At 32.3% G+C, this 495,980-nt stretch overlaps 9 protein-coding genes, 3 long non-coding RNA genes and 1 pseudogene across 18 annotated transcripts; 10 read left to right on the top strand and 3 right to left on the bottom strand.

Annotated features, from left to right (window-relative positions):
• The first annotated feature begins 3,259 nt into the window (after nucleotides 1–3,259).
• LOC127714207 (nocturnin-like) lies at nucleotides 3,260–10,193 on the top strand. Its single transcript, XM_052220234.1, has 2 exons — nucleotides 3,260–3,717; nucleotides 4,877–10,193. Exons 1-2 carry the CDS (start codon nucleotides 3,564–3,566, stop codon nucleotides 5,704–5,706), a joined length of 984 nt encoding a protein of 327 aa, XP_052076194.1. The 5' UTR covers nucleotides 3,260–3,563; the 3' UTR covers nucleotides 5,707–10,193.
• Nucleotides 10,194–15,997: 5,804 nt separating this feature from the next.
• On the top strand, nucleotides 15,998–46,319 carry LOC127714200 (protocadherin-7-like). 2 transcript variants are annotated; one of them, XM_052220223.1, is made up of 4 exons: nucleotides 15,998–16,098; nucleotides 37,594–40,270; nucleotides 43,731–43,860; nucleotides 44,516–46,319. In XM_052220223.1, the coding sequence occupies exons 2-4, from the start codon at nucleotides 37,622–37,624 to the stop codon at nucleotides 45,268–45,270; spliced, it is 3,534 nt and encodes a 1,177-aa protein (XP_052076183.1). In that variant the 5' UTR covers nucleotides 15,998–16,098; nucleotides 37,594–37,621; the 3' UTR covers nucleotides 45,271–46,319. The 2 variants fall into 2 exon arrangements, with proteins under 2 accessions (XP_052076183.1, XP_052076184.1); XM_052220224.1 differs by lacking the exon at nucleotides 15,998–16,098 and adding an exon at nucleotides 24,679–24,791.
• Nucleotides 46,320–67,479: 21,160 nt separating this feature from the next.
• LOC127714199 (ATP-dependent (S)-NAD(P)H-hydrate dehydratase-like) lies at nucleotides 67,480–191,171 on the bottom strand. 3 transcript variants are annotated; one of them, XM_052220222.1, is made up of 11 exons: nucleotides 191,042–191,171; nucleotides 185,832–185,979; nucleotides 185,004–185,049; nucleotides 180,486–180,574; nucleotides 178,165–178,276; nucleotides 176,935–176,985; nucleotides 176,194–176,298; nucleotides 168,117–168,237; nucleotides 157,450–157,570; nucleotides 101,840–102,001; nucleotides 79,543–79,947 (listed from the first exon to the last, which is right to left on the bottom strand). In XM_052220222.1, coding segments are annotated over exons 1-11 (1,017 nt in total). In that variant the 5' UTR covers nucleotides 191,103–191,171; the 3' UTR covers nucleotides 79,543–79,946. The 3 variants fall into 3 exon arrangements, with proteins under 3 accessions (XP_052076180.1, XP_052076181.1, XP_052076182.1); XM_052220221.1 differs by lacking the exons at nucleotides 101,840–102,001; nucleotides 157,450–157,570; nucleotides 168,117–168,237; ... (5 more) ...; nucleotides 185,832–185,979; nucleotides 191,042–191,171 and adding exons at nucleotides 69,665–69,796; nucleotides 71,490–71,518; nucleotides 72,507–72,648; nucleotides 74,095–74,259; nucleotides 92,845–92,981 and having other exon boundaries at nucleotides 77,058–79,947; XM_052220220.1 differs by lacking the exons at nucleotides 101,840–102,001; nucleotides 157,450–157,570; nucleotides 168,117–168,237; ... (5 more) ...; nucleotides 185,832–185,979; nucleotides 191,042–191,171 and adding exons at nucleotides 67,480–69,796; nucleotides 72,507–72,648; nucleotides 74,095–74,259; nucleotides 92,845–92,977 and having other exon boundaries at nucleotides 77,058–79,947.
• A 13-nt stretch (nucleotides 191,172–191,184) lies between these two features.
• Nucleotides 191,185–239,984, top strand: LOC127714204 (coiled-coil domain-containing protein 138-like). Of its 2 annotated transcripts, none has more exons than XM_052220228.1 (14): nucleotides 191,185–191,259; nucleotides 192,424–192,488; nucleotides 196,641–196,808; nucleotides 202,470–202,546; nucleotides 204,367–204,498; nucleotides 227,607–227,726; nucleotides 230,361–230,438; nucleotides 231,264–231,389; nucleotides 232,622–232,771; nucleotides 233,163–233,285; nucleotides 234,739–234,949; nucleotides 236,623–236,747; nucleotides 238,664–238,854; nucleotides 239,254–239,984. In XM_052220228.1, the coding sequence occupies exons 1-14, from the start codon at nucleotides 191,255–191,257 to the stop codon at nucleotides 239,399–239,401; spliced, it is 1,719 nt and encodes a 572-aa protein (XP_052076188.1). In that variant the 5' UTR covers nucleotides 191,185–191,254; the 3' UTR covers nucleotides 239,402–239,984. The 2 variants fall into 2 exon arrangements, with proteins under 2 accessions (XP_052076188.1, XP_052076189.1); XM_052220229.1 differs by having other exon boundaries at nucleotides 191,211–191,279.
• A 13,798-nt stretch (nucleotides 239,985–253,782) lies between these two features.
• LOC127714205 (uncharacterized) lies at nucleotides 253,783–256,771 on the top strand. Its single transcript, XM_052220230.1, has 2 exons — nucleotides 253,783–254,000; nucleotides 255,115–256,771. The coding sequence occupies exon 2, from the start codon at nucleotides 255,130–255,132 to the stop codon at nucleotides 256,714–256,716; it is 1,587 nt and encodes a 528-aa protein (XP_052076190.1). The 5' UTR covers nucleotides 253,783–254,000; nucleotides 255,115–255,129; the 3' UTR covers nucleotides 256,717–256,771.
• Nucleotides 256,772–279,484: 22,713 nt separating this feature from the next.
• On the top strand, nucleotides 279,485–283,791 carry LOC127714214 (uncharacterized). Its single transcript, XR_007987623.1, has 3 exons — nucleotides 279,485–279,654; nucleotides 280,654–280,712; nucleotides 282,479–283,791. It is a non-coding gene; the product is annotated as an uncharacterized LOC127714214 (long non-coding RNA).
• A 6,963-nt stretch (nucleotides 283,792–290,754) lies between these two features.
• LOC127713995 (coiled-coil domain-containing protein 138-like) lies at nucleotides 290,755–330,295 on the top strand (annotated as a pseudogene).
• Nucleotides 302,895–304,797, bottom strand: LOC127714203 (tripartite motif-containing protein 75-like). Its single transcript, XM_052220227.1, has one exon. It carries the CDS (start codon nucleotides 304,682–304,684, stop codon nucleotides 302,963–302,965), a length of 1,722 nt encoding a protein of 573 aa, XP_052076187.1. The 5' UTR covers nucleotides 304,685–304,797; the 3' UTR covers nucleotides 302,895–302,962.
• Nucleotides 330,296–396,232: 65,937 nt separating the features above from the next.
• Nucleotides 396,233–399,031, top strand: LOC127713993 (uncharacterized). Its single transcript, XM_052219943.1, has 3 exons — nucleotides 396,233–396,400; nucleotides 396,612–397,407; nucleotides 398,997–399,031. Exons 1-3 carry the CDS (start codon nucleotides 396,233–396,235, stop codon nucleotides 399,029–399,031), a joined length of 999 nt encoding a protein of 332 aa, XP_052075903.1.
• A 5,541-nt stretch (nucleotides 399,032–404,572) lies between these two features.
• On the bottom strand, nucleotides 404,573–406,331 carry LOC127714210 (uncharacterized). The gene has a single exon (XM_052220237.1). The coding sequence runs from the start codon at nucleotides 405,923–405,925 to the stop codon at nucleotides 405,020–405,022; it is 906 nt and encodes a 301-aa protein (XP_052076197.1). The 5' UTR covers nucleotides 405,926–406,331; the 3' UTR covers nucleotides 404,573–405,019.
• Nucleotides 406,332–427,499: 21,168 nt separating this feature from the next.
• Nucleotides 427,500–434,736, top strand: LOC127714201 (uncharacterized). Of its 2 annotated transcripts, none has more exons than XM_052220226.1 (2): nucleotides 427,500–427,579; nucleotides 432,769–434,736. In XM_052220226.1, the coding sequence occupies exon 2, from the start codon at nucleotides 432,784–432,786 to the stop codon at nucleotides 434,734–434,736; it is 1,953 nt and encodes a 650-aa protein (XP_052076186.1). In that variant the 5' UTR covers nucleotides 427,500–427,579; nucleotides 432,769–432,783. The 2 variants fall into 2 exon arrangements, with proteins under 2 accessions (XP_052076186.1, XP_052076185.1); XM_052220225.1 differs by lacking the exon at nucleotides 427,500–427,579 and adding an exon at nucleotides 428,406–428,634.
• Nucleotides 434,737–436,553: 1,817 nt separating this feature from the next.
• On the top strand, nucleotides 436,554–438,648 carry LOC127714216 (uncharacterized). Of its 2 annotated transcripts, XR_007987625.1 has the most exons (3): nucleotides 436,554–436,826; nucleotides 437,672–437,840; nucleotides 438,283–438,648. It is a non-coding gene; the product is annotated as an uncharacterized LOC127714216 (long non-coding RNA). The 2 variants fall into 2 exon arrangements; XR_007987624.1 differs by lacking the exon at nucleotides 436,554–436,826 and having other exon boundaries at nucleotides 437,550–437,840.
• A 1,240-nt stretch (nucleotides 438,649–439,888) lies between these two features.
• LOC127714213 (uncharacterized) lies at nucleotides 439,889–440,944 on the top strand. The gene is made up of 2 exons (XR_007987622.1): nucleotides 439,889–440,082; nucleotides 440,803–440,944. It is a non-coding gene; the product is annotated as an uncharacterized LOC127714213 (long non-coding RNA).
• Nucleotides 440,945–495,980: the final 55,036 nt, after the last annotated feature.

Genomic DNA, 495,980 nt, shown 5'->3' with positions numbered 1-495,980 from the left:
CAAACGAAGGTTGGGATTGATTTTGGGGGTTATGGTCCTAGCAGTTTAGGAATTAGGGGCCAAAATGGGGCCCATATAAGCATATTTCTAATTTTCCAGACAATAACTTGTGAAATGGTGTATGGATCTCTCTGAAATTATACCACAAGTTACCATATCACAAAGGGATGGTAAGAATTTGCTTTGGGGGGGGGGGGGGGGGGGGGGGTTATGGCTCAAACTGTTTAGGAATTTAGGGGCAAAAAGTGGGGAAAAACACGGGTTTCCAGATGAATGGACATTTACATAAGTACAAAAGATAATTTTAAAGCAGTGTAAGGGAGGTAATTCAAACAAATATTGTCAAATTACCTACCTTACACTGCTTGTAAATTATGTATAAAGAAATGTATTATATTTAGGTGATTAGCTGTCAATTTATTTTTAGAAGTTACTATTTTAAAAATGTTTAATAAAGGTAATTAAATTATAGCCATAATGATGTATGTGAAGGAATTTTATTTTTAGGTATTACTATTTTATGTTGCAGATGGAGGCTTTTTAATTTTAGGCATGATTATGGTGTCATTTTCTATTTTAAAAATTATTTAATTTTAGCAATGATTATGTATGTGAAGGAATTTTATTTTTAGATACATGTATTACTATGTGATGTTGCTGATGAAAGCGTTTTAATTTAGGCATAATTATGATGTCATTTTCTATTTTAATACTTTTATGGTGTATTTAAATGGGTTTTTATGGTTGCAAAGTCCTAGCTGTCAATTTATTTTTAGAAGTTACTTACTTTAAATGCTGATGAAGGAATTTTATTTTTAGATATTACTATTAAAAGTTGCTGATGAAGGTTTTTTAATTTTAGCCATGACTATGATGTCATTTTCTATTTTAATACTTTTATGATGTATTTAAATGGGCTTTTATGGTTAAAAAAAGCATTTTTTCTAGTTTCCAGACAGTAACTTGTGATTAAGTGTATGGATCTCTCTAAAATTGTACTAAAAGGTTCCATACTACAAAGGAAAGACTGCAATTGAGTTTGATGGTTAATGCTAAAAGGGGGATTCAAAAAGTTTGGGGAGAAGGGGGGGTTCCAATTTTTTTTAAAAGGGTTCATATTTTGTTTTCAAAATTTTCAAAATTTCAAATTTTTGAAAAGTTTCAAGAAGAAATCTTCAATTGCACAGTATTGCGCATTAGATTTGTAAGATCTTTGACCACATTTATTTTGTGTCAGAAACCTATATTATGTCAAAAATTTGATCACAATCCAAATTCAGATAGTATCAAGCTTGAATATTGTGTCCAAATTTGCCCTAACTGTTCAGGGTTTGACCACAGGTCGTATCAGGCTGCGCTCAGCAAAGCATTTTATTTAAAAAAATAAGGAGATATTGTACGATTGCCAAATAGATTTATACAATGTATCCACCAGAGTTCAGATGAAGAAATAATATAACGATAAGAATATGTGGTATGATTGCCATTGAGACAACTCTCCACCAGAGATCGAATGACCTTAAACAAGAAGTAAACAACTAAAGGTCACCACACAGCTTTCAACAATGAGTAACACATACCATATACATGAGATATATATATAGTAAGCTATAAAAGGCCATGAAAGACAATTTTAAATAATTCAAATGAGAAAATCAACGGCCTGATTTATGTACAAAACAATTAATGAAAAACAAAATTATATAATGTATACAGAAACCACTGATTTACAAGCTCCTGACTTGGGACAGGCATATACAGAATGTGACATGTAAAGGGTTAAACAAGTTTGCCAAACCCTCCCTCTAACCTGGGACAGTAGTGTAACAGTACAACATAAGAACAAACAATAAAAAATCAACATCCAATGGATTTAGTGTAAAGACGTCGCTAGCATTCAGAGAAAACATAACCTTATGCAATGCCAAAATAAACATGTATAGTTGAAATGTGTGTACTCACGGTCTTACAATATGTCCCGATACTTGTAAGTATCGCGATAATTGTAAGACCGTGAATACACGTATGTTTAATATTTTTATATAAATGGTATTCAGTTTGGCTTTAATTTACTGATAACAAAATCAATATTTATACCAAGAAAAGCAGTATTCAAAGATATAATTACAGTGAAGAATTGGTAACCTTTTAGATTAGGTTTAGTTAAAGGATCAAAAAGTTTACCTGAATCATATCTAAATATATGGACTTGATAAACAACATCACCGTAAAAATTAAAATGTGATATAAGCATCTTTTGGCCACCGTGCGGTCTTAAATAATAAGAAAAACCCATATAGTATATATTATGTAGTCGTCTGTACAAGGCCCCGACATGAAAAATGTGAAGCAATTCAACAGAGAATACTTATGGTCTAGTTTATAATAAAACAATTTACAAAAAACAAATATGACAGACAAGAACTAACAATAACTACTGAACAACAGGCTCTTGACTTATGACAGGCACTGCTGCACATAAAGAATGTGTGTGTGTGTGGGGAGGGGGGGTTAAACTTGCTTGTTTTGTATAACATATATAATTCTTGAATTTCACTAGGACTTTTTCTTGATAAATATCATCTGCTTTTCTCTATATTTTAAAACTGGTTTATTAACTCAATCACTTTATGAAAAGTAAAGGTAATACTTTTTTCTGTGAGATATATCATTTTGTGATACATTTGATTTTATTTAAGTGTAATTACATTAACAGTAGAAATTTTACTGCACCAGATGCACATTTCGATAATAATTGTCTTTTCAGTGATGCTCAAGACCAAAATATTTAAATGTTCATACCTAATATAAACATCAAAGATTAAAGAGTTAATAATAAGAAGAAACAAGGTGTTTAAGGTGGTACCCAACACCTTGACTAATATTAATTTGGCTCGTTTAATTTTCATAAAAATTTGACAAAATGTTTACTTTGACCCTTTGACAAAAATATAAAAATTTCAAAAAATTTGAACCAACCACTTTATCAGAAAAATTTCATTGGTTATATAGCAGTTTGACAAACACTAATTTTGATCATTGAGAAGCTTAATATTTCCTTAACAATACAACGTAATTAAAACGTTTAGCTGATTTTTACAGAGTTATCTCCCTGTAGTGTTAGGTACCACCTTAAAGGTTAAAAATTACTGTTGTAGGCAAATTCATAGTGAATTCTGCTGATTTCAGGTAATTCACCCAGATAACATTGTACATGTATGTATCTCTTTGCATATTTGATACTTTATGACTATCTGATCATGAGAAGGTCATAAAACAAGGTCTAGGGTAGCACCAATCACCTGGCAACCACCCTGATTCACAGTGAATTACTCAATACAACAGAGTGTGTATTTTTAACTGAATTACATGTACATGGTGTGTAAGAATTCTGTATCTACCATTTATTAGCGGCTACCAAATGAATTATTTTAAACCATGTCCAATGAGGTGAATTACATAAAAATATTACAATTTGATGTGAAAATTGGCATCAAGAAATGTTATTAACTATACACCAACGCTTAATTTTCGTCCCTTTTTCCTTTCTTTTTTGTTAGAAAATGGCAGCCAGCAAGTTGTTCCTAGATACAATTTCACAAATAGAGAAGAAAAATCTACCTCCAAGACTGAAGAGGGAATTCCATGTATGTGATGATAATGATAAGAATGTTGGGCCTGTGATCAGAGTTATGCAGTGGAACATCTTAGCCCAAGGTTTGTGATTATAAAGGGAAAGAGGCTAAACTTGAAATAAGTTACGAGTAAAAAGAGGCATCTCAATAATGAAGATCTGGAAATACAGGTTTACGATATTTTTTCAATTCGTCTGTTGCATTAGACTAAGAGATAATGTTTATTACAATCGAACCCCGTTGTGTCAAAAACTTGGATAGGTTGACGTATTTTGTCAGTTCCGGCAGGATTCTTGTTTGTTCAAAGCATTTCTAACTACATGTATTTGCTAGAGTTGTCATTATTTCAACATGACCAATGTTAATTTTATTTAAATGCTTTAAAACTTTGTGAGCTTATGCCATCACTAGGTTGCAGTTGTCTTAATCTGTCATAATCTTCTCACCTGAAACCACAAAGTGGAATGTTAAAAAACTTGTCAGTGTTGATGTTTGGTATGTCCTCTTCAAACAATCCTCAATTTCTTCTTATCCAATGAAAATCATGCACGTCACAGGTAAAAATAGAACAAAGGGGTAAACTGGATTTTTTCCCCCTTTTCCAACACTGTGCAGAGGACTTAGAAATACTTTCTGTATCTGTCTGTTCTACCAGTCCTGTCAGCTTTATCATGCGTACAGCTGTTGCCAGATATTTAGGACATTTACGTAAAGCATTTGTATCAGCAATGACTTGAACTAGTTGAAAACTACAATTGATAAAGAAACCTGAAAAAAATTGTTTCAACAAATAAGACGTGTGACCGTTGTACCGATGTGTATCATATGTTCATTTATATATATAAACTACACATTTAAAATTGCAACCCATTGGTAGCCGAGAGGTTACATCGATGTGTTGATGTCAATCACACATATCAGATTTCAAGAAGGGTTCGATTCCCAGTGAAGGCATATAAAAATTACAAAATTTAAAGGTAAGTTTTTAAATTAATTCCATTAGTGAACAGAAATCAGTAAATTGACCAATTCAAATTTAATGAAATTAGGCACACAAAGAAAACAATTGAATATAATTTGGTGAGTCCATTTCAGCAACAGATTTAGAAACAGAATCCACAGTAAATGAATAGGCTGACATCACGACAATGGTTCAATTGCCTATTATTCTCTATTCTGTAAACCCCATCCAGACCCTCATTCCTTACTCTGATTACAAAGTTGTTTGTTTTTCTTTTCAGCTCTGTGTCATGGAAGTGATAATTTTGTTCTGTGTCCTAAAGAAGCATTACACTGGGAAAACAGAAATTTACGAGTTATTGAAGAACTTTTACAATACAGTCCACAAATACTCTGTCTACAGGAAGTTGATAAATTTGAATTTGTCAAAGAAAATCTTGGCAAAGTAGGTTACGAGGGTATTTTCTTTCCCAAACCCGATTCACCATGTTTAGACTTTGAACATCACACTGGACCTGATGGATGCGCTATTTTTTATGCCACTGATAAGATTAAACTGATCTCACAAAAATGCATCGTGTTGGAAGACAATGGTTATGAAACAAATCAAGTCTGTGTTATTTGTACATTTGGTATCATTGGAAATGATCATGCTCCAAATTTCACAGTAGCAGTCACTCATCTTAAGGCGAAGACAGGGTTTGAAGAGCTACGTTTTAGTCAGGGATCTTATTTACTTCATTACTTGGAAAAAAAGGTTGAAAGTGGTCCAGTTATCGTGTGTGGCGATTTCAATGCAGATCCAAAGGAGAAAGTTTATGCAGCTTTCAAAGCTTCCGTGTTAGGTCTACAAAGTTCATATACATATCTTTCCAAAACAAAATCAGAGCCAGATTACACCACATGGAAATTTCGCGGATCTAGGAGAAGTCCAAACGGACGAGAAGAATCATGCAAGACAATTGACTATATTTGGCACTCCAAACATTTCCGTCCAAAAGCTATACTGGAAATTCCGACAGGAGAAGATCTAGGGGAGAATAAACTTCCATCAATGGTGTTTCCGTCTGATCATTTGTCTCTTGTCTGTGATCTACAACTTACCAGTTGATGTTGTTGAAATTATAGGTTCTTTGGAACAAAGTAGATGTGATCCAAATTAAATGTACCATAAAGTCCCTCCTTGTTACCTTTAGCTTATTCTATCTTTATACTAGTGTGTAGTTGATCACAAGAGTTATTTAAATTATTTACAGATGGACAGACGGATGGACGGATAATAGTATACCATAATACATCCCGTAAAGGGGCGTATAAAAACTGTAAAAAAATTTTAAAAGATAGGTGAACATACCGGTAGCCGAAAATTGTCCATCAACTCCTTATAGAAGTTATTTCCCTTAAACATGTTAATGATGATTTTAATCCATTTGCCTGGGGGAAACATTTATTTTCAAAAATACAGTTAAAAGATTGTTACATTATTATCCCTGCACATGTACAAACATTTTTTACTCTTAAGTTTTTAGTATTGAAACAAGTATGAGAAGTGTAGCTTGAAGAAAAGCAGCATTATTTAATGTGTACTATTGTATTTTAAAATTGTAATTATGTCACATTTACTGCCTGTTTGATGTCAAAATCCATGTATTCAGAATAAAAGGGTATAATTTGAAATTTCCTTTCAAGTCCAGTATTGTAGGACTTCTTGTCCTAATATAAAACTATTGAAGTATGTCGAGTACACAGGATGTGACTGTGTTATAAATCACTCGCTCTGGTATTGAGTGAATCACTATCAAACAGGGTGATTGCTGGTGGATTAGAGTGACAACACACTGATTTATGAATAAGCAGAGAGAAATTTAAAATGAACCACTATAAAAGTAAATTTTAACACATTCACCTTGTTTTTACTGTAACATATATTTGTAAGACAGAAAACTGATCTGACAGTGGAACTGGAAAGAAACTTAGCGTGATTATATGCTATAGTGCAATAGTTTACTTACTGATATTATAAAATTCCACAGACACACAGAGAAATACTATTATTTGTGTTTGTGTGACACTTATTAATGCCTAAATGATATTTTCTATTTTTAAATAGAGGAAAAAGATCTGTTTGTACCATTTTTATGTTAATGAAAACTTTTTTTCATATTGACAATAAAATATCGGCAGTTTGGGTACCAATTACTTTTTTTATAGATATTTGTATTTGTTATGTTCATGTATAACAAAAGTAATTTGTGATATATGACAGCAAGTTAGTATTATAAGTTTTTTCTTTAAAAAAAGGAAATAAAGGAGTACCTAGATATGCCACCAAATTGTAAATATTATGAAAAAGTTGTTGACTTTTCCAGAAAATGATGTTAAAGGGGAAGGGGTTGTGTTGGTTTTTTTTTAAACCCCTTTGCATCCTTTTATCAATCATCCTTTCATTTTTCCCATTTCTCTTCAGACATTTCAAATATACACTTCAATTTCTTGTCACTAATTATTTCATTAAATTTTTCGTAGTTTAACAATCAGCGCATATGAAAATCCTGAGATTTTCTTTTTTCGCACAAGAATATTCCAGTTTTTCATATACCTTTACATTTTTACCTTTAAAAAAAACAAAACACACAGACTTATATTTGTTTTTCTGTAATTTTACTCATAATAATTTGAATGTATTCTACATTCTCTATTGAAATAGATTTCAGCATTAAAACATAGAAATTCTTGGGTTGACTATGAAAGCTAGAGTGCACATAAGGTATACTTACACTAATACTGGGTGAACGTACAGGTCAAGAGGGGGGAGGGGATGCCCAATTTCTGAATAAAATCTCATGGCCAGTAATTGTGAAAAATATTTCATCCAATTCCTTGTACAGAATTAACTAGGATTTATTGTTCTTCAATTTGTTATTACTAAGACAGACATATAGTTGAGGCCTTTTATTGCTTTTTTCATCAAATTATTTAGTAACCAATGAAATGTAGCATGAATAACTGTATACTTGATAAAGTTTTGGATATTATGACAAGGTACCCCATTTAGGAACCTCATTTTACTTGCATCACTGTCAGCGTTATTGTTTTTATACGACCGCAAAAAAATTTTTGTGGTCGTATATTGGTATGACGTTGGCGTCGTCGGCTTCGTCGTCGTCCGGCGTCGTCCGGCGTCGTCCGAAGACACATTGGTTTTCGCACTCTAACTTTAGTTTAAGTGAATGGATCTTTATGAAATTTTACCACAAGGTTCAATACCACAAAAGGAAGGTTGGGATTGATTTTGGGGGTTATGGTAATAACAGTAAAGGAATTAGGGGCCAAAAAGGGGCCAAAAATAAGCATTTTTGTTACTTCCAGACATAACTTGTGTGTTAGTGTATGGATCTCTCTGACATTGTACCACAAGGTTCCATATCACTAAAGGAATGCTGGGATTGATTTTGGGGGTAATTGCCTCCAAATTTTAGGAATTAGGGGCCAAAAAAGGGGCAAAAAACAAGCATTTTTCTAGTTTCATGACAATAACTTGTGTGTAAGTGTATGGATCTTTCTGAAATTGTACTACAAGGTTCCATATCACAAAGGGAAAGCTGGGTTTGAGTTTGGGGGTAATTGCCCTAAACGTTTAGGAATTTGGGGCCAAAAAGGGGCCAAAAAACACATTTTTTTCTAGTTTCCAGACAATAACTTGTGTTCAAGTGTATGGATCTCTCTGAAATTGTACTGCAAGGTACCATACCACAAAGGGAAGGCTGGGGTTGAGTTTGGGGGTGATGAATCATAATGGGGGTTCAAAAAATTTTGGGGGGGATTTATTTTTTTTTCCTTTTTTTTCTTTTTTTCCTTTTTTGTTCCTTTTAAAATTTTCCATTTTAAGTTGGTTATTTCTGATTTATATTTAAAATCAAATAATAATGATATGGTAGGAGATACACACCAAACAGGATGTGTAAATTATTATATAATAAGTATTGTGCAATAGCAAGAAATTTTCAATTGCACAGTATTGCACAATAGCAAGAAATCTTCAATTGCACAGTATTGCGCAATAGCAAGAAATCTTCAATTGCACAGTATTGCGCAATAGCAAGAAATATCCAATAGCACAATATTGCGCAATAGCAAGAAATTGTCAATTGTACAGTATTGCGCAATAGCAAGAAATATTTAATAGCACAGGATTGTGCAAAAGAAGATACTTCCTATAAATTGCTTATTTCTTGACCAATTTCAATGGGGTTTTATTCTTGATTTCATGGGGTTCTTTAATATGCTGAATCTAACCGTGTATTTAGTTTTTGGATTTTGGGCCCCGTTTTTAAATTGGTCCACATTGAGGTCCAAAGGGTCCAAAATTAAACTTTGTTTGATTTCATCAAAAATTGAATTATTGGGGTTCTTTGATATGCCGAATCTAACTGTGTATTTAGATTCTTAAATTTTGGTTCCGTTTTCAAATTGGTCTACATTAAGGTCCAAAGGGTCCAAAATTAAACTTAGTTTGATTTTTACAAAAATTGAATCCTAGGGTTCTTTGATATGCTGAATCTAAACATGTATTTAGATTTTTGATTATGGGCCCAGTTTTCAAGTTGGTCCAAATCGGGGTCCAGAATTAAACTTTGTTTGATTTCAACAAAAATTGAATATATGGGGTTCTTTGATATGCTGAATCTAACCATGTATTTAGATTTTTGATTTTTGGGCCCCGTTATCAACTTTGTCCACATTGAGGTCAAAAGGGTCCAAAATTAAACTTTGTTTGATTTCATCAAAAATTGAATTATTGGGGTTCTTTGATATGCCGAATCTAACCGTGTATTTAGATTCTTAATTTTTGGTTCCGTTTTCAAATTGGTCTACATTAAGGTCCAAAGGGTCCAAAATTAAACTTAGTTTGATTTTAACAAAAATTGAATTCTTAGGGTTCTTTGATATGCTGAATCTAAACATGTATTTAGATTTTTGATTATGGGCCCAGTTTTCAAGTTGGTCCAAATCGGGGTCCAAAATTAAACTTTGTTTGATTTCAACAAAAATTGAATATATGGGGTTCTTTGATATGCTGAATCTAACCATGTATTTAGATTTTTGATTTTTGGGCCCCGTTATCAACTTTGTCCACATTGAGGTCAAAAGGGTCCAAAATTAAACTTTGTTTGATTTCATCAAAAATTGAATTCTTGGGGTTCTTTGATATGCTGAATCTAACCATGTATTTAGATTTTGGATATTGGACCATAAAAGGTGAATGTCCAATTTAAAATTTTTAAGTTCTTAGACCACATTCAATCTGTGTTAGAAACCTATGCTGTGTCAAATATTTAATCACAATCCAAATCCAAAGCTGTATCAAGCTTGAATGTTGTGTCCATACTTCCCCCAACTGTTCAGGGTTCGACCTCTGCGGTCGTATCAAGCTGCGCCCTGCGGAGCATTTTATTATTTATGTAAAATAGTTGTTGACTTTGTTGTTTATTGTTTTTGTATAGAAGTTTTTTTTTAATTATCCTGTAAATGATTTAAATGCTGTATCTATCCATTTTATATACTATTGAATAAAAATGAACACAGTTTTCAACAAAATATTGAGTTTGAGTTATTCCCCTTTGTATGCTTACAGTCAAACAATAATCAACAATAACAAACATGCACCATTTAACGAACATATAATTTGAGGTTTAAATAATACAATATTTCTTTTTTCTTCGTTTAATATGACCAACAGTAAGGCACAAATGTCAGAAAGTAATAGGTCTAGATTGTATATCAATTTCCTCTTTTGCCTTTTGGGAGGACTGGGAAATGTTTAGTTTACCTTGCAAATTGTTGAAAATAAAGTTTTACATATAAAAAAAAAAAAAAATGGAAAAGATTTCAGGAGAGAAAGTAATATATTCTGACCTTATTTCAGTAAACATGATACATTAATTATTCCCATTAGGAGAGGGGTATACTTGTTTACGTGTATCTGTCTCTGTTTGTCATTCTGTCAGTCTGTTACAAAAACAACTTCCTGTTAACCAAATACTGAAAGCAGGGGTACCATCTGTGAGCAAACGCAAAATGAGTTTTCATGCTACCATGACCAAATCTAAAATAGATATTCATAATTGAGGATAAGTACAATAAGTTCAATAAAACAAAATTGCATTTAAAAAGGCGAAGAAGGGTAGCAATTAAAAACTATATATTAAAAAAAGAATGACAACTCTATGGTAAAAAAGAAAATGAGATGACATCATCTGTCTACTAAAAAGTAAAATCACAAAAATACTGATATAGCTTGCTCTTCGGTGTGAGCCAAGGCTCTGTGTTGAAGACCATACTTTGACCTATAATGGTTTACATTTATAAATTTTGACTTGGATGGAGAGTTGTCTCATTGGCACTCATACCACATCTTCTTATATCTATGAACTCCAAGGAAAATTCAAAACAAAAAGTCCTATATCAAATAGCAAAATCAAAAGCTCAAACACATCTAACGAATGGAAAACAACTCATATTCCTGATTTGGTACAGGCATTTTCTTATGTAGAAAATGATGGATTAAACCTAGTTTTATAGCTAGCTAAACCTCTCACTTGTATTACAGTTGCATAGAATTCCATTATATTGACAACAATGTGTGAACAAAACAAACAGACATAAAAGTTTAAAATGTCAAAAAATTAGGGTACAGCAGTAAACATTGGGTTATAATCTTGATCACTATAATCATGATAATCTACTAAAACAGAGTTTAAGATTGAGCAATACAAAACCCTAAAATCCAAGGGGTGAAATCAGGTGCTCAAGAAGACCTTGTTCACTAGTGAGTCATATCATGCTGCTTATATTAAAACCCATTAAAGTATATTTTTGAAAATAATCTGCATCATATGTAATAAGATCCTACTCAAAATAGCATTACAAAGAATTCTTCCAAACATTGTTGTTTTTGACACATAAACCCTAGGACTTTTACATCTGTATAGCCAAAAAAATGAAAATAACACTAACTGGTATGTAAATTTTATGCATTCACAGCGCTGTTCTAGATTTACACTCAAAGCCAAATATTTGAAAGCCAAGGATGTATTAGTACCGAAACTAGTAAAGAGCTGCATGACAAAAAAATTGATGATTTATGCCACTTTTCTTCATATAAAGTCCATTATCTTCTTTGAGCCTTGGTGAAATTGGTAATTTTGAGCAATTAATCATCAGTGATCACTAGTCAACACTGAGGTTGTGAGCTGGAACCCAGCTTTAGCAAGGTGCTACCAACTCCTATCTTAATTGACTGGGATTGCACGTCAACATGTTGAAGGATGATGGTTCTCTCTGTGTATTATGGCTTCCTCTGCCAATAAAAACTGACCCCCATGATATGACCTTTGTGCCGAAAGTGGAGTTAAACACCAACAATCGATCACTTATCTTCTTCCATATTTGACTATTATACAATGACATATTTCTTGCAAACTTCCATTTTCAAAACTTGGTTAGATTAAAAACTTTCGATCTTAATGTCAATGTAAGAATTAAAGATTCTCCAAAAGATTCATTGAAATTTGTACACTCTTTAGACAAATTCCAGATACGTGAGGAGAATGACATGTCTTATTCCAGTTTCCTTAATAAAATCACATTTCTAATCATGTTTCATTTACTGATGGGTTGCTGTTCTACAAAGAAGCTTATAATGAATTAATGGTTAAGTCTGGTACAATTAACGTAATCACTTTATTCCATTGGTTTTGTCAGTGCATGAAGAGATTTTGTGACATTCATAAAACCACTATATCCCTTCTATTCCGTTAGAAAAACACATTACAGAGCCATCATGATTTGGGTTCTGTCAATTCAAGGAACGTCTGTGATAAGCCTCAAATAAATTGGTCCTAGAATTCCGTTTATGACAGACACATTCCCATACATGTTTGGTATTTTAGACATCCGGTATGTTAGATATTGTTTTTTTTCTTTTAATGAGTTCTTAAAGAGAAATCTTTGATCATCACAAGTAGTCTTCATTTACTTTAAAGCTGAATGTTGGGGGGACATATTGTTTTACCCTGTCCGTCCGTCCGTCCGTCCAATTATGGGTATATAGTTATTCCAGATAACTCCTACAGTTTGAATGCTAGGAAGTTTTCACTTTGCTGGCTGTTTGTATATATATTGAAGGTGTGCATGTGGTCAGGGTTTTGATTTTTATTAATATTTGCTCTTTTGGAAGATAGTTAAACTTTGTCATTTTTTGGAGTATTTATTTGCATAAGAGGTGCATAGCGTTTCCAGATAGCTCCTATAGTTTGAATGCTAGGAAGTTTTCACTTTGCTGGCTGTTTGTACATATATTGAAGGTGTGCATGTGGTCAGTGTTTTGATTTTTATTGATATTTGCTCTTTTCGGAGATAGTTGAACTTTGTCAGTATATACTTGCATAAGAGTTGCATAGCATTTCCTGATAACTCCTACTACCGTGAACCATAGACCTATGTGCTCCCATGCTCAACTTTGTGTATTTTAAAATAACACTTTGCGGGGGCTTATTTTGGGTCTCCCAGATACAATAAGGGAGCTACCATTTGATTTTTATGGGGGGTGGGGGGCTAGGATGAAATTTGAAAAAATGGCAGGACAGGAGTTTTGATTAAAAAAAAGGGCAGGATGAGCAGCTTGGCAAAAAAAAAGGCAGGATGACAATTTATGTAAAAAAAGTCAGGATAAACTAATAAAAAAGGCAGGACCGAATAGATTGAAAAATAAAAAGGCAGGACAGAGATTACAACTAAAACAAAATGCAGGGCAAAATTTTTCATTCAACCCCCCCCCCCCCCCCCCCGCCCTTCCTAAAAATCAAATGGTAGCTCCCTTATATCTAAAAGAAAGTCCTACATTGACTAACTTTATTATAATACAGTTACTTCAGAGAGGACTGCGGGGCATCACTTTGTCTAGTTTGGAATAAATAATAGAATTTATGAAAGTGCTAAACAGTTGAATTTTAAATGATAACTTAATCTTTGCCAGACTAAGGCAAGAAATGTTCAATCCCGATGAGAAAAGAGCTAGAGCATGCTAAATAAGGATAATTTTTACTTGCAACATGCCATCTATGGTCCCATCAACAATTGATGTTGCAGTTGTTATTTATATTACACAGAGAGCGTGGCACTCTCGTAACAGGCTGAGAACATAAAATATTTAGTGGTAGCTGAAGTTTAAAAAAATGATATGATGGGTGTCACTATAGTAGAGCAGGATCTGCTAACCCTTCCGAGCATATGAGTTCACCCACGGTTTTTGGCGGGGCTCGTGTTGGTCGGTTCTCGGTTTTGTCAATATGTTTGTCTGATTTTGACCGACATATTTTTTTTATTTTCTCATTCGTATGGTCTCTCTTTTTTCTTCTCGTTCGGTTTGTATGATCTCTTGCCTAAATTCCGCCTCATGTTGGGAAAAAGAGCAATCTAATTAAAATTAGATTGTAAAAGGACGAAGAAGGGCTCGGTATGCTCCTATTTTTAAAAAGGTCGACTGTTGAAAAACACTTCCATCAAACATAACAAATATACACACAAATAGAAGGATCTGGATGGGGGTTATAGAATAAAGAATAATGGGCAAAAAATAAAGAATAGAGAACAATCGACAAAAAAATAAAGAAAACAGGAAAATGGCCTACAGATTAAGGAATACAGATATGATCAGATATGAAGACTTCCATTCAGACCCTCATATAGAAATTAAGAATATATACTTACAAATCTTAATTACAGATCAGTGGCGGATCCAGGGGGGGTTGGGGGGGGGGGGGTTGGAACCCCCTTTTTGACGATCAACAATGCTTCTAAATGGGTACATATTGTTGGAACCCCCCCCCCCCCCTTTTATCCTGGGTTGGAACCCCCGTCTTAAAAATGGCAGGATCCGTCCCTGCAGACGATGGGGCAAACATTGGTTAAAACAAAATAAGAGATTCACATGTTTAACGAATAACATACTGTATTGAAGAGTTAACAACGTCAAGTGGGTATTAAAAAACAATCAGAATGAGTCAAAAACCACAATTAAACTTCCAAACTAGGAACGGTATATTATGACGTGTAGATGTCTGTGTCTGTGGGTTTTTTTTTTGCAAACCATATTAAAATTATGTTTTGGAGGTGTTTGATTTTTTTCGGGTGGGGTCCTATTGTTTTGTTTTATCCCATTCATGTATGCTCATTAAGAATATACGTACATTAATGTGTCCGCCGATCGGAAAAAAATCTTCATCTTCCCAAATGTAAATGCATTATTTTTTGGATATGCCATCCATAAAAACAATAAGGAATCTGTTTTGTATCTATTTTTAAATAAATTTGACTGTTGGGTATTTTTGCTTTAAATGATGAAGATTGAATAAAATCAAAATATTCTCATATTTTCATCAAATAATGAATTAATAATTTTTGTTATCTTAAATGAAAAAAAAAAACAACGAAAAGTTACCGTGCCAATGAATTATAAATAAATTTATATACATTATATTTGTTCATTTATCAAATACATAATTTAAAATTACATTCAGTAAAGGTTCGACAAGACAGAATTACTAAAAATTACACAAAAATATAACACTGAATATACAACAACAAAAAAAAAGTAAAAAAAAAAGCACATATGGTAAAATATAACTACTCAGAACTCATTACAAATATTCCATCTAATTTTCCACTAATTACGGAGAATTTCTTTTGTGGGAGATGGCCGTGCCATATGTCCCACGTCGTTAACGCCCCAAAAGTGTTAATGATTTAACAGACTTTCATATTTGTATTTTGTTACGCAAGAATTAAAATGTCTAAAAGCTTTTGGTAATAAACATATTACAGCTAAACGATGGTTCAATTTTAAAATCGTAAATAAAAAGTTGAGATTTAAAATTTTGATATTCAGCTCGTGTTTAAAATTAGTGTGTAAAACCTTAAGACGAAATGTCTGGAGGCATATCCAGATCTTTACATTAAACAAATACCAGTATTTACTGATTTTTAAGATTTTTGTTTTCATTTAAACAATTTGAAATCATTTAAATTTAAATGGATCAATTATTGACAAATTTTAAGTGAATTTGTGATACTTAATATTTGTTTTCGCAGCATGTACAAGGGTTTTCATAGTATACTATAAAAATCCTCGACACGAACTTTAAAATCTGGAAGGTTTTTAATTTTTTTAAACAGTAACAAATTCAAAATTTCGAATAGCATGCAAATATATATTTATTAACAATGAATTTTGCTTGCTTTCTAAATTATCTTTAATTATCAAGTCCAATAGGCGGCGAATGAGATAGAGAGAAAAAAATATCTTTAAATCACGTGATCATCTCACATCTGTCAATCATCTTAATCAGAAAGGTAGAAATCAACAACACAGGTGAAAAAGCAACGTGAACACAAGGATAAAAAATATACGAATCTAAAGATACAGAGAAAAAACTAAGATAAGGTAGGTATATCTTAGTGATAATATCTATAGCTTATAAGATATATATATTTTGTAATCAAATTTTGTAGTTAATACACAAACGGTCTGTTTCGCAAGAGACATACATTCGATCTGCACATTTGTTCCATTCTAGTTTTTTGTCTGGAACGAAATGCATCCACCCGATTTTGAGAGAGAACAAATTGGAAAGCCATGTTTTTTTTAAGCTTTAATGATAAAAAGAGTTAGTTTTTATTTGAAATATTATCTCATCAATATTGAAAGAATAATAGTTATTTCCATGATATTATCAAATATAATAGAACTGATCGGTGTGCTTTAAAATATATTTTTTGTTCTCATAAGGGGTGTCATTAAAAAAAATCAGTATAATTTGGGTAAATTTGTAATAGTGCAATTTACATCATTTCAATATTTCATGTGTATCAACGTTTGTATTGTCAGTGCGTGAAAGTTTGGGTTGTTAAGTTTGAATTACATTAAAACATTCTTGGTTTCAAAATTATATAACTTCAAAATTTCCTTATTTATAAAGTTAATCGTTTCCTGTATTTAACAAGATTTTGTAAATTTTGTATTAACACTTGTTTTCTCCAAAAACCAACAGGACACTTTAGAAAGAACAACCTTTAAAGGACTTTAAATACACTAATTTAGGTACTTTTTCATTCGTTTTTGTCCCGAGTCTGACAGATCATTAAACTTGTATTGATGGTAACCCGATGTGAAATGCCCCAAAACATATAATTTTCTTAAATAAACACCTACTACCGCCTTTTAAACCCCTTAAGATATAGTGGCGACTCTCTTACAGAAACTGACGATGCTAATTATAAAATGAGGCACCCCATCTATAATCATTAAAACGGCAAATTTAGTACGAGTTTTATTGGATTCAGAAGTTAAAAATGAAACCCAACACTAGCAGATTAATGGGATTTAGATCACAAAACATACAAACACAACATGACAAAGAATTTTTAAATTACAATTTATACCATTTTGATTGGTTGTAATCGCTTCTAATTTTCAAAACGTGCACAGAAAAAGAGCATTTTTAGAGAACTTGATACCCCTTATCAAACAACTTCTGTACGAAACTGATGATTAGACCTTAATATGTGTCTGTTTTCTGAATGTATAGTATTAATTCTTAGTGCTCATTTTTCGTACAAAAAAAGTAATAGAAAGTGAGGTAGAAAACATGCAAGCAACAAAACAATAATTGTCTCGCCTGCTCGTCAGTAGCATTAATTTTAGTAGCTTGATAGTTGATATGTTACGCCACGACATCATGAAAACTTATATCTAGGCAATAAACAAGAACTTAACAATGGACGACCATGCATTTGATTTTCTCGGGGGGGGGGGGGGGGGGGGGTTAGGATTTGAACTTAGAATATCATGGCCTTGTAAAAACTTAATTAATAGCCAATGACTGTGGATGGAATTGAATAGTCTAGTAGTAGTAGAAATGCAATATGGGTAAAAGTGTACAGTATATATATCAGTAGTGATAGGAGAGTTGTATTTTTTAACCAATTTGACAAACTTCATTTATAAATCTCCTTTGAAATAAAATATACGAACCCACTACCTCACCTCCCAAAAAATTATGTATTACGAAACGTTGATAGCAATCGTGTAAGAAATTGAAACCCCTTCCCTTGCAGAAACCTTGGATGAGGCCAAATTTGTTTTTTTGTTTATTTTGCAATCGACATCTGTTAAGTTATTGTTTTTATGGTCTGAGATCAAATTGATCTTCATGTAAACATTGGTATCCACCCGGAAATTGCATGTTTAGTTACTGGGTGTTTTATTTGTATATGTGTGTGTGGTTTGTTTGCTGATTTTTTTTGTCCAACTACTCGTTAGACTTCGAATATTTGACTTAATTCGATGCAAAACAAGTAAAAAATATAACATGACTATATACCCATCATCTAGAACTTTGATCACTGAACATTTCTAGTGTAAAAAATTATTGATTTAGGAAATGAGCACCTGCTCGTTTGACAAAAAGGTCATTTCTCACTTTGACACGAGTAAGGGTAAACCATAAGGTTCGGAGAGTTCCGACATGTTCCGATCTCAGCAGGTTTGCTATGCGTTCGTTAAATCACCCTCGTTATCCTTCATGTCTGACCCGGCTTGTAAAAATCATATATCATTAGAACCAAATCAATCAGAAATTGGATACGAGATCAGGCAGAAATTACATCGTGTTAAAATACCTTTTGACAACCGTGATTAATGTACGTATGGATTTTCCAAAAGATGATTCTCCGTTGGAACACCGATTATTTTGTTTGTAAAGATCACAAAGGGAAACAATATTTCTCCCATTATTGGTTTACGTATTACATTGGCTAAACTTGTGTATACATTAAGATAAAGGGATATTTTCAGCTAGACCACAGGGGCGAGTCATCGTTTCGGATTTATTGTTTTAAAATGCCCCCATAACGCGATATGATCCTTTATCCTTAACTTATATCTTGTTTTCCGCTTATTTGGATCAAAAAGTGACAAGTGTGTATTTACAATAAAAGATCTGAATGTTTTGGTATCTTAACAATAATGATATTTTAAACATTTATTTTTGAATGAACGTTGTGTCACAAAAACGTTAATTTATTCAAATATAACCACAATCGTATTGAGAGGGGAAAAGGCGCATTTAATTCTATCCGACTGACAGCAACTCCCTGCATAGTTATAACTCGAATTTATCTGTTAGCTATTAAAATAAAATAAATTTCGTAAAAGGACAACAAATAGTTGACTGATGTCTCCAGAGTTGCAGTTTTCACTGGAACCAGATTTACAAAGTGCTCGACAAAGTGGTTGAGTGGTGTATGCCTAAAAAGTATAGATTTGTACTTTAGAACCATACTACTAGAGTGCTGATCGAAAAACCGGTTGAAAAGTGTAAACTGCATTTAGCCCTCGTATTAGACAGTTAAAAAAGAGCAACACCAATGAACCGTGTTTTCTTGTTTAGTGCTCTCAAAATCAGAGACTTATGATACAATTGCATTATATGTCTTTGTCAAAACAAACCGTTTTCTCTGGTGGTGCTTTCAGTGTAGTGTCAACGTATAGCGCCAAATTGAATTTAGTCGATGAAACTTAAAAAACAAAATGTGCAACTAAAACCATAAAAATATAAATACAATCTAAAACAATAGTCTGCTTGCATGTTATCATTGCCACTCGATTGTACGTTGTCTATATGCATTTAATCTGTTGCACTGTCGAACACGACTGCAAATTATAAAAAAATACTAAAACGAACCAATTTTTTCCAAAAGTTATATATGAAAATATAGACTTAGTATAACAAATGTACTTTGTATGAGATCACACTACATGTTAATTCCGGAGCTCATATATCCGTAGCTAAGCTCACTGCCATGTCATCTGACCGGAATAAAAATATTTCTTATACATTAAGACAACATTTGGCATTTTCAAAAAGGTCATAGCGGCCATTTTGAATGTCTTAAATTTGTCATTTTACAGTGTGATTATTGTGTTTTACATCATATGATTATAGGTAGTGCAATAAAACTTTCTTTGTAAGTCTCGTTAAAAAACTTTTTATTGCAAAATGTTTGCGATGGATTAACTTTGCACAGGTGCATTTCAATCGTTTGTTGACTTTTAGTTTGTTTGTAAACAATTCAAGGCTTTTTCGGAGGCTCCATTAATGGATGTTTAAACTTTATCAGTCAAAATGCAATATTTACAAGGGTTTCTATGATTGTGCGTCACAGTATTGAAAAGAAAAATCCGGTAAACAGTTGGTTCCATCGTACATGTGCTGTGCAAGGAAAATTACGACCGACAAATAATTGTTTCGTATTTGTCATTTTTAATCATATTTCTTACGAAAGTTTTCTTCGTCAGAGATCATAATTATACCATGTGGTGTGCTTATGAATTTTTAATGTTGCTTCTATTTCTCCCACAAATCTTACAATGACAAACTGTAGGATCAAGGGCTTACATATTTTTCATTTGTCTTCCAGTATATGTGTATGTTAAAGATTGTTCGAAAGAAGAACATGATTTTTGGCTGTTCTCTACCGGAATGTGCCTGAAATAGATTTATATGTTAATAATTGAAGAGGGCTATTCTTCAGACATACCAAAGCGAGAACAAGTTAAATCATAAATTAAGAGCATGTTCTAAAATTTTTGCATATAAATGGACAAATCTAATACCCTCAAAGGAATCTCATATTATTGAGATGGTTTGGATTTTGGAAATTTGCTTCCGGCAGGTTATATCCAGACCTCTATATAATATAACTCCCGAATCAAAAAAATGAACTTTAAATTGCATTTTTAAACGCGGACTATAGCTGTTTCTTGAATTTAGCTTTTAGCGTTTGTTCTCTCGTTGTTAATATTTTCCACATTTAAGATAAATTATTCATGTCTATAGACTAACAGATGACACTTTGTGACTTGCTCTGTAGACTTGCGTGGTGTTAAGTTTTCACCCTGATCAGAAATTCAAGAAATTTGAAGCCCGCCATTCACACCAATACGACTACTATTAATCTTGTACATTGATTATATATTCTTTTTGTCATGTAAGATTATTTAGTAACCAATCGTTTTATATATTAATCCGCTTTAAAATTTATACAAGTTACAAAACATGGACTGTTACTATGGTAACACAAAGTCTTTTACATACGAGTATTTTGGTCTGTAATATACGTGCACGTGGACGCACGAAAGATTTGAAGTGTTATTTTCATAACAAAACAAACAGTTCTACACTTAACCATGCAGCTACCGTTAGCATTGAGTCATTGTACCTTTTTTTATCTTCAAAGGTTCTGTTCGTTTAATCTCGTTAGACAGACATGGTTAACCTAATACGGGTTAATACTACACTAAATTAAGGGTGCTGATGGGAGGTTGTTTCACGTTTGCTAGCAACATTTTATCTTTTTATTTGCTTGCTCTCTATTAGTTTGAGGATATGAATTTGCACTTTAAACAAAGATTAGTTATTTTCAATTTCCAACTGCTAGTATTTCTTGGCAGGGGAGATAATAAAATTTGCACCGTTTGATCACTGAAAACTTTTTTGTAAGGCTTATTTTTAATGTACACATCAGTTTTTTAATTTTAAGTATTTAAATTAATTGATGAAATTTCGTTTTCATATCGTTTGATGAATGTTATATACAAAGTAATAAAGACATAACGTTTTACGAATTATTGATTTTTTATTCAATTTTTATGATAAATTAATTGTAAAGCTACAAATTTAATCTTTCATTTTTGCTCTTTTAACAATATTTAAAACCTATTTTCGGAAGTAAATACTGGTATTTTTTTCTAAGCTGCTACATAGAAAAGTCAATAATGTCAAGAATGACATATTTACATTAATATTTTGCTATTAAAATACAAATTATATGCTGTTATACTCAACCCTAACAATTAACAGGTGGGTTTTTTTCAATCATTCATGGGAACAGTTGAGTTTTAATTGGTTTATAATAATTTTTTCAAGTGTTTGTAAAATGCCTACACAAAATGACAAATATATTATTTTGACCAATATAGTGAGCATTTAGAAGAATTAACAACCTGCTCACCATTATCTTAAAAATCTAATAAATTAAAATGGGATTGTGAAAGTCGGAAGTATTTATTCTAATATTGAATATTCATATATGCTAAAACTTGTGGGGAAACAGAGATCAATGTATGCTATGTTAGGCCTGAAACGCATTTTTTTTTTAAACTGGCCTTATCATGTTGAATAAAATAGTACAAATGATAATTTGAACTTAGATTGCTCTGACGTTTAACGAAATTTTTAGAACTTTATAGGGCCATGTGATCCACCTATATAAAAACAAGAAGATGTGTTATGATTGCCAATGAGACAACTCTCAAGAAGAGACCAAATGACACAGAAATTAACAACTATATGGGTCACCGTACGTACTTCAACAATGGGTTAAACCCTTATAGTCAGCTATAAAAGGCCCCGATATGACAAATGTAAAAACAATTCAAACGAGAAAACGAACGGCCTGATTTATGTACAAAATGATCAACGAAAAACAAATATGATATATATAGCAACAAACGACAACCACTGAATTTCAGGCCCTAAGGACAATCAGAGGTCAGAGCAATCTCTGACTAATTGCATCCAGCTCTTCGCTTTCAAATTATTGGGAATCCTGGTGACAAAAAAGTATCTCCCTTTCAAATTAAACTCTTTCATGATGGCTACAATGATATATCGATGCTGCTGATAAAACAAAGAAAAAGAGAAACCGAACTGGTAAAAACAATAGTTACCAGATCGGTTTCTATTGTTTGTTTAATTGATAAAATAATTATATAAAAATATAAATATGACTTATCCTATGATACAATTATGCCCTCGAAAGTTTAGTTGTATAAAAATAAGTAGACTCTCAGGACTCGACACTTTGAAAATGGATGTTTCATAGAGATATTAAAATTCTTTGTTAATAATTTTGAATTTTTTAAATCCAAATAAAAAGGCAACATAACAAGCCTGTTTAAACGTTTAAACCCGCTGCATTTTTATGCACCTTTCCTAAGTCAGGAGCCTGTTGTTCATTGGTTGTCGTTTGTTGGTGTGGTTCATAAGTGTTTCTCTTATCTTGTTTTTTATATAGATTAGACCGTTGGTTTACCTGTTTGAATTGTTTTACACTAGTCATTTTGGGCCCTTTATAGCTTGCTGTTCGATGTGAGCCAAGGCTCCGTGTTGAAGTTTGTACTTTGACCTATAATTGTTAACTATATTTATACATTGTGACTTGGATGGAGAGTTGTCTCATTGGCATTCATACCACATATTAAGTTCTTATTTATTTTTAATGGATTTCTCTCGTTTAATGTGGAAAGTAACATCATATTCCATTGCAATGTATATTTCAGATGAAACCTTTTTATAGATAATTAAAAAAAACAGGACAATGCTTGTTAATAAGGACTTGTATTAAGTGTAGCTTCCAAAGTAAACAGTTTCTGGCGCTGCCATCTATCCACATCGCAAAATTTTGACTTTGATTTTAATCATATAAAGAGGTATACGTTTCTGCTGTTCTCCACTCAGCGGATTCATGGGGAGGGTGTACGCCCCCCTCTGCGTCCCCAATGGAATGGAAAATATATCATTTTAAAGCATAAAGTCGTCGATAAAAACTTTTCGAAAATCAAAAAATTCAATTAAATCTGGATGCGCCATTGGGATATCTCACTCAAATAAATCATAACGGCTTGAATAATACAATTTTCCTTAATATTTACCGTATGACGAAGATGGAAGAAAAGAAATAAAAAGAAAAAAAAACCCCACAATTTACATAGATCACAAAAGTTGACAGGTATTTATTTAGCGAAGTATAAGAATTGCATATTACTTTGCAGTGAATTTATTTAATATGCAGTAAGAAATGCTTTCTTTGAAAAGATTTTAAACGATACTTTCTATTTCTATCATGTGAAATTGAACGTGAAGAGATTCTCAGCAGATTTAAATAAATAAAGACGAGCTTGCAAAAGTAAATATTCTATCAATATTTGTCACAAAAACCACATAGATCCATTTGAGAACGTTTTATCATTTGATTTTTCCTTTTTATCAATAATAAGGATACTTATATATCTGCTGAGTCACTTGAAGTAACTGTTGACTTAATGTTTAATGACAAGATTACACAGAATCATAGTCCAATTAGACGTATTTATGAATATTAAAAGGATATAAAAAGTTTTCTTATTAAATGGATACATTTTAGATAAAATAAGTTATCTAATTTAATATTTAAAACGCTCCCGGTGTTCGCCCGTTTTCATTTTGAGTTTGCAAACAGTACAAAACGCTACATAATTAAAGATGAAACATTTAAAACACATTCATTTCAATACAAGAATCGTATGATTTTTTTTAAACAAGTAGTAATGCAAGTTATTGCTCATTAAATATACTCCTATGCTCTTCATATGTATCAAGAAGTTATACGGCTTGCAGTCGCTGTAAAATGGGACGAAATTTTAAAAATGTGCATGCCACATCTTTCTTATTTATATGACATTTTAAAAAATTAAAGTTGCACGTCTTTGTTGCATTCTAAATCAAAAACTTTTTTCCTTTACAATTAGCGTTATAAATTGTACATTCTCCTCATTGGTATATACAGGTAGTCTTTTGTTGTAATATAAGGCTTTTGTGGTTGTTATGATTTATTCACAAATCTGCTTTGTCATACTTTTTTGTTACTATCCCCCACCCCTTCTCTCTCTCTCTCTCTCAAACTCTCAAACTCAAACTCGAATATACGACTAAACGACGTAACAACTTGACAGGTAATATTTGTTAATAGTCTATCTTCATGAGTTGTAAAAAGCCATTATCCTGATGCTATCGGTAAGATCTCATTGATGCACATCTCTGATCACAATAATTGGACAATATTTTACTTTTTACTATACAATTACCTTCCCTTTAACAAAGTGTGTTACAAATTGGACAATATTTTTGAATTGACAAACAACAGTTATTTGTGTGATCGATGTGTATCTTGGGTTTTTTGTTAGATTTAGAATTCATTTCGCTTTTAACTTTCACGACGAGAAGATTGAAAGACTATAGTTATTTTTTGGTGCAGGTAAGCTGTAGTAAAGTTTTATCAATATATTTCTTATTTTATCTACCAAAAAATCGATCTGAACATCAGGGTCATTAATGGATTCACAGCATCACTAATTGAAGTGTCAGGGAAATCGTGTAGGTTGCTTTGCATGCAGATTTGCATAACTTTAATCTTGATATAATAGAAAGACAAAAAGAGCAGAAATGTATACAGGAAATCTATATTTCATTCTAGACATTTAGAAAATAAATGCGTTCTCGTTGCACGAAACATAATGATACACATGTCGAGTTATTTTCTGCATGTTTTCTTAGATATGGAGATTTTCACCTTAAATGAGTACTGTTTTACTTGAACCGAATGTAATGAGTTGACCTATATGTGCATAAAAAATCGAATTTTGAATCTTGTGATACACCTGTCTAGTAATTTGCTGTTTTCTTTAATATGTAAATTTTCATCTTGAATAATTACAGTATATATTACTATAGAAACCGAATCTAATTTGCTGCACTTTATGTCTTGTGAAAACAGACTGTCGAAATCCGAATGAATCTTACACAGCTACACGCACTTTTGCACCTCTGCTTTTTTTATTTTTATTTTAACGTTTTTAAAATGTCCCTGAAAGGGCAAGTTATGTTTCAGTACTTTGCAATAGCTGTACTGAGTTTAATTGTACTACAACTTGCAATTACCAGCTTTATATGTTTAATGAATAGTACCATTTTTTTGTAGTACTATACAATAATAGCAAGCAGGTACTTCAAATCTGTATAACTAATCCTGTAAATGTAATGGTACTACCATCGTACAATTTTTTGAAAGTACTACATCAGGTGCATTTTCATTGATTTAAATACTAAACACTAAACACTAAAATACTAAAAGTAACTGTGTACGTCGATGAGCAATCTTAAGAAAAAACAAGAATAGGACACAAAAAAAAATAAAGATAACAACTGGCACGTTTGCATTATGGTACTATTATCTTAAAGAAATCAACATTTTTACCTTAAAGGATTCATCAGTGTAAAACTATTATCATACAAAAAATGTTTACTTCTATTTTTTCAGTCGAAATGCACATTTGTGCATTAATGAGGTGAAGATATATTGTAACTAAATTTAAAAAAAAGTAAAATGAAATAAATGACAAAAATTATTATAAATATTTGGTTCTTTAAAATTTTAGAATACTAAAGAATTCGGGGTTGCTTGCAGGAGTTTTCATTAAATCCCATAAATGTTTGTTTCCTTGAATGAAATGGGTTTATATATAAATAAATTGTTAAATTAATTTCTTGAAAAAAATAAATTGTCTCCCTTGGCAGGAAATTTCTATTGAAATGTAGTTTTAGAATAAAAATTATTAACAACTTTTTTGTTCTTGTTCCTGTATGTCATTGAAAAATAGTTTTTTTTTATTATTAAGTTGAAAAATGACTTGAGATTTCACCCCACCATTTTCCCCCCAGTAACCCACCCACAAAAACGCTGAATTGTTTCGTTGCCTTAATTACTTGATTCAAGGAATTGTATTCAGACGAAAACACAAAACTTCAAACAAACAAACAACAAAATAAAAAAAAAAAGATATTCGCTTGCATCTGAATAGAACGTATTCAAATGCACTATATTTTAGGTTAATGTTGGGGGGGGGGGGGGGATCTCAAGTCAATATATTACAAAATATTAAGATAATGTTTAACAGTTTATTTTAAATAATAGTTTTTTTAATCATTTCTTTGTTGATATAAAAATAAGAAGATGTGCTATGGTTGCCAATGGGACAACTCTCCGACGTAGGAGTTCACAACTAGAGGTAACCGCACGGTATTTAGCTATAAGCAAAACCCATACCACATAGAAAGCTATAAAATGCCCCGAATTGACAAATGCATGTACACATTTTAATCAGGAAAAAAACGTCAGTTAAAAGATCTGAAGAACTTTACCGTCGTATGATAATGTCAATAGATAACTAAATGTTACAGTTTCTTGGGAAAATCTTACGATTTTATAAATTTAATGCGCCATAAACTTTATCAATATTAATATAGTTTTATACCTAATTATCATGAAAGTAAATGTACAGAAGTTATGTACCATTCAGAGAGGGCGAACCGTTGCATTTATGATTTATTCAAAAATTTGCTTCATCATACTTAACATTTCTCTCTCTCTCTCTCTCTCTCTCTCTCTCTCTCTCTCTCTCTCTCTCTCTCTCTCTCTCTCTCTCTCTCTGTACCATGCATTCAGAGAGGGCGAACCGTTGCATTTATGATTTATTCAAAAATTTGCTTCATCATACTTAACATTTCTCTCTCTCTCTCTCACAAGTGAAGGTGGATCTTTTATTAAAAGTGGGAATTATCTTTCTTGTAAGATTAAAATATTCCAGCAAAGGGCTATAACTTTTTTTTAGGCAAACCGTGATTCTACGAATTGGTTTCGGTAAAGGGCATAGAATAGCATTGACCAATTAAAGATCATCATCTTGTATGCATGGTTGAACTTTTGGAAAATCTCGTTACCATGGTAATATTGGACGATATTTTGTTATCAGCAGTTAAGTGACAGGTGTTTTATTGTGCTCAGTTTCATAAAATGTATGTCAATCGTTTGAATCAGACATTAATAACTAGTTCAATCTTTTTCATGGGAACAAGTTACCAAGATTACAGTCTAGATTGTCCGTCTTTAATGAGACTTTCTACGATATTTTTAAACGTAGTGTTACTGTATGCAATGTTTGTTGTCATAACTAAATGTTTTTAGTTTGATAATTTTGAAAATTTTGTGTTGATGGCAGATCTTTATAGTTTCTATTTGATTTCTTTACAGATTCAGATTCAATAGTTTATTAAAGTCTCACCACATACATACAAGTATAAACACATTATAATATCAAGTACACAATATAAAAATTTAGAATGCATGTGCCATTCTTAAAAGAACTATGAGAGACTGTTATATACAATTATAAAACAACAGAATTAAAACATGATTTTGTTATTTACACAAAACATAAAAGTGCAATATCACCATGCACATTCGAGGATAAAACCTGTTACATGTACATAAAAAATAACAATGATTTTTTAACAGTATAAGATACTATTTCGTCGCACAACTATTATAATCTAATGACAATTAAGGTGGTAAATAACATTACAGGGAGATAACTCTGTAAAAATCAGCTGAACGTTTTAATCACGTTCTATTGTTAAGGAAATATTAAGCTTCCCAATGATCAAAATTAGTGTTTGTCAAAGTGCTATATATCCAATGAAATTTTTCCGATTAAGTGTGTGGTTCAAGTTTTTATGAAATTTTTATATTTTTGTCAAAGGGTCAAAGTAAATATTTTGTCAAAATTTTATGAAAATTAAACGAGCCAAATTAATTTTAGTCAAGGTGTTTGGTACCACCTTAACAGCGTGACATATATTGTATGGACACTTTTCCATCAAGAACACTACAATTTGCTGCTCCCTGGTGTCTCTTTGGTTATTTTTTTTGTAGCACGATTGTTTTCTCATTCAGGATGTATACCTCACGCCTCCGTTTCTATATATATCTGACTGGTCCTTATATTGTTAGTTTTATTTTTGCAAAAATGATCAGGTGTAGCAGAAAACAAAAATCGCATGTATGTATATTATAAACAAAATGAAATAGACATGCATTTTAAAGAAAAGAAAATCTGTCTTTCTTTAATTCAAATGAGAATTAAAATAATATCGGTATTACAAGTATATAAACATTATTGTCACATTCCATGCAGTTGAAGGCTACTTGCAACATGTTTTTGTAAATAATTATCAAGTGCAAATTCTGCAGAAATTTAAACTGAATTTAAAATTGTTGAATTGGCTTTGCATGAGATTCTTTTGATTAATACAATAATTTAAATTTCTTTAACAAAAAGTGTAAAAAAAAAAAACACTGCTAAAAAGAATTTATATAAGTCAGTTGAATATTGGGTCGAATACATTTTGAAATATGACAAAGCTTGTTCTTTTAATGTTTGGTATAATTATTTATGTTTTGTTATTTTTGACAAACTGAGCAACAGGTAATTACAAAGTCTTGTTGGGAAAATTAAAATTTGAAAAAGAAGATATATAATTATACTCGCTACCATATCATATTGTGTTCATCCTTCGTTCAGCTTTTGTCATAAATAATTACTTTCAAAAACTTGCACTTAGAATAGTGAGATTGACAATGGTTCTGATCGAAATAAACAATCGTTAAATGAAATTGACAGTATTTAAGAGAAAGTTACACATAATTTCATTTCAAAATTACACTATAATTAGAGAAAGAATAGAAAAGACTCCCCAAAAGTATTCAGTGGTTTTGTTCTAAAATAAGATAACCCTAAACTTCGAAACTGAACTTAAATAAGTTTTTTTTTGTAAAATCCTGAATCTAATTATGTTTTGGTTTTTAAACAATACGTTTGAAGTGACTCAACAGATGTCAGTTTCATTGTCAATTCAGCACTTTAAAAGTTTACGATTGTTAAATATCTGATGCATTTTACAAAAATTTAAATTTTCTATTCGGTATACAAAATAGCGATAGGTGCTAAATAAATCATTTACCTTGACTGTTTTAGCAAAATGTTAAAATTGAGGATATGAGTAATCTCTTAAACCCTGTCGGTACACGCACCACAATTCTTATCATTTCATTTTGTCAAAAAACGTGAAAAGTATTTATATGCTGATTTTCGAAATATTTCCAAGGATAGAACAATTTTAATATCAAAATTCTTACTTGACATGACATCTTTTGTATACGAATAAAAAGAATATATGAAATATATACATCGAGACAGCAAACCAACATCGGAAAAAAACCAAGACAGAAATATTTAGGTGCCTTTCTTACTTTCCACTCGGTAAAACCAAAATTTCAGTTACAAGAGGCGCAGTCTTGATATATGTTGCAGGGCGTAGCGCGATAAAAAAAAATGCTTTTTTGTCATTTTTACATCCTTCGTTTAGAAGAAATATGTTTTAAACATCTTTATCAACCTCCATGGGAACTCATGATTAAACTATGATGGGGCCACGAATATATGCAGGCTCCGGAGACGGCAGATTACTAACTTTAAGAATAACGAGATTGCTCTCTTAAAGAATTGATTGCCAATGGAAAAAAATTAACCATTGTTGAAAACGCAAGCACAAGCATTCATATTTGTTTTCTGCAATATTTAGGTTATGTGGAATAAGGTAGTCGTTATGCTCAAATCATCACCAAACAGTCACTCCATATCATCCCTACCGGAAACAAGAAAAATCTCAAGCCAAATGAATTTTCCCGCGTTCAACTAGAAGCTTTCTTCTCGATTAAAAATTAAATGGATATTAAACAACACATCAAAGACAGGACATTTAAAGTAATCTCAAGGAAAAGTAAGAAAAAAAATCTGTGCGGGTTGTTTTCATTATTTGATAGTAAAAATCTAACCAAAGACTTTTTTCGCCGATTAAATAGAATTATTATTATATACATGTTAAGTTATTACATCTCAGTTTCCTTAATTGTCATGCACAAGCACAGAATTATAACTTTCAATTAACGAAAATTTATTGGAGCCAATACGAACATAAATTTATAACAATTTATTACTGCAATCCCTTTGAAGATTATGGCTTTTCATTACGGTAGCTGCCATTTATGATCGATTAATTTCATTTTTGATGTGTTCATACCTTCTGACTGAAGAGTGTTTGAGGGTTAGGAAGGATGTCAAAGCTGTTGCTTCGCCGGGGTCTGCAGATTACAAGTAACAAAAAGAGCATCCGTTTGGTTTGAGGGCATATATGTACTGATGTCAAAAAGTGCAAATTGATTTTAAAAAATCTTCATCTGGTTAGGTATGAGTGACGTTCTGAGATACTATTTTCATATTGGCGACTTTTACTATACGGAATATATAATTTTTCGACAGTTTATATACTCTGATGAAAGACATTCTGGTACTCGGTCAAGTAAGAGCAACTAAAAAAAGTTAATTTTGGTCATAGCATTACATAAAATTAAATACAAACAGTTTAATGGAAATTAAAAGATGTTCATCAACAGTATAAGCAATGCAATAAACAAGAGAAATCATGTCATATTTCAATAGCAATTTAAGCCTTGATCCTCTTTCCGAAGTCTTATTGTGTTGATTATAGATCTTAAATATTTTATGTTAAACACATTCACGACTTTTTCATGCTCGGGGCGATAGAATACCGATAGTATAGATAAGTTTTTTAGTTTTAGACTCTTATTCTTTTGTTGAAGACCATGTATTGACCTCTTTTTTTTTTTTGGGGGGGGGGGGGGGGGGGGTCGATGTGTTGCTGTCTCATTGACCCTATATTTCGTTTTATTCCTATTCCTATTTGGTTTTTCAAGATTTTTCTAGTATTGCAAATTAACTGCATCAACATTTCTTCGTTATTCCTTTAAACAAAAACAAGAAAGTTTCAAGTCAAAACAGGGACCATTTGCAAATGGAAATGAATCATATGTATGCAAATTAGGCTGACGTCACAACAATTTCTGATCCGACAGGTGGTTGTTGTAACTTAAACCATAGATGTATAAACCCCATAGTTCTTTAACCCAAGGTGTTAATGCTAGTTTAATCTTACAGAATTAACTAATTCAAGAAAATAAAAACAGCAATTAAAGCCCATTTTCTGACGGACGACCTCAACTTAAACTCGTGGCGGCAAAAGTCATGAGGGACGAAAATGCTCAATGAAATGTAACAACTTCATAAATGAAAAATGAAATAAAATTTCGCATCAATTCCCTTTAAAATTTAAGGCCCATTGTGCGTTTCAACCGAGATAACCTTGTATTGTATATCGAGAGAGTGATGTCTGATCTGAGAGTATAAGTACACGCGGTAAAGCGGCAGGGGTTTCTTCTCAAAGGTTTCCGCGTCTGTTTTGTAGCGAATTTAAAATGTTAACGAAAGTTTTATGCATCATTAAATATTTTGATTGGAATGAATTTATATAAAAATGATTTAGAAGGCAATTGAAGAAATTTGATAATAGACAATTTAATGCTAATGGTGACCATTGGTCTAGAATAAATTGTGAAAAAACTTTTCACGGTCAAGTGAGGATTTTTTTAACTTTCATACTATGTGAAACCACAGAAGTATCAAATACTCTTTAAATGATTTATCATTTGATCAAATTGAGATTTTGTTGTCAGTTTTCATATTTTACCCTGAAATTACTTAACATGAGACGGGGGATCTTCCAGTTACTCTTTGTCCCTTTTGTAGGTTGTACTTTTTCTTTTGCTCTTTTATCTTCATTTTTTTTTACATTGGACAAACATGCACGCTAGTCTTTCATTTGAATTTGATTATAAGAAAAGGAAAATTATATCGTGAGCATTTTACAATTGTGAATATTCTCATTTAACCTGGGTAGTTTCTCTTGCTCTATTTTTTTTTTTGTTGGGGAGGGGGGGTACCAGAATCGATATATGGAAACTGGGACAATTACACTAACAATAATATATCATATACAAATATTATAGCATATCATATAATGGTCCTAGATGAAAACTACGGGAATCAAATTCAAGAACTTATTTTTTTTCAGATATTAGTTTTCCAAGCATAAATTTGCTGATTTTTACCCGATTTTTACCAAATTATCTGAAGAAAAGGAGTTCTATATACATTGAAACTTTAACTTCAGAATCCCCCACTGTCACGTACACACGACTGTTGTGTAAACAGTGTATGTTTTAACTTGTTATAATCTTAATTGGAGTTTAATTAGGGATAAGTCAATAATTGCTGTTTATTTACAGATATGACAGCTGGCATGTCAGTTAACTGCTAGTAGTCTGTTGTTATTTATGTATTATTGTCATTTTGTTTATTTTCTTTGGTTACATCTTCTGACATCAGACTCGGACTTCTCTTGAACTGAATTTTAATGTGCGTATTGTTATGCGTTTACTTTTCTACATTGGCTAGAGGTATAGGGGGAGGGTTGAGATCTCATAAACATGTTTAACCCCGCCGCATTTTTGCGCCTGTCCCAAGTCAGGAGCCTCTAGCCTTTGTTAGTCTTGTATTATTTTTAATTTTAGTTTCTTGTATACAATTTGGAGTTTAGTATGGCGTTCATTATCACTGAACTAGTATATATATTTGTTTAGGGGCCAGCTGAAGGACGCCTCCGGGTGCGGGAATTTCTCGCTGCATTGAAGACCTGTTGGTGACCTTCTGCTGTTGTCTGTTCTATGGTCGGGTTGTTGTCTCTTTGACACATTCCCCATTTCCATTCTCAATTTTATGTAACAACTCTTTTTCTTGTGTAATGTTTATTTTTCACCTTTTTCATACTTATCTCTTTCTTATCCAATTTTAAATAAGCAAACAGCGGGATAATCCGTGGTGTTTAGAGTGGAGTAATAAAGGGGGTATAATAATAAGTCCCCATGACAGTTGAGTGTTATTTTTATGTTATAAGGTTAACAAGATTTTAGTCAATAGTAAATAAAAGGATTACTTAAAAGGTTGTAACGGTTTATCTAAATATACAGTTAGATAGATAATGGAGTAATGGTAACGGTATTTATTTATTATGTTAAATTACGGTACTATAGATGTCCCTAATTTTTTCAATGGTTTTTTGTATTTCTGGAAGTGAAAAATCTATTGGCATAGAGTATAAATATAAAACTTTCATCAAATAACATTTTTTTAATCCTTATCCGAATAAAATGGAGATATTTTATACATTTCTGGCTATCAATCTAGTTTCGAAATTACTGGTTGTATACACACACATCTTAGGCCATTCTCTCAGATAATTTACAATCGTAATTAAAAAATTATTAAGGATAGAATTTGGGATTATTTTTCATAAATACAATTTCATGAATTTTCTGAGAAACTAACGAGAAAGCAAAACTGTCGAAAAAAAGTTACAGTTAGAAATTTTAAGAATTAAAAGTTTTAATTTTAGAAAAATATATATTTTATAAACTATGACTTCTTAACCGAATGTATATTACTTTCTATAGTCACTTCTGTAATTTTTATTATGATGATCTGGGTATTTCGGAAGAACTGAAGCCACAAAGTCTCTTCTGCCTATTTCGCCATTTGGCAACATCCGGTAAGCTATTTGATAATTCATATATGTCCACAAACCACTAAGGTACCGACAGCAAACGCGAACAACTACTGTCTGTTTGCATTGGACCACATTTTGTATACTTAAAGATATCGTTGTAGATACGGTGATAAAATTAAGACAGTTTATATATAAAGGACAAATTGAAAAGATTCGTGTGACAGATATTACTTGTTATAGGATAAATGTTGTTGACTCTTTGATAAGTTGAATAAAGTTTAGATAGTGAAAGGGAAGATATTATGCATATTAAGAGAGACATAAGAACTTGGGGGTATGTTTTGATACAGGTTTTGTTTACATACGAGCTTCGGGTAGAAGAGGATGGGGTTATTGGCTCCAGTAGTAAGAATTCTTTTGTGTAGTTAATGGGATATTACTTGCTTCTTTTTGGATATTTTCTTCTTTATTTTTTTAGGTAAGTTTCCTAGGCGATAAATTGTTGATATATAAAACTGTACACATAAAGTTTTATAAAGTAATAACCTGTGTGATAAAAATAGTAAATAAATTGTACACAATGACTTTCATACAGAAATTATCATAGAAAATTTGAGGTTTACAGTTTCATAAAGCAATGATGTGAAAGAAAATGACCGTCCAGTAATTGTTCAATTAGAATCACTTTGCACCAACCCATTCAAATGTCAATAACAGTCCTCGTGTTTATATTTTTCATTACAGTAGTGTAGAATTTTCAGCAAATGAATTTGAATTTGAACTATCTGCGTTCTAGTTCTATCGAGTGTGCAGGTCTACGTTTGAAATACTGTTCAATAGTCTTAGTATCTCAATCCTTTACAGCCTATTTAATTATAGCATGTATCTCTGCTATTAAAATCTCGACTGTATTAAACTTGATTTATGGATATTCGACTTTTCATTTTTATTTTACGAACATGCTAAAAGATTTTTCGGCATAGAAAGAAGTTTATTGATAAACATATCTACTAATTTACCAAGATTAACTTGTTCACATCTTAATTAATTTCTAAATATCACTTTTTTGCTTACATGAGAACAAGGTGAACGCTTGATTACAAATGACAGCGTATGCCACTTACGACTTACTGGCAAATACAAAACGGCATTGGTTATCGGGTGCTATAATCATTAATAATAAACGAAGAAGAAATATTTGTTTAGAAAACGAAGTATGAAACAAGATCGAATATAGATCGAAAACCGTAGATAAAATTAATATCCTTTAAAGATCAGGTCGAACCAGGGGGAGGTAACTATAATTTCCCGAAATGTTTGTTGTTTTAACAAATGGACTTATGAAATCTGTCGACTGCCTTTCAATAAACGTACAAAAGAGTGTGACAGAGAACTCCGGTGAAGATAATCCGGAACATAAATAAAGTCAGTTTGTTTTGGTCTTGTTAGTACCCCTGCAACATATCCCGAGGGAAAACAGTGTTTTTATCTTGACATTAGAGTTTTGAGTGTTAGGATTAGAAGTAGTTTTTTCTACAATTAACATGTTTTTCTTGGGGTTCGGAGAGGAAGAAATACAAATCTAAAGTAAGTTTTGAAGACATTTGCTATTCTTAATTTGGAAAAAAATAATACTTAATTATATAAAATCTGCTTTTTATTTTGTTATGAATTAAAAACTGTCAACAGATTGAGTAAACCTTTTTTCTTTCAATATTTGTACTGTATTTATTTGACTGATTCGTTTAAACTTTTGATTTGAGCTTGAAATGAGCAAGTGCATTAAATTTCGCGTATAAAAGTGCTTACAATTTATTTTTTCTCTCAATTTCTTATTAATACCTAATAACAAAAATTCAGTATTTTATGTATGTAACGCAACTTCAAGTTATTTTAAAACTGAATCTCAAGGGTAATATTTTTTCCTCATCAAATGGTATTCAAATATCAAGCCAGTTACCCCTTCCCCAAGGACAGCCGCTGAGGTTTACTTCTAGTCATATAATAAATTACGATTTTCATCAGTATGATAATTCCATAATTTAGCACCCCCATATCACCATAGAAATGATCATTTTTCATAATTACAATGAAACTGACAGGTTCCGTTTCGACCCCTATCAAACATTTCTTTGATCCTTAGATTCAATATCAATCGCATGCATTATATATAAGCCAGTGACTGCAACAGTGTGAAGTATTGTCTGACCATCCCTGTGACCAATGTCCACTTTAACACGTTATCAGACAGAATAATTGACCGAGTGAAAGCTTTAATTATTTTTCCCCAGTTCCTTCGCCGTTGTTGATTATTACATCGATATGTTATCATACCTTCATTTAATGCTCATTAAATCAAGAGTTTTTATAAAGCATCCGTGTACTTATGAATCGCCGTGACGGCATGTGGATGTATATTTATAGCTTGAATCTGGATTTTTTTAAATTTTAGGCCTGTTAAGGTAAGGAAATGTATACTTATTTACGCATCAAATCACGTTTAATATATTTTCAATCACTTTGATTAATTTTTTATTGAAAACAGAGATAAATTGAAATCTCTTGTAGGGTAAATTTTGATTTTCGATTTAAAACTCAAAATTACTGCAACAGAAAAAGCAACTGCTTTTATTAACAAGAAATATCATTTCGAAACTTTTAGTACAAAAATTTCTAACAACGAGAGTTGTTATTGTCCACTCCAATCTAAAGATTCGAGTATTGTCATAGCGCTCGTGGAATTTCCATGTTTAAATTAAATTTTCTGAGTTTGAGTTTCACGACTTATTATAGTGATATTTCTTGTATCACAATTTCTCCGTTTTTTGTAAGAGTTTTTTGTTGTTTTTTTTTAAAGGAAAAGAACTGGATGATTTTCATGATGTGTAAATTGAGATGTTTTCGAGAAAAAAAGATATTTTATTAGTTTTCCTCATATTCATACAACGATATCATTTATGCAGGGAAACTGCGAGATTGTGATATCCGGTATCGATTTCCAATCGAATCGTTAGGAATCGGGAGACAGAAATCATATCCGACAAAAAAACGATCTTAAAAGCAAAGTTTGAAAATAGCAACAACAACTTCCTGGTAGAGAAGAGTGTACATATATATAGTGGGATATTTCATTTCGATTCCTTTTCTTCATTTCTTAGACATGGCTCATAAACGATTCTGTTTTTTTTAACTACTTGTTTTTTATTTACAACTTTTAAGACCTTGCAAACATTTAAGGCACTGAGATTAAATATTCATAACAAATATAGAAAAGTGAAATTTTCGAACTAGTTTGTGGATTTTTACATTTTACTATGAATCCTGAAATTATAAATAACAACACGTCATAAAAATATAGTGCATTAAGTGATCATCGAACTTTCATTTTTTTTGTCCTTTTAAGTCGCTGCTAAATCTTTCTATGTGTGTATGTTTCATACGCCTGAGTTGTGAGAAATACATAAATAAGTAAATACATCAATTTAAGTAAGTAAAAAAGGTTCTTAATTTTGGCTCAGCTGTTTCGTACTAAAATGATTAAACTTCAAAATCCATCTGATCCTAATATAATCTTAAATAAAGGCACGAAATAAAAGCAAGTAAGTGAGAAAATAAATAATAATAGTTGTCTCGTTGGCAATCATACCACATCTCCTATTTTTTACTTTTTCATGTTGTTTCAGGGATCAATAATGCTGGCGGACAATTAAAATGAATCCCGGTATTTGTTGTATCCTGCTCTTCTGTATGTATGGCCTGGCTTCAGCAACAGACATTGTGTACCACTTGCTTGAAGAGCAACCGCCACGGACATTTGTTGGAAACGTTGCAGACGACACAAATTTAAGATCAACATTAAATGAAAGTGATTTTAACAGACTTCAATTCGAAATATTAAAAGAGGGAAGCAAATACGCTGACTGGTTCACAATCGACATTAAAAGGGGCCAGTTGGAGACTAGTGAAGTAATAGATCGCGAGAATGTATGCACTTCCCCTCAGTCTTGCATTCTAGGATTAGATATTGCAATTTACCAAGAAGATAAAGTTAATTCACTCATTTTAGATTTATACCAAGCCTTTCGTTTACAAATTATTTTAGACGATTTGAATGATAATGATCCATCGTTTCCGAAGTCCGAACTTAGTTTGACTGTTCCGGAATCTTCCGAGATTGGGTATGTTCTGTTCATAAGCTCAGCGGACGATCCAGACAGTGGTGAAAATAATGGTGTTTCTACTTATGAACTCATAGCAGACGACGATACTTTTACTCTGCAGACACCAGGAGTCGATGGCGGGAATCTTGGCATTGTTGTTAATAAAAACATTGATCGAGAAACGCAAAAGTTTTACCGTTTTCGAGTGGTTGCTAAGGACGGTGGAATCCCAATCCGAAGCGGTAGTGTAATGATAAATGTTACTGTGCTGGATACAAACGATAATTCTCCGATCTTTGAACGTCTAGAATACGCCGTGTCTTTCCCCGAAAATACCCCCGTTGGAACGACTGTACTGAAAGTAACGGCAGATGACGATGATATTGGGGAAAATGGCGAAGTCTTGTATAGATTTAGCGCAAGGGCTTCAGATAAGGTAAAAAACATTTTCGACGTTAATGATATATCGGGTGAAATAAAATTGAAAAAAGACATTGATTATGAAAAAGACAAGTCTTTTCAGTTCACCGTTGAGGCATATGATAAAGGAGCATCTTCCAATAAAGCCCAGTCAATTGTTACAGTTACTATTACTGATGAAAACGACAATTCACCGGAAATACATATCAATATACCACCAAGTGGCTCTGAAATTCCTGAACCAGCTGAAGTTGGTCGATACATCGCTTACGTCGAAGCACAAGATCCCGATAGCGGCGAAAACGGCACTGTGACGTGTACTATTAACAGCGATTATTTCAGACTAGAATCTATTAATACTGGGATGTATAAAGTCAAGCTGAACCGTTTGCTTGACAGGGAAACAGTTCCAGTTCATAACATAAACATTATATGCTCTGATAATGGGAAACCAAAGCGATCTAACACCACCATGCTATCAATTCGTGTATTAGATATCAATGATAAGTTTCCGGTGTTCAATCAATCACATTACGATATAAATGTCCATGAAAACAATAAAATTGGCGATGTTATTGGCATGGTAACTGCGACTGATGAAGATATCGGTGAGCATGCGCGTCTCGCATACCATATAGAACACGATTTTGATGAAGAGTATTTTAAAATCGATCAAAATACGGGTCTTCTCAGTGTAAATAGTGTTTTTGACAGAGAGGAACGATCCTTTTACGAGTTCAAAGTTATAGCAAAAGATTCCGGACAGATTATTCATAGCTCTTCCGCAACTGTTCGCGTTCGAATTGTCGACAAAAATGATGGCACGCCGACGTTTACGGAAGATCGTTATATTTTCTACGTTGAAGAAGGAACGCAGTTTGGAACGGAAGTTGGTAATGTTACCGTGGTAGATCACGATACTGGAGCTAACGGCGAAGTTTCTTTCTTGCAGGATTTTCCATACTCTAATGTTTTTGTAATTGATTCAGCAACTGGGAAAATAACAACAAAAAATATCATTGACCGCGAGACTAATGCAAGTTATATTTTCGACCTGACCGCACAAGACAAAGGAAACCCTGCACTACAAAGTACGACAAGAATAGAAATCTATGTCAAAGATGTCAACGATAATTTCCCGTTAACAAGTTTCCCTACAAATCTAAATAACACTGTATCTGTACCGCAGACAACCACAATTGGAACCATCATCGCAAGAATCAGCGCAACGGACTTAGACGAAGGCGTAAACGCTCAGCTGACGTATCATATTATGCAGGGTGACCAACGTGGAATATTTAGAATAAACAATCTGACAGGTGCGATGATAGTCAATAAACATATCGATGAAAGCGACGCTGGAACATATAAATTGCTGATTGCAGTACAGGATAATGGCATACCACAACGTACCACTAGGACATACCTCGTTCTGATTATTCAGGATGACAATGGCCGACAGAACATGATCATTGCCATTGCCGTGGCAACCGTTACTTTTGCTTTATCAGTGGCGATGATTTTGACTATTTTTGTTATCCGACGACGAGATGTAATGAGAAAGAAACAGAAGGAACTTGAAGTCAAATCTGACAAACAGAACGTCGTTGTCGGATGGTTGAAATGTCTGTCAACATCGCCAAAAGATATTCCGAAAATGAGCATGGGTGAAAAGGTCAAGGACACAAATAAACAGATGGACTATAAGACTGGTACTGATATGCAGCTAATGGTTCCAGACACCGGAAGTACGTCTTCAGAAGACAGCAAATCAATCGGGGTAAGTAATGTATACTAGTTTCTTATTTATTGTTAAAATGGTAACCATGGTAAGCTAAAGTCTTAGAAAGATGCGTTTGTGGACTTTTTTGTTGTCGTTTTCATCTTTTAAAATATTTGTTAGAGGTTTTTTATTTGTGTCAAAGATTGCCGTTATCGTAGATTTCGATTGATTGACTTAGCCACTTGTCGTAACCACAATCCCATCCTCTTTCCTCGATTGTTGAATTACCGAAAGCAACTTATCACTGGATTTTTATTAGCTTGTGCAACGCGACGGCTGCCACATGTGGTGCTGGAACTGCTAACCTTTCCGGAGCACATCAGTTAATCCCTGGTTTTTGTAGAGGTTCTGAAAGGTTTATATAACAAAAAGAACTGGAGCTTGTTCTGTTTCACATTTTTATTGTTACTTTAGCCCATTGAAAGATAAGTTTGACAGATATGTTATTTCAACAATGGTAATTTTATTAAGTATTACAAATCAAAGTAACATTTGACTTTTTATTAACTTTTATTTTTTATAACAAAATACAGTCATCAAATTTAACAACAAAATCAAAGAACTTTGATGTCAATAAATTTTTATATGAAAAAGTTCAAATACTTTATCAAAGAACTTGCGAAGTTCATTTCGACATGAAACTATACATTAATTGTTTTAAATATACTTTCTTTTAAATTTAATGACGAATTTATTCAATTTAAAAATGTGTAACAATTTATTTTCCATATACAAAATACTTGATATACTAAACCATTGTGCCTTGATTACATTTTTGATGACTATTACAAAACCATCATCGATTTGAAAACTTGATTTAAAATAGGTTTTAGTAGAAAAAAAATTTAGATGGATTTTAAAACCGTAAAAATCGGGTTGGGGGGTATTTTAGGGTAAATATGTGCTTGATGCACTATTCGTACACGTGTGCCGAAGTCCGCCTCAGTACAAGTTTAAGGGGATACAGGTCCTCAAAATTATCTTAATATCTTTCGCATGAATTAATTTTGAATTTTCAAACTTTGATCACAAACTTGAAATTTAACAAGTAGCAATTTGATAAACGTTTTGAACTTTCAAATTTCTATTTGAAAAATTTACCTTTAGGGCAGAAAAAATGTGATAAACAAATTGGCTCATTAATTCGACTTTATGATTCTCATTTTTGATGTATCAATTATTTAGAAAAGTGCTAAAACGTCTTAAATTAAACCGATATCATCGTTCTATTCGCATTTAAAAAGCGAATTACTATACAGACGTAGTCAACCGGCAGAACGAGCGCTTACCGAACCATTGATAGCTCTTAACGACGACAAAGGGAAAATATCTAATTATGAGGGAAGCTAAAAGCAGATTCGAAATATGTCTTATTCTGATTATCAAAACCTAATAACTTTACAACACTTTTAAAATATATAGATTTGAAGATCTAATACATAAGCCGTCATAAATCCCAAACCCATATGAGCAAAAATCATTTAAATTCTGAGAGTTTTGATATCTTTGTCGATCAACAACAAAAAGAAATAGAAAGGATTGTGTTCTTTTCAAACCGTCGTTATTGTCTCTAGGATATAGTTTTTGTGATTTATGTTTTTTTGTTTGTTTTTATTGTAAATATTTTGATTCGGAATGCACATATATTTGATGTTGTGAAGATAGAAAGACTTTATACAAATGGCTTTGGTGTGAAAAAATTTAATGAAAACTTATCCCACCTCTTTTCTCCCTTAAACGGGGATAGTTAGCACGTGCATTCGCAAGACTTTCAACCAATATTTTGAAAACTTTATTCAGACTGTGACGATAACAATGTATTCTATACATTTAGTCATTGTAGGTCCATACATAGTAATTAGAAAATAACCATTTATAGTTAGTTACATGTATGCTTTTTAGTAAATAGGTACAGTCAATAATTGACTAATCTTGATCTTTATATTTTCTTTATTTTTACAAAGGAAAACCTTTCTGAGATTTGTTTATCCGGATATGTTTTGTATACAAATTTGCTTAGTTAAGGGAAATGTGTACTCCAACTTGACCTTAATCAGGTTATCCAATTTGATTTCTGTCAAAATTTAAATCTCATACAAAAATATGATGAATCACATCGATTTTAAATCGATCCAAAACGTCAACAAGTCGCTAAATCCAGCTAGAGCCTAAGTGCTGAAACATACGAGGGCTTTTAGTAAATGTTAACATCATGTTTATATGTATGGGGTTAAGAAAACTATTAAATTAGGCATATAAGGTCAGGCTTTAAACCATTTAAATAGATGCACAAATATTGGGATTTGTGATTTTTTGCTTCTACTAATTCAATATACACAAGTGTCCTCGAGGTGATACGAGTGCGGGTTATGTCAACGAAGTAAAGTCGAAAATCAAACCCAAAATGCACATAAACTAAAAGTTAAAGGACAATTGTGCATTTCTATAAAACATATTTTAATATTTTATTTGAATACTATATTGTGATAAATAAAAACGTTCTTTTAGCATCACACTTAAAGTGAAGTGCACCTGTTTAAATACCTTATTTAACCAAGGATTTTAACATTAACTATATGTTCTTTTTATTTTTTATTTTACTATAAAAAAAATTATATTGACTACAATAACTTATATTGACAACAAAATCTTATATTGACAAAAACCCAATAGACAAAACAATGATATTGTTACTCGGCAAAAAACCCAACAACGAAACATTACAAAAGGACAAAAAAAAACTTTTCCTTTCTGTCAGATGTTGCTCCTACCATAATTCTTTGACAAATGATAATTTTGAACAACATTGATTTCATAATAACTTTAAAGGGGTATATGAAGGTGTGGATGGGGGTTTACATAACAGAGAATAATGGGTACAAAATATAAAGAATAGAGAAAAATGGACCAAAAAATAAAGAATAGAGAAAAACATATTAAAAGAATAGAGAATAATTGGCAAAAGTATAAAGAATAGAGAAAAATGGCCTTAAAAATTAAAAATACAGAAATGAAGGACTCCCACAATCCAGACCCTCGTATATTATATGTACACATTAAATGGTGGGAAACGATAACTTAAGTCACATGCACCGTTTCTATTTTTTTTTTTTTTCTTATGTCATCACTTTTTTTATAAGACGATTTACCGGGTTTGTACTAACATGAGCAACACGACAGGTGCCACATGGGGAACAGGATCTGTTTACCCTTCCGGGGTTCTTGTTGCCCTGTCTTTGTTTTTCTATGTTGTGTATTGTGTTTTTTGTACTGTTGTTTGTCTGGTTTTTTTTAGCCATGACGTTGTCGACTTATGAGTTAGAGTGTCCCTTTGGTGTCATTCACCTCTCTTTTACAATTACATTATTTTGTCTATTGGTATTCATAAAACAGATTTAAATATTATAGATACACATAAAGAGGTGACCTATTCCCTAATATTATCTATTTTTTCCAGCCTGGGTCCAATCAAAATTTAACAAAGATTGACAACAACCTGAACGAAAAGAAGGAAGAAATGTCACCCAGAGAGCAGGACAGTGGGTTTGGTGAGAGCCTGGAAAGACGGGGATTGCAAGAAATGAAAGGTGAGCATTTGAGGTTTAGTTGAGACGGGTATTGTTTTTTTAAGATATAGAAAGGATGATTAGACAGAAACTCTTAAATCCGTACAAACATACAAAAAACGTTTTGTTGATAAACAAGTGGAATTATTGTATTCAATAAAAAGAAAGTACTTTTGTCCAGGTTACCCCAGTACATATTGAAGTTTATTTTTTAGACATAAACGTGAAAGTTTCATATTAAAACCTTGGCATTAAGTGGTTAAAAATTATATATTAAAATGACCGGTGGGCAAAAGGTCTATGACAGAACAACCCAACAACCCAAACCAAGTAAACATATAAATGCAGTGCTTATAAAAAGAGGTGTGAGGTGAAACTGAATGAGACAAAAACTTAACTTCACAATAAAATACAAAAGACATTTAGTATTCAACATGTATATACCATATACGGTCACCAATAATAGACCATGCCTATTTAGAAACGAGTATACTGTGTTTTATCTTTGCAATTGTAAGGGTGGTTGAGTTGTTTCAAACAAAGCCAACATTGAATTGAATGTAAGATGCACAGAAACATTATAGAAAAAAAATATGTTATATTAATGATGAATTTCCAGATTACATTTTACAGTTGAATTTGATAAAAAAATACTAAAATATATATCTTTTTGTAGGAGGATTTCATGATGAAACACAGCGGTCGAAAACATCATATTTAGACAGCAGAGGCGTACGGATTCCCTCCCCTTACTTAGATACCTCACTTCCGAACCGATGTTGGAAGAAAAACGACAGGCAGACATATAATCGAACCATAAGTTTCGATGAAGAAGTTTTACGCGAGAGAGAACGAGATAAATCAAATTTGCCTTCTTTTTCAAGTTTTAATTGTCGGTCTATATCCGATTCAGGACAAAATTCAAACTTGTTCACTATATCAGAACAAAAACAACCTTATGGATACCACAGCTTACAAAGGAATCCACCAAACAGTAATAAATCATTGAATTCAAAGTACTCTTTCAGAAATCCACCGCGGAGGGATTTGCCACCGATAAGTGCAACACCTGAACCGGAAGTTATAGAAACTTGTGACTTTGAGCCATATTCATATGGCAACAAACCATACTCGTTAGACAGACATTCTTTTTCAGATAATCATATAAACATTCATTCTGATATTTATTCTCAAAGTCCACGATCAGAAATATATACTCAGAGTCCAAGACCTTATAGTCCGAGGTCAGACATCTATGTGCAAAGTTCAAGATCAGACACATATGTGCCGCTTTCAGGATTAGATACATATGTAGAAAGTCCTAGGTCTGACACATATGCTAATAATTCGAGACTTAATACTCATGCAAACTCCCATGCCAGAGATGGAATCATTTTGGGCAAAATTGACAATAATGATATCGTTGTATAGTTACTATAACAATGAAATTTCAACACAACGAAAATTGTTGAAGAAAAAAAGTGCTACATAAATGTGATATTTTCAAAGCGATGACTGATCTCAGTGACTTTAATGTAATGATACATTTAGTTTAAAAATACCATTGGCAGATCATTTTCTGCGTACATATGTGTTCGTGTGGTTTAGCTTTTTGTTGCTCATTGTTCAGGGAATTTTAACATCTCCTCATTCTTTTTAGAGATTATATTTTCAAAACTAGAAAAAAAATCGATAACAATTTGGATTGATCCCCTTTAAAAATTTCAAAACCCGGCAACAAAGTTAAGTAAATTTCCAGTTTTATATTTATTGACATATTCAATCTTGCCCGATTGACAATACTTGATAGATCTGCTGTCAATCAATCTCAATCAACATAATCTTATACGAGGGGGATACAAGCTATTGTAATGTGGGATATATGGTAAAAAAAAGTATATATGTAGGATAAAGGGGCAAGAAAATTGTGTAATCTGGAAAAAAGAATGAAAAAAAAATAGGAAGTTGGAAAAAAAAAATACAAAAAAGCGGGATTTAGGAAATGAGCACCTCCGTATCACCCCCTCTCATATACTAACATTCTCTTGAGAATTATGAATTGTCAATGGTATTCTTGGACGTAATATTTAGTTTTGTGTGCCAAAGGTTTTATTTGTACTTGAAATTTAGATTTTACTTGTTTTTGTCTTTGTATAGTTTTTGATGGCTGGAAGAATATATGTGTATATTTATATAATACGGTTGCATGGATGAGTGCATGGTTAAACAGAATAAATTCGGGAGTAAATGTGTTTTATGCGTGCGCATGATTTTTAGTTAGGTGATGGGAGAATATTTCTAGCTCATTTTTTAAAGGTACAAATGAAATTAGAAGAAAGATAAAAATGCAGTGCAACTATATTTATATGTGTCGTTTATGGCAGATCTGTAACCTATGCGTCGTATCTCTAATACGGGTAGTTATGAAAAAATCATATTTGGTGGTGTCATGACGCAAGCTAATTTCGCTGCCTTTCATACTCCAGAAATACATTTGACTCTTGTATTTATCAAATAATTCAATGTTTATGTCCTAATGTTTTTTCTTCTTGTTTAATCGTAAGACATAAAAAGGTTTTGTTTTTTTACATGAGTAACAAAAGATTGTTGTGTATGCTTGTTATAGATATTTTTTATAAATTGTTTAATAAATTAAATATTTAAAACTTTTTATGTGTTATTGATCTTTATCTCGATAGACCAGAGGCTACCTCAGAAAGCTTGTGTTCCAGGTAAGCAGTTTTCTGGTAACACACCAAACAACATAACAGCGGGAAAATATACAAATGATATCATTATAAGTATAATAGCAACGAACTAAATTCAGGAAACACACATGTAAATCATTATCGGAGTCATATATACGGTCTTCAAAAATTTTAAAAAGGGGGATTGGTCAATGGCCGAGTGGTCCAAGAAAAAAAAGGAGTTCATGTACATGCACAGCAAAAAACACAAAATGCAAAGGAACAGCGCTTTTATTGCTGTTCTTCATCTCAAAGTCACAGTGAGCCTTCAACACGGAGCAGAAACTTCCACCTCACTGCAATTTTAAGACGTTGTTTCTTTTGCCGGTAAAATTGGTTACTTATGGGAGTTTTTTAGTTGATATTATTTTGAGTGTCTTAATTTGTCTTGGGATTGTCTTGTATTTTGTTGTTTTGTTTTGTGTTTTGTGTTGTTTGATTTTAAAAGAAAAACAAATGATATAGGGTATCTATCCATGACACAATATCAGTTCATGTACAGCAAAAAAAAAAACAAATAATGGAACAGCGATTTTATTGCTGTTCTTCATCTCAAAGTCAAAGTCAGGCCTTCAACACGGAGCAAAAAAAAAAATCTCACCTCACTGCATTTTCGAGTCGGCCCCTAACACCGGTTTGAGCCAAGCTTTCAAATTTCAAGGGAATAAGATATACACCAGTATTAGATCAAGAATTTTCCGGGCCCACATATGAGGGTCTGCATAGGTTTATAGAATAGGGAATAATGTACCAAATCTACAGAAAAATGGACCCTAGAAAATAATGGGGTGCTTGAATTTAAAATTAGAGAATCATGGGTAAAATATAAAGAAGAGCGAAAAAATAACATAAACAAAACACCGAAATGAAGCACCCCATCCAGACCCTAACATTTAAATATATTCCCGAAAAAGAACCCAACGATTTAATGATCGTAAATGGCGCCAACAAATCAATTCCAACAAATTTACAGGACAGGAACTTCAACAAATCTAGAAATTTACAATGAAGTCAGAAGATTCGGAGTAAAAATTATTCTTCTATTCCTAATTTAAAGATTCCGTTCTTTTACATTGTACATTTAAACATGAAAGAAAAACACAGAAAACACAATGTCACTTGTCAGCGGAGTTTGTTTTCTTGTCACTAGGGCGCTCTCTATCACGTCCGCGTCTTTGAAATAAAACGTAGCAACGGTCGCTTGTGACAGTCATTCCCGCCATCGACTGCCTTGGGACATGACGTTGCACGTGGTTCAAAGCATAGTACCTAACCAATTCTGCCATCGGACACGTTGCAAGTCATTGAAAGTATAGTACCTAACCAACTGACCAGTCATAAATTGTGATGTGCATTAGTTGCTTACAGTAGAAATACGACGACTAACAAGTTTCACTGTGTAAACGTGTGGCACTGAGTGCATGCACAGTTTATTCAGCTGAAATATGACAAACGGACGAAAATTTTAGACTGTAAATTACAGCTGCTATTGAGTTAAAGTTTTTTACAAGAGAAATTCGACAAGATTTTATTGTAAACTTATTCTCGATCGCCTGTGTGTATCCTTAGTTACGGACGGTTGCTTACGTACGGTAGATTTTTTGCCATGCCTAGCTTTCATTGTCAACTTGTTAGAGATCGCCTGTGTGCATCTTAAGTTACAATTGAAACACGACAATCTGCCAATACCACAGTCCAACAACAGAAGGAATGATTACCAGTCAAGACAAAGACAATCGGACGCTGCCGACAAAGACGTCTTTTTCAAATAAAGCTTTTGATGTGCACTGTTGTCTTATCTTTTTATCTTTTCAAAGAAAATTTGACCCCCCCCCCAACTCTTCTAACCCCAAAAATAGTTAAAAAAAAAAAACAAAACAAAACAAATAACAAAACAATAAACACTAATCAAATATTAAAACCAAAATAACAAAACAATAAATAAAAATAACAAAAACAATAAAAACAAAATTAAAACACTTAAAAAACAATAAACAAAAAATTAAACAATAAACTGAGAAACAAAAAAAAAAATTATAAAAATAAAAAAAAAAACACAAAACAAACAATGAAACAAAAAAACAAAACAATAAACAAAACAAACACAAACAAAAATATCAAAACACAAATGAACAACTAATAAACAAATTAAGGTTCACACAAAACAAAATAACAAAACAATAAATAAAACAAAACAAAAACAAAACAATAAACAAAACAAAAAACACAAACAAAAACCACAAAAATAATAAATAACAAAATAATAAACAATAAAAACAAAACACAAAACACAAAACAAGCAATGAACCAAAATAGCAAAACAACAAACAAAACACAATTAAAAATAAAATTACAAGAAACAAAACACTAGAAAAAATAACATAATAATTAAAAAATAACAAAACAAAAACCAAATAACAAAACAATAAACCAAACACAATCAAAAATAACAAAACAATGAACCGAACAAAAAATAAAAAAACAATGAAAAAAACATTGCTCAAATAACACAAGTATTAACACAACACAAATGAACAACTAATAAACAAAAAAAATTCACACAAAACAAAAAACAAAACAATCAACACAAAACAACACACAACATAATAAAATAACCCCTCCCCCTAAAAACATACAAATAAATACAAAAACCACCAGCAAAGCGACAATAAGCCGCAATATAATCTATCGGAGCACAAAAAGAAAACAAAAACAAAACAAAAGAACAAATAGAAACAACAACAAAACAATATGAAACAAATAAAATAAATAAAAACAAAAACAAACACCAATTTTAAATCAAAAACCAATATGAATCAAGACAACAAAACCACAGAAAATAGAAGAAAAAACCAAAAGCGATAAAAAAGGATAAAAGCTGTCATGTCCTCCTCCCCAAAACAACACCAATCAAGATAAGATAAAATAAAAGAAGGAAAAGATAACATAACAAAATTACCCCTTCCCCTAAAATACAAACAAAACAAACAAATAGAAAAATAGGAAGAAAAAAAAACAACGTCAAAGCAACAATAAGCCGCAACATAATCTTACGGAACTTTTATTTTTCTCATAAGCTTTCAAATTTCAAGGGAATATGATAAACACCAGTATTAGATAAAGAATTTTCCGAGCCCACATATGAGGGTTTGCATAGATTTACAGAAAAGGGAATAATGGACCAAATCAACAGAAAAATGGACCCTTAAAACATAAGAATAGAGATTAATTGGGTGCTTAAATATTACGAAAAGAGAATAATGGCTGAAATATAAAGAAGAGAGAAAAAAAACATAAACAAAATTAAAGAATACAGAAATGAAGCACCCCAATCCAGACCCTAACATTTAAATATATTCCCGAAAAAGAACCCAACGATTTAATGGTCGTAAATGGCGCCAACAAATCAATTCCAACAAATTTACAGGACAAGAACTTCAACAAATCTAGAAACTTACAATGAAGTCAGAAGATTCGGACTAAAAGTTATTCTTCTATTCCTAGTTTAAAGATTACGTTCTTTTACATTGTACATTAAAAAACACGAAAGAAAAACACAGAAAACACAATGTCACTTGTCAGCGGAGTTTGTTTTCTTGTCACTAGGGCGCTCTCTATCACGTCCGCGTCTTTGAAATAAAACGTAGCAACGGTCGCTTGTGACAGTCATTCCCGCCATCGACTGCCTTGGGACAAGACGTTGCACGTGGTTCAAAGCATAGTACCTAACCAATTCTGCCATCGGACACGTTGCACGTCATTGAAAGTATAGTACCTAACCAACTGACCAGTCATAAATTGTGATGTGCATTAGTTGCTTACAGTAGAAATACGACGACTAACAAGTTTCACTGTGTAAACGTGTGGCACTGAGTGCATGCACAGTTTATTCAGCTGAAATACGACAAACGGACGAGAATTTTAGACTGTAAATTACAGCTGCTATTGAGCAAAAGTTTTTAACAAGAGAAATTTGACAAGATTTTATTGTAAACTTATTCGCGATCGCCTGTGTGCATCCTTAGTTACGGACGGTTGCTTACGTACGGTAGATTTTTTGCCATGCCTAGCTTTCATTGTGAACTTGTTAGAGATCGCCTGTATGCATCTTAAGTTACAATTGAAACACGACAATCTGCTAATGCCACAGTCCAACAACGGAAGGAATGATTACAAGTCAAGACAGAGACAATCGGACGCTGCCGACAAAGACGTCTTTTTCAAATAAAGCTTTGTTGTGCACTGTTGTCTTATCTTTTCAAAAAAAATTTGACCCCCTCCCCCCAAAAGAAAATAAAACAAAAATAACAAATAACAAAACAATAAACAGTAATCTAATATTAAAACAAAAATTACAAAACAAAATAACAAAACAATAAATAAATAAAAATAAAAAAAACAATAAAAACAAGATAAAAACACATAAAAAACAATAAACAAAAAATTAAACATAAAACTGAAAAAAAAAACATTAAAAAAAAAAAAAACACAAAACAAACAATGAAACAAAAAAAACAAAACAATAAACAAAACACAAAACACAAACAAAAATAACAAAACACAAATGAACAACTAATAAACAAATTAAGGTTCACACAAAACAAAATAACAAAACAATAAATAAAACAAAACAATTAACAAAACAAAAAACAAAACAAAACAAAACAAAACAATTAACAAAAATAATAAATGACAAAATAATAAACAATAAAATCAAAACACAAAACAAACAATGAACTAAAATATCAAAACAACAAACAAAACACAATTAAAAATAACATTACAAGAAACAAAACACTACAAAAAATAACATAATAATAAACAAAATAACAAAACAGAAACCAAATAACAAAACAATAAACCAAACACAATCAAAAATAACAAAACAATGAACCGAACAAAAAATAAAAAAACAATGAAAAAAACATTGCTCAAATAACACAAATATTAACACAACACAAATGAACAACTAATAAACACAAAAAATTCACACAAAACAAAAAACAAAACTAAATCAACACAAAACAATACACAACATAATAAAATATCCCCTCCCCTAAAAACATACAAATAAATACAAAAGCCACCAGCAAAGCGACAATAAGCCACAATATAATCAATCGGAGCACAAAAAGAAAACAAGACAAACCAAAAGAACAAATAGAAACAACAACAACAAAACAATATGAAACAAATAAACTAAATAAAAACAAAAACAAACACCAATTTTAAATCAAAAACCAATATGAATCAAGACAACAAAACCACAGAAAATAGAAGAAAAAACCAAAAGCGATGAAAAAGGATAAAAGCTGTCATGCCCTCCTCCCCAAAACAACACCAATCAAGATAAGATAAAATAAAAGAAGGAAAAGATAACATAACAAAATTACCCCTTCCCCTAAAATACAAACAAAACAAACAAATAGAAAAATAGGAAGAAAAAACAAACAACGTCAAAGCAACAATAAGCCGCAACATAATCTTATGAGATTTTTATTTTTCTCATAAGCTTTCAAATTTCAAGGGAATATGATAAACACCAGTATTAGATAAAGAATTTTCCGAGCCCACATATGAGGGTTTGCATAGGTTTACAAAATAGGGAATAATGGACCAAATCAACAGAAAAATGAACCCTATAAACATAAGAATAGAGATTAATTGGGTGCTTGAATATTACGAATAGAGAATAATGGCTGAAATATAAAGAAGAGAAAAAAAAACATAAACAAAATTAAAGAATACAGAAATGAAGCACCCCAATCCAGACCCTAACATTTAAATATATTCCCGAAAAAGAACCCAACGATTTAATGGTCGTAAATGGCGCCAACAAATCAATTCCAACAAATTTACAGGACAAGAACTTCAACAAATCTAGAAACTTACAATGAAGTCAGAAGATTCGGACTAAAAATTATTCTTCTATTCCTTATTTAAAGATTCCGTTCTTTTATATTGTACATTTAAACACGAAAAAAAACCACAGAAAACACAATGTCACTTGTCAGCGGAGTTTGTTTTCTTGTCACTAGGGCGCTCTCTATCACGTCCGCGTCTTTGAAATAAAACGTAGCAACGGTCGCTTGTGACAGTCATTCCCGCCATCGACTGCCTTGGGACAAGACGTTGCACGTGGTTCAAAGCATAGTACCTAACCAATTCTGCCATCGGACACGTTGCACGTCATTGAAAGTATAGTACCTAACCAACTGACCAGTCATAAATTGTGATGTGCATTAGTTGCTTACAGTAGAAATACGACGACTAACAAGTTTCACTGTGTAAACGTGTGGCACTGAGTGCATGCACAGTTTATTCAGCTGAAATACGACAAACGGACGAGAATTTTAGACTGTAAATTACAGCTGCTATTGAGCAAAAGTTTTTAACAAGAGAAATTTGACAAGATTTTATTGTAAACTTATTCGCGATCGCCTGTGTGCATCCTTAGTTACGGACGGTTGCTTACGTACGGTAGATTTTTTGCCATGCCTAGCTTTCATTGTCAACTTGTTAGAGATCGCCTGTGTGCATCATAAGTTACAATTGAAACACGACAATCTGCTAATGCCACAGTCCAACAACGGAAGGAATGATTACAAGTCAAGACAGAGACAATCGGACGCTGCCGACAAAGACGTCTTTTTCAAATAAAGCTTTGTTGTGCACTGTTGTCTTATCTTTCCAAATAAAATTTGACCCCCTCCCCCCAACTCTTTTACCCCCCCCCCCCCCCCCCCCCCAAAAAAAATAAAACAAAAATAACAAATAACAAAACAATAAACAGTAATCTAATATTAAAACAAAAATTACAAAACAAAATAACAAAACAATAAATAGAAATAACAATAAAACAATAAAAACAAGATGAAAACACATAAAAAACAATAAACAAAAAAAATAAACTGAAAACTGAAAAAAAAAAAAAAAAAACATTAAAAAAAAAACACAAAACAAACAATGAAACAAAAAAACAAAACAATAAACAAAACACAAAACACAAACAAAAATAACAAAACACAAATGAACAACTAATAAACAAATTAAGGTTCACACAAAACAAAATAATAAATAAAACAAAACAAAACAAACAACAAAACAAACAACAAAACAAAACACAAAAATAATAAATAACAAAATAATAAACAATAAAATCAAAACACAAAACAAACAATGAACTAAAATAGCAAAACAACAAACAAAACACAATTAAAAATAACATTACAAGAAGCAAAACACTACAAAAATAACATAATAATAAATAAAATAACAAAACAAAAAACAAATAACAAAACAATAAACCAAACACAATAAAAAAATATAAATCAATTGCTTTAAAAAGCAATTGTAAACAGTCTTTCCCCCACCTGAAACATGATTGACTGATATATTTGTATGTTTGTTTTGTTTGTTTGTTTATTTGTTTGTTTGTTTGTTTGGTTTTTTTTTTTTCTTTCTTTAAAGGGTCCATATTAGTGTGTTGGTTAAGTTTCTATATTTAGTTTGGAAAGTTTTTATTCTATTTCAGGGTCCGCGCGCGTCTTTGTCTCGCGCCAGGTTGTGGCGTCACGTGACGAGGCTTTATATTAGCGAAAACTTTTTCTTTTTAGGTGGGGACGTTGGACAGACAACATGTATAGCGACGGAATACACACAATGTATTTCTTTTGTCATTGTAGGTAATTGACGTTTCGATCACAGTTCACGAGCAGTGCATGCTTTGGATTTAATTGATCCTGTGTAACTTTAAAACACGTTTATCGATTATTTTCATACAATGTACATTTTTCAGCAGCAGTTTGTAACACAGATTTGTATTTCAATCTAGGAGCGGACATTTTATTGTAGGATTTCACTGAGATTTACGGAACTAGCAAGCGATTTTTACGGCATTGCAATTTCTTTTCTCTAGGAAAATTCTTGAGAGATATCTGCACCACGTTGTTTTATGAAGATTCAATACATGTATACTATACCCTGCTGACTGCAAAATTTGGGGTCAATTGGACATGTAGTTTCTGAGAACATCTGATAACAAGCATGTGGATTTTTTTTTCAGAAGAGATGTAAATACAATATTAAACACATGAGACGGAAACATGCATACAATGAACGATTGATTGATTGGTTGGTTTATTGATTGATTGAATTGGTTGGTTGATTGATTTGTTGATTGGTTGGTTGGTTGGTTGGTTGATTAAACACGTGGGATAGGGTCTCTTGAAACAAGCGAAAAAAAGAAACAAAGGAAATCTTGGACCCCGTATTAAACACATGAGACGGAAACATGCATACAATGAATCATTGCTTGGTTGGTTGGTTGGTTGGTTTATGGATTGATTGGTTGGTTGGTTGGTTGATTGATTGATTGATTAATTTAACATGTGGGATATGGTCTCTCAGGCTTGAAACAAGCGAAAAGATCTTGGACCCCATATTAAACACATGAGACGGAAACATGCAGGCATGCAATGATTGATTGGTTGGTTGGTTGGTTAGTTGATTAACACAGAGAACGGATCCACTTGGATCCTGCAAAAACGGAATTGAAAGCCTAGATACTATATATCTAAACACATGGGATTTATCTTTTGAGAGATCACTTAACAAGTAGTAAGGTTAAAGGTCAATGTCAACCTACAAAAGCATTAAAACACAATCAAACTCTTTAAATAGTGTCAAAAACACATAATTTGCCTCTTTGTACATGACCTTGACCTTTGACCTTGACCCCAATTTCAAGGTCATGAAACAAGGGCCTCAAATCAAAACACTCTAGGTCTCTACTATATATTGTTAATGAGTTATATTACCATACAGCTAATATTAGATATAAAAGGGGCGAAAACTCCCATTAAATGTCTACGTACCCTTTCAACTAAAATTTACGTGTTACGAAATGTCGCAACTAACAATTCTATAAAAATATGTTGTCGATATCTTATAAGATTTCTGAAAATTAGTGAATCAAAATTTTTAACATGACCTTGACCTTTGACCTTGACCTCATTTTCATTTTTATGGACCAAGGACCTCAAATCAAAAGACCCTAGGCCTCTATCACTTATGGTTTTCCAGTTACAAATACATTTCACATATATCAAATACAAAAGGGGAAATAACTCTCATATGGAGTCTTCGTAAAGCTTCGGTCTAAATAAAACCTAACATCCTGAGGATATAACGAGCAATTTGGAAAAATAAATTTGTCGCTTTCTTTTACGGTTGCGGAGGAGATCTCATAACAAGAAAAACAGTGTTTGGGGAGATAACTCTTACAAAGAAAAGTGTTCGGTTAAACAGGGTCAGTTTCAAAAGCGTATAGACTGTATGATATCATATACCAAAAAACTAAGCGACATCTTTTGAAACAAAAATACACCGCAAGAAAAAAATTAGGCGGAAGAAAAAAAAAATAATCAGAAGAAAACCAATAGGTCTTTCCACAGAAAGGTGGAAAGACCTAATAACAATACAATGAACCGAACAAAAAATAAAAAAACAATGAAAAAAACATTGCTCAAATAACACAAATATTAACACAACACAAATGAACAACTAATAAACACAAAAAATTCACACAAAACAAAAAACAAAACTAAATCAACACAAAACAATACACAACATAATAAAATAACCCCTCCCCCTAAAAACATACAAATAAATACAAAAACCACCAGCAAAGCGACAATAAGCCACAATATAATCTATCGGAGCACAAAAAGAAAACAAGACAAACCAAAAGAACAAATAGAAACAACAACAACAAAACAATATGAAACAAATAAACTAAATAAAAACAAAAGCAAACACCAATTTTAAATCAAAAACCAATATGAATCAAGACAACAAAACCACAGAAAATAGAAGAAAAAAAACCAAAAGCGATAAAAAAGGATAGAAGCTGTCATGCCCTCCTCCCCAAAACAACACCAATCAAGATAAGATAAAACAAAAGAAGGAAAAGATAACATAACAAAATTACCCCTTCCCCTAAAATACAAACAAAACTAACAAATAGAAAAATAGGAAGAAAAAAAAACAACGTCAAAGCAACAATAAGCCGCAACATAATCTTATGGAACTTTTATTATTCTCATAAGCTTTCAAATTTCAAGGGAATATGATAAACACCAGTATTAGATAAAGAATTTTCCGAGCCCACATATGAGGGTTTGCATAGGTTTACAGAATAGGGAATAATGGACCAAATCAACAGAAAAATGAACCCTTAAAACATAAGAATAGAGAATAATTGGGTGCTTGAATATTACGAATAGAGAATAATGGCTGAAATATAAAGAAGAGAAAAAAAAAAACATAAACAAAATTAAAGAATACAGAAATGAAGCACCCCAATCCAGACCCTAACATTTAAATATATTCCCGAAAAAGGACCCAACGATTTAATGGTCGTAAATGGCGCCAACAAATCAATTCCAACAAATTTACAGGACAAGAACTTCAACAAATCTAGAAACTTACAATGAAGTCAGAAGATTCGGACTAAAAATTATTCTTCTATTCCTTATTTAAAGATTCCGTTCTTTTATATTGTACATTTAAACACGAAAGAAAAACACAGAAAACACAATGTCACTTGTCAGCCATGTTTGTTTTCATGTCACTAGGGCGCTCTCTATCACGTCCGCGTCTTTAAAATAAAACGTAGCAACGGTCGCTTGTGACAGTCATTCCCGCCATCGACTGCCTTGGGACAAGACGTTGCACGTAGTTCAAAGCATAGTTCCTAACCAATTCTGCCAACGGACACGTTGCACGTCATTGAAAGTATAGTACCTAACCAACTGACCAGTCAAAAATTGTTATGTGCATTAGTTGCTTACAGTAGAAATACGACGACTAACAAGTTTCAATGTGTAAACGTGTGGCACTGAGTGCATGCACAGTTTATTCAGCTGAAATATGACAAACGGACGAGAATTTTAGACTGTAAATTACAGCTGCTATTGAGCAAAAGTTTTTAACAAGAGAAATTTAACAAGATTTTATTGTAAACTTATTCGCGATCGCCTGTGTGCATCCTTAGTTACGGACGGTTGCTTACGTACGGTAGATTTTTTGCCATGCCTAGCTTTCATTGTCAACTTGTTAGAGATCGCCTGTGTGCATCTTAAGTTACAATTGAAACACGACAATCTGCCAATGCCACAGTCCAACAACAGAAGGAATGATTACCAATCACGACAGAGACAATCGGACGCTGCCAACAAAGACGTCTTTTTCAAATAAAGCTTTTGTTGTGCACTGTTGTCTTATCTTTTCAAATAAAATTTGACCCCCCCTCCCCCCTCTTTTCACCCCAAAAATAATTAAAAAAAAATATAAAATAACAAATAACAAAAACAATAAACACTAATCAAATATTAAAACAAACAAAACAAAAATAACAAAACAATAAATAGAAATAAAAAAAACCAAAAAAACAACAAAATACAATAAAATTAAATCAAAAACACATAAAAAAACAATAAACAAAAAATTTAATAATAAACTAGAACAAAACAAAAAATAATAAACATTAAAAAAACACAAACAAAACAAACAGTGAATAAAAAAAAACAACACAAAACACACACAAAAATAACAAAACACAAATGAACAACTAATAAACAAATTAAGGTTCACACAAAACAAAATAACAAAACAATAAATAAATAAATAAAAACAAAAACAATAACTAAATAAAAAAACAAAAAACAATAAACAAAAAACAAAAACAATAAACAAATAAAGAAAAAACAAAAACAATAAACAAATAAAGAAAAAACAAAAACAATAAACAAATAAAGAAAAAACAATAAATCAATAAAAAACAAACAAAACAAAACAATAAACAAAAAACAAAAAAAAAAACAATAAAAAAAAAACCACAAAAATAATAAATAACAAAATAATAAACATTAAAAACAAAACACAAAAGAAACAATGAACCAAAATAGCAAAACAACAAACAAAACACAATCAAAAAATAACATTACAAGAAACAAAACACTACAAAAAATAACATAACAATTAACAAAATAACAAAACAATAAATCAAAAACAATCAAAAATAACAAAATAATGAACCGAACAACAAATCAATAAACAATGAAAAAAAAACATTGCTCAAATAACACAAATGAACAACTAATAAACAAGAGAGTTCACACAAAACAAAAACAAAACAATCAACACAAAACAACAATCAACACAACAACACACAACATAGCAAAATAACCCCTCCCCCTTCAATATGTCAGGTTGCAATATCCCCACGTCCAGCATTGGAAAGTGGTGAGTAAATTTATTTGATATTATCAGAGACTTATAGGTCTCTGATATTACTGAACCTTTAACTTCAAGTCAGATAGAGTTATCCTTCTTCTAATAAACTACTCTACATATTAAAAAAAATAAATTTGGCATATGAGGGAACATCGGTGGGTTAATCGGTTCAAATGAAGTAATTATGGTGTTACACGGGAGAATAAGTTAAGTTAAAGAGAAAATCAGTACCATATATAAGAGTCGGAGTTTACTTCAGATTTCATAAACTGATGTCTGAATATCGAATATTACTTATTGTTGACATTTGCCGACACCAGGGTATTAAAGTCAGAGTGTTGATTGAAACCATGTTGATATCAATATGTTGGACCAGCCTAGTATTTCGTTCTGATTATGTATATTTCCAATGCTTGTTAAGCAAATTATAATCAATCAATAAAGTCGTTTACCTGACGTAAGAGTTTGAGAGTGAAATATAAAAAGTTTATACCAATAAGTCGAAGTTTAAAACATAAATATGTTTTTGGACCAACAAAAAGATGATGTGTATACCAAGATTGTCCCAATGATATAGAATAACTTAACTGTAACCCAAATGTATGCATTTATATCTCAAAGATTATACATTGTAGCAAGGAATTGTATATTTAAATATACAATTTCTTGATTGTAGTTATAAATCTAAGGCCGTGTCAACGAAGCTGTCCTAAGACTAGGACGTGTCTTAGGATGGTCTTAGGACACGTCTTAGTCCTAAGCCAGGTTAACAAGGGTCTCCTAAAATAAGATATGTCCTAAATTTGGTCCTAAAGTTAGGATATATAAATAGGTGTCTTAGGATAGTCCTAAAAGTTACGATGTCCTAAGTCGAAATAAAAAACGACTAATATGGCATGAAGTCAATAATAAAAATACCAATACAGTATTAAACTATTATACTAATATTAGAATTAAACTAATTAAACAAAATATTTTCAAAATATGTTAAAGATTCAATTGTTATTTTAAATTTTTAGACAAATTTGATCCATAAAATACTTCCAGATATCAACAAAGACCGTTTCTAGTATTCAGTTTGAGTTTTAGGAATAATAAGCATGTTATAAGAACTGTGTCTGTGTGTTCTAGTACTTACATGATGCACATATATAAATACTTTGAGATATTCAGGATTCATTTGGTGAAGTGCTTTAAGAACTAAAATTACTTTTCTCAATACAAAATCACATCAAATGGGCATCAATCGTAGCTCTCCAAAAAGTATGTTTGACGATGTCATACTATTACGCTTATCTAAAATAATTCGTGCTGTCCTTTTGGAATTTGGAAACTTGAAAATTTTATCATCATTAGCAACATTGTTTGCACCTAACCAAATTGTGCAATAATAATTGAAATTTTGAAAACATTTGAATTTCGGTTTCAGAAAAATTCTGACTTCTTTTTTTTTTTTAACTCAGGCTGATTCAATACATGTAATGAAATCGAGTGGACCTAAGGACAAAACTCTAGTTGATATAGATTAAATTGCAGCACGAATATCGCCTCTAACAAAGTGCTGCGACTACTTAGTTTTTGTTGTTGTATGAAATGCATTAAAAAAAATTATAGTCTATAATAACGTATCTATTAGTATTACTGTAATAAATTTTTTTTTGCGTTAATTTTTTTTTCATAAAAGATGCAACCTCCCTCCCTTTTACTGAAATTCAATAAAATATGTGTCATTTAATTCTTTTCATATTTTTATCAATTAAATAAATGTGTTAGGATGGTTCAGGGCAACTGTAGTTAGGACTGTCCTAAGATAGCTTTTTTTTACATCATAAGACATGCCTCAGACACGTCATAAGACCATCCTAAATAATGTCCTAAGACATATCTTAGGACATATCCTAGGATACTTTCATTGACACGGCCCCTGGTTTTGTTTAAGTGGTCTTTGTTAACAAGGTATGGTCTCGTGTTTGAATCCCAGCCGCCTCAAACCAAAGACTTCAAGAATTGGTATTTGCTGCTTCTCTGATACGCATTGTGCAATTTAGGAGTTATATAAAATTTAATAGTGTTAGACCCATCGGCTAGGAGTCAGAAAATGAGGTTGCCATATTTTCCCGAGGACTGTTTCCTTGTGAACTAACACGTAAAAAATCTGGTTTAGCGTTTCGGTCTAGTACAATCAATGCAGGGTTCATATTTATATCCCATTAACACATATTCTTTCTGAATATGCTTTTAATTTGCCTTTGGCATAAAAAAATTATATCCATTTGTCATCAGAACTGCAGCTGACAATTTTGATGAAATATTCCAAAAACGTGTACTGTAAAATTTTGCATTGAAGGACTGTCATCTTTAACTCCAATAGAAATAAGAAGATGTGGTATGACTTCCATAGAGACAACTCTCCATCCAATTTCACAATTTGTAAAAGTAAACCATTATAGGTCAAAGTACCGGTTTTCAACACGGAGCCTTGGCTCACACCGAACAGCAAGCTATAAAGGGCCCCAACAATGACTAGTGTAAAACCATTCAAACGGGAAAACCAACGGTCTAATCGATATAAATTTAACATTGCGTTGTATAAAGCATTGATTGTAGTTGATTCAACTATAATCATGGACAAAGGAAGATAACTCCAATTTTAAAAATGACTTGATAATTGGAAAAAAAAGAAAAATTTAACAATTTTTCCATTTGTAAAGGGCATAACTCTAGAACATTAAAAGTGACGGCACCAAAATTCAATCTTGATCTGTATATTGTAGTAATAAGCATTGTATATAAGTTTCATTACATTTGGTTAAGGCAAACTTAAGTAAGAGAACGGAAACGAAAAATTTAGCAATTTTTCCATTTGTAAAGGGCATAACTCTAGAACATTAGAAGTGACGGCACCAAAATTCAAACTTGATCTGTATTTAGTGGTAATAAGCATTGTGTATAAGTTTCATAACATTTGGTTGAGGCAAACTAAAGTTAGAGAACGGAAACCAACTTTGGGACGTACGGACGGACGGACGGACAGACGTACAGATGGAGAAGTGTAAAACTCAATGCCTCCTCCGCTACGGCGGGGCATAAAAAGACCAAAACTCAAAAACTTAACTTTGACCACTGAACCATGAAAATGAGGTCAAGGTCAGATGACACCTACCAGTTGGACATGTACACCTTACAATCATTCCATATACCAAACATAGTAGACCTACTGCTTATAGTATCTGATATATGGACTTGACCACGAAAACTTAACCTTTTTCACTGATCCATGAAATGAAAATTGTCTGACGGGCATGATGACCTTGCAAGGTAAGCACATACTAAATATAGCTATCCTATTACTCATAATAAGAAAGAAATTAACATTACAAAATATGTTGACTTTTTTTTTCAAGTAGTCACTGAACCATGAAAATGAGGTCAAGGACAATGGACATATGACAGACAGAAACTTCGTAACATAAGGCATCTATATACAAAGTATGAAGCATCCAGGTCTTCTAGCTTCTAAAATATAAAGCTTTTAAGAAGTTAGCTAACGCCGCCGCCGCCGGATCACTATCCCTATGTCGAGCTTTCTGCAACAAAAGTCGCAGGCTCGACAAAAACTAATAAAAATAAAAACTCTGACCACATGCACACCTTCAATATAATTATGTACAAACAGTCAGCAAAGTGAAAACTTCCTAGCTTTCAAACTGTAGGAGGAGTTATCCAGAAACGCTATGCACCTCTTATGCAAGTAAATACTCCAAAAAATGACAAAGTTCAACTCTCTCCGAAAAGAGAAATTATCAATAAAAATCAAAACCCCGACCACATGCACACCTTCAATATATTTTCAAACAGCCAGCAAAGTGAAAACTTCCTAGCATTCAAACTGTAGGAGTTCTCCACAAACACTATGCACCTCTTATGCAAGTAAATACTCCAAAAAATGACAAAGTTCAACTCTCTCCAAAAAGAGAAATTATCAATAAAAATCAAAACCCTGACCACATGAATACCTTCATTATATGTAAAAACAGCCAGCAAAGTGAATTCCTAGCATTCAAACTGTAGAGGAGTTATCTGGAATATATATCAGCTATATACCCATAAAGGGATTGACAGAGGGAAGGACTGAAGGACAGACGGATAGGGGTTAAACAATATGCCCCCAACTTTCAGTTGCGGGGGCATAATAAACTGCTTCGCTGAGCGCAGCTGGATACGCCCGCAGAGGTCCAACCATGAACAGTTGGGGCAAAAATGGACACAATATTCAAGCTTGATACAGGTCTGAATTTGGATTGTAATTAAAGATTTGACATATTATAGGTTTCTGAATAAATGTAGTCAAAGAACTTGAAATTGGTTATATGAATTGAATTTATATTCAATTAAAGATTTCTTGCTGTTGTGCAATACACTGTGCTGTTGCGCAATACTTAGTAAATCTGTTGTCAGACTATAAACAAATAAAGTTCAATTTCTTCTCGATGTCATATTTGAAATTTATGAAAATCAATAGGGAGATTACATCGATTCAATAGCTATAAATAATTCACCAAAGTTTCATGAGAACTGCTGAAAGCATTTTTGAGTTATTGTCCAAAAACTGGAAAATCCCCCCTTTTTTAATGAATAAAACCCTATAACTCAGAAATGTAAAATCTAAAATTTATAAAAATCCAAAAGGGAGCTTACATCAACAGATATAAACAATTCACCAAAGTTTCATGAGAACTGCTGAAAGCATTTTTTAGTTATTGTCCGAAAACTGGAAAATCCCCCTTTTTTTATGAATAAAACCCTGTAACTCGGAAACGTTCAATCTAAAATTTATAAAAATCCAAAAGGGAGCTCATGTCAATAGATATAAACAATTCAACAAAATTTCTTGCAAGTTGGTGAAAGCATTCTTGAGTCATTGTCGGAAAACTGGAAAATCCCCCCTTTTTTAATGAATAAAACCCCAAAACTCGGAAACGGTAAATCTGAAATTTGTAAAAACCGAAAGGGAGCTCACGTCAATAGATATAAACAATTCACCAAAGTTTCATGCATATTGGTTAAAGCTTTTTTTAGTTAATGCCCGACATGTTGACGACGGACGGACGGACAGACGGACGAATGGACGGACGGACGGACAGACGGTCAACGGTATACCACAATACGTCCTGTAAACGGGTGTATAAAAATGAGAAACGAGAAACACTTATGAACCACATCCACAAACGACAACTACTGAACATCAGATTCCTGACTTAGGACATGTGCAAACAAATGCAGCGGGTTTAAACGTTTTAATAGGTACCAACCTTCACCCTTATCTGAAACAATAGTGTAACATCACAACATAGAAAGATGCATACATTTTCATTGGAATGATAATGCACTCAAGCTTTAGTTTTTGTAGAAGTTGTATTTTGGTAAATATTCAAAACTTGCCCAAATCGATCAAAAATTTTCAGTCTAGACTATTCTTATAGGCATTTATAATCATGTACAAAACGTGTTAATGTCTGTGTCATTTGGTCTCTTGTGAAGAGTTGTCTCATTGGCAATCATACCACATCTTCTTTTTTATATTAGAAATCTGTCGTAATATTTTTAGAACCTCAAATTAGACATATGGAGCTGTGATCCTGTAAACTTTTGTAGGATAGTAAGACTTTCTTTTTCATTAGTCATTATATTAATTAATCAGTTGGAAATTGTAATTACCATTTATCCACAACTTTTATAAGAGTCGGGGCATTTAAGAGGGTGGTAAAGGGTTAGTTTCGTGCAACGTGTTTTGCCATTTTTATTTCACGTGCAGCCGTGAAAAAGGTTCGTTATTCACCGTGTTTCGTGAAATCGGTAAAAAGATCAACGTGCAAGAAATCTTTTAATTGTTCGTTCATCGTGAAATGGCAATTTTATTATACCCCCCCCCCCTTTACGCCCCTCATTTAAGAGCATGGCAAATTGTATAGACGATTTGTTGTTCGTCAGTGGTTGATAATTCCTGTTTTTTTTCGGATGAGTTGAATATTGGAATGGTTTGTTGTACTGTCCAAAAATCTTTTGAGAAGACTGTTCCCGTTTTATGTATTATCAGAGACGTCTCTGGTATTATGCAGAGACATATATACTAAATATTTATTATGGAAAATACAAGAAAATAAATGTATAATAAAGTAACAATGTTTTTCCTGTTTTTCATTATTTCGATTTCGATATTAAGATAACAACTGTCACCTAAAAGAACGACGACCTGAGCGATACTCTGATATTCACTGAAAATGTGTGTACCTGCCATAAGCCAAGAGCGTGTATATATCAGGTCAAAGGTGGTCATTTTCTTCGTGCTTAATATTTGTTCTTTAAAAATGATTTTCATTGGTTATATGGTATATGTATCAAATACGCAATTATCAAAGGACGGTAACGATTGTTCCCTTTTTAAAAATAGCAGAGTGTCAAGCTCTTAGCACAAACAAGTCTCCTACAGCATTATTTTTACAGAGGCTTAATTATCCCAACCTTCTCAACTCTCAACAGCATTGTGGCAGTCAAAATTTGTATTCCATCCCATTTCTACTTTTAATATTTGAACAAATAGTCCTGAAAATGCGTGAAATATTTGCCACTGGACAATAAGCAATCGAGCAATCATCAACCAATCAGACAATCATTCACAGGTTGGTATATTATCTTAAATCAGTATATGTATAAAAGACCACTTGAAACGTTAGATTCCCTGCCACTCTACAACGTCAATGGAAAAATAATAATGTAAATATATTTTTTTAAAGTAATCTGTACATAAAATATAATTTTGAACTCCAAAAGCAGGCATATACATATCAATTTTATTGCAAATAAGATTCATAAGCAGTAACCACATGTTAACATCCAATAAAATTAAGACCCAAATCTGAACAAAAAATATATCCTTCCATTGCTTTTTCGTCAGCAAGGAATCAGACTGCCAATGATAAGGGAAGCAACTCTTATGCAGCTCAAATAATTTCAGAATCCGTTGGAAATATGCAAGTGGTCCATTGTTTTCTTTGCCACTTTGATTGAGCAAGCTACAATTGCTCAAATGCACTCTGGGAAATAATTTCAAAAGTGTGCATCCAACTGTTGTGATTGGTTGACAATGTCTTAATCAATGACAGACTAGTTGAACTCATGACACTCATAGTAGCATGTTCCCTTTGATTGCAGAAGGGTTATATCCCGGACTGCTTTAAACCAACATTTGAAAAAATGGTATTTACTGCTTCTCTGCAAAGCATGCAGCATTTAGGAGTTGGAGCAAAGACTAATCAGCTCAGAGTCAGAATAATGTGTTCAAATAAAGGTGACATAGAACATTTTGAACTGGAAATTAGCGTTATCATCTAGTACAAAGCAGGTTTGCAATTCATATCATTTTCACATGTTCTATTCCTGAGAGAAACATATTCTTTGACATAAAAACTGACAATCCTTGTCTAACACACCTGCCATGTGTTGGTTTCAAACTCTCAACCTCACTGTTGACAGGCCAGATGTACTTGACAGTTCCAGACGATGGTGAATTTGGTATTAATGGCAGATCGTTGATATAAAAATAAGAAGATGTGGTATGATTTCCAATGAAATAACTTTTCATCAGAAGCCAACATGTAAAGAACTGTAGGTCTGTTTAATTAATTTTCATATTTAAGAATTTGGGAAATTAGACCATGAAATATTGTATTAACAAGGGTCTGACTGTTGAAGTTTGTATTGTTGACCTTTTGGGTTTGTATTGTTTCCCTTTTGGTTATTTGTGTTGTTGGTTTGTTGCCTCATTGACATATACATCTCCTTATATATTCCAATTGCAATTCTTTTAATGTGGAAACAATTTTCAAATATATTCACATTAATAAATGGTGAATGTGTCCATGGGACACAAATGATGCCCAAGCTTGCATATAACGTTATAAAGGGAAATAACTCAAGAAAGGTAAAAGTGACACTACCAAAATTTGTACTTGATCTCAGTTTCGTGGTAATGAGCATTGTGTATAAGTTTCATAACATTTGGTTGAGGCAAATTTAAGTTAGAGAACATAAACAAAAAATTCTGCAATTTTTCTATTTGTAAAAGGTAATTTAAACTTTGTCTGTGTTTTGTGGTAATAAGCATTGTGTATATGTTTCATAACATTTAGTTGAGGCAAAATTGAGCAATTTTTCCATTTGTAAAGGGACATAACTGTAGAATGGTAAAAGTGATGCCACCAAAATTCAAACTTGATCTGTGTTCTGTGGTAATAATCATTGTGTATAAGTTTCATAACATTTGGTTGAGGCAAACTAAAGTTATAGAATGGAAACTAATTTTGGGATGTACGGACGTTCAGACGGACTAGGGTAAAACTTAATGTCCCCTTTGCTACGGCGGGGGCATACAAATTTTGGTGATCTTTATATAAAACTGTACAATGACCAATGACCTTAGGAAGTTCATCTCCTTTTTCTACTTGTTCTTGTTTGGTTGCTGTCCCATTGTCGTTTACCACCACATTATTTCTGTATTTTCATTCTCAACAAAGCTAAATGAATTCACAACAAAATATTTCATTGTATAAAGATTTATTTCGTTTTTCTGTAAAAAATACAATAATTATGTACAAAATACCAACAAATTGTTTGTACAATTATTCAACATAAATAAAAATCGTACATTATCATTAAAACAACAACCATTTTCAACATTCATACTCTATGAGTTTGATTTAAAATGTATGCCCATTGCAGAGATCTTCTGCTGAAAGCACAAAAATAAGGGACATAACTCCGATGCAGATTTTAGATATCAATTTATCTTTTAAATCCCCAAAAAACTTTAAAGTCCATTTCATTTGTAAAATCTAAATCGAAACAAACAATTAGACGAGTATAAATTAAAATATTTAAAAACATAAAATTTATAAAATCGTTTTGAAGAAATTTTATGTTCTTAAAGCACTCTGGTTTAGACTTTTGATTCATTTTGGAAAAAAACTGTCAAAAACAATTGCACAACTATTTCTTTTAGTACTACAATAGCATTATTATGATAATTCATATTTTATAAATTAAAATGACAAATATTTGATGAAAATGCGATGAAAATGTTTATGATATGAGTAATGACTAGAGTATTTTCATTACCAAATAATATCTGGCTTATCTCCCTTTAACTTTAAAACATTTTGTCATAGTTACATTGAAATGCTTTGGAGTTTTCAGTTTAATCTAACCAAACAGCGATAATCAATTGAGAATTCCACTGAGCTTATTTAAACATTATCTGTTCTATTGGAAATTTTCAAGATCAAGTATGATAAAAATAATAATCCAACGGCCTGTAACTAAACAAATCGTTCTGTAAAAGTTAAAACAACAGGGATTTGATACATTACGCTGAATAAATATAGAAATACAGAGCATTTCGTTATTTTATACCTTGGTATCTAAACAGGATATCATTATACCCGTCAGAGATTTTTGAAGAAAAAAAGCCCTACACATTGTGTTTTTGTCCGAGTAAAACAAGATTCATAAATACAGAAATATTTTTGGACCATGATAAAATTTTAAAAATATTCCTGGAAGTTGTACCCTTAAGTTAAAACATTGCATTTTATATTAGTGACCCAAAAATCTGAAATCCATTTGTTTGTAGTTATGAAGAATTAAGTATTTCTGGTACAAAATTTCTATCAAAAGTTCCTGGTCCGTTTTTTAACTGGCCATGGGCCTGTTGACCCAACAAAAGGAGATACCAGAAATTAAAGATTCCAGACCTTCTTTCACACAAAAATATCTATGTAGCACTATTTTAAATCATAATGGGAATTCTTTTTTGGTCAACAATTCTACCAGTATAAGTCTACTCCTTTAGGAGAAGTGAACAGTCAATAAACAAAATTTAGATTTTGAACATTTTTTGTAGACTGCATAGTCCTTGAAATCTATTTCTAGAATTTTTACATTGACAAAGATACATGTACCAAGGGGAGACAATACAATTATTAAGATTTTGATAACCTGTTCATTCCCATTATTACGTGATAAATGATAAAAGATACAGAAGTCTCATTGTTTAGAGCCTTTGTCAATTCAGAAATGATTTAAAGAATAATTTAACATTTTTTTCTCCTGATATGATAGAGTTGTTGACCTGAATAAAGATTTCTACAGCTCAGTATTTTTTGTTTTCCATGCAAATGAAAAATCACAGTCATAACATTGAGACAACAAAGAGCACCGTCAATGTGCATGAAACACATTTTATTTTGATAAATAGAAATGTTGCTATGGTTACACAAGTTTCCATAGAAACATTTCTGAAAATGAGGCAGTTTGAATTGTAATATTTTGGCACCAAGGACTTAAATAACAACCATACAACAATAATTATACAATAACGTCAGAATTGAAAAACAAATTGTCTATTTCGTTAACTAGCTCGTCTGGATTTATTGTGTAACTTCCTGACGTTGTCGTACTGGCTCCGTCATCATCTCGCGTGGCTATACTGTCACTCATTGCATCAATATCTTGTATGGAGTATCTAAGTCCGTATGCACTGTGAGATGCCTCATCAAGAGTTTCTAAAGTTCTTCCATGGGATAAATTATTCCGTGAAGGAGTCTGAATAGCACTAATTCCACTTTGTGAAAAGTTTGGCAAATGTGTATTCATATATGAAGCCACTAGCGCCTCTTTTTGTCTGGCATATTTTGATTTTAATTCGTCAACTGTTGTATTAGCATTCACACTATCGTCACTGAAGCTAATATTACGAGGATAACTGTCTGATGATTTTGTTTTGATTGGCGTATCAAAACTGGAATGTAAAAGACTGGAGTTCTTAGAAGAATGGTTGCCCGATTTGTATGGCTCATCTGAAATAGAAGAAAGAAAATGCTAGAATTTCTTTATAACATATCATTTCAAATATATTTAATGAAAAAATGATGCCAAGCATACAAAATGTATATATATATAGCTCATCTTTTGAACAGTATATTTATTTGTATTTCTTAAGGAGCTGTTGGATTTATGCAAATGAGACAGCAACCCATAGACTAAAAAGGCTAATACCGTAGACACCAGAACATTCTGCACCAGCTTTGTTGCATGTAAAATTCGTTCATACTATAAACATACCTCATGTATTTTTTTTTAATACCTTATGACATCAATGCTAGCAAAATCATAAGATTGCTGAACTAATTAATGCTTGAATCCATTGCTTTTTGCCTTTCCACACATGTCAACATAATTACTACATGTAAAACATGTTACAAAGTTCACTTTTTTTCACCCAGAAATAGAAACAGCCATGCAGTATAATATTATTGTTATAAATTCCTTTGTACTACAAGTGGTTCATAGAAAACAGATTTCTTCCCATGATATGTACTTAAGTCATGAATTCTTGTACGAAAACCAACTATAAAGGCATTTACAGAAACCGTTAAACAAATTGTCAGAATAGTTTCACATAAAATATCATTCTTAGAGAGGCATATCAAAGACTTATTCACAACAGGAGACTAGAATACTCTTAGTAAATGCATGCTTTTGAATATCTCTGAAGATAAAATGAATCGTCTGACAGTTATGCACAACAAAGAGAATAAAAGGGTTTTTGTTAATTGCGAAGGAAATGTTAATTTATCAAAAATCATAAATCACACGGAAAAAAAAAGCGAAACAACATCAATCTGCATTATATAATTGTAAGTTGTAAATGATATTTTTCTCAAGAGGCAACTTCCGAAGACATCTTGAAATTTGGAAACAAGCATTTATTAATATTTAACATGCTTAAGTAATACTTTCTATATTTCACTAAATGTCTTTTGGTACACAAAACCCACAAGGCAATTAAAAGAGATGTAATTTGCATTATGATGAAAAATTTAAAATTCAGACACTGACATATGCTCAAAAGTTCTTTGTGCCCATCTGTTATATCAGACTATTTAAAGAGTTTTAGTGAAGCAAGACAGTTTGGCTGTCTTTCAATTCCTTAATTACAAAATGTATATTTCAAGGTGAATGAAAGTGACAAGTGTTCTAGGTTCATTAATGAGTTACTTAGCTTCAAAAATGTTGCCACCCAGATAAAAGGATAAAATAAATTAAGATTGAATGGGATTATTAGACAAAAACATACAACAGCCATGCCATCATACTTATCATTTTGATAATTGAACCTAATCTTTTTACATATCAATTTCAGTAGCAACTGATTTTATTATTTATTTTTGTCAGCTTAATTATGTTACATGAAATTAACAAGAATTCCAAATCTGTCAATCAAATTGCTTTTCTGACATACAGAAGCCATGTTCAGGGTTTTTGTTCTTTCAATGTCCAAAAATTGAATTAAAAAAATTGAAAAATGGTAAAGCATTTTTGGAAAAGGGAAAACAATATATATTTGAGGAATTTGGAAATAAAAGCCCCAGGTTTATCCCTAACCGACAATTTATTACTTAATAATTTTGTAAGACCTCTTTCAGTTTCTTTTAATTTTTCAAAAATGCTCAAGATTTGCCATGCAGATTAAAGAAGATTTGAACTTACTCCTTAAACATAGCATTGATAAAATACCACTGTAATAATCAAACAAATGATTCACAATTTTAAAGATCTATGATTTACTTAAAAATATCAGTAAATAAATAAAAACAACATTGGTTTTGTCATCTGTACTTATTTTATAGTATAAGTGTTTATAAAATGATTCATGTCCCAGATCATTAAGTTTGACGTTTATCTAAAATTTCTTACTTGATGACAAGATCATTATCATTTTATCACCAAAATAAAGATATTAACACCTATATGTAATAAGTAAAAATGTTTTAAGTTCTTTTATGAAATCGTAATATGTTGCAATTTTTCTAATTTTAAGTCTGGAACTTTTCTTTTTTAAAATTCCTTGCAATAAAAATAAAACTAATTTTGTTATATGAATTTCTCTTTTTAATATTAATGTTCCACTGTCGCCACCTTAGTTCATGCTATAAATGTTAAATTTATTGCGTCGTATGGTAATTTATTTATAAAATTTACATCATAAAGCAGCAACAAAAAACGACAGACATTGAAACATTTGGAAAATTAGAAAAAAATATTCAACCTTTTTTTTCATCCCAATAAATTTTCTAATAAATACCTATTTTTGTCACAAAGAACATATTAACGATTTTGAAATAACTTGCTCATTTTTCGTCCACCATTAAACACGGTCCCATTATGAACAGAAGATTTATATATTTTTGCTTGAAGGGGTCAAAGTTATTAAAATGTTTGATATCTCAATAACTTTCTAATAAAGTAAACGTCAAAAAATTTACAAATGAAAGAAAAAAGGGTCGGAAATTACAACATTATAAGTACTTTTAAAATGATGAATTGGTATTAAAATCATATACATCTGAACTTTAAAATTATTTCATTTTTATCACCTATTTAATATACGTGCTTAAATTGCACCAATTTGAATTTTTTAAACCAGCGTTAAAGATGACCGTTTTCATCTGAGTTTTATTAAAATAATGTTTAGTTGATCAATGAATACATGCAAAGGTCAATTACCTGTGTCACTGAAGGGGTGACCTCTGTTACTATTTATATCTTCTTCACTGCCCCCTCTTCCGCTATCACTTGTTGCCGATTCTGCAGAAGCTTCACTGTGTGCATCATCATTTTTATGAGGTAATAGTTGCATTTCTCTGGCCTAAAATACATAAATTCATAAATACAGATACTTATTTAGAGGTCAAAGTTTAAAATACTTCTATAGACATCAACCATGATTCAAACAGGGCTGTTCAATTTCTTTTTGTTCACCTCTTTAAAATTGATAATTTATAATCATTACAAAAGATAGTAGATTTTACAGCATTCAAAATCCTTTCCTTCATAAAAGTGTACTGATAGTTGAATTGCATGACTACCCCTTTAACAATTTTGCCTAAGGCAGTTTGTATAACAGCATGTTGTTAGAGATTATTTCAAACAAACATATCAGGTTAAATAATTCAATTTACAAAAGATACAAATTAATTTACATGATATACAAATCTTGAAAAAAAAAAGAATTAAAAGTTAATAAAAAAAAAAAAAAAAAAAAGAGATAATAGAAAAGGGGAAGTAACTCTAATATTTCTTTCACCTACGAAACTTAATATGTTGTGATAACATTATAGATGTCGAAAATGATTTGTGAAGATTTAGTAAAAGATTTAATTTCATTTTGAAGAAAAAAGTTTCTGAATTTCTTTAATATGTTATGATAATATTTATAGTGAAGATGACCTCTCTCTTTGACTAAAAAATTGCCGATGGTTATGTGAACAGTGCGTTTTCTATTCTTTATGGCAACAAAAAGAGTCGCTATGGCAAATCCATTGTTAAGAAATGTAAATAATTATTTCAAGTATAAAATCACTAATTCTGATCCCCATTTAAATCATCAAACATGACTACACTTAAATATCTATTTTCTCACAGCTCATCCTTGCCCACGGCTAAATATTCAACAGTAAAATGAAATAGTTAAAATATTATTTCATACGAACATTTTAAGTAAAACTTTTTACAATTTTTTTACTTTTGATGTTTTTACAATCTATTACCTCCTGGAAAGATTGAAAGCTTCTGACCAAACATGTTTACATAAATATTTTAATTATTGCACCTCATAATGAGCGTCTTATAACATTATTTTTTCTACACTGGTTGACTTGTTATTAAGAACAACTTAGAACTGGTATCTTGTAATACATTTATTGTATAAATGTAAAGCACTTTCTATTTAAAGCAGTGAAACTAGAGTATTTTGTCTTGACACTAAACTGACATGACCCACTGACACAATTCCCATCTTAACTTAAGTTTTCTTGGTCATATTTTGTGGACTTGCTTGTCTTTTCATTGTCTTTCGTTTTTTGCTATGGCGTTTTCAGTTTCTCCGACACAAGTTTTGAATTTTTCCTTGGTATCTTCTGTCAATTTTTTACATTTTGCAATTTTTCAGTGATGTTTTTTTAAAGGGCATAGGGGCAAAAATCCAATAAAATGTACAGCAAATGTTTCAAAACAGGTACAGGAAGAAAATTAAAACTGAACTCAACCAATACATTCTTATGTCCTGTATCCCTGTTTCAGTAATATCACCTACCTCTTGTTCTTTAAGCTGTTGGTACCAGTAACCAGGACTCTGTGGACGGGAATCAGCCTGGTACCCAAGGCAATCAATCCCGTATTGCTTGTCACCATATGAATGTTTGCTGTTTTCTGGATTTTGTGTATTACTGGTGATCAAAGAACTACTGGCTTGTGGATTCTTAAAAAAACAAAAAAAAAACAGTTAAATATAAAAATAAGAAGTTGTGTGATTGCCAATGACAACTCTCCACCAAAGACAAATTGGAGTAGAAGTTAACTACAGGTCACTGTACTGCCTTCAACAATGAGCAAAACCCATACCACATACTTTTTCTATATTTTAATATTTTAAAATTTTTGCATTGTGTATATATTTCTATTATTCATATGCCTTCAACCTCTCTGTATAAATGTGCATTTCTTCGATAAATAAATAAATAAATTGTTGGTCTTATACGAGCAAAACTGAGAATCAAATGCAAGTTTTCTGATATAAATTTCAGAATCTACGGAGGAAAATAGTGTCACAATTCTCTTGGTCATAAATAAATAAATTCAGATTTTTGAAGGTGCCATTTATGATCAATAAAAATTAAAAATTCAGGATTTTGTGGTTCTAAAATTACCAAACAGCAGATGCCCATCAAGTTAAGCTAGCAATAACTGATCGAAGTATCACACATTAAAATGATTTAATTTGCCAATATTTTTATTGTGATTCAAAGTTGACTAATTTGTCCGCCATTATTCTATTAAGGTGTTGATTATTCATTTATTGACTGGTTCGGTGATTTTTGTATTGTTGATTTTGAGGTCAACATTCTGTTTTGATTTCAATACAATCATAGGTCTTATCTATTCCGGAGGTTTTCTCACCCGTAAAAATTATACAGACATACTTGTCAAATGAATAAAACTTACCAAACTTTTTTTGGCAAACAAAAACATAGATATTTAAAATATGAAAATTGACGATAATTCTCAAATTAAAACTTATCTCTAATTAGCGCCACAAACAAAATCGGAAGCAACCATTAATTCTTGACTTCACTTTGTGAGGGGAAAAACTTCATTCAAAATGACCTTAAGTTTTCAATTTAGCATGAACCTAATCTCTTTAACTTGTATAATTATCTAGTGAATTTTGCACCTTTTAAAATTTGTGTTTGGTTAAAGTCTTTCATATGGTCATTTAAGTAACCTCAATAATTACTTTCATTGTACAAGTATATTTCACATGTATAATTTGAAATTAACATGATTGTTTGAAACATGCATCATACCTTATAACAACCAACCCTAAAAACAATATTCATAACTTAAATGTACTTTTAAAGAATTTTTCTAAAAAAAAAATATCAAAATAAAATTTTTCATAAATTAACTACACATAAACTATGACCCTAAATCCAATTAAAAACATGTTATGTGGTTCCAAAAATGACTAAAACATTTTCAAAATTATTTCTGAAGAACATTTTTAGAATGACTTACTATGTCAATGTTTAGACTTAGGATAAGAATACATGTAGTTCTTAAAATGTTTGAACGAGGTGGGTTTAAGAATTCAACAAATATTTGGGAAATTTGTTGATTTTTTTAAATTAAATTTTTGATACACAATGATTTCATTTAATTTGAATTTCAACAAGTTTGTCCTCATAGATAAAAAAATTGAGGTCAAAGTTACAAACAAGAAATTATTTTGTTTTTGTGTGTATTTTTTTAAAAGTATTTTAACAGAAATTGTTATAAACAAAAATGTAAATAATGAAGTAAGTTTCATTAGATTATAATGCCACACCCCTTTCTTACTAAAACATCTTTCTTGTTTATCTTTTTTCATACAGGTTAGATCATTTCTAATTAAAGATGTCAGGACAAATTAATAATTCACGAAATTTATCATTTAATTAGATCTGCTAGAAGGTCTATAGGGTTTCTATTGCATTAATTATTCAAGTTAGCATCTGTTTCCAATCCTAAGAAATTTGTAAATTATACCTTTTTTAACAAAATTGGTATGATGTTGTAATTAATATGTCTCTTTTTTATTTTCTAGCAATTTGTAAGAAAGTTGTTCTTTTTAATTCAATTAGCATTCATTTTAACCTGTATCACTCAAATTTCATCAGAAGTTAGAGATAAAGGTTAGTTTATTAAATGGTAAATAATTTTTTTGTATTGTTATTTAATCCCCACAGCTCAATCTGATTATACAGAAAATGACAAAATTTTGTTCAGACTTTGAAAACAATATTTCAAAAAAGCGGGCCTAAAATTACTAATGATTAAATCGTAATGCAACCATGGATTAAAATTTATCTTTTAAATTCAATAATATTTGTATAGAGATGAAAAACTTTAGCAATCACATTTTTCTCACATATTCCAACTCTAGGCACCACCCAGATTTATGACACACCAAAACGGGTCTTTAATTTCAATTTAGTCCCCCGCATATCTTCTGAATTATGAAATATTTTTGAAAACTTATATCATTAACCAAACAAACTCATGGTTGTATGTCAATTTCAGTATGAAATAGAAATAAAAGATGTAGATTTCATTATACTTCATATTTCCAATGCTAAGCATGGGAAGAAAAGCTTGTCAAGGGGAGGTAATTAATCTTATTTTGTCAAAGAGGATTAATTTTACAAATGATATAGCAAATAGTTAGCCTATCAAACTAAATGATGAACTATCTTATCTCAGGAATATTTTGAATATTGGATTATTATTAAAGCATTTATATCTTAACAAGGAGGAGCTAAGATTTCTTCTTTTTCACCAATTAATTTTAAGCCAGAAATTCTGTATTCAATCTTGACTGAAAGAATTTTTTATGATTTTTGTTTGTTCTTCACATTATCTTTAAAGTAAAGAGACACCCATACCCCTCCCCTTTGAAACTCCTTAGCACCCCTCCCTCCTGCTGACATTTCCCCTATGTCACAATAAAAGAATACTCACATCTATCATTTTTCCATCTAAAAATGTAATACCAGGATGCTTGGATGTTGAGAATGACGTAATGTTCGTAAATGTTGACGTATTGACAGAATCAGATTCTTCACTTAGAGAAAAGCTGACTTCTTTTTTGTTTTTCTTCTTCAATGGTGCATCGGAAAATTGTGAAGATTCTGTTGAGATTGTCTCATTATGGTTTGAATTAAACATTCGTTTCTCATACATTGTCTCTTGGTTATTCTTTTTCTGCTGACGATGACCCAGATCCAAACGCCGAATGACACAGATTGTTATTATAATGGCTGCTGATAGCACAATCGTCACGACGATGATGACTGCTACTATGACAACATTTGTTCCTTGTTCTTCTTTCTGTTTAACAGTAAGACTTGTTTCATTCGTCAAGGTCACAACGACATTGAAACGGAAGTAAGTTACATGTTGACTGTATCCACTGTCTTTCACAGAAATCAAGACTCGATAAGTATCAGAATCGTACAAATGCATACTTTTTGCAACAGATAAATTCCCAGAATGCATATCCAGTCTGAAAATGTTTGGATTATTTGGTGAAATACTGTCGATGCCATAGAGCAGACGGGCATTGTTTCCAAGGTCACTATCTGTAGCATTTACAGTCATGATGACTGTTCCAGCTGCAGCAGTGTAAGGAACGTAAAACGTATCGTTGTTGATATTTGGCATGTGTATAACCGGTGGGTTATCATTGTCATCAAACACATTCACAGTAACCTTCGCAGTTGAAGATAAAGGTGGATTCCCTTTATCAGTTACTTGGATGGTAAAGTTGTACTGTGACTGCACTTCTCTGTCGAGTTTACTGCATTTGATGACACCTGTATTTGGGTCAAGGTAGAACACATTTGGTGCTGGAAAACGGAACGAAAAAGTAAACTGTCCATTGGAACCCGCGTCGAGATCTTCAGCAGTAACAGTTCCAACAGTTGGTTCATTTTCTTGTCCTTCCAAGGCATTAAATATGAATATTGATTTTTTGAAAGTTGGCGGGTGGTCATTGATGTCTTCTAATGTCAACACAACTAATATGGATGACATTTGTTGTGGTGTTCCATCATCGGTGGCATTCACATGAAATCTCACTTCAGAGTCTACAAATGCTTCACGATCAAACACAGCATTTGTTTTAACTACTCCTGTTTCATTGTCAATGATAAAATTATCACCAGCATCTGTGTGTAAAAAGTACGAAACTTTACCGTTTTCCCCACTGTCCTTATCAGTTGCCGATATCTGAACAATTTCTTGAAAAGTCTCCAAATTTTCTAAAATTGTTGCTCTGTACATGTTAGTTTTAAATACAGGTGAATTATCATTCTCATCTTTCACATAGATAGTGAAGGATGTCGTATTTTGCTGTTGGGGAATTCCCTGATCTTGACAAGTTAATGTTATATTGTGAGATTTCCTGGCTTCGTAATCCAGTTTACTGCTGATTACTATTTTATACATATTAGTGTATAATTCTTCCAGTTTGAAATGGTCCCCTAAAATCTGACATAGCACTTTTCCGTTAGAACCTAAATCTTTATCTGATACAGACACTGTGGCAATATATCGCCCCACTTCTGCAGATTCTGATATCAGAGTGCCACCTGGTGGAAAGTTTGTGTTTATTTGAGGTGCATTGTCATTTATATCGACAACATCCACTGTTACCATGGCAGACGATGACAGGGGAATTCTCCCATGATCCACCACCTCAACTAAGAATTGATACTGTTTTTCCTCCTCGTAATCTAATCCTGCTATAACATAGATTTGTCCTGAGGTCTTATTGACTGCAAATACCTCTGTCACTTTCGACAATACTCTTGAATTAAAACGATAAGAAAATTCACCATTTTGACCAATGTCAGCATCGGAAGCTCTAAGTGCAAGGATAGGTGTTTTTAAAGCTGCACTTTCAGGTACACTAGTTTGATATGTTGGTTGTGAAAAAAGTGGACGGTTGTCGTTAAAATCAGTTATGCTCATATTTACTGTCAGTGTTCCAGTTCGCTGTGGAAATCCGCCATCACGAGCATAAATTTTCAACTGATAAAAATCCCTTGTTTCACGATCTAACTTAAAATTCACAATAAGTCCTAAATCAGATGATCCATCCAAATTTTTGGTTACATCTAATCCGAACATTTCATTTCCTGGAACAAGTTCGTAAGTTTGGACGGAATTATTGAACCCTGTGTCCTTGTCGTCTGCTGCACTAGTATATAATATATATCCCACAGAAACTGCTTCTTCGACTGTCAATGCTATTTCTGAATTTGGAAAGACTGGAGAGTTGTCGTTCGTATCCTCTATCGAGACATTTATCTGTATAATTTTGTAGAGGTCTAATAATCCATTGTTTGAATCCCTTTTATACACAGCAACATTGAAATTCAGGAAGCAAACTTTCTGATACGGACATAAAATTTCACGATCTAAAACTTGTTTACTATAAAGTGAACTGCTTGTTTCATTAATTTTAAAAAGAAGTGCATGCTGGTTTCCCTGCGTTAAAATTTGAAATCTCATACGACTAAATTCCTCCTGTGTAACATTTCCATAAAGTAAACTGTCTCGTGCAACATTTCCAACAAACGTGCCCTCCATTTGTTCTTCACGAAAACTATAACTGAGCGAAGTAGATTCCTGTGCAGCGGTAAAGCTGTGATACACGTCCAAAGCTAATAATAGAAACAACTGTCGAACACTTGAACTCGCCATGGTGAAGTTATTTATGACTGATGTGAAAGGTTGAGAGGATGATGAAAATGATTTGAATTAATAAAGTTATGCACAATTTATATAGTTCCACATTCACACTACATGTTGCGTTTATTCCATCCAAAGTGGTCCAAAACCAATCCTGCAAAATATAAAAATGAGGCATTTAATCTAAAGAGTCCACAGTATAAATAACCTATTACTCAGGCTATACAGAAATCACTTTATTTTACCTGTTCAATGAGAAAAATCTAAATATTTACCTAAAGTATCAAATATTTTTCAATTTAGTCAATTTGTTTGTAGAACCAGTTAACTACTTCTCTTGTATTCTGAAGTCAACAGCATGAAATGTACATAGTAGTGGGAGTGAAATATACAACTCCTTTGACAGCACCTATTGTTCATTTCTGACCAATCAGATTAGTCCATTTTCACTGACCAGTGGCCAGATTATGATAAGCTGGACAGTGAGTTTTTTTCATGCTAATTATCCAGTTAATTGACATGATCTAGTGGTCTGAGGGCCACCTGAGGGCTGATATGTCCAAAACATAAATATTAATCTCATCAATATATCTTATTTGAATGAGTTGTAAAAATTGACACATTTATACTATCTTAAACTGATTTCATGTATGAAAAATATAAAATTGAAATTAAAATTATGTTTTTTTATTTAATCTCAGAATTTTACTAAAATTTAATGATCTTTTTATTCATTTCAATATAAAATCTGATTTACATCTGTCATGTAGAAAATTTTAAAATGTTTTTCATCTGTCATGTAAAAATTTTGAATCATCTTCAAAGAAATAATAGATAATCTATTTTAAAAGCTTTGCTTTGATATGAAAATTAATTTCTTTAATTATTCCTTTTGATAATTTTCAACCTATGATCTACTGTTAAGTTATTGTTAAAATTAACTGAGAAAATAAAATTTTTAACCATATTTTGACCCTTTTTTTCATTTTGGAAAGCATGTGTTTTCTCTTTTTATTTGAGAAAATGTTTTGGTGTTTAAAATAAAGTTTTATTCTATTTTCAATTTGGAATGTCATTATTTGTTGCAAGTTTTGTGTTTGTGTTTAAAACATATTTTTATTTTATTTTCATTATAGAAAGCATGCATATACTTTTTTCTTGCAAATTGTTCTTCATAATTTTAGAAAAGTATACTTGTTTCTTCTTTCCTTTCTTTCAAACTTCACAAAATTCAAAATTAAGGAAGAATAGTAAAATGATTTAATTATTAATAGTTAAGGAAATATCACAAATAATAATACAAAATTGGTCAATAATTAATTAAAAAATCTGTTCACAGAAAAGTTGACATTTCGAATACTACAACTCAATGCTGTTGACAGAAAGTTCTCAGGACAGTCAAAGAGGGCTAAAGTAAATATCCTTCTGACTAAATTACAATGAAAACTCTGACAGTTTTTGTCATTTAATCCATTTACAGATATTTGTAAACAAAACAATGACTTGTGTCTACTGTAAACAATCAACAACATCAAAGAAATGTACATTCCTTGTCAATCACTCATTATATCCATTAGGGAAATTATCTCCCCTTAATGGATGATTATTTACTAACATTGTTTTTGTATGTAATTAACAAAGAAACATACATCTAAATGAATTTTTATGTGTTCTGAGCAAGCAAAATTGTTTGTAGCTTTATATCACTCATCAGAAATTCAGATATGCAGATGTTTTCTTTTCTAAATATTGAAAAGAAACATAATTTTTCTTGCATCAATTTCGAGACACAATATTTGGACTTTGCATTATAAAATGATTTTTTTAAATCTGAACTGAAATGAAAAAAAAATCTTTAAATCTATTAGCTCTGCCATTGAAAAGATCAGAATACCTCAATTTTGTCAAAGAAATTGCAAATGTAGCCATCTTTATAAAAGTATAGAAGTTATTAGGCATTTTTTATGTCGAACTTATTTTGTACTATTTTATTTCAATATAATATTTACTTTGTTACCCAACAATTGTTAATTGTGATAACAAGGATAATTCAGTCTCTCAAAACAAAGTGTAAATTGTTCCTTAGGATTTTCTTTTCAACTTTCTTGCAACACTTTCGCCATTCATAAATGTTTTTCACAAAAATGTCCAAGAGAGCACTTCTATTTTTTGACAGCCATTATGGATTAGATCACCTGCATGGTAAATTTCTTAATTAGACAAAATTAACCCTAATATGTCATACTTATCAGATATACAATAACAATACATGGTAATGAGAACCTAATTATTCTAGGGGTGATGAAAATTAGCTGTGATGACCTGGTGTGAGGATAATAATATACTCCCAGCATGAGGAGGGGGATAAGGGACGTATGGACCCTTTCCAAGCTTGTTTAATTCACCACTTTCTCCCAATTAAGGTGTCATAAAGAAAATCTCTCAATGTTAATTTCTATAGTCAACAACAAATTAATTTTCCTGTAATCACGTTAATTTCGTTAATTTCGCTTCTCAAGAAATAAACGCCAAACAAATGTCTAGCAGATCTGGGATTAGGACATATTTTTGTGATTTAAGGGAGAAATTTATCTGAAAATCATTAATACATGTGGAGATAGCAACTTGGATTTTCTGATAATTTTCAAGAATAGAATAGATTATTATGATTTTTAATTATGTACATGTCTCCTACACAAGTGCTTTACATGACTTTTTTTAGAAAGATTGACTATTGTTAGCTTTACGTCCAGTGGCAAATATTTCTAGGTAGAAAGAATCTCAATTGTGAAGAAAACTTACCTGTTGTATTTAATAGGGTTCTAGTCATAAAATTCCTAGCCCTTATGCTAATATTGCTAAGTTTTTGGAAGAAATTTAGTTATGCCTTGTGAATTTTAAACTTCAACCATATTGTTTAGCTGATCCTTTTCCCTACATTATCCTTATATCAAGTAAAGATCATAAAACTAGGATGGAATCAATAGGAATTTTTAGCAGTCATGTGCTTAGAAACATTCCAGAAGTGATCACAATATTAGGCATCTGATTAATTCACTGTAACAAAACATGGGCATTAATGCACTTTTTTCTGTCACTGGGTTGCTGACTCCCCTTTTTCAAAACATTAAATTAATGGTTTTGATGTCAGGTCATGTTTTTTCAGGTGAAGGTTGACAATAAACACTGAGCTTGACTAAAGAGTATTGCTATCACACTAAATATTACAATACATTCTTAAAGTACAGGAAACGCTCACCGTTTTGATCCCTCAAAGAATGCCTTATTTAAATAAATATAACTATTGTAAATTTTGAAAAAATCCTACCTGTTTCCCTCAAAACAGTTCCAGTAATCCCCTCAATATAAAATTTACTCAGCTGCCGATTTCATGCAGTCCATTTAAACACAATAGCCCAAATCAAAAGTTAACATTAAATCTTGAAGAAAAACAAACTTCTTACAATCACTCAGCCACTATCAAAACCAACAGATAATTAAAACATGATTATTGTAAGCTAGGGGATTAAAGAAAGGCAACCCCCAAAGCTCCATATTAGATATATTTACAATTAACCCGGATATTTTATAAATCTTATCAATCAACGAAGTAAACAAATGTAAGAAACTAGCGAGAGTTGTAGATATGGTTAAAATCACGAAAAATTTCCCATTGCTTGGTATTGATAGAATGTTGCCATATTGTGTATAAAATTGCAAAGAAGTTTATTAAACTTTGACAAACATTGTGTTAATATCTTAAGGTAGAGGTTATAAGATCCGACCAGACGTGGACAGTAACGCAGTGTCGTGTCCGGGACTCTGGTATGTCATCAACATTGTTCTGATAAACTGTGTCAAGTGGTTCATCATCTGTGTGATGTAAGAGTAAAACTATTTTGAATCTATAAAGGGAAGCAACTCTCTGTAGAGATTGTCTTTTATGTGATCTCTACCTGTACAATATTTGAGCCGAAACAATTGAAGCTTTTTACATTGCTGTAAATTATCATGCAGGATTTGCTTTCAATACTAGCTATTGATATAAAGATACCTACTGGAATTAAATTTTACTTCAATTTCCCTAAAAGTTACGAGTTTCTGTATTTATAGATAAAGCTTTTTTTTCAATTGAAATTAATAAATATACATAATGATCAGTTGCGAAAACATTTAAAAGACTGAATGTTTCAAATGATATAAATTACATAATGGAGTTCTGAAAAATAAGTATGATATATAGGTTGTGGCAACTCAAATGCAGCTGAATCATTCTGTTCAAGCAAGGCCAGTCATTATTTTAGTAATATCTTAAGGTGTACAGTTTTTATTTTAGGAAAGTGGCTTAATAGCATACTGAACAAAAATGAATTCACATATAGCACAGATATCCAGTATTTGTAGTAAAGCATTTAATTTAATGAATTTCAGAATCAACAGGTCCCGACATATAATGGAATTAAATCTATAATACATTTAAAATTATTTTTATCAAAAATCATTTTCTACTTTAAATCCATAACGAGCATAAATTAAACCTCAATTATCTCGACAGGGCACCAGTTTATGAGATCAGATATATTTTCCCCCTAGCCTCATGATGACAAGACAAGATAATATACTCCCAGGTTAATCCTGTTTCTGCCATCTTATTTTGTGATGGTGTCAACTGATAATACTAATTGTATGTAAATCATGTATTGACACCTATCCATATTCTTGTCCGAAAATATCAGGAATCAAAATTAAAATAAAATTGCAAAATGTATGAAATTTACCATATTTATTCTAAATGAACCGATTGTATATTAATGACTATGGTATGATTCTTTTTCAAATCTTTAAAAAAAGATACATATTTTAAGGTTTCTTTTCAAAATTTATCACTTGCCTTGAAAAGAAGATTTTTTTTATTCTACCTCGAAAAGATTAAATAGAGACATATGAAGAACAGACTAAACACCAATCTTCCCGTCATATAATTTCTTTAAATAATTAATTTCAACAAATTTTAACAAAAAGAGGAAATTTTTAATCAATTAGATATTTATTTATGACTGATTTACTATACATTTCAATTTTCATTTAATTTTTTGATTGTATGATAATTTTTTTTTATAATTATTTAACAATCAAATCGATCAGCTGCAAAAATACTTTTGGTCAGAAGAAAGTTTAAAGTCAAAATAAAGTTGTTCAAATTGCCATGATTTAACAATTTATCACTTCTGATCAATTAAACATCTAATCTTATCTCAAAAATCATTTAAATCAAGGTTGCAGATTTCCCCATACAATGATTTCTAAAATTAACAACAGTGTGAAATTGATTTTTGAAATTAACAACAGAATAAAATTGATGTTTGACCCCATTTCCCTGCATAACAGTTTTATCTAAATTGGTTCGAATTCATTAAACTGATTATGCAGAGATACATTTTTAACTATTTAAAATGGCATTTACTGTTTATTGTACAATCTCTAATCATTTTTGACAAGTTGAGAACATTTTTGAACACCTATGCAGTCAAATCTGCATAATTAAATCAGAAATGAACATGATTTTAATCAGAAATTGACACTGATTATAGGCGATATGCAAAACAGCAGGTATAAAATTGTATTCAAGGAAATGAATTCACATAAGTGAAGTGCAAGTTTTAGTAAAATATTTAAACAAAGTTGTTTTTGATTAGGATTTTGGGTGAAGGGATAAACTACAGAAAAAATCTCCATGAATATGAATAAAACAAGATGTGGGAAATCTTAATACATATAACGTGACAGCAACCCATAGACATCTAGAGGTCAATTTACAGTCTTCAATATCAATTGGTGTTTGAAGCAATTTTTGCACTGCCATATTATAAGTTCATTTTTCCTGAAACACATTGTGCAATGGGATTGAGACCAGCTGATTCTTTAGCCAAATCTTTGGACTGAAAAATCAAAAGTACAAAAAATCCCTTTTCAAACCTGTACAGATGTACAAGAACGTTCAAAACATAACACTGGCAATCAACTTTTGCTAGATCTGTGTATTTCTAATTAATTGTCTTGGAAGGCTTCTCCTGACCAAACATTGGCATTGGCATCTCAAGAACCATATTTGCTTCAGCTTCATCAATACTAAACACATCTATTTACAAATCAACAAATAAAGAAATTACAGAAATCTTTGTTTTGTCCTCAGTTCTAAAACCATGACAGATGCATCTTTAATTTTACAAAACAAATTCTGTGGTCCAAAGTCACAAAGAGAATTGGTCATCCGAAAAATCACTTTTATTTTCATCGACTCATGATCATCCAAGTGACAATAATCAGAAACTGTTTCACAACTAGAATTGCTTGTAGAGTTAAATTGTTTGGCACTTAAGGACCAAAGACTAGGAATTCTCAAATAGTCAATAAAACAGGTACAAATCAGGAAATCGTTTGGAAAGACATGAAGAAATGATGTGAAATTAAGCGAAAGAAGTTTTGAAAGTCAAAAGTTTAATTAGCATATTAATTTTTTTATTTCAAAAGTGTTTGCACTATCATCTTTTTCAAATGAATGATTTAAGGTTTGCAGGAAATAGGATTAACGAACACAGTAGGATTAAATTCCTTTTAAAAGATGGCCTTTGTGAACATTATAACTCTTAACACTTCAATTTTTAAAAATTTAATGAATGTTCTTTAAATCTATTTGCTTTTATAATAAATTGTACTAAATTCATATATTTATATTTTCATCCAATTTGAAATTTTAAAATATTCGATAGGGACATTTTAAATAACATATTGTTACGGGTGTAATACAATTATTAAAATAAATATAAGTCAACACTAAAAGGTGTTTTGATTTCCATTAATTCTGTCTCCGGAACAAAAAACTGGCATACCAAGTTTAATGACGATCTAGCAATGTAATTTGAATTTTAACGTTTTGACATTACAACAGGATTAAGAACTTGTACACAAGTCCTGGGCATAAAATTTATTTCAAATTTATTGCAATGTTGCACCTGTACGTAAAAGACAAGATGAAAACTAGTGATATAAAAATTTAATATTTTTGTAATCCTTAAATTTATTGTTATCTTGTTTTTAAAAATATATAAATACATCTAAAATGATCTTAATCGTGCTATAAATATGCCATTACTAAAGTGTCACTGTGATAAATATTGCTGGGAGCGTACTCAAAACTCGGAAATCACAATCCCTCCAAACAGGTTATTAGAAGAAATAGGTATATTTTGAATGAAGAAATTTTTGACAACAATTCTGAGGTAATATTAAATCATCGATTGTGACATCTAAATCAAATGCTTAAAATATTGAATTGATTTATTTGAATTTTTTGAAAACACATCTGATATAATAGTAAAATCTATGGAAATTGACATAGATAAGATATGTGAAAATGGCCTTATTGTTATATTTGTAAATATTTATGACTACAAATTGTTGAAATTATATTCTATTTCATCATAAAATTTTGAAATTCTGTAAAATTATTTTGATACTTTATCAAAACTGGACAATAATACTTTTACTGATAAAGTACAAACACAGCCTTTTCCTTTAAACTGACATAATTTATTTTCAGTTTACACTAAAAGCTTAGCCCCTTGCAAATTTTCTATTTCCCTTAATTCATTTGCATTGAAATAAAAAGTAGCTAGAGATTAAAAAAAAAATAATAAAATTTGTGACTCAATAATTTACGCTCCCACACTAATTCTAATTATGTAGGTATGCCTTAATATTGATTTTTACCTACATTTTACATTTTAATTCTTTGATCTTTTGTTTTTCACCCAAGGACATAAGTAAATTTACCAATTACCATAAAAACATATACACTTAAACTTGTCAAAATTAAATGATTAAATAACATTCAGTAAACCATACACTAAAACTTACTGGACAATAAAAATTTGTTAGTTTTGCCAAAAAACAAATTTCTTTGATTGATCTTTCAACAATAAAAGTGGTCTATTTTTATAGCAATTTTCTAAATTAGGTTACATAAACTACAAAAAGCTTATATATTCTCTATATATGTATTTACTTAATTTCTGGCAATAAATCCCAAGATTGTAAGTGGGAAATCAAACATCAAAGGTAGAATGCACTATATGAAAGGTGTTATAAAAAGCTGATTGACAAAAGTGTGATATGAAAACTGTCACAAAATAAAGAAATATAGATTCTAATTCACCTCTTTTGTTACTATGGATTTAAAAAGACCATTAATAGTATGTAACACTACATCTACACTCAGTTTAAATTAACCATAGATTTTGGGAGGGGGAAGTAGGGATATATAAGGACAGTACAGTTTGATTAATGACACGTTCCCTACAATTTTTATTTGTATTCAATGCAGCAAACTTTGGAATCCTTGAAGTTTAATACAGTTTACTTATAAATCCCAATTATAGTTCACGATTGAACGGACCTAACTTGAACAACTTAGTGCTGACCAATAGACTTTGTAAAAATAAATTCATGGTAGATATGAATATGTTGCAATGATTCTATAACCAAATAAAGCTATCCTATTACTCATAAGGTGGTACCAAACACCTTGGCTAAAATTAATTTGGCTCGTTTAATTTTCATAAAATTTTGACAAAATATTTACTTTGACCCTTTGACAAAAATATAAAAATTTCAAAAAACTTGAACCACACACTTTATCGGAAAAATTTCATTGGATATACATTTGTATAGCAGTTTGACAAACACTTATTTTAAGCATTGAGAAGCTTAATATTTCCATAACAATAGAATGTGATTAAACGTTTAGCTGATTTTTACAGAGTTATCTCCCTGTAGTGTTATGTACCACCTTATAACAAATGAAAAATCATGTGATAACATACAAATACCAAACAAAATTTCTACCTTCTAAAATTTAAGGTTTCAAACTTGTAGTTTACGTACATTCTGTAAAAGGGTGCCAGAAAAAATTAGATGTTTACATAGCTGACCTTGATTGAGATGCTCAGAGTCAAAGGAGTTTTATCAACTCCTATATATAAATATTCAATATGGGACATTTAATGCAAGATCAAGTTCTTATTATTTTATCTTCTGGAGTCAGAATACCAGATGAACAATCTTCTAAGTGTCAAAATGTTTAACATCATATAATATATATACTGCTTGCCAATACAGATAAAGCAAGGTTGTTTTCAAATAGTTTCTATTTTTGGGGATGCGGGGTTTCTAAGTTTATATAGATTTCCAGGTTGATGTAGTTAAGTACATAGTGACTTATGTTTTATAAACTACGACCTTTATAAATTGGCAGAATTATACAGTCTTATTTCATATAACAATTGGTTCTTGTTGCTCAGTCTTTAGTTATCTATGTTGTGTTTTGTATACTGTTGTTTGTCTCTTGATTGTTTATCTAATACAAAAATACATCTCAATATTTGAGTCATATCCTATGGCAAAATAGCTCAAAGAAACAATTTGATCATATTACATATGAAACAGTATACCAGCAATATCAAAGATAGAACCAGAATTTTAAATGATATAAGAAACTTTATCTGTTTTGCTAAAGTATAGTTTTACACAAAAACTCCAAATCTCAAAACTTTATAAGAGAAACTACGACCTTTATAAATTGGCAGAATTATACAGTCTTATTTCATATAACAATTGGTTCTTGTTGCTCAGTCTTTAGTTATCTATGTTGTGTTTTGTATACTGTTGTTTGTCTCTTGATTGTTTATCTAATACAAAAATACATCTCAATATTTGAGTCGTATCCTATGGCAAAATAGCTCAAAGAAACAATTTGATCATATTACATATGAAACAGTATACCAGCAATATCAAAGATAGAACCAGAATTTTAAATGATATAAGAAACTTTATCTGTTTTGCTAAAGTCTAGTTTTACACAAAAACTCCAAATCTCAAAACTTTATAAGAGGAAGGACGACAATTTTTCTATGTCTGATCCATCAAACTATCTATTTCACAAAAATTCAGAATTTTTCAGCTTGTGGCATATTTCATTTTTCAATAAATCTAGATGAGAACCCCTTAAATATCCCTTTATTAGCACTTATCCACTAATTCCAGTTACTTTTTTTTAAATGTATGCTTTACTCTTGTTTTATTTTCAATATTGATTTGGATGTTTTTATTCAATGACCAGTTAAATTATTTATTACTTTCAAATAATTATTGAAACATCTAAATATACATAGATCTTCTCTTGATGTCATATTAGATCAAGACAATACAAAATATCCTTCATATTAATTTTTTCCATAAAAATATTGTTACAAGTGTGATAAAATTTGATTTTCACAGCTTAACTTTTCTCAAAGATTTGATTATGGTTCTAGTTTACTGAATTTATTAAATTCATTGCAAGAAACAAAAGCACTAGACTTGCTGATCTGGGTTCAATGACATTCTCAAAATGCCTTCTTTCAAAATTTTCAAATTAAGATAAAAATTAAAAGATTCTAACAAAACACTAAGTAGCCTACCTTAAATTTCATCTTTTCAATGTAAAATTAATCCTTAAATTAAAGTTGAACATTATCACAGTATGGTCATATCCCCATATTCGCACTACAAGTCCAAACCATGTTTACGAAAAAATTGGCAGTTAAAACAATTTTCCGATATATGTACAATTATTTTCTTTTGTTTAAAATCCTTGAGTATTTAGAACACAATCTGAAAAGTGTTCTTTCTCTTTTAAAAACATAAGTTGAGTCACACCATTGCAATTTAGAAACACGGCATTTGTATCAAGGAGCAATTTTCGAAATCGCGGAACTTTAAATTTTTTCTTTTAATGTTTTTAATGTTAATGGAAGGTATAAACCCGCTGACGTGTGATTGAAGTTTTAGACTGATATAATTATATGATTGAGTGTTTTAGATGATTTAGGTCTCAACTCTCATTCTTTGATATGGTCCGACGGAGCAAAAAATCGCCACAAGCGATGCGTCCATTAGTAAATTTTTTACCTGAACCTCTTTAGCACATAGTGGAGAATCCCACCTCCAACGTTTATTGACTTGTTTAACATCAATTACGGATGTTTTTAGAGGTTTATGGCTAAAATCTATAATAATATAGAAACTTGTCACCTGTCCATACTCAGGCCACCATATCAAAAGTTCATCAAATATTTAAGGTATTTTAGCCACTGAAACATTAGACAAAGACACACAAATTTTTTTCATCTTTCTAAATTATTTGGTTTTAGCATTATGCAAGTAAATGACTTATATATAAATAAGGAGAAGTGGTATGATTGCCAATTAGACAACTATCCACCCAAGTTCAAATGAAGAGGATGTAATCAATTATAGGCAACTATACCGTGTATATGGCCTTCAACAATGAAAAAACCCATACTGTTATTAGTTTGTTGATGTAAGCACAACTTTAAAAGATTACAACTGTCTACCCCTAAATACTGAAATATTGTGAGGGGCTGATTTAAGGGGGGGGGGGGGGTGTACCTGGGCCCCCCTTATGGAGCTTTATTTACAGTAAATCCAGACTTTTTACCGCTTCCACTACAAATTTCGTCTAGTTTGTGGATCACAGCCCCCCCTTTTTTCAAAATCATGGATCTGCATCTGATTGTCACCTATACTTCTCCAAAATGACAGTAAAACCCTTTACAAAGTAGGGTGTCTAGTTGGCTGTGCTGAATGTATAAATATGCAGTTATGTCCAATTGAAATAGGAAGTTTAATATGATGTCTGGTGCAGAGAGTGCTCTTTTCATGTGAAAGAACCCTTGCAACAACTATTTGAGGGGGTCAGCTGATAACATAAATAGCTTAAGCTTTTTCCCCCTTGTGTCCGACTCCTTGAAGAAAATCTGCTGGTCCTCACTGTTATTTCTATTGCAAAATACTAAAATTGTGATGTTTGTTTGCAAGATTTTGGTGGTCAAAACCTTCGAATCACCACTTATTGAGAACTCAGTACAGTTCACAGATAATGAGATATTTGATTAATTAGTGTTTAACACCACTTTCAGCACTGTAAGCTATTTCATGGTGGCCAGTTTTTATTTGTGGAGGAAGCCTGAGTGCCCAGAAAGAACCACTGACAGTCGGTAGGAAAAACTGACAATCCTTAGTCAATTAAGATTAGAGTAGAACGCACCTGCCACGAGTGGGACTCAAACTCAAAATCTCAGTGTTGACAGGCTAGTGATACAGTAGTTGGACTACTTAGACCAGTCTGCCATAGAGACCCCCCCCGACATATTTCAACTTTATCAAAGAAAAGTTTCATCAAATCTAAAAAAATATAAGTATTTGGAAAATGATGATTACATTGCCTATCCTTACACTAAACCTTTGATGTTTGCATTATCTCTCGGAACATAAACTTCAATGCTCTTCGATTTTTGTTATTGCATAACTATTTATTGGTATATATATTGATCTCAGTTCAGTTGTCGTATCCATGATGTTTTGTTTAATTTCTTCGATTTTATCTGTAATTTGAGTTCTGCAATTATTTAAAACAAACTTGTTTCTCTTTGTTAATTGTTTTTTTTTGTAACAGCATGCAACTTATTGTTACATCACATCCAATGAATCATGGAACACGTAGAAACTGTGATTTCCTGTGGGGCCAAAATTTGCTTTACCATACAGGACATGTTTTCTTTATACCAAAGACAAAATCCTTTGCAAAATTCAAACATTTCATAGCATGCTGCATTTAAAATGTTATTTCAAGCAAAAAGGCGCAAAATTCTTTTGGAAATTCAGGTATACAATGATGAAAAGCTGCAATTTCCGTATAACAATGCACTAGCTAATTATACACAAATCAATACCAAACTGTAATTTTGTTTTATTTAAAATATTTATTTCAAATAGATATGTATTTTAAACTAATGTAATATTTATTTGCACAAAAGCCTTTCTAAATACTGTTCCCATGCATTTGTTGATCCATGGAAACATAATTGGTCATGCAGTTTTTTATAATTTTGCTTTCATCTATTTTGTGAAAGGAGATATAAAATGTACTTACATTAAACTATATATGGCAGTTTGCAAATAAATCCTTTTTCTTGTAAATTTCTATTAATTCCATGTTAGACTGAAACACAGCCATTTTTTATGTTGTTGGACTATCTAATTCTCTTCCACTAACTTTTTGACATATCTCGATTCATGTTTTTCTATCGATCGACCCTCAAACGTCGAAAATTATAACCATAAACAAAAGGTAGGGAAAGGGGTTGATAATTCTTTTGTTTGTTGGTTATTATTGTTAAGCATTATAGCGGGATGGCATATATAGGTATTTAAATCTCTTGTAAATACAAAAGTCAGTGAAAGTTATGCCGAAAGCGTCACACTGAACGGAAACAATAGCAGCGAAAGTGGCCCGAAAAATTGTCTCTTATCTTTTAACAAAACAAACAAGTATAAATTTCTAGCAAGAAAAATTGGTATGAGTCACGAAAGACTTTGCTAATGCCTCATTAATTGCTAATTAAAAGCTAGGATATCGTTAAAATTAAGTCAATTTTTTTTTACTAATTTGCAGATAAGGAAATATTAATTTCTTTGTACTTTTCATTGTAACAAAATTGATTGAAGGCATAAAAGTTTAATTATTTTTAGGCTTATTGAAAACAGATATACACTTATATTCAAAATATTTATACATTTGAGTACTTTTGGTCTTAAATTGTTTCTTGTGATTAAATTTGGAGGAATTTTAATTCAATTAAAGTTTTGAAGTTTTTAAAATAGGAGAGAAAAAAATTATTTCCAATAATACTTTGGGAGTGTTCAGTTTAATCATTTTTATTTCATCTTTTAAATCTTAATTGAACTGTTTGAAGTCCATATTTTATGAGAAAATTGGAGTCAAATTATTGAAAAGCATCAAGTCATAAAAACATATATCTATATTTGATACTAAAGAAAAACAAGGTTACAAACCAATTCTAAATAAATTACATTTATTACATGATACTTGACTTTCACCCCTTTTAATTAAGAAAGTAAAAACTATAAAAGATGTGACAAATCTGAGCGAATACCAACAAAAGATGCACCTAATAACCACTGACATGAAAAAAAAAAGAAAAAAAAAGTAAAAGTGTCTGAAAGATAGGAAAGTATCAAACGAGGCAAATCTGACAGTGGCGCTGACCACAGACAAAGCACACGATAGCCGGAAATTAAGCAGAAGACAATACTATCGCCACGAGTATGATGGCTATCAACAAGATCTCAAATTGATGGTACTCAAAGCTACGAGATAACACCCTTTGTATGGGTTTTGACCTTTTTGCACAATCAATATCTAATCTCTAAACAGAGAGTAAACTTGAAACTGATATTCCGATAAACTCAGATTTATATCAAGGCGAAATTCATTGACTATGGTGTCAATAGCGAAAGATTAAAATACAGATTTTATTACTGAAATGGAGGTTTTTAATTCAAATTGTTAATTACATAAGGAAAGGTGAATTACATATTTGTCCATGGAAATGTCATCTAAGATTATAGGAAATTATCTGACCTGTTATTTAAGTCCAATCTTTTTTATAAATTCAAAGCGGAAATTTTCACATCTTCATTTTGAATATTTACAGTAACAATGAATTCCTATTGAAGTGTAGTCGAATCTTTTAGGTTTTTCTTATTCTGATTCAAAGTAAAATTTTCTTGGAAGTACCTCTAAAATAAACTTCAATGAGAGCAATGGTTGGAAGTCAGAAATTTAGTGACAGTTATTTTACAGCAATTTTACCTTTAAAAAGTAGAAAAAAGAGGGGGTTCAGACAATATTAACCTGCTGCATATGGACTTATACTTCTGTAGATATATAATACTCCCAGTTTTAGAAAAATGAGAAATATAATCCTTACCTTCAAGCAACGAGAAATTTTGGTCTCATTTTCGAAAAAAGCTTCGCTGACAAATTCCTTAATGTCCTTACACGAAAATTCAATTCAACACCTAATGAGCCATGAACAGAACCAAACAAGCTTAAAAATATTTCCCAAAGGTTTTCAACAATAATTATTAGACTAATGGACACCATACAAGCCTTAAACAGTTGAAAAAAGAAACATTTCATCCTTTAAACAAACAGGCTAAACCTTTAAGTAATACTCTTAAGTCACCTGCTGAGAAAGTGTTGTAATGTTGGGTAAAGTTAAGTCAATTCGTTCCTCATACATGTTAATCTTAATCCAATAATTCATGACAATGAATGGTAGGGATTTAATTAATAAATCCAATTAGAATAAATTAGGATTAATTAGTCAAAAGGGAATACATAACTTTCTAAGAAGATTTTGGGTAAATAAGATAAAATTAAGTGGCAAAAAACATTTAAAGACTTATTAAGGCATTTGTCATAGGTTTCTAAATGATCAACAGTAGTCCAGTGTCTTAAAAAATGAAAATAACATGTTATAAATTCCATACGTCCGAGGCCCTTTTCTGGATTTACCTTCATCAGGAACTCTCAAAGCCAAATATTTGAAAGCCAAGGATGTATAAGGACCGAAAACGTTGAAGAGCTATAAACCAAAAAGTACCTAAAAAATAACCAAATCCATCTAAGGCCAACTTTGCCTGAGGGAGTTCAAACCTTAGCTTTTTATAATTTCAAAATTTATAAAAACGGGCAATTTTAGAAAGTTCGTTAAAAATCATGTCAGTACCGAAGTACTGACTACTGAGCTGATGATACCCTCGGGTTAAAGCTTATTTAGAATGTTCTTTCCAGGAACATGCAACTTTAGAACTCAGATAAAATCTTGATACTCTAGGCAAATACAAAAATGTATTTTAGATGAGTGAGAGAACCTTGTATCACCTTATTTTGAAACCCTTGATGTCTTACATAATTTAAAGGTATAATTTATGGAGAGATAATTCCTTGCGGGAAGACTACAAAGTTTTATATGGAATTTCTTTATTATACTGGAAGTATTGGTGCTTTCCAATGGTATTTTCAAATGTAGTTTAAAAACCCCTAAAATTGAGCTTCATAAACCAATCCGCGACTTCAACAAGGACAATCCCTCTTGCTTTGTGGTGCCAGGCTTTACATCATCTCTTATGATGTCAAATCATATGCCCCTATCCCCATCCCTTACTGCATATCCAGAACCCATCATTGGAAAATATTCTGTAGGATCATGAAATTTTATATGTTGGCCATGAGAGGAATTCCGTGATATAATGAAACGTTCCATTGTCATGATAAGGTAAACTAGACTCTAGAAGACATAAAACCATTTTAAACCTTGAGAAAATTATTGAAATATTTTCATAACACTTGAAAGAACAATAAGCCAGCTCTGATATGCCACATCATTATAACGTTTGTGCCCCATGTAAACAAGACTTTGCATTCAAGCTTACCTCTAACCAAGAGGATACCATAAAAGTGATGACGAAAGTCAATTCAGATCATATAAAGTGTCACCGAGGGTCCTTACAATTTATCTGAGTCAACAATTCAAATCGAATTTCATTTCTGCTAATACGTTTCAAGTGTTGAATTCAAATAAATGTTTTTTACAATTCCGAACACTCAAAGATGCCCAATGTTTCGATTTAAAATACTACAATTCAAAAAATTTTCATTTGAAAAGCAATGAACCTGCAATGCATATTAAATGTTATATTTAATATACGACTGAGAGGCGCTTAAGTAAAAATATTTTCAAGTGTTAACTAGGCAAGTATTCACGCCCCTTTTATTGAAATCGAAACTGCGGTATACAAAATGAAATTCAACATTATACAAGAGAACAATTTGCAACAAAAGTGTCTCACTCTGATGTGGTTTAAGTTTGATAGCGCTATTGTCATCAGAAATAGGGGGACGATAAATATACTTCAATTAAGGATGATTCGATTGAAAATTTAATGTTTTTTAAATTACAATTCAGTATCTACAATTAAACTGTCAAAGCGCCACCTATTATTACATCTTTGGACGTTGAAATCAGACAGTTTTTGATGTTGGTGATATTATTATGTTTTTATTCAAAACAACCACCCATCAGACTAAATCTCTCTCAATAATTTGACTTTATTTCTGAAATAATCTAAAATTAAATACAGATAAACCTTTTTGATCAAGTTTACATATTTTACAGTAAAATTTTCCCATGATAATTTGTAACAGCAACCCTTTAAGATTAAATTACCAAAATTTTGCAACAAAAGTAGCACAACCCATCAAATTTTCAAGATGGCTGACTAATGAACAGATCCAACAGTAACTTGGCAGGAATGTAGATCTAGTAACAGCTTGCTTTGTGACAAATTAATGGTCCAAAATTTAGTTGAATTTATCTCTATTAAGCGAATATCCTGGTTTGTCGAAGTGAATTTAAATAATCCATGGTCGATCTATTGCAAATATTATAACAAATTGCAACTCTTTTACAGGTTAAATGATGATTATAAAATCGACAAATCTTCAAAGGACAAATAAACGGCTATTAAATAATATTGAGTTGCACATATGTCTTCAACTTCATAGATTTGCATTTTTTTTATGATCACATTTTTTGAAAAGACACATGCATGCATATCGATCTGAATAAGAAATTTTAAAGATAAACATATTTTCATGATGAAAAGAAGATGCGAGTTTACATCAATGAGATGGCAACCCAAGACAAAAATAAACAAAAGACACCTAAATGGCAACATACGTATAGTCTTGAATAATAGATAGGTGCAACACACAATATGTCAACTTTCTGGTCTACAATAACCATCAATTAGTCATAGAAATTTAGCAATTCTCATAACACATATTTTCTTACTTTTTCCCATCTTCAAAATTTTTTTTTATGCTAGAAATATCACAAACCCCATACATTTTCTGTCTGCCAAAAAATCATAATACATTGCACAAGGAGACATCATATTATATCAAAAAGTTGTAAAAGAAAAAAAAAATTCTTTCTAAAACAAAGATGTTCAACTACAGACAAGAAACTTGTCTTTCAAGTTCTTCTTAAAACCCCAGACAAATATTTGTACAAATACATCAATAACATGCCCTTATTATGAGTGGTGCCGTATGTCTACGTTTGTCTACAGTATAATATAGATACATAAAATAAGTTACTTTTTTTTAAAGTGAAAGTCAATTATGAAAGAAACCCATAATTGCTGGTTTATGTCCCACGTAACTCATTATGTACATAACTATCGAGACTGATTCAACCCTATACTAAATGACGCATGCCATTGCCAAAAGAACTCTTACTTACGAGAAAACAATAAGTATGTACTTCTAAGCTTTGATTGAGATTTATTTCCTTCACGAAAAGTGGATGGTCTTAAGAATTCAATAAAAGATGCAATAACGTTTTTTTGCAATTCCAAATTCGTGTTGAAGAACAATAATATATTTTTCTTACTTCAAAAACAGAAATACTAGATAAAGAGTAACTTTTATCACAAAATCCAATTACTTGTGAAATTAGGAATTCTGTTTTTTTGAGTATTATTGTAAATCAAATTGATTGAATTTTGTAGTGCTGAATTATTTCTTATCAAAATTAATATCAATTTTCTAAATTTTACTTCTGTGAACAAGGATTAAAATAACTCAAATTATGATAAAAATAAACTTTAAAGTAAGACTAATCGAAAAAAAAAAATGTACTTTATTTAAAAACATGCAAGCCATAATTCATGAAACAAAAAAATAGCCTATATTACTTATGTAAGCCTGATAGACATAGCCCTTCACTTTTCTTGAAGTGTCCATTCATACACCAAAAAACTTTAATGGAAAATGACCTGATTTCCATAAATATTTCTTAGAAATCTCTGAATTTCTGGGAAAATTTCAGATACATGTACTATCCATAGATAACTTGAAAATACAAGCCTGACAAGCAAGTACATTCACAGAATTTTAATTTCACTACCACAAATGTGAATGACAATAGGAAGAATGCCGATTCTTGAAAATCAATATATCAGTCCAGTCACAATTATATGCAACCATGATAGAATGATGCACATATCTTCACAGGAATCCTCTTTAATCTTCTATTAAATCAAATTTGATCAATTAAAAACATTTTACTGAATAATAACAAAAACGTAACTTTTGAAATTACACCTGTCCAATTTGTGTCGCTTGGTTTGGTACCGATTCAGATTTGTTCAGATTTGTGGTCGCCTGGGTGGATGGTCAGTTTGTGTCCAGACAGCCATCATTTATTTACTTGATGACCCATCATTGTGGTTTAACAGAGTGAAAGTTTGTCAACACCCACTTTTTTTATCCTGTTTACAATGTTTATTGTCCATTTCTCATTATGTAAGCTGTCACCTAATGAAATATACACCTAGATATCTGGTCAATTACAAGTTTCAAATTTCAATTACAACTTTGGTTCAAATATGGACTTTGCTTTAGCCCATAAATTGTACTTTTAAAAAATTGTGATCTTTAGGTGAAAAGAAATTAGTAAAGCCTTAAAATTTATGAATACAATGTTCATGAAATTTTGTTTCCAAATTTTTCTTGTTATTACGGAAAAGACTATTAAAATGGCCTTCATCAATATCTGCACAAATTTTCAGAAACATTAGTCTTTTTTACTGTAAATTTAGATAACTGGCTTCCAAAATCGATGTGGGACACCTAAATTTTTTGACATTTTCACTTTCAAATAATTTTTTGACTAAAATCAACACATTTTGATAGTTGATTGATCAAGGCATGCCATGTTCACTTAAACATATAAAGACAACATGCCTTTTAACAAAAGCTTATCTTTAAAAAAATTTCTTTATCTAGCATTTTACTAAATGCCACAAAACAATGTCACTTTTCTTTTTTGTATGTGTTTGTTTATCAAGAGGTCTGCACTTATTTGCACCGCTCTGGCCATATTTCACTGATCGCTATCAGAGAAATCACACCCAAATTGTCATTAAAATATTATTTCCTTTCACTAAAATGTACATTTCTCATTTACCTGAAACATACAACCTTAATGTGAATAAAAAAGGGAATATACCTTAGTTAAAAACAAGGAAATAGTTGTTTTAATCTAATATTCCAATAAATTATAGTTTTGGCAATGTTAAATTTTATTCACATTTCCTGAGTTGAAATTTGGGACAAATTCACTAACTGGTACAACACAGATACTGTAAAGCAGAGGAGGTGGTTTGTGTGCATGTAAAAAATAAAATCCTATACACTGTAAATTTCATGAGTTCCTAGTGCTGTTCTGGATTTACCTTCATAGGAACACTTATAGACGAATATATGTAAAACAGGTTTACACTGAGTCACTCATAGCCCAATATTTGAAAAACAGATTTTGTTAGGTCATTTGATAAGTGGTGGAGAGTTGTCTCATTGGCAATAATACCACATCTTCATCATATTTTGTGACATACCAAGTCAGAATTTCCGCTCCATGTGTTGTTGGTTGCTGTATGTCTTTAATGTGTCATTTTTTTTAGGAGTCCAATGTTGTTGACTGTTATTGTCGAGCCTGCGACTTTTGTCGCAGAAAGCTCGACATAGGGATAGCGATCCGGCGGCGGCGTTAGCTAACTTCTTAAAAGCTTTATATTTTAGAAGATGGAAGACCTGGATGCTTCATACTTTGTATATGGATGCCTCATGTTACGAAGTTTCTGTCAGTCACATGTCCAATGTCCTTGACCTCATTTTCATGGTTCAGTGACTACTTGAAAAAAAAGTTCAGATTTTTTGTAATGTTAAATTCTCTCTTATTATAAGTAATAGGATAACTATATTTGGTATGTGCGTACCTTGCAAGGTCCTCATGCCCGTCAGACAGTTTTCACTTGACCTCGACCTCATTTCATGGATCAGTGAACAAGGTTAAGTTTTCGTGGTCAAGTCCATATCTCAGATACTATAAGCAATAGGTCTAGTATATTCGGTGTATGGAAGGACTGTAAGGTGTACATGTCCAACTGGCAGGTGTCATCTGACCTTGACCTCATTTTCATGGTTCAGTGGTTATAGTTAAGTTTTTGTGTTTTGGTCTGTTTTTCTTATACTGTATGCAATAGGTCTACTATATTTGGTGTATGGAAGGACTGTAAGGTGTACATGTCCAACTGGCAGGTGTCATCTGACCTTGACCTCATTTTCATGGTTCAGTGGTTATAGTTAAGTTTTTGTGTTTTGGTCTGTTTTTCTTATACTGTATGCAATAGGTCTACTATATTTGGTGTATGGAATGATTGTAAGGTGTACATGTCTAGCTGGCAGGTGTCATCTGACCTTGACCTCATTTTCATGGTTCAGTGGTCAAAGTTAAGTTTTTGAGTTTTGGTCTTTTTTTCTAATACTGCATGCAATAGGTCAGCTATATTTGGTGTATGGAATGATTGTAAGGTGTACATGTCTAGCTGGCAGGTGTCATCTTACCTTGACCTCATTTTCATGGTTCAGTGGTCAAAGTTAAGTTTTTGAGTTTTGGTCTTTTTTTCTAATACTATATGCAATAGTTCAACTATATTTGGTGTATGGAAATATTTTATGATCTATATGTCAGTCACGCAGATTTTATTTGACCTTGACCTCATTTTCAAGGTTCATTGCTCAGTGTTAAGTTTTTGTGTTTTCGTCTGTTTTTCTTAAACTATAAGCAATAGGTCAACTATATTTGTTGTATGGAAGAATTGTTAGCTGTACATGCCTGCCTAGCATGGTTCATCTGACCTTGACCTCATTTTCATGGTTCATTGGTCAATGTTTAGTTTACTTGGTTAATGTTAAGTTTATGTGACAGTTGTAATAAAGCTTTATATTTAGGACTATCAACATAATATCAATGATTAGTAAAGAAGGCGAGACATTTCAGCGTGTGCACTCTTGTTGTCTCCAATATACTTAGTAATGCTTTTTATTTTTTAATGTATTATCCGATTCTTTTAGACAAAGGGCCACTGGGGTCCTGTTTGGTATGTTTTTCTATACAAAGAACACACATTTTGTATCTGGTACTTACTATTCAAACAGTGTTTCAAATGATGACTGAATGCAATCTATCATATCCGATGTGGTCGTGGATCGTCTTTTCTGACTGTATGCCTGTTTACTACACTCTTTTGTCAGTAGGCACGCTGCATAGGCTGCACACAGATTGGGACCATACAGGGATAAAAGTGCACTGAAAAGAGTAAAAATACAGAACTTTTATAATTTAGTAGAAATTACAAATATAGATCAGATCATCCACTAATACAGAACCTGAGTAACTGTAACACAATTTACAGACCGAGTACTGTAAATTCAGAAATTATTGCGTGAATTTATTATTGCGATTTTTGAAGAATGAACATAAATGCGAGATTAATTATTGCGAGTTCTGGAAAAGTGGCATACAGATATATGCATCATATATCAGAATGCGAGTTCTTAATATTGCGATACTCACCCACTCGCATTATTCGCAATAATAAAACCCTCGCAATAATTTCTGAATTTACAGTAATAAACAGCCAGACAATGTTTGTCAACCCAATATGCATGAGAATACGTAGGGGTATAAAATCTGAATACAGAAACTGAGGAATATTTTTCAGTCAGAGAATGAATGAATGAGAGTCAAGATGAATGCTGTATACAAACCACTCAATGAGTTCAGGAATTTAAAGAAAAATTTATGATTGTGTTTCTCCAAAAAGGATTAAAAGCACCTAAAATAGCATTTTCACAGAAGCATATAGATTTTTTTGGTTTACGTCCTCAGCAATTCAAGTTAAAATCCTTTCTCTATATTTTAGACCATAACTGATCAGAAAGTACTTACATGCTGATGGGCAAACATCTGTTTCATGTTTGTCCACAAATTGTCTTTCAAATTCTTTGTTAAATTGACAGTTTTAAATTAATTCTAAATCACTAAAATAAATGAAATTTTGTCCGTTTCATCATTAACTGTCCTCAACTAAATCATCACGAACAACCCAGTCTTCATCTATTTCATTAAAGAACGAGAAGGCCCCTACTGAAATTAACAAGAACAACAGAGTCTTCGTCTATTTCATTATAGAACAAGGCCACTACTGAAATTAACATGCAATGACTGTTATTCTCTTGTCTCATTTCATTTGATTCTTGATAAAGTTTGGTCTAATAGATTACAAAGCAATGTCTAAACATCTCAAATTAGTGTCAATTTCAATAAACGGACAGGGAAAATTCTATAATTTCTGTATGTTCAGCTGACAAATTGATATTGGCGTAACACATGCTATGAATTTTATTCCTATACTCGTCCATATTAGGAAAGTTAAAAGTCAGAAAAGATTTGGAAATTACATTAGCTAGATTTGAATGTCCCAAATTTAAATCTGGGTTTCCAATTTAATGATGGAAGTCTGTTAGCAGAAGTCACATGCAATTGTATAATTTGCTTGTCAGTTTTAATCAGCAAGTACAATTTGAATATTTCTAATAACATTTGATTTGCTGGAGAAAAATTGAGCACGTCTTGTGCAGTAAAAAGTTTCCATTTCGGCAGAAATATATAAGTATAACTTGTAAATTTTGGCATTGTTTGCAGTGTTGCATTATTTAAAGCGGGTGAATGTTCAACAGTATCTTTTTTCCCCACCTGGTTTAGTTTGTGACTTAGGTTTAGTTTATGCTAAAAGTTTCAGCTCAGGTGTAAATTTCAGAGGGACTTTTGATCTAAGCTTTAGAATACTGTTATTTTTCAGTTGGTAATTCACAGAAAAAAAATGCTTGTCATTTTTATTCTCGGCTTACCCTTTCTTAAAATAAAATGCTCCGCTGGGGCGCAGCTTGATACGACCGCAGAGGTCAAACCCTGCACAGTTGGGGCAAGTATGGACACAACATTCAAGCTTGATACAGCACTGAATTTGGATTGTAGTTAAATATTTGACACAGCATAGGTTTCTCACACAGAATGAAAGTGGTCTAAGAACTTAAAACTTTTTAATTTACCTATTCAAACCATATCATTATTATTTGCTTTTATATATAAATCAGAAATAACCAATTTAAAATGGAAAATTTTATAGAAAAAAAAGGAAAAAAAAATCCCCCCCCAAATTTTTTGAACCCCCTTATGATTCATCACCCCCAAACTCCATCCCAGCTTTCCCTTTGTGGTATGGTACCTTGCAGTACAATTTCAGAGAGATCCATACACTTGAACACAAGTTATTGTCTGGAAACTAGAAAAATGCTTGTTTTTTGGCCCCTTTTTGGCCCAAAATTCCTAAACGTTTTGGGCAATTACCCCCAAACTCAAACCCAGCTTTCCCTTTGTGATATGGAACCTTGCAGTACAATTTCATAAAGATCCATACACTTACACACAAGTTATTGTCCTGAAACTAGAAAAATGCTTGTTTTCTTGCCCTTTTATGGCCCCTAATTACTAAAATTTTGAGGGAATTACCCCCAAACTCAATCCCAGCCTTCCCTTTGTGATATGGAACCTTGCAGTACAATTTCAGAGAGATACATACACTTGAACACAATTATTAGTTATTGTCTGGAAACGAGAAAAATGCTTATTTTTGGTCCCTTTTTGGTCCCTTATTCCTAAACGTTTTGGGCAATTACCCCCAAACTCAATTCCAGCTTTCCCTTTGTGATATGGAACCTTGCAGTACAATTTCATACTGATCCATACACTTACACACAAGTTATTGTCATGAAACTAGAAACATGCTTGTTTTTTGCCCCTTTTTGGCCCCTAATTCCTAAAATTTGGAGGCAATTACCCCAAAATCAATCCCAGCATTCCCTTTGTGATATGGAACCTTGTGGTACAATGTCAGAGAGATCCATACACTTACACACAAGTTATGTCTGGAAGTTACAAAAATGCTTTTTTCTGGCCCCTTTTCGGCCCCTAATCCCTTAACTGTTGGTACCATAACCCCCAAAATCAATCCCCACCTACCTTTGGTGGTATTGAACCTTATGGTAAAATTTCATTGAGATCCATTCACTTTAACTAAAGTTAGAGTGCGAAAACTAATGTGTCTTCGGACAACGACGACAACGACGACGACGACGCCAACGTCATACCAATATACGACCACAAAAATTTTTTTGCGGTCGTATAAAAACTTGCTCTGTTGCCTAATATACCAGCTGACCTTATATGATAAAATAAACAAATAAACATCAGGAAGCAGTCCACAAGTGGTCACTTAACCTGACCATTAATTTCAAACTTTAAGAGATCAACATTGGCCAAAAAAACTGGTATCAAACCTGATGTCCACCCTTGTCCATGATCATGTCATTATATGACTGTTATAACTAATTTGTAAACATCAACAATTAATGATCACATGACATTTGTAGTAGTTATTTGTGATTTAGAACACTAATTATACATCAGTTTTATCTGACCATACTGTGAAGAGATTTTTTATTGGCTGACAACATGTCCATTTCAGTTTCTGGTAATATGGCATGCTGTAAAATAAAGATTTAAGAACTTGGAGCACAATGAACTTTTAAAAATAAAGAAACAAAAGTTCAAATTGCTTCATTATTTCAACAGAAATTTCTTAGCAATATTTTGTACTGTTCGAATACATGATGCTTCAAAATTCACAGCCAGGTTAAATAATGATTGAAGAATCAGAGATGAGCAATTGGGCACGGTCTGAACCTCCTGCCAAAGTCCAATGGCATTTCAAACATTTACAGAAAAAATTAGCTTGGTCTTCAAAAACGTTTCTACATCAGCAATTTATATTCTCTTTAAATGACAGGGCTATATTTGCCACTCTGAATCTGCCACTACAAAGATTTTGTTTGTAAATTACAAGTATGATGCATTGTGGATGACAATATTCTATGACATGTTAGCCTCATTGAAGACAGTAGTCTGCTTCTACTTATGTGGACTTTTTTTTATACACAATTGACACAATTCCTCAAAGCTTACTTTCAGGTATTTCAGCATACGTTGTGACAACCTTTAGTTTCTTATAATTCCAGTCCATTTTTTCACTGAGCCTATAGTTTATGAAAAAAACATATCAGTCCATTTCCGTTTATAAGGTATTAGAATCTTAAAACCACATCCAACAAATCACCTGAAAAACTACTTCCTTACAAGATAATAAAGTCAGTTTCCTTTTCTTCTCTCATAAAATTATCCTTAAAGTGACCAATGACAATCATTATAGAGTGACGAGATGATTCTCTCTAAATGTTGCCAACTAATTGGAACACTAGCATATGATTGAAAAGCATTTTTGTAAAATGTGGTTCAGTTTAAATAAAAATTCAAATTCGAACATGATTAAGATGAGATAAATAAAAGAAGAATGTGTCTGAGGACATGAATGCCCCCGCTCAAGCATGCTTATAATATGTGAAAATACTTTCGGGACAAACGGATGGTCAAGGGTAACACCTAATGCCCGCAGGCAAATTTCGCCGAGCGGCGGGAGCATAAAAACGTTATTAAATGTAGTCTAGATAACTTATATTGACAGGCACAAGATTTTAGTATTGTAAACTAATTTTTGAAGGAATGTAAGGATACCTTTTGGACATCTAGGCAAGGCTGATCAGAGAATACAAATGCAGTTTTAATGGAAATGTAAAACCATAATTACATTGTAATTATTAAAAAAGTTGGATTATAGCTAGAAATTCAATATTTGCTCATTTAAAATATAAATCCTTAGTTACCATAGCTCAATAGTATAGATTTAATAGCAAACAGTACTTCATAAAAAATTACGTTACAAATATAGATAAATTGCATTAGAATTTTAACATATATACCATATTGTTTTTATGTGTGTGTGTGTGTTTATGTTGATGTCTCAAATGAGATACCTAATTTTTTTCGTAACCATTATACATGTATCAAAGTCATGAGGACGTTTGAATGTCGATTATCTCGTGTTTGATTTAGAATCTCAGAAAATATAAGGGATTCGTTTACTTAAGGGGACCTTGTACTTTCTGTTTAGGGTTCAGTTCAGTTCAGGTTTAGGGTTTATTTTAGGTTTGAGTTAGGTTTTAGGACTAGGACTAGTGTTAGCTGGTATTGATGAATGGAGTATTTAATTTAGGCTAGTATGGGTTGAGTCTTCTAATGAAATTGAAGACCACATTCACTATTACTGTGTGCTTGGAAATCTTCAGTTTTCTACAGCAATTTACTACCACTATAGAAAACATGGTACCGATACAAATGGATTATTGGTCACAGAAGGTACTATCTGCCCAGAGTAGACACTGCATCTGTTTGTTCTTGTGGTTTTGTTTTGTTTGTTATGCTCTCAAATGTTTTTATGTTCCTAACTTTAAGGCTTTACACAATGAAAGTTGTTCCAGAAAGAGGAGTTGTGCACACAAACAGTTATCATAAAACTTTAAAAAAAAAATCTCATCCTATTTCCACAAAAACGTAAGTCGACTTTATGAGTTTAAATGTGCTATCAGTATCTTATGTCTCTTTTGCATGGAGATTTCCATCAATTCCTACTAATACTTCAATAAAATATAAAACAAAAGAAAAAAATCTCTGAAACAGAGAATCTAAAAATAAACTTCCTATGACATCAGCACAAACTTTTATTTCACAGATTGGATCTTCATTTCCTGTTTTTGGATGTTACAGAAATGATCCAAAGATCTGACCTGCTTTGAAATTCCGGTGAATTAGAACTATCAAGTCAATTAGCAGCAATCGTTAATCTCATTTAAAGATGAAAGGACCTTTAGTAGAAGTGATAATTCTGCTTTGTTTGGATTAAAAGCTTTGGATCACCAGTATATAAACTAATGCTGGACTGTCATGCAATGTCCTTGGTTAATTGGATAGCTTCATTTAATGAGTCACAAGGTGCGATTAATTATTCACAACACTATATTTAAAATTCTTCATATTTAGCGAATGGCCGATCTGAAACATCCTACACAGTAAAATTCAAGTTAAATGCTTAGAATAGACACCAATGTTAAACAGTGAAATATCTATTTTTGTTTTTTTTTCTTTGTCCTCCCTTCTTCTGTGTATTCTTTATAATACTCTCTATTTTCTTGACTCTTGACTTGAGATCAAAGTTCAATGTCATTTGATTATATTTTGTTTTTTATTTTATTTTTTGACACTAATGTGCATATCTTTCTTTAACTTTTAACTTTCATGCATTAATCAAATACAATAATTATTACAATGTACAACAATTCAAATTATGTCGATTTCAAACTTCTCATCTATCCCATTAAAAATATAAAGATAAACTGCCTTTTTGTATTTTAAAAATTCAATTTTAACCTTGTTACAAATTTCCCCTGAAGAAATAATAAAAAATATTTTCCATTCGTCACCAAGCCCATTAGCATCAGACCAGCATGGACATCATATGAAGATCATATAGATTTGACCAGAAACCAATTAAATACTATCTAACTATGTAAGGGCATTATTTTTATTACTTAGACAAAGATATGTGATTATGAGGTCATGTTTTTCTAATCAGGGGGGCCATGTAAAACATAAACTGCCCATAAAAAGTGACATATCTTGTCAGCCAGTATGGACTGACTTCCCTTTGAAGATAGACACCATCTCCGTTGTGTCATGGTTGATCGCCTAAATAGATGATCATCACTTAATTTATCAAACTTTTTTTTCTGCTATTGATTGATAGAGTTTTTGCTAAATCACTACTACAACTGTATGGTTTTTAGTAGGCCAAAAATTCGTAAGGGTTCCACGGAACCCAGTGTCTCGCCTACTTTTGCTGTTAATCACAGGCTCAACAAAAATGAGGAAAAAAATTAATAAAAATATTCCTCTCTATACTATCTTTTGATTGTAAGTAGCTTCTGTCCAAGTTTGGTAAAAATCCAGGATAGTTTATGAATCTAATAAATGTTTTAAAAACTTAAACTGCAGACTGTATGTAATGTTAACTGGAAAAAAACTAAGTCCATTTATAAGTAAAACACGGAAAAAATGGAACAAAATTTTAACAAAATTTCCTTCTAGATACTAGCTTTTAATCATAAACAAGCTTCTGTCCAAGTTTGGTACAAATCCAGGATAGTTTAAGAAAGTTGTTAAAATTTTAAAAACTTTAACCACAGAGTGAATGTAATGTTAACTGGCAGAAAAACTAAGTCCATTTATAAGTAAAATACGGAAAAAATGGGAATTTTTTTTTTACAAAATTTACTTCTGGATACTATCTTATGATCATAAACAAGGTTCTTTCCAAGTTTGGTAGAAATCCAGGATAGTTTAAGAAAGTTATTAAAATTTCAAAAACTTTAACCACAGAGTGAATGTAATGTTTCCTGGCAGAAAAGCTAAGTCTATTTATAAGTAAAATACGGAAAAAATGGAATTTTTTTTTTACAAAATTTACTTCTGGATACTATCTTATGATCATAAACAAGCTTCTGTCCACGTTTGGTAGAAATCCAGGATAGTTTAAGAAAGTTATTAAAATTTCAAAAACTTTAACCACAGAGTGAATATTTGTGGACGCCGCCGACGACAACGACGACGACGACGCCGACGGAATGTAGGATCGCTATGTCTCGCTTTTTCGACAAAAGTCGAAGGCTCGACAATAATATGAGGGAAAACATGGCCATTAAAATCTCATCTTCTTGTCACAAATAAGATTGATAAATGTAGAAATTATTGGCCATCAGACATAATACCAATAGTACTTTGTAGAAATTATAATTATATTAACAAGTCTGATGAGGATAATGTCATCTTGTGTCACATAATTAGACTATTAATCAACACTAATTTCATGCTTGATAAGAATAAAAATAAAATAAAAATATGGACAAATTTATAGAGATATACTAGTACAGTAAATGTAAAAGAACAATTTAGTGAATGAAAAGTTTAAAAGTGCTGCAAGACGCCTTCTAATTTTATCTAACAACAAAGCGATACCCCTTTTAAAACTAAACTTGAATCACTCTTTTGTGGCAGCAGTGAAACAATAGTTATGTAGAAGATATTCAAAATTAAGAATGAATTAAAAAAAGAAGAAATGTACACCTTTCTTAGATATGATTATATAAGATCATGTTAGCAAAAATAATAATTCTAAAATCTTGGTCAAATATTTTTTTTTTACTTGTATGAAGCATCTGTGTTACACAAACTGTTGTACTTGGCTTACAACTGCCAACACCTGTTGAGAGTTAATATGGGTACACAACAATTTAATCAATAAACGTTGTATTTATACAATTATAAAAATACTATAAGATATATTCTTTATTATATTATATTTTTCATATTTCAGGACAAATTGCACAATTAGTTTACCCTAGTTAAATCTGTATTTCACACATACTTGATTTAGCAGCAGAGGTGTCAATCACGTTTTGTTGAAAAGCCAAGAAAAAAAAGATCTGCAATTAAATTCATCTGCTTGACCAGAAATAAGCTAATTAACCCAAATTGTAAATTTGAACCATTAAATCGACACACACAAAAGATCCCATTTTTAGTATGCAGCCTGATAATATTGATAGAAAGAAAACTATTAAATTTTTATGATTCAAATTCCATGGACAAAATTTTTCGTTCATTTAAAGACGTAAAATTCAGAAATTTGATCATGTAAATAATTTGGCCAACAAAAGTTGACAAAAAATCAGGAGTATAAAACAGCTTGAATGGACTGTTTGGTTGATAGACATTTAGAATATCTAATACTGGACATGGAATAGCAATCATTAGATGTGGAAATTTGACTTCCATAAAACATGAAAATTTAGCCTCCCATAAAGCCAACATGTGCTTGATTTGACCCTAATATTAATAAGAAAGTTATTTTTTACTGCGGAAATGAATGCCCAACTTTGTAGAGTACAATAGATTAAAACTTAATGAAAATACAAGTTTGAAACACGGTACTTGGCAACCAATCAAAAGTTTCAATCTCTAAAACTGCAAGTCAAAAAGATTGTCTAAATTAAGTTTGACATCTTACTTGACAAGCACTGCTTTCTGAAGTTTTCCTTTTTAACACAGCTGAGTAAAATTAAACAGAATGTGGAATGGAAACTCAAGTACAGACACCAACTATTATATCAGCAAATGAAATTTTTAACTTTGAATTTCAGAAGATACACATAAATTCAGACAAAACTCTTCACAATTCAATGCAATACAAGAGCATAATGTCAGCAATAAACATGGACACTTTGAAAATCTGATTTTAATCAAATTGCTCACTTCGTGAACTTGAACTGTTTGCATATTCCCTTGAGAGCAGGACAAGTTGTTACATTTTAACATGCCTGGTTTCATTTGAGTAAAAGTGGTCCCAAGAATACATTATTTCACACTTTCATCTTACAAGGGTATTTCCCAAATGTAACAGAAGTCATATAAATAGTTCACTTTTATATCATTCATGTGGAAATCGGTAAAACTGCACTTATATAAAGTCTATAATTATAGAATTAAGCCATTTTATTTGCAACGTCCCTTTACACAATTTTCTAATAAATTTCTCTCTTTTTTCGTCTGTTCATCAAACAGATCACTTATAATTTGACTTGGGAAGACACCCTTCATAAATTATTGATAATTGTAAGGGCTTAATTAAACCAGGCTGTAAACTGTAGCCCTGTAACTAGCTATGCATGAAGCAATGGTATATTAGGTACAGAAACCAAGGGAAACAGTGTAACAGACAAAGAATCGATTCTCACCATGACGGATATCAAAGGAGCAATCTAATAACTTTGATTTAACCAAAACTTTGAGATATTCAGGGTGTTTTCTTGGAACTTCAGTTCTCTATACACAAACGTTTGGTTTACATTTTTTGGTAGGGGTGAACTTAAAGAGAATGCTTCAACCATTGACTTAAAAGTACATACCATTTGCTGTTAATAATGGCATCATGTGGTTTTGGATTTGTAATTTTCCTCTAATGGGTCAAAATTGAGACCAAAATTGCAAAATGGTGACCATTTATTTTTGTATATATTGTGCAGTGCTAGGATATTAAGCCATTGTCTATAAGAAGCATGAATCTTTTTTTTTTGTGTTGCAAGTAGACTTAAGTAGCAGACATCTGATGGTTTACAATGATGCCTTTTACAAGGTGGGTGTAATGGAAGAGAAACAGTGAACCATCAATGCAAGTTAAAGCAAAAACAGACTTTTCAGACATGCTGTGTTGTGTTAAATTTTTAATAATATCTCCATCAAAAAATTCGATTTCAGAACTTGCAGGAAATTGTTTCATGTTTCCATTTAAATTCCATAATCTTGTTCAGTTTAAAAATAAACATTTATTTTTACCTGAAAATGGTGTTCTTCTCTTCTCCAAAGTAAAATTCATCATTATAATGGTTGTTTACAGGACCATATGATCAATGTACATTAATAGGATCCTAATGTCATCTCAATTGACAAGGTTAATTAATGGCCAAACAATGTTATAAGACATAAGACATAAGACAATCATGTCTAACAAAAGTTAAGTCATCGGTTAAATATTAAAGATTGATTTTTGGTATAATATCTACAAATATTACATATGGCCTTTGACAGATCTTTTAAAACATGTAATTCATTTCATATTACAAGTTTAAAGAAAATTTCATATGATTTATTACTTTTTAATTTTAATCTACAATAATTACATTTGATGGACATTTCGTTAGAATCCGTAATTTTTTATTGGCAGATAACAATCATGAGGAACTCCAATATCAAAATTTTATTTCAGTATTAAATACAACAGCTATGACTGCAAATTAACAGTGATACAATGCAAAGAAAAACAAATGAAAAGCAAAATATAACTCTTAATTTCATGATTGATTGTTGGTTGCTTAATGTCCAGTGGCAAATATTTCATGCATGTTCAGGAAGACTTAATTTCATGGTTGTAGCATGTGCTTTATGACATCAAACAACACTTCTAGTCTTATCAATATTGTTTTGCTGCACATGTTTTTTTTTTATGCACAATTTTTGGCATGTAATCTGTTAAAATCCTTTTTCAAAGGATCCTCAAAGACACGAAAAACTTGTAAAATTACTATTCATGCTGTATTCATGCTGTAATATACCGAAAGTTCTAACAAAAATCCATAAATAGGTGAAGTGTCTAGCTATCTCCCAAGGTGTTTACTTAGAAAAAGCTGTTTGTTCTTATATAAAAAGTTCGTTCATTATAAAGTATGTAACAACAAGTCAAGTACTCAGTCATTGTAATCGATTGATTTTTCACTTCAATGATGACTGCATATAATGTTTTATTTTTCAATCCATTTAAAAGTTACAATTTTGTTAAAAAACAACAAAATAAACTAGAACTGTGAGTGATCTAAAAAAAAAGATACCCAAAGCCCTGCATATTTGATTATCTCCCATTTAACATGTTGGACCATTACTGTATTCCTTTATGCACATTCTCAAGATGGTTTCTACTGCTGTGTACAGTTTCATCAATGCCCATCAATTATTTTAAGAGATGAACTTATAAGTCACATGGACAGACTAACAGAGATTTTTATATACCCCCAAACTATTGTTTATTTTCCTGGGGAGGGGGGAAGGCGTAGGTATACATATGTATGTTTAAAATGAAAAGGAGAAGCCATGAGGAGAATGTAAATAAATATAGGGCACTGTAGACTATAATTCAAATTTGTTATCTATAGATATAAGAAGATGTGGTATGAGTGCCAATGAGACAACTCTCCATCCAAGTCAAAATTTATGAAAGTAAACCAATCTGTCAATTTACTCCATTCCTTTGGTCTTCAATATAAATACAAGAGTGCACACGCTGAAATGTCTCGCCTTCTTTACTAATCATTGATATTATGCTGATAGTCCTAAATATAAAGCTTTATTACAACTGTCACATAAACTTCACATTAACCAAGTAAACTAAACATTGACCAATGAACCATGAAAATGAGGTCAAGGTCAGATGAACCATGCTAGGCAGGCATGTACAGCTAACAATTCTTCCATACAACAAATATAGTTGACCTATTGCTTATAGTTTAAGAAAAACAGATGAAAACACAAAAACTTAACACTGAGCAATGAACCTTGAAAATGAGGTCAAGGTCAAATAAAATCTGCGTGACTGACATATAGATCATAAAATATTTCCATACACCAAATATAGTTGAACTATTGCATATAGTATTAGAAAAAAAGACCAAAACTCAAAAACTTAACTTTGACCACTGAACCATGAAAATGAGGTCAAGGTAAGATGACACCTGCCAGCTAGACATGTACCCCTTACAATCATTCCATACACCAAATATAGCTGACCTATTGCATGCAGTATTAGAAAAAAAGACCAAAACTCAAAAACTTAACTTTGACCACTGAACCATGAAAATGAGGTCAAGGTCAGATGACACCTGCCAGCTAGACATGTACACCTTACAATCATTCCATACACCTAATATAGTAGACCTATTGCATACAGTATAAGAAAAACAGACCAAAACACAAAAACTTAACTATAACCACTGAACCATGAAAATGAGGTCAAGGTCAGATGACACCTGCCAGTTGGACATGTACACCTTACAGTCCTTCCATACACCGAATATACTAGACCTATTGCTTATAGTATCTGAGATATGGACTTGACCACGAAAACTTAACCTTGTTCACTGATCCATGAAATGAGGTCGAGGTCAAGTGAAAACTGTCTGACGGGCATGAGGACCTTGCAAGGTACGCACATACCAAATATAGTTATCCTATTACTTATAATAAGAGAGAATTTAACATTACAAAAAATCTGAACTTTTTTTTCAAGTAGTCACTGAACCATGAAAATGAGGTCAAGGACATTGGACATGTGACTGACGGAAACTTCGTAACATGAGGCATCCATATACAAAGTATGAAGCATCCAGGTCTTCCATCTTCTAAAATATAAAGCTTTTAAGAAGTTAGCTAACGCCGCCGCCGCCGCCGCCGCCGTAGCCGCCGGATCGCTATCCCTATGTCGAGCTTTCTGCGACAAAAGTCGCAGGCTCGACAATAAGACTGTCTCTGATAGCCCTAAGTGTCAGCCATAATATTGATTGCTAGTCTATTCTATACATCTTGAAATTTACATTTGAGTGATTTTCTCACACTTGAATGCCTTTGATGTCCAGTGGTAAATGACCAATGATAAGTAAATTATATGGTCATCCCAGGTTAATCTGCCATCCTTACAATGGTCAGTCATGGCTACAGACACATATTATAGGATTAATGGGCTGTTAGAGGTCCATACAATATGCTGTTATTCACATTCTTTAGGCTTCTATGTCAAAAATGTAGTTGGTTACTGGTATGTCAAAACTGAAAAGTTTTTGAAAAGATGAAAGGAAAAAATGTCCTGTTTAGCTTATAATAATAAAGAATGTATGTTGATCAATGACTTAAAAAGATATTTCTTTTAGATAGTTGTTTCTGAATTTCATATTTGCATAGAAAAACCTCTTATATTGTGAGAAATAATTTCCATTGAAAAAACTTTCTTATGGGGGTTTTTAACAACCTTGACTGGCTATAAAGCCCTCTCATGGTCGGTTTTGAAAAAAAGAATGTATGTGGATGACTTAAAAAAGATATTTCTGCACATGTTTTCATATTTGCATATAAAAACCTCTTATATTGTGAGAAAAAATGTCCTGTGAAAAAGTTACATGAGATAAAACCCTTACAATTAAAGGGAGACAATCTACCAAGTACAATATCACTTTGTAAGGGAAGATAACTCATCAACTACACATTAAAACTGTCAAAGAATTATTATTTTGGATTTTGAATTATTCAAGGGAGATAATTTGTACAATATTACAGAGGTTTTATACTATCAAATTCATTATTTCTGATGATATGATTTACAAAGAAATGAAGCACTTAGTTAAATTTCAAATATCTGACATTTAGTAGGTCACTGACTGAAACAAATTCATATTTTGACCTTTTGTCCAATTTTCCAACTATAACTAGCATTTTGCAAATTGAGCCGATTCTTAACAAGTAGCAATTGACAGATGTGGAACATGGCCTGTAGATTTAGTGAGAGTAATGAGAAAACAAACTCTGTGAGAACTGCCTGATTTAACATTGATCCTTGTTTAGACAGAATTCATCTCAGTCATGTCAAAACATCTCAACTAAAATCATGGTGGGAAACTAAATAAATATAATACCTCTTGCACATGGTGCAGTTGTAGCCAAAACATCAGGTTTTTCCTAACACAAGTGACCAGTATAAAAAGCTTTTTTTAGTTTAATATTTTACAACAATGGCATAATTTATAAATGGAAGGTTCGAATGTATGTTTTGTTATTTGGAAAAATTTGAGTTGGTTGCATTATCTCTTAGTTCTGTGTAATTAATTCATAACTGTTATTAAAATTTGCTTTTACAAAATTTTGGAAATTCTTTTAAATTAAGGAATATATCTCCCTCATACATAGCTCTGATTCCTTGCCTAGCTTTGGCTATATTTTAAAGTTCTTTTTGGTTTATGAGCTTATCATTTTTTTAATAAGTGTTGGATTTTCAAATATTTTTGCCTGGAGCATCACTGAAGAGACATTTATTGTTGAAATGCACTTTTGTGTAGCAAATTGGTAACTTTAATGTATTTTAAGTCTTGGGAAAGAGCTTTTCCTATTGTATAGACACCTATCTGTTGTTGAAGACTATCCATTGCCCTCTAGATGTCTTTTGCTGTGTTGTTAAGTTGCTGTCTCATTGAGGTTAAACCCCATAGCTCCTGTTTACATATTAAATGATCTAAAAAATCATTAATAAACTACAATGCTACATAAATATTGAGGTTTATTGGTGGGAATTAAGAATATATCCTGGTGGTTAAGATCAAGTGAAAAAAAAACTAAAGTCAAATATAATTGTATAGAATGCACATATAATTGTGCATTAAAAGAAAAAAAGAGGAAGAAAACAAGATCTGCAGGATGTCTGGGGCTTGCAATAATCCCATAATTACCAAACTAGCATGTACTTCACCCCTATATTAAATCGCTTATATGTAACATATGGAGACCTGATATGAAATTATCCTGTCAAAATGGCTTTTAATACCCACATGCTGTTACGTAATTGATAAAGTACATCCTAAAAAAAAGTTACTAAATTTCGGTATGTAGTCGAGTATCATTTCCCTTTTATTTTTTGAAATGGCATTTTAAAATGCAGTAAAAGCATTTTTCAATGTTTTTATGTATAATCTGAAACATGTGAAATTATTTTTTAAAAGTATCGTTTCACACCATATGTTTTAAATGCATGAAAATGATAATAAATTCCCCCCAAGACTCCTATATGCAACTTCAGTGTAAATATGAAGTCAAAGTGAGTTCTTTGCTTTACAACCAGTGGCAAATATTTCATGTATTATTAAAGACAATAAAAAGTTAGAAAATAATGAATATTTAATTTTAATGGCCAATTATTGTACAGCTAATTTGCAAAAAATATGAAAGCAGTGTACATGTCCTTAAAAAGTTCTACAGTCAGTGGTAAATAAGCATGCTCAGAAATATTAAGAGCATGCTCAAAAATATTAAGAGCATGCTCAGAAATATCAGGCATAAACCCACTGCCACTCACTTTATATAACAAACATGACAAAGCCCGCCCTTTAAATTTTCTTGTCTGGGCCTTTTAAAGCCGACTATAAGGTATGGGTTCTCCTCATTGTTGAAGGCCGTACTGTTGCCTATAATTGCTAACATCCACTTTATTTGAACTTTGGTGGATAGTTGTCTCATTGGCAATCATACCTCATCTCCTTATTTTTATATTCAACCCTGGTCTTTTAAAGTTCAACATGACCGTAAATATATAAAGTGTGTTGCTGCGAAAAAAAAAAAAAGAAACTGAAGAAACAGATTGGAAGCACTAAAAAACTTGACAAAGCTACACATGCCACTTTCATCTTTTGTCATATGTTAAGTTTGATTGAACTTTTATAAAGTGTGGATGGGTTTTAACAGACCTTAAATCTTCTTAATGTACAAAACAGGTCGAAATCATATGAACAGTATATTAAGGTCAATGAAGATTTGTCTTCTGTTCCTCAGATATGATACTCAAGTTTGAGATGCTAATTTGATATCCTCAGATATGATACTTAGGTTTGAGATGCTACTATGATATCCTCAGATATGATACTTAGGTTTGAGATGTTACCTTGATATTATGATTCTTAGATTTTTATATGCTCTACGAATTGAGATGATATTTTTGAGATGTAACTGAAATTCTGTTATTGCTATCAGTTGTTACACAGATGCAATGAATTATTGAAAACAGAGACTCAGGTAGTATCACCTGTCGCTGCTTTACATGTAACGTGACATTAACTTACATTCATATTCATTTTTTTTTAATTTAATACAACAAAAACTGAAATTACATGATCTAGAGTTGACCTTTCTTGTCCTTTCACCTCCTAAATTGACAAACTGGTTCAGATTGTTTAATTTCTTATATATCATGCCAAGTGCAAAATTATAATGCTATAATAAAAAAGATTCAATAACTTTTACAAGCCAAACATATTGATAAACAATTTGGCCTTTTATTTAAGCTTTCCTGATCAAACTGTTTTTTCAATAATGGAAAAAAAATGTCGTGGGAAATTTTAAGTAAAGTCATATGGAAACTGTCCAGGAAAATTTGTTGGATAGTATAATGTTACGGTTGTTTTTATTGTTAAATTACTCTAATTATAATTTGTAACATGCAAAACGTTTTGGAAAATTGTTTTAACGAGGGAAACATTTTAAAGTCGTACAAAAAAAAATTGCTCTAAAGTATAAATTCTGAAGATTTAAAAGTAAATTGAAAGTAAGGAAAGATTTACTGTTTCGGTCCAAGGAATTATATAGTAAGTATCTTATTATATAAACTTGTTCAGTCTATTTTCTTTCCTTTCAAATTTTAATTAAAAACTATTTCTTCAGTTAAAACCCATAACATCTTTAGCATCTTGAAAAATGCCATCTTTGCTACTTTCAAACACCGAAACATAATCAAATCAATTTTACATAAATTGGATTAAAATTTACTTTTCATTTCTAAACATTCTATTTATCAATACATAATACATTTTATCAATAAATGAAAATATTTTTTGGAATTCCTTCAGACCTATGTGAACATAAACCCAGTGACATTCAACATTTAACAGTTATATATCAAATGAATAGATTTGTATCAATCAGATACCAACATGATAAAATATCCACAATCTTTCTGATCCGTAATAAATACATAAATTTCAAATTAAGATAAAATAAATGCACAGTTGGAATTATTCAAGCATAGGTGTGATACCCCTTCACAGCAGTACCATATTAAACAAGCTAAGAAATTGGTGTATTTTGAAAATGACAATTTATTTAATTTCAACTGAATTAAAATTTCAAAATTCAAACTTACCAAATTGATTGTGTTTAAAATCCTAAAATTTGTCCTTGTTTAAAATACAAACAGAATTTTTACTCCACAAACAACCACAAAAGTGAATTCAAACTGTGAACAGTAGTTCAGGATAGAGTTGTTCATCAGAAATATTTAGCTCCGCCCACCCCATGATTACTTGTCAATCAATCAATTTCTTCAAAGTGAAATGGATTATGTGTATTCCAGGAACTGTTGGAGAACAGATTAGATGCATTGAAAAGTATAATAGTGAAATTAATCAGTTTTAAAAGGAGAAATGAGGCTGAAAATGTGATATCATGATGTATTTTTCAATTTATTGATTCAAACTGATCTTACAATTTTCACCTTTAAAAATATCAAGGATTTGTATAGTTATGAAGACCTTACTATGCAAATCCTTGAAAACATTTTCTACACTTTCGTCCAAAAATTCAATATTGGATATTTTTCGTTTTGTTTACATGTTAGAAAAAAGCTGGATTTGTACTTTCAAATAAAATAAATCTACTCCTTGTAACAATCAATTGTTTTAAGCAAATCACAGATAATTAAAATAATATTCTTATGATTAAATTTCCAAGTCCTTACCTGATAAAACAATACACGGAACAGCAAATGAATTAAATAAATATGGGATAAACATCAGAGAGACAGCAAACCAACAACAATCAAATAGACTTAATCCTTCATAAACAAGCACTTCACTCTCTTCTTAGTCTAAGAGTATCTAGAAAATGTATTGCCTAACAGACTGGAATAGTCTATATAAATGCAGAATATTAGAAAACATGTACAAAAATAGAACCATAGTCAATTTTAACAATGGTAAAATTTTCACAAATATGATAATTGTCTCTATAGTCTATAAACCAATTGTAGTTTTGACAAAAGGTAATTGGCTGTACCATGTAAGTTTCTATATTTGAAAAATTAGATAATACATATGTAATACGTAAATTTGACTAATTGGTAGTTGCATAAACAATTCAAGAAAAAGTCTTTTTCTGAATAAAGCAAATGAATAATTAAACAAGTTAAAAGCATTTGTTTTACAACCATTACTTGTTCTTTTGGTATATATATTGGTTACTTCCTACCATATCATATGATTTTTGTCCTTTAGTATGTTCATCAGATGTTCCTGTCTATCAAATTTGTTTTTTCTGTTTATTGTTTGGTCCATAAATCAGACCATTAGTTTTCTGTTTAAATTGTTCTACAATTGTCATTTTTTCATAGCATGCTTAGCTCATTGTTGAAGGTCATACAGCTGTGACATAGAGTTAAAAAAAAAGTAGCTAGAGTATTTTCATTTACTTATAAATAGAATATATTTATCCTTAATGTGTCTTTCAACAGCTGTATTTTTTAAGATGAAACAGTTTTTTGTTACAAAAAAAAAAAGAAGACTTTACTCTTATTGTAGTTGACTTTGAACTTCAGACAGTATGATATCAAAGAAAAGCCTTTAAGCTTCAATTTGTCTGAGCAATCCATAATAAAATGCATTTCAAATGCTTAATGAACACTTTAATGTGCAACAGTTGCAGTTTAAGGTGAAACATTTTTTTGTAAAAAAAATTCTTATTCTTATAAAAACAAGGAGATGTTGTATGATTGCTAATGAGACAACTATCCACCAGGCTTAAAATCATGTGATACAGTAGGCACTTATAGTCTACTGTTCAGCATTTAACAATGAGAAAAATCCATACCCCAATACCGTATAGTTTGAGCTATAAAAGGCCCCAAAATGAAAAAAATGTGAAACAATGCAAACAAGAATACTAATGGTTTAACTTGCAAATATAATGACCTCAAAAGCAAAGCCTTAAGCTTCAATATGTCTAAGCAATCCAGTGCAAACAAAGCTTATTGGGTATGAAGATCAAAAATCTAAGTGCTTGTCTTTGAACTTGAGAATATAATGACCTCAGCTTCAATATGTCTGAGCAATCCAGAGCATATAAAAGCATATCTTTACATTTAATTATGCCTGTAAGCAATTCCCATTCATAATTACCAGAATCAAATCAGAAAAATTCATTAGTATCCATTCATTCTCTGGAGGAAAAACGGAGGGCATACTGCAATGAGCAATAGATCTGTTAAGATCACAGATTCCAGGAAAATAGAAAAACAAATCCCATAGAAAATTAAAAAATAGGAGGAAAGATTTTCTAGATCAATATGACCTTATGTTGAACTTGGTCTTTCAATTCCCTTAATTTTCTAATTTGATTGTTTTCTCATAATAAATAATTCAAATTTTTTATCTGATATTGAGAACAGATGTATGCAGGTTGCAGTCTTGTAATTGACTGCTCCATAGGCTTACATGCAAAACAGCTCATCTTTGAAAATAAAAAAATAAAAAATGCTACATAGAAAAAAAATTTCATGTTCATATCATGTATGTATTAATGTGAAATTGTGATTTAATCGAAAAAAAAGTGGGTCATGCCACGAAGAATAAAAAGTTATGTAACCCTGTTGTCAAAACAATTTTTTTCTACTTTCTGTTTGCTGTTTTTACTAGGCCGCACCACTTCCAGTAAACATGATATCCTTCCACTTTCTTGGATTGATATCCCCAAAAAGATGCAAGATTTTTTTTAAATCTATATATATGTTTGAATTCAGCATAAACTTTTAATCAAACAGAAAAAATTGAGTCCAGAAAAAAATTCTGAAAAAAATGGACTATTTTATTTACCTCCATGTTTTGACATGCACCGGAAACTGGAGTTGTAATACAAGACTGGTACCTATAACTATAATGACATGTCTTAAAAAAATAAATCATTTACTTAGTTTCATTAAGTAGCCATATTTGAACATAAAAAATGCCATTAAAAGAATTGTTTTGTTGTATTAATAAATATAATCCCACTATTAAAGGAGTACCCCTTTCTGAAAAAAGGCAAAATTTGGAAATAAGTCATGCCTATCAAATGATCTGTAAATCTCATTCTACTCTATCTTTATGAATGTTTTCTTATTATTTGGATACTGTAAAGCTAGAAGAGAATTCTTATCTATTATTTTTATTTTTTTCCTTCTATTTGATTGAACCACATTCAATAGTTTACCCCTCCCCCTTTTTTCCATGAAATCTACCCAAGTGGGCCTCTTGTTTAAGTCAAATTGAAAAACAACCCAAAACTTTTTCATATTGAAGAATTTGTTGCAATTCAACTATCTAAAGACAAGAACGACCATACCTTTCTCTTTTTTGACTATACATGTCTTTATACATGCCTACTATATGATGGTTTTTAGACTGTACTTGACACCCCAATGCATATAAACTTTGCAATAAAATTCAAGAAAAAACAAAATGAATACTCAAGTTAGTGTTTTTGGTAAGAATATTGATTACTTGTCACACCTAATCACAAAAATCCTTGTCATGATGGATAGTTTTAGAAAAATTCTACTTTTTAAACAAATTTTTAACCCAAATATTGAATTTTCAATTAACCATACAGTGCCGCAGACAGGAAAAGAAGTCATAGACTCTTGTAAAGTGAACATTTTGTGAAAATCTTTTCACCAAAAGTTCATTTTATACATATTCTACCTATATGTCAACTATTGAGCCATAAAAATAATAACCCTAAAGAAAAAAGTTACTTTTGTATGTAACTGTCCCTTCAACTTTACACTGATTTTCAATGCAACTGCGCAACTAGAATTTCCATCACAAGAAGAAGATTTTATAGAGGAAAAAATCTTTCTATGTTCTTTTTAATTAAAAATCATGTACGTAATACTACCAGAATCTCAATTTACCTCAAACTGATGTGCTTTATATCTATTTATACTTTTGAATGGTGTCTTGTATAAAAAATCATAATTATTACATAATTTAAGTTTTTTCATTGTAACTTGATACCCCATGATTTTTTTTTCTTAAAAAGTCCTTAAATCATGATGTTTTGTCATTCTGGGCACACAAAAGTCCACATGAGCTACTTCCTTGCAGTGAACATATGAAATAAAATGCTTCGCTGGGCGCAGCTTGATACGACCGCAGAGGTCGAACCCTGAACAGTTGGGGCAAGTATGGACACAACATTCAAGCTTGATACAGCTCTGAATTTGGATTGTGATTAAATATTTGACACAGCATAGGTTCTGACACAGAAAGAATGTGGTCTAAGAACTTCAATTTTTTTAATTTACCTATTATGGTCCAATGTCCAAAATCAAAATACATGGTTAGATTCAGCATATCAAAGAACCCCATATATTCAATTTTTGTTGAAATCAAAAAAAAGTTTAATTTTGGACCCCAACTTGAACAAACTTGAAAACTGGTCCCATAATCAAAAATCTAAACACCTGTTTAGATTGAGCATATCAAAGTACCCCAAGAATTCAATTTTTGTTAAAATCAAACTAAGTTTAATTTTGGACCCTTTGGACCTTAATGTAGACCAATTTAAAAAACGGGACCCAAAATTAAAAATCTAAAAACACAGTTAGATTTGGCATATCAAAGAACCCCAATAATTCAATTTTTGATGAAATCAAACAAAGTTTAATTTTGGACCCTTTTGACCTCAATATGAACCAATTTGATAGCGGGCCCACAAAATAAAAAATCTAAATACATGGTAAGATTCAGCATATCAAAGAACCCCATATATTCAATTTTTGTTGAAATCAAACAAAGTTTAATTTTGGACCCCAATTTGGACCAACTTGAAAACTGGGCCAAAAATCTAAAATCTAAATACTTGTTTAGATTCAGCATATCAAAGAACCCCATATATTCAATTTTTGTTGAAATCAAACAAAGTTTAATTTTGGACCCCAAATTGGACCAACTTGAAAACTGGTCCCATAATAAAAAATCTAAACACATGTTTAGATTCAGCATATCAAAGAACCCCAAAAATTCAATTTTTGTTAAAATCAAACTAAGTTTAATTTTGGACCCTTTGGACCTTAATGTAGACCAATTTAAAAAAGGGACCCAAAATTAAAAATCTAAATACACGGTTAGATTTGGCATATCAAAGAACCCCAATAATTAAATTTTTGATGAAATCAAACAAAGTTTAATTTTGGACCCTTTTGACCTCAATATGAACCAATTTGATAGCGGGCCCAAAAATAAAAAATCTAAATACATGGTAAGATTCAGCATATCAAAGAACCCCATATATTCAATTTTTGTTGAAATCAAACAAAGTTTAATTTTGGACCCCAATTTGGACCAACTTGAAAACTGGGCCAAAAATCTAAAATCTAAATACATGTTTAGATTCAGCATATCAAAGAACCCCAAGAATTCAATTTTTGTTAAAATCAAACTAAGTTTAATTTTGGACCCTTTGGACCTTAATGTAGACCAATTTAAAAACGGGACCCAAAATTAAAAATCTAAATACACGGTTAGATTTGGCATATCAAAGAACCCGAATAATTCAATTTTTGATGAAATCAAAGAAAGTTTAATTTTGGACCCTTTTGACCTCAATATGAACCAATTTGATAGCGGGTCCACAAATAAAAAATCTAAATACATGGTTAGATTCAGCATATCAAAGAACCCCAAGAATTCAATTTTTGATGATATCAAACAAAGTTTAATTTTGGACCCTTTTGACCTCAATGTGGACAAAGTTGATAACGGGCCCCAAAAATCAAAAATCTAAATACATGGTTAGATTCAGCATATCAAAGAACCCCATATATTCAATTTTTGTTGAAATCAAACAAAGTTTAATTTTGGACCCCGATTTGGACCAACTTGAAAACTGGGCCCATAATCAAAAATCTAAATACATGTTTAGATTCAGCATATCAAAGTACCCTAACAATTCAATTTTTGTTAAAATCAAACTAAGTTTAATTTTGGACCCTTTTGACCTTAATGTAGACCAATTTGAAAACGGAACCAAAAATTAAGAATCTAAATACATGGTTAGATTCGGCATATCAAAGAACCCCAATAATTCAATTTTTGATGAAATCAAACAAAGATAAATTTTGGACCCTTTGGACCTCAATGTGGACCAATTTAAAAACAAGGCCCAAAATCCAAAAACTTAATACACGGTTAGATTCAGCATATTAAAGAACCCCAAGAATTCAAGAATAAAACCCCATTGAAATTGATCAAGAAATAAGCAATTTATACGAAGTATCTTCTTTTGCACAATACTGTGCAATTGAATATTTCTTGCTATTGTGCAACACTGTACAATTGACAATTTCTTGCTATTGCGCAATATTGTGCTATTGGATATTTCTTGCTATTCCGCAATACTGTGCAATTGAAGATTTCTTGCTATTGCGCAATACTGTGCAATTGAAGATTTCTTGCAATTGTGCAATACTGTGCAATTGAAAATTTCTTGCTATTGCACAATACTTATTATATAATAATTTACACATCATGTTTGGTGTGTATCTCCTACCATATCATTATTATTTGCTTTTAAATATAAATCAGAAATAACCAACTTAAAATGGAAAATTTTAAAAGAAAAAAAAAAGGAAAAAAAGAAAAAAAAAGAAAAAAAAAAATTCCCCCCCCCAAATTTTTTGAACCCCCTTATGATTCATCACCCCCAAACTCAATCCCAGCCTTCCCTTTGTGGTATGGTACCTTGCAGTACAATTTCAGAGAGATCCATACACTTGAACACAAGTTATTGTCTGGAAACTAGAAAAATGCTTATTTTTGGCCCCTTTTTGGCCCCCAATTCCTAAACGTTTCGGGCAATTACCCCCAAACTCAATTCCAGCTTTCCCTTTGTGATATGGAACCTTGTAGTACAATTTCAGAAATATCCAAACACTTACACACAAGTTATTGTCATGAAACTAGAAATATGCTTGTTTTTTGCCCCTTTTTTGGCCCCTAATTCCTAAAATTTTGAGGCAATTACCCCCAAAATCAATTACAGCCTTCCCTTTGTGATATGGAACCTTGTGGTACAATGTCAGAGAGATCCAGACACTTACACACAAGTTATTGTCTGGAAGTTACAAAAATGCTTATTTTTGGCCCCTTTTTGGCCCCTAATTCCTTAACTGTTGGTACCATAACCCCCAAAATCAATCCCCACCTTCCTTTCGTGGTATTGAACCTTATGGTAAAATTTCATGGAGATCCATTCACTTAAACTAAAGTTAGAGTGCGAAAACCAATGTGTCTTCGGACGACGCCGGACGACGCCAGACGACGACGACGACGACGACGACGACGACGACGACGACGACGACGACGACGACGACGACGCCAACGTCATACCAATATACGACCAAAAAATTTTCAATTTTTGCGGTCGTATAAAAATTACCCTATGCAGGTTGCAGTCTTGTAATTGACTGCTCCATAGGCTTACATGCAAAACAGCTCATCTTTGAAAATAAAAAAATAAAAAATGCTACATAGAAAAAAAATTTCATGTTCATATCATGTATGTATTAATGTGAAATTGTGATTTAATCGAAAAAAAAGTGGGTCATGCCACGAAGAATAAAAAGTTATGTAACCCTGTTGTCAAAACAATTTTTTTCTACTTTCTGTTTGCTGTTTTTACTAGGCCGCACCACTTCCAGTAAACATGATATCCTTCCACTTTCTTGGATTGATATCCCCAAAAAGATGCAAGATTTTTTTTAAATCTATATATATGTTTGAATTCAGCATAAACTTTTAATCAAACAGAAAAAATTGAGTCCAGAAAAAAATTCTGAAAAAAATGGACTATTTTATTTACCTCCATGTTTTGACATGCACCGGAAACTGGAGTTGTAATACAAGACTGGTACCTATAGTAGCCATAGAATGTAAATGGTCATTTTGATCTCTTGACCACAATTGACCAGAGTAATGAGCCATGTGATGAGATCTATATATATGTCAGGTAGATAGATTGGAAAAGGTTCTGATGGGAATTAAAACAATCTTTGCTGCCAAACCTCTACTATTTTTTAAACATATGCAAGATTTTTGTGCTTTTTATCTTTTTCATTCAACAAATGAAAATACAGGCTTAAATTACATTTTAAGTAGTGAATTGTCACATGTAAAGCTTTTTGTCCATGCCATTACATTTAACTCTGACTAAGCAAACTCTGACTGGTTCTAAAGTGTACTCCCAACTTAGTATTTCGCTTTGAGTTGACACTGCATTACCTTTAGTGTTGACATTTGCATTTCATTCTGTGGTAACTTTGCTTTACACTTTGTAGTGACATTATGTTACATATTGCAAGGATATTGCTCTATATTTTGTAGTAATATTTCCTTACCTTTTGTAAACAATCTGCATTCAATTCTGTAGTGACTGCATAACTTTTGTGGTCACATTGCATTACATTTTTTGGTGACATTGCATTACCTTTTGTGGAGACATTGCATTACCATTTTATGGTGACATTATAGTACCCTTTGTGGTGACATTCCATTATCTTTCGAGGTTACATTGCATTACTTTTTACGGTGACATTGCATTACCTTTTATGGTGATATTGTATTACCTTTTGTGGTGACATTGCATTACCTTTCATTGTGGCCCTTGCATTACCTTTTTGTGGTGACATTACATTACCTTTCAAGATGACATTGCATTGCTTTATGTGGTGATATTACATTACCTTTTGTGGTGACATTGTACAAAATTTTATATTGCAAGATATTTTTGTTGACTTTTCATTTCCATTGTAGCAAATTTTCTTTTGCCACTTTATATATTATGATCTTTAATCAAAATAGACTTTGCATGGAGTAAAATATTTTAGATTTTAATGTTTATGCATTTAATTTCTTACTTCTTTAAATAGACTTAATCAAAATTATTTCGTTCTGAACCCAAAATTTGGACTAAATTTGAGATGACAGCGGACCCTGAAGGCACAGTCTATTGATTTTCTCTCAATAATTCATTCCCCCTTTCTGATTTCCTTAAACTGCACTGAATTGAAGATTATAAAGTCAGTCTTCTAATTTCTTCCAATAATTCATTCCCCAATTTTGAACCTCTTACATTGGACTTAATTGGAGATTCCAGTAGCTCACAAAGGTACAGTCCATTTATTCTTGGTAATCTATTGGCATCATTTGTCTGGACATGGCTGTTTGAAGATAATTAGAAAGCAATAAATATACAATATATCAATCTCAGAATAACACTTTGCAAAAATGCTGAATGGAGTTTCAGAAGCACAGAAAAGAAGCTAATAACTTAAGCTGAAATTCCACATCTTAGCATTGCCTTCTGTGGATCAATTTATTTTTTCTTGGGTTGAGGTATATTTTTTTGTGGATATTTATTTTCATGGTTTAGCCAAAGTCAGCATACAATTATTCTATAAAAGAGAAGTCTAAGATTCTGATTTCTGGATTTTTGTGTTGTTGAGTTGCTGTCTCATTGATGTACAACCCATAGATCCTTATATCCAGTGTAATATAAATCAGATTCTGTATACAGTTGGCCCTAAAAAAATTGCACAAGGCCTTTAGAAAATGAAAGTAAAGTTGGGTCATATAACATACTGGAATTTAAGTGTATTAAATCACTCTGAAGACCAAATCTTATTTGGTTATTACAGAAAAAACTGAATTTTCATATCATTTCAGACATTCTGAATTTTCAAGTCATTTCAGATGAATTTTGAAGTTATATCAATACCTGAATTTTTTTGTTACTTTTGACAAAGGGAATTTTCAAAAATTTCAGAAGAACTGAATTTTCATGTTATTTCAGACAATCTGAATTATGAAAGTAAACCTTATGAAAATTTTCAAATGATTTCTGACAATTTGATTGATTCAATTTCTGATATTCTGATTTCTCTTTGATATTTTTAGACAAAATTTCTGCATTTGCGCCAGATTATAATATTTCCATTCACAAGTCCCAATCGATTTGCACTGATCAATAACTGCCTTCCGATCGGTAAAATCATGCTAAGCGATTAAGTATGAATATATAAAACAAATTTTATAACTATTTCCTGATGTTTATTATCCACATAGTATGTCAATACACCTGTTAGGTTTTACCTGCGTTTTTACCTGTAACGAGTTATGAAGATATCATTTTGATCAGATAAAAATCATCTGGGAATATGAATCATTTATAAAGCAGGTATTAAAGCCAAATATTTTCTTAAGAGGGACCAATGTGTGGGGATATCTTTTAAATTCATCTAAATTTTTAAAAAGAATCAAAAAAAAAAAAATCTTTCTTTTTTTAAAACAACTTTTTCCTTTTGGTAACAAATTTATCAAATTTCTAAATAATTGTACATAATATATTTTCAATATTTTCTATGATGTACCAAAAAAAATCAAAAGGGGCCTCAATGCATTTACATTTTTTGAGAACATTAAATCATAAATGTTCATATAATTACTGTACAAATTACTTTCTTAAAATTCACACTTGGTGAAACATATGATATTAAATTGTTATATTTCAGTAATTTAAATATTTGAACTTTTCTGATGACATTATTGCGATAGGAAATGTGTGGATTAGTGGATTAATAATTCAAAAGATATTAATAATTTTTAAAATATGTCTTATTATTATGGATATGATTTTAATTCAAGGGGGATAAATCTCTGTTGAAAATCAAAATTGTTTATAAAAATAAGGAGAAATCGGATGATTTCCAATGAGACAACTATTCACCAAAGACTAAATGAGGTAAATGAAAGCAACCATAAGCCACCATACAGCCTTTAACAAAGAGCAAAACTCATACAATATTGTAAGCTATAACAGAGTCCAGAATACTTTCAAAGACATGTCAATACTGACTGACAACTGGAAAATTCAGATTTTAATGCATTCTGGGTAATATTTATGTATTGAGTTTTATCTCTCTCTATGTATATATAACATGTATATATATATAAATATATGCATAATTACTCTAAATATCAGCACAACAATGTTAAATCTGCAAATTTGCGGAAGCAAACTTTTGTTCTTCCCTCGCCGGGATTCGAACTTATGCTATTTGGATATTGTGACAACACCGCCTGCACTATGTCCAGCACTCTAGACCACTTGGCCACCTAGACTGAACTAAAAATTCAGCTTTTGGTGGCCCAGTGTTACCTTTCCTCATCAGTAGAATCTAGAGTTGTAACACAGTACATGATATATTGGGCATGAAAATGGAATTGATTGCAGATTAGCTAAATTATCTGTCGTAAAGGATCGTAAGATGCAGTCACAGAAATAATTATTTGATAAGTAAGTCTTAACAAGTGACAACTCTACGACATATAAGTATATGTATATAGTATTGTCTTTAACATCAGTTTAAACTGGTAGACTTGTTGTCGTATTTTAATAAAAATGAAGTTGACTGCTTTAATATATTTAAATGCTCTCATTCAATGATATAGCCTTTTTGTGCTGAAAGGATACATTGAGCAATCATCCTAAATAATAGATGATCAAATATAATATATAGATATAAGAAGATGTGGTATGAGTGCCAATGAGACAACTCTCCATCCAAGTCAAAATTTTAAAAAAGTAAACCATTATAGGTTCAAAGTACGGTCTTCAACACGGAGCCTTGGCTCACACCGAACAGTAAGCTATAAAGGTCCCCAAAAATTACTAGTGTAAAACCATTCAAACGGGAAAACCAACGGTCTAATCTATAGAAAAAATGAGAAACAAGAAACACTTATGAACCACATCAACAAACGACAACTACTGAACATCAGATTCCTGACTTAGGACAGGTGCAAACAAATGCAGCGGGTTTAAACGTTTTAATGGTACCAAACCTTCACCCTTTTTCTGAAACAATAGTGTAACATCACAACATAGAAAGACACACTATAAAATATCAACTGCAATAATGTATATCATTTCAATAATGTGTGTTTATACTTTCATTTGGTGAATGGACAATTTGAAATTCTTCCTAATCCTTTCAATTCTGAGATGGCGAATGATACTCCTCAAATAATTAAAAAACGAAAACAAATATGACTAATGTTGGTATACTTTAAATCAATTCTGTTCAATTTAATTTTTTTATTTTTTTTTTTTATTTAACTACACAAATGTTCCTGTCTAAAAATTAAGTGAATCAAAATAGGAATATCCTCATTTAATTGGACTGTGTACCTTCTACAACAAAGCTTTTAAGTCCTATGACTATCAGTAATGTTTATATTTACACGGTACAATTTTTATGAATTTTTAAAGTATGATTTTTTTCATAGATCCAGACTAAGCAAACAGTTTAGAAGCTGAAAATCATCCTGTGGCTTAACTGCTAACATCCTATAATTCCAAACAACATATCACCTTTGCAACATTAAATAATATGTCAACATCTGGATTGAATATTTATGAAAAATAAACATATTTTATACTGAAAATTTTAGATGTTTTTTATTGATTATTTGTATGATCAATGACAATTTAAAAAAAGTTTTGTATCTCATTTCAGCATTTAATTTTTGATACATAATTACATCTAGAGAGATTCAGAAAAGCCTGTCTTGCTCACGTTGCAGTTTTGCATAAAATGGATACAATGCAATAAGATATTTTCCATAATTTCTTGCAAAAATGCTCAAAAAGTGTAAAAATAAACATTCAAGGGCAATAACTCCTGTAAGGTCTAAGTCAAATATTGATCTCCACCATGTTGACTTTAATATTTGTAAATTATATTTTGTTGATCAATTTTGTTATTAACAACTTCATTGACTTTATAAAATTAAGTATTTAATTTCATTTTTTCATCAAACTTTTAAAAAATTGCAATTATCAGAATGAGGCACTGAATAGAAATACAGAAATTTTGTCAACACAATTATTTCTTTCTATTATACAGTTAATACAAAATAAGCTTTTTTATGAACAACAATTCTCACAAAATCTTTTATATTCATCGCATGTTTGAAATCAGTTACTGTTTTGATAAGAAATTTATTAATCATTAATTCTTATTAAATTATAGTTCTATAATTTAACAATGTTACCCAAGGTTCTAGACAGAAGCATAATATGAAATAACCAACTGAGAAAATGTGACCTTTTAATGAATCCCCTATTTATTGAATTAGCACCCAATAAAGGATCAGACATTATGAAATAATACTGTATTAAATTTGACTAGATCATTCAATTCCCTGATATAATATCATAAAAATATTCTGATGTAAATTTAATACATTATCGCCTCATGAATTGTATTGCAAAACCTTTCTTCGAGTTGACATGTGTTTTCAGCTTGTCCGTTCTCTCTCTCGCTCTCTTGAGAATAATTCTTTATATATCATATCACCCTTAATTAATTGAATTATTAAAATGTGCTATATATTGTTATATAATTCTTAATTGGAAATGTCATTTTCAATCACTTTATGTCACAAAACTTTACAGAATTTTAAATGTTGGCTTAACATTGTTTAAGGCCTTTCATTCCTTTATATTGAACTTGAAGCCTGTGAACAATAGATATTACATTACATCATAGAAGAAACCCTGTAAACATTGTTTGTTTATTCTCTTTTTCTAAATAACTTGTTCTAAGGGAAAATAGCTCATAAAACACTGATGCTTTAATATAATGTAATTTTTTTTTTCAAAAATAAATTTAAGATTTAAAATTTTTGACTCATAGTCATACACCCGTGTCATGCAGGTGAAATATTTTCAATAATCTTCTGAAAACATGCAGAGCATCTCCATATGTTATCATGTACCAGCAAATATTAAAATCATAATTCCCTCGATTTATCAGTATGACAGTATCTCTAAAATTAGCATATCAAAGTATTTCAAATCGTATCCTGCAATCGCTAATTATTGGGTCAAAGAAGTCAGCTGCAATATGAATACAGGGGACAAAACTAGCGAAACAAAAGATCTGTTGTGACGATTAAAAGTTCAATTTCGAGACAAGATAGTAACTAAGCTGATTACAACACATTAAATTGAAAAGGAGGCTCTGGACACTGTGTGATGACAAAGCTAAATTCGACACAAATAATTTCCCCGATGAAGACATGAATAGAAATATTTTCGTCAAAACAGCGTCCTACAGAGTCATACACAGTGACACCGAAAATTAAATTTAAATTAGCATTGTCATGGAGTACTGCCGTCTCACATCAGATTTTTTTCGTGGTCAATCAGTGGTTAAGCACATTACGGAGATGTTTTCATGAGGGGAACAATAATTATATACACTCGGTAAACCACTTAAGTCCAGTAAGGTACTTGTTACAAAGACCATACATTGTTGCTTTTATAATGAGAAAGCTTATAAGAGTAGTCTTCAGTCAAAGCTGTAATATCATTTTGTGTATTTACATTTGTATGTCTGAAATACCATGCAGAGATGACAAGATCAGTATCTGGCATATTAACAACTATGAGAATAGTATTTTCCAAAAGTTATCTGCTAAGGACAAAAATAAATAACAAGAAAACTTTCAGAAAATATATAAGGAGCCACTATGGTATCTTAACCTGACTTTCAAAATCTTCTTGCCTCTTCCTCCAATCAAACCTTAAATGATGGGGGTGACACAGGGTACTCATTTCCCAAATCCTTCTATTTGTTGTAATTTTTTCTTAGGACTTCCCACTTTTTTACCTTCTTTTTACCAGATCCCACATTCCAAGAGCATCTCATCCCCCACTTAAATGCTTCTTTCATGTCAAAATATCAGACAAATGTAAAATGTTAATCAACATTTTTATAGCTTATTAAATACTATTTTAAATGTGCCCTTGGAAAAAACTCATGTAGCCTTTTTTTCTTCCTTCTTTTTTTTAACACTAGAAAGAATATTTGCCACAAAGGAGTGACCAAGAATTCATATACTTTTAATTAATTTCTGATGTGACAGGAAGTGTCCATTTAGCTGATAAATTCCTAATGGTTCATTTCGCTTTATAAGATCTAAATTAAACGAACTATTTTCAGGAGCAAAATGAATTTGTTCTGGCCTAAAGATAAGTCTTTTTTATCCAGTAAAAATGAATAATTGATGAAAATTAAAACGTGCATGGGTGACCGGCAACATTGAAAGTTCAGACAATCAGTGTCCATCTCGAGTGTCCATATGGCCGCGGAGTCATGTAGATAAGATGACCAGTGGACATTATGACAAAAAAGAAATTGAAAATGTAAATATCATAATTAGATAAAATTTGGTATTGACAATCATCAATGAAGAATTCCTCTTTATTGAATCTGAGAGGTGAATTTAAGTTCATGATGAGATTTTTTTGGTTTACACAAAAATAAATATGAAAATATCTTTTTTTTATTAAAAATTAATTTCAAACAGGAAATCAATATCTATACTGTTAATTCTTTTTCAATTTAACACTTCTGAGTGAAACAGTTACTGCTTATTTACCTAAAGTACTCTCAAGATTTTGACGGGGTATGTGTCTGTCAATCTTCATTTTTCTATGTATAGTTTTGTGTTGTTTTGTGTTGTTTGTCTTTTCCTCTTTTTCTCTCTATCAATAGTATAATAATTTGTCTCTTCCTTTTCAACCGAAGATTTTTCATTACGTCCTTGGATTCTTGTTATTTTTTCTCTCATTTGATGTTATTTGTGTTTAGATAATGTTATTTCTACATCATTTTATAAATTTTCTAATTTGTATTAATATTCATATGATAATATTTTTTTTATATTTCAAAGCAATTTAAAAAATTTAATGTTGCTTCAATTATGTATTACTTATTTTTATGATTTTTTTCAAAAGGCTACAGAACTTAATTTTATAGCAGAAAACCATTTGCCTTATGGCCATGATCTGAATGCTGAAAAAAACAATGAATAAAACATACCTGATGCTAAATTGTTCTAGCATATTTTTTTCATTTTGGTTCTTAAAATCATTAAAAATCAAGATGGGCATGTCTCAAAATTTAAATATAGTATTAGATCTCAGCAATTTCAAATTCAAGTAAAAGATCACTATACGTCTTTAATGGATATTGAGAAGGTCACCGAAAGGTAGCGACTGCTTTTCCAGGTTATAGTATGGCTCCATTGTTTCATGGTGCAAAAAAATATGCTTAATATGAGGTACATAAAAAATTAAATGAAAAACGATACGATAAAAATCACATTAGAAAGCTTTAAATCTATTTTTAACAAGGTACAGTTTGTTTCTGGCTTTTTTTGTGTTGGGTAAAATGTCTAAACACAAAGCCGGAATGTTTCTGATTGTAATTCAACAAAGAAAAATTTTGTAACTGTTAAGATTTAATGAATAGTAATGACAGACTCTAGGCCAGAAGTCGAATCAACACTTTACAATACAAGACAAAATAACATCAACACTTTAGTGTGATTAAGTGGGAAATAACAGTGTATCAGGTAACATGTTAGTTTAGGGTCACATGCCCAGATCATTCTTGTTTTGAGAGGTGCAACAATAAAAATTGTGGGATCACAAACAAAAATATTTCCGAGGCATTATTTCACATGAGGGGCTATTATAACGTGAAAACATTCATGCAGTTGCTCTGTGGAAATCTTTAATTTATTTTAAATCGAATCGATCAAAATTTGCCGTTACAATTGGGGACAGTCATTATTCAAATTTTTACACCAGATTTGATGTTATTTAGTGTGAACATCCCTTTATGTTGTACAATTTGGTTGTGAAGATTGAAAACATTTCAACAAATTTAACACCACAAAATATTTAGCTGAAAATTAATTAAATTCCCAAAATATTCAAAATTCATTTATTGATTCATCTGTATATATATATATATAAACTAGTATTTTAGACTATGGATACCATTTTTGAAGCTTTAAATCTTTTTTTACATTTTAATCTATCTCAAAGTTCAAAAGTAAGCTTTAATAAACCTTCTGTGCCATTTCAGTGGCTGATCTAGAAATTTTCATAAGTGGGGGCCCACTGACTGCCTAAGGGGGGGGGGGGGGGGGGGCTCCAGTCATGCTTCAGTGATTCCCTATATGAATCAACCAAATTTTTTCCAAACAAGGGTAAAACTTAATGCCCCCACCGCTACGGCGAGGAATAAAAAGGGGGCCCAGGACCCCTGCCCCCCCCCCCCCCCCCTAAATCCGCCTCTGCATTTGGTCTCTGGTGGATAGTTGTCTCACTGCCAATCATACCACATCTTCTTATTTTTATTTTGTCATTTGATAAATCATAGAAACATACATGTAATGTGTCTAAATCTATTATGTACTGTTAAAAGTCTTTTTTAAATTCTGGATTCCAGATTTAAAGTTTGTGGATATTTTATTTTCCTGAAGATCCTAATCACAAACTAATAATACATATATTGTGGATTCTGTAAAATATAAAAATAACATCAGAACTGGTATTCAATGAAAAAAGTACTTTCTAAAAGCTTTTGAACAGTTCAGGTTTTGCAGACAGTAAAACAAATGATGCAGTAAATCATTGTTGAAAGCAACAAGGAAAAGATCGAAAAGCACAGAAAAGTACTTTCTAAAAGTTTTGGACAATTCAGATTTTCGAGACAGTATAACAAATGATGTGGTAAATCATGTTGAAAAGCATCAAGGAAAAGATCTTAAAGCACAGAAAAATGTATGACAAGATACTAAGCTACCTCTTTGTCAAAAGGTGTAATAAAAGAGATTTTAATATACCTATCAGAAGCTAGGTATTAAAAACAAATTAATCTCTTTCACCAGTGTTCAAACCTATCATTTTTTACAGGTATGGACATTTGTTTAAGTAACACCCATTGTCAGGACACCACACCCACTAAAATACAGGGTGCCTTAATACCCTACATATGTCTGCTGATTTGTTTTCCCTGCAGGAAACAGACGCCCTGTCTAGCAGTTGACAAATGGTGTTCTGGAAATTATGGACTGAACATTGGACAAGTGTAAAATGCAAGGATAAAATAAACCACAATCTCAAAATTATCAATTTCTGGGGGGAAAATGTTCTTGTGGATTTCAAATATTCAAATTTCAATTCATACTGCAAGAAAGACAAAACTTCCCATACAATTTTCAAAAAATTTCCAAAATTCAGTCTTTCTTAGGGATTTTCAGTGAAATTTTAAATTCCGGGTTTATTGAAAACTATTTTGATCATAAAAAGGAAACTACCATTTACCCTTAGTGCACCTTTGCTAAAAGCATCAAGTCCATTTTTTACATGATGCCAATAATAATTATAATATTGACCATTGGTCAGCAGGTGGCTGAAGTGAGTTGGTAAGACATGTCCACCTCACATTAATCTTGTACTCTGTAATTACATGGAATTAATCTGGTGTAATCAGAAAAGAAGTGGACAACAAAAGTGGTAATTTTTCTTCTGATTAAAACACATGAGTGACTGTGACAACAAAGTGAACATAGCCATATGTCCTTTGGTCACATGACAAACTTTGTAGCATACAGAACTGTCATCAGGTTTCTTGATGATATATTTTTCCTATGATAAAATTGAGAATGGAAATGGGGAATATGTCAAAGAGACAACAACATGACCAAAGAGCAGAAAACAGCCAATTTAGGCCACCATTATGGGTCATCAAGACAGCAAAAAAATCCCGCACCCAGAGGCGGGCTTCAGCTGGCCCCTAAATAAAAATGTGTACTAGTTCAGTGAAGATGTCCCCTTGCACGCAGGACCTGACAGCTAAGATTATTAAAGGCTCACAGACTTTTCCCCATCACTTTTTGGGGGACATTCAGTTTTGTGCTTTTATGACAAATAGGAAATTCTATAAACATAAAATTATCAATCCGAGAACAGGCTTTTGCCTATTTAAATGATTTGGAACTTTTAAAAATTTTCTATAAATTACAAATTTATCACATACATCCCCCCCTCTTCCCAACCCCTGAATTCTTAAGTTTCTAAATTTATTTCATATTTTATATATCATAAGGCATAGGTCATCTACACCAATTCCAACTATTTTGAATAGGGCCCCACTGATGAGTCTTAACTTTGGAGTTTGACTGTGACTAACAATTTGTCACAAAACTAATTTAAGCAAAAAGAGAATGGTGAGAACATCAAGTATTAACTATTTAGTTTTAGTTTAAAAAAAAGAAATGTTTGAGTATGAAACTAGCAGATCATAAGGTGTTAAAATACTTCCATCAAAACCGATAATAAAGTTTTCTACTACAATGAATAAGTTCAAATTCATTTGTACTCAATTCAAGAAAATAAAAGAAATTCAATTTGAAACATTCTAATGACCTCCTGCTTTGAGCATCATCTCAATCACTTAAACTCTTGGTCCATTACCAGCAGACAACAGACCAATAATGATCTTTTTGCTGAATTTAAACTCAATTTTCTGTTTATTTTTCATTCTGAGCAGCTGTTGAACTGTGAACTATGGGAATTTCTCAAGAGCAACACTTCAAAATATAATGTGTAACAAGTGTCCCATGGAACAGTCAGCATGCTTTAATTTAAAGCACAAAAAGGTGTCATGTGACCAAACATTATGACCAGTGGGAGGAATCTAAGTTTTGCACAAATGGTTACCATGTACCACAACTTAGACTGTGTGTGGTCAGAAACTACATGGTATTTTTAATTAATTTTACAACTTTTAAATCATTAAAGCAATTTGCAAAATGATTGCCAACTGACACTAACTTCAGCAAATAAAATAGTGAAAGCTTTCAACAAATTTGTCACTTTATAGTATCCTCTGTTTTCTTATACTGTCAGGCTGCCAATTTTTATAGACCTCCTTAACTTAAAACAACACAAAGGAGCTGAATATTTTTTATTCATTTTTTTTAAGCTGCAGGCATATGAACACCAAATTACATATGTGGTATGAGTGCCAGTGAGACAACTCTCCATCCAAGTCACAATTTGTAAACTCATATTCAATGAAAACTGGAAACTTTACAAAAAGATAGTTTTTTTTTCACAATATAGTCTATAATCTATAATCAATTAAATTTCCCAGACCACAAATCCTTTTTTTGGGTGTTTTTTTCATATTTTGTCTTTTAATTAAGTTTGAGAGTCTGGATGTGGTCCTTCATTTCTATATTCTTTAAATTTTTTTTACCATTTTTCTCCATTCTTTATATTTCAGCACCCCAGGATTCTCTATTTTTTATTTATTTTGCCTATTTTTCTCTTTTCCTTCATTTTTTTTTTTTTTTTTTGTGGACATTTTACCCATTATTCTATATCCTGTAAACCCCCTCCAGACCCTCATAGTGAGTGGTATGAAACAGAATAGCAATATATATTTAAGTGTAAAGGACTTCTGGCAAGTCCAGATTTCCCATTTATTCTTTTTTTATACTTTAATGACATAACATTTACTGACATAAGAAAAATTAAAAATATATCTTCAAACTTTAAAAACTTTTCTTTGAAGTCAAGATTGATCAATTAACGGTACATAATAATCAATTTTCAGTCCTTTTCCCATTTTGTCATCAAGGCCATAAAACTGATGGCCACTGGTCATCCTAAAAATTTATGTCCAAGCAAAACATAGCATATGTCCAGTTAACAAAATGACCATTGTAAAATTTAATGTCCAGTCTTTGTCCAAATCAATTAGCCCATCATTATGATGGTGTAGGTGACGTAACAGTCACACTATCTCCTCTTTGATATTAATGACCAGTCTTTTAAATGTACATGGTCAATTTAATCATTATATCCATCACAAGTTAACAAGGTATGAACAGTGGACTCAGGCCATCTTGCTTTTTAAACATTTATGTAATATTTTGACATTAATTGAGATTAAATTTAACTGTGAAAAGATCAACTAAAATGTCTATTAAAGATAGGATGAATTGCCCCATCTGTCTATAAAATCATTGATGATACAAATCATTTCTTTCTATATTGTAGACTGGTAATAAAATAAATTTAATATAGTTATTGACAATATCCAAATTTAAATATTTCATTCCTTTGCACAACATACTTAAAGGGATAGTAGCTACGATTTTGACAAAATTATGACCACGTTTTAAAGCTGCTAAAATCAAAGACATGTACTTTAAATTAACAATAAGATTTTATGTCCATCTAATGCACATTAATGAGGTGAGATATATTATGGCATCTAGCTAGCTAAAATCCAATATTTTGCTGTAGCACTGATTAAAATCGTATTTTTTTTTAGTAATAAGTCAAAATCACATGTAAAAGTAAAAGATTTAAATTCCTTACCACAAATATTACAGACAAAAACAGTACTTTAAAGAAAATGTTTTGATGTTTCACTATACATACTAAATGACTAATCCAACCATTACGGAATCATACAGGACTAAAATGTCAGAAGAAAAAAAAATATAATAACTTAGTGTACAGGAAATACTGTTATTGTGTCCAAAAACAACAAAGAATGACTGGTGTGAAAATAAAGAGGCGAATGAGAAAGAGGAAACATTGAAGGCACATGTTTGTTCATTGTTAAGATTTGAATTTTTTTCCCCAATTATTTGTTATATTACACTGTAATTAGATATTTCACATGAGACCTATATTATAATTATTTTCCCAGAAAATTCAACTGTTTTTTTATTATAAGTATAGACACAACTTAAAACTGGTAGGTTAAACCAAATACAGAAAACTTCTGTGTTGTATGACAGTACAACATACTTAATTTAGGTACCGCAAGCCAAAAAAATGTAGAGGATTTTATTCACATTTTACAGACAGTGGTCGAAAAAAAAAAAAAAATTTAATCAGGCCCAACCTTTGAGTACCTGTAAGGCCTTAAAGGGAGAAATTAACTTTTGTTTTCTGAACAAGCTGGGGGTCCAAAATAACAGTTATATTCCAAATCAATTACACTGGCCTCTGGTCAAACTTTAATGTTGTTTTATAAAAGTAACATCCATCACAGCCTTGTTATAATATTTATTTATGTAATTTGTAAATCTATTACCAGATAATGTGTAATTTGTTTAATCTAATGGGTCATTTAACAGCCAACTGACCACTGGAGGGAAGCCACTATCAATTTTAATGATTTTATAGACCCTCAAAAACGTCAAAAAGCTTTTCTTCTTCAAAATACAAAATTTTCAAGTTTAAGCTGGAACACAAATTGTTTTAATTATAAAAGAGCAGGCATTTACACAGGAAATATATTTTTCATCGAGTATTAAACATAATATATAACTCCTCTTTTTAAAAAAATTGCACAAAAAGAAAAAAAAATTATATCTCGATCACTTTCAGTCTTTGCTTGAAAATTCTTTTTAAAATTTCCCCTCATTCCAATGAAAAAAATTTATATTTAAACTCCCTTTAGTTAAGATGGTTTTCAATGAATTGGCCATTCCTTTGAGGTCCCCTTTTGTACTAACATTATCCCCTTTAATTTACAATACAAAATCTTTGATTTTCAAATTTTGCTTATGAGAATGCCTGATGAAATTAAATCTTCGACAGTGACTTGAAATGCATCAAATATGATGTATAGGTTTCATTTCTAATTAGGTAATCCAGTTGCTCAATTTCAAAATGTTTAGTAAATTTTTTACATGTTGTTTCTCTAAAATAAAAATTCAATGACAGGAAAAGAATTTACCCCAACTGTTTGATACCCATTTGCTTAGAGATAACAAACATGCATTCAGTCAAAGTTTAGTTATTGAGTTGATCACTAGATACAGTGTTAATTTCTCTGTATTAACCAAATAATAGGACAAATCAGCTTTCCAATTATATATATCAAATATGATTGATGAAAACGGAAGTATTTTTATAGGATCTCAATCTTAAATAAGTTACAGACGACAAGAAATTCCCATAGGGACAGCAGCTAGTCATGAACTTATATGTGATATATCTTCTTTTCAACAGAAATATATGTCAATGGTTTTATTCTGTCTGAGAGACAAAAGGAGCTATTTCAGCATCCAGTCAATAATACTTTACAACATAGGCAGATCCTGGGATCCAAGAGAGGCTCCTTTATACCTGAAAATTTGTGTTATTTTTTTTTAGTGAATTTCTTCTTATTTTTCAGTGCTTCATATTTATAGATAAACAGATTTTTAACCAAAAAACAAAATGCAGACCAAATATAAAATCATTCCTTTTCATTAGAAGCCAAGGAAACTTGGACAAAATTTTTCTACTTCAGGTCAGACGGACAGACAGAGTCGAGCTGTTACTAGTCCTGGTTTTGCCACTGGCTAAGCAGGTAAAAATAATTCTAATGTTTTTGAGATACAAGCACTTTAGCACAAAAAAAAAAAAAAAGAAACAAAAAAAATTGTTTGACATCAGAAGACAGATAGAGAAAAATATGGCCTAAAAATATGAGAAGGGAAATGAAAGGCATTCATTACAGCGTGCATGTTGTAGATCTTTTAAAAATCAAGTGTGCCTTCAATATTACAACCACACCATTATCAAATGATGAATGCAACCTGACGTAACATGTATTATCCATTAATTCACAGGCATTATGGGTAATTAATGCTCTACGAGATGTATGGTCTGCACAGTTATATCATAAATTAGAAATTAAATTCAAATAAAATCCTGCCATTTCAGTTACTTTTTCATCTGGTTCTAATCAGAGTGATGTAAGCGTTTGTCATTAGCAGATTTCCTAAGACACTTGAAAAGATATTTTTTTCACTCAGTTCCATCTTTTAATAACTTTTTTTGAAGAGCAAATAGAAGAAACCAATTTACAAAACTATTGAGAAATAGAAAAAAATGAAATGATTGCATATTGTAACCACTTTGAAATGATAAAAATTGGAAAATTTGGCAGGAATGAGTTTTAGATGTGTGAAGCATTATGTTATTTGTTTCAAAGTTTGATTTAAAGCAGATACTTTGTGAGATTAGAGTCCTCAGGAAAAAAAAAAACAAAAACCTTGAAATATAGACAGTTTATTAGTTGTTTGAGAGACAAACCTCTAATTTCAAACTACTTAACAATAGAGCGAATCCACCACTCCCACAATTAAAAAAAAAAGAAAAGAGACCAACAAAAAAACATAAGTTGAAAATTGAATGAACAGGTGAAACTGCGAGCTACTGCTCACTGATGATACCCGGGGCTGCCCAAATATTTCGGTAAACAGGAAGTTGTTGAGTGATGATCTGAAAACGCATCACACGGTATAGCTGACTTATATACCAAATTTCAGAAATCCTTATGATGTAGTTCGATAGAAAGAAGCAACAAAAAATATTCATGGGATGGATGGACGGACTGACGGATCGGATGGAATGACGGATGGATGGATGGATGGATGGATGGATGGATGGATGGATGGATGGATGAACAGACGGACGGACAGACAGAGGTAAAACAGTATACCCCACTTTTTTAAAGTGGGGATATAATAAAAAACAACAGTATGGCCAAAAACAAAAGACAAAAAGAAAAACAACAGTTGACAAAACAATACTAGATACACAGAAAAATAAAGATTCAGGGCAACTAGGATCCCACTAAAACTTTGGTGATGTCAGGTGCTCTGGAAGGGTCAGCAGTTCCTGTTGTACAACCACTTTTACTGTTGGAATGCTGACTTTATTTCTTAATTCATAATTGGGATTTTATTAGGATTATAAAAAGAAAAAAAAAATGGTAATGTTAAGGACATAAACAAAATCAGAAGTTCAAGGCCCTCAAGTTTTGAAGATAGCAAATGCATAAGACTATTCATCTATTGGAGCCAAAAAAATATTTGTGAAAAATGACATTTTTCTATAAAGCAATTGAATTTTCATACAATTAGATTGGATAACTTGCTTAAGAGGAAATATCATCTGAATTTTCCAAAAATATCATTTGTTCTTAATCAACATTTAAAAAAATCTAACAGTCTTTAACTTATTATAATCAACTTTTTATTAAGCTTTAAGTGCACATTTTTTTTTTAATTTCAGTGCACCAAAATTTGGCTTTAATCTCAAACTTCACAATTTTGTCAAAAGTACAAATTTAGCATGTAATCATGTAATCATGTCTCATGAAACATGTTTTCCTCAAATGCTTCTGAAACTGATAACTCAATCAACAAATTGCCATCAAATTATCCTGTCAATCATTTTAATAAACATATATATTTTGGTGAGATAACATTTCTCTTTAATGGCAGATCTATCTTCCAAATTTATCAGATATTTCACATTCAGGGGTCAATTAAATAGAAAGATAAAGGCATGTTATCTTCTAAACAAGATAAGGTGATAAATGAGGCTTTGGAGGAGGCAAGATTGACAGATACATTGGTAACACAGTGCAACTAGGTTTTTTGTAGATTCCCTGAGTGAGAGGGAAAGGGATCATCAATGGGGAGGGGGATACTTGAGGGCATAGAGCATGTTATCCTCTACACAAAAATATGTGATAAATGAGACTTTGGAGGAGGCAGGTGTGACAGATATGATGGTAACCCAGTGCAACTAGGTTTTTGTAGAATCTATGGAGTCAGGGGAATTTGACAGGGGGTGGGATAGAGGAAGGAGGGGGTATAAAGGCATGTTATCTTCTAAACAAGAAAAGGTGATAAATGATGCTTTAAAGGAGGCAAGATTGACAGATATAATGGTTACACAGTGCAAATATATTTTTGTAGATGTAGATGCAGATGAGCATGGGGATGATTGAGAATTAAAAAAAACTTGTTACAAAAACTTGTGCCTGTCCAAAGTCAAGAATTTTGTCTGTGTTGGTGTTTGGTTTTCTTGGTTTTGGTGAATTCTGGTACTATCTTTTTTATCTATATTCACACTTACTTTTAAGACTGCAGGTTTGATTTAGAGCTTGACACATGTCTATGTTCAGAAATTTTGGTGATTTTTTTTATTATTTGCGATAATTGAAACAGGACAGGTTTTGTAAAAAATAGAAACCTGCATTTTGAATTTAGATATCAATACTTTTTTACACTTTGTTCAATTTAGAGCTTGACGTATTGATATCTAAATTCAAAATGCAGGTTTCTATTTTTACAAAATCTGTCGTGTTTCAATTATCGCAAATGATAAAAAAAATCACAAAAATTTCTTTTCGTCTTTCGTTGACAACAGTTTGTTTGACCTCTAGATGTTTTACTGGTCATATGTGTTGTTGGGTTGTTGTCTTATTGAAAACTAAATTTGAAGTATACCCCACATCTCCTTCCATTTATAATTTGGATTGTCAAAGTTCTTTGATTATGCAACTAAACATCCCAAGTAACGGTAAATATGTTTTTAGCATTCCAAAAGTTACTTTAACATCTTTGAGTAGGAGAATTATACAGATGATGTTTTAATACTACATAAAAACAGCTGCTATTTACAACTATCACATGCGAGTTTTTCAAGAGCTCTCTGTTACAAAAGTACTTAACATAGAAATGTAACTTCCGAACAAGTTTTACAGAGAGAATGGCAACACTTAGAACCTAAAGTTTGGCAGCGGCATTGATGGAAGGAAAAATGATTATAAACTCATGTGTTGATGTTACAAATAATGTATTTCTTTTTCTTGCAACAGACAATTGAACATTAAGCAAACACCCAAGTTTTAAGAATGCTTACAGATGGAATTTTTTGGTGCAAATATTTTGGAAGACAAATTCAACATGACTAAAATTTTAAAACATCTAAAAGAGAAAGCCCAAGCTTAAATTTTATTGTCATAAAAGGGAATTGATTTTGGTCATGTTAAAATTCTGTTACCTAATATGTTCATTTTATGCTTTTCAATATTTCAATACTTTATTTTAAATAGGATATATAACTTTATTTCCTAAAGCTATATTTTGGTAATCAAAATGAATTGGACTGTTTTTCTTGCACTGCAAGAGAAAATAATTTTGATGATTGTACATGTAATACATTTGGCATGTGTGTACTTTGAACCTTGATGAACTCTACATGTCTTTTGTGAATCTTGTTTTTGGGTTGCTGTCTCACTGACATATGCCCCATATCTTTTCTCAATCATTATGAATTTTTTTATTATGTCAAAAACTACACATTCAAATAATAATAATAAAGTAGAATTTCTCTTTAAAACAATAATTCTTAGTGAATTTCTCATAAAAACCTTAATTTAAACAGTAATTCTAGAAGATTATACAACTACTGCAGATTCTAATCTTGATCAATAACCTAGATTATACAGATCAACATTTTCCAATACAACAGTGCTCTTCTTTCCAGTAAAGAAATGAAACTCTATAATTAATATTTATTATTCTTAATAATTTTATCTAATCATTCTGAGAAAACATTTACTTTCTATCATAAAAATCAAACAGACATTGTCTACACACAATAACATGGAAGAATGTAAACACTCCTTTTATCTATGTCCTATCTTGTAACTGTATCCCTGTATTTATTTACTGAGCATGATTATTGCTAACTTGAGAATGAAATCTGACCAGAGTTAGATCAATGAGACATAAACAAAAATATCACATAATGGCAGGGGCATTTAGGGTGATTAAGACAGAGGATAAAACAGATGGTTAACTACATTTTATTGGCTTCTAGATGATGATTAGGAGACATTGAGAGTTCAAAATGCAACTATTATACTCCATGTTTAAAAATACCATTGAAATAACAGATCAATATGTTACTCAGTCTTCCCAAATTACTACAAGCCCTACCGCTCAGGCCAGTAACATTTTTTCTTCAATTGGGACTTTACAAGCCATATAAATTTGAGAAATTTAATGACAGACTGATTTTTAGGCTCTTAAATCAAAAATGTTTCTGTGGATACTTTACAATAGTTGCACATTTGCCAATTGATTCTGCATTCCGGTTGAAAAGGATTCCGACATCCATAATTATTATGAGTTTTCATGCATATGAAGCTGATTGCAGGACGCAGGTATTTTTGAAAAGCACCCACACTCCTTCAATAAGTTGGCAAGAAAATGTTGAATATAGAAGCATTTTGTCCTCTTCTCAATTTAAAAAGTCTCTTAAAAAGCTGGGTGGTTAACATCAATACACAAAACCTGTTCTGAAAGCTTTGACTTCAAGTTTTTTGGGTCACATTACCATTAGTAAAGTAATCAAAATTGTTGTATTTTTTCAATAAGAAATATTTAACTTAATTGTATAAAACTTTACATTTGCCCAAATGTGTAACAAAAATCATTAGAAATGAAAAATTTTTGTTACACATTTGGGCAAATGTAAAGTTTTATACAATCAAGTTACATATTTCTTATTGAAAAAATAAAACAATCTATTTTACTTTTTTGAATAATTCAATTTAAAAAGTGGTGAACCAACACCTGAGGTAGTAATTCTGCGGTTGGGTAATATCGTTTATTTTTTTGAATAATATAAAGAATTTATATAATCATGAAGACATTCTCAGCTAATGATGTCATGACAGACACTCCAAATGGCTTTTGCACAAAATCAACAAACAAAACATATTTTTGAACAATTTTCTCCTGATTTTTATTTCCATGGTAATTTGGTTCTGGTGAAGCTTGACTTTACAAAATGACAGCAAAACATATGTTACAGAAGTCGTAAAACATAAGTCTACAAGATGTTTGCCAATAATGAGATATTTTAATTACCAAAGGAAACTGTCAGATCTATGTTTTTTGGATGTTTGACAGTAAAGCATCTCCTTTGTGTAATTAAAACATTCATGTAATCATGCATGTTAGAACAACTGTTACAAAATTGGCTTTCTGACCTCTAAGATTAAGTAATTAGCTATGATGAGAAAATCAGGATCCGCTTGTGTCTATAGAATGAGATCTTTTTAAATCTTGTTTAGCACATGTCAAATGAATAAAATGAAGAGAAGGAGATGTGTCAATTTGAAGCAATACAACAACCCAACAAAAAGTTAGAGACATTTAGAGGTCAACATATGGATTTGCTAAACATGAAAGTGTTTTAAATATTACAATAAGTTTATCTTTGACAACCCCAAGTCTTCACAATAATATGCTTTAACACTCAAATGCCTTACATGAAAGTTGAGCATACACATACAAATGAAAGAGAAAAAGAGCTTTAGGACCCCCTTATTTTAGCACCAGGCTCATTAGAGGCTTAACAGGCACAAGAACTGATGACCTCTTAATAACTAAAAATGTAAGCCATCTTATCTAACAACATTTCTTCTATTCAAGAGTGCCTCAGTGGCAGAGTGGTCAAAGTAGTTTATCTACTGTATCACTATCCTCTGTCAACACCGAGGTTGTGAGTTCAAACCTGGAAAGTGACAGGTTTGCGGCTCCAATCTCAATAGTATAGGATTGCTAGTTTTCCAGCCTAAGGTCAGTGGTTCTTTCTAGGCACTTCAGCTTCCTCCGCCAATAAAAGCTGGCCGCCACAAAATAGCAAATAGTGCTGAAAGTGGCATTAAATACCAAAGTTCAATCAATCATATATTCAAAGAACTAATTGAAAGCACTATTTGGTAGCAGTCTTCAATTAGTTCTTAAGTAACTTATGATTATCTTTTTCAATGCTTGTCACTATAAAAATGCAATATTTCATGATGACTATTAGCAAGATATTGTTGAACGTGATGTAGATTTTTTTTAAATGGGCTGATTTTTTTTAAGAAGAAATAAAGTTCCAACCACTGCTACTTTCCCACATTTGTCATTCTTACAAGTTAATTATACAACAGTAACATATACCATTTAATACTACAGCATTAGAAACCAGAACATTCAAAATGTCACTCTAATATAAACCATGGAAAGTTTTATTACATACTTATGTCAAAAATCCATATTTATCAAACAAATTTATTACCAAGGATGATAGTTTTTTTCAACAGATCTTTTACCAGAATAAACATACAAATGACTTCACAGCAGATCAGAGTCTGGTAAGTGCTTTGTTATGAATTTCCAGTGTTAATTTACTAAGCAGTTACCAAGTTTATAACATTTGTTACATGAAATGTTTGTAGTTTTCCTTTCATCAAAGTATTTCTTCTCACCAGGGTAAGATTCCTAAAGAACTTCTACACATGCAAAAATCATTCTGCATGAAGGTCTAATGTTTATAATGGGGGAACCATAAATTTTACTGCTTGGAAGTATAGCTAACAAAAACCCTCAAAACAGGAGCTGTTATTCAAATTCAATGTGTTTGAACCACATTTTAAAATAAACTTTTTTTCTTTATAATAAACAGTTTTAAGTATATTTCAAGTACCCAATATCAAAAGGTTCACCAGAGTTTCTTTTTTGTTTAAAATTAGGTCTCTTGATAAAAATTTATAATATAAGTAGCTATTTACTTTCAGTAGAATTGTATTAAGATAATAGTTTTAGGATTGATTGATAGTTGTTTGTTTAAAGTACACAGTGACAAATAGGCATGAAACATTTGCCGCTGGACATTTAACAAAGTACAATAAAAAAATCAATTCCAATTCATCATCAATTTTTTTTCCCTTAAAGTGGAGGAAGATACCAAAGTGACATTAAAAACATATAAGTCAAAAAGAAAGTGTAGACACCATTGTAATGGCCAAAAACTATAAACACTGAAAAAACAAACAGCAGACTACAATACATTACATAGATAAACTGTTAACACAGAGATATGTCTCACATTTTTATTATTTTGATAGTAAAATGCAAATGTTGAAATCAAAATAGCAATACTTTAATATGTAACTCATGCAAAATATTCAAAGTCAATGAAACCATAAATGAAGGTACAGGGCCAAATAATCTCCATGGAAATGAGATGTGCCAATGCTTATACACCTGCATACCAAATACCATTGACTAATTATAAGTGGTTCAATTTAAACTGACCAAATCACAAACTTTAACATGTAATCTACACAAAAGTTTCAAAGTCAATAGACCATGACTAAGGGGGCAGGGCCAAATAATCTCCATGGAAATGAGATGTGCCAATGCTTATACAACTGCATACCAAATATCATTGATTTACCATTAGTGGTTCCCCTTAAAATGACCTAATAACAAACTTTAACAATTGTTTATGATGCCATCGGAAACAGTATATCTACCAGTAAGTCTAGGTGATCACATTTGCTTTTCAAGGATAATCAGATCCTGCTGCACATGTGGCACCAGTTGTCTTGTTCAGGATAAGTACAAATTTGGTAATAAGTCTCATTCAGTGTTGTCACAATCCAGTAAAAGTAGTCCCAGGACACAGTTATCATCCATTGATTTCCGTTGTCTACAAATATAGTCCCTAGTGTGGACAGTGAATAACTTGCAAATTTTTTGAATACACTTTCCAAATTTATCTCTTCTTTATATTTTATGCATGAAATATTAAGTAAGGGGGGGGGGGGGGGGGGTGAAATTACATGTTAAAAATTTTGGTGATGAATTTTTATGTAAAGTAGTGATTTGGTCCAGTTAAAAAAGGTAAAAAATTAGTATGTCTGAAGCTGCCAAACTGAATTATAGACCCCCTTAACATAAAATTGTCCATATTTTAAGTTAGAGCTGGTAGACTTTTCTATAATTTTGATATTATTTGTCCCAAAAGTAGTACAATACACTTTTTGAGATAGAGCAGGTACAATTCTTTTAATTTGAATCTATTGTCTTAAAGAAATGCACTACAAAATAACTGTGTTCTTGGTCCAAGTGGGCCGGATAATGGTTACAATAATTGCAACATATAATAAAGAGTCTAGCTAAACACTACTCTCTAGAGTTTTCTATACATATTATAAAGAGATAGCTCAACACTACTCTCTAGAGTTTTCTACACATATTATAAAGAGTCTAGCTAAACACTACTCTCTAGAGTTTTCTATACATATCATAAAGCGATAGCTCAACACTACTCTCTAGAGTTTTCTATACATATCATAAAGAGATAGCTCAACACTACTTTCTAGAGTTTTCTATACATATTATAAAGAGTCTAGCTAAACACTACTCTCTAGAGTTTTCTATACATATTATAAAGAGATAGCTCAACAATACTCTCTAGAGTTTTCTATACATATTATAAAGAGTCTAGCTAAACACTACTCTCTAGAGTTTTCTATACATATTATAAAGAGATAGTTCAACACTACTCTCTAGAGTTTTCTATACATATTATAAAGAGATAGCTCAACACTACTCTCTAGAGTTTTCTATACATATTATAAAGAGTCTAGCTAAACACTACTCTCTAGAGTTTTCTATACATATTATAAAAAGATAGTTCAACACTACTCTCTAGAGTTTTCTATACATATTTTCAATGCAATAGTTAGTTATACTAAAAGTTCCAATTTATTGTATGTACTGATTGTACAATATACTAGAAAAATTTCACCAGTTTTGTTATATTCATGGTATAAAGACCTCTATCATAAAGCATTACTGTCAATAAACATCAAAACACTCAAACCTTTTGTTTTATTGTCATTTAATTTAATTGCCCTGTCAGTAGTTACATGAAATTAATGTCTAAGGTACCAAATTGAATTTGTAGTACAATTTCGCATAGAAAGTGTAAATTTTCACAAGTATTTTGTCACAAATTTTCTAGCCTTTTTCCATGAAAACTTTTCTTTTTTTTCTGCATACATGTCCAATTAAAGTTCAAAAGTCAAATTTTTTATTTTTTTTCTTCACTTTAAAATGGTTTCCAGAAATATTTTTGTGATGGGTTTGAACTTTGAACATAGACAATCAGAAAATGATCAGTGAGTGCAAGAGGCACCCCCCTCCCCCCCAAAAAAAAAATCAATATTAGGTTCATAATTTTGCATTTTTAACCTTAAATATAATGATATTTATGTATGAAATTTACTTCCACTTCTTTTTGTATAAAATTGTACATTTTGTTTATCCATATATGTCAATACTTTGGTATTAGTCCTATTAAAAAAATAAACATTCGATAAAAGAAATTATGAATAAAGAAACAGATAATTGATGGTGAAGATTTTAACACATTAGGAGAGAAATCAGAAGTTTTAACAAGTTAATCTAATTTCTGGCTCTAATCAATAATCTTGCTTTTCTGTGAATTTATCAGCCATAAAAACGGAGCATAGTTTTTAATGACGCTGTAATTTGTCAATTGGAATCGCTAAAAAACTCAAAGTGAAACGCTTCTCAAGATTAATAAAAGAAACTGTTTGTGACTCAACGTTACAAATTGGGAAGTCAATATAAATTTAGTGAACATTTTCGGCCCATAAACTTCATTAGATATTGGTTTAATAATGACATTTTATGCCTCGTGAATCTACAAATTTATTTCTCCACGTTCTTTTACTAAATAAGAAGAGATCGGCAGAGTAATAAAATCACCCAAGCTAACACTCGGAGATGATGGCAATCTAATTCCATTATTCTGAACGACGATTTTGGACGTGAAAATCAAGATAGCCTTTTGGTCGACGATCGTCCGATGTTAACAAGACATTTCCGAGCTGGACATTTGCTGATTACCAGAATGAGATTACCCTGACAAATACAATATTCCACAGGAAAAATATTTCTCATCACTGTGGGTGACGATCTTTAATTAATACATGGTCAGAACAATGAAAACTGACCAATTCCAATTTAGCAACTGTTCGGCCATGCGTGTGAACCAAATGCTGTTTTGTTTCTTGTTAAAGAAAAGGTTTAACTCTGCAGGGATGTCGACTGATGAGCAAACAAATTGGCCAAAGTTATTTGAAATGCCTTGGGATCTCTTTCTGAAGACATTAATCCCAAAGGTCTGCATTCATTTGTTCATAAATTAATTATATTTGTTTTTTTCGGAATTGATTCCATAAATAAAGGCCACAAAACTATTTCTTACAAATCGTCCCTAAAGATTACATTAATGAGCTTATGGCTATGAATATATTACTATGAGCTTATGGAAGTAATTTCGAATCACTGCGTTAAAAGGAACCAGTTCTAAAGAGTCTCATTATACAACTGCCTTTCAAGTTCTATAAAGAAAAAAAAATGGATAGAAATTTCTATATCACAAATTAATGTATATCGTTCTAAACTGTTAAAACTCAAAATTTACAAATAACAACAAATTTAAGAAAAAGGCAATTATTTCGTTTGAAGGGTTCTCAGTTATATATGAAAAGTATGGGTTCAACTAGCTCTCAGCTGGATTTAGCTACATATAAATATATCATATATAAATAAAAAATTCAAAGTAAATATATAAAATATCTACAAAGAATCAATCAAACATAAAAAACTAACCATTTTTCTAAACCATAAAAATTGAGTTTCAATACTATTTCAATTCTCAGAATTTTTCAGTATATACAAAACTTTCCTATTTTCATATTAAAGTAAATTTTCAGATTATCATTAGGACTAATTCTGAAGGAGTGACAAATTTGAAAAATTTTGAGTTGAAATGATTGGAAATTTTGAAAGATAAAATATTTCTTCATCAAAGAAGTTACTATGTTACAAAGATAACACACTGATTTTTAAGTTGAAACAGGATGAAATTTAGGATTCAATTAAAGATCTCATCCTAATCCACCAAACTCCTTCTCCAAAAACAGATGGTCATCATACCTCAATAAGATGTCATGTGAAATTAAAGTAAATATATTTTTGGTGAATAAAAATGTTATCATGATGTAAACTTTTTCAATGCATTAATCACTATCAAACATTAGTAAATATAAAATCTATCTTTTATGATGTTATGAAAGAGAGGCAAAAGATACCAGAGGGACATTCAAACTCATAAGTCGAAAATAAACTGAAAACGCCATGGCCAAAAAAAGAAAAAGACGAACAGACAAACAATAGTACACAAAACGCAACATAGAAAACTAAATACTGAACAACACGAACCCCACCAAAAACTGGGTGAACTCAGGTACTCTGGAATTTATAACGGTGACTTCAAGCGCTCATGAAGAAACTATATATTTTGTCTCAATAAAAAATAAAAAATAAAAATAAAAAAAAAACCCCAATTCTTCCAAAATTTATTAGGTTACCTGGCCTTTAACCTCTGACATTGATAGCATGTGCCTGTCCAAAGTCCGGAACCTTTTGTTTATTGTTTTGTTTTGCTGTAAATTTCCTTGTTTGACCTGCTTACATTTGTCATGTCAGCTAGCCTTTAATAGCTTGTTGTGCAGTATGGGTATTGCTCATTGTTGATGGCTGTGCAGTGATCTATAGTTGCTAACTTCTACGTCGTTTGGACTCTGTACCTACAATTTTTTTCACAACAGAATGTTACAATGTATTATAATGTAACTTTGACCTTTGGCAATGATATCAATCAGGGATGAAGCACTAAGGAACCATTGTACCAAGAGCATGAAAATCAAAATGACATTTGGGACCTCTAAAATCCATTTTTGGTAAACTTGAATTTTAGGTAGCTGTCCCACTGATATTTTTAAAAATCAAGTTCTTTAATCAATATTGTAAGAATAAGAGATTATTTTTCTACAGCACAAGCATATAGAATATTTTTCTATTGTAAAAATATTTTACATCAGGATCTTGATTTTTTTCTCCATTTGGCACCCCACCCTGTAAAGTTACTCAGATACCAGCATACTTATTATACAACTGTACTAAAACAACAGTAAACAACATTACTGACATCATTTGCTCCTGAATATTTGATAACCTTACCCAATAAACAACATCAATTATTTACGGAGTCCTCAAGATGGAAATTTCCAATCAAAGGAAGATTTACGTAAGAAGAAATTCTACTTCATGTTATAGCAATGCTTCAGCAATCATAGCAGATACTGAGAGTTGATGATTTTTTTTTATACAAAGGCAGGTTTGTATAATATATAAAATCCAATTAAGATCTTAATTATATAATCTTACAGTAAAAGATCCTATGCTCCACAGATCTATGTGCCAGTCCCAAGTCACGAACCTAAGTCAGTCATGGTTGTCTTTTGATTATTTTCATGTGTTTTGTCTTTTGGAGAACTTGGTGTTGATAGTATAAAGATTGTAAGAATTGTCTTCTATATAGGTACCAGTCTTGTTTTACAACTCCAGTTTCTGGTGCATGTGAAAACATGGAGTTAAATAAAATAGTCCATTTTTTTCTGATTTTTTTTCTTGACTCAATTTTTTCTGTTTGATTAAAAGTTTATGCTGAATTGAAACATATATGTAGATTTAAAAGAAATATGGCATCTTTTTGGGGATATCAAACCAGGAAAGTGGAAGGATATCATGTTTACTGGAAGTGGTGCTGCCTAGTAAAAACAGCCAGAAAGTAGAAAAAATTAGTTTTGACTTCAGGGTTTCATAACTTTTTATTCTTCGAGGCCTGAGACACTTTTTTTCGATTAAATCACAATTTCACATTACTACATACATGATATGTACATGAAAAAAAATTTCTATGTAGCATTTTATTTTTTAAAATTTTCAAAGATCAGCTGTTTTGCATGTAAGCCTATGGAGCAGTCAATTACAAGACTGCAACCTGCATAGGGAAATTTTTGAATATGTTCACTGCAAGGAAGTAGCTCATGTGGACTTTTGTGTGCCCAGAATGACAAAACATCATGATTTAAGTACTTTCTAAGAAATAAAAATCATGGGGTATCAAGTTACACGGAAAAAACTGAAATTATGTAATGATTACGATTTTTTTTATGCAAGACAGCATACAAATGTATAAAAAGATATAAAGCACAACAGTTTGAGGTAAATTGTGATTCTAGTAGTATTACATATATGATTTTCAATAAAAAATAAACATAACTTTGTCAGTCTTGTATTATTTTTAATTTTAGTTTCTTGTGTACAATTTGGAGTTTAGTATGGCGTTCATTATCACTGAACAAGTATATATATTTGTTTAGGGGCCAGCTGAAGGACGCCTCCGGGTGCGGGAATTTCTCGCTGCATTGAAGACCTGTTGGTGACCTTCTGCTGTTGTCTGTTCTATGGTCGGGTTGTTGTCTCTTTGACACATTCCCCATTTCCATTCTCAATTTTATAAAAAGATTTTTTCCTGCATGAAAACTTCTTCTTGTGATGAAAATTCTAGTTGAGCAGTTTCATTGAAAATCAGTGTAAAGTTGAATAGGCAGCTACATACAAAACTCATTTTTTCTTTAGGGTTATTATTTTATGGCTCAATTGTTGACATTTAGGTAGAATATATATAAAAGAACTTTTGGTGAAAAGATTTTCACAAAATTTTCACTTTACAAGAGTCTATGACTTCTTTTCCTGTCTGCGGCACTGCATTGTTAATTGAAAATTCCATATTTGGGTTAAAAATTTGTTTAAAAAGTGGAATTTTTCTAATACTATCTATGATGACCAGGATTTTTGTGCTTAGGTGTGACAAGTAATCAATATTCTTACCAAAAACACCAACTTGAGTATTCATTTTGTATATTCTAGGATTTTATTGCAAATTTTATATGCATGGGGGTGTGAAGTACAGCCTAAAAACCATCATATAGTAGGCATGTATAAAGACATGTATTGTCAAAAAAGAGAAAGGTATAGTCTTTCTTGTCTTTAAAAAGTTGTATTGCAACAAATTCTTCATTATGAAAATTTTTTGGGGTAGTTTTTCAATTTGACTAAAATAAGAGGCCCACTTGGATAGATCTCATTGAAAAAAGGGGGAGGGGTAAAATATTGTATGTGGTTTGATCAAAGCGAAGGAAAACGAAAAAATAAATAAATAAGAATTCTCTTCTTGCTTCACAGAATCCAAATAATTAGACATTCATAAAGATAAACTAGAATGAGATTTACAGATCATTTGGTAGGCATGACTTATTTCCCAAATTTTTCCGTGTTTCAGAAAAGGGTACTCCTATAATAATGGGATTATATTTAATAATACAACTAAACAATTCTTAAATGGCATTTTGTATGTTCAAATATGGCTACTAAATGAAACAAAATAAATGATTTATTTTTTTAAGGAATGTTATTACAGTTATAGAACAGACAAGTTTTGTAAATCTGGACATGGGTTAAATCTGTGGTAATAATTAAAGTCCCTATTTTCTCTATAAAGCCTATAGAATTTCAAGTCACACAAACTCTATGATATTAATAATAAATTTACAGAAATCTTCCTTTTTAGGTCTACTACTAAACTCCTAGCAGGCGCTGTAACTGAAGTGTCTTATAATGTTAAACAAAGTGATAGTAATATTTACTTACTTATCAGTCCCTCTCTCAATGGCCTGGTGTGCCCAGTAACTGAAGGTCCCCATTGCGCCAGACAAAAGGTCACCTTGACCACCACATCTTCTTGGACTTCCCTCACTACAGCATACCAATACTATAATATATATATACATGTCTTGATTAAGATGAAATAGCTAAAAAAAAAATTGCATCAATTTGGACTTTAAAGGAAATTGCGTGAGAATCAGGGACAAAAAAGGTTAAGCTTAACTTTATATAGAGTTTACTTTCTTTCTCTCTCTATATATGTACATGATAAGGAGTTTCAATGTATTTTCCCAAAATGGTCTAAATATTGAATTCTTCAAACATATAATTGACATATGTCATATATCTATACAGAATTGTTGATTTTAATGGATATGATGTTAAAAATAAAGAAATAAAAAGTTTGTTATAATTTTAAAATGTCTGTATGACAAATTTTGCTTTTAAACACAAAATATGCCTGTCTATATTTAAAGACCAAATCAAACTTATTCTGGTGCAAAAACATAAAACATCTGTATAAAATAAAACAGTTTCAACTGCTATATTTGTTCATGATATTATAAATTCATCAGAAAGTGACAAATTTATTTGTTTTTTATTTTTCCTCCCTCCATCTACTTGAAGTGTGTCGGTCTGTAATTAAACAATAAAAGTCCAATAAAATCTTCATACTCAATAAGAGGCCATCCAACCAGTGTTTTTTATGGCGTACATAAAAATCTGGACATGATGTATGACATGGACTCCTAGAGTACTAATTAAGACATGTTACCAGAATCTGTCAAACTTAATTTTTATGACATACAAAAAATTTGGATCATACATAGAGCTGAATACTAGAACTAGTTGCTCCTAACATGCTGAATTGCTCACCAGGCGAATTTATGCAACATAACATCATTTAGCAACAATGGCACATACTGATACAATAACAAGAAGAGGTAGTATGATTACCAGGCCAATGTGACAACTATCAACTAGACTATCCACTCAAGTCCAAATGATGTGCATGTAGTGGTAAGCAACTACAGCATTCAACAATGTGGGCCTCATTGGGGTCTAAGGGTGACGCAGGATTGGCAGATTTTTTGTAAGCGTGACTCATGAAATTCAAATTATTGTGCGTGAAAACGGAAAAAAGTCGTGCGGGACACATGAAATTACAAGCGTTATTATCACAATGATAGGCGGGATATGGGAATCTGATAAAACAACCAGCAGGATCCGGGATCAGACACCCCCAATGAGATCCCCACAATGAGGAAAACCAGTACTGTATAGTCAGCCCAACATGACAAAATGTGAAACAATTTCAATCCAAATCTACTAAGAGAAAATGTAAAAAATAACTCTTAAACTCATTTAAGGGGGTACAGAACACCTAAGGGAGTTAACTTTTTAAAAATCAGCTGAACGTTTTAATCACATACTATTAGTATTTAGAGAAATCAAGCTACTCAATGATCAAAATTAGTGTTTGTCAACCTGCTATACATCTAATGAAATTATTCCTGTAAATTGTGTGGTTCAAATTTCTTGATATTTTTATCAACTGGTCAAAGTAAATATTTTGTCAAAATTTTATGAAAATTATACCAGCCAAATCAAGATTTTGTATAGTGACTATACAAATCCTTGGCCAAATGTATTTTAGTCATAGTGTTGGGTATGCCAAAAATAGAATTGTTCAAGAAATCTTTTATGTATTCTGGACCATTCTTGTGGAATAATTTGCCAATACCGTTAAGAATTATTACAAATGTTAACTCTTTTAAATACAAAATAACAGATCATTTATTGAAATCAACCTGTTGAAAAAAATATTGAATACTGATTATGTCATGATGTTTTTTTTTTCATAACATCTTATCAAGTTGTATTGAACATTATCATCATACTTGACTTTTATACTTATGTATGCCATGTATATGTTTGCATTTTGTTTATGCTTTTCTATGATGAAGGCCTCAGGGAAGATTAGTTAAATAGCTAACTGTGTAACCCTCTTAAAATAAAGTATTGTTGTTGTTGTTGGTATCACATCAGGACAACCAATCCTATAGGAGTCCATTGATGATTTCCTGTAGATCCTGTCTTATAAAGATGCCATACATAATTTTCTGGTATAGAAGTTTGGTGGCAGCTACCGGCAGATCTTTTTTCTGTTGCCTTGTTGACATTTACCAAATGTAATCTTATTCATAAGTAGACATTAATGGCAGGAGTGAGTCTAATTTTGTCACGGACCAGGTTCATTGCTCTACACATAGTCATGAGTTCATGAAAAATTAAAGTCTCATTCACTCTGCAGAATTGAATAGTCATGAAAATGTGATCAAAAATGTTTACATCAGCATGTTTTGTACACAGAATCCTGATTTAGGTACAGGCTTGGGAATAAAGTTTTAAGGCACTTTTTAATGTCTCTGCAGGTAAATTTATTCACAAGTCTTCTAAAATCTAGGGATTTAGGAAATATTGTATAGATATTTGTTGCCCAATTCTAAATTCACCTATAATTGTCTTTGCCATTGAGATCCTGTATCATTGATGCACGCCTCACATCGCCTTTTATTCATATTGAATTCATCCCGGTAATTAAAAAAAGGCTTTTCTAGGTTAAAATTCAATATGTTTTAGCTAAAATCATAAACAAATAAATGGAGAATGCATGGGACACAGATGATGCCCCGCTTGCATATAACGTTATAAAGGGGCATAACTCAAGAACGAAAAAAGTGACGCTACCCAAATTTGACCTTCATCTGTGTTCTGTGGTAATAAGCATTGTGTGTAAGTTTCATAACATTTGGTTAAGGCAAACTAAAGTTAGAAAAAGGAAACCAATTTCAGGACATACGGACATACAAGGGTAACACTAAATGACCCCTCCGGTTCTTAAAGATGCTAGCTCAAAAGGTAGCAGACTAGAGACCTATTCAGATTATGAGCAAACCAGTCTTCTTTTACTTAAAATAGTGCATGCTTGGAGGAAAAGCAGAAAATCCTAATCTAAAAGTCTTCAGTATAAACTGGCATGGGGATCGATCCCAATTTCCCCTCCAATTCAGGTGAACATTTATGTTAAATTTTTCATATCCTTATGTGTCAAAATATACACCAAATAGATATAAGAAGGTGTGGTAAGAGTGCCAATGAGACAACTCTCCATTCTAGTGAAAATTCATAAAAGTAAACCATTATAGGTCAAACTACGGTCTTCAACACCAAGCCTTCGCTCACACCGAACAGCAAACTATAAAGGGCCCCAAAAATTACTAGTTTAAAACCATTCAAACGGAAAAGTTGTTTTGGATTCTAAGTACTCAAGAGAACTGGCATTTTGAAAGAGTTAACAAATCCTGATGTCCATGTAGTAGTACTGCAAGAATTAATTGAGTGCTAAATGGTCAACACCTGCTTTCAGGCTTACTCAGTTTTGAAATACAACTCTGTCTGGGTCCTGCCATCATCTCGTAAATCAAATGAGCGAAATATCAACTATCTAATATAAGATATCAAAAACGAGTTATCATAAAAATACAAAGCAATCAATTTGGAGAATTGTCAAGGCATTGAATGACAGCCAATAACCCTTTGAGATAATGCTGTATTCGTTTCCTTTAATTTGACTTCGTATCAGATAGCCAATACTGGCAAGTCTTCTGATCTTTCCAGTTCCGGAGGTCAATCTTTCAGCAATTACTTTTTCATACAAAAAGATGATGAACTGGGTGAGAAGTATTAGAAAAATTTAGCTTTTTAGTAAAATGGTTCTTAATCTAATGATTAAGTGATGCTATTTCTAGGGTTGAGTATCAATCTGAAAAAATTAGAAAAGATTTTTTTGTCATATTTCATAATCTAAGTTGAAAAATATGATTATTGAGAGATTAAGACTTAAAATGACTGATTGTTTGGTAATCTTATTTTTCTACTCTAATAAGTGATGGCTGTGCAAAAGCTAAGTTTTGTCACTCTGTAATGATGGAACCTCTTCTAGGGTTATTTTCTTCCTACATAAGATTGAATCATTTATCCAGTAAAAATCAACTTCAGGAAAAAATGAATTTAACAGTTTATTTTTTATACACCCTGAAACAGTCAAATTTCATAAAAAGCAAAACAATATTAAAACAAGTAAGGCACAACCATCTGATGCTCCACAAACTGCTTTATTGAGGGGAAACATTTTAATATAAATGGTTCAAAATATTAGTATGCTTGAGGGACAAATAAAACATGTACTATTATTGCTAATTTTTCACCTTTATAAATGTGTTACAATTGGTAGTTGGATACCATTTTTTCTCTATTTTTAGTAACAGTGACCTTGACCTTTGACCTATTAAATCCAAAATTGATATGCTATTTCCCATTCCTTATATCATCCATCTATATAAGTTTCATTCTAATCAAAAAGGGAACTCAAGTTATCATATGGAAACCATTTTCCACTACTTTTTTTATACAAAGTAATGGTGATCTTGACATATTGACCCAAGACTCAATAGGCATCTTTCCTTTGCCTGTATATTCCATTTGTAGAAGTTTCGTTAAAATAAGGAAAGGGAAATCAAAGTAATTATTTTTTAAGATGATTCCATCTTAAGTAGCAGTAACCTTGACCTTTGACATATCAAAATCAATTGTCTCCTTAAACTGTCCATCAGTATAGGAAGTTTAATTCTAATAAAGCATGGGTTACTAAATTTAGCCTCAGAAAACCTTTCTTCCAGAACTTTTCTTTTTGTAGTTACAGTGACCATGATGATTGAACCTTGTGACTCCAAATCAATAGGCTTCTTTCTTCTTACCTATATCTTTCATCTCTAAATGTTTCATTCCAATTTAGAAATGATTCTCAAGTTATCATCTGGAAACCATTAGTTGATCGAGGACCTGGCAAGGGCAGAAGGATGGACAAAGTGTACTAGATGCTCCCAAAAAAGTTTTCATGAGCAAAAAAAAAATATAGAAAAAAGAATATGTAGTTCTATTTCTATAAAAAAAATATATCTTTTATTATCCCGACCTTGCATTTAAAAGTATTTTTTTTATTGTACTGATTACATTATGTAGCAATATTAGTTTCCATTAAAATTGCAATTTTCTTTTGTATGTTAAAAATGCAGTTGTTTTGACTTGCATAAATATTATACTGATCAGAAATCTGGCATCATCTCCAACATAACTTAGTTATAGAATGTAATCAAACCATTTTCCTGCTTAGGAAACAAATAAATTGATCAAAATGAAGTTATTCCAAAAACATCGCTTTCTGCTTTAAATTGATTATGTTTAAAAGAAGTTCCATTTATAAAACTTAATTGTTTTCAACATCATGACTATTTTACTGTAGTTTTCAACAGAAATTCTCCGAAAATTTGAAATGATTACCACAAATGAAATGCCTTAACATGACGGGATTATAAAATGATTTAGGAGAAATAAAGATTCAAATCTCGCCAACTACAATCTTAATCTGAATATTAATGGTAGTTCATGAAATCTGAATCAAAATCAGTCTTTCTGTCACTCAGTGGTTCTCCTTTAATTAAATGCTGTAGTGAATGTGACAAATTTCATCTGACTTCTGTCAATTTTCTTCACAATTCTAACATATCTAATATATTGTTGACAGAATATTTGTTAAAAGAGCTATATCAACATGGCCTGACTCTGACCACAACTAAATTATTTTTATGCAGATTTGGTCAAGAACTGCAATATTTCATTTTTTTATGCAAATGAGTACAAAATTTATTAAGAATTGAATAATTTTTGCTGCATCTGTCACATAGTTTTTATTTCAAACAGAAAATTGCATATATATCCGAAATTATATTGTGAATGAAATATTTCCCTTAAATTTTTTTGCAATATCAGTAAATTATATTCAGCAATATCTATAGGAATCAGTTTTGGAAAGAATTCCTACAATACTGCAGAGGATTGCCAAACTTAATTGCTCAACAAATATTGCACACTTAAAATATTTGCATGTTTATTTTACTTTAATGTCTGGATGCTTTTAAAAAGTTCTGAATTTATGAGATAGAATAGCAATTGTAAACAACTGATAAAAAGGCATTGCACAATGAGAGTTACAATCAAAGATGATGCCACGAGGTATAAAAAAGGGGGGAAAGATACAAAATCATAAGCTAAAGACAGACATAAAAAAAAGAAAAACAAGAATGTGTCCATAGTACACGGATACCCCACTCGCACTATCATTTTCTATGTTCAGTGGACCGTGAAATTGGGGTCAAAACTCTAATTTGGCATTAAAATTAGAAAGATCATATCATAGGGAACATGTGTACTAAGTTGATTGGACTTCAACTTCATCAAAAACTACCTTGACCAAAAAACTTTAACCTGAAACGTGACAGACGGACGGACGAACAGGACGGAGGAACAAATGGATGCACAGACCGAAAAACATAATGCCCCTAGGTGGGGCATAAAAAAGACGAACAGATAAACAACATTCCACTTAACACTGAATAAGAAACTAGTGATTGACCAACACAGACACCTTCATAAACCGAGGGTGAACTCGTGTGAAATGGAATGCTCAGCAGTTCCTGATCAAAAAGTGACAACCAAAGAATTGAACATGTAATAAAACTTTTATACACATTACAAAAGTCAGATAATTCGCATAAGCAGTTGCTTGTTTTTATAATTGAAACTAAAGATTTTTCTATAAAATCTGACAAAACAACATGCATTAACAAATATTGTTTGTTGACACAATACAAAGTGCTTAGCAACCTGAAAAATTGTTTTAGCTAATCAACTCAATTTGATTCAATTGAATGTTTATAGTATTCTTTTTTACCATTTATTTGTTCAACTGCAAGTAAGTTTAAATATTTTGAAAACACAACTGAAATAGGTTTGATAGCATATCTCACTAATTTTACTCAAGGGGATGAACCAATTTGGAGGCTGAAGAAAATGACATCTACATGTCTTAATTAAAAAATTATAAAATTTAATTATTGTCTAAATGTGTGGGTTTTTTTTAACTCTGATACTGAATGTAGCAAAACAGATATTTTTTAATACAAAATTTTCTTTATAAAATAATAAGATGTGGGATGATTGCCAATGAGACAACTATATCCACCTGAGTCCAAATGAGGTAGATGTAAGCAACTATAGTTCACTATAGGACCTTCAACCATAAGTAAAACCCATATTGTTTATTTGGCTAGCTGAAAATTCTCATTTGATGTTTCAATACCATAATTTCTTTTAAAAGTATTCTTGTGGGTGGCTTGCACGGAACATTTAATACAAAATCAGATTACAATTCTAGTGTCAGAAACTTTATTTTTGTTAGGAGGTGATAAAATTTAAAAATCGGCAAATCATCTATCTTGTTCAAAACAACTGTTAAAACACAATGAAAAATGCAAAAAAAAAAGAAATATATTGCCTTTTTTCCCTGAAACATATTGTAGGTAACTCTGGCCCATCATTCTTAATGACAATATCATATGAATCAATTTTAGACAAAAACAGATTGCAAAACATTTTTTGATTGGAATCTTTGCCATTTTGTAATGAAGCAGAACACCTATATGTAAGTAATAGTTTTATCTTTGGAGGGAAGTAGAAAAACACATGCTTTAAAACAGATGTGTAACCCTGAATATTAATAACTCCCTGGAAACCTGAGTGGTTGTACTTGCAGCCAACAAATTTACTTTTAATGTGGTCTTTCTTGTTAATATACAAACGTATTATAGAAGAAAGAAACTTTCATTTGGTGAAGAAAAAAAAAACACACTTTTTTGTGGAAAATCTAATGATGCAAAAAGTGCACAGAGCCTGCAATGACAAAAGAAATTATTCTACTACTAAGGTATAAAAAGAAGATAAATTTAATAATTTATAAATTCAATAATGTTTAAATTAGCTAATAGTATATTCTAGCAGGAAATTAAAAATGCTTTGTTTTATAAAAGTATGCATATCAAGTTTACAAGGAATCTGCCTCCCCATTGCAGATCTTTTTACATTTCCTTGAATTTCTTACATCTGGAACTAATTATATACCAAATTATTTATGAATTATAAGTGGGTTTCCTATATAATATCTATTCTTGAATTTTTCCAGAAAAAAAACTTTGAACAAAAAATAGTCGTATGATGTTGGGACTCAATTAATGGTTTTAAGAGTGATTTTTCTCAAGACTCATTTAAATAGCTACCTGATTATTGTGGAAAAGAATAGAATTAAGTCAAAACGTGGGGAGGTGGCTGGGACAATCTGAAGGCCAAAAATTTGCTGACAAGCTAATTCCACCCCCTTTTTTATATTAAGAAATGCTTGTTCCATCACTGCCAACGTGAAGAAATATGTGACAAAAAAAAAACACTGTTAAATGAGACCTTCCAAATTTCAAATACAAAAACATCACTGCTAATTACCATCTGTTTAATGTCAAATCAAAATATTAACAAAATATGCACCTAATTTTAATCATCATTGAAACAGACTTGTGATAATTTGTGGAAACCTATATCAGAAATAGACAACTTCTTATCTATTTCACAACAACAATGAAGACACCCTGACTAAAACAATACACAGAAAATCTGTTTCTTGTTTATAATGGTCAAAATTGTCACTTTACAAGGTAATATGTTCTTTCAGGTGAAATATTTATGTATTGGTTATCGTGAGGTCAGATATAAGACTGATTTTTATGACTAAAAGATTTTGCAGGTGAAATATTTATGTTTTTATCATCATCAGGTCAAGAGTCTTGTGTATTGTTTTATGGAAAAAGAAATAAACAGGCTGTAAAAATGATCATTGACTCATAAAATTAATGAACAAGATCATGTTAATTTCTGATAAGAAATCAACGACATGGGTGGGGCTTAATCATAAGATATTCTCTTTGATGGGAACAGATATAAATAAAATATTAAAGAATAAATATGGTCTTTAGAGTTAACTTTAATGAGTCTTCAATCCTACTACATTATTTCGCCAAATAAAAATATCAAGATTAAACTTTTAAGGCAAATTTACATATCACCAAATGGATAGTAAGTCTAAAAATAAGAATTTAATATTGCTCACAGTTTCTTAGTTCTCTTAGATACAGAATGGTCAAGACTCTAAGCAACTATGTCCATTGTTGAAGACTGTTGACTTCTTGAAGTTTTTCCTGTTCTTTTTGTGTTTTTGGTTTGTTGTCTTACTTATTCAAACTTTTCTTATGCTTTATAATTAAGGAAACTCAATGATAAAAGCATTGGGGGAAGAGATTGGTCATGTTGGCAAAATCTGTATTTCTTTATTTAGACTAAAATCAATTCACTACTCTGAAAAATATCCACCAAGCGAACTTTACAACTTACAGCCAGAATAATCAAACTTTGATTAAAAGGTATGAAAATTAATTCAAACACAAAAATCTTATACATGACTTAGTGTTATATTTTTTTATTTGGTCACTTCTGAAATTTTTAAAGTTGTATACAACTAAGATATATTTTTTATAAAATAAAATAATCATATCTCAACAGATTATTAAGAAAATATGGATTTTGTTCTAAATGATAATGTCTATTCATATAAATTCCAAACAGGTATTTCTGATAAAAGCTACATTTAAATTTAAAGAATATAACAATTAAATAATTAAATAAATAACACAAAACATGACAAGATAAAAAATGCACCACAGGAAGTTAAAACGACCAAAATATGTATCATCTATTCTAATGATTTCACTAATCACAGGTTCAAATGATAATTAACAAAGTCACACGATCTGTGAGCAAAGGGAGATAATTATACTATCGTATTACTGACACCACAGTTATAGGTAGGTATAATTACTCACATGCTCACACATACAGGTGAAAATTAGTGAATCATTTCTGCACCTTATCAACCTTTCCAATTTTGGATCTGTGTAATGTCGATTTTTTTTTCCAGTTTTGCTAGGTTTTATCAACTTTTTGTATTATTGCCACAGGTAATTTTGTAATTTAGGAGCTACTTAAAGTTATTTTCTTTTTCATCAGACAGAACTCAATTACTTTGAAAATATAATTAAAGCAAGCCTTCTGTATAACATTAATTATTGCCTGACATTTAGTCTACTTTTTTATTTTAGATTTTGATATAATTTATAATCCATTGGATATTTTTTCATTGTGGAGTAAAGTAACATCCGACCTTTTGCCTATCATTTTCCTAATACAATAGATGTCATTATGACCTTTCTTCAACCACAGAAACTGTTGACCTTTAACCTACCATTTTCTCCATCAGATATGATGTCATTATGACCTTTCTTCAATATTGTAACATTTGACCTTTAACTTCCATTTTCTCCATCAGATATGATGTCAATATGACCTTTCTTTACTATGGTAACATTTGAGCTTTAACTTACCATTTTCTCCATCAGATATGATGTCACTAGGACCTTTCTTTACTAGGGTAACATTTGACCTTTAACCTACCGTGTTCCCTATCAGATATGATGTCATTATGACCTTTCTTTACTATGGTAACATTTGACCTTTAACCTACCATTTTCTCCATCAGATATGATATCATTATGACCTTTCTGTACTATGGTAACATTTGACCTTTAACATACCGTGTTCCCCATCAGATATGATGTCATTATGACCTTTCTTCACTATGGTAACATTGCCCAAAGCTCTGGACAGAACTTTTACAGCTAGCACTGGTTCTTCTGGTTTAGGCTTCTCTCCCATCTGTAAAATATTTCAAAACCATCAATATGCATATACATGATATTTGTACACTGATGTCAAAATGCTACAGCATGAGACAGTACCTGACAACTACATGTATAACTGTATTAGAAGTCTAAAATGTATTAGAAATTTGATACAATGTAAACATCACAATTTCGTTTTGGTTTCAGGATTTCAGAAAATACCCAAACCTACTAATATGAAAGTGAATAGCCAATTAGTGTCATTGAATAATCATATAACTAACAAAAGAAAAAAATAAACTAGTATAATATACAATATGCAATTGTTTGCACCTGTCCTAAGTCAGGAATCTGATGTTCAGTAGTTGTCGTCTGTTGATGTGGTTCATAAGTGTTTCTCGTTTCTTGTTTTTTATATAGATTAGACCGTTGGTTTTCCCGTTTGAATGGTTTTACACTAGTAATTTTTGGGGCCCTTTATAGCTTGCTGTTCGGTGTGAGCCAAGGCTCCGTGTTGAAGACCATACTTTGACCTATAATGGTAATCTTTTATAAATTTTGACTTGGATGGAGAGTTGTCTCATTGGCACTCATACCACATCTTCTTATATCTATATATGATTTTTGAAAAGATCACATCTACAAAAACTCAGGTTCTGATCCTGAGAATGGACTGAATAAATTGGCTAATACTTTGTGTTAGTGTTTTGGAATTTTGTACTTCAAGGGACAATTTGGCATTTTAAAAATAAATCTTCAAATTAAAAATAAATTTAATTCTAAAACTTCAACCTAAAGTTCAAAGTGATAAGGAAGGTGAAAATGTAATTTTCGAGATCATTTCAATATAATTGAAAAATTTTAATTACGTGTTAAATTTCTTTGATCATTATATATTGTCTTACAGGAATTAAAGCACTTATCTCACCATGAGGCCACGATAAATTAAATTACCGTCCTGTCTTCTAACAATACTATCAGACCTCGTCATCAGGGAAACACTTTCTCTGCCGACCAGATACAATAACCAAAACACTAATTATGCGACCGAGGGCAATATTTGGTCATTTTGACTGAGTTGTCAAAGTATTTAAACACAACACGAGAAGATTTTATCACGTTGTTTTCCTATCAGTTTGAATAATAGTTACCTGAACGGGACATTCAGAACACCTTGTTAACCCATGGAAGCAGACTTTGTGTCTTTGCTTTTAGTTACTTTTCCAGAGCTATTCCCAAACAATATCTTGGGATTAAAATTGGTTCTCAGCAATAGTGAATGGTTCATAACTTGATATATTAAAAATCATTAGATTTTAACCGAAAATGGTTACAAGTGCAGAAGTTATAGGCTATTTCTCAAATCATGTCTTTCACCGGAAAAGATCGTCAATTATGCATGCCCTTATGACGTCATTTACCAGATAGAAAGCGCACCTGTATCCCTGCACTATTAAAGTTTCCTGCATTTTCAGAATCGTCATTCTGCAAGGAAGTCTAGAAATAATTTATGTTCCAAAAGTATGTAATCTTAAATTCCCATACAACTGAAGGGAGGGTGACCAACTTATAAGATCTTAATTTCCCTAATATTTTGTGCAGTACAGCATCAAACATTTTCACCTGTTGGCTCAACATGTGTTGGACGATGCTTACATTTTGGTCACGTGGTGATGGAAGTCATATGACAGATTCAACTAACTATATCTCGTAACTGGCATTAAGTGCCCACTAATAACAAATGCGATTATTTTCACTTTTTATTGATCACAAATATTTGAATTTCTCTTTCTTATAGTTTTTAACATGGTTCATGGGACCCCTAACAATTTCAAAGATATTTTTAATCAAATTGACCACCCTCTGACTTTAGCAGACATACCATTATAGCAAAATATCTACATCTTTCATCAAAATATATACTAATCTCAATAAATATGTTAATACAAAAATACTATTTTACTCTGACAATTCCCAGAATAAACTTCCCATAGAACACAATAATATTATGTATGCAAGACCAGGTTTCCATATCAAAACAAATTGTCTGTGGTGGTATCTTGGCTAATTTGAAAACAAATAAACAACCATAAAAATAAAATAAAAGTCTGCAGCAAATTAATTAAAACAATAAAACTCTGATCGCCAATTGTGTTCTCAGAATTGTAACAATATAGATTAATTAAAAGTGGAAAGGCCAAGATTGTTGTTATTAAAATTAGTGAATTTCAGGAAAGTGTAGAAAAATAATTGTACAGTAAGATAAATATCTGTTCATCTAGAAGATTTATGGTGGACTTAAGGAAAGGATCAAGCATCTTAATCATGATAAATGTTGCAATTTTCTAGCTTACCTCCCTTTAATTCCCTGGCAATACACTGGGGTCATTAATTAGGTCATTTATAATACAAATGTAAATAAAGTGACAGAAATGGACATTGTTAAGCAAACAGTGATCATAGTTTGTCCTTTGAATTATAGGTAAATAATGAAAATGGCTTCCAGTTTGTTATTTCTAGGGATTCTTTGGTGTCCAGTTAGTTCAAATGGGCTGAATTTAACTAATTATCATCAATAATTAGAGGCCATTTTCTGACATTTTGTTATGAACAGGGGATATGGATGTATTTTTTCCTGTCATTAAGGTCATAACCCTTACAAAAATGAAATATATTTTAGAAAAAAGTGATGGAATTTTAATCATCACCTTAAAGCCCTGATGGGTCATGATTAATGGGTAAGGCAAAACACATAAATATCAGCGCATTTGCTTCTAACCTAACGATGTAAACGACTACGTGCGTAGTGGTTTAATTCATTTGTTTCTTACACTTTTTGGTCAAGGTTGACATCGTTTACATAAACGATGTACGCGCAAAATAGTCGCGTAGTCTTTGATCGTTTATCGTTGAGACGTATAAACGATACATTTGTTTCTGTATTTGTCGTTTGAATAATTACGAGCACGTGTTGTTTTCGCAAAGTCCTGGTCATTCATTTCCCGCACTTTTACCTGTTTGTTTACAGTGCGCGTATATAATCTATTTTTGTCTCACTTCGCGGAGTCGATAAAGGTCATTAAACGATGTATTTGTTTCTAGCAGCTTAACGTTTACTAAACGATAGTCATCGATGACAAAATTTCGGGTTAGAAACAAATACACTCTATGTCTTGAGTTTCCTCCTAAAAAAAGTAGGGTATGTTCGTAAGAATTCTTTTTTCATTTTCCTCAACATTTTGACCTTTAGTATATGGCATGTATGGGGAGATCTGCAATTTTGTCACAATTCACCAAAAACACAAATAAAAAATTTAGGGTAAGCATATTGGGTAATAAGAATTAGGGTAGCTATGAAAAACCACAACACATGTGTGTTTTATCTTTATTTATGTATTTTTCCAATCAATATTCATTATACTTTGAGCAATTTCAAAATAAGTTATAATTCTATGTTCAAGCCTTTTAAATGCAAGCTCCCCCTCAGAATAAAAGTTTTTATAAAGTGCTGCAATCATTTGAAAAAAAGAATTTGTCACTTAAATTCATACATTTGATTTAAAACCATATTTTTTTCAAAAATGATCAAGAGGAAATTTTGAGTTCGAACTTAATCAACTTGGCTGATGACAAATACATCTGTCCAAGCAAAGTAGAAATTTTGACTCCTATCTTACTGACATCTACCTCAAACCTTCTTTTCATTTATATTCAATGGTTTGTTAAGATTTGCTTCATATTCTTATATTTGCCCCCAGAATTTGTCAGCAATCATGTAAGGAAAAAATTCAATCAAAATTATTAAATGTCATATCCATAATTTTTTTTTTAATGTGGAGACTACACATTAATGAGACAGCAACCCCCAAATAAAAAAAAAAACAACACAAAAAACAAAAGAGATGAAAAGGTCAACAATAGATAAGTGTTTCCACAATATCAAGCTCTAAAATGGTTATAGTGGGACAAAAGTTAAGAAACAAATTTATTAGAAATCATCAAATGAAAAAGACAATACCAAAAAAATCAACATTATCATAAACAATTCCATACCAAAGTAACCAACAAAATGTTTACCAACAAAGTAACCTAATTCTTGATTTATATAATCTTCTTCCATAAAAACAGAAAAAAAAAGTTTTTCACAAAAAAAATTAAATTGCTCACATAGATGCCAACCCCATTGAGTGCAATCAGTAAAAAGGCATTCACATTTCCGTAATTTGTGTCTTTTTTCAGTAATATTAACGTAAAATTTTATAATAATCATATGAACAACTGGGCACACAGTGATATGATTGATTATTGATCGCTAAACGTCCAGTGGCATATATTTCATGTATATTCAGGAATAGAACAAATTAACAGTAAATTCAAAAGGTAGATCCTTTAATAGAGGTTGTCCGGGATGAGGGTCGGGAAAATTTACCCTGCCACTGAAAAATGAGGGTATATGGGATATGGGACAGACATTTAGCATTGCAACAGGCCACCTACGGTCCTATCAAAGAGTTGTTTCAACGGTTCTTAACATAGAGTGTGTAGCACTCTTTTTTCAAGAGGCATATGAATTAACGTCAGCATTCCGACCGGACGTGGCTGCGTAATTGTACATCCACCACAGCCAAACGGACACTCAATTTGGCAACAGTATTACAGCCTAATGGAGGAAAACCTGTAGTGACCATATTTCTATTCCTTAGTCACCCTTTTGGGTGGCATTCAGTGACTAAACGATGTCCTTTATTTATCAAAACTACGATTCAAAGTTGATTAGCAAATGACCATCGCGTTAAATGGAAATATTTTTCATAATATTTACAAAAGGCATAATGGTCCGGCTTTCTAGTTTTCTTTTTTTGTTTCAGATATTTAAGTTGTTACACCAGACATTGTAAAATTAAAAACAAAGACTTGTTTCGTTCATTAATTATTCAGAATAAGAGTATCGTTTTTACTGGTAGTCCCGATTGATTGTTGGTTGCTTAATGTCCAATGGCAAATATTTCATGCTTGTTCAAAACGAGAAGTTAACAATAAATTCAATAGGTAGGTATTACAATAGAGGCTGTCGGGATGAAGGTCGGGAATATTGAATAGGGACAGAAATTTAGCCCACCTATGAACCCCTCAAAGAGTTGTTGCAAGGGTTCTTGACGTTGAAAGAGCGTTGCACTCTCTCTCTACACGAGGCATCGGATTTAATGTCTTCATTCTGTCTGGACGTGGCTGCGTACTGGATACATCCCTGACAGCCAAACAGACGCCCCACTTCGGCGAAGGTTCTACTGCCGCTCGGAGGAAGACCAGTGGTGACCATATTTTTATTCCCCAGTCACCCTTTTAAGGTGTCTCAATTATCAAAAATGATTTATAAACGGAGAACTGTTCTGGGCAGGTAATGACCGTAAATCCGTAACAAATAGAATGTTCATCCTAACACCGTAATTTGGGTCCATAAATCGTAACAATTACGGGAAAATCGTAATGGTTGGCATCTATGTGCTCACATATATATATACACATGATATAAAATTTCAATTGGCTTTCTGAAATGCAGAATCAATCAAATAATTTGGAGTGATTTGATGTTCCTGGTTATAAATTTCATGGTATGAAATGTGAAGAAGATTCTAATGAGGAAAACAGTGGATAGAATATCTCCCGCTGAATTATTTATTACAAATTCTATTGAATTACCGTTGTAGTATGTTGAAAAGGTAAAGGTCACTTATAACATAAAATGGTCACTCATCCCGTCAGAATAAGAAAGCCTTGAAAAACTTTTAGTAAGTCAAAGCAAAATTTATGCCCCTAATCAACATACCCTTATTTCCAATTGTAATCAAAATTCCACCCCCACATCCTGGTGAACCAACTTTTTAGAACCAACATATTGTATCAATTGTTAATTTTGTTTCGTCTTGAATATACACGAGATATTTGTCACTTGAAATTAGGCAAGCAACAATCAGTAAATCAGAATTATCAAATATAAATTAATTAAAATGAAAAAGAATATTATGTACTTTATATTCGCTGCCATTAGTAAGGAAATAATTTAGTGAATTTCATTGGTATTGGTGAAACACAAATCGAATTCAAATTTCCTACAGGATACAAAGTAGAATTTGTCACAACTACCAAATTAAATATTCTTGAAATTACAATCTCTCTTCAAATCCTCCAAATTTGTACCTTTTAGATATTAATAAATCCACGATGATAAATAAAAAATAGTTTGACCCTAACACTTGCTAAATTATGTGCCTGCTTTGAGTCAGGAACCTCATCAGTGGCAGTTTTTGTTCATATCTAAGTAAAATTGAGAATGGAAATGGGGAATATGTCAAAGAGACAACAACCCGACCAAAGAGCAGAAAACAGCCGAAGTCCACCAATGGGTCTTCAACGCAGCGAGAAAATCCGGCACCCGGAGGTGGTCCTCAGCTGGCCCCTAGATAAAATTGTGTACTAGTTCAGTAAAAATGGACGTCACACTAAACTCCAAAACATATAAATGAACTAAAATTAAAAAAACATACAAGACTAACAAAGGCCAGAGGCTCCTGACTTGGGACAGGCGCAAAAATGCGGCGGGGTTAAACATGTTTTGTGAGATCTCAACCCTCCCCCTATACCTCTAGCCAATGTAGAATAAAGAAAAACATATTAATACGCACAGTAAAACTCAGTTCAAAAGAAGTCAGAGTCCGATGTCAGAAAAGGTAACAAAAGAAACTAAGCAAAATGACAATGATACATAAATGAACAAAGGACTACTAGCAGTTACTGACATGCCAGCTCCACACCTCAATTAAAAATTAATCTGGAAAATAAGTGTTTTTTGGTCTTAAGACATTTGGTGTTGATGACAGAGCTTTGGTAGTCTCTATCAAATTCATTCATATTGTATAGACTCTGGGTATTTTAAAACTTTAATAATATAAAAGCATACGAAGACTGTTTACTGACCTCTAAACCTCTTTTCATCTTTTATTGTATTTTGATTGCTGTTTCTTAAAAAAATTCACATGAACAAAAATATGTGTGTCCAGAATCATAAAACAATAGTTAATCTATGAAAGTCATAATGTATTTATTTCAAATCATTTTCTCAAGTAATTCCACCATTTTCAATGAAGCTATAATTCATGTTTGTGTCAAGAGTGGTAACATAAAGAACTGCTGGTCAAAGGGAGATAATCCAGCTTTTAAAAAAAATTACAATGTTGAACTTAGCTTATATTCCTGCATCAGTAGAAACAGTCAGACATGGGATCTTTTCATAAAGTTACATTTTACATTTCAAAAGTATTATGGATTTATATTTTTAATTCAGTGACTCTTGCCAAGAAAAAAAACATTTTCACAAAAGTGTTCAATTTAGAATTTAGATGGAGAGGGAGGTAACTAAACACTGAATATTTCTGCAAATCAAACTTTTTTTCTGTTTCATAAAATATCAAGAAAACAAAAATAATAACCCCCTCCCCCAATTAATATTTTATTTTCTAAAAGTTTATAGTCCAAATTCCAAATAATAACTACCAAAGAGAATGTCTAAGGATAAAGTTATTGTTTTATGTATCTAGAAAACATTTCACTTATTAAATCTTAATTAAATAGTTAAACTGAAAACCACATATTTGTAGAATAACAAGTATGGTTGTAAACCTACATTTTTCAAATAAATCTTTGATTGCATATACATTCAAATATTGAAGAAAAATATGTGTTTTAATAATTTTAAAGTTGATCTTTTCTATTGCACCGTGACATAAAAATTATTAGAAAAAAAAAGTTTATTGTGGAATTATTAAAGATCAAACTGGAACTTTAAATTATCTTTACTGTCACGAATCTCTGTAACTAAAAGTCAAATGTTGGCAGCTTCTGAGCTTTCAAGTGAGATAATTAGACTAACCACAAATAATGTAACTTTCATACTGTTTATGTTTTCTGGTAATAAATATCTGATTATACTTACCACTTTTTGAAAAAGTCTTTCAAATTCTACAACATTAGGTGTAAGTATAGCCTTTCCATAAGATTTGATTATGTCTGGATATTCTGTTAATAAGAAAACTCCATCCTGAAAAAATTATGTTATGGTCAAAGGGAGGTAATCATCACTATACCTTGTAAATCTAGCTATTTTGAAAAGACAATCACATCTTGATGTATCTTTATCAATTCATAAGAGTAGGCTTATTATGGTTATTTATATTTTATCTCCTCTGATTCATAAAAGAGGTAAATAAATTACAAATAAAGAATTTAATGACAATTACTTTAGTTATGAATGTTAGTGAAGTAGCATTCCTTGTAAAACAACCGTAGCTTTCTATCGCTAAAAAAATTATATAAAAATGCATTCAGTTCTTATATTTACAGTAGAGATAGCCGGTATAAAATATCTTCATTTAATAGTTACTCATATATTCAAAAGCATTGGTTTTTTTTCTATTTTTGATTGCGCATTGAAGAAAGCACACACTATTAAATGGTTACTGGTTTTCACACAATACAAAAATGGGAGACTTTTTTTTTCTTGAAATTTGTCAAAATTTGTAATTTCAAATATGTCTGTTCAAATTAACCAAAATATATGCCATGAAGATCATTGCATCTTTATAAATAATGTATAAATTGATTTTGTGTTAAAATTTCACGGAAAATCAATAGTAAACATTAATTTTACTGTATCCCTTTAAGTTTATAAACTTACAGCATCTACAACGAGTGGTAGGTTTTTCTTCTTTACTTCTTCTAAGATATTCTGAAAAATAAAATTCTTATCTATATTAACTTCTTTCCATTCATTCTACATGGATTCAACGTAAAATGGACTTTTTGGTACTGTTAAGACACTCTGCAGAAAAACTTACTGAAAATAAGTTTTCTTCTACATGAACTCATATTTTGGAACTTACCGAATTATTTTTTGTTAAAAAATACTGAAAGAACTTTTTTACTACAGTCTACAATTTCATTCATCACAAGAATCTGCTAGCTTAAAGTCAATAAAATGCATGGACTTAGCTGACAAACAAAATTACCAGATTTGACTATGCATATTTGATAACTATATAGATATAAGAAGATGTGGTATGAGTGCCAATGAGACAACTCTCCATCCAAGTAAAAATTTATAAAAGTAAACCATTATAGGTCACAGTACGGTCTTCAACACGGAGCCTTGGCTCACACCGAACAGTAAGCTATAAAGGGCCCCAAAAAAATACTAGTGTAAAACCATTCAAACGGGAAAACCAACGGTCTAATCTATATAAAAAACGAGAAACAAGAAACACTTATGAACCACATCAACAAACGACAACTACTGAACATCAGATTCCTGACTTAGGACAGGTGCAAACAAATGCAGCGGGTTTAAACGTTTTAATGGTACCAAACCTTCACCCTTTTTCTGAAACAATAGTGTAACATCACAACATAAAAAGACACACTATAAAATATCAACTGAAATAGATTAACTCAATCAAAGGACATATTAACACCATTGAACATACACTGAACAAATAAATTTGACCTATGACACAATGTAAATACAAAATAAATAAACTAAGGGAAGAATAATAAAAGTAACATGTTATATCGGTAAGAAATGTTAAACAATTAAAGAAAAACAATATGCTCGAACAAAAATACCATCCATTTGCAATAACTTTAAACACAGGTAAATGAAAATAATTTAGTTGTTAGGTATACCTGTACAGTACCAATAGAGAAAGGAAATATTTTTACAAAATAAATAAACTAAGGGAAGAATAATAAAAGTAACATGTTATATCGGTAAGAAATGTTAAACAATTAAAGAAAAACAAAATATACCTTGTCTCAAAATACATAAAATTAATTAGAAAAAAGTACAATGCAAAGCTTCAAATTCATAACAAATTTCAATGGTATTTTTATTTTTATTACATTTGTTTACCTTAGCTATATCTAAACAGATGACTGGATCTGTACCAAGACCTGGTCCTATTACAACAGCATGCATCTTCTCTAACCATTCACTGGTCTCATGGACGGCAAATTTTGATTCTCTGAAGTGTACATAAAAGATGAAAATTCAAGATATGAGTTGTAAAAATAAATACATACAAAGGATAACAGGAGAACAATATCAAAAGAACAAAGGATAACAGGAGAACAATATCAAAAGAACAAAGGATAACAGGAGAACAATATCAAAAGAACAAAGGATAACAGGAGAACAATATCAAAAGAACAAAGGATAACAGGAGAACAATATCAAAAGAATAAAGGATAACAGGAGAACAATATCAAAAGAACAAAGGATAACAGGAGAACAATATTAAATGAACAATTAACATCATTCATTAAGCTTTTCAGAAAAGTCTGCAATTTTTATATAAAATAATAATTGTTTCATCCTTATTAAAAAAAAATATTGTTTAAGACATGCTTAGCTGATTGCATTGTTTTGGTGCACCTTTTGAAAATATCACTGGTCAACTGAATATAAAACCAGTCATCATGGAATTTAAAGGTTATTTCGTGGATTTCAATTTTCAAGAAACTAGCTGTTTTCAGTAGTCCGATGAGGTGTTTCCAGTTTTGGTAGTTTTATTATACTTAATGTTCTTATTTCCTTTGTTATGCATCATTTTGCTGTAGGTGTAATACAACTTATTTGGGTCCGATCAGAAAGAACATACCAGAAAGTAGTACATATTTAAAACAAAATAGTTCCTACATATGGGTTTAACTTTCAAAATATGTAGAATAATTTGGTAATTTTGATTTCAAATTAAAGCCGTATGACTGGTGATTATTGTAGAAATTTTGTATAAAACTAATAATTATGAATAATTAAAAAATTCCATGAAATTCAAAAAGGAGGGTACATTTTGCTTGTTATTCAGATCTGAAGTACATGTTTTGGTACTTCTTAAGTTCCTGGAACCAGTACATGTATGCTTTTATATGCAATTACAGGTATGCTTTCTTTTTTCTCAGCACAATACAAGCTAAGATAGTGCCTTGACATGAATTGGCTGTCACTTTATTTGAACTTAAGACAAAAGAGCTATGAATGATTGAAACTGACAAATTTCACATATAAAGCACTGGGGCCAAGAATTAGTGGTGTTTCTCCTGTATGTATCTAAAAGATAATGGTGTAATATGATTGAAAGATGATTGGTGTTTGCAGAATGACAACCATTTAAGGTGGCTCGGGTGTCTTCCTCCATCTTTGATTTTGAAGTAGCAAATAACAGTTGGTCTAGATCTTTAATGAAATGTGCAAATTTTGAGAGTAGTATGTGATTCATGTGTAAGTCTTTGATGTTAATATAGAAATTGTGTGTTTTATCATATTTACGGCTGTAATTTCTATAAAAACACCATATTTGTGTTTGATTCAATTTTTTCAACTTTGCCAAATAAGGGGAGATAACTCAGATAGTAGGGGAGATAACTCAGATAGTAGGGGAGACAACTTAGATAAAGTAATTTTATAATAGAAAGTGTTGTGAATTTACCTATTTTAATATGTAGCAAGAAAACAAGTTTGGTGAACATATTTTTTCTTTTTCTTATCTGAAAGAATGTCATAAAAGCTATCTTCTCACATTTTATCTGAAAATTCTATCATGTAGTTTTCTTTTTATCACACAAAATTGGATTTTCCATGTATAATCTATACAAAATCTGACAATTTTGCACAACCTGTAGCGTGGAAAAAAGTCCGGTGACCCATACTTTTTATTATATTTTTGAAAAAAGCATGATAAAAACTTCATTTTGACAAATTATTAAAAATTCTATGGATTTTAATTAAGACGCCCCAGCCACCTTAACCATAGTCTAATCACCAGAATGACATGTTCTAAATATTGAACTGCATCTGGAAAAAGAAAGTATGCTGGATAAGGGTGTAACGAGAACGATTTTCCCAAGTTCACAGAATATAGGTGGAAAATTGAATAAGTTAATGATACTTATTTTCGGCCAAATAAAATAAAATATACAATGAATAATGTAAATGTTTTAGACTAGCAAATTTATGAGCCATTATGGCCGGTCCTACTGGAAGAAGATCGGTAGGCCTGGTAACCTCATAATCAATTATGGCCAATACGGCATTTGGAAGCTATCTATATATGAATGTTATGAGTTAAATATAAGAGAATAATTAAGTTAAAACCAAACACCAAAACAAGGGAAATCGTAAATGATATAAATTTGCATCGAATGAGCAGTATGAAACTATTTAAAACCACTCACAATATTGGATGTACTATTAATTCTGGACTGTAACTTTTGATAACTGGGGATGCTCCTTCGGTGCAGAAAACATGAGACAAATCAGCTCCCTGTCAAATATATCAAAAACATTTTATTACATTTTTTAATACTTAAATCTTTTTTTTAATTCTGAGTGTATTTGTAATTTTTTCTATATGTTGTTTGTTAACTTTGTGTTGATTATTCCAAACAATTAAATTTTTTGGTGTTGCAATGTAATTTTAATCATATACATTTAAACCTTGTTATGTTGAAAACTTGGATGAGAAGAAGTAATTGCTTGCTCTCGGAAAGATTCCTGTTCATGCATTTTAACCTATGAAGAGTCTAACTTCGTTGATTTGAATTCTCTGTTAAGTTGAAAAAATTATATAGTCCTGTTGATAACACTGAATGTTAATGAAAAATTAATGTAAATTGACCCTGATGACTCAAGGTTCTAAAGTAAGAAATTTCGAATAAACATGAGCGCATGATACGCCCATCGCTTTTTCAAAGAATAAAGTTCAATAACTTCTTAATGTCATATCAGAAATTCATGAAAAACTAAAGGGAGGTTATCTTAATAGATATAAACCAGTCACCAAAGTTTCATGATAACTACTCAAAGCATTGACCGAAAACTGAAAAATACCCCCTTTTTTATGAATACAATCACATAACTCTGAAACTTAAAATCTAAACTTTATAAAAATCGAAAGGGAGCTTACATCAATAGATTTAAACTATTCACCAATGTTTCATGAAAACTGCTGAAAGCATTTTTGAGTTAATGTCCAAAAACTGGAAAACCCCCCTTTTTTTAATGAATAAAACCCCATAACTCGGAAACTTAAACTAAAATTTATAAAAATCGAAAGGGAGCTCATGGCAATAGATATAAACAATTCACCAAAGTTTCTTGCAAATTGGTGAAAGTGTTTTTGAGTTATTGTCCGAAAACTGGAAAATCCCTCTTTTTTAATGAAAAAAAACCCAAAACTCGGAAAACTTAAAATCTTAAATTTATAAAAAACGAAAGGGAGCTCACAACAATAAATATAAACAATTCACCAAAATTTCATGCGAATTGGTTGAAGTGTTTTTGAGTTATTGTCCGACATGTTGACGAAGGACGGACGGACAGACGGACAATGGTATATCATAATACGTCCCGTAAACGGGCGTATAAAAATGCATACTTAATGATAACAAGCATTCTGAGAATATTGCATGGCAATACATAGTCCCCTATTGGTTAAAAATTCATTGTATCGGAACAAAATGCTAACTTGATCTATAACTTGTCATGGTGTAAACTATATAACAAACATCAAGTCAATATCTTCAAGCATGACAAAAGTGTGGAAAACTGATTATTTGAGTGAATTTTCTAAGTCCAAGGACAATAACTCTACACTAAATCATCAGACTGGAACAAAATTCGAAATTGATCTGTAACTTAATATGATAAAACTATATATCGATTATCAAATCAATATCTTCAAGCATGACAAAAAAAAAGTATGGAAAACTGATTATTTGAGTGAATTTTCTAAGTTCAAGGAGCATAACTCTGCACAAAATCATCAGACTGGAACAAAATTCGAACTTGATCTGTAACTTGTCATGATAAAACAATACACTAAATATCAAATCAATATCTTCAAGCATAAAAAAAAAGTGTGGAAAACTGATTTGCCAGACTGACAGATGGACAGACAGACGGAGTGCAAACCTAAAGTCCACTTCGATTTCATCCGTAAATTCAAATTGGATGTTTTTTGTATGTAACCTAATCATTTTCACAAGTGATTAAAGCTGTGTAAACATACTTGATTGTATAACAGTTAAAATGGCATATTTATTGTGACCAGTATTTAACACCTTTGTTGATTGTCCAAGCAGAACTTACATGTGATGAACATATTGCACTGTTATGAAAACGAAACGAATTCAAATGACCCAAGCTGAGATTAAATGAAATTTTTGAATGAAAATTCATTGATTACATTTCGTATAAGGCATTGCTTAGGAGGAAGTGTTATCTAAGGTTTCCTTAAATAAATATATTTGAACTCTTATCAATTATTGAAAATTATAATTGATTAATCGAAAATTTTCAATAATCAATTTCCATAAAAATAAAAAATTTAAACCTCAATTCATAAACTATACAAGACAAAATATGAATTAATGAAAGAACCTTTGTAAGCATACCCCACGCCCCACATAGTCACTGGGCGAACAAAATCCTACCAGATTCCTAAGTTTAAAGACTCACGACTCCTACAACATGTACAAGGTCAACTGATAATAATTTCTTGTGTATATAGACATCTAAGTATTATGCCCTCATTTACTACAAAGTTTCATGAAATTCTGTTGTGTGGTTTCAGAGGGGTTGCGCTGAGTTGCAGTAGTAATTTGAAGCCAAAATTCTATGTTCAAAGGAGTGTAACTCTTAGAAAAAATAAAATGCTTCGCTGGGCGCAGCTTGATACGACCGCAGAGGTCGAACCCTGAACAGTTGGGGCAAGTATGGACACAACATTCAAGCTTGATACAGCTCTGAATTTGGATTGTGATTAAATATTTGAGACAGCATAGGTTTCTGACACAGAAAGAATGTGGTCTAAGAACTTGATTTTTTTTTAATTTACCTATTATGGTCCAATGTCCAAAATCAAAATACATGTTTAGATTCAGCATATCAAAGAACCACAGTTATTCAATTTTTGTTGAAATCAAACAAAGTTTAATTTTGGACCCCAACTTGGACAAACTTGAAAACTGGGCCCATAATCAAAAATCTAAACACATGTTTAGATTCAGCATATCAAAGAACCCCAAGAATTCAATTTTTGTTAAAATCAAACTAAGTTTAATTTTGGACCCTTTGGACCTTAATGAAGACCAATTTAAAAAACAGAACCCAAAATTAAAAATCTAAATACATGGTTAGATTTGGCATATCAAAGAACCCTAATAATTTAATTTTTGATGAAATCAAACGAAGTTTAATTTTGGACCCTTTTGACCTCAATATGAACCAATTTGATAGCGGGGTCCACAAATAAAAATTTAAAAACATGTTTAGATTCAGCATATCAAAGAACCCAATATATTCAATTTTTGTTAAAATCAAACAAAGTTTAATTTTGGACCCTTTGGACCTTAATGTAGACCAATTTGAAAACTGGACCCAAAATTAAAAATCTAAATACACGTTTAGATTCGGCATAACAAATAAATAAATGTGGTCAAAGATTTTACAAATCTAATGTGCCATACTGTGCAATTAAAGATTACTTCTTGAAATTTTTCAATATTTGAAATTTGAAAAAAAAATAATATTTGAAGAATAATTCTTTTTAATTTCTGAAATCTGAAATGAGAAAAAATTGACCCCCCACAATTTCTTTTTAACCCTCCCCCCCAAAAAAATTCTTTCCCTCAAGATATGGTCATAATCTCAATTCAAATTTCCAATGGAGTTTGCAACCATAATAACCCATTTAAATTTACCATAGTGCTAACTTAATCTATTTTATAATAGAATTTAAAATATAGTGTCAAATCTTTCATATGGATTTTTTTGTAAAAAAAAAAAAATGCAACATTTGCAGATATTTTTACTGGTCTTCCTTTATAAATATGCATTTCTTTAAACATAATTTAAAAGCAGTGTAAGGGAAGTAACCAAAACGTTGTATTTGGATTACCTCCCTTACACTTTTAAATTATCTTAATTGTTCATTAACCATTACTTTACACATAATTTAAAAGCAGTGTAAGGGAGATAATTTCAATGATGTATTTGATTTATCTCCCTTACACTGCTTTAAATGATGTTTTGTACTAAAGTATTTGTCCATTAACCAGGACAACCTTGTTTTTCCCCCTTTTTTGCCCCAAATTCCTAAACGGTTTGAGCCATAACTCCCCAAAGCAAATCCTAACCATCCCTTTGTGGTATGGAAACTTGTAGTATAATTTCAGAGAGATCCATACACCGTTCCACAATTATTGTCTGAAAACTAGAAAATGCTTATTTTTGGCCCCTAATTCCTTAACTGTTGGTACCATAACCCCCAAAATCAATCCCCACCTTCCTTTTGTGGTATTGAACCTTATGGTAAAATTTCAAAGAGATCCATTCACTTAAACTAAAGTTAGAGTGCGAAAACCAATGTGTCTTCGGACGACGACGACGCCGTCATACCAATATACGACCGCAAAAATTTTTTGCGGTCGTATAAAAATTGAATCATAATTTCCTGTTGAAATGCACATCTACATTGCATGTCCTTATTATCTACAAAGTTTCAAGAAATTCTGTTGTGCATTTTCAGAGAAGTTGCAATGACAAGAATAGGACTGATGGATGGACAGAAGGATCAAAAACATTATACCCTACACAACTTTGTTGCGAAGGGTATAATACAATTCAAATTGGACAACATGTACAGCAGATGAAAAAAATGGTTTCTGCTATAAACATCTGTGTGGACTTACCACTTTTAAAGCTGATATTGCAGCAAAGTATGGAGCTCCTGTATACCTGAAATAAACAGAAATTATGAGTATTGTGTATAGGTTTCATAATGTTTGGTTGGGGCAAACTTAAGTCACAGAATGGAAGCTAAAAATTTTGCAATTTTTGCGATTTATAAAGGGGCATAACTCAATAATGGTTAAAGTGACACTACCCAAATTCAACTTGATCTGTGTTATATCAGTGGAAGGCAAAATTAAACATTGCATTGTATTAAGCATTAATTGCAGTTGATTTAACTATAATCATGGACAAAGAAAGATAACTCCAATTTCAAAAATTACTTGAATAATGACATTGATATTTTTGGAAAAAAAATGAAAAATTTAAAAGGGGCATAACTCTAGAACGGTTAAAGTGACGCCACCAAAATTCAAACTTGATCTGTGTTTTGTGGTAATTAACATTGTGTATAAGTTTGATAACATTTGGTTGAGGCAAACTTAAGTTAGAGAACGAAAACCAATTTTGGGACGTACAAACGGACGTACATACGGACGGACAAGGGTAATAGCAAATATTGATTTCTTCATTTTAGCAAAATTCATACAAGAAAATTGTACCAATGTATGAAGCTTCTCCACTCTTGCTTAAAGAAATGCTTTTGAATAGAGGGAAGATTGCTTATATGTAAATTATTTCACAAACAATAATTCAATCATATAAAGAATTAAAGAACAAATCATAACAACATGTTTAAAACAGTCAAAGTTCGGTGCAATGTTATATTTATCTTAAAAAAGGAATAGTATGTGTCAGTAATACTATGAAAGAGAGTTATAACTTACTCCTTTGATCCTCCAATGACAGCTATCCTCCCTGCCAGACCTTTATGAGCATTAAATGTCAGTGGAGGAATCACAGACTGCGCCATCTCCAATAATAGGCCTGGTTTGTGGTAACTTGTGTGAACCCATTGGAAACTTCCAATTTTGGCTGTAAATAAATGAATATTATATTTGTCATGGAATAGAAGTTACTTTATAATTATAAGTTCCAAAGGGAAGAAATATTCAGAAACAGATATTATAGAATTTTTTATGACATAAGTTTCCATAGGAACTTCTGTTACAAAGAACACATATATGTTCACATAATGCTGAAAATAAACATACTTTTGTTTACTAAAACTATTAGGCTAAAATAGCATAACAATGAAATTTTGTTTACTGTCCTTGCCAGATTCTTCATTTTATTAGATAAATGTTGCAAATTAGGAAATAACAATATTGTATCTTTATCTCGGCCATTGTAAAATTTAGATTTTATTGAGTCAAATCGAGTTTACCTTTTTTTTTAAATTGATTAAATGATGCATTGAATTATAGGCTCCTATTTGGACATAATAACTTACGGTACCATGATTTTCTGAGAACTCCAAAGAACTGAGAACCAATAAATGTTACCTGAAAATCTTTTTTTTTATATGGTGTTATACTGTTTTAATAGATACAAAGTATTTATATATTTTTTTTAAATCTAAGTTCTTCAAATGATGTATTTACTTTTCAAATTTCCATTTATATGTAACAATGTTTAAATGATTAAACAAAACTAATCCTTTGAAACTTTTTTACTCTTATGTTTAAAAACAGGCTCAGTGTGTAAAACCTTCGCTCGCCAACTCGCCAAAGGCAAGTAAGAAACAAATATGGCGAGCACAGATGCCGGGTAACTCCCCAATGTTGCGAGTAATATGAAATACTTCAATTGACCAGAAAAAAAATTCTCTGGCCAGTTGAAGTATTTTGACAGTTGTCAGGCCTTATATTGTCAAAGGTCCATGAATCTTAAGTCTGTTATAAATCTAGTTTCAATGTGTAGTGTTACTAAAAATGATATTCCTAGCTCCTAAACAGTTTATTTATCGCGATTGGCAAACTAAAACATTAATATGATGACTTGACACTTCATTGAATCAGCATGCTAAACCTACTATACTAACCCCACCTCACGGATTTTAATTTCTTAACATGACTGAAATAAACGTATTTTGCATACAGTTGGGTATCAGTGAGTTACAAATAAAACATTTAATATTTATTTTACCTTCCTATGGTCCATGTATGTTTATTTTAAGCAAAATAAAGGATGGACATTGTATTTGTTGACCAGATTTGAAAGCCATTTTTATACTTTTCTGAATGTTCAACAAGTTCAATCGAGAGCAAATTATGAAATAGTAATTTCAAAATGGAAGAGTTTTCAAGGCTAAATAATTTAAACTAACAAAAGGAACTAAAAAAAAAGCAAAACCAGAAACTAAACATAAAAAGGCCTTTGGTGCAGAACAGTGTAAATATTCATGTTTTTTAAATAAAAAATGTGATAATTATAGTAGAAGAGGCTGCTCAATAACTCCAGCATGTGTACTAAGATTTATCCATAATCATGGGAATAAGGAAGTCTGGTTATGACAAAAAAACTTTTGACTTGTCAGTTGTGGTAAAAATGTAGTTGACTGCTCCCTTATATAACTGAGACTACTATATGTAAACAGTAATTTAAATTGTCAAGTTACATGTACCAGTTATATATAGAATAAAATGATGAACATAAGAACATGCATTTAGTAAGTGGAATGGAATAATATGTTTTAATAATTATGTATGTAAAAGACAGCGAATTCCAAAAGTAAATCACTCCCCAAAGTGGCAAGTGGAATTTCAATTTGGCGAGTTGAAATGAAAAGCTGCTCGCCAATTTGGCAAGTAAGAAAAAAAAAAAGGTTTCACACACTGAGGCTGTGTTTAGATATACGCCTAAGGCAGCCTTTGGTTACCTAAAGGTACCTTTGGGTACCCATGATTTGATATTTTAATAATAGGCCGCCTCAGGCATATATCCAAACACAGTCATAGTTATCTACCCATTTAAAAATTACGTCTGCCAGATTGTTATGCAAGGAACTTGTATACCAGACACACACATCGAATCTAGAAGTGAAATTGTACTTTTTTTTTAGTAAAAATGACTTATATTTCAAAATATATACTTTAATATCTATGAAAGCAGTATAACACCATATAAAATAAAGTTTTTCGGGTAATATTTATCAGTTCTTGCGAGTTCTTCGAAATCGTATTACCCAATAACTTAGCATTGTGACATTCGAAAAGTACAGGAAACTGCATGATGTGAAAGTCGTCAATTAATCATTTAATTGAAAAATTTCAGAAGTAGATACATTTTATTTGCCAAATTGATCATATATAGCACAATCTAGATACAAAAGCTAAAATTGTAGATAAACAGTATCTTTTGGACAACTATAAAGCCATTTTTCTCAAAACAATGTCACTCAGGGGAACAAAAAATTGTTTTATGTGAAAACAGCAAAATCATAAACAACACCAAAGATGTTTCAGAACACTTTAACACATTTTTTTCGACAGTTGCAGACAAGATTGGTAGTGATGTGATATACGACCCACAACTCATGCCAGTATCTTGCAAATAAAAGATCAAAACTGCACTAACACAAAATTTGATTTTCAGAAAACAACAACAGAAAAAGTAGCAAAAATTATTAACAAAAATAACATTAAAAAAGCTACTGAAGTAGATGGCATACCAGCAAAAGTAGTGAAATATTGTAAACCGATAATTGTGCCACAGTTAACATTTATAAATCTATCTATAGAAACTGGAGTATTTCCTGATAGACACAAGCAGGCTCAAGTAACACCACTGCACAAGAAAAACAACCAACTTGACAAAGCCAATTATAGGCCTGTCAGCGTTCTACCAATTTTTTCTAAAATTTATGAAAAGGTTTTTGAAATTCAACTTGGTGATTTTTTTGAAATTTTTTTTCATCCCTATCTGTGGGCTTTTAGACGTGGCCATGGGTGTCAGACCACACTGTTACTATTGCTAGAAGATTGGCGTGCAGCATTAGACAAAAACCAGTATATAGCTGCTGTTTTAATGGACCTTTCAAAGGCTTTTGATTGCCTACCACATGAAATTCTGCTTTATAAATTATCAGTATATGGTGTCTCTGCTCATTCTCTTTCACTACTTATATCTTATTTGACAAACAGGAAACAACAAATTAAAATAAATAGTATTCTTAGCAGTTGGGCTGACATTCATAAGGGGGTTCCCCAGGGTTCTATCCTGGGCCCCCTACTATTCAATGTTTTTATCAATGATATATTCTTATCTATAAAAAAATGGAACTCTGTATAATTATGCAGATGACAATACTTTATCTTACTGTAGTCCTGATTATGATGGTTTGATTTCTACTTTGGAATCTGAATCACTCAAACTTATTGAGTGGTTCAAAATAAATAAAATGCAGGCAAACCCCGACAAATTCAGGTCTTAGCAGTTGGGAAAAAGACATATAACAAAAATCCATCTACATGTATACCTATCCAAAGTGCTGATCTTTCGTGTGAGTCAACTATCAAATTACTTGGCATTGACATAGATTATCACCTAAATTTTGATATTCATATTGGTAAAATATGCAGGAAGGCATCTCAGCAACTAAATATTTTGAAACGTTTGGAAGCTTATCTGAAAAAGCTAAGTAAGCTTCTATTTTCCATACATTTATTTTGTCAAATTTCAATTTCTGCCCTTTGGCATGGCATTTTTGTACCGAGAAAAATTAAAATAAAATGCTCCGCTGGGCGCAGCTTGATATGACCACCGAGGTCGAACCCTGAACAGTTGGGGCAAGTATGGACACAACATTCAAGCTTGATACAGCACTGAATTTGAATTGTGATTAAATATTTGACACAGCATAGGTTTCTGACACAGAATGAATGTGGTCTAAGAACTTAAAAAATTTTAATTTACCTATTCAAACCATATCATTATTATTTGCTTTTATATATAAATCAGAAATAACCAATTTAAAATGGAAACTTTTAAAGAAAAAAGAGTGCAAAAACCAATGTGTCTTCGGCTGACGACGACGAAGCCAACGTCATACCAATATACGACCACAAATTTTTTTTGCGGTTGGATAAAAATTTAGAAAAAGTGCAAGAAAGAGCACTAAGGTTTGTGTACGAAGACCATTCAAGCTCATATCAACAGTTGCTTGAAAAGGCTAAGATGCCTTCACTGCATATTAAAAGACAAAGATCAATGGCAATTGAAACTTTTAATATAGTCAATAAATTAGCACCTGTCTGTTTACATGATTTATTAAATGTAAAAGATTGTAAATATTCTTTCAGATATAGTAATATACTGGATATACCACAAGTAAAAACTACACAGTTTGGTAAGAAAAGTTTTAAATTTGCAGCTGCTACTCTGTGGAACAGCCTACCTGACCATTTCAGGACTGAAAACAGTTTTTCTCAATTTAAGAGCCTTATACAGTCTTGGAATGGTTCAAAATGTTGTTGTTCTGCTTGTAGATAAGCTTTTTCATATTTTAGAAGTTGCTCTAACATGTTATTATGCCTTAAAATTTTGCATGTGTGCTATATTTTATTTGGGCTTAATTTTAGTTGTGCTTAAATTTTAGTTGTGCTTCAGCTTTGGCTTTAGATATTTATTTTAGTAGTGCTTTGCATGTATTTCAATAATAATATACCTGTGCTGTTATATATCCTGTCTGCATGTTGTGTGTTTTAATGTTGTGTTTGTGTTACCTTATATTCGGTAAAAAGCTTGTAAGAGCTTATGTTTCTATTGTTATATGTGAACCGAATCAAAATAAAACTTTAGTATTCGTATTCGTATAACTAACTACGAAGTAGTCCAAATAATTATGACGTCTTGAAAGGCTATTATATTTTTTTTCTTTGACGCCTTACATCGAAGGAAGGCGTCAAAGCAAAAATTTAAAAATAGCCTTCCAAGACGTCATAATTATTTGGACTAACTACGCAGTGAAGTATTAGTGCAGTTTTGTTACAGTGTGTTTTACTTCTTAGAAAAAAAAATGGTTAAGATTTATGTCTGTATTTAGAAATAAAACTGTTTTTAGAAGGTAATTGACCAATAAGATAGCAGTGACAACCTGTTGATCCACCACTGGACCTGCTCAAAAGTGAACCTAACAAACTAGCTACGGAAAGCATTTTCCCCGCGGATGGTCCTTGACCTTTTTCTCAACCGTCAGTATAAGTCTAGAGATATTCGAAAGTCTTACTTTTCGGGATGCATCAGGTAGTTAGATCAATTCTCATGTAAAGTCCAGAGAAACAAGAATGAGTCCTGCAGTAAAATCAAGATGGCGTAAGAAACTATAAACAAATGTAGAATTTTCAAACTTAAACTGACATTTTATTGCTTTAGCGCCCTTAAATGCTTGATGCAACTTCTCAGTTGCAAAATTTATTATAGGAGGGTCTTTTGATCATCAGATTTTAGTTAACCTAATGCAAACATGCTGTATTCATTAAGGGTTCTGTTTAAATTCTTGTTCAGACAAGAACAACAGGTTGAGTAAATCTAAATATCGAACATGACATGTATGTCTCGATTGAGCTGAAATGAATCAGGTGTTACATGTTTAAGAAGATATCAGAATAAGAATCATCATACTTTTTTGTAAACATATAATTTATTAGAATTATTATAATATAATTTATGTTTAACTTTCGGTATCACGATTTCCTGGAGGACTCCCTTAGAACTAATTATTGACCCGAGGACCAATAGATTTGACATGAGAACTTGATTTTACATGGTGTTATACTACTTAACAGATATTAAAGTATATAATACATAATATACTGATATAATTTACTTTTATTGAGTAAATACGACTTATATTTTAAAATTATATACTTTAATACTAGTTTAAGCAGTATAACACCATATAAAATCAAGTTCTCGGGTAAGACTTATTGGTCCTCAGGTCAATAAACAGTTCTTGGGAGTCCTCAGGAAATCATGGCACCCTTTAACTTGAGGGTACCTAAAATCTCATCTATTTCGACAGTTTTTTCAACTGCGTTTATTTATTTCAGAAACAGACGAAAGTTTCAATTCTGTGTTTATTTTGTAGATGCATGTATCTTTATTTACTACCTACAACTTACTCTTACAACTGCCGTTAGTGCCAAACATCCGAAAAATTGAATTACTGATGTTTTGTTAAATTAAGTCCCATGTTAGTTGTTTTTCTTAAATTTATTTTATTTTGTTTTGACTGGTTTAGGGATTCATTCCTTTCCACATAAAATTGTATTTAATGTCTAACATTTGCATCTTGGTCAGAATTATTCAGGACGAGAAGGCTTTTCTTTTTTTTTGCCTTTAGACTGTTGACAACATGTTGTTTTTTTCAAATACTAAAGATAACAATCATTATACATACAAAATTATTGAATGATCTTGAACAAAATAAGTGTCGACTACATTTATTATTGCAATTTAAAATCTATATGCTTTCAGGATGAGTAAAGGAAATTTCAGACCAAAGAAAATGGACTTCACAGAAAGTGATGACAGTGATATTGGTAAAATATGTAGAATTATAAAGAATTGTCACAGCTCTGTCAAGTGATTTTATATTTGTAATCATGAATAAAAAGTAGATGTTTCATATATTTTAATGAGACGACTAAACAACACAAAATGCCAAAAGACATCTTAAGGTCAACCAACATAACAATACAGCCTGCAACAAACTATTAGACAAGTGTCTATTACAAATGTTATTTCTAAATATGTCTACTTGATTTAAAATAGCTGTGGATTAATTTATCTGAGACTAAAAAAGATCTGACATCAAAATCCCAAATGACTAAACCATTATTATCGGAGACTAAAAAAGATCTGACATCAAAATCCCAAATGACTAAACCATTAAGATATAATAAAAGAAAAGCACCTACATGTAGTGACAGATAAGCTTGAGTTATTACCTACATCAGCACCATCAGGCCACACCCAAATTTTGGTTTGCCCAAACCCTATCCAAAGGTAGAGACAGTGGGTAGGTAGGTAAGCAGTTTCTTTTTTTTTTCGGCAAAGAGAAATTGAAGTGTCAGAATTTGTTTAGTCTTCATGCCCATCTGATTAAAAAAAACTTTTTCACATCAAGACAATAAAAGATTTTGAGTAGGCAGATATTTTCTGGGTAGGTAGGGTTAGGGCAAACAAACATATTCTTTTTTATGGCCTCAAGTAAAAGCTTGAGTTATTACCTACATCAGCACCATCAAGTAAAAGCTTGAGTTATTACCTACATCAGCACCATCAAGTAAAAGCTTGAGTTATTACTGACATCAGCACCATCAAGTAAAAGCTTGAGTTATTACCTACACCAGCACCATCAAGTAAAAGCTTGAGTTATTACCTACACCAGCACCATCAAGTAAAAGCTTGAGTTATTACCTATATCAGCACCCTCAAGTAACAGCTTGAGTTATTACCCACATCAGCACCATCAAGTAAAAGCTTGAGTTATTACCTACATCAGCACCATCAAGTAAAAGCTTGAGTTATTACTGACATCAGCACCATCAAGTAAAAGCTTGAGTTATTACCTACATCAGCACCATCAAGTAAAAGCTTGAGTTATTACATACATCAGCACCATCAAGAAAAGGCTTGAGTTATTACCTACAGCAGCACCCTCAAGTAAAAGCTTGAGTTATTACCTACAGCAGCACCCTCAAGTAAAAGCTTGAGTTATTAAATAATTACCAACATCAACACCCTCAAGTAAAAGCTTGAATTATTACCTACATCAGCACCCTTAAGTAAAAGCTTGAGTTATTACTGACATCAGCACCATCAAGTAAAAGCTTGAGTTATTACCTACAGCAGCACCATAAAGTAAAAGCTTGAGTTATTACCCACATCAGCACCATCAAGTAAAAGCTTGAGTTATTACCTACATCAGCACCCTCAAGTAAAAGCTTGAGTTATTACCTACATCAGCACCCTCAAGTAAAAGCTTGAGTTATTACCTACACCAGCACCATCAAGTAAAAGCTTGAGTTATTACCGACACCAGCACCATCAAGTAAAAGCTTGAGTTATTACCGACATCAGCACCATCAAGTAAAAGCTTGAGTTATTACCGACATCAGCACCATCAAGTAAAAGCTTGAGTTATTACCGACATCAGCACCATCAAGTAAAAGCTTGAGTTATTACCGACATCAGCACCATCAAGTAAAAGCTTGAGTTATTAATGACATCAGCACCATCAAGTAAAAGCTTGAGTTATTACCTACAGCAGCACCATAAAGTAAAAGCTTGAGTTATTACCGACATCAGCACCATCAAGTAAAAGCTTGAGTTATTACCTACATCAGCACCATCAAGTAAAAGCTTGAGTTATTACCTACACCAGCACCATCAAGTAAAAGCTTGAGTTATTACCTACACCAGCACCATCAAGTAAAAGCTTGAGTTATTACCGACATCAGCACCCTCAAGTAAAAGCTTGAGTTATTACCTACAGCAGCACCCTCAAGTAAAAGCTTGAGTTATTACCCACATCAGCACCATCAAGTAAAAGCTTGAGTTATTACCTACATCAGCACCATCAAGTAAAAGCTTGAGTTATTACTGACATCAGCACCATCAAGTAAAAGCTTGAGTTATTACCTACATCAGCACCATCAAGTAAAAGCTTGAGTTATTACATACATCAGCACCATCAAGTAAAAGCTTGAGTTATTACCTACAGCAGCACCCTCAAGTAAAAGCTTGAGTTATTACCTACAGCAGCACCCTCAAGTAAAAGCTTGAGTTATTAAATAATTACCAACATCAACACCCTCAAGTAAAAGCTTGAATTATTACCTACATCAGCACCCTTAAGTAAAAGCTTGAGTTATTACTGACATCAGCACCATCAAGTAAAAGCTTGAGTTATTACCTACAGCAGCACCATAAAGTAAAAGCTTGAGTTATTACCGACATCAGCACCATCAAGTAAAAGCTTGAGTTATTACCTACATCAGCACCCTCAAGTAAAAGCTTGAGTTATTACCTACATCAGCACCCTCAAGTAAAAGCTTGAGTTATTACCTACACCAGCACCATCAAGTAAAAGCTTGAGTTATTACCGACACCAGCACCATCAAGTAAAAGCTTGAGTTATTACCGACATCAGCACCATCAAGTAAAAGCTTGAGTTATTACCGACATCAGCACCATCAAGTAAAAGCTTGAGTTATTACCGACATCAGCACCATCAAGTAAAAGCTTGAGTTATTACCGACATCAGCACCATCAAGTAAAAGCTTGAGTTATTACCGACATCAGCACCATCAAGTAAAAGCTTGAGTTATTACCGACATCAGCACCATCAAGTAAAAGCTTGAGTTATTACCGACATCAGCACCATCAAGTAAAAGCTTGAGTTATTACCGACATCAGCACCATCAAGTAAAAGCTTGAGTTATTACCGACATCAGCACCATCAAGTAAAAGCTTGAGTTATTAATGACATCAGCACCATCAAGTAAAAGCTTGAGTTATTACCTACAGCAGCACCATAAAGTAAAAGCTTGAGTTATTACCGACATCAGCACCATCAAGTAAAAGCTTGAGTTATTACCTACATCAGCACCATCAAGTAAAAGCTTGAGTTATTACCTACACCAGCACCATCAAGTAAAAGCTTGAGTTATTACCTACACCAGCACCATCAAGTAAAAGCTTGAGTTATTACCGACATCAGCACCCTCAAGTAAAAGCTTGAGTTATTACCTACAGCAGCACCCTCAAGTAAAAGCTTGAGTTATTACCGACATCAGCACCCTCAAGTAAAAGCTTGAGTTATTACCTACATCAGCACCATAAAGTAAAAGCTTGAGTTATTACATACATCAGCACCCTCAAGTAAAAGCTTGAGTTATTTTCTACAGCAGCACCATCAAGTAAAAGCTTGAGTTATTACCTACAGCAGCACCATCAAGTAAAAGCTTGAGTTATTACCTACACCAGCACCCTCAAGTAAAAGCTTGAGTTATTACCTACATCAACACCCTCAAGTAAAAGCTTCAAGTTGCCATCCAGCTGTTTTGATTCAAGCGGTTCAGGTCAGTCATGTGTAGAATAAATGCATGGCCTACCATATTATAAGCCTAGTATCTGTTTCTGTTGACTGGGTCAATAACACTGCTGGTAGACGTTTCATCCCATAGGATATCACAAACCACTTTGTGTTGACATGAAATATCATTTATATATGTTCATTTTCTGTAAATTTACTTCTATAAAAATGTTGAGTTAAATGTTGAGTTATTAGAAACACTAATGTTTTTCTAGCTCCTGATGATGCATAGATTGCCTTTATAGCTGTATTTGGCACAATTTTCAGGAATTTTCTTTTTGTAAAGCTTTTCAACTTTGAATTTGATTAAAGGCCTTCAACTGTGATATGGTTTATATCCCGGAGATGAAGTGTACATCTGATGTACCAAATTATAAGCCTAGTATATCTTTGATGAGCTTTTTCACATACATTTTATACATGTGTAGACCTTTTTCACAATATTTTAGGTCCAAGGTTTAATTTTATATTTGGTTTACCCAAATTGGCTCTATGAATTACAGCAGCAAATTGTTTTTTCTAAAGTTTCTGTTTTCTAGGATTACTTGAAATAAATACATACTCAGCCATTAAGCACTCTATATATTTACAGATTCCACAGTGACCCCTATCAATCCACCAGATGACAATCCACATGGACAGATCATTGAGTCAGACAGTTTGTCAGATTTCTACCTGAATGAAGCAAAACAACGAAAAAATCCAAAACATCAGAGGAAAAAGAGAAACCATTACCACTCTGATCACTCTGCTGATGAAGGTATAGTTAAATTAATGAAAACAATAATAATGTTTTAAATCTAATGACAGCTTTTTTTATATTTTTGGTTTTATTAGACTATAAAAAAACTTGGTGTCTGTGTTTCGTGTATATTAATATTAAAAATTTAATTACACAGAACTTTGTTTATCTGGTCTAGTCAGATTAAATAATTGCAAAACTTGTTGTGTGTTTATGTGTGTGTGTGTTAATAATAATAATCTAATTACACAGATCTGTTTTGATTGGACTATGGCAAAACTTGGTGTTTGATTATGTGTATGTATTGCTACATATGAAATAAGAAGATGTGATATGATTGCCAATGAGACAACTCTCCACCAGATAAAATGACATAATTAACAACTATAGGTCACCTTACAGCCTTCAACCATGAGCAAAACCCATACCGCATAGTCAGCTATATAAGTAATTCTTGACTCCTGCCAACCATGGATCTCCATGAAGAAAGAAAGCTTTGGTGTAATTCTTTAAATTCAGAAATTAAAGCATGCATTTATAATTGCTAATATTTGATTACTGGTAAAAATGGGAGATCTACATTTCAAAACTGAAGTAAGAGAGGTAACCATTGTATACTGCAAACAAAAGGCTGCTGAAAGTAAAAATGAAATACAAATTTTAGAAAATAAGTTAAAATGCTTATATGAAAAATCAAGTAATTCAGAAAATTTTAGAATAGAAATAAATAATGTAGAAAACAATTTACAAAATTTATACATAAAGGAAACTAGAGGTGCACAAGTAAGGTCCCGAGTCATATGGGTAGAAGAAGGGGAAAACAATACAAAATACTTTTTGGGTCTTGAAAAATCAAGACAAACAAAGAAAACTATTTCTGCCCTTAAAAATGATCAAGGTAATATAGTTACAGATTCATCAAATATACTTACTCTTGGAAAAACTACTACCAAAACTTGTATAAAAGTACTGAACCAGACCCTTCCGAAAATAAAAAAATATATTAGTGAAACAAAGATAGATCACTCACTATCCAATAATGATAGTCAACCATTGGGCGGCAACCTAACAATAGAAGAATGCACAAATACTATATTCAATATGAAACTAAATAAATCCCCTGGACTAGATGGTCTAAGTGTAGAATTTTAACGTACTTTTTGGTCAAACCTAAAAGAATCTGCAGTGAAAGTATTTAATACATGTTATCAAAAAAAGAAATAGCATCTCTCCAAAAAATTGGTGGTTTTTCCCTTCTATATAAAAAAAATGATCCATTATCATTAGATAACTACAGACCAATAACTTTATTGAATGTAGATACTAAGCTTATGGCCTATGCCTTAGCGCAACGGTTAAAAGTGGTGTTGTCTAAAGTTATTCATAGTGATCAGAATGGTTATATAAAAAATCGTTACATAGGTTTTAACATTTGCCTGATTCAAGATATTATAGATTACTCAGAAAAATTTAATATAGATAGAGTTTTATTGTTCATCGACTTTTTCAAAGCCTTTGATTCTTTGGAATGGCCCTTCATGTATGAAGCCCTATTACAATTTGGATTACCACACTCCTTCTTAAAATGGGTTAAAACTTTATATAATGATACTAAAGGGTGCCTGTCGAATAACGACTGGATCTCAGAAACCTACAGTCTTCACTGTGGGATAAAACAAGGATGTCCGTTAAGTTCTCTAATTTTTGTCGAGCCTGCGACTTTTGTTGCAGAAAGCTCGACATAGGGATAGTGATCTGGCGGCGGCGTTAGCTAACTTCTTAAAAGCTTTATATTTTAGAAGCTAGAAGACCTGGATGCTTCATACTTTGTATATAGATGCCTTATGTTACGAGGTTTCTGTCTGTCAAATGTCCATTGTCCTTGACCTCATTTTCATGGTTCAGTGACTACTTGAAAAAAATGTCAACATTTTTTGTAATGTTAATTTCTTTCTTATTATGAGTAATAGGATAACTATATTTAGTATGTGCATACCTTGCAAGGTCCTCATGCCCGTCAGACAATTTTCATTTGACCTCGACCTCATTTCATGGATCAGTGAACAAGGTTAAGTTTTCGTGGTCAAGTCCATATATCAGATACTATAAGCAGTAGGTCTACTATATTTGGTATATGGAATGATTGTAAGGTGTACATGTCCAACTGGTAGGTGTCATCTGACCTTGACCTCATTTTCATGGTTCAGTGGTCAAAGTTAAGTTTTTGAGTTTTGGTCTTTTTTTCTAATACTGTATGCAAAAGGTCAACTATAAATGGTGTATGGAAATATTTTATGATGTACATGTCAGTCTCACAGGTTTTATTTGACCTTGACCTCATTTTCACGGTTCATTTCTCAATGTTAAGTTTTGTGTTTTGGTCTGTTTTTCTTCAACTATAAGCAATAGATCAACTATATTTGATGTATGGAAGGATTGTAAGGTGTATATGTCTGTCTGTCAGGTATCATCTGACCTTGACCTCATTTTCATGGTTCATTGGTCAATGTTAAGTTTTCATGGTTAAGTTTGTTTCTTAGATACTAATAAGCAATAGGTCAACTATATTTAATGCCTAAATTGATTGTAAGGTGTACATGTCTGTCTGGCATGGTTCATCTGACCTTGACCTCATTTTCATGGTTCATTGGTCAATGTTAAGTTTTCTTGTTTAAAACTGTTTCTTAGAAACAATAAGCAATAGGTCAACCATGTTTTGTTTATTGAATGATTGTAAGGTGTACATGTATTTCTCGTTTGGTTTATCCGACCTTGACCTCATTTTCTTGGATCATGTTAAGTTTATGTGTTACTTGTAGTAAAGCTTTGTATTTAGGACTATCAACATAAAATCAATGGTTAGTAAAGAAGGCAAGACATTTCAGCGTGTGCACTCTTGTTGTTATAGCATTTGAAATCCTGGCCTGTAAAGTAAGAAAAGATTCTAACATTAAAGGTTTTCAAATTAAACTTAATGATAAAACGCATAGTCTATAAATTTCCCAATTGGCTGATGACACAACTCTCTTTCTCAATTCTAAAAATGAAATTAGCCTAGCATTGAACCTAATAGAAATATTCGGAACACTTTCTGGTTTAAAACTAAATAAATCTAAAACAGAAGGTATATGGTTAGGTAGACTCAAACATTGTAAAGAAAAATTTGAGAATATACACTGGAGCAAAGAACCAATAAAACTTAAGGTATAAACAAGAAGATGTGGTATGATTGCCAATGAGACAACTCTCCACAAGAGACCAAATGACACAGAAATTAACAACTATAGGTCACCGTACGGCCTTCAAAAATGAGCAAAGCCCATACCGCACAGTCAGCTATAAAAGGCCCCGAAATGACAATGTAAAACAATTCAAACGAGAAAACTAATGGCCTAATTTATGTACAGAAAATGAACGAAAAACAAATACTACTTTGGGTTAGATAAAGACAAATGTGACAAATTAAATATTGAAAAAATAATGAAGCAGTCAAAAAAATTAATATTCAATTGGGAAAGAAGAAATTTAACAATGATAGGTCGAATAACAGATGTTAAGTCACTTATCTTACCCAATCTTACTTTTTTAGCATCGGTTGTTTCCATACACCAAATCTACATAAAAGACTTCAAAAAACTTATATACAATTTTATTTGGAACAATAAACAAGAAAAAGTTAAACGTTCAACTCTTAGCAAATATCACACAAATGGGGGTCTGAAAATGACAGACATTGATAATTTCTTAAATGCATTACAAATTTCATGGGTTAAACGATTAACTACAAAGGAATTTGCTAATTGGAAAGTCATTCCAACATATTATTTTAACAAATTTGGTTAAAACTTCCTTATATTTCATATGATGCCAGACAACATAAACTCAATACCCAATTTAAGTAACACAATACCCTCATTTTACTTGAACATATTAAAGAGCTGGTACAAAGCAAATAATACACCAACGTGTATCACACCAATCACACACTTTAAAAATATTAGGCAGCAAATGTTGTGGGGTAACAAAAAATATAAAATTTAAAGGAAAATGTTTAGTTTATCTGAATTGGATAAAAGATGGTATTATTTACATCAATGATATTATTGATTATAAAGGGCATATTTTACAAAAAGTTACATTTATATTGGAGAAATTAACCTCTAAACCTAATTTGATCTCAGAACTTTCAAAATTGAAAAATTCAATTCCAAAGCAATGGCTAAATACATTAAAATCTGATATATCCATGAAAACTTCTGTAAAAACAAATTCAAAATTGTCCTTGACTGTTAACAGAACAACTAAACTAATTGAAATATGTTATCTAAAGAAATATACAACCATTTAAATATCAAGAATGATGAGAGACCTATAGGATTCTTTAAATGGAAAAACATCTTCAAATTAGAAAAAATCACTCCAATAAGTAACATGCTACAATTTACTTTTTCTTATTTAATAAATAACAAATATAAAATGTTAAGATGGAAATTGCTCCATTACATCCTCCCATGTAAACATTTACTACAACAATGGAACATACAAGATACAAGTATGTGTGTCCTGTGTAATTTGACTGAAGACTATGAACACTTTTTTCTTAAATGTCAATACTTTCATGAATTTCGGAACAAAGTTTATGTGCTTGTAAGCAAAACAAAGATAGGGTCACATATATTTAATATAAAAACTTTAGTTTTGGGCTATAAAGTACATGATCCTATGTATCATGATATTAATCTTTTCTTAACTGTCTTAATCTATTCAATTCATAAAAGTACTCATATATTAAATTATAAACAAAAAGGTATAGATGCTTATGCAGTTTTCAGAAATGAATTTTTGAGCACATACGAAATTAACAAATTCATTAATGCTAAAAACAGCAAATTTTTAAATGATATAAAAAGATACATATGATCATAATTAAATAGCTAGATATCTACTATTTTCAGATATACGAAAACTTTTGTAAAATCTCATCATGTATGCATTAAATAGATCTGAACACGTGGTAATAAATTAAAACTGCATGCTTACTGAAAACGAAAGTACAGTAGTTGTCTCCAAACTCATATGCTCATAATTTATCACATGACGGCTCAATCAGAATGTTGAAACTAACTTACGACTCCAAGACTTACCACTTCCAATATTTAATTAAAGTTTAAGTTGTTTGCGAGAACACTCAATAAGACGCATGAATTCATCAGTACAACTGATTAACGGTTCTTTACAAAAGGTTAAGGTCAATGATCATAAAGTTCTAATACTTAGAAACAAAACCAGACAAAACTGTACATTTTTCGTAATCATGTGATCATATATTTTCCAAAAATGTTTGTATTAACTATTTATAAATATGAATTCACTGGGTAATTTCCCTGGTTATTCAGTGACTAATTCACAGGGATACTCGTCCAACTGCTGTTGGTCGAGTAACTTGTCATTACAGCAAAGAAAAGTGCAATAAAGATATTTTTAGATGAAAAAAAAAAAAAAATGGGAGATCTATATTGTAACTGATGCGATGGCAAATATTGCGTGAAGGAAAATCTGCACTTTTAAAATTATGAATGCAAGTTTGTATTAATCCGAAACTGATTTTGTTGCATTTTTGCTTTAATAAAAAGATTGCAATAATTTCTGAATTTACAGTATACAGTATTTTTTTTCTAGATGAGTTCAATAAATCTAAAGAAGAAAACATCAAAGATATATATAAAGAACTGCAAGTTATCAGTGATAAGTTAAAGGTAGTATTACATTTATGTATATTCATTTATTTGAACCTACTGTTCACACATTAAGATGTTTGCTGGTGCTGAAGTATTCACTGTGTAATTTCTGGTCTTTGGAAGATAGAACATTCTGAATTAAAATCGTGTTATACACTATCTCATTTCATAATCACCATCATTCAGTAAATTTCATATTGTATAGGATGTTAATTCATCTATGGAAATGAAAAAGCAGTTATTACATTCAGAGATTTTAATATTGCAAGAGTAACCATTATTTTAGCTATGTTACTTTCAAAGGGTATTAACTCAGTAATATCTAATCAACTTCACCCGTACGAAATTATAAAGCGTATTACGCCTGGAAATCTGGCGTAAACCAGACGTAAGTGGTAGTTACGTGTCCTGATCCAGGCGTAATGGAGCAGGAAACGTAAATTTGTAGCATTTACAGGCGTAGAAAAAAGTGGTAAACCTGGTGTAAATTGAAATAAGCCAGGCGTAAATTTTTCTACGGGCGTAAAACTGTTGGAAGGGCGTCAATCATAATACCCATAATGCTTTGTTTAAAGGATCATGGGAAATTTTTTCAAAATTTGGCTCTCTGGTATTAGCTTGCAAGAGTTGGACATATGGCAGCTTGATATATTCAGGGGAAATTAGCTAAGTTTGAGTGCTTTTTGAAAGAATTTGAAATTGGAATTATGGAATTTAATTGAACGAAAATTGTGAAATGAAAGGAAAGTAGTATACATGGCCATGGTAAATAATATAATTATGTGAGTAACTAAGTTATTAATTTTTGATTTTTTACCATTAATTTCAAATTCTGGAAACCCTCATCCTTGGATAATAACATTTAAATCTTTCACAAGTTGAATTACAGTATTATCATTAATTTTTTTAGTAATTAAATGACATTAATTTTCAAAGCAACTAAGTCAAAATGCTAGTTTTATTTCAAGAAATTTTAATTGTCATAATTCTTATTTAAACTTAAACTTAATTGATCCAGTGTCTGTCTAATATGTATTTATTTATAAAGCTTCTTCAATCATGGTTAATATTTCAAGTTTTATGTCAAACAGTGAGAACTTTAAACAACAGTACAAGTTTGTATCAAATACACAAAGTACATAGCTAGGGTAATACACTGATTTAAATTAAGTGTAGTATTATGTAAGGACATTTTGCATGACCAGGCGTACTCATTTGCATATTACGCCTGGTTTTCTGTCAACCATGCAGGCATACTCATTTAAATATTACGCCTAATTTTACGCCTAGTTTCCGCCTCAGTTACGCCTGGTTTCCGCCTGGTTGACGCCTGTACATGCATTCCTTAAACACTGCAATGACGCCAGGATAAAGTATGATTTCTACGCCTGGTTTCCGTGTCATTTCCAGGCGTCACATTTCGTACAGGATTAATATCGATATAAGCATATATACATGAAAGAAAAATAAAAGGAATTTAAAAAAATATATAGGACCATATAACAGACCAAACAGACCACAAATGCCTGACTCCACCAAAAGTATCAAACAAAGACAAAAAAATATAGTTCAGGAAATCTGATAGTACAGACACAAAAAGTGTTAGAGTTTAAACAATAGTTATGTGTGCACTACTGTAATCTGCCATATACAATCTGTATTGAAATATAATCAACACACCTTTTTTCACCATGGGAATTCATGAAAAAAACCTTTTGTCACTTGTTGAAAACTTCTGGTGAAACTCCAGTAATTTCATGATGTGTGTGATCATTTGGTATTAAATATTTTCTAATCTAAGATTTAATATATTTGATATTCTGTGTAAACCTTTCAAGATGGAAAACAAGAAGATACATGAAAGAGAAGAAAAAGTGAAAGAAAGAGAAAGAATTGTGGCCATATCATCAGCCAATGTTAAAACCATCACTGAACATGAAGTCAGGGAGAAACTGAAAGTGATGGAACAGGTATTTAGATTTGTCATACTTCCCTGCACCTGCATGACATATATCACCCTGCTGAGTCGCTAAATAATTTCAAGGCTTTTATACACGAGGCAAACTTATCAGCCATGTTGCAAATTGTGAGGAGAAATGATAAACAACATCGCTGTAGGAAATCAAAACTAAGAAAGCTAGCTTTCTTTAGGACAACTACAAAGCAAAACTGTCTATATGTGCCTGTCCAAATTCAGAAGCCTTTGATTCAATGGTTGTCTTTTGATGCTGTATATTTTATTTCTTTTTTTTAAAGTTGTTTTGTGTATAAATCAGGCTGTTGGTTTTCTTGTATGAATTGTTTTACATTTTGTCATGTCAGAGGCTTTTATAGCTTACTATGCAGTATGGGTTTTAATATTAAACTATGAGCCTAGGCTTTTACTAAAATGTATGTTGGTAACTGATGTATTTAACTAAGATGCATATGTGTGTAAAATATCTTTTTGGGTAAGATCTTGGCTGATAGCTATTTTGATCAAAAACTTCATTTAAATCGACCAATTAAGATAAACAATGTTGATTTCAACATGGTTATGATGTCATAGCGCCACCTCAAGTGCCCTTTCTGTACTTAAGTTTACAAGTTATATCAGCCTGTTTTTTTGCCCCCACCGCAGCAGAGGGGGCATTATGTGTTACCCTTTTTTACTGTTCTTGAGTTATGCCCCTTTATCATGTTTATAAATGGAAAAATTGCTGAATTTTCGTTTCCGTTCTCTAGCTTTAGTTTGCCTCAACCAAATGTCTTAAACTTATACACAATGCTTATTACCATAAAACACCGATCAAATTTGAATTTGGGTGGCATCACTTTTACTGTTCTGTAGTTATGTCCCTTTATAACGTTGTATGCAAGCGAGAGTATCATCTGTGTCCCATGGACGCATTCTCCATTTATTTTAATTTTGAAAGTCTTCATTTAATTTACTATTTTTATAATGGCTCTTATCATATACTTATAGAAAATAATGGTATAATTGTACCCCTTGATAAAACTGTAATTTGTACATAAATCTGAAGAATTGTCTTAGCCGTGTGATATGACTTTTGTTATCAACTGCTTCTGGTTTATATCAACTACTTCCGGTTATTATCATATGCCTCTCTGTAACGTAATCGCATGGCATTTCGACTTCACTCTGCAAATTCCGGAAAATACACCTCATGGTACGTTTTTAGTGAAAAACTTAACAAAGTAGGATAAAAAAAAAATCAAATATTAGGAAACAGGAAAATATATTATTAAAAAATGCAACAAATAATACAATACATGCATTTTTCAAAGTTTTAAAAATAGTTCTTGTCTGTATATCTTCTGCTGAAGTATATGATAAAAAGAACATAACATGTCATTTTTCATATCAGACTCCTTATCAGCCCATGGTCAAAATCATCCCTCGAGCCTGTCGGCTCTCGGCTGATATCATGACCTATATGAAAAATGACATGTTATAATCGATATTTATCATATACCTTTTTGATTTTTAACGTGGGTTTTAGCTAGCATTTAAAAATTATTTTCAATTTAGTTTTCAAGATTGCTGAACTATTGTTACTCATGAGCAAACAAGACCAAAGTTTATTTCCCCTTTATTTTTTCATTTGTTCAAGTGTAAAAAGTGTGAATGGGTAGGACAACAAAGGCACTGTTGCCTTTAACACTACCAATAATGAGATGTAAGACAGTAATGGTGCTATAGCCAACAATGTCACCAATAATGTGATGTCAAAATGCAATCCCAGATCTTTGAATTACTGGTTAAATGCATGAGATTATTAAATTCTCATGTGGGTTAAATTACAAATATCCTCCTCTGAAATTATTGGCCCAATTGAAACCGATCTTGGTCAGTGTTCCAGCTAGGATTTCAAAAGGGCAGGGTAGCAATCCTGAAAAAGGGCATTTAATGCGTGACATGATAATATGAAAAGGGCATGTTTTAATAAAGATATTAATCAAACATTGTGTTTATTCATTGAATCACTGGTTATATATATACAAGAACAACATCATAAGCCATATAAAACTCTATCTCTCTACTTTTTAGGCTGAAAAACTTGTCAAACACCTTGTCACACAAGTTTTCAAAGCATGCATTGCTTGACACAGTTAAGCTTTATATGCAGTGTGTTTTGAAAGGTGTCCTGGTTCATTCTGTTTCTATGGTCACACTTTACAAGTTTTACCTTGGGAAGACCCTTTCTACCTCTGATGTGCTTAAAGGCAATACAGCACAAAACAGCTGTGCTCAGTAAATGCACAATGTTAGGAATTAGTGAACAGTGAAAATTTGTATTAAAAATAAAGAATACAGAAAAGATGACCAAGGCACCCTATCAACCCTGCTACTAAGACCCTCTTTAACTTTTCCCGTAACGCAAAAGACCTTAACATATAAATTCTAAGGCCAGAAGTATGTAGACATATTTTAGAATATCTTTAGTAAGTAACTCAATGCTAGGAAAAAATTAGGTTGAGTTATCTTTCTTTATTCGAGTGTACTCCTTCTTTGGAGGATTATAAACAGTACGTAGAAAATGGTAAATACGATCAACAATGGCGGTCGATTTTGTTATTTTCGTATAAAAAATGAGGGCAGTCAAAGACAAATACGTCTGAATTGCTATTTTTTTACGGAAAACAAGTAAAACGATGTTTTTAGCAAGTTGATTATGGTTTTCGACTTTCCTGTCAATTATGTTTTCTCCATGAAACTACGGTAAACATTGCAAATATTGTGCCGAAGTTGTCGTATGAACATTTCTTCAAAGACAAATGCCGACTGACCGATTCTCTTTGAATGAATTAATGTTGATGATCATTAATGACCCATCCGATTAACGGATTAGCTGTAACAACAAATTATGACACCTGTTGTAACCGTTGATTAGTTTGGGGTTGTAAACAAAGTCATAAACTTGTCGCCAGCTAAAATTTCGTAATTGGCGGTTCACAACGAACAAAAAAATATGCAATCAATCTTCAAAAAGGCAGGGCGCCCTGGAAACTGTAAAAAGGGCACAGGGCGGCACTCGGGAAAGGGCGGGCGGACCGCCCTGTGAAAACGGCCTAGCTGGAACACTGTTGGTCATAATCATCATAATATAAGTAAAACAGGCAAGACATTTCAGCGTGTGCACTCTTGTTTTCATTTATAATGAAAACTGTTAATAGAAGGTAAAGAGAAACTGTGAACAGCAAAAACAAACAGATTAATTGAGAAGACTTTCTAAGTTGAAAAACTTGTGTCTGATCCTTTTGCTATTGTTTTGGACAATACAATATGTTTATACTTAAACTACAATCAGCAAAACAAGATCTACAAATAGGTCAACACAGTTTCTAATTGTCAGTTGACACCTTATTGGAGTAATTGCCCTTCAATGACAATTTATACCTTTTTTAAAATTTCGGGCAAAAATTATAATAGGTAGAGAAAAACTGTTGACAGCTTAACCCTTGTCACACATTTAAGTGCCTGTCCCAAGTCAGAAACCTTATTGTTGGTTGTCTTTAGTTATATCATCTGAATGTTTTTGTCCTTTGTGAAAAAATGGTGTTGGTGGCAGATCTTTCAAAGTCACTGTCAAGTGGCTGTTAATGTTTTTCATTACTTGTTCAAGCCTGTTTTTTTTAATTTGACAGGTTGTTTGGATTCGAGTGACGAGTGCACCTGCCACATGTGGGGTTCGAACTCAGTACCTCAGTGTTGACAGGCTAGTGATACAGTAGTTTGACTACTTAGACCACTCAGCCACTGAGCTCCCTTGAAATGACTACTTTGCCACCATGAACATTTGGAAATCATACAATCTGACTGAGGTGTAGTGTATAATCTATATTTTAGACTGAAAGTTTTGTAATAAATAGATAAATACAGCTTTAGTTTATAGTACTTTTATTCTTAATATTTCTTTTAGAAGTATGGCAGTTGCAGTTTTGTACTGCTATATGAACTCTAATACATGAATCTTTGCTTTGTAATGACGATACTGCTCTCTGTCTCCCCCTAAATACAACTTTCCGTCTTTGTCAATTGCTACACTTCTTACATCTTTTATTTCATAGCTCAGTTCAGTTTTATACAATTCAGAGTATCCAATAGCATTACCATTTTGTGATATTATGTGGAAAGCAGGCCTTCTGTAATCATCTACAAATTCATAAATTAAAATACATCCAGTGGAATGAATTATAGCTATATCTTGAGGACAAAAAAATATATTTGAATCAATTTTCTGATGCTTAGTACCATTATATGTCCATTTTAATTCCCCCTCTTGATCTATTCCCACAACCCTCCCTTTCATTTCTAAACTTGTTATGTCATGATATTGTCCTTTATCTCTATAATATGATTTCTCAAAAATGTCTATGAAGCAGATTGTATTGTCTTGGTCAGTCACTATTCTGGTAGGACATACAAACCATTCTCTCCAATATCTATCCTTTCCAGATTCGTGTATTCTTTTTACAATTCCTTCCAAATTTAGAACCACAATTTTTCCTGCTTTTGTTTTTATGTCTTTACCAGGAAATCCTTCACTTATTCCAACAATAATTTCATTGTTTTTGCTAACATGGATACCAAATGTTTTCAGTGGGGAAAATGAATGAAATGAAGCATAATCAATGATTTCTTTTCCCTTCAACAGTTTTAGCTCACATTCTTGAATTGAAAGCAGAATGTCCCCATTTGGCATAATTTCCATATCGAAAACTTTTGTTTTTGATAGTTCCTGTTCAACAAATATTTCAAATCCTTCAAACTTATTGTCACTAAAGAGATTGGGCTTAATGTCCATATCTGCATCTTCTGTTTCCAAAAATTCCTGTTCATCTTTTATTTCAGAATTTTTAAATTGATTGTCACAAATGGTATTAGGAAAAATGTCCATATCCCCAAGTTTTGTCTCCAACAATTCCTGTTCATCTTTTATTTCAGATTTTTCAAACGAAATTTTCTGGAGAATTTCTTCTTTATAGCTGGCTATCATTACTTTACAATTACCCACTGGTAAAAGTTTTGAAATACCTTTCAGTTTTGTTTCAAATGAAGTAATATGCTTAAAATCAGGACCTTTAAGTAAATTGCCCCTCAATTTTTTTTCAATTGCATTTCCAAAAAAACTCCTTCTTTCAAATTGAACTGTTATAAAACAAGTTTGCTTAAGTCTTTGATGATAAACAGAATCATTAACTTGATAAAACAGATTTTTATTATATTTTTTTGTGAGCATTTTCAATGGTGTAAGAGCTTGCGATAATTCCTCTTCCTTTAGAAGCTTACTTTTTACGCTATCAACTACTTTAATTTCCTCTTTCACCTTTTTTTCAAAGTAGTTCAACTCTGATTTCATTCTTTTTTCAAGGGATGTAACATAATCTTTCGTTTTAGTAATTGACTCTTTTTCTGTATTCAAAATATTCTCCTTAGTCCTGTTGTATTTTTCTTTTGCCTTTTCAAGCATAAATTCCAGTTCATTGACAGTTTGTGTATAATGATTAATATATGATTCAATTCTGTTTTGAAAATCTTTTCTTTCTGTGATTTTCTCATTAAGCATGTCTTCAATTGATGTCAGTTCATGGTTTCTGTGTGAGTCTGTTGAAACACATATTTTGCAGATTGGGTTATGACAGTCTCTGCAAAATATATCACAGTTTTGTTCCTTATGTAAGCTACAAGTTATGTTCTCAACTTCAGCTTTACGAATTAGCTCAGTGATATTTTCAGTGCTGCAATGTTCAATGTTAATTTTAGTATGTCCTGCCAAAATTTTATTTTTTCCATGGAATTTTAAATCACAGTTGGCACAGAAGAACAAATCACACTCTGAACACATCCATTTTAAATCTGAAGAAATATCACAAATTTGACAATGAATTGGGGTACAAATTTTCTCAGATGTAGAGGAGGCCATTTCAAATATTATGATGAAATTCTTAATTACATATAGATTTATAGTTCAGTATAAATATACAGAAATGTGGGAAAGTCTCAAAACCAAAGAAATAAAGGAAATTTTAAAAGTTTTCTTTGAGCTTAAGGCCCCAATAACTGTCATAAAACACTAATGAAGTAAACAAATAATTAAAATGTCTTTAATTTTTCCTTTTTCATTCTTAAAAATCATACTTCGTAAGAAAAATAAAGTTAGGTACATAAATATTGAAGGCATATCTTTGAAACAGTCCTTCTATAATTTTACATTAGAATGATCAGACAGGTCCAAAGTACAAAGATTTGGTGTGTAATCTTACCAACTATATCATGTACTATGAATAAATCTGTTATCAGTATTTATGATTGAGGTCATGAGATAAAAATACTTGTTGAACAAAGGAGATGTAGAGACATCATATACCCTTTTAAACAAAAAAAGAAAATAGTTATAGTATACAGGTGACCAAACAATATGTCAATATCTTAATCATCTGATGTTTCGAATAAATCTAATAGAAATACTCAAAAGACACTAAAAGATCTGCAATTAACATCAAACTATATAAATATATAAATCCACCCCCCCCCCCCCCCCCCCCCCCCCCCCCCCAGCAAAAAGAAAAAAAAAACGACATTAACACATGACAAATGACAAAGACTGACAAGGTTCTTTATTTTGGACAGCTTATCCATGAAAAGATCAAAATCAGCATGTGTTATAAATGTTTATGTGACAGAAGACCGACAGCTGTCTTTAGAAATAAATATCTCCTGTTAGTATGTAACAAGGACAATCCAAGGTTCCTTTTTGTTATTTATTGTGTAATGTTAGTCAAGGCATGATTTTTATATCAGTAGATTACTGACAATCAGTTTGATTTCAGTTTTCAGTTACTATGATCTGCATTTATATCGTTTAATGTTTAAAGAACACTCAGCACAGAGAAAAGAAATTTACCACCAACATGACCAAGTTCTATACCTCAAAAGGAATGTTGGGATTGACTTTCGGGTTATGACCCTTACCATTAAGGAAAAGGGGCCAAAACAGTCCTTTTGTAATATTTTGTATCAATTGATTAATTATTGATCAATTTCAATAGGGTTTTATTAAAAAGTTTATAGTTCTTAAGGTGTTTTGATATGCTGAATCTAGCCCAAACCTTGTAGGAATTAGGGGCCGAAAAGGGGACAAAAAACTAGGATTTTCCGATTTGTGGACAATAATGTGAGTATAAGTCTATGGGTTGCCATGAAATTGTATCACAAGGTTCCATAATATAAAAGGAAGGGTTGGTTGAATTTTCGGGTTATGACCCTAACCTTTTAGGAAAAAGGGACCAAAAAAACAATACTTATGTAATACTTTGTTTAAATTGATTATTTCCTGACCAATTTCAATGGGGGTTAATTAAAAGTCTTGAGTTCTAATAAAAGAGGGGCGAAAGATACCAAAGGGACAGTCAAACTCATAAATTTGAAAATAAACTGACAACGCCATGGCTAAAAAAAGAAAAAGACAAACAGACAAATAATAGTACACAAGACACAACATAGAAAACTAAAGACTAAGAAACACAAACCCAACCAAAAACTGGGGGTGATCTCAGGTGCTCCAGAAGGGTGAGCAGATCCTGCTCCACATGTGGCACCCGTTGTGTTGTTCATATTATTACAAATCCAGTAAAAATTCTAATTCGGTAGTTCAAATTCGTGAAAAGGGAAGGGGATTGTAGTAACGACATAAGGAACATATCCAATATCATCTGTGAAACGGTTATTCCATAACGATCAACCAACTCATGATGGCGTCCGTAAAATTTACGAAGGGATGATTTCAACTTGGTTTAATAGTTTTCTTGTGAGCAGCAACCCTCTATCAAGGAAATCATGATAGGAAATACAAGCCCGGGAATATCGTATCAATTGGGAGATATATACTCCGTATGCAGGCGCTGCTGGAATGTTGCTACATAGAAATGGGAAGTTCACAATTGGGAAGCTGAAATCATCTCTTTTGTCGAAAAGATTTGTTTTCAACCGACCCTCATTGTCAATTTCTAGATGTAAGACAAGATATGAGGCAGACTTAACTGTATCAGTTGTATCCTTTATCTCTAGTTCAATGGGATAGATTCGTTCAACAATAGTCACCAAAATTTTGAATTATTTAGTGAGAGAACATCATCTATATAGAGGAAAGTAAAGTTAAAGGATATTGCTAACTTCTTATCTTTCTTCCTAAGAAGTTCCTGTATGAAGTCAGCCTCATAATAATAAAGAAACAAGTCGGCAAGAAGAGGGGCACAATATGTTCCCATTGGAATTCTGACAGTCTGTTGAAAAACACGTCCCCCAAACGTAACAAATATGTTGTCAATCAAGAAATCAAGCATCTTGATAATGTCAGTTTCAGAGAATTTTTTGTTTGAATCAGAGTGATAAGGTTGTTTTAATATGCTGAATCTAACCCTGTATTTGGATTTTGAGCCCTATTTTTGAATTGGTCCATATTAAAGTCTATAGGGTCCAAAATTTAACTTTGTTTGATTTCATCAAAATATTTATTATTGGTGTTCTTTGATATGCATAATCTAACCATGTATTTAGATTTTTTTTATTTTTGGGACCTGTCTGTTAATTGGTTCACATTAAAACTGTCCAAAATTAAACTTTTTTTGATGTAAAAAAAACTTAATTCTTGGGGTTCTAGGATATGCTGAATCTGACCTTGTATTTAGATTTTTCAAATTGGTTTACATAGATATCCAAATGGTCCATAATTAGACATTGTTTGATTTTAATAAACAAGTAATTCAAAGGGTTCTTTAATACGCTGAATCTAAGCGTGCAGCTAGATTATTGATTTTGGTTCCAGTTTTTAAGGTGGTCCAAATTGGGATCCAAAATTAAACTTTGTTTGACTTCAGCAAAATAGAATAAATGGAGTTCTTTGATATGCTGAATCTAACTTTGTATTTAGATTTTTGATTTTTCGAGCCTTCTATCAAATAGACTATTTTCATATTACCGACTTTTGACTCCGGATTATATAATTTGTCGACTGGTTACCTTGGACATCATGGTACCAAGTCAGGTAAGAGCAAGCTAAAGAAGTAAAACCAAGCTTTCAATCGGTACAATTTTGGGGGAAAATTACCTGCTTAACATATTTTTTTCACTACAAAATCATCGGAAAACAGTAAACTTTCCCCTCAAATTACACCGATTATATGTTTGATTTTACTTATTTTGGTTGCTCTTACTTGACCGAGTACCATGATGTCCAAGGTAACCGTTCGACCAAAATATATAATCCGGAGTCAAAAGTCGGTAATATGAAAATAGTCTATTTGATAGAAGGCTCGAAAAATCAAAAATCTAACCCCCACCCCCCTTTTTTTGAAGACTTGTAAACAGTCAAGATCCCCACCCCGAAACCATATATATTCTTGTATGGGACAATAAAACAAATCAAATGAAATATAAGGCGAGTCCCCTGGGGTCTCCCCCACCCCCCTCCTGTTTGAGAACTTGTAAACGGTCGAGATCCCCACCCCTAAACCATATATAATCATGTATGGGACAATAACACAAATCAAATGAAATACAGGGGAAGTCCAGGGGGTCACCCCCAACCCCCTTCTTTTTGAAAACTTGTAAACGGTCAAGATCCCCACCCCGAAACCATATATATTCTTGTATGGGACAATAAAACAAATCAAATGAAATAAAAGGCGAGTCCCCTGGGGTCACCCCCACCCCCTCTTGTTTGAGAACTTGTAAACAGTCGAGATCCCCTCCCCTAAACCATATATATTCTTGTATCGGACAATAAAATAAATCAAATGAAATATAGGGGAAGTCCATGGGGATAACCTCCACCCCCCTTCTTTTTTATAACTTGTAAACGGTCGAGATCCCCACCCCTAAACCATATATATTCTTGAATGGGACAATAAAACAAATCAAATGAAATTGAGGGGAAGTCCCCTGGGGTCACCACCACCCCCCTTCTGTTTAAGAACTTGGAAATGGTCAAGCTTCTCATTATTAATAAGATAATACATTTTGTACCACATTGAGGTCCAAAGGGTCCTAAATTAAACTTTTGTTTAATATCATAATTCTTTGGTTCTTTGATATGCTGATTCTAACAATGTATGAGTGTTAAATCATATCTAATTTTAGAGAACTTAGTCATCACTGGTTGTTGTTATTATATTTTTGATTATAATTTAAAAAATTGCGTCATATCTTATTTTAGAAAACTATTTATCCAGTTTTAGTTATTTCCCTTTGCACAGAAAATATTATGAATAAAATTAACCTGTGTTTCATTTCAACATAAATTAAATATATATAGGGTTCTTTCAAATGCTGAATCTAAACCTGTATTTAAATATTAGATTTTTGGGTCCAGTTTTCAAGTTGGTCCAAATCAGGGACTCAAAATTAAACTTTGTTTGATTCATCAAAAATTTAATTTATGGGGTTCTTTGAAATGCTGAATCTAACCATGTATTGAGAGATTTTGGATTGTGGGCTCCTTTATCAAATTGGTCCACATTGAGGTCCAAAGGGTCCTAAATTAAACTTTTGTCTGATTTCATCAAAAATTGAATTCTTGTGGTTCTTTGATATGCTGATTCTAATATGTACTTAGATTTTGGATATTGGACCATAATAGGTATTTAAATGTCCAATTTCAAATATTTCAGTTCTTTGACCACATTAATTTTGTGTCACAAACCTATGCTGTGTCAAATATTCAATCACAATCCAATTTCAGAGCTGTTTTAAGCTTAAATGTAGTGTCCATACTTGCTCAACCGTTCAGGGTTCCACCTCTGCAGGAAAATCCGGTTTGCTGTCACTCTGACAGCCTCTTGTGTTGAAAATGTAAGCAATACAATAGTTTTCAAATCTTTATTTATTGGTTAATTTTCTGGTCTACATGTCTATATTAGCCCACAAATTTGTCTTTTCATTAGAAATTTACATATAATGATACATTTCTGCTCTTTGTTCAAGGCTTCACTTTAACTTTCAGATGTGGAACAGCAATATAAATACTTTTCCTTGAATTTGATCTTTCATGTGAATGTAGGGATTTTTTGGTCAATTTTATAACTTTTGTAAATTTTATTTAATTAGGTGTTCATTCATACAGATTTTACTAGCACAAACTATTTCTCAGACATCTGGCTCTTTTTCCCATGAAATATAAAATCTAATCCTACTAAAACACTTATTGACTTTCTAACCAATTACCGGTACATTTGATATCAACACTTCTTGGTTAAATATTAGGCTTTTGGAACTATTAAAGGGGCACTAGCTACGAGATATGAAAAAATAAGAATATAATTTTCTTTTGTTTCAATCATTAATATAAGTGAAATGATGAAATAATAATTCGTTTTTAGCAACCAATTTGGTTCAATTTTGTCAAAATAATCAGAGAAACATTGCTGATGAATTATTCACTTACAAGTGAATAATTCTACCTCATTGAATCTGTATTCATGTGATCTTCAATTTAACCCAATAGCTAAAGATTGGTTACACATGTATAAATCTTGGTCAGCCGTTAAAAGGAAAAGAATGTCAACATTGAAAGTGAAACAAAGATAATCCATTTTGTTGACTGAATCAATCCACAAAAAAATCATTCTTATACAGGTAAAAACGATAATTAACTTTTTAATAAACTTGTATCATGAAATCAAACAGACCTAGAAAAGTCCAATTGCACGTGGTCACTGTTTGTTTATATTTATTTTTATGTTTTTATTGGGTGAGTTGACAATTGGCATCTCGAAAGTGAATTAGATGGCGTCTAGACTAAAAAACATAAGAAATTCTGATAAATATTATCGAGTACATGTAGAGTTAACAGACTTATCAAATTTTGAATAAACGTTTTAGTGTGTTATAAATCAAATATGAGAATTTTAGTCCAATCGGTGAACATGAATTTGACAGCTAGTGCCCCTTTAAGATACGTATCATTTTCATAGAAAATCTTAAAGGTCAACAGTTTTAATAGAAAAAAACCAACGTAATTTTATTGAGTCTTGAATAATTAAAGGCAACAGTAGTATACCAGTGTTCAAAAGTCATAAATCCATTGAGAGAAAACAAATCCGGGTTATTTATTTTTTTTGTAACCCAAAACAATTACACATGTTGCCTGAATTATTGTAATTACTATTTATGTCAAAGATGTATAGAAATAATTTATAAAAGAAATATTTTGACATTAAATTTAAGTAAATTATTTATCTGTACATGTATATTCCACTAAAACTTGATTTATTCTTAGTTTTATGTATAAAATAATGTAAAAATTCATGTAGCCCATGCATCAATTGAAATTTGAAATAACTCTTTTGATAAATTTTAGAAAACAAATTACCTATATCGGTAAGTACAAAAAAAGCTTTTCTTTTTTTTTAAAGTAACACACCTGACTGTACATTTTTTTTTTTAAAGTAACACACCTGACTGTACATTGGTAAAGTAAGCAAATAGTTTTGCTGTTAAAATTTTAATTCATAATCAAGTTGCATTACACGATTTCAAAAATATGAATTTGAGCAGATTGTCTTTTGCCTTTTTTAATTGTTTTTTCTCCTGCATATAAATTCATGTGTTTGTCAAATGCTAAGCTGCTTATTTTGGTATTTGATTCTAAACTGTCTGTTATCTTAGTTCGTAATTGTGCAATATAAATACCATCTTTGGATAGAATATCAGTGTAAGCATTAGTCAAAACACAAATACATCCAGCAGAATTCATTATTGCTATATCTTCCGGACAATACATATACCTGTCTTCACCAAAAGTCCACATCTGTTTCCCATTGTGATCTATACTCACAATTGAGCCACCATAGGTTCTGTCTTCATTTTTTCTAAATATGTTTATAAAGCATATTGTATTGTCTTGATTTGTGACTATTCTGGTAGGACATACACAGCATTCTTTAGAATGATTATTTTTTATATTTTCATATGTTCTTTTAAGACTTCCTTTGCAATTTAGAACAGCAATTTTTCCTGGTTTTGGTATTTCTTCTTTTTCTGGCAATCCAGTACTTATCCCAACCAGAATTTCGTTGTCTTTGTTTACATGGATACCAAATGCTTTCAGTGGGTAAAATGAATGAAAATTTTCTATGGTATCCTTTTCTTTGTACATTTTTAACTGGCTCTCTTGGACCGAAATGATAATATCACCATTTTGCATTTTCCCCATGTCATAAGTTCTAGTGTTAGGTATTGCTTTTAAAACTTTCATATCAATTCTATTGTCAAACTGAACTTTGATAACATCTTCATCATCTTCACCCCCAATTAAAGCTTGGTTATTGTCAAGTAATAAGATTTTTTGAATGCCTTTCATATGTGTTTGATAAGACTTTTTCAATTTACAATTTTGACCTTCAATTTGCCAAAGAAAATCTAGGAATATTCTTTTCATATCATCATGTGATGTTTTAGATGGTTTATATGAAACCTGTTTTAGAATCATTTCATAAATCGATTTCTTTGGTAAAAGCATTTTTTCAGATGAAGGGTAAAGTTTGGTTAACATGTCAGAAGCAGAACTAACTTGGCAAGCGATTTCTCTTTCTTTTTCCATGTGATCCTTTAATATTTTCATTACTTTTATCTCTTCTTTTAATGTTCCTTCTAAAGTCTTCCATTCAGAATCTACTTCCTTTAAAAGTACCTTTATATTTGATTGAAATTCTGTTATGACATCATCTCCTTTTTGAATCAATATCTGCCTTTGCTCACCGTATTGTTTGGTTCCACTGTCAAGCATGTGTTCCAGTTCATTTTGGATCTTTGAACAAAAAGGAATATTCTGTCCTACCCTGTTTCGAAAATCTTCCATTTCACAGAATTTTTCATCATACACATCACTGATTGAAGATAGCCTATGTTCTTTATGTTTATTTTCTAATACATGTATACATTTTGTGCAGACTGGTTGTTGACAATTTTGACAAAACAGAACACAAATAAGATCTGAATGTACTTCACAGTTCATATTCTTAAGTCCAGCTTTATGAATCGCTTTAGCAATGTTCTCAGTCCCACATTGTCCAATATCAATTTTATCATGTCCTGCTAGGGTCTTACTCTTTTTATGAAATTTCAATTCACATTCTGCACAAAAAAATAAATCGCATTCAATACACATCCATTTTATGTTTGAAGATTCGTCACACATTTGACACAGAGAAGGGATTTTTACCTCCTTATTTAATGGAGATTGTTTCTGTGCCATAATGTAGAAGCAGTCAATGGCAGCTTAGGCAGTCCATGATTGATTGATTGATTGATTAATGACTGCTTAATGTCCAGTAGCAAATATTACATGCACACTTAGGACCATCTCGGGTTTTTTACTGTTTAATCTGAAATTGATTGAAAGTCCTTAACAATACCGGTATTATATATCAAAACATTGTCAGATATAAAAACATTTTGGAAGGCTCAAAGAAGATTTATTTATAAAAAATGAGCTATTTTACTTTTCACTTTTGTATTTGTTATACATGTACTAGGAAGTTGTCTTTGTAGGCATGTCAATTTTAAAATTGAAAATATCATAAATACAATCATTTTCTCCCAACTAAATCAATGAATGGTCAAGCAATAAACTAACAATATGAAAAGAAGCAAGTTCTATAAGCTGTACAAAAAATGTTACCTGTATGAAAATGCATTGCAGAAATAAAGTTAAAAATTTTGAATAGATTTTTCTAAAAATATTTCACAACATCCATTACATAAAAACACACATACCAATTATTGGTTAAATCATTTTTGAGATTTACGTTTGTTGTCATATGACACGGAAGTCCATGGTCCATGACTGGGCTTGATCACATGAATAAGTATATATGACACTGCATGAGGTCCAATTGTGTCCCATGATAATATGATATGTTAAAGTATATTTGTACAATATGTAAGAGATAGTTATTATCATTTATTGATTAAATCAGATGTGTCAAATAAATGCCAATTCAAAAATCAAATTAGAAATGGGTTGACTTTGAAAGGTTAAATTTAGGTATGAGGAAGTTACCGGTATATATAATTACCTGATTCTTTTTCCCAATTTTGCTTGCATCTATAGGGCATCTTGACATGCAGCTTAATCCTCAAATGACAGCATTTTCATGAAAATAGCAACAATTATTGGGATTATTGAAAGAGCTCTATGAACTGGAATTATTATTTAAATGTGTAGTGTAATTTTTCTACAGTTTACCTTATTTGGCCTATTCTTATATAATGTCTTGACTTTTTTCGTACAAATATCATGATATGCCCCTGATAATCTAGATGTTGTATTATGTATTTCATAGGAAAATCACAACCCATTAATTTATATTTCCCAGCTATCCTTTACATGTTATTTATAGGTTAACCACATGGGGATATATGCAGTTCATCATCCAAAACAGTTATCTAAAAAAAAATGATGAATGGCCGATGCCTTATAGTGAGCAATTTCATCAAGATTTTACTTAAGACACCAAAGACAAATAAACTGTAAAAACTAAAATAAATATTCTAGTAGACATGTTGCAAATGTTTGTCCACTTGCATTTTTCAATGGTGCCAGATGCATGTGACCTAAAATTGGCCAATCGGAAATGAACATGTGAAATTTGTCGACCCAAGAAAATTGTCTATTTTTTACAATGATGTGTAAGTAAGATTTTGTGCTTTACTGATTTTCAATTGAAACGATAAAGCACACACATGTTCCTTTCAACAATTTTCTATCTTTTTGGCAATATATTTATTTATATATTTTTTACCAGAACTGTGATGAGATGATAAAGGCTGTAAATTTTCTCCTTGACAACATCTATACGTTTCTGCAATAAAGTTTATTGACAAGTTGTAGGTTTTCCTATGGACACCAATTGCAACCCATTAATAACAGATTTGTTCCTGATGCCTGATGTTAAAAATGAAGGGAAAAAAACATATGTATCAATTCTCAAACATGTAAGAGTAATCAAGAATACTCAATGGGACTCTATATTGAGTACCTATTATTCACTGATATTCTATAATCTAGCTTGATAAAAATTTTAAAGGTGAATACCCTCTTCATCATAACAGGAAGCTTTTATTCCCCCTTATATTAAATTTTGAGGTGAATTTTCTGTTAAAGTTCACATGCAGGTATCCAAAAAATAGAACAAACCACGAAAAATTAAATAACATTCACAAATGACAATGATTAGGATAGATGATTCATGCCAGACAGACATGTACACCTAACAAATTATTCTATGTACCTGATATAGTTGGCTATTGCATATAGTATCTAAGAAACAGACTTAACCAGGAAAACTTAACATTGACCAATGAACCAAGGTCAGATGATACATGCCAGACAGACAATTCACCCATACAATCATTCCATGTGTAAAATATATAAAGATAGGAAGATGTGGTTTGATTGCCAATGAGACAACTATCCTGTTCAAATGAAGTGGATGTGAGCAATTATAGGCAATCGTACGACTTATAGTTTACTTATGCCCCATATAGTATCTTAGAAACAGACATAATCACATAGCTTTAACTGTGATCACTGATCCATAAAATGAGGCCCAGATTGAGTGACTCCCTGACTATCAGACATGTAGACCTTTCCATACCTGTCAACCTATGAAAATGAAAATGCAGGTCATGACCTGCATTGAAGAAGAAAATCTCAGGTCATAACACATACAAAATTTTTTCAGCTGAAGTTAAGTATTTAGGGGACATTTTTTTATATTTTAAATTGAAACATAAATTTAAAGAGTATATTGTGAAAGGTGAAAAAAAGGGGAAGTAACTCAAATTTTTTGTCAAACACTCTGAACTTTGAAATACTCAAATTATTTATGACCTTAAGCTAAGGTAATTTGGTTTAATTAACAGTGTGTTTGACACCAAAGCTGTCTAGTGAAATCATGCACTTAATGGGTCACTTAATTTGACAGTTATCACAGCTAGCTGAACTTCCTGTCCAGAAAGAATTACGCATTTGCTGGTATTTCAAAGGAAAATCACTTATCAAATCAGTCTACAGGCTCAAGAATCTGGTTGAAAACAGGTCAAATTCCTGGGTCATTTAACAACCCGGCAAGTATTTAAAAAATCCTGGGTGGGTGAAATTTCCAGGTGTCACCCCCAGGATACGGGTCAGTATGCCTTTCAAGGTTCCCATGCACTAAATATTATTATTATCATATGATAAAAAAGTAGATGGACATTATGATAGGCTGAAACTATGTGACATAAGGTATACAAGATATATTGCATCAGGTTTTCTACCTTCTAAAAATACATTATTATACATGGTTAAAGCCACTGCTGGCAGATTAGCATTCCTATGTCTCACATCCTGCAACTTTCAACGTGGTAAAGACAAAAAAATTAGAGTTATATTTCATAAGAACTGTTCCCAATCGATTTATGATAATTCATAAAAGTTCTGTTATTGGCCGAGTCTGGATTTGGTTTGGCATAACAGGAGATGATTATCCGGTAGACACATGTAATTATCTCAGTCATGCTTTATTTTTATTGGTATATATTCCAAGTTGATTGTTTTGATTGTTTGTTTTAACTTTTGTTATCTCTTATTTACAATTTTATTTTCACATAATTTGTTTTCAAAGCATTATAATCAGTATAGGTATTTCTAGTATACATAAAGACTAATAGACAGACTGTACTATTTGGCTAAAAAACCCAAAAATTCAAAATTTTAAGTAAAGACTTTAGATGTACAAAACACTGATAAATATCTAAATTTGTCGAGCACCAGAGCCTATATCATCATATGTAAATTATTGTAACAGTTGTATGTTGGAAAGAGTTAGAAATTTTTACATCTGATTACCTTGATTCATGTAATGAGGTATTTGGATCAGAGTGATGTCAACTAATGTCGCATTAAAAACTGTTAATTAAATTAAATGGATAAGTACTCCTTAGTCCTGCATATGTCTGTGTCAATGCTTTGAATTTTGGTTTTTGGTTTTTTTGATATTTTTGTTATAGTATTACATGTGTTTGTCTCTGTTGACACTATTGAAAAAAATGTCTAAACTCAAGGCAAAATAGGGCTTGTCGATCATACAATGTAGACTCTTTTCCATTGTTGAAGGCTATTTTGTGATGTTAAGGTGCCTATCTTGACTTACTAATGTCTTTCAACCTTTTAGGTTTTCCCCACTTTCATATTCATATGATCTCATATGAAAATGTAAAAACATATCGCAAACAACGATTAGCACAAAGTCTGAGTAAAGATTTTAATAAAATGCAAATGGCATCCATAAAACTATGAAAATTTGAATGAATAGATTGTAGTCTTAACTTCTTGATTGAATCTTTTTATTCCACACCCAACCCATAATATCCCTTGATCATCAACATCAAGAGACGCAGGAAACATTGGATGAACCATATTTGGTACCTCAATCCACCCAGCAACATCCCCATCTTTATTTATTGTATGTATTGCATTGTCCCAGTAATCACTTGCCAGAATGAGACCTGCTGAGGTAACTGTTATATCTTGTGGATTAAACCATTCATATATAAAATCTGATTTATCCGAATATGACCACTTTTCCTCCCCTTTATGATTTATTCCAACTATCCTACCATCTAAAAGCATTTGATTTTCTTTATCTCTCTTTAAGGTATCAATGACACATATAATGTCAGAATTAGCTACTATCCTGGTTGGACAGGTAAAGAATGGTTTTCCAGATTTGACTTCTGTTCCAAATGTGCATTTTACTTGTCCTTTCATATCCAATACCACTATTCTACCATCCTGGTAGTTCTCTGATTTTTCTGAAGATTTTGCAATGCCAACAAATATCTGATCTTTATGGACATACACACCAAATGTATTAAAAGGAGAAAATGAGTGAAAAAATTCTCTACCCCCATTCATGTTAATGAGTTCTAAATAAGATGTTTCCTTAGAAAGAAGAAGTTCGCCATCAGGCATCATGGCCAGATCAAACACTTTTGTCTTTATCTCATTTTCAACCTTGTTTTCATCACTTTCAAATTTAACTCTTTGTAATAATTCATCTTTATAATTTGCAATGATGCCATAACTGTTTTGCAAGTGAATAATTTTAGAAACATGTCTATTTTTTGTTGAATAAGATCCAGTCATTTTGTAATAAGGACCTTTGTAGAGGCGTCCAAAGTAATAATTTCTCGCAAGGTCTTTTGATACAGAACCAGGTATAAACCTGGCCTGATGCAATGACATTTGAGAAACATTTTTTGATTGTAAAACTTGAGAGATATGTGAATGATTTGATGTAAGAATTTCTGAGATTTTATGGGGATTAAGAATCTGGTCTATTTTTTTCCTTTGATCTTCCATTTGTTGAATATTTCTTTGGATAAGTTTTAGTTCTCTATTGATTGTCTCTCTTTTTAAATTCCAATGTGTTTCCTCATCTTTTAAAAAGCTGTAAAAATGTTCTTGTATATGATACATAAACATTTTCTGGTTTTGCAAAATTTCTCTCTTTGTGTCATTAAATTGTTGACTTCCTTTGGAAAGCATAACTTGCAGTTCTTGCTCTTCATGTTTGCATATAGAAATGTTTTCATCACTTTTGACTTTCATGTCTTTAAGCTTGCATATTTTTTCCTCAAAAATTTCACTAAGCTTGTATAAATCATGGTCTTTGTGACATATTACTACACAACTGGAGCAGATTGGTTTATTGCAATCTAAGCAAAAAATACTGCATTTTTGGTCGCAATGTTCGGATCCTTCACAATTAATTTCCTTGACCCTTACTTTTAGAATTTTGTCCAACATTTTTCCAGTTCCATATTCGTTTATGTCAATTACTAGATGGTGTGCCAGTGTTTTGCTTTTTGAATGAAACTTCACATAGCAGTCCTGACATAAATTTAAATCACATTCAAACAAGGAATTATTTGAATCTGGAATAATATTGAATTCTGGAAAATTGATTAGAAATGTATGATGAAAAATAACCCAACTAAATAGGGTTAGCCATGCGTGCATGGCTAAGGTTAATTTTACTTTCACTATCATTTCAGTATGAACTAACTAACCCACCTTAGCCATGCGCGCATGGCTAACCCTATTTAGATGGGTTAGTTTTCATCATATATTTCTCATCAATTTTCTAGAATTCAAAATTATTCCAGATTCAAATAATTCCTTGTTTTCAATACATATCCATTTCAGTATTGACGATTCTTCACAAATTCCACACACACTACTCTCTTGTGCCATTAAAGTCTAATAAAGACATTTTCCAAAATGTTTACAGACCCATATAGTCAGTTATATTACAGTTTATGGCATTTACCATGAAAGATAAATTAGAATGGCCAATTGCATACATTATCTTTTCACAGAATAAAGTTGAAGTAACAATGTCTTATGACACATTTTCCCTTGAATTACCCAGTGTCAAATGGGGCAGATCATTCATAAAACCGAAACTGAAAACTCCTCTATGAACAGTCCTGGCTTGTTGAAGTATATCTTCAGTAGAATGTTGATTTCTACAGAGCCACTTATTTGAAATTGATGGAATTTTTAGACCAGTTCTCTTAGTTTCTGTATTGTAAACTTGCAATACTGTAAATTCAAACCAGATTGATATTAAGGTAGATCAGATTATTATTGTCTCTTAATATGTGATTTATACAAATGTATTGGAAAAAAATCAAAGTTCTCATTTTATCTTTAACAGGATGTTTACCTTTATAATTTATCAGCAAATAATATCAACTCTTGATACAGGAGTCCAATTGATAATCTGTATGAAAATTGACAGTTCTTGTTTGTTTTGGTTATTTTTTATGTGACACAGTTCCTCATTGGACTGGGCTTCTTATAATTTGTATGGATTCATAAGTTAAAGTGTTGACAACAAAATATTTTAATAAAACAATACAAAACCCTATTTCTAGAATATTTTTGTGGAAGGCAATATGATCTCATTTAGCATCTGTTATCAAAATTAGGAGGCAGGAGACAGATATTTATTTTTATGCCTATTATATATTTATTATTATTGATTTCATGCGTAATTAAACCAATGAAGTATTGCATACAAAGGAATAATTAAAAATACACTCTTAGCCTATCTAGGTAAATTATATGTCATAAATCTAAAGCAGTTTGCATGTAATGAATCCCGAAAAGAAAAAAAAAAATTTCCACTGTTTAAACAGGGATCTATGAAGGAAACCGGGAAAATCTGCATGTTGTCATATAAGTTGCTGGAATTTGTAGATTTCTGTTCAATATGACATTATGTTTTAACTTTATGGTATGTTTTTACTGAGTAAACACCTTATCACTATTTGAAAATCTGCACCTCTTGATCCGAGAATCTGCTCCTCTTGAACTTTTGATGTCATACAACAATCACTTTTCCATTGTAGCGTCAGATATTTTCTATTGTGACGTCAAAATTTTACTGGAACCTTTGTGATGTCCAGTAATGGCAGACAAGCGATAAGGTGTATTCTTTTATTGGGTTCTGAAAGCATCTTATGAATAGGCCTCCAAGGGTGACTGGGGAATAGAAAGATGGTCACCATTGGTCTTCTTCCGACTGGCAGTAAAACCCCTGCAAAAGTGGGGCGTCTGTTTGGCTGTGCGGGATGTACAAATAAGTAGCCATGTCCGGTCAGAATGGGGATGCTAAATCTGATGCCTTGTGCAAAGAGAGTGCCACGCTCTCTGCATGTTAAGAACCCTTGCAACAACTCATTAAGGGGTCCGTAGGTGACCTGTTGCAAGGCAAAATTTCTGTCCCTATCCAATATACCCTCATTTTGCCAATGGCAGTCCAAATTTACCAGACCTTTACCCAAAACGGCCTCTTTTGCAGGACCTACCTGTATTGTATTTATTGTTAATTTGCTCTCATACTGAACATGCATGAAATATTTGCCACTGGATGTTGAACAGCCAACAATCAATCAATTTATTTCTTGAAAAGAGCTGTAGTAAACATACATGATAAAAGCTACCACATCCAGCTCAAATCAACAATGTCACAATGTGTAATTTTTTAAAACATTTCCCCTAATTGGAATCAAAATGTTTATGTTCACCCGTGGTTTGTTTCAAATTCAGTTTAATTTGTTTTCATAAGAAAAAATACACCTTGCTTTGCTGGGCTTTACTCATGGTAAAGTATGAATATAATGCATGAAACCTTCAACAAACAACATGCTGTCATGAATTATATTGTTTGAAATAAACTATGACTGACACATCCCTATATATTTTGCACAAAACAAATTTGTAAATGGTGTTATTAGATACACTTTGAATCTAGAGAATGATACACCTTTTTCTATTAGATTTTAAATACAGTCAAACCTGCTATAAAGGCAACCTCATTTCAGCGAAAAACTTATCAGGTCCCCTCTTTTTATACTACTGTAATATAACCTATGCTTTGGAACCAAAATTCAAAGGCCACTTCTGTCATAATGTAACTTTTTCTCTGGTCTAAAAATGACCTTTATATACATAGTATTAACATTTCTGTGAATATAAAAAATAGAAGATGTGGTATGGTTGCCAATGAGATAACTCTCCACAAGAGACCAAATGACATAGAAATTAACAACTATAGGTCACCATACAGCCTTCAACAATGAGCAAAATCCATACCGCATAGTCAAGGTCCCAAAATGACAAATGTAAAACAATTCAAATTAGAAAACAAACAGCCTGATTTACTGGTATGTACAAAATAATGAACGAAAAACAAATATAATATATAGCAACAAACAACAACCACTGAATTACAGGCTCATGACTTGGGCCAGGCACATACAGAATGCATGATATATAGTGTGATGTGTTTTCACCATTGCTCTTCAACTTCCTGTTTCCCGAAAAAAAATAAAGTGGGTATCATAAGTGAGCAGGAGCTGTTTGCTTAACTTGTGGTTGATATTTTCAGAAGGAGAGGAGGTACCAATGTTTTTGTTTTTGTTGTTTATCTGTTAACTTTTAATATTATTCTTTTACAGAAATACAAAGAAGAGATAGTAAAAATAGAAATACAATTAAAGGAGAAAATTAAAGAAAATAGAAGATTGAAGGACAACTTTGAAACATTAGTTAAGGCAAATGATGCCATGAAAAAAGATGTAAGTTGTTTGTCAATTTAGAGCTTTTTCTAAATGCTTGTAGTTTAAAGGTTTGTTTGGCTTGTTTGCTATGTTTGTAGAATGGTTGCTCAAGCATTGTAATTAAGATTGACATTGACAATCAATAGATAGGCAGGGCTTACTCTGCATTATACTTAACATCCAATATCATTTAGGTATATTTTATTCAAGCTGAGGCCCCGCCTATCTATTGATTGCAGATGTTAATTCTAATTACAATGCTTGAGCAAATATTTATATAAGCAAGCAAGCCAATCAAACCTTTAAACATGTATTTATAAAATAGCTCTACGTAAGTCCTTATGTGGTTTCAACAAGTTATAAATTCCTATGTATAGCTCCCCTTGCACTATGGCTCATTATGACCAATTGCCATCACTTGCCATCTGCTCACATCATCTGTCATCTTCTGAAAAAGGTCTAAAACACTGCAATTATCACACATCTTCTTATAGGAGTTATTGCCCTTAAATGAGGATTTTTTTCAGCCCCTGTTTGTCTATTATCTTCCAAATTTTATTTAGATTGATAGAAACTTCATCCAGTAAACAGCATAAATGATCAGCTTAATAAGATCTACTAAAACATTTAATAAAAAAATAATGTCAGTCAACTCCTTGTAGGAGTTATTACCTTTAAATTATGAGTTTTTCCCAGAATTATCTTGATTACACACACTGAAAGCAGCAAAGATGATCCTAAAGATTAGACATACAAATAAATGAAATGAACAAAAAAATTGTCTTTCTGTTGGAGCTAATGCCAGTAAATGACAAAGGATTTTGCGATTTTAGATATTTTATTGAAAACTATAAGAGATAGAAAGAAAACAGCAAAAAGGATCACATAGATAAAACCTTCCAATAAGAAACTGTAATTAAGGTGAAAATAGATATCAAATGGGATATTTTTCACCAAATGATCAATTCAGGCTTTTAAGAGCCTCTATAGGTTATTTACATAACAGGGCTCTAGTGTGCTGTCCATTCTAAAGTGGGAAAAAAGAGAGGCATATACACATGCTAATTAACACTCAAGCATTATGTCTAAATCTAAAGGGACAGTAATAATGAGGTAATATGTTATAAAGAGGTTGGAAAAGAGTTATTTTTGTGTAATTAATCACCTTTAATTTTGGTATGATATATCATGAAAAGAAACTGAGAAGCAATGTGTGATTTTTAAGGCAATAAAGTCACTGCCATTCCTATGAGATTGGAATACTGTTCAAACCAAAATGTAATTATCTTTCATGCCTCAGTATTTCACCTAATTAATTCATAGGTGAATGATGTTGTTTAATAATGCTCTGCTAAAGTGTTCATAGTCCAGGACTTTTGTTTTACATACTGTAAACCATTTTACTTTGGCGTGAAATTAATTTTTTGTGACTTTCGAGAGTAGAAAAATAATGGGAATATGTAAAACTTGGATCTTTTCTCATATGAATATGTCAAGATAATAAGAAAATCATGAACAAAAATTGCTGCAAAGGTTAAAAAGGTTAAACTTGAAATAAAGTATCTTGGAAAATAAGTTGGTTTACAGTATTTCTGTATATCAGTATACATATATTTACCAAAAGAAGATAAACTATTTTGTACAATCACAATGTCCACATATCAGGTCTGATTTACATGTTGACATAAGCCTGTGATGTAACTATGATGAGTTTATTTACAACCACTGGGTTGATAAACTATCATAATATTCACATGATGGGTCTGATATATACATGTTGACATACGCCTCTGATGTAACTGATATCAATATACAATATTTACACTTTCAGTCCAATTCGATTTAAACTAGACAATTTTGTCCAGAATGTGCAGATAATATTTGCAACTGAAAATTATGCAAAGAACAATTAATCATTCAGTTACTGTAAATTCAGAAATTATTGCGTGCATTTATTATTGCGATTTATGAAGAATGGACAATAATGCGAGATTAATTATGGCGATTTCAGGAAAATCTGCATACAGATGCATATATCAGATATCAGAATGCGACTTTTAATTATTGTGATACTATCCCAGTCGCACTATTCACATTAATAAAAACCTCGCAATAATTTCTGAATTTACAGTATATATATAAGGAGAAGAGAAAAATATGATTATTTCTGAGGAATCCTAAATCAAGCCATTGGTTTTCTATTTTGAAATGTTTCACATTTTGTTATCCCATGCTTTTGTGACAGTATGGGTTTTCCTCATTGTTGAATGCTACATTGTGACCTTTAGTTTTTCCCCATCCTGGTCCTTTGTTCTCTGGTGGTTAATTTTCTTATTGGTAATCATACTACATCTCCTTATAAAGCATAAAGTAATAGAGGAAAAAAATCATAATTAAACAAATAAAAAAAGTTTATCAAAGACATCTTATGCCCGGTTTTTTATCAATAAGATAAATTATGAAAATCAAATTAAACGGCACATAAAATATTGTGGTATTATCTCATTTTGTATCCTGAACACTTGAAATAAAAGGTTTAAATGCATCAGCTAAAATTATAGACAATTTTTTTTATAGGAATGAAGACTAAAAACTAAAATTATATTGAATATATGTATTAACTGTTTTTTATATATTGATGTCTCATTTCAGTTTGAAACATTACAAAGTCAGCATGACAAGTTGGAGAAACAAGCTGTGAGTGTTCAGGCCAGACTTACTAACCTACAGGTAAGATCTCAATCCAAGTTTTTGGTTAGGAATTGCTGAAGGTGATAGAATTATTAAGATATTGAATCTTACTTCTTAAAGTTCTTGCAAGAAAGCAGTATAGTTACTTTGCTATTGTTTGTCATCGTCATGTTTAAATTGTCTTAGATGGAATTAAATTCATTGTACACTATTTCATTAAGAATAAATATTGTATATATTTGGACAGCATGCTTAGACTATAAATCCCCTTTAACACATAACAAATTACACAATATAACACTATCTTAAAACACATACTGTAAATTCAGAAATTATTGCGAGGTTTTTATTAATGCAAATAATGTGACTGAGTGAGTATTGCCATAATAAGAACTTGCATTCTAAACACTGAAACATAGATCTGTATGCAGATTTTTTCAATTCGCAATAATTAAACTCGCATATCAGTCTATTCTTGAAATTTGCAATCATAAATGCAAGTAATTATTTCTGAATATACAGTACACAAACAAAGACAAAAGTAGAATTTTTGGTGTGTTTCAAGGAAAAAGGCAGAACATTATTATTGAATCTCCATGGATCTTTAACTTATTGTACAGTACCATAACTGTGAATTTTAGTAGACAATAGTGAAACACTACAAAAACCAATATATTCACAGATATAATACCATGTACCAAAAAAATAAGACAATTTTTTGTATTTTGAGATTTTTTGATGATGTAAAGCTTGCAAACACCAAAATTTAGATTTGCTATCTTACACATTGTTTTTTTTTCACCATAAACATGATTAAATTAAATAACATTCAAATTATCTCAATGCAATTATCTATTTTTTCAGAGAAAACAAGACTTTGCAGAAAGACAGAAGGAAGTAGAGCTGGGTAATATAGCCTTATCTACTGCTGTGCCTAAACAGAAGGGACAACAAAGGGAGGACAAAATCAAAGTACAGAAGGAGAAAAAGGTAATTTTGACATGTTTGAGTTAGCAGGGGAAAGTGCATAGTTATCAAAATAAAGTTACTGGAGATGAGGTATTAATTTAGTTGATTTCCTTGATAAAGGTTAACCAAAACTTCAAATGGTCAAAAAAAAAGGCTTATATGTGCAAACTTTGGCAAAACTGTGAAATTAAAATTTTGTTTTATCAGCGAAGATTGGAACCCATGAAAATAAATGAATCCGCAGTCCTTGACTTTTTTTTAAGAATGCAATTAAGAAAATATAAGTCTTCAACCAGAAGGTCACTTTGAACTGTAGTTCGAGATTCATTTATTTTTATAATGGACTTAAACATGAGACATGGTGTGCATTCTCTCAACCTTGCACAGATGCAATCCAGAAATTTACGTTGAGCTTGTCGAAGTACGATTTTACTGAAAATCAGCCAAATTAAAACCTTGTAAATCCGTCATTTCACTTTTAAAGGTGATGTTGGGGTATCGATGAGACAGCAAGCCAACGTAAAAAAATTATCAATGGATATCTAGAGGGCAACATTCAGTTTAAAACAATATGTTCTAAATCATCCTGAGTGAAGTTTGATCAAGGGGAAATAACTTTAAATTAATTTGATCTTTTTAAAATAGTACAATATATGTATTGATGATTAATTTCATTTGATAATACAGATTCAATTGATCAAAGTTTAAGATCAAGATAAAGTACTAAAAATTGGGGGATAAATTGTTTCTAATGAAATCAGATTAAGAAACATATGTATAAATATGTAAAAGTTGTAATTTTCATATAAATCAAATATCACAATATTTGATATAAAATACACATTGAAATAAACTAGTTATTAAAAGATCTCATTTTGGACAGCATAACAGTTCAAGGATTTAATTTGGGTTTAATCTTTTTTATTGCAGTAGCTTGGTAACAAGTAAACAAAAAAATACACAGTATGCATAAGTGTAATTGATCAATGGGAGATAACTCAGAAATAATTTATACTTTTTGAAAAACAATAAAAAATCTATTGAAGTTTAAATTGTTTGCTGCAAAGAATTTATCAGATGTTTTAAAAAGGTGTTTTCGCTCTGAAGCTGCCCAGTGTTTTTCTCTTTTGAAAGGAATACCATTGCAAACTGATTAAATTTTTATTCTCATTTTTTTTCTCTTGAATTGAGTTTTGACTGAAACTTAGTTTAGATTCCTCATATTGATTGATTGATTATTACTTATTTTCCAGTTTTCAACCAGTGCCTGTAGTTATGACATCATGGGTATATTGCTGGACTGGATCTGTGATGCACATCTACGATACGCTGTAACAGACCAACCCACCAGAGCTATAGAAAGGTTTTCTTCAACAGAGTTCATACTGGAAAGAGTTTTAAAGGTATCAAAAGATCTTTTTGAAAAGTCCTATGTATAAAATTTATTGAAGTGGAGGGTTTAAGTCAGTGAAAAAGCAACCCAACACAAATAACCAAAAGACATGTAGAATTTTATTTGAAAATATCGCAGGTGGTTTATTGAATTATAGATATATATTTTAATATCAGTACAAAAAAAAACTACAAAACACATTTGTTTATCTATCTTAAAACTTTTGAATGCCTCATTGACGTCTTCTCAATTTTGATGTATAGGTAAATAATTAAAAATATATAGTCAGATAATATTTTGAAAAATTCAATTCAATAGTAAAAATATGAAAAATTTAAAAAACGTAAATTTTAAAATATTTTTTAAACTTTTACATTAATTGGTTCATTTATATTTTGTAGATTTTACCTACTTCAGTAGATATGTTGAGAGAATTCCCTCCAAATAACTTCAGGATTAGCCTCCCTTGTTTACAATTTATATACTGGTCCCTTGTCAATGTAGAGCAAGCTTCAGGCCAACAGGTAAGTCATAAATATATAATTCATATAGTATTGTATTGTATCTGGCAGAATATTGCTGCACAAATATGTAAATAATGATAATTTTAGTAATGCAGATAACTGAAAATTGAAATAAAGGAACAAAAACTTTGTAAAAAAATAAAATTTAAATCCATTCAAAAAATGTTTTTTTCCCAAGGGATCCTCAATTTTTTTATTGTGGTTGATAAAAGATGTGGATTCACATCATTGGATCTTTGATTTTATGGCTAATGTATTGTACTGCACATGTTTCTTACAACTTTTGAAGACTCACTTTAAAAAAAAAGAGACCATGAATAAATATTTAAAGTAATTTATGTCTCTTTTATGGGTCAAATTTATTTCCTTAAATCTAAACAAATTTTCTTCCATATACTGCCCACATTCAACTTTCTGAATATACTGGCAAATTTGGTTCCGCATGGTTAAAAACAGGATAAAAGCAAAAGTTCATCTTTAGTTTGTAAGGTTGGTCATTTGAGATTTGAATGTCTCAAATGACTGTGCTGTGGTGATCTCCAAGGGAAGCTGGTTCCAGTCTTTGGTGGTGTTCACAAAGAAGGACCATTTCCTGCAGTCTTTGGTTGCTGTTTGTACCATGTATCCATGCTGTTGTGTGTGTCTGGATATTTTAGTTGGTTTTTGGAGGTACATGTCTTTGTTGATGGCTACTTTATTTTACAAATTTGACAATCTTATACATCATTGCGAGCCTGGCCTCTCTGCATCGTTCTTGGAGGCTTTTCCAACCCAATTCGTTAATCATGTCCGTGGCACTTGATCTGTTTCTGTGGCGCTTGGTGATGTATTGCGCAGCCCTCCTTTGAACTTTTTCAATTTGGTCAATATGTTTTTGATGATATGGGTCCCATACTGTTGTGGCGTATTCTATTTGGGGCCTTACTAGAGTTTTGTATGCTTGTTCTTTGATGCTTTTAGAGCCGATGAGTATGTTTCGGTGGAGGAAACCAAGGCTTCTGCTGGCTTTGCTGGTAATGTTGTTGATATGTTCTTCCCAATCTAGTTCGCTTGTGATGGTGCAGCCCAGGTATTTAATTGATGTTCTTTTTAGGTTAGGAAATCAACAAATTCATCATTCCTATTTTTTTGCTGATTTTTCAGGAGTTTCTAGAGCGAGAATCATTAGTAAAAAATTGAAAACAACACGTTAAATAATTTCATGTGTCCGAAGTGTTTTTCTGGATTTACCTTCATCAGGAACGCTCAAAGCCAAACATTTGAAATCCGAGGGGTGTATAAGTACTGAAACAGTTGAAGAGCTATATGACAAAAATACATAAAACAAATAGCCAAATAAAGTAAAGTACCCCCTAAATTGGGGATAAGTGTGTTCAATATTTAAATTAATTTTAAAAAGGGTAAAGCAATAATTCACCATTTTATAATTTTGATGACCTTGATTTTTTTTCAGAAATCTAACCTGTCATCGACACTAAGACGATTAGGAGAGGAATTATACAGATCTAAAACAGTCAAATTTATGGATGTTAGTAGTGACAAGAGTGATTTCCCTTTGTCACCAACAAAGCTAGACAAATCAAAAGATGGCATTTACTTTAGAAGTTCTAACCAACATGTCAGGCTCGTGTCCTCTCTAATTATACTTAAAACTCTATCACAAGGTAAGTTGAGGTTATGTTTGGAAATTTTATTGCTTTATAATCAGTTAGAGATGCAGTATCAAAGAAAATTGAAATTATCTCCCTTTTGTCTTTTTCTGATAATTAGCTTTTATATAAGTTTGATATACATAGAAAAAAGCAAACATACTTGACTATTTGCTGTGATTAGATGAAAATTTAGTATTGACTACTGATACTTTACTGATGGAGAATGACCTTTCAGCTCTGCAAATAACAAATGTTCTGTAGACTTACAAACTAGTATATTTGGGCACATGCCTCTTATACTGTGAATTCATTTGTTATCATGGGTACCAGTTTTCATAGATTAAGGAAATATTATATTTTAGTGGCTATTTGATTTCGTGGTTTTGCCAAAGTCTGCATACAAGCCTATAGAACATTTGAACTTAATTGAATATTTAAATTTGTGGGTCGCATATATCCCTAAAATCCTGGAAATTGGTATCCCACAAATAAATATGAATCCACAAAGGATGAAAGCCTTTAGATGGATAATATAAGTATTACTGAATCTCTATGTCTTCTCTAAATCAAGATCTAATTGTGAAGTTAGAGTTATCTCCCTTAGTCTGTGAAGGAAATTACAAATACTTTTTCAAAGTATCTATTGTGAAAAATACAAATGTAGTGTACAGCTGGTTAGTTTAAATGTTTTAAACATTTTCAATTAGCCTTTCAAGTAGACTGTTAGTAGTAATACTATTGTGTCTTACACTACATGTAACAAAAGGAAAATATTTCTGATAAGAGTATAAAATCCCAGAACAGAGGCATTAACTTTATACTATCAATTTTAATTGATATAACAACTTTTTTTTCCTTTTTGATATAAAAAAAAATCTTTTTTATTATTGCCAGATATTTAATTGTTTTTTTCCGACAAGAAGACTAATATGATTGTGCAACTAGATATGATTAAATTAAACAACTTTGAATTTGAACTGTTACTTTAATTGTATACCCGGGTACAACTTGAACAATATAAAAGAAATAAGATACATATGGCTCTTTGTATTATAGTAAAAACCTCACATTGTAGCGCTGCGAGCGAACGAGCACTTCTCTTTCAAATCTCACCATTTCTCCCTCTCAGTTTCAAAAAAAGAAGTCACTTCTCCCTATGATTCTGAAGTAGTGTAAGCCCTGTATAGATGAAAAAAAATTGTAAATTCACTTAAATAAAGGCAATAGTTGTAAACCACTGTTCAATAGTCATAAATCTATTTCACTGAAACAAATCCAGGTCACAAACCAAAACTGAGGGAAACACATCAACTATAAGAGGGGAAAAAAGGGAACAACAGAAACACGAAACTGCTACAAAAACAAATATCAACATACTTAGAAACAGACTATTTGATAACAACTGCCATGTTCCTGACTTGATACAGTATATATAAGGTGTATTTATGTTTCAAGCAGAATAAGTGGCTTAAAGCACCAATTTTTATGCTTCATTGGCTGACAAAGGAATAAATTGAATGTTTTCCTTATGTGTTTGTAGAAGATTTAGACATTAAAGATGGGAGGACTTTCCTGAACTTCAAAGAAGATTTTGTTTTACTATATGTTAATGATATACTTGTATATTTATCAAACAGTTGATCTGTTAGCTCATGTATTTAATGTTTTGTGTATTTATCAAACAGTTGATCTGGTAGCCCATGTATTTGATGTCTTGAAGAATGATCTGAAGTCAGATGTGTGTAAAGAACTGTTCCTGTATTATCAAGCTACGCCGGTTGTATTACAGTATCTAAAACCTATTAATAAGGTAGGGTAGAAGATAATATAAAGATATTAAAGGATGAGGAAATAACGAGACAGAATTAAAAACCATAAGTCTAAGAAAAAAGCCAACACAATGGTCAAATGTAAAAAGACACACAGTCCACAAAACTCTATAATAAAAAAATTTTAAGCAAAAAAAAACATCGAAAAATCCAGGGGTAAACTTGGGTGCTCTGGAAAAAAATTTATCAGTTAAAAAAAAACTGACAATACATGGCAAGTAATGAAAATCAATGACAAGAAAGACATTTTGATGTGATTCAGTTTTTCAATCAAATATTTCTTAATGCTATCTTTAACAGATAGATAAATTATATATGCATTTGGAACATTTTAAATATATGGAAGCATGTTATAAGATTTGCATAAGAATTCTTAATGTGAAACTATTATGTTTTTACAGATATAGCAAACAACATTGTTATTATTTTTTATACGACCGCGCGGTCGTATATTGGTATGATGTTGGCGTCGTTGTCGTCGTCCGAAGACACATTGGTTTTCGCACAATAACTTTAGTTTAAGTGAATGGATCTCTATGAAATTTTACCATAATGTTCAATACCACAAAAGGAAGGTTGGGATTGATTTTGGGGGTTATGGTACCAACAGTTAAGAAATTAGGCGCCAAAAAGAGGCTAAAAATAAGCATTTTTCTAGTTTCCAGACAATAACTTGTGGAACGGTGTATGGATCTCTCTGAAATTATACCACAAGTTTCCATACCACAAAGGGATGGTTAGGATTTGCTTTGGGGGGTTGTGGCTCAAACCTTTTAGGAATTAGGGGCAAAAAAGGGGGAAAAATAAGGGTGTCCTGGTTAATGGACAAATACTTTAGTACAAAGCATAATTTAGAGCAGTGTAAGGGAGGTAATTCAAATGATGTATTTGAATTACCTTCCTTACACTGCTTTTAAATTATGTATAAAGTAATGGTTAATGAACAATTAAGACAATTTAAAAGCAATGTAAGGGAGGTAGTCCAAATACAATGTTTTGATTACCTCCCTTACACTGCTTTTAAATTATGTTTAAAGAAATGCATATTTATGAAGGAAGACCAGTAAAAATATCTGCAAATGTTGCATCTTTTTTTTTTACAAAAAAATCCATATGAAAGATTTGACACCATATTTTAAATTCTATTAAAAATAGATTAAGTTAGCACTATGGTAAATTTAAATGGGTAATTATGGTTGCAAACTCCATTGGAAATATGAATTGAGATTATGACCATATCTTGAGGGAAAGAATTTTTTTGGGGGAAAAATGGGGGGGGTGGGGGGGGGGGAAGAAATGTGGGGGGTAAATTTTTCCTCATTTCAGATTTCAGAAATTAAAAAGAAAAATTCTTCAAATACTATTTTTTTTACAAAAAAAAAGTGTGTGTGTGTGGGGGGGGGGGTTAATACGCAACAGCATAGTGTATTGCACAAAAGCAAAAAAAAAAAAGGGGGGTAAATTTTTTTATTTTTTTTTGTGGGGGGAGGGGGGGTCAATTAACAACAGCAAAGTGTATTGCACAAAAGCAAAAATTGAATATAAATTCAAATCATATAACCAATTCTAAGTTCTTCGACTACAGTTATTCGGTGTCAGAAACCTTTTATGTGTCAAATATTTAATTACAATCCAAATTCAGACCTGTATCAAGAGCGAATACTGCGTCCATTTTTGCCCCAACTGTTCAGGGTTGGACCTCTGCGGTCGTATCCAGCTGCGCTCGGCGAAGCAATTTATTTTAAAGATGATGAAATAATAAAATGTTAGCACTTGTAAATGAAAGTAGACTGGCAGAGTAAATCTACTTATATTAACCTTATTGAAGAAAATTATTAATAGTTATTAAACAATGGACTGCTAGAGGATATTAAATGATTCTAATTTAAACTTTCAGGCATTTATGGGCGCTGCTATGGATATCTTCCTACAGTTGTCAGCTGACACACCTTTCCAGACTCCATTCCTAGAGAGCTGTGGTAATGAGCAGTGGTTTAGAACTGTTGCTATGGTACTGAGAGCACCTACACAAGACAATAAATTATTGGAAAAACTCAGTATAATTCTTCAGAAATTATCCAAATACAAGTAAGTTTTTTTGAAATTGTTAAGGGAAGGGGGAAACCCTAATTCTTATTGTACAGAAGCTGAAGTTGCAGTTGAATACACATTTTTTTTTATAAATGGACAGTTTTAATGTTATAAAATTTGAAATTTCATGTTGATTTAATGACAAACACTTTTTTTTTAATTTTGGCCTGGTTTTCTTTGCTCAACTGTGTATAATGCATTGTGGTTTGTCAACAACACCTATGAAATAATACTTAACCCTTTTTGGAAGCAATAAGCCCATGTATTAGTTATATAGCGCTATAGAAAATAATTTGATATTTTGGTGTATCCCTGTAAACACTTTATACAGATAATAGACTTTATGGTGCCAAGAAACTGTTTCATGGCTTCACAAAACTGTTTTTCTATTTTCAGAACCAACAAAAGATTTTTTGATGTGTACACAATAGTTGGTATAATTCAGGAGATATTACGTGGATGTTCTACTGACCAAGCATTCCTAGCATTGAATCTGAAGTCTATACTGTTTAATCTATCTTCTACTGGAGGAGTACAATCATAGCATTAGTTCTAATAATAGAAATACTATAAATAGTCACACTGTTACAACATTTTATTAACTGAATGATCAATCACATTTTCTTGCCTTGAGGACAAGGCCTGCATTTCCAAAAAAAAAGATTGTACAATCAATGACAAGATGTAAACCTTAACAAAAATACAGATTATTGTTTTTAAATGACCAGGGTTTCTGCTGGCGGTCACCATTTTCGCATTTTGCCCAAGGGGAATATGTAAATTACCATTGTGAAACACAACCTTATCTATATAGAAACTATTTCCCAAAAAGAAGTTTTCAAGTAAATCTTAATTTAGTTTTATAGTTCATTGAGAAATTTAAATATTTTGATTCCATTGCTGAATGCAGAAGTATACCATTATCAACCAGCAAATGTTGAAGGCATTTGATTTTAGATCTTAGCTTAAATTTGATTTGAAATATTATTCTATATGAATTTAATACATTCTTTAAGAACATCTTAGAAATTACAATTGTTTGAACATTTTGCGTTAATATTCATCATAGTGAAATTTCATAGATAGATTTTATACTTTATTTATTTGAATAAATTAAATTACTGATATTAGTTTTGTTGCGCAGAAATTTGATATAAATATATATATAGATTATTGGCTGAGATATTCATGTTTACTTTTCCACCTGCTCAGACACATAAAATTATGTAGTAAATATTGTTGATTCATTTAATTTCATGGATACCAATTTACATGAATAAGGAAATAATGTTGTTTTGTTGTTATTTGACTTCATTGTTTTGTCAAAATCTGGTAAATTTGTATTTCTTTGCACATTTTTTGTGGTTTTCACTATGTCCACTAAATTTGGTATCCCATGAACAATAATGGATCCAGTATACAATTATTTATCCAGTGTATTCAGTGCTTGCAATGCATATTTCAAGCATCCTTTCATATTATACATTCCTGACAAAAGTTTAGTGGAGGCCATAGCCATAAAAAAAACCTCAGTGGTCTCTCGGTGGTAAGGTAGCCTAGAGATTGGTAGGTTGTGGGTTTAATTCCTGGTCTGGTCAAATTAAAGACTTGAAATTGTTATTTGTTGTCTCTCTGTGGCCATTTAAAGCAGGCATTATTTAGGAGTAAGAACAATAATTGGCCAGCACCTGAGTCCTGTCTACTGTAAGCTTGAGAACTAGCACATTTACAATCTGACTCAGCTACACGGTCTAATAAACAGAAGGGTCATATTCATATCACATTTAAATGTGTTCATCCTGAATCTGCATTAAACTTTCCTATGGATCTTTAACTGCAATCTATCCATTCATCCATCCATCCAAATCATAAAAAAATTAGGAATCACCAAGAAAATACATTTCAATTAAAACTAAAGCTTTGAACAATATAATTCAAATACATTCCCCATTTCAATTCTCAATTTAAATGTATATCAAAATTCAGAAAGGTATCCAGTTTGATCCTGAAACTCATATATGAAGGCATGCTACGGAAATCTTACGCTGCCTGGAAGATCTTTTGAAACACTTTGTGTATGCGCAACTGCTCCTGAACCATTTGATAGAATTTTGAGGTCTGACATATAAGAAAAATATTCTTTAAAGAATTTATAGAACATATGATAACTGAGATGAAGATTAAAACAGTAAACACCACTAAGAACTGAAACTTGCACAAGGTTGATAGAAAATAAAATAAAATTGTTATAAGTTTAAGTTTAAAATACCCAGGACAAGACAAATGTGCAATATGTTTTGTTTCTTGAATGACATACAGTGACCTGTAGTTGTTTATATCCTTGTCTGCTGATTTTGTCTGATAGTTGTCTTTTGGAAAATAAACCACATGTCACTATTTTAATAGACTAAAGTATTAAAGGAATTAATTGATGTCGACCTACTGATACACATTATTTGACTTTGTCTTGCGTACTTTAATTTGCCCTGACACAAAGTATCATTGATACTTCCATTTTATCTGTAAATTCGAATTTTGGTGACCATGCAATGCCTTTCAACTTTGTTATTGATTCGAGCTTTAGTGACGAGCCTTCTTATTTAAGGCAGGGCTTGTTGTTTTTGGTAAGCTTTAGCTCCTTTAAACTCATTTCTTGTTAAATCCGTGTTCGTTGAAATGGAATTTTGTTTTGCTTTTAAATATTAAGGAATGATGCATATAATATTACGTATGTACGTTTTTAGATGTCATTTCTTTGTTTCAGAGCCATAGAATAAAATTTATTAACAATGAATCCACAATTCTCATTTGTTTAATTAATTACTAAGAGAGAAGCATACACATATAAAGGCGTATGGTATAAAGTTTTGACTAGTTTACTATTCATCAGCGTACGAGTGACTTGAAAATCCGAACATTTCAAGTTCCAAGTAATTACTTCAAATCAAAGCACATGCACGAAGAAAGACTAATACCGAAAGACGATCATCTATAATCAAGAAAACAAGGGCATATATGTTAAAAAATTAAAAATATAAAAATTTAAACCCATTAGTGAAACAAAACAAAAACAAAATGAGAGGCAAATTCACGATGGATACAACAGATTTACAGAAAAATTGTTTTCTATTGACATAAGATGCGAAGAAAAAGTATATGTCCCCTGATGAAATATGCGTGTAAGCTCGAAACCCGAAGTCTTGAGACGGTGTGGTCGACTCTGATCTTAATTGAAAATGATATGCCAGTTTTCTGAATACTCCGGCTAACTTCAACCAATTAAAACTTGTATCTTTGACAAAGGAAATTAGCTGGAAATGAGATTAAATACGTTCAAACAAATACAAACGATGTAAATTAAATAGTCGATTACATAGTAGTAAACTTAGAGTTCAAAAACAATTCGCTGTTTCAGAATCTAAAAGACTATAGGTAATTTATTTGCACGTTCACCTGTTAAATGACAAATGCCGCGACACAGTATTGATTAAATATCGATGATAATTTAGGGTCCTGATACCATAATACATAAGATGCTGAGACTCTAAATTTTACACACAATCATCTATAAAGAAACAAAACACACACATTAAAACAAAACCAATAGCATAAAAATATACGACCATTTTTCACTAAGCGGCAGACGTTGCTTATATCAAAGGACAGACAACAGAGTACGGACAACAACAGGGTAGACACCCAATACCATAATGCGTTCAAACACAAATGCTTGACATATACACCACTATGGTTTATAAGTTGAGTTGCACAAAAAGAAAAAAGTTTTTCAAAACATGTGTACACCACCAGGTTTTCTGTAGTTGTGCTGAAGGCCAAGTAGTTCCTTGAACCGGCCTATGCGATCGGCATCAAGGAATCCATTCTCCGTATAAAATCCTCTCAGGTGTTGTAGCATATTGTTATAACTATAGTTAGCTTGAATAAAAGTATCGGGACTCATTGATCCATACAAGTTTTTGATATCGTCCTCTTGTCCAAAGCTGGTGTCAGGAAACATAAGAACTAACCAGGGATTTCCATAGAAAAAGTGTGGCAGCGTTTTGGATCTTATGCATAAATCTAGAAATGACAGAAAATAACCCATGGCCTCTTTGACACCTGACAATGAGTTATGGTCTTTTGGTATTGTAAGTAATGTTATACAATGGAAACATATCGTTTTCAGGTGATTAGAAGCCGCAACTATGTGCAGCTGATTCGTGCCGTCTTGATTGGAAACGTATGTCTTTAAGATTCGACAAGCCGTCATCAAAAACTGTTGACTAGGATTCAACTGGCAGACGTCTAGAATATGTCTCTCATATTCAGACGTGCAAACTCTCCACAAAGAGTCCTTGTCGCTTGTCATGACTGAGTTGGGAGTATGGACCCATTTCATTACGGCATATACAGGGCAGACCATTTGTCGAATCCCATTGGGCGAATTAATCGTATTAGGATCTGGAACATAATCGTGTCGCAAAAGAAGTGCTGGAACAATATCCATATCTAAAGATGTCTTCAATCCTCTTGATTCTAAAGATTGGCTTTGCAAAGTGATGTTAGAAAACGTGTTGAATAAATCGTTTATATCTTTTTCATTATTCAAGGTTATATTGATGTCTAATGTTGGTGGCTTGGCAATTCGTTTAAGAGAATAACTTGTCTGTTGAGCCCATAGATGTTCATTCACCAGTTCACGGGTTTTGTCGATAATAGATTCGAATACTTTTAAGTGTAGATTCCTTGAGTTGATGAAGTATTTGTTCATACCTACTTTTTAAAACACTTCACATTTTCTGATCCATGGGTATCTTTCTAACAAATCTTCAGCATTGTTGACTCGAAGCCTTACCAACCCCAGAGCATTATCCGGAGCAGGTTCTACAATAATTCCATTTATATTGAATATGAGGATGCTATCAAACTCAAGAGCATCAATGACTTTCAATCCCTCTCTTGAACTACCAAACTTTATCAGCTGATCGTGGAGAACCAACCCTTCAAACTGTTCTCCTGAAAATTTACGTATTCCTTGCATTACTACGCGGAGAACTTCATCCGTTGTACGACTGTGATCTTCAAAATTTTCAGGATTGATATTCTGCAAATGTTCATTTCGTGAAATCGAATATTGTAGGTCATGTTCATTGGGACCAAAGATATAAAGCGGTTTTCGCCAGTTGTTCATATTAACACCCACTGATTGCAACATGTCCATGGTCTTATTTGGTCTGAAAATATATTCTATACATAAGCAAATTTATGACCATTTTAGTTAAAGTTAAACAAATCATCTAAACATAGATACCAGGCTTATCATTATGCATCAGACGCGCGTTTCTTCTATACAACACTGACACAACAGTAATACTCGAATACGAAAGATTTAAAAGGAAAACAAAGTAGGAATTTGAACATATTGATATTTTTCATCTAATAAACTGAATTTAAACTACAAATACTTAATCGTGAGGTATTATAATGAATGTAGATTCAAAAGTACGCTTTATATACTCATCAAATTTGGTATGTTCAATAGATCATTTTCATATTACCGACTTTTGACACTAGAATTTTTATCTTTTTTACAGGTTACCTGTCCCGTGGTAGGACATTCTGGTCAGAACTGGGGTCAATTACATGCCAAATAATTACTTACATTTCAATTACATTGATTTTTAAATGTAATTTATTACATTACAATTACATTGATTTTCAAATGTAATTAATTACTAAGTAATTACATTTGAATTACATTGCCAATGTAATTGTTTACATTACAGTTACTTCTATCCAAAGACATGTCAGAGCTATATCATTTAGAATAAAATCATGAAAATGACAACAGGTTAAAATAGAATGAAACTTATGTATACATATATACCGGTACGTTCCCTTTTTAACAAATTAAATATTAGAACAAGATTTGTTTTAAACAAAAGTTTTCAAATTTCTAATGTCATTGTTACACTTTAATCCAATGCTGTTTATGCTGATTATTTGATTGCATTTCTGATTTTTATAGTAAAACTATTGAAAAATATTTAAACAAATATGTATAAAGATCCAGATTGAGATTTTTTTCCTTAAAATTTCAAATTTCTACTAAAAGTGTTCATTTATATGTTAAAAGATTTTTTTGTACCTCATGTGATATTTTAAGTAACTTTCAAACTTCCATTTATTACAGAAAAGTAATGGTAGCATTTTCAAGACTTCTTTTATGACAAGTCAAAATTGTCAAGTTTATTGGACTCCATTCTTGTATGTTTTGACTGTTGTATTTAAGATTTTGTAGAAAGTGTTTAAATGATATCCATCTGTACAGATTTTAACATAAAGATATGATGGTTTAAACAGCATTGCCTATGTCATTTTAATCAAGGGACACGTTTGTGATCAATAATTAGTTAAGTGAGAGGAATAACCTGAGGCAAAGATATATTACTACTAATTGTTAGAACAACATATTTTCACATTGTATGTAAAGAAACTGATATTGTTTTTTTTTAATTTTTTTAATTTTTATGTGAACATGTGAAAAATTAAGGAATTAAATACAAATAAACATTATTATACATGCTATAATGATAAAAAACATATTTTCAGGAATACTAATTTTTTTTCATCATAATAAATGGTGAAAAAGTATTTAGTAAAATGAAAGTACTAAGTGCATACTAAATGAAGGAAAAAAATATAAATTGCATCAGAAAAGCCGAAATGTTTTAAAATTTCAATGCAATTATTTAAATGTAATTCAAATATTTGAAAAGTAATTCATAATTATATGGCAAAAAGGCAATGTAATTCATTACTTTTAATGACATGTAATTGAAAATATGTTCAATTACACATTACATTCAAAAGTATCTTAAGGAATTAAATACAAATAAAGATTATTATACATGCTGTAATGATTAAAAACATATTTTGAGGAATTTATTGTAATTAATCACAGCTAATTTACAATTACATTTTTAATTACCCCTGGTCTGATCCTGGTACTCGGTCAGGTAGGCACAACCAAAAGAAGAAAATCAAACATATAGTGTGTGCAATTTGGGGGGAATGTTTACTGTTTTCCGATGAATTTGTCGTGCGTAGAAAACATATAACATTTAATTTGCACACCCCACCCAAATAGTACCGATTGTCGGCTTAATCAAGTTTACTTTTAAAATTGTTCTGACTTGACCGATTACCAGGATGTGCAACTGCAAAGAAGGTTATCGTTCGAAAAATAGAAAATCCGGTCTCCAAAGTCCATAATATGAAAATAGTGTGTTTAGATTTTTGATTTACCCTCAATCGATGATATTGCTTCGTATAGCTTGTAAAATGAATAAGATATGTTCAGGTTGTACTATTGGTATTACAACAATGTTGTGTAATATTTGTGTTGACTTGAGTTTTCATTGATATGTTCATAATTATACATTAACTGTTTACAAAACTTTGAAGTTTTGAAATACTGAGGCTTTTCTACCTCAGGAATAGATTACCTTAGCTGTATTTGTCAAAAATTTTAGGAAATTTTGGTATTCAATGCTCTTCAACTTCGTACTTTATTTGGCCTTTTTAACATTTTTTTTTATTCGAGCGTCACTGATGAGTCTTTTGTAGACGAAATCCGCGTCTGGCGCAACTATAAAATTTCAATCCTGGTATCTTTGATGAGTTTATTGATGATATGGTTGGTACGATTGGTTAGATTTGTATTGTTTTTTACGATTGGTATAAAAGGCATGGATGGTAGAATTGATATTAAATGTATGATTGGTACGATTGTTATAAAAGATTGGGATGGTACGATTGGTATGAAATGTATCGCTGGTAAGATTGATATTAATGGTATGCCAAGATTGATGTGATATGAATGGTCGGTATAATTGCTTTATTTGGCATGGTGTAATAAATATATATATAACTATAGAGTTGATATTTTAATGGAATATGTACATATATCGAGTTCAATAATCAATTGATATGATTAATATTCGGTGTACGTTGAACACAATGTTGACTGCTGTACCCCTATTTTTGACTTTTGACTTTTGTCTTATGTTTCTGTTTGTTTTGTTCGCACATTGTTTTTGGTATAATGAAATTTGTGTGACTATCATACAGGTGAGAGGTTTGGCTAACTTTGTAATCCCTTCGTTTGATGTGTTTGAGCTCTTGACCTTGCCACTTGATTAGGATTTATATCTAGAAATTGACTATGAGGGTCGGTTGAAAACAAATCTTTACGACAAAAGAGATGATTTCAGCTTCCCAATAGTGAAGCATTGGTAAGCTGAATTCATCACTTCGTAAATTTTACGGACGCCATTACGAGTTGGTTGACCGTTATGGAATATCTGTTATATAGATGATATTAGATATGTTCCTTAAGTCGTAACTGCAATCCCGTTCCCTTTTCCCGAATGTGACCTACCGAATTAGACTTCTTACCTTTATTTGTGACATTTTTACCTATTGTGTCTGTTTGTTTTGTTCACGCATCATTATCAATATTATTAAATTTGATGCGACTGTCGTACAAGTGAGAGGTTTAGCGCTATAAAACCAGGTTCAATCCACCATTTTCTACATTTGAAAATGCCTGTACCAAGTCAGGAATATGACAGTTGTTGTCCATTCGTTTGATGCGTTTTGTCATTTGATTTTGCCATATGATTAGGGACTTTCCGATTGAATTTTCCTCGGAGTTCAGTATTTTTGTGATTTTACTTTTTAGTGTCAGGTTTGGTCCACCATTTTCTGCTATGGGGATGCCGGTGCCAAGTCAAGAATGTGACAGTTGTTTTCCATTCGTTTGATGTGTTTGAGCTATTGGTTTTACCGTTTGTTAAGGGATTTTCGTTTTGAAATTTCCATGGGGTTCAATATTTTTGTTATTTTTCTTTTTGCATGATTAATATTTCCCCTGTTTACATCTTTAGTATTTCTTACATTCGGTCTTCCTGGCTTATACCACCTATTATGAAGATACGATAATTACCAAACTAAACAGATGTTCCGCAAATATAGCAAATATGTTTGGGGTTTATCGTAGTTGATTTAGATTTATTGATCTCTAACAGTTCATTTTGTCAACTTTGCATTTACAAGAATATTGATCAATACCCGTCTGTTCATTCTATGGTCACTTAAATAAAACTAAACAAGCGTTCTGATTGTACTGCTAGGCAATACAAAGTCCACTTCCGGTTCAAAAGTCATTGTAATGGAACAAAATGCTAAATTGATCAATAATATATGATGGTGTAAACTATTTAGCAAATACCAAATCAATATCTTCAAGCATGATGAACAAAAGTGCGGGAAACAAACTATTTGCATGAATCCAAGGACCATAACTCTGCACAAAATCATGAGATCGAAACGGAAAATCAACTTGATATGTAACGAGAAAAAAATGTTATTAAAAACTGATTTGTCGGACTGACAGATCGACAAACAGACAGACGGATGGGGTGCAAACCATTGCCCCCATTAACTTCGTAGGTAGGGAACTAATAAAATCATAACATGAAGGCGTAATATGAGTAATTAATTAATTGATTGATTATCAATTAACGTCCAGTCTCATATATTTCATTAGATAAATCCTGTACTCAGCAGGTAGAGAAACGTGTTGTTTCTCAATCGCATGATTTGGTCCTTTTTGAAGAGAACAGACTAGGTTTTGTCTATAAAAAATACATACAAAAATCGATTCAATAAATAACAAGTATGGATACTTCATGTACTTATAAATGATATTGTTTGACACGTATAGTTTTTCAAAAATAGCTATATCTTATACACCAATCATTAAACTAGTGATTTTGTATAATAAATTGATACACCATGAACTATTATTGAATTTCTTTTTAATTAAAGCAAATAGCGTACAAGGCAGTTAGTAAAACTTAGTTTACAATAGTTAATAGTACAGCTTTAGTGCAATCATGATAAATCAATATACCAATTAACACATACTTTCCAAAAAGTTTTCGAAAAAACAAATATGAATAAAGGAACAATTATAGAAACATTGAAAGCAAATGAAATAAGAAGTAAAACCTGCAGAGTTAGTGTATCACTCTCATGTAAATGTACACGTAAGCCTTATTTCTTCTGACCCAGATATAATGGTTTTTGGAAAACCAGGAATTATAAATAACCGTTACACATCTATAGCCATCGATCAATTTGATGCATTTAAATTCGTTAATAAAAAAAAAGCGATTTCACTTAACTTTTATAAAGTATATCAATATATTCAACAAAGGAAAAGAAGAAAGAATGATAAAAAGATAAAAAATAAAATGCTATTAATGAGCAGTAAGTGCAAGAAACGAGGATTAGGCGTACAAAATTATTAGCTTGGTATGTTTAATGAGTTTTTATTTATATTTTATGCTATTTTAGAGTTGATTACTTTTCTTTTTCGTTAACCGACGTGTTATAAAGTTCCCCGCACTTTATTACCGTATCATCTGTTACAGTAATCATAATTGACAGATCAGCAACTCTCACATGTCTGCACGTTCTTAAATAAACATAATTAAAGAGATCAATTGAAGTTCTTATACACATATTGTCATTCTGTAGTCTGACCATCAAACGATGTACTTGATAATAAATTAGTTATAGAAACTGGATTGTATTATTATATAGCAAATATATTACAAATTTTGGCGACGAGGAAAAAAACTGAAAATTAAAATAAATGTGAATTTCTACACGTAATAATGCCGACTTACGGGAAGTTAGACTCTTTTGATGAATCCGAAGATAGGACACAATATGTAGAACGTATGGAACATTATTTTAACGCTAATGAAATAGACGAAGAAGACCAGAAAAGAGATATTTTCTTAAGTGTATGTGGGAAGAATATCTACAAATTAAAAAGGGATTTATTAGCACCAGCCAAACCAGAAACGAAATCACTTCCCGATTTAACAAAACTAGTGAAAGACCACCGAGATCTAGTACCATCAGAAATTATTCAAAGATTTAAATTCAACAGTAGAACAAGACACGGCGATGAGTCAGTGAGGACTTTTATTGCAGCACTAAGAAGTCTGACAGAACACTGTAGTTATGGTGACACGTTAAATGCGATGCTACGAGACAGGTTAGTCGTCGGAATAAAGAGTGACCGCATACAGAGGAGGCTGTTAGCAGAGCCGAATTTAACTTTTGACAAGGCATTGGAAATTGCTACCGCTATAGAGACTGCTGAGAAGAACCCACAAGACATCCAGGCGAGTGGGACAAATGCAACAATTCAGTAACAAGTCAACAAAGTTTCAAAATCATATACAAGAAACAACTCTGGAAATTCGAAACAAGGAGATTGTTACCGGTGTGGAGGAAATCACTTTGCCGCTGATTGTAGGTTTAAGGATGCAAAATGCCACAGTTGTTAAAAGAAAGGACATATCGCAAAGAAATGCCGTAAAAGATCTGTCAATGGAAATTTAAGTGAAAATCACAGAGAGTTTAAATCACGATTTAAATCACGTGCTAATTTCATGGAGCAGGGTGAAAATAAAAGTGAAAATGAAGTCTATACAGTTTTTCATTTTGGAAATAAATCTAATGAGGCTTATAAAGTGAAAATCAATGTGAATGAATGTGAAATAGCCATAGAAATAGATATCGGAGCGTCAGTTTCTATCATGAGCGAGGATACTTACAAAGAATACAAGTCGAAATTTAGAATCGAACCAACAAGTGCTAAACTCCGAACATACATGGGAGAGCAGATTCCTGTAATAGGACGTGCAATCGTCAATGTAATTACAAGAAGGAAAGCGCAAAATTGCCATTACTGATAGTGTAAAGGTCCAAATTTACCTGGCCGAGACTGGCTGAACAAACTCCGACTGGATTGGAAGGATATTTCTCCGTCGTTGGAAGTGATAATCAGCCGAGTGATTTAAATGTGATCTTGGAAGAAAATAAGCAGGTTTTGAAAGATGAAGTTGAAACTGTAAAAGGCATGAAAGCCAAGATTTATGTTGATGAGAGTGCCGTACCGAAATATTTCAAGGCTCGCCCTTTGCTGTATGCGTTGAAGGATAAAGTGGAGATGGAACTTGAACGACTTGAGAAGGAGGGTCAGATTCAGCAAGTGGAATTTTCCGACTGGGCCGCTCCGATAGTACCTGAAGTTAAGGAGAACAGATCTATTAGAATTTGTGGTGACTACAAGATAACCGTTAATGCCGTGTCGAAGTTGGATAACTATCCGATTCCTAAAACTGAGGATTTATACGCAATGCTTGGAGGAGGACAAGAATATACAAAATTGGATTTAAATCAAGGAATTCGCCGATTATGTAAAATCAAATGGAATTGAACATCCCACTTCCGCGCCGTGGCATCCAGCTAGTAATGGTTGTGCTGAACGAGCAGTTCAAAGTTTCAAAGAAGGTATGAAGAAAATCAAAGAAGGAACTGTCCAGGAAAAGTTGAACCGTTTTCTTTTCAACTACCGTGTAACGCCACAAACAACGACAGGATTGTCATGTGATGTTGTCGTTTTGGTGTTGCGTTTGACGTTGCCATAAACGCGGGAGGTTTGGCATGCCACAAAACCAGGTTCAACCCACCATTTTTTTCTTAAAATGTCCTGTACCAAGTCAGGAAAATGGCCATTGTTATATTATAGATCGTTTCTGTGTGTGTTACATTTTAATGTTGTGTTTTTGTTGTGTCGTTGTTCTCTTCTTATATTTGATGCGTTTCCCTCAGTTTTAGTTTGTAACCCGGATTTGTTTTTATCTCTATCGATTTATGAGTTTCGAACAGCGGTATACTACTGTTGCCTTTATTTGGCACCATCAGAACTGCTGATGAAATGAAAACTCAAGTCCCGTCTAGATTTAGTTTTTCCAAATATCGAGAAGCGAGTCCAGGAGAGACAACAAAAACAAAAACATTATCACGACAAGAAATCTGTGAACAGACAAATCAATGTAGGACAGGAAGTATTTGCCCGAAATTTCGCAATTGGTTCAAAAATTAAATGGATTCCGGGAGAAGTTATAAAAACAATCAGGACCACTTTCATTTCATATCAAATTGCCAGATGGACGTGTCATTCGAAGACATATACATCACATCAGAGTACGAAACTTCGATTGTACAAACAACGAAAATGAAGAAAAATGTGACAATGACAGTGAATTGTTTGAGCCAGAAATAACTATACCGATAAGTACTCCTGAGACCGAACAACCGCAAATCGAGAAACCATCAAACTTGACTGAACAAATCAACTCCGAAGAGAATAAGAAATGAACCATCGCATCCAGGCATAGATAACCTTAGCCGTATTTGGCACAACTTTTTGGAATTTTGGGTCCTCAGTGCTCTTCAACTTTGTACTTGTTTGGCTTTATAACTTTTTTCATCTGAGCGTCACTGATGAGTCTTATGTAGACGAAACGTGCGTCTGGCGTATTAAATTGTAAGCCTGGTACCTTTGATAACAATTAAGAATTTTGTGTTGAATTAAATGGTTGATCTATACAGAGGCATAATAATCCTCACAACAATTTGAAGTGCATTAACTACTTCGCAGTGCATGTGTGTACATATCAATTAGTGTAAGAAGTAACAACAAGACCAGTGCGAACATTTTTATTTTTATTTTCATAGTAGGACATTATAGTTTTAGTGCATACAAACTTTAACGAATGAATCTTTGTGATCTGACATTTTTATTTGTTTTCAAACTGATATGTACTTATCAATCAGTAGCCGTGAAAAGACATTAATTTTCTGTAATTGAGTTAATATGTTTTTATCTTAGGCCGGAGAAGTGTTATAATGTTCACCGCATTTTATTACCATATCATCTGTTACAGTAATTATAATTGACAGATCAGCAACTCTCACATGTCTGCACGTTCTTAAATAAACATAATTAAAGAGATCAATAGAAGTTCTTATACACATATTGTCATTTTGTAGTCTGACCATAAAACTATGTACTTGTTAATAAATCAGTTATAGAAACTGGATTGTATTATTATATAGCAAATATATTTTATTTTTATGCAGTTCATATAAAAAAATGTGCACACGTACAGCCGTATAAAATTATAAAAAGTAAGCGTTCAATTCTGTCAATTTTTTACTTTGAAATAAAAAATAAGAGGTAAGATAAGTTTATCGAATGATGTTTACATTTGCAGAATTTTCTTTTACTCTATATGATTCAATAACATAGCTATTTCTAAAAATCATTTCCTTCTCACAAATTTTACAGCCATATAGTTACTAATCAACACAAATGCGTGACAGTTTAACTCACATTTAAATGAAATGCTCTTGCTTACTTGCGTCATATCAAAAGGAAACAATCCACTGCAAATACAGATATACTATTGGGTATGCTATATTTGACTTATCTATCAAGTATATAAATTGTAATCAGCATTGTTATGTGTAAATAAGGAATGCCTGTCAATACTACATAATCAAGATCCTAAAATAGAATTTAAATGAAATGGGATAACGTAAAATTTTCAATTACATACCCTTTATAAATAAATTCAGACATGGGAGAACAATTTTGCAGTACTTTTATGCGTTCAGTTGATGAAGAAAGCCCTGTTTATAAAGATATTGAAATGTTCACCGAATTCGTAAATGACAGGTCCTGATTTGGTCCATGTTGATTACTATAAATTTGTAAACGAAGAACGTAACGTAATGCGTCAATATTACATTGCAGGATAAAACAGTATACATGTATGCACATTGTCGGTAAACTAAAAATAAAAATGCAAAGTCTCTGCCAAAAAGAAGAAGAAATTATTTGTTGACAACGTCAATTTATTGTGTTGTGTATTTTTACTTAACATACTTGATCTACCTGTGAAGTGGATGAACGGTTACGAAAACATTTACTTCATAACAGTACTGTTCAATACTCATTTAAATCATACGTTATGTGATCATTAGTTTATCACGGGTTACCTGACAATATGAAAATTTGTTGGCATGAAATCAATGTTTTCAAATTATTAACTTTCGGAATGATTCATACTTTTCAACTCCATCGACATGTTTTTGAACAATTTATCAAATTGAGTGTATTTATCTGATGTAATTTTTCAATTAAGGTAAGTTCATTAACTTAACGTTCATTTTAGATGCAAAATATCAATTATATATTGAAATTTATTCCTCGATTTCGTAAAGTTTATTAATCATTTCTTCTTTCATATTTGTTACCTAAGTGATTATGAACTGAGTGCTCATAGAAACACACTTTCAACTTTAAAATTCTTCAGATCTTATTTAGACTTTAACACATTGATTTAAAATAAATGGCTTACTTGTTCGTACTCGCAAAACAAAATTCTTGTATAATTTGCGCGCTTATTGATCTTTCGACTTCTTACATCTCATATTCAATGTTTTTCAGATCAAAACGGAAAACACATATTTCTTATTGTGCATTTATACTTAAAATAACCGTTGAAAATAAATGAATCCACATATGGTGTATTCGCTTTGCACTGCAATCTTGTCGATATGATAAAATCTGTTGGCAAGTCTATGAAATCATGTGAACAATCAGTGATACCAATATAGAACTGGTTGTGGGTCCATGTGGATACCGAAATTTCCAATATACTAGTAATCATTGTTTGTTTGTCATTTCTCTTATATTCGGTAGAGACGCTTAACGTTACTAAGATGATAAAGTACACATATTTATTTTCTCCAAATGCAGAGCTACTTACAAATAAATCTATGGAGTGCATTTCATTCTATATTTGTCATTTCTGCAAAACTAATACACAAAACTTCCGGCTAACGACGGCGCGCTGTGACGATGCTACTATTCGTGTCATGACATAACGTCAAAATATGACTCTCTATCATCAAAACGATATATTCAGTGACAATCACATAAGAATATCTAGATAATTGCGAATTTATTTTTGAGAAATTAAATTGAACAATCGAATTTTTGTAAAAACTATTATTTCAATCCAAAATAAATAAAATAGCTCAGTTTTGAAGGCCTCATTGTAACTTTTTGATGAAGAACTGCAATTCGCATGTTGTTCTGTTGTGCATGTACTGATTTTGTATCATGGATTGATACCAATATCCTTTGTTTTTCTACTAAATAATTTGATACTTCTTATATTATACAATTTTTTAAAACTTGATATATAATTAAGGAAATTATTCAAGTGAATATATTATCATTATCTTTTTAAGGAAGAGCTGACAGTTATGAACCTGATAGGCGAAAAAATGAACAACTGGCGACCACCAGTATTCGCATTAGGTCCTCATGAACAGAATTTGGGTACATTAATACGTGAAAGCAGGTTTTTGAGATGTATGAATATCAACGACACAGAATGGAAGAAACACTGCGAAACAACCGATGAAATATTAAGGTGCGTAATGAAAAATGTCAATAAATTTGCAAATGAAGATTTTGAAGGACTTATTATCAAAGACGACTTGATCCGATTTGGTAGTTCAAGGGATGGATTAAAGGTCAATGATGCTTTAGAGTTTGATTGCATACTTCTATTTGATATAAGTGGAATGCAAGTGTCGAAAGTGTTAGCAAGAGATTATTTCTCTGAGGAAATTCTTGGCATGATGAAACTTCGTGTCATTAATGCTGAATATCTGATCAGAAGATTTCCATGGATAGAAAAGAATGAAATATTTAAAAAGTTTGCAAATGGGGAATACTTCTTAAACACAAAACACTTGCAGGAGAAAGTTTTCAAATCTATAATTGACAAAACGCGAAAAGTTATTAATGATCAATTTCATAATATAAACAGTCCTTATTTTCTACGTCGCACTGCAAAACCTCCTACATTCGATATCAACATAACGCTTAACGAGGAGAAAGATATTACTGATCTTCGTAACGACATCAGATCGGCACAAGGAACGCATGTGACAATAGAGTCCGATAAAAAACCAAGCCTTGATATTGATTTAGTCCCATCATTGCATTTACGGAACGATTGTGTCCCCAACCCATATACTGCAAAATTACCCCATGGATTCGGAATAAAACAGATGAACTGTCAAGTATATGCTGTAATGAAGTGGGCACATCGCAGTACAGAAGCCTCCTCAATGTTTGACAGTAATTGTTTATGGAGAGAATGTACATCTGCATATGAAAAACAGATACTTGATATTTGTAGACGAAACAACAGCCAAAAATACCTTATGACTGCTTGTCGTCTGCTGAAATCGTATGTTGCCAATCAGCATAGAACAAATCAGATTAGATCAGTTGCTGCATCTCAACATTTAAAGACTATTTGTTTCTACTGCGTTACTTTTCTTACAACGCCAAGCGACCATAATTCACTTTTTGGGTTGAAAGAGGCTCTTGGATATTATCTCTATTTTCTGGGTTTATGTATAGAAAGCAAAAACCTGCCTCATTTCTTCTTTGGGAATCCATGGTTATGCACTTGCTTTCCTGATAGCTCGTTTGGGCATGATAAAAAACAGAAGAACCTTTATAGCTCTGTTAAATGGGAAACCTTCCGCCAAGCTTCATTAAGCTATACAAATATGCTAGATGATCTGAAAGGACTTTACACTGAGTCTTGTCAGCTAGATCCTGATCGTATAGGACAGTTTAAAGAACATTTGGGTTTGAAACACAACTACAGAAAGCCGAAATTTGAACTGAGAAAATCAAGTTCAGGATGTAAATTATGCGTTTGCTTAACAATACTATTACCGTTTATCACAGCGTTTACAATTATTTATGTTTTTTCTGGTTCTCTCTTATTTAGTTTTCTTTTTTTCTCACTCACAAAATTGGCATAATACATATATACATATGTAATGAAAGTAATTTTGAAATAAATTGTCTGCGTTCAAAGTTTTGTTTTATATTGATATAAAATTTGGAATGCCAAACAAGTATTTTCCTTTTTTATTTAAAGTTGTCGGCACTTTTCTTCATGTTTAAAGATATTGCCCTGATATTTTCTCAATATAATACGTTACTTTTTGTAGACCGGCAGTTCTTAAGTGCTGTAGATTAGGCATTCTTTTCGGATTGAAAAAAACCCTGTTTTTAATAATCTTCAATTTGCGTCCGTTATAAGTCTGTCGTTTGGAAAATAATATTATTATATTTGCGGTATACCATTTTTTCCGCAAGTTTGTTGTTTTCTGTTTGGTATTTAATTAATAAATTAAGATCCATTTTTATTTTTATTTCGTATGTTTCTCTGTCCTATATGTTCTCACATTTATTTGTATTGTAGTCCTGTCATGTAATGTTGTCATTTTAATGTTATATTCAATATTGCCATAAAAGCGGGAGGTTTGACTAGCCACAAAACCAGCTTCAACCCACCATTTTTTTCCTTAAAATGTCCTGTACCAAGTTAGGAAAATGGCCATTGTTATATTATAGTTCGTTTTGTGTGTGTTACATTTTAATGTTGTGTTTCTGTTGTGTCGTAGTTCTCCTCTATTTGATGTGTTTCCCTCAGTTTTAGTTTGTAACCCGGAATTGTTTTTTTCTCAATCGATTTATGAATTTCTAACAACGGTATACTACTGTTGCCTTTATTTACATCTGGTGATCCGTTTATTTGGCAATCGCCATGGCAGTCAGCAGGGTTTAAGAACATCCGTTGTTCGACCTGCTAGTCAAACGCGTTTTGTTAAAATTTACTTTTTCACTTTTTTGGTCTCTTGGAAAATGTTGTCTGTGCTGTATTTAGACCACTTTACCAAGACATTTGTTTTGCATGCACACGTATAAATATTGCGGTTTTTATCCAACGCAATCATAGGTTTGAACGTTGTTTTTAATTTAGACTTGTATATATATCGACCTGCAAGTCAAATGCGTTTTGTTAAAATATACTTTTTCACTTTTTGGTCTTTTGGAAAATGTTGTTTGTGCTGTATTTAGACCACTCTACCAAGAAATTTGTTTTGCATGCACACGTATAAAAATTGCGGTTTTTATCCAACGCAATCATAGGTTTGAACGTTGTTTTCAATTTAGACTTGTATATATATATATATATATATATAACCAGTCTAAAAGGGTACAACATCACCAATTTTCACAACGTGCTCATACTGATGAAGGATATCTGTCATCCGAAATATTTATAGTTACATTTGTTCGTTTATTGTCATTTTTTGGTGATGTTGTACCCTTTTAGACTGGTTATATATTATATTTTGTAGTGTACTGTATCATATTTATATGATCCATCGCCTCGTAAGATTTATCGTTGGCTATTATTCAGTCATTTAATATATATATATATATATATATTATTTAGGCCACTCTACCAAGACATTTGTTGCATGCACACGTATAAAAATTGCGGTTTTTATCCAACACAATCATAGGTTTGAACGTTGTTTTCAATTTAGACATATATATATATATATATATATAAGTGCCTATAAATAGCAGCACATGACATACAAATCTATGGGAGTGTGGATTAATCAGTACAGAGATTAATTCAATTACACAAATAAAATTATAGATTGCCTAACAATGTAATTTTAACACACTATTTAGTATGTAAATATAAGAATGTTTAAAATATTTACAAAATGATGAAAATAAACGCAATATTTCGCTAGACTAACTAGCTTTATCAAGCGTGCATCTATCCAGGTGAAATCGGATGTAGATGATAAGAAACTTTTGCAGCTCAATGTATATGTTGAACTTGAATTTAGCTGCCTTGAAAATAATACATAATTTGGATGAAGTTCAAGATTTTTACAAAATTGGTAGTTGAAGTTAGCAACGTCCATTGGCCAATATTACAGGATAAAAAGGACGATGCTGTGTACTAAATTATTCTTTATCTTTCCTGTATCTTTTCTCATCTTTTTCGTTAAGACCATCAGGTTCTAAAGTGTGGAGTTGGTGGATCCAAACATTTTCTCTTCTCCTTCTCGCCGTGGTGTCCCACTCGGTGTTGACTTCTATGATTTGGAAGGTAACATTATCAAAAGAATGTTTCGTTGAACGAAGATGTCTTGTGAGAGGACAGTTTTTGTTGGTTTTGTACCATGAACGATGGTTATTGAGCCGAATATTAAATTTGTCCATTGTTTCTCCCACATACTGAATGCCACATGTGTCACATGTTAATATATAAATTGAGTTTTCCGTTTTACAGTTGGAATTTGAGTAGATGGTATAATTTTGTTTAGTAACGGAGCTGATGAAAGAACTGCTTGTGTTGGCAGCTTTACAACACAAGCAGTTCCTTCGACCACATTGTTTGTAGCAACCGGGAGATGGAGTAGGCTGCTTTGTGAGGTCTGATATAAAGTCCTGTATAACAAATACAAGAAATTATAATTTATCCAAGTCAGAAAGCATTGCTTTGAAAACGTTAAAAGATCAAGAGGATATCGTAATAAAACCTGCCGACAAAGGGGGCGCTGTGGTTGTCATGAATAAAACAGATTACATAGCAGAGGGAAATCGCCAACTTTCAAACTCCATATTTTATAAACAATTAACCACAGATCCAACACTAAATACTATTCGAAGGATCAACAATCCTTCAAGAGATGTTCGACAAAAAGCATATAGACAATGACACCTTTGATTATCTCCGACCTCTTGAGAACGAAGCAAAGGCCGGAAGATTCTATATGTTGCCTAAAATGCATAAAACGGGCAATCCAGGTCGACCAATTGTTTCAGCAAATAGTCATCCAACTGAAAAGATATCAGAATTTGTAGACCATCATCTAAGACCTCATGTGAAAGAACTACCCTCTTACATCCAAGATACGACTGATTATCTAAAGAAAATGGAAAGCCTCAATCCTCTATCAAGCAATACTATACTTGCATCCATGGACGTGTCTTCTTTATATACCAACATTCCACAAGACGAAGGAATAGCAGCGTGTGAAGAGGTATGGAACACTCGTAGTGAAAAAAATCCTCCAACTGAGTGCCTTGTTACACTTCTGAAACTAGTGCTAGAGAACAACAACTTCTCTTTCAATGAAAAACATTATCTCCAGATAGACGGTACTAGTATGGGCACAACAATGGCCCCGTCATATGCCAACATATTTATGGGCCAACTTGAAAAACGCCTCTTGGCTAGTGCTCCATACCAGCCCTTATCATGGTTCCGATTCATTGACGATATTGATTTCAAATGGACAGATTCACAAGAACATCTTAATGAATTTCTAGGACACTGTAACTCTTTCCACCATTCAATAAAATTTACATATGAATCATCTATGGAGAAAATAAACTTCCTCGACACTACGAGTTACATCAAGAACGGAACCATTATAACGGACCTTCATACCAAACAAACGGACAAACATCAATTCCTTTCTCCTAAAAGTTGCCATCCTAAACACTGCTCCCGTGGCATCCCATTCAGCCAGGCATTGCGAATCAAGAGAATATGCTCTACTGAAAATACGCAAAATGCTAGACTTGGACAACTACGTAAACATCTAGTTGTTCGAGGATACAATAACAACATCATTGATAGCGCTTTCGCAAGAGCAAACAAAACTAGTCGCCAAGAACTTCTAGAGTACAAAGATAAGAATAAAGCAGCTAACAGAACACCCCTTGTACTCACTTACCATCCTGATTTTAAAAATGTGTCTTCCATTGTTCAGAAGCATTGGAAAATTATAGAAAATGATTCAAATCTTAAAAAAGTATTTTCCTCACCACCAGTCATGGCCTTCAGAAGACCTAAAAACATCCGTGACAAATTAGTGACATCTGTATTAGCAAAGCAGCCTACTCCATCTCCCGGTTGCTACAAACAATGTGGTCGAAGGAACTGCTTGTGTTGTAAAGCTGCCAACACAAGCAGTTCTTTCATCAGCTCCGTTACTAAACAAAATTATACCATCTACTCAAATTCCAACTGTAAAACGGAGAACTCAATTTATATATTAACATGTGACACATGTGGCATTCAGTATGTGGGAGAAACAATGGACAAATTTAATATTCGTCTCAATAACCATCGTTCATGGTACAAAACCAACAAAAACTGTCCTCTCACAAGACATCTTCGTTCAACGAAACATTCTTTTGATAATGTTACCTTCCAAATCATAGAAGTCAACACCGAGTGGGACACCACGGCGAGAAGGAGAAGAGAAAATTTGTGGATCCACCAACTCCACACTTTAGAACCTGATGGTCTTAACGAAAAAGATGAGAAAAGATACAGGAAAGATAAAGAATAATTTAGTACACAGCATCGTCCTTTTTATCCTGTAATATTGGCCAATGGACGTTGCTAACTTCAACTACCAATTTTGTAAAAATTTTGAACTTCATCCAAATTATGTATTATTTTCAAGGCAGCTAAATTCAAGTTCAACATATACATTGAGCTGCAAAAGTTTCTTATCATCTACATCCGATTTCACCTGGATAGATGCACGCTTGATAAAGCTAGTTAGTCTAGCGAAATATTGCGTTTATTTTCATCATTTTGTAAATATTTTAAACATTCTTATATTTACATACTAAATAGTGTGTTAAAATTACATTGTTAGGCAATCTATATATATATATATATATATATGTATAAGTACGTCTGAACCAGTGACAACTCTACAAGATTTATCCATCGGATCACCAGCAATGATGGTGATACATGGCTGTATATATATATATATATATATATATATATATAATTCGTCTAAACAACAGCCCAACAATTTTAGATCTGTAAATTTTTGTTCCTCCCTGGCCGGGATTATATAAGTACGTATTAACCAGTGACGACTCTACAACAGATTTTATCCATCGGATCACCAGTGATTGTGATACAAGGCTGAAAACACATTTATGTATATATAATTCGTCTAAATAACAGCTCAACAATGTTAGATATGTAAATTTGAGTTAGCAAATTTTTTTGTTCTTCCCTGGCCGGGATTCGAACTGATGCTACTGAGATATCGTGGCACCAAATCGCCTTGCACTATACCCGACGCGCTAGACCACTATATAGAGCCTAGGTGGTCGAGTGGTCTAGCGCGTCGGGCATAGTGCAAGGCGATTTGGTGCCACGATATCTCGTAGGTTGATTTTCTAGGCACTTTATAAATATTCTAACGCCTGGTATTTCTTAATCATAAGAAATCCGATGGACAAGTTATAATTTACAGTTGTCACTACACATAGGCAGACATATATATATATATATATACAAGTCTAAATTGAAAACAACGTTCAAACCTATGATTGCGTTGGATAAAAACCGCAATTTTTATACGTGTGCATGCAAAACAAATTTCTTGTTAGAGGGGTCTAAATACAGCACAAACAACATTTTCCAAAAGACCAAAAGAGTGAAAAAGTATATTTGAACAAAACGCATTTGACTAACAGGTCGAACAACAAATGTTCTTAAACCCTGCTGACTGCCATTGGCGATTGCCAAATAAACGGATCACCGATGTAATAAATGGATCTTAATTATAAATTTAATACTAAACAGAAAACAATAAACTAGCGGAAAAGATGGTATACCGCAAACAAAAGGTGCAAAGGTTTTTGTACATTATATCCGGATTTCGACAATTAATGTCTCTTCAGTGATGTTAGGAATCGAAACGGTATTTGGAAAGCCATACAATTTACCTCAATTTAGGATAGACTCTTTAATTTTGAGGAGTCAAAATTGGATGAACGGATCATATAAACCCGAAGGCAAATATAATACAAGCCCAAACGAAAAAATATAAACAAGTCTAAATTGAAAACAACGTTGAAACCTATGATTGCGTTGGATAAAAACCGCAATTTTTATACGTGTGCATGCAAAACAAATTTCTTGTTAGAGGGGTCTAAATACAGCACAAACAACATTTTCCAAAAGACCAAAAGAGTGAAAAAGTATATTTGAACAAAACGCATTTGACTAACAGGTCGAACAACAAATGTTCTTAAACCCTGCTGACTGCCATTGGCGATTGCCAAATAAACGGATCACCGATGTAATAAATGGATCTTAATTATAAATTTAATACTAAACAGAAAACCATAAACTAGCGGAAAAGATGGTATACCGCAAACAAAAGGTGCAAAGGTTTTTGTACACCATATCCGGATTTCGACAATTAATGTCTCTTCAGTGTTGTTAGGAATCGAAACGGTATTTGGAAAGCCATACAATTTACCTCAATTTAGGATAGACTCTTTAATTTTGAGGAGTCAAAATAGGATGAACGGATCATATAAACCCGAAGGCAAATATAGTACAAGCCCAAACGAAAAAATATAAACAAGTCTAAATTGAAAACAACGTTGAAACCTATGATTGCGTTGGATAAAAACCGCAATTTTTATACGTGTGCATGCAAAACAAATTTCTTGTTAGAGGGGTCTAAATACAGCACAAACAACATTTTCCAAAAGACCAAAAGAGTGAAAAAGTATATTTTAACAAAACGCATTTGACTATCAGGTCGAACAACAAATGTTCTTAAACCCTATATATATATATATATCACGTCTAGATATTAATCAACGATCTTTCTTACGAACGTCTAGATATTAGTCAACAATCATTCTTACGAGGGCGCTGGATCGATACGATAAACGACTCATGTACACAATAAATAAATTATATAAACGCCTAAAAAGTGTACAAAACAACACCAATATTATAAAAAGGAAACAATAAATGTAAGTATCTATAAACATTTCGGATAACAGATATCCTTTATCAGTATGATTATGATGTAAAATGAATCATGTCAATCTATTCTGATTTAACTATAACAATCTTGAAATTTATACAATTAAACCGAACACAACAACGCTTGTACATTTCTAAAATTTCCAAAATGACGTAGGTAATATAGGTATTTACAACAGAGACTGCATAGATATGCTTCTAATAGAAATAGTAATGTGCGATATGAACTAGTGCATTTCTAAATTTTCAAGGTGACGACAGTTAAGATATTACAACAAAGACTGCGTACAAATACATTCCCAATGAACCAGTTTGAGCTGGTATAATATTTCAAATTTGACAACGGTAAAGTAATTACAACAGAGGCTGCGTATTTAAACATCCCAAATAAATAGCAGTTTGATAATGATTAAAATAATAATAATATATTAATAATTTTGACAAAGGTTAAGTAATTGAACGTGGCTGCGTACTTATACATCCCAAATGAATAGTACCCTGTGATTTAAACTGGTATAATATTGGAATTTTAGAGTTGACAAAGGTAAAGGAATAGCAACAGAGACTGCGTAGTAATATGTAATATAACCCAAATGAAAAGCACTGCGCGAATTAGAACTACACCTTTTCATTGATCCCATTTCGTGCCATAGTTTTTAATTTTCTTATCCAAAATCTTTCTCGAGTGAGTCTATCCTCCCTTGACCAAACAGTGTTGTGGTCTATGATTGTAATGATCAGTCGATTGGGATCTGCCTTAGCGTGGCCAGGGGATCTCAAATTTCGAATGAGAGGAAGATCTGGCTTGCATTCATTGTCGATACGATGGCTGTTCATTCGTTTGTGAAATGGCTGTTCTGACTCATCAACATACTGTTTACCACATTTACACTGTAGAAGATACACAGCATTTGTAGTCTTGCAATTAACATTGCAAAATATGGTGTATTCCGTACCAGTGGAGTGACTGTTAAAAGTCTGGGTATTCAGTATTTGCTTGCAATTCAGACATCGTTTGTTTCCGCATCCCTTGCAAGAGCCCACAGACGAAGAGCCTAATTTAGAGAATAAATCAGCTCTCACCATCAAGTCTTTAAGGCTTTTGGGCCTACGAAAAGCCAGTACAGGTGGCTCGGGAAAGATCTTGGATAGTTTATATATAAAGTCTCTGATTGATTGTATAATAAAAACTATAACATTGAAAACTATGTAACCTTGTGTTACAGTTTTTATTATATATAACCTTTTTGTTTTTGTGAAATCCAATCGATTAGGGAGGTTCCATTGATTTAATTAATGGACCATGCGTTGTTCGTTTATGTATGTCTTTGTTTGTACGTTATTTTTGCAGAGGGATCAGGTTTTGGTGGTTGCTATGGTCTGTCGCAGATTGATGTCTGACAATCGCCTGCTATGTGATAGTGTGATTACATTTTATTTTCCTCCTCATCCTCCTCCTCATCATCAATCATTTTAAATTAAGAATTATATCTCCATCATGCAAATCTCTGATTGTTTGTCAGGTTTTGGTTTACTTTAGGGTTTTTTTGTTTTGATCAGCTCTTCCAACGTTTTTATTAAGTTTTGGATTTTCAAATATTTCGGCCTCGAATATCACTGAAAGAAAATAATTGTCGAAATGCGCATCTGGTGCCTAACAATTGGTACCGCAAATGTTATTCTTATAATATTCGGGCATCTTCCGTGTAGCATACAAATACAAAATGAAGTCTATTGTCCGTATATCATTCGTTTATCATATTGTATTCGTTTGGTTTACATAAACTTTTCATTTCTTGTACGGTATATGATATAGACGAGCGTTTCATTTATCTTGTGCAGTATAGGATTTCGTTTTAAATGAGCGTATGGTCTAAACCTTGAAGTTTAAAACAAATCAATTGTCAATGTATTGGTTTTGTTTAATTTTCATTCTGTAATTCACTCATCTAGAAATCACAGAAGTTAACTCACGCGAAGATCAAACGAAAGATACCATTCATGGTACAAGACCATTTAAATGATAGTTTGTGTCACCGCAGAAGTTCCGACTATTTGGCTGGTGGTACCATCGGGGAGGAAACCTCCACCAGCAGTGACATCGACCAAGTGGTTAATTCAATTTGTAGAAAAATATAGCATTAGACGACATTGTGTTTCCGTAGAGTTACTATGAACATACTAAAGTAATAAACAATGTATTTTGAAAATTTAAAGAAAATAAGAAATATGAGAAAACATTGAACATTTTGTGATCGGAAACTAAATGCCTATAAATCATGCTAAAACGAAATTGATCGAATACATTATATGTGTATCGTCAATTAAGGCCCAACAGTAGTTAACCGATGTTAAAATCTGATAAATCGATTCAGAAAAAGCAAATGAAGGTTACAACCAGAAACTGGGAGAATCAGACAAAAGGATCGAGACCAAATACGTCGACAGTATAAGCGTTTTGTACTGTGTATACATCACCCCCCCCCCCCCCCATGCGAATCTATACTCATTTAAAATTTCACAATCGGTAAAATTCCAGATCAGACCACATACTGGTATAAAGATCTAAGACTGCGAAAACGTGTCGATAGTGAATTTAGACACCGACACATCGTATTTGACAACAAATTCGTGATGGTGATCGTAAAACGTATGTAGTGTAATTTCAGTCTTTCTTTTTCATATTCTTGTTGGAGATGTTTGTGTAAAGAGCCCACACTGTTTACAAAGTGCATGTATTAACAGAGATATGTCAGGCAGAGCAGATGATAAGTTACTGCTGTGAAAAGGGAAGTTTACAATTGGAAATATCAAAACATCACATCATAGATTTGAAGTCGTCCATCTGTGTCAATATCGCAAAAATTTTCCTATCAATTTATTTTTAAATTCACACATTTTAAAAAATAGTATTTGCTAACGCAAAAACGCCAACAGCATTGGTAGGAGGCAAATGGAATTTTGCATAATTGTTATGCATAAAATATTGTGCATATCATTTCTACCGACGTAAGTCGTAGAATGTCAAACATAAGGTTGCTAATCCATCGACAGTGGCAAAAGCTGAACTATTTGTACGAAGCTTTACAGTTCAGTTGATAGACCTAGATGCTTCATATCTTATTAACAAATGCTTTACGTAACGAAGTCAGAGTCTGTCATATGTCTATTGTTCTTGACATAATTTTCATGGTTCAACGATTTGCAAAACAGCTATAGGTTTTTGTAACCGTGACGTGAACTTAAAATTCATATTAAATAAGATGTACGATAAATATAGGCTTAGTTAATATATGGGTCCCTTGCAAGGTCTTCATATCCGTCAGTCAGGATTCATTTGACATCGTACTCATCTCATGGATCAGTAATCAAGGTTTTCATGATCAGGTCTGTTTCTTAGATAAGCAGTATATCAACTATGTTTGGTGTTCGGATATAACCTCATCATAGATACCAGGACTGAAATTGTGTACTCCAGACAAGCGTTTCTAAATCTAAACCAACGGTCTAAATCTATATTAAAAACGAGAAACGAAAAACACTTATGAACCACATCAACAAACGACAACTACTGAACATCATATTCCTGACTTAGGACAGGTGCACTTGCATAATGAACATGTACATGTCAGTATTACAGGTTCATCTGACCTTGACATAATTTTCAGAATCATCGGTCAACTTTCAATTTTTGGGATAGATCTATTTCTCAGTTCTATAAGCAATGTGCGTTAAACATGTATTTTAGGTGTATGGATGGATTGTAGATAGTTCATCCAGTAGGTTTATTCGGCCTTGACCTGATTATTATGGACTGATGATAATGTTAAGTTTACATGACATTTCTATTAAACCTTAAACTTTTAAACTTTCAATATTGATTCAATCATGATCAGCAAAGCAAGTGAGACATTTCAGCGTTTCCACTCTTCTTGTTTAAAATTAAATAAAGAACAAGGTATGATAAGGAGCGTTTTGCATCCTCAAATAAAAAAAAATGTGTACATAACTAATAGAGAATTACAACATACAATGCTAACAATGATTACCTTTAACCAAATATTGAGATATAATACCCATGATACCTTGAATTCTGAAACAATGACTTGTGTATGCTTGATTTATACCTATAAATCGCATACACACACATTTCTGTTTTTTTTTACGTTGTGTTGAACTTCCAGTAGTTTTTTGAATCGACTGATACGATCGGTATCAAGACATTTAATTTCCGTATACAATCCTTTCAGGTCTAGTATCATCTTGTTATAACTTAAAGTAGCCTGTTTGAACGTTTCGGGACTCATTGATTCATACAAATTTTTGATTTCGTCCTCTTGTCCGAAGCTGCTGTCAGGGAACATAAGAACTAACCAGGGATTTCCATAGAAAAAGTGTGGCAGCGTTTTTGATCTTATACATGAATCTAGAAATGACAGAAAATAACCCATGGCCTCTTTAACGCCTGGCAAAGAGTTATGGTCCTTTGGTATCGTTAGTAATGTTATACAATGGAAACATATTGTTTTCAGGTGATTGGAAACTGCAACTCTGTGAAGCTGATTCGTGTCGTCTTGATTGGAAACGTATGTCATTAAGGTACGGCAAGCCGTCATCAAGAACTGTTGACTAGGATTCAACTGGCAGACGTCTAAAATATGTCTCTCATATCCAGACGTGCAAACTCTCCATAGGAAATCCTTGTCGCTTGTCATGACTGAGTTGGGATTTTTATGGACCCATTTCATTACGGCATATACAGGACATTTCATCAGTCGAATTCCTGTGGGGGAGTCCTTCGAATTAGGGTCTGACACTTCTTCCTCTCGCAAAAGAAGTGCTGGAACAATATCTATGTCTAGAGATGGCTTGGTTGTTCTGGATTCTATAGATATGTTAGATAACGTGTCGTATAAATCGCTAATATCGTTTTCTTTATCCAAGGTTATATTATATTGATGTCTAATGTTGGTGGTCTGGCAATTCTACTTATAGAATATTTTGTTTCGTGAAACTGTTCATTCACAAGTTCACGGGTTTTATCGATAATTGATTCGAAGACTTTTAAGTGATCTTTCCTACTTTTTGAAACACTCCGCATTTTCGGATCTATGGGTACCAGTATAACAAATCTTCAGCATTATTTACCCGAAGTGTCAACAATCCGAGGGTATTTCCTGGAATAGAGTCTACATCCATTCCATTTATATCAAATATGAGGATGGTATCAAACTCCAGAGCATCTACGACTTTTAATCCCTCTCTTGAACTACCAAACTTTATCAAATATTCGGGAAGAACCAACCCTTCAAACTGCTTTGCTGCAAATTTACGTATTCCTTGCATTACTATCCTAAGAACTTCATCCGTTGTACGACTATGTTCTTCCCCCTTCACACAAGAAAATCTAGAACTGTGAACATACCTCCGTTTCTCCATGCAGTCCTTGCTGGTGAAGGGGTTGATCTCAATAATCCTCAATGGACATGAACATCGTCACATGCACACGAGTATCTAGCATACCATATCAGAGGAGTGACAATGACAAGATGTACAGGGATATAAAAAACAAATCTAAGTTTAAGGGTTATAACTTTGGAAAAACTCGATGGACCGGGTTATTCTACCGAAAAAATCTACTAATTTTCATGTGTATCCAAAATACCCTGTCAATGGAGTTGCGATGTCAAGCTAGATCAAGGTGCATACTGGATAACCTCAAAAGTATTGACCAAATGGGTATAACTCGGGGAAAACTCAATGGACCAGAATATTCAACCTCCAGGCACATCACGAAGTTATAACAACCTACTGGATTTTATGTGTATCCAGAAAGCTATGTCAGAGGAGTTGGGATCACAAAGTGCATACTTGATAGGGTCAAACTTTCTAAGTTCAAATGTCCATAACTATGGGAAACCTAATTGAATCAGAACATCTTATCTATACTGAATAAAATTGAGAATGGAAATGGGGAATATGTAAAAAAGAAAACAACCCGGCCAAAGAGCAGATAACAGCCGAAGGCCACAAATGGGTCCTCAACTCAGCGAGAAAATCCCGCACCTGGAAGTGGTCCTCAGCTGGCCTCTAAATAAAAATGTGTACTAGTTCAGTGAAAATGGACATCATACTAAAATCCCAAACATATAAATGAACAAAAATTAAAAAACATACAAGACTAACAAAAGCCAGAGGCTCCTGACTTTGGACAGGCGCAAAAATGCGGCGGGGTTAAACATGTTTTGTGAGATCTCAACCCTCCCCCTATACCTCTAGCCAATGTAGAATAAAGAAACACACAGTGATACGCACAGTAAAACTCAGGTTAAAAGAAGTCCGAGTCCGATGTCAGAATAGGTAACAAAAGAAACTAAGCAAAATGACAATGATACATAAATTAACAAAGGACTACTAGTAGTTACTGACATGCCAGCTCCAGACCTCAATTAAACCGATTGAAAGATTATGTCTTCATCATATGAAAATCAAGTACAATCCCTCCCATTAGGGGTTTAGTATCATATCATCATAAAATATATGAGAAGAACATAACCCGTATCATACCAACAACTGGTTTTAGAATAAATGTGTTTATTTCCGATGCAAAGACCCTATGAGTGAATCAATATTAATACCAAAATATGCAATCCTTAATGACTTGACAACAGTATCGTAACTATATCCCTTCCGAATAAGTCTGTTTAAAGGTTTGGTTAGCTTCTGAGGTGAATGCCGACATTTTTGTGCTTTGTAAAGAATATTACCATAAAAGATTGGATGTGAAATACCTGAACGTATAAGATGTCTGCATGTTAATTTATATTTACGAATGATGTCCTTGTACCGCTGATAAAATTTAGTAAATGTTTTGACTAGTTTGTGATATCGAAAACCCTGGTGTAATAATTTTTCAGTAATACAGAGATTTCTTTCGTTAAAATCAAATACGTTGTTACATACAAGAGCGAATCGAACAAGTTGAGATATATAAACATCATAAGATGGTGACAAGGGAACGTCACCATCTGAAAATGGATAATTAACAATAGGAAATGAAAAATCATCTCTTTTGTCATAAATTTTGGTATTAAGCTTCCCGTTAAAAATATAGACATCAAGATCCAGGAAAGGGCAGTGTCCATTGTTAGTATTAGCTTTATTTAAGGTCAGTTCGGCAGGATAAATCTCTTTAGTGTACATACTGAAGTTTGCATGTCATGGTCAGCAGAAACATATAATGCAAGATATTGGAAAGTCCACTATACGGCTTGTTTTTTCACAATAAACAAGGTACGATCCCCTCCTTACCTTTGTTATGCTATTGTAACTATCATATTTATTAAGTTGGCATAATTTGTTTTGTGTGGCCTAATAATATGTTTACATAATTTGTACTTGTTTACAAAATGATATTGTACATTTTAACTGTGCAGTTTAGAAATCACCGGAACAATCATAAAGACTGATGGAATGATGAGAACTTTCTATTTTACTTAAATACCGTTTCCAGAATGATCATAACAAAAGATGCGTAATTTAAACATCAACAATGTTCTATAAGGTTCCGTTCCAAAGTTTTTTAGTAGTTTCTTTCTACAGTGTTCTAGATATTTCCATGACAACTATATATATACAGACATTAAAGTTAAACTTTCAGACATAGACATAGACATAGACATAGACTTAGACATAGACATCGATAGGCATTAATATTCTCAGCAGTTGGATTGACACTTTTATTTGCAAACAACATCATTCTAGATTGTGACCTATTTGACGTAATATTCTGCGTGAATTCCCGAGAAGATTTCCGAATAAAGAAAAGACAAAAGATCAGACATATATTTTGACAGATAAGTTGACATTTCTTTTTGTGTAATACTTCTTGTAAACTTGTGTATAATAATTCTTGTTAAATTTTATTATTGATTTATGTCTTTTGTTGGCTACAATTAAAAGGCAATTTTCTGGCGGTATTACCTTTGAAACTTCTTTTTATTCATTTAACATATTTCTTAACCAATAAGTGAATTGTTTTTCTTAACTTTTTCCAGATATAGTTTTAAAAAATTTGACTAAAAAATTGAAAAACAAAAAAGATATTAGGGGAAAAGTGGAGACTTGACATGAAAATATTGGAAATTTAAAACTGCGAACTTGTTTGCTTTTGAAACTCCTTTTTTTTTATTTCTGTGAGCACAACTTTCTGGTTTTAAAAACTTAAAAATCTGATAATTTGTTGATTGAGTTTAGAATACTTTATTTTGATTATTTCTGACGTTTTCGAGATATTAGCGATTTAATTTAGAAAATAAAATTTTCTAAACGCTCGGTTTACGTATGACATAACAGAATACACAAATACACAGATGAAAAGACTTGCCGTAAAGTTTGGAACGTGCCAACCAAATATTTAGCTATAGGCCGACTGTTCGAGCAGATCTTTTGAGGTATCAATATATTATCAAATGAAAATTTTTATATTTTCTTATAATTTATTGTTCAAACTTTACAATTAACATCAATAAAAAATAAAGATAACTTTAAAGTCTAAACGTAATAATCTACTGCACTGACAGATTTATATATAAATACATAGATTGATTTTCATATGTCCGAATGTAGAACTGAAAACTTTAAAAAGAAATAACAATTTCATTCCAGACAATTATTTTTAAGAAGATACTGAACTTTGTTTTTCGATTTAAAACAAATTTCTTCACAAGTTAAGACATAATAAGCTACTATCCTGGCAGATTTGTTTTTATTTTGAAAGTGAAAAGTATTGAATTTCTTTATTTTTTTTGATGATTGTGTCTGTAATTTTATAATAGTATCAAAATAGTATATACCAGACAATCGTATTAAAGAAACTATTTTATTTATAGTTAAAAATTGCGTTGTTTATTTCCGCCATTTATACAGAAATTTAACGTAATAGGCTACTGTCCTGGCAGATTTTTTTACCTTCAAAAGACGAAAAAAATATTAAATTATAAATTTTTGATATTATTATTCCCTAAACTTTATAATAGTACAACTGTTTTATGCCAGACAGTTGTTGTGGAGAAATGATTTCAATTGTAAGTAAATTTTTCTCGGCATTTTCCGCCATATTTTTCTTAAAATTTAACTGTCCTGGCATATTTTTTTTCAATTATAAATTTTCTATTTTTACAAACTTTACAAATAATGTAAGTATTTATCCTGTTCTTTATCATACAGTTTAAATTTTAACAATATGTTGAGTAAAACGAAAGTTACAGATGAAAACGTATCGAAAATAAGTTTCCTGGGTTTTAGACCTTCCCATTGGATACAGACACAATACAGTACGGACAAATCGGAAAGTCCGGAAACGTTCTTTTTCGCATGCAATCTTCTGTTAATAATCTCCAAACGCAATAAGATGGTCATAAAGAATAACAACACCTTTTATCGTGTAAGATGTTTGTTTAATACAGCACTGAATCGGTTTCCCTGTTTCCTCGAATTCTTCATGTTCCCGCCCCTTACTCCCGGTTCCCGTCCCCCTTACTCCCGGTTCCCGCCCCTTACTCCCGGGTTCCCGCCCCCTGTCCCTCCCCTCAAAGAGGTTTCCTCCAGTTGTTCATATTAATGCCTACTCCGGGTAACATTTCCATTGTTGAATTTGGTCTGAAAATACATTGCATTTAACTGAATCATTACAATTTATGAAAATTAAAAATTAAAATGTAAATCTTGGAGATGGTTGTAGAGGAGATGATTCAATGAAACGCGTTATATCTATCAATCGTACATATCGGTATCGTACCAATACCAATTGAATACACATATAATTTGTAATTTTTCGATATGAACAACAGCTTTACCAAAAAAGATATTTTGCTATAAAATTTATACGACATAGAAGCATATCTGTGTTAAATATATTTTTGGGTAAAGCTATAACATGTATAACTTATAACTATTTTCTTAAGGTCAACTATGTCAGTTACAACATGTATGTGACGTCAGTGCGACATCGCAAGTGACCTTTATGCACTTATGTGTTAAGATTATTCCAGTTTGTTTAATTATCAATAAAAACATAATTTTGAAAGACTTGAATAAATTTACTATTTAAGCAATTTCAAGTGCCAAAAAAAAAAAATGGCTCTTATCATACCTCTTCTTTTAAGACTTCGAACAATTTGTCGGTTATAAGAAGTTATTGACAATTTCGTTGCTTGTCTCCACAAAGAGTTTTTGTTTGAATACTATGATTTTAAAAGTAAAGTCTGGCAGAACATAATTTATTTATCAGTACTAATTTAGCTTTTAACTAGCTTTCAGTGACTGCGAATGTTCATAGATCGGTATTTTGTGCCTTTTGTGTGCTTGTTAACTGTTTTTCTGCTTCATGTTGACCAAAAAAAAAAAGCATTTTCAGACTGATTTCTGCATTTTTTCTAAAAATGTTGTAACCCAAAAATCTTAGCTTAGAAAAGGATATGCGCTAACAAATATGTTAATCCGCCATACCCTTGACACCTGTGTGTGTCTGTCTCAAACTTAAACTGTAACGCAGTGGTTGTCGTTGGTTACTGTCTGCCATATTTGCATTTCGTTCATTGTTGTAATATGTATCATACTGTTCATTTTTTCTTGAATTGATTCACATTTTGTCAAACAGATCCTTTTATAGCTTATCATAAGCCATAGGCTTTGCACATTGTTACTTTGATACCATAGAATTTTTAAACTGTTTTCTTTTTTAAAGCACCTGGTCGATACCTCTGCTGTAGGACTATAAGTCCCAGAGGGTATCAACAGCTCCACAGTCGGTGCTAGTCAGGTATTGACATGATTCATAACATACCTTTTAAAATGTCCATTTATGAATTTACAAAACATTATGAAATTAAGGTGCAGATTCCTTCTGGCAAAGTTAACCTTAGACTTTATTTGTTAAGTCTGCCTAACGAAGGCCAATACAAAAAAGCATAACTATCAAAACAATTTTTATTTTCATTTGTTTGTTGAAGCTCAAACTGAGACGTGTAATAGTTGAACTTTTTGTAAGGGGTAGTTTTAAAAATTTTATGATGAACATAAACGATATTCCAAGTTTATAACTTGATGATTGATTGGTTTATTGTGGTTTTTTTAATAACAACCCGTGGCAAATATCAAATACATTCTTATTATCATATTAATTTTGATAGTAATTTATTACGAAAAAATAAATAATGACACGTATCATATTGTTCGAGAGATTTAATCGATCTGAATTTAATGAAAAAATGTTGAAATAATTTATTTATGTCATGAATTGATATACTATATCCTTTCTCTCTGTTGATTAAAATCATAGTATTAATACAACACACCTGCAATACCCGTTATACCATATTTTTACACGTTTACAGTTCTTATTGACATAACATTACCAAAAGATCTTCAAATATGCCTAAAATATAAAGAAAAGAAACCAATTGAACGCAAATGAAATAAGTTGTCATACCTGAGAAATTAGTATTCGCTTTTTTTAGTCACATTTAATACACGTAATCATGATATTGACTAATATATCAATTCTCAGAAGATGAAATGATAAACAGCTGTTGTACATCAATCAATCTGATGCAGGCAAAAACAAAATGAAAAAAAAAACCCCATCGATTTCAGTTGATATTTTGGATATTTATTATAACATTAAATGCTTCTTTCATGTGGTTTTATCAGAATGTTCAAGCGCTGAACGACGAACATATTGTCTGCAATTCAAAGTAAAAATGTTTACACTGTCAACGCGTATGGGCCCTATAAAAAAGAAAAAAAAATGTTCAAATTAGAATAAAATTTTGAATCGTATTTCTATAAGAGGTGCATGTAACTAAAAAAATTATAGAAAATAAAATCAAGCTTATCTTTTGTTTTGTATTTAATATTCCCATGAATTTGTACTATTTTTTTTTGTCATGCAGGGTATGTCCTTCTATGTTGTGATTGTTCTGTTAAATAATAATATTAACAACAATCAAAACTTATGAAGTATTTATAGAAAGTATTTAGTAATGATGTCCGATTACGATGGAATAGATACACCTTTTTTCATAATCAGACCGCCGTTCTTCTTTCAACATTCCTGGCCTATCAACTGCTATTTACATGGTTTAAGTTATTTTAATGACAGGAAAACTTTTCTTGGAACTTCAAGTTCCCGCAAAGCGGTTTGTGTTTGTACCGGCCGACAAAACGGCCAAGAATGTGGCGGTGGTATGACGTAAATACTTCACGAAAATTCTTAAGAATGACATTACAAAGTCTTCGTTATTCAGGTCCATGCGTTCAATAGAAAGTCATATAGTAAACTATCACATCATTATTATATCTCAGCTTAGGGCCTTTTCTGAACATTTGAAGGTACCTGCTATGTATTGGTTACCTAAGCTCCACAAGAACCCCGTAAAGTACCAACTAATCGCGGCCTCTAGTGGGTGTTCTACATGTAATCTTTCAGTGCTTTAAACTAGTTCCATAACTACTTTTAAATAACTTATCATTAACTTTTGTAATAAAGCAAATGCCTAAACAGTATTGTTTTTTATGCAAAAAATCATTATTTGAAATATGCAACTTAAACCGGGAATCCCACATGTATCTTAAGTTATTCACGAAAGAGGAGATTTAAAAGAATCACAAATCTACCCTTCTCTCCTATGGTATTAACATAAAAAAGGACGATGACATTCTTCCGTCTTTATACTGGATACGTAGACTTCACAAAAGTCTTCATAAAGAACGATATGTATCCAGCTCGTCAAGATGTTCGACTAACATATTAACTCATACAGATGTCCAAAATACCACCATCTCCACAGCATAACCTTTTAAGCAGTTGTATGTAAAAAATTCTAGAATAAGGTTGAAAAAAAAAATAATCAAAAAAAGATTGAATAATTTAAAAGAGAGACAATAACTGGGAGACTCATGTGTTTGGAAGGAATTTAGAGGCCATAATTTTGATATTGTAATATGTCTTGTTACTTCAAGGATGAAAAAGAATGTTTCGACTTCAAAACAAGAATTATTGGTAGAAAAAAGTAAAATAACAAAAAATACCAAACTCCAAGGGAAATTCAAAACGGAAAGTCATTTATAAAATGGCAAAATTAAAAGCTCAAACACATCTAACGAATGGAAAACAACTGTCATATTCCTGACTTGGTAAAGGCATTTCCTTATGTATAAAATGGTGGATTAAACATGTTTTTATAGCTAGCTAAACCTCTCACTTGTATGACAGTGGCATAGAATTCCATTATGTTGACAACAATGTGTGAGCAAAACAAACAGACACAATAGGTAAAATCGTCAAAAATTGAGTTACAGCAGTCAACATCGTAATATAATCTTAATCACCATAAAAACAAATAACTGTTGCAACAAAGAAACACAAAATGGCATGTGGACAAAGTTCATAAGCAAAAATGAAAGACAAGAACTCAAAATTGGCCATAACACAATTGCGGGATTTATAAGTACCGATCCACGTCATAAGTATATAATCAAAAATGGATAAACAGTAAATGTTGAAAATATACAAGGACAAAAAAGGGGAATTTTAACACGTAATTAAGATGATAAACAACGTCAGTACCTATTATCCAAAATTCAAGACCATCATGTATTATTTGTGAAGTTGATACGGAATATTTATCAACAAGGTCTTGGTGTCTTCCGATGAACTTTTTTAGAAACAGGACGAGACGTTCTTTGCCATAACCTTGGCTCATCAACTTTCTGCTCAGACACTTGTGAAGTTTTTTAAAGTCTGAATAGCAGCTGCAAGCTCTTGAATACCGAATGAGTTGGGAAATGTATATCCCATATGCAGGTGAAATTGGTATATTGCTGCTAAGGTGGGGAAAATTTATAATTTCAAAATTAAAATCGTCTCGCTTGTCATGGTTTTGGTAATGAGATGACCACTTATGTCAAATTCGAGGTATAAGTCTAAATGTGGAGCAGGATCTGCTTACCCTTCCGGAGCACCTGAGATCACCCCCAGTTTTTGGTGGGGTTCGTGTTGCTTAGTCTTTGGTTTTCTATGTTGTGTCATCTGTACTATTATTTGTCTGTTTGTCTTTTTATTTTTGGCCATGGCGTTGTCAGTTTGTTTTCGATCTATGAGTTTGACTGTCCCTCTGGTATTTTTCGTCCCTCTTTTCTAAAAATGAGGTGGAGGACTCCGTGTCTGTTGTTTCTTTAATTTCTAGTTTTGGAGGATATATTAAAGGAACCCAATCAGAAAAGTTTGGATTGTTGATGGAAAACTCGCCTTCGTGGTTGCTGCACATGTATTGTGCATTGTTCATTGTATAAACTCATCAACTTATCAACAACTGAAAAATAAAATAAAAATGTCATTTACTAGAAACTCTTTTCTTGGTTGTTCCTGTTTAAAGTAAGAAACATGATTTTCGAAGAACAGATTATTGAAATACTGCAGTTACACCGACTTTCAGTCTTTATTTTAGATTCTGATATTCTCTGTATTAGAAATAATTAAGAGACTATGTTGCAACTCCTTCAAAAAATTGACTTTAGATGGATTTGGTTATTTTTTGTATTGGTCATAAAACTCCTCATTTATTCAAATACTTGCATGCGAGCAATATATATGGAGTATGGCTTAATACGAAGTAAACAGACAAACGGACGGGCATGTGAATTAAAATATTAAAGACAGACTGGAGTCGGGACGAAATATTTCCGAAAATCACACGAACACGCATATAAATATTTATCTTACCTCCTATACATTTCTAGGAATATCATTGGTTAAAAGCGTCCGCGTGGAGACCGTGTATACTTCATATGGGGTTAGTAGGCGTGGTTTATTATAATTCACGGTTAGTAGTGTTATTACGTCCCTTTATAAAACAACACGACGTTGAGGAAAAATCTGAAACGTTTCGCCCGGACTAGAAACGAAGACATTGATGATGAACGATTGAAATTAATGCAGAAAACATATCAAAAGCTAACAAGTTGTTATTGTTGCCATTTATTTTTGTATAGACCAATGGAAGTAGGTTCTTTATATTGAAGATCACTTTGATATGCCATTAGTGTAAATACCACATGCTAAGTTATATGGTAAGATAAATTCGTTACACAGTGTGCTAGTGACCTAATACGATATATATGATGTCAATAAATAGGTTACTAGCACACTGTCTAACTAATAATGTCGATAGATCATGGGGGTTTTTAAGTACCGTCTTAATTTTATTACACAACAAAACAAAAATGCTTATCTCTTCCTTGTTTGAAATGGAAGAAGATACCAACAGTTTCTCTAGATCAATGAGTCAAAAGAAACACAGATGACACATAACCAAAGCATAGAAAATCTCATGTGATCAGGAAGGATATTTCATCCTTTGCAATATTAATTTTAAGTATGTACTTTTTACATACATTCAAGCTAAGATGTATGTCTCCCAATTGATAAGATATTACAGGGTTTGTATTAAACTAAAAACTGAACAAGATGACACAAACCAGGTGATGCATCATTTCGGGTTCAAAATCTTATTCAAGGTAATCATTTGTTAAAGGAATGAACAGATTAAAGCCTAACAAGTCAGGCCAAGTAGTTGATGCTGCAGGTTAAATACTTCTTTCTGAGTCGTTAAGAATTGATCTAAAATATAAATATGGGCGACAGTGCCACTGAATGTGTAATACATCAACAGTTGTATCAAAACAATTCTTTTTATCAAAACAAATAAAAAAAAGCTAATCAAAAGTATTTTTCGAAATTGTCAGAATGTCATTATAAGTGGACAAATATATGACCAAACTCATTTGTCCATCTAACATTTGAAGCAAATATTGCCATGATTTATCCAGAGACATGTGTTTGATTATGTCTATAGTTTACTGCACATAGTACGATGGCTGCATATTAAAAAGCTACCTGTTTGATTTTTCGAAAATTGATATATATGTCACCGTTAGCGAGATCAATACAGTAACTATCAAAATATTGATACCAGCTAAAGTCAAGGTAAGATAAAAAGTTTATGTACTACCAAATATAATCATATTTTTATTGTATATGACGACTACACTCTTAACAATTAAAACGGACAAAATGACCAATATATTATAGTGCATTCTGGAATTACTTATTGATGAGGTAATGTATTTCAATAAAATTAGAAATACATTCCTATTTATACATGTTTTGTTAAATCCATCAAATTGAAAATTTAAATAGACGTTTATATTTGACTTGTATATATATATTTTATAAAACAGAGTTTTAATCAATCATTTAAAAAAAAGATATAGTTAAGGATTTACGTCTTGGATACTCATTAATACAAAATGTATATACATGTATATATGTTGGCATATACAAGTCGATATACACATGTTTTTGTCTATTCATTCATATGAGGTAGAATTTATACAGAAGATTCCTGGGAAAAATGAAAAGAAGCTAGTAATATCTTTAAATTACACTTTCCGCTATACAGATGATGTTCTGTCACTTAATAATTAAACGTGTTTAACAAGATTCATCAGCGCCTGCATATGAAGTATATATCTCCCAGTTGATACACTATTTAAGAGCTTGCATTCATTTCACGGTTTCCATGAAAGAGGGTTGATGCTTACAAGGAAGGTAGTAAACTTATGGTTCCAAGTGATGAAGTTGAGGCCACCCCTTCAAAAAATGTTACGGACATAATCGCGAGTTGATTGATCCTATGGAATATCTGTTCCACAGATGACAATGGATATGTTCCAGATGTTGTACCCACAATTCCTTCCTCTTTTCCACGAATGTGACACCACCGAATTGGACTTTTCAACGAGTTTCTTACACAAGAAACACGACGGGTGTTACAATGTGGACCTGAGATCACCCCACGTTTTTTTTGTGAGGTGTTTGTTGCTAAGTCTTAAGTTTTCTTTCGTCTGTTTTGTATACTGTTCTTTATCTGTTGGTCGTGTTTCGTTTGTAAAATAATTTAAGCTTTATTTTCATCTTTTACAGGAATGGTCGATATCACTGCTTACGGACTATCAATCCCCGAGAGTATCTTCAACTCATAAGTCAGTACTTTGGTGATCCATGATTTATTAAAAAAAACTTTTCTAAAATTTTCCGATCATAGATTTAGAACTTATTAAGAGACTAAGGTTTCAACTCTTTCAGGGATAGAAAATCCAGATGAATTGATTTCGAAAAATTTCAAATAGAAGGATTTGAACGTTCCTGATGCAGGTTAATCCAGAAAAGTTCTATTCATAAAGTGGTTTATTCATTTTGTTTATCATATGTTTATTACATGTGTATAAACATATAATAGACAAAATGAATAAAACACTTTGTTACTTTGAATATATCAAATGAGAATACTTTAATGAAGAACTTAATGTATAGTAATGCACCAAGGTTAAATAGCAGGATGAAAAACGATATGTGTTCATTGTTGGTTCACTAAAACAAATGCATAGTCAATGTGAAACAGAAAAAGTTCGATGAGCCTAGCTTTTCTTTTTGGTTGGAAAGCTAATGATAAAAAAATCAAATATTTGTCGACAATGACAATTTACTGTAGTGTATATTCTTACTAAATGAACCTACTTGATCTACCTGTGAAGTGGATGAATGGTTCCGGAATTATTTACTTTATACGACTATTCAATATCCATTTAAATCATATTTTACGCTATCATTAGGTTATCTGCTGATACAATTACTGGAATCTGACAATGTGACAATTTGTCGGAATTAAAGTCACATTTGTAATGCAAATTACAACTGGAAGGATTTCTTTTTTTTTCAAAAATCATCAAATTAAGTGCATTTATCTAAATTGATTCATCATCAAGATATTGAAAAATAATTCTTCAATGTCGTAAAGTTTGTAAAGTCATTAAACAGATTGGTCTAAGATATTGCTTACTTGTTCGGACACGCAAAACTAAATTCTTATACAATTTGCGCGTTTACTTATTTTCCGACTTCTTATATCTCAAATTCAATGTTTTTCAAATGATAACGGAATTTATACCTTAAAATAACCGTTCAAAAATGAACCTATACACATAAGGTTTACGAGCTTTCCACTGCAATATTGTCAACATGATAAATCTGTTTGCAAGTCCATGAAATTATGGGTACATTCCGACAGAACAATATAGAATTGGTTGTTGGTCCATGTGGATACCGATTTTCAAATATAATCATCTTTAGTTTGTCATTTCTCTTATATTCTGTAGTGACTGTAAACGTTACTAAGATGATGAAGTATACACAATTTGTTTCCTTCGGAGACAGAGATACTTAAAAATAATTTATGGAGTGCATTTAATTCTTTTTTTGTCAACTCTCCAAAGCTAGTAGACAAAACATCCGGCTAGTGATGGCGAGTTGTGACGATGTTATTATTCACCTGATGACATAACGTTAAACTATGGTTTTTCTATTATCAAAACGATGGGATATATTCAGTGACAATCACATTAGAATATCTAGATAATTGCGAGTTTATTATTGATGAATTAAATTAAACAATCGAATTTCCATCAAAACTATTATTTTAATCCAAATCAAACAAAATGGCTCCGTTTTGAAGGCCTCACTGTGGCTTTGAGATGCAGAACAGCAATAAAAGCGCTGTTTCTTTGCTTTTTGTATGTTTTTTGTTAGTTGTGCATGTACAGATTTTGTGTCATGAATGAATACCCCATATCCTTTGTTTTTTTCTACTGAATGGTTTGATGCTACTTATATTATAGGAGATTGTTTTTTTAAACAAGATTTATAATTATGGAGATCATTTAAGTGAATATATTATCATTATCTATTTTAGAAAGATCTGGAGATTATGGACCAGATAGGCGAAAAAATAAACAACTGGCAGCTACCAGTTTTTGCTTTGGGTCCACATGAACAGGATTTGGATGCATTGATACGTGAAAGCTGATTTTCGAGTAGTATGAATATAAACGACACAGAGGGGAAGAAACACTGCGAAACAACCGATGAAATATTGAGGTGGGTAATGAAAAACGTCAAGAAATTTGCAAATGAAGATTTTGAAAGACTTATTATCAAGGACGACTTAATCCGATTTTGTAGTTCGAGGGATGGGTTGAAGGTCAACGATGCTTTAGAGTTTGATTGAATACTTCTATTTGATATAAGTGGAATGATAGTATCGAAAGAGTTGGCAAGATATTATTCCTCTGAGGAAATTCTTGGCATGATGAAACTTTGTGTCATTAATGCTGAATATCTTATTAGAAGATTTCCTGGGATAGAAAAGACCGAAATATTTAAAAAGTTTGCAAATGGAGAGTACTTCTTAAACACAAAAAAATTGTAGGAGAAAGTTTTCAAATCTATAATTGACAAAACGCGAAAAGTGATTAATGACAAATTATATGATAAACACAGTTCTTATTTTCTTTGTCGTACTGCAAAAAAAAACCTCCTACATTCGATATCATCATAACGCTTAACAAAGAGAAAGACATATCTGATCTTCGTGACGACATCAAATTGGTACAAGGTGTGCATGTGGCAATAGAGTCCGATAAAAAACCAAGCCTTGATATTGATTTTGTCCCAGCATTTCATTTACGGAATGATCGTGTTCCCAACCCATATACTGAAATATTACCCCATGGATTTAGAATTGAACAAATGAACTGTCAAGTTTATGCTGTAATGAAGTGGGCACATCGCAGCACAAAAGCCTCATCAACGTTTGACAGTGCTTGTTTATGAAGAGAATGTACGTCTGGATATGAAAAACATATTCTTGATGTTTGTAGACAAAATAACAGCAAATAGATATAGGAAGATGTGGTATGAGTACCAATGAGACAACTCTCCATCCAAGTCACAATTTATAAAAGTAAACCATTATAGGTCAAGGTACGGTCTTCAACACGGAGCCTAGGCTCACATCGAGCAGCAAGCTATAAAGGGCCCCAAAAATTACTAGTGTAAAACCATTCAAACGGAAAAACCAACGGTCTAATCTATACAAAAACGAAAACACTTATGAACCACATAAACAGACTACAACCACTGAACATCAGATTCCTGACCTAGGACAGGTGCAAACAATTGCAAAAGCTTCCTTATGACTGCTTGTTGTTTGCTGAAATCGTATGTAGCCAATCAGCATAAAACAAATTAGATGAGATCGATTCCTGCATCTCAACATTTAAAGACTATTTGTTTCTACTGCGTTACTTTTCTTACAACGCCAAGCGACCATATTTCACTATCTGGGTTGAAAGAGGCTCTAGGATATTTTCTCTTTTTTTCTGGGTCTATGCATAGAAATCAAAAACCTGCCTCATTACTTCTTTGGGAATCCATGGTTATGCACTCACTTTCCTGATAGCTCGTTTGGGCATGGTCAAAAACTAAAGAACCTGTATAGCTCTATCAATTGGAAACCTTCCAGCAAGCTTCATTAAGCTATAAGGCAATGCTAGATGATCTGAAAGGACTTTATACTGAATTCAATCATCTAGATCCGCATCCTAAAGGAAAATTCAAAGAACACTTGGGTTATAAAACCAACTACAGAAACCTGCCAAAATTAAGATCAAAATTGAAACCATGCATTCGCACAACAATAGTTTGCCTATTCATCATAGCTTGTATAATTATATTCCTTATCCATGACCCCTACTGGATCCTGTTACATGTAATTTGAGTACTTGTTTGTGGTTCATTTGAGATGTTCTGTGACATGTTTTGTCGTCTTATTCTCAGTCCATATATTTGCTTTCCAATACTATATTCAGCATAGCTATTACAATTATATATCTTCTTTCTTGTTCTTTCTTTTTTTTTGCTTTTTTACTGTCATTGATTTAACGTGTTCACTTTCATTTTATGGCCTTCTATGTTATTTTTTGTCATTTTATACTCAGAATATATGGAACATAATACACATCCTCATACATGCATTAAATGCAAAAATTAATATATTTATCAGAACTATTTGAAATGTTTGTAATTATTCGGGCGATAACAAGATGTACAAGATGTATTCATATCAAAGCTTTTCTGACAGATATTCGCTTTACTTGTTCATGCCTTTTCCGATTTCCATGTAATACGATACCTTTTAGGCAAGCAATTCTTGTTTTCAAAAAAATGTGACAAAAATTATTTTGCATCCGTTGTGCCTATGTCGTTAACACAGAAGATAATTGAATCTTCAATGTTTTGCACTTTCTCTTTGAGAAATCTACAGGTTCACAAGAAAACGTTGTGGTAAATGGTCATCATAAAATAATAAAAATAAACCAGGTAATATTATCAGTTCCTTGTTAATGTAGCAATCGATAATTATATAAGTACAGAATGGCAAAGAAGTCTTGTGTAACATTTATTTGAAATATTGCTTTGCACATAAAATTATCGCGTACAAACCTAAATCTTTTTTTCTACTGACTGTAAATATAACTGGGAATATCCCATTCTCCTTCATGATATATAAGCACCTCGTACAGAAAATATAGTATCAACAAAAGCATAGAATAAAAGTCGGCTAATCATTTTTCTTTATTTTCTATAATGTTTTACCTGAGCAAACATAAATTTTAACTCGTTGAATGCACGAAAACATAATATGATGTTTCAGTCAAAGATCACAGCACAATGCTCGAGTACTAAGTTGTGTACAATAAGTAGATTTCGAAAACCTGCATGATATTAAGGACTATGTGGAACACGTTTAAAATTTGTGTATGGAAATGATTTTAGTAGGTGTGTGTACATATTATTTTTTTCCAATGCTTCTGTCAGTGTTTTTGTACTACAATATTATCATTGGTTTCGCCCTGATTCACGTTCGCCCTAGTACCTGTTCGCCCTTATACCTGTTCGCGCAGGGTCCATTCGCCCTGATTTTTATTTTTTTTAATAGATGTTGTCTACTTGCATAATGTTTATTATTTGAACAGAGTATGGTAAAGTATGTTAAAAAATTCGGCGAATATGTGTATTGCTGCAAACGAAAAATTAATTTCCCTTTAATTTTGTTTAAGTGCTTATCTTTATTGATATATGTTAACTATACAATTTATGCAGTATCATAACAGAGACATAAATGTCTCTGATTTTAATAAATGAACTTTTGGGTTGTTGTCTCTTTGACATATTCCCCATTTCCATTCTCAATTTTATTTTAAATCCTTTTCATATTTTACAATTCGTATATGTACATCATTGTTTTTACTCATTTCAAGACTAGTTTATCAAAGCAAAACGTTCTTTATACAATTTTGTGTATTATCATTCCACCAAAGACAAGTATTACAACTATCAGTGAGAACTATTATTATGTCATTGAACCGTGATTTTAAATGCTCCAGAGACATAAATTCACAGAGATTGGCAACTGTAACAGTGTATATATGTCTCTGTCCAAAACAAGCCATTAACTTTTAAAAATTCCATGTTATTTCATGAATTTCTAGAATTTACACCATATAACTATTTGAATAAGTTTATTAAACTTTAATTCCCTTAATATCCATATTTAAAAAAAAAGAAGGGAGAACCAACCCAGGGCGAACGCACACTAAGGGCGAACGAACTCAGGGAGAACGGACCCAGGGGCACGAAGATAAAACCTGCATGCATCTATGATAGGCTATGGTACATATAAATAGCAGTGTGACCTGCAGGCTCCTATGATAGGCTATGGTGCAGATCATAAGCGAAGTGACCTACAGATATCTATGATAACTGCGAGTACTCTCAGATCTGTACTTAGTGTTTTTTTGTTGTTATTCACATGTACAAGTACCCGTCCACTTCCACTTTGTGTTTTTGTTAGATGTATTTCGATTTGTATCCATCTGATGAATTAAGCCTTTTTCAACTGATTTTTATAGTTTGTTCTTATGTTGTACTGTTACACTACTGTCCCAGCTAGGATAGGGGAGGGTTGGCACTTTTAAACTAGTTTAACTCCGCCACATTCTGTATGTGCCTGTCCCATGTCAGGAACCGGTAAATCAGTGGTTGTCATTTGTTGCTGTGTTACATATTTGTTTTTCGTTCATTATTTTGTACATAAATTAGGCCGTTAGTTTTCTCGTTTGAATTGTTTTACATTTGTATTTCAGTCGGGGCCTTATAGCCAGAAATTAGTAGTACTTTTGCTAATTAATATTCATAATATGTAAATGAGAATTGTACCACGTGATCATAGTTTGAACTGGACTGGCTTAATATCATTAAAATCTTTAAAACACGGATATTATAAGTTGCCCGTCACAGAATCTTTGTTTATAATCACTCTGATATTTCCGTAAAGTTGTGAGGGTGCAATCAACAGTTTTTTTCTATGACGTCATATTTTAAGGGACCATGCCGAAGTGACCCTTAGTGGTGGAATGGTTAATAAAGATACTTGTATAAAACTAGATATTAATAGAATCAGAATTTTCTCTAGTTTATATTGAAATAAAAATATACTGTACTTTTAATATAGTAAAAAAGTTTTATCCAGAGAAAATGGGGAAAAAGTTGCCTAATCTGAACATAAAAAACCTGAAATCAGGTCATGTGCATACCCATGTAAACATGATACAGGCACATTTCCCATAATCAAAACTGTATGAAATTCATAGGTTTTTACCTGGCCTTTAATAAAAATCTTGTTTCAGGGTACGGTTTCCTGCTTCGAAAAGAGCTACAGTGGCTGCAAATAAGTTTTCAATTTTCACTGCCAAAAAAACAGGATGTTTACAGTGTTGTCTCCACTCAAAACATGTATATTTAATCTAATTTTTAAAATTATTTTAATCATTCAACCTGTTTAAATTGAAAACTAATTAACTAATTTTTACGATCAAATACCAAAAACATGATACTTTTTCACCAATTATATGAATAAAAAGGGATTTCCCTCCATGGTTATTTTTAGTCGGGGAATAACCCCTAGTTTTTTTTATACGAAACTGTTTATAGCACCCTTAAGCAAAACTTTGTATGCGATATATAAAACATTCTCTACTTTTCTGAATCTGTACATTATGTCGATTAAAATGATGTCTTACTTTAAGGATTGCGACCATCGATAGTGAAGCTACAGCTCATTTTTTATGTCGCATAGTATTGGCATATTGGCCAGTGGCAAATAGTTAAACTGGCATATTCCAAACATTTCCTGTATCACATTTTCATCAGTTATACAAAGAAATCATAAAATTGGGTTTCTATTGAATAAATAGAATAAAAACTGTGAAATAAACATAAATAAAGTTACTTTAAACAGATTTTGTCCCTAGTATTACATGAACTAAGGTTTAGCTGAGTTGAGAAAAATATTGAAATAGTGTATTTCTTAGGAACGGCACTTGTAGCTATTTGACTATAAAAAGTACCAAATATATAATATAATGAATAAAAATGTATGTTACACTGATCAGTAGTAAAGGTCAAAGTAGAAAAAATCTACACTTTTCATGTGCAACTTTTGGTTCCAAATATTTGAGAGAATGAATAAAAATATTATGACGTCGCAAAAAGATGAAAAAACTTCAAAATTTGCACACAGTCTACCCGTACGAAAAAAGAAATAGGATTCCACCTAGACACTAGAAGGAATGTAGTATGAATCCACCTAGAATCAAAGATTCTATATAGAAAGTAGGCGGACATGGAAAATGAACAAAATTCTGACTGGATTTTTTATTTTCTCCACTTGCAAAATCCTACCATCTAGCTGGAATTTTAAAAGTCTGAATGGATTTTTTCTGTTTTGAAAATCTTAAGTGGGAATTTGGACAGAAAATATGATAAGATTATTCATTTTCCTACTACAAGATTCCTACCAGAATTAATTTATTCCTACTAGAAAATCTTTCTACATGGAATCTTTTTAATTATCTTAAACTGGATTCTTGATTGCTAATGATACAAATTTTGCTGTGTTAAATGCAAACAAGTTCCAGTTCACAAATTCAAAAGTTGGAGGGTAGAAAAATGAAAAGTTGTGTTGGAACACAATATGCTGCAAGGGTTAAACAACTACAATATTGAAATATGAGAAAATATGGCTCATGTAGACTGAAGGTAATGTTTATACTTTTAAGATGAAATGTTTGATCTGTTTGCCAATATATTTAGTAATCACTTAATTCAACAATAGTGCATAATTTTACACATTATTTGTTCATAACTCTTCAATGTCATCTAATCAACATTTTTGCCCAAATACATATATAACACAATTTCTAGGTTGGATATATCACAGTTTCATCATACATCAATGATTTCAAAAGTCAACTTTTTTTAAATGAATATATTCCATGCATTTCCTTTGTTCTTTGTTGTTGAGATTCAAACTTAAATGATTGACCCAGTTGTGTATTTGTAAATATACACTTACATTTTGTATATTTTTAGAATCCTACAAGAAAATATTTTTTTCTAGGTGGAATTTTGGAAAATTCCTACCAGGTTTTCTAGTAGGAATTTTATTTTCCCGCCAAATTATTCCTGCTAATTTGAATATTCCATGTAGGAATATACAATATTCCTACTAAGAAATTCCTGCTTATTTAAATTTTTCGGCTATTTTCTGTTTGGATTCCTACTACTGTCTGACTAGAATATAACTCTTTTCTGGTAGGAATTCAATGCAATATTCCTACTATATTCCGTGTACATTCTGTGTGGAATATTTCATACAGGGATCTTAAGGTCAACCAACATAACAATATAGCCTGCAACAAACTTTTAGACAAGTGTCTATTACAAATGTTATTTCTAAATATGTCTACTTGATTCAAAATAGTTGTTAATTAATTTATCTGAGACTAAAAAAGATCTGAAATCAAAATCTCAAATGACTAAACCATTAAAATATAATAGAAGAAAAGCACCTAGTGACAGATAAGCTTGAGTTATCATCCTTCCCTACCGCTAAATTAGCTTCCTAAACATATCTGTAAAACTCGTATCCAGTTAGCGCGTGCAAGTGAGGAGACATTATCAAGTGAGCAGGACTTATCAACAAATTCTCCCAACATATTGCCTTGTATTGTAATGGTGATAAGTCACCAAATAATTTTTTTTAATAAAATAAATTACACTTGCAGTACATTTTTTACAATGAACCATTTCTTTTTTCCTAAAATTACTTTACATTCTGAAACGAGATGTTGATAAAATGGTGTCGACGGCAGTCTTGATAAGCTCTGCCGGGACTACTTTTTTTCAGAACTGAACTATTTGACCTAATTTGAACTATTGATCTGACCTGTATTGAGATCAATCTATCGATACAAATGTCAACAATGCGGGGGTGGCAGTTTAAATTATGAAAAACATTTATAGTGAACATAAAATTCACAGTAAAACTTATAATAAAAATTGATTAATTAAATATATGTGTACTTTTAGTCTTGAAAACAAACAGCATTTTGATGCGTTTCTGGAATTTTTCTATGAAGCGTATGCTGTTCAGCACTCAGCGAGTAGAAATTTTCTTCTTCTGGTGATATGAAATACTACGATCTTTCAATATAATCTTTAATATTTCTTTTTTTTGTTTCATCTTCAAATATTATACTCTCATATATGCATTATCATGTACACGAAACATTTTTCTTCCTCTAGTTAATGGGAATATTTTACCCTGCGTATTTTGGCCACAAGGTGTATGCGCGGTTTAATATTTTGATGACGTGTGTTGCCTAGTAATAACAGAGACACTCTGGTAATAACAATTCCCGCGAAATTATTGAAAAAGGAAATTTTGATAAAAAACATTGCTTTGAAAGATGATAAAAATGTTATCTGAATGTGAAATGTATAGATATTGAAAAATATCAGCCCCCTCGACAGAATATGAAGCTAAATGGCTCGTTCGCTACGCTCACTCGACATTTATCTTCATATTCTGGCTCGCGGGCTGATATTTTTCTATATCTACATATCCACATCAGATAACATGTATTATTACCTACATGAGCACCATCAAGTAAAAACTTGAGTTATTACCTACAGCAGCACCATCAAGTAAAAGCTTCAAGTTACCTTCCAAATGTTTTGATTCAAGTGGTACTGGTCAGCCAGATATTTATGTAGAATAAATGCATGGCCTACCATATTTTAAGCATAGTATCTGTTTCTATTGACTGGGTCAATAACACTGCTGGTAAACGTTTCATCCCCTAGGATATCACAACCCCAGTAGTCATCACTTTTGTGTTGACATGAAATATCATTTATATGTTAATTTTCTGTAAAATTTGCTTCTATATAAATGTTGAGTTATTCGAAACACTAATCTTTTTCTAGCATTATGCATAGATTGCCTTTATAGCTGTATTTGGCACAATTTTCAGAAATTTTCTTTTTTTAAAGCTTTTCTACTTTGGATTTGATTAAAGGCCTTCCAACTGTGATAAGTTTTATGTAGATGAAGTGTGCATCTGACGTACCAAATTATCAGCCTAGTATCTTTGATGAGCTTTTTCACATACATTTTATACATGTATAGACCTTTTTCACAATATTTTAGTTATAAGGTTTAATATTTTATTTGGTTTCCCCAAATTGGCTCTATGAATTATAGCAGCAAATAGTTATTTGTAAAGTTTCTGTTTACTAGGAGATTTAAAAAAAACCGTCTTATTATAATATTTGAAATAGCTCTAGCTGCAATATAGCCTTTTTGTGCTAATGGGGCATAAGGCAATCACCAATCAAGCAATCTGTTTTCTAGAATGCTATTTAAAATAAATGTATACTAAGCCATTAAGCACTCTATTTATTTTCAGATTCCACAGTGACTCCTATTAATCCACCAGATGACAATCCACAAGGACAAATCATTGAGTCAGATAGTTTGTCAGATTTCTACCTGAATGAAGCAAAACAACGAAAAAATCCTAAACATCAGAGAAAAAAGAGAAACCATTACCACTCTGATCACTCTGCTGATGAAGGTATAGTTTAGTTAATGAAAACAATAATAATGTTAAAAACTGATAACAAACAAAAAAGAAGATGTGGTATGATTGCCAATGAGACAATTCTTCACAAGAGACCAAATGACACAGAAATTAACAACTATAGGTCACCATACAGCCTTCAACAATGAGCAAAGCCCATATTTGGTGACACAGCGACCAGAAAGACATCTTGGTACTGATATCAATAAAAGAAAGTTTTGGGTAAATACCATTGAGACAGCAACCAAACAACACTGGAGACCAAAAGTTCTGCAATCATTTGTACCATTATCAAATAGATATAAGAAGATGTGGTATGAGTGCCAATGAGACAGCTCTCCATCAAAGTCACAATTTGTTAAAGTAAACCATTATAGGTCAAAGTATGGCCTTCAACACAGAGCCTTGGCTCACACCGAACAGCAAGCTTTAAAGGGCTCCAAAAATGACTAGTGTAAACCATTCAAACAGGAAAACCAACTGTCTAATCTATACAAAAAACGAGAAACGAGAAACACCTATGAACCACATCAACAAATGACAACCACTGAACATCAGGTAAGTTTTTACTTTATTTATTTTTATATAACGTTCTTTTATGCTCAATTTTGCCATTCTCCTGTTGGAGATTTGAAAAAGAGGCAGGGTTGAGATCTTTAGAAACTCATTAAACTATGACTCTTGTTCATGTGCCTATCCCAATTACAGGTGATTAAAAAGCTTCATATATCTTATAGACACCTACATATAAGGGTAGTAAGTAATGATTGACTCCTGCCAACCATGGATCTCCATGAAGAAAAAAAGCTTTGGTGTAATTCTTTAAATTCAAAAATTAAAGCATGCATTTATAATTGCTAATCTTTGGTTACTGGTAAAAAATGGGAGATCTAACTGATGCAATTGGAAATATTTTGTGAAGGAAAACCACTACTGAAATTATGAATGCAAGTTTTTCTTATTCTGAAACTAATATAGTTGCAGTTTTGCTTAATAAAAAGATTGCAATAATTTCTGAATTTACAATATGTAGTATTTTTTCTAGATGAGTTCAATAAATCTAAAGAAGAAAACATCAAAGATATATATAAAGAACTTCAAGTTATTAGTGATAAGTTAAAGGTAGTATTATATTTATGGATATTCACTTCATCTGAACCTACTGTACACACATAAAATTTTATCAAATATCACTTAGGTATTCAGTGTGAAAAAAGATGATTTCTGGTCCTTGGAGGTTAGTACATTCTGATTAAAATCTGTGTCATATACTATCCAATTTACAATCACCTGCATTCAATAAATTGCATATTGTATAGGATGTTAATTTATCTCCGGAAATGGAAATGCAGTTATTACATTCAAAGTAGATTATTGTCAAAGTCAAACATTATATTAATTATGGTCAATGGGAAATAACTCAGTACTATCTAATAAACTTCAATATTGATAGAAGCATATATAATACAGGGGAAAAAATAAAAGGAGTTATAAAATGATTTGAACAATAAAACAGACCAGACAGACCACTGACTCCTCAAAAATAGGGGAAAGGTACAAACAAAGACAAAAAATAATGAAGGACATATAGTCCAGATTGTCTGATAGTACAGGCACAAAAAGGTGTAGGGTTAAACCAGTTTTATGTGTGCACTACCGTAGTTGACCATGTATAATCCCTATTTGTATGTTATCTGCACACCTTTTTTCACCACATGTATTCAGGGAAGAGTTTTTGTCATGTGTAAAAACTTTTTTTGATCGTTTGGTTTTAAATATTTTCCGATGAAAGATTTATTATATTTAATATTTTGTGTAAACCTTTCAAGATGGAAAACAAGAAGATACATGAAAGGGAAGAAAAAGTTAAAGAAAGAGAAAGAATTGTGGCCATCTCATCAGCCAAAGTTAAAACCATAACTGAACATGAAGTCAGAGAGAAACTTAAAGTGATGGAACAGGTATTTAGATTTGTCATACTTCCCTGCACATACATGTATAGTAACCTACTTGCACCTATATCACCCTGTGTAGTTGCTACATAATTCTTGTATCAAGGCTTTAATACCTGTTGTTCAGTGGTTGTCGTTTGTTGGTGTGGTTCATAAGTGTTTTTCTTCTTGTTTTTTATATAGATTAGACCGTTGGTTTTCCTGTTTGAATTGTTTTACACTAGTCATTTTTGGGCCCTTTATAGCTTGCTGTTCTGTGTGAGCCAAGGCTCCGTGTTGAAAGCTGTACTTTGACCTATAATTGTTTACTTTTTACACATTGTGACTTGGATGGAGAGTTTTCTCATTGGCACTCATACCACATCTTCTTATTTATATTTAAGACATGAGGCAAACCATTTAACAAAGAGTGAGGAGGAGTTATAAAGGACATCACAGTAGTACAGCAAACTTATCAAGCTAGCTTTCTTTAGGATAACCAAGTGCAAAACTGTCTACGTCGCTTGTTTTGAATCTAATCAGGATGTTGGTTTTCTCATTTGAATTGTTTTAAATTTTGGAATGTAGGGGACTTTTATAGCTTTCTATGGGGTATGGGTTTTACTCATTGTTGAAGGATGTATCTTGACCTATAATTGCTGACATCTATGTCATTTGGACTCTAGTGGATAGTTGTCTCATTGGCAATCCTACCACAACTCCTAATTTTAAAAGGGATGGAGGGAAAAACCCAGAAATGGTAGGATAAACATATAATCAGGTTTTTCCCTATATATATCGTACAATAACAGCCTGGTAAGATAAGGTGACTTTTATGGCCCCCTGAATGGTCTGTGATATGTCCATTGTCCTTCACCTTATTTTCATAGTTCTGCAACTGCTTAAAAAACTGTATAGTTTTTTTTTGTAATGTAAATTTCTCACTTATTATGAGTAATAGGATAACCACCTTTGGTATATATGGAATCCTTGCATGGTGTACATGTGCCTTAGACAGTGTTCACCTGACCTCAATTTCATTTTCATGGTTCATTGGTCAATGGTATGTTTTCATAGTATATCTATTCTCAGATATGTTTATTCTATTTGATGTATGGAATGATTGCAATGTGTACATGTCTGTCTGGCAGAGTTCATCTGACCTTGACCTCATTTTCATGGTTCATTGGTCAATGTTATGTTTTCATTGTAAGGTTTGCTTCTCAGGTAAAAACTGTACTTTAAGCATTAAGCCAACTATATTTGGTGTATAAAATGATTTATTGGTGTATATGTCCTTCTGGCAGGTTTGTCTGTCTAATTTTCATGGGTCAAGCATTAGTGTAATGTTTTCATGGTTAAGTCTGTTTCTCAGATAAGATAATGAATAGAATAACTATATGTGGTGTATGAAATGATTGTAAGGGGTACATGTCTGCCTAACCGAGTTCCTTTGATCACTTTAGTTTTGTTGCGTCATAGCCTATTATCTTGAAAACTGTAATAGATAGAGAGAAATTTAAATAACAAATATGTCACCATGGCTGAAATTGCTAGTTGAAGACTTATAGGAGTTGTTGCCCTTAGACGATAATTTTTACATTTTTTTACGTTTGGGACAATTACTATAGAAGATACACAAAAATTGTGAACAGCATAACCCTTGCCACAAATTAAAGTGCCTGTCCCAAGTCAGAAACTTTATTGTGGTTGTCTTTAGCTATATATTCTGAATGTTTTTGTCCTTCATGGAAAGTTGTTGATGTTATATCTTTCGAGTTCAATTTAAAATTTATTCATGTCTCGTTTAGGCCAAGGGTTCCAACTGCTTACTGTGACCTGTCAACTCATATTTAAACTTGGACTTTGTAAAAAAGCTTAACTTATTTTTATCCTGCAATTGGGTGTCTTACTATACAGATACAGCCCTACAGATATCGCTATGCTGTATCTGTATACTATACAGATATCGCTTTAAAGCTCCGCCCACTGCCGGACTACGTTTGTGTATTGCTGTTGACGAGTGTTGTATGAACCTGCGTGACCCCAGAATGTGTATTGCAGTCGCATTCCAATGACGTATTGTTTGACCTTATGCGAACTAACGATCACTTTTATACGTTCTGTTTGTTTTCAAACATATCTTTCAAGCAATAAGAATTAAACGAATTTTCTGATAACAGACAAACATGAACAGCAGTATTTTCTACGACGACAATCATCGATTTCAAAACTTGAATGTGTACATGTGTAACAAAATCAACCATGTCAATTTCAGCATGCATGTTAAGTGAATGTCAAGTTCAGTTCAAAATTCTGAAGCGTAGGACAACTCGTACACTTCTGTTTCAAATTGTACAATGTTTTGTTATTTGTTTTTACTGTTGAAATTAGTTTTTATGTTAAAATAGATAATTATTCACTTTGAGCGATGTATTATTGTTGACCATTCGAGATTCTTCTTTTGCGAACCCGTCTCCAGCTGAATGTGTGATTTTAATATTACAACGTGGGCCTCAATCGAAAATAAATGCAAAAAATGTGAGTTTTTGTGTCTTTTAAAGCACAAACAATATACAGAATTAATTGCAGGATAAAGACAATAAAGCTCGCATTACACCTGTTTCTTAGCCTTGTACAAATACAGCTGATATTTAAAGACACTAAACAGTTATTGTCTATATTCAAGGTATTGTGGGTTTAATTCTCATGGAAGAAGAGGGGGATATAAATGGTTAAAAAGCAGAGATGTTTGATATGTGGGGTAAAAAAATGGAGATGTTTGACACAGGGGATAAAAAAGTGGAGATGTTTGATACAGGGGATAAAAAGGTGGAGATGTTTGATACAGGGGATAAAAAAGTGGAGATGTTTGATACAGGGGATAAAGAAGTGGATATGTTGGATATAGGGGGTAAAAAAGTGGAGATGTTTGATAAAGGGGGTTAAAAAAATAGAGATGTTTGATATAGGGGATACAGTGTTCTCCCCAGGCCGTTTTAGCGTCGCGGCACTGAGACGCTTTATTTTTGTCCCGTGATGCTATAAAAATTTCCACGACGCTATAATTATTTTGAGGATGCTTTTTTTCTTGTCTCTATATCGCAAAACCATGTCCTAAATTTTGAACTTTCATCTAAGTACCGCTTGTGATCATAAAAATTATATCACCTTTAATTGTAATCCCTTCAAATCGGACAATAGAGGCAATTTAGAGTGATTAAATAGGTGTTAATTGCCCTTTGGGTGATAACTGAATGGATACGAATACCCCAAACTGACACTTGTGACATGAATAATACCATGTGGTCCAATCGCAAATTTGACATGGAGAAAATGTAATCAGAAAATCGAAAAACAATGTAAACTCTACGTTTGCATAATCCAAATTCAAAGATACAAACGATTTCTCTCTTTAGAAAAGAGGTTAGGTCGTATATTTTTACAACTTTTAAAAAATTACTTTCTTTCATTTCCGGTACTACTAGTTAATCAAGAGCGTGTATTAAACATTTTGATTTTGAGTTAATTAGGTTTGATACTTCTTTAGCTTTAGTTGATGTTTCATCCATTTAATGCATTAAAAGCGTCATATTCATTCCCAATCTCTTATCAAACATTGTTTATTTTCGTAAATTTTTCTTCTGCCGCCATTGAAATATTTGTGTAAACTATGGATCGGAACCGGACCAGATATGACAAAATTCCGTATTTTTACAATAATAACTACAGATGCACAAATGGCACAGTAGACAGAAAAAAAAAATGATCACAAAAGAGAAAACTACACATTCCACACGCATTAACAGACTATTTATTAGATATCTTTGCTAAATGTATTCTTTTTGAAAATACAACGTTTTAATATAATGACTAAAGTAGCTTAACTTTGTTAAAAATATATATCATTTTGATATAAAGAAACAACTGGAACCAATTCATTGAGTACCATGAAACAATGAATTTCATAGACATGATAAAGAAAAAAGTTTTTTAATTGAAATTGTATTGCTATATGATACTTTCTATTCCCTTTTTGTATAAAAACCAGTTCTTTTTTTTTTGCTAGATATTTTGTAATGTATATATACAGGTTGTACTATAATAAACCATGCATTCATTCATCCATTCATTCATTCATTTAGTTGAGTAGGTAGGGTAACTGGAACCACACACATATTTTTATTTGGCCCAAGAGGAACAAAATAATTCTGTAACTATAAATGAATATAGAAAACATAAACTGAAACAACTGTTATCATGGTTAAAGTTTAATTGTATTCTCAGTTATGAATTGAACAATATAAACATATATAACATAAAGGAAATAGAGCACCACCACGACGCATCAAATGACATTGAAAAAAAATACAGTTTATTTTTTTATGCCAAGTGTGATGCTATCCAAAATTTCTGGGGAGAACACTGGGATAAAAAAGTGGATATGTTGGATATAGGGGGTAGAAATGTGGAGATGTTTGATATAGGGGTTAAAAAAGTGGAGATGTTTGATATAGGGGGTAAAAGCGTGGAGATGTTGGATGTAAGGTGTAATAATGTGGAGATGTTGGATGTAAGGGGTAATTATGTGGAGATGTTGGATGTAAGGGGTAATAATGTGGAGTTGTTTGATTTAGGGGTAAAAAAAGTGGAGATGTTTGATGTAGGGGTAGATTTTAGACTGAAAGTTTTGTAATAAATAAATACAGCTAAAGTTAATAGTACATTTTTTAATTTTTTATATTTCTTTATGAAAAGAAATGGAAATGCCGTTTTGTACTGATATATAAACTCTAAAATATGAATCTTTGCATTATGATATGTGTTATCACTCCCCACATATAACTTTTTGTCTTTGTCAATTGCTAGACTTCCTAAATCATAGCCCAGGTTGATAAGATCCAATTCAGAATATCCAATAGCACTACCACTTTGTGATATAATGTGGAAAGTCTTTCCATATCTATATGGAGCATCATAAATTAAAATGCATCCAACTGAATTAATTACTGCGATATCTTCAGGACATAGAAAATAACTTGATTCCTCTTGAAAATCAGTACCATGATTTGTCCATTTTAACTCTCCATTCTGATCTATTCCCACAACCCTTCCTTTATTTTCTAACTTTTTTCCATAATAGTCTCCATAATGTGCCTTTTTAAAAATGTCTATAAAGCAGATTGTATTGTCTTGGTTTGTCACTATTCTCGTCGGACATACACTCAATTGTTTACGAGATTTATCCTGGTCAAATTCATGTATTCTTTTGATATTTCCTTTGGAATTCAAAACCACGATTTTTCCTGGTTTTGATACTTCGTCCACTTCATTGGGAAATCCAGCACTTATCCCAACTAGAATTTCATTTTCTTTGCTAACATGGATCCCAAATGATTTTACCGGAGAAAATGAATGGAAAGGTGCATGCAATACAATATCATTCTGCTTTAACAGTTTTAACTCACATTCTTGTACTGATAGCAGAACATCACCATTAGGCATGATGTCCATATCGAAAACTTTTGTTTTTGATAATTCCTGTTCAACTTTTACTTCAGATTTTTCAAACTGAATTTTCTGCAGAATTTCATCTTTGTAACTAGCTATTACTGCCTTACTATTATCCATTAATATAAGTTTTGAAATGCCTCTAAGTTTTGTTTCAAACGAAGTAACTTGCTTAAAATTGGGACCTTTCAACAAATTGCAGGTAAATTGATATCCAATTTCATTGGACAGTGTCTTCCTTCTAGTCTCTTCCAATATTGTAAAAAAAGATTGTTGAAGTTTCTGGTGATAAACTGAGTTATTAACGTTATAATACAAATTTTTTGGATATTTTTTAGTTAGCATCTTAAATGGTGTAGTTCCTGAGATAAAATTTCATCTTCCTAAACAAACAGGCCTTTTACTCGATCAACTTCTTTCATTTCATCCTTCACCATTTTTTCAATATTCTCCCATTCAGATTTTATTTCTTCAACAAGCGATCTAAAATATACTTTAGTTTCAGAAAGTAACTGTCTTTCTGTACATAAAATGTTCTTTCTTGTACTGTTGTATTTTTCTGTTGCCTTTTCAAGCATATATTTCAGTTCATTTGTAGTTTGAGTATAATGATTAATATATGATTCAGTTCTGTTTTGAAAACCTTTTTTTTCAATGGTTCTCTCTTGGAACATGTCATCTATTGATGCAACTTCATGGTTTTTATGTGAGGTTGTTGAAACACAAATTTTGCAGATTGGGTTATGACAGTCTTTGCAAAATAGATCACATTTTTGTTTGGAATGTGATTCACATGTTGCGCTCCCAAGTTCAGCTTTAAGAATTATTTCAGTGATATTTTCAGTGCCGCATTTTTCAATGTCAATTTTAGTATGTTCTGACAAAATTTTATTTTTGCTATGGAATTTTAATTCACAGTCAGCACAAAAGTATAAATCACACTCTGAACACATTCACACATCCATTTTAAGACAGAAGAATTGTCACAAATCTGACATTTTGAAGGAATTGTAGAACAACCTTCCCCAGACTTAGAAGAGGCCATTTTTAATTGAATGGAAACATTTTGAGTGACAAACAGTTTTATCTTTCAATATAGGGAGACAAATATGAACGAGGGACAATCTCAAAACTCATGAAAAAATAAAGTAAATTTGTATACTCTTATCCAGGGGTGTTTCGAAGTAACCCCCTTTATAAAAACTTAAAAAATACTTCAAAGATTATCAAACGCAAGACTCAGATGGAGGTTTGACTACATGTATTAAAGTCATCACCACCCCCACCGAAAAAAACAACAAACAAAAAAACCCTCCCTCTAGGTACATCCTGGCTACAGGCTTGATTTGAATATTTTTTTTAGCTTCTCATTTATAACAACAGGCATTGAATACTGTGCAGCTGTCAAAAGATACTAAATCGTTTGATTTCTAAAGAAAGAAAATAATGTTTTGTACAATTATTGACATATCTTGAAACAGTCCCTCTATAAGTTTGTATCATACAGATCCTTTGTACAAAGGTTTAATGTGTAATCTTACAACTTTTATCAGGTATAAATATTTGCTAACTTAGTAATTTTGTTATCTTGATTTTATACTGTGGTTATGGATATAATGATATGTCTGCCACCTAGGTCTCATTTATTATCGAGCCTGTCACATTTATGAGTAAGACACAGCGCTCCTAGATTCCGTTGCCATCAACATATAGGGTTAGTCTGGGGTTAAGTCTTTTTTTAATAATCAATAACATTGTCAAACCTTTATGGAATTTTCCGAAATTTTGATAAGCATTTTTATGACAAAACATGGCTAAAGACAGTATCCAGAGCAAATTTAGAAATTATTCATTTATTTATTTTTGGAATTTTACTGACTTTTTGCAGTAAATATTGACAGACAGTTTGGGATAAGAAATTTTTTGACACGATGAATGTTATGAATTTTGGAGAGAAGCTTATCTGAAAGATCAAGAAATAGCAGCTAAAGAAAATTTACTTTTTTGGTTTAAATTCTGTATTATTAACAGACTCAACATTACACTTTACACTGACAGCAGCAATCACAGGAGAGACACAGGATTTCATGGAACTCTTTACAAATTTTTGATATGCAGAACAGCAATAACAATAATGGTACAAATTTTAATGCACCAGATGAGCATTTTGGCCATCAATGTCTCTTCAGTGATGATCAAGGCCAATATATATTTGAAAATTCAAAACCTTATACAAACAAATGTTGAAGATAGAGCTGATAAAACCAAACAGAATGAATAGTAAAACCAAATCTGAACAAGGAAACAGAGCTATGCATGAGGGAGATCCATTCCTTAATTTAAAATGATTTCCAAAAATTTATTACAGCAAATTTCAATAAAACAATATCAGATTCTGTATTTACATTCCAGTACAGAAGTACATGTACTCGTGATACCCTCTGGAACAAACAGTCCACCAGCAGAGGTATTGACCCAGTGGTAGTTATAACATTACTGGTAAAAATGTTACTGCACCAGATGTGCAATTCGACATTGAATGTCTCTTCAGTGATGCTCGAGGCCAATATAGTCTCTTCAGTGATGCTCGAGGCCAATATAGTTAAAAATCAAAAACCTATTACAAAAGTTTGAAGAGCTGATAAAACCCAAACAGGACGAAAAGTAAAGCCATACTTTCCAAAATTTTGTTACAGTGAATTTCAATAAAACAATATACATATTTACATGCCAGTACAGAAGTACATGTACTGGCTACTGGGTCGGTGATACCCTTAGGGACTAACAGTTCACCAGCAGATCTAGAGGTATCTACCCAGTGGTAGTATTAAATAACATTAATGGTACAAATTTTGCAACACCAGATGCACATTTAGACAATCAATGTGTATTCAATGGCTACTATGCTGTGATACCCTTATCAAGTATTGCACTGTTTCTTTGCTTTGTGATTTGTGGAAGTGAATGAAGGTATGTTGTGTCATTGAATTAAAACAGCATTTCCTTTTTATGTAAAAATAAAAATAAATGGGGAATGTGTCCATGGGACACAGATGATGCCCCTGCTTGCATAAAACCTTATAAAGGGACATAACTCAAGAATGATAAAAGTGACGCTACCCAACTTCATACTTGATCTGAGTTTTGTGGTAATAAGCATTGTGTATAAGTTTCATAACATTTGGTTGAGGCAAACTTAAGTTAGAGAACGGAAATGAAAAATTCAGCACTTTTTCCATTTGTAAAGGGGCATAAATCTAGAAAGGTAAAAGTGAAGCCACCAAAATTCAAACTTGATCTGTGTTTTGTGGTAATAAGCATTGTGTACAAGAATCACAACATTTGGTTGAGGCCAACTTAAGTTAGAGAACGGAAATGAAAAATTCAGCATTTTTTCCATTTGTAAAGGGGCATAAATCTAGAAAGATAAAAGTGAAGCCACCCAAATTCAAACTTGATCTGTGTTTTGTGGTAATAAGCATTGTGTATAAGTTTCATAACATTTGGTTGAGGCAAACTTAAGTTAGAGAATGCAAACGAAAAATTCAGCAATTTTCCCTATTTGTAAAGGGCATAACTCTTGTAAGGTAAAAGTGACGCCACCAAATTCAAACTTGATATGTGTTTTGTGGTAATAAGCATTGTGTATAAGTTTCATAACATTTGGTTGAGGCAAACTAAAGTTAGAGAACGGAAACCAATTTCGTAACGTAGGGACGTACGGACAGACAGACAAGGGTAAAACTTAATGCCCCCCCCTCTGCTACTGCGGGGGCATAAAATTATTGTATAAGAATAGAAAATATTATAAAAGGAAAAAAAAATTGGTGTACAAGCAGAAAACATTGAAAAATTAAGAAAAGAAAAGAAAACTGCCCATTTTTTTAAATTTCAAAATCATATGCATTATGTGAACTCAAGAATGTGAATTTTAACATATGGCCGATATGTGTTACGATGGTTCTTTTCTCCTACATATAACTTCATTTCTTTGTCAACAGCTAAGCTTATTTCTGTAATGTCTTTAATGTTAAAATTATTTGACTTTGTAATAACACTACCATTTTGGGATAGAATATGGAAAGCACGTCCAGCTGACACAACTAAAAGACAACCTGCAGTATTCATCATTGCTATTTCTGTAGGACGAAAACCATATTTCTCTTCATATGTCCACATAAGTTTCCCTTCTTGATCTATATTCACAATTCTGCCATCATATGTTCCATGTTTATTTTTTGTAAGTATGTCAATAAAACTGATTGACTTGTCTGGATTTGTTACTATTCTTGTAGGACATGTGCATAAACAGAATTCTTTTGAATGGGATTTCTTGTCATATTCATATGTCCTTTTAACACTTCCTTCAGAATTCAGAACCACAATTTTTCCTGGTTTTGAGATTTCCTCTTCTCTGTCTGGCAATCCAGTACTTATCCCAACAAGAATTTCATTATCTTTGTTTACATGGATACCAAATGTTTTCAGTGGGGAAAATGAATGAAATGGTTCTATGGTGTCCTTTTCGCTAAACAATTTTAATTGGCTTTCTTGGACAGAGATGATAATATCACCATTTTGCACCTTGGCCATGTCATATGCTCTTGTTTCAGATAATGTTTTCAAAACTTTTATATCCTTATTGTCAAAATTAATTTTCTGAACAATTTTATCTTTTTCACTCGCAATTAAAGCCTGATTATTGTCCAGTAACAAAACTTTGGATACATCTTTTAGTTTTGTTGGATAAGATTTTTTCATTTGAAATGCTAGACCTTTTTCTTTCTGAAGGAAATGTTTTAATATCTGTTGGATGTCATTTTGTGTTATTTCATATTTTGGATTATAAGAAATTTGTTTTAGAATCATTTGGTGAATTGATTTCTTTGGTGAATGCTTATTTTCAGAGGAAGGATAAAGTCTGGTTAACATTTCAGTAGGAGATGAAACATTGCTGAAAGTTTCTCTTTCTTTTTCAATTTGATCCTTTATGGTTTTCATTACATTTATCTCTTGTGTTAATGATCCTTCTAAGGTCTTCCATTCAGAATCAACTTCATCTAAAAGAGCTTTTGTATTTTTTTGAGATTCTGTAATTAAATCCGTTTCTTTTGATAACAATATGTCCTTTTGTTCACTGTATCGTTTCATTCCACCGTCAAGAATCTGTTTTAGTTCACTTTGGACCTGTGAACAAAAAAGAATATCTTTTTGGACCCTTTTATGAAAATCTTCCATTTCATATAGTTTTTCATCATAAACATCACTAATTGAAAAAAGCTTATGTTCTTCATGTGAATTTGTTAATACACAGTTTGTGCATACTGGTTGCTGACAATTTTGACAAAACAGAACACAAATGAGATCGGAATGTAATTTACAGTTCATATTCTTAAGTCCTGCTTTATGAATCGCTTTAGCAATGTTCTCCTTCCCACATTGTTCAATATCAATTTTGTTATGTCCTGCTAAGGTCTTGCTCTTTTTATGAAATTTCAATTCACATTCTGCACAAAAAGATAAATCACATTCGATACACATCCATTTTATGTTTGAAGATTCATCGCACATTTGACACAGAGAAGGGATTTTTACCTCCTTATTCAATGGAGATTGTTTCAATGCCATGATGTAAAAGGAGTCAATGACAGATTTGACAGTCTTCGATTGATTTATTGATTATTTCTTTATTTCCAATAGCAAATATTACATCCACATTGAGGACAATTTCAGTTTTTGACTGTTTAATCTGAAATTGATTGAAAATCATGTTTACAATATTACATATCAAAACATAGTTAGATATAAACATTTTTAAATGTTTCAAAGAAGATTTCTTTTCAAAAAATGTGCTATGTTACTTTTCTACTTAGTTGTTATTTGTTTTACATGGAAGAGTACATTGTATGAAAAGTTGTCTTTCAACGCAAGTTTACTTTTAAATGAAAAACATATCATAAATTCAATCATTTATTTTAACTAAATCAATGAATTGTCAAGCAATAAACTAACAATATGAAAAGAAGTAAATCCTATACTCTGTCCAAAAAAATGTTACCTGTATGAAAATACATTCAGAAATAGAGTAAAAATTTTGATAAGATTTTTCTGAAAAACATTTCACAACATCCATTAGATAAAAATGTGTATATCATTTTCTTATGAAATAACTTTTGAGATTTACCTTTGATGTCATATGACATGGAGGTCCATATAGTCCTTGACTGGGCTTGATCACATGAATAAGTATATATGACACTGCATGAAGTTCAATTTTGTCCCATGAACATATGATAAAGTTTATTTGAAGAATATGTTAGAAATAGTTTTTATCATTTACTGATTAAAACAAATGTGTCAAATTATTGCCTGTCCAAAGAGCAAATTAGAAATAGGTTGACTTTCAAAGATTGAAAGGTATGAGGTAGATAAATATTTTATTTTTATTTTGCATTCCCTATTCCTTGCTCCTTGACCTTGCACGATCACATGAATAAGTATATAGGACACTGCATTAGGTCCAATTTCGTCAAATGATCACATGATAAAGTACAATATGTTAGAGATAGTTTTTATCATCTATTGATTAAATCAGATGTTTGAGGCCAACCTAAAGAGCAAATTAAAATTGGTTGAATTTTAAAGATTAAATTAAGGTATTAAGTAGATAAGGCTATATATAATCTACTTTAATTTTATGTTTATTTTGAATTAATCTCAAGGCCATCAGCTGAACACTGCACAAATTTTATATGTAACACATTTAGTTTTAATACAACACTGTTTTTGCAGGAATATCTGAATTTTCATACTTTTTAACTATTATATAAAATTGTGGCAATGTGGTCACTATCTATCTATTTACTCTTCACATGAAAATCTTATAATATGTCTAACCCCCAATGGTGACTGGGGAATAGAAGTATGGTCACCATTGGTCTTCCTTCGACCAGCATTAAAACCCTTGTCAAAGTGGGGCGTCCGTTTGGCTGTGCTGGATGTATAAATTTGCAGCCACGTCTGGTCAGAATGGGGACGTTAAATCCGATACCCGTGTAAAGAGACTGCCATGCTCTTTGCACGTTAAGAACCCTGGCAACAACTCTATGAGGGGTCCGTAGGTGACCTGTTGCAAGGCTAAATTTCTGTCCCTATCCAATATACCATCATTTCCCGTGGCAGTCTGAATTTCCCCGACCTAAATCCTTGACGCCTCTATTACAGAACCTTAGTAACCTATTGTATTTATTGTTAATTTGTTCTCGTCCTGAATATGCATGAAATATTTGCCACTGGACGTTAAGCAACCAACAATCAATCAATCAATATAATATGTCAATATTCCACAACAGACTATTAATTCTCAAATGACAACGTTTTAATGAAAAAAGCAACAATCATTAGGCTGAATACAACAGCTGCAACTGGAATGATAATTTAAAAATAGGGGTTATTCTACAGGTTACCTTATTAGATATACTGATGTATTCTTACATAATTTCTTGTTTGAAATATATCTTACAAATATGGTGATATGCCCATGATTATCTAGATTTGTTGTATTCTGAATTATGTGGTGAAATTGTATCATATTTAATGCACTTGTTAAATAATTCTCTGCATGTAATTCATATTAATATTCCTGCGTTATATGTATTTTTGTACATTTAAACATTAACAGCAGTTGTTAAATATGCATTCCTGTTTGGCATTTATCATCCGGACATGGCCACTGTGAGTTGTTGTTAGCTGTATTTCTTTTTGTATCCATCTGATGAGTTAAGCCTTTTTCAACTCATTTTAGTCTTGCTTGAAGGAGTCAAAAAGGGTGACATAGGTATGCTGTTTCCGGTGTTGGCTGTGGCGGCGTAAACAATGTATAAGTTTGTGATTAGGTCTAGTTTATGGTAAGTAAAAGATATTTGGTATACAGTTGTATAAGTATTGGCACATCTCATTACCATGGAGTTTAATTGGCCGCCCCCTCAGTTATGGTCTATTGACTTTAAATCTTTTGCTATGTTTTCAAGTATTAGTTTGTGATTAGGTCAGTTTATGGGGAACCACTAGTGGTAAGTTAATGAGAATTGGTATGCGGTTGTATAAGCATTGGCATATCTCATTTCCATGGAGATTATTTGGCCCCAGCCCCTCAGTCATTGTCTATTGACTTTGAAATTTGTGCTTAGTTTTCATGTATTAGTTTGTGATTAGGTCGGTTTATGGGAACCACTAGTAGTTGGTCAATGATATTTGGTATGCAGTTGTATTAGCATTGGCACATCTTATTACCATGGAAATTATTTGACCCCGCCCCCTCAATTAGGGTTTATTGACTTTGAAATTTTGCTTAGTTTACATGTTTTAGTTTATATTTAGGTTTGTTTAAAGGGAACTACTTATGATAAGTCAATTGTATTTGGAATGCAATTGTATTAGCATTGGCACATCTTATTTCCATGGAGATTGTTTAGCCATGTACCTTCAGTCATGGTTCATTGACTTTGAATATTTGTAAAACTTGCATGTTAAAGTGTTGCTATATTATTTTCAACATTTGCAAAATCGAAATTTCAACAAAGCGAGACATATCTCTATGATAACAGTTTATTGTAGTTTGTTCTTACATTGTACTGTTATATCACTGTCACAGGTTAGGGAACGTTGAGGATCCTGCTGACATGTTTAACCCTGCCACGTTATGTATGTATGTGCTGTCCTAAGTCGGGAGCCTGTAATTCAGTAGTTATCCTTGTGTTATATATTTGTTTTTTGTTAATTAGTTTGTACTTAAATTAGGCTGATTGTTTTCTCGTTTGAATTGTTTTACATTTGTAATTTCAGAGTTTTTTTTTATAGATAACTATGCAGTATGGGCTTTCCTCATTGTTGAAGGCCGTACAGTGACCTATAGCTGTTAATTTCTGTGTCATTTGGTCTCTTGGGAGGAGTTGTCGCATTGGCAATCATACCACATGTCCTTTTTTATACGACCGCAAAAAAATTTTTGTGGTCGTATATTGGTATGACGTTGGCGTCGTTGTCGTCGTCGTCCGGCGTCGTCCGAAGACACATTGGTTTTCGCACTCTAACTTTAGTTTAAGTGAATGGATCTCTATGAAATTTTACCACAAGGTTCAATACCACAAAAGGAAGGTTATGATTGATTTTGGGGGTTATGGTACCAACAGTAAAGGAATTAGGGGCCAAAAAGGGGCCAAAAATAAGCATTTTTGTAACTTGCAGACATAACTTGTGTGTTAGTGTATGGATCTCTCTGACATTGTACCACAAGGTTCCATATCACAAAAGGAATGCTGGTATTGATTTTGGGGGTTATTGCCTCAAAATTTTAGGAATACGGGGGCCAAAAAAAGGGCAAGAACAAGCATTTTTCTAGTTTCATGACAATAACTTGTGTGTAAGTGTATGGATCTTTCTGAAATTGTACTGCAAGGTTCCATATCACAAAGGTAAAGCTGGAATTGAGTTTGGGGGTAATTGCCGAAACGTTGAGGAATTGGGGGGCCAAAAAGGGGCCAAAAAAACACATTTTTCTAGTTTCCAGACAATAACTTGTGTTCAAGTGTATGGATCTCTCTGAAATTGTACTGCAAGGTACCATACCACAAAGGGAAGGCTTGGATTGAGTTTGGGGGTGATGAATCATAAGGGGGTTCAAAAAATTTGGGGGGGTTATTTTTTTTTTTTTTCCTTTTTTTTTTGTTTTAAAATTTTCCATTTTAAGTTGGTTATTTCTGATTTATATTTAAAAGCAAATAATAATGATATGGTAGGAGATACACACCAAACAGGATGTGTAAATTATTATATAATAAGTATTGTGCAATAGCAAGAAATTTTCAATTGCACAGTATTGCACAATAGCAAGAAATCTTCAATTGCACAGTATTGCGCAATAGCAAGAAATCTTCAATTGCACAGTATTGCGCAATAGCAAGAAATCTTCATTTGCACAGTATTGCGCAATAGCAAGAAATATCCAATAGCACAATATTGCGCAATAGCAAGAAATTGTCAATTGTACAGTATTGCGCAATAGCAAGAAATATTTAATTGCACAGTATTGTGCAAAAGAAGTTACTTCGTATAAATTGCTTATTTCTTGACCAATTTCAATGGGGTTTTATTCTTGAATTCTTGGGGTTCTTTAATATGCTGAATCTAACCGTGTATTTAGGTTTTTGGATTTTGGGCCCCGTTTTTAAATTGGTCCACATTGAGGTCCAAAGGGTCCAAAATTAAACTTTGTTTGATTTCATCAAAAATTGAATTATTGGGGGTCTTTGATATGCCGAATCTAACCGTGTATTTAGATTCTTAATTTTTGGTTCCGTTTTCAAATTGGTCTACATTAAGGTCCAAAGGGTCCAAAATTAAACTTAGTTTGATTTTAACAAAAACTGAATTCTTAGGGTTCTTTGATATGCTGAATCTAAACATGTATTTTGATTTTTGATTATGGGCCCCGTTTTCAAGTTGGTCCAAATCGGGGTCCAAAATTAAACTTTGTTTGATTTCAACAAAAATTGAATATATGGGGTTCTTTGATATGCTGAATCTAACCATGTATTTAGAATTTTGATTTTTGGGCCCCATTATCAACTTTGTCCACATTGAGGTCAAAAGGGTCCAAAATTAAACTTTGTTTGATTTCATCAAAAATTTAATTCTTGGGGTTCTTTGATATGCTGAATCTAACCATGTATTTAGATTTTGGATATTGGACCATAATAGGTGAATGTCCAATTTAAAATTTTTAAGTTCTTAGACCACATTCATTCTGTGTCAGAAACCTATGCTGTGTCAAATATTTAATCACAATCCAAATTCAGAGCTGTATCAAGCTTGAATGTTGTGTCCATACTTGCCCCAACTGTTCAGGGTTCGACCTCTGCTGTCGTATCAAGCTGCGCCCTGCGGAGCATTTTATTATATCTTAATTCTCAAATACAACATTTTCATGAAAATAGCAACAATCAGTTGGATTATTTCAACAGCTGCAACTGGAATTATAGTTTAAATATATATAGGCTCCCTTATTTGACCTACCGATATATTCTTACATAATTTCTTGTTTGAAATATATCTTACAATGATGTGCCCATGATTATCTAGATTTTGTAGTATTCTAATTTTTATGGTGACTTTATATCTTAATTTATAACAGTAGTTGCAAGATTTGGTTTCCTGTTTGACATTTATCATCTAACCTTTGTTCATTGGACACTGTTAAGTTTTCCTGACTAGGCTGTTTCTTCTATTCTATTTGGAATAGGTCAATTATATTATTCATAAGGTGTACATGTATGTTTGACATGTATCATGTAGTTTTTAATGGTTCATTGATCAATGTTCATTTTTCATGGTTTGGTCTATTTTTTAGATACCTGTAATCTTTAACAGCAAATCCACCTCAAATTTTAATATTAGAGAAATAAAGCTTCCTGTTATGATAAACAGGGTATATTTACCTTGAAATTGTTATCAAGCTATATACTGTGGATTCATTTTTATTCGTGGTATACCAATTTTCGTGGGTTTCGTGGGTCACAGTAAACCACGAATTTAAGAATTCAACGAAGAATAATCCCGAGAAATGTGTATGGGGTCGGATGTTTATTTCTGGTTATGTTATGCAGTTCTAGTATAGTGTTGACTAGCAATAAACATTGTAACATAACACGTGTTTTTATTGAAAGAAGATACAAGTATTTTGATTAAATCAATAATAAATATATGGAATATCAGTGATCATTTACTTTTTAAAATTGATTAAAACTGTTTATGGAAAATAACTGCAAGTTGTTAATTACCGTGTCATAGTTTGGTTTACTGGTGATTAAACATCAATAGGATTAAGTATTGGGATATTGCCCTAGGTAATATTGTTTATGACAGGAACATTTATTTTCACACCTTTTACTTATATGACTGTTTATTATATCGTGATTAGGGAAATGAGCTTTCAATCATAGAGTTTGGAATGCCTTATAAAATTCCGACAAGTATTTATAAATTGTAAAACAAACAAATAATTAGTTGTCTCTGTCCATTATTGTAATAGAAGTTTTCAAAGAAATTTTTAACCTAGAATGACCAAGCGAGGATTTTGACAATTCAAAACTTTTTCAATGAATTCCTGCTTTTTTGTTTGTTTTATTATTGATCAAACCAAGGAGGTTATATGATCACCTAAATCAAAAAGAAATCCACGAATTACGTATCTGAATTTTTTTTTTTGTAATCAGCGATCCACAAATTTACGTATACCACGAAACGTCTTTTTTTCTCTATCCACGAAAATTGATACCCACGAAAATAAATGAATCCACAGTAATAGAATTCAGCAGATTATTGGCACTCAATATAGAGTCTCATTGAGGATTCCTGATATCTTTTACAAGTTTGAGAATTTATTCTTATGTTTTTATTTCCTTCTTTTTGACATCATTAGCATGATAAGTTTGTGTCCATTGTTGTAATTTTTAACTTTTAAAAAATATCTTCATTTCTGAAACTACTTTGCCTAATGTTTACTAACTTAACTATATGTGCTAGAATATTCCTTAGGGAATCTAGTTAAAAATTTAAGAATGAAGGGATGTCAGTCTTAATCTCTTAAAAAATGTTGATTAAATTAAATAAAGTACGCCTTAGTCCTACCTATCTCTTTGCCAAAGCTTAGATTCTTGTTTTTAGTTTATTTTGAGATTTTTGTATTTGTATTACACGTGTTTAATTGTCTCTGTTGACAATATTAACAAAAATGTCTAACCTCAAATAGGGCCTGTCATATAATGTAGACTCTTGTCCATTGTTGAAAGCTGTTTTGTGATGTTTAGGTGCCTATTATGGTTTTCCAAACTGTCAAATTGGTACAAAAATGTAATCACATATCATAAACAATAATAAGCACAAAGTTTAAATAAAGATTTTAATAAAAAATCAAATGGCATCAAACAAACTAAGAAATTTTGAATGAATAGATTTTATGAGTCTTATCTTCTTTTTTGGATGTTTTTGTTCCACACCCAACCCATAAAAGAGGGACGAAAGATACCAGAGGGACAGTCAAACTCATAGATCGAAAACAAACTAACAATGCCATGGCCAAAAATAAAAAGACAAACAGACAAATAATAGTACAGATGACACAACATAGAAAACTAAAGACTAAGCAACACGTAATATACAGAGACATGGGATATATTGCATTACCAATATCTTGTATCCTGACCCACCCAGTAACATCCCCATCTTTATTTATTGCATGTATTGAATTGTCAAAATAATCACTTGTGAGAATTAGACCTGCTGAGGTAAATGTTATATCTTGTGGATAAAACAATTCAAATGGAGATCCTGATTTATCTGACCACTTTTCCTCCCCCTTATGATTTATTCCAACTATCCTACCATTTAAAAGCCTATTATTGTCTTCAACTCTCTGTAAAGTGTCAATTACACATATGATATCAGAACTAGATACAATCCTGGTTGGACAGGTGAGGAATGGTTTTCCAGATTTAAGTTCTTTTCCAAATGTGTATTTTACTTGTCCCTTCATATCCAATACAACTATTCCACCATCCTCATATTTCTTTGATTTCTCTAGAGATTTTGCAACACCCACAAATATCTCATCTTTACTAACATACACACCACATGTCAAGAAAGGAGAAAAAGAGTGAAACAATTCTCTTTCCCCATTCATGCTAAAAAGTTCTAAATCAGAAGTTTCCTTTGAAAGAAGGAGTTTGCCATCAGGCATCACGGCCAGATCAAACACTTTTGTCTTTATCTCATTTTCAACTTTGATTTCAGCATTTTCAAATTTAACTTTTTGTTTTAACTCCTCATTATAATTTGCAATGATGCCAGAACTATTTGGCAAATGAATAATTTTTGAAATGTACTTCATTTTCTTAGAATAAGATTTCATCATTGTATAGTTAGGACATTTGTAGAGGAATCCATAGTTATATGAATCTTTGTACTGATTTTTCAGTTGATAGATAACCAGGTTTAAACTTAGCCTGTTGCAATGACATTTGATAAACAGTGTTTGACGGTAACATTTTAGGGATAGGTGACAAATTTAGAGTAAGAATCTCTGAGATTTGATGGGGATTTAAAATCTGCTCTATTTTTTTCCTCTGATCTTTTGTTTGTTGACTACTTTTTTGGATAAGTTCTAGTTCTCTACTAATTGCTTCTCTTGTAAAGTTCCACTTTTTTTTCCATCTTTTAAAAGGCTGTCAGAATATTCTTGTATACGATCTATAATCAATTTTTGGTGTTTCAAAATTTCACTCTTTGTGTCATTAAATTGTTTACTTCCTTTGGAAATCATAACTTGCAGTTCTTGCTCTTCATGTTTGCATACAGATAAATTCTCCTCACTTTTAATTCTCATGTCTTTCAGCTTGGACATTTTTTGCTCGAAAATTTCACTCAGCTTATGTAGGTCATGGTCTTTGTGACATATTATTACACAACTGGAGCAGATTGGTTTATTGCAATCCAGGCAAAAAATACTGCATTTTTGGTAGCAATCTTCCGTTTCTTCACAAATAATTTCTTTGACCCTGACTTTTAGAATGTTGTCCAACATTTGTTCTGTCCCATATTCTATATGTCCATTACAAGGTGGTATGCCAGTGTTTTGCTTTTTGAATGAAACTTCATATAGCAGTTGTGGCATAAATATAAATCACATTCTATACATATCCATTTCAGTATTGTTGACTCTTCACAAATTCCACAAACATTGCTCTCTTGTGCCATACAAGCAGAGCCGATTGAAGACATATTCAAAAATGTAAACAGACCAATATAGTCCTTCATATTACAGTTTACAGCATTTACGGTGATGGATAAATGTGAATGGTCAAATATCTTCCTGTCACAATGTCCTATGACATGTTTTCACCAGAATGACCCTAGGTCAAGCTGGGCAATTTATTCATAAAATGGAAAACGGACACTCCTCTATTAACAGTCCTCAGGCTTGTAGTATAGAATAGAATAAATTTTTTTTATTCTATTCAATTCTGTAGTATAGCTTCAGTAGAATTTTGAATTTATTTAGGTAGACCATATTGTTATTGTCTCTAAATATGTGATAGATACATTTAACAAAAATCAAAGATCTCCTTTTATTTTGAACAGGATGTTAACCTTTAAAATGTATCCAGCTAGATGATAAAATATCAACAAATGACATCAACTCTTGATTACATGTGTCCAATTGATGATCAGTATACTTGAAAATTTATATTGATGTACTTTTGGGGTTTTCTTTACACCTTATTGGACAAGAAATCATTACAATTTGTATAGAACCATAAGTTTAAGTACTCAACAAAATTTTTTTTAGTCCTATAAAACAACACAGAACGCCAATTCAAGAATAGTGTTTGTGGAAGGCAATATGATCTATTTGGCACCTGCTATCAATATGAGGAGGAACTGGAATCAGATTTTGTTGTCTATTATATATTCATTATAAATGATTTCATGTATAATACCACCAAATCATAGTATGTTACATACGATTGCATGCGAAAAACTATTTTTAAAAATATTCCCTTGAATTTGACAGTTCTAGGTAAATAATCCTACATTTCATTGCAGTAAAAAAATTCTGAATCATAAACATATATCTTGGGTATTTCAAAGCACCAGTAGTTTTTTATTTGGTGTTTCTATAGAATAGTTTGGAAACTTGAGGTTACATGGTCACTCAAGCTTGTACACAGATAAAAAAGAGGTGAAAATTTGATTGGTTAACTTCCACTGATGGTTATTTTCTTATATGCAATGAAATGTTATGTGACATTTTGTCTATAGTACTGGACAGGATAAAACTTTACTCATGCCAAGTATTTCTTTATTTGAAACAGAGATAAATTCTGCACATTTTTTTGAAAATGCAAATTTAACAAAGACTAATAGTCGTAATAGGGGAAAATCAATGGTGGTATTACACCTATAACCAATGAAGTATAACATACAAAGGAATGATTGTAAAAACTTATAGACAGTAGCCTATCTAGACAAATCATATAGATCTGAATTAAAGCAGTTTGCATGTAGGTAATAAATCTTGGAAAACACACAGAAACCTTAATGTCAACTTTTCAACCAGAGTTCTGTGAAGGAAACCAGGAAAATCTGCATGTTGTCATTTAAGGTTTGGAATGTGTAGATATTTGTTCAATATGACATTCTGTCTTTACTTTATAGTATGTTTTACTAAATTCTCTTTTAAGGGGTTCTGAAGGCATATGAATAGAGCTGTGGTAAAAATACTTGATAAAAGTTACCACATCCAGCTCAAAAAATAAAGTTGGGGTCGATACTTTCAGAAGGAGAGGAGGTACCAATGTTTTTGTTTTTGTTGTTTATCTGTTAACTTTTAATATTATTCTATTACAGAAATACAAAGAAGAGATAGTGAAGATAGAAATACAATTAAAGGAGAAAATTAAAGAAAACAGAAGATTGAAAGACAACTTTGAAACACTAGTAAAAGCAAATGATGCCATGAAAAAAGATGTAAGTTGGTTATCAAGATGATAAATTGCTTATCAGTGGTTTTAACAAACTTTTTAGTTCCCAATTTTTTGCTCACCTGGCACAATGAGCCATGAGAGCATTTGTTATCACTTGCTATCTGTTTTAATCATCCTTTATCATTGTTGATGATTCAACTAGTGCATCACTGAAATTGCCATATATATAGAATATTATAAGAGTTATTGCCCTGACAATATATATAGAATAATACATGGCAAAATCCGTATCGCATGCTGTATCACCAGGAGAAACCAATATCAGTCCCAAGTGCAGATATTGGTCGAGTGGTGATACAGCATGCGATACAGATTTTGCCATGTATTATTCTGTTTATCATATATTTAAATAGAATTAGATGTATGATCTATTAAAAGTCCGTGATTTATTCTTTTTGTTTAAATCTGTTAATCGACCAAAAATATATGAGAATATGTAGTTTTCAGCTGACTTGATTTTTTTTCATAAACTTCCTTATTTGCTTATCCCACTCATTACATGATAGTCATAACAAAATTCGGGATCGTTCATATTGAACAATACATCCACATCGTAATGTCTAATAACATATAACATGCTCAATAGACCTATAAAACTGACAAATAATATATTTTTAACCCTGATGTATTTTCATGTACTTAAATACATTCACAAATGATACTGTCAGCTGTAGAATACAACCCATCTTCCCAATATTTGTTGTCAAGTTTAACCAAGTTTCACTGTGAACTTTATTTTCATATTATACTGCAATCTCATTTGTATGCATTAGGGTGTGTATGGGGGTCCTTCATTTCTGAATTCCTTCATTTTGTAGGCCATTTTCTCTATTCTTTATAAATTTTGCCTGTTCTTTATTTTTTATGTTCTAGCACCCTATTAGTCTCTTTTCCTCATTTTCTGGTCTATTTTTTCTATTGTGTATTTTTTTAGCCAATTTTGCCTTTTATTCTCTATTCTGTTAATCCCATCCTGATCCTCCTACATAAATGTGGACAACAATGTTACCAAATATCATCTATTCAAAGACTATGGAGACAGAGGGATTCCTATATATATATCTGTATATGAACTACACATTTTCGACATGGTACTTATTATATAAGCTGCACTATAATATATACTGGTATGCATACTTTATTTACTAAAATTTCTTCAGGTAAGTGCTTGAAGCTAAAATGTGTTTTTTTCCAAGGGAAATATATATATATACTGATATCATGATTACTTTAGGAGTTTGTGCAACCTCATCCTTTATAATAACTAAAACCTTAGACTTGGAATTTCAACAAATGAAACTCTGATGATAATACTAATGAATAAATATTGTAGTATAACGTCTTTTTAATTTGATAACAAAACAATATCACATCAAGGATCATAAAACAACAAAGTTATAGCATGTACATGTAGTGTTAAACAAAATACTTGAAAAAGAAAATGGGTCTTTTGATAATTTTGTAATGAAAATTCTAGTCTGAATCTGTGTCATAAATCACCCATTTTCTCTTGCAAGTATTTCGTTTCTTATTTTCCTTCTGGCCCTCATTTGGATGCATGTAATTTATAATTACGTCACCTTTGATATTTGCATTATTCAAAATAGATGGAAGAGAACATTGCTGTCTATAACCTTGAGCAATATCTATATTAGGAAAATTGTCAACATCAGCAGTAGTGCTAGAAATTGTTTTAAACAGAACTTCTGGAGTAATGATTGTAGCATTTGTATTGCGATTTATTTGTACTATTTCATAGTTAGCAATTTCATTTAAAGCAGTTTCAACGATTTCCTGAGATGTGTGAAATAAGAACTGATCTTCATTATCATTTGGAATATCATCAAAACAAGTTATTGTACTATCTTCAGCAATTGTATTGGTCTTGTTGAAATTTGTAAGGACAGAAGACATTTCTCTCTGTTGATTAATTGATGCTTTAGAATAGTTATTGATTGATGCCAAACTTTTATGACCTGAGTGCTGCTGCACCAATGTATCCTGGACTCCATTGCGTATTAAAGTAGTTATGCCAGTCTTTCTTGCACTGTGGTTCACTTTTCGTCCTTTTATTCCGCCTTCCTCTTCCATCGTCTTAACTATTTTAGCAATTGTGTTTTTACCCATTGCCATATTTTTTAACCATTCACCGCTGGATGCCTTGTTGTTTTAATATTCCCACATAAAACTTTGCCTCATCTCCTTTCATATTTACAGGTTGCTTTTGAGCATACAACAAGTACATCTGGATTGGACATCTTTGATTTCCTGAAATTGAAAATAATAATAATAATCCATATTTAGGCACATTTTAGTATTTAGTTTATGTGCTGTTTTGTTTTGTCCCTTTTCGTCTCTGTGGGGATGTGTTTTTACATCCACTTTATTTGAGCTGATTATACGATATGGGGTTTTGTCATTGTTGAAGGCCGTACGGTCGCCTATTATTGCTTACATCATCTTTTATTTGAACTTTGGTGGATATATAGTTGTCTCATTGGCAATCATACCACATCTCCTTATTTTTATAAGACAAGAAGTACGTTTTGTATTTAAAAACGGTCTATGGTTAAAACATTTACCTTTATCTTCAAACATCTTTGGGGGGAATGCTCTTGAATCACTGTTAACTCCCGTCCTTGTTTTAGTGGCCCTCTCTGAGTATTCCAAATATCGTTCACCTCACGAAGTTGTCTTGAGCTCCAGGTCACCCCATCTTAAATGTTCATGCTCTGTACGAGATCTTATCCCAAAATACATGCTGTTGTTTAGAAATACAGTGTTCGATGAGGACTTTGCATTTCCTGAAAAATAAATGATATATTTAATAAAAATCAAATTGCACATATGAGGCATAGGGTGTATATAAATATACACTATTGCGGTATAACCCCCTTTTTTGTACACAATATTTCGGTATTTTTTAAGAGTATTGAGTATGTGTAGGCGTGTATGGTACATTGGGGTTCGGAAATGAGTATATCTAGAGCACTAAGTACTCCAAACCCTCTAAACCTTAATCATACAAACAGACGGATGGACACATAAACAGACAGATGGACACATCTATGAGTTGTACATAAATATTTCATCACAGATGGCGTTAACATCTTTTGCTGAGGACCAGAAATGTTCCTGTTTGCTTCATGATACTTGTTAAACCAAATGCATAAAACATGGACATGGATAATCATTTTTTTTTTTAAACTACATGTTTTTTTTACCTTATATATCTATTTTTAGTACCAGCATACATGTTTATAAATGATAGGATTTCATAACATGGAAAAAATGTATGTACTTGCCTCCACCCAATAATCCTTTCTGATACAACATGTCTATTTCCTCTTTAGTAAATGGGTCTGCTTGGTTGGGCCGGTTTCCTTTTCCTTGTTGGCGCAGATATTTCCTTTTAGAAGTCAGCACGTCCCTTGAATGTTTGAATTCCTTGTCCTCTATTAAGTTTACTGTCGAGACTTTTCCCCCCAAATATCAATTTTGACTGCCCTGCATAGATTTTAGAGTGTCAGGCTCATATTCTCCACCATCGGCCTTTTAGCGGTCATAAAGAACCTTGCAAGGAACAAATCTAACTCGGAGGAAGGAATGCTTTCCACTTCTCTTTCCTCTTCTGTACAACCAATTTTTGAATTTTCCTACATCTGTTTTTGTTTTTCTGACTGTGTTTCCATTCCACATCTCCGCCAAGAAGGCATTTGTTGCTTCCCTTTCTTCATCACGCAAATTGATTTTATCTTCTAATTGAAGAATGTCCTTTGATAGATCGTTCATTACTCTTTCTCCCATCTCAATTGAATGGGGACTCCTGGACATGACAGTGGTTGTCGTCTGCCACCGACAATAAAATCCCAAAAGTTCCGGATAGTAACATATGAGAAGTTCTGAAAGGGGTACGATACGGGGTATGCGATACAGGTTTAGCTATGGGATATGGGGAATACGATACAGGGTAGGTGATACAGACTAGAAAAAAGAACCTTTTTTAGATATACAAAATTGCTGTATTTAGTACTAAATATATGATAAAGATATTTATCATATATTAAGTAGTAAATACAGTAGTTTTGAATATTTGATAAATAGCCTGCTGGTTAATCCGTATCACTCAACTTTGATGCAGACCCTTTGTCACACCCTTTATCGCATGTCTACCCTTTATTACACCCCTACTCGGAAATATGAAAATGGCACAAAAATTAGAGAAATATTTTTCTTCAATGGGTCCAAAAATGGAACGGTCATTACAGCATTTTTTTTGAATGACGTCATTGTTTTGCATGTGACGTCACAGACGTCGAACTTTCATATTTTCTAGCAGGCACACGAAATTAAATCAGTATAAAAACAATATTAGGTCAATGTCAATTGGTAAAACGCCCTTCCCCAATTTCTCAGCCTCGTACAAAAAAGTTTATATTTTTCTGACATTGACCTAATTTTGTATATATGTATAGTACAACATAACTAAAGTAGGACAAAAAGAACTCTATGAAAACAAAACACAAATAAAAAAAAAAATACAATAGACAAAATATTTCTATGGACTACAGGACGCAAATTGCAAGTTAACCCAGGTGCTTCGGATGAATAATTTTAAAAGCAGTTCCTATATTTGATAAAGCTGTTAAACCCATGGCAAAAATAAATCTGAAGGTAACCCAGGTGCTTTGAATCAGTAAGCAGTTCCGATGTACTCTCCTATTTAAATATATGATAAACAACATGATAAAGTGTATAAAACATGGCAAAATCCGTATCACATGCCGTATCAACATCGACCAATATCATCCCTCGGGCTGATATTGGTATCTCAGGATGATACGGCATGTGATACGGATTTTGCCATGTATTATTCTCTATTTTTCACCCCTATTAGACTATCATCTACCAAATTATAAAATATAGAGAGAAACTGCAAGCAATAAACTGCAAAAATGATCATCAAGATAAGATCTACTTACAAATCATATAGATCTAATAAAGTCAATATGTAAGTGGGCTCCTTTTAAAAGTTATTACCCTTAAATTATGATATTAATACATATTGTGTTTTTGGCAATTATATTGAAAACTATATAAGAGATAGAATGAAAGCAGCAAGAATGATGTGCATTATTAGATCTAAAAATAAAAAAAATGACAAAAACTATCAATTGACTAAATTTAATGCCCTTAAATGATATTTTTTTGCTGTTTTCGATATTTTCTTGAAAATTATAATACATAGAAAGGAAACAGGAAACTGATCAACTATATAAATTCTCCAAATAAACAACTGTAAAAATACATTACAAAATGACATATATTTTCCAGTGTGTGCTTTTGTGTTTTGTGCTCTTTGAAGCCTCTAGTTATTTGCATAGCAGGGCTTTGCATTCTAAAGCGGAAAAAGAGAGTCATATACACATTCAAATTAACTTTCATACCTCAATCAAAACTGAAAAGGGAAAGAAGTAATTAATTACCAACATTATTTTTGTGTAATCTTTAATATTGCTATAATGTGTCATAATAAGAAACTGTGAAGCAATGTGCAATTTTTGAAGACAACACAAATTTTCATTTTAACTTTTCTTATGAGATTGGAATACTGTTGATACAAAATTTTCACCTACTTCAGAGTTAGGTTATATCACTTGTTAATGCTGTGATTAGTGTACATAGTCCAGGACTGTTATTGAACATGAACATAATCCTGTTTATCAGTATACATGTATTTACTGTCAACAGATAAACTATTTTGTACTCTCATGTTATCAATCACAAGATGGATCTGATATGCATGTTGACATAACCCTTATATGTAACTGATATGTCACTAAAATATTTACACTTTCAGTACAATCTAATTAAAAAAAAATTGGAGAATTTCATCCTGAAATATATGCATGAATATTTTTTTCACTGGAAATAAGGTAAACAACAATCAATCATAGGGAGATAAACATGAGTATTTCTTAGGTAGCCTAATTAAATCAGGCAATTGGTTTTAACATTTTTTTTTATTCCTTGGGCTTTATATAACTTATTGCAGTATGAGTTTTCCTATTTGTTGGATCCTACAATGTATAGTTGTTCACATCTTTGTCCTTTGGTCTCTGGTGGTAAGATGTCTCATTGATAAGCATACTATATCTTCTCATATTTACATAAATTAATTAGGAGGAGGGGGGGGGGTTATAATTAAACATATACAAAAGTTTAGCAAAACATCATATGCCATCATCATGATTAATTTCAATCAGATAGATAACCATGAGCAAACTAAAGAAGACAAAAATGACTGCTTAGAATGGCACATGAGATATGCTGTGGTGTTATCTGTTTTATTTCCTGATCACTTGAAATTCAAGGTTTGAATACCACAGCTAAATAACCTGTTTTTGTTTCCTGAACACTTAAATTGAAGGTTTGAATACCACAGCTAAATAACCTGTTTTTGTTTCCTGAACACTTAAATTGAAGGTTTGAATAAAACAGCTAAATAACAGACATTTTTCATAGGAATGAAGCCTAAAACTAATTTTATAAATGTAATAACTATTTTTCATATATTGATACCCCTTTTCAGTTTGAGACATTACAAAGTCAGCATGACAAGTTAGAGAAACAAGCTGTCAGTGTTCAAGCCAGACTAACAAACTTACAGGTAAGAACTGGCGCCAATTTAGGTGTTATGAATTACTGGAAACAGTAGCATTATGCAAATATTGAAATCTTGCATCTTATAGTTCTTGCCAAAAAATCAGTACACTGTAAATTCAGAAATTATTGTGAAAAATGTGTCTAGGTGAGTAGCTCAATAATAAAAACTGGCATTCTTATATCTGATACATACATCAGTATGCAGATATTCCTAAAATCGTAATAATTAATCTTGCATGTTTGTCCATTCTACAAAAATTGCAATAATAAATGTAAACAACAATTTCTGAATTTACAGTGGTTACTTTGCTATCATCATCTTGTTTTTCTCTTAGATAGAATTAAATTCATTTTACACTATTTCATTTTATATGGATATTGTATAGGTTTGAAAAGCAGGCTTTAGACTATAAATCCCCTTTAATACACAACAAATTTCACAATATGTCACTCTCAAAAAATACACACAAACACTAACAAAAATACAAAAAAAGAGATTTTTTTGTGTGTTTCAAGGAAAAAAACAGAAAATGTTTAGGAATAATACATGGATCTTTAAATTATTGTTCGGTACTGTAATTTTGAATTTAAATAGATAATAGTGAAACACTAAAAAGAGCAATGTTTTACAGAATCAATACCATGTACAAAAAAATGTCTTATTTTTTTGTATTTTGAGATTTTTTGTTGTTTAGCTTAGTCATGTTAGTCCTAAAGCTGCAACCACATTTTTCATTTGTTATTTTTCACAATTTTTTTCTAAGCATTAATATGATTAAAGTATAGATATTAGAATCAACTTACTACATATACAATTATCTAATTTTTTTTTTAGAGAAAGCAAGACTTTACAGAAAGACAGAAGGAAGTAGTACTGGGTAATATAGCCTTATCTACTGCTGTACCTAAACAGAAATGACAACAAAGGGAAGACAAAGTACAGAAGGAGAAAAAGGTAACTGACATGTTGAAAGTAGGGAAAACGAATAATTATCAAAAAGAAGTTACTGGGGATACTTTATTATTCATGGGCTATCAAATTCGTTGATTTCCTTGATAAAAATTTATCCACATGTAATATAAATTTTCAACAAAGTTCAAATTTCATAAAGATTATTTGTGCAAACTTTGACAAAACTGTGAAATGAAAAATAAATTGATTGTATCAATGAGACAGCAAGCTAACATTAAAAAGTATCAAGGGACATCTAGAGGGCAATATCAATGTTCTAAATGATCAAGAGTGAAATTTAATCCAGGGGAAATAACCCAAAAAATAAATTTGTAATTGTTGTAAATAGTACAAATTCATTTGCTGATTTAATTCATTTGATGATAAGAATTCAATTGATTTAGGTTTTATATCAACTGTAGCAGGTTGTTTTAAAGTGTGCATCACATTTTTTATGTTATTTCGAATAGTACAGAAAAAATATTACATTCATTCCTTATAATTTAATTATAAACTCGATTTTAAGCTGGAGTAAATCATGAAAAAACATTGAAGACGTCACGGTCACATGACGAAATTACGTCTATGAGCTGCTATACAAAACACTGTCAGCCAATCAGAAGACGCGTTACATCCAAAATCAAATTATTAAGAAATGGGAGAGAATTTGGTTCCCATTAGGTCAAATATACACATATATTAATAAATGTAAACAATAAATTTCTTATTCCAATATCACAATAAATCAACCAAAAATAGAAATAAACATAAACAAATTATTGAAAGCCATGATTTTGGACAGCACAACAATTTGAGATTTTAATTTGGTATGTTTTTATATATATAACCATGGTTACAAGTTAAAAATTTAAATACACAGCAAAAGTGAGTACAAAAGAAATAATGTTTTTAATCAATGGGAGATAACTAAGAAATAATTTCTACTTTTTGAAAACAATGAAAAATTTATTGAAGTTTAAATTTTTTGCTGTAAAGAATTGATCAGATGTTTAAAAAAAAATGTATTTCCTTTGAATCTTATTTGTGTTAAGCTCTGATGAAAAGAATACTATTAGAAACTGATTTAATCTGTATTCCCTAATTTTGTTCTCTTGATAGGAACAATGTCAGAAAGCTGGTTTAGACTTCCTCATATTGATTCTTTATACTTTTTTCAGGGCCTCGGTGGCTGAGTGGTCTAAGTAGTTACTACTGTAATCACTAGCCAGTCAACACTGAGGTTAAGAGTTCGAACCCCGCGCGTGCGGGTGCACTTGACTCCAATCTTATTTGACTAGGATTGTCAGTTTTCCTATCAAAGGTCGGTGGTTTTCTCCGGGAACTCCGGCTTCCTCCACCAATAAAAGCTGACTGCCACGAAATAGCATATTGTGGTGCATTAAAGTGGCGTTAAAACACCAAAAATCATATCAAGTTATACCCTTTTTTCCAGTTTTCCACCAGTTCCTGTAGTTATGACATCATGGGTATATTGCTTGACTTGATATGTGATGCATATTTAAGATACGCTGTGACAGACCAACCAACCAGAGCTATAGAAAGGTTCTCATCAACAGAGTACATACTGGAAAGAGTTTAAAAGTATAGCAAGATCTTTTTAAAAAAGGTCCTATGAATAAAATTTATTGAAATGGAGGGTTTACGTCAATGAAAAAAGAATTTTTCTTAAGACTTTAGATGAAAATATCACAGGTGGTTCATTGAATTATAGATATGTTTTTTAATATCAGTACAATTGGATAATGACGATTTTCACTTTTACAGTTCAGGAGTTATGATTCTTGAAATATTGAAAATATGTTGTGTCTGTACATTTACTGATGAACCGTTCAACTAATGCTTATTAAATTTTAACATGTTGTTACTGATGACAAAATAGAGGTCAAACTGATTTTCACGATTTTCACTTTTACCGATCAGGAGTTATGGTTCTTGAAAGATTAAAAAATTGAGTTACGGTTCTTGAAAGATTATCACAATTCAAATTCAGAGCTGTTTTAAGCTTAAATGTTTTGTCTATACTTGTTCAACAGTTCAGGGTTTGACCTCTACGGGAAAATCCGGTTCGCTGTCTCTCTGACAGTCTCTTATTTTAAATTCAAATCAATAGTAAAAATGTGAAAAAATTGAAATTGAAATTCTTAAATATATTTAAATTTTAACAATAATTGGTATGTTTATATTTTGTAGATCTTACCTACCTCGGTTGATATGTTGAGAGAATTCCCTCCAAATAATTTCAGGATTAGTCTCCCTTGTTTACAATTTATTTACTGGTCCCTTATCAATGTAGAGCAAGCTTCAGGCAAACAGGTATGTCATAAATGCATCATTCATATGTATCTGGCAAGAAATAATAATTACTGCACAACATATGTAAATAAGCAATTGTTCTAGTGATTGAGATAACTGAAAATTGAAATGTAGGGGAAAAAATGTAAATTTGGTTTGATCCATTGCAAAAATGTTTGTTTCACCAGAGAAGCTGAATACCTTTGTTGTGGTTGATTGATTGATTGATTGTTGGTGTTTAAACACCACTTTTAAGCGCCACATTTTGGCTTTTTCATGGCAGCCAGTTTTTATTCGTGGAGGAAGCCAGCGTGCCCTGAGAAAACCACAGACCTTGAATAAAAAAACTGTGCCGTACAGGTCTCTTTCAAGTTATGAAGACTCACATTTTTATATTGCGGTCGTATATTGGTATGACGTTGGCGTCGTCGTCGTCCGAAGACACATTGGTTTTCGCATTCTAACTTTAGCTTAAGTGAATGGATCTCTATGAAATTTTACCATAAGGTTCAATACCACAAAAGGAAGGTTGGGATTGATTTTGGGGGTTATGGTACCATCAGTTAAGGAATTAGAGGCCAAAAATAAGCATTTTTGAAACTTCCAGTCATAACTTGTCTAGTGTAATTGCCCAAAACGTTTAGGAATAAGGGGCCAAAAAGGGGCCAAAAAATAAGCATTTTCTAGTTTCCAGACAATAACTTGTGTTCAAGTGTATGGATCTCTCTGAAATTGTACTGCAAGGTACCATACCACAAAGGGAAGGCTGGGATTGATTTTGGGGGTAATTGCCTCAAAATTTTAGGAATTAGGGGCCAAAAAAGGGGCAAAAAACAAGCATTTTTCTAGTTTCAGGACAATAACTTGTGTGTAAGTGTATGGATCGTTATGAAATTGTACTACAAGGTTCCATATCAAAAAGCGAAAGCTTGGTTTGAGTTTGTGCGTAATTGCCCTAAACATTTAGGAATTTTGGGCCAAGAAGGGGCCAAAAAACAAGCATTTTTCTAGTTTCCAGACAATAACTTGTGTTCAAGTGTATGGATCTCTCTGAAATTGTACTGCAAGGTACCATACCACAAAGGGAAGGCTGGCATTGAGTTTGGAGGTGATGAATCATAAAGGGGTTCAAAAAATTTGGGGGGAGGGATTTTTTTTTCCTTTTTTTCCTTTTTTTTCTTAAAAATTTTTAATTTTAAATTGGTTATTTCTGATTTATATATAAAAGCAAATAATAATGATATGGTTTGAATAGGTAAATTAAAAATTTATAAGTTCTTAGACCACATTCATTCTGTCACAGAAATCTATGCTATGTCAAATATCTAATTACAATCCAAATTCAGTGTGTATCAAGCTTGAATGTTGTGTCCATACTTGCCCCAACTGTTCAGGGTTCGTCCTCTGTGGTCGTATCAAGCTGCGCCCAGCGGAGCATTTTATTTTAAAAAGAGACCACAAAAAATAATTTAAAATTATTTTAAAATGTCTCTTTTAAGGCTCAAATTTATTACCTTAAATTTATACAAATTTTACATAGGTAAGGCAGTCATCAACTTTTGCCCATTTTCAAAAGTTTCCAGAGCCAGAATCATAAGTAAAGCATCTTATGGATTGAAGAGAAGTGTCAATATCAAAATCAATTTTGATAAAGGATAAAGCAATAATTAACAATTTTATAATTTTAATGACCTGTTGTTTTTACAGAAATCTAACCTATCATCAACACTTAGACGATTAGGAGAAGAATTATACAGATCTAAAACAGTCAAGTTTATGGATGTTAGTAGTGACAAGAGTGATTTCCCTTTGTCACCAACAAAGCTAGACAAATCAAAAGATGGCATCTACTTTAGAAGTTGTAACCAACATGTTAGGCTCTTGTCCTCTCTCATTATACTTAAAACTCTATCACAAGGTAAGTTGAGTTTATGTTTGAAAATCAGTTAAGGATAAAAAATCTTAGTAAATTTGAATATTCTGCCATATGTCCTTTCTGATAATTTACGTATACAAGATTTATATACAATGTTAGAAGCAAACATATCAGACTATATGCTGTGATCAAATGAAAATTTAGTTTTTGCTTCTAACTTGTTTAGGGGCCAGCTGAAGCCCGCCTTAGGGTGTGGATTTTGTTGGTTTTTTGAAGACCATTGGTGGTCTTCAGCTGTTTTCTGCTCTTTGGTTCGTTGTTGTCTCTTTGAATAATTCCCCATTTCAATTCTCAATTTAAATTTGACCAATACTTTACTGATAGATAATGACCTTTCAATTTTGCAAATAACCAATGTTCTGTAGACTTACACCTATTATATTTAAGCACATGCCTTTTATACTGTGGATTCATTTGTCATCATGCATACCTATTCTTGTTGGATTCAGGAAATATTGGTTTTTAGTGGATATATGATTTTAGGATTTTGTTTAAGATGCATACTGATAGGAAGATGTGGTATGAGACCACTATCAACCAGTGACAAAAGGATGAGGATGTAGGCAACAATAGGTCACTATATATGTAGTTTTTCTTCCTAATGTTAACTATGTGTATTTATCAAACAGTTGATCTGGTAGCCCATGTATTTAATGTTTTGTGTATTTATTAAACAGTTGATCTGGTAGCCCATGTATTCGATGTCTTGAAGAATGATCTGAAATCAGACGTGTGTAAAGAATTGTTCCTGTATTATCAAGCTACGCCAGTTGTGTTACAGTATCTAAAACCTATTAATAAGGTATGGTTATATGATGTAAATATATCAAAGGATGAGGAGATACAGAGACACAATTAAAAACCATAAGTCTGAGAAAAAAGCCAACACAATGGTCAAATGTGAAATGACACACTGTCCAAAAAACTCTACAATAAAAAAATATTGAGCAAAACAAACATTTTTTGGAGTATGGTGTGACGTCCATTTTCATTAAACTAGTATATATTTTGTTAAGGGGCCAGCTGAAGCCCCCCTCCAGCCTCTGTTGAAGACCCATTGGTAGCCTTTGACTGTTTTCTGCCCATTGGTCAGGTTTTCTGGGTTAAACTTAGATGCTCTGGGAAAAAATTTCACTAGTTTAAAAAAAAAGTGACAATACTGTAAGTAAGGTAAAGCAATGAAATGCAAACAAGACATTTCGATGTGATTCAGTTTTTTAATCAAATACTTATATATGCTATCTTTAACAGATTGAAAAATGTTGAGTTTTCAAATTATTAAAGCATTTGGAAGATTTTAAATATATATGAAAACATGTTATAAGAGTTGCATGATAAGTCTATTATAGTGCTTTTTTGTATGTGAAATTATTAGGTTTTTACAGATAGCAAACAACATTTTCATTATTTTTTCTGAAAGACGATGAAATATTAAAATGTTAGCACTTGTAAATGACAGTAGGCAGGCAGATAAATGTAAATTTAATTATATTAACCTTATTGAGAAAATTATTAATAGTTATTAAACAATGGACTGCTAGAGGATATTGAATGACTCTAATTTAAACTTTCAGGCATTTATGGGCGCTGCTATGGATATCTTCCTACAGTTATCAGCCGATACACCGTTCCAGACTCCATTCCTAGAGAGTTGTGGAAATGAGCAGTGGTTTAGAACTGTTGCTATGGTACTGAGAGCACCTACACAAGACAATAAATTATTGGAAAAACTTAGTATAATACTTCAGAAATTATCCAAATTCAAGTAAGTTCCTTTTAAATTTTTTAGGGAAGAGGAAAGGTCAGCATTATAATTTATACAACTGTAGTAGTAGTTTGAATGCACTCAATTGTTAAAATAAATGGCAGGAAATTATCACTAGAAATTTCATATTTAATTTATATGACAAATTTTCTTTAGATTTTTGCCAGGTGTTTTTTTGCAAAACTGTGTGTAATGTTCAATTATTTTAACGTTTCCTTTTTACATATACTTAATCCTTTTCTGTGCTATAGGCCAATACGTTAATTTTATAAGGAGTTATTTAGAGGTTATTGTATAAATCCTTAAAGAAAGTTTTCATATTTAATTATAATCCTGTAAACAATAATAAAGCTAACTGGGTTTGAATTAACAAGAGCCACACAACAGGTGCCACCTGTACATCAGGATTTGATTACCCTTTCTGAGGACCTGAGATCACTCAAGGTTCTTGATGGGATTCTTGTTGTTCAGTATTTATTTTTCTATGATATGTTTTATGTTCTTGTTTGTCTGTTTTTCTTTTTCAATTTTAGCCTTGGTCAGTTTATTCACCAACTTATGAGTTTGAATGCCCTTTAGTATCTTCTTCTCTTTTTTGACTGCATTTAAGTGCCAAGAAGCTGTGTCATGCTTTCACAAAACTGTTTTTCTATTTTCAGAACCAACAAAAGATTTTTTGATGTGTACACCATCGTTGGTATTATCCAGGAGATATTACGTGGATGTTCCACCGACCAAGCATTCCTTGCATTGAATCTCAAGTCTATACTGTTTAATCTAACTTCTACTGGAGGAGTACAATCATAGCATTAGTCACATTTTCACAATTTTTTGTGTACTGAATGGTTATCACAGTGTATTTTCTTGAAAGCAAAGCTTGCATTTCACAATGGATGACTATATGTATACCTTAACAAAAAAACCAAATTATTATAAGAGATTGTTCTCAAATGAAATTTGTAAAACATAGGCCTTTTCAATTTGGTAATTATTTCATACAAAGAAATTTTCAAATGAATCTTAATTTAGGTTTTATATTTTATTGAGAAATAATAATATATTAAATCCAAAGCTGAATGGTCTAAGTATAACTTATCAACTAGAAGTAATAGTAACTAAGTATTGAAGGCATTTTAGTTTTAGATCTTAGCTTAAATGTGATTTGAAATATTATCAATATGAATTTAATAGGTTCCTCGCAATTACAATTACTTGAAAACTTGCGTTAATATTTGTCATAGTGATATAGATAGATTTTATACTTTATTTATTTGAATAAATTGATCAGATACTGGTAATAGTTTTGTTGATCTGAACCTTCATGACTTGTAGTTGAATTTTATAGATTATTAACTAAGTTATAAAGGTTTGTTTTCCACATACTTGGACATAAAGTATATATGTAGGACTTGGAGGTGCATTGGGGGACGCGGAAGTGCGTTCTATTGGTTGATCTTTCTCATTTCTTGTTCTTATTTGCATCATTTCATTTTTGTCGCGCCTGCGACTTTTGTCGCAGAAAGCTTGACATAGGGATAGTGATCTGGCGGTGGCGGCATTACCTAACTTCTTAAAAGCTTTATAGTTTAGAAGGTGGAAGACCTGGATGCTTCATACTTTGTATATATTTGCCTCATATTACGAAGTTTCCGTCATGACCAATGTCCTTGACCTCATTTTCATGGTTCAGTGACTACTTGAAAAAAAAAATTTTTGTAATGTTTTCTTTCTAATTATAAGTAATAGGATAACTATATTTGGTATGTGCGTACCTTGCAAGGTCTTCATGCCTGTCTGGCAGTTTTCACTTGACCTCGACCTCATTTCATGGATCAGTGAACAAGGTTAAGTTTTGGTGGTCAAGTCCATATCTCAGATACTATAAGCAATAGGTCTAGTATATTCGGTGTATGAAAGGACTGTAAGGTGTACATGTCCAAGTGGCAGGTGACCTTGACCTCATTTGCATGGTTCAGTGGTTATAGTTAAGTTTTTGTGTTTGATCTGTTTTTCTTATACTGTATGCAATAGGTCTACTATATTTGGTGTTTGGAATAATTGTAAGGTATACATGTCTAGCTGGCAGGTGTCATCTGACCTTGACCTCATTTTTATGGTTCAGTGGTCAAAGTTAAGTTTTTGTTTTTGAAATTTTGTCTTTTTGCTAATACTATATGAAATAGGTCAACTATATTTTGTGTATGGAAATATTTTATGATCTATATGTCAGTCACACAGGTTTTATTTGACCTTGACCTCATTTTCACGGTTCATTGCTCAATGTTAAGGTTTTGTGTTTTGGTCTATTTTCTAAAACTATAAGCAATAGGTCAACTATATTTGTTGTATGGAAGAATTGTTAGCTGTACATGTCGACCTGGCATGGTTCATCTGACTTTGACCTCATTTTCATGGTTCATTGGTCAATGTTTAGTTTTCTTGGTTGATGTTAAGTTATGTGACAGTTGTAATAAAGCTTTATATTTAGGACTATCAACATAATATCAATGATTAGTAAAGAAGGCGAGACATTTCAGCGTGTGCACTCTTGTCATGTCATTATGACTAATTAAGTAGTATTTGCATATCAAACATGTCCATGTTTTCTTTATAAAGATAAATTACCTTTGTATGAGGCTTCAATTTTCTAAACGATTGTCAGAAGAACTGCTTGTTTTGATAGTTTAAGCTATTTATTTTTAAGCCATTATTCAACATTATGGTAAGAACGGAAAATGCAATGACTTTAACTATGACTGTTTAAATTTAAACAGGTTATATATACCCTTAATGTTTTACTATAAATAACCGAAAAGCTACATCTGACAAACAAATTTACTTCGATAGAATATCCCTATGATGTGCTTGCTTAAACTTTGTGACTATTAAAATATTAAGTAATCAATTATATTTGCTGAAGTTAATACACTTATATCTGCTAACCATCATTAAATATTTGTTTTATCTATTAAATAATTAACTTCAATTGGTATTACTAATTTAGCCAGAAATGTGTCAACATCAGAACTGAGTCCGTTGAGCACTACACGAAGGTAAACATAGTGTTCAGGGATCCAGTCCTGTAACTCAGTTACATTCCTCCCTGCTATTAAAAAAGATTAGCATAAAAACTAGAGGTTCTTTTCCGAGTCCATTACATGTTACCTCGGACTTCACACGAGGCGAACATTTTACAAATTGGTGGCAGCGGTGGGATATTCCAATTTTTATTGGTGGAGAAAAACTAGAAGTCCAGAACTGTGAAATGGCAACTGGAGGAAGACCAAGACGGCTCAATTTTATGAGAACGGAAGAACGAAGCAGTAAAATAACAACACAAACTGCCCAGGGACACAGCTCCTCGCATCAACAATGGACCTGACCATGGACAATATTGGAGACGTAACACCCTCAGGAGAAGTCCTGATGCGGATAACGAGAGGAATTTTGCAGACAAGACGAGTCATCAAATGTAGACAAACCCATAGAAATGGGGAGATGTAGATCTCAGAAAGAAAAAGACTCGAATGACCCAAAAATCACTGACGAGGAACAACTACTACATGACTTAGAAAATCACAAGAAGGCTGAGCGAGACATATTAGAAAGGCTAAGGGGTTTTAAAAGTAAAGACGAAAAAAGGTTTTCCAATGGAAGGGAGGATAGCTCAAATGAGGAAAACCCTTGGCTGCGATTCCCTAATACTGAAAAAGGAAGGTTGCAGCAGGATAATCCCCAGAGGTCGAAGAGACTCGTGCAACAGCATTGATAACTTTCCATGGATGGCATCCTTTCCTGGAAATAATTATGCTGTAGACGAGACTACACGAGAGGCAAATGAATCTCCCTTCAAGCCAGGGGAGGATTGCAGTATATGTGGTTCTCTCCGAGCAATCTGGCTCCCTCCACTAATAAAAACTTACCTTCACAAAAACGTAAAATAGTGCTGATAATGTAATGTTAAACACCAATTAAGTTTGCTAAAAATATTATGTTTCTATTACTTGTATTTGAAAGTTTCAATGCTAGTTTCATTGGTTCTTCATCTTTTTACAGAAGGTAGACTTATTGTTTTAGTAGAGAAAACTCGTATTTCTACTTCCTTTATCCCAAGGCTAACTGAGGTATATGCATATGTAAATTTGACATTGAGTTGATCATTAAGAATTTGCAGCAAGTAGCTGTTGTGATGGTGATATAAATCTTGGTGTCTTATGTATAGAGAATTCCACCAAACAAACTTGCAAAAACTCTTTCAGGGGTTTGTAAAAAAAAAAATGTGGCCTCCAATTCAATATCTCATTTTCAAGTGGCAGTTTAAAATTACTTTTCATCATGGTCAACCCACTTTGCAGAGCCTATCTTTTACATTAATGACTATTTGCTCTTGTCAAGCAAGCTATAAAACCAGATTTTATCCACCATTTCCTACATAAGAAAATGCCTGTACCAAGTCGGGAGTATGACAGTTGTTACCCATTCGTGTGATGTGTTTGAGCTTTTGATTTTGCCATTTGATTAGGGACTCTCCGTTTTAAATTTTCCTCGGAGTTTAGTATTTTTGTGATTTTACTTTTTACGCAAAGATGTTTAACTTGCGACAAAAAAAAGTTTTTTAAAAACAAGAAAGCACGGCATTCACTTAAGGTTCTTTCTCATAACGGGGTATTACTCAAAACGCACTCATGGGATTACAACATTTCCGTAAGAAGTAGTTTGATGTTTCACTTTCTTTCTTTCGATAACCTGTACAAAAACATCGTAATTTTTTTTCAAATAGCTGTATGAACAAGCACAGATTTGACATGATGCATCTACAAACTGCATATTACAGTTTTTGTCCATTCGTTTGATGTGTTTGAGCTTTTGATTTTGTCATTTGATTGTGGACTTTCCGAATTGACTTTTCCTCGGAGTTCGGTAATTTTATGATTTTACTTTTTATGAAATGATCATCAACGCCAGATTTTTTACTTTTTTTCAATTAAAAGATTACAAATCATGGAGGTCTACCTGAGAACCTCGATAGTGACCATACAGTCGCATTTTTTACTGAAACAACAACAGCTGTCATTCAACATAAACAATTGTAAGCTTTTAATTCTTGAATCAAAATTGCCCTACAATCTTAAAAGTAGCTATTTTAACTTTCTGTCTGTAATTATCCGTACTGCAATCTGCTATAAACAACATCCCCTCACTATCAATAGCTATACTTAAAGGACCATAACCAAAGAGAACTTTGTTGTTAGAAAGTTCTGCTACTGAAATTTCAAAAATGCTTTTACCCTTTTGGTTTAAAACATGAATATTACATCTATAAGAGTAACTAGTAGCTACAATTAACCCTGAAGACAATATTATTGACAAGTCTGCTGGATGGAAAGAACTTCCACATTTAGTGAATGCCCATTTCAATTTTCCTTCTTCATCTATAGTTACTATTGCTCCTGAATTGCCAAATCCATTATTTGATTTTTCAATAAAACATATTGAATTGTCAAAATTTGTAACAATTCTCAATGGACATGAAAATAACTTTAATTTGTCTTTGTCCTTATCATTCTCAAATGTTCTTTTTACTATTCCATTAGAATCAAGCACTACAATTTTGCCATCACCGCCATCAGTACTACTAGCAAGCCCAACTACAATATCATTTTCATTGTTGACATGGATACCAAAGGTTTTAAATGGAGAGAACGAATGAAATGACTCGATAGCTCCTTTTGCACACAACAATTTCAATTCACTCTCCTGTTTTGACAGGAGGATGTCTCCATTCTGCATCACTGCTAAATCATAAACTTTGATCTTTGGGTAATTTGTTTCAACCGTCATATCGTTTTTACCAAAATTGACCTTCTGTAGGACTTCATCTTTCCAGCAAGAAATAATAGCTTGGTTATTGTTCAGTGGCAAAATTTTCTTAAAACCACGTAATGATGTTTCATACGTTTTAACCAGTTTAAAACCAGGACCTTTAGACAAATATCCAAAGATCTCTTCTATCTTAAAACTCTGGAACGTGAAATAATGTTGTAGTAACTTAATTTGATAAACTTCTTCCTCCGGTGAGTAGGTATTATCTACGGTAGGAAATGTTTTGGTTAATAATTTGGATACTGGTAGAGTGTGACTTCTGATTTCTCTTTCTTTCTCAAAGTTTTCTGTGATATTTTTCACTACTGTTACTTCCTGATTGATTTGTTGTTCAATTGTTTTCCAATCAGTTTCAGCTGCATCTAAAAGTTTCTTAGCATAGTGTTTCGTTTCTTTAATTATTTCTTTCTCTTTCCATGTGATATGTTCTTTGATATAACTGTATTGTTTAAAGGCCTTAGCTAGTACATGTTTTAGATTATCTTCAGTTTTCTGATACAATGGAATTTCAGATTGAATTCTTTTCTGAAAATCTTTCATCTCTTGAACTTTACCATCATAAACCTCTTCAATGGAATTAAGTTTATGGTCTTTATGAGAGTTTGTCATTACACAGTTGGTACAGATTGCCTGTCCACATTCTCGACAAAAAAGAGAACATTTCTTATCAGCATGTATGTCACACTGAATATTCTGAAGTTCACCTTTACGAATAACTTCAGCAATATTTTTTGTTCCACAGTTTTCAATGTCAATTTTATTGTGTGCGGCTAACGTTTTGCTTTTGGTATGAAATTTTGATTCACATTGAAGACAGAAAAATAAATCACATTCAAGGCACATCCATTTGATGTTGGAGGAAGTGTCACATATTTGGCACACTGATGGAATAGTAAATTCAATGTCCACTTTTGCTTCTTGAGCCATCATGATCAATGATATGGAAGATTTTGAAATAAAACAATGTTATCCGTTTAATAGATGTCTGATAAATGCTGATTGTAAGTAGAATTTTGTTTAAATGTCCTCATGTTAGAGGGGTTGTCTCAAAAACATTTTATTATCATTTTTACTGTCAGTACTCTACAGACTTTTGTATTTACACATGTATTGATTCTAAGTCTTAAGAAGTATAGTTAAATATAATTATTTGTGCTATTTGTTATGAAGCATCTACAGTGAACAGTTATAAAATAAACTCTGGTATTAGAATATTCATTTTTATTTTGTAACATGCAATTTTCAGAAAATTAATTGAAGTATTGAAGAACTAAAGACGATCAATGTTTACACATTGTATTGTAATCAAGCTTAGATTATGTCTGCCAGTGCATGTTTTAGAGCTTTTTCTGCGGAATAATTAGTTTAATAGATTTTGAGATGACCCTTCCATGATATCAATTGACACAAATGTCTGTGGTCCACATTTGTTTTACCAGTTCAAGTTTATAACATCTGTTTACCGGTTTATATCTGTAATCCTATATTCTGTTTATCAGTATACCTGTATTGACTCATTACAGATAACGTATTTTCTGCTATCATCATGATCACACGCCAGGTTTGATTTAACCTCTTATAAACCTGATATAAATTTACAATAATTACACTGGCTGTACACTTTCGATTGAAATGATTTAGTTATTTAGATACTTTTGTCTTGAATATCCAGGGAATATTAGCATCTTGAAATTAAGCTAACAGACATCAATCATTTAATTAATTAGTTGCAGAAAACATGAGTATTTCTGCAAGATGCTTAGAAATTTGACAATAGTTGATAAGACACCTACCAGTATTTTTTCCTCTAAAGACAAATAATGTAGTTTAACCTTGCTGCATTCTTTCACCGGTAGCAAAAATACTAGAATCAAAACCTTTAAATACAACAGCTTCACTAGGGTACCTCTGACCTTGACCCTATACACATGGATCGTTAATAATGTAGAATTTATATGATACTTGTAGTAAAACCTTTATGTTACAGACTTTAAACACAAGTTCAATCATGATAGGTAAAGTAAGCAAACATTTCAACATGTGAATTCTTCTTTTTATTACAAAATGTCAACAATGAATGGTACAATTTTCAACAAGGATGTTACACATAGGGTTTTGCCAAAAAACTTTGTCAGTTCCAATTTAAACTTAAAATGCTGAAGCAAAGTTATCCATAACATACACAAAACTTGATATAATAGAGCCACATAGAAATCCGTATTTCCCAGTAATATAACTTAATTCATTGAAGTTGGATCTGTCTATATCAACCTGTTCAATCTCTCCACAATCTGTTTGTCATAGCTATGGGACTTAAGCAGAACTTATTAGTGAGGCATATCATGTGTGGAAAACTATAAACAGTTTCATGATATACATGTATGAGAGCAGAATTTATCAAGCTTACTATTATTTTGAATTAGCAATAAACTGTCAAAGGAAGGGGGAAATTACCATAAATAGCAGGATATTCAGATCATTGAGGTTTTTATGTACAAGTATACATAATCGATTATTAAAAAAATAAATAAAACAGTTAAGTTTTTAACCGAAATTCCAAAGGAAAGTTTCGGTTATTAATTATTGAGATGGACGGAAGGCGGCTAAGCGGTCGAACGGACGGCTGCCTAACATTGTCCATGCAATAACTTGAAAAATAACTTGCTCCTTTCCGGAGCACCTGAGATCACACCCTGTTGTAGGTGGGATTTTTGTTGCTTAGTCTTGTGTTTCTTTGTTGTGTCTTGTGTACTATTATTTGTCTGTTTGACTTTTTCTTTTTTAGCCATAGCGTTGTCAGTTTATTTTTCGATCTATGAGTTTGAATTTCACTCTGGTATCTTTCGAACATCTCTTGACGACGGTTGCCACATGTGGAGCAGGATCTGCTTACCATTCTACAGCACCTGGGATCACCTCCAGTTTTTGGTAAGGTTCGTGTTGCTTAGTCTTTAGTTTTCTTTGTTTTGTCTTCTGTACTATTATTTGTCTGTTTGTCTTTGTCTTTTTAGCCATGGCGTTGTCAGTTTATTTTCAATCTATGAGTTTGACTGTCCCTCTGGTTTCTTTCGTCTCTCTCTTGGAAACTCTTTAACAAATTTAAACGTATTGTTTCCAATGATTAAATGAAGGTAAAGTTCCATTTTCACGTTTTTTACAGCTATTACTGTCGTTTTCTTCTTAGTATTGAAAAGTGATACGTACAGCGTTGTCTGTGCAAATTTTTAAAAACGCTTTAAAGAAAGCTTTCAAAATTTAGAAATGGTGTTCCCTGTGACTAAAAGAAGGCCAAGTTCCACGATTTTAGCTTTTACTGTTAAAGCTTTATTATAAGTAGGGTAAAGTGATTTTTAGAACATGCGATAATAATACTAAGGCTTTTCTGCCTCAAGAATAGATTACCTTAGCTGTATTTGGCAAAACTTTTAGGAATTTTGGTCCTCAATGCTCTTCAACTTCGTACTTTATTTGGCCTTTTTAACTTTTTTGAATTCGAGCGTCACTGATGAGTCTTTTGTAGACGAAATGCACGTCTGGCGTAAATACCAAAATATAATCCTGGTATCTATGATGTGTTTAATGGAAAGGCTTAAATGAAAATCTTGTAATACTTTTAACGTTGTATGATAAATAAACTCATCATAGATACCAGGATTGAAATTTTATATTTACGCTAGACGCGCGTCTGACGGAAACTTCGGTTTGCTGTCAATCTTCTTGTCTGGGGGTATCTTGATATTTTTGTTGTCAAGATTATAATGTTATAAACACAAAACAAACGTTCACATTTGCTATCTAAAACCCTTATTTTCCTAGCATTTACATAAAAGTAAATGACATCAGAACCAACTAATCACATTTAACTGTTTCTCAGAGAAAAACAGGACTTTGTCGAAAGAGAGAAGGAGCAGAACTGAGAAATATAGCGTTAATTACTGCCGTACCTAAACAGAAAGGACAACAAAAGGAAAACAACGTGCAAAAGGAGAAAAGGAATACAAGGAAAATAGATATAAATTCAAAATATAAATCGCATTAAGTCATAAACTTTCTGTAAAATTGTAATTAGGAAAATATAACTTTTAATAGGTAAATAAGAGAAAAAAGGGCGACTTTCTGTTTGCAGGTCTTGCTGAATAGGAATTAAAATATGTTTACTTTTATGATAGAATCCAGATCAAATACAGTATGTGCGTTTTCCCAATGTTGTATGAATTTTACTTGAAAATGTATTGAATTTGACCAAAGAAAGATAATACATTTGTCTTTGTTGAAAATAGTACAACATATATTGATGTATAAACCATTTGGTAATTAGAATTCAATGGTTCAAAATTTTATATCAATAGGATATATTGGTAGGAATTACGAGAGATTGTTTCAAATGAAATCAGGTTTACATATGACTATAAAAAATACATAAACACGAGATTAACTTCATATTCTAATATCACAAGGAATGAAGCAAAAAGGACATAGAAATATGGATTTTCGAAAGATCTAGTTTTGGACAGCACAACAGTTTAAAAACATGCTGGCACGCCATTTCTTAATTCAGTACATTGGTTAGGATTCAACAATTACAAACACTGCACATATTAGTACCAAGTTATTATATAGGTGATCAATGTGAGATAACTCAGAAGTAAATAATTTTTTTTTCTGCCAAGAATTGATCAGATGTTTTAAAGGTATTTCCCTCTTGAATCAGCCTTGTGTTACTTTTTCAAACCTTCATGGAATATACAGAAAATTTGAACAGAAGATTGTTCATGACAAAATTACAGTATCCACAGCAAAATTTTGAAATATCTATTTTCATTTTTCTGATTTTACTGATAAATAGACTTAAATCTTTTTCTACTGTCTGAAGTGTTTCAGTCATCATTTTCTTTGACAAACCTTCATGGAATTTTACTAAATTTGGACAGAAGATGAGTTGTGACCAAACTACAAAATTTTGAAAATATTTATTTAGATGTTTCTGTATTTAACTTATAATTGGACTTTAGTTTACATTGTTAACAAATTGATACCGTCTGGACTTAAAGTTTGTTACAGATTAATTACTCTATCAAACCTTCCTAAAAGTCTATGAAACTGCAGAAGTTTTTTATGACTGAAGCTAATTTTTAATTTGTTTTTTAATTTCAGTATTTTTATGATATATGGACTTAGATTTTTACAATTAATATTTACAGACAGTCTGGGATTAAAAATTTATGACATGATAAATTTGTAAACCTTCATGGATTGTTATGAAACTTTGACAGAGGCTAATCCTCAAGACCAAGAAATAGCATCTACAGAAAAAGTTTGAACTGTTTTTCAAATTCTGTATTTACTTGATAAAGGACTCAATTTACACTTCTATAATGACAGCAGCATCACAGGCAATACACAGGGTTCTGTTGAATCCCTTACAAATTTTTTGAAAGGTTTATTAAATCAAATTATTCCAAATGAGTGATATAAGCATGGAAATATCATTATGAATTGAAACAACTAAACTTTTATTATTTGTAGATTTTAATGCTGAGCGAATTCCCTCCAAATAATTTCAGAAATAGTCTCAAAATAGGGAGGGTTGAGATCTCAAAAAAACATGTTTAACCCCGCCGCATTTTTGCGCCTGTCCCAAGTCAGGAGCGTCTTGTATGATTTTTAATTTAAGTTTCTTGTGTATATTTCGAAGTTTAGTATGACGTCCATTATCACTGCACTATTATACATTTTTGTTTAGGGGCTAGCTGAAGCACACCTCCGGGTGCTGGAGTTTCTCGCTGCATTAAGGACCCATTGGTGGACTTCGGCTGTTGTCTGGTCTTTGGTCGGGTTGTTGTCTCTTTGAAACATTCCCCATTTCCATTTTCAATAATATTTTGTTTACAATTCATATATTGTTCCCTTGTCAATGTATAGCAAGTTTTAGGTAGGTCATAAACATATAATTCATATAGTATTTAATGAATCTGACAAGACATCGCTGCACAAATACAAAATTAACCAACATGTCAAGCACTTGTCCTCTCTTATTATACTTAAAACTCTATTACAAGCTTAGGGTATATATGAAAGTTTTCATGCTTCATAACTAGTTAGAGATGAACATCAAAATTATCTTTTGTCTTTTTTGATAATTAACTTATACGCTTTACAAAAAAGCAAATATATCTAATCATCTTAAATTTTATATAAATATTAATACACATTATTTGCAAAGATATACATGTTTATTTCCATCTGCAAAAACAAATAGAAGTATGTAGTATATATTAAGGATTCATTTTTTTTAATTGATACCAATTTACGTGAATTAAAGGGGAAAAGACTCTTCGTGGATATTTGATTTGGTTGTTTTGTCATAATCTGCAACCTAAAGTTTATTAACATTCTTTTGTGGTTTCCCTAGGTTCACGACAATTGGCATTTCATGAATAACAACAAATCCAGTATACATATGATTTTGAAAAAAAAAACAAGTATATCCTGTGATTCCAGTGCTTGCAACACATGTTTCCACTAAGCAGGCAATATTTAGGAGCAAGGTTTGTTAGCGCCAGAGTCTTGTCTACTGTTAGCTTGTGAACTAGCACATTGAAAATCTGAATCAGCTAGCCGGTCTTAAACACAAAAATGTTCATATTCAAATCAAAATGTTATTACCCAGAATAGGCATTTATATTTTAACTTTTCAATGAATCTTAAACCAACATTCATCCATTCATCCAGCAAATTCATAAAACATTAAGAATCACCAAGAAAAAGATATTTCAATTAAAACTAAATCTTAGAACAATTTAATGCACCTCAAAACTTGGGAAAGGTATCAAGTTACCTTTATGATATTAAAATAGGAATTTTCAAATGTTTTAATGTTGTGTCGACTATCATTTCCAATATGGCAAAATTATCACTTTTTTCTTTTTTTTTTGTGTGTACAGCCTGTGGATTTTTGTATGTCATTTGGACTAGCAATATTGTTCAATATTTGTGTAGCATACACGCAACTTTTGTTTTATAAATAAAAAGATGTTGTATGAGTGTCAACGAGACATTTCTACATTTAGGCCAGAATATGTAAAACGTTAACAATTATAGATTAAAGTACGGCCTTCAACACAGAGCCTTGGCTCACATCGAACGGCAAGCTATAAAGGACCCCAAAATGACTAGATGTGTAAATCAACTCAAACAGGGAAATCGAATGTTTGGACGAGTATTGTAAAAAATAAGTTCCAGATTGCATGTTAGTTATATAAGCTTCTGTGTACTACCACATATTATATTAATTAGTATTGTAATTTTCATTGTTATTGATAAATGTTATATGAGTATTATAAACCAAATCTTGAATTCTATCCTTATTCTATCCTATTTTGGGGAAATTTCAGAAATTCAAATGTGACGTCACCTTTTTTTTTTAGCGTTGATCTCTTTGGCTAACTTGGCTGTGAATTTTTATGTGCTGGTTTATGTTGTTTTATGTATCCGTTTTTATTCTGTAGTTAGTCACCACTTCGGTGTTATCATGTATATCTATTATATTGTCATTTTTATAAATTTACTGTTTGCAAAAGTATGAATCATTCTAAATACTAAGGATTTTCTTATCCCAGACATATAACCTTAGCCGTATTTGGCACAACTTTTTGGAACTTTTGGTCCTAAATGCTCTTCAACTTTGTACTTGTTTTGGCTTTCGTACTTTTTTATCTGAGCGCCACTGGTTAGTCTTGTGTGGACGAAACGCGCTTCTTGCGTATTAAATTTTAAACCTGGTACCTTTTGTTAGCTATTATTCGTATGTTTCTCTGTCCTATGTGTTCTCCCATTTATTTGTATTGTAGTCCTGTCATTTAATGTTGTCATTTTAATGTTATAGTTAACATTGTCATAAAAGCGGGAGGTTTGGCTAGCCACAAAACCAGGTTCAACCCACCATTTTTTTCTTAAAATGTCCTGTACCAAGTCAGGAAAATGGCCATTGTTATATTATAGTTCGTTTCCGTGTGTGTTACATTTTAATGTTGTGTTTCTGTTGTGTCGTAGTTCTCCTCTTATATTTGATGTGTTTCCCTCAGTTTTAATTTGTAACCCGGATTTGTTTTTTTCTCAATCGATTTATGAATTTCGAACAGCGGTATACTACTGTTGCCTTTATTTAGCGTTGTTTTTGTTGCACTTCAGTGTTCCTGTTTTTCCTTTGTTTTCATCTAATACATGTAGTTGATGTGTTTCCCTCAATTTTAGTTTGTAACCCGGATTTGTTATCCCTAAATCGATTTATGACTTTTGAATATCGGTATGCTACTGTTGCCTTTATTTATCTATATAAATAACGAGAAACGAGAAACACTGAACAACAGGCTTGTGTACATAAATCCTTCGTCATATCACACATAGTTTTTATCGTATCATTTAATGATTTGTTTTATTATGTGGTAAATAAACTTTATGCAAATAAATATCAACACACCTGTTAACCTATTTCAGGTTGAAATTTAGAAAATCGCAAACAAACGTGCACTTAATGAGGTTAATTTCTATACGACTCAGCAATTATGGAAATTAGATCTTGAAGATTAAAACCAATTGATTGTGGTGGCCTTTAATCTATTTGTTATGCCCCATATATCGGCATTATGTTTTCTGGTCTGTGCGTCCGTTCATTCGTTCGTTCGTTCGTTCTTTTGTCCGTTTGTCCGTCCGTTCGTCCGTCTGTCCCGCTTCAGGTTAAAGTTTTTGGTCGAGGAAGTTTTTGATGAAGTTGAAGTCAATTCAACTTGAAACTTAGTACACATGTTTCCTATGATATGATCTTTCTTATTTTAATGCCAAATTAGAGATTTTACCCCATTTCACGGACCACTGAACATAGAAAATGATAGTGCGGATGTGGCATCCGTGTACTATGGACACATTCTTGTTTCATATTGATTGATAATTTAGATTCTTTATTATTAATTAAGATACGGATTTTAAATGTTGACTCTAACAATAGATTTGTTAAAACTGCATGCATACATTTTTAGTGTCAATATCGATAAACATGGAGAAGACTTACCAGAATTTTTATTTTTTAATGAAGTAAAATGTTTTTTTCTTGTAGAAAATATATCATACTTGTATATAAAAAAATTTCAAAATCTACAATTCTTAATAACTGATATCATAAAAAATGGTTTTCAATTTTATTTTACAAATGAGTTGCATTTCTGTCCCCAAAGGTTCATTTTTTATTGGAAATCTAAAATTATTGTGCTTTGCTATAACCATTAATCCAAGATGATGGAAGATGATGAACCTACATAGATCCAATAACTTGTTTAAGTTGCAATAACTTGTTTCCCAATCCACTGTAAATAAATATGTTTAAACTCAATACTTAATTACAAAAAAACGTCTATACATTAGACCTTCCTTGATATATAGACAACTCAACGAAGTATTGGATATGTAGTTTTTTTATATCTATATGTCCATTAGTTTCGTTTCTGGATACTTAATGACATTGCAACCCTACTTTAATATATATGGTCACATGTTATGAGAGACAGATCCTTTATATTGAATCACCATGCCAAAGGTCAAGGTCAAAGTTACACAAATATAGAACGAATATAATAGTATAGTCATAAACACATGCAATTAAAATTTTACTCCTGGATATTTTGCCAATTTAATGAGAGGATTATTCCTATTGATTTCGAGGCCACAATAAATATCTATGGTCAAGGTCATAATAACTTGAAACATAGTTTTGTAGGACAATATTATTGAAATTATCTTTTGTTCCATAGTCCACAATTACTTTTCAGAAGGGAACCAATTCTATGCGATTAATGTTTACAATGAAGAAGAATAGGATTTAATATTTTTCTTTAATCCTTTGGTCCCGAACACATATTGGCTACGAAATCGTACGCTGAATGGAAGCTCACACTTTTTTGAAACAGTTCTCCCCCTCTGTCCCACTTATGTATGCACAACTGCCGTGAAACCTTTCATAGACATTTGTTAAACTTTCTGAGGTTTGGAAGATCAATAAGATTCTTTAAAGAATGTATAGAACATTTTATAACGGAGAGAGATATATAGATTCCACCACTGCAACAAGTGTGTTACGATATTTCTCCACTCGAGACAGTTAAATGTAAATATTTAAAGCGCGAGGCTTGCCGAGCTTTTGAAATAATTATAATTTGACTGTTGAGAGTGGAGAAATATCGCAATACACGAGTTATAGTGGGGAAATCGTTTCTCTAATGATTTTTATCCATCCTTGTTAAAGATTTGAAGAAAGTTGTGTACTTTTTTATGTGACGTCATCGGGCATGGTCGTCTTTTATCATGACATCACAATAGGAAAGTTCAGAAGAAACCAAGAAAACTCGACGTCACAATTAAATTTTGACCAATCATTTGCCGAGAACAGATATTTCACTAGTGAGGAGAAATATTTTTCTCACACCGATGAAGAAACGTGAAAATAGCACAAAAATTAGAGAAATATGATTTAAAGATTAACACAGTAAACAAAACTAACTTCCGAATCTTATACAAAATTGATAGAACATACTTATCGCATATGAATTGGCTGCAAGCGGATGCCTAGACAACACTGGATTGTTTCTTGAGTGACATGCAGGGACCAGTAGTTGTTTATAAACTTGTCCACTGATCTTGTCTGATAGTCGTCTTTTAGCAACTAAACCACATGTCACTTTATTAAAAGACTAAAGTATAACATAAATTTATTTATGTCGCCTTACTGATACCAATTAATTGACTTCGTCTTGCGCACTTTTATCTGTCCTGAAACACAGCATCATTGAAACCATGTTATCTGTAAACGTGCATTTTTGTGACCAGGCCTTTCAATTATCCTGGATTTCTAACAAACTTGGACAGAAGCTTGTTTATGATCATAAGATAGTATCCAGAAGTAAATTTTGTAAAAAAGAAATCCTGTTTTTCCGTATTTTTCTTATAAATGGACTTAGTTTTTCTGCCAGGAAACATACATTCACTCTGTGGTTAAAGTTTTTAAAATTTTAACAACTTTCTTAAGCTATCCTGGATTTGAACCAAACTTGGACAGAAGCTTGGTTATGATCATAAGATAGAATCCAGATGTAAAGTTAGTAAAAAAAAACAACATTTTAAAATTTTAATTACTTTCTTAAACTATCCTGGATGTGTACCAAACTTCGACAAAAGCTTGTTTATGATCAAAAGCTAGTATTAAGAAGAAAATTTTGTTAAAATGTTGTACCTGTTATTCTTTATTTTACTTATAAATGGACTTAGTTTTTCTGCCAGGAAACATTACATACAGCCTGCAGTTAAAGTTTTTGAAACATTTATTAAATTCATAAACTATCCTGGATTTTTACCAAACTTGGACAGAAGCTTCTTACAATCAAAAGATAGTAACGAGAGGAATTTATTTATTAATGTTTTTCCTCATTTTTGTTGAGCCTGCGATTAACAGCAAAAGCAGGTGAGACACTGGGTTCCGCGGAACCTTTACAAATTTTTCATCTCCAATTTTTTTTTTAATCTAAACAATTTGTTTGGATTCCATTAGCAAATCATGGACTTTTCCATTGCTTTTTTTGGGGGTACTGATACATTTCATATACACAACTCCTCCTTTACCCCTTGTTAGAATTTATTGAAATCTTCTCAGAATTTTAACCATAAAATGCCATTGTTGGCTTCCTAAATGTATTTTGTTAATGTTCCCAAATATTTTTGTGGTTTCTTTAAGTAAATCATGAACAAAATGCCATTAATAAATACATACGTACGTTGACATATAGTTGTTTATTTCTGTGTCATTTGGTCTCTTGTCTTATTGGCGATCATACCACATCTTCTTTTTTATATACATGGTTATCATTTTAAGATCTTTTCCACAGTTTACACAGTCTGTACATCTGGTGTTGTTGTCAGATGTTAAGTTAAGTGTTCTTATTTGATTTTCGGTACTGTATCTGATTGTTCTTAAGTCCTTCAAGTCACAATCGTTTGTGGAGTGGACCCCCCTTTTTATTTGCGTGTTTATATACACGTATTTTATTTGAAAATATGTTTTCATATTTCAACTTATTTTCACTTAGTTTTACTTATTTAAGGTGTCCAAAGTCTTTTCAATGCGATTTAACAATGTTGGTTCATGGAACCCTTTAGAAATTTTTGATGTGCAGAATAGCAATACATTTATTAGTACAAATTTTACTGCACTAGATGTGCATTTAGACAATCAACATGTATTCAATGGCTACTAAACTAGTGATACCCTTCCCAAGGATTGCACTGTTCATTTGATTTGTGATTTGTAGAAGAGGATGAAGATATGTTGTGTCTTTGAGCAGCATTTCCTTTTTATGTAGAAATAAAAAAATATTGTGTAAAAATAAAAAAATATTGTATAATAGAAAAGGTTGTATAAGAATAGAAAAGGTTTTATAGGCTTTAAAAAACATCGGTGTACAATGAGAAAACATTGAAATAGAAAAGAAAAGAACAGAAAAATACTCATATTTTTGAATTTCAAAATCATATTCATTATGTGAACTCAAAAATGTGAAGTTTAACATATGGCAAAAATGTTTCACAACGTTCCTTTTCTCCTACATATAATTTCATTTCTTTGTCAACAGCTAAGCTTATTTCTGTTCTGTCTTTAATGTTTAAATAATTTGACTTTGTAATAACACTATCATTTTGGGATAGAGTACGGAAAGCACATGGTGACACAACTAAAAGGCAACCTGCAGTATTCATCATTACTATTTCTGTAGGACTTAAACCATATTTCTCTTCATATGTCCACTTCAGTTTCCCTGCTTGATCTATATTCACAACTCTACCATCATAGGATCCATGTTTATCTTTTGTAAGTATGTCAATAAAACTGATTGTATTGTCTGGATTAGTTACTATTCTTGTAGGACATGTGCATAAAAACTCTTTCGAACGTGTTTTCTTGTCATATCCATATGTTCTTTTAACACTTCCTTCACAACTCAAAACTAAAATTTTCCCTTGTTTTGGGATTTCCTTTTCTTTGTCTGGCAATCCACTACTTATACCAACCAGAATTTCATTGTCTTTGTTTACATGAATACCAAAAGTTTTTAGTGGGGAAAATGAATGAAATGGTTTTAAAGTGTCCTTTTCCCTAAACAGTTTTAATTGGCTTTCTTGGACAGAGATGATAATATCACCATTTTGCAACTTGGCCATGTCATATGCTCTTGTTTCAGGTAATGTTTTTTAAAAGTTTTATATCTTTATTGTCAAACTGAATTTTCTGAACTTTTTCATCCTTTTCACTTGCAATTAAAGCCTGATTGTTGTCCAGTAACAAATCTTTTGATATACATTTTAGTTCTGTTGGATAAGATTTTTCTATTTGAAATGTTAGACCTTTTTCTTTCCAAAGGAAACATTCAAATATCCTTTTATTGTCATGTTGTTTTATTTCATACTTTGGATTATATGAAATTTGTTTTAGAACCATTTGGTAAACTGATTTCTGTGGTGAATGCTTATTTTCAGAGGAAGAATAAAGTCTGGTTACATTTTTAGTAGGAGATGCATTATGACTTAAAGCTTCTCTTTCTTTTTCAATCTGATCCTTTAAGGTTTTCATTACATTTATATCTTGTTATAATGATCCTTCTAAGGTCTTCCATTCAGAATCAACTTTATCTAAAATTGTTTTTGTGTGTTTTTGAGATTCTATAATAAAATCAGCTTCTTTTAATAACAATATCTCCCTTTGTTCACTGTATCGTTTCATTCCATCGTCAAGAATCTGTTTTAGTTCATTTTGGACATTTGAGCAAAATGGTATATTCTTTCTGACTTTTTTTATGAAAATCTTCCATTTCATATAGTTTTTCGTCATAAACATCACTAATTGAAAATAGCTTATGTTCTTCATGTGAATTTGCTAATACACAGTTTGTGCATACTGGTTGCTGACAATTTTGACAAAACAGAACACAAATGAGATCGGAATGTAATTTAAAGTTCATATTCTTAAGTCCTGCTTTATGAATCGCTTTAGCAATGTTCTCCTTCCCACATTGTTCAATATCAATTTTGTTATGTCCTGCTAAGGTCTTGCTCTTTTTATGAAATTTCAATTCACATTCTGCACAAAAAGATAAATCACATTCGATACACATCCATTTTATGTTTGAAGATTCATCGCACATTTGACACAGAGAAGGGATTTTTACCTCCTTATTTAATGGAGATTGTTTCTGTGCCATAATGTAAAAGGAGGCAATGACAGTCCTTGATTGACTAATTGATTGAATGAGTCCAGTAGCAAATAACACATTTTGGACAGTCTGTGTTTTTGATAATGGTTTAATCTGAAATTGAGTGAAAATCATGTTTACAATATTACATATCAAAACATTGTCAGATATATATATATAAAAACATTTTGTAAGGCACAAAGAAGATTTCTTTATAAAAAATTAGCTATTTTACTTTTCACTTTTGTATTTGTTATACTTGGAAGTTGTCTTAGCAGGCATGTCAATTTTTATTAAGAATAAAGAATATATCATCAATTCAATTATTTAATTTAACTAAATCACAGAATTATCAAGCAATAAACTAACAATATGTAAACATGCAAATCCTATATGCTACATCCAAAAAATGTTACCTGTATGAAAATGCATTGCAGAAATTAAGTATAAATTTTTATAAGATTTTTCTGAAAAACATTTCACAACATCCATTACATAAAAAGACAGATATCAATTATTGGTGAAATCATTTTTGAGATTTACCTTTTGTTGTCATATAACATGGAAGTCCTTATAGTCCTTGACTTGGCTTGATCACATGAATAAGTATATATGACACTGCATGAACTTTAATTTTGTTTCATGATAACATGATATTTGTACAATATGTTAGAGATAGTTTTTATCATTTATTGATTAAAACAAATGTGTCAAATTATTGCCAGTCCAAAGGACAAATTAGAAATAGATTGAATTTGATAGATTAAATTAAGCTATGAGGTAGATAAATATTTTATTTTATTTTGCATTCATCTTTCCATGCTCCTTGACCTTGCACGATAACATGAATAAGTATATAGGACACTGCACTAGGTCCGATTTTGTCAAATGATCACATGATTAAGTACAATATAATAGATATAGTTTTTATCATCTATTGATTAAACCAGTTGTGTCAAATTGAGGCCAACCCAAAGAGCAAATTAAAATTCGTTGAATTTTAAAGATTAAATTAAGGTATCAAGTATATAAGGCTATAGTCCAGTAATCTACTTGAATTTAATGTTTATTTTGCATTAATCTTAAGGACATCTTGACATGCAGCTGAACACTGCACACATTTTAAATGTAACAAATTTAGTTTCAATACAACACAGTTTTTGCAGGAATTTTTGGACTTTCCTCATTTTTGAACTATTGTATAAAATTGTGATAATGTATTCATTTATCTATCAACCTACTCTCTTCATGAAAATCTTATAATATGTCAATATTCTAGAACATATACTTTTAATTCTCAATTGACAATTTTTTGATGAAAAAAGCAACAATCATTAGGATTATTACAACAGCTGCAACTGGAATTATAATCTAAAATCATAGGGGTTATTCTACAGGTTACCTTATTTGATCTACCAATGTATTCTAACATTATGTCTTGCTTGAAATATACCTTACAAAAATGGTGATGTGCCCATGATTATCTAGATTTTGTTGTATTCTGAATTTTGTGGAACATTGTATCTTAATTTTTACCAGTATTTGTTAAATTTGCATTCATGTTTGACATGTATCATCTTGCCATGTCCACTCTGTGTATTTGTTAGCTGTATTTCTATTTGTATCCATCTGATGATATGAGTAAAACCTTTTTCAACTGATTGTTATAGTTCGTTCTTTCGTTGTACTGTTACATCACTGTCCAAGGGAGGGTTTAGATCCTGCTGACATGTTTAATTAAGCCACATTATGTATGTATGTGCCTGACCCTAGCCATAAACCTGCAATTCAGTGGTAGTCCATTGTTGCTGTACGTGTTACATATTTGTTTTTCATTCATTTTTTGTGCATTAATTAGGCCATTAGTTTTCTTGTGTGAATTGTTTTACATTTGTAATTTAAGGCCTTTTATAGCTGACTATGCGGTATGGGCTTTCTCATTGTTGAAGGACGTACAGTGACCTATAGTTAATAATAGTTAATTTCTGTATCATTTGGTCTATTGTGAAGAGTTGTCTCATTGGCATTCATACCACATGTACATCCTCTTTTTTATATTGAACAATGTAAAGTTTTCTGGCTAAGGTTTTTTCTTTGATACTATTTTGAATAGGTCAACTATATTATTTGTAAGGAGTACATGTCTGTTTGGCATGCATCCTGTCCTTTTTTATGGTTCATTTGTAAATGGTCATTTTTCGTGATTTGGTCTTTTTTTGGATATCTGTAATCTTTATCAGAAAGTTTACCTCAAAAATGCTCTTCAACTTGGTACTTTATTTGGCCTTTTTAACTTTTTTTATTAGAGCGTTACTGATGAGGTTTTTGGTAGACAAAACGCGTGTCTGGCGCAAATAAAAAGATTCAATCCTGGTATCTACGATGAGTTTATTTTATAAGAGAAAAAATAAAAGCTTCCTGTTATGATAAACAGGGTATTCACCATGAAATTTGTTATCAAGCTAGATAATAGAACATCAACAGATAATACACACTCAATATATAGAGTCCCATTTAGGATTCCTGATATCTCTTACAAGTTTGAGCATTTATTCTTATGTTTTTATTTCCTTCTTTTTGACATCATTAGTTGGTTGCTGTAAATATCATTTAAAAGTATCTATATCTCTGAAACTTTTGTCTTAATGTTTCCTAATTTTAAGTATATGAACTAGAATATTTCTTCAGGAATTTAGATAGAAATTTAAGAATGAAGTGATGTCACTCTAAATCTCTTAAAAGATGTTAGTTAAATTAAGTAAATCGTAGTCCTGCATTTCTCTGTGCCAATTAAAGTTTAGAATCTTGTTTTTAGTTTTTTTGGAGATTTTTCCTCTTTACAAACGCACACACCAAATGTCAAGAAAGGAGAAAAAGGGTGAAATAATTCTCTATCCCCGTTCATGCTAATTAGTTCTAAATCAGAGGTTTCCTTAGAAAGAAGAAGTTTGCCATCAGGCATCATGGCTAGATCAAACACTTTGGTTTTTATCTCATTTTCAACTTTAATACTATCACTCTCAAATTTAACTTTTTGCACAAGTTCATCTTCATAATTTGCAATAATTCCAGAATTATTTTGTAAATGAATAATATTAGAAACATAATTCATTTTTGTTGAATAAGATCCAATCATTTTGTAAAAAGGACCTTTGTAGAGGCGTGCATAGAAACAATTTTTATCAAGGTCTTTTAACATAAGACCAGGTACAAACTTAGCTTGTTGCAATAACATTTGATAAACACTTTTTGATGGTAAAGCTTGAGAGATATGTGTATGATTTGATGTTAGAATTTCTGAGATTTGATGGGGATTAAGAATCTGGTCTATATTTTTCTTTTGTTCTTCCATTTGTTGAATATTTATTTGAATAAGTTCTAGTTCTCTATTGATTGTATCTCTTGTTAAATTCCACTGTGCACCCCCATCATTTAAAAGGCTGTCAAAATGTTCTTGTATACGATCCATAAACATTTTTTGGTTTTGCAAAATTTCACCCTGAGTGTCATTATATTGTTTATTTCCTTTCGAAAGCATAACTTGCAGTTCTTGCTCTTCAAGTTTGCATACAGAAATGTTCTCCTCACTTTTGACTTTCATGTCTTTCAGCTTGGAGACTTTTCCCTCAAAAATTTCAGTAAGTTCATTAAGAAGATGGTTTTAGTGATGTTTTATTACACAACTTGAGCAGATTGGTTTTTGGCAATCTAAGCAAAAAGTACTGCATTTTTGGTTGCAATGTTCGGATCCTACACAATTAATTTCCTTGACCTTGACTTTGAAAATTTTGTCCAACGTTTGTTCTGTGCCATATTCCTTAATGTCCATTACAAGATGGTGTGCAAGTGTTTTGCTTTTTGAATGAAACTTCACATAGCAGTCTTGACATAAATATAAATCACACAAATATTAAGTTTTCATGCATGCATAAAACATTTGTACATACCACAAACACACATATTAGATATTGATTCAACCACTGCATCAAGTGTGTTACGATATTTCTCCACTTGAGACAGTTAAATTTTTGAATTTAAAACGCGAGGCTTGCCGAGCTTTTTAAATATTTAAAATTTAACCGTTGAGAGTGGAGAAATATCATAATACATGAGAGATAGAGGTGGAATCTGTTTCTCTTATGAATTTTAGACGATATCTAAACAAAGTTTATCCTTCCTTTTCAAAGATTTGCTGAAAGTTGTATTCTTTATACATGTATGAGACGTCATCATGGTTGTCTTTTTTCATGACGTCACAATAGGAAATTAAGAAGAAATCAAGAAAATTTGACGTCATAATTGAATTTCGACCAATCATTTCCCGAGAACAAAGTTTTCTCTAGAGACGAGAAATATTTTTCTCACACCGATCGAGAAATGTGAAAATAGCATGAAAATTAGAGAAATTAGCATAAAAATTATGGGAAAAAATTTAATCAATCAATCAGGAAATGTATAAATTGGCTTTAGAATAAGAGAAATACATATTTTTTGCTTATTGTACATGTACACTGTACATGTGTATAACCAGCATTTTCTTTTAATCACTGCTTTTAATTATAAATACATGTACATGTATCTGTAGGTATTATTAAAGAACACAATCAAAATAATGAGAACCAACCTCTAGATGACAATACAAACAGGCGCCTTACCAACCATTCAGCTAGATGGTTTATCTTTCAGAAGCTTGATGATGAGGGAATTGAACATAATCATACCAAACAGGTTATTAATTATAAAAATATTATTACAACTACTACATTTATTACAGTTTTCATCCACTCCATTTTTGTCATGATTGAATTTTGAACAATCATCTGGCGAGAAAAATGTGTCACTAGAGATAAGAAATACCTTTCTCACACAGATTGAGAAATGTGAAAAAAGCATCAAAATTAGAAAATTATATATACACCCATAAAAATAAAACTTCCTACCTCTGCTTTATGTACATGTATGTGACAGGGTTGGTAATTGCCGTTTTATATTTGTATGGTTGAAAGTGAAAAAAATAAAATTTCATGCTTTTCAAGCATCCAAGCACTTTTCTAGATTTACCTTCATCAGAAACACTCATTGCAAAATATCAAATATTTATATACTCGCCTTTAGCAACCGTAAAACTTCAACCTCTGCTTTACAGTGGATTCAGTAACTTTACTGACTTATAAGTACAACTACATGTATATTATGTGCAAGTCTGTAAGTGTCTTCCAAGTTATTATCTTACGACTGTTTATCTCAATGTGGATTAGCTTTCTGCAGCTCTAACTGAAGTAACCATGGATTGCTCTGTTTGTTTTCAATTTTCAACATTAACGTGAGGGTACCCAAATTGCACCTATTTCGACAGTTTTTTCACCTACATTTGAGAAACAGACAAAAGTTTCCAGTCTGTGTTTATTTTGTAGATGTATCCTTATTTACTATATATTTCCACAAGCTTAAATATGAATCCATACTGATTCATGGAAAAATGGGTTTGAACCAACCTCCAAACGACAAAAAAATCTATAATGAGGAGTACCTGAATTGCACCCATGCTTAACTTCACTTCCGTAAAATTCGAACAACTGATGTTTTGTTTTATTTCTCCACATTTTTAGAACAATTTGACAATAGTCCATGCTTACTTTGCATTTTGTCAGAAATGGATGCCCGTGACATAATTCAATTGCTCATTTATAATAATTGACTTTTTGTGGACGTCGCATGTGACATTTCGGTAAATTTAACTTTTTTCACTGGATACTTCGTCTGTTGATATATATTGTGACCATTTTGTGTAAATTTAACTAGATAGAAAGACGTGCATAATGGCAAATTATAAAAATACGAATTTTCTTGTCCCTCAAAAAACCTATAAGATTTCTGCTGCTAGTTTTGCAAAATAGGTGCAATTTTGGTACTGTGACATTACCATCTTAACTAGGTGGAATAAGTGATATCCTTTGAAAAATTGTCAGATTATTCATTTGTTATTTAATGTTCTTCAATGTATTAATATTTTACAATTCCAAAATCTAGTCCATCTATACTTCATCCTCGGACGCTTGCACGATATTTTCTCACATATGGTTCATACTTGAATGTTTATGATTTTTTTACTGATTTTTTAGATATCTGGACACAAAAACATTCAGAGTATAAGCACTTACTCAAAACTGAACTCTCAGAAACATCAACAGATAGCCCGATGCATCTTAGGTAACCAGGATGAACATGAACAAATACAGTCTTCACAGACAACGAGGTCGGTTACGATGGGACATCAACAACTTCATCAAACTGAGACACAACTCGTGGTTGGGCAAAGTCACGATGCACCGCGTGCAGGAATGGATTATATCTTTGGGGCACCTATTTATGGAGGGACATTTAATATAAACATAAACAATACATCACCATCAGTTCAGCCTCCTCAGATGAAACGCCGATTTGTCATCGAGAGTGACAGTTCGCAAGATGACTAAACTCATGTGGTCAGATATGTTGAACTTCATTCATTCTCCTTCGTGTTTATTTCAGTGAGCAGTGAACTTAATTCTCCGCGAAAAAAGTTCTTTTTTCTTATCAACGTTCAATTGATAAAAACTTTTTTTGATTGTTCTTTTTGTGAAAAAAATATAAATATGTTGGAATTTAAATTGAATTGGATTGTTGTTTTTTTTAATATAATACTTAAAGGTAAACAAAAGACTCATGTGCGTATAAATATGCTGGCGTAGTGAAGGCATGGTTGGGAGAATTTAATTTTTTATGAAACTAAAATAGGTTTTTTTGGTCATAAGAGAAACAGATTCTTACATTGTTAGCAGTGGATTATCGGATCTCTCCAATCTCGATAGTTAAATTATGGAATTTTAAGTTCTCGCCAAGGCTCGGACTTAAAATTCCATAATTTAACTATCTCGATTGGAGAAACCCGATAATCCACTGCTAACAATGTAAGAATCTATATCTTTAGTTCCTGTATTGAATACTTATAATACTGAAAAGGTTAAATCCGATCAATATTTGGGAAGATCAGATTATTTTTGTCTCTGAATATATGATATGTATAAACAAATAAATGTATTTGAAAAAATCAATGTTCTTTTTTATCTTGAACAGGATGTTTACCTTTTATCAGCAAATTATATCAACTTCTGATATTGAGGTCCAATCAATGATCTGTATGAAAATTAATATGTCTGGGTTTTTATGCCCCAGACGTAGCATAGTGGCCAATAAGTGTTACTCTTGTCCATCCTTAGCGTCCTGACTGCTGAATTTTTCGTTTCCGTTCTCTAACTTAAGTTTGCCTTAACCTAATGTTATGAAACGAAATAACAATGCTTATTACCACGAAACTCTGATCAAGTACACATTTGGGTAGTGTTACTTCTACAGTTCTTGAGTTATTCTTTTATAACGTTATAGGCAAGCAGGAGCATCATCATTGTCCCATGGACACATTCCGTGTTTATGAGTTTGAATATCCCTTTGGTATCTTTTGCCTCTCTTTAACTTCCCGTTTCCTAAAAAATAAAATTAGGGTATCATAAGTGAGCAGTAGCTTATTGTTCTACCTGTTGATGATATAATCAGATGGTACAAATGTTTTGTTTTTGTTTTTTATCTGTTAACTTCTTATATTATTCTATTACAGAAATACAAAGAAGAGATAGGGAAGATAGAAATACAATTAAAGGAGAAAATTAAAGAAAACAGAAGATTGAAAGACAACTTTGAAACACTAGTCAAGGCAAATGATGCCACGAAAAAAGATGTAAGTTGGTTGTCAATAAATTAGAGCTTTTTTCCAAATGCTTGTAGTGTAAAGGTTTTGTTGGCTTGTTTGCTATGTTTGAATAAATGTTTGCTCAAGCATTTTATTTAAGATTGACAATTGCAATTAATTGATAGGCAAGGCTTCAGATGTATACATTGTACTCTGCATTATACTTAACATCCAATACTGTGAATTCATTATTGTTTGTTGAATACCAATTTTCGTGGATTTCGTTGTAACAGGTGAACCACCAATTCAAATGTTCAATGAATCACATTTTTTCTATAGGCCTTGTGTGCAGAGATTGGGAAAGCCACAACATCAATTATTTCCATGAAAATGAATGAATCCATAGTATCATTTAAGTATATTGTATTCAAGCTGAGGCCTGGCCTATCAATTAATTGCAGATGTCAATCTTAATTACAATACTATCCCAAACATTTATACAAACAAGCAAACAAGCAAGCCAACCAAACCTTTGAGGAACAAAGTCACAGCTGTTCCTATGAGATTGGAATACTGTTGACAACTTGAAACCCAAATGTGATTTATCTTTCATGATTCAGTGTTTCACCTACTTAATTCATAGATGAATGATGTTGCTTAAGTATGCTCTGCTCAAATAATCATAGTCCAGGAATTTTTGTATTATATTCTGGACTTGGATAGATAGTTGCCTCATTGGCACTCTTAACACTTTATTTTGGGATGCTATTATTTTGGTGACATTTGCAAGTAGAAAAATAAGGGGAATATGTTCAATCCACCATTTTCTACATCAGATTATGTCTGTACCAAGTCAGGAATATGACAGTTGTTATCCATTCGTTTGATGTGTTTGAGATTTTGATTTTGCCATTTGATTCGGGACTTTCCGTTTTGAATTTTCCTCTTGAGTTCAGTATTTTTGTGATTTTACTTTTTATGCGAATATGTCAAGATGATTAGAGTAACATGAAAATAAATCACTGCAAAGTCAGGTAAAACATAAAGCATAAAGGAAAATAAGTTGGTTAACAGTATTTCTATATATATACATGTATTTACCAAAAGCAGATAAACTACTTTTAACAATCACTATGTTCACAAATCAGGTCTGATTTACATGTTGACATAAACCTGATGTATCAATGATGAGTTTATTTACACCTACTAGGTTGATAACCTATCATAATATTCACATGATGGGTCTGAAGTATTAATATTGACATATGCTTCTGATGAAACTGATATGAATATATGATATTTACACTTTTAAGTGCAATTTGATTGAAAATAGATATTTGGACAACGTTTCGTCCCCGAGGGTATCACCAGCCCAGTAGTCAGCACTTCGGTGTTGACATGCATATCAATTATATGGTCATTTTTATAAATTTCCTGTTTACAAAAATATGAATTTTTCGAAATACTAAGGATTTTCTTATCCCATGCATAGATTACCTTAGCCGTATTTGGCACAACTTTTTGGAATTTTGGGTCCTTAATGCTCTTCAACTTTGTTCTTGTTTGGCTTTATAACTATTTTGATCTGAGCGTCACTGATGAGTCTTGTATAGACGAAACGCGCGTCTGGCGTATTAAATTATAAGCATGGTTCCTTTGATAACTATTTGTATCAAAAATGTACATGAACTATTTATGACTGATCATTTAGAAAACAGCAATCAATCAAGCATGAGGGAAAAACCCATCAGTATTTAGGTAGCCTTAATCAAGCTATTGGATATCTTTTTTTGAATTGTTTCACATTTTGTTAATCCCAGTGCCATTTATAAGTTATATCAGTATAGATTTTCCTAATTGTTGAATGCTTCATGGTTACTTAAAGTTGTTCATATACTTGTCCTTTGTTCCCTAGTGTGTAATTGTCCAATAGGTTATCATACTGCATCTCCATATATTTTCATTAGATATTAGGGGTAGAATGTGGTGGGTGGATTTAATTTGTGTTCTAATGATTACAGTGTTGAAGGTCCTGGGATCGATTCTGATTTGGGGCAGTGAAAATTTTCACCCTCCCACACACATCTCTCACGGGATTTTAAAACTAGAATGTGTACTGTAGGAGCCTTGGTTGGTCAAAGTTGCCCCCTTCTTTCACCTGGAGATAAATCTGTTGATATCTCTTTGGTTTGTCTGAGTGTACTGTTGGTTTTCTCTGAAGTACTTTGGCTTCCTCCACCATCATAACAGATTTCAACGTGTCCTAGCACTCCCTTTATGTTGGGGTGGGGATTGTCCTTGTAAATATTGAAGAAAAAAGTAAAATCACAAAAATACTGAACTCCGAGGAAAATTCAATCGGAAAGTCCCTAATCACATGGCAAAATCAAATGACAAAACACATAAAAAAAACAACTGAAGTAAATATGTTGGTGATACATCTGCATTTATCTGCAGTTATCATGATGAGGAGTTCACACTGATTCCACTGTACCGTAGCAGCTTTTGAGGAATCTACTAGTACATACATACAAAAGAGGGGGTGTGTGTCATGGAATCATAACTTAACTACGGTAATAGAAAAGTTTAGTAAAGATATCTTATTCCCTAATTTGTTCCAATAAGATTGATAATGTAAAGCAAATTTAATTTGAGGAAAAAAATGACTGCTTGGCATTGCACATGATATATGTTGTAGAGTAATCTGTTTTTGTATCCTGAACTCTTGAAATACAATGTTTTAAAAATACAACAGACAAAAAACTAAACTAGATATTTAAATATTTATTTAATATTTATTTTTTTGATATATTGATATCCCTTTTCAGTTTGAGACATTACAAAGTCAGCATGACAAGTTAGAGAAACAAGCTGTCAGTGTTCAAGTCAGACTAACAAACTTACAGGTAAGAACTAGACCCAAGTAAGCTTACTGGGCAAAAAAATACTTACAGATGGAATTACATTTCATGACCAAACTCTTACTTTTTACACTTTTTCAAGAAAGCAATATTGGACTGCATACTTAGATATAATCAGCCCTTTACACACAATGAAGAACAATATTGTCCATTCTGAAACAATGAAACATATTCAAACATCCATACAACTAATTATTATTAAATTTCAATACTGTTTTAAAATGTTTATAATAAAGCCATTTGTGCTAATTAACAGAATTTAATTATTGAATTGATACTTCACTGTTTGTTAAATAATTTACATATTGTTTTGCTGATCTACAGCAAAAAGTTCATTATTTTTTATTGCATTGACAAATGTAAAACAATTCAAACGAGAAAACTCAAAACCTAATTTATGTTCAAAATATTAATTATAAAGGAAAAACAAATATGATATACAAAAACAAGCGACAACAACTGATGTACAGGTTCTTGACCTGGGACAGGCACATTCAGAATGTGGCGGGTTGAACTAGTTTGAAGGCCCCATCCCTACCCTAACCTGGGATGGTGGTGTAACAGTACAACAGAAGAACAAACAATAAAAATCAGTTGAAAAGGGCTAAAACCATCAGATCCATACAAAGAAGAAAAACATCTAACAAGAACACAGAAGGGACGTGGCTTCATTCCAAAAACAATAGACACTAAGTACAGATCTGAGGGTACTCACAGTTACTAACAACTAGTTAAAAGCCAATATCAACTAATAAGAAAAGTTTTGAGTCTAAGACTTAACTCATTTTACTGTACCATAACTCTGAATGAACGAAAATGCGATAGAAACAAGTCAACATAATTGATAGTGTATTCAGAAAGAAAATGACAAGTAAAATGTTTTTTGGGTGATTTGAAATTTTTTCATAAAGCTTACAAACTCCAAAATTTACATTAGCCATCTTATGATCTTTTTTCTAAACACTAATATAAAAGTAAATGACATCAAAATCAGCTTACAGCAATTATTTAATTTTTTTAGAGAAAGTAAGACTTTACAGAAAGACAGAAGGAAGTAAAACTGGGTAATATAGCCTTATCTACTGCTGTACCTAAACAGAAAGGACAACAAAGTGAAAACAAAGTACAGAAGGAGAAAAAGGTAACTTTGACATGTTTAAATTAAAACAGTTATCAAAATAAAGTTGTTACTGTGGATTCATTATTATTATTCTTGGAGTATCAATTTGACTGATTTTGTTGATATGGGTTAACAGTTAATTTAAATGTTCAACAAAGTTCAAATTTTATATAGGCGATATGTGTAAACTTTAGCAAAACCATGAAATCAAAAATGTATTTTTTTTAATCCAAGAAACTAATTGAATCCATGGTACATACAGTCATTAGTTTTTATTTAAAGATGCAATTAAGGAAAAAAATAACAGTTTCTCACCAGGAGAAGGTCACTTTGACCTGTAGTTCAAGATTCATTTACATTTATGATAGACTAAAACTTGGTGTTCATTTACTCAATCTTACACAGATTACACAAAACTTTACATTAAGCATTGAGCTAGTCGAAGTAAGAAATTTTAACAAAAACCAGTCAAATTAAAATCTTGTAAATCTATCATCTCAATTTCTAATATGAATTAAGGTGATGTTTGGGGTGTCAATGAGACATGAAAGATGTACAAATTTTTAAGGGACATTTAGAGGACTACATGAAATCTGCAATATGTTTTAAATCATCCTGAATGAAGTGTGAACAAGGGGAAATAACTTTAAATTAATTTGATCTTTTTTGAAACAGTACAGTATGTAATTCATTTGATAATAAAAATCAATTGATCAAGGTTTTATATCAAGATCAAGTACTAAGAATTTGGAAAAGAATTTTTTTCCAATTAGATCAGATTTACGCATGTAAAAATAAATATAATATTTCTGTATCCAATTTCGCAATAATTGAACCAAAAATAGAAATAAACATAAACAAATTCTTGAAAGACATGATTTTGGACAGCACAACAATTTAAGGCTTTGATTTTGGTATGTTTTTTTCTATATATTACCATAGTTACAAATCAAAATTTAAATACACAGCAAAAGTTAGTACAAAAGAAATAATGTTTTTAATCAATGGGAGATAACTCAGAAATAATTTAAACTTATTGAAAACAATAACAAAATCTACTAAAGTTTAAATTTTTTGCTGTAAAGAATTGATCAGATGTTTAAAAAAAAGTATTTTCTTTAAGTCTTATTTGCGTTTAGCTCTGTTGAAAAGAATACTATTAGAAACTGATTAAATCTTTATTCTCTAAAATTTTTCTCTTGATAGGAGCAATGATAGAAATCTGGTTTAGACTTCCTCATATTGATTCTTTATACCATTTTTCCAGTTTTCCACCAGTGCCTGTAGTTATGACATCATGGGTATATTGCTGGACTGGATCTGTGATGCACATCTACGATACGCTGTAACAGACCAACCCACCAGAGCTATAGAAAGGTTTTCTTCAACAGAGTACATACTGGAAAGAGTTTTAAAGGTATCAAAAGATCTTTTTGAAAAAGTCATATGAATAAAATTAATTGAAGTGGAGGGTCTAGGTCAGTGAAAAAGCAACCCAACACCAATAACCAAAAGACACATAGAATTTTTTTGTAAGACTTTATTTGAAAATATCAGGTGGTTCATTGAATTATAGATATATATTTTAATATCAGTTCAACAAAAACCCTACAAAACAAATTTGTTATTCTATTTAAAAATTGTTGAATGTCTCATTGATGTCTTCTCAATTTTGATGTAACAGTAAATAATCAAAAATATAAATTCAGGTAATATTTTTTAAAATTCAATTCAATAAAAATAAATATAAAAATAAAAAAAATGGAAATTTTAAAATATTTTTAAAACTTTTACATTAGTTGGTTCATTTATATTTTGTAGATCTTACCTACCTCTGTTGATATGTTGAGAGAATTCCCACCAAATAACTTCAGGATTAGTCTCCCTTGTTTACAATTTATATACTGGTCCCTTGTCAATGTAGAGCAAGCTTCAGGTCAACAGGTAAGTCATAAATATATAATTCATATAGTATTATATTGTATCTGGCAAGATATTGCTGCACAAAATATGTAAATAAGCAATAATTTTAGTAATGCAGATAACTGAAAATTGAAATGAAGGAACAAAAATTATGTAAAAAAAAATTTAAATCTATTCCAAAAATATTTTTTTCCCAAGGGATCTTCAATTTTTTTTATTGTGTTTGTGATAAAAGATGTGGATTCACATCATTGGACCTTTGATGTTATGGCTAATGTATTGTACTGCACATTTTTCTTACAAGTTTTGAAGAATCACGTTAAAAAAAAAGAGACCATGAATAAATATTTAAAGTAATTTTATTATGTCTCTTTTATGGGTCAAATTTATTACCTTAAATCTAAACAAATTCTCTTTAGGTTAGGAAATCAACAAATTCATCATTCTTATTTTTTTGCTGATTTTTTAGTAGTTGCTAGAGCGAGAATCATTAGCAATTAATTGGAGAGAAACGTGTTCAATATTTAAATTAATTTTAATAAGGATAAAGCAATAATTCACCATTTCATAATTTTGATGACCTTGATATTTTTTCAGAACTCTAACCTGTCATCGACACTAAGACGAATAGGAGAGGAATTATACAGATCTAAAACAGTCAAATTTATGGATGTTAGTAGTGACAAGAGTGATTTCCTTTTGTCACCAACAAAGCTAGACAAATCAAAAGATGGCATTTACTTTAGAAGTTCTAACCAACATGTCAGGCTCTTGTCCTCTCTCATTATACTTAAAACTCTGTCACAAGGTAAGTTGAGGTTATGTTTGGAATTTTATTTTCTTTATAGTCAGTTAAAGATGAAACATCAAAGACAATTCAAATTATTTTTGATAATTTACTTATATAATAAGTATATACAAAAGTAGAAGCAAACATATTTGAGTATTTGCTGTGATTAGATGAAAATTTAGTATTGACTACTGATACTTCACTGATAGAGATTGACCTTTCAACTTATCAAATCACAAATGTTCTGAAGACTTACAACTATAATATTTGAGCACATACCTTTTTGCTTCACATCACGGTGTGGAGTTATTAGTTTCATTGGACATACCCGCCATCTTGAAATAATTACTCATCACAAATATATTTTGATTGGTTGCTTTATGATGCGGAAGAGATACAGCAACAGTTATTGGATTAAATGAGAAAAAGACTTTTCTCGTCTCAGAATAGGACATCAAATGCCGGAAAATTAACTATGTGTATTACAATTCCGATCAACTGTCATTAATTCATAATCGTTTTACTATGCATATACATGTATTGCACACTGAAATTCAATATTGAAATATCAATTATTAATACGTGTTTATTTGCTTTGTTAATCTGAAATATGCACAATTTGTTTTTCTAAACAATGTTCCTATACAATGTTTACAGAAATGCATTATCTGTATTTATAAATTCTGCCAATTTAGGCACACCTCCAGAGAAGCACACTTCCAGAGTCGTGTCTGTTTGTAAATGTATTAATTTTCAACAAGTAAAGTGAACAAATTTTTTAAAGCATGGGTGTGTAACGCACACTCTTGAAGTAAATCCAATTTATATCAATCAATATCTAAAAATACCACATTCCCAATACTAAATCAACAACCGCATGCACACATATTACCTTAATTAGGATAGAGCGAAGCAGTCCTCAGCTTTTAAGAAAGCTCAAACTTTTATACTGTGGATTCATTTGTTATCATAAGTACCAATTTTAGTGGAATAAGGAAATATTATATTTTACTGGATATTTGATATCTTGGTTTTCCTAAAGTCGAAATACAAGACTACAGAACATCTGAAATTTGTTGAACATTTAAACTTATGGTTCAAATAATAAAGCACCCATGAAATCCTTGAAAATTGGTATCCAACAAATATTAATTAATCCACAGAGGATGAAAGCCTTTAGATGAAAAATTATGCTGTTACACCACTGTCCCTGATTAGGGGGAGGGTTGACTGTGTTGTAAATATGGCGCAAACAAAACGCAGGAACGTCACTTATTTCTTATATTGTACCGTAAAGACTTTGTGACGTGTCACTTGTATACTTGGGCATTCTATAGATTGATTACACATATTATAACATGCAACGTTTGTTTACTTAATTCACGTATTCCCGACAGAGTGCTCACAAACATGTTTAATGCCTTTATGTCTTAAGTCAGGAGCGTGTAGTTCGAGTCTGTTATGATTGTGTTTCGTAAATTTTTATGCCTCCGTCGTAGAGGAGAGGGAATTAAGTTTTACCCTTGTCCGTCTATACATCCGTTCGTCCGTACGTACTTTCCAAAATTGTTTTGTTATGACGAATATGACTACTTCAACCAGTTACAAAAGGATGAGGATACAAATAGGTCACTGTATGTAGTTTGATTTCCTTATGTTTTAATGTTAACCATGTATATTTATATTTGACACAGTTGATCTGGTAGCCTATGTATTTGATGTGTTGAAGAATGATCTGAAGTCAGACGTGTGTAAAGAACTGCTCCTGTATTATCAAGCTACTTCAGTTGTATTACAATATCTAAAACCCATTAATAAGGTATGGCAGAAGATAGTGTAAAGATATAAAAGGATCAGGAGATACTGAGTGGTAATTAAAAACCATTAGTCCTAAGAAAAAAGCCAACACAATGGTCAGATATAAAATGATGAACAGTCCACAAAACTCTACAGTAAAAAATATTGAGCATAACAAACATCCCAAAAAATTCGGGATAAAGTTTGGTGCTTTGGAAAAAAAATTCACTAGTTTAAAAAAAAATGATAATACATGGCAAGTAACAAAAAGATCACAAACATGTTTAAACCTACTACATTCTTTATGTTCCTGTCGGAAGTCAGGAGCCTGTAGTTCAGTGGTTGTTATTGGTTAATGTCTATCATATATTCGTTTTTTCATTAAATGTTTTGTTATAAATTAGGCTGTTAGTTATCTCAATTGTTTTTTTTTATATTTTTCATGTCGAGGCCTTTTTCACCAACCATACAGTATGCTTTTTCTCATTGTTGAAAGCCGTACGGTTGCCTATAATTGCTTAAATCAAATTCACTTGAACTTTGGTGGATAATTGTCTCATTGGCAATCATACATCTCCTAAATGAGTTTTATAAGACATTTAGATGTGATTCAGTTTTTCAATCAAATACTTCTATTTGCTATCTACTGTAAATTCAGAAATTGTTGCGTGCATTTATTATTGCGATTTTGTCATTTTGGACTAAAATGCGATTTTAATTATTGCGATATTGAGAAAAATCCTGTTTGATTCATATAAAAAATTTCAAAATGCGAATTTAAATTATTGCGATTATAACCCTGTCGCATTTTTCGCAATAATGAAAACATCGCAATAATTTCCGAATTTACAGTATTATTGATTGATAAATTTTAAAGGTTGAGCTTTGAAATTGAGGCATTTAGAACATTTTAAATATATGAAAGCGTGTTATAAAAAATTTGCGTAAGAATTCTAAATGTGAAACTATAATGTTTTGGCACATGCTAAATGATTCATTGATTGTTTGGTGTTTAATGCCACTTTCAACACTATTGTGCAATTTCATGGTTGTCAGTTTTTCTTGGTGGAGGAAGCATTATTCCCTGGAGAAAACCTCAGACCTTGGATAGGAAAACTGACAATCTAGTCAATTAAGATTGGAGTCGAGTGGGGTTCAAACTCACAACCTTTTGTTACTGGCTCGTGATAACAGTGGTTGAACAACTAAGACCACTCGACCAAGGAAGCCCCGCACATGAAGGTAGACAGGCAGAGAAATGTAAATCTACTTATATTAGACCTTTTAAAGAAAATTATTAATAGATATTGAACAATGGACTGCAAGAGGATATTGAATGACTCTTATTTAAACTTTCAGGCATTTATGGGTGCTGCTATGGATATCTTCCTACAGTTGTCAGCCTACACACCTTTCCAGACTCCATTCCTAGAGAGCTGTGGAAATGAGCAGTGGTTTAGAACTGTTGCTATGGTACTGAGAGCTCCTACACAAGATAATAAATTATTGGAAAAACTTAGTATAATTCTTCAGAAATTATCCAAGTTCAAGTAAGTTCATTTCAAATTATTTAGGGCAGGGGAAAGGTCAGAATTATAATTTATACAACTGAGGTAACAGTTAGATGCACTAAATTGTTTAAATATTTCCAAGGAAATGTTCACTAGAAATTTCATATTGAATTTTTATTACAAATTTTCTTTTGATTTTTTCCAGGTGTGTTTTGGCAGAACTGTGTGTAATGCATTGTTTAATTTTTTTTAGCGTTCAACTTGCCTTTTTACAAATACTTCATCCTGTGTGCAACAGGCCAACATATCAATTTTATAAAAAGATATTCATAAATTTTTGTACAAGTCCTTTAGAGAATGTTTTGATATTCACGAATAGCCCTGTAACTAATAATATAGATGACCTGGTTTGTACTAACATGAGCAACACCTAGGGTCCCACATATAGAGCAGGATCTGCTTACAACTGAATACCCCCCCCCCCCCCTCGTTTTTGGTGGGGTTCTTGTGGTCAGTCTTTGGTTTTCTATGTTATGTTTTTTATATACTGTTGTTTGTCTGTTTGTCTTTTTTCATTTTTAGCCATGGCCTTGGTCAGTTTATTTCTAACTTATGAGTTTTAATGCCCCTTTAGTATCTTTGTTCTCTTTTTTAACTGCCTTTAAGTGCCAAAAAACTATGTCATTCAATCACAAACTGTTTTTCTATTTTCAGAACAAACTAAAGATTTTGACGTGTACACAATAGTTGGTATAATCCAGGAGATATTACGTGGATGTTCTACTTACCAAGCATTCCTAGGATTGAATCTCAAGTCTATTCTGTTTAATCTATCTTCCACTGGAGGAGTACAATCATAGCATAAGTTCTAATTATAGATACACTATAAATAGTTACACTGTTAAAACATTTTATGTACTGAATGGTTATCCACATTTTCGCCTCAAGACGAGGCATTTTAAGAAAAGATCAGGCAATGACAAAATGTAAACCTTAACAAAAATACAGATTACTGTTATTAAATGACCTTTGCCTTATCAATTTGGTGATTATTTTACACAGAGAAGTTTTCAAATAAATCTTAATTTAGTTTTATAGTTCACTGAGAAGTTTGAATATTTTGATTCCAATGCTGAATGTAGAAGTATAACATTATCAACCAGAAAGTATTGGAAGCATTTTATTTTTAAATCTTAACTTAAATGTTATTTGAAATATTATTCAATATGAATCTAATACTTTCTTTAAGAACATCTTGGAAATTACATTTGCATGGTTAATATTCATCATAGTGATATTTGATAGATAGATTTTATACTTTATTTATTTGAATAAATTGAATTACTGATATTAGTTTTGTTGATCTTAAATTTTATAATTTGTAGTTGAATTTAATAGGTTATTGAGAAAGATTGTTTATTTTCCAACTGCTTAGAAAACTATGTACATAGATATAAGAAGATGTAGTATGAGTGCCAATTAGACAACTATCCATAAAATTGAGAATGGAAATGGGGAATGTGTCAAAGAGACAACAACCCGACCATAGAACAGACAACAGCAGAAGGTCACCAACAGGTCTTCAATGCAGCGAGAAATTCCCGCACCCGGAGGCGTCCTTCAGCTGGTCCCTAAACAAATATATATACTAGTTCAGTGATAATGAACGCCATACTAAACTCCAAATTGTACACAAGAAACTAAAATTAAAAATAATACAAGACTAACAAAGGCTAGAGGCTCCTGACTTGGGACAGGCGCAAACATGCGGCGGGGTTAAACATGTTTATGAGATCTCAACCCTCCCCCTATACCTCTAGCCAATGTAGAAAAGTAAACGCATAACAATACGCACATTAAAATTCAGTTCAAGAGAAGTCCGAGTCTGATGTCAGAAGATGTAACCAAAGAAAATAAACAAAATGACAATAATACATAAATAACAACAGACTACTAGCAGTTAACTGACATGCCAGCTCCAGACTTCAATCAAACTGATTGAAATATTATGTCTTCATCATATGAATATCAGGCACAATCCTTCCCGTTAAGGGTTTAGTATCATACATGTACCATCATAACATATATGAGAAGAAAATATATATAGTACCAAAGCATGTCCAATTGACATAGTTTTTTTGTTTATTGCTACTAAAAAATGACATAAAAGAGTTTGAACATATATATTCACATTCTGACTTTTTAAATGCCCATTTAATTAGGTGTGTGAATTTTTTCTTAATGAGAATGTGAGGCAATGTGGTAGGGTAGAAAAATCAAAACTTTGAACAGATTCAAAATCACCAATATATGCATGCAATTTATCAAGTACTTCCAACGAGTTCTTGACACTCCAAAAGTAATTAATTCCACTATTTTCGAAGGCCTTATTTGAACAATTTATTATCAGGTTTTTGATTGTACTAAGTTTACTGGTAAGAAGAATAGACATTTTAGTAGTGGAACAATGGCTTGAAGACGAAATGAATCTATATTTGTAAGGTGTTTTGTGTAGCTTCGGAAGCCAATACAAAGTTGGGACTTTCATTGTATTTGGTTCTGCTTGTAAAGCGGTAGCTAAAAGTTTATGTTTGTTACAGATGTCGTTTTCTGAAAATGGAGTCAGTTGGAATGTTGGTGAATTGGTGATTTCTTTTTTCAGAACCTCAATGTAAAATTTACGTCGAACAATAATAATATGATTAGCAGCTTTATCGGCCGGGACAAAAACAAATTCCTTGGCTAGTTCTTTTAGTTTATGTTTGATACGAGAAATAGGTTTATCGTGGTTATTGTTAAGAGTAAAATGTTCTTTAAAATGTTGAATACGTATATCAACTATGTTCATTACTGAATTAAAAAAAGAGTCTAAAGATTTTTTGTCAGCTTTTTCCCGTTTTATCCATTTCAAACAGTAAGTATGGAGTGAGTCGTGGATGATATTACGACACTCATTCCAATTAATAATTGACGGGGGACGATATTTAGGTCCTTTACTCTCGGTCTTGAACGATGTTAAGATCTCCTGTTATAATATGGGAAATGGGTCCATAAATGTATTCGGAACTACTGCAATTACATGAAGTAGGTGTATTTTCACTGATATTAACATCTTTACACAATTGGCTATAATTAAACACAAATTTCCGGGTAGATTTCTTGTAAATATAACAAATAAGAGGGAGCTCAGTATTATCAAAATATCCCGGAATTTGTTCTTTAACAGAATGGTCGTTAAAAATACCGGCAATATTTACAAAATCAAAACCTTTAATGACATACTTTATTTTAATAAACTGTTTTTTATGATCTTCAGGGCGATCAATTTTGGGAAACAGTTTAGAATAACAATATGCCATTATAATTTGAACGATTTCATACTTAGGACTGCTATATGAAATTGTGTTGCAATCCTCTAAAATTTTATTTAACTTATTAACCGGTAATGAACAGATCCATGCAAGTCACAAGTTGTAAAAAGTAAACCATTATAGGTCAAAGTACGGCCTTCAACAATTAGCCTTGGCTCACACCAAACAGCAATCTATATAGAAGGCCCAAAAAATTACCATTCAAACAGGAAAAACCAACGGCCTAATCTATATAAAATAAACTCATCACAGATACCAGGATTGAAATTTTATATTTGCGCCAGACAAGCGACAACCACTGAATATGTAGTATATACATATATGATTTATAAAGAATAAACAGTGTTTTCAGTGCATGCAATGCATGTTTAATGCATACTTTAATCTTGCACACTTTAAATTTTTTAAAGTCAAATTCATCATAACCGTCTTTGTGATCTCTTGGTGGTAAGCTGGCCTAGAGTGTGGAAGATTGCAGTTTAAATCCAAGGTCTAGTCCAACAAAAGACATGAAAATTGGTATTTCTTGTCTCCACTAAGCAGGCAATATTTAGGAGTAAGAGCAAGACTTGCTTAGGCCCTAAGTCAAATAAGGTATTTTGGTCTACTATTAGCTTATGAACTATCACATTAAAAATCAGGCTCAGCTAATTGGTCTTATACACAGGTTCATATTCATATTGCATTAAAATGTTCTCATCCTAAATATGCATTAACTTTCCCAATGATGTTAGACAACCATCCATTCATTCATCCAATCAAATTCTAAAAACCAGTAAGACTCACCAAGACAAAAATCTAATAATTCAAACCCAAGCTTTGAATTATACTACTCATCAAAACTGGGTTGGTTTTTAATATGTTTTGGTTTAGTATTGATGTATAATTTAGATTTTTTACTATTGATTAAGATGAAGATTTTTGAAATTCATTATATTTGAAAGTCTATATTGATAAAGGAAGGTGAAAAACAAACAAATCATTTCTCTGAGAATTAACTGAATTTTATTATTTAATGAAGTAAAAATATGTTTTCCTGTAATTAAAATGTGAAAATCTACAATACTTTATACTTGATTTTCCCAAAAAAACCGAATTTTCATTTAAATTTTACAAATGATTTGCATTTCTGTCTCAGAATTTCCATAATCTATTGAAAATCTAGAATTCCTTCAATTTATTTCTGTTTGACTTTGTAGAATTGGCATATACCCTACACTTACTTTATTTAAAGCCCACTTGATGAAGTGTTAGGATAAGATATATAGTTTTGTAATTATATTTCAGTCCATCAGTTTCGGTTCTGGATGATTACTGAAATTGGAACTTTACATTGATATATATGGTAATATATAATGATAGACACAGGTTCCTATTGATTTTGATGACACTATGCCAAAGGTCAAGGTCAAAGTTACTCATTTTCGGTTCTAGATTCTTACTGAAATTGTAACCTTACCATGCTTACTCTTAGATATATGGTCATTAATAACTATTAACTTTGATGTCACAATAAATAAATGTAGTCAAGGTCTAATATTTAGGAATTGTGCATATATTATAAGGTACTATTATTTATGTTTTATGTACGTCATTTCTTGTTTTCAGAGCCATAGAATAGAATATAATAATAATGTATACAAAAGATTGATCTGTTTCATTATATATGCTTAGAGAGAATAATGCATACAAAGATAGAGGCGTATGGTATCAATTTTTAACTTGATTACTTTTCACCAACGTCCATGGTATTTGAAAATCTGAACATTTTAACTTCCTAGTAATTGCTTAACGACAAAAAAGGCTCATACTGAAAGACGATAATCTATAATCAAGAAAACCACTAAACATGTATATATTAAACGATGAAAAATATGAAATTTTATAAAGCCAATGATGAAACAAAACAAAAATCCCAATGGTTGGCAAAAAGGAAAGAAAAAAGATACAAAATAAAAAAGGAAACATTTAACGCCTAGACAATATTTTTTCTGGTAACCACTGAAATAACAGATATATGATCTTCAATTAACATGTTTATTGAGGAACAAAACAAACTGTCATACAACAGAAAGACATTATAGATACATAAATCATGAGCACGTTGTTGCTGCGTGACTCCCTGATAAATTTCTGTGAAACATGGATACAATTCAGTACAAAAATTTCCCTTATTGATGATTAAATAGTGGTCATAAAACTGTCCAATCTCTTATTGTAGTTTTTAAAAGAACAAAATTAGATATGCAAATAAATTGCAGTATTAAACTAATCCTACTTGCTTAAAAAATTAAAGATCGTTTGAAAACTATTTAAAGTAAGAATCTATGTACAAGGAGTTCCAGGAAGGTATATCCAGAAAAGCGCTTATAAAGTGTTATTATCATTGTAAACAATTCCATATAGTTATTCTTTGCAATGTTTTCCTTTCAGAACTGTATTTCTATATCAAAATTGTTCAGTATATGGATAGTCATCTGCACATTGCTAGAAATATTGAGGTCGTTAACACGTTAATAAAGTAATACAAATAGACAGGGAATACTAAAAAAAATATAAAAAACATTGATTAACAAATTTTAATCTCCTAACCGAGTCCCTGTGCTTAGAACATTCAAAATGGATACGGCACATTTTATGAAAAAAGTTTTCTATTCTCGGATGACATCTGTTCATCTTCGTGTGAGATTGATCCCAACGGAAGGTATACTCTGGTCTTAATTGATATACTAGTAGATTGCCAGTTTTCTGGATACTCCGGTTAACTTCACCGAATTAAAACTGACATCTTTGATTGATTGTTGGTTGCTTAACGTCCAGTGGCAAGTATTTCATGCATGTTCAGGACGAGAACAAGTTAACAATAAATACAATAGGTAGGTCTTGTAATAATAGAGGCCATCCGTGATGATGGTCGGGGAAATTTGGAAAATGAGGGTATATTGGATTGGGACAAAAATTTTTGCCTTGCAACAGGCCACCTACGGACCCCTCAAAGAGTTGTTGCAAGGGTTCTTAACGTGCAAAGAGCGTTGACATCTTTGATAAAAGGCAACTAAGCTGGAATATCTTCAAACAATGTAAATTAAAAAGTCGATTAAGGTGGCTGGGGCGTCTTAATTAAAATTGATAGAATGTTTTGATAATTTGTCAAAATGAAGCTTTTATCATGCTTTTTTCAAAAAAATAATAAAAAGTATGAGTCGCCTGACTTATTTTCACGCTACAGGTTGTGCAAAATTGTCAGATTTTGTATAGATTATGCATGGAAAGTCAAATTTTGTATGATAAAAAGAAAACTACTTGATAGAATTTTAAGATGAAATGTGAGAAGACAGCTCTTATAACATGCTTTCAGATAAGAAAAAGAAAAAACTGGGTCACCGAACTTGTTTTCTTGCTACATATCAAAATAGGTAATTTCACAACACTTTCTATTATAAAAATTGATTTATCTGAGTTTTCTCACCTTATTTAGCAAAGTTGAAATCTGCTACTTCAAAATCCAAGATGGAGGAAGACACCCGAGCCACCTTAAGTAGTAGTAAACCTTGTGTTCAGAAATAATTCGCTGTTTCCGAATTTAAAGAATTATAGGCAGGGATAAATCCTTCTTTGTTAAAAATCACTGATTCAAACAAAAAGTTATCTGAAATTGACATGATCAAGATGCTTGATTTCTCGATTGATGGCATATTTTTTACGTTTGGAGGACTTGTTTTTCAGCAAACAATCGGCATTTCTATGGGAACCAACTGTGCCCCTGTTCTTGCCGTTTTTTCCTTAATCATTTGAAGCTGATTTTATACAGGAACTGCTTATGAAGAAAGAAAAGAAGTTAGCAGTATCCTTTGACTTTACTTTCCGCTATAAAGACGATGTTCTCTAAAAAAATTATTCAAAATGTTGTGACTAAGTTGAACGCATCTTCATCGAACTTGAGATAAAGGATACACCAAATACAGTAAAGACTGTCTCATATTTTGACTTACATCTAGAAATTGACAATGATGGTCTGTTGCAATCAAAACTTCACCACAAAAGAGATGATTTCAGGTTCCTAAGTGCGAACTTTTCATTTCTATGTAGCAACATTCCAGCAGCGCCTGCATATGGAGTATATATATATCCCAGTTGATACGATATTCCAGGGCTGGTATTTCCCATCATAGTTTTCTTGGTAGAGAAATGCTGCTCACAAGAAAGTAATAAACCACGTGTTCTAAGTGGTGATGTTGAAATCATGCCTTCGTAAATTTTACGGACCTTATCATTAGTTGGTTGACCGTTATGGAATATCCGTTTCACAGATGATATCGGATATGATCCAATTGTCTGAACTACAATCCAGCCCCCTTCCCCCCGAATATGACCTACCGAATTATACTTATTACCGGGTAAGTACTAATATTAGCAACACGACGGGTACCACATGTAGAGCAGTATCTGTTTACCTTTATGGAACACCTGAGATCATCCCCAGTTTTTGGTGGGGTTTGCGTTGCTCAGACTTTAGTTTTCTTTGTTGTGTTTTGTGTACTGTTGTTTGTCTGTTTGTCTTTTTCTGTTTAATTATTCATGGCGTTGTCAGTTTATTTTCGACTCATGAGTTTTAATGTCATTTTGGTATCATTCGCCCTCTATGTAACTAGAAAATCCCGCGCGAGCGCGGCTTGAAGACTACTTGTAATGTTTATGGTAATACACAGCTTGGGTATGTGTTTCTCAAATTGTTTCTATGCACTGATGCATTAAGTTTCTAGTTTTTATTAGTTTGTCAGTTCTTCTTCCGTAGGAGTTTGAATGTCCAATTAGTAGTTTCTGTCTCGGTGTTAAACAAGTGCTCCTAGAACGGAGGAAATAACTCAGAGAAGAGGAAAACAACCTAGAACACTGATGATTAAAACGTTTCGCAGTGGTGCGAGTTTGTAGTATTTTTTTTTTTTCGAAATGTGCGAGTCAAGTTCTGTCTGTGTGGGGTACGGGTGCTCCAAGAACGGAGTCACTAAGAGAAGACAATCTAGAACTTTCTGATGATTTAAAACATTTATTCAGTGGTGCGAGTTTGTAGTATTTTTATACGAGTGAAGCGAGTTCTGTATCTGTGACAAACAAGTGCTCGGAGAAAGGAGAAGAAGAAAACAATCTAAATTATAATGATTAAACACATTTCATCGAGTTTGTTATATTTTTTTTTGTGATGCAAGTTTTCATATTTAGAGAGTATTTTAGTGGTGCGAGTTAGCCATGGGCCGAGTTGTCATAGATTCAAGACAAATTGAATACAAAACCATTTCCGTCTGCTAACAAAACATATACAGTAAGGAGTCAGCTACTGAACTTTACTTGGGGTTTAATTAATTAAGCTATGCTAATCAAAGCACTTACTTTATGAAGTTATAAAGTACAATACATACACTAACTATTTGTTATAATATAATACTTCAGACGATCGTCGGCTCGGAGACAAACCGGCTAAAAAGTTTGGTCTACAAACTTAACATGTTTAAAACTGTAAATTTCTTTGTTTGTTCATCTATCAAATGAAAAATTTCGCGACACACCATTGATTAAATATCAATGACAATTAGGGTCTTGTGAACATAAAACATTATGAAAATCCGAATTTTACACGCAAGCAGCTATAAAGAAACAAAACACACAGCATGATAAGCCGAGTTCTATCTTTAAATTTCATACAAACGCATTTCTGGCTTATCTAACGGTGTGTTGGACGTCCAGTAGTTTCTTGAATCGACTGATACGATCGGTATCAAGACATTGAATCTCCGTATACAATCCTTTCAGGTCTAGTAACATCTTGGTATAACTTAAAGTAGCCTGTTTGAACGTTTCGGGACTCATTGATTCATACAAATTTCTTATTTCGTACTCATGTCCAAGTTGGTATCAGGGAACATAAGAACTAACCCGGGATTTCCATAGAAAAAGTGTGGCAACGTTTTGAATCTAATACATAAATCTAAAAACGACAGAAAATAACCCATGGCCTCCTTGACGCCTGACAAAGAGTTTTGGGTCTTTGGTATCGTTAGTAACGCTATACAATGGAGGCATATCGTTTTCAGCTGATTAGAAGATGCAACTTTGTGAAGTTGATTCGTGCCGTCTTGATTGGAAACGTATGTCTTCATGATACGGCAGGCCACCATCAGGAACTGTTGACTAGGATTCATCTGGCAAACGTCTAGAATGTGTCTCTCATATCCTGACGTGCAAACTCTCCACAATAAATCCTTGTCAATTGTCAAATCTGCATCGCTACTTTTATGGACCCATTTCATTACGGCATATACCGGACAGTCCATTTTTGGAATCCCTATGGGCGAATTCGGTACTGGATCATTCTATTTATATTGAATACGAGGATGCTATCAAACTCGAGGGCATCAATTACTTTCAATCCCTCTCTTGAACTACCAAATGTTATCAGCTGATCGTGAATAACCAACCCTTCAAATTGGTCTCCTGTAAATTTGAGTATTCCTTGCATTATTATCCTAAGAACTTCATCCGTTGTGCGACTGTGATTTTCAAAATTTACAGGATTAATATTCTTTAAATGTTCATTGCTTGAAATTAAATAGTGTAAGTCGTATTCATTGAGACCAAAGATATAAAGCGGTTTCCGCCAGTTGTTCATATCAGCACCTACTCTTTGAAACGTTTCCATGGTTTTATTTGGTCTGAAAATAAATTATATACATAAATATAAAAGCTAATTTATGACCATTTCAGTTTTCATGGAGGTTTGGCATGCCACAAAACCAGGTTCAACCCACCATATTTTTCTTAAAATGTCCTGTACCAAGTCAGGAAAATGGCCATTGTTATATTATAGTTCGTTTCTGTGTGTGTGTTACATTTTAATGTTGTGTTTTTTTGTTGTGTCGTTGTTCTCCTCTTATATTTGATGCGTTTCCCTCAGTTTTAGTTTGTAACCCGGATTTGTTTTTATCTCTATCGATTTATGAGTTTCGAACAGCGGTATACTACTGTTGCCTTTATTTAATTTAACAAAAACCTCATCACAGTTGACAGGTGTATAATTCTGTACGTCTGACGTGCGTTTCTTCTACACAACACTGATAAGTGACACTCGAATACGAAAAATTTGAAAGGACGAACGAAGTAGGAAGTTGAACAATCTTAACTAATTAAAACCAATTTCTCATCGCGCCCGTTTTCTGACGCGACATATCAGAAAACGGGAGCGACGAGAGTCGGTTTTTTCTTAGTTTTGTAGTTGATCATATTGATATTTAACATCTAGTAGACTGAAATCAAAATTTTAACATCCTAATTGGGGTAGACTCAATGATACTCTTTATACTAATCAAATGTGTTATATTTAATAGATCATTTTTATATTACCAACTTTTGACTATAGATTTAAAAAATAGTTACGACAAGTTACCTACCCTTTGGTAGGAAATACTACTGCAGAGAAGGTAACCTGTTGAAAAAAATAAACTCCGGTGTTCAAAATCGGTAATATAAAAAAAGTCTGTGTGGATTTTTATTTAACCAAGCCCACAATCAATGATATTGCTTCGTTTAGTTTGTACAAAGAATACGATAGGTTTGGTTTGAACGATTGTTACGACAACTATGGTGTGAAATATTGGTATTGAGGGCATGGTTGATACGATTGGTACGACACCTATGGTGTAGTACGATTGGTATTGAGGTTAAAGTTGGAACGATTGGTATTGAGGTTAAAGTTGGAACGATTGGTTAGATTGGTATGTTTTTTTTATTTCGATTGGTATTAAAGGCAAGGATAGAAGGATTGGTAGGATTGATATTAAATGTTAGGCTAGTACGATTGGTATCAAAGATTAGAATTGTACGAATGATGTTATAGGTATCGTTGGAACGGTGGACATTCATGGTATGCTTCGATTGGTGTGATATGGATGATTGGTATAATTGATTTAACTGGCATGGTGTTATATATATATATATATATATAAGTCTATAAAAAGGACCAACCAGCAAATTTACTATGTACCGGATTGTCTAGAATAGACGATACTGTGCAGATAAGGAAAAAAATTATATAAGTCTAGAGATTTGCACAACGATACTAATATAAGATGGTATTATACGAAGATGTTGTTGATAAATCGTGTTGACAAATATTTCAGCTTAACAAATAGCCTTCTTCGGTGTCAATTATTTTAACAATACTAAGATTTATTATTGTTAAAATAATTGACACCGAAGAAGGCTATTTGTTAAGCCGAAATACTTGTCAACACGATTTATCAACAACATCTTCGTATAATACCATCTTATATTAGTATCGTTGTGCAAATCTCTAGACTTATATATATATATATATATATATATATATACACGTCTAAATTGAAAACAACGTTCAAACCTATGATTGCCTTGGATAAAAACCGCAATTTTTATACGTGTGCATGCAAAACAAATTTCTTGTTAGAGGGGTCTAAATACAGCACAAACAACATTTTCCAAAAGACCAAAAAAGTGAAAAAGTATATTTTAACAAAACGCATTTGACTAACAGGTCGAACAACAAATGTTCTTAAACCCTGCTGACTGCCATTGGCGATTGGAAAATAAACGGATCACCGATGTAATAAATGGGTCTTAATTATAGATTGAGTACTAAACTGAAAACAATAAATTGCGGAAAAGATAGTATACCGCAAACAAAAGGTACAAAGGTTTTTGTACACCATATCCGGATTTTGACAATTAATGTCTCTTCAGTGATGTAAGGAATCGAAACGGTATTTGGAAAGCCATACAATTTACCTCAATTTAGGATAGACTCTTAAATTTTGAGGAGTCAAAATAGGATGAACGGATCATATAAACCCAAAGGCAAATATAATACAAGCCCAAAAGAAAAAATAAAAACAATTTTAAATTGAAAACAACGTTCAAACCTATGATTGCGTTGGATAAAAACCGCAATTTTTATACGTGTGCATGCAAAACAAATTTCTTGTTAGAGGGGTCTAAATGACTGAAACTGGAACGCCCTATGACTCAGATGAATTGCCCTCGTACTTGAGCCCTAGGCCAAATTGCCCTGTTATAAACGGGCAAAGGCAAATGGAGCTTGAGTCACCCGGGCAAACATCGAAAAACATGGGTTTATCATCAGGACATGTTCAATTGCCAGAGTCTGATAATCGGGAAAATGTATGCACTGATATAAACGGAACGACTACGGAATACCCGTGTATCCGTAGAAGGAATGCTCCTCCATCAAATAAATATCCAGTTCGGAGAACCTTTTCCGGAGCAAGGAATGATGTTGGAATGAGTTTATTCAATACCTCGAGAATATATCCGAGTTAAATGTATGGAACAATGAAAAGTCACGAAGGATTCTACTTAGTACTCTTAGGGGACAAGCAGAGACGTATGCATACGGGATGCCAGTAATAATACAGAGAGATTATAATCGCCTTAAACGAAAGATGTAAGAGAGATTTGGACATACGGCGATGAAAGAAAGGTGTGTGACAGAGGCAAAACTGAGAAAGAGACAACCGGAAGAATCTTTGAGAGAATTTGGTCAAGCCATAGAGGAGTTGTACCGTAGAGCGTATCCGGGCAATCCTGAGAATGTAGAGGAGAATTCTATTAAAGCGTTCCTTGACAAGTGCGGACAATCAGAAGATTTTCGCCTTGCTGTCAAGCGAACCAGACATAATACCCTGCAGGAGGTGGTAAATAATTAAATGCAGGAAGAATGCTTAAGACATGAAAGAGTTGGAGAAAAGGACCTCGCCAAGCATTTCAAACCAGTTCAGCGGCCGATATTTGAAGTTGTAGACGGGGATAGTGACGAAGATGTAACTGTAGAAGCAGAAGGAACACACAGAGAAAATGTTGACAAGACTGAGGTTTCTGATAGGTATCCACGGAATAACGGGATAGAGTCCGGAGGGCGATTCTATTACCGTGATAGATGGCGTGGAAGAGGCAGATCCACGATGTTTGAAAATCGTCCACCAGAATTTCCGGAACCGAGAAGAGGACCGTAGAGATTCTCGAGAGATAGATTTATACAGAGGAGATCGACACCAGAGGCCAGGTGTCGGTCACCCATAGACGGCCTAATGAAAGGAAAAGCAAAAAAAAAAACACACAATTAAAAGGCGGAAGAGTTGGAAGATAGTGATTAAACCAAGTGTCTTTATAAACAGTTGTTTATCTATTGTGTGAACTATGTTGTTTTTACAGAAGTTTGTTTTGGTTTGTTTATGAGTAGAAATTTAATTTGATGCTCGAAACCCTAAATACATTTTTATGGTGTCTCGAAGCCCTTTAAAAGTAAAATTTGGTGCTTGAAACCCTTTATGCATGGTGTCTCAATGCCCTTTAAACAGTGATGTACTGAATTACCGAATTAGACTATTTACCGGGTTTGTAATAACATGAGCAACACGACGGGTGCCACATGTGGAGCAGGATCTGCTTATCCTTCCGGAGCACCTGAGATCACCTCCAGTTTTTGGTGGGGTTCGTGTTGCTTAGTCTTTAGTTTTCTATGTTGTGTCATGTGTACTATTATTTGTCTGTTTGTCTTTTTCATTTTTTAGCCATGTCGTTGTCAGTTTATTTTCGATCTATGAGTTTGACTGTCCCTCTGGTATCTTTCGCCCCTCTTTTACTTGTTAATTTAAAAAAAAACCAATAAACTCTATTGTTTTTCTAAGTTTTAAATCTTAAACTATTTTGTAGACTTTAAATATATCATTGTCAGCACTAGTTGACACATACAATTTTTGGTATTTTTGTTTTATTTCTTATTTTAATAAGTGGTGCTTATATTTTTTTAAATAGGTTTCAATTTTATCTGAAAAATTAGTTTAAAGTCATTATGAAAATTTGGAGCCTGTGGCCCTTATTATTTGCTTGGTGTCACTCGGCCCAAATTATTTTTTGTTTTTATTTTGTCTTTTAATAGTTAATCTTGGATCCCTTAAACTTTAGTGTTCCAGGAATAGTGAGGATATCACTATGAGATGAGTAATTTTTATAGTTTTGTTTTTAAGAGATGCAATATGCTTAAAGAAGCCTAGTCAGTCCAAGGTTTTTTTTTACAAGTGTGACTATTGTTTTTATTATGAAACATGATATGGTTCAGGGTTGCTTTGTTTTATATATGGGTACCTGTGTGTACTGTATTATAAGTTGCTTGAGCTCATTTTTTTTTTATATGATACTATATACTGAACAGTGGAAGTTCATAGTTAAGAGGGGGCTGTGTAACATTTTTATATGTTAGGTCAAGTGTGTTATGTAATAGTATCAGGTTTATATACATTTGTATTTTTTACAAATAGCCATTTAATACAGTTAGAGATCATCAGAGATATTAATTAAGAGTTATATTTAGATTTCTTTGTTTGACTAGTGAGCCCTAATGATTTGCATATGGTGCCCTAGTAAATTTATGTAAGGAGCACGGAACACTAGGAGCCCGGATTACCGGAGCACCCGAATTTACGTAGCAAGGAATACACGGAACCCGGTTGCCCATGTCGTATATATTTGTATCCGGGCTTTTAGAGTGTTATAAAAGAGAGAAAGAGCGTGACATAGGGAGAGAGATAATTTATACAAATACTGACATACCTTATTTATTTATTACAAGCTTGCTTCGGTTTCACGTCCTTTCAGAAGGAAAGTCTGTTTGTTCTCGTTTTGAATTACATTTACGAGAAAAACAGGGGTGGTGTTCTCGATGCTATCTTAGGATTAGGATATGCCATAAGACCATCCAATGACACGTCTTTGTCCTAAGTCGTGTTCTCGAAGCTCTCTTAACTTAGGATATATCGCTTTTTTCGTCCTAACTTTAGGACACCTAAGTAGGTGTCAAAAATCATCCTATCTTCATCTTTTCTTAAGAAAGTTTGGATTTCGCTTTTTGCTCATTGTTTTACGCGAAGATGAACATGAAATAAAACGCACCATCTGTTATTAACTCGTATATAAAGAAACTGTGCATGATTTTATAATTTGATCTTCGTGTTTCATGATTCGATGACACTACAAATATAATTCAATTCTCATTTAAATACAAATCGTTTTCCAGTTTAAATTGCAATTTTTTTTATATAATTTTATAGTTACTTTTGAAATCGTGCATTCATGATGAATACTTTTGCAAATTATGACTTGGACGGGGAGTTGTCTCATACCACATCTTCTTATATCTATTTAATTCTATACATGTAATTATAAAATTCGTAAACAATTCTATTAATTGGCTTTGTCATTAATAAATGTTTTATCAAAAAGCTACTTAAACGATTTAAAAATTTGCACTTAGGATATGTTTAGGATGTCTTAACATAAGATGCATCTGAGATAGCTTCGAGACACAACTGAAATGTGTTCTAAGATGATCTTAAGTCCATCCTAAAATTGTTCTTAGGGCTTGTCTTAGGACGAATCTTAAGATACTTTCGAGAACACCAACACCACTGGTCTCATTTGAAAAGAAAACACGACCAAAAGCCTGTTTCAAACAGGAAGATGTGAATCGTTTATAAATACTTATAAATGATATTGTTTGAGAGGTTTTCAAATTTAGGTATATATTATGCATTTATCATTGAAATAGTGATATTGTATAATAAATTGATACACCATTAAATATCACTACCTTTATGTTGACCTAAATACTAATTGATAGTACAACATTCGTGCAATAATAATAAAACATTAATATCACTTGACACATAATTGCCAAACAGTATTTCAAACATTTAAATTAAACATGAATACAAGATAAATGGAAACATTAAAAGCAAATGAAATATGAAGACAAACCTGCTCAAGTTAGTATGTCGCTCACATGACTGTACACGTAATCATTATTTAAACTGACTTTAAATAATAAATAACCGTTTCACATCAATAGACATCGACCAGTATAATGCATTTAAATAATTTGATTAAAGAAAAGCACTTTAAAAAAGTATATCAATATATTCAACAAAGAAAACAGATAGAAAGATATTTTTTTTATGTTATTTCAGATTTGGTAACTTCTATTTGTAGCTGAATTAAGATGAAAAAGCGTTGACCGACGTAAATTGTTTTGCAGTTCATGGAAAAAAATGTGCACACGAACAACGCTTTAGCCGTATAAAACAACAAAAAGTAAGCGTTCAATTCGTACAATTCTTATTTTTCAAATACTGCAAAAAAGGCATGATAACGATATTGTAAAATATCACATGTATTCATAACATTAAAAACAGGTAAAAAAACATGAGCGAATTTCATAAACTTCAAAAGTGTTCAAAAGGAACAAGACAGGGTTTGTCGACAAAGTAAGCATATCTTGCTATGCATGTGTAACACGCCATGCAAATCTACATTCATTCACACTAACACAATAAGACAAGGCCGTATAAGATTTGTTCATTACTCGTCGTCCGTCGTCTATCGATCAACAATGTTTTTTGTCCGTGATCATTTACAATTTTTTTCTCCTCAGAAACTTTAAGTTTAATTGGAAGCAAATTTGACTACAACATTCTTTCAGGTACATATTATATCAACTGTGTCCGATTACTCCGACTGCAAATCAACATGTCCGCCAAGGATAGAAAAGAATATGATGATAAAACAGAAGAATTGCCTTTTATATGTAAAACCGTTTTAGAGTGAGAAAAATGGACAAAGCCAAAAATGATCAAATTGTCAAGATCTACTTTCCGTCTATTTTGATAAATAAAGAACTGCAACTCCTTGTTGGAGTTATTGTCCTTAAATGACGACTTTAACTAATTGTGTTCGTTTTGACTATTATCTTAACATTTTTAAAGTTGAAAGACAAAATTTATCACCAGGACAAGACCTACACTATGTTGACCCCGTTTAAATTTTCAGTCAAATCCTCATATTTGAGTTATTTCCCTTGTTTTATTTCACTCTTGATATTCTATCATAATCTTTTTTTTTTTTAAACAATCAAATCATCTTTAATGCACTAAATGCTGTTAAACAATTTACTTAGCTTACAGCAATTGTCAACAGACTTTAGACAAGGAAGATATCGTCCGACTAAACCATTTGTTCGTTTTAAGAAATCCATTAAGATTGCAATTCTGCTTATGCTTTTATGGTACTTCAGTAATTTCTGTGGTTATTTTTGTCTTATTATTAACTTGAATGTCAGAAAGAGAAAAGATGATAATTCATATTTATTTTATATCTTATTTACAAATGGAATGCTCATGCGCATCTGGTGCAGAAAAATTGGTACCGTTTATGTTATTGCATACTTGCCTTTTCATCGTAATAAAAGGGAACTGCCCATTGCAAATTCAGAAATACAATTGGATATGCTATATTTGATTATTCTATCAAGTATGTTAATTGTAATCATGATTAAAGAGTTCTTTGAAAATAATGAATGCCTTTCAAAATTACATAATCAAGATCCTAACATAAAATTTGAATAAAATGAGATAACGAAAAATTTTCAATTACATACGCGTCATAAACTCAGACATGGGAGAAAGATATTCATTCGGTTGAGGAAGAAAACTCTATATGTAAAGATGTTGAATGTTCACCGAAATCGTAAATGACAAAACTTAACAGCAATTGATTGCTGTAACATCCGTTCTACTTCTAGTAGCTGAGGCTAGTAGCATCGACCTGGATGTGGTATCACGAGGAAGGCTTAATCCGAGTCTTTTACTTTATCATTATGACCGGAATGTTTTTATGACAGGATACATGACAAGATCTAGAATGGACAAAGTTGAAAAAAAATTATTACAGAACAGGAAAATGCAGAAAAGTTGAAAAGATTTGTTCGTGAGTAATTGTTTTGTGTTTTTTATGAATACTGTGCATATCTATTGTAGTTGCAAGGTGTGGAAAGAGTCAAGGTGCTACGTAGTGTTCATCCCTTTTGCTCGTATAAATATCCGTTGCTAGTATAAATCTGGCAAAGTAGGTTACCAATTTGTTTTATAAATGTCATACGTCTGAGGTTTATTTTTGGATTTACCTTTATCAGGAACGCCCAAGACTTAATATTTGAATGCCAGGGATATCGATATACGTATAAACGTGCGGAGATAATGATCAAATTAGTTCTTAAGAATCAAATTTATCTTAGGTCATCTTTGACTGTATTTATGAGCACAGAGTTTAAAGACTCATGACGTCCCGAAAGAAACTAGTCTAAAAGTATTGAACGGTATCGACACAGTGCATGTAAGTTATCAAAAGAATGTTTCTTATTTCAAACATCTTATTACAGTGTCTAATTAATAACAATTGGGCATGCATTTATCCAAAAGATATGGCTTAAGTATAGGTTTAACAACAACGGCTTGCAATTAGTTCCATATCATTTCATTTGATTTTGTTGGACGAGGTGGAACATATTCGAAACATTATTTAAAAATTATTTACTAAACAATAACCGAAACTGTTTTGATGTTGGAAATTATTGAAAGGGAAATGATAATATTTTGCTAAACTAAAATATCTAGGAAATAATTGTTAGAATTTTTGGTAGGAAAACAAACAATCCTTGTCAATTAAGATTGGAGTCGAGTGCACTTGCCCTGTGCTTGATTCGAACTCACAACCTCACGCGCATTATCAAATAGTGATACAATTTTTGACTACTTTGACCACTGGGCCACTGACACCCTAAATAGCTGAGACAGAAGTTAAAAAATATAATAAGCGCATTATCAAATACATACTTCATGAATACAGTCTCTAAAAGCAACATTTCATTGGATTTCCTTATTAGATAGACATTTTAATAATTGTCCGCCTGCAAAACATCTATTATTTACGAGAACATTTAAAAGTACATTCGGTTGGTGGCATACGACAGTTATCATTTCATTGTTGGCCGAAACTGAATTAAGGAGAGAAAACACCCAAACTACATTTCGTATGATGACACCCAAAAAGTTGTTCTCCTTACTGTTAACAGTTACTACTGTATTGGGTGTAACAGAGAAAACTGTAAAAGTTTTATTTTCACATTTATGTTTGTACTTGAATTTAGCAAGTGTTTTCATATTAACAGTTTCAATTAATGCTGTTACTAATACTTATATACATTTACATTACAAACAGGTAAATACAAAACCTAGGCGAATTTCATAAAATCCAAAAGTGTCCAAAAGGACCAAGATAGGGTTTGTCGACAAGGTAAGCGTCTCTTGCTATGCAAGTGTCACCAGCCATGCACATCCAAATTTATTGACACTATCACAATAGAGAAAAGGAAAAGGTCATATAAGAATTTTTCATTACTAGCGTCCATCGTCTTTCATCAGCCGTCGTCGTCCTTGAACTTTTACAAAATTATTCTCCTCAGAAAATTAGTTTATTTGGAACCAAACTTTACTTCAACATTCTTTCGGGTATCTAGAATATTAAAGGTATCCGCCTGCCAATCTACATGGTTGCCAAGACTAAAATAGCTAATGGTGGTAAAACACTGCTATTGTTTTTATATTTAAAATCTTTTAGGTACCAGTCTTGTACTACAACTCCAGTTTCCGGTGCATGTCAAAACATGGAGGGAAATGAAATAGTCCATTTTTTTCTGAATTTTTTTCTAGACTCAAATTTTTCTGTTTGATTAAAAGTTTATGCTGATTTGAAACATATTTATATAGATTTAAAAAAAATCTTGCATCTTTTTGGGGATATCAGTCCAGGAAAGTGGAAGGATATCATGATTACTGGAAGTGGTGCGGCCTAGTAAAAACAGGAAACAGAAAGTAGAAAAACATAGTTTTGACCTCAGGTTTACATAACTTTTTATTCTTCGTGGCATGACCCACTTTTTTGTCGATTAAATCACAATTTCACATTCGTACATACATGCTATGAACATGACAAAAATTTTCTATGTAGCATTTTAAATTTTTTTATTTTCAAAGATCAGCTGTTTTGCATGTAAGCCTATAGAGCAGTCAATTACAAGACTGCAACCTTTAGAGTGATAAAAACAGACAAAAGCCAAATTTAGATCAAAATGTCAAGATCTATTTGCCGGCTATTTTGATGCAAACCATCGGACAACTCTTTTTCAGAGTTATTGTCTTAAATGACGACTTTTAATAACCAATTATGTGGTTTTGGTTTTTATCTTTAATTGAAATGTAGATGACAAAAATTATCACTAGCACTATCAAACCCTTATATGAGTTATTGCCCTTGTTTTATTTCGATCGTGATATCTTTTGATAATCTCATCTTTTATTGCTATGGATGTTACATATAGCGTGTAGAAAGTGAAAAGTACGCTCGCGCATTGTATTCTAAAATGAAGATTGATAAAGTAATGGTTTGGTCGGTGAATTAAATAGGAAATTGACATTTATTTTGGCCTTATCTTACATAAATTGTCAACAGACTTTGCACTCTGCACTTAAATAAGGAAAACATTCATTAAGATCGCAACTCTCCTTATGCATATATGGTGTTTCAGCAATTTCTGTTCTTATGTTATTTTTATTACTAACTTTAACGTCAGAAATGAGAAAAGATGATAATTCGTTTTATACGATATACGCGTAACAAAATCTGCGAATGTGAAAATCAATATTCAGGAACAGGAACATTCAGAAAAATTGATGAAAAGATTTGTTTATGGGTAAATATCTTGTGATTGTTTTTTATATATACATTGTATAGTGTATTTTCATCACAATTTCTGAAAACGGGTAAATATCTTATGATTGTTTATTATAAATATAGAGCATTTTTATTACAATTTTCGAAAACGCATATCTTTCAGTTTTTTTTTTTTGTGAATCTGTACGTGATTCTAACGAATATTTCATTATAATCGATAAATATCGGTTGTATACCTGTCTATTTTATGGTTATTGTGGAACGTTTTGATATCTATATCAAGTACTAGTATAAACCGCAAGAATATCATAATCATTATTATAGTAATTGAATCAGTACGTAAAAAGCATGTGATTTAGAGGTACCCAATATGATTATGTGGAATGACTTTTTTCAGAGAAGTTCATAAAAGAAACCCATTTCATCTTTACTGACTGAGATATTACTACTAACTTTGTTACTGAAATTTAGCAAGCAACAACTTATCAATAGGGAATTGAAGGAAAATATATTTAAACTCATGTCAGTACAGGAGCAACGACTACTGAGCTGATTAGGCAATCAGTTTTGCAAATGTCAGCAATTTTGACTATAAATTTGAAAACCTAGAAAGTTAATTTTCTTTCAAAGGGGTATGCTTTTGCTACTGAAATATCGGTTTTATTGCTAAAAAGCTATAGGTTGTTAACAAACCTGTGTGTTCATCTAAAATGATCCTAGGATACCGATGCCAAAAACAAAGTTTTTATTAAAGAGAATTAACAATTTCAATTTTATCCTACAATCGACCAAATTTTGTTCAGATGACAGGAACAAACTTACTATTTTACAAATAAAATCACCTGTTGTCCTGATGCTATATTGAGCGAATGGTAAATTAAATATTCAAATCCTCTTCCAAGTCCTCGTTTAATCTTTGTTTTGATTTACAATAATTATATCAAATGAAAACAAAGCACTTAACGTAATGCGTCAGTGTTAAATTGCAGGATAAAAACAATATATGCACATTGTCGGTAAACAAAAAATAAAAATAAAAAAAATGAAAAGTCTCTGCGAAATTGGATAAATTATTTGTCGACAACGTCAATTTATTGTGTTGTTTATTCTTTCTTAACCTACTTGATCTACCTGTGAAGTGGATGAATGGTTCCGAAAATATTTACTTCATGCAACTGTTCAATATTAATCTTATACATTACGTCATCATAAAGTTATCACGGATTACCTGACAATATGCCAACTTGTTGGAAAAAAACGCATTTGTTAGGTGATTAAAATTCGGAATGATTTATATTTTCAACTACATTGACATGTTTTTGAATAATTCATCAAATTAAGTGTATTTTTCTGAATTTATTTTTCGATTGAGGTAAGTTCATTAACTTTATGTTCATGTTATATGCAAAATATAAATTAGATATTAAAATTCTTCTTCGATGTAGTAAAGTTTGTAAAGTATTTCCTCTTTCATATTTTTTTTACCTTAGTGATCATGAACTGAGTGCACATAGAAATACACTGACAACGTTCACATTCCTCAGATCGTAATTAGAATTAAAGAAATGGGTCTAAGATATTGCTTACTTGTTCGAACACGCAAAAAAATAAATTCTTGTACAATTTGCGAGTTTACTGATTTCCCGACTTCTTTCATCTCAGATTCAATGTTTTTCAAATCAAAGCGGAAAATATATATTTCATATTGTGAATTTATACTTAAAATAACCGTTGAAAAATAAACTAATACACATAAGGATTACGCGCTTTCTACTGAATTCTTGTCAGTATGTTCAAATCTGTTGGCAAATCTATGAAATCATGAGAACATGCCAACAGAACAATAGGGAATTGGTTGTTGGTCCGTGTGGATAACGAAATTTCAATATAATCATTGTTAGTTTGTCATTTCTCTTATATTCTGTAGTGACGCTAAACGTTACTAAGATGATAAAGTAAACATAATTTATTTCCTTTAAAGGCAGAGCTACTTAAAAATAATTTATGAAGTGCATTTAATTCTATATTTTTTTAACTCTGTAAAACTAATAGACAAAACTTCCATGATGCTACTATTCACCTGATGACATAACGTTAAACTATGAATCTTCTATTATTAAAATGATGGGAATATATTCAGTGACAATCGCATAAGAATATCTAGATAATTGCGAGTTTATTATTGTGAAATTTGATTAATTAATGAAGTTTCCCTAAAAACTATTCTTTTAATATCTTCTTCTTCTTCTTCTTCTGAATACGGGAGTAAACTCCTAGGTAGGAGTGTAAAACTTCCCGGAACTTGTGTGCTATGTACATATGAAGTTAATTAAAATTAATATAATAAAGAAAATTAGTTTACAATAACATATATACATTATGTACAGTGGCTTGGTAGTTTAATAAGTTGTTGTGGGTCCTTCAAATTTTAGAGTGGATATGCCACTTTTGAAGGATTCCAGAATGTCAGACATACCCATTGCTTCAGGTAGTAAATTCCAATCAGAAATAGTGTGAGGGTAGTATGAAAATTTGTAGAAATCTTTTTTGGTTGCTATTTGCCTAAATTTCCCCTAGTACGTCTATCAGATTTTGTGAAATTGTCCTTTGGAACTTCAACTAACCCCCAATTATTTTATATAGCATAGTTAATCTAGCCTTTTTTCTTCTAATTTGTAAACTTTCCCATTCCAAGGAAGTTATCAAGTTGGAGACTGCTCCATGTGTTCTGTCTTTATAATCGTTATAAAAAAAATCTGGCTGCCTTACGCTGTATCTGCTCAACCTGAGTGATGTATTGCTTTTTGTATGATTCCCAGACAGGGGAAGAGTATTCGACGACTGGACGGACAAGTGATGTGTACGTAAGGCAGTTTTTTTAAGTTTCTAAGAAGAAAACCTAAGGTTTTTTTTGGCCTTACAGGTAATATTGTTTATGTGTGTTCCCCAGTCAAGATCATGGCTTATAGTTACGCCTAAATATTTACTGTCTTTTACTGATTCTAGGAAATGATTGTGCAATGTATAATCAAAAGGGGAAGGGTTAATTTTTTTAGAGATATGTATTACGTAACACTTTTCAGGATTAAAATTCATTTGCTAGTCCTCTTCCCATTGTACTAAACTAGATAAATCTTTTTGAAGTAATTGTGCATCAGAATTATTATTTACATTTCTATACAATAAGCAGTCATCCGCAAAAAGTCTTGCATTGCAAGTTACATGGTCTGGTAAGTCATTAATAAACAGCAAAAATAATGTTGGGCCTAATACTGTTCCCTGAGGGACAACAGAATCAACAGCTAATTTAGAAGATTTAACACCATTTAAGAGTACCTGCTGTTGCCTGTCAGCTAAAACATCATTTATCCAATTTAAGTTTTGATTCCTTATTCCGTAAAAACCTAATTTTTGAGCTAGTCTTTGATGGGGGGCTTTATCAAATGCTTTAGAAAAATCTAAAAGTATAACATCTATTCGATTACCATTTGCCAATGATTTAGCTAGATCTTGTATATTGATAATGAGTTGTGTGTCACAATACCTTTTACTCCTAAACCCATGTTGACTGTCATTTAATATATTATTATTTGTAAGATGTTTTCTGATGTTGCTTGTTAAAATATGTTTCAAAATTTTACAACATATTGCAGTTTATGAAACTGGTTTATAATAAATAGCGTTATTCTTGTCACCTTTTTTAAATATGGGTACAACATTAGCCTGCATCCAATCAGTTGGAATTTTACCAGTATCAATTGATATTTGGAAAAAGAATGTCGAAAATGGAGACATTTCTTCAGCAAAATCATGTAAAATATATGCTGGCAGATTATCAGGGCCAGTGGCTTTATGGAGATTTAAGTTTGTAAGTAACTTTAATAAACCGTTTTTATTATACTGTGGATTCATTATTATTCGTTGGAAACTAATTTTCGTGGATTTCGTGGGTACAAGTGAACCACGAAAATAAATGTTCAACGAATAACAAATTTCCTATAGGCTTGTATGCAGACTTCGTTAAAACCACGAAATTAAATATCCACGAACATGTACGTTTTCCTTAATCCACGAATATTGGTATCCACGAAAATAAATGAATCCACAGTATATATGTCTGACATGGTGGGATGGGGACTTATACCTTTATTTGGCATGAATGATGTATCTTCGGTAGTGAAAGAAAGCCTTTTTAAAATTGTTCATTTAGGATGTTGGCTTGTGTATTTGGGTTACTGTATAATAGACCATCCTTTCCTCTTAATGGCAAAACTGCAGATGTTTCTGTTTTTTTTTTTACTTTTTATGAATTGCCAGAAAAATTTAGGTTTTTCTTCTAACTTGGGGCTAATTATGTCTTGCATATATGTACTCTGAGCTCTTCTTATTTCCTTTTGTGCAGTAGTTTTTAATTTTTCAAATTTATAATTATGATCTTTTTTACCAGTTTTTTAGCTTTGTTGTAGGCTTTATGTTTTTTTTTTACATAAATTATCTATATCCCTATTAGCCCAAGGGTTTGTGTATTTAGTTTTAGTCATTTTGCTTGGAATATTATTAACTATTATTTTGTTACTACCTTCTTTAAATTTATTCCACAATTGATCACGATCAATAGTTAAATTTACATTAACCTGAGATAAGAGATCAGATATAAAATTAGATGTTACATCTTTTATTTTATTAAGATCAACCTTTTTTCCATAAATAAATTTTAAGTTATGATTGTTTACATCTTTGGAGCTTGCAGATTGCATCCATCAATACAAATATTATGATCAGATATACCTGGTATAGATTTTATTTTGGTTATTAATGCAGGTTGGTTTGTATCTTTCCTACTTGGAAAATCAACCATCTGATCAATGCCTAAGTTATTCAGCGTATCTATAAATACTTGGTTCAGCTCCTTAGTATACAATGAGCCAGATATAATTTGCCCAGGCCATTTTATGTCTGGAAGGTTAATAACACCACCCAGCCTGAAGGTGGAATTCTTAAATTTTAATTTAAGTTCATAAATTTCAATGGTCATTTGTTTAAGATAGTCTATATCAGTTTTATTTGGTGGTGTATATGCAGAAACAATAATTAAGGGTTTAGTATCAGTTATATTAATTTGGGCAGCAATAAGTTCTACATTTTTGTTTTTATACACTTCATGGCAAATGATACCTTTTTTTTATGGCAATTAATACACCACAACCTTCCTTTCCGAGCCGGTCATTCCGAAATACGTCTTCAAATAGTGCATTTGGAAAATGTCAGAAGATAAAACATCTTTGTTAATCCATGTTTCATTACTGATGATAATATCTGGTCTAGATGACGTTAATAAATTTTCAATTTGAGGAACTTTATTTTGCAACTTCTAAAATTAATCTGAAGAACTTTTAATTAGTTTTGTCTATTCATATTCTTACTTCTGTTTTGCTTCGTCACTGATGGTTTTGGTGATGACGTAGCAACTGGATCTCCAATATTTTCATGATAATCACTACGAAAGCTTAGAAAAAAATGCTGAACTATTTGAAAGTATTGATTAGGAGTTAGGGTTCAAAATAGAACTACCTGAGGAGAGGTTTATTGAAAAATTGTTGTGGAGTGATTAGGAGTATCACATATCGGGCATATCCAAAGTGCTGATGAATTTCCAAACTTTTCATACATGGATGGACTTATATTTACGCGTCCAATATGACACCATTTATCACAGTTATCACAGACAATAGCATCACTGTCCCAGGTACACTCACGTGAACAAAGTGAGCATGGATAACTTGAGTCATAAAATTTAGTTGAACAAAGTTAGTTTCAACCTGAAAAGAATTCTAATCAAAAGATGAATGTGGCGATCTGATTTGCCAAACACACTTTTATTTTTAAAGTTTGACACATGCAAATGCCAATATTATATCTGGGTTGATACCTCAATGGTGGTATCACATTGAAGGCTGATAGTGAAACCCTCATATTTGTTGGAACCTAGTATTTTACTTGGTATATTTAACTCATTAACCGTGCTCAGAAAAATAAAAAAATGTTGAGGAAATAACGACTTAACTATGTTTAAACATTCTGACAGAGTCTCAGTGTCACAATAATATCAGTGAAGAGAAGGATGATGACTCTCACACACATTCATTACATGTTTAATAAGACAGTTAGTAGTTGATGACACATTAGATCTTCGTTTCTTGGGCGACTCAAGGACACAGAATAATCACACTAGGAAGCCACATTATATAAGGTGTAAGGATTGATAGATAGGATATTATTACCTATTTAATCACAAAGACTCTGTTTATCGATCAAGACAAAAAATAGGTAAACAGGAAATAGTTTACAATGTTTACATTTATGAAAATAATTTTTACCGCCACTGTACAAATGTGATTCAAAAATTTGCGTATAAAATATATAATATTACAAGGAAATATCAAACATTTCGATAGTTTCCATACAAACAAAGACAAATATAAGCCAAATATCGATTTAATAGGAAGTTCCGGGATTAATTACTCTGGCAGTAGCTGCAAATTTCAACAATATCGGGAGCTGCAAATTTAGACATCCATTTTCTAGCACATGCGCACAAAATATACACATTTTTTTCTAGAGGTTTAAAAGTTCGAAGGAAATTTATGTAAAGTTTGTGAGTAAGCGACCCAGTTTACACATCCAAAAAAATGTGTTTAATCCTTATAATTCTTAAGCCAAAGATATGCAATTTTTAATAAACGTTTAATTGCAATAAAATCTCAAATGAAATAGCACCTACCTCAAAACCTTCATTTTCATGAGATGGTATCTGAATTTGAAGCGTACAAGTAACGGAATAATCTTCATCATGAGCATTTTTATGACGTCATGTTCTGACATGACTTTAACGCGCCAAGATCATTGATCATAATTCACTTTATTTTTTTTCAATTTCATACATTTTACAAGCTTTATTAATGCATTATTTCTTTTAGCCATGCGTTAAAAAATGAAATAACAGTTCTGTAATTTGTTTTTTTAATCTCAATTTGCCTAGAACTCCTAGATCACATGCATGTATATCGCGCATGAACAGATTGCAGTGAAGGTTATGAAAGTAGTTTAGGCAACATGGTTTATCGAAGTGAAAACCTAAGCAACCATTTCAAAAAGACAAATCCGATTCGAATATTTGTAAATATGCAAATCACATAAGAATTATTCCACAATAAACAAAAAAGCTCTGTTTGAAGGCCTCACTGTGAGATAAAGAACAGCAATAAAAGCGCTGTTCCTTTGCTTTTTGTTTGTTTTTTGCTCTTTATGTACTGATTTTGTGTCATGAATGGATACCCCATATCCTTTGTTTTTCTACTAAATAATTTGATACTACTTATATTAAAGAAGATTTTCTTAAACATAATATATAATTATGGAGATCTTTCAACATTTTCAAGTGAATGTACGATATTTCTGGGCTTGTATTTACTATCATGATTTCCTTGATAGAGGGTTGCTGCTCACAAGGAAGCTATTAAACGACGGGTGCCACATGTGGAGCAGGATCTGCTTACCCTTCCGGAGCTCCTGAGATCACCCCTAGTTTTTGGTGGGGTTCGTGTTGCTTAGTCTTTAGTTTTCTATGTTGTGTCATCTGTACTATTATTTGTCTGTTTGTCTTTTTATTTTTGACCATGGCGTTGTCAGTTTGTTTTCGATCTATGAGCTTGACTCTCCCTCTGGTATCTTTCGTCCCTTTTTTATCATTATTTATTTTAGAAAGATCTGACAATTATGAACCTGATAGGCGAAAAAATAAACAATGGCGACAGCCAGTGTTTGCTTTGGGTCCACATGAACAGGATGAGGATACATTAATACGTCAAAGCTGGTTTTTGAGTTGTATGAATATCAACAACAGAGAATAGAAGAAACACTGCGAAACAACCGATGACATATGGAGGTGCGTGATGAAATACGTCAAGACATTTGTAAATGAAGATTATGAAGGACTTATTATCAAGAACGACATGATCCGATTTGGTAGTTCGATAGATGGATTAAAGGTCAACGATGCTTTAGAGTTTGATTGCATACTTCTGTTTGATATAATTGGAATGATAGTGTCGAAAGAGTTGGCAAGAGATTATTCCTCTGAGGAAATTCTTGGCATGATGAAACTTCGTGTCATTAATGCTGATTATCTGATTCAAAGATTTCCTTGGATAGAAAATACTGAAATAATTAAAAAGTTTGCAAATGGGGAGTACTTATAATAAACTCAAAAAAACTTGCAGGAAAAAGATTTCAAGTCTATAATTGACAAAACGCGAAAAGTGATTAATGACCAATTATATGATAAACACAGTTCTTATTTTCTTTGTCGTACTGCAAAAAAAACCTCCTACATTCGATATCAACATAACGCTTAACAAAGAGAAAGACATTACTGATCTTCGTGACGACATCAGATTGGTACAAGGAGTGCATGTGGCAATAGAGTCCGATAAAAAACCAGGCCTTGATATTGATTTTTTCCCAGCATTTCATTTACGGAATGATCGTGTTCCCAACCTATATACTGAAAAATTACCCCATGGATTTGGAATTGAACAAATGAACTGTCAAGTTTATGCTGTAATGAAGTGGGTACATCGCAGCACAGAAGCCTCCTCAACGTTTGACAGTGATTGTTTATGGAGAGAATGTACGTCTGGATATGAAAAACAGATACTTGATATTTGTAGACGAAACAACAGTCAACGATACCTTATGACTGCTTGTCGTTTGCTGAAATCATATGTAGCCAATCAGCATAAAACAATTCAGATAAGATCAGTTGCTGCATCTCAACATTTAAAGACTATTTGTTTCTTCTGCGTTACTTTTCTTACAACACCAAGCGACCATAATTCACTATCTTGGTTGAAAGAGGCTCTAGGATATTTTCTCTTTTTTCTGGGTCTATGCATAGAAAGCAAAAACCTGCCTCATTTCTTCTTTGGGAATCCATGGTTATGCACTCACTTTCCTAAGAGCTCCTTTGGGCATGGTCAAAAACAGAAGAACCTTTATAGCTCTGTTAAATGGGAAACTTTTAGACAAGCTTCATTAAGCTATACAAATATGCTAGATGATTTGAAAGGTCTTTATACTGAGTCTTGTCAGCTAGATACTTATTGCATAGAGCAATTCAAAGAACATTTGGGTTTGAAACACAACTACAGAAAGCCAAAATTTGAACTAATTACTAGTAAATTATATTCAGTATGGAAATTATGCATTTGCTTAACTATACTTATGCTCAAATTAAAAACATTTATTTACTTTACAATACTATTACTTTTCATCATAGCTATTACAATGACCTACATTCTCTCTTGTTCTCTTACTGTTCTGTTATTTCTTTTGCTTGCTCATTGTTATTCATTTGACTTGTTCACTTTCATGTTTTGGACTTTTTCTATGTTATCTTTTGTCATTTTATTTGAACCGATTGCTAGTACATCATATTCAGTATGGAAATTATGTATTTGCTTAACTATACTTTTTCTCAAATTAAAACTTTTTATTTACTTTACAATACTATTACTATTCATCATAGCTATTACAATGTCCTACATTCTCTCTTGTTCTTTTACTGTTCTGTTATTTCTTTTGCTTGCTCATTGTCATTCATTTAACTTGTTCACTGTCGTGTTATGGACTTTTTCTATGTTATCTTTCGTCATTTTATACTCTAATAGGGTATAGTATATGCGCGCAAAAATGTGATGTGTTTATTAAAAATGATATAAAATTTGAAATGATTAGTTTTATGCCACCATGTCCGGGAAATGATATATTTCAAAGTTTCCCCGTCAGTTATTCGCTTTTTTTCTTCCAAACTTAAGATATTGCCCTTTTATTGGTATTTGCTGTAGATAAAGTATTCGTGTCGGAATGACTGCAGATCTTGGTTTCAATAACCGTAAATATAACTGTCAAGCAATAACGGCTGTATAGCAATTGATTCACATGGTTTTCGTCTGGCTGAGCACACTAAAGAATGTTCTAGAGAAAGTGTGAGCTTAATATCTATAAATTGATATTACAATTCTAAATATATTTATTTTCGATATTGTTCAACATTTAGTTACTTTAAAACTCAAAAATCTAAAAATTAAGATTCCTGAGACTGTATTGGAAAGGAAAACACCCACCATTGTCCGTGAGGTAATTTTATCATATCTTTGTTAACTGATCAGACATAGCATACGTTTAATTAACATAAGGACAATCTTTTTGATTTTTTATTACTGATTTGTTGTCACCTATCAGAGTCATCACAAGGCATAACAAAAGAACTTAGTTGAAGGCCCTACAGTGACCAATAGTTGATTATTTCTGTGTCATTTGGTCTCTTGTGCAGCATTGTCTCATTGGCAATCATACCACATCTTCTTTTTTTTATGTATACTAGAACACACCTGCGAAATCGCGGGCATTTAGAGCGTTGTTGATGGTATGCAAACTGTTGTGGGATGAACTTTTGTAAAAGATTTTATGACTGTTGAGTATTTCATGAAAGTTATCAAAAGTCAAAGGTACTTGGGGACAGTACAATTTTTTTAGCCCTCCCCCTTATTTCCAAAGTCCATTATTGTTTTGTTGTTTTCTGTTAATTTCAATTATATTAGCGTTTTTTTCTGTATACTATGAACATACATAATAACATATACTATATAAATACAGTTTATTTGGTATTTATTATCAATCCATGGAATTAAACTTGGAATTGATAGCAAATAGCAAATACCTCATATTGATATAGTATATATTTGTGTTTGCTCATAGTATACAGAAAAACGCGAAAATAATTGTCATGTCCCCTTGTACCTATAAGTAATGAAAATAATGTGTAAGTTTAAGTCCTAAACGGAAGTCTTATCTATGACTTAAAAGTCAGTCCGAGAACGGAAACAATATACGGACGTCTTTATTTTCGTTTTTCTCCCAAAAAAACCCAAACGAAATATTTATAAGCGAGGATGACAAATGCGACTATGCATGGTACCTATAGGACATAAAAGCATGATGATTGATTTAATGTGGAAGGAAGAGAAGCGACACACAAAATGAGGTCTTCTCGTTTAATAGTATAGATACTGTATGATATAGGATGATTAAACTAATTAAAAAGTGAATAGATATAAGAAGATCTGGTATGAGTGGCAATGAGACAACTCTCGATCCAAGTCACAATTAATAAAAGTAAACCATTATAGGTCAAAGTACGGTCTTCAACACGGAGCCTTGGCTCACACCGACCAGCAAGCTATAAAGGGCCCCAAAAATTACTAGTGTAAAACCATTTACAAGGGAAAACCAACGGTCTAATCTATATAAAAAACGAGAAACGAGAAACACTTATGAACCACAGGTGCAAACAATTGCAGCGGGTCTAAACGTGTTAATGGTACCAAACCTTCAACCTTATCTGAAACAATAGTGTAACATCACAACATAGAAAGACACACTATAAAATATCAATTGAAATGGCTTAACTCAATCAAAAGACATATTAACACAAGTGAACATACACTGAATGAATAAATTTGATCTATGATACAATGTAAATACAAAATCAATAAAATAAGGAATGAATAATTAAAGTAACAGTATTATACCGCTGTGAAATGTTAAACAATTTCAGAAAAACAACAATAACATTGAACAAAAATCCGTCATTTACAATAATATTCTACACAGGTAAATGAAAATAATTTAGTTGTTAGGTAAACAGTTAAGATGGAGATCGGAAATTTTTTACAAAATAAATAATTTTGATGTTCATAGTACCAAGAAGTGACAATTTATAGTAATACCAAACACTTATCAAAGCTGGTATATAGACAAGATATTACCCTGAATAAGTAAACATTAAATAACAAAAAAGCATTACAAATAGTATCAACAGGTCAAGTTAACAAGAACGTACGATTTGAGAGTACTCGCAGTGTTTTTTTTAGCTTAAGTATTTCAAAGTTTCTGACATGGTATTTTTCTGTTCAAAATCTTTCCAATTATCAGATCATTATTATAGTGGGGTGACATTAACCCTAAAATCTAAAAAACTACACCCAAAAACGAGGCTGATAAGCTGTTGAAAAATAATCGTATTGTGAAATTTCCGACAAATGTAGTTCAACGGTAATAAAAGGATCATTTTGTATTTTTCAAGAAGTCAGCATTAATGCATATCCTGTCATCTAAATAATATTATAGTGGATAAAAATAATGAAAACTTATAGAAGAGAGAAATATTCGATGTAATTAATTTTGTACTATCCACCTTAAATCAAAAGTCAATCATGTTAACTCGTACAGTTTCCTCAAACACTGCTATCTGCAAAAAAAAAAACCCACCGGATTTATTGCGGACAACTATTTTATCTGCTCATACAATTACTGAATACCTGACAATATAACAATTTGTTGGAATAAAAGTCGCATTTGTGAGGCCATTCACATTCAGAAGGATTTCTTTTTTTCCCATCTCAACAGACCTGTCATCAAATTGTGTGCATTTATCTAAATTGATTCCGTAACTACGTCTTAAAGTTTGTAAAGTCATTAAACAGATTGGTTTAAGATATAGCTTACTTGTTCGGACACGCAAAACCAAATTCTCATATAACATCTCACATTCAATGTTTTTCAAATGAAAACGGAACTTATACCTTAAAATAACCGTTGAAAAATGAACTTAGTGTGTCTTTCTATGTTGTGATGTTATACTATTGTTTCAGAAAAGGGAGAAGGTTTGGTACCATTAAAACGTTTAATCTCGCTGCAATTGTTTGCACCTGTCCTAAGTCAGGAATCTGTGGTTGTCGTCTGTTTATGTGGTTCATAAGTGTTTCTAGTTTTTCGTTTTATATAGATTAGACAGTTGGTTTTCCCGTTTGAATGGTTTTACACTAGTAATTTTTGGGGCCCTTTATAGCTTGCTGTTCGGTGTGAGCCAAAGCTCCTTGTTGAAGGCCGCACCTTGACCTATAATGGTTTACGTTTATAAATTGTTACTTGGATGGAGAGTTGTCTCATTGGCACTCATACCACATCTTCCTATATCTATATATTATACACATAAGGTTTATGAGCTTTCCACTGCAATATTGTCAGTATGTTCAAATCTGTTGGCAAGTCGATGAAATCATACACAAATTCCGACAGAACAATATAGAATTTGTTGTTGGTCCTTGTCGATACCGAAATTTCCAATGTAATCATTTTTAGTTTGTTATTTCTCTTATATTATATAGTGACTGTAAACGTTACTAATATGATGAAGTAAACACAATTTGTTTCCTTCGGAGGCAGGGCTACTTAAAAACAATTTATGGAGTGCATTTGTAATTCTATATTTGTCAACTTTGTTTTTGTTTTGTTTTTGTGTTTCTCTTTATGAGCACTCTGACTGTAGGGTTTAGAGATAAATTTTAACGTAATTATCACAATATGACTTAGGTTATAAGTAAAAAATAGGAAGTTATTAGTATAAAATATAATAATAAAGAGTTGTTATAGAGTGTTGAACAAATATGCAAAGAACGAAGCTAGATAATATCTAGTTTATTGATGTTATTATTGAGAAATTAACTGAATTGTCTTAAAAACTATTATTTTGTATCCAAATTAAACCAAACAACTCCGTATTGAAGGCCTCAATGTGACTTTGAGATGTGGAACAGCAATAAAAGCGCTGTTGCTTTGCTTTTTGCAACTACTAGTTTTTGCTTTGAGTCCACATGAACAGGATTTGGATGCATTAATACGTGATAGCTGCTTTACGAGTAGTAGGAATAATAACGACACAGAGTGGAAGAAACACTGCGAAACAACCGATGAAACATTGAGGTGCCTAATGAAAAACGTCAAGAAATTTGCAAATGAAGATTTTGAAGGATGTATTAACAAGGACGACTTAATCCGATTTGGTAGTTCGAAGAATGGGTTGAAGGTCAACGATGTTTAAAAGTCTGATTGCATACTTCTATTTGATATAAGTGGAATGATAGTGTCGAAAGAGTTGGCAAGATATTATTCCTCTGAGGAAATTCTTGGCTTAATGAAACGTCGTGTCATTAATGCTGATTATCTTATTAGAAGATTTCCTTGGATAGAAAAGACTGAAATATTTGAAAAGTTTGCAAATAGGGAGTACTTCTTAAACACAAATCACTTACAGAAGAAAGTTTTCAAATCTATAATTGACAAAACACGAAAAGTGATAAATGACCAATTACATGATATACACAGTCCTTATTTTCTTCGCCGTACCTCAAAACCCCCTACATTCGATATCAACATAACGCTAAACAAAGAAAAAGATATTACTGATCTTCGTGACGACATCAGATCGGTACAAGGTGTGCATGTGGCAATAGAGTCCGATAAAAAACTAAGCATTGATATTGATTTTGTCCCAGCATTTCATTTACAAAATGATTGTGTTCCCAACCCATGTATTCGGAATTGAACAAATGAACTGTCAAGTTTATGATGAAATGAAGTGGGCACATCGTAGCACAGAAGCCTCCCCAACGTTTGACAGTGATTTTTTATGGAGAGAATGTACGTCTGGATATGTAAAACAGATACTTGTTATTTGTAGACGAAACAACAGTCAACGATACCTTATGACTGCTTGTCGTTTGCTGAAATCATATGTAGCCAATCAGTATTGAACAAATCAGATAAGATCACAGTTGCTGCATCTCAACATTTAAAGACTATTTGTTTCTACTGCGTTACTTTTCTTACAACGCCAAGCGACCATAATTCACTTCTGGGTTGAAAGAGGCTCTTGGGTATTATCTCTGTTTTCTGGGTCTATGTATAGAAAGCAAAAACCTGCCTCATTTCTTCTTTGGAAATCCATGGTTATGCACTCACTTTCCTAATAGCTCGTTTGGGCATGGTCAAAAACAGAAGAACCTGTATAGCTCTGTTGAATGGGAAACCTTCCGCCAAGCTTGATTAAGCTATACAGATATGCTATATGATCTGAAAGGACTTTATATTGAGTCTTGTCAGCTAGAACCTGATCGCATAGGACAATTTAAAGAACATTTGGGTTTGAAACACAACTACAGAAAGCCGAAATTTGAACCGATAAAATTAAGTTCAGGATGGAAATTATGCGTTTGCTTAAAGGAAAAGGCCATGTTTATAATTTTTTGTAATTATCTTCTACAAATTAGTTTCAGTTATTATAAAAAAATAAAAAAAATAACTATTTAGCAGTTTTAATTGTAATAGAGGGGTTTTAAATTTTAACATATTTGAATTTCCCGCCCTCACTGCGAGCGGCCATGACCGGTGAACATCTGACGTCACACAGTCGGTTTGTTTAAAAGACAAAAGCACAGGTGTATTTATGGATAGAATATCAACGAGTTTCCGATTAAATTAAAATGTAGAGCGATTGTGAAATGGCAGAAGGCCGGGACAATCTTGGAATCATTCCTTATGATTACGAACCGGAGTTTACACAAGAAGAACTGCAAAATATTAGAGAGACATCGCCGATGACAAATCATGCAACTTTAGAAGATTGGTGCAGTTGTAATGCATGTGAAGAAATGCCTTCGCCGGAGGAATGTATTTGTTGTTGCTCCTCTGAATATGTACAACCGAACATTGATGACTTGGAGTGCATAACAGAACACCCTCAGTTTTAGCTGATCGTCCTTCATTCAGACGTTTTGACAGTAGCATTTATTCAGATATTTATGTTTCAAGGAAATGCAGGTCGTGCCCCTGACAATTTAACTAACCAGTAAGTCAACTTTATATCGAATATTAAGCTTACTAAATTTCTTATATTGCATATAATTCTTGCTATCTTTATCTAAAATTCTCAACAACAAAAAATAGAAAAAAAGGGGGGCACATCTTATGCCTCCTCCCACCCGATAAATGATTTTATTATTTGTATTGGCACTCTAGCATGGAAGTAAAATCAAAGATATGAAACTTTGAAAGAACTAAACTAATTTATATAAAAAAAAATAATTATATAAATAATATGTTTACATTTATATGTTTATGTGTACAAAATGTAACTGTTATGAATAAGAAGGTATTGTGTATTGTTGTCACTATGTCCAGTCAGGGGGCCCTTGATTGGAAAAAAAAGAACTTTGAACTTATATGTAAACACCTATCATTTAACACAGCTAATAAAACTGATTTGACTGTTGTATTTAGTAAAATATGATAAAAGCAATACATTATACTAGTATAACTGTCTTACTTTTCAGGCAGTCGAGGTTGACGGCCTACAGACAGTTTGTATGTTGGAGCTGAGAGGAGAAAAACTTGGAAAAGGAAAGAGAGTAGTTATTCCATCGTGTGTGGTGAAATGCATTCGTGAAGCATTTCCCGAGCCAAATGGACATTACACAGGTTTTAGAACAGTATTTGACAATAGTTCACATTTGTTCTAATATATATATTTATTATGTACAGTACTGATGGATTAATTTTTTGATTTCAATTAAAAAATATTTGCTCTAATTTGACTCATTTATTTATTTGTGATTCACATTCAATCACAAACTTTGTTAAATCTTGAAATAAGATTTTGAACTAGTTCAGCCTTTTCCGGTGCAGGAACAGGTGCAATACTGCCCTGATTTTTGGTGTCAATTTTAGGAAAGATCATCTCCTCTTAGTGTTATACACTGGTTTAGCTACCCATTTTCCCGTTATCTTTGAGTACACTGTTTTGAACACTTCTTGTCCTTGTCCGTCAATTTTCTCCCACGGTTTTGTGACATATTGTGGTCAATTACTGCAAGCGACGTTCTAGCATTCATCTGGTCAAAGTCAAATTCTTGTCGTTTTGGAACATATTTTAAAAGTAAACTATGGTATACCTCCCAATTTCCAGTGTGGCAGAACTCACTTAAATGTTTAATGTCTTTCCTTAACCGTTTATTAAGGATAACTTCTTTCAAAGCATTGTGTGCTTTCGAATCTCTCACAAGCAACCTTTTTTTCTCAGCTATATCTGGTGTTATTTCTTCATGTGCACAGGAACTGACGGTCTTGCCCTCAAAAGTGTGCTTGTTTATCACATGATGAACGATGGAAACCCAACTTTCCTCTAACCATTCCTTATCACCGTTACAATTGCTAGTACACCACCATAGGTGATTGCATATAGCCTTAATCCATGGTGCAAGGTCTTCAGCTCCCCTCAGTTTGGATTTTTGTTGGAGTTTCTTGCGGACATTTTTTGCCGAATGCCATACATCAAACTGGTGTTCAGTTTCAGGATATTGTTTGTTCATCACACTTCTTATCTGGACATGTCTATCAGTTGCAAGAACAGTAATTTGAAAACCTTTGTCTAAAAGATACTCCATACATCGACGGAAACCCTCCACCTCCATCTTAGAGGAACTCCCAGTTTCAGTAACTTTGATAGTGACAAAAGCCAATATGTGTTGTGTTTCAATGTCAAGTAATGAATATGTGCAGTATTTGGCATTGAAACCAGGCGAATCACGCCTACCATCTCCTGCAAGCCTTAGTGGCCTATTTGAAGCTTTGACTTTGTCTAATAATTTTCCCTGTATTACCGTCCATGTATGTGCAATAACTGGCATAAGAATTTCTCGTTGTATGGTGTAGTAAGTTGAACTTCCAATAAATTTTTAATTCATATCCTCAGCAAATTAGGCTATGTGTGTGTAGGTTTGACCACATAACATTGTAGCAGCAGTGACTAGTAAGTTGTCAGCTGGCATGTTGCCTATGAGAGGTTGGGATAACCACTTATAGACAAGATGCCCACTGGTACAGAACACAGAAACTCTCATGATGGTACCAGATGAACAATCTTTTTTAGTGTCTGACAAATCTATTGGACAGTTACACTCATCACATTTGAGTCTAGCAAAGAGTTGGTCAAGTTGATTTTCAAAAACAATGAATTTTCTTTGATTAGTGATGCAAGCTTTAGTATCAGAAGTTGCAGTACTATCATCTGAATCTGTGCTCTCATTTCCTTGATTTTCAAAGTTTTGTATATCACGGTCAATGTCAAAGGTCAAGTCATTTTAATCATCACCGAAAGAATTACTTGCAATTGAGTTATCGAAAATATCATTCTCTTGTTTTATTGGAGTTGAGATTGACGGAGGTATTTTTGGTATTGGGGTTAATGGCCAAATAGCTAAAGTCTTGTCTGTTGTTTCCATGGTTATATCAGTGTTTACTCCAAATGAACAAGTTGATGGTCCAATTCGCATGGTGTAGCTGTGATCTGCTGTTAATATTGATGACTCGACGTTGTTGGCATGCAAACACATCATACAGGGATGACCACATGAGTTTCCTGAATACGTGACAGATAAATGGCTAGAATAAGTTGGTTCCTGACTTTGTAATTCCACTGTTTCAAGAACTTCAAAGTGTCCACTACATTCTCCTTGGTGCTCAGAAAAAATGCTCTATAACAAAAAATGTTTGAAAAAGTATTTATAATACACAATAAAACCTTTTCATTTTTTTGTCTTCATGACTAATAATATTTAATTAGAATTGTTTCAGAACTGAAATATATTTATAAAAGTTGTACCCCAAGCTGGAAAAAAAGATTTACAGATTGAGATATTCAAATTAATAAGAATTGCCAACAAAATATTTTGAAAATTGATTTGTTGATTGTAGTTTGCTTAACACCCAGTGGCAAATATTTCATGCATGTTCAGGACAAGAATAATAAATGCAATAGGTAGTTCCTGTAATAGAGGCCGGCAGGGATGAAGGTCTGGGAAATTTAGACTGCCACGAAAAAAAGAAGGGTATATTGGATAGGGACAGAATTTAAGCCTTGCAACAGGCCACCTATGGAGCCCTCAAAGAGTAATTGCAAGGGTTTTTTAACGTGCAAAAAGCGTGGTACTTTCTTTACACAAGGCTTCGGATTTAACGTCCCATTCTGACCAGACAGGGCTGCATATTTTTACATCACGCTAGCCAAACGGACGCCCCACTTTGGCGAGGATTTTACTGCTAGTCGGAGGAAGCCCAGTGGTGACCATATTTCTATTCCACAGTCACCCTCGGGGGCTTTAAAATTGAATCAAATCATTGTACAAAAAAATGTACTTTTGCATACCTGATCCTGTAAAGTCAAAGTCTCTGAACTGACTGAAGGTGTAGAACATGTTGCCGCTTTTGGTTTTTCAATAGACAGCTTGGTCTCTTCCTCGACCTGAAAAAAAATGAAATGAAATAAATACACGATATTTATTGGAATTGTTGTATTTCACCAACCAACCCCATCCCCCCCAGACCAGACACCCCCCCCCCCCCGCCGTCCCCTATTTTCTCTATGTGTACTAGTTTTGGATACCTGATCCTGTAAGGTCAAAGTCTCTGAACTGACTGATGGTGTAGAACATATTGCCGCTTTTTTTTTTAATTGACAACTTAATCTCTTCTTTGACCTGCAAAAGATAATGAAATAAAATAAATACACGATATTTATTGGAATTAAACTTTTAAGCTGACCCCTACCCATCACCCTTTTCCCCATATTTTTTCCAATTCCTCACGTGGAGAATAACAGTTTTTAAAATATCCGTTGTTGTTCTCTTGTGTTAATGCACAGCATATTTTATTTAAATAACTAGGCAAACGAATGTTTTGCGTTTCAGTAGCACAGACTGAAAAGGGGGTGTTAGAACCTAATCAATATTAGACAACTCCTACGAGACCAGGTTTCAGTACTTTGTTTTTGTTTATTAGTAACTGATATAAGTATTTGACCATCTCAGCAATGCATTATGATAATTGTTTATTATTCCCTGATCTCCGCGAGGAATGTTATATTGAGAACACACCGTGATACCATGATATATATTGTTTACAATCACGCGCATATTAAAAATGACCTCAAACGACCTGATAGTATGATACTACACACACATTACTGCACACGTGGAAATGGTTTTAATTTTGCGTATGACGATAAAACCAAGTACAAGTGATTCTTTTTTTAAATATTATTTTTATTTACTAACCTGTGCACTTCAACGTTTTTGTGTAGAATTGGTCGATCGTTCTTGTGTTTTTCTTGTGTCCATTCCTGTGTTGACAATTGTCGGCACTGCATTTTGTCGCAAATATTTTCTTTTTGGTAAGAAGTTCAAAGATTCTTTGACCAGGTTTCTCTCGAATGAATCCGGAGTGAAATGGTCTTCACAAACAACCTTGCTACTGTTATATTTAAAATTTTCTATTTGCAGTTTACCATTTTTCAAGTGCGAGATCCATTGTTTGCAAAGTTTTTTTATCTGCACTTTTTGAAGGATCAGGGATAAGGAAATTTGTTTTGTACATTTCCCCTTTTCGTTAGTACAATTAAATGCTTGGCAAGACGGCATCTTTATTGAAATATTCAGCGAAACATGTTTAATTTAAGCGAAGTAAAAAAATATTTTAATGATATGTTTATCCACACTGCTTCAGTACCAAACAGACTGTGTGACGTCACGAGACCTTCGGGGCTTATCGGTTTGAAACAATAAACAACGAGAATAATTGGCACTGAATCTGTCTTTTATTAGAAGAGTACTTACAAATGGCGTCTACCATCATATTGTGAAAATGTCAAATTTAATAAACCGTATTTCATTATTAGAAGAGTTACATTAAATCTCGTTGGGTTATTTACGTTTGATAAAACACTTTTTTTCATATAAACTCAGCTTCAGTCAAACCTGGAGTTTTCCTTTATTACCATTTATCACAGCGTTTACAATTATTTATGTTTTTTCTGGGTCTCTCATATTTAGTTTCTTTGTTTCTAATTCACAAAATTGGCAAAATACATGTATACATATGTAATGAAAGTTTTTTTTTAAGTAAACTGTCTGCTAGAAATTTGTTTTTCATAGTAATATAATATTTGAAATGCCAAATAAATGTTTTCTTTTTTATTTAAAGTTGTCAGCACTTTTTCTTCATTTCTAAAGATATTGCTCTGACATTTTCTCAATAAAATACGTTACTTTTTGTAGACCGGCAGTTAAAGTGCTGTGGATAAAGGCATTCTTTTCGTATTGAAAAAAACCCTGCTTTTGATAATCTTCATTTGTGTCCGTTTTAAGTCCGTCGTTTGGAAAATAATATTACATATATATATGCATATAAAGTCAGCACCAACTACTATTTCAAGTGCTCCACCCCTGTATTGATGAACTAATTGGGTATAATATAGAATTTGATTGTCATGAATACAGTTATCAATTTTAGTTTTGAACATTCTGCAGTAAAAAGTCGATTAAGAGATCATTTAGATTTTTGGGATCATATTTCAAAACCTTCTGAGTTTGATGTACGCATCATAAAATATGTTAACGTTATTCCCTTTGTCCAAGAACCTCCAAAATCTTTTATTTGAATAATAGCAGATCTGCTTTTAATAATTCATCTTTGTTTTGAAAACTATTACATGATTTAAAATAAAGGGTTGGATTACTGAAGATTCAAATTAACCCTATGTGATAAATCCTCTAACCGTGACTATCAGTGATCCCCAAAACAAAGATTAGTTTTAGATCTGAGACACTTTACTTAATATGTACAAACAAAGAAAACAAAGTTTGAAGGCGTTAGAGAGGCAAAGCAATATGCAAAAACAAATGTTTTTCATGTTCTAATTCGATTTACGTTCTGGTTATCACCACATAGATACACATCCAGAACTTTAAACATACATAGGTTTACTCTATTGTGATTGATGGACAAGAAAGATGTTTTGTTTTCTCTTTTTAACCATTTGGACTATCTTCTCCTGGACATATTTTCACTGAAGTAGTCCGAACATTAGTTACTTTTTGGAGAACACATAGTTTTCCGAACATAGGGTATTTGTACGACGGATATACATGTGACAACAAAAAAAGGTGTGTTCGTATGTCCAAATCAGTTTTACATACTTAGTGGAAATCTGGATTTTTACCAAATTTTGAAAAGTCTATTTTTTTACCAGTATAAAAACTAGGCTGGTTAGTTTTTTTTCAGGAAATCTACTATCTGGTGTTATTGAATTTCCAAAAAAGAAAATAAATAACTACAGTTTAAAATTGAATTTCTTTTTTTTAGATAAGGCCACACCATTTTGATTTATAGTTCTTCGGACAAAAGCTCCAAAAAATATGGGGCGAGCGAGCGAAATTTGTTTGATTGTATATATTTCTTGAAATTGAGTTTTGATGAGGCGGGGGTCTACAAGTGGAGCGAGCGGTATAATTATTTTTTTAAATTGTGCAATTTAGAATTTTATGCTTATGTTAAAACTGGGTTACTTCAAAGAAAAAAGAGGAGAAACATGATCTTATGCATACAATTAGATGTATGTGTGCCTGTAGTACAGTCTATACCATACTAAACTTTCTGGTTCGCTTTGATTTAGTATAATTTTGATTATTTTCGTCAAATAAGCTTTGACTGTGTGAATTTTCATTTAGATTCATACATGTGTATATACATGTATTAAGGAAGCATAGCGGATGAAGTTTAGCAAAAGGTATTATATAGGTTGAGTAAATTCATTGTGTGGAATACAATTAAAATATGTGTATATTAAAAAAAAAAGCCTTGAAAAATATTAAATATCTTTAATATCGTTGTTTTCATTATATGGTAATGATTGCTTCTTGTCTGCTTGACATCTAGTTGGAACTAGTTATCCATATTATGATCAACATAATGAGTGTCAGAGGTGAATAATATTTCAACAACATCCTGAGTAATAGTTATATTGCTATGCATGTAGATCTCAGTGTAATGAAACATTCCCTTAAAATACCTCAAGTCCTTCAACCATATGCATATGCATTATTCTGACTTGGCAAAATACATTTTCCTTTTGCCCGTGAAACCTTCAAGGTATTTCAAACTGGAAGTGATTGCACCAATAATACATCCCTAATTATTATTGAATCCGGGTCCGTTCGCCCTGATTCACGTTCGCCCTAGTACCTGTTCGCCCTGATACCTGTTCGCCCAGGGTCCATTCGCCCTGATTTTTATTTTTTTCTAATTGTTGTCTAGTCGCATAATTTTAAGTATTTGAACAAAATATGTTAAAGTTTGTTGAAAAATTGACAGAATATTTATATTGCCGCACTCAATTTATCATTTTCCCTTTGATTTACAGAGTAGAATACTGGAATACAATGTATTTATCTTTATTGATATTTGTTAACAAAAGAATTGTATTCAGTCAATCACGAATGTATGCAGTATAACTGAGACTAGTCTCAGAGTATAAATAAATGAACTTGTAAAACCGTTTCATGATTTACAGTTTGTACATCATTGTTTTTATTAATTTCAAGTTGAATATTTTATCAAAACAAAACGTTTGCTTTTATTATTAATCCATCAAAAGACAAGTATCACAATAATCAGTGATCCGAATTATTTTGTCATTGAACAATTAATGATCCTAAACAAGCCATAAACTTTTAAATATTTCCATGTTTCCATAAATTTCAAGAATATATACCATAGAAATATCTTAATAAGTTTATTCAACTTCAATGCCCTGCATATTAATATTTGTTTAGTAGGGAGAACGGACTCTATGGGCGAACGAACTCAGGACGAACGGACCCACGGCGAACATGTTATTACGGCGAATGGACCCGATACCAAATACTAGCATGTCAATCCCAGTATCATTTTGGTCTTGAACGTTGGAACTCTTAAATTTTCCCTAACAAAAGAGCTCTGATGCATGTCAATAGACTTACAAGGGGATATGGAGTTTTCATCAAAATAAGATTAATCTGTCTATTTTTTAAATCATGTGAATTTAATATTAATTTCATCCACGACAGATAGCCTTATCTATGTCAGTTGTCGTTCCAGATTACTCTGACGTCCAACGACTGACAAGCTGGGACCGTGGGACAACACCATATCTTGTCTGGCAAAACAGCTGTTGGACGTTAGAGTAATCTCGGACTATGTCTGTTGAACAGCTGAAACAATGATCGGGGATGAGAATGGATCTAACGAGTACAAATGTGATCGTGGTCATCTAACGAAAGATTTTTTATTTTGTCTCCTAGAACAGGTCTTCATAAATAAAACGAAATGCATTTCAAATAACTGTATGTTTAATAACTACTGGTACTTGTCCACGGCAATGAACTGACACAACTTCATGTTGGCATCCCGATTTTTGACCTTTTATTTACAAATCGATTTATCACACGTGCGTTTGAATCGATTGGAGCAATATGTGCACAAGAAAAACGTCTATGAGGAAAAACAAATGTCAAGGATAAACTAATTTTGGAGCGGCATGCGGCCCAAAAATTTGCAGAAGCGGTAATTATTTTTTTTATTGAAAAGTCAATTTCTCAAAAACAGGAGCGGGAAAATCCAAAAAACTATTAATCAAATTGGTGTGGCCTAACCGTCAACTGCCCGAAATTTGGCATCAGTTATCGGGAAGATAATCCGTTAAATTCATATTAGTATGTTTGCAGTTAGCAGGAAAACTTGTAATTTGTTTTACTATATATCAAATTGTTGTGGATAACAATGTCAAGTGGGCAGCAGGAAGTCTGATTTACATTAATTTGCTATGAATATTTATACACTTTGCATAGTTAACAGTACAACTGTTGAAGTTCAGTGGGTCCCACGATCTGAATATGTACAAGCAGATTACTTTGGCCGACAGTGTACTGCAAATGTTTAATAAAAAGATCGAGGAAATTATCTATTCACAGATTTGCAGACACAATCATCAGATGGATCGGTTTAATTTAAAATTTTTGGTTCCAGGAACCTAAGGATTTAATGCTTTAGCTTGCGACTGGTCCGGTGAAAACAACTGGATTATGCCCCCAGTTGGTTTAATTTGCAGAGTATTAAGTGCCAGATATTTTAAGAATCAGGCCTAACCGACCTATCCAAATTAATCCTATTTCTAAGTTTCCATCATCCTGAGTTAGAAATGGTAGGTCTTTCGTTGCTGCGTGTCTGGTAGTTCGAGAAATCTCTAGATTAATTTTGGTTAGATAGATAGCAAATTACGCAGTTAGCTCCCATTAATTTTTTATTTCTAGTGCATTTCAACCAAATTATAAATTGAATTACTAGAACAGGAAAAGGAAACGAATGTAATGTTCATGCACCCTTATACATTTTTAACATAAACTAATATCAACTTGAGTGGGTTTTTGAAAAATGTTCAGATGGTGGTAAAAGCATCAAACTTTGCAGAGTTATAGTTTAGGTCATAGCAAACATTTATAGCTATGGACCCATTTCAGAAAATCAAAATGGCTTCTCTCGGCTGATATTTTAAAATGGCCGCCAGAAAATTAATAAAAAACATCATAAAAAAATCATGAAAAATAAATGGATTTACCAATTTTGATAAAACTTCGTATATTTATCTCTAATGACAAGAAATATCATCTGAGGACTTCAGATATTAGAGTATTGGTGGCCATCTTGAATGGTGGCCATTTTGAAAACAATAATTTCCAACTTATCATAATTCGCGATTTTTATTATTTTGCTATTTGCATTTATACTAATGTTTTGATGTATTTACAACAAGTTTTGCAAATTACTGTTATAGGAATGTTGATATTTATATCTATTATATTCACCAAGTGGTCAAATAAGTCATGCACATGTTGATGAAATTAAGGTATCTTATGAATAATTTCATTTTATTTACATTTTTGCCTAAGTAACTTTTACAGCAGGAAAGTACGTAATATATGACCACACTATGTCGAAAAGGATGTTTGATATGTCAAGAGAGGACACGTGAGGATTTACATACCCTACAAATAACAAATGAATAGACATAGACATTGGTTCTGGTTATACGTCCTTTGATGCTAGAAAACAAACATGTTGCGCATTGAATTTGGGTTTCCCCATCACTCAACTTGGAACAGTTGAATGATGGCCATGGAATTGAAAAAAAAAAAACATTCCAGAATGACTAAGCAAAATGGCACAAATCATGTCGAAACAAATGATCAGATATCAAAATATTTCGTCAGGAAACACAAACAAAAACATTCTTCTGAAGTCAACGATTGAAAATACCAATAAAATAATCAGACACAGTTGAGGTGAATCAACAAGAACAATGACTGCAGGGTATTTTTTCTGTGGTAATGTATCTGACGATCTTCACAATGCATCCACATTTATGATCGACAGAAGAGTACGTGAGTGTGAACTTTAACTACAAGACACTGTTCTCTTAGCCAAACTAAGTGCTGGAGATTTAATATAACTGGAAGCCATGGAGTATGATTAATATTAGATAAAACTTAACAACAAGGCAAGTAGACAGAATTCAATGACAAAGACAGAAAGCCAGGAATCTGTTATCCATGGAATTGTGCTTGCCGAATTAATATAGTACATTGACGGCTAACGGTCTGCAAAAGATATTGTGTCAATCTTCAAGCTTGCTGATCTCACTAAATTGTACGGAAAACGTCTTGTGCAACTCCCGAGTTGTCATGGAAGGAATGATTAATACAAGGCTTCTGAACAATTGGATACTAGCCTCTGTTGCAGATCTGCAAGCACACAAGCAAGGTCTGTTCTCCTCATTTTCATGTTGGGGAAGTCCTAAAAGAGGCCACATCTGATAGTCTTGATGATGAGTGAATCATCATATATATCCAAAGCAGCTAATATAATTCAAAGAGATATGCTTGATACTAAGAATAGTTTCACATGGACATTCAATGACAGCTGTCAACATGAATCAGTTCAACAGAATTTTTTTCCTTAGTAAGAATGATACTAAGTGGGCCAAACATCGAGATACATGACTCTCTATCTGAGGAGTGATAAGTTGCAATTGTATCCTTCCGACGACGAATTGCGCAATTGAGCTGTAACAGCTGAGAAATGGCTAGTGTTGTCTACGACTCAACGATATAACTGGACTGTGTCTAGATGTTTGGCCAACCTAGAACCATTCTTACTAAGGAAACTAATTCCGTGGAACTGATTCATGTTGCCAGCTGTCATTGAATGTACATTTACTTTTATAAATTGTTACTTGGATGGAGAGTTGCCTCATTGGCACTCATACCACATCTTCCTATATCTATGTAAAGCTATTCTTAGTATAAGGACTTCGAACTATTTGTGCTGCTTTAGGCTATTATAATGCCTTTATCGATACAACTGTAAGATGTTGCCTATTTCATTTCAGAGCTTCACCAACATCTTCGCTGAAAATCAGGTAAACGTCTCTACCTTGCTTGTGTGCTTGCAGGTCTGCTATGGCGGCTAGTATCCAATTTTTCACATGTGTTGTATTAATCATTCCTTCCATGACAACTTCCAGTACCTCAAGGCGTTTATTGTATAAGTTAGCGAGATCGGCAAGCTTGAATATTGGCTTAAGACCTGTTCCAGACCGCGAGCCGTCATCCCCGTCGTCGATGTACTAGTATTCTATTAATTCGGCAAGAACAATTCCACGGATAACAGATTCCTGTATTTCTTTATTTGTCTTTTGATTCTGCCTAGTTGCCATGTTGTTAAGTTTTATAAAACAGTTACCATGATACTTGTCCCGCTGTGATATTAAATCTCCAGCAATTAGTTTGGCTACGAGAACAGTGTCTTTTAGTTCAAGTTCTTAGTCACGTAATCTTTTGTCGATCATAAATTTCGATGCATCGTGAAAATTGTCAGATACATCACCACAAAAAAACACCATGCATCATTGTTTTTGTTGATTCACCACAAATGTGTCTGATTATTTTTCAGTTTGTTTTTTTTTTTCAATCAGTGACTCGTCTTCAACTGCAGAAGTATGTTTTCGCTTCTCCAGACGAGATATTTTGAGACCTGATCATTTGTTTTGACAGAGTTGTGTGGTCATATATTACGCAATTTTCTGTTGTAAAAAGTTATTTAGGCAAACTTGTAAGTAAATGAAATTATGTATTAGATACCTTCATTTCGTCAACTTATTTGAACACTTGGTGAATAAGTCCTCATACGATAGTCCTTGTCATTATTGATAAAAATATGAAGGTTATATAAATTGGTAAAGTCATTTTTTTTAATTTTTTTTTTTTATTAATTTTCTGGCGGCATTTAAATGGCCGCCCAGAGCAGCCATTTTGATTTTCTGAAATGTGTTCATAACAATAAATGTTTGCCATGACCTAATCTAAAACTCTGCAAACATATTGGAACCCTTCTGGACATGTCTGCAGCAATTTTCCTTAAAATCTGCACAAATCGACAGGACTATACTTAAACATTTACATTACAAACAGGTAAGTACAAAACCGGACGAATCTTATTAACTCCAAAAGTGTCTAAAAGGATCAAGACAGGGTTTACCGACATGGTAAAAGTCTCTTGTTATGCATGTGTCAGCCGGCATGCAAACACATATTATCACAATAGAGATAAGAAAAAGGCCACATAATAATTTCTCAATGCTTGTGTCCATTGTCTGTCCTCAACAGTCGTCGTCATCCTCGAACTTTTACCAAATTCTTTTCCTCAGAAATTTGATGTCTAATTGGATTTAATTGCATTATCTGACTTAAAAACCGTCCAAATTTGTTTTAAATATCTTGTGATTGTTTATAATATATACAGTGTTTTATATTACAATTTCCGAAAACGCATATCTTTCAGCAGATATTTTTGGCGAATATGTACGTGGTCCTTACGAATATTATCCAATATTTAAATATATGTTGTATCTGATGATAATTAATAATTTATATATAAAGGTTGAGACTGAACACGAATGCAGCCACATACATTTCAGACAAAAATCATATGAAAATTGACGTTTTATGGCACATTTGATATTTTTGTCATATCTAAGCTTGAATTAGAACGTCCTTAATTAATGAATACATTCATTTTTTTGCATAAACTAATTGAATCGACTAAAGTAGACACAAGTGTTTGAAATATGTTAAAAAACTTTCTTCAGATGTACTTCGAATTTTATACCAAAATTAGCGCTTCCCGGACCTGTCCTTTCAGTTTATTTGGTAAACATGTTCAAGCATTAAAACGTTGAATTTGATCTGGTTTTTACTCGAATCGGGATAATGTTTTTCAACACACCACACCCGAAAAGGAAAACAAGTAAACGTAAACTACATGGAATTCTTTGGTACATTTTAATGTATTACGAGTATTCTAAATAGCTTAATGTCTCACTCAATCAAAGGACATTTCTCTCAAGTACCCTTATAAACACGGAATTGAATGTTCTCGAATATGTCATGCGTTTTTTAATCCTTGTATAAACATAATCACCAAATCGTGAAATCTTCAATATAAAACCTAGAAGAGCAGATAAATACAATTTTTTAACACAGAGTGAAGATTGTAATAAGATATGCTATTCAAATTTGATATGCAATGTCATGACAAACTCATTATAAACCGACCCACGTGATATAATAATGTATTCAAAATTTGTATATCAGCGAGTGGATGAATATTGGTTTATCATAACATGCATAACCAACGCGACTATATTTCACTGAATCTAAAGTAGTATAAGTTTCCAAATTGAGTAGCTGCTTGCCCTTCTACAGAGAAAGAAAGTATGGCATATTCTCAGTCAGTACAAAAAGCACATTCTACAGCAAAGTGCCAAATGTGTGAACAGACTATGCACCTAAAATGGAGGTGTATCGATTGTGACTTACTTTTATGCGACATTTGCAACTTGGTATTCCATTCCAAAAATAAAATGTTATCAGAACATGTTCGCATTGACATAAAACAATATGGATTGAATGGTGAAATTGAATATATCCAAAGGACTGCTTTAAGAAACATTTTCTGTACTGAGCATGTGCATCAAAAATGTAGTTTATTTTGTTACGAATGTGGCACTCAAATTTGCAATACATGTATTATAGAAAATTTTCACAGGGATCATGCACTGTATAAAATAGAGGATATTTACTTTGAGAAAATGGCGATTCTCAAAGAAATGAATACCGAAACAGAATCTGAAATAGCTAAATGCATAGAAGAGGAGAGGCGATTTAAATAAACTTTTGAAGAAGGGAGAAAACAGTATAAAGAAACAGAAAAAGCAATACTTCAAAGAGAGGATGAATTTGTGAATATTCTGAGACGATGTTCTGAAAGACTTCTAGTTGAAATCAGAATGGAATGGGGTGATATTGACGAAAGTATCTCTTGCAGACATAGTAAGGTGAACAAACATAAAAAACATAGAGAAAAGAAAGGACTTCATTAGTAAAACATTAGCTTCGCAACAAGTTATGGAAATCCTGAAGACTACCCGTACTCCTTGTCAGAAAATGGTAACTAAAAACATATTTATCTAACGAGAACTCCAACAGTCAAAAGCTATCATGCCAAAGAATGTAGCTTTATCCCTTGACAACTTATTTGGCTATTTATCTGGAGGTCCAGAATATGAACTCGTCAATTTTGTTACAGTTAATATGCAGGAGATTTCAAAAATACTGTTTTCTGAGAATAGAAATGTATTTTTTCGAGTTTAACCGAAGGAGTTTTGCAACAGGCTAATATTGAAAATAACGATGTTATAATTGAAAGAGAGGTCAAAGGTATAAAAGTTTGTGATATGGCTCTAATGGCAAATAACAAGATTTTGCTCTCATTAAAAAGTACGAAACTAAATGTTTGGAATTTAGAAGGCAAAGAAGGGTTATTTCATTCCGTTTCTCCTAGTTATGATACGTATGGCATTCATATCACCGAAGACAATAACATTTTTGTAGGCTTATCATCATCACATTATGTAAGCGAATGGGACCGGAGTGGGGTAAAATATTAGTTTCAAACGCAAACAATATAATTGAGAATGGAAATGGGGAATGTGTCAAAGAGACAACAACCCGACCATAGAGCAGACAACAGCCGGAGGCCACCAATGGCTCTTCGAAGCAGCGAGAAACTCCCGCACCCGGAGGCGTCCTTCAGCTGGCCCCTAAACAAATATGTATACTAGTTCAGTGATAATGGACGCCATACTAAATTCCAAATTATACACAAGAAACTAAAAATTAAAAATGATACAAGACTAACAAAGGCCAGAGGCTCCTGACTTGGGACAGGCGCAAAAATGCGGCTGGGTTAAACATGTTTTTTGAGATCGCAAACCTCCCCCTATACCTCTAGCCAATGTAGAAAAAACAAACGTACAACAGTACGCACAGTAAAACTCAGTTTAAGAGAAGTCCGAGTCCGATGTCAGAATAGGAAAGAAAAGAAAATAAACAAAATGACAATAATACATAAATAACAACAGACTACTAGCAGTTACTGACATGCTAGCTCCAGACCTCAATTAAACTGATTGAAAGATTATGTCTTCATCATATGAATATCAGGCACAATCCCTCCTGTTAGGGATTTAGTATTATACCATCATAAAATATATAAGAAGAACATAACCCGTGTTATAAAAACATTCGAACATGATCAAAAAACGAAACAAAAACTGTTGAAGTGTCCTTTGCGAATTGTAACCAATTATGACAAAACCATATGTGTCATTGATGTTGAGAGTAATGAAGGAAAGACAGGAAAATTGTTGTGTTTAAGTCGAGAGGGTACACTGAAATGTAAATACGAAGGCTCTTATTCCCCCGTCTTTGAAGTTTGGACATAGCAGGAACATCTGAAGGCCTTATTTTCGTCCTCGATTCATCAAGAAATATACACTGTTTAAATCAAGAAGGAAGTGTCACTTCATATAAACCGTTTCGTTCATATCCCGCGATTTCGTCCGGCTGTATAGCAATTGATTCACGTGGGTTTCTTCTGGATGGGCACACGAAATAACGTTCTAGAGAAAGTGAGCTTAATATTTATAAATTGATATAACAATTTTAAATATATTTATTTTTGATATTGTTCAAAATTGAGTAACTTTAAAACTCAACAATTGTTTATCAAAGGAAAAATCTGAAATAATGAAATCTGAGACTGTATTGAAAAGGAAAACACCAACCACTGTCCGTGATGTAATTTTATCATATTTTTGTTAACTGATCGGGAGTAGCTTACATTTAAATTGCATAAAGACAGTCCTTTTGAATTCTTATTACTGATTCGTTGTCACCTATCAGAGTCATAAAACAGCATTACAAGATAACTGAGTGTATGATATGGGACGATTAAACTAGATTAAAAGTAAATGTTCTTATATCTTAAGTGATTCAATGTTCTGACATGGTATTATCCTGTATAAAACAATGTCCAATTTTCAGATCAGTATTATAGTGGACTGACATTAAAACGGCTTAATTGCGGACGAAGATTTTAATTGTTAATATTCGGTTGACGAAGCACAATTCTCAAAAACGTGAAAACATTTAAAGGAAATATTTCACGTGGGTTTTTTGCTTTTGGTTGGAAAAATGGGTCGAAAATTTGAAATTTCAAAATGCATTGGAACTACTAACCTGAAATTGTTTCGACTTCTCTTAAAACTTAATGTACATTCGATACACCTATTCGGACTAACGCCCTCAAGGTATACAACTAATATTATTTTGACAGTTATTGTTTGTTTGCTTGTGAAGAACTACCTACTTATATTTTTTATTGTTAAATTTTTGCTATTTCTTTAGATTTAAATTGAGTTTTATTTCAACTTTGGAGGGTAGTTGTCTTATTTGCAATCATACCATATCTCCTAAGTTTTTTTATTTATTGCATGGTTTGCATAAACTCAACTTCGACAGAAAAGGATATTATGTAGACAAGTGAATTATATAGGTGTATGTTCGAAGTAAGAAATCATATTCGAATACCAATACGTAATTATAAATCAAACATATTATTGACATGTGAACGATGTCACATTATCTGGTTTTCTTCTACTCGATTGTGACATGGCGATATTTGTACTTACCACGAGCAACATGAAGGTTTCCACAAGTGGAGAAGGATCTGATAACTGTTTCCGATCAACTGAGATCACCCAACCCCGATATTTTAAATACGTTTAGATTAATTAATTAATTAAAAGATCCCAAATTCTTACATAGATACAGAGATTTGCGAGAGAAGTTTGGTTGTACACGTACCTGTAGTGTTGTTATTATGAACGGAATGTCTCATTCTTATTATTTCAATTATGTTGTTTATAAAGCCCGTAAATTCAAATTATATATGATGCATGTACACTAATTTGATAGGGTCTGCTTTGGTGGACCCTAGGAGTTTTTAATTGAATAATTAACGTGCATGACCTGTATTGCCATCTTTTCAGTGCTTCAAAAGGCATTTATTTTGAAATCCATCCAGATTATAATGTTAAGTGTATGTTATTTTGTGCAGTACTATGGGTTTGTAATTATCAGGACAAGATTCCCTGATAGTGATACATTTTGTTGTAAACAATGTCAATATTTGTTTTTGGATCGTACACTGTTCAACTTCTAATCATTTTTATAAATGAAACAAATGGATCGTCAGAGCCGACAATATATTGCTTTCTTGTACAATATTGACTGAAATATGTATCGTAATGGGATTTTACCGTTCCGTATTTTGGTAATGAATTGTAAGGGCACGATAGGTATTTTTTATTAGTCTTTCCACCTTTCCGTGGAAAGACCTTTTGATTTTGTTCTGATTATTATTAGGTCTTTCCACCTTTCCGTGGAAAGACCCATTGATTTTCTTCTGATTATTATTAGGTCTTTCCACTTTTCCGTGGAAAGACCTATTGCTTTTGTTCTGATTATTATTATTATTATTATTAGGTCTTTCTACTTTTCCGTGGAAAGACCTTTTGATTTTGTTCTGATTATTATTATTATTAGGTCTTTCCACTTTTCCGTGGAAAGACCTATTGATTCTGTTCTGATTATTATTATTTTTTTTTCTTCCGCCTAATTTTTTTCTTGCGTAGTATTGTTGTTTCACAAGATGTCGCTTAGATATTTGGTATATGCTATCGAACAGTTTATACGCTTTTAAAACTGACTCTGTTTAACCGAACATTTTACGTTGTAAGAGTTATCTCCCCAAACACTGTTTTTCTTGTGGCCACTACTCCTTCGCAACCGTAAGATTACGACAAATTTATTTTACCAAATTGCTCGTAACATTTTCAGGATGAGGCTGACCATTTGGACCGAAGCTATCCGGAGACTCCATATGAGAGTTATTTCCCCTTATGCATTTGATATAAGTGATATGCATTTCTAACTAGTAAACCATAGGTGATAGAGACCTAGGATCTTTTGATTTGAGGTCCTTGGTCCAAAAAAATGAAAATTAGGTCAAGGTCAAAGGTCAAGGTCATATTCTCAATATTGATTTTGGCTTATTATCACTTATTTTCAAATACCGTATAAGATATCGACAAATTATTTTTACTAAATTGTTAGTTGCGACATGTCGTAAATTTTGATTGCAAGGGTATGTTGACCGTCAATGGGAGTTTTCTCCCTTTTATACATGTATACTTAAAATTATCTGTATGGTGGTAAAACTCATTTACCAAGTATAATAAAGACCTAGGGTAATTTGATTCAAGGTCCTTGGTTTATGACCTTGAAATTGAGCTCAAGGTCAAAGTTGAATTTGACGTTCTAGATTTTGACCTTTGCTTTTACCTCATATGTATACATGATAAAGCCATTAGGTTGCAAGCCATTTGGCCTTGGAAAATCCAACCGGAAGTGACCTTGTGTAAACCAGAAGCTATTTTTTATACTTATTTATTATAAAAGTATATAGAACCATATATTTTTGGAATCAGTGTCAAGTGAACATTCAAATTACACCGGAAGTAACATTTTTCAAACCGGAAGTGACAAATTATCTCCCTTATTTAAAAAAATGTATAGAAACCATATATTTTTGGAATCAGCGTACAATAAGCTATCAATTGACGCTGGAAATGACATTTTAAACCAAAGTTTAATATTTCCATATCAAAATAGATCTTTATGTGTGGAAAGACCTTCAATTGTTCTCTGAACAATTGGTTTTTAATTATTATTATTTTTTTTCTTCCGCCCTAATTTTTTTCATGCGTAGTATTGTTGTTTCATAACATGTCGCTTAGATATTTAATATATGATATCGAACAGTTTATACGCTTTTGAAACTGACACCGGCTTAACCGAATACTTTACGTTGTAAGAGTTATCTCCTAAAACACTATTTTTCTTGTGGCCACTACTCCTTCGCAACCGTAAAAGATTACGACAAATTTATTTTACCAAATTGCTCGCTGTATCTTCAGGATGTTGAGTTTGGTTTTCACCGAAGCGTTTCGGAGACTCCATATGAGAGTTATTTCCCCTTTTGCATTTGATATAAGTGATATGCATTTCTAACTTGTAAGCCATAAGTGATAGAGACCTAGGGTCTTTTGATTTGAGGTCCTTGGTCTAAAAAAAAAGAAAATTTGGTCAAGGTTAAAGGTCAAGGTCATATTCTTAATTTTGATTTTGGCTTATTTTCACTTCTTTTCAAAAACCGTATAAGATATCGACAACATATTATTACTAAATTGTTAGTTGCGACATGTCGTAACACATACATTTTGGTTTAACGGTGCGTAGACATTAAATTAGAGTTTTCTCCCCTCTTGTATTTAAAAATACGCGTATGGTGATATAACTATTTAACCATATATAACTAAGACCTAGGGTGTTTTGATTAGAGGTCCTTGGTTTATGACCTTGAAATTGAGCTCAAGGTCATAGGTAAATTTGACGTTCTAGATTTTGACCTTTGCTTTTAACTCATATGTATACATGATAAAGCCATGGGACTTTTTGCATTAGGTTGCAAGCCATTTGACCTTGAAAAATCAAACCTGAAATGACCTTGTGTAAACCGGAAGTAGCTATTTTTTGTACTTATTTAATATAAAAGTATATAGAACCATATATTTTTGAAATCAGTGTCAAGTAAACATTCAAATTATACCGGAAGTAACATTTTTCAAACTGGAAGTAACAAATTATCTCTCTTATTTAAAAAAAAATGTAAAGAAACCATATATTTTTGGAATCAGCGTACAATAAGCTATCATTTGACGCTGGAAATGACATTTTAAACCGAATTTTAATATTTTTATATCAAAATAGATCTTTATGGGTGGAAAGACCTTCAATTGTTCTCTGAACAATTGGTTTTTAATTTTTTTTTTTTCTTCTGCATAATTTTTTTCTTGCGTAGTATTGCTGTTTCATAAGATGTCGCTTAGATATTTGGTATATGATATCGAACAGTTTATACGCTTTTAAAACTGACAACCACGTAACCAAATACCTTACGTTGTAAGAGTTATCTACCCAAACACTGTTTTTCTTGTGGCCACTACTCCTTCGCAACCGTAAAAGATTATGACAAATTTATTTTACTAAATTGCTCGTTACATCTTCAGGATGTTGAGTTTGGTTTTCACTGAAGCGTTCTGGAGACTCCATATGAGAGTTATTTCCCCTTATGCATTCGATATAAGTGATATGCATTTCTAACTAGTAAACCATAAGTGATAGAGACCTAGGGTTTTTTGATTTGAGGTCCTTAGTCCAAAAAAAAGAAAATTAGGTTAAGGTCAAAGGTCAAGGTCATATTCTAAATTTTGATTTTGGCTTATTTTCACTTGTTTTCAAAAACCGTATAAGATATTGACAACATATTATTACTAAATTGTTAGTTTCGAGATGTCGTAACACATACATTTTGATTTAAAGGGTGCGCAAACATTAAATTAGAGTTTTCTCTCCTCTTGTATTTAAAAATACGCGTATGGTGATATTACTCATTAACCATATATAACTAAGACCTAGGTTCTTTTGATTAGAGGTCCTTGGTTTGTGACCTTGAAATTGAAGTCAAGGTCAAAGGTTAATAGGACGTTCTAGATTTTGACCTTTGCTTTAAATTCATATTTATACATCATAAAGCCATAGGAACTGACATTTTAGACTGATTTTCAATATTTTTATATCAAAATAGATCTTTACTGGTGGAAAGACCTTCAATTGTTCTGTGAACAATTGGTTTTTAATTATTATTTTTTTATCTTCCGCCTAATTCTTTTCTTGCGTAGTTTTGTTGTTTCATAAGATGTCGCTTAGATATTTGGAATATGATATCGTATAGTTTATACGCTTTTAAAACTGACAACTGCGTAACCAAATACCTAACGTTGTAAGAGTTATCTCCCCAAACACTGTTTTTCTTGTGGCCACTACTCCTTCGCAAATGTAAAAGATTACGACAAATTTATTTTACCAAATTGCTCGTTACATCTTCAGGATTAGGATTTTTATTTTGACCGAAGCTATCTGGAGACTCCTTATGAGAGTTATCCCCCCTTATGTATTTGATATAAGTGATATGCGTTTCTAACTGGTAAACCATAAGTGATATGAGCCTAGGGTCTTTGGATTTGAGGTCCTTGGCCCAAAAAAAAAGGAAATTAGGTCAAGGTCAAAGGTCAAGGTCATATTCTAAATTTTGATTTTGGCTTATTCTCACTTCTTTTCAAAAACCGTATAACATATCGACATCTTCTTTTTACTAAATTGTTAGTTGCGACATGTCGTAACTTATAAATTTTGGTTGAAAGGGTGCGTAGACAATAAATGGGAGTTTTCGCCCATCTTATATTTAGAATTATGCGTTAAGTGGTATAACTCATTAACCAAACATATTAAAGACCTAGGGTCTTTTGATTTGAGGTCCTTAGTTTGTGACCTTGAAATTGAAGTCAGGTCATAGGTTAAAAGGACGTTCTAGATTTTGACCTTTGCTTTAAATTCATATTTATACATCATAAAGCCATAGGAACTGACATTTTAGATCGATTTTTAATATTTTAATATCAAAATAGATCTTTACTGGTGGAAAGACCTTCAATTGTTCTGTGAACAATTGGTTTTTAATTGTGTTAGTTTGTGTTCCGGTTTTTCTGGGTCAACAAAATTAACAGAAGTGTAAATGCTACATGTTAAGAAAGATGGTAAGAGAAATTCGTTACACAGTGTGATTGTGACCTTTTACGATATATATATGATGTCAATAAATATTTCACTAGGACACTGTATAACTAATAATGTCGATAGATTTGAAAATGTAAATAGATCATGAGGGTTTTTAATTTTCGTCTTAATTTCATTACATAACAAAACAAAAATGGTTATCTCTTCTTTGTTTAAGATGGAAGACGATACCAATAGTTTCTTTTGATCAATGAGTCCAAAGAAATGAAGACACATAACGAACCATAGGAAATCGCATGTGATCAGGACGGACATTTCATCTTTTACAATGTTTAACATTAACAACTTCTGTACTCTATTTGTGACATGTTTACCTATTATAACGGTTTATTTTGTTCACACATAGTTGTCAATATAATGGAATTTGATGCGACTGTCATACAAGTGAGAGGTTTATCCGCTTTAAAACCAGTTTTAATTCACCATTTTCTCCATAAGAAAATGCCTGTACGTTGTCAGGAATATGACAGTTGTTATCCGTTCGTTTGATGTGTTTGAGCTTTTGATTTTGCCATTTGATTCGGGATTTTCCTTTTTGAATTTTCCTCGGAGTTCAGTATTTTTGTGATTTTATTTTCCACTAATTAGGCAACATTCCAAGTAGGATATAGGTCTCCAAGTTGATAAGATATCACAAGTGTTGTATTAAACTAATAACTAAACAAGATGACATTAGACAGGTGATTTATCATTTCGAGTGCAAAATCTTATTCAAGTAAATCATTTCTTAAAGTATTGAACAGATTAAAGCATAAAATGCCTGGACAAGTATTTGATTTTAAACAAAACAAATCTTTTTATAAAAACAAATATTTTCACAAGTATTTGATTCTTTTTGATGAGTAGGTCCGAATTGATCCAAAATATAAATATGGACGACAATGCCACTGTATGTTTAAAATAAAACAAATCTTTTTATAAAAACAAATATTTTCATTAAAATAACAAAAGCTTATAGTGTATAAAAATGATTTTCGAAATTATCAGAATTCAGTCATTTTATATGGACAAGTATATGACCAAACTCATATAGCAAATATTGCCATGATTTAAATAATATGTCTATAGTTCACTGCACATCGTACGATGGCTGCATTTTAATAAGCTACCTGTTTGATTTTTCGAAAATTGATATATATGTTACCGTTAGCGATATCAATACAGTAACTATCAAAGTATGGATTCAAAGTCAAGGTAAGATAAAGGTATTATGTCCTTCCAAATATAATCGTATTTTTTTTGTACATGACGACTATACTCTGAACAATTTAAACGGACAAAATTTATTACTTATTGCTGAAGTAATGTATCTCAATAAAATTTAAAATACATTCCTGTTAATACATGTGCTTATGGACGTTTATATTTGACTTTTTTGAGTTTTAATCAATCGTTTAAAAAAAGATATAGTTAAGCATTTACCATGTTTACGTCTTGGATACTCAATTATACCAAATGTATATACATGTATATTTGTTGGCATATCCAAGTCGATATATACATGTATATCATTTCGATTTTTCATTCATATGAGGTAGAATTCATACAAGAGGTTAATATTATTTATAAATTACAATTTCCGCCATACAGATGGTGTTCTCTCACTTAATAAATAAAAGTTTTTAACACGATTCACCAGCGCCTGCATATGAAGTATAAAGGTTAAAAAGCAGGTTGAAAAACGATATGTGTACATTGTTGGTTCACCAAAACAAATGCATTGTCAATATCAAAACAGAAAAAGTTCGACGAGCCTAGCTTTTCTCCTTGGTTGGAAAGCTAATGATAAAAAAATCAAACATTTGTCGACAATGGCAATTTATTTTAGTGTACCTGTAGTGTATTCCTACTAAATGAACTTATTTGATCTACCTGTGAAGTGGATGAATGGTTCCGAAATTATTTACCTAATATTACTGTTCAATATCCATTTAAATCATACTATATGCAATCATTAGGTTGTCTGCTAATACAATTACGGGATATGTATTAGATACAATACAAAGGTAACAAAGAAACAGGCCGGTAACAACCGTTGCCGGATAGTTTTTCTGCACGAGTAGTCAGGTCAAGGTCCGGGGCGATAGCAGAAAAACTATACGGCAGGTTGTTTCCGGCCTGTTTTTTTGTTACCTTTGTTTTGTATCTGACCTGTACGACGTTTCAAGAAAGAAGTAGTACATTTTGGATTTAGAAGAGGTAGCAAAACTAAAGATATCAGAAACTTAAATGGTCATATACCAGTTAATGTACGTTACAGTTTAAACATATACTTTCTTCACTTCCCTACAGCCAAGAGTTTTTTTTCACAAAAAAATCAAGAATCTATTAACTTTATGAAAAGAACAATTTCAAGTAAAAGGTGAATGTTGTACACATTGGAGACTTTTTAAAATGCAACTTCGCAAGTGAGTAATGTATTAAAAAGATTTCAGAGGTAAGCAAGCTTCCATTTGATTTTAATTGGGGAAAAACGGAAAATGGGGTGGGGGGTGAAATGAATTTAAAATAAACATGCTTCATCTTTTTTGGTTGAAAATTTCAGGATTTGTCATTCCATCCCACCCTCCCATTCCTCTTTAAAAAAAATCGTTCGTTTGCCGCCAAATAAACGAACTAGTATATATGATGTGTATAAATATAAATGTATCAAAATAATGAATTTACTATCTCATTAGTGAATGATGTGAAAAAAATGGATTTTGTCTTGTTCATTATTAGATATATATGGGCATATATTTTGGATTTTTTTTTTAAGTTCAGTTTTTTTTTTATTCCTCTGATAGTGCTGATCATGATAACAAACACGTGTCACTATATGATCCAATCGCAGCTTACCGTCCAAAATTGATGACATAAGTTGGAAGATCATCTTCAAGATTTGCTGCATATTTGAACATGTATTATGTTCCATGAACACTTTTTATCTATAAGACCAATTGTGCATTGGTGAGTTGATAGGGATTTTACCTTTTGATTAGATTTGATATTTTTATATATATTTCCTTTCTTTTTTATTGGTGTATAATACCGCAGTCACACTAGGCCACGATTGCACTACGATCTATGAAAAAAATTAAAATTTTGACAATCGTAGTGCGATCGTGTAGATCGCAGTAAGGTCGTGGTACGGTCGAGGTACAGTCGCGGGTAGGTCTTCATGATCGTGATGAGCGTGGCCAACTTTGAACATGCTTAAAAGAATAGTGGTGCGGTCGTGTCGAAATCAGGTCGTAGTAGAAGCGTAGTGAGAGCGCAGTAAGGTCGTGGTAAGATCGCAAAGGTCGCTGTACTATCGTGGCGAGAGCGTAGCGAAAGCGCGATTCTAGTCGGAGAGACTTCTCTACGATCTCACAGCGACGTTTCCACGACCTCACTACGACCATCACGTTTTCACCGCGACCCAACCACGCTTCTAGTACGACTATACCATGTTTATACCACGCTGTTGAAGACCTAAATACGATTTTAGCACGCTCATCCCGTCCTCATCACGCTCTTCTTACGACTTGACTACGCACATACTACGACCATTTCGAGTTCTAGTCATTTTCATTGTCATTGTCACATAAAATATATAAAAGCTCTGGTTTTGTTTGAAACATTAATTTCAATTGAACCATGGAACCATGGAACACAAGACCATGTACATGTTGTAATGCTTCTACAATAATTAACACAGATACAAAATCTTAACGAACAGGCCATGATAATGTTATTGAGCGAGCGAAGGAGAAGAAGAAGTTTTAGACGGCGCAGGTCCTGTTGGGTTCATCCTTGGTTATCAACCAAAAGGAGACTCCAGTTTGGTCATTATGATCAGTTGATGAACGAGCTACGAATTAATTTGATCTTGATGGACCAGCAATACGTTGTGATTCATGTTGGATTGGTTGGTACGACATTTTTACTGGATCAGGATTCGTATCAGAGGCCCATCTTTCGATACCGCTACCCCTACCACTACGCCCACGAGTTCTGGTAGATTTTGGTAGGATGACTGTGTTGTTTCCATGAAATCTACGTATTAATGAGAAATAGATGGAATAGAACAGTTTTATATGGAATTTCACGTTATTGCTGAGAGCGTAGTAAGATCGCGCTATACACGTGGTATGATCCTAGTATGGTCGTGGTAAGAGCTTGCTATAATCGCAGTAGAAGCGTGGATAGATCGTATTACTCGGATATGGTCGTAGTGAGAACGTGATGGGCGTAGTAAGATCGTGATAATCGTAGTGAGGTCGCAGAATAAGATAGGTGAAAGCGTGGTATAAACGTAGCGGGATCGTTGTAGAAGCGTAAAGAGGTCGCAATAGAATCGTGAAAACAACGAAAATTTACATTCTCTTGCCGCTCATACTGCGACCTCACCACGATCTGAATTAATTTTAGATCGCGGTGAGTGTGGTGCGATCGTGGTCTAGTGTGACTGGGGCTTTAACGTTGGTACCAGCTTTAATTTCTTTACTTTCAGCATTGTTCAGAATACTATTCATGTCCATATATTGAAAAAACACAGTTACGGACCAACCATTTAGCTTCAAAAAAGGGTTATGTTCTTTTCTGAGTAAGAAAATTATTTAGTTTTTTCAACGCTATCACACATTTTTTTTTTCGTAATAAGCACTATTATATACGGTATTCGAACAATCAGGAATCAGAAAATTATTTTGTCATCTGCTTGACCACATTATATTTTTTCTCATAAAATTGGGGATAAAAATATTTTTTAAGAGAAAAATCATAACCCCTCTTTTGAAGTTAAATGGTCAATCCCTTAGTGTACTGATATGAAGATTCATTTACTGGAATTGTTTTGAATACACTATTTATTGATGCTAAAGAAAATATTTTAATAAAAAAGTTCGAATCTAATTGCAACTTAAAGTGCCCATGATCTCACTGATCATGCACGGGTGATTCTATTCATAAAAAGAGTCCGGTAACAACTAAAAAGTGTCCGTGTATCACCTTAAAAGAGTCCGTGTAACACCCGTTAAAGTACTGTTTTTCTATAGCTCTGCTGGGGGCAAAGTCGTACAAGACAATTTGTCGGAATTAAAGTCGCATCTTTTAGCCATTTACATTCAGAAGGATTTCTTTTTTTCAACTATATCGACCTGTTTCAAACAATTCAAAAAATTGAGTGCATTTATCTAAATTGATTCATGAACTTTACGTTCATCTTACATTTTTTATATGCAAAAATATAAATTAGATATTGAAAAGTATTTCCTCAATGTCGTGAACAGTGGTAAAGTTTGAAAAGTCATTGAACAAATTAGTTTAAGATAGATATTGCCTATTGTTTGGACACGAAAAACAAAATTATTATACAATTTGCGTGTATATATGTTTTCCAACTTCTAACATCTCACAATAAATGTTTTTTAAATCAAAACGGAATTTATACCCTAAAATAACTGTAAAAAATGAACTTATGCACATAAGGTTTACGAGCTTTCAAATCTTCTAATCTGTTGGCAAGTCTTTATAATCATGGGAACATTCCAACAGAACAATAAAGAATTGGTTGTTTGCCCATGTGGATACCAAAATTTCAAATATAATCATTTTTAGTTTGTCATTTCTCTTATATTCTGAAGTGACTGTAAACGTTACTAAGGGAGGGACGAAAGATACCAGAGGGACAGTCAAACTCATAGATCGAAAACAAACTGACAACGCCATGGCCAAAAATAAAAAGACAAACAGACAAATAATAGTACAGATGACACAACATAGAAAACTAAAGACTAAGCAACACGAACCCTACCAAAAACTGGGGGTGATCTCAAACTATACTTATACTAAGATGATAGAGTAAAGACATTTGTTTCCTTCGGAGGCAGAGATACTTAAAAACAATTTATGGAATGCATTGAATTTAATATTTGTCAACTTTTCAAAACTAATAGACAAAACATCCGGCTTGTGATGGCGAGATATGACGATGCTTCTATTCAACTGATGACAAAACGTTAAACTATGGGGTTTCTATTATTAAAACGACGAGATATATTCATATATCACATACGAATATTTAGATAATTGCGAGTTTATTATTAATAAATTAAATTTACAATCGATTTTCCTACTTAAAAACTATTATTTTACTCCAAATTTAACCAAATGGCTCCGCTGTGAAAGCCTCACTGTGACTTTGGGATGCAGAACCGTAATAAAAGCGCTGTTTCTCTGCATTTTGTATGTTGTTTTTGTGCATGTACTGATTTTGTGTCATGAATGGATACCCATATCCTTTGTTTTTTTTTTTCTACTGAGTGATGCTACTTATATTATAGGAGATTATTTTTTTTAAACAAGATTTATATTTATGGAGATCATTTAAGTGAATATATTATCATTATCTATTTTAGAAATATCTGGTGAATATGGACAAGATTGGCAAAAAAATAAACAACTGGCAACTACCAGTTTTTGCTTTGGGTCCGCATGAACAGGATTTGGATGCATTGATACGTGGAAGCTGGTTTTCCAGTTGTATGAATATAAACGACACAGAATGGGAGAAACACTGCGAAACAACCGATGAAGTATTAAGATGTGTAATGACACATGTCAAGAAATTTGCAAATGAAAATTTTGAAGGTCTTATCATCAATGATGACGTAGTCCGATTTGGAAGTTCGAGGGATGGGTTAAAGGTCATCGATGCTTTAGAGTTTGATTGCATACTTTTGTTTGATATAAGTGGAATGATAGTGTCGAAAGAGTTGGCAAGATATAATTCCTCTGAGGAAATTCTTGGCATGATGAAACTTTGTGTCAATAATGCTAAATATCTTATATCAAGATTTCCTTGGATAGAAAAGACAGAAATATTTAAAAAGTTTGCAAATGGAAAGTACTTCTTAAACACAAAAAACTTGCAGGAGAAAGTTTTCAAATCTATAATTGACAAAACACGAAAAGTGATAAATGACCAATTACATGATATACACAGTCCTTTTTTTATTCGCCGTACCTCAAAACCCCCTACATTTGATATCAACATAACGCTAAACAAAGAAAAAGATATTACTGATCTTCGTGACGACATCAGATTGGTACAAGGGGTGCATGTGGCAATAGAGTCCGATAAAAAACCAAGCCTTGATATTGATTTTGTCCCAGCATTTCATTTACGGAATGATCGTGTTCCCAACCCATATACTGAAAAATTACCTCATGGATTTGGAATTGAACAAATGAACTGTCAAGTTTATGCTGTAATGAAGTGGGCACATCGCAGCACAGAAGCCTCCTCAACGTTTGACAGTGATTGTTTATGGAGAGAATGTACGTCTGGATATGAAAAACAGATACTTGATATTTGTAGACGAAACAACAGTCAAAGATACCTTATGACTGCTTGTCGTTTGCTGAAATCGTATGTAGCCAATCAGCATAAAACAAATCAGATAAGATCAGTTGCTGCATCTCAACATTTAAAGACTATTTGTTTCTACTGCGTTACTTTTCTTACAACACCAAGCGACCATAATTCACTATCTGGTTTGAAAGAGGCTCTAGGATATTTTCTCTTTTTTCTTGGTCTATGCATAGAAAGCAAAAACCTGCCTCATTTCTTCTTTGGAAATCCATGGTTATGCACTCACTTTCCTCATAGCTCGTTTGGGCATGGTCAAAAACAGAAGAACCTTTATAGCTCTGTTAAATGGGAAACCTATAGACAAGCTTCATTAAGCTATACAAATATGCTAGATGATTTGAAAGGACTTTATACTGAGTCTTGTCAGCTAGATACTTATCGCATAGAACAATTCAAAGAACATTTGGGTTTGAAACACACCTACAGAAAGCCAAAATTTGAACTAATTACTAGTAAATTATATTCAGTATGGGAATTATGCATTTGCTTAACTATACTCATGCTGAAATTAAAAACATTTATTTACTTAACAATACTATTACCTTTCATCATAGCTATTACAATGACCTACATTCTCTCTTGTTCTCTTACTGTTCTGTTATTTCTTTTGCTTGTTCATTGTTATTCATTTGACTTGTTCACTTTCATGTTTTGGACTTTTTCTGTGTTATCTTTTGTCATTTTATTTGAACCAATTACTAGTACATTATATTCAGTATGGAAATTATGTATTTGCTTAACTATACTTATTCTCAAATTAAAAACATTTATTTACTTTACAATACTATTACCATTCATCATAGCTATTACAATGACCTACATTCTCTCTTGTTCTCTTACTGTTCTGTTATTTCTTTTGCTTGCTCATTGTTATGCATTTAACTTGTTCACTTTCGTGTTATGGACTTTTTCTATGTTATCTTTCGTCATTTTATACTCTAATAGGGTATAGTATATGCCCTCATACATGTTTTAAGCGCAAAAATGTGATGTGTTTATTAAAAAAGATATAAAATTTGAAACAATTAGTTTTATGCCACCATGTCCGGGAAATGATATATTTCAAAGTTTCCCCGTCAGTTATTCGCTTTTTTTTCTTCCTGACTTAAGATATTACACCTGTAATCGTATTTTATGTAGATAAAGTATTCGTGTCGGAGTGACTGCAGATCTTGGTTTCAATAACCGTAAAAATAACTGTCAAGCAATAACGGCTGTATAGCAATTGATTCACATGGTTTTCGTCTGGTTGAGCACACTAAAGAATGTTCTAGAGAAAGTGAGCTTAATATCTATAAATTGATATTACAATTCTAAATATATTTATTTTCGATATTGTTCAACATTTAGTTACTTTAAAACTCAAAAATCTAAAAATTAAGATTCCTGAGACTGTATTGATAGGAAAACACCTACCATTGTCCGTGAGATAATTTTATCATATCTTTGTTAACTGATCAGACATAGTTTACGATTAATTAACATAAGGACAATCTTTTTGAATTTTTATTACTGATTTGTTGTCACCTATCAGAGTCATCACAAGGCATAACAAAAGAACTTAGTTGAAGGCCCTACAGTGACCAATAGTTGATTATTTCTGTGTCATTTGGTCTCTTGTGCAGCATTGTCTCATTGGCAATCATACCACATCTTCTTTTTTTATGCATATACTATATGATATGGGATGATTAAACTAATTAAAAAGTAAATAGATATAAAAAGATGTGGTATGAGTGCCAATGAGACAACTCTCGATCCAAGTCACAATTAATAAAAGTAAACCATCATAGGTCAAAGTCCGGTCTTCAACACGGAGCCTTGGCTCACACCGAACAGCAAGCTATAAAGGGCCCCAAAAATTACTAGTGTAAAACCATTTACAATGGAAAACCAACGGTCTAATCTATATAAAAAACGAGAAACGAGAAACACTTATGAACCACAGGTGCAAACAATTGCAGCGGGTTTAAACGTGTTAATGGTACCAAACCTCCAACCTTATCTGAAACAATAGGGTAACATCACAACAAAGAAAGACACACTATAAAATATCAATTGAAATGGCTTAACTCAATCAAAAGACATATTAACACAAGTGAACATACACTGAACGAATAAATTTGATCTATGATACAATGTAAATACAAAATCAATAAAATAAGGGATGAATAATTAAAGTAACAGTATTATCCCAGTCAACAGACTAACAGTGGGCCAACGTTGGCAAATTGTCGGTTCGTTGGACGATCGTTGGTGTTGACTGCACAACATTAGCCCAACGTTGGCAAATTGTCGGTCCGTTGGTCGCAAATTGATGTTGGCTGCACATCATTGACCCAACGTTGACAAATTGTCGGTCCGTTGGTCGTACGTTGGTGTTGACTGCACAACATTGATCCGACGTTGGCCTGCTGTTGTAAATCCATATTATTATCTCGTGTTGGTTATAAATAATCGGGCTAATGTTGGCATTATGTTAGTAGCAACATAGGGCCGATATGAAATTTTGTTAATAAAAATTGATTATGAAATATTTTACGCTTTATTTCTCTTGGGAGGCGGATAATTTCGTTTGCTGCATGCTTTATGAAAAGTTACTGTTATACCGAAAGTGTTTATCAACTGAAACTACATTTACAACTCTATGTTGGGCCAATGCTGGGCCAACGTTGATCATATATTATACTCTGTATATAAGCCAGGTAAAATTTATACTGTTTATTGCAATCATTATTTATTATAAATTTATTCATTAAACTTTGTGAAACATAATAATTTAGCAATTATATACAGAGTGATATTTGATACAGCCAGTCTGTTAATCAAGCACATTCTGATAAGGTTGACCATATGTTTAACAAATTTCAAAGATAGTTGCTATGGTAATTAAGTTTATAGGAAATCTGAGTTAATGTAATGGGATGGTCACTTTTGTGGTTATTTCCTGTAACAGTTGTGTATTTGTAAGAAAGCAATGAAACGAAGAAAACAATGGAGAAAATCATATCATTTGAGGTTCAAAGAGAAAGAAAGTAACATGTAAGTTGTAACTTTAAAAAATCTGATATATATACAATTATGAATGACAAATACAATATGATTTTTTTATTCTGAGGGATGTTGTTCAAAATTAAAATTTCTAATTTCTATCATTTTAAAATGTTGATCTTGAAGTTTATACGTTTCGGGCGAAATATTTTCTAGATTTTAAATCATTTCAATCCTTTTAAATAATCATGAAATATTTGCCACTGAACATTAGTATCTTCAAACAAATTGTAAATTACCAATAGTTTAATATTTTATTTCTGAAATCTATAACGATAACATTTATTACCATTACTGAAGTTAATGGAAAAAATCAGTCGTAAGATGTACCTTGTTCCGTAATGTTTCAGAAATGTGGTATAATGATTTCTACTTCATTGAAATATAAATGAATTTGTTAGTTTTACTATTTCTAAATCGCATGCAAACATATACGATATAATTGTGAAACCTGATCATATACACACTTGCATGTGTAACAGTGTTTTAGATATCAAATAGAGTATTTATTTCTTAATCTTATTTCTTAATCTTATCTAAATTCATTGCAAGAATGTTGTAATTTATATATAATTATAAGGACTCGGCTAAATTTAGTTTTTTGTCCTCGGCAAAACTTTTGCAAAAATGGATATGTGAATAGTTTATAGGAGTAAATATCAGTCACAAAAAGCTGACGCTTGAAATATAAAAAAATAGAGGGGATGTAAAAAAAAAGACTATACCACACATACGGATATTTATAAAAGAAAAAGACTATAAAGATTATTGTCTGAATAACTTGAAGGAGCTTTTCTTTTTAATATACAATTTTACATTTTAATATAAATTTATAGGTCAGGTATTTGAGTACTACAGAAGACAAAATAAATCAGAATGAAAAAGGAAAAAAACTAGGAATAATAGGAATTATTGACAACATCCTGGCTAGAAAATGCATGGGAATGGGGATGGGAAAAAATGCATTCTACCATTTGAAAGCCCAGAATGAATAACTTTAAGAAAGTAAGTTAACATAATAGCCATCATTTATGCTTTATTCGGATTCGAATTTCCCAGATATACATGCATAAATAGTTTAATACTACCGTGAAGGCTAGTGTATTTAGATTTGACTTTGTATTTTTTTTTCAACTAGTTTTATTTATTTACTTAGAACGTTTTTTGACAAAGTTTACTGTATCCATTTCTACACTCAATTGTCCTGCTTAACCTAGCTAGCAAGGTGAAGTCTAGCCATTATGGTAGAGCATGCAATATGATTTTTTCCTTGGCTTGTATAGGCTAGGGAAAATATTTAAAACAGAGTATTTTTTCTAACTATTGCAATGCGCCAGGACACCGGAAACAATGATTTTTTTGTCTTTTTTTTTTTTTTTTTAGGAGGATTTAATATATTCTAAATATACATACATTGAGTACTCATTCATTCATAACTTTATTACAGAGGCAGTGAAATAACTTTTATGAAGATATGCTAAACTGGATAAAGGATTTAATATAAGACGGAGCCAGAAATAGTGACAAAACAAAGTGTAGCAGAAAACAAAAGGAACACTCTTGTGAATAAAAACCATGTTGGAATACAGAACTAGAAAAATAGCTGTATAAAATGAACTATTAATGCCTTCATACAGAGCTTGGATATTTCTACATAAACTGTAATGATATTATACAAATGGAATTAATGAATTATCATGAATAGGCTTTATAATTTTCATTCTAGATCTGATTTAGCAACGTATAGATACAAAAAAAGATTTTTATAAACTTTGCTGGTTGTCTAGCTAATAATAAATTATATTTAATCATACATTTGTATTTACATTATTTAAGAAAATTAGGTAACATGGATATGTTGATTGAATTCATTCAAATATGGGTAAAATTCAGAAGTACAATTCCTGGAGAGACTGATTGGTTGTTGGTTACTGAAACGTCCATTGACAAATATTTCATGCATGTTCAGGGAGATAGAGAGAAAGTGGCAAAATACAAAATTTTCGGGTAGTATAAAAGACACAACATGGTATAGTGGATCTAAAAAACGCAATAATTGCAACATTTTAAAAAATAATACTTTCGCCATTTTGAACGGATGTAAGAACCAGGAATTATTACAGTTGTTGCCTGGAAGGAATTTTAGTATCCTTCATATGGATAAAAAAAAGTTTACAGATTGAACCAACGGAGTGCCAACGTTTGCTAACAGTTTGTATTACTACGTTGGCCCAACGTTTGTTCAACATCGGCAAGTATTATTCCATCATTGGACCAACGTTGGGCCAATGTATTGTATAAAACCTTAACAATGTTGTGCCAACGGTTTAGTCATCACGTTGGGCCAACATAGGGCCACTTTGCACTTATACATTGGGCCAACGTTCAAAAACAACGTTGGGCCAATGCATGTAGATACGTTAGGCCAACGTTGTGCAAACGTACCAATGTTGTCTGGGATACAGCTGTGAAATGTTAAACAATTTCAGAAAAACAACAATAACATTGAACAAAAATCCGCCATTTACAATAATATTATACACAGGTAAATGAAAATATTTTTGTTGTTAGGTATACAGTTAAAATAGAGAAAGGAAACTTTTTACAAAATAAATAATTTTGATGTTCATAGTACAAAGAAGTGAAAATTTATAGTAATACCAAATACTTATCAAAGCTGGTATATAGACACGATATTACCCTGAATAAGTAAACATTAAATAACAAAAAAGCATTACAAATAGTATCAACAGGTCAAATTAACAGAAACGTACGATTTGAGGGTACTCGCAGTGTTCTTTTAGCTTAAGTGTTTCAAAGTTTCTGACATGGTATTTTTCTGTTCAAAATCTTTCCAATTATCGGATCATTATTATAGTGGAGTGACATTAACCCTAAAATCTGAAATTATTAACTACACCAAAAACGAGGCTGATAAGCTGTTGAAAAATATTCGTATTGTGAAATTTCCGACAAATGTAGTTCAACGGTAATAGAAGGATCATTTTGTATTTTTCAAGAAGTCAGCATTAATGCATATCCTGTCTCTGAACTGAGACTACTATAACACAGAGATTGGTCACTTCCCGTACTGACCAGTCAAACAGTAATTAATTGTAAGTCTTCGATCACGTGACTCGGCACGTGACTCGCAATGATTGACAAGAAGGATTCGACCGCCATTTTTGACAGCGAAAGAGAAAATAATAATTAACAAATGTGGATTTATAAAGAGTGTTATGTTCCGGTAAGTGTGAATATAAGATTTGACATGTTCATAAATGTTGGTTTATAAGCACTTTAAATAAAATAAGTGCAGTTATAGACTTGAATTTACCGACCAAACCGGAAAGTAACCTCGAGTTATTACCAGTCCGTGGGACAGGGTCAATGAGCAACTCACCCATAACTTACATTCAGATGAACAATCTGTTTTCCGGATAATGTATGTGCAAGCCTTAGTAATTAACCGATGTAATGATGTAAAATTTGTAATTATATGAAATTCCAATTTTTCTGTATCAGTAAGTTCCCGCTGCAGAACTGAGAAACACACGAGACAAGTTGCACACACACAACATGAGGAATGATAGGTGAATTTGTATTGTTAGTGAAAGAAATTTAGATTTATATTTGGTTCCCTTGATAATATATATGCAGTCTATACATGCTAGTATAATAATATTATGCAATGAAAATGTGTCACCATGTGAAATACCAGTACATCATGAGTTCCTAAATAGACGTATTTTTTTTAAATAATTGACCCAAACATGATGTAAAAAGTACATGCACCTTTGGTCTGCATCCTTTATCAGTTTAACTATTTTGATCCATATTGAAATGATTGGTCAATTACTGCTGAGTCTCAAGTCTCAGATTACTGTCTTAAAAATTAATGAATTGCCTGTGCTATAAACTTGACAAACATTATTTCTTTTTATTTATAATATATTCTTTATTGTAGGAATACCCCCCAGAAAGAAATCACGCATTAGAAGAAGGGAGAAGTACTACAGGAGAAAATGACTTTTTTTAGTATTTTTTTTAATTTCATTGAATTTGTCATGCTTGTCTTACATGGAGAAATAAATATTTAAGTCTTTGAATATACATTTTTATTATTATATACATTAAAACTAAGACAGGAATGCAGAAATTCACTACATTGTGTAACACGCTCAGTTTGGATAACAGTTCAATGAAAGAAAAAAAAACAAGTAACCGCACATCTTTATAAATTAAAGGAATAGCCACTTGAAGCAAACTTTAAGGAGATTTTTATATATTTTTGCTAATGATCATCAGACAACTCCTTTAGTCCAAATGAAGTTCAATGAAGTGGATGTAAGTTATTGGAATGCACCGTAATTACCTTCAACAATGAGAAAACCTATAACGTGCAGTCAGCTTCAAAAGTCCCCGACATGGAAAATATATAACAATTCACTAGAGAAAACAAAGTGTCTACAATAACAAAGCAATTTACGAAAATTCAAATATGACGGACATGAACCAACAGCAACCACTGAATTACAGGCTCCTGACTTGAGACGGGCACATAAAGAATGACAATGTTAAATATTTTTAGGCGTTCATCACCACCACTAGCATGGGACATTGGTGTAACGACATAACATAAAACAAACTTTAAACATAATTTGAAAATAGTTCATTTCGGTGTAATCAGGCTGACTGTACATGAAATATTTGCCACTGACAAGCAGTTGTGAATCGAAGTTGAATTTACAGAAAGGTGATATCAATAATATGCTATCATATTTAACATTCTTGTTTAGATCTGACATTGCTTCTTATTTATACATTTCGCATTATTTTTGGCTTCTCAGAATTTTCACATGGTAAACTGTCAGCAGTTACCCAACAAAAAAATGTTATAGGAAACCTTTTTACAAAGCATCATGCAGACAACAATTAACATGGTATGTCACCAAACATTGAACAAGCACATTTATATTTGCTGTGGCTAAAAAAACTAAAGCAAATCACAACTCTTTTCATCTGAGTTGCTCAATTATTAGGGTTACAAAATGCATAGCGATATAACTAAAACATACGACACTTTAACAATAGACAATATTCAAATTTTCAAAAACTTTACGGCTCTGTATTGAAGCACAAAATTTCTTGTCTGGGATTTTGAAAGAGGGCACATATTTCTGGTGTTGAAAAAATGTCATCGTAAATTACCCTAATGTGGTTCTATTTATGTTAACATAGAGATAATTTGATTATTCAGTCACATAATTTTGAAGCTTCTTCGTTCTGATTTACATGTACTTGCGGTTGATGCTTCTTTTTGAGTTTTTGTAGTTTTTGCAGTCTTTGCAGCAGGGACGTATAGTCATCCTCAGATTCAAAATCTGATGCAGTATATTCACCACGTAAAAGATCAAGATTGAGATCACTATCATCCCAAGATAAAAAATCAATGTTACTGGACATTGTGAATTGAAAAATGAAAATGCCAGCGATATTTTGGGAACATATATATAATTTGTAGGGCTTATGTTTGCTTTATGTATCTATTGCAGTTATAACCTTTTTGCTGATCTGTTACGTAAGGAAATTACTCATTTACCTTTAATGAAATTGTTTGCAAAAACTTGACCTAATTATCAGACGAAAATTTAAAAAAAGTGGGTGGGGGGTTGAAACTTGTTTGAAAAAAAAAAATTTACGTTGGATAATCTGAATGAGGGTCTGGATGGGGGTTCTTTATTTCCTATAATTTCTTTGCCATTTTTCTCTATTCTTTAAATCTTAATAACTTATTATTTTCTCTTCTCTATTCTTTATTTGTCGGTCCATATTTCTCCATTCTATAAAACCCCATCCACACCCTCCTGAATCCTACCACAAGTGCACCGACGATATTTGACAAGGTTTACTACAATAAACATGTATATTGGGCACTCAGCAGTGAAATACCTTACAAGTATAGAATAAAAGTTTACTGCAATAAACGGAGCCTCGTGTACCTTGGGCACCCAGCTGTGAAACAAAATTCATCTCCCATGCTTTTGAGACTACCTGTCTTTACAGGTAAAATATTTGTATATTAGATACAATTAACGGACGTGTAGCAAAACAATGTAACTGTAAGATTGATAAGATTAATCACATTCACATTTTCAAGAGTGGCCGCATAATAACAAACTATTAACAAATTATTAATGATTAAAAACAAAAAATTAAATATGAATAGAGATAACTGCATTTGAAAGATAAAAACTATATTTTTTTTTTTTTTGATTAATTCAATTTTGTTTTTAAATTATTTTTAAAAGAAAATTAATAATATCCGATAGCGTTATAGTATTCTCAGTGATAGGTGATATATGTCGTCTGCTACGGTCGAATACGAAACTACGTTAAAATAACGTAGCTAACTACCGGAGACTCAGATAATCCGATAAATCTATAGTGACCAATCTCTGTGTTATAGTAGTCTCAGCTCTGAATAATATTATAGTGGATAAAAATAATGAAAACTTATAGAAGAGAGGAATTTTCGATGTCATTAATTTTGTACTATCCAGCTTAAATCAAAAATCAATCATGTTAACTCGTACAGTTTCCTCAAACACTGCTATCTGCAAAAGAAAAAAACACCGGATTTATTGTGGACAACTATTTTATCTGCTAATACAATTACTGAATACCTGACAATATGACAATTTGTTGGAATAAAAGTCGCATTTCCGAGGCCATTCACATTCAGAAGGATTTCTTTTTTTCCAATCTCAACCGACCTGTCATCAAATTGTGTGCATTTATCTAAATTGATTCCGTAACTACGTCTTAAAGTTTGTAAAGTCATTAAACAGATTGGTCTAAGATATAGCTTACTTGTTCGGACACGCAAAACCAAATTCTCATATAACATCTCATATTCAATACTTTTCAAATGAAAACGAAACTTATTCCTTAAAATAACCGTTGAAAAATGAACTTAGTGTGTCTTTCTATGTTGTGATGTTATACTATTGTTTCAGAAAAGGGAGAAGGTTTGGTACCAATAAAACGTTTAATCTCGCTGCAATTGTTTGCACCTGTCCTAAGTCAGGAATCTGTGGTTGTCGTCTGTTTATGTGGTTCATAAGTGTTTCTCGTTTTTCGTTTTACATAGATTAGATCGTTGGTTTTCCAGTTTGAATGGTTTTACACTAGTAATTTTTGGGGCCCTTTATAGCTTGCTGTTCGGTGTGAGCCAAAGCTCCTTGTTGAAGGCCGCACCTTGACCTATAATGGTTTACTTTTATAAATTGTTACTTGGATGGAGAGTTGTCTCATTGGCACTCATACCACATCTTGGCAAGATATTATTCCTCTGAGGAAATTCTTGGCTTCGTTTCATTAATGCTGATTATCTTATTTGAAGATTTCCTTGGATAGAAAAGACTGAAATATTTGAAAAGTTTGCAAATAGGGAGTACTTCTTAAACACAAAACACTTACAGGAGAAAGTTTTCAAATCTATAATTGACAAAACACGAAAAGTATTAAAATGACCAATTACATGATATACACAGTCCTTATTTTCTTCGCCGTTCCGACAAAACCCCTACATTCGATATCAAAATAACGCTAAACAAAGAAAAAAGATATAACTGATCTTCGTGACGACATCAGATTGGTACAAGGTGTGCATGTGGCAATAGAGTCCGATAAAAAACCAAGCCTTGATATGTATTTGTCCCAGCATTTCATTTACGGAATTATCGTATCCCAACCCATATACTGAAAAATTACCCCATGGATTTGGAATTGAACAAATGAACTGTCAAGTTTATGCTGTAATGCAGTGGGCACATCGCAGCACAGAAGCCTCATCAACGTTTGACAGTGATTGTTTATGAAGAGAATGTACGTCTTGATATGAAAAACATATTCTTGATGTTTGTAGACAAAATAACAGCAAATAGATATAGGAAGATGTGGTATGAGTACCAATGAGACAACTCTCCATCCAAGTCACAATTTATAAAAGTAAACCATTATAGGTACGGTCTTCAACACGGAGCCTAGGCTCACACCGAACAGCAAGCTATAAAGGGCCCCAAAAATTATTAGTGAAAAACCATTCAAACGGGAAAACCAACGGTCTAATCTATATAAAAAACGAGAAACACTTATGAACCACATAAACAGACGACAACCACTGAACATCAGATTCATGACTTAGGGCAGGTGCAAACAATTGCAAAAGCTTCCTGATGACTGCTTGTCGTTTGCTGAAATCGTATGTAGCCAATCAGCATAAAACAAATTAGATAAGATCAGTTGCTGCATCTCAATTTTTTAAGACTATTTGTTTCTACTGCGTTACTTTTCTTACAACGCCAAGCGACCATAATTCACTATCTGGGTTGAAAGAGGCTCTAGGATATTTTCTCTTTTTTCTGGGTCTATGCATAGAAAGCAAAAACCTGCTGATTACTTCTTTGGGAATCCATGGTTATGCACTCACTTTCCTGATAGCTCGTTTAGGCATGGTCAAAAACAGAAGAACCTTTATAGCTCTATCAAATTGGAAACCTTCCAGCAAGCTTCATTAAGCTATAAGGCAATGCTAGATGATCTGAAAGGACTTTACACTGAATTCAATCATCTAGATCCGTATCCTATAGGAAAATTCAAAGAACACTTGGGTTATAAAACCAACTACAGAAAGCTGCCAAAATTAAGTTCAAAATTGAAACCATGCGTTCGCACAACAATAGTTTGCCTATTCATCATAGCTTGTATGATTATATTCCTTATCCATGACCGCTACTGGATCCTGTTACGTGTAATTTTCGGTACTTGTTTATGGTACATTTGAGATGTTCTGTGACATGTTTTGTCGTCTTATTCTCAGTCCATATATTTGCTTTTCAATACTATATTCAGCATAGCTATTACAATTATATATCTTTTTTCTTGTTCTTTTTTTTTTTTTTTTGCTTTTTTACTGTCGTTGATTTAACGTGTTCACTTTCATTTTATAGTCTTCTATGTTATTTTTTTGTCATTTTATACTCAGAATAAATGGAACATAAAATACATCCTCATACATGCATTAAATGCAAAAATTAATATATTTATCAGAACTATTTGAAATGTTTGTAATTATTCGGGCGATAACAAGATTTACAACATGTATTTATATCAAAGCTTTTCTGACAGATATTCGCTTTACTTTTTCATGCCTTTTCCGATTTCCATGTAATACGATACCTTTTAGGCAAGCAATTCTCGCTTTCAAAAAATGTGACAAAAATTATTTTGCATCCGTAGTGCCTATGTCGTTAACACAGACGATAATTGAATCTTCAATGTTTTGCACTTTCTCTTTGAGAAATCTACAGGTTCACAAGAAAACGTTGTGGTAAATGGTCATCATAAAATAATAAAAATAAACCAGGTAATATTATCAGTTCCTTGTTAATGTAGCAATCGATAATTTTATAAGTACAGAATGGTTAAGAAGTCCTGTGTAACATTTATTTGAAATATTGCTTTGCAGATAAAATTATCGCGTACAAACCTAAATCTTTTTTTCTACTGACTGTAAATGTAACTGGGAATATCCCATTCTCCTTCATGATATATAAGCACCTCGTACAGAAAAAAAATATCAACAAAAGCATAGAATAAAAGTCGGCTAATCATTTTTCTTTATTTTCGATAATGTTTTACCTGAGCAAACATAAATTTTAACTCGTTGAATGCACGAAAACATAATATGATGTTTCAGTCAAAGATCACAGCACAATGCTCGAGTACTAAGTTGTGTACAATAAGTAGATTTCGAAAACCTGCATGATATTTAAGACTATGTGGAACACGTTGAAAATTTGTGTATGGAAATTATTTTAGTAGGTGTGTGTACATATTGTTTTTTTCCAATGCTTCTGTCAGTGTTTTTGTACTACAATATTATCATTTGTTTCGCCCTGATTCACGTTCGCCCTAATACCTGTTCGCCCTTACACCTGTTCGCCCAGGGTCTATTCGCCCAAGGTTCATTCGCCCTGATTTTTATTTTTTTTTAATAGATGTTGTCTACTTGCATAATGTTTATTATTTGAACAGAGTATGGTAAAGTATGTTGAAAAATTCGGCGAATATGTGTATTGCTGCAAACGAAAAATTATTTTCCGTTTAATTTTGTTTAAGTACTTATCTTTAATGTCTTTATTGATATTTGTTTACTGTTACAATGTATGCAGTATTATAACAGAGACATATATAACAGAGACATATATGTCTCTGATTTTAATAAATGAACTTTCGGGTTGTCTCTTTGACATATTCCCCATTTCCATTCTCAATTTTATTTTAAATCCTTTTCATGTTTTACAATTCGTATATGTACATCATTGTTTTTACTCATTTCAAGACTAGTTTATCAAAACAAAACGTTCTTTATATTATCAATCCACAAAAGACAAGTATTACAACTATCAGTGAGAATTATCATTATGTCATTGAACCGTGATTTTAAATGCTACAAAACAGAGACATATATTCACAGAGATTGGCAACTGTAACAGTGTATATATGTCTCTGTCCAAAACAAGCCATTAACTTTTAAATATTCCATGTTATTTCATGATTTTCTATAGAATTTACACCATATAACTATTTGAATAAGTTTATTAAACTTTAATTCCCTTAATATCCATATTTTTTTTTTTAAAAGAAGGGAGAACCAACCCAGGGCGAACGCACCCTAAGGGCGAACGAACTCAGCACGAAGATAAAAGCTTATGTGAAGGGTTACTGCCAGTCACCCAACGTCAAAACCGTAGCATTACGAAAAGTGTATACGCAAGTTAATGTAGTCCAAGCCAAACAGGTAGATTTAAATACCTACAAGGACACATTGTAATTGAGCATATTTGTGCGGTAAAATAATTTGCTATAACTTCAGTACATTGAAGTGCAATGTTTTTTGATTATCAATACAATAGCCTGTGATTTACAAGTAAGATTAATTCCGGCAAAAAGTTGAGATTAAAATCGACGATGTTATTAAATGCCACGTGACTCAGTTGGTGCTTAACATCATAAATTCTGTCAGTCCACTATAATATGCATTTTTTGTCATTCAATTTCAACTTAAGGTTTCAGATATTCCGTTTTATCTTTTGATTATCCTCTTTGTATTACGTTGAAATTTACTGTTTATTGGAAATATTTAAAATACCGTGACTGCAGGTCATTTACAATTTACAATTATTTATATGAGGGACAAGGAAGAAATTGAAAGGCAAGACCTGGGCCTGGTTTTCGAAAGTATCCTATGACTAAGACATGTCTTACGATGGTTTAAGGACATGTCATAGTCGTAAGATATGTATTCGAAAGGGTCTCAAGTTATGATACTGTGAATTCATTTTTATTCGTGGTATACCAATTTTCGTGGGTTTCGTGGGTCACAGCGAACCACGAATTTAAGAATTCAACGAAGAATAATCCTGAGAAATGTGTATGGAGTCGGATGTTTATTTCCGGTTATGTTATGCAGTTCTAGTATAGTGTTGACTAGCGATAAATATTGTAACATAACACGAATTTTTATTGAAAGAAGATACAAGTATTTTGGTTAAATCAATAATAAATGTATCGAATATCAGTGATAATTTACTTTTTAAAATTGATTAAAACTGTTCATGGAAAATAACTGCAAGTTGTTAATTCAATTATCGTGTCATAGTTTGGTTTACTGGTGATTAAAAAACAGTAGGATTAAGTACGGGGATATTGCTCGTAGGTAATATTGTTTATGACATGAACATTTATTTTCACACCTTTTACTTATATGACTGTTTATTATATCTGATTAGGGAAATGAGCTTTCAATCATACAGTTTTGAATGCCTTATAAAATTCCGACAAGAATTTATAAATTGTAAAACAAACAAATAATTATTTGTCTCTGTCCATTATTGTAATAGAAGTTTTCAATGAACACTTTAACCTAGAATGACCAAGCGAGGATTTTGACAATTCAAAACTTTTTCAATGAATTCCTTCTTTTTTCTTTGTTTTATTATTGATCAAACCAAGGAGGTTATATGATCTAAATCAAAAAGAAATCCACGAATTACGTATCTGAATTTTATTTTTGTAATCAGCAATCCACGAATTTACGTATACCACGAAACGTCTTTTTTTCTCTATCCACGAAAATTGATACCCACGAGAATAAATGAATCCACAGTATGTCATAACTTTTATCGTACACTTAAGACACCTCGCGACATGACTTATGATAGTCTGATGATTGTCATAAATGTAACGACATTACATATTTGTTTCTAAGATGATAAGTGTCATTTACTGCATTTTTATTTGCGCATGCATCATGCAGATCCTGGATTTTGAAAAAGGGTGGCCCAAACTAGGCAACGTTTAGAGTCGCATATGCTAATAGTCTATACATAAACCATATATGTAGCTCCATAGGGGCGAGGCTAAATAGTAAAGATTTATTCTTCTTCACTTCGTCATTTAAAATTTGAATCTCCTGCGACGTAAAAATTTGGAATCCTTTTCTTAGTCATGATTATTTTTAATAAATATTTATAATATTTCTTTCTTTATATAGTAGTTCATTAACGTATTTGTACGGGCATTTCTTTAAGCGGGTACCTGATGTACCAAATCTTAAAAGTATTCCCAATTAGATAACACTTCATTATAATAATACATGAACGCGTAGTTCTAACTAAATTTAAACAAATTATCAACTCAGATTTTAACTCCTTTTCATATATAATTTCATGTTCATCGTGTTCATTATAATGAAAAATATGATATATTTGTATAAGATAAGAATAGTAATAATTTGTTATTATTTTCATTTTTGACTGTCATAAGAGCATCATAGGTATGACTATCTTATGACAGCTATGATTTACATTCTATGACATATCATATGAAAGTCATAAGATGGTCATAAAATTTGTCATAAGATGTATCTCAGGGGCGTAGCCCCTTTGATAATGAAGTGGAATCACAAACCGAAGGGCGAGGGGTCTGGACGCTCCGCATATATAGCGTTTTAAAAAAGTTACGACCGTATTAAAATTTGTACATTTTTGTTGTGTTTTTTTGTCAATTATTTGTTTAACTTCGAAATGTTCGATTCGAATGAAGACTTTTAAAACGTGTTTTTTTGGGTGCTTTTTGTACGCCGTGAGAGCTTTTAAAATCACAGAGATTTTTTTCTATATATAAGTATGTGTAAATTGTATTGAGCAAAGTAGATATAAAAATAAGGAGATGTGGTATGATTGCCGATGAGACAACTATCCACCAAAGTGTAAATGGAAGTGGATGTAGGCAATTTTGTAAAGTTCAATTGAAGTGGATGTAAGCAAAGATGTATAAAAAAAACATAATCATAAACATAAACACAATACTATATTATGTGGAGTTTCTGTTAGCCTAAACATATCAAACGTTGATTCAATCTTTTGAATTTCAAACTTGAAGTCATATTAATTCTGCTCAGAAAAAAGGAATCCCAAACGACGTTTTTTCTTAACAGCAAATCCATGATCGTTCAACTTCCTCAACGTCGCGAAATTGTGCAACATTGTTAACAGTAAGGTCATTTATATACGTCTCAAATAATATGTTGATTGCTTCCTAATTAATCCTATTTGGCTTTGTTGATGTACTGGGCAGAAAACCGCACTTCGTTAGAAACTAATCTACGTGTAAGTTCTTGTATCAGTTAATCAAGAAATGGTAGAAACATTGCACGTTTCCAGTACTGAATGGGCGTTTCAGCTGGTACATTTACGTGATGTCGCTGTCTACCGACAGCTCTCGGCATGGAAAAGACCCAAACAGTTCCGAACAATATCATGTTCATAATAGGTAATAGATGCATCACTGTCCGATTCCGATTGACCAATTCATCTGTCTGTCTCTCTCTCTGTCTCTCTTTCCTTTCTTTCTCAAGTTCTTTCTCTCTCTGTTTTTTTTTTGTGAAAACGACGTGGATGCACGTGCTGTCGTGCCTCCGGGTAGCTACGCCCCTGTATAATCTTATGACATATCTTAGGATACTTTCGAAAACCAGCCCCTGGACTTTTCAAAAATCAACAAAATCAAATGTCTACTTATTAAGTTCGTGAAAACATAGGTACTTACCGTACAGCAACCGAATTTGGAATCCAGAAGAAATCTACAGGGGCATATCTAGGAAGTTAACTGAATCAACAGGTGAACTTCGTCTTAGTTCAAATATTGTTTACTCCTGATAGCATATTAACTATTGCTGGTCATTCCGTACAACATATGAAACTCATTTGGTTTTGCATGTAGGTCATCCTGTTATCGATCTGTACCATAATTATCTGAGTTGCCTGTAGTTCACCCTGCTATTGGTCTGTACCAAAATTATCTGAGGTGCCTGCCGGTCACCCTGTTATTCATCTGTACCATAATTATCTGAGGTGCCTGTAGGTCACACTGCTATTTATCTGTACCATATCCTATCAGAGGTGCCTGTAGGTCACCCTGTCACTGATCTGTACCATAATTATCTAAGATGCCTGTAGGTCACCCTGTTACTGATCTGTACCATATCATTTCAAAGGTGCCTGTAGGTAACCCTGCTATTGATCTGTACCATAATTATCTAAGTTGCCTGTCGGTCACCCTGCTATTCATATGTACCATAATTATCTGAGATGCCTGTAGTTCACCCTGCTATTGGTCTGTACCAAAATTATCTGAGGTGCCTGCCGGTCACCCTGTTATTGATCTGTACCATAATTATCTGAGGTGCCTGTAGGTCACACTGCTTTTTATCTGTACCATATCCTATCAGAGGTGCCTGTAGGTCACCCTGTCACTGATCTGTACCATAATTATCTAAGATGCCTGTAGGTCACCCTGTTACTGATCTGTACCATATCATTTCAAAGGTGCCTGTAGGTAACCCTGCTATTGATCTGTACCATAATTATCTAAGTTGCCTGTCGGTCACCCTGCTATTGATATGTACCATAATTATCTGAGATGCCTGTAGTTCACCCTGCTATTGGTCTGTACAAAAATTATCTGAGGTGCCTGCCGGTCACCCTGTTATTGATCTGTACCATAATTATCTGAGGTGCCTGTAGGTCACACTGCTTTTTATCTGTACCATATCCTATCAGAGGTGCCTGTAGGTCACCCTGTCACTGATCTGTACCATAATTATCTAAGATGCCTGTAGGTCACCCTGTTACTGATCTGTACCATATCATTTCAAAGGTGCCTGTAGGTAACCCTGCTATTGATCTGTACCATAATTATCTAAGTTGCCTGTCGGTCACCCTGTTATTGATCTGTATCATAATTATCTCAGGTGCCTGTAGGTCACCCTGCTATTGATCTGTACAATATAATTTCAAAGGTTCCTGTAGGTCACCCTTCTGTTGATCTGTACCATATTATTTCAAAGGTGCCTGTGGGTCACCCTGCTATTGATCTGTATCGTACCATTTCAAAAGTGCATGTAGGTCACCTTGTTGTTGATCTGTACCATATTCTATCAAAGGTGCTTGTAGGTCATCTACTATTAGTCTATACCATATCCTATCATAGCTGCTTAATACTATATTCCTGTTTATCTTTACCATATCCTATCATAATTTTCAAAAATGCCTGTAGGTCACCCTGTTATTGATCTGTACCATATCATATCCTAGGTGCCTGTATGTCACACTGCTTTTAAGCTTTACCATATCATTTTAACGGTGCCTGTACGTAACCCTGTTGTTTATCATATCATATTATAGATACCCGTAGGTCACCTTGTTATTTTCCATATCATATTATAGGTGTCTGTAGGTCATCCTATTATTTTACATATCCTTTCATAGGTGCCTGTAGGTCACCATGTTATTTTCCATATCATATTATAGGTGCCTGTAGGTCACACTGTTATTTTACATTATCCTTTCATAGGTGCATGTAGGTCACCATGGTATTTATCCATATCATATTACAGGTGCCCGTAGTTCACCCTGTTATGTTCCTTATCCTATCATTGGTGCCTGTAGGTCATCCTGTTTTTTTACATATCCTTTCATAGGTGCCTGTAGGTCATCAAGTTATTTATCCATATCATATTTTGGATTCGACCTTCATGCACCTGTGATACAGATCTAAATGGTGATGTGATCTGCAGGGCCCTATGATGCGCTAAAGTATAGATAAATATCAGTGTGGCCTGCAGGCACATATGATAGGCTATGATATAAATACAAAGCTTTGTGACCTGCAGGCTCCGATTATAGGCTATGTTACATAAACATACAGGGGCGGATCCAGCCATTTTTAAAAGGGGGTTCCCAACCCAGGATAAAAGGGGGGGGGTTCCAAATATATGTCCCCATTTCAAATGCATCGAAAAAAAGGGGGGTTCCAACCCCCGGAACCCCCCCCCCCCCTCTAGATCCGCCACTGACATAGCAGTGTGACCTGCAGGCTCCTATGATGGGCTCTGGTAAAGATCTATGAGGATACGACCTGCATACACCTATGATACAGATCTATGGTGACGTGACCTACAGGCTCATATGATGGGCTAATGTTACATATAAATAAAAGTGTGACCTGAAGGCAACGATGGTACAGATAAATTTTGGTGTGACCTGTAGGCACCTATGATGGGATATGGTACATAAAAAGTGTGACCTACAGGCACCTATGATATGATATGGTACATAAAAAAAACTGTGTGACCTACAGGCACCTACGATAGGATAGGGTACATACAAAAGCAGTGTGACCTACAGGCACCTATGATAGGCTATGGTATAAATAAATAGCAGTGTGACCTGCAGGCTTCTATGAAAGGCTTAGGTACAGACCAAGGCGATGTGACCTGTAGGTACCTATGAAAGGCTATGGTGCAGAAAACAGTAAAATCACAAAAATACTGAACTCCGAGGAAAATTCAATCGGAAAGTCCCTATAATCACATGGCAAAATCAAATGACAAAACACATCAAACGAATAGACAACAACTGTCATATTCCTGACTTGGTACAGGCTTTTTCAAATGTAGAAAATGGTGGATTGAACTTGGTTTTATAGCGCTAAACCTCTCCCTTGTACGACAGTCGCATCAAATTTAATAATATTGATAATGATGCGTGAACAAAACAAACAGACAAAATAGGTAAAAATGTCACAAATAAAGGTAAGAAGTCTAATTCGGTAGGTCACACTCGGGAAAAGGGAACGGGATTGCAGTTACGACATAAGGAACATATCTAATATCATCTATATAACAGATATTCCATAACGGTCAACCAACTCGTGATGGCGTCCGTAAAATTTACGAAGTGATGATTTCAGCTTCCCAATGCTTCACTATTGGGAAGCTGAAATCATCTCTTTTATCATAAAGTTTTCTTTTCAACCGACCCTCATAGTCAATTTCTAGATATAAATCCTAATCAAGTGGCAAAGGCAAGAGCTCAAACACATCAAACGAAGGGATTACAACTGTCATGCATATTCCTGACTTGGTACAGGCATTTCCTATGTAAAAAATGGTGGATTGAACATGGTTTTATAGCGCTAAAATTAACCTCTCACTTGTACGACAGTCTCATCAAATTCCGTTATATTTACAACGATGCGTGAACAAAACAGACATAATAAATAAAATAGTCAAAATATGGGTACAGCAGTCATCACTGTGTTACAATATCAAAACAAACAATCATTTACAAAAAAGCACAAAAGCATCTATCAAATTAAAAACCACATTCATTGCTTTGCGTGTCTGACGTCAGAAAATGTAAACGTCAGATAAGAAAAAATTTTGTCGTTCAATGTTTATTCAACACAATTTTATAATTTCAAATGGGGAATGTTGGTATACAGGGTTAAAAAATCAAACGTTATGTTAGAATTAATTTCAGAAATAGACCGAGATTTAAAATTGTCCAGAAGTTCTTTAGAATTTTTAAGAATCCACATATGGTTAATACCACTACGCGAGTAAAATAAATTTGTCGTTTGTCGTTCAAAGTATTTTCAAATTTATAAAAGAACAATAACATAATGACATATAATAGAACAATAACATAATGACGGGATCTTTTAAAGTACAGAGTCACGTTATAAGAACCAAAAAAACACAAAAAGTCGCATATACAAAACACACCAGCAAAAATGAAAGATAATACAAACACATTGACGGGATGTATAAGTACCGAGCCACGTCAAATGGATATCACAGAAAACAAACCAAACAGTAAAAGTAATATTAATAATAGAACAAAGACAAATGAAAGAACAATATAACACGTTGTTAAGATGATAAACAACGTCAGTACGCAGAATCTATACTTCAAGACCATCATGTATTATTTGTGAAGTTGATATGGAATATTTATCAACAAGGTCTTGGTACCTTCCGATGACTCGGTGACTTTTTTAGAAAAAGGGCGAGACGTTCTTTGACATACCCCTGGTTCATCAACTTTCTGCTCAGACACTGGTGACGTTTTACAAAGTCTGAGTAGGAGCTGCAAGCTCTTGAATATCGAATAAGTTGGGGAAATGTATATCCCATATGCAGGTGAAGTTGGTATATTGATACTAAGGTGGGGGAAATTCATAATTTTAAAATTAAAATCGTCTCGTTTGTCATAGATTCTGGTACTGAGATGACTGTGTATGTCAAATTCGAGATATAAGTCTAAAAATGAGGCGGAGGAAGCCGTGTCTGTCGTTTCCTTAACCTCTAGTTCTGGGGGATACATTAATGGAACCCAATCAGAAAAGTTCGGATTGTTAATGGAAAGAACATAATCAATATATCTGAAAGTGAAATTAAATAATCTGGCTTCTTTGATCTTCTTGTTTTTGACAAGTGTCTGAAGGAACTCCGATTCATATGAAAATAAGAAGAGGTCGGCAAGGAGAGGCGCACAGTTCGTTCCCATAGGAATGCCGACAATTTGTCGAAAAGTCTACCTCCAAATTCAACAAATATGTTGTCGATAAGAAACTCCAGCATACTGATCACTTGTTCTTCTGTGTAGCATGTTTTACCCTTTTGTTCACTATTAACAAAATATGCCTTATGATATCCCAAAGTAATAAATTTATAGCGTATGCTACCATTTTTATGATGAAAAGCATTGTGGATTATTTCTTTCAGGCGATTTTTCAATTTCACATGGGGAATGGTGGTATACAGGGTTGAAAAATCAAAAGTTCTGATAGAACTTATTTCAGAAAAAGACCGAGATTTAAAATTATCTAGAAGTTCTTTAGAATTTTTAAGAATCCACATATGGTTAATACCACTACGCGCGTAAACAGTTTCACAGTATTTCTGAAGACCATCTTTCACTGCGGACAGAATTTTAGTCAATCTAATGGACAATTCTTTGGTGGAACATGCAGATGAGCCGGCAATGTACCGCTGTTTGTACGGAATTTTGTGAAGCTTAGGTATCCAATACAAACAAGGTAAGTCCTCCGATTTGGTGTTCAATGTAATGTTCATTGAAGCCATGAAGGACTTATGATTTGCTAAAATCTCATCCTTGTCAAATGATACGTCTTTGTATGTGGAATTACCTGAGTGCTCATTTATTCCTCATTCTTTTACAAGACATTCGTAGTAATACGATTTACATACAAAGACAATATTATTTGAAGCTTTGTCCGCAGGAACAACAACATACTTATCATGAAGAGATGATAGACATTTCACGGCCTCTTTGTCTCTAAAAACGGACTTTGGTCGATCATTCACACAGTTTTTCAACTTATGAATGCGACGTTTTATCAGAGACCTGATAGTTTTGACCCATTCTGACAAAGTGTCCATGGCAGTTCAACTTCTTCTCGTTTAGTCCATGCTCTGGCGTAGTCCTCAATGGAATCCATAATTATTTTGAAGTTATGGTTCCAGTTGATGTGTTGGGGTTCTCTGAACTTAGGACCATGAGAAATTACCTTTCGGAGATTTTCATGTTGAATTATGTTTAGATCCCCAGTTATAACATGACCAGAGGGGCTGTAATAATAAGGCGAGTGGGAACAGTCACATGTCGGTGGGTTTTTGAGATATTGTTCTAAGTCAAGGTCCTGCAATGCTTGTTTTTAGTTAAATACTTTAGGTGCAATGGTTTTGGTGTAACTGTAGGATACAATAGGAACAGACAGATTTTGAAAATAAATAGGAATTTTAGATGTTACCTCCTTGTGATGTAGAACGTTGCAGATGTTGATTGCATCAATTCCTCTATTGGTAAAGTGAACAGGAAGGAATTTCCTCTTTTCCTCATGTAAAGGTTCCGATCTTACTGGTTTGAAAAGACGGAAAAGAGCTACATCACAAATTATACTGACTAGTCTGTAAAATGAAGAAAATGTATCGATGCATCCTCTGTCAAGTGCATAATCTCTTAAACATTTAAGAAAATTAACAGGCAGTGAAAAAAGAATAGTTCTAATGTAATGTAACCCTAGTGGATGATGAAGATGTGAAAGAAGGTCATCAAAGCTCCCAGAGGGCGATCTGTAGTGAAGTGACCTACAGGCACCTATGATAGACTATGGTGCAGATCTTTAATGAAGTGACCTACAGGCACCTATGCTAGACTATGGTGCAGATCTATGGTGATGTGACCTGTAGGCACCTATGATAGGCTATGGTACAGATAACATGTTGTATGACCTGCAGGCAACTGTAATAGTCTATATTACAGATAAATAGCAGTGTGACCTGCAGGCTCCTATGATAGGCTATAGTGCAGATCTATAGTGATGTGACCTGCAGGCACCTTTGATGGGTTATGGTACAGATAAAAAGCTGTGAGGCCTGCAGGCACCCATGATAGGCTTTGGTGTAGATCTATGGTGATATGACCTGCATGCATCTATGATAGGCTATGTTACATATAAATAGCAGTGTGACCTGCAGGCTCCTATGATAGGCTATGGTGCAGATCATAAGCGAAGTGACCTACAGGCATTTATGATAACTGCGAGTACTCTCAGATCTGTACTAGTGTTTTTTTGTTTTGTTATTCGCATGTACAAGTACCCGTCCACTTCCACTTTGTGTTTTTGTTAGATGTATATTTCTATTTGTATCCATCTGATGAATTAAGCCTTTTTCAACAGATTTTTATAGTCTGTTCTTATGTTGTACTGTTACACTACTGTCCCAGCTAGGTTAGGGGAGGGTTGGCGCTTTCAAACTAGTTTAACTCCGCCACATTCTGTATGTGCCTGTCCCAAGTCAGGAACCGGTAAATCAGTGGTTGTCATTTGTTGCTGTGTTACATATTTGTTTTTCGTTCATTATTTTGTACATAAATTAAGCCGTAAGTTTTCTCGTTTGAATTGTTTAACATTTGTCATTTCGGGGCCTTTTATAGCTGACTATGCGGTATGGGCTTTGCTCATTGTCGAAGACCGTAAGGGGGCCGATAGTTGTTAATTTCTGTGTCATTGCCATTGGGTCTTTTGTGGAGAGTTGTCTCATTGGCAATCATACCACATCTTCTTTATAGATATATATGGTGCAGATCTATAGTGATGTGCCCTGCAGGCACCTTTAAGTTAATAGAATATGGTAGAAATCTATAGTAGTGAAACTAGCAGGCATCTTTGCTAGGCTATGGTACAGATAATTAACGGTAGCACAGTCATTCCTAAATAATGGGTACAATTCGCATGTAGACAGTGTTAAAAAATAAATGTCAACTGAGCAGAGAGAGAGTGCTGTTATCTTCTGTGTCTATATCTAGTCTGTAATTTTTTTAATTATTACTTACACCATTTAAGTGGTTTTCAAGTTTTAGCATTTTTTAAAAGACAAGGTAGATGTGAGCGTATCGGAGGTTAGTGTTGTATAGAGTCACCTTAAAAATCACACCAGAGAGAAACACAAGATGTAAATCAAGGCTCATGTGAAATGGCTTACTTATACCACCATAACAAAATGATTTATGCGTATTACTCTGTATATATAGAAAGTAAATACCAATTTAAAGGTCTGAATTAAGATAGTGTTTTAAAATTAATTCAAATTAGTAGTTTTCACAACTAAATTAGTAATGAATTTAAACTAATGAAATGTTTTGTTGTATAATATTCTAGTTTCATAATACAGCTTTCCAGAAAAAACCCGATTATATATATATGTTGAATCACTGTTATGTATGTTTCATGCTTGTAAATCCACACGCCCAACTTTGTTACGGAGGTTAATATAAAACCATTCTTCAAATGCTGATACAAAGTAACACTCAACTCTTTAATGCTAGCTTTTCACAACAAATCATTGACAATACAAACTCAAAAACTGTTTTCTATCAATTTATATGTGTCTTTTAGTCAAATGGATTTGTTCATGTCATAATCTCCGTAACGATTCATGAACTTCCACCCAGTAATATTTTTTACCTAAACCGAATAGTGTTCACCTTAATTTTATATTACAAGTAACCAAAAAGTAAAAATTATTTACCATATTAGAAAAAAATATAATTGTGCAATGAAATTAAGATGAAATGTGTTATTTACAAATATATTTTCTTGTAACGGAGGTTATACTTTCGCTGAATAACCATTTAAACCTAAAAGAAAACAAAAATACAATAAAATTGTAATATATTCTTCCCCAATATGATGTCTTACACATGTATCACTATTTTTGTCAGTTGACATATCAGGCGAAATGCATGGACAGATTTTAATTTCGTGTTTTAGCAAGGTCCTCTATTTTCTTCAATTCATCAACTGAAATGGTATATGTTTTTATCCTTTTTCCTGATGGGTTGGGAGGAGACAAGATAATACATAAAATGTTGTCCAGCTTTATCCAGATTATGTCATCTTCCTTTGGCCATTTGAAGCTCTCGCCATATCGACCAGTCTCTGTCATAAATTTTACTTTAACTTCTTTGTCATTTTCGTCAATATCTACAACTTGTCCTATGTACCATTTTCGTTCGTACATTGCTGCAACCCAAGTATCTTTCGAAAGTTTATCTAGTGCTAGTGTCTCTTGTCTGTTTATTTCTACTTCTTCTTCTAGATTTTTATCCTCTCCCGTCTCTCTCTCTTGTTCTGAACTTTCTAGAGCTTCTACAACCCCACCGGTACCCACGTCCTTTACAAGTCGATGAAGTGTGTATTCTTCGCAGGTCGATGTGGAAATATCAACAATACATTTGTTGCAATAACATGATGTATTTCTTGAGTACACTTCATTTATTCCATTTCCAATGATATAGTGTATTTTGAATGTTCCTTTGACTGCAACGGGTGTAATTCTTTCGGACAAAAACTTCTCGGAGATATCATAATCCTCCTGGTTGTAAAATATGTATTTCACTCTACTCCCAGATTCCCTGGCTCTACGTGCCCACTCCATAAAATCGTCGGCAGACTGAATAGATGTCTTACCTTGCTTGACGGCATTGTCAGCTGCTCTCTTGACACTTGCACCGAGTCCGTCGCATGGCCCCTTGCCATGACCGCTTTCAAGATAGTTCCATCGAGCAGGCATTCCAAACTCTTCTTCATGCATTGCGATAAACTGGAAAATAGTTTTGTTCCTGTACTGACTCGTCGGGGAATCGCTAAGATAATGCATTCTTTTTAAATTTGGATTTTCTTCTTTCAGGATTCCTATCATTTGATAAAGGATCGTATAGACAGCTACAGCATTGTGGGACAATACATCCGAAGCAGCAACATAACTTTGTATTCTGTTGTCTTTACTCGCGGGATAATAAACTACCATAGTATGTAATGAGACCATGGCAGCATTCCAATATGCTGACTGTACTTCTTCAACTGAGACACAACCAAAATTTTCTGCAAAATCCATCCATATTAAAACCTCATTTTCTGGAAGATTTTCACGAAGTCTTTTCAGCTCACTGTATTGGACATGGACTCTATTAACATGATCTCTAAATTCTGCAAGATCTTTATCGAATTTGACGCAGAAGTCTGCTATCGTTAACGTTTCTTCTATTTCTTTAAACCTCATTTTCGTTCCATCGGGAACTCTTTTCCACTGTGTAAACTTGATTGTTGTTGATTCAAGCAAGTTTATCTGTTCTAGTATCTCTTCATTTGTAGGAAACTCCTTGATGAGTATATCAGGATTTTTAGAGCACCTCAATCCTCCATTTTTTAGACCCTTTATTTTCAAAGCCAAATTCTGGTGTTTCGAACACAGACATGTTTTCCGGTTTGCAAAGTCAGCGAGAATTATATGTGGTGGTAAAATACTGTTCTTGATATATGAATTGTTGGGTTTTCCAGTTTGAACTTTTCGTACAAGTTCATAACATAATCGGACAAGACATGTTTCTGTTTGGTCTCTTTGTTTGTTGTTTTGGTGTCTTTCTTTCCTGATAATGTAGTGCTGTTATCTTCTCTCTCTAAGAATTCTATTACTATGTCTTTCACCTGTTCGGACATAGCTTTGCCTTTCCTCTCTTTTGACAAACCATTAACCTTCTTTCTGTTTACACCAAGTGATCTACTCAGGGCAGATGAACACCGATACTTAGACATTAAGCCTGACCAGATTGATTTAACTCCTTTCTTTTTTTTCTGTTGAACTGCTGACCTTATGCTATGAAGTACTGTGTTAGAAAGTAATATTTTTTTTCTAACTTGTGCTGCCCTCTTCCTATCTAGTTGCAATGAATTTACTTCTGTTTTTGTTTTGGATCTAGGGGTCATTTCATTGACAGATATACCTGCCTCACTATCCATACTTGAAATGTCTGCGTCCTCCGCATCTGTAGATGTCAACATCATCGAAAGTTTCTTTTTGTTCAAACGCTCAATTCTCTTCTGTAACCTTTTATTCTTTCTTTCCAGTTCTATATTCTTATCAGACAGTTCACTATTCTTCCTGTAAGCTGTTCTCAACGATCTTCGGTATGTTTTTCTCACTTGTTTTCCCTTGTTCACGTTGTTGATTGGCAATTTGACTATCAGTGTGGACGAGGTGGAAGGTCCTGCAACTTCGATTGTTTCATTTTGTACTCGTTTGACTTTCTTGTAATGTCGCTTCGACTTTTTACACAGTTCTTCTCTCCTTTTCTTTAAAGCATCGGGGGAAAGTAAATGCGATGGAATATATGCATCTCTCTTTCTTTGAGCATCTTTCTTGAGATATGCAACTGGTTTTTTGGCTTTTTGTTTCTCTCTATATCGTCTCTGTCTTTCTGCATTACTCAGTGGCATTGTCTAGAAAAAATAATAATGTATTGATAATAATAATGTTAAAAAAAGAATGGCAAAATATTGTATTCATACACACGCATGCGCAAGCAAGCTAGAGAACACGCACACAATCCATCAAACACTCGCATACACACTATAATGTATTTATATTATTGTATGAGGCATTGGTGTCAACTAGTTTTCATTCGAAAATTTCTATCCTCCGTAACGAAATTTAACCCTCTTGCTGCCAAAGGGACATTTATGGCTTCTACACACAAATCTTGTTGATTGTGTAGAACGTCAAAGGTCCATGGTAACGTCACAATACTGAGGGGCACTGACAACGTCAAAAGACGGCGCCAAAAGGACGATTTTGGCGGGAATGAAGCAAACTGAATAAAATGTATTATTTGTATACTTAAAACGGATGTCAAAAAATGATACAGGATCATAAGCTTGTTAGTACTATAATACCAACTTATTTAACGTGTTTACTAATTATGTAGTTCGTCATTTTCATGTAAAATGTTGCATACTTTCGAGAAATTTGTTAAACGGTTTTTTCATACATCTTTCAATCAGAATATCTCATATAATAAACGCATTCCTAATAAATAATGATAGAAAAGGTAACTGTTATACTTGATTACGCGAAAAATTAATATTCACAATACACGCTTTATTTAAGAGAACTGGAAAATTTCATTAGGCCTCAAATGCCGCGATTGAATTCTCAGTGAAGATTTTTTTTTGTAAAAGTACACAAATGTTACCCGATATACTTGTATTGCCATACGATATTTCAATACATTTTATACCCGTTTCATCATTGAAGCACTAATCTAAAAATATTTATTTTTATTCGAAATGGGGATGTTAAATTAGTAGGTGACCCAATGATTTTTTGTCCTATCCTACATATCATCCTTTCCCAGTGGCAACCTCAATTTTCAGCCATTCATCACAGATCTTTTACTTTGTATGACCCACTGAGCAACAGATTTATTGTACATTAAATTTCAGACGTCCTTAATATTGCATGAAATACTTGCCACTGAACGTTGAGAAGAGAACAATTTATCAATCAACAGATTTTAAAAGATATTTCGTGTATGCCAATTACAGTGTGTACTTCATCATAGAAAATGAAAATGAATTATTATTGATTCAGGTTCATTTGTAGACAATAGAAATTAATTTTAAAGATTTTTTCCCTCGCTTTTCTGGTTTTTTTTTTTAAATTCGTATTTTCAAACATTACTCTAAAATTTTGAGCAATAAGTGGTCAACAAAATAATAATAAACATGATTAAAAAATAAACAAAATGAATATGGATAATAACGTCTATAAAAATTATTTTCTCGCCTACCGAAACAAGGCTTGGAATGAAAATTTTAATCTGACACGTTTGATACTTTACAACAAGAAGTAGTTCATAGAATCGGCTTCTCGGAGTTTTTATTTATTTTTATTTGTACACGCATTGTTTTTATTTTTATTTTTATTGATGGCCGTTGTTTTGTTTATATAATTATTTGAGAGATTTTTTTACTGTATTTATCAATTATAACAAGGTTTACTAAGCTAATCGGATAACAAGGATAAATATATTTTAGTATTTTAGAGGTGGTTAAGAATCAGTTATGCATTTCACTTGACAAAGATAAAACAAAAGCACTTATAAATCAAGTAGCAATGGGTATATTATTTTCATTTTTTTAAAGACAAGAAAGATAAAAAAAAAAACTATATTTCAAGGTTAAAAGTTGTATTTTTAAATAATATTGTATTAAAAACATCGTTTATAACAATCTTAGAACAATAGTTTTCATAAAATTACTTTTACATCGCTTTTCATAATTACGGCTACATTGACGCGGGAAAAATTATGGACGGCGGGAAAGCGCTGTTCTACAGAGAGGCACAAGTTTTGCAACGTCACAGATATGAAACGTCAAGATGCTTTTGGCGCGACAAAGCAAGAAAAAAACTCGGCAGCAAGAGGGTTAAAACCTCCATAACGGACAATTCTAGTACTTACCAACATCAAACATATAAATGACTGTAAATATTAGAATTAAATGACTATCAAGACAACAGAATCAAATAGTTTTCTTAGTAAATCCTTATCGTAGGAGAGTTAAGTCCTGTTAGAGAAAAAACTTTTTTCTTTTTAAATTTCTATCCTCCGTAACGAATATCAATGATGTCGTCTATGATTGACATCACCTTTTGATATTTATTAGTGGTAATTGATGGACTTAATTGGTATCTATAACAATGTACAAGAATTTTAATTGTTATGTTCGTGCATGCATGTTTGGAGTTATTTTTTTATTTGCATAACCTCCGTTACATTGATGAGTTCTAAATAATCTTGATAATTTTTGCTTTACACCGCTGTTAAAATTGTGAACGTCGTCGTATTTACATAAGTTGTGTTGTAGACTATTTCATATCTAAGAAAATGGCTGATAAAACGTTTATTACACGTTTTAATGTTGCTCACATAATAGGGAAAAAATAAGTTAACCTACCTTTCTCAAAACAATAAAAATATTCTCAATATCTGTATTTTGTTCGTCTGTATCCTTTATAATAAATGCTGTCTGCTACAAAAATGACTTCCGGCGGTGTCTGCAGCCGCTGATACTGATAAAAACGTCCGACAACTAAACTGTAACAACTGCGTCACGGAGGTTATTTAAACGGAGGTTAGTTTTATTTACATTATTTTGGAAACATGTAACAATATTGTTGAGTTGCGTTCACAAAAACTTATTATTGAGAAGCTTTATGGATGCTTTCTATGAAATAATCATCATTTGAGTTGTCCTTCGTTAGTACGTTCCAAAATACGTGTTACGTAGGTTAGATTCTTATATGCGACAATCGAAAAACACAGAAAAAGAAGATTTTTTTTCAATTTTCATTTCATTGTATCAAAAGTTAAAGGCAGCATTTTAAAATTTGATGTATCAACACTGCTTAAAGTCATATTGGGCATGTTTTCCCATCATATAAATATGTTCTGACGGTTCCTAAAGATACGTTACGGTAGGTTATACGTTTATCGGCGACATTGGTTTAATGTCCGAATCAAAGTGTATATAATAACTTTCGATTCTAAAATATTTTTGTGGTTAAAATACAATATAGTGTCAAATAAAAATTGTAAATCTAATCATGATTTAGATGAAATGAAGTATTTAAATTCACACCGATATTCGGAATTTTTCTTGGCGACATGCGTATTTGGTGTGATTTCCGTATAATGAATGTTAAAATCACACAAATATATTTAAGATTTACATCACTACAGAATATAATTTTATCTTAGTATACATTTTAATCTCTAAGAACACGAAAAAGATTATCTGTGACATATGTTAAGCTTGTAATTTGTGGGTATTTGCCGGCGACACTGTAATTTTGTAATTGTACCCATTTTTTGGGAATGACTGAGCAATGTGAGCAAGCCTGAGACAAATAAACAAATGTTAAAAACAACACACATGAAGAAAAGGTGTTTAAATATAAGATATGAAGATCTACATGGGTAGTGATAATACGCATAGGTATATGCAGAACAACTTTTTTTATAAGTGGTGACTGGCAGTAACCCTTCACATAAGCTTTTATCCTCGTGCGACCCAGGGCGAACATGTAATCAGGGCGAACGGACCCGAAACCGGTTCCCCTCCCCCTTACTTATATTCCCCTGAATATGGCATCCGACACGAGCGACTTGAAGAGGAATTAAGCTGGCTACATGTAGACTCTTTTAGTCCGATAGGTAATTCAACTAAAAGTTCTGAATTATCTTACACATCACTCGGTAATGGCAAACTTCACCCGTGTACGTCAAGCTGGCAGATCGTAGACTTAGAAGCTGTTGGCGTTTTTTACAACACTAATTCTCTACCAATATCAACACTATTAGATTTAATTTACGAACAGCCAGGAACGTTTGGAGCATTAACAACGCCACAAAAAGATTTTGTTGAGGGTCTCCAGACAAATATTACGTTTTCTTCATCAATGTTTGCTTTAACAAGAGGAGGCGGATCTGGTTTTATAAGTAAAACCCAGAAAAATTTAGAATCAAACAGGGATATAGATAGGTAAGAATAATGTGAAATTGATTTAAGAGTCTACTGGAACTTGTTTTTGGAGTGATTTATTTGTAAGAAAAAAATTTAATGTTGGTAGGATTATTGACACTGGATTGTCTCTCTTGTAATATAAGTCTTGTGTGTATAATTTTCACTCTGGTAAACAACTCACTTGTACTTTAATTATACATATAGGTGGCAACTGTATTAAAATATTAAGAAACAAAAAAGGAAAAAAAAAAAATATGATTTAACATTTGTAGTAAAAAAAAACTGAAAAAATTTCTTAATCAAAAACAGCGCGACTCGCGGATAAAATCACCCAATCTAATCAAAAGTTATGAGCTTCTTCTTCCGGTAAGCGACCACCATCAACTGGTTGACTATTCTGCCACATTATGGAGTGACACTACACGAAATGGTACCGGATTTGAAGAGGTATGCAAATGTTATGTAAATGTATTCAGAGACCGACATTTACATATATTTACAAACTGCTGCATTTAGTTTATCTTTTCTTTACATGTAGTAAATATCAACATTTCTTGTGCTATAACCTCCTATGGGCGGTTATGAGAGACCGCGGTTTATAAAATATATTAACACCTAATCAAACCATTTTGAAGTTTAGAATTTGCATATATTTATGACCATCTCAAAACTTTCGCAAACTTATGTATTTGTATACCTCTGCAAATGGATATCTTTGTCATGTATTTTTCTATGATGTAAATTTATCCGCAAATGTGTTTCTTTTTCTAGGTAGCAAAGCATCATCATTCAAATAGTTTTATAGGGGTTATAAAGTGTAAGGTGCATCTACATTTGCCTGGTATGTAAACCAATTCAAAACGAGAACTTTATAGAGGGGTGTAAAGCATCATTTCCTTTAATATGCAGAGACCTGTCAAATGTATTGTAAAGGAATATATTTGTTAGTCTTTATAGTCGGCCGAAATGTATGTCAAATCAGAACATATCAAAAGCCTTTGAACATATTCCTAAATGTATGGCAAATAAATAGATTTGCAGACAATTTGTTTAATTAAGAAATGTGGTCAAATAATAATATCAATGACATGTGTAAATATATTGGGCATATGTAACTTTGAATACATATGCAAAGAAATGATAAAGAAAGATATTTCAGACAGCTAGAAATGTATGTGTATAAATATATTGGGCATATATAACTTCGAATATGTATACAAAGATATTATAAAGAAAGATATTTAAAACAGCTAGAAATGTATAGTAAATAGTTATATTTGCTTTTAATTTGCTGATATATTTGAGAGGTGCAGATTATATGGACAAATATTGCCATAGCTTTACTGGTCAAGCTATGATATGACAAATATAGCTGCTTTGGGATTGGTTTTTGCATATTGGTTTTACCATTTATTATACACGTATTTTAATAATTTCGTTTTAATAAAAAAAAAATCGGGTCTACAAATTCGATTCTTGATCTCTTCTCTGTTTGATGTACTGCGTGAATTTCTTTATCCATCAAAATCTTCTATTCTCGGGAAGTTATAATGGTTCATTCGCATAGCATAAAACGATCGTTTTCTTTGAATATCTCTTTGAAACTTCTGGAATTGCAGAGTCATAATTCACTTTGTTTATAAAACATAGAATTTATTTTTTTTTAAAAAGAGACATATACTATAATATGTATTTTATGTTACTGTAGAGACATATATACTATATATATATATGTCTCTGGTTACTGGTAGAAATAATACACATATACAAATTAAGCCTAAACAATACTAGATATGTCTCCTCAGTATCAAATTTAAAATCGGTAGCATTCGAAAGGTTATCGAGTGATTTATCAAGTTTTTATAAAAAGTCCAAGTTTCGGAAATAGTCTAGAAATATTCCTTCATCGGTAGATTAGTTGCCACATAATATTTGACACAAAACACATCTTGAGAGAATGTTTTGTTTTTAAAGAATCGGCTAGTTTGCACACATATATAAACGTTAAATCTATTGACGAATATTTGTAATATTTGTTTTCCTTATCCGTTAAGTCCAGTCACGAGATGTTGAACTCCAGGTGCTTCAAAAAGCGTCCTCTGCAAAAACTTTCTTGTGTGTGAGAAAGAAAGTGAAAAATTACAAACAAAGAACCAATGAGTCACGTGTCATAATTGACACATAATTTACCAATGAAATGAAACAAAATCGATAGATAATATTATTCCATCGACGAGATGTCGCCCTTCCTCCGATCAACGTGGTTTATCAGCAGTTAAGTGTGACAATTATCACCTTTTACAGAAAGATCTGGTCCGAAAAGATCAATAGAAGACCACCGCTAGTATCAATATTTATCAATATAATAAGGCACAAATCATTATCATTTCTTTATGATTTATAAATTGTCTTAAAACAATGCTCCCGTTGTCATTTGATTGTGTTGTTTTTAAATACGCAAATCTAAAATAAGTTATCGAACTATCAGTCATTCGATATCTCATTTACCGCCTATTTTATCCTAAATATTTATAATAATGGAAAGTATTAGTAAAAAAAATACACTTCTTTACATACATAAACGATATCGACAAACGTTTGCAAATATAACACAAACATTTGACAGCATTTACATTGGTTGTAAATGTTTTATAAACCGCGGTCTCTCAAAACTTTGCATACGTCTGTAAATATATGTTGCAAATATCAATATTTATCAAAATAACTATGATAATGGAAAGTATTAGTAAATAAAATACATGTCTTTACATACATAAACTATATCGACAAACGTTTGCAAATATAACACAAACATTTGACAGCATTTACATTGGTTGTAAATGTTTTATAAACCGCGGTCTCTCAAAACTTTGCATACGTCTGTAAATATATGTTGCAAATATCAATATTTATCAAAATAACTATGATAATGGAAAGTATTAGTAAAAAAAATACACTTCTTTACATACATAAACGATATCGACAAACGTTTGCAAATATAACACAAACATTTGACAGCATTTACTTTGGCTGTAAATGTTTTATAAATCGCGGTCTCTCAAAACTTTGCATACGTCTGTAAAGATATGTTGCAAATATCAATATTTATCAAAATAACTATAATACTGGGAAGTATAAGTAAATAAAATACATTTCTTTACATGCATGAACGATATCGAGAAACGTTTGCAAATATAACAGAAACATTTGACATCATTTACATTGGTTGTAAATGTTTAATAAACCGCGGTCTCTCAAAACTGCCCACACCTCTGTAAAACAGTTATGCAAATTTTAAACTTTGCATATATCTCCTATCCTGGAAAGTGCATGTAAATCTAAGGCCTATCTTTACATATCTTTGGAATATGAATAAAGCTATGGAAATAAAATAATTATCTTTAGCATATCTTTGAGGAGTCCTAAATAATGCCAAAGGAATAATACATTTACATATACATTAGTAGGTCCGCAAATATATCTGGCAGAAAAGTAGTTACATTTGTCAAACATTTACATGACTGTCCAAATTGTTGTAAATCTGCCTTTTCGTGTAGTGTGAGCACATGAAATTTTTTGAAATTTAATAAACCAAAAATAGGTGCAATTTAACTATATATACAGCATACAGGTGCAATTAAAAACATGTCAAGCTGAGCCTTAAAAGATTCAGGACATGGGGCGGAGACAGTTGATTGGGCAAGGTGTTCCACTCTGTTCTAGGATAGAACGACTCCTTCCGTACAGTTGTTTTGCATGACGGAATTCTTAAAAGGAGATTCGCTACTCAGTTTCAAAATATCAAGCTTTTAATAACACTAGTATATATTGATAGGGGAATATTAAAGGAACCAAAAAAGCAAAAAAAAAAAAAATATAGGTCAATGTGCTTGTTTTCAAGATATTTGCCATTGAAATTTTGGCGGGAAAATGTTTTCTCTTGATTTTTCATAGCTTTATCATTGACAGGTTTAAGTGCTCAAAAACTATTAAAAAATAACAAGGTTTTTATAAGACTTTTACAGATGGCTTATATTTATACATGTAAACGATTTATAAAAAGAAAGATGGGGGTAAATGGGCAAAATTTTTTAAAGCATTAATTCAAATGGATAAAACCAGAGGATTCTGAAAATCTGACAAAAATTCCATAACATGACAAGCGAACATCCTTACAGGCGTTATACATCTCAAAAATTTTTGAGGGTTTAAGAAAAAAATAACTTATAATACAGGGCTCACACTACTTAAGAATCATAGGGAGTAGTGACTTCTCTTTTTGAAACTGATAGGGAGAAGTGGTGAGATTTGAAAGAGAAGTGCTACAATGTTTGGTTTTTACTACCTATATAGTACAAAGGGTCATATGTAAATAATGTTCTTTTTATATTGTTCAATATCTGAGGATACAATTAAAGTAACAGTTCAAATTCAATGTTGTTTAAGTTTAGGTTCTTGTGAGAAACTACCAACTAAATAATTTAGCACTAAAATTTTTTTTTTTTTATGTCAAAAAGGTAAAGAAATTATAATATATCAATTTCAATTCAACTAAAAAACTATCTTGTTTATCATGTTTATGAAATTCAGTGTTTCTCATCAAAAGATATACAAAGTTAAGCTGGACCATAATATATTGATATAGTAGTATTATAGTCCCAGAGTTATGCAACTTTAATCAATATTTTGAAACAATCCATATGTATGGAATTATATACATTAATCAAGTAGATCTAACCAAAAGTCTGTTAATGCGCGTGGAATGCATAATTTTTCCTCTTGGGATCAATATTCTTAAATACCACAAGTAAATTTTTGAGAATTTTAAGGGCAGATTATTCAAACATTATAATCATGATAATTAACTAATATAAGTATATTTTATTTACTTCTTCAAGATTACTTGCATATAAGTAGTACTGCTGGCACTATTATTTCTAATGCAAAATACTAAAATTGTGTCGCTCCTTTGTAAAATTTTGGTGGTCAAATCCTGAGGACCACCACTTTTTGCAAACTTTTGTTAAAAGTCCCCAAGGGGCAATTTTTGAAGGCCTACTGCAAATACTTAAGATCTTTGCGCAATCGTGTTTTTTTATTGAATTAATGACCACAACATGCACAAGGGAAAAAAAGATTTCCAGAACTCTGTTGTAAATGAGCAGTGTTCTGAAGATAACAGACAAATGAGATTTACACATTGTCCATGAAATTGCACTCAAATACAATCCTTCAAATTTACCTACATGTATATAAGTACATGTATATTAATTTTACTTCTTCAAGTAAATAAAAATTACTTGTACAAGTTGTACCCCTGACTGTCATATTGGATGAACAGTACAATCTGGGACATCCTCTTAATTATGTCCTGGATCATGACGTTGACGCTCTTGTATGGTCAACATCAAATGATGGCCATTTATTGGTGTATTCAATCTTGAGATGTTGGCCATTTATTGGGGTCATAAAACATGGTTGATGTTTTATCTAATTATGTTACCTGTTGAAATCAATCAGGGTTGAAGTTTTCAGCTTGTATGTTTCATTAAAATTTACCTGTACAGGTAACTCAGGTTTCTTTTAAAATTGACATTTCACCTTTTTATACGACGGCAAATTGCGGTCGTATATTGGTATGACGTTGCATGGCGTCATCGGCGTCGTCGTCTTCGTCCGAAGACACATTGGTTTCCTGACAATAACTTTAGTTTGAATGAATGGATCTGTATGAAATTTTACCATAAGGTTCAATAGCACAAAAGAAAGGCTGGGATTGATTTTGGGGGTTATGGTACAAATATTTTAGGAATTAGGGGCCAAAAAGGGGCAAAAACAAGCATTTTTCTAGTTTCTGGACAATAACTTGTGTGTAAGTGTATTAGGTATTGTGCAATAGCAAGAAATCTTCAATTGCATAGTATTGCACAGTGAGTGAGTATAGCAAGAAATCTTCAATTGCACAGTATTGCGCAATAGCAAGAAATCTTCAATTACACAGTATTGCGCAATAGCAAGAAATCTTCAATTGCACAGTATTGCGCAATAGTAAGAAATATATCCAATTGCACATTATTGCACAATAGCAAGAAATCATCATTTGAACCGAATTGGGCAAAAGCAAGAAATCTTTTTTTTGCACAGTATTGCGCAATAGCACAGTATTGTGGAGAAGCACAATATTGCACAATATCACAGTATAACACAATAGCACAGTATTGCACAATAGCACAGTATTGCGCAATAGAAAGAAATCTTCAATTGAAATTTGATACAAATTATATAACCCATTTCAAATTTTTAGATCTTTCCCCCCATTCGTTTGTGTCAGAAACCTATATTATGTCAAAAATTTGATCACAATCCAAATTTAGACAGTATTAAGCTTGAATATTGTGTCCAAACTTTCACCAACTGTTCAGATTTTGACCTCTGCGGTCGTATCAGGCTGCGCTCAGTGAAGCATTTTATTATCCATGAAACAAAAGGTATATACATGATAAAGATTCGATATAAGGCAATAAGGAAAGAACTTGAAATTATGTGTATGTAGGAATGGAACCCAACCATGCCAACAGCTATGACACAGATTGTTTTTTCCTCACATGCTGGTCAAAGTGTTTTAAAATTTTACTTTGTGATAAGGTGAATCATGGAGACATGATAATCTGGTGACAGGTCATATAAGAGGGCAAGGCCTGGGTTCATGTTTTCTCACTTTCTTTTTATAAAGGAAGGCATAATAGATTGGTACATGTAAAGTCTTGTTTCTATACGCCTGTTTAAGGGGGATGAAATTATATCGTTGTCCTACGTCAATATGTCGGACAATAACTCAAAAATACTTAAACCGATTCGCATGAAACTTTGGTGAATTGTTCATATCAAATGACATGAGCACCAATTTGATTTTTATAAATTTTACATTTTACATTTCCGAGTTATGGGGTTTTATTAATTAAAAAAAAAGGGGAATTTTCAGCAGTTTTTATGTTACTTTGGTGATTGTTTATATCTATTGACTTAAGCTCCCTTTTTGATTTATATAAATTCAGAGTTATGTGATTTTAAGGGGTGATAAAAAGTGGGGATTTTCCAGTTTTCGAACAATGCTTTGAGCAGTTATCATGAAACTTTGGTGACTGGTTTATATCTATAAAGATAACCTCCCTTAAGTTTTTCATTAATTTCTGGTATGACATTGAAAAGTAATTGAACTTTATTCTTTGAAAAAGCGACAGGTGTATCATGCGCTCATGATGCAGCTGGTTATTGTTTTTTGTTCTTGCGTCCTAACTCACTGTCAGAGAAGTGTTGTGGGTTGCTAGAGTTAATTTCACGTGTCTGCTTGTGCTGTACAATCGTAGAAATTTCGACTGGTCATCGAATATTTGACTGCAAATTGGAAAGAAAAGACAACCAATTATTTTTTAAAATAGGACATACTGAAATAACAATGTACAGAAAAAGAGTTAAGACTTTGTTGTTTTAAGAATATGCAGTTAAAAATATAATTGCTGACTTCAAAAGTATATTCCCATGGCTATTCCTGTATGAATGTTTTTTTTAAGATCACTTGGCCCAATGTTGCACAGTTTTATCTAAGGTCAATGAAGGTAGAATTTGATCCATTATTAGTAGTGATTTTCATCTGCAGTTAACTGTTTTATTTTCTTTTAGCAAAGTTGAAAATTTCATTGTAAACACAATGCTTATGACACGGTGTGCAATGGACAGACAAATTCCAGAAACACTTACAGAAGCTGTGTTTGTAGATGTCTTCAAATCATTTGCAAGGATGTGTGGCTTATTTCCAGTGTAAGTCGTAATTTATTTAGTTGTGGCAGTTTAATACTTAACTACATGTATGAAATGTTTCCAAAACATGCAACAGAGGGTTATAAAGAACACTCGTTCCTCACTTTTGACACATTGGATGAAGAGCAGGAAGCATTTCTAAATTTATGCAGCTTCATATTTCAAACCATCAGACAGTCAGGGGTACTACTTGAACAAATTATTTCAGAATCACTTTTTCAAGTGATTTTGGCTGTGAAATGTTAGAAATTTTCACAAAAATAGACAGACTTTTTAAAATCACTGAAACAAGTAATTTGAGAAGTTAAAATATATCACTTCAATAAGTGTTATATATATATTGGTATCACGTCGTCGTCGTCATTGTCGTACGAAGACATTTGGTTTCTGGACATTAACTTTAGTTTAAAATTAGTTAAGAAAAATCTATGAAATTTAAACACAAGGTTTATAACCACAAAAGGAAGGTTGGGATTGATTTTGGGGGTTATGGTCCTTACAGTTTAGGAATTAGGGACAAAAAAGAGGCCCAAATAAGCATTTGTCTAGTTTTCAGACTATAACTTGTTGAACAGTGTATGAATCTCTCTGAAATTATACCACAAGTTTCCATACCACAAAGGGATGGTTAGGATTGACTTTGGGGGTTATGGGTCAAACCGTTTAGGAATTAGTGGCAAAAAACTGTGAAAAACAAGGGTTTCCTGGTTAATGGACAATTATTTTAGCTTTGTTTCTTTATGTTGGTACTTTTTGCCATTTGTTTGCTAGTTCTAGTTTGAAATATTTTTTTTTAGCTGTTTCTACATTTTCTAGACACATCAAATACTGTGATTTAAATACATATATTAATATCATAATAGTAAAATTGAGAATGGAAATGGGGAATATGTCAAAGAGACAACAACCCGACCAAAGAGCAGACAACAGCCGAAGGCCACCAATGGGTCTTCAATGCAGAGAGAAAATCCCGTACCCAGAGGTGGTCCTCAGCTGGCCCCTAAATAAAATTGTGTGCTAGTTCAGTGAAAATGGACGTCACACTAAACTCCAAAACATATAAATGAACTAAAATTGAAAAAAAACATACAAGACTAACAAAGGCCAGAGGCTCCTGACTTGGGACAGAGGCTCCTGACTTGGGACAGGTTCAAAAATGCGGCCTGGTTAAACATGTTTTGTGAGATCTCAACCCTCCCCCTATACCTCTAGTCAATGTAGAATAAAGAAACACACAGCGATACGCACAGTAATACTCAGTTTAAAAGAAGTCCAAGTCCGATGTCAGAAAAGGTAACAAAAGAAACTAAGCAAAATGACAATGATACATAAATGAACAAAGGACTACTAGCAGTTACTGACAGCAGCTTCAAACCTCAATTAAACTGATCGAAAGATTAGGTCTTCATCATATGAAGTGTATATCAAAGGGTTCAGTGATAAAAAAAATTTTATACTCAGAATTGGTTATTCTTTGTTTTTTGTTTTTTTTGCATTAGAGTTACCTCCCTTACAATTGTTTTATTATAAAGAAGTGTTATATTCTCTTGAGATGATTTAAGCTGTCAATTTATTTTAAATGCTGATGAAGGAATTTTATTTTTAGATATTACACTCTATAAGATGTTGCTGATGAAGGAATTTTATTTTTAGATATTACTTATTAAATGTTGCTGATGAAGATTTTTGGTAAATGACGCTATCAGCGGCATGTTTCCGATACCATTGACCAGAACTTACGGAAGTCGATTATTGCCTCCGCCTACCGCACTCGGTTTCATATTTACTATTTTACATTCTAACTGGAATCTGCTTGTATTACGCTACACTCAAACAAAGTGTTGTAGTCGGACGGGAACCAGTTTACATACTTTATTTTATTTACCAAAAAGATATCTTGACCTGTCCATATGTTTTTTGTTATTAAATGGTATTTGGAGCTATCTCTTTGTTATATTTTTCATATTTATTTGAGCTTTCACTTTTATGCACATGTCTTACAATCGTAAACAATCGGTATGTATACATGATAAATAGATCCGTTTTGTTATGGTGTTGGACTTTTTACCCTCCAATGATCAGCAATCGCTAGACAAAATAGTTCTCCTAAATAATGTCAGCCTTTCATGCCATTTCAACTTTACAATCATTTAAAAAAGTGAAAATCTGAATCATTTTGATATCCATTGGATAGAATCTGGTCTTTATCCAGATTTACGAAGATTTTAAAAATCGGAAATTAGTCATATGGTTATACCCACGCGGTGCGTATGAATCTTTGTTTACAAAACAGGATATCGGAACGTCTCTAGTTTTTAGATCGTAAGTCACGATAAACTCAAACTGAAAGTAAACAGTTGTTTGTAAGACGCAGGTTTACTCACCATAAACAAGCTGAAACGTTCAGTATGGCATATATTTTAGGTTTAAGATGGTCCCATTCATTTAAAAAGCATTTTGAAAGTAGACGATGGGATTATTTCAGGTTTGGGGAACGAGTAAATTATCACAAAGTTCATTTCTTGACGTACTCATAATTTCATCATGTCGATGGTACAAATCGATTTTTACTGTTTACTGTCGCTTCTCATGTTTTGTATTTAAACGGTCGTTTATTTTTAAACCCGAACCAGGCATATACATTCTGTAATTGTGCAAATCTTCGTTCTTTGGTCAATTGGCTTATGGATAGTTGTATCAATTTCAACTCTTACATTATTTTTTTTAAAAATATATTTGCATTAGACATGCAATGGCAGTACCTTTCCAATTACTATTTATGTGTTGTGTCTAAATTAAAGTTGTAACACTTTATAGTGACTGGAAAGGGTAGAAAAATTCATCAGATGAGAAAAGGCTGAAGATACTTCAAACGGCACCGAATCATTAGATATTGCATCTTATAAAAAGAAACTGAGATTTGGATAGTTCCACTTCAAGGTAAAAATGTTTATCTCTTGTGAAATGAAATAAAAAAAATATTGTAACACTGTAGTTAATTAATAAAGATACTATTACGTGTATTTCTGTATTGGCCTTATTATTGGTTCTCGGCCAGCAGTCAAACGGCACCGAATCATTAGATATTGCATCTTATAAAAGGAAACTGAGATTTGGATAGTTCCACTTCAAGGTAAAAATGTTTATCTCTTGTGAAATGAAATAAAAAAAATATTGTAACACTGTAGTTAATTAATAAAGATACTATTACGTGTATTTCTGTATTTGCCTTAATATTGGTCCTCGGCCAACAGTATTGGCCTTCCGCTTCGCCTCAGACCAATACACCCAAGACATGGACCAATAACAAGGCCAATACAGAAATACTTACACAATGATATTATAGAATGACAGTATGGTTCAACAGCGGGAATCAGCCCCTCAACTACTTTTTACATAAATATTAACTTCTGGCTTCAACGCTTTGTTCATCTTGTCTGGAGATCTTGCTGTAGTTCCAGTTCAGCAAGCATTTTAGAGACGTATCCCGTCCATCCTCTTTTGACTTGTAATCCCTGGTGATAGATTTTGCCGCTTGACATTGTATCCTTTCAAGCTTGTTTTTTTTTGTTACCGTGTAGGGGTCCCATACTATGGCTCCATATTAAATTATAAGATCCATTCCTAAAGATCTAGATCATTGTTCTAATCTGACACAAATTTCAATAACTGGAATGCTACCCAAGTTGAATATATGGTGACCCACGAGAACAGCATTATCACTATTGAAATTGTGTTTAATACCATGATTGTTCAATGTCATTAACTTAAATGGAGACAGACATTTGACCTGAAAGACATGAAAGGTGGTGTGGGAGTGCAAAATCAAAAACTAACTGACTATGATATATGGTTAAAGAATGAATATCAATTACATGGGTCAACATGGTCAAGGGCAGAGTTGTTATAAAATAACAATATGACAGAGAAGTGGTTTCAAGTTTCATATAAAGCGACCTGACTGACATGAAATAAAAAATCGAAGGAGTATCCCTATTTGTCTAATCTTCAAGGTGAAATAAAACTAGTAAAACAATATTATACTATTGTCTAAATATACAGAATATAATTTGCTTCAAGTAACAGAAATAACTAGGTCACTAGTAACTTAATTTAATGAGTATGTGGGGTATAAGAGCTTGCTAACAACAGGCTCTTCATAATCATTTGGTTTGAAAAGGATACTAGTAGTCTATATTCTTGATTTAGAAAAATGTAATTGCAAGAAAAAAATCACATTACTTAGAATACTTTAGATCATTCAGGTAGTCTTTATTTATATGTACAAAAGAACAGCCAGTAGTCATTGGATATTGTAGATCATTCAAATAGTCTTGACCTTTTTATTAGTACAAAAGAACAGCCAGTAGTCATTGGATATTGTAGATCATTCTGGTAGTCTTGACCTATTTATTTATACAAAAAAACAGCCAGTAGTAATTGGATACTGTAGATCATTCAGGTAGTCTTGACCTATACATTTCTACTGAAAAAACAGACACATATACGAATATCAATTATATGCTTCTGAGACATGTTGCAATGTTAAACTTATTACGGTATGTGAAAATCAAGACTTGCATAAAAAATATCACAATATTAGAGACAGTGGCGTCATTTTTCCTCAGAGCTTTCAGCTCTTTTAATTTAGCCATGATTATGAGGTCATTTTCTACTTTATTACTTTTATGATGTATTTAAATGGGTTTTAATGGTTGCAAAGTCTTAGCTGTCAATTTATTTTTAGAAGTTACTATTTAATGCTGATGAAGGAATTTTATTTTTAGATATTACTGTTAAATGTTGCTGATGATGGTTTTTTCTACGCCTGTTTAAGGGACGTATTATGGTATACCGTTGACCGTCTGTCCGTCGTCAACATGTCGGACATTAACTCAAAAACGCTTTAACCAATATGCATGAAATTTGAAGCTCCCTTTCGTTTTTTTATAAATTTCAGATTTACTGTTTTCGAGTTTTGGGGTTTTATAGCTATAAATACGTTACCATCATAAATTCTGAGTGTAACCCCAATTGCGTCATAGGTCAGATGGAAAATCCCGACTAAAAATAAACGTACTCTCACTGGTCTGGACATATACCCCATTCAATTTCCATCTGCGACATCGGTCACACGTGCAAATTATTACAGATTCAACAGAGAAGTGTTTAGTTGTTTGTAAAGTTTTTTGAATAGCTTAATTGCTTTTCATATATTGTGTATATTATTAGAAATTTATTCCCTTGTTTAGTTTGAATTTCTAAACAAATTATTTGTGTTTTTTTGACTAAAGTAAATTTTATTATGGACTTTAATTTGAATAGTCCGTACGTAAATATTCCTGGTTCGGACTATCTCTTAGATGGGTCACTACCTTTAAGTCCCCCCCAAACTACCAGTACATTGACCGGAGTTTCGACAACGGTGTCTGGTAATGCTACCTATCCGACCCTTTCACAAGGTTCGGCCATGCATTTTTTTTGGGGGGGGGGGGGGGGGGTAACCTACGTCAACTTCGGTGACTCATACTTTATCTAGGCCTGTTAATTCATCGGGTACTATTAGTTCTGTCCCAGGTACAGCTATGGGCTTGAACTTGCCAGGTTCTAGACCCCCATTATCCTATTGTGGGTATATGCTTCCCAACTCGGGCACACAACCTTTACCCTCATGGTCTCAGCCACCTTGGCCACAGTCTTACCCTTATGGTGGGTTTATGCCAAACCAACCTGGTTTTTGGCCTTATAGGGACAATTTCTATGGTCCCCCTTCTGGGGTAGCTACTGCACCACCTTTAGCTCCTGCTCCACCCATAGCAGTATCTTTGACTCCTGCAGTAGCTCCTTCTACCACCGTACTTGACTCTCGAGCTCAATCTTCTAGCTCTTCTCATGGTACTCAGGGTTCTGATCATGCATCATCTTTGGATGGTTTTCAGAAGTTACTTTTGGACTTTGGTGAGTCTTTCAAGGCTGAATTTAGTACTCTATCCAGTCGTATGTCTCTACTGGAGAATAGAGTTTCTTCTCATCAACCTTCTCCAGCTAAGTCTGTAGAATGTGATGAGAGGGAGGATGACGAGCTTTCTGTTTCCCCTGGGAGTCATGAAAGGGCTTTCCTCACTGATGAGGATGTTGAAAGTTCTTCTTCTCCCAAGGTATCGAAGACGGCCCCTGAGCCTTCTTCTAAGTCAGCTCAACAACCTCCCACCAAGGAGACTGAGGATCCTCCATCCTTGAAGGATCTTAGGGATAAGGTGTATAGATTGATGAGGGACCAAGCACATATCCCTTTTGCCTCTCCTTCCAAGCCGAAGAAACCTTCTTCAACTTTTGAAGCTTCCTGTGGTATTTCTCAGGATACTGTGACTTCTCACAATTCTTTTCCTGAATCTGGCCATATGGCATTTGCTTTACAATTTATTAATGAAGGTGTCGCTAATTCTGCTAGTGAAAAGGTTGCAAATATCTCTGGATTTGGAATGTCATCCTTTTCTGATCAGGTTAAGTACAAGGATTTTGATATCTTTGATTCTTCACTGGGTAGACTTGTTCCCAGTTGTGACAAATCTATGTCATCTTTATTGGGAAAAAAGCCAGTAGATGGTCTTCGTCTCACTCAACCTGTTTGGTCAAAGACTGAGAACCTCCTTCGTAGTGCTTCTCAAGTTCTTGGCACAGCCGAACATTTTCTAGCTGCAACCGGACATTTGCTTAACAGCGAAGATTCGGTTGTTCCAGCAGAAGTACGATCCTTCTTACTTCAACTGGATAAAGCTCTAGGTTCATCTCAGTTGCTTTTAATGGGTTCTATTGCTAATTGCACCCTATCTAAAAGAGCAGAGTTTCTTGAAAACATTTCTGTTGCTGAGCCTTTGAAAGATTCTTTACTGAAATCTCCACTTACTGACAAGATGTTTGGTTTACCCTTACAGCGGGTTCAAGAGGAACTCAGCAAAAACCCTCCTCCAGTCAAAGTTAGTGTACAAGTTACTAATGGCAAGAGGTCGGTTAATGCTACATCTAGTTCTACTAGTACTTCTGCTTCAGGTGGTCCTCCTTCTTCTGCTAAGAAAAGGAAGAATAACTACGGCAAACCGCAGAACAAACCCAATAACTCCGGAAAAAGCTCAGGTAAGCCTTCTGGTGGTTTTAAGGGTCCCAAGAAACCTGGGTCTAGTACCTAGGTTCTTGCTCCCTCGTACGTTATTGACAGCTTCCCCAGAGGAAAATTTACAAGTTCCTCAAAAATCAATACCAGTAGGGGGGAGGTTAAGTTTTTTCCTAAAGCAGTGGAAGAAAATTACCTCAGACTGTTATGTGCTGTCAATAATTCGAGGGGGATTAACACTTCAGTTCAAGAACCCACCTCCTCTGTCTGCAGTTCCGATAAGTTTGTCTCATACTCAAGACCCAGTCAAGTATCAACTTCTATCAGTAGAAGTGGACACAATGTTACAAAAATCTGCAATAGAAGAGGTGTCGCTCTTAACTCTGTCTCCGGGATTTTATTCCCGTCTTTTTCTGGTTCCAAAGAAGACTGGAGGAATGAGGCCGGTCATAGACCTATCTATTCTGAACAACTTTCTTATTGTTCCCCATTTCAAAATGGAAACCAACAGATCAATCAGGGCTTCAATCCTTCCAGGAATGTGGACTACTTCTCTGGATCTTTCAGATGCTTATTTCCACATTCCCATTTCCCATACTTACAGGAAATACCTTCGCTTCGTTTGGAACAACAAAGTTGCCTGTCTACAGCCCCTTTGGCTTTTACCAAAATCATGCAGGCAGCTATAGCTCACCTACATTCCCTGTCTATTCAGATTCATTCCTACCTGGACGATTCCCTTCTCAAGGAATTTTGCCCAATCAAATTGAGGGTTCAGACAGATTTGGTCATCAATTGTTTTCTGTCCCTAGGCTTCCTAATCTCTTGGAAAAAGTCAGAGATAATTCCTTCTCAAGACTTTGTTTTCCTGGGAGAACATTTCCTAACCAGTGTAGGCCAAGTCCTCCCACCAGAGAAAAAATTTACAAAACTATTTCAGAAAATACATTTATTCCTGACGGTTCAATCAGTCACAGCACGTCAATTCTTGCAACTTCTGGGTCTATTGAACTCTCTGGCAGATGTAATTCCATTGGGACGACTTCACATTCGTCCGCTTCAGTTTTATCTGCACAAGTTATGGATTCCAGCTTCACAAGAATGGGAAGCATTGATTCCAATCACTCAGCCTTTATTTCCACACCTTCAATGGTGGTTACTACGGGAAAATGTAATGAGGGGCCTATGTCTGTCCCCTCAAGGTCCCAGTCTAACATTATTCACAGATGCCTCCACCCTCGGTTGGGGAGCATATCTGGAGGGGCTTACAATCTCGGGAGTCTGGAATCCAGATCTTTTGGAAGAGCATATCAATGTATTGGAAATGAAAGCAGTTCTGTTTGCACTGAATCATTTCCAAATGTCTCTAAAGAATCAGTCTGTCATTCTGGCTACGGACAACACAACAGTTGTAGCTTATCTCAAGAATCAGGGAGGAACTCATTCACTATCTCTTTATCAGATAGCCAGAGACATTCTCCTTCTGTGTTTTTCAACTCCAGGTTCATCTAGTGGTGAGACATATTGCGGGGCACCTCAATATTCTAGCCGACACTCTATCCAGATCCCTTGCTCCAGTAAACACGGAGTGGGAACTACTTCAAGTAGTTTTCAAAGCTGTGACTCTTCATTGGGGGTCACCTCAGATAGATCTGTTTGCGACCAGTCTCAATCACAAACTTCTAACATTTGTGTCTCCGGTTCCAGATCCAAAATCTTTTGCGGTAGACGCAATGAGCCTATCTTGGAAAGGAATGTTCGGGTACGCCTTCCCTCCTTTCAGGTTTCTCTCCCCAGTACTTCAGAAAATAGCAGGGGAAAATTGCAAGATCATAGTTATTGCTCCAGCATGGCCGAAACAGTCTTGGTTTCCAGACCTTCTGCGCCTATCATGTGCTTGTCCTCTAGTTCTACCTCTGAGACCAGACCTTCTGTCTCAAATCAAGGGCAAGGTTCTTTATCAAAATCCAGAAAAACTTCATCTACACGCCTGGCTTCTCTCAGGGTAAGCCTCAGAAAGAGAGGTTTTTCTGAAGGAGCAACCAAGCATCTCACAAAGTCTGTCAGAGACTCCACTAGCATTGTCTATGATGCAAAATGGTCAATCTTCTCAGATTGGTGTAGTGAGCGGGAAATTGATCCTTTCCAAGTCACTGTACAACAATTAGCAGATTTTCTAGTTTTTCTTTTTGAATCCAAAGGATTATGTCCCTCTACTATTAAGGGATATAGATCAGCTATTTCAAGAACTATTCATATATCTGGTGGCCCAGATGTTGGAAACAATGAGCATATTTCTCTTTTGGTTCGTAGTTTTAGTCTTGAAAGACCAAGACAAAAAACTTTAGTTCCTAAGTGGGACCTTGGACTAGTTTTATCCTTTTTAAAACTTCCTCCTTTTGAACCAGCAGAAACAATAGATTTAAGGTTTCTTTCCTATAAATGCTGTTTTCTTTTAACTTTGGCTTCTGGACGGAGAAGGAGTGAAATCCATGCCTTCTCTATTTCTGATGCTTGCCTTCGATTTAACAGGGATAAATCTTCTGTTACTCTTTTAACGGATCCTGCTTTTTTGGCAAAGAATCAGATTCCAGATAAGGGTGCAGAACCAGTCGTGATTCCTGCACTCCCTAGCGATTCTATTTCTGTACTTTTATGTCCAGTAAGAATCCTTTCTATTTATCTGGTTAGAACGAGAAGTTTACGTTCTGTTTCTAACTCAAGACTCTTTATTCCTATTAAAAAAGGAATCTCAGATCTTTCTGTTAAAACTATTTCTACTTGGATATGCAAATGCATATCTTTAGCTTATGGTTCTTCTAAGGCAGAACTTTTAAATAGTTTTAATGTTAAAGCTCATGATGTTAGGGGTATCTCTACATCCTAGGCTCTGTTTAACAGTGCATCTTTAGAAGAGGTACTGTCTGCAGGTTTCTGGAGAAATGAGAACTCTTTTATATCTCATTACCTCCAATCTATGGCTACTTTTGCCGAGAGTTTATACTCTCTTGGACCTATAGTTTGATTGAACTTTCCTCCTGTTTCTTCTGTTACAGGGGATTCAGCTTTACGTTAGATTCTGTTACTCAGAATTTATGATGGTAACGTATTTATAGCTATAAAATATTCAAATTTTAAAGTAAATTTGGATTTTATTAGATAAATTCTTACCATCATAAATTATAGGTCCCACCCACCTCCCCTTCATCCCCTTTCCTTACGTTTCTGTCTTGAGGAAATTGAATGGGAGAATATGGGCAAACAGGGGTATATGTCCGGACCAGTGAGAGTACGTTTATTTTTAGTCGGGATTTTCCATCTGACCTATGACGCAATTGGGGTTACACTCAGAATTTATGATGGTAAGTATTTATCTAATAAAATCCAAATTTACTTTAAAATTTGAATATTTTATTCATTTGAAAAAAGGGGGATTTTCCAGTTTTCAGACAATAACTTAAAATCAATTTCACCAATTTGCAAAAAACTGTGATGAATTGTTTTTATACGACCGCAAAAAATTTTTTGGGGTCGTATAATGGTATGATGTCGTCGTCGTCGTCGTCGTCGTCCGAAGACACATTTGGTTTCTGGACAATAATTTTAGTTAAAGTGAATGGATCTCTATGAAATTTTCTAAGAAGGTTCAATACCATAATAGGGAGGTTGGGATTGATTTTGGGGATTATGGTCCCAACCGTTTAGGAATTAGGGGCCCAAAAGGGGCCCAAAACAAGCATTTTTTCTAATTTCAGGATAATAACTTATGTATAATGTTTTTTATTGCTCGGAAATTGTACCACAATGTTTAATACCACAAGTAGAAGGTTGGGATTCATTTTTGGGGTTATGGTGCCAACAGTTTAGAAAATAAGGGCAAAAAAACGGGCCAAAAACAAGCATTTTTGTAGTTTCAAGACAATAACTTGTGTGTGAGTGTATTGATCTCTCTGGCATTGTACCACAAGGTTCTATATCACAAAGGGAAGTCTGGGATTGAGTTTGGGGGTAATTGTCCCATACATGCAGGAATGAGGGGTCAAAAAAGGGCCAAAAACAAGCATTTTTCTAGTTTCCAGACAATAACTTGTGTTTAAGTGAATGGATCTCTCTGAAATTGTACTACAAGGTTCCATACTACAAAGTAAAGGCTGTGATTGAGTTTGGAGGTAATTGCTCCAAGGAGGGATTCACAAATGGTGGGGCTTCCAATTTTTTTAAGGGCTTCATATTTTGTTTTCAAAATTTTTACAAATTTCAAATTTTTGAAAAGTTACAAGAAAAAAGAAGAAACCTTGAATTTGCTTAGTATTGAGCAATAGATTTGTAAGATCTTTGACCACATTTATTTTGTGTCAGAAACCTATATTGTGTCAAAAATTTGATCACAATCCAAATTCAGACAGTATCAAGCTTGAATATTGTGTCCAAATTTGCCCCAACTGTTCAGGGTTCGACCTCTGCGGTCGTATCAGGCTGCGCTCAGCGAAGCATTTTATTTGCTATTGACATGAGCTCCCTTTTGTTTTTTAAAAATCTTAGACTATATGTTTCCGATTTATGGGGTTTTATTCATTACAAAAAGGGTTTTTTCCAGTTTTAGGACAATATCCTTAAAGTGCTTAAAGCAGTTTTCATTAAACTTTGATGACTGATTATTATCTATTAAGATAACCTCCATTTAGTTTTTGATAAATTTCTGTTATAACATTGAGAAGTTATTTAACTTCATTGAAAAAGCCACGGGCGTATCATGCGCTCATGGCGCAGCTGTTTATTAATTTTAGCCATGATTATGATGTAAATTTCTATTTAATACTTTTATAATGTATTTATATGGGCTTTTATCGTTGCAAAGTCCATTGGAAATTTGACATTGTATGACAAGGTTCCATATCACAAAGGGAAGGCTGGGATTGAGTTTGGGGGTAATTGCCCAAAACATGCAGGAATTAGGCGCAAAAAAGGAGCCAAAATTAGCATTTTTAAAGTTTCCAGACAATAACTTGTGTTTAAGTGTATGGATCTCTCTAAAATTGTACTACAAGGTTCCATACTACAAAGGAAACACTGGGATTGAGGTTGATGGTTAATGCTCCAAGGGGGGATTCAAAAATATGCAAATGCACTCAGAATGCTTATCTTCATATTTTTTGTGTAATACAATTTCTTAGACAATTTATGTTTTTAATTTTAGCTGTGGGTCAGAATGGAGAACAAAGATAAATATACTTAAATGCAGAGTATCTTCAGAAGCAGATGTTATACTTATGAATGCAGATTATCTGAAAAATCCGACAAGTATAATGTCAATTGTTTCAATTGTAGAGGTAAGGGTTAAAAAATATTAAAGTTTTACCCATTTGTCAGTATAGCCCTATAGTAATCAATCAATCCTTTTTTCTGTCTGTCTGCACTTTTATAGTGTAGGATATAAGTCAAGTTTGCCTCAACCTATTTCCATACATTTGGGAAAGTTTGCTATAGCAAACTATATCAATATACCATTAACCGGTAGTTTGACAGACTATCTAACTATATATATATAAATACCGTTTTGATCCCTAACATCACTGAAGAGACATTAATTGTCGAAATCCGGATATGGTGTACTAATTTTTGCACCTTTTGTTGCAGGCCTCCTCTTTCATGGGAAAAATTTGGTTGATTATGTAGGGAATCACTGAAGCATGACTGGAGCAGGCCCCCATTAGGTCAGTCAGCGGGCCCCCCCTTATGAAAAGTTCTGGATCTGCCACTGAAAATGCAGTTTTTGGCTTATATCTCTGAAACCAAAGCATTTAGAGCAACTCTGTCGGTGGGTAAAATTGTTCAATAGGTCAAGATCTGTCTGCCCTGAAATTTTCAGACAAATCAGGCAACCTATTGTTGGGTTGCTGCCCCTAAATTGGTAATTTTAAGAAAGTTTAGCAGTTTTTGGTTATTATCTTCAATATTATTATAGATAGAGATAAACTGTAAACAGCAATAATGTACAGCAAAGTAAGATCTACAAATAGGTCAACATGACCAAAATGGTCAATTGACCCTTTAAGGAGTTATTGCCCTTTATAGTCAATTTTTGACAATTTTTGATAATTTTGTAAAGTTTTGTAAATTTTTACAAAATATTTTCCTCTGAAACTACTGGGCCAAGTTCATTATAGATAGAGATAATTGTAAACAGCAAGAATGTTCAGTAAAGTAAGATCTACAAACACATCACCATTACCATCACCAAAATACAATTTTGTCATGAATTCTATTCCTGTCTTATAATGTGTGTTCTTTGTTTAATATGCACATAGACCAAGTTGAGCGACACAGGTTCTTTAGAGCCTCTAGTTTATTAATAGTGTTTCATCATTTTAAGGCAGTTAAGCTGCCTTATGCTAGCACCCTAGATTTGTGTTTTTCCAAACGAATGCTGAAAAAAGTGCCATTGTTATTAACTAGCAAGCTAATATGTTATTTATAACTAATTGGACACTTTTTCCATACTTTTAATTCTGAAATACAAAAAATATGACCAGAATAACCTTAAATGATCGTCAAACGACGTAAAATATTTGAAGTCGCACATAGGAAATAGTGCTCAATAGAAATCAGTACGTAGTTTAACATTATCCCCTGTGCTTTTGGCTATAATGTCAAAGAACAATTGTATGAAATCTCTAATTACAAGTCGTCTACATTTACCAAATGGCAAAAGGTGCAGGAATATTGTTTATTGAGAACTATATCACATGTACATAGTAGTCTAAGTTGGCGCTAATTTTAACTTACAAGTTATACGAAACGTAAGTTCAACATTAATTCTGATGATATAAAGCCCGATTAAAAGTAAGTATTGTTAATCAAGATATTCTTTTTGTTTAAGAAGATTGTGATTATTTAATTGATTTTAATTTAATGTATGCACATTTAAATTCCTTTCTTTTAACTATATTATTTCGTGTCTCACTGACCTTGCCAAATAAAGTTGCTGATATTTTATGAATGAAATTGAACCTGAAGTCGATATATTTTAATATTTCATTGAATGCAGGACAACTCGGCCCAGAGACAAGTCCGACCGAGTTCACCTGGACCATCAATGAGACAACTCAGACAGAGTATTAAGGTTTCATGAAATGTTAAACTAGCATGTCTAGGGGAGCCATCAATCTTTCGTTTGTGCATTGGGGTCTATTTAGGGGTATTTTGAGGGGCCTAAAGAAGGGAGGGGTTAACTAAAGAACTCTATGGGATTTTATTTTTTTTTATTTTCAAATGACTATAACTTGTAAGTGATAGACACACACGATCTTCATGATCAGTAATGATAACAAATCAAATAAAATATAGGGTAAGTCACACACATAATATAGCAGGGTTGAACATGTCAACTGGTGCCAAACCTTCTCTAAACCTGGGACAGTGTACATACATCTTCTCAGAATTGAATCTTCAAAAGGATACATATTTTAAAGTAATTTAAAGATAAATGATAAACGTTTGAAAACAAAGGTATATTGTTATAGAAAAGTGTGTAGGACAGTGCAGCAAATATATTGAACAAATCTGATACTTGAGATATAACAAGCTGTGATAAACAATTCAAGCAAGACTGCCACAGATTTCAACATTGCAATTGCCTTGGTTTTTGGTTAAGTCTGCCTATAGTGCTTACAGTGCATTGATTTAAATTGGGTAGTGCTATTCCTTCACCCTTAGTAAGATTGGTTTTAGTCCCCTACTGACGAAGTCGAAGGAGACTTTAGGTTTACACTTTGTCCGTCTGTCTGTCTGTCTGTCCATCAGTTAGTCCAGCAAATCAATTTTCCACACTTTTTTCCCCATTCTTGAAGATATTGATTTAATATTTTGTATATAGTTTCTATTGACAAGTTATAGATCAAGTTCGAATTTTGGTTCGGTCTGATGATTTAGTCCAGAATTATGGTCTGTATCTAATGTTATAGTTCTATGTTAAACCATATTTCTGTACAAAGGGAGATAACCTATTTTTTAAAAGACATTCTTTGGTAAATTTTTTGAAGAATTTTGTGCAGGTTTGTTTATTTTGTATAAACTAATTTGTTGAATGCTTTATATATATTATTTTTTTTTATGAAGTGAAATCCTTTGATTAGAAAATAATCTATTTTTATTAAGGTTGATATTTCATAACATTACATTGTGTAGATAAAACATTTTATAGATAAGTTAGTTGTTGACAAATGAAAGAAAAAATATTTGGAACTATTAATTATATTTGATTATAATTTGGAAATAGATATACATTGTATTACATCATATCTAATTTTAGAGAATTATTAATCATATCTGATGTTTTCCACACTTTTTTTCATCATGCTTGAAGAGATTGATTTAATTTATAGTTTTATCATGAAAAGTTACAGATCAAGTTCGAATTTTTGTTTCGGTCTGATAATTTTTTGCAGAATTATGGTCCTTGGACTTGAAAAACTCACACATATAATCAGTTTTCCACACTGTTTTTGGTCATGCTTGAAGATAATGACTTGATATTTTCTTTTTGCTTACACCATGACAAGTTATAGAACAGGTTAGCATTTTGTTCCAGTATAATGAATTTTTACCTGGTAGGGGACTATGTATTGCCATTCAATACTCTCAGAATGCTTGTATACATTTTTAGCTCACTGTTCCGAAGGAACTGTGAGCTTTAACCATCACTTGGCGTCTGTCGTTGTCCGTCATCGTCGTCGTCCGTCTGGTGTAAACTATTTCAAACATCTTCTCCTCTGAAACTACTGAACCAATTCCAACCAAACTTAAGCTGAATGATCCTTAGGGTATCTAGAATAAAGTTTGTGTTTTATTTTCTGTTATTTCAAAAAACATGGCCGCCATGGCTAAAAATAGAACATAGGGGTAAAATGCAGTTTTTGGCTTATATCTCAAAAACCAAAGCAGTTAAAACAAATCTGACTAGGGTAAAACTTTCATAAGGTAGAGTTCTATCAGCCCTGAAATTTCAGATGAATCTAATAACCCATTGTTGGGTTGCTGCCACTAAATTGGTAATTTTAAGGAAATTTTGCATTTTTTGTTTATTATCTTGAATAGTATTAATGATAAAGATAAACTGTAAACAGCAAATATGTTCAGCAAAGTAAGATCTACAAATAAGATTAATATGACCAAAATTGTCAATTGACCCCTGAAAGAGTTATTGCCCTTTAAGGACAAATTTACACAATTTTTTTATTATGTTTTCTAACTTTAAAAAAATCTTCTCCTCTGAAACCACTGAACCAATTCCAACCAAACTTAAGCTGAATGATCCTTAGGGTATCTAGAATAAAGTCAATGTTTTATTTTCTGTTTCGTCAAAAAACATGGCCACCATTGCTAAAAATAGAACATAGGGGTAAAATGCAGTTTTTGGCTTATATCTAAAAGACCAAAGGAGTTAAAACAAATCTGACATGGGGTGAAAGTATTCATTAGGTGAAGTTCTATCAGCCCTGAAATTTTCAGTTGAATCTAATAATCCATTGTTGGGTTGCTGCCACTAAATTGGTAATTTTAAGGAAATTTTGCATTTTTTGTTTATTATCTTGAATAGTATTAATGATAAAGATAAACTGTAAACAGCAAATATGTTCAGCAAAGTAAGATCTACAAATAAGTTTATATGACCAAAATTGTCAATTGACCTCTCAAGGAGTATTGCCCTTTGAGGACAATTTTACACAATTTGTTTATCATGTTTTCTAACTTTAAAAAATCTTCTCCTCTGAAACTACTGAACCAATTCCAACCAAACTTGAGCTGAATGATCCTTAGGGTATTTAGAATAAAGATTGTGTTTTATTTTCTGTTTCGTCAAAAAACATTGCCACCATTGCTAAAATTAGAACATAGGGGTAAAATGCAGTTTTTGGCTAATATATCTCAAACACTTAAGCAATTAGAGCAAATCTGATGAGAGGTAAAAATGTTCATTACGCCAAGTTCTATCAGCCATGAAATTTTCAGACAAATCTAACAGTCCATTGTTGGTTTGCTGCCACTAAATTGGTAATTTTTAGGAATTTTGCAGTTTTTGGTTATTATCTTGAATATTACTAATGATAAAGATAAACTGTGAACAGCAAAAATGTTCAGCAAAGTAAGATCTACAAATAAGTTCATATGACCAAAATTGTCAATTGTCCCCTTAAGGAGTTATTGCCCTTTAAAATCAATTTTTCACAATTTGTTCATTTAGTTTGCTTACTTTAAAAAATCTTCTCCTTTGAAACTGCTGAATCAATTTCAGCCAAACTTGGGCTGAATGAGTTTCAGAGTATCTAGTATAAATTTTATATTTTATTTTCTTGTACGTCAAGAAACATAGCCACTATCATGACTATGGCTAAAATGGAACATAGGGGTAAAATGCATTTCTTTGATTTTGAAGAAAATATGACAGATATTTCAATGGAAGTTTTAAGCCATTCATTAATATATATTGAAAAGCAAAAATAATCATTGATGAAAGATTTAAGCAAAAAATTACAGGTGAGCGATTCAGGCTCTTGAGAGCCTCTTGTTTTCTATTGGTAGAAAAGATAATTCAAGCTTTGTTAAATCGATATAATTTTCCAACGTATGGCACGTAGAGGCAGGTTTATATCCTGTATTGGAAATGGATAAAGATCAGTTTTTTCCTGACTGAACATATATCGACATTGTAGTTTTCTAGGCTAAAAGCTTTGTCCACCATAAAAATTAGCACTGTATTCTATCAAACAGGAAATGCCGATCATTATCAATGCAGAAAATGATTCTCGGTAAGGTGCAGTAGGACAGTTGTCCTTGCAAACATTTTGTTACAATAAAATACCCATGCAACCACAAATCCCATATTGCATGATAGGACCCGACACTATTTTAGTGTTTCCGCAGTTATATAAGCTTGGGATGGTCATTTTAAGGTGCATTAATTTTATATAATCAAATATGAAAATTATTCATGTATATATTGATATATTTATATTTTAATTCTTCTTCAATAGATCTAGTTATTATGACAGATCTGCCATCATCAGGGGTCCAACTGTCAATTTTATGTTAAAGTCTTTACTTTGATCTACTAGGCATATCTCCAATACTTTTATGTTTGCTATACGCATCTATTGGTATGGTGCAGCATTGATTATCTTCATCAAACTGTAATAAATGCCAGTGTTTCATGATACGTTTCTTTATTTTACGTATATATGGGTTATGTTTAGTTATCAAAACGGAATATTTTGTTTTTGTTTTGATTTTGTTTTGTTGTAATAATTCTGTACGGTCAATTGATAAAGCATCAATAATACTATCATCTATTTTGACATTATCATAACAATAATTTGTTATGGTCATTTGTGTTTCTAATTTGCCGTATTGCTGAACCTTTTTTAAATCCCCTGAATACATGCTGTGAGTGACAACTATTTCTGTGCAGATACAGATAAGAATTTGTTTCTTTAAAATGTATTTCAAGGTCAAGAACGTCATGTTTTGTAAATCTTTGACCTTTAATTACATCAACATCTAAGAACAACATTTTATAGTTTGAGATTTCATAGGTGAACTTTTTAAAAAATAAGGGGTTATAATTATTTGCTAGATGAAAAAAATTTATAATTTCATCTGATGTTCCATCATGTATTATGAATTCATCGTTCCTATATCTGCCATGATAGAATATTTGATCTCACATGTATGTTGAAATGCAGAATTATTTAATTCATTATTTCGAACATAAGCAAGTATGTCACAGATTTCCGGTGAAGGCAATGCACCAATTGCCGTACCTAATATTTGTTAATAATTTTTCCATCAATTCAAATACTAGTACATTGTTTTCTAATATGATTCTCAACAAATGTATAAATACATTGACCGATGGAGCATTGACTTTGAAGTTTGTTTTTCATATATACTGTATGCAATAGGTCTACTATATTTGGTGTATGGAAATATTTTATGATGTACATGTTAGTCTCGTAGGTTTTATTTGACCTTGACATTATATAACGGTTCACTGCTAAGTGTTAAGTTTTTGTGTGTTGGTCTGTTTTTCTTAAACTATAAGCAATAGGTCAACTATATTTGTTGTATGGTAGAATTGTAAGCTGTACATATCTGCCTGGCATGGTTCATCTGACCTTGACCTGAGACATTTTTTTATGGTTCATTACAAGGTTCTCACTAAGGTGAGTCCATGACTCCTGGACTCATCAAAATCTGTCTGGACTCACTATCCAAAGATGTATCTAAATTGAAATATTTTGTATAAACTGAACACACATATCATCATTTAATAGCAAAAGTTTAAAAGTAATCTGAATTCAATGTCATTTCATTGCTCTATAAGGTCATGGAGGCTAAAATGATGAATTATATTGCAATAAAATATCTTCTTACTGTTGGACTCACCATGGCCAAAAATGATGAGTCCCTGGACTCGCCTTCAAAAATCCTTAGTGAGAACCCTGTCATTAGTCAATGATTAGTTTTCTTGGTTTTGTCTGCTTCTTAGAAACCATAAGCAGTAGGTCAACTAAATTTGGTGTATTGAATGATTGTAAGGTGTATATGTATTTCTTGTTTGGATTATATGACCTTGACCTCATGTTCTTGGATCATTTTATGTGTATGTGGTAGTAGTAGTGAAGCTTTTTATTTATGACTATCAACATAATATCAATGATGAGTAAAGAAGGGGAGACATTTCATCATGTTCACTCTTGTTTGTCTATATTTTAATTTTTATAGTTATAGTTCATGTATAAGTATTCAAAGATTAAAATATTTATTTCAGGTAAAAAACAAGTTGGAGGAATGTGTCCAATCTCAGAGAACTAGACAAAAAAGAAAAACAAGTAATGATAGCTCATCAAGTTCTGTTACACAAGAAGAACCTGTTAATGAGGAACCAGAAATTTTCAAAAGAATTGAACACGCTGTTCTTGCCCAGCATGGTGGAGAACTTTTAATTAATGCTCATGGAAATCCGAAATGAAGTTTTTTACATAAATCCAAAAATTCTAGATTGATTCCAGGGATGATAATAATTGGGACAGAGGTAAGACATGTTTTATAAGAATCGAAACAATGATAATTTAATGATGGAGGAAATTTCACCATGACAAAATCTCACGTCTACATGGTGGCGTGATCGAAAACAGTCTGATATATATTGCTTATTTATATTTATTTCATTATAGAGTTATAACAAATATTTTCACTAATTGTCATTTGGACACATTTTCAATGCCAAGCCTGCATTACTCCCTCTTAGTCAAGAATGACCATTAGCTGTTCCTTGAGACTTCGTTTTCTTGCTATTTTGGTAATTGTTATAGGGCTTAAAAATTGTTGGATATTTTTTTCACTGTCAAATTCAGAAGTCATTAATCTCTATCCAAGATTTGCAGCATCAACTATCAGAAGTTTAGTACTAGTTTTGAAAATGCTGAAGAAAAAATTTGGAGGGGAAACGTTTACAACTTAAAAAGTTTTAATGACTTCAGCATGTTTAGATAGCTAATTTCATTGTACTATACTATGCAACATTCATCTTTCGATTCAAACTTTGTTCTTCACTTGAAACAGTAGAATATACATGAGAAGGTGCAGAAATATTATTGTTTGTGTTGTCAAACAAACTGTGAGTTGTGATTGATAGTTATCCAATCTGGATTCATTTTGAACTACCTCTCTTGGTCTGGCCATTGTTGCTGATTGTCTAGAATTAACCTTTAATTTGGTGCTGTCGGAATATTATCATTTTGTTAATTCTGTTTTTGCATCAAAGATTGAATGTATATAACTGATTCTGCAATAACATATTGTGAATATCTAGTATAGCTACTTCCGGTGTCTGATTGACAGGAGCATTACCCATAGCTTCGCCTCCTACATTAATGTTTTCAATAATCGCTTGAAAAACACTTTTATTGTTATCATTACCTGTCGAAATAAGTTGCCTGTATTCATTAGTTGGGCTGAAAATAGTGTCACTTTGGGAACTAGTCTTGGCTGTGCCAGACATTTCCATTACCCTGTCAATGCTCAATGTGCAGCCATTTTTATTAACAATTGTTTGCTGACAACGTGACAAAATTATCAATCACAAGCTACATTGTTAGGATACTAATAAATCTAAAAACTATATTGAATCGTAAAGTTCGTATTCTAAATGTCACAAATAAATTAATTTCCAATTAAAAACAAGTAAGATATCATTATTTCCAGCACTGGGTCGATACCTCTGCTGGTGGACTATCAGTCCCCGAGGGTATCATCAGCTCAGTAGTAGTAGTCAGTACTTCGGTACTGACATGATTTATAACAAACCTTCCTAAAATTGTCCGTTTATAAATTTTGAAATTATAAAGAAACTAAGGTTTCAACTCCCTCAGGCAAAGTTGAGCTTCGATGAATTTGGCTATTTTTTTTAGGTATTTTTGTCATATAGCTCTTCAACTGTTTTGGTACTTATACATCCTCGGATTTCAAATGTTTGACTTTGAGCGTTCCTGATGAAGGTTAATCCAGAAAAGCGCTTCGGACATATGAAATTATTAAAAGTGTTTGTTTTCAATTTTGTCCAATAAAGGTACTATGGATGAATTATTTTTCGTTGGATACCAATCTTCATTGATTTTATGGGTACAGGAGAACCACAAATTTTAAGGTTCAACAAATTACAAATTGTCCATAGGCTTAAGCTTGTATGCAGACTTTGGCAGAACAACGAAATTAAATGTTCATGAAAGTATAAGTTTTGCTCAATCCATGGAAATTGCATTTGGTACCCACGAAAACAAAGGAATCCA

Source organism: Mytilus californianus, unplaced genomic scaffold (assembly GCF_021869535.1).
Source record: "Mytilus californianus isolate M0D057914Y unplaced genomic scaffold, xbMytCali1.0.p SCAF_9, whole genome shotgun sequence".
Lineage (NCBI taxonomy): Eukaryota > Metazoa > Mollusca > Bivalvia > Mytilida > Mytilidae > Mytilus > Mytilus californianus.
This window is presented reverse-complemented; position numbering and strand designations above follow the sequence as displayed.

What these genes read in the sequence shown, in the direction of transcription:
- LOC127714210 (XM_052220237.1), bottom strand. Translation starts at nt 405,925, where the DNA reads ATGCCAGTTATTGCACATACATGGACGGTAATACAGGGAAAATTATTA.
- LOC127714203 (XM_052220227.1), bottom strand. Translation starts at nt 304,684, where the DNA reads ATGGCATTGAAACAATCTCCATTGAATAAGGAGGTAAAAATCCCTTCT.
- LOC127714207 (XM_052220234.1), top strand. Translation starts at nt 3,564, where the DNA reads ATGGCAGCCAGCAAGTTGTTCCTAGATACAATTTCACAAATAGAGAAG. An exon ending in GTGGAACATCTTAGCCCAAG is followed by an intron (nt 3,718 to 4,876) that starts GTTTGTGATTAT and finishes TTTTCTTTTCAG; the next exon opens with CTCTGTGTCATGGAAGTGAT.
- LOC127714200 (XM_052220223.1), top strand. Translation starts at nt 37,622, where the DNA reads ATGAATCCCGGTATTTGTTGTATCCTGCTCTTCTGTATGTATGGCCTG. An exon ending in AAGACAGCAAATCAATCGGG is followed by an intron (nt 40,271 to 43,730) that starts GTAAGTAATGTA and finishes TATTTTTTCCAG; the next exon opens with CCTGGGTCCAATCAAAATTT. An exon ending in GGGATTGCAAGAAATGAAAG is followed by an intron (nt 43,861 to 44,515) that starts GTGAGCATTTGA and finishes ATCTTTTTGTAG; the next exon opens with GAGGATTTCATGATGAAACA.
- LOC127714199 (XM_052220220.1), bottom strand. Translation starts at nt 79,805, where the DNA reads ATGGCGAGTTCAAGTGTTCGACAGTTGTTTCTATTATTAGCTTTGGAC. An exon ending in TAGATGGAAAAATGATAGAT is followed by an intron (nt 74,260 to 77,057) that starts GTGAGTATTCTT and finishes TGTTTTTTTAAG; the next exon opens with AATCCACAAGCCAGTAGTTC. An exon ending in TCACCCCTTCAGTGACACAG is followed by an intron (nt 69,797 to 72,506) that starts GTAATTGACCTT and finishes CTTCTATTTCAG; the next exon opens with ATGAGCCATACAAATCGGGC.
- LOC127713993 (XM_052219943.1), top strand. Translation starts at nt 396,233, where the DNA reads ATGAAATACGTCAAGACATTTGTAAATGAAGATTATGAAGGACTTATT. An exon ending in TGATAGTGTCGAAAGAGTTG is followed by an intron (nt 396,401 to 396,611) that starts GCAAGAGATTAT and finishes TGATTAATGACC; the next exon opens with AATTATATGATAAACACAGT. An exon ending in TATGCTAGATGATTTGAAAG is followed by an intron (nt 397,408 to 398,996) that starts GTCTTTATACTG and finishes ATATAAATACAG; the next exon opens with TTTATTTGGTATTTATTATC.
- LOC127714201 (XM_052220226.1), top strand. Translation starts at nt 432,784, where the DNA reads ATGGACAAGATTGGCAAAAAAATAAACAACTGGCAACTACCAGTTTTT.
- LOC127714205 (XM_052220230.1), top strand. Translation starts at nt 255,130, where the DNA reads ATGAACCTGATAGGCGAAAAAATGAACAACTGGCGACCACCAGTATTC.
- LOC127714204 (XM_052220228.1), top strand. An exon ending in CCAGACTTACTAACCTACAG is followed by an intron (nt 230,439 to 231,263) that starts GTAAGATCTCAA and finishes CTATTTTTTCAG; the next exon opens with AGAAAACAAGACTTTGCAGA. An exon ending in ACTTAAAACTCTATCACAAG is followed by an intron (nt 234,950 to 236,622) that starts GTAAGTTGAGGT and finishes TTTATCAAACAG; the next exon opens with TTGATCTGGTAGCCCATGTA.